This window comes from Pseudopodoces humilis, chromosome 3 (assembly GCF_049639895.1).
Source record: "Pseudopodoces humilis isolate 2021_Gansu_Grassland_sample_001 chromosome 3, ASM4963989v1, whole genome shotgun sequence".
NCBI lineage: Eukaryota > Metazoa > Chordata > Aves > Passeriformes > Paridae > Pseudopodoces > Pseudopodoces humilis.
The window spans coordinates 9,659,322-10,167,924 of NC_142202.1; the positions used below are offsets into that span (position 1 = coordinate 9,659,322).

At 41.8% G+C, this 508,603-nt stretch overlaps 7 protein-coding genes and 1 long non-coding RNA gene across 29 annotated transcripts; 2 read left to right on the forward strand and 6 right to left on the reverse strand.

The window, feature by feature from the left end:
- Positions 1-10,565: 10,565 nt before the first annotated feature.
- Positions 10,566-21,866, reverse strand: MDH1 (malate dehydrogenase 1). Its single transcript, XM_005525395.2, has 9 exons — positions 21,776-21,866; positions 16,311-16,409; positions 15,929-16,025; positions 14,781-14,956; positions 13,331-13,453; positions 13,042-13,218; positions 11,865-11,978; positions 11,567-11,656; positions 10,566-11,207 (listed from the first exon to the last, which is right to left on the reverse strand). The coding sequence occupies exons 1-9, from the start codon at positions 21,776-21,778 to the stop codon at positions 11,082-11,084; spliced, it is 1,005 nt and encodes a 334-aa protein (XP_005525452.1). The 5' UTR covers positions 21,779-21,866; the 3' UTR covers positions 10,566-11,081.
- A 2,555-nt stretch (positions 21,867-24,421) lies between these two features.
- On the forward strand, positions 24,422-169,778 carry WDPCP (WD repeat containing planar cell polarity effector). 2 transcript variants are annotated; one of them, XM_088053196.1, is made up of 18 exons: positions 24,422-24,504; positions 29,385-29,482; positions 67,072-67,156; positions 68,837-68,881; positions 72,153-72,223; positions 72,474-72,533; positions 80,560-80,674; positions 83,979-84,112; positions 88,397-88,588; positions 97,245-97,854; positions 101,946-102,134; positions 104,624-104,747; positions 124,291-124,354; positions 130,355-130,457; positions 154,529-154,655; positions 161,173-161,267; positions 162,776-162,804; positions 168,791-169,778. In XM_088053196.1, exons 3-18 carry the CDS (start codon positions 67,096-67,098, stop codon positions 168,839-168,841), a joined length of 2,070 nt encoding a protein of 689 aa, XP_087909322.1. In that variant the 5' UTR covers positions 24,422-24,504; positions 29,385-29,482; positions 67,072-67,095; the 3' UTR covers positions 168,842-169,778. The 2 variants fall into 2 exon arrangements, with proteins under 2 accessions (XP_087909322.1, XP_087909321.1); XM_088053195.1 differs by lacking the exon at positions 29,385-29,482.
- A 4,552-nt stretch (positions 169,779-174,330) lies between these two features.
- Positions 174,331-178,744, reverse strand: OTX1 (orthodenticle homeobox 1). Of its 2 annotated transcripts, none has more exons than XM_005525394.2 (4): positions 178,637-178,744; positions 177,026-177,494; positions 176,368-176,519; positions 174,331-175,681 (listed from the first exon to the last, which is right to left on the reverse strand). In XM_005525394.2, exons 2-4 carry the CDS (start codon positions 177,120-177,122, stop codon positions 174,923-174,925), a joined length of 1,008 nt encoding a protein of 335 aa, XP_005525451.2. In that variant the 5' UTR covers positions 177,123-177,494; positions 178,637-178,744; the 3' UTR covers positions 174,331-174,922. The 2 variants fall into 2 exon arrangements, with proteins under 2 accessions (XP_005525451.2, XP_087909275.1); XM_088053149.1 differs by lacking the exon at positions 178,637-178,744 and adding an exon at positions 178,315-178,390.
- A 2,526-nt stretch (positions 178,745-181,270) lies between these two features.
- Positions 181,271-387,348, reverse strand: EHBP1 (EH domain binding protein 1). Of its 14 annotated transcripts, none has more exons than XM_088053024.1 (24): positions 386,936-387,348; positions 360,082-360,139; positions 351,534-351,629; positions 342,594-342,647; positions 310,565-310,746; positions 308,562-308,701; positions 302,536-302,640; positions 301,709-301,831; positions 293,387-293,639; positions 286,868-287,051; positions 261,478-261,656; positions 260,801-260,849; positions 253,859-254,773; positions 251,804-251,947; positions 234,234-234,378; positions 226,622-226,738; positions 223,695-223,819; positions 220,859-220,997; positions 220,602-220,708; positions 217,799-217,922; positions 190,334-190,433; positions 189,136-189,209; positions 182,479-182,593; positions 181,271-182,300 (listed from the first exon to the last, which is right to left on the reverse strand). In XM_088053024.1, exons 1-24 carry the CDS (start codon positions 387,037-387,039, stop codon positions 182,210-182,212), a joined length of 3,723 nt encoding a protein of 1,240 aa, XP_087909150.1. In that variant the 5' UTR covers positions 387,040-387,348; the 3' UTR covers positions 181,271-182,209. The 14 variants fall into 14 exon arrangements, with proteins under 14 accessions (XP_087909150.1, XP_087909148.1, XP_087909149.1 ...); XM_088053022.1 differs by having other exon boundaries at positions 220,859-221,000; positions 223,695-223,822; XM_088053023.1 differs by having other exon boundaries at positions 234,234-234,381.
- A 6,367-nt stretch (positions 387,349-393,715) lies between these two features.
- On the reverse strand, positions 393,716-409,719 carry LOC106628303 (uncharacterized). 3 transcript variants are annotated; one of them, XR_001331628.2, is made up of 5 exons: positions 409,599-409,719; positions 407,161-407,330; positions 404,637-404,817; positions 399,852-401,329; positions 393,716-393,820 (listed from the first exon to the last, which is right to left on the reverse strand). It is a non-coding gene; the product is annotated as an uncharacterized LOC106628303 (long non-coding RNA). The 3 variants fall into 3 exon arrangements; XR_015772218.1 differs by lacking the exon at positions 393,716-393,820 and having other exon boundaries at positions 399,775-401,329; XR_015772219.1 differs by lacking the exons at positions 393,716-393,820; positions 409,599-409,719 and adding an exon at positions 408,986-409,114 and having other exon boundaries at positions 399,775-401,329.
- A 27,892-nt stretch (positions 409,720-437,611) lies between these two features.
- Positions 437,612-440,675, forward strand: TMEM17 (transmembrane protein 17). Of its 2 annotated transcripts, none has more exons than XM_005525496.3 (4): positions 437,612-437,761; positions 439,170-439,273; positions 439,507-439,620; positions 440,031-440,675. In XM_005525496.3, the coding sequence occupies exons 1-4, from the start codon at positions 437,614-437,616 to the stop codon at positions 440,319-440,321; spliced, it is 657 nt and encodes a 218-aa protein (XP_005525553.2). In that variant the 5' UTR covers positions 437,612-437,613; the 3' UTR covers positions 440,322-440,675. The 2 variants fall into 2 exon arrangements, with proteins under 2 accessions (XP_005525553.2, XP_087909445.1); XM_088053319.1 differs by having other exon boundaries at positions 439,574-439,620; positions 440,110-440,675.
- Positions 440,676-451,587: 10,912 nt separating this feature from the next.
- Positions 451,588-462,481, reverse strand: LOC148184573 (uncharacterized). Its single transcript, XM_088053889.1, has 10 exons — positions 462,193-462,481; positions 461,761-461,800; positions 458,592-460,739; positions 456,714-457,781; positions 455,740-455,796; positions 454,695-454,795; positions 454,335-454,399; positions 453,595-453,746; positions 453,351-453,503; positions 451,588-452,224 (listed from the first exon to the last, which is right to left on the reverse strand). Exons 1-10 carry the CDS (start codon positions 462,322-462,324, stop codon positions 451,881-451,883), a joined length of 4,260 nt encoding a protein of 1,419 aa, XP_087910015.1. The 5' UTR covers positions 462,325-462,481; the 3' UTR covers positions 451,588-451,880.
- A 19,256-nt stretch (positions 462,482-481,737) lies between these two features.
- B3GNT2 (UDP-GlcNAc:betaGal beta-1,3-N-acetylglucosaminyltransferase 2) lies at positions 481,738-497,260 on the reverse strand. Of its 4 annotated transcripts, none has more exons than XM_014254602.2 (2): positions 497,144-497,260; positions 481,738-484,191 (listed from the first exon to the last, which is right to left on the reverse strand). In XM_014254602.2, the coding sequence occupies exon 2, from the start codon at positions 484,180-484,182 to the stop codon at positions 482,989-482,991; it is 1,194 nt and encodes a 397-aa protein (XP_014110077.1). In that variant the 5' UTR covers positions 484,183-484,191; positions 497,144-497,260; the 3' UTR covers positions 481,738-482,988. The 4 variants fall into 4 exon arrangements, with proteins under 4 accessions (XP_014110077.1, XP_005525447.1, XP_087909980.1 ...); XM_005525390.3 differs by lacking the exon at positions 497,144-497,260 and adding an exon at positions 496,365-496,492; XM_088053854.1 differs by lacking the exon at positions 497,144-497,260 and adding an exon at positions 494,767-494,787.
- Positions 497,261-508,603: the final 11,343 nt, after the last annotated feature.

Sequence of the window (508,603 nt, forward strand, 5' to 3'; positions counted from 1 at the left end):
CGAATCTTACACTCTTCTTGAAAAAGCTCTCTAAGAAACTCCAGCTATTTTCATGCTGAATTAGAGATGGAAAAACAACATAAATTCCCTAAAAGCAACAATCCAGGATGTGTTCCACACTGTAGGGCGGGTTGTTCCTGGGCTGTAAACTCAAAAGACAGACTTCATTGCCACTCTTCTCCATAGATGCCTTTCCACCAAATCTCACTCTGACCTGGGTAGGCTCCTGACAGGGATGTGACGTCTACCATTGTCCAGATCTCATCAGCCTGAAGTTGTCCAAGTATCTCAAATCTCCTCTTTTTTTTCTTCTCATGTATTCCCATTGGGTCAACAGCTTCCTTGGAGAACAAGCTATAAAAATATCATCTCCTTTCTAACGTTATGTCCTCCACCTGTCATCCACTCCTTCTCTAAATCCTCAGGAGTCAGGACCAGTATTTTTGGCTGACGTGGCAGCAGAGAAGACCCGTGACTCTGTCCCAAGTCTCTTCTGAAGGTGAGAGCTGACGAGGGCTGGGCAAATGCCAATGCCAATTGCAAATGCCAATGCTGGAAAGCAAGGTTGGCTCGGCCCAGGCTGATCCTCCCCTCCCAGATGGTCCTCCATCCCATGGATGACCACGTTTGCCCATCACCTGGCAGCCCTGAAGAGCAGAAGACTAGGTGAAATATTGCTTTAGAAATTCATTAGGTGGTTAGGAAGAGTGAGTTTTTTGCTCTTTATAACCAGGGAAATCCCTGTTTTTTCTTCAAATCCAGCTCATTATCAAGTGGAACAACAGCAAAGAAAGCAGAACTAACTTATATTAAGGTGTTTTGTTTTTTTTTTCCCTTGGAACAACAGCTCCTAGGTTGGCTGATTTTATCTTATCAAAGGGACTTTGAGAAGTCTGAGATTCCATCCTCAGTGCCACCAGGGCAGTGCATGTTCACTGTGAACAGAGGATGTGCTCCCAAGCTCCTGCTTGTGCCAGAGGGCTGGAAAGCTCCTGCTGATTAAAAATTAACAGTTGTTGCAATGCCTCCACTTTGTTCTAGATCTAACACAAGCTCTTTCTCCCAGGAACGTGGTGGTTTTGGTGAGCTGAGTGATGTGGGAGCTCAGTTATTATGCACAGTACTGAGAGCGAATAAAGCCTTCAGCAGAGCTGAATACATGCTGCCATTTTGGGTAGGGTGAATAGCTACATAAATAACAGCAACATCTAATCTACCCTTCCAGCTCTGATTTAACCTTGAGATTGATTTCTAAGCTCTTTTTAATTACAGTTCTTTTCTGTCTGCTTTACGACTGCTTGGGAAAAGTTGTTTGAATGAAACTCTCCAGAGAGAGACCCAAACAGTTCCTTTCTCCCAAGCTGGCATGATTTCCCTTACAACTCTTACAAAGTGCTTCATTGCAGTGTCACATCCAGTTTTATGTATAGCAAATAAAATCTGGATTCACCTGTGAAATGGTCACCTCTTAAATGATGCAAATTTGGAATCAAATCATAAAAAACAAGAGAAAAAGATATAAAAGGAAGGGCTGGTAGTTAGTGGATGAAATCATAGTTATGGCCTTTCTATCTTATGACCTTTTTCTCATTCCTCTGCTTGGATGAAAATTGATGACCACTTGAAGTGCTCCAAAGTAGTGGCAATTATACAGAGATTATATAAACTGAGAGGATATTAAAATAGCTATTGTGGGAGAACAATCAGAGCAGGATTGTGGAAATTCCTCTCACAACCCCATCATATCCTCCATCAACTGATAAGTGAGAGGTGGGAATGGTTTGGATTAATAATTTGCTTTTTCCTTCTCCCCCTCATGTAAATGTAATAAATCTTTGAAAAACCTGTTCCCCTGTATAAAATCTAACACAAATGTGCTCACCCCAGGGAGTCTGGAAGGGAAACAGTGGCTTGGCCAAATAGTTTGTCTTTAAAATATTGATTCTGTCAAAGAAACATAAATGGAAGAGAAGCCTTTAAGTCTGAGTAGCAAAGTGCAGCCTCCATTTGGTGTAATGAGCACATGTTTTCTGGAACTGTGGTACCCTGGGAGCCGCCTCCTTCCCGGTCTTCTGGCAGGTCAGCTCATGGGCTCAGATGAGCCTGACTCAAGGATGGTGGCCTGAAAGGCATCACAGCCTTCTGCTTCTGTGTACCCAGCGTACCACAGCAGGATATGAGTCAGGAGAAGAGGCGAGGCACGTCCTGGTTGCTCCATGTTAGTTGGGTGCTCAAAGCATGGTCTGCCTTAGAAAAGCAAGGATAGAGAATCTCATGGGAACAGCTTGAATGGCTCAATGCCACGTTCTCCATCTCGGACTCTTGCCTCTTCTTACATCGTCTTTTTGCTGCAGATGGGGGTTTGGCTGATTTCCAAGCAAGCCACAGCCCCAGGGTTGCTGCAGGACACACCAGGCATTCACATTTTGGAGATGGAGCCAGCTGGCATCCGCCCACCTCCAGCACCTCTGCACACCTGGGTGGAACTGGCCATTAGATAAGGCCGGCTGGCTGCTGGAACTGTGGCCAAAAATGGAAGAAATGCCTGTCCTCTTCCCCTCCAGACTCTCACCTTGAGCTGTGCTGGACCCCAGCTGGGTCCCGAGGAGGATCCCACTGCAGAAAGGGCTGGGTGGGAATAAGGACGAGCCTTCTCCAGCACAGAGGATCCTTACAGACCCCATGTGCTCCTTACTGAACCAAAAGAGCTGGCTTAGTGGGGATGACAGGAACATTCTCTTCCATGGAATTTCGGGAAAATTTCATAAGCCCTGCCCCAACTCTGTACCTAGGGACATTTCCAAGTGCAGGCTCTCCTGCTGTCACTGCCTCAGTCCTGCTTTTCAACCTGCACCATTTCCTCCTCAGCCTTCCCTGAAGCTTCTGTTGCTGGCTTTTGCCCAGGCTTCTCCCTGGGAGTGTCGATTGGAGTTGTCCAAGCAGCACTTTTCCCTCTGTCTCTGCTCTCATGCTGTGACTCCAGTGAGGCAAGACACCACCACCCACCCCCCAGCCATGCTGGCTGCCATCTGCCCTCTGCTTCTTTCCTGGCTGATCTCGTTTGCCTTGCCAACGCCAAAGCAAACACAGCAGAGGCACCGCATGGCAGGGACGCTTCCCCTGCCACGAGCTCCCGCTGCTGTGTCCTTGTGGCCTTTGCTGGGGCTTGGTGGCTGCCAGGCTCCCTCAGAGACATGCTGGGTGTGACACTTCTGCTGCTCCTCACACCTGCCCAGGCAGTGGGCCAGGTCATGAGAGGGACATCATCCACCTGACATCTCCACATTCTGACCTCTTGCCTGTCCTACTTCCACCTCCCACCAGCACCTTCTGTCCTGTCTCGTTGTCTGCTTTCTCCTTACCGCAGGGCTGATTTGTCCTCCTCCTCATTTCCCCTAAATTCTCTATTTCTGTCCACATTCCCCTTCTCCTAGATTCAGTAGCTTTTAGGATTATCCCTCAAGACCAGCCTGGCTCTCTTCCCACTCCTCTCATTTCCACTTAATTGGCTCCTCCTAAGTTGAAGTGATGTCCTTATCTTCCTGGACAGGCTTCTAACAGCATCACACATCTCTTTTTTTGTGTCACCCCTTTTTGGGGCTCAGCCAGTGTTTTTGTGTACTTCAGTCACAGTTTCTTTGTATACATTTACTTGTTTTCTCCCATCTCTTGAAATCCACATTTAATTGCTGTTTCTGACTAGCTTCCTTCATTTTGCTTTCAAAAGGTTTGTTAACCTATGCTAGAGCCAAAAACATACCTTCTGTGGGACAAAAACAAGGGAATTCATAAATTCACACACACAAGGGCATTTCAACATGTTCTAAAATGGGGAACAGAAGAACAGACCTTTTATCTGCAGTAAATGGAAGATGATGGTTGCAAAAAGACACGATGCAAAAAGAAAAGGAGCTACCGAAAATGAGGGATGTCATTACAGATAAGTTGTTTTGAGAGTACAGTGTTACCTACTGGAAAGGCAAAAAGTATCTTAAGACAAAGCTCATGAACTAACCAGGGGAAGATAATAACTTCTCATAATGAAAAATACCAGGTGCTATCAATAGCATATAATGGACTGAAAAATACATGTGAAAAGCAGCATTGATTTTGTGTCTGGCCCCGCTTTTACCAAGGTCCATAACCAAACCCAGTCAAAATCAATAGCAAAAGTGGCTGGGAAACCACAGGGCAGCTTTGATCAGGCTGCATCTCTGTGGCTTTGATTTTCAGGCTGAAGTCACTCAAACTGCATTTCTTGACCTTTTTCAGTCTGACATTCTTAAAAATATATATCAAGGAGTTCATTTGTGCCATGACACCCCAGTGTTTGCCTTGCCAGTGAAATAAAAAAAAAAGCAAGAAAAAAAAAGCCAAGATAAACATTGAGTAATCTTTTACTACTTTTTTTACCCCTCTTTTTTTGTTTAGTTGTTTGCCTGAGGATATACGTGATTTGGATCTTTGTCCTCACTTCCCTGACCTTTCCCTCCTGCTTCCCAGCAGCGCTGCCAGAATCCCAGGTGGAGGAGCACCACGTAGGAGCCACGTGAATCAGGTGACATATTATTTGCTCAGGTATCACTCCCTTTGCCAAGAGACATTTTACCCCTGGGTAGGTGTGGGGTTCATCACCTCCTCTGTGAGCACACCAGGAACCAGGTGACTCACGACATGAAGGAAGTGTTTGCAATAAGAGTCGGGAACGTGGCAGCCCTTCTCTCCTGGACAAAGTGTTTGGGGATTTTATGAGCGGTACTTTTCATAGTAAGGAAAACTTTGCAGGCAGTATTTCTGACAAGCTTTTTCCCCTGTAGAATTCAAGTAGTTTTTCCATGATTATCTGTGTTGATGAATGTGTCAAGGAAGGACATCACTGGGATGCTTCAAGAGGGACAAGTGTCAACTCCCAGAGGTTTGACAGTGTCACTTGTAGCCTGGGATGTGGAAGAAGAGCTGCAGTTACCCCTCAGCTACCTTCCCACAGCTGATACAGGACAGCAGTAAACTTGTGTGCCCCCTTCAGCTCCCTGTATTCCCTGTCAGCAATTTCCATGCCAGGAGCCAAGATAAACCCACTTATCCTGTGGCCAAGGTCATTACCTGGGTTACAAGACCAGGCTGAAGGACCATGGACTTTGAGCAGAGGTTACTCTGAGCCTTATCTCAATGCAGGCAGCTTGTAAGTTTGGAGAGACCCTCCAACAGGTTTTTTTTTTTTGTCTGTTTGACAGACTTTCTTTCTGTTGATTTCTCTAGTTTGGAAGGGAAAACAACCAGAGCTGAGGAGCACCATCATCAGCCAAACCCTGTGTTATGTTTTAGCATAAGAGCCTCATTCAATTAATAGCAGGAAGGGTTGGAGGCCTGATAGTCAAGTGCAAATGTAAAAACTCTGAGACTACTTTTCCCCACCACTCACCAAACAGAAATGGAATCTCAGGGATTTTATTCCATCATCAAAGATTTCTCTGTGAACCAAAATGAAACATGTGATTTCTGTGCTTGGGTGAAAAGTAAAAGAAAGGAAAGGCTGGTTTCACATCAAGGTGGTGCTTTTGGTTTTGTCTGCCAAACAGAGCTTCACAAAGGGCCCATGTTTCTGCTGTCCTCTCTGACCAAGAGGATTTGAGCTGCTCAGAAAAAGATACAAATTCTGCATATTTTGGGACACAAAAGGAACTCTTCCCAGTCTCACCTTGTAGAAATAACCATACAGCAGCAAGAACTGGTACCCTCAAGACTCATTTGCTGTCATCTCTGTAAGGAGCTAGTTAGCCTTAATTAGCCCTAATTAGCCCTTTTGCTCTCTGGATGAAAAGACCAGGAACTAGGATGAACATTTTCTGTGCCAAAATTATTCCTTTTGGGGAAGTTACTGTTTGGCCAAGGAGCATCACTTCTCTAGATCACTTCTGTACCTGTCTGGCAGGCACACTGAGAACAGCAGAGCAGTGGGACCAGAGAAGGACAAGGAGAATGGAATATCTGCTTTCCTCTATACCTACATTACACCTGCTGCAGCTAGTGGTCCTAGGAAGACTGGGAAAGAGTGGATCTTTTTCTCCCCAAACGGAAGAGGAGCACTGTTTCTAGCATAAGACAAAAATAAACACTCACCACTTAAAAAAAAAAAAAAAGGAAAAATAAAGAGTAAGAACTTAAGAATTTCATGCCCAGCATTGTGTCCTACTGTGGCTCTTCTCCAGTCCTTCCAAGGCCCTGCAGCTGCCCTGTGGGGACACCTCGTGGCTCAAGTGGCACCTTTGGTTTGCCTTAAGGGATCACCTCTTCATAGCACCACGACCTGTGTAAAGTATTTTAGCTGTCGGTGTGACAGCCGGGAGGGGAGACATGAAGTCAAATTTGGAGGTAGGAAGTACAGGGGACAAGTCTAGACCAACTCTTCTAACGATTTCTTTAGCATCTAGTGAAATTATAAGTGGCTGAGTTTGAGCCCCCCACCCTTTCAGATGCCCTTGACCAGCAGTGCTTGGCTGCTGTCTTCTCCTGCTGGCTGGTGCAGGTGAATCTGTGGACAGCAGCCCAGCCCCACAGAGGGCAGGGAATGGAGGCACTGGGCAGGTGCTGCCAGGAGCTCACTCATCTGGTTTGTGATGGCTGAGATCAAACACTTCACCAGATTTCACTGTTACCAGACTGGGCACTAACAAGAAACTGAATTTACCCCATGTCTAGTTTCACAGTGATGCAGCCAGACAAGAATATGGCATACAAGGAGTTTGTATTAATTATTTCTGTGTTTGTGCAACATGCAGAGAAATGCCTAGCACCTGCCAAGAAAAGCCAACCTCATCTCCTGTGGCTTTGCAGAGAGAAATGGGAATGCCTGGTAAGCCTGTCTGGCTCCTCCCTGCTCCAGGTATTTCCATTCAGTGGTATCAACAAGCCCTTAACACACAGAGGTGGCTACTGGCTCATGTCCTTCACCTCTCCTCAGGAAGGCAGAGCTCTTGGTTCTCAGAAGAGGCAGATGTTTATCATGCTCTGCTCTGCCCCAGCACCAGACCACACCAAAGAGAAGTTACCAAACAGCATTTGGTTTTCCCATGATGGTATTTCGTAACGAGGAGGATTTATGCTTTTCTCTTGAAAGCCCACAAAAGTAGCACAGCCATCTTCACCTGGATTTAGCTTCTCCAGTTAGGAGAAGTTAATGGGTCAGGGTTACTTGTCTTGTGGCCTGCTTGCTGATGAAGAGATGGCCACACTTGCCTCTCAGGCCAGTGCCACCTGGTGTCTGGCCATCCCACCAAAGCACCCGCAAAGGAAACTCTGACCATGTCCTGAACAGCATCCTCCAGCCAGGGCTTTCAACTCCTTTTGCAAATATCTGCTACAAGAAGCTGAGGGGCAAAACCAGGTCATCTGGCTGCTGTGGGCTCCTGTAGAGCCAACAGTGGAACTTGTTTCCTGAATTTATAACTTCTTCTCAAGTGCTTTTACTGGGGAATGGAAGAGAGGGACACCTCCCAAGCAAGGGTAGTGACAAGTGCATCCAAAGGTTATTCTGCTTGTCATGGAGAAGCCACCCATCAGGTAGACATCTCAAAGGCATGGAGACAGGTGTCCACACTGGTGGGAATGTGGGTATTTCGTCAAAACCTTCCTTCTCCTGTCCAAGAGTTTCCTGGGCCCCCAGTCTCTTGCAGAATGGGATTTGTTTGCTTTCTCATGAACAGGTATTTATTCTCCAGGCTTACAGGTTGAGGGGAAAACAGTTTTCCCAGTCTGACTCCCTCTCTACTAGCTCCATCTGGAGGCTCCAAGAAAACATACACTGTAAAATTACTTCTATTTGTATTTATTTATTTTACAATTTATTTAGGATTTAAGGTGGTCTTGGCATTGATGGTTATGGTAAGCAGACTTGAAAAAAGAAAGCATCTGTGCAATTAAGTTTTTAGTTATAAATTAATTAAAGATTCTGTAAAAACAAAACAATGAGCTTATTTCTGGTTAAGCTGAAGACTGCATCTCTATCTGTTCACTTCTCTCTTTACCTGCAGTTACAGTTTTATTTTAGCAGCTGACTGCTCAGCCTCTGTTCTAATTCAGTAGCATTTTATCATGCTACTATGCAAAGCTGTCACTTAAAGAGCTGCTGGAATGTTTTGATTTTTTTTAAAAGTGGTACTTAAAATATCTTCTGTTCAAGCTGCAAATAGTACATTTATGTAACTTCCTCTTTTATTACTACTGAGGTGTAGCTATCCTCTAGGATTTTCTACTTGGAATTCAAAATGTGTCTATAGATGTAAAAAAGACCCCAAACTACAGGAAATTGGGGTTGGGAGGTGGGAGGGAGGGGAGGAAGAAGAAAAGGAAATAATTCTAATAAGCTCATTTAGGACTTCTTTCCTCTGTTTTGTAAATCCAGTGCTCTGAAAGCACTTGCCAGAGAAGTTCTCCTGCCTTCCCTTGAGGAAACTGAGATTCAAACCTATTGATTGGATACGATGTGGTGCTTTTAAACCCTGTCCAGAGGTGAAGCTCTGTGGTGAGCATAATGTTGATTTAGATTCATTTGTGAGATCTGGAGTTTCCAGCTTCACCTGAGTTACTGTAAGAAATAGCAGGAACAGCTGTACTGGGAGAATGATGATGCGAGAGAAAACTCGGAATCAGTGTTTTGTTCATTTGGGGAAAAGCTTTATTTCTTCTCCCTCTCAAAATAATTCTTGCTGGGAATGGAAAGCTGTCAAGAAAGCACAAAGAGACCAGATTAGCAGCCTGCCTTGTGCAGCTTTCAGGAGCATGAAGGGAGGATTTGGGATACAGGGATTTGACACTCCATGACAAGGCATGCCAGCTGGGCTGAACAATTTCCAGCCTTCCCTGGGAGCCCTTCTGCTGACACACAGACTCAGTCAGGAACCCTAATGGTCTCAGCTCCTCCATCTAGAAACCTTCCAGAAGTGGATCTGACAATTCCAGCCCTAATTTCCCCCCATGATTTGTTTCTCAAAGAATGCGTGTATGTACTCAGGAGTTGCTGCTTGAGCTCGTAACTATTGTTCTCCTGGTGAAGTAATCAGCAAATGAAGAATGGATGTGAAATCCTTTCCTGCACAGATAGTCTTTATGTCCTGGAAATACCTCATCAGTAACTGGAGAGTCACCTCCAATACAAATATCCACCACCTGGTAGTTTGTAAGTAGCAGGATAGCAAAGTGTCTGGACAATGAGCAGGTGACAGATTTCCTGTAGAACTGGTTCATGGACGTGTGGAGGGAACAGAAAAGGTGCTTAACACTCAACACGAAGAGTTAAAATGTCAGTGCAACTGTTGAGTTCACTGTATCAGGAGAAATTTACTCTATCAAGTAATGCAAGTGTCTATTAAGTATGCAAGTGTTCTGATACATTGTTAGAAGCATTACTTCACAAGAAGTGAGTTGTCTCCTGCAAAAGGCTGCTTTAAAACAGACATCAAAAAACTCTGAAGAGCCAGATCTTCCAGATTTTCCTTCTTAAAGCTAATTCCCTACGTGGTGATGCTACAGGAGGTATGGCACAAAGCACACTAGCAGCATTTATCATCCCTTATTTATATTTATCAGGCATAGATGTGCACTTTTTCCTTTACTTAGCCTTTTTATACCAAGTAACAGCGTGCACTGGAGACATCTCCTGTAATATTCACTACAAAAACACCTTAATTTAAAAAAAATTGTAGCATGGTAATTACTGCAATGAATTCCTTTGATCCCTGAGCTCATGTTGAAATGAAATTTTACTGACTTTGCATGGAACTGCAAGAAGGCAGTCAACACACTGGCAGCTTTTCTTCCCTCCCTAATTTCTGCAGAAGTGCCCAAACTGTCATGAAAAGACAGGTGTATGAAATTTTCTTGTGGAAACTAAACTAACTCTAAGGGGCTCAGAGGAATAAGAAAAACAGTGAAAAAAATACTTCCTGTCTATTTTTAAGACTGCAGAAATGAATAAATGCTTGCAACAGCTGCTTCATAAGCATTCATGGTGTTCACTCACTGTGCCCTGTGCACATAACCCATTTTCTGAAATGCTTCTCTCCCCTTTCACCTCTATGTGCAAGTCTCTGCTGCATCACGGTCACTGTAGATAACAGGTACAGTAATATACTGAGAGCAGACTTATTTTTATGGATAAGCTTACTGATGTTTGCTGATTTATTTTATATTCTGGCTGGTAAGTCCCCAAAGAAACTGTTCAATTTGCTTCTAATTCAGTTTAACCTCTCCTTTTCTGGTCAAAGAACTTCTGTTTTTCAAATCCTCATTAAATGAAAACAAACCGAAAAAGAAAAATGAGATGACTCCAGATAGGACAGACCAAGGTTTACTTTAGTACAAGGCAGAAACTTCTATTAGAACAGGACAGACATCAACTCAGACAAAGGGAAATGTTAGTGATTACGAAAGCTAGTAATGCTTAAAACTTTGTTTCCCTCAGTTTCCTAAAATAGGCTTTCAGGGCTTTTTATCTCATACTATCAAACTGTGTTAGTTACATAACTAAAACATGCAAATAAAGTGCAACAGACTACTCTTAGCCAACATCTGTTTGAACAACTTTTAATATTTCTATTGACAAACATTGTAAGCATAACCAGAGTGAACTGTATTTACTTGAAGTCTGTCCAGTGATAGACTTGGGTCACTGAACTACCAGTTCAAGGAGAGTTACTGGCATTCTAGTTTCATTTTCAGTTGAGACAGAGGATGCTGAAGTGATCATGGACTAGGACGTGTTCCAGTAGTGCCAAATTCTAATCAAAACTCAGATTGTGCGTTAGTAAGCCAAGGCCGAGGCAAACTATTATCCTGTACCATACACAGAAAGCAACTAGTATTGAACAGACAAAAAGTTTGGTCAACAAACTAGTTTTACTTCTTTAATAATATTTTGCTAATAACTCAAGAGGCACGACAGTACCAGTAAGCATATGAACTTTAAAATGCACAATGGCCACAGACAGTTGACTTGGATACAGTAGTGGTGCTTGGTAGCAGACCTACAGACGGCTTTTCGATTCTTCCACTCTTAAATGATTTTGTATTTCCTCCTGATCTAGTCATGCACTGGAGAGGAATTCCACAGCGGTCTCCTTCTCTTCAGCTAACTCCTTAGCAGTAAGATCCATCTTCTCACGAGAAAAATCATTAATAGGAAGACCCTCAACAAACTTCCAGCTCTTGTCCTGATTGAAAACAAACAAATAAAAACCCTCCATGTAAGAACAGGCTTCATTCAGTCTGCATGAAAGAAACTTTGTGGCATAAGAACAAAGCTTATGGCCCTAAAAACCACATCAGGAAGCAGTTAATTTTATTTCAGATAAAGAATGCAACCAGCACCAGCTGGTCATGTCATACTGTACTTCATCTACCAGCACTTAGCTGACGATCAAGTTAACTTGGTTAATAAGAATCTTCTCTGTGAAAGACTGCTAAACCTCCACATCCCAGCAACTGCAGTCCCACACTTCAGTTAACGAGCTCACATGACAGTTTAATAGGTCTTGCAAAAGATATATGGATTTAAATACAGCCTAGTTACCTTGATCACAACAGGGAATGAATATAGCAAGTCTTCAGGAACACCATAAGAATTGCCATCAGAAATGACTCCCATCGAAACAAATTCCCCCTGAAACCAGAAAAGTCAGAGATAAATACACTTTTTACTGCTGGAAACAAGCAAAATTTTTGTAACTTTCCATATCCTTTATCTCCTATGACACAACCTACTCCAGAAAGACAAATTCTTTCCCCTGAACACACATACACTCGAGGTCAGTGAGGTGGGCAAGGAATCAAAGCATTAGTCAAACAAGCAATCAATAGCTACATCTTACCGCTGGAGTGCCAAACCAGATGTCCCTCACATGATCACAGATAGCTTTGGCAGCTGACATAGCACTGGACAGCTTCCTGGCCTTAATAACAGCTGCTCCACGTTGCTGAACAGTCTGCAATTAAGAAAAAAACCCTACCATAACTAAATTGTAAAGCAGCAAAATCATGGCTTGGTCCACACGCTGAAAAAACACATGGCATACAATCCAGAAATACAATGTAGAAGAGTTTTGCCAACACAAATGTAACAGAATGTTTCAGAGGCTCATTCCTGAGCTTAACAGTTAGCTGACTTCTCTCATAACAAGCAGATGTCTCAAGCTTTTCCCACCAGGAGACTTTGTGCATGTCAACAGTAACAGATGTCTCAAGCAACACACTGTCAATTAAGGTCTTCTGCTAACAGCAACGTGAAACACTTGCTGGTCTCAATTGTACTATACTTAATACATACAATTAACTTAATTCCTGAAGATAGTTGAATCTAACTCACATACTCAAGTCAACAGCTTTTAAATTTAATAGTTTTATTAAAGCTTTATTCATCTAGGGCTTTAGTAATCCATTTCTCTTCATATTCCACTAAGGTAGCCTGTGCTCTTGATCAATTAATACCATTATTTTGTTTTACTCGCTACATTATTATTACCCTATTACATTTATTATTACCCTACATTAAGACATTTGCAGGCACTTTCTAGATTTTTCAGATTCCTTTTCAAAATTATGCTGATGATGCCATGTGTTTAGAATTGAAACTCTGTGTGTCTGTGCACATGCACGATCAAGGAATGAGTAGTTGGCCTTTTCCTGTGGGTGGAGAGCAGCAAATGGAGCACCCCACTTCATCTACAAAAAGTCACTGTAGTGAAATGGCAGTGGTGCTTCTGTGTCACACAAGTTTCACCTGAGCCGCGATCTTTGCTCTTTACTGAATCTTTTTTAGCATTCCAGTTGGATTTTTCTAGCAGAAGTTACATAGACTTTCCTGCCTTGAATTTTCAAAGAGCAAATAACTGATAGCAACAAGGTATCTGAAGATGGCTTAGTCTAGAGAGAGAAAAGAGCTGCTTCACTACATCAGTTACATTGTTTACAATTTCAGATGAGGAGGAAGCACAAGCACAGAATGACCATAAAAAAAAAAAAAAAAAGAGGTAAAATCTAAATCCTTACCAGGATAAAGTCTCCCTTCAGCCAGCTGTCATCTTTTATAGCTTCATAGACTCCAACTTCCTTTCCTTTCACATTTACCTTTGCATGGTTAACATCAGGATATTGAGTGGAGGAGTGGTTGCCCCAGATGATGACATTCTTCACATCATTAGCAGTCACACCAAGTTTCAGAGCAATCTAATTGGAAATTAAAGATCTCCATTGCATTGACTTCAGCTTCTCAATTCACAGGCTTCTTTGAGAGCATTGCTCTGTATTTAGCAGAGATAACAAAATAAGCCCTTTTTACCTGAGATTTGGCTCTGTTGTGATCCAAACGAGTCAAGCAGCTGAAGTTTTCCTTTGGTATGGATGGAGCTGACTTTGATGCAATCAGACAGTTGGTATTCGCTGGATTCCCAACAACCACAACCTAAAAATTAAAAGAAAGGAAAGATGAAGTAGGTATTTCTGCAAAACATCTCCCTCCAGTGAAATACATTGTTTGGCCTTCAAAGAAGGTACCTAAAAGTTAAGTTTTCTAATCTCTTGGTTGTCTTCAACTAGATTATTTTTTAAGTCTGTCATTCATAGACACCCAATCTTCTGTAATTGCACATAAAAATATTTTCCAGGTAGGTATTTTCTTTAACTTGAAATCCAACGTGAAGGGGAACAAGACTTCAAGGGAGATGTGTACATTGACCTACAGCCTGGCTTCAAACCTAATGCTACCAGATATAGGGAAAGACAGACGTGCACACTTTTAACCAACCACTTTTAAACATTTTCTGGACTGGCTGCCACTGCTTTATGTGATTGCTTTATAATTAAGAAAGCCAGAACAGTTACTTATCTCAATGTTCATAGGCAGTCAGAAATAAAATACTGCCTCAACTTAGATCAATTTATTACTATGCAAAACTGATTTTTATTCATCCTTCATTTGTGCCTCAAATGACTTATGTCAAACTCCATATACTCTAAATCACGCAAGCTGATCTGCAAACCTCCCTTTGTATTTCCCCTTTTGAAAGGGAGTTCAGGAATTTCTTCACTACTCTGCAATAGTTATATTGATAGTTTTTATTCCAACTGGATAAAGAAGCAAACATGTCTTTAGAAGTAGTAGGAAGTTCATCAGCAGACATTAAAAAGTCAGTTACAAAGCACAGTTGGAGTCTGGGTCTGAGATTAAGAGCAGTGGGAGAGCAGCCACATGATCCCATTAACTGTGCTGAAGGAATCTGAGAGAGAACAATTAAAATCTTCTAATGCTCCAAAGAATAAGATGCAAACAACCTAAATAAAGCTGATTTTTGTGCAACTGTAATTCCATATTGATATTGAAGTTAAGAGTCATTATGTTAAAGGACACAGATGGATATGAAGTAGGCAGCTGCATGTAGTTAATTCAGTTCTCCCAGAGAAGAGAGATAACAAGCAAAAGACTGCTTATTTTTTTAGATACAGTTTTATGGGGTTGCTTTTCAAATTGGTGGTAATCAGTTCAGAGTATGCATGGAATACAGCAATACAATGTAAGACTCACCTTTTTCACCAAACAAAGGAATGACTAAATCATCCACCTATTTAATATTCTGTTTCTTATCTACCCTTGACTGTGGTCTGTTTTCCAGGGCATAAGTAAAGGAATGCATACACTGAACAGGCTCCTGTTTGTGCAATATTCTTCTACAATGTATCCAGATCTTTACATAACAGAGAATTAATGTTTTAAATTCAGTTCCTATATTCACCTTGACAGTCTTTTTGGCATACTTGTCCAAGGCTGCACCCTGAGACTTGAAAATTTTCACATTTGCTTTGAGTAAATCCTTCCTCTCCATGCCCTCTCGCCTTGGCATGGAGCCAACCAGAATTGCTATGTCAAGGTCTTTGAATGCAACTTCCTCCTTGTCTGTTGGAATGACCTCTAAAAAGAAGGAAAGGGGGAAAAGAATTCAGCAAGATAAATACTCATGGCATAGTGCTAATGGGAATATTCTTTTGTACATAAATAGCATATAATCTAATCTGACAATATCACCACCTTCCCCTTCCAAAAATACAAGTATAGTTATTTGGTTCTACCTCCACAGGTTAAATACTTGCCAGAAAATGGGTTTTATATGCAAATATTTATCTAAAGTGGAAAACACAGGAGAAATCTGTGTAAAAGATACATTTCATTTGCCTCTAAAAATGTGTATATAAGTACATATGGTTTTCTTCACTTTTGCAATAAAATTTCAGTGGCAGAACCAACGCAAGTGAAGTTTTGCTTCCCCTTTAACAATTCAAAGCAGAGAAGGTTTGATTTGTACAAGAGCTGGTACCTACATGCTATTTTTGTCATATGTTATAGCAATTACACTAACACCTACTTGCTCCCTTTCTTCTGCATGTTTAAACTATTAGAATTCCGCTTGTTTACATGGCTTGAGGAGTGATTTTTTATTTTGTGTCTTTGCACAGATTATATTTTTAAGACTAAATTAGGTTTTTTAAAATTTAGCAATAAATATTATATACACAATATAGCAATGATATTTTATATATATATATATATATATATATATATATATATATATATTTCACAGCTGGGCCAGAATACAATGCACATATGCACAAGTATCTGACAATTTCTCGTCCAGGCTGAAAGCCCAGGATTAGACGATACGAACCCAGGTACCTTCATTGCCAATTCTGTTCACAAAACCTATTTGATGTCATTCTTCCTATCTTATAGGCTAAGTTAAACTGATTATATTCCACAAAATACAAAACCAAGGAAGGATCATCTAAGATTTTCTTCTGCCTAACTGCCTGCCAGCTACAGGGACTCATAAATGCAAGAACTGCACTGCAGCATCTTGTAGGTATAAGAAAAAATTGTTTTGGCCACCTCTGAGCAGCGGCAGAGCACAGTCCTGCAGCTCCATCACCACACCTTCCAGTACAGTCATCATTGGAGTGATGTCCAGCAGCACAAGAATAAGAGGCTGGAAAGAAAGAAAAGGTTTAGTGCAAGCTGGGCACAATCTGTTTTGAAAATGAGTTTGTCTTGTACTCAGCTGTTACCTCAAGCAAGATTTAAAACCCAATTGCAGAATACAACTTCAGCACAGCCAACAACTGACAGCTTGCATAACAGAGCAGAACTCCCCACTTAAAGAAGAAATTACTTGCATATTGGTAAACCATTCTGAGTGTCTATGAGGAAACCAGTCTCGGGCACTGCAGTTCTGACATTCATTCATTCCTGCGCAATTCAGCGCGAGGGTTACCTGGTCTTTGCCGAAGACATCGCCCTTGGCAATGCTGTAGAGGAGGGAGTAAGCAATCTGCCCAGCAGCTCCAGTCACCAGCACTCTGACAGGTTCAGCCTGCAAGGAGATGACACAGCCTTACCCACAGCTCCACACCTCAGCCTCGCACCAGTTCAAAATTAAGGTACTGTGGCAACAACGTTATGATTATTTGACCTGGATGAAAGCGTGTGCCTCAAGGCAGATCAGCCCCAGCTCCTGGGATCATACTTCTGGTTCTGCTAGAACCACCAGCAATTTCTCTGCTTGCTTGTACAGAAACAGACCACAATTGCAAAAAGATCCTTAAGAATTGCTCCTGGAAAACTTGCAAAATGCCAGGAATAACGATGTCTTTTGAAAATTTTGCATTCCCTTTAACAACACTGCCTTGTTAACATAAGACAATATAATATAATACACTCCACCCATTCATACTTTAAATTTACTACAGAAGTTTTACAAGCTGTGACACTTGGCTGCTTTTCAGATTATTTCAATTTTGAGGGCTGTTCCCATTAAGCTTTTTGAATGCTTATTTGCAACCAAAGACTTACTGAATGCCAGAAACCAAAGAATCTAGTGGACTTAAAACTACTGCCTCACTAAACTGTTAGGCAGCGAATTTAACTAATCCACAGACAAAAGCTACATTATGAACAAATACAGATACTACTATCCATAATACAACTGTCTATTGTCAAACTGACCCAAAACTACAGAAGACTGGGAGAAGACTGCCAAAATGTTACTATATTGCAAATAAGAGGGAAAAATGGTTTGCCCTGTAGTCAAATGCCACTTTGCTAAGCAGAACCAGGACCAGGTGAAATCCAGAGGTTATTTAGCATTGAAAATTAAAGGCTGCGAGAGTTTGGGTTGTTCAGCCTGTAGAAGAGAAGGTACCAGGATGGATTTTTTAATACTCCAAGGGGACTTATGAAAAAGACCAGGACAAACTTTTTAGTAGGGCCCATTATGAAATGACATGGGGCAATAGTTTTAAACTAAAGGATGAGAGACCTAGATAGTAAGTAAATACTTATACAATAAGGATGGTGAAACACCAGCGCAGATTGTCCAGGTAAGTGGTGGTTGCCCCAGCCCTGGAAACATTCAAGGCCAAATTGGACAGGTCTCTGGTCTTGTTGAAGATGTCCCTGTCAAATGCAGGGGAGTGGACCACTGACCTTTAAAAGTTTGTTCAAACCCAAAGCATTCTATGATTTTATCAAAATGGGCCACGTGGTAAAGGACATTCATAACCCAGTATCTTGTAAACCCGTTATTTGGTTAGAGGCAACTGGGCTGGGGCAGATTGTGCCTGGGCAGGAACAAGCAGATTGACCAGCCTGCTGGAATGCCAAGCCCACTTTTTCAGAAAATTAAAAGATGATCATTTGAGATACAGACCAGGCATAACTGAATGTGAAAGAAGTGTTTTAATTGTATTCTGGGCTACATTATGAAAAGTGTAAGATGTACAGCAAAGACAGGTCTTGCACTCAGTGGTGGTGATATTGCAGATGAAATACTGAATCAATTTCTGGAAACCTGAGTTCATGGTCTGTAAGATGAGGTTGAGGGTGCTGGACATAGTCAGGAAAGGTAGAGGATAAGGGGGATCTAACAGCAGACCACCAAACTTTCACAGGGTGTTAGAAAAATAACACTGCCCTCCAACACCTCTCAACAGTAGCAAACATCAGAAACAGCTACAAATGAAGAGAAATATTCTTGATTATGTGGTACTGCTGCAGCGGAACAGGGTACCCAGAGGGTCTGTCTGTATAATCTTCATCCCTGGCAGTTTTCAAGGCCCAGACCTAAACACCTATGACATGATCTATCAGTGGTAAAAGCCTCACCATCAGACTGGACTGACAACTTCCAGACATAGGCCAAGAAAGAGGGCAGACTCTATGACCTCTACAGATCCTTCCCAACCAGCATTCCTGTCACTGATATTTATAGGAAAACCATGTGGGGCTTCCAGTGTATTCTCTCTGCAGAAGTGACCAGACAGGCACAGTTGCATCACAATAGTGTTAGATAATTAAAAAAATTAGGCCACCTACCCTGTTCTATCACATAGCAGATAAAATCAGAGCAAAAATGATGAAGTTAAAACTACTGAACTTGCAGATTTAGACCTGGCCTTCATTATGGGGATGACTCTAAATATCTCGTTACCCAATTACCCGTTACACGGTGTTGAAGTGCATTATTCTCTTTTGAACTTGTCCTCCTGTAAGTCACACCACCCCCAACTTCATAGAAACTCCACTATGAGGGGGAAGAGAGCAGACAATCAACTCTTGCTACTTTAAATCTCAAAACTAGTTCTTGTATTTTACTCTTGAGCAGGGAAATGTACCATAACATCTGAATGATGATGGAAAACACGGATTAAGATGCATATCAAATTTTAAAGCAAACTTTCCAGCATGTTTCCAAGAAGAATCTACATTTTATTTGTATAAATAGAACAATGAACACTCTTAAGGCTGCTAACCACACCAGATAGTAAAATAAGAAAGTTACAGTGCTGCAAAACCTTGTGCTGGCAAAATCCCCATTATATAAAAAGTGATTCTGTGCTAAGCTAATAGAACTCACACAGGTAGCAATAAAACACGTTTTCTTATATTATAGGGTATCTGAAATCAAGTGTGAAATTTCTGAATTTTCAGTGAACAGAAGAAAGATTTCAAGGCTCTTTATTCTAAAGTAGTATCACAAAAGGGGAAAGGAAAATAGATTTTTTTTTCTATTCTATGAACTTTATAAGCCAGTCTGATTGAAACATAAAAACATGCCAACCTATCCACTAGCATTATGCTGAGTATTCAGCATAACAGGAGAGAGAAGGAGTAGAAGATAAAAAAGGTAAGAAACAGGACTATTTATTATTTTTTACTTTTAGCCTCTAAAAGAAACCCCAAACCTTCAGTCATGACTCAGCTTCACTTTCTCAACATAATTATGTTTTCTTACTACCATCCTTCCTGTTGTTCCCCATTTGGTGCTAGAGGAGAAAAACACATAAGCTAAAATAAGGTGAGGAGTTCTGCCTACCTGTTTTTCCTTTCCAAACCTTCAGCACATTGGATTCAGTGAATTCCCCAGACCCTTTTACCCCTGCACCAATTGTGAGCACTTAGCATCAAAGCTCTCTCTTAAATCCAGAAGCTGGATTAACAAAACAAAAACGTTATGCTTCTTACAAAATGTGGATAACTCTCACCAAAAAAACCTTATATCTCATATTAAAATTGGTCTCACTGAGTGTCTGAGGCTACTTTTAGAGAAATGAGAAGCTCCCCAAGAGAAGTTGTAGGTTCCAGACATTCATGTCCAGGCGCTTTAACCCGTGACTTGGCTCCTGCAGGACTTTCATGCTGTGGTAACTGCAGGGGTGACCTTTACTCACTCTCAGGTATACAGAAACTAGAGGACAAATTAAGCAACAACTAGCTGAACTATTTTGTTCCAAAGCCATCCCCACTCCACATTCAACCCATGTACAGTTAAAAAGCTTTAGGAATGTAAAAGAGTAGCAAAAGAAATGATAAAAAGGATGAGAAAAAAAAACCCCAACAGCTGAACATTGCATCCCCAGGTAACCTTCTTCATCTAATCCAGCAAATGCAGGATCTCTCCCCCTTCTAAACTATCACATAGCCTCCAATATCAAGTGAGGGAGCTGAGGTCTTAATGTCCTCTCCACACTTTGGTTTAAGAACTCAGTGCCTCAGTTATGTCTGTGATTACAGCTGATATCAGCAGACCTAAAACATTACTGCCATACCGGCAAACAGCACTGCACTGCAAAATTAATTCAGGTTACAAAGGTGAGTAAAAGATAACTCGCAACCTATCAAACGTTGTGACAGAACATCCTGACTACACAAGTGATAGACTTTGCATTGCTAATTGCAGTTATGAGAGATCTCTGTAAAGATTATTGCTGATAAGCTCATCTATAACCATCAGCTTAACATCATTAATGAATATTACAGCCAACTAAGCTATTCTCATCTTGTTTTACAAGAATTATTTAATCATTACAATAAATCTTTATCTCTTCCAAAGTCTAGAGCCTGCCTAAGAAACTTTCCCTTTGTTCTCCCTTCTTTAAAGCAGAGATGGGGTGACAATAAACATGTTGGGAAATGCAGTAGAAAGTCTCAGCAAGGCAGCTGTACACCTGAAGAACAGCACCAGTGCTGCAGTTCAGAGACCAAAGCAATTCCAAAGGCATTCCTTCCTTAAGATACGACCTTGACACAGGTGCCCTGTAAAACTTTTTCCATTTCAGTGAGCTAACGGTGGTTGCATTGATAGATGATTTTATTTCAGAAATTTAAAGCCTCTGCGCAACACCACATGCACAATCTGACCAGCAAAGACAAGATAAAAACAGCGACATTCTGAAAAGCCTGGACATCAAAGTTATAACCAGCAGTTCTCTGTGAGACCAGCCCATCCATGTCAGCCAATGCTTTGAGAGTTCAAATACAAACTAGAACTTGCTGTCATGTTGTCGCTCCTGCAAATCCACATTTTCAACAGAAAGAGTGAAAAAGCAGGATAAAGTTTATGGATTTTGGGTTTTTTTAGGGTGCAGCTGAAATAAACCACATTTCAGAGCATGGAAGCATCCTTTCTATTCCAAAATACTGAAAGTGAAGGTTTGAATAACAGGGTATTGAGTCTAGAAAAACAGAGACGTTTTCATGCCTAGAAAGGAAAGCAAAGTCTCTGTGCAGGTTTGTATATGTACACATGCTGCAGAAAAGCGAAGCACTGCAGTTCACCTCTGTAACCTCTGTGCAGAACCAGAAGGACTCCCTGACAATCTAGAGAGTCTGAACAAACAACTGGATTTCCGACAGCAAACAGGGATGAACCAATACAGACATTTCACAAGCACTTTCCCTTGAGCTAACACAGAACAGCACCAAAACCTTTCACGCCTCGTGAACGAAGGCGCAGACAGCCCCCATCTCCCGAAGGCAATCTCGGCAGCCTCGGCGCCGGGAAAAGGCGCGATCACCCCTCCGGAGTGCCAGCCCCAGCACAAGGAGGCTCGCTGCCTTCCGACGGGGGCACATCCCGCCCTCCCCCACACGGCCCTGGGGAGAGGGGGAGCAGAGCCGCCGCCAGGCCGGCACCGACCCCGCGTCCCCGCCTGGAAGGTCACCCTGGCGCGGCTCCGAGGGGGCTGCGATGAGCGCTGGGGCGCCGCCAGGACCGGCTCCTCTGGGTGCCACGACCACCTCCAGGTCACCCCTGCCCCTCACTCCCCGGGCCCACCCGGGGGCACCGCGGCCAGGCGGGGAGGGCGAAGCCATTTCGGAGTCACCTCCACCTGCCGGAGCTCCCTGCCCCGAACCGAAGGAACCCGAGGGGCGCGGTACTGCAGCGGGCCCGGTACCGACCATGTCTGCGGGAGCGGCGAGCCCTGATACTGCTTGAGGTCACCTCTGCGGCGCGACTGCGGCCGTGGCAGCGCTGCGCCGAGGAGCCGTGAGGGGGCGGGGCCCGAGGCCGCGCGTGGCCGCCTGGGGCAGGTAGTCGTAGTCACCACCGGCCCGCGCCGCTCGTATGCCGGAGAGAACTACAACTCCCAGCGTGCCTCAGGGGAGGCGCGCCACGCCCCCGCACACCATTGGCGGTTGCCGCTCCCGCCGCGCCCCATTCGTTGAAGAACAGTGCGGCGCCGGAGGGGTCAGGCCGTTAGGGGGCGACGCGCGGCTCTGTTCGCTGCGCGTGCGCACGGCTGGGAAGGGAGGGGGCTGCGGCAAGCGCGGGCTCCCTGGGCCGCGCGTGCGCGATGGGCGGGCGGGCGGCTGCGGCGGCGCATGCGCGGGGGGCGGTGCGCGCGGTTGCTGCGGTGACGCGTGGGACAGGCCCCGGTGGCGGCGGCGCCGCTCCCGCCCCGCGACCTCCGGGCGCTCGGGGGGTGCGAGTGTGCGGCCGGGCCCTGCCCTGCCCTGCCCTGCCGTGCCCGGCAGGGTGTCCCCCCGGGGCATCCTGGAGCCGCCCGCCCCCGGAGCCACGAGCCCGGGGCGGGCAGAGCGTTCCCCTCGCGTTTCCCGCTCATTTCCCTCCTGCCCGGCCTCCTCTGGGGAGCTGCCGGCTCGTTGCCCTGGGGTGCTCCACATTTCGTGAAAACCTGCCATCCTGTTGCTTGGTCCTTTCCTTTTTATTTTCAGGGAAAGCTGAGAGCTTACACTGTGCTATTCCGCTGGTAGAACTGCGTGGCTAAACTAGCGATCACTTCTACAAAAATAAAGCTGCTCCTTTACTTGTATTTCGAATTGCTGAGTGAAGTAAATTCCTTTGGTCGGGCTGTAAGGGAGGCTGCTACTGGCATAAATACATCAGCAGAATAGAGCTTCATAAGCTGTGTTGTTAGGGTGTAAAAGAAGGTCTTGGATAGCACAGATGATTTTTCTTTTCCCTCAGATCCTGATAGGATTCCCTGTTAGTTGTTCAGTAAAGACCTCACTTGTCCTGATATTCATCTCTAGGATTAGTTTTAAATCTTACTCTAGTCCTTATCAAAGGTAGTATTATTTTTTAAAAACAATCTAAGGCGCATTTATACTGAGGCAATTTCTTCTTCGGTCCTGTGACAGAACAGGGAAGTTAGTCCTTTAGGGCAGGGAGTGTAAAATGTAAATATTGATGTTTGTGGTGCAAAGTGTTCTTGTTTTAGCGAGTCCTGCTGCCAGTCGTGCTCACACCACAGCTCAGAAAGTGAGCCTGAAGGAGTCTTTGAGCACCTGACAGCTTCTGCAGTACGGCAAACTTCAGAGTGCAGGAGCTACAGTCGTACCGGCTTTATTTAAATTGTCGAGCTATACTGATTTATATCGGTTAGTAACCATACGTTTTTAATATGAAGACTGTACCCAAATTCAGTTCTGTGGACGAGTTTGAAAGCCAAATAGCTGCAAGCAGGGCTGAGGGCTGGCTTGCTGTGAAATGTAGGGAAGCTCGGTAAGGAGGAGAGAGCTGGTTTAACACAGAGTTTTCCAGAGTGTCCTAAAATGCTTTGCCCTGATGACTCTTAACCTTTTCTGCGCCCGGACGTAGTGCAGGCTTACTTTACGCTATTTAAGATTGTTTAAGATTTAAATATACACAAAACCCGATATGGACCCACATAAGGTAATTTCCACTGACCATAATTGGTTCAGTGCAAATTGATTTCTTATCAATTTTCAGCTAAATCAATGTTAGCAGGCTGTAAACTGATTTGTCTGTGTCAGCACAGCAGTTTGTATTCATTTAATGGATTTCAGTTAAAAGCTTAGCTTGAAACTTTCAAACTTTCTTCTGTAGGTAAGACTCGTCTTATTCTTGGTCCTTTTTTGCCCAAACTTGTGCTCCTGGAATTATTTGCTGTTGGAGAGAATAGCAAACCTTTTTACTTTGTGTTGAAAGATTTGTTTTGATGCAAAGCCATGTGTAAATGCTTTTGTTTGTCAGAAGCATGTTTATCAGTTCATTTTCAATCCCAGTATAATTAGTCCAAGATGGACTCAGTTGTTGTCTATACTGATTTAACTAAAGATAAAGATAAGTGTTGCCTTTTATGAATGTGGTGTAATTTTTAAAGCCAACAAAACTTAATCGTTCTAGTATTTCCTTCTTAAATTTTGTTTCTACTTATTAAGCTTTAATGTTTTCCAAGGAAAAATTTAAGTGCAATTTTAAAAAATAATCTTTAGTGCTCTCCAATGTTTCATTAGGATGAGTCTTTTGTGTAGCACTGTAAGCAAAAAAGCTGCATAAATGGAAACATTATGTGCAAATGAGGTAATGGAAATTTAGTGTGCATGTGAATTGGGCTCTTAACTCTTAAAACACACTTTGCAATTTTTGCGCTCAGAAGATACTGAATTACATGGAATTCACTAATTAAGCAACACTGAATTATTAAGACGTTTTAATCTCCATTTTCTGGGGATTAAGTATTATTTTTTAAGGCAACTAGTAGTTTTGAAGGGTAATCTGCCAGAATTCTCTCTTAATTTTTTAAAAAATATTTTAAAATGAATTATTCTCTGTTAACAGCTGGCTGTGTTCTTTAACTGTATTTTGGATGGGATTTTCTTTTACTTCATTGCCATCTGTAGAAACTGATGAATATTTTTAGGTAAGTTTTTACACTTAATTTTCAATGATTTGTGAAGTTTTCCTTTTGTCATCCTCTCTGTGTCTAATACAGGTGTTTTCTTATGCATTTACTTACAATTGTTGTTACCAAGTCATGTCTCTTGTAGCTACGTCTGTGTGATTTAATTAACATTTAAAATACACAAGACTATGAAAGAAATATTAACTATACAATGGCCAGGTTGAAACCTAGAAATGCTAGAATTGAAACAGTTTTGTAAAACTCTTCTGCATTCTGGTCCAAGGGAGTAATAGTAAGATATTTTTTAGAAATAAGGTAAAACATTACCAAAAAATACTAAAATAGAATTAAAAGGATCAAAAGTTATTTTTTAAAGTATTTGAGAAATTTATAATAGATTTTTAAAAATATAAAGATATAAATACGAGCGAGAACTATTAAAATTGTAGTTTCGAAAATTAATACAGGGTTGTGGAATTTTTTATTCCTAATGCTAATGTCCCAAATATAATTTTTCACTGTTCATTTCTAAACTTCAGTCATGTAATACTGCATGGATATTAAATGTCATGAAGAAACTAGTCTATAAATTCTACTTATAATCCAAATTTTCTTTTTGCTGTGGTGTAAACTTTCTTTCTAAAGGAGAAATTTTACCTTCTGTGGAAGTGGTTTAATTTTTTATTGCTTATTTTTAATTTCTCAAAAGCTTAGTTGGTTTTTAAATTGAAGTTGGGTAATTAATCATTAATTGATTTCTACAACCTTCAGCATGTTTTTAATAGGTAGTTAGGATGCAATAACACATCCTGTACTCATGTGCCTGCTGCCTATAAAGAGAGACAAATGATCTATAGCTTGCATGTAATATGTATTAGTAATCTTTGTGAACTATTAATGAGTCAAATATTAATAAAAATTGTGAACAGAAAGTTCTTTTTCCTTCGTTTTCCCTAAATAGGTTAACAGTATGAGCAGGTACTGTAGGTTTGGTGGGGGACACTGGGAGTTCAGGCCTCCTCTGGTGTGTGTGCACGGTCACATCTGAGGTTGGCGCTCTGGTGCCCACAGGAGTTCAGGGCTCCATCACTGACCAGAGGGGCACAGTGGCCTCATAATGGCACCCCCAGAGCTGAGGGACCCTGGAAGATCTGAACTCATCCACCACCTGAGCACCACTTTTGGAGGGTTTTCTTCTGACAGCTGTTACATGGCCCAGGGTACAGAGAATCTGTGTTTAAAAACAAAGCCAAACAAAACTAAGCCACAAACCAAACAACCACAATGGGCGCGCACACATGGTGCAAAGACTTTGGCATATTGGCTGTAAATTCAGCAGAGTTGATCTCTGAATTACTGCAAAGTGACCAGAAGAGTTGTGTTCCTGGTGCATGAGAAGTAACATTGCTGGATTTTTCTACCTTAACACAAATCTGTCTTTCTCTTAATCAGAGATTTTGTGACAGCAATGTGTGTGTTTTCTACTCACTAATGTCACTGAGTGGAGGAGAAGAGGCAGGTTGGTATTGTAAAGAGGAGATGACCTAAGTAACAATTCAAGTTCTACCAAAGCAAACCTTGTACTCTTAAAGTTAATTCATTGCAACATTAAAAAAACCCCAACCTGGACACCAGCACCCCTTCCCCCCCACTAGATTTAATCATTAAGCTGATCTCCTTGTGCGTTTTTTAAATGAGGTAAGCGTTTAGTCAAGTGTAACAATTTAGTCAAGGGAAACAGGTCCTACTGAAAATAAATGTTTTCTTTTTCTCTCGTATGACTTTATTTTGCATCTGTTCATTATAACCTAATAATCAAGTAATACATTTTGAACAAGAAGTTAGCAACCATAATGATGACTTTGTTTTCTAGGCTCAGTGCAGATGGGTGAATCCATCTGCTTCCTTTGTCCATCCTTTCCATGTCAGAATGACTGAGGAATGCTCTTCCATGCCAAATCTCTTGCATAATTACAAGAGTTTTTCTCATTAGGCTTATTTCTATGAATTATGGTCACATAGTTTGCTTCAAATATTTCAGCTTGTTTTACAACATCCATGTGAATTTTCTTCTGTATTTTCACAGAACTGAATTCTTAATAGCTGTCAGTATACAGACTAAAATTTTCTCCTTTTTGTCCTCCCAAGAATTGAATAGTGCTTCAAAGAAAATAACCCTGGAAATACTGGTGGAAGGAGAATGATGTCTTATGGTGTTGATTTTTTGAATCATTAATTGTATGAAATATAATTCTTTATGGAAGGAAAATGCTGATAAATTATCTTAATGGCATTTTTCATATGTAAAATGTAAATTTCAAGCATGAATTTATCAGTAATAAGTGTAAGAGGCAACTAAACACTTTGTTTCTTGTATGGAGGTTTTTCTGCTGTTTAACAAATTCATTTTGATATCTGGCCTGCTTTTGGAAACCTTATCCAAACTGATTTTTAGGCAGCAGCAGAGTCTCTGGGTGGCCTTATTAGCATATATGCTTATAATACTGACCATATCCAGTGTCTACAGATACTTGAGTAGAGAAAGAAGAAATTGTCTTTATTCATTCTGCTCACATAAACACAAGTACTCTCTGCACATGCCTGTATTCATTCAGTTGCCATCTCTGAATAAAATTATACACCCCTGATTCCAGCTGTGTGGACTCTATTGTCCATACCAGTGCCACACAAATTGGAGCTTCCTGTTACTCAAAAACAGGCAGGCATTTATTTTTTATTGTTTTTTTTAGTTCAGTGTTGGCGAGGGTTGTGTTGGAACCCATGAGAACGGTTCTCAGGCTCATGCTTGAAGTAAATATTTGAAACTTTTGGGCCTGTCATGAAATCCTTTAGAGTTGTCCTGTCAGGCTGGGATGGTGTTGAGGAATTAGCTAATTTGAACTCAGGGTAGTCATGTGCCCAGTATGAATGAGAAGGGAACAATGGCACAAAATGGGAAATTGGTCACTTAGATCATGACACAAATGATGGAAAGGTGCTGCATCTTTGGATGAAGGAGGCTTCTCCATGAAGTAATCAAGCAACAGGAATCATGATTACAGTTGGTGTTTTTGTACTTTCCTTTTAGAATGATACAACTATGTCTTTTTGCTCAACTTGCAATCTACCCTTATCTGTAAAGAGTAGCCATGCTAAAGCACTAACACAGATATGGTGAAAAATTTGGACCTTAATTGGATAAAAGCCTTTTGAATGTTTTGAGTCCTGTTGGAAAGGTGTTACTCTTCTCTATATAATAGACAGACCTTTTAATAGACCATGTGCATTTTTTTCATGGCCTGTAATCCCATTTATTTACAATAATGGGCCAGATACTGTTTTTCAAGTTGCTTACTGTCTGATTTGGGAGAATATCAAGTATTGCTCTGAAATGGCCTTTTCTTTTTATAGTTGCTTGACATAAAGGGTCTGGCCTCAGTGTGTTAGGCAAAGGAGCTAGAAATACACCACAGTTAAATTATGGGTTTGTATCTCCAGGTGGTGCGTGAATTTGTGGTTGAAGACTGAAGAAATTAATTTTACTAAAGCAAGAAACAACAGGACATTAAGCTACTATGCCAGCTTTAGATGTATGCTTCAAAAAATTTTTGCTGCTCAGCATTATTCAGTAATCTTTAACTCAAATTGCAGGAAATATTTGAAATTCCATTCTAACAATATCCAACAGAGAATATTAAAGAAGCATTAAATTTCAAATGCCTGAGGGAAAATGTTCTCTTGCAGCACCATGGGCATTTGAATCTCACTAGTAGATGCAGTATTATAGTCTCATATTATGCTTTACTTGGTCTAAAATGAAAGCCCAATTTTAGTTCTATCTCCAAAAACTTGGCATACTGCAGTGAAAAATAATTTATTTGAGTGTTGTTTTTTTAATACACTGCAACTAACTTTAAAGCTTCCTCATATAATACTCCCACTATGGCTTTTTGTAATCTGACCCTTTTATTAAGACTTCAAATATATTCCCAAAGACTTATCTCATTGCTTTCTTTGCTAATTTACAAGTTAAAAGATTCCAAAGTTACCTAACTTTTTCTCATTCTATGCAATTTTTCTCTTAATAAGACAGAATTTTTGAGTATCTTTGTAAGTATATAAAACATCAAACAGAAGAACTAATACACTCTTAAGAAACAGGTAATATACAAACTGAAAATGGGACTTAATAATATATACACACAATTCTGGGCTGGGTAATTTGGCAAACCCGTTAGTGAACTTCTGTAAAAAAAATGCTGATTAAACCTGTGGGGGTTTATAACCTATATATGCTGTATTTGATAGGAAAGCTATTTTGGAAGTGAATCCCCAGCTTACAAGATTTGGGGAAAGAATTAAAGTGTATCTAAAAGGTTTATAAAATCACTAGCTTGAACATATTTCTTACCAAGTATTTCAGTGTTGCCAGAGCAAGGACAAGTGACGTGTTTCTGCTGGAAAAATAAGATCTGTGGTCTTTAGAGAAATAGAATAGGGCTCTTTTCCACCTGCTGCTCACTTTTTTTCTGTTTGCACTTGACTGTGATAGAGCTGTGGCCAGGAGAATGCCAATACTGTGACATTTCATACCTTTGTGGAGTTTCACAAGAGGAAGATTTTTAACAGTAGTGGGTCAGTTGCCTATGAAATTGGACCACTTGTGACTTGCCTGACAAAGTAGATTGGGGGGAATGCGATTTAGGGACTTGAAACCTGCAGGGAAAATTCAGAAGAGCAGCACACTGCAGATGATTTACTTGTTCAATGTAGCTGTGTGGGACATAAATTAGTGAAGTGTCATTAATGGTACCAGTAGTTTAACTGCAATGCTAGGCTCTGTCCTTGCCAAATAAATGTCACTGATTCCTGTAATGAAAGCTGGGTTTCCTCTGCAGTGCTGGTGGACATCAGCTTGCCTGCTGAGGGCCACTGGTGGGCTCTGAGTTGCCACATCCCTTTTCATGGGAACTGGGACCTACTGGACGTTGATAAGGTGGGTTTTTTTCCATTGTTGTTGGTCCCAGGCAGTTGTGCCCAAACTTCTGAGTGAGTAGAGTGATACATTATCTTGTATTGACTAAAATCTGAGAGATGATTATCTATTTGAATGTGCCTCTAAGAAGGCAGGAGTATCCACTGCAGTGTAATAACGCCATCTGGTAGCATAATTTTTAGACAGAAATGATTACAATTTAAAAACTGCACCTGTAGAGGACAGTCTGCATTTTTGGAGGACACTTGGGTGGTTTTGTAAATGTTGAGCCTGTCTTGCTCAGGAAGTGGAAGGTTTGTAAAATGCATTAGAAATATGTGTTGGAAGAATAGGTCTGTATGGACTTCAAAATAATGACATTATGTGGTGTTATTTCCAATTTTATTGTCCACTAAAAAAATTCTGTATCTTTGTTAATGGTTATCTTGACTGTTCCTTAAATAGTAGTATAAAGAAAAGCAGACACAAATAAAAAAAGCTTATTGTACAAAGCTGTTTCCACTCTTTCTTAGATGAGCGGTGTATTTAAGTATGTGCTTCCCAATCCATTGTTTCGCCAGTTTTTGTTCCAATAACTTGACCAGATGCAGTGAATTGCAATGAGTTGCCTCTTGTTTTTATCACAGAATCACAGAGTGGTTTGGACCTTTCAAAGGGCCCTTTGAAATCCAAAATACTGTGGACACCTTCCACTAGACCTGGTTGCTCAAAGCCCCATCCAACCTGGCCTGAACACTGCCAGGGTTGAGGGCATCCACAGCTTTTCTGGGCAACCTGTTCCGGGGTCTCATCCCCCTCAGAGTAAGGAATTTCTTCCTTGTATCTAAGCCAAATCTACTCATTTGGATAAGAACTGTTGCCCTTGATAAGAACTCCTGCCCTCCAGACCTCATGTAAAAAGTCCCTCTCCCCCTTTTTGATAAGGGACCCTTTAAGTATTAATACTTTATCATAAGGTCTCCCCAGAGCCTTCTCTTCTCCAGACTAAAACCCCCCAAATCTTCCAACCTTTTTAAGAAGGGGAGCTATTCCTTTCCTCTGACCATTTTATGTGGCTCTTTTTCTAGACCCATCCCTAACAGATCCATACCTTTCTTTGCTGGGGGCCTCAGAGCTGGATGCAGCACTGCAGGTGGAGTCTCACCAGAGCAGAGTAGAGAAAGTCCTCCCCCTCAGCGTGCTGGCCACCTTTCCTTTTAGCTAGCCCAGCATGCAGTTGGCTTTTTTTTTTCTAGATATTGGAATATTTCCTGTGTAAATGTAATTAATATGTTGAAATTCAGAAAATATTTGTAGTGATGTAATGTCAATGAATGAGGTGCAGCTTGTGACACAATTTATGTGAAAGCTCAGAATGTTCTGGAACACTGCTGGTAAAGTCCCCTGCCTCTTAGGAGTGCTGTTAACTTTGTTACTCTTCAACTTGAGGCAGATGTCTCTTCCTGTGGAATTCAGTCTAAGAAAACTTGTACAGGAAAACTTGTAACATAGTCGAATTCTTGTGTTAAAATACAAAATCAGGACAACTATAAAACAGTGACATTGGTGTCAGTTTCATGTGAATAAATACTCAGGTAATAAGCAGACCTTACTTTTTGGGACTGTTGCAGAATAACTTGATTAATTGACTTTTCATCAAAGAGCAAATTAAATATTTATGTTCTATACAGATCTTGCTGGAGTAGCTTCTTTGGCATCTGTCAGTGATGATATTTATTAGCTTTTTCCCCTTGCAGGTTTTTTGTGTGTTTTTTTTATTTTTTATGTTTTGTATGTGATATTGGGAAACCCCTTAAGTTTCTTTTTCTGTCTCTCTCCTTTGTAATATATCAACTTATATCCCTATTTAGTAGATGACTTAACAAATGAATTTCACTCAGTCATGCTTGTTTTCTGAATCCGATTACCAAAACTGCAGCACATTCAGCTTCAGTGTGTGCAATGACACACAAAGTGCAGGTGGTTGAATATTCCTTAAGAAGTAGCCTGTAAAATATGCCACCCATAATGCCAGTGAATAAATGCCAACTTCAGCATGAATGTTCTTTTAAAATGTGCACCTTGCTGAGGTTATTAGTCACCCTGAATTCAAGGACATGTGAGTGCAGACTTTGCATAAAGCTCCAGGAGTGGCCTACCTGTGAAGTGCTGCTGCTTGATTTTCAGATGGCATGCTGTGAATGTTAAAACTCCCTCATCATGGATGAACTGCAGCAAATGTCATTTTGTAATTGAGGCCATGTAAATTAGTTATTCTACATGTATTTCTAACAATGAAAATTCAAAAATCTCTTTGCTGGGATCAAAGAAATGTTATCATCATGAAAGGAAATATTGCTGTATTTGCTGAATAGGGCAAAGAAACAGAAGAATGGAAATTCTGCATCTTTTCTAACAAATATATAATTGTCATCTGTTTCATGGATTAGTGTGAAGATTATGCCGTTGGCCTTCTCTTTAAAATTTGAGAAATAATGATAATGGTGAAAATATTGCTGCTTCCCTTAACATGAACATGGATAAGAAGGAATCATCACACAGAATTGTAGCACAGCTGTGACTTTAATTTGAGCAAACCCAACTCAGACAAAGATTTTGGGAAAAGAAATCCACAGATAAAAGTGATACAGATCCTAATATTGTATCAGTCCTAAAAAGACTTATGTAAAATAAAGGCTTGTGTAAAATATAGAAATTACTTAACTCTGCTTCCCCCAGCTGCAGCCATTTAGTGGTTTTGTTTTGTTCTGCCACTTGTGTGGATAAGTTAATTTAGTCATATCTTTTACATCTGTGAAAATGGAAAGAGCCAAATGTTGCAGCTAGCTAGAATGGTCAGTCACAGCTCTCCTTGGAGAGAAGATATCTCCACTCTGCCCAGAATTAATGCATTAATGCAGTGTTTATTATAAGAGAGAGATCCTGGATGAAGTTGTGATGGCTTGGCTGGACACCAGGTGTTCACCAAAGCCACTCTCATTCCCCTGCTCAGTGGGACAGGGGAGAGAAGATACAACAAAAAGCTCATGGGTCAAAATAAGGACAGGGAGAGATCACTCACCAGTTCGTGTCATGGGCAAAACAGATTCGACTCAGGGAAGTCTAATTTATTATCAATCAGCTCAGAGTAGGATAATGAGGAAATAACTGTGTTATTTCTGAGGCAATACCATCACTGCTGATGGACTCAGCCTTGTCCAGCAGGGAGTTCCTCCTGAGCCCGTCTGGCATTGGCTCTGCTGGATAAAGGGAAAGCTTCCAGCAGCTTCCTCAGCTTCCTTCCCTGAAAGCCCCTTCTACCAAAATCTTGCCACGCAAACCCAAAACACGTGATTAAAATTAAAATAAAAAAATGAGGGGGAGTGTGGGAAATATGATCTTGCTGCTGGAAATCGTAGTCCAAAAGTTGTAAACTATAAAAATTTCTTTGGAATACATGGAGTTAGAGGATTGCAAAAGCTGATCTATAATACAGTCACAGAAATAATGGTAATGGGTAACTGCTATGATTTTTTAAAAAAATTTCCCATTCTTCTACTTTTTTTTTTTTAACCTCATGAAAGCAAGTTATTTGCCAGTGATTGACTGATGCTGTAAAGGCACCCTTGTATGTCCATCTCCAGAATAACTGTAAAGTACTAAGTTGTGTGCTCACTACCACTGTTTTCATTACATTGCCATTTACCCCTGATGTAAATTGGAGCCACATGAGAAATGGGTTGGTAGAAAGAGGGGCTCAAACTGTGAACTGATTAATAATTAAAAGATCCAAATACACCACTTGAAATTTTTGAAATTGTGTGATTCCTTATTATTTCAAATTTTTTTTATTTTATTACATACCAAGGTAGTCAAGCTTCTGTGAGATCTCATATTTTCAAGGAAAGTAATAGAGAGAACATCCACCATTTCAATGACTGTTCATAATTGGGGGCTGCCAAACCAGTGCTATTCATAATGGTATCCTGTCTTTTCAGACAATTAATATATATTGAGGTAATTAAAGACAATTGCTTGTAATAGCAGAAAATTATTATAATAATTTTGTTTTCGAGATAACAATGCAGATTTGTGATTTCTGTGACTACATCCAGAGTTTTACAAGAATTGACTGGGAAACCATAAACGGTTGTTATTCCATTATGCTAAATGTCAGGGTATAAATTGAACTCTGTTTTATTTAAAAATCCCTGAGGACAGGTTATGATCCTTATGTTAAATGGATCCACAGCAGTTAAATCTAAGACCATCCTTGCTTTTCAAGAACTTTCTCATATTTTGTAACACCCGTTGGACACAAATCAATACACAGCTTGAATAGGAATGAACGCTTTTTGAAGGTTTTAAAAGAAGACTTTAAATTAATGTTGAGATGAAAGAAAAGCAAGTTTCAAAATGCTTCCACTTTGCAATGATTTCATCAGGTGAGTGCAAACCTATTAGCAAATTTGGTCACTTTTATGCTATTCCCTCATGTTCTGCAACATTTACAAGATTCCTGTAATGACTTTTTCTCCTCCAAAACTGGGAAGGCCTTTGCTGGCAGAAGCTGTTTTAAAAACTATTTTAAAAACAAACCAAAAGACTTCTTTCTTTCAACAATGTAGCCTGGGTGTGATGCAGTCAAGAGGTGCAATTAACTGTCAGTAACCTGGGGAGTTGTAACAAAACGTGCAACTTGGGCTATACTGAGAGTTTCTATTCAATTGGACTTCCTTCTTCTTTGTTAATGATTGTGGCTGAAAAGCTTCAGCCACAATCAGGTGTTTCAGGTGTAAAGAGCAGTCATTCATAAGGAGGACATTCATATCTATGTTTGTTGATCTTTGATGATGTTATCAGTTTAGAAGTCATAAAGATACAGTGAAGTTACATGTAGAGTTGAGAATTAGTGCAGATTATTCTGATGCCATTCACACTAATTTTGTACCATTGCCAGTTTCTTTATTATGTTATGTTTTCCCCCTGGACTATTGCTGGCTTTGTCAATGTAAATTTTAGTTATGTACATAATGCTGCCTATTTTAAAGACATTTCACTCATTACTCTAAAAACCTAAATTTTTTAAGTGATGTAAAAATATCTGGGTTTTCTAAGTATAATTGCAGGGGTTTTATTTAAAGCATTTTAATAACCTTCAGTTTTGCCTGTTAGCAAGGTCTTTTTCATCCTAAGAAACTAAAAGTGAAAGACAAGCAAATGGTTTGAGATTATATGGATAATTAAGTTAATGGTCGTGAAATAGAACCTGAGGAATCAAAAAATGTGGTAGAGGAGCATCAAGGTGGTTTTCTTAATGCTGAAGGGTTTGGATAGGACATGCAGCAGAGTGACTGAGGGAATCACAGCCTCGGGGGTTTACTCTCTGTCTTAAGCCAAAGCTGAAAGAACAGCAAGGAGAGCCCCCACCTTGGCTGGTTGTGTGCAGCCCTCTGATCTCAAAGGTAGTGCAGGTCACTGGCTTCAGAAAGGATCTATATTGGAAGTATTATTCAGATTCAATTCTTCATTTCTGTCCCTGGTGAGAAAGCTGTTTCTCTGTCCTCATCTCCCAGGTTTCCTGCTGGGCTTTTGATGCTTTTTGCAGGGTTTTAGCAGAAGTTGCCTTTCATGGGGGCCGAGTGCTTGAATTGGAGTCTTGGCAAGAAGCCACAGGACAGCCAGAGTGGGTGTCACTCTGCTCCTCCTCCTTCTGAAGGTACGAAAGCACAAATAGGATCTCTTGAAAAAGGCACCTGATCGGAGTAGATGCTCTGACAGAAGTGGCTTGGTAGAGGAAAACGAAGTCAAGAGCGCTGGGAATGTGGTGCATTAACATCACCATGCACTAGAGGGCCCAGCCTGCATATAACCATTTCCCAAGAAGGAAAATGGGAGTAGGCTGAAGGAACTTCTGAGAAATTACAGTGATATTAGCAGGAGAAGGAGCTGTCTGAAGCCAACAGGGCTCAAAACAGGACTGAATGTGGAGAAAGGTGATAGACTGACAAATGCATTCAACCTGAAAATGTAATCAGACAAGCATGTTCCCCTGCTGAAGAAGGGATTTAGCAACTTTGAACTCAAAATCATGTGATTTTTCTTCCTCCTCCTGGCTAGATTAAAAAGGGGAGTGATGTTTTTAATATTATATCGTGCTTAACAAACCATTGCATGCTGTGTCAAGTTCATTTTCCCTATCTGCTCTGGCTAAAACCCATTGCTATCTGTAGTCTAGCCTGAAGGTGACAAGAGATTTGAATCATTGTAATTAGGCACTCATCATGCTGCAAAAAGATACAACTATCTTGATGAATCAGTATGAAAGAAAAAAAGCTGTGGATTGTTGTTTTTTTTTTTTCCTTTAACTACATTTGGTGCCTGGGAATGTGAGAGCAGGACTGAGCTCGGCAAGAGCTAAGGCAGCTTCTTCAGCATGACAACTATTGTCCTGTTCCCTGTGCGGAAAAAGTTGAGTGGTTTTTGCCTCCCCAAGTCCTGTTGACACTTTCAAGTGTTCTTGGACCTCTTGCAGGTTTTACTTGACAAACATTCTCATGTGTGCCACTTCCTTCTGATTCTGAGAAATACACAAGAATTCGCTTTCTGTGCTTAAGCAAGAGCTATGAAATGAGTTGTTGTTTGCCTTTTAGGATTGTTGCTCCAGGGCACACTTTTGCTGTGAAGTATAAGTGATGAAAAAGTGGATCTGCCCAGGTTTGTGGTTGGATATACCAGAAATGGGGTATAAGGAGCTTTATCCCTCTGGGGAAAGGCATATCCATGCACACCAAAAAGTAGGTTTTGTGACACTTATTACATCTGCTATGTATTAATAATCAAATTTTGTTATCATTTTTGCCTATGTTTTAGAAAAGATGCAGAAAAAAATCCTGAAATACGTATGGCTTTCACCACATAGAGGTGCATTGCTATTTTTACCTTTTCTTTCTTTGAATAAGGAGTACCCTTCATTCTTTTTATATGAAGATACTTTATCTTATCACTCATCCATGCACCTTTCCTCAGAGCTTTGATAACATTCCTTTTTATTATGAAGATTTTGCATTGTTCAAAAATGAATTAGAGAACGGCATTTATTGCCCAGTAGCATGCCTTACGTACAGTGGAGTCTTGTCATAATCACAGAGTGTCTAAATTCAGGGTTCTAATGCCAATTTATAACTGCTCTAGTTTTCAAAAGTGAAATGTGATTATGGATTTACGTACTTATTTCAGTAGTGGCAGCTGAAATGGGATAACACGCTTTGGGAGGAGCAGGGAACAAGCAGTTTGTTGCTCACCCTACATGACTACCCTGTAATAAATCTTTCAGAGCTTTGAAGAGTAGGTGTTTTTAATGACTGTGTTGTATCATTTAATGGATAATTTTTAAAAGTGACACACTTTTTCTAGTCAGTGTTAAAGCTAAACAGATTTGTAATGTGCCAAAAATAGATTTCAAGCTGGGGTTTGTAAAAGTTTGCTCTTCTGGAGGGAGAAAATACTAATTCTGTTGGTCATGAAAACTGTGCCTCTGTTGGGATTATGGTTTAATCTCTGTTGAGATTATGGTTGAAATCATAAATATGGAGTGATAAAATACTATATATGTATACATATACACACATACATATAGATATATACTAGAATTAATTTGGCTTTGCAACCTTAGGTATTTAACAATAAATGTACCTGAGAGTTTTCCTGTCTTCAAATGATTAACTAAACTTAGCTCAAAGTAGCAGCCTTACTGTGCAGATAGACAACAGATACATCTATATTCAGAACACTATTATTTCCCTTCTTGTTTTTTTTTTTTTTTATCATAACCTGACTAATGTAAGTAAAATCTGCTAAGGACACAGCTTTTTTATTTTTTTTGATTACCTGAAGGAACAAGTTCACAGTCTACCTTCCAGTTCCCACATTCATTTTTGGAGCTTATTGGCTGACTAGATGGATTTGGTGGATATGGTAGAGATCTTAAAAGCTTCAAATGTGAATGTGTTAAATTTTTAAATTCAAGGAAATGCAAATTGGTGCTCCCTTCTCCTGGCTGCTCAAGAAAAGACTATGACCTGAGCTCAAGGATTTTTTTTTTTCAATTTGGCCTTTGATATCAGTCATTAACTATGCAGGTGTTGATGGCTGAGAAGGCTCCAGAGCAGCCACGGGGTGCTGCTTCGTGCTTGGCTGGCACCAGAGTTGCACACAGTGGCAGAGGAGAGGAAGGAAAAGGGAACTGAAGGTCATGGCTACAAAGAAGTGACCGAGCTGAATGTAACATAGAAGGAATTTGGGAATCCCTAGGGAAAAGTGAGGGACCTAACATGGAGATTGGGGAATATGAGGTTGGGCTTGTACATCACCAATGCATAGAAAATCAGACAAGTTGCAGTGCCCTTCACTGTTTTCTCTATCCTTGGATTACAACCTGTATGTGTTGTGGCATACAAGAAAACTGAAAATAAATTTTTAAGTAGTGCGTAATTCTTGTTGCCATTTTGTTTTCAGTTTGATCGCTTATTCATCATGGGCAATGTTTCCTTTGTTTTCTGCTGACAGAAGAATGCCTCCTTGTTCTTACATGTTGATATGTGGCTTCGTTTAAGGGAGAATGTTGGTGTTGCCTTTAGCACAAATGATGTATGCATTTGCATTTCTGGAACACTTTCAGAGTTTCCCATTTGCTTTTATCTCCTTTACAGAACTGTTTTCTAGTTTATCTTTTCTGAAGATCAGCATAGATTGTTGATTACAGGGTGCAATAAATTAACTTGTCGACTTTTGCCACATTTCATGTTTATGTTGTATATCTGAACAATGTTGAAGATTTATAGAAATCTTTAAAAATTAATCCGAGATGTAAGCGCTTGAGAACAAAAGGGTTTTTTTTTTAAACTGGATTTTATTTCTAACAGCCTGCTACACAAAATTGCATGTCTCTATCTAGAACAAGATTTTTAATTTTAATTGCTAAGGGGTTTTCGAGTGATTTATTAGACACCTGACTGCAAAACTGGAAGTATATCATTGTAATCCTATTGTTGTCTCTATTTGCCTAAACCAGAAAAACAGGGAATTTGAAAATACAGTATTCATTAGAGTAAAAACTAGTTTTTTATCACGTGTTCTTCAGTTTGCTTTTAAAGGAATTTGTTTTCTTACTGTATTTTAAAATAGACTTGAAAAACTTCACTGTAGTCACAATGTAATTCTTAATTTTTTTTATCTGAAATTACTGAATGGGTGGGACAAATTTGTAAATTTTACTTTTTAGTACTCTGATGGATGGCTTATCCTCCTGTGGGCAGCACATTTTGTTTTCCAGTTGCAATATATAGAAACAGTTTAATTCTCACCTCTCTATCCCATTTTGGCCTTATAATCTGAACTAAAACTGTGAACACATCAGTGTTTTGAGATGTATATATTACCCAAACTAAGCTTTTTTTCAAGTTGTTTGGGGTGAATTCTTGAATTCCACAGGAAGAGAACTAGGCTAGCTACTTTTAGCAGGCAAATTTTTGTTTTTCATAAAGAATAAACCATTTTCAGTCAAGTCATCCATTTCCCTTTTTTTGTTTTCAAATGTGTTGGTCTGAGGTCTCAGAGGAAAATCAATGGATATATTTCCACTTCATGGTTTCAGGGGGTCATAAAGTGATTTAAAAACAAAAACAAACAAGCAACAAGCAAGGGGCATTTAATTCCTAGCTCCTTTTCTTTTTCCTGTGTCAGTTTGTCACATATAGAATTTCAGTTTTATCCTTTCAGATTTGAATAGATCCCCAAGTAATTTTTCTTCTTGAATTCTGTTAAGCAGTAAAGACCCTGAATTCTACCAAAAGTCAGACAAGGCCTTTTAACAACTTTCTGAGAGGAAAGGTAAGGGTTCTTCACCTGGTCTCCCCCTACCCCACTGCCTTCCCCCAAACAGGACCTTCCTTTTGCCCTCGGGCAGTTTTTTCCCATTCCTTTACCATATAAACTTGATTGCATGTCTCTGAATGCAGTTTAAGGGATCCCTGGGCAGAGACAAGTCAGACCTGAAAAAGGAAAAGCATTCTTCCTCCCTAGAAATGAATTTGGACGTTTATCTATTTTCTCAAGGTAATTTTTGCTTTTAAAAGCAGCACCCAACTTTTTATTTTTGTAGTCTTTACATTTCTTCTGGAGTGTTCATTCCTAAATACCTCATAAGTTTCCTTGCCTGTTGAAATTTCAAGAACTCTGCAAACTGTGTTTTGTTTGTCAGTGGTGTTTCTTTCCCTATAAATCTTTTTGCTTAGAAATTGTCTTGAATTCAGACACGTTTTCCAAGAGCTCAGTTACTGGTTTTTTACTATTGGTAAGATGGACAGCCTGAGGTACTTTACCATAATTATTGGTTGAATTGTCCTATAAGTTGGAGTTTTTTGTGTTTTGGCAGGGATGTGTGTTAGTACCTCTTCTGCCTGTTCTTTGGGTTTGATGTGTTAGAAACTATCAAAAAACAGAGCTTATTGTGGTGCTGTTTATGATGCAAGCTGAGAATTCAGCCTGTCCTGTTTTGTGACTGTGGCTTTCCAGGCTTTTAAGTGTTTTTAAGGGTAATTCTGTGTTGCAAAGAAATAAAAATATCCATTACCTTGCAATGAACACTGAGATCTCTCCTCCCTGTTTGCACTGAATGTGAGTTACAACATGCATGGCTCTGGGAGATTAGGAATTACCAGCAAAATCCCAGCGGTGGCTGCTATGGAAGAATACAAGTACATGGGAATATTGTAACACATTTAATAATTATTTCCTTTTAATCCATAGCAAATGTAACAAGTTTCATAAGTTTCATCACTTCCCTGAAGTGATGGTGTTTCTTTTTTTCTTTTTTCCAGTGGCATGTGCTAACTCAGGTTGAGCAAAAACCTGGGCCTGGAGGAGAAAATTGCGAAGTCCTTTACAATGTGATAGACTTTTTCTTTCTGTTTTTCAGCATATAAATTCTAAATACTCTTGTCTGTTTAGGATTATCTTGATAACAAATAAGCTGTACTCTTCTTGGGCATCTTTTTTTTCAATGCTCTTTTCTCGTACCTCACGTGTTTTATGCAGCCCCTCTGTCACTTCTGTGAGAGAATGACCATGATTATTTTAGCAAAGTTTCTAAACTTGGTAAGGGTAGACTCCACTGTGCTCAAGGTAAGAGCCATCATTTATTAGGAGTCCCTCATCTGGAACATCCTCTTCAGGGCATTGCTGATGAAGTACAATCCTAATTCTTTGTCTTCAGTATCATGAGCCATCAATGTTCTCCCCACATTGCCACATGAGAAGCCTTCCCAAACATAGTGCTATGCCTCTTCCAACAAAGTGGATTTTTGGAGGGCTTTCTCCACTTACTATCAGCCTTCACAATATTTTCTCCCTCTTTCTATGCATGATTAGTAAGACAAAGGAAGATTTGAGCCTTATGGAGAAGGAGTTAGGTTGATTGGAAGTGAGAAGTGGCATTTGGATTTACAATGTGTGTTTAGTGGTTTGGGACAACATCCTGGAAGTTTCCCATCTTGGAATGTTTGCTGGCATATGGGCTGAGTTTGCTTATAAAAACAGTAATAAAATAAAACTTCCTTATGCAGGTCTTTTCAATTCAGGTAAGCTTTGGTGACATCTATATTCTTGATCTTGTTTTGGTGACAACAATGTTAATATCAATGTCATTAATATCAAGAGTTACTGGATATTGATTATATTGGAATAAATTTTAAATTTATCTTTGTGTTGAGAATAATTTCTATTTAAATTGCATAAAAGTCAGTCTTTATTGTAACTTGGAGAGAGAAAATATATATTGAGAAAGCTTTGAACAGACTTTCTGGTGCAGGGCCAGCTATGTCAGTTTGTGATTAGATGAAGTGCAATAGATTTATTACTGAATTTAAACTTTTATCTCTTTGTTCTCATTGGGCAAAAAATATTGTGGCAGATTTGAGAATGGGAATTTCACCCCCCAGTTTAGTTTTATATAAATATAAAAGCATGCAGGTGTTTACAGGCAAGCAAATGGTTCTCCATATAAAACACTGGTTTATGAGAGATATATCAAGAACTGTGTAGTATGAACGGGTGCTTTGAGGCTTAAACTGCAACCAAGCAAAAATGTGCAGCCTTCCCCTTTTGTCTATAATAGGGTCGACATTGGGAACCATGATCCCTTTGATCTTTACATAAAACAGATGAAAATGCATAAATTGCTTCTAATCAGAGATGAATTAAAGGAAAATAGCCTCCCGGAGGACAAAGCACCCCAGGCACCCATCAACAGCCTTACCAAATGACAGACCTGGAGGAGACTTCAAAGCTGCAAACACAACTGCCAGTGAAATCCACCAAGAATCAAGATGCCATTTAAAAAAAAAAAAAAAATTCACAGTTTACAAGTGCCCAGAACTCTCACTTTAAGAAGAAGTAGCAGAAACACACCACATGGACTTGCTTTTTAATCCACTAAATGTTCTTTTTCTTTTAGGAGACCTGAGAAAGGCAAGACTTGCTTGTTTAATTTAGTCCAAAAATGTGCTCAGACATGACAAACATTGGCAATTTTTGTGTCAGGTAGGGTTTATTCCATTTGAGTGGCATATTGTTTAGAACCTGAAGTATATGTTTTAGTGGAAGCACATCAGATGTTTATTCTAATTGCTTCCTTCGTTGTCATCTTTATTTGTCCCTGTGAACACAAGCATGGTTTACATTCCTCAAATTGCAGAAGAAGGAGAAAAAGTAAATATCAGGTTTGGTTTTGGAGGGGAAGGAAGGCAATAATTTTATTATGAGCTTTTTCTCTCTGTGAAACAAAGAATAACTTTATCCCAAATCAAATCATAATTCAGATCCTCTTCTAGCTCAGGTAACTAATTTAAATATTATTTAGATTTTAGTATCAGTAATGTTAAATATAAAAATAGGCTTGAATAAGGAATATTAACTGCTGGTTTGTTTCAAGAGACGTAACCTAAACGTATTTTTTTGCATTTTTGTTAGCATTTTATTTATGAGAAGGTATCAAAACTTAACGTTTTTAAAGATAGACACTAACCACAATTTTATGGAGCACTAAAATTCCACTTTTGATAAAGACTGATGTAGTACCTACATTACAAATATTGTTTCAGGAAGGATTTTACCTGCTGCCAATTGTATACTTTGTGTATTTCTTGTGTACAGCATAATATCTATATCTAAGTCCACATTAATTTGAGTAATTTAGTGGCAAAAAAAGATTAAATGACATTTCCAAATATGTAACTGACAATGAAATTGTTCAGTAGGCTGAATGATTTGCTGTAGGTGAGATCAGAAAGGTTGCCTGATTAATTCTGTAGGAACTTATTTTCAATTGGTTCTGACCTTAATTACTATAGCTGAAGTATGTTACATCTACAGCTCTTAATTTTTGGAATAAGTGAAAAGATTTTGCTGGTCTGTTTAAGGATGAAGCTAGGAAAAATCGCCAAGGACTTTCTTTCTCTTAATATTTTAAAAGGTTCTCCCCCTTCATGAAGACACTGATATCTATTCCTGGGAACAGACATTTAAAATAGGTTTTGAAAAATTGGACTTTGTCTATGGCTTGCAAGACCTTCACCACTTAGTTTTCCAAAGCCTGCATCTTCAGTGAATGCACTTGTCTCACTTTTGGGCCACTGGCCCACCTGCACGTGAATGAGCAGAAATTGACTCCTGGCACAACAGACATAGCTGGACTTTCTTCACAAAGACTGATCCTGACTGATCCTATCAATAGCTGCACTGAAATGGCAGAAGACTGTAAGGCAGAGCAGGAAGTCTGCCTTGTTCTGTCAGGTGGGATGAGAGCTACAAAGAGAAGAAAGTGAAGTCTGAAAATGAAGAAAAGAAAAATGTCTGCAATAGAACTTGATGGCCTGTTGTAGTGCAGAGCAAGAGCCTCTCTGATTCTGGACCTTTTCCCAGCATGAAAAAAGAGGTCTTTGCCACAGCTTACACAGAAAACTGTCCCCTTTCCCTTAGTTTTTGCTCTGTTTCTTCCTAACAGCAAAACCTCCTCTTATATGGAGTCATACTGCATTGACTGATCAGCATCTAAGGCCTGCAAACAAAGTCAATCATTCTTTCCTTTAATGAGTACCTGGAAGATTTTTGCAGATAATATGCTTCAGCTCTGCAGTTTGTTTCTCCTATCTTAAACTTTTTTATCATTTTGGATCCTTTGAATTAGACAGGGCTTTATGTTGTTGGGACTCCCATCTGTGTCATAGCTTGGCAAAGAGAAATCTCAGTTCACCCTGAGTGACAGTGGGTGTCAGAACACATCAATAGTGTTTGCCTTCTGTAGGATATCAAGTGCCATAGGTACAAATTGCTAGGCAACACAACAGTTTATCAGGCTTTTTAGTTTTTTAAGAAGGAACTCATTTTCTTAAATCCCCTTTCTGGATGCAAGGGAATTTTTACTATTTCTTTCATGTTTGCTATGTAAATCTACGTAGAAATGAAGGATCATGTGTGACCATCTGCATTAAGCAATCAGTGTGATGGATTCATCAAACTCTCAGCAATATCTTCAGGCTCCCCTTAAGGTGGATTGTATGTGTGAATCAGCCAGTGAATGCCACATGCTGCTCCTTCTAAACTGGGCTCACAGGGGCATGAGGTGCCTCAGGGATCTGATGCACAATCTGGGACAATTTATCTTGGGATGGTTGTTGTGGTTCTTGCCCTGCCTCTGCTTTGGGAACAAGTCAGGTGCTTATGTAGCAGGTCCACAGGGTACAGTTGGCAAATGATGGAAAGCTGAAATTGGTGCAAGTGCACCGTTGGCACTGAGCTGTACATTGCATCAGGGCAGGACTGTGAAATTCCAATTTCACAAGCAGCTTAGATATTCTGCAACAGGGTGAGAACCCCTTTGTTGCCAAGGAAAAGAGAATTAGGGGTACGACTGGTATGAGCTATTGCATTTGTCTGGTGATAATCTGCCCTGCTCAAGAGCTGGCACACTCTAGAACTAGAGCAATTGTATCCTTTAGCCTTTCCCTCAATCTTCCAGCATTTATACTCAAAAGCAATGTAGACAAGGAATAAACAATTTAAGGCTTTAAGTACTGCAATGCTTGGCTGTACAGAGAAGTCCGGTTCACATTCTAGATGCACCCTCCAGAAACAAAGGTATTTTTAAAGAAATTTACGTATAAGATTTCTCTACCTTCATGGAAATCAGGGTTTTTGCAATTGGGATTTTTCTGTTTATAAAGGACCCAAACAAAGAGTTCTCAAAAACTTTTAAACTTCTTCAGATCTAATAAGTTTGTTTGTATTAAACAGGAGCCATGGCTCTGATGTGCATGCAAATACAATTGCACTTTGCATGCAATCAATGGCAGTTCTCTCTGATTATGATATTTTGATCAAGAGTATGTATTCCGTTTTTGTGCTCTTCCATATTTACTTTAGGAATTGGGTAATGGTAATCTAATGTGAAAGGCCTTCATCCTAGCAGGGATGGGATGTGTAGTGACTGCCATGCTTCTCAGTTTCATTGTAGAAACTCAGTCTTTAACAGCTTTTAGTATATCTGTTTGTCAAAACACCATTATTCTTCTTTTTCTTCATTATTTTCTTTGTAATCATCATCAGCTTGGCTAGGAATTTGTCACCTTTATGGCCTTTAAGTCGACAGATATGGAGTTATCATGTGGCCTTGTGTTCATTTGTGCCTCTATTTGCCTTTTGATTTTCATCTGACACAGTATGCCTCATTTTTCAGGGCCGTGACCAAGCAAAGCAGTGAATTAAAATTTTCAGTTTCCCTACAATCCCATTTTACCCAGGAAGGACAAAGATGTTTGTCAGAGTCTTCAGTTTGTTCACTCCTTTGCCTTTAGCGGCTGAACAGATACTCTAACCATTGATAGCCATGACCACTGATAACCATTGTTCTGTCCCCAGCCTTTTTCTTCAGAAAGAAAAAAATACTAGAAGAAGCTGCTGTTAACCTGCCTGTAACTCAGTGCAAGATATTTGGGGCATGCCGAGGCACTGCCGCTGATCTGGCCTCACAGGGGAAAGTTGTTTCCCCTCCTGACCATATGGAGAACAGAGAATAGGCAGAACAGCAGAGCAAAGCCTGCAAGCGTGACTCAGTCTGTGGGGAACATGTCACTGTGAGATACCTCTTGTTCCAGCCTATGCTGCTTATAAAAACAAGTTGGATCATCCCAGGTTATAGTCTGGCATATTAATGTAAACTGTTACTGGTTGGGGTTACTTTTAATAAGCCAGGCTTGTGTTTGTTCAGCAACTCTTATGCAGCATCTGTGGTATTGGAGTGCAGGAGGCTGAACAGTGGGGAGAAGGAATGAGTACAGATGTCTCAGGATAAATCATTGGTAGAAGATAGACTTGCTAGGTCACACTGTCCACTCAACTTCTACTGCTATGCTGGGGAGAAACAGGACCGTTCCAGGCACATTCTGAGGTATCCTCTCCTTGTGGAGCTGTTGTGCCCAGCTGACTCCAGCTGAAAAAGCCTTGCCCATATCAGAGGTTCCCATTATACCTCTCCTGAGTATGCAGTTTTAAGAGGCATCTTTTTTGGCAGCCGTGGCAGCTGACACAGCTCTCGTTCTGTCCTTGCATCATTAGCATAATTGCACTGGCAAACTGTTTGTAGGGTTGCTTGGTGTGCTGGTTCATGGAATTTAACTGGTTTTTAATTGAACATTTTCCTTTTCATGCCTTATAAGCAGTAGTGCCAGCATGGCTGAAGGAAGATCAGCAGCTTTGGCCTTTTTTAAAAAGCTCTGTTGTCAGGACCCTCACACTCCTGGAGCTCCTTTGAAGGCATAATGCTAAAAAATTTGGCAAAAGGCGTGCAGAAGCCTAGAGAAGAAGGTTCTAGAAAACTGGTGTTTCCATGATATTGGTGACTCAAGGGGGATGTGTGACCATTATATCAGCAGCCTCAAATACTATACAGTGGAATTCCTCATAAATATCTGAGGAAACATGTAGGTATTTTTTGACAAAATTTGCCTTTATAAATTCTGCCTTTATTTATTATTGAGCAAATGTGACTTGAGTATAGCCAGTAATATAAAAGATACAGCTGGGGCTTTTTCATTGTTGTTGGTGGTGGTGGCTGGTTGTTTTTTAAAAATTAATTACATTAATATGAAGAGGAAAAGAGCAGGTGGAAGAGTAGAATTAAGGAGAAGGACTGCACCTGAAGCAAGGGTTAGGTTTGTGAGGAGGAGCATATGAGATATAGAACCATTAGCAGTTTAGATTGTGAAAAGTTGGTTATTCAGAATCCAGTGTACATTGGACTAGGTCTGGGAATAATAGAATGCTTTAATTGGAAATGAGGAGCCTGAAGAGCATGGTGCACAATGCTTTTAAGAGAGGGCTGAAAGGATTAGGTACTACCAAATCAGCACTGAGAACAGGAACACTGGAGCATCCTAAGTAGAAATGGAACTTTTGTGGATGTTATTTACTAAAACTGATTTCTTTTACTGAGCAGTTGTGAACAACATGGGTGTTTTTCCCAAGAAAAGTTCACAGATTTATTTGTTTTTAAGATCCAGCCTAGGTATAGTAGTGAGTGAGTTTCAAAGATAAAGAGTAACGCTGTAAAATGTAAGCAACCAAACCATTTTCTGTGGCAAAGTTACCTCACTTTTCACTTCCAAAAAAGAAGTCAGCCTGTTGAGGACTTACTTGTGTTTCAGCTCATGCAGATGAAGATTTTCAAAGTTCTTCACAACTTTAAGTAGAGTTGTAAGATTAGTAAGGTGGTTTGCCACTTCTAAGTGGCAAGGCTGCCACCCTGCCCATAACAATAAAAGGTTGGGCACTGGATAACATGTTTTACTAATACTATAATGTCTGTCTTTAATCTTTTAAGTAAACATTTTTTTCAAGACTTATATTTTTAAATTATCTATTTCTTGGATAATGGTTTAAGGTACATATATGTGTAGCTTGATTTCCATTTAACCAAGTGGGTAAATTCTGCTTTAGAGACAATTTAATTGACTTTGACCCCAAAATAGGTCATCCATCAGGATCTAAACATTTCATTTATATGAAAAACAACCAGGGACAAAATTAAAAATATGCTTGCAGAGGCTTTATTATGGGTAATTTTGGGTATGAAAGACACAAATTTAAACTGGCAGAAAATGGGATGAGTCTCATTTGAAAGAAATAGTTATACTGTATAATATATTTTTATATTAAAATAATATATAAAATTTTAATTACCATATTTGATAGGTTTGTGTTGAAAAAAGTTTATTTTTCATCCACTGTGAGGGAAAGGGATGAAGTTGAGGTCAGCACTAGGATTGGAAATTGGTATTTGAAACACAAGGTGGTGCCATTGTGTAAAGTTGTGCTTCTGTGGAGTTTCTGAAGGCAGTGAAGGTGAAAACGGTGTTTAAAAACTTGTGAGAAATATGTGCAGAGAAGTTAGCAGTTTTAAATGAAAGATTTATAGAGCAGGATAAAGGGGAGTGTGCCTGGAGTTCTGGTTTTGTGATATGCAGAAGGAAAAGGGATCTCTTAGGAAATAGCTGTGTGATAAATTGATGTTTTATTTTGACTTTAAGTCTGCTTGCAAGTATTTTCCTCTTTTGGTTTCAAAGGGGGAGAGAGAACTTAACTCACAGTGTGAATCTAGGAACCATCTCCTAGCAGCTTTATATTGTGAATATATCAAAACAAGCTTCCCTTGTGTTACTTCAAATACACCCTAAAATGCCTTAGGATTAAAGCAATCATCTGTAATACAATATCTGTGGCTCATCGTTGATTGGCTCGAAACATGAAATACAACTTTTTTTCTTGGAACAGTCAGTGTGTTTCCTTCATTGTCTGCTTTACCAAAATTCTGCATTCCTTGTCTAATCCTGAGATATTAAAATAATTAAGTGGGATAGTCACAGTTTCACTAATGAAGCATAATTGAGCTTTGGAATACTTTGATATTAAAATTAAAAAGAAAACATAAAAATGGATTTGTTGAGCATGTGCACATTATTCCTGTATATTGCTCCCTGGTTGGGCAGTAACTGGGGAGCTGGCTTGCCTAAGGACATTTGGGTTGTCCTGCTAACAGTTTTTTTAGCCTGCAAATCTTTATCACAAAGTGTGTGCAACTCTGCTTATTGCATCTGTGAGAAGAGTTAGCTCTAACCAAAGTAATCATTATAACTTTAAGGTGTGAAAATTTTATTGCATCAATGTTTATTCTTTTAGGTAAAGTGGTCTAAAGAAAATCAAATTTTTGCAATAGCCATTCAGATCTGGTTGCTGTATGTAAATGACACATTTTTAATTAACTTGTTGGAAGAAATGTGTTTGACTTTATTCAGCAAATGCTACAGAATGATTGTTCCTATTGAGTCAGATAAAATATTATTTAATGTGCTTTGTTACTTAAATATATCAGGTCCTAATAATAATTTATGTGACCTAGAAAACACCAAAGAGTTGGCATCAATTTTCAAATTACTTCTTTCTTTCAGACCAAGAATCCTGTACTGTAATAATATCTTACACATAGGGTTGCTTATTATAGATGTTGCATGCACTTTAACTGCTGTGCAAAGCACCTCTCCCATGTAATTACACAAACATATTCTTAATTAATATGACTTGTGTTAGCGTGATCGAGCAATGGGATATTTTTTAGGTGTGTGTTTTGCAATCCTGAATGAAGGCTGACAAATGTGGAATGTAGTTACTAAATATCACACATCTCATGAACAAATCCTTGGAAAGGACAAAGGCCAGGACAGCTGTGAGACTTCACAGCAATGAACTATCTTTAAAAGTCCTCAAACAAGTATTGATGCAGGAATCACAGTATCCCAGGCTCTTCCTGATCCTTATGGATCTATATAGAAAGGTGTTGTCAGATATGAAGAGCACTTGGGGGAACCGGAATAGTTTGTTTACTCCATGTGGAGCAACTTGACTCTGTCAAAGTGAAATGCCTCTCTATCACTTCAGCTTGCTGGAGTGATGTATTTTGTGTTCCCTTCTTTTGTAATTTAACCACGGGGTATCCTGGAGGTAGGGCCTATCGTGCAATGTTGTGTTACTCAGTTCCATGATGTGGAGCAGTTGCTTTTTTTCACATGTTTGTGCAATTCTTCATGTCAATGCCTGTAGTATGTGCAGAAATTTTGATATTGGGAATAAAGCTGGAAAATTTATGATTCGTCTCCCCCCGTCCATTAATTTTGCCATTCCATTTTGATCTGCTGTAAGGCAGCACAGAGCATATGTCATAGGTCATGATAATCATTAATGGGAATTAGATTGCACGTGTTTAGTCTTGTAGACAGATGCTTTTTGGGCCTGTGATTTGATAAAACTTTTGAAGTTATGGCCATACAGCTACTGAAGAAGTAGGAGCAGGTAGATGAAGAGAGTCGTTCCTTCCCCAGGATATTTATCAGAAGCTGCTTTGTTTGGTGGAGCACTGCTTTAGGGATAGATTAGCTGGTTGCTGATGTGCATGAAGAAGCAGTGTAATGATGCACAACTGGGATGACCAGTGGTGGAAGCAAAAATTCAGTGTAACATAGGCCACTGACCATCTCTGAACTCACTCCCATGAGTTGGGTAGACAGGGGAGCTCCTGGCAGTACCAACAGGCATTCTGCCATTCCCATCTGAAGGCTCCATCAGTTGCAAACTAGTTGAATATTGGGAAACAGCTGTTGGGATTGTTGTGGAAATTTCTGATGCTTTTAGGGACAAGGCTGCTGTGAAATGAAACAGCAGTGGGGATGTATAAATAGAGTGCTCAACACATTTAAGTGATATTGGGTAAGCAAAAATGCCTATCCTCTCTCCCCTTCTGCCATTACCCTATGCAAACAAAAAATCTTGATGGGAAAAATGTTGTATGGGATGCCACAAGCAGACAGCATCAAGTATGGATAAATATACTTAAGGCCTTCAGCTGATACTGCCCATGGGAATAGGTCAGAGGAGAGCAGATGTCAGCAATTTAGTCACTATGGATAAACCTGTGCAATGTGTCTTGACACTGCAGTGTGTCTTGAGGCGGCTTCCAGGAGATGGTAAAGACTTGTGTTCCAAAAACCACTGAACAAAAAAATTGAGATAACACTGCTGCTGTTTGCCAGGATGGCATCCCTCTCTGGGGATGCAGCAGTGGAAAGGGAGCACTGACTCTGCACCATCGGGTAGGAAACGCTGGACGTAGGCATGCCAGAAGTCTTTTCCCTTTGTTTTCTTATGAGCTGAAGGTATGAAAAAGATGTGGCTCCTGTAATGTCTGTGTTTCTCATAGTACTGAAAAGACACATTCCTGGTTGTCATTAAAGAGAGGTTTCAGCAGGTCTACATAGTCTTGGAGGGTACACAGGAATGGATGCAAGACCTGCTCAGATGTGAAGCAGTGCAGTGAGTGACAGGCTGCCTGAAGGGTAGGGAGGAATGTGTCTGTAAAACCAGAAAACCAACAAACATGCTCTATAGAATTATTCCTTTTCATTTACAGTGACATAAAACATCAAAAATTTAGCTCAATTAAAGTATGAGGACATCACTTCAGGGAGGTCAGCTTAAGTGCCCTATCTGTTTGAATGTCTTTTTTTAGACAAACCCTGTGTTCTGGTGATTGCCCTTCCTCATAGATGTATGGCTTCACTAGAGCCATACTCATTTGGCTGAGTTTTCCCATGACTGCTCAATAACAGTACAGAGGGAAACCCACAGAGAATTAATCCAGTCATGGTTGTGCTAATTTCCAAAGAAGCAACTGAAAATAAGGGGAGTTTGTAATAAATGCAATATAAAACCTGTTTACATGACTGATTCTGCTCCCCACCCCCACTAGTCTGACCTTACCTCATGCCAGATTTCCCAGTTCTAGCTGAAAGCATTTTTGTGAAGAATGCTACCAGGAAAATTCCCTTTTTTATCTTGGCTATGAAAGGCTTGTATGAAAGACCTTTCAATGGAAAGGGGGAATCTGTCTAAATGTGTTGCTATTGAAAGAGGATTGGTTTATGGTCACATAGCTGATATTCTTAGGAGGACTATACATTTAATCTTTGATCTAGAAATGATTTCAAGAGTCTGCTCATAAGCTAAAAGAATTTCTATCTAAATGTGGCATCTTTGGCTCCAGGTATAACCAGAAGAATTGTACTTTTTTCTGAGTGAGTTTTCTCAAATATGGTTTCACTGGATAATTTCAGGGGGCTTCCTCTATCTTCATTTAACTGGTATATTATTTTCAGATAAAACAATTTATACAGGCTCCATGTAGATTATTTTTTCAGTTCTGTGTTCAGGGAGGAAAGTAGATTCTCTTCTTTGAGATTATAGTGCTAACACCAACACACTGTTTCCAGGACAGATGCATAAAATTTGGTATTATACCTGATCTATTCCAGTCTGATCTCCAAGAAGAGTAATTTTAAGGAAGGCAAGGTAAATACTTATATCTGAAAATAGCGTCACTGAAGATTTATTCCAAATTTTATCAAGTGAATATGATTTGAAGCAGTTGTTTTGGCACTTCTTTTTTAAACTGTAGTGGAGCTTGAAATGATGACCTTAACTGGGAAAGTAAGCTTCTAAATTAATACTTTAAAAATAGTAAGGGTATATTTATGCAAATGGGGGAAAAAAGTGATGGCAATGTGTCCCTCATCTCTGCTTTTCAAAAACAGGAGGAAGCTGCTGATTTTGGTCCTAGAAGCCCTTCCCACATCCATATTTTCATAGTCAAGGTATCAAACATTGTTCCCCATCTTTACACAGTGCCTCAGTCACTGCTTGCTGACACTTCTGTTGACCCAGTTGTATTTTGGCTTTTTGGTAGGTGTATAGGATAATTTCCAATTCTTTCAGACTATTGACTTCCCTTAATACTTACATTTTCAGAAATATAAGTATAAATACATGCTGTTCTCAATGACAGTGAATACTGTTCAACCACTGTTTGTTTAATTATGAGAAAAATCTAACTCAATCTATATGTTATTTCTGTAAAATATGCAATTAGCTAAACCCAGCCTTTATACAGTAAACATGCACTTTGGATAATCTGTTCAATGAGAATAATGCAGACATTATACCCATCCTGATATGTAGAAGATGATCCATGGGGGAAAAAGATACATGTGCATAAGTCAATTATTTGAGAATAGAGTCCTTAATTTCTTCAGGCTCTATAAAAAGAATTTTGGCATCTGTACATATTTATTTTAGAGATATAGGGGTAAATCTTCAGCACAGAGCATGGGGAGTTAACCATGGAACATTCATTAATGTTAATGGGATTTCTATGGCTAATTCCCCACACTGAAAATTTAGCCCAAAGAGATTTGAAAAGTGATGTTGAGAAGCAAGTTGGTCGGTTAGTCTCATTACTCTCATGTTATTAACTGCTCTATCTGCCACTGGCTTTGTATGAGCACTGAGATATTATACTTCACAGTTAATAATAAAAGGCTGTATGCTAAATACACATGCTGGTGTGGAGGTAAAATAATGCAGTTATATAAGCAAATTTTGGATATTTTCATTGAAAAAACCCTTCAAAACCATAGACTAGAAGGGGAAAATATCTATGAAAGCATGTTTTTAGATAGCAGAAATGGTTTACATTTCTAGTACAGCTTCAGTACCAAAAGGATTTTTTATTTTCTTACATAGTATTTTTCTATTGGGATGCACCTTCGGAGCTGACCAACTTGTGCAGGGCATTGAACCCACTGACTTCCACATTCCTTCTAGCATAAATTAAGATTTAGGCTTAGTACAGCATTTTTCTTAAAGCCAAGTAACTTTTGCTTTCGTAAAAGCTAATTGAGATAAGAGAGAAAATTCAGTTTCTGTTTGTCGTTAAATTTTGAAGAATGGTTGGAACCTAGGAAAACATAAAAAGCTATTTTATATACTAAATGGAGAATATTGTTTTAAAAGGAAATACAGACTCTAATGAAAGAAATTGTCATATTCATGATGCTCTTTTTCTGTGTTAAGGATATGCAACAGAGACTGTATGTGAAATTTGAATATGTGTATGTGCATACACATATTGCTTTTGGTTTTTGTTTTGTTTTTTTTTTTTGTGGGGGTTGTTTTTTTTGTTTTTTTCTTGGAAGTTTCCCTTGCATTTTAGGGGAGCTGTTAAGTTGCTCTTCCTGTCGTGATTCAGAGCAGTCAGGAGCCAGCCATTAGAGGGTGCTTCTGCACCAAGGAGCTCTCTTTCCTTGAAACCCAATTTACTTAACTTTAAGTATTTGTAGATATAACAAGGAATCATTTTATGTTTCCTAGAATTATCCATTTTCTTCTTTAATTTGCATTCCTTCCTGAACTGCTATTCTTGGAATTCAGAGGATAAAGATGCAGATAACTAAAGGTGATTGAGAGAAGGTGTAATGATTCAAAACAGCAAAATTATTTCATTTCATAATCATTACTGTAAAAACAAAAGAAAATATACATGGACCCCATGCAAGTGAAAAATGGGCTGGTCTCTTACCTAATTAATGTCAGAGATGAGCATCTGTACATTATAGCACTTGCCACATTATTACTGCCTTGTTTAGAAATAGATTCATTCCTTATAACTTCACTGCATGTATTTGCAGCAAGAATAGTAAAATAGATGCAGTTTGCAAATTTCTGCCATTGCCAGTAAAGATTTAAAAATAAAACTCTCATTGCAATACAGCTGGGTTTTTTTTCTCTCTAGAATCATCATGATTCCCCATTCAATAGCAAACTTAAAAATGCTATGTCTCTGCTGTAAGAACGTGCAGGCAGCAGAGTAGGGAACAGGATTTACAGCCGTTTGTCCTAGGAATACAAATTTAAAGCCTGCACTTCTGACCCAGGACGTTGGTGCAAGGTGAGTGAAGGAGAATGGAAATAAGAAGATTTCTAAGAGAAAATTCTGCTGTTATGGAATTAGTTCCTAAGACTGATTGAATAAAAGCCATTAAAATTCAAAAGTGGAACATAGCACAAAGCAGTACATCTCAGTTCTATGCCCAGGAATGGTCACGAGCACTCAGCAAAGAGATCTGCCACCTGCAAGTCTTTGTTAAAGCCAGCCCGTGGAGATGGTGATTCTGAAAATATTCCTCCATGAGAAGTTGATACATCTTTGCACTAATTTTCAGATTCAAGGTAAGGATTTCTGATATCCAACAGCTTTTGAAAGCTGCCCAAACTTCCAAAGACCATCAAGACTAAAAGGTTTGTTGACAGCTGGAGCAATTGACACAGAGCTTGGAAAGGAAAGGGATCAAAGCCTTCTTCAGGAGCTTCTTTAGGAGCCATATAGCCTCCTAAGCCTTAAAAAGGGTAGCCAAATGTCCCTTCAGGCATGTGTCCACATCTTCATTGCACCAGTATATGGCAATATATAGCATATTTACATGAAGGGCTGCTGGTGCTGCTGTCTCCAGTTTTACATGTACAGCACTATATGTTTTCTGAGATTGTGAGAACCTTTCTTCTCAAAAGGCAGTGTTTACATTGCAAGAGCACATGGAATTAAAATGGGTGAATCTTCCTGACGTCATCTTCACTAACCACTTGGGAATTTAGTATTTGCATACATATTTAAGTAATGTGAATTTCAGCATCAATGGGTGTGCTTTGTGAAGCTGACATGCATTGTTGTATAACTAATTTAATTCTAATTCTTCCAAGAGATTGTTTGATACTCATTTATATTTATTTTATCTGTTAAAAGGTGTACATTTTGCTTTAGTGCCTGCTCTGTCTAATTCTGACTCAAGTAATTTTTTTTTCAATTTGAGAATGAAACCTAGGCAAAAGTAAAATATCTTTCTTTAGCATGGACTGAATTATTGGATATTGTGAATTACTGGATATTGGATATCCAGTAATTCTGTTCTGTTCTTTCTATATAAAATTTGGACCTTCTGAATAAACACATAGGTAACTGGAAGCATGTGAGTGCTTTGGAGGTATTGGGCATTGAAGGTTATGTCATGTCATTTTAAAGGTAGTTGTTCATAGATTTTCAAAAACATTTTCAGATGAGACCTATGAAAACAACAGAAGATACTAAGAAATCTGTAATGCAACTGTTTATAGTTTGCCCAGCATAATTCAGCCCCAATCTGATGTGTTTGGCACTAGCCTTGTGCAAATCAGAACAGAATATTGGAACAAAATACTGGTGTGCACATTCCTCCCACTAGGAGCTTTTACCAATCGACCCAGTAGTAGTTTTTCTTCTGATCTGAATGAGAATAGGATCCCATTTTAAGTTAGAAACTCTTTAAAAATGAGCTACGTGGATTTTTCTGCTGGCAGCATATTTGAGTAGCTGTTGTAAATCACTGTCTGAGTTCACAACTGGTATTTTAAAATTAGAACCAAGTAACAATGACTGATTAATTGAAAACATAGTCTACCTAATCTTATACTTTTTAAAGGTAATTACACCTTCTGGTATTATGCTTTATAATTTTAACAGTATTGATTCCTTCAGTAAATATTTCTTATATTAATAAGAGCTGCTTCATATGACTTTTTTTCAATAAGTACCATAAATCCATTGGTTAATGATGGGAGTAGAGCAAATAAGCATTGTCATGGATAGAAAGGATAGATGAACAAATATACTGGATACTCTAACTTGTGACTAAAGATAGTAAGGAGACACATATTTTATTTCTGTGTATCTCTTTTAAATCTGTCCACTAAAAAAACACCCTAAATATACAGCTGAACTAGTAAGACAAAAAGCCTGAAGTCAGAGAACATATCACCAGTATTATCTGAAAAAATAGGGGGAAACCAATTCACATTTCTCTCCATAATTTGACTACGTGTTGGGAAGATTCTGTAATCTAGCTGATTGTTTCTGAAGTATTAAGAGTTGCCCAAAAATCCATTTTTCATTTCAATTTTCATTTAATACATAATAACTATGACTCCCATCACTACATTATTTTACAGAAGCTAAGATGAACTACTGGTTCACCCCATCCTTGCATTCATGAAACTGGGGCTGGTGGTTGAAATTGCCTCTCCATCAGTACCAATTTTTAGTATATGAAATAAACCTGCTGTAATGTCCTTCTTTTTCAGGCAGATGAAGTTGATCATAAAGTGGCACCTAGCAGTATTTATCCAATGGTGATAGTATTATTAGCAAGAGGAAAATTTTCCTTAAAAGTTTTGGATGCTGTCCATTAGTTAGGTGATCTCCTTGCAGATCCTAAAACTCGATTTCTCTTGACTATAGATACTCAAATGTACAGGAATGGTGCTGGAAGTTAGTAAATCATTTACTGCTATGTTGTAGGACAGCTTTGAGACCAAAACTGTTTTAAATACTGGGCAAAGGCAACTGCAGGGATCTGACTGATAGCTGATCTTACTCTGCTCCCATGAGAGGTAGAATGAAGCTGATCTGAGTTTTGACCATTTTGGACCTATCTTGTTTGCATTTTTAATGAGAGTTTTCTGAAACTAGCTGTACTTACAGACTGATTACTTCACTGTCATGGTTTTCTCAAGGGTGGGAGGAGAGTTTGTAATTCAGTATTAAAATCTGTGTATATTTTAGTTTATATACAACCCCACTGTTCAACAGTTTCATTGTAATTATGAAAATGCTTAAACAAATTCATTTTGTTCTTCAAAGTTATTTTTCCTTTTGCATATCTGCATAATTAGAATACAACATAAACTATACTGTAACATTACAATCAGGAATTAATTATTGTAACATGAAATTTTCATTTTTTTTCTAACTGCAAAGGTGAGTATGGCTTAAAATTGAAAAAGTACTAGTTCTTTTCATAGAAACTTGTTTGAAGATCATAAAGGAGTACAAAAGAAGAAAAGCTTTTTGTTTGTGTTTGCAATCAAATCTTTCTTAAAAGGAAGTCTGACACACAAGCATTGTAGTTTTTTTAATATTACATTGAAGAAACCAAGATACAAGTCTCACTGGATTAACTAGAATTCAAGTATAGCAGAAAAAAACCCCATTTAAAAATAAATGCTCACAAACAAGAATCTCAATGAGCCTTGCAAAAGGCTATTCAAAGGTGATTTTCAAATATTAGTAAATCTTAATTTATTGCTTGCCTAATTTATTTCCTGCTTCTGAACGAAATAGGTCAACATAAAATAGCTACTGGAAATTTTTTAAATGTAAAAACATTCTAAAAAGGAATGCAAAAAACAACATTTAAAGATGTTATAGATCTAAAAATAATCTGTTTGTTCTAGTAAATTTATTCAACTCATGCAATATACTCAGAAATACATTTCTATTATTTTAAAGGCAGCTTTCAAATTTGCAAGATTTGTAAATGAAATCAATGTGTTTACCAATGTTCTTTAGAAAATTCCTTAAACACATACTCCGTGAACATGCAGAGTATAAAATGTTAAAGGCCAGAGCTGTACAGCTCAGCAAGAAATTAGTTGGTACAGCTCATAAATTAAAAACTCAATAGTTGTTCATGCTGTATTTTCAAGTGCTGCTCTTTACCTGACATCTGTACAGATTGGGTTAGTTGTGCAATAGCTACATCTGAAACACTGCATAAAAATAGAGAAGAATCTTATTTGTTCAGGTTATATATATATATATATATATAAATATATTTTGTATATTTATATATTTTATATATTTGCAATATATTTAACTATAAATGTAGTTAGAATTCAGACTGAACTGTGGTTTAACCCATTGCTTTGGACTTAACTGTTGCTCTGATCGCTGGGTTTTTTTCATAGCAGTCCATATTGCCAGGCTAGGATGCCAATGCATAGAGGCACAAATGGAAAGAAACAATTTAGATCTGCTGTCTGCAGCACTGCTGTAAACCTACACATTTACATCATTCATTTTCAATGAGAACCAATGTTCTAAGCTTAAAGACCTGCCCATATAAACTTCCTTGCAAACAGGAATTGCAACAATGGTAGGGCAGTGGAGCAAGGACTTTTCCTGTGCTTGGATTATTTGCAGGCCCTTCCACCTTCTTTCTGCTTAGTTTAAAAAAAGAGAGATTTTGTTTTCTTCTCCTTTGGCTGGTGATAAGAAAACACTGCTACAAAATTTTATGACCTACTGACCTTTAGTATTGAAAAATTGGGTTATTTACAACAGCAATCACTATCTAAAAGAATGTCGTAAAACAGCTTGACATTTAGTACTTCTGTAATTGCCTTATGTCGTGTCAGCACTGGATATCTGTAGTTTGGATCACTTATCTACTATCTGGTTTATATAAAGGCCTTCAGGGTCTTTATCAAAATGTGTATATGAACTTTTCACTCTGTGAAGTAAAAACCCTGGTCAATTATATCTATTTTCTGTGACCTTCTTAACTTTTCACACCCACTCTGTCTGAGGGTTGTTATAGATTGTAATACTTGCCTGCAGTATCAATTGGAGAACAGCTCTTAGCTTCATTAAGGTTGTCAGAGGTGTGGCTGATACATAAACTTATGTGTCTTCTTGACAAATGGCATTACCTCCCTCAAATTAATTCTGCTTCACCATTGTTAATCTTATTATCTGTTCAGTTAATCAATAGCTGTCTTTCGAAAGAGCAGACCAATAATGTGTATTGGAAGTATGTTTCTGTAGGCAGGAGCCACGGCAGTGTGGCAGAATTCAGTTTCTGATTCTGTCATCTTCTACTTGAGTGATAACTCAGCAAAAACCAGGCCTTGGTTTTGACACATGAACAATCAATTTGGTGGCAACAAGTTACCCCATATAGATTTTCTGTAGTATTTTTGCACGTCCTTGAACTTCAGCACCCTCTATCTAGGAGACAGAGTTTTTAGTTCAGAGCGCAGAGGACGAACTGGACAGCTGTCTAAGCCAACAATTCTCATTCTGAATAATGGCCCATGTGCCTTTTTGTCCAATTAATTGTGCAAGAAATAATTGATATCAGCTGGAGATAAAATGTTTGTTCTGTTTTACAGAACATTTTTTAGAGCATTTACAGATTTTAAGTGTTTTTACTTTGTGTTCTTAAGGAGCTATATGTATATTTTATAGTTAAATATGCAAATATATTAAAGTATGAAAACTCAGTAAATAGAACTGTCATTGCAAAAAAGAGGATTCTTTTCAGATTCACAAAACAATAAAACAAACCTCACAAAAATAATGTAATGGAACATGATATAACGTTACAGCATATGGGAATAAATTTGCAATGTATCATTTTCATGCCAGAATTCTTGAGTTATCAGATAATGTATTTCCTTTCTGTGATTATTCTGCAAGCCATATTTAGGCCTTTCTTACAATAGAAGTTTCAATGTGTTTTTTGATACAGAGTGCTCCTGTGTGTTGTTCACCCATCTACAAAATAGTTTTCCTATTTAGATTGGGGAAGTTAGAATAATTAAAAGAATTATGCTTAATTCATGTGTTTGGCAAAAATATTCTCAATCATTAGAGTCTGAAGAGAATAAAAGTAGCAACAGTAAATATTTGCCTAGAGAGTCAAATGTATGATAATTGATCAACTTTTTATTGGGTTTGCTGAAAATATTCTTAAACCAATATTGTAACATTAATTATTATGCACTGAATAGATTTATAGAAGCATGCCTGTATTTCTACTTCTTGAAATCTGAGGTTGGTCTCAGTGACAGGGGATCTAATTTTCATTTTTACTACAAAACCTACAGTTCTTTTCTCAATGGAAAAGGGATTTAAAGGAGGAGTAAATGAACATGAGAATGAAGCCCACTAAGAATGCCAGGTTCTCAGACAGGCAGTTTCAATGCCAGGAGCACTAATTGTGAGAAGGGACTGGCCTGGGCTCAGAAGGAGATAACTGCAGGTGATGGGTTGGAGCTCAACAAGCATCAAAAGACAGGGAGGAAAAGGAAGAGGAGCCCAAGCCTGCTTGTGCAGGGGAAGGTGCAGTGGGAGCAGAGGTATCAGGGAGCCAACACAGTGTAAGAGTAGGGACTACCAAAGCCAGCTTGCAGTTGCCATTACTGAATGGATTAATTCCTGTTTGATTCAATTTTGTGTTTGTTGATCAGGTCAGGCTTTTGCTTTGTGTAGCCAAGGTGGTTTTGATCAGATTAGGAATTATAGACCAACATTCACTATTGTGCTTAACCACAGTCTCACTGGAAATTAAACTCCAACCCAGGTGCAGTTTTTAAGGCACTGCAGAGTTCCAGTGATGGTACACACATCTCAGGCTTTGCTACTGCAATGTGCGAGATGGAGACTGGAACCAATACTTACCAGAAAATAAACCCGAGCTTCTGCAATTAAATGAACAAAACATTTAAGAATGCAGTCCCAATATCTTATTTCCTGCATAGGTGACAGAATTACTGTCCCTGAAATCCCAAGAAGGGAGGGTAGAGCAGAATGCCATCTTTGCATTGAACTTCTAACCTAACTAAAATTGTGTCACTCTGTGCTATTTCCATACTGCCTCATATCCAGACATTTGTGAAATTTAAAAGTGGTGTGACTAAAAATTCAAAGCTGATCTTACCAATGGGCCAAGGCCATACAACTGATTGGACTCCTGTAGTTAGTAAATTTCCACACAGGAGCGTGGGTTCACATGTGCCCATCTCATGCTCTACTCTAAGCACTTGGGCCAGGGTCAGAGACGAGAACTTTGCTGGATCATCCAGCTGGGCACACAGCAACATTCCCCAGCTGGCACAGATCTAAAAAGAAAAGGAAAGCAATCAGGGCCTGAACTATTCCTGTGCATTCCTCCGTTCTGGAGTCTTTCCTTGTGGCCACCTGCAGATTGGGTCAACATTTTCAGGAATTACATATTTTTAACAATTTCTTTTGTGAGGAAAGAAATGAGATTACTTCTAGCTCATTTAGATTAATGGATTAAAAACTTTAGAAGGTTAGACAGACACACAGACATAAGCATCCTTCTTAAGCATCTTTCTTAAGAAACCAAATTAAAACTATCAATATATGTATATAAATTAAGCATTTTCTTGTAATTGCTTTGCTGCTGACACTTGGTATAAAAACTTATAGCTGTGAAGGAAGAAACTGCATTCTTTCAGTTTAATGCCAGACTACAAAATGAAGTTTTAGGAATTCTCATTATTTTACTAACTTTATTTTCAGTTTTATTATATATCAAACAGGCTGTGGCTTCATACAGCTATAAAAGGATGAAGCTTGTCTTGTAAGACTGGGAGAATATTTTACATTTTTTATCTGTGAGAACATGATAGGAAAAAGTTTAACTGGTCTATTTTTAAATGAATAATTACACTAAATTTTAAGCTGATGTAGCTAAAAATGTAAAAGACAGTATGTCTAAAATTTTATTTTATGTGTTTTACACAAATAAATTGTATCAACATAAAGCATACAGCTAGTAGCTACTGTTCTAATACAGGTAGTTCAATCTAAACTTTAGTTTCCGGAGTCAAATACTAGATTTTTGAATTGTACTTGTGCTGCAGGGAGTTTCTCTCCTTGGTGAAGGACAGATTGGTCATGAAGAGGAAGAAAAAACAGGCAGTGATTTTACTCCAAATATTATTTCACAGAAATAGTGAAGTTTTGTAGGATGACTTGATGACTTACCTTGTTTGTTGAACAATAGGTGTCTAGGTTAAAAATTAGCCATTGTGAGTGAGCTGTAGCAGTGCCAGAGATTGGATGTTAACATTTGAGAAGTGGAGGAAGGGAGGCAGAAGTAAGACTGAGGGTAATCTGCTCTGGTATCTACAGCTAGTAGAGCTATTGTGTAATCAATCCAAAATCAAATGAAAAAATATGTATTTTTGTGAATTAGAGTTCATTGCAGCTATTACATTTTCCACTTCTCTGAAAAAAATTAGACTCATGGAAGATGAAAGCAATCCATATCCTGCTCCTGGTATGGGGCAGCCCTGGATGTACAGACTGGGGGATGAGAGGCTGGAGAGCAGTGCCATGGAAAGGACCTGGGGATCCCAGTCAATGGCAAGTTGAACATGAGCCAGCAGTGCCCCGGCAGCCAGGAGGGTCACCCATGTCCTGGGGGGCATCAGGCACAGCATGGCCAGCTGGGCAAGGGAGGGGATTGTCCTGCTCTGCTCTGAGCTGGGGCAGCCTCACCTCAAGTGCAGGGGGCAGTTTTGGGCACCAGAAACATCAAAAAGCATTAACCTATTAGGGAGTGTCCAAAGGAGTATGGCCACAAGGAGGATGAAAGGTCTGGAGGGGAAGCTGAATTAGGAGTGGCTGAGGTCACTTGGTCTGTTCAGCCTGGAGAAGACTGAGAGGAAACCTCAGTGGGGTCTTCAACATCCTTGTGAGGGGAAGAGGAGGGGCAGGCACTGATCTCTTTGTGGGGACAGGACAGGGAATGGCCTGACTCTGTGTCAGGGTGGTTTTCACTGGATATTAGGGAAAGGTTTTTCACATAGAGGGTGATTGGTCACTGGAACAGGCTCACCAGAGTTCATGCAGGGCCAGGAGTTGAGCTTTGATGATCCTTGTGGGTCCCTCCCATATTCTATGATTGTGTATTTCCATGGAATAGGAGAACACAAAAGGGTGGCCCATGACAATTTTTATAAAATAATTCCTGATATTGTATTATTTGCCAAGAAAAACTGATGACATGTAAGTAGTGAAACTGGATTCTACAGTGTTTTCTTTCATTTGGATATTTTGTCCTGTAACCTCTGTCCAACCCCATATCTCAAGCACCTCATCTAATACATGTGTGGATGCCATTGCAGCAGTTTTGTGACTTTGCTGTGGCATAGAGGGACCAGCTCCTGACTGGCTTTGTATTTTACCTTGCTTCCACTCCTAGGAGCATGTCCCAAACAATGTCAATATTTTGGACAGGATCCCCCTTGTTTACTGCTCTTTCACTAGGAATGCTGGTTTTCTGGGAGCTCATTCCTAGGCCCACCTTCAATGGAATAGGCATTACAGGCTGCCCTGTATCATGTTAGCTACGGGGTTTACTCTTCTAGGGACACTTTGGATAGTGCTGTCACACTGAGCCATGCTACTGACACCTGAACTTCAAGGTTCAAATGGTCTGTTGTTGTCAGCATCCCCTGTTCCCTAGCTCTAGGTTGCTCCTAGTATGTTTTCAGAGGTGTTTTTGGGATGCTCTCACCTTGGGAGCTGAGCCCTGCCTTTCACAAGCACACCACTCTCCCAGGTGATCTGGAAAGAGAAGAAATGTAGCACCAATGCCATGGATCACTCAGGCAGTGCATAGTTACTAATTATTTGTCATGACAGAACCTATATTGGAGGCATTGGAGAGGACTCAATATCAATTTCAGCATTTGTTGATGTTATAAAGTGGCAGGGCAGTTATTTTCTGTTTGAATAGTTACAAAACTGAAGATTTTTTTAAGACAAAACAATCCTCACGCAGATACTGGCACAGGCTGACCATTGCAAAACATCTCCATTTGTCAGTAAGCTTTTGCAACCACTAAAATATCCCTGTTGTATTGTGAAAGCAGACAGTAAATGTTGTATGAGCCAGAAAAAGAACCAGCTGTTAAACTGAATTCCAGTTTCACCTTAACAGGAGAGTTATTTCAACCTATTTTTTTCTGAATTCTAATCAAATTTAAAGAGGGAGGGATAGAGTGCTTAAAGCTCCATGGGAGGAATTTTTGTATTTTTTCACACCTACCTTCTTTGCAATAGCAGGGCCCAGCTTGTGGAGTAAAAGGAATATTGTAAATTCTGAGAGGCACTTTTCAAATACAAAAAGATCACTTTGTCGTCATCATCCTCATCCCCATTGTGCTGGAATATAATGATGTGGGAAATGGTGAGATATAGTTGCATAACTCTGAAAGTTGGCATGTATTCCTCCAAAAGGAAGAAGAAAGAATAATTCCTCTGAAAAAAAGTACTCAGACTTGACAATGCCATATTTTGTTACAGAAGCAAATTTTCTCTCTTTTTTTTTATTTTTACTGTAGAATGTAACTAATCAGAAGGTATTTCAGATTGGAGTTTGTTAGACTGGAACAGTATTTTGGGCAGTTTTCCATTTTCACTGGAACAGTAACAAGCATTCCGATAATGGTTAGTGAGTGCTCAGAGTCCAAGGAAAGGGAAAAGAAAATATATAAACTCTCAAGATTCTGGTAATTGACAAATATCCCTTTTTAGGTACAAAGAGAATTTTGCTTCCTCTTCATTATTCAGTGTGGAACTGAAAGGGTGTCCTTTAGAAGTCTGGGTTTTTAACATTTTCTTAAAAAATTTCTTTTTTTCACATTTTTGAGGACAGATTTCTTAAAAATATGCATCTTGGACACTGAGTATTTAGTGCCCAGTTGAAAACTTGCTTCTGCTTTTTGGCAAGTTCCCTCTGTGTGTCTGACAACAACAAAAAAAAAGGATTTGAAATTCTTTTCTGACCTGTTAGGTGGGAAGGCACTCAGCCTTCCTGGTGGCTTTATATTCAATAGGAGGACACAACTAGAAGTGTCCATGGAGCCTACATATAAGAGCTTTGGAAAAATTCAGGCATTTTATGTTAGATTATCATGCCAAAGTCTTCTAGTCTTGCCTTGTGTTTTGGGTTTGTGCAGTAAGATTTTGGTAGTGGGGAGAAGATTTTATTTTATTTCTCACTATTTTATTCAGTATCAAATTAAACTGATTTCCCCAAGTCTGTTTTGCCAATGATAGGAGACAGTCAGTGATCTCTCCCTGCCCTTACCTCACCTCACAGCCTTTAATTCTATTTTCTCTCTCCTGTGCCGCTGAGCAGAGGAGAGAGAGCAGTTTTGGTGGGCACCTGATGTCCAGACAGAGTCACCCCACCACATCTTGCTTCATGGCAGATGTCCCTTCTCTCCTGCTGAGCAGATCATTTGCCACTTGAAGGTGTATGGGTTTTTAGTCAAACCATGATAGGATTTTGAAAAGCTCACTCAATTTGATCACTTCCCATTAGTGAGAGAGACTAATCTAGGATCTGTGAGCCCTGGGGAATGCAAGTTTTGTTTCATTTGCTAAGTAAGTAAAAAATGAGAAAACAGATAAAATTATATCATACAATCTCCTTTTACTTTAGTCCACATAGTAAAAGAGGGGCTGCCCTCAATTATATTTATACCAAAAATGGTTCTCATGCTCAACAGACCACCATGCTTCTAATCCTGCATTTTTTTCCAAACCTCATTCTTACCTAAGATAAAGGTATATTCCTTTTACTAGGTGTGTGGTGTGTGTGTGCTTTTTTTGTGAGCTTTTTTTGTTTGTTTCCTCTGTTTTGTTTTTGTGGTTTTTTTTTTTTTTGACAGAACTATGGGATTTACTAAGTCAGCAAGACTTTTTGTACATTTGGGGATCAGTGGAAAGAAAATGCTATTTCCACTTGATGCTATTTCAGTGGATTAGGCAGTTCTTCAAACATAAATATTAGCTTGAGTGATAATACCTCAAGGTCTCCCAGCTGCCTTGGTGCTAGCTGAGATTCTTGCACATATTTTTCATGGTAGCACTCTTGACATAAAGGTCTGATATTCTATGTGATAAAAATTCTGCCATTATTATCTGAATTGATTCATTATCTAAATGGCACTCATGGGAACCAAATGAGGATACTACTTTAAAAAAAAAAAAAAAAAGTTTAAATATAGTACCATACTAGCAGTGGTTCTAAAGGTTGCTGCATTGTGTAAACACCTCTGCTCATTTCAGCTTTCAGTAGGTCCCCAGGTTTAGCAGAAGTGAAAATAATTGATTGGTGGCCCATTTATGACTACAGCACTGCAGGAAATCACTCAAGGGAGTCTGCTGGTTTTGGTGTCTAGGAGAATTCCCAATGCTCCTTTGAAACACAACATGTCCTCCACTGGGAATATTCAGAGGGATTACTTAAAAAAGCTTAGCAAGCATTTAATAACAATGTACATAATACTTCAATTCATATTCTATATGCTTCACATCTATTGTTTTGTCAGTTCTAATTGATATATATTCTAAGTGGTTTGGAGTTTTTTATTTAGAAAGATGTAATTTATTTTGTAATATATTATATATAATAATATATATATATATTATTATTATATAACTGCAAATACTCTGTTCAAAATTGTTTCTTGACTATACTGACACTTCTTAATGTAGGGTTTAAAGGATTTGGCCTGAAGGTCAAATTCTCATATCTAAACCACATATTTAAGTAGTGGATTCAGTTTTGCATGCCAGGGGGATAACCATACAGTAAAAATAGTTGATAATGTGTATACTAGAAGCATCAAGCACAAAGTTATTTGCTTTAGTGAGAGCAATTGTACATTTAAAGAATTGTTGCTTTCTCTCTGTGTTTGATGTGTATGCATTCACATTACATTACTTATCCTATTCTTCCTCATGCATTATTCATTTTAAATTGCAGTTAAAAGCTACAGCTTACATACAACAAAATACCATCAGTGCTAGGTTCTTCTAGCACTTATATTCCAAAATACTTGCCATTTCACTACTTCACTGGTGATGGAGGGTAAGAAACTGGCTCATGAAGTTCCTCTCATTCTTTTGCTAGTGCTAAGGCTCCATATATCACCAGATGTCCTTCTGCCTGACTGAGATGTTTCTGTGGTCTTTGAAGACCAGCTTACATATTAGAGGTGAGCTGTTTTCTGTTACTAAAACAAATCATCAAAGCTTGTTGATGGACATTAAAGTAATACAAAATTCTGAACACCCGAATGAAGTGTTTTTTGTACTTGGGAGAAAGAAAATTAGCAGCAATACAGTATTTGAATTTGGTCAGCTTCTTTGCTTTTTGTGTCATGGAACTGGAGCATCCTATCAAGTAAAAAAATGTTAAGATTATATTGATTGGATACATTTCTCTTCTTGGGAAGCTGTGGCCTACTTGACTGTGAGCTTCAGTTTAATGACTAGTTTGGGTGAATGATCCACAGTCAAGTGAACTGCAGAGACATTGTGATTTGTACTCAATGTGAAAATAAAAGATTACTGCATGTTCTGGGTATTTTGCATGATTACTTGAAATTTCATACTTGCAAGGATGCATTTGTCTTATTAATTGATTGTTCCAAAAGACATAGGACTAATTCCTAGCCATGTATAAGTTACCTTCATTCATCTTGCTTTGCTATTCCTAAAATATAATTCTAAAAAAACCCACTGGTTTATAAGTGGACTATATTAAAAAATTATTTATGACACATCATGTTAATTGTACCATACAATAATTTAATTGAAATATTATTTTGAATAATCTATTGGTATGCAGCTGAATGTTATTACTGAAATATTGACTCAGTGTGCCTTGACATCCTATCTTTGTGTGAGAACTGTTGACAACAATAACATAAAAAAACTTAAAAGCTGTATTTCATAGAAAAAAATACCATGGTTTAAGTAAAAGCACTGTTGTGATTTATTGTAATTAAAGCTCTGCTGTGGAGTACTGCGCCTATTTTCCACATTTAACCTTCTTGCTTCCATTTATTCATTGCCTAGTTTCCTTATTCAAAAATTTTGAGACAGAAGGGAGGATGATGTCCTGGTTTAAAACCTGCTTGCCTTTTCAGTGCCTTCCTACATTTTTTTTTTGATGTAAGGAATTTCTCCCCACGGAATACCCCTGTCTGACTTTTGGAGGACATGGATGCAGTGACAAACTAATTATTTTAAAACAATGCAACTTAATGCTGTACTTAGACCTGCCCAATGGAGCTTGCCATGGCACCCCTGTTTACCTGTCAGCCATATCAGCAACTGACTGGTGGGATTGCAGTCCCCGTGCAGCTGAAATATCCAAATTTCTTTGCCACAGGAACTAGCTAGATGACAATACCTGTAGATCAAGAATATTGGATCCTTTGAAAGTGCATCTTTATGAGTTCATGAATCTTAAAAAAACCCAAAGCATTGTCTTTAGCTCAGCTGTGTCAGTCATCAGGAAATACTTTTAAGTTATTCCAAGATACACTTTTCACTATGATCCTTACCTTTCCTTGTGAAAGAACACAAAATATGCTAATTAGGAAGGTGGTAAAAATGTTTTTCCATGTGTGCAGCTGGAAGGGAATTAAGCATATGTAAGGGAAATGACAGCTCCAAATAAATGGAAGGGCTTGTCACATCCTTCTTCATCCCTTCTCTGCTGGTTTTTGAAAGTCCCAATGGTATTCAGGCTATATACTGTGCTTGTATTTTAACACTGAACCCTGCTTTAGCAGGCAAAAACTGAGGTGCTGAACCTTGCTTTCTAAGTTGTGTTCTGTTTCTAGTCCCACATCCATAATTTAATGTATTTCCATTTAATTGTACAGATGAAGACATTGGCATCCACCAGTACTGTGACAAGAAAGAACCAGGTAAAATATAAATAACCATTATTGTAACTAAACAAAACTTAGGGATATTCAATGTCTGACACCAACTGCTTGCTCTTAAAAATGCAGCTTCAAATTTCTTGTTTGTATATACCTCTGTATTTCTATGGAGTAAGGAAACACAGAAAGGAGTTCTCTCCCCAAACTTATGTAGGAAAATTAAAAAACTTTTTAAACCACAGAAGGAAAAAATAAAATAGAAAAAAATATTCACATAAAACCAACCGTTATGTAACTAGAAACCTCTGCAGGATTTTACACTCTGGATTCTTAGGGGTTTTAAGACATTTTGTGCTGTGTGGAGCCCAGCGCACGGCCAGGTGATCGCCGGGATCCCAGCAGAGGGCATCTCTGCCTGCCCTCCGCAATGGCCATTCCGGGCCGAGCGATCCATTTCCTCGATCCGATTAATCCTGGCAATCCTGCAAGTTTCCCCACGGGCCGAAGGGGCTGTGGGGCTGGAGTTTCCCCCCTTTCTGCCTGTCACAGTGCTGTTTCACCCGTGCCTGTGCTGATGGACCGCCGGACCCGGCTCACCTCGCTCCTGCCCGGCGCGGCTGCGGCTCGGCGATGCCACCTGTGCGGCTGGGACTGCCTTTCTTGCACTGCGAATTTAAGATACCTGCCTTACAGGGTGAAAGCATCGGGGCTGCCTTGGTTCTTTTGGAAATGTCTGTGTTTTATCCAACTGTGCCAGCCCTCTGTCTAATATTAGTATTTGCTGACAGAGGTTGTAGGGATTCATTCATCTTTCCATCCTCTTTCCCTTAGCATCACTGATGAAGCACAGTTACTTAGAAGAGAAGCAAAAGCTAGCAGAATGTAAGGATATTTTTTGAGTTTCTTCTTACAGTAAGATCAAATGGCAGATTTGGATTGGTTATGCCTCTGGAAGAGCATTAAAATAACCTTAGGCTGCTTCCAATGTAGCTTTCTGCACATGTCAAGTAAGACTGATGATCACAGAACTACACAGCACAAAACAATTGAAAATTTATAATTATTCCTTCTTGGTATATTTGCAATCTCCTTTTTTTTTACTGTCACTAAGCATGGTAGCGTGTATTGCTTTTCAAGTCCATTGTCAAAAGGAATCACAGAAATTATCCAGATTTTTCCTTATGAAATTTACTTAGCAGATGAGCAATAAACATTTTCCCCATCATCTCTTGACTTGCAACACCAACTGGCTTAAAACCGGCAATTGTAACTAAAATATTTTCATCCAAAATAAAATTCCAGACTAATAATCAGCTTCCTTCTTAGAATGGTTTTAGCTTTGGAACATTTACACTGTCCCTGCATTACCTGGTTAAAAGCAATATCAGTTCATGCTATCACAGAGCAGTATTGTGACAGTTAAAGATTTTTATATTAATACAACTTTTCTTTAGCTCAAATTTTACAACTCCCGCATCGCTCAGAGCATTCGTTAATGTCAAACATTATTACATGACAACTCTGAAAGATCTAATTGATCTTTTAGACAATTTCACAGAGCAATGTCTATGCTGCTAGCTTAAACAAATGAAAATTCCAATGGAATTGTGCATGCATATGAAGGCAAAATGTGTTCTGGAAGGATTAGTTCTCCCCATCACTGCAAGGTGTGTTTGGAGCAGGTTAAAGCCCTGCTGGGGATGGGTGTGAAGGTGCTGCTGCCATGTGGCAGATCCACACCTGCTGCAGAGGATGCTGTGTCAGGCTGGATCAGTGCAGCTCTGGGAAGGTGGGGAGGTGAGGGAGGGTTCCAGGCAGGGAGGAGCCTCCCAGGTTTGCATCACATGTGCTCAGTGTAGTGTTATCCCACAGGGCTGCATGTGTGAAAGGAGGAGCAGGCCCAGATAAATCCTGTCACCAGCAGCCCCAGTGGTGCCTTTTACATGTGTGACAGGCAAAAGGAGCTCAAGCTGCTGCTCCTTGTCCTTGGGAATGCAGGGGTGCCCCCAGCACAGAGCCTGCACAGCCCATTTTGGAAAGAGGAGCACTGGGGAACTTTATTCACAGCTGTTGATTTTTACAGATACTTTGGTATCTCTACAGGCAATTTCCCATTTTACATATGTGGATAAATATTCCAGTATTTATGAAGGCACCATTGAAAATGTGATCTTACATGCCTAATTAATATTATCATAACAGTTCCACCAACGCTGGCTTCAGTCCAATGAAACACAAAGAGAAGTTGTATGCTGGTGTCCTCTTTTGTTGATATGTTAAATCCTTCATTTTTTCACTATATAGCACTTCTATTGTAAGCTCCTTTTTGCAGGGAGGTTTAAGCATAACTGCTAAGTCATTCAGTCTGGAAGTTGGCATCCAAACTGACAGCTTGGAGCTCAAAACTTTTCATCAGGTTTCCTTTAAATAGGAATAGATTATAAACAATGTGTTCTAGTTTCTCATGATTTTATTGTACACTTATGAACAGAAAACTGCTCACTTTTAAATGAAGAAATTTCACAAGTTATTAGAGCCTGATTCTCAGCCATGAGACAAACCAATTACTGGCAACTCCAGAGGAAGCTTTGCCTCCTGGTTGCTAGAATTAATGTATTAGGCCAGAATTTTCACAATAGTGTGCTGAACACTAATAAATTTGTTAAAAGACTTCAGCAGTCATACAGTTTCTTCTTTGCTTGACTTGGCAGATTCTTCAGACCAAATTGTCAAGAACATCCTGTAAATAACTAGACTCCATAAATTATGGCATTCACATTTGCCTGTTAATACTTCTATATATGCATATATTCATGCATATATATTTTGCAGACATGTTAGTGCCTGCTTTTTAAAATTAGGCAATGAAATGTTAGTTCAGAAGACTAGACTATGTTTAGGATGCTTGAAACTTGAAACTGAGTTAATATACTGAGCAGCAGATAGTTTTTCACTCCAAGTGCCTAGCAGCTGGGTAAGCTTTGCACACAATTGCCATAGGGAAATCATGGTCATTGTGGATAGAGCATGCCAACTGTTCCTGTGATTGGGCCTTCTGAAAACAGGTCCTTTGACAGTAGAAACCATGGCCACTTCCTTCCAGCTGTAGGTAAGTTTCACATGTAAGGTAACTCCTTGAAATCTTGGATTTGTGTTTCCGCAAAATGGAAGTTCAAGTCATAGAACTTTTTAATATGACATATATAAATATATGTTTGCACACACACACACACACATGTATATGCATACAATCACTTATATGTACATATTTCTCTACCATCTTTCTTTTTTTCCCCTCACTTTTATTTGACAGCTCGAGATTATCCTTGGATCCTGAAAACCAAGCGACCAGACAAACTGCGAGATGCTCTCAAGGAGGTAGAGGTATGGTTCAGAAAGGTTCAAGCACAGCAACATCTAATCTGGTTTTCAAACCTCTTTCAACAGCTTTAATTTTCATAAAGATCTGACTCTCCCAGGGATGATAAATGTGCTTTTGTCTGGTGGGCTCTTCTGAAACAGCTGCATCTTTGTGTGGCATTTTTCATCTGTAAACTGGAAAATCAGAAGTCTGTTAACTGATAGTGACAATGTGTGCTGCCAACTCCACTCTCTGTTTTCTCTTGTCCTTTAGGACTTAATGCAGAACAGTCTATGTGTGCTGAGCAAATGGAAGAACAAACATACCTGTCAGGTACAGTGTCATCAAAAGGTCTTGCAGTGTTCAGTCAGTGGTGCTGAGCAGCCATTCAGTGATGGGAGCAGTAGTGTTAAAATGTTAACACAGAAAATCATTGGAGTTTTTTTAATATGTGGGCCCTTGTTAAGTAAATTTGCTTTATTTAAATTTCTACCCTGAAAAACATGCTTTAAATAAAAAGCCTGGGGTTTATCAACACAAAGAAATTACATTAAAAGGCCTTGATTCTGTGAGATGATGATGATGATCATGGTGATAATGATGACTATTGTTATTGTTATTGTTACTGTTATTGTTATTATTACTATTATTGTTTTGGGAAACTGAAAACATCCTGTACCTCAAAATAGCAGGCTGAGAGAGCAGCTATGTATTAAAATATATAGGCTGGTCTGGAATCTGTGTTTTATTATTTTTATGTCTTAATTATCTACATAACTGTCACAAATCTTTTTTACTTTATGCTTGTGTAATATGGAAGGGAAGCTATAACTCTAAACCAACTAGATCATTAATCAAGCTACGGAATAAAAGATATTGTGACATGTGGCACACATATAGTTATGTTCCCTGGCTATATGAGTTCCACATTTTGTGTACAAGAAACCCTTTTTCACATCTTTGCTAAGACAGAACAGTAGGGCAGGGAGGGAAGCTGAAAATTAAGTGCTCCATAATCATGTGCTTCTTCTGAAAAACTTAAGTAGTGAATTTTATATGTTTATACAAACTTCATGAGGAAATGCATCATATTTGAAATTGCTTTGGCATGAATACTTGTCAATATTAATGTTTCAAAAAAGGAACTTTGTCTTCTAAATTCTATGCTTTTTCAGACTCATAAGTTTTTCTTCTTATTCAAGTAGTTCCAAATGTGTGTCAGCAGAATGATTGTTAAATATCCAAACACTGTACAGCTAAAATTCCAGAAATGCCTTTAAGAATAGCAAAATTTTTAAATGCTTGACATGCCAGATGCTATGTAGACTTTTCATATCAATAATAAAAATATGATTGTCTAAGCCACATTTGCCTATCAGATCTCACTACTAGTAAATGTATATCATTCACATACAAATTACATAGTATGTATCTGTGAATGTTAATCTTCTAGAGCTGATTTAAATATTAATTGCTAATTTTGGGGAATCATTTTTTCCTGTTATTATTGTTCTGATTAGGAAAGGAATTTGGTTAAGAAATACCAAGTCAATTAGCTGTGCATGCATTCATTTGCATCCCAGTTTGCTGTCTCTTCATTTGCTTTCCTTGTCCATTCTCCCTTTACCATTTTCCTTCCCCTCCCATTCATCAGCATCCACCTGCAGTGTGTACAGTACATACTTTGGAAAAGTAAACTTCTTGCCAACATGTGTCTTCCTGCCTTTACAATATAACACCTTTGGCTGACTATCAGTTCTGTATAAAACTCTTTATTTTTTGACTTCACATATTCTAAGTTATTTCAGGCTTACATCAACATGAATGAGACAAATACAATTTTATTTATTTCTTATTTCTTCTACAAGATGGGAAAGAAAAGAGATGGGTGTTTTCATCTTAGTATATTAGGTATTGAGCCATGTAAAGCGGTAGTTTAATAAATTGAGTATTTGGGGTGTTTTTTCAGATAGCTTCTAAGACCAGAGTATAAGTGATAGGTTATAACATAACCAGAATGAAAATTTTAGATAAAAATCATAATTATTTCTCTGTCCTTAAATTCTGCTTTTGGTTTCTCAATCACAAAACAAAATGTTTTTTGTTTAGTAGTGACTGATGATTGAAATCTCCAACAAAGGTTAGAATGTTTTGCCAAAACAATTGTGTTATTCCACTTTGTGTCTTCCTGAAAATAAAAGACCTCCAACAAATGAAAATAAAATAGAGAAAAATGAATCTTTTGGAAGAGTCTAGAACAGAAAAGCTGTCTTCTATCAATTTTGATGTCAGATGGTTTGTTTTTCTGCTGCTCATCTGTCTTTGAGCATTTGGCAGCAATAATTGGACTGTTCCTCTTCGATGCAAATGTTCTGAAGCTTCTGGAGAAGATGTTGTATATTTATTTTTTAATTCTAAGTTGAATACTAATTAACTGTTTCAGCAAAGAGTGCTCACCACGCAATGGTGTCATCTGTGGCATGCATAACACTGCTGTATTCACAGCCTTTTTTGGATGAATACCAGAGCTAGTGGGAAGAGTCCGTATTTGCATTAACTTTGGAGAGTTACAGCAATGTGTCAGACAAACAGCATGAAGAACATGTAGGAAATTACCCTGATTTTCATAATTTCAGTGTTTGGGGCTAAATTTGAGCATATTGTTTTAATTATAGTATCTATTTTTCCTTTGTTTTTAGTAGTAATACAATGTCAAATAAACTTCTTTATAGAAATTAAAGTATTTAACTCAACAGCCACATTTTCCCATTTTTCATTAAATGATATATATATTTGAATCTGCCATATCTGTAGCTGAACCAGGAGCACTTCCCTTTATATTGTAATAAGAATTCCAAAAAGTCAATGGCTGCTGTACCTTGAGTGAGACAAATGGAAAGAAAACTGAAAAGAGATGCAATGAAAACAAGACTGTCCTTTAAAACAGTAGTATGATTTTCCTCAGATTTTGTGTAAAACAAGCATAGGGGTACTGCCAGTAGCCTAAATATATACCACTATTCCTAATGCCTCACTCCTCCTCCAGCACTTCCATCTCAGAAGTGGCCCACAGGCAAAAATTGGGGGCTGTAATTTTAAACATGCATCTGCTAAAAATAAGAGTGCTGTTGTGTTAATTGTTCATGTGCAAATGGCCAATCAGACTTCATGCATATGCCTCAGTGAGGAATCCAGTTGTTTTGCCCGCAGATTATTTTGTCCATTGCATGACTGTCTATCTCAAAGTTGGCTCTTCTATATATGAGTTTGCCTAGAATGACCATAATGCTAGCCTGGTTCCCTACCTTAGTTAGTATTTCATTTTTTGCATCAAAATTTATCCTATTACCTTTTTATTTTTATTTTTTTTTAATTTTTGGTGTGCAATCAGTGCATTAGAAGTTTCATATTTACTTCCTTGTCCATTGCCATAAAAACCTCAATGACCTTTATTTTTGCAGTCCTATGTATACATTCCAGCACTGCTTAGAGTTTCTGAAATAGATGATGTGCTAGTTCGTGTAAATATAACCTAGACAGTACAGGGATTTTTGTCAAGGAGCTTGCTCTTGTATTTAGAAGAGCTTAGTTGAGTCCTGAAGGACTGAGGTCTTCTCTTTAGCTCTGTTCCAATAGGATCTGAACCCACACCATTTCTGTACAGTACTTCTGACCCCCAACACTGATGACCTGTGTTGAGTTGCTGAAATAATCCTGTAATCTTCAGTTAGCTGATGTCAAAGGAAAATAAATAGACCATAAAAGAAGGATGACAGGAAAAAGACAAGAAGTCTTTACAATAAGATGCCACTGTACTCCTCAGCTTTCTCTGCCAAGAAGTAGTAACCTAAAGAATTAATTTTATCAGTATTGTTGAGTTTATTCAGCTCAGCTCTGGCTACTTCTTGTCTTGGTCTCCTTTTCTAATTCTTTGGAATGCTTTTAAGTTTTGCCATAAAATCAAGAAATCTTTCTATGAAATTATGCCATTGGTTAAGGTTTGATTTTATAATATAAAGCAGTAAAAATGTATGAGGTCTAGCTGAAACGTTTGATTTCCAAATCTTTTTTCATTTTACATTTGCATTATGATGTTGAATTAAACACATGCCAACATTGTTATACAGTTTACTGTATAAAAGCCAAGCACTAGTTATGAATCATATCTGTTACCTGCTAATGAAAAAGATTTATGTATACTTTGCTAAATTGTTTTGATTTCATTTAGTTGTATTTGTGTTGCAATTTATGTATGTGTATAAATAGTTTTTCTATTGTCACCATTATATATATATAATATATATATATAATAGTTGCCATTGTCGACATAGAACTGGATTCTGAATTGAGATACACAGCAATATTTTCTTGCTTGTTCTATCAGCTACAATGCCCATTAGCAAGCTGGTTTAGGAAGACACATATGTGACATAGCACATTTGATATCAAAACCGAGACATTCTCTCTAGAATACACGAGAAGCCAGCACCCATCCCCAATTACTAAGAGGAACACTGCCCTCATATTAAATTCTTTTGGTTGCTTTTGATCACAACTATTAATGTGCTGTGTGGTTTTAGATCTTTGGAGCTAGAAGTACAAATGCATTGATTATTGTGAAACAGTAACATGTAACAACAATAACTTCATCTGTAATAAGGCATGCAACACAGTAATTACAGTGGGGTGGCTAAGAAAGCAATCTGGAATGAAGAGGTGGGGAAAAACCCTGGGAACCTGCTTGAACAAGAAGTGCTTTGCAATTCTCTTCTCCTTTTGCATATTCCTTTGTCAGTTAGGCTCTCTAAGGGAAAACAGTTTGCAGCAATATTTTTTACAGGCATATTTTCCTTCTCTTCCAATTTTAATCAGATAGAAGCAAATCCTGGCTTTGCTCCACAGGTATCTTTTTAGGTAGAAGGGCTGATAAGCAGCTGAGCTGCATGAATGAGGAGTGAAAGGCTCAGGCTTCTGAGGATAAAGGGATCCACTTAAGTAGATGCTTAAGTTGTACTAAAGTCCATAAGTCATGAACCTGTACTTAAGTCTTTTGCTTAATAAAAACTATCTCAAATACATATTGGAGCACTTTGCTATCGGGAAAGGAAAGGGCTAAATCTTCCCCTGAGTATCCTCTGCTGCTCATGCCTTTCTTGCTCAGAGGAGAACAATTCTTGGCATATAAAACACATAATCCTTTCTATCAAAGTCTTTATATTCAACTCCTCAGTAACAGAGAAGTGGCCCTTCCTTCCCAGTATGTAGAATAACCAGGTGCCCAAACATTTTGCTCAGACTACATTCAAGTACAAAGTCCCTGTCTTATCCTTCCGATAGGTATGAAGTCATGCTTTCATATTTTGTTTAGGAACATCTTGTGACTGTTTAAGCTCTGGAGATAGCTCTTCTGATTTTATTTTTCCCATCACAGTACTTTAATCTGAAAAATTTATGATGTGTTTCATCATTGTGAATCTCTTTCCCTAATTTAATATCTATTAGATGGAACGATGTAGTGCCTTGTGTAAATAATGCCTCTTACATTGGCTTTTATTCCTTAGCATTGATGGGCTGTTCCCTTTGGAGCTGGATCACTGTGTATCCGTCTTCAAGCCAAGTTTGCAATCTTCCCTATTTGCTTTATATTCATTCATACTTGTGACTGGACTGCTTCCATCCACCAAAATATGAGCTTAACTAGGCAAGCTTATGTGTTACAGCACCTAAATCTTACTATCATGGAACAGTCTTTGCACAGACTACACAGGATGTAGCAAATTGAAATAGTGGTTTCAGTTTGAGCACATAAATATTTTCTCTTTTACAGAATATTTTTGATGAAAGATAGCACAGAATCATAGAATCATTTAGGGTTGAGAAGACCCTTAAGAGTGAGTCCAACTGTTGACCTGATGCTCCAAAGTTCATCACTAAAACCTGCCCTTAAGTTCTACATCTACACATGTTTAATACCTCCAGGGGTGGTGACTCCACTACTGCCCTGTTTCCTTTAAGTGCCTGCTTGTACTTCATGGAAAACTCTAAAAACTAATTTTTTTAAAATCTCAAAAATTTGTTAAAATACAATTTAAGATTTCCCAAATATCTCAAAGTTCTGAGGAGAATAATGTGAAAGAATGTTTTGCTATAAAATGAAAGAAGGTGGGAGCACAATGGGAGAAACAATAAAAGTAATGGAAATGATACTACATTTACATACTATCTGTGATTCTGTCATGCCATAGTGATAGCACAGAGATCTATACAATACTGAAAATCCATAACACTGGTTTAATGACTAGATTCATAAATGTAAAGCAAAGCACACCCATTAGCACAACATTTTATATTTATATAAATGTCTTGTCATGAAACACTGGAGAGGTTTTCATTGATTTCTGTTCTAGCTCTGTAACGGGGGCAATTTATGCCATTACCAGGAAATTAATACATTGGCATAAAGTGAATTTACACCCTGACTGTACTATTCCTGTTGTTAGCCAATAATACTGAAAGATTGGGGATGTTTTACTCTATCAGGCTGATATCCATTCAGTTATGTAGAACTGAGCTTTCTAGAGTATTTATGTAATTTCACTAAATTGTTGTTTACATCACAGTTTGGTAGCTCCTGGGTTTCAACCCTCACTTTTTCCAGCAGGTTTTTTGGACAGTTATAGCCAACTGTAGTCAAACCTTGCTGGACTCCATGTTACCAAGTTGGAAATAAATTGTGATTTTATCTAATCTAACTTCAACATAAGGACAAATTGAAGTTTTGAAAGATTGTAATAAAAGCTGCATGAGTGTAAGCGTGTCTAACATTTTTACTAGGACAAAACCTTAAAGGACATCTGTCATGACAGGGAATATTGAAACATTGACTATATGAATCTATCAAATGAATGTATGATTAGACTTTGGCAGGATGGGAACTGATCATTTGTTCTTAGAAATTAATTTCACATCACAGGGTTTTATTAGTTTCTGCTTTACACGTCACTAGAATGTATTTTTTAAACATGTTGGTTAAAGGTGTTAGGGCAGGAAAATAATTTGTTTAAATAGACATGTTCTGTTCTTTGGAGAGCACAGTGGTATAACAATATAGCAAAATATATATAAATAAGAGTTTCCATGACTAAATTGTTGGGATCAGAGCATTGCACAAGGGACATGCCCACTTAGATCACTCCATTCTTGTCCCCCATACTTTTTTTTTATTATACAGTCCAGTGGATTTCACTGCAAGAAAGTGCTGAAGATTATATTGCAACCATATTTGTCTCGCAGCTCCAGCACAAAGCAAACAGGGAATTTTTTTATGTCAAATTCTCCTACAAGAACAAGTGTTTCTTTAGTAGTTAAGTTTTTTAAAAGCACAGGGATTTCTTTAAAAATCTGCTAGGTAGAAGTAAGAGCTGGAGTCCCAGATTCCTGGCCTTTGGTGGACCCTCTGGACTTGCCTGCAGAGGTCTTTCCACTGAGAATTCCTTTCATGGGCTTTATTTTCTGAATTCTTTTGCTGTGGTAGTTGCACTCAGAAAATGACTAATGGTTTAATTATGCAAAAATAAATGTTTTTCATAACTCCTCCCACTGAGCATTCTCTTTCTCATACAAGATATTGCATAAGAAGGAGCTTGATGAATACTGTGACTTAGTCTGCAAGATTATATGTATCATTTAATTTAAATTAATTAGGCATGAATATTCAAATAACTCTGAAATAACCCTGTCCAATAGTTTAAATTCTTTCTTTCTAAGAGAAACATCTAAAACATTATGTCAATGAGTGAATGGATTTATTGGAAGCTCACAGCTACCTCTGTGGTAGGGTGCAATTATTTATTTAAGCAATATATGAATGATCAGAAATAACAAGAACAGCAAAAATGTGCTGGTTTTAATCTGTGATAATAATATAGAATTATATTAAACCCTACTTTACACTTTTTTTTTTACGTGCAGGCAATGCAGTTACTTTATACAGAAAATATCAGGTCTAGGGATGATAGAGTGATCTGTGTAACTTCTTCCCTCCTTCAGAACAAATTTTTGATCTCTGTTTTTAACAGACTAATTCAGTACATTTTATGTAACATTTGGGGACTTAGCTACTTCTTTAAGTGTTCAGCAATTGTAATTCTTGTACCCTTGTAATTCAGTATTGTGTTACATCTCTCTCTTTCATTGAAAAAGCTTTCTAAGTCATTATAAGGCATCTTCACATCAATGATAATTCATTTTTGTAATTTTGAAAATTAGATTACTACATAATGGACAGCTGCTAATATGTACCTTGGAACGTTTCACTTTATTAATGATTTTTGATTTCTTGTTTTCTCTTTGGATTCAGCTCCTCTTTCACTCAGGTATTTTGGTGTCCCTAAGCCTTTCTGGGCCACAGCTGGAGAAGGTGGTGATTGACAGGACCCTGGTGGGGAAGCTCATCTCCGACACCATCAGTGATGGTAATTACACCCATGTGCAAATCAATTGCCTACATTAACAATAGAGTAGAGAAACAGTATGTCAACAGGTAGACTAATTATTGCCACTGGGGACTTGCAAACACAACAAGTAATTGCATGTAATGCTATAGTTACAACCCTCAGGACTAAGAGCACTTTAAGAATATTTAACATCAAAGTTTTCAGGCTTGTCAAATGCTGCATGGGTTTCTAAAATTCCGTTTCTTACACTGTAATCGCTGTGAACATGCCATTTGAACTTGTCATGTTTATTTCGTAAGTGGGAAAATGGGACAGAACCAAACATTAGCCAATTGAATAATTGCATGGGATAGTTATTATTAAAGTTGTTATTAGAAAAGGCTGGATGAGTTATGTGGAGGTGTTCTGATTTAGTTTCTTGATACCCAGAATCTCACTATTGTTATTAACTAGTGACTGATAAAAATTAAGTTTTCATTTAATGCAGAAGAAAACTTACAGAAATGTCCCTGTTTTCCACAGCTTTATGATATGACTCGTATCATTGAGAAATCAGCTGGTATCTTGGCTTCTGCAGAAGCAGAAATATGAAATTTTGGTGTGAGCCATATTACATGTGCACTACCTTCCAAATTCTTTAAGAGTAGACCCACATTACATCCTTCTAGTAAGAATATGTGCTCAGTTCAAATTTGATCTTTAATGATTTAATTTTCTTTTTACTCAGGTGTCTATTGAATATTGGCCTAGGTTTTAAGAAACTACAACACTGTGTCTCTCTGATCTTTTCTTATAAATATGTTGTAGTTTAGTCTTGAAAATTAGCATGAATGTAACTATGTTAGTAGAATCTTTATTTATAAAAAAATTAACCCTCAGCACATTTCTTATGAACTAATTCCACAGAGAGCAAAGAACACATTTACTATCTTGTCTTCTTTTTTTCACTCTTCACCTTAATTACTGGACTGCTAATTCCATCTATGATTTTTTGCACTCTGTTCCTGGGGGGAGGATTTCCTACTTTCACGTGGCAAAAAATAGGAAAACATGGAATCTAAGGTTATTGCCAAATTGAAGTAGTTTGTGGACATTATTTGGAATACTTTATCATTAAAAAAACTAATAAAAAAGAAAATATGTGGATCATGTCTTACTTTGGATTAATATGGCATAGAAATATTTGTTCAGAAAATACTGCTAACTAAATGAGCTTACAACTAAAACAACAGTAAAGCAACAAATATATTTTAATACATTTGGACAACTGTACTAATTATATAAATAGCATTATATAATGTTTTGTCCTTGTTTTCACTTATTCAAGGTTTTCTTAAACCTCCGTGTTTGCTAATACCCAAGTCTGTAGGTGAAATAAAACTGCCTCTGTTCAGTAAAAGCAAAGCACTGAATAACTTTCATTGCAATACAGTTTTTATTTTCATGAACAATAAAAGAAGGTGCTTTTGTTACCCACACAAATAGTGCTCAAAATACAATTTTTTATGCTGAACTATCCTTTCAAGTGAAACATGAGATAATGTTGTCCTAGAGGAAATTAATTTTAATTCAATGAAACAGCACATCTCTCCAAATCTGACTTCAAATTATGTCTGTGATTATAAAGTTGGCCAAGAGTAATTCTACATTTAGCACAAGAAGCCTGTATAAAAATATTAGTTCTTACTTCAGCAATTGTGTATATGTAGAAATGGATAAGGGTTACAATCTGCCAGAATTACTTATGAAATGTTGTAATTCTCATTCAGAGTAGCATGTCCTCCTAACATTTGGAATAAAGGTCAGATTGTGTGCACAAAATACTATTGCTTTTATAATCCTTCTGCTTCTAAGAAAGTTCTCCTGATTCTTATTATTTATAGGCAAAATTTCATCACCATCTAAGGTGCACTGCAGCTCATTTTTAAGGCAAACCATATGTGTTAGGACATCAAAATATTTTAACTGTGAACATACATACTGAGGATACCATATTCAGTGGTTTTCAATTTTCATGTGTGTGCAGGATCTCAGTTATAGCTTCTGAATCACCTTATCAGATGCTTTATCACCTTTTTCTTTTTCTTTTTTTCTTTTTTTTTTTTTCCAAAATAGCTGGTGTTAATGTTACATTTCAAAGGCAATTATTTGGCTGTAAACTCTACCCTTTAGCATTTGCATACCAGATACTTCAGAGTTGTGCCAGGACATGACTGTTGGAAAATGCAAGTGGTTATAAATTAGACTAAAGAAAAGCAAAGCTGAGTAGCCAGTTTTCCATGTTTATATTTAAGACTAAACTGTCAATTAACTTAAGGATATGTAAAATTTGGATTTAAGAATCTGGGCTATTAGTAATAAATTATTTTTTTTTTAGTTTCTTTTTCAGAGGTTGTTCCATAGAATTTTGATTGTCTCTAAATCTGGTTCCACTTTAATTGGCATTTTCCTTTTAGGAGAGGTTTTTGAGTTTACAGTCTGAGCACAACTTTCTAGCTTTATTTTAAACTATCAGTGATCTGGTACTACTTACCCCAATGATTCACTTCATATTCAGACACCTCTTCAAGTGTGGGTGCTGCTCGAATAACTGGGTAAAAAAATCCTAGATACATTTTTCTAAGTAATTTTCATTGACAGATTAGTTAATCACTTTTATATTGAACTAATTTGGTCTAGCACCCCCTATGATAACAGTGGGGATTCCACTGAGCTTTTCCAAACTCCAAGGGAGTCTGTTCCATCATCATTACTTGTATCATTTGGGTACCCCATGTGAAGATTTCAGTGAATTCATAACCCCTCTAAAGCCTTATCCTGCATGTAACAGCCTCCTTGGTGTCTGCAGCAGCAGCACCAGGAACCTTACAATGTCAAAATACCACACACACCTCGAGTACTAGTTTGCATTTATCACCCTTAACACAAGCTAAGCTATATGAAGTCCATTTGAAAATTACTGGTGGATGCAACCATAAGAAGAAAAAAATACTGAAGACTGAATAGATACTGAGATGAAAATTAATGTGGAAGGGCATAAAATGTATATTTGAATGTAATGGCATTTTGATAGGAGATAATTTATTCAGGTGTATGTAATCAGAGTATTCCCTAGGCTTTATTTCTCATTTCCAAGAAGGTCCTGACAGGATGACACACTGATATGTTTCAGGACATTACAGGGCTTTCATTGTAATATTTAAGACACTGTCTTGAAAAAAATTGCTTTTTGCAGTGTCTCAGTGGAGTGTTCATGACTTTGTTTTATTCCTAGAGACAGGTATTACAGTACTGACAATTTTTATTTGGTTTTTTTTTTCAGCTGTTCTTACAGACAATTTCATCATCTTGTCATTTGAGGACCATAACCAACTCTGCTTAATTCAGTTTACAAAGGCAATGGATTCTCCTGATGTAAACAAAAGACTGGAAAAACTCTCTTGTTTGGACTCTAAGGTATAGCTGCCAATGGTGGCTGCAAATATTGCAGGAACTGTACATCATGAATCACTAATGTTCACTGATATTGTAGTGCCACATTAATTGCAAACCCCTGTATAATTGATCAGAACAGCTCAAATTCTAAAAATGGCAGTTACTGAAAAGCCAATAAAAATTAGAATGTCATTCTGAGTTAAAGAGTTAAAATACTGTGCCAAGGGATCCAGATTTCTACTGTGTTTATTTTCAGGCTCAGACACACATTTGAGTTACCTCTGCTTGACAGATTACCTTGTGTCCATTGAGCAGCAGTAAGTGACCCTTGGCACATTCTTGGCATCTAACAAGCATGAAGCAAAGTCTGTAATGGTAAACCTCAGTGTAAAAGATTTAAGTAAATGTATTTTACCTCTTGCATGTTGTGGGCTAAAAACACACACACAGTCAGTTAGTGTGGCTCAGCTGACAGACACAAACACATGAAGCTCTGATAGTTCAGTCACCTGTCTGAGGTCCTAGACTGTTGTAATTCTTTACAGAAATCCTTATTTCCCCACTAGTTACAATAATGGTGTTGTTGGGAGAGTTGCTTTTAGAATTGAGCCAGTGAGAAGGAATCAAGATATGAGTGGTTTCTCACCACTGGCCAGCTATGTGTGTGACCTTAGGCAAGTAACTCAGTGCCTCGGTGTCTCAATTCATTAGTTACACAGTGGAGATTGAAATACTCCTTTTTTGCAGCCCTTTTTGTGGGGGTGTGTCTTCACTACAGTGACAGCAGCAGCTGAAAGGTAGCCTAGAGAGAGCTGAGCTGAGCTTTAAACTAACCAGTCTGGAGGTCAGTGGGAACAAGCTCATCTCAAGATGAATTACACTGTGTCGTGGATGGATTGGGCTGGGCAGACATAACTTATTTCAGCCATAAGCACTTTGGCATCCAGACACCACTTCCTTAGGTGGAAGTGCTTGGTGCTACAGCAATATGAAAAAATAATCAGCCACGGCAATTAACTTCAAACAGTTGAAGTAGGGAAGGGGCTGCATCCAATTCCCTGCAAGAATGAAGAAGGGTCAAGCCTTTTCCCAAGAAATGTAGAAAGATGTTGTGAGCAAAAGAGAGAGTTTATATTTATTTCAGACTGGATAAACATTAGAGAAAACAATCTTGTGCTAGCAAATATTTTCCCCTTGACAACCCCTCAGTAATTTACTTCCTCACATAAGGGAGCTTGCATCTGCAAGGCAAGCTTTTTAAAGATATGTTTAATTTAAGTTTTGCCGTAATGTGTTTTAACTTGCTTGGTAGAAATACTTTCTGCTAGGATTAATATCTAATACATTTTCCAGGCTGTTTCAGTTCAGGGCCTCTTTTCAGCAATGGCTCGTGTTTGCAAGATTGATCCAACCTCTATAACGTGGATTTGAGACAGTTCACTGTTCACTGGGAACTGAGCTGATACATACTTTACTTTAAAATGCTGTGCCTTGTGCCTGGCCTGTGGCGTTCACTGAGGCTGTGCTTTGGGAGCGAGCGTGGTGTGTGGCGGGGCTTTTCTCTTAACAGCACTAAATTTTATAGAAGCAGCTGTGGTGAACTACCTTTGTCATTGAAGTGTGAGGGCCACAGCTCCTGACTTAATGTTTAGAAAAACCAGAAGTATCTGCTGCGCTCCTTAATACGGTTGTTAAGTTCAGTTCTTTGCTGACACAGCTGAGCTTCTCAAGACACCTCCATGCACAAAATTCCCTTTGCTTTCTTTTGAAATCAATGGGAATCACTATGGAATATTTCTCTACCAGCCAAAAAAAAAAGGCATTTGCATTTTTTAATTGAATGTTCTTTTGTGTGAGGCTCGCTAGTTAGGCAGCTAAATATAATTTTTATTATCTTCAGAATTGCACCAGTGTGAGACTGCAGAAAGTGTTATTCACTTCTGCAATAATATTGAGTGAGCTCTCTGCATTGATTTATACTTCTTTATGGCTGATTTTGGTCAAACTTCAAAAGCTGAAAGATCACAGACATAGCACTAGTGTCAATCTCACTAGAAAAATAAGATGTTCCTCAATTTCAAGTGTGCAAACTTGTAATAGTATGTAACAATATGTAACAATTACAAATGTTGTGGGTTTAGGGGAAAAAAGGGTTCTTTAGAGCTGAGATTTTGTTCAAGAGAAATTGAATGAGAAACGTAGCGTGCACTGATATAGAACTAACACAGGATTAAAATCTGGAGCCAAGATTTAGGGAATTTGATTGTAACCTTCATTTCCGCCTCTGACTTTTGGCGTAGTCTTGAGAAATGTAGTATTTGGGTTTACAGTCCCGTTTCTAAAATGAGGAAAGTGTTTGTAATGATATGATTAAATTTCTGACATATTGTCATTGTAATGATAAGCAATCTCACATTGTTTGATGTCCAGGCTCATGGTGGGCAAAATTGGCAGCAGTGCTGGACTGCCAGGGTTCTGCCAATAATAAGAACAAGTCAACCATGCTTTCCTCATCACAGCTTGATATTTTTATTAAAGTTGAGTTTTTTATGCAATGCATACCTAAATGAATGAATTAACCTCCCTGTGCTCTTCCTTTCTAATTGATACCACCATGAATTTTATTTGCCCTTTGAAGCAATAAAGGAAGACTTATTATATAAATGACTACAGGCTTGAAAACCAGTGAAATATAAAAACCAACTATTATTATTTGCCTTTTCTCAGTGACATGAATCCATGTTTGAGAGTAACATGTCTAATGCAAGACATAAAGGTCAACAAAGATCTGTGGCTGTTACGACATGTGCAATTGTTATTAACAGTTAACACTACAATGCAGGACTAATTAATACTTGTGGAAGTATATGTGCTTTTCCAGCCTAATCAATGTGTTGTCACCAAATTAGCTATTCTAATTCAAGTAGCAGCTACATCCTAACTATTATGTATGTTTTATCTTTACTTGTTAAAATATTTTGACAAGTAAAACACAGGATATTCTAAAAATATTGACCTTTTTCAAGGTTTTCCTGTCTATGTTTTTTTAATCCATTTAAATTTACTGAAGGCAACAGAACAAGGAGTTAAATGTTTACCATGAGAGAACAACATTGGTAATTACTTTGATTTCAGTTCCTTTTTATGTGTATTCATGGGATGAAGAGGTCAATAATATTATGACCATGCAAATAGAAAAGGGTTCTTTTTGACCATATAAAAAACAGCAAAGGATTATTAAAGCATTAACCTTGATTTTAATGGCCTTGGTTGAGAGCTGAGATCACAATTTGGATGAGCCTGATTATTTACTAAATACAATACATAAATGCAACGGGTTCTTAACACCCATTGCACTCTGGCATTATCGCATTACTGCCAGCCTTTGTTGCCTTGCAGACAGGAATATGAAAGCAATCTGTCATGTAGTGAGACTGGCTCCAGAAGCATTTCTCTGATAAGAAGACCCCCTGCCCTTTGCTAGTGTCTGGTCCAGTAGGCTTAGCCATGCGCTTAATCCCCAGAAAGTGGTTCGATTATTGCTGACCAGCAATGGCAAGATAGTTTTTTTTTCCCCTAGCTATCAACCTTCCATTAATTCCTTAAGCAGAAATGCGGTGCAATCTATATTTCCTTGGCATGTGTCACCCAGATGGTGCACTGCTCATGTTTTCAAATAACCATGCTCCAAATAACAGAGTTTGAATAATAAATTCCACAAATCCTTCCTGAGAAAGAGGCACAATTCTCAAGAGCTGCATAAACTTTACGCATGATGCCGTAGCTCATCCACATTATGCAGAAAAGTATATGTTCTTTTGCAAAGCGGATGTTTGTGTTTCCATTCCTTAATTTGGGGAGGAAGAAGAAAGATATATGTTTGCTCAAATACTGTAGAATATATTTAATATTTGATTATGTCTTAAACACTAGCCTTAGCTCCGTGGTCAGCTTTGCAGAACTTGTCATTTAATATGGCTAAGCTTAAATCCTGTGTGGAGGTCGATGCTGTCAAGCAACCATGACTGTACATTTTGGTATTGATTGGAGTCATTGCAGTAAATTCCTTCTTAACTCATATTCCTTTCCATCCCAATCCCCTCCCCACAGATAAAAGAGTGAGCATGTCTTTCTGTCTGAGGAGATATTTTTCACGTTTACAGACAGCCTCTATGAAGATATATGTATGCAGCACTCTGTGTATATATACATTCTTTCTCACACATCAAAAGTAAACACCCCCATTTGCTCCTACCATGTTATTTTATCACCTCCAATATTCCCTGCATTTTTTTCTTCCATCAGATTTCTTATGTTGATATACTTGGACCAGAAGGTAGAAGGATGAAACGTCACCTGGCAATAAACTGTATGCAAGATCTGGTCATTTGCTGGTGGTCAGCAACTAGTGATGGAGCATGGCCTTGGTCTCCTATTTCCTGTCAGAGGGACAGAGCCAACCTATTGCTATTAGGCTGTGCACATGGAAAATTGGAGGTAAAGTGATGAACTGTCTTGTTACATGATTTTTTCAAATTTGCTAAAGAAAGAGCTATTCAACTTAAATGCGTAATCGAGTAGCTATAAAGAATAGATGTGATTAAAACATAAGACAGGAAGATCAGACATTCTAATAGTAAAAACAAAGGTTTTTTATTTAACAGAAAAGCACCTTCTTTACTGTGTTTACTATTTTCACATCAAAACTGTCAGCCTGAGAAATGTAGCCAGGAAATTAGGTCTTTATCATGAAATAGCTTTGGTGCAGCTGAAACTGAAAATAGAAGTGTCAGAGTTCCACTAGAAAACTTTAATATGAATTAGCAATTGTAACTGTTGCATGTATGTCTGATGCAATTATTTTACACTGTCTGCCATGTTAACTGATAGGCAGTCTACATCTCTTTCAAGTGTTTTTCATAAAACATTAGCTCTGCCCAGATGGTGGTTAAATTTTTGTTTTGAGTATTGGTCAAATCAGGGACTGATATTTTTCTCAAAGGAAAAGTTAAAACTCCCTATCTACAGGTGGGAATGTAAGCTATGAGTTAGGACAGAGCAACAAGCTGACTCTCCTCCTGACACCTGCTTTGCTTACATTTATAGGCAGATGTTTTAATTTCAGTTATTTAATTTTTGTTTCATCTGTTTAAGAATATTTGAATCCAATTTGTTTTATTAGGTAGAAATATAAAAATGAAGTTATCTGGGCATACTCTGAAAGATCCAGAGTCTGAATTTAAAATGTAAAAGCTTTCCTATACTAACATCTTGTATAGATGCTTCTGTATTTGGAATTTTATATTCCGTTTATCTTTACCCACTTCTAATATGGACTAAAAAGGCAATGACTGTAGGAGAGGAGCACAAACTCAAGGAACAGCTGTGAAATAGCTGTTCTGGATTAGCTACTGCAGACTATTTCCCTGTAGGGAAAATCCCTAAGTGACACTTAAGAATAAGCTACTCTTACAAACAGCATCCTCCTCTCTTTAATTAGGGAAGATGTAAATGTTTTAATGTCTTGGAACTATTACTTTGATAACTAATATTCATTTAAGTGAGATTCTTTTCCCTTGGGATTTTCTGCCTATTGAAAGTGAAGAGAAAAGGTAGCTGAGACAGCTTTTCTTTTCTTATTTCTGTCATTAGTCACTGCAGAATTGAAGTTTAAATTACCTCCAGCTCTGCCTTCTTTACTTCTTTTCAATTGACCTCTCTCCACTTGCGGTCATCTTTGACTCATCTCTCTCCTCTGCCTGATCTACACCTACAGTTCTCTATTCCCCTGCAGCTATGCCAAATCACACAGAAAAAAATTACTCTGGGAGCTAAAATGTGAGGCTGTTCTTTGTAAGCTTTTCCAGCCCTGTGCCAGTTATTATGAAACTTCATCCTACTAACATTTCAGACTTTATTTTTTACCATGACTTCTCTAAGTCCAGGTTCTGAGAGCAGCATTCCTGTGCCTATTTTATTCCTCCCCATGTCTTCCAGAAATCTCCCTAATGCCACCATAGCAGTTTGCAGTTTCTGTTTCCTGATATGGTTTTTTAGAGACTCTTTTCTTTTAAGAAATTAACAGAAACCACCCTGACAGTTTAAAGTTCTGTGTGTTTCATTTAATACGTTTTAGGGAGATTGCCAAATCACATCATTCCCCTGCATCTTTCAATACACCTTGTTTTATCCTTTTCTGGTTTAAACTCTAGTATAGTCCCAAGCACATCACTGGTGCTTTACACAGTAGTGATAATGAACATTCCCTGAGGGTTTAGGCTTAAAGTCATAATCATTTTAATTTGGCCTATGTTGTAACAGAAATAGAAGAAACTTTCTTAAAAGTAGCACTGCTGAATTTGACTGTTCAGTTGCTTTCCCCTTTCTGATTCTTTGTCTCTACTTTTCTGTTTTAATTCTTAGATCTTTGGATGAATTTTTTTTTTCTTGTGTTTATTAATAAAATACCAAGTACTATGGCAGAGCTATGGAAAAATTAGTCATAGATGAGTAACAAACTGTCTTGCTGGTTGTCAGTTAGGCTGTGCCATGTACTCAGCTCCTGGATGCTCAGGAAGCCTCAGGTCACTCTGCCTATACATTTAGCCTGTATGTCCATGATGAGTCACCCATGGTGGTGTTTGCTTGAGGTTTTTTGTTTGATTTCTCTTGAGTTCCTTATGGGCAGGGATTAAATTCCTGTACATGCAGGGAGAATGTCATGACCCAGAATCTGTAGAATTAGCATCAACCCCCAGTCTTCATTTAACTGAGGTGCATTTTTCCCCTGCAGTCTTGGAGGGAAACTTTAACTTATCACCTTTAACTTCTGAAGGACATTTGATAGCTTATACATGGAAAAAAACCCCCAAACATAGCTAACATTTCTAGACAGCTTACAAAGAGTTACTCTCTGGGTCAAATACCACAAAAATACAGTGGTTCTGTAATCATGCTTATTGGCCTCTCTTTGCTTCTAATACCTTGCCATTTGTAGTATTCCTCAGGTACAGATTTGAAATAAAAACTGGACATGCCATTGTTATTCATGAAAGTAAATCCATATTTATCATACTTGACCAGTAATACTAATTTACTCCCAGTGAAAGATTATTGTCAATACTAGAAGAATGACAAGCATGAACTTACCTAGAGCATTTATCAAAAAGAAGTGTAGTAAAGTAATACCACCAACATTTCACTTGAAAATAGTAGTATCAGCTGGATAAAATAGCATTATCATCTAGAATTAGGAGAAAAACAGGAATTGCTGAATAACAAGACCATAAAGAGCTGTTTGGCATGTTTGGTTTATGAAACCAAGCCCAAGGAAATGAATGGATGCTCCCCACAGCCATCACCTCAGTGCTGACCTACAGAAACCACAAAACAACCTGCCAGCTGCTGGGCAGAGCAAAGGCAAATGGGCACTTATGTGGTACTACTTCCTGCCTGGAAGAATTTTCTGAGTGATGCTGGCTGCCCACCAGAAGAGTGGCATCCTAATAATCCTTATTAGGATGCGGACAGGAATAGCTGTGGGATGAGACAGCTCAAGCCCTCATCATGATCATCACCTGTACCTACATGTTCTGTGCTGGGATGATTCACACTGCACATGGAGTGTTTGGGCTCTTGTGTGCTTCAGCAGCTTTTCAATTTAGGGAAGGAAAAATACATTTTACTTTTTAATCACTAGAAATTTGAAAATTTCTAGTAGAAATTTTAGATTTGATAGAAATTTGATTTGAATTTTGCCACGTGGCTTTATATTTTTAGCGTTTACTACTATTAAGGCTACAGGTAACCATTATTCCTCAACAAACAGAAATAACTTTTTTCTTGCAAATCTTGACTTATTTTACTGATTTTTATTTTTTTTTGTCTGAGATCAGTGTTTACTGTGTTGAATGCTGTAAGATTTGGTGAAGAATTGTCCCTTGAAGAAATAAAAGGGCTTTTCTCTGTAGCATGTGACCTTGCTTCGGTGTGCAATGCATGTTGCTGCAGGAGTATTTGTCTGTTGGACCTTTGCTTTCCTGTGTGCATATGTTTCCTCCAGTAAACTCACCCATTCTCTAATTTATTTATTTTATTATTGGGAGTTTGTTTGGTTTATTTTGTTTGGGGTTTGTTGGGTGTTTTTAACCTTAAAGTACCAAAAATCAAAGAATCTTATTTAAATTGTCTCCCAGTGGAGATAATGCTGGTGTTTTGATTTCAAAACCAGAAGAGGAATCTTCCAGAAATTATTTCAGACAATTTGCTATGAATGAATAGGATCTGATGTGAAATGATCTTTGGATTAAATGCTTTGGGAGAAAGTCATGTTCAAATCAACATGAACTTTATTCTGCAAGCACAAATTAAGAGGAGGTGCTGATGCCAGGGCTCAGTTACTGTAGCACTTTGCATTTGTCTTTGCCATTCTTATTTTCATTCCATTTAGAGCTAGTGGGAATGACTGAAATTATGCTTCAATCTTGTGGAAAAAATAATTTCCCTGAGAGAGAATATTATTTTCCATTCTCCCAAGAGATAATATTTAATAGTTATTGCTTTCACATTGTGCCTCGGATTTGTGAAATAAGCACAGCAGATCTTTCCTGTGTGAGCTGTCCTACAGTTACTGGAGTGCTCAGAAAAAAATCTACCCTGTGTGTCTGGATGGCTGAAATACCTTTCACACACATATACAGCAAAGAATGTGAAATCCTCAGTGTCACATTGGGTTAGAAGTTCAATGAATAATACAGGACAAAGATGATGATCGTAAATTTTGAAAGAAAATTAGTGTTGACTGGAGATCTAAATAATAAGATTGTAGGTCTGTAGATACAATGAAGCCAAATAAGTAACCTAGAGAAGGAGCCTTTCATTTTTATTTAGAAATGTTTTTGATTAGGGTTTTTTTTTTCCTTCCAACTTCACTGGGCCATATTTAAAACTATTTTAGTTTGGTGTGCAGCACACTTCCCACTTTACATTTCTAATTAAAATGTTTGTTCCTATTTGGAACCTCACTGTGTGAAATTCAATAAGCACTTTTTTAACATCCATAAAATAAATCAAACATTTTTTTCTCATCTGAAAGACACACAATTCAGTCACAGCAAGCTTATTTCTATGTTTCTTTTGTGTTCTTTTTTTCATCTGCCTGGTAAGCCAATTTTCTGCTTAAGAACTACTGGTTAAAACTCTTACTTGTTTTGCTATGTGGACTTTATCCTTTCCCAGCTCTTTATGCAAAATACTTCAATTTTAAGTGCTCAAAGATTTTCACTGCGAAGAGTGATACTGCCCACACAAGCTAGCACTATTATTTCTCTCAAACATACAATGAAAGAGTGTTTTAAATGGCATAGCAGGCCTTTTATTTACAAAGATTAACAGATTCCTTTACTTGGATAGTTATGATTCCTGGCTCTAGGATTTGGGAACCTGGCATCCCTCATCCTGCTCATGAACTGAGGCAGAGTCCAGGGCAGTACTGCAAGGGAAAAACAATATAAATGTGCAGTAGTGGTGCATGACTGCTATATTAATAAAGGAAATATGTATAAATTACATGGACAGTATTTAAATGCATGTACTGTATTTTATCCAGCATTCATGTAATAGAACTTTTAAATTTTTTAATTAATGTATTTATTTTAAAGATATTAGTTGGTTTTACTTCATGCAAAATACTTCCAGAAATCTTTTCTTGAAATCCAAGACTAAGTGCTTAGTCCAAGATTTATGAGGAGTATTTAATGTTGAATGGACTATACACCCTGCCTTGTGATATTACAGTTCTGTCTTTTCAGATTCACTGCCTTGTCCCCTTCTCCACAAATATGACACCTCTTCTACCCAATTCTGAGGAAATTCTTCCAGCTTTTGTTTTCCCATTCCATATAAAAGTGTTTTGTTAAATGTTTTAATGTCACCTTTTAGGAGAATCTTTTAGGTTTCCAGAGAGCTACTGCTCATCAGGAAGGAATCTCAGTGGATTCCTTTAAATGGAAAGCTAAAGTAATATGCTAAATGTAATATGCACTACATTTACTACCATGTGTCTACTTACCAGATAGAAAAACAATTGGCAGAATACCATCTTCTTGGGGAAAAAAAGAGTTTGATTATTAGACTTCTTACCTTTCAAAAGCATTATCTTAGCATTATTAATGTTCCTGTAGTTGTGTGTCTCTATGCTTTAGTCTTCCAGTTAGTGGCATGAACAATGAATAATAAAACTAATTTCTGACAGAGAAACCCGAATCTTCCCTCTCAGATGAAAGAGAATATTCATTTTTCACCTTCAGAATGCTGAATACCAGACACATTCAGCAGAACTGGAAGACAGAACAAAGAGGTCTCTCGGCTTGGTTCTCTTCCTGCAAGAGGCACATGAGGCCACTGATGCATGAGAAGCAGCTTATCTGTTCCAATCTGAGGAGAAATGTTTCTCTTGTTTTCAGCCAGAATTTGAACAGCAGTGTCTAGAAAGGTTTCCTTTAAACCTTATGGGTTTAAACATTATGCCAAACCTTATGTTTTGAAAGGCAACAAAGGGTTTCTCTCCTTGCAGGAACTTTTTCCTAGTTTAGAATTGTGTTATATACAGCAACCAGACCTACCCTAGTCTTCATTTCAAGGATTTGCTCTCTAAACTAAGTGAAGCTAGGAAGCTTCTCATCTCAAGACTTATTAAATTAGTCTTCCAAAATGAAAGATTTTACTTCCTTTGAAATTCAAAGTAGTGATCATCATTTTTGTCCTACTTTTGCTCTAAGAAGGCAGGACAAAATGATGAATTTGCTCCAGTTTATTTGCTGACTCTCAGACAATCATATGGCAACATTCTTTTCTGTGACTGTTTCCATTGCTGTTTTCCTCCAGGCACTCCTATGGAGTTGTAAAATCCATGTTTCACACATTTTCTTCTCTATTGCCTTAACCTTCAAGGCCAGTCTCTTCAGAATTTAATAGTGTTTTCAGGCTCTCATCTCTCACAGGCCTGATTATTGTGTAGATCTTCATGACTTTCTTGCAGCTTTTCAAGAGTTATCCATAGAAAAATACTTGTTGGGGGCAAAATATGTAGCAGAATAACATAGTACATTGAAACTTGCCACAGGAAGACAGAAATGTGAGTCCCAGAGAGCCTCAAGGCTCATTTCACTGAACTTATGGAAGCTTTGAAGACTTGCTTGGGCAAGATTTGTTTCACACATTTGAAAGAAAGGGAGCTACCTGGGTCTCTATACATACTCCTAGGGAAAACTGCAGAACAAACAGTAACACTTCACTTTGTCTTTATTTGGAGTTAGAAAACTCTATGGCTACAGTAATCCTCTGTCCAGAATAATCTCTTTTAGGAGTTTCCTTGCCATGCAATTTAACACCCTAATAAACACACTTCAGCAGTTCTAACATCTGCACGGTAGCCACTGCAAGGTTTTGTGGGCATAAAATGACTAGTTGCAGAGGCTAAGCCATTGGTGAGGGAATGGTTGAGGTGAGAACATGTTTTTCAGACTATAAAAGTAATGTAATCTTTTATTTCCCCTTTGATACATATTTTCATGGATCTCTGTTGAGATTGGTTAATGTGGTTTTCACAGGTTGGTTGCATTGGCTTCTGCATCAGGTGCTTTTGCATGAAGTGCTTCTTTGCATGTCCCTAGCTACTCATCTAAAAGTAGCAAAGAGTTTTGTATTAATTGTCATCTGGTTTCCAGCCAGAGAGTTGCAATAATCCTTTTTTTCTTTCTTTTGAGTGAGAAACCCTTTTGCTGACAAAACAGGTAAACTGTCAGAACAAAACATCCTAATCAGTCTGATCAACATCCCAAAAAGCTTGTTTATAAATTTATCAGTTACTTTAGAAGAAATGGGTGGTATGCCAAAAAAATATCTGAATTGCTTATTCTCCTTTACAGGATGAAAGGCTAAATTGCATATTCAGTTGGTCTTGTGAACTGTGGAAATAAAATTTAAATTGCTCTAACGTTATGTGTGCCTTTCTGTTTTCACCCTGAAATTTATAGATTTCCTTCCTCATCCTCTCTCTACCTTTTAATCACATTTTTTACCCCTTTCTGTGCTTTCATACCACCTGGTCTCAAGGGGCTTCCAAAAGTTGTGGCAAGTCAGCAGCTTTAATTTACAATGTGGAAATTGCCCTGGGTATCCATGAGGGCAGGGCTCAGCTCAGGTTCACATTTTCCTTTCAGTTTTTATTTCTGCATGAACAAACACCAGCAAGTTTCTGACTGACTTCCACTACTCTCATTCTTCTAGAGCCATGGGTTTTCTCTCTATTTTTTATGAAATAGCTTTTCATAAGCTTATCTGTAACTTGTTTACAGCTGTTTTTTCTCCTGTGGTTTCCCTGCTCAAATCCTGTACATCTCTCATTCAAACCCATTTATCATAGTACATGAACCTTCACTGGTCTCCACTGCTGCTTCCACCTCTTAAGGGTACTTCCCATGTTTCCACACTGCAGGTTCTTGCTCTTTGCCATCTGCTGTCTTTTTATCACATTCTGCCTTTGTGTTCTTCCTCCCATTCGTTTAACTTTCAAGTACCCTGTAATAGTGCCTGCTTTTTTGCTATCACAAATTTATTTTTTCTGCATCTAAAACTGTATGGCACCGAAGAACATCTACCACCTACTCATTTGGCAATGTATAGTAGGTGCTGTTTTAACATGCCATTGTTTCCACCACTACAGTGTAATATTTTCTGTTACCATGGCCCAAAGCAAATGATCAAAAATCTTCTATGCTCGATGCTCAGAGTAACTTACTATAGATTTTTCCAGGAATTTTTGGATTTTTACCCCAGCCCATTTGTGAATAATTAGTTATCCTTTTACATCAGTCCTTTCTCCTCTTACCATCACCATTTGGACCATCCCCTCTTTTATCTTCTGTTCTGCTAGCCTGTTACATAGATCCAAACAAACAAGTATGTCTCAAACTCTATTGCAGTTTTCTTAATCAATTGAATTAACCTTTTGAGTGTTAAAAGAGTAGATTTCAGAGCTCCATTTTGAGAATGCCTATTTGTGACTGACCCACAGGAAAGCGCATTGGCAGCAGCCTATTTTTAAGAGTAAATGGCTACAAAGGAGTACCAAAGGGCTTTGGGTTTTTGCCAGGTGCTGAGTTACGTCCGCACGGAGTGGGACCCGCTGGATGCCAGGTTCAGCTGTCTCCAGCCCCAGCAGGTGCTGACGGTGGAGCGCTCGGTGTCCGCAGCCAAGGAGCCCATGGCCGACAGCTGCGTCTACAAGTGCGTCAAGAACAGAATCCAGTGCGCCGCCGTCACCAGGATCCCCCTGCGAGCCAGGGCCATCAGCTGCTGCAGGGATGTGACAGAAGACAAGCTGGTGCTGGGCTGTGAAGACTCGTCAGTAGTTCTGTACGAAGCCTACAGCCAAGTGACTCTGCTGGCCCAAGCAGAGCTGCTCCCTGCTGTAATTGCCTACCACCCCTGCGGAGCCGTGCTGGTGGTTGGCAGCTCTCAAGGGGAGCTGCAGCTTTTTGACACGGCGCTGTCCCCAGTTAAAATTCAGCTCTTGGCACAGGACTATTCACCTGAGGCAACTCTGCAGTTCAGTAAACACTGTGAGGTGCCCACCAGCCTCATCCAGATCCAGTGGGCTGCTCCGCAAGGTGCATTTCCCAGTCCTGACAGCATGGATATTCACAATCTGTTGTTGGTTAGATTTGATAAAGGACCCTTGGGAGTGCTTCACTTTAAACTTGGTAAGTTACTAAGCATATCTGTTGAACCTTGAGGTGTCAAAGAAACATCTGTATCCCACGAGGTTTCGAACACCCTAATTTTAAGTATATGAGACCATAGCCTTAAAAGCAAATTGTTCCAAAGATATCTGAAGATACCAAGGAGTTCTTTACGTTTCACAATAACTTTATACTGTTTCCTATTCATAGAATAGGACCCCAATCCACTGTCTGATCAGCATCCCATAATGTTCCTTACTACTTTAATAAAACACAACAATTTTTCCTCTGGAAAATTTGTTTAATCTGTAGTATGTAATCTTAAGAATTGTATTCATTCTGTAGTAATAATCTTAACAGTTTAAAATAAGCTATATTTAATAATAGAATAGTAATGCTATTTTCTTTACCAAATGTTTTTTTGGATGTGTGATGTATTTTTGTCAGTATTCTGTTCTTCCTGGCCTCAGTAAATGAAGTTGCACCTTTTCTTTCCTTTGATGACTTTCCACAGAAGAAGCATGATTTTCATAACCTTCAGAGAAGTTTGGTCTCTCAATTAATTTGCAAGGAGTTGTGAATAAAGGAAGTAATAAAGCTAATTTTAGAATTTATATAGCACTTCTTATTTTAGGTGTGAAGAGACTTTAAAAGAGTAAAACCACAACAAGCTTCCTTTTACAAGCAGAAAAGCAAGAAGCAGTAAAGAAAAGCTAAAGGGCTTTCCAAGAGTTACACAGTGGCTGAACTAAGAATAAAACCCCTGCAGTGGCTCATCAGTGAGAACTGTATTCATTTCATTCAAGTCAGGCAAGTTACAGTGGTGCAAGCCCATTGTGAAAGCTAAAAAAACAATCATGCTTAAACCCTCTGACTCCCAAGCCAGTGTTTCAGCAGGGCAGACAGCCATCCTGGAAGATTTCAGCATTTTGCCCATTGTCTGTCCAAGAAAACAGGATTACTTCTGTAGATCTTTATGGGAGTTTTTAATGATTCTTTTGTATAAAGCTATTGAGATTAGGAAGAAGCCTTTTTGATAAAAGAAAAACCAAAACCAAACAACACACCAAAAGACTCAACAACCTAGGTGATAGTAAGATTTGAAAATCTACTCTATTTCTTTACTTAATGAGACATGTGCTTTTGTGGGGAAAAAGCTCTCTAAAATTAGCAGAGACCTGAAAATTTGAAAAACTGAATTAAAAAAATTTAACCAAGTGTGCCACTACAAAAAGGTAAATTAATATAATAGGATGTTAGTAACAAAAAAATATTGGATTGACTTATAGTTGTGTAGTTTTAAAAGAGCTGATCCAGATTATTGCTGTTATCCAAAAAAACTATTTAAAAACCTGTTTACTGTTTATCATTTATTTTGAGATAATTAGCTGCATTGAGTTCAGTGACAGGTTTAATAGTTACAGAGTACCCCAGGACACTAATTATAACAGCTATTTGATGGTTTTGTGCATGTTGGCCATTTAAAAAAAACCCTCTAAATTATCTCTGTCCTGATTTGGTGGGATGGAGTTGAGCAGGAGGCACTCTACCCACCTCTACCTTGCTTTTCTTCAGCCCTCCCTGGTGAGGTTTTCTCACAACAGCTTTCCAGAATGCACAGCTTTCCCTTTGCTATCTTTAGCACATTTATGTTCTTACCAAGGCAAGCAGGCTCTCAGTACAGGGATTTAGAGGCCTTTCCTGCTAATTGCCAGCTTGTAAACTTAATTGGACTGTCTCCCTGGGCACTGTTCCTAAATCAATTAGGCAGTGAGTTGGCTGTCACCTCTTTTTCCCAAGCAGGTTGCCTGGAAGCGCACCACCCAGGAGAAGTCAAGCATCCAAATGGGAAGATGTTGACCTCTACAGCTGAAAGTTATCACATTTTAAAATTCATTCTGTATAATTACTGTAAAATCTCTTCTAGGAAGAAGGCAAAGCTCTCTCCTTTCTTCCCTCTCTCACTCTTTGTAGTCCACTGTGCAAAAATATGCTGCTTTCTGTTTCATCCTGCTGCTTAGCTTTACACCTCATCTCCTCAGTTTGCCACACTGCCAAGGGAGCACTGTGGTTATTAGTGAGTCCCTCTTCTCAGTAGTTTTTGGGTTTCTGCTATTTAAGAAATAATGCAGAACAAATAAATAAATTAATTAAATGCAAAAATAAATTGTAGCAAAAATTTAGGGGCTCATGACAGCAAGACCCAGACACACAATCAGGACTGAAATAAAATGCATAAGTAACACATGGCTTGGAATTGTTTCCCACAGAAGGTTGTTAAGAAACTGTGTCAGTGAGAACAAGCAAATATGTTTTTAACTTCCAGCTACATTATGGTTTTGGACAAGTTCTGTGAATCTCCATTATGCTGTCTATCCAGATTTATTTCAGGAAAAAGTCATATTAAACATACCCTCAAACACTAATGGCAAATATTTTTGGTGTCTAATGGTGCCAAACTCATTTCCAAAAGCGGCTTCTCGTCATTGATGTCAACCCAGATCTTGAATAATGCCAAATGTGGTGCTGATGCCAGTGGTTCAGCATTGCTGGCCTCTAAAGGCATTTTAAATATAGTATTGTATTTAATTAACATGAAAATAAGTAGTTTCATCCTTGCTGAAAGGTTAATGTGGAGATTGCCCAGCTGCTGTAACATTTTAAAAACACTAAACATTTAGGAAGAATAAAGTCTGCCATAACTATTAAATGTTAACAAGTTAAACATGGCTGTTACCCAGCATAATATCTATAGGCTTTAATACATGCAAATATAAGGTAAAATACAATAGAAAGCCTTTCTTTAATGGTCCTAAAAAAATTAAGTACTTCTCTGTTACTAAATGTAAATATGTAAGATTTTTCCCGAAAAACATCAGTTCTGTATATGCAACTTCTCAGCAGTTTACTTCTCCTCAAGCTATATTCAAATGTTTTCTTCCACTTTTTTCCCTCACTTATTTCACATCACAAACAGTATTCACAACAGTTATGAATGTTTGGTGAGGTATGTTTTATATGTAACAGATTTGCTTTTCTCTGTTACCAGGCTTTGTTTCCCCCAGCCAGTCCTATGGTTTTAAGACTAGTACTGAAATTCAGCTTGTTCCCTTTCTCATCAGAACTTTTCCCATATCTTTAGTTTCAACAAACGACATCAGAATATAAATTGAGAAAATAATAAAAAAAATAATAAAAACCAACAGCAAAGACAACCCAAAAACTATGTTTTTATTTAAAGAGAGAAAAACAGTACATTTATTCTGGTCTCTTTCTAATATTTGGAGGAGTCCTGATAAAGAGTACTCTATCAGGGTGACCCAAAGTGAGCAGTTGCTAAAATGCTATGTGTGGCCAATGCTACATGATCATTTGGTTAGACAGAGACAATAAATAACATTACTTCCTGCAGCTTTTTAGTCACCTTTTCTGTTTGGAAGCTGAGATCTACAAATCAAGAAACATTTGTGTGGCAAGCTTTTTCTTGGTTTCATGTGTGCAATTGTAATTCAAAGGTCTATAGTATCAAGATGTTGATAACTTCCATGGTATCCCTTCAGAAAAAATGCTCTACTTAGAGAATATTGCCAAGCTGGAAGGAGGTTCCAGAGCAGTTGCAATATGGAGAGTAATTGAGTAAGAGTTGCTTTGAGGTTGGAGCTGCTCTACACTTGTATGCACAGACATCTGTGTGAGGCAAATGCTAGGGTTTAGTGTTGTCCAGCAGTATTTCCCTGCAGGAGGGAGATGCTGTGAAAGTGAATTTATTACCTACCTTACAATAGAGATAAACTGCAAATAAACTTGTTCTACGTTGTCTAAGCCAAACTTCATTACGTGGTGTTGCCACCAGTGACTTTTGGCAACGTTCATTCAGTATCCATGTGTGAAGTTCATTGATGATTTTTGTCTGCTGTCCAGCACCCTCTGGATAGAGGGTAAGATAGTAAGGTGCTATCTCTTATAAAACATTTAATACTGAAAAACATCTACTGAATTTTAAATTATGGCAATTATTTCTAATTGTGCTGAAAAGGAGTCAGCTACTGGTTTACATACTCTGTACCAAAGTATAAACCCATTATCTCTGGTTGTAATATTTCTTGTTAAAGGTGTGCTCACAGGAGGACAGCTGGGTCTTGTGGAAATCATCCACCAGTACATTCGTTACGATGAGATACAGGAGGCAGTTAATGTTCTGAGCACCATGAACTGGAACACGATGGGGCAGCAGTGCTTTATCTGCCTGAGTGCCATTTGCAACCACCTTCTTAAACAAAAGCTTACACCAGCCAGAGAAGGTAAGAGACTGTTTATATTCCTAATGGATTTTTGTGGTGTCTTGGTAATTCATGTGTGGATTATGACAATGTATTTATTGTCTGTATAAAGAAGACAGTAGTGAGAATCCAGACATTCAGCCAGATTATGGTGCCTCATAATCACATGTCATTGTAGACAAGTAATTTCAATAAAATCTGGACTGATGCGTTGATTACATTTTAGATTATATCAACAGTGACACTAAATGCACATTGTAATATATATATATATCTATGCTATAGGCATTACTTAATATATATATAGGACTAGCATTATATTCTGTAACTTCATTACATTCTATAAATTTAGCTTATGTTACAGACAAAGGTTAGTTAATAAAGTATTGAAAAAATTGTGTTATATTCATGCTGAGACAGCTCCAACCTAAGGAGGGATGTTTTCCTGCAATGGGGACAAGAGATTTTGGTATGTTTTTTCAGGTGCTTTCAAAGGGTCATTCTTTCATTACAAGATGCAAAGGCCTTGAATACACTATCCTCTGCTGCCTCCTTTAGGATTAAAGCATTTGTCCTCACTGTAATCTAGCCCCCTGCAGTAGTAGCTGGGGTCCCTCAGAAGAAATGATGAATCTTAGGTTTAGCCCCATCTCTGCTGAAGCCTGGTGTGGTGCCTTCCTCTTGATTTGCTGTCTATCTTGAAACTCAATAGACTTCAAGATTTGAAGTGCCTTGATTTAGTGAAGGTGTTATCCTTCAGTCTAGCAGGCAGACAGCTGGAGACCAGGCATCTTTTGTGGGAAGAGAGAATACTTAGGATTCTGGTGTGTTTGATGATAGAAAAACTCCAAGGTGTCCTACATTGCTGCCAAGCCATCAGCTATCCCATTTTGTGGGATCTGATTTAAAAAAATCTCTGTGTTGCAAACACAACATATAGACTCTAAATAAAACATGCTTTGAAAAGGACCTGTGAAAAGCTATGATACTCTTCTAAAAATATGTACATTATAAACAGATGTCTGTGTGTTTCCCCCATGCAGCTCCCTAACACTGTTTACAGCACAAGGAATTTTATTGCATCCAGGAGTTTTTCTATCTAAATCTAACAAATTTGGCATGGTAATTTGTTTTCTTTTCTATTAACAAAACCCAGTGGGACCTTTTATTTATAGTGATGGGGCAGTTATCTTTGAGATCTTTATCCTGCCTTCTACATCAAGCTGGGCTATTTAATGAATGTATAACTGTGCTAGTAGTTATTCATATTCCATGTCGGTTGAAATATTTCAGAACTACGAAACATGCTGTCAAGAAAACAGCAATGGCAAGAGAGTATGGCTTGTTTTTCTATTTCAATCTAAATTGACTGCTGCTTTGAAAGAAAATACCTTTAATATTCAACTTATCTTACTATCTAGATTGGAGATAATACAGAACTAATTTACTAACAGTTTGCCTGTGTAACTAACGCAGTACTATTAGCACATTTAGCGCTATCAAGCCTAATAAAATCAAATGTAACTATGCTTGGAAGTAAAGAACCACCATCCCTCAATACAGAAATGCCTAGTTCAAACAAACATTAGTTATGACAAATCAATGAGATTCTGTCTGCTTAATGAGAATACAGTTTGCTTGTAGAACAACATAAATATGCAGCAAATGCATATATAACAAATTCTTCCTTTTCAGCCTATAAGGCCTTGTACTACATTGTTAACTCTCAAGCAAAAGTCAAAGAGCATAAATATTATTGATCATTTCATTTCCTTTCATCTAAGCGTGTGGGACACACAAGTATACTGTATGTTTATTTGTATTGTTTATAATTTTGTATGAAAAATGTGTAGAAAAATGCCTAAGAGCTTGAGCTGTGGAGTGTAGTAGTCAGAAAGTATTTAAAGAAGAGAGAACTCATGTTACAAAAGGGCTTTATTTTATTGATTACAAGGGAGGTTTTCCTGTTTCCCACCACTACATGCTGTCAAACCCTTAGGGTGTCTAGACCCTTTTATTTAAAATTTTTAAAGAAATGTGGGCTGAAGGAGGTTCCTTAGACCTCAAGGCCATGACAAAGAGGGTTCTGTTACCCGCTGACCTAACACAATAATCCCTGAAAAACTGAACTCCCTTGTTGTTTGCCTAAGAGGACAAAGACGATTTGAGCTAATTGAGAGTTGATCTCTACTGGGCAATCTTGTTCACACTGTATTAGTCTCATGAGTCACTTTTAGTTGTAGGCTGCTGGTGAGAACTGGATGTGTTATAGTCTTCTTTATCCTTTTGATAGCTTTTGTTGCTCAAAGTCATTGTCAGCTATGCCTCCAAGCCAAAGTTTGTATGCACATTTGTGTTTGTACAATCTGTCATATTTTAATTTAATCTGTCCTACAACAACATCACATTTCATCACTGTTTGAGGAATTTGACTGACTGCAAACATGAGCAACCTGTTGTAATTGAAACTAATTCACTTGTTTCATTGCTGTTGTGTTTGAATTCTACAGCACAGCTTGAGGCAAGCCTTGGAACCTTTTATGCTCCAACAAGGCCTCTCTTGGATAGAACTGTGCTGGAGTACAGGGACGCCATCAGCAGATATGCAAGAAGGTTCTTCCACCACCTGCTCAGGTGAGTGGCAGTTTCATCTTCTATCAACTTAAAATCAATTGCATATTTCAATAGCCACCTACTTTAATGTGGTTAATGTTTTCCAAGAGGACCACCCCTGAAAAAAATGCATTCATTGTTAATGTTTGTTTAACTTCCACTCTGTTCCTTTCAAACAAAGTAATGCAGATAAAGTGCTATTGAGAGCTCTTCTGTCATCAAAACATCTAAAATGAATCACTCTTTCCCATTTAGCTTGATAGAAAAAAGATTACATGCTTCTGGGAGACTGATATCCACCAACTGCTTGCAGATTAGTTATAGAAAGAACATATAAACTTGGAGAAAACACTGAGAACACAAAAGAATGCTGCATGGTCCAGAACATTTTTGTCTTTGTACCACTGAAATCTGAACATTTTTTTTATTCTCACTTTTAAAATTCTCATATAAAAATTCACGTTCCATTAATTTTTCAGTGCCATTAAAATAAAAGGAAAAAATGCAATGTTAAATTTGTCTGTGAATGATCTAGAATCATAGAATGGTTTGGGTTGGAAGGGACCATAAAGGTCATCTTGTTACAACCCAGTTGCCATGGGCAAGGGCACCTTCCAGTAGACCAGGCTGTTCCAGGCCCCATCCAACTTGGCTTTGAACATTTCCAGAGACAGGGCATTCACAACTTCTCTGGGCAACCTGTGCCAGTGCCTCACCACCCTCACAGTAAAGAATTTCTTCCATATATCCAATCTAAATTTCCCCTCTTTCAGACTGTAGCCATTACTCCTTGTCCTATCACTACAGTTCCTGACAAAGTCCCTCTCTGGCTTCCATGTGGGCTCCTTCAGATACTGGCAGGTTGCTATGGGGTCTTCACACAACCTTCCCTTCTCTGGGCTGAGCAGCCCCAACTTCCTCACTTTGTCTTCACAGGGAAACTGCTCTGATATCAGACAAGAGATACTAACAAATTCAGCGGGAATTTATAGTACATTGGTTTATTGTTGTATTTTTTCCAATCCATTATAAATACTGGTATGCAGCAGTTTAACCTGTTCACATATATAGCTGTGGTATTCCCTTTGAGAATTATCCAGTGGATGAAAAGAAGGAGAAATTACCTTCTGAGTGATACAATGTTTGTAACATCTTGTTGAGAAGGGGTGTAGATGGGCATACTGCGAAGACTTACAATGCACCCTTTTGCAGTGATTCGTCCAGATTGTATATACATTGTCTGCATAGGCAAAGCAAGTTATTTTTTATAGCATAGAATGTGTTTTTTTTCAAATCTAGAAGAAGAGTATTCTATATTGTCTTCTACATTTTGAGTCTGAAGAGAATCATCTTTCTGGTGAACAGGTCCATTCCAGTGGGGAAATCATTCCTTGTAGAGAAATGATCCAATATTTGCATAATGTGCACCAGTCTTTCACTGGTGTTTTCTTAACACAGGTGGCCACAACAGTGGGTACAAACTCTGTTAATTGCCTTTCTCCTAGAAACCAGCAGGAAAGACGCAAAGATGCTGTTGTGGCAGTGGCCAACTTATCATGGCCATGGGCCAGTTGCCTGCAGAGGACAGATGCAGGAAAAATGCCTTAGAGATTGCTGAGAGGTGTAACTCTAGTGCTCTTACATCTGCAAGAGAAAGGTGTATTCCCTCTGACTCAGGATTTGCTTCCAAGTGCTAGCAGGCATGCAGAGGCATGGGGCCCTGGCTAGGCTGCCAGCCCTTGAGGCTGCAGCTGAAACACTGACTCAGTCCTCCTAAAACAAGAACCTTCAGTGTCAGAATGCTGCCTGGACAGTGTGGGGCACAGCAAGAGGTGTGCATGAGAGTCTTCTCGTGTCTTTTACCTCCCGCTGTAAAGCAGCCCTTGAACAATCTACAGTTGTGGTGGTTTTTGGAGCAAATGTATTATTTTGCTGTTTTCCTATTTTCAAAGGGATTTGTATTCAACCAAATCAAAGTGATAGGATCACGTGATTGCTGCAGAACAGATGGTAATGCTTAAAGCTTATCTCAGAAGACATCATCTAAGTACAAAATTAAATGTTCAAATATGGGAGATTTATCAGATAGAAAGCAAGGAAATGATGTTCAGAGCTGATCATTATTGCATTAAAGTGGCTGTGCCTTAATTGGTGTTTATTTCCTTTTAGATGTTTTCTTAAGTGACTAGAATGATTTAAATGTAGGCTAAGCAGAGAGAACTACAGATTTGTTGAGGAATGGTAAACCATGGTTCTGGGTGAGTGAATGCCATCCAGGCATGATGCAATGTCTAGGAGGATCATAGGGAGGCACAGTGCCCACTAATTCAGGCACATGAAAGTTGCAGCTGCTGCTATTACATCTGTCTGTGATAGACTAGGCAAGGCACTCCTGCAAGCCTAATTTACAGCTGTGGGTTCAGAACAGGAGGAAAAGTGAGAAGGGAATTATGCTCCTGCCTTCTTAGGTCACCTTGTTATGCCCATGAGGACACCGAGAATGAGGAGTTCCTCCCACTGCCTGTTTATCAGGGAAAGCAAGGTCAGGTGGAGTGGAAGGAATACAGAGGTGCTGTTCACCACTGCAGGGAGAGAATTCATGTGGCCAAAGCTCAACTGGAGCTGAAGCTGCCCAGAACTGTGAGAGACCATAAAAATACATGAATACATTAAAAAATACATTAGTAGCAATAGTCAGTGCAGCAATAGCATCAGCCTGTTACAGGATGAGGATGGTCACCTCACTAACAGGGCCATAAAGCAAAGATGTTTAATTCTTTCTTTGTCTTCTGCACCAGTGATGGGCTAAGGGGCTCCGCTCCCAGTGCCCTGAACTGAGCCCTGAGGACCATTCCAGTTCTCCAGCTGGACCCCCATGAATCCATGGGGCCTGATGGGATTCATCCCATGGGAGAACACTCCAAGAGCTGGCTGATGTCATTGTGAGGCCTGTCTCCATGATTTTTGAATTGTCTTGAGAATCTGGAGAGGTCACAGCTAACCAGAAGCTGACAAACATTGTCCAAGTTTTCAAGAAGGGCAAGAAGGATGACCCTGGAAACTTCAGGCCTGTCACATTCACTTCGGTGACTGGTAAATTATGGAGAAGATTATTGAGGGAGGTGTTGAAAAGCACCTGAAGGACAAGACAGTCACTGGTCACAGCCAGCCCAGCTTCAAGTCCTGCTTATCAAAGCTGATTTTCTTTTATGACAGGGTAACCCACCCAGCTGATCAAGGGAAGCCAGTTGATGTTACACTTTTGGGTTTCAGTAAAGCTTTTGATACTGTCTCTCATGGGATCCTCCTGTACAAAATGTCCATCCCCCAGCTGGATAAACACATCCTGTGATGGGTGAGCTCACGGCTGGGGCACAAAGGGTTACGGTGAGCAGGATGACATCAGACTTGGGACCTGTCACTACCGGGGTTCTGCAGGGCTCCATCCTCGGCCCTGTGCTCTTCAGCATCTCCAAAATGGGACTGGGAGGGACACTGAGCAAGTTCACAGACAATGCACAACTGGCAGGGTGACACTGCAGAGAGACCTCAACAAATGAGAGGACTGGGAAATCACCAACCTTAGAAAGTTTAACAAGGGCAAATGCCAAATTCTGCGCCTGGGACTGGCAACCCTTGTGTTTATAGGCTGGGGAATGAGAGGCTGGAGAGCAGTGCTTTGGAAAGGGACCTGGGGGTCCTGGTTGATGGAAAGCAGTGCCCTGGCAGACAGAAGGGTCACTTGGCTTGTTCACCCTGGTGAAGAGGAAACTGAGGGAAGACCTCATTGTGGTCAGCATTCTCATGAGAGGAAGTGGAGAGGCAGGCACTCTTCACTCTGGTGACCAGTAACAGGGCACGAGGAAAAGGCCTGAAGTTGTGCTGGGAGTGGGTTAGGTTGAATATTAGGGAGAGGTTTTTCACACAGAGGGTGGTTGTACACTGGAACAGGCTCCCCAGGGCAATGGTCACAGCACCAAGCCTGGCAGAGCTCAAGGAGTGTTTGGACAGTGCTTGCAGGCACAGGGTGTGATTCTTGGAGCTGACCTGTACAGGGCCAGGAGTTGGATTTTGATGATCCTTGTGGATCCATTCCAACTCAGGATATTTGATGTTTCAATGATTCTATTATCTGATTTATTCCCTTTTTTACCCTTTTTCATTTAGCACTTGCAGGCTAGTTACAAATAGCTAATGTATCTCTTCAGAGTGATTTTTTTTCATTACAACAGGTGTCTGCATGACCAAATCAGAAGACTTGGATGCAGAAGCCCTGTAAACTGAGATTGTAAACTTGATGCAGCATTAGGGGTCATTTATTACTTTCTTGTGAGCATGAGGAGACAAAAGCAAAGTGATAATTTGGTACCCTGTTGCAGCAAGAAGTGGAGGAAGTATAGTGTTTCTAAATTATGTGCAGTTAAATTGTAGCTGATATTCAAAAAGTATTTCTTGGCATAGAGTAGGGCCTTCTGCAGTTCCTTTGGACTTCTGAAAGAGCAAGCAGCAGATTCACAGACATTAAACCTGGAAGATAAGGAACTAGGAAGAACTCAGAAGAGTTCTTTTTGGTAGGAAGAGTCAGGGAAGTGGGGTTAGGAACGTGAGTAAAAGACAAGTTGTTGGGTTCAAAGGTCTGAAGGCAGGTGTGGGAATGTACAGTGTCCTGCAAGATGGGCAGAGTGGCAGCACAGAGCCAAATGGGGGAAGACAGTTTAGGATGTGTGTGGTGAGCTGTAGAGGAGACCAGACACACCAGGGATGGACAGGGAAGGGCAGAGTCTTTCATACAAAATTAAAACATTAAAACACTTAAATGTTTCGAGATCTAAATCTGAAAAATGTTCATATAAACAGAAGTTTTCACCCCCCTCTCCTTTGAATACCCCACCAATCTGCCTTAAGCCTTTTTAGAAGGACCAGCTCACGGGAGAGAAATATTAATTCATTCTACATGCTGAGACAGTCTTTGACCTGCCTGCTGAGTCTGCCAAAAAAGTGCCATTTCTTGTTGTACTTTTAAAGATGTGTCTGTATTTACTAGGATTGAGAAATACAGTTACCTTTTCAAAAGGGCTATCCTCACTGAGTAAAAATCATGTGCCAGTGATTTTACTCTTTATTGTAGGCCAAAAGGTTGTATGCTCAGTTGCAAATAACATCCATTTTCACATTATCAGGGAGAGATATATATAGGCTGTCTATTTTTCTGCCATTGGTGAGGTAAGTTTCTAGAAAATGCTGAATTCTGTGATGGCAGATTCTCTCTTTAGGCATGAGGGCACTTTAGAAAGAAGATGCTCCATCCAAGCTGAGATGGGCAAAGAAACACTGACAGCACAATTGAAACAGATCACAATTAGAAGGAAGAAAAATTCTTTGCAATATATTGGACTCAGCCATGTTATTTGTATCCATCATTATAAAAGCTAAGTTCTTAAATTTGCAAACCACACATCATCTTCAGCTTCCACTAAAATAGAAGCTTAGAGCTTTGCAGGTATAGGCCCTGAATGTAAAATATGGAATACCTCCAAAAACAAGCATTCAGTATACAAAATTAAAATTAAAGGGCTCTTAATTATATGCCAGGGATCCATTACAACAGTATTTATGGAATGAATAATTATTTTCACTCTAAATCCTTATCTATAATTAAAAAATACAGGAACTGAATTACAAGTACAGAAATGTATCTTAGGTGTTCCTTGCCACTTCAGTAGCACTCTGGTATTTTATTATGATGTCACTGCTTATAATAATATAACGCATTATATCATTATGTAAAATATTGAGCAGAGGTGGATTTATTGGGAAGCCTTGGGGAGCTGTAACCTCCCTGCCCCCACCCTTTTGCTATGTGTATTGGTGTGATGGGGGAGTGGCTGCACCACCTCCTGCCTCTGTCTCACAGCCTCATGTAGCCGTGTATGGAACACGGAATGGGATGGAACAATTCTTCACTCGTTAACTGCAGCATCGCTGACTCATGGCTTTGCTTCACTCTGATCAAGCATTCGTAAATTGTATTTGTCATATTTTCTAATGCATGAAATGATCTTGTTTGTTTGACACAGACACACAGGCACAAACACGTGCCTGCTTCGTTGTGTTCCGTTTTTTGAGTGAGGGGCTAGAAAGTAAAGTCTGAAATGCAGTGCAGGAATTGCAGAATTAGGATGCAGACACAGTTCTGCGGTTCTTCGGTGCCCTTTCCTTCTTTGTAATTCTGTTTTTGTGTTTGTGAATACTCAGTTTAAGGATTGTTTTTCTTTTTTTTTTTTTTCCCTACATGGAAAACTAGTAAGATTCAAAACCATTTGCACCTTTCAATCTGATAATTTCATTAAGAGAATGTAATTTGGTTTTTTTTCCCCACAATATAAATATGTTTATCTACAAAGCAAAGCTTTGCTATAAAACATATAAAACATAGTGCTTTTTCATCTTTCAAGAGAAAAGTTCAACTCTATTCACATTCACTGGTAGAATTTTGGGTGGATTCATGAAAGATTCTCCTTTGTATGAATCCAAAAATATTTTTACTTTTGCTGTTTTCACTCCTTCACAAATCTCAGAAGTGTTTTACTCTTCGCAGTGTTCCATGTAAGATGCTACTGGGTAAATGCAAAAAATTGTCTTCATATTGGGCAGAACACTCATCAAGTGATATGACTTTGCACACAGGACTTGATAGGGCTCCTCTGTAAATAAACACACTTAAAGAAGATGAGAAGGTAAGTGGTCATTAGCATCAGGGGAGACCTCCTTCCAGCCACCACTGATCTTTATGAATCACTTCACAATTCAAGAGTTCTGAAGTGCACTGCTGTACTACAAGACATGATGCCTGGACACAGACAGTTATCACTTAAGTCCAAGACAGCCTTTGAAAAGCTAAAATAAAGCTCTTTTGCCCTGCAGGTACATCACTAATGCAGTACTAACTACCCCTTGGTAAGCAGGTTCCCGTATCACTACACTGCAATCTCCAAAGTAGATATTCACTGTGAGTATTTCCATCCTAAATAGGACCCTAAATCAAAGGTGAAAAAATGTCACAGCTCCATAGGAGCAGTTCCCATCCTGTCTGCTGCCAACTGTATGGAACTGAGAGACAGAGTGAGCAAAGAGCTTTTATGATCCTTTTTAAGAGCACCCTAGAAGTAGAATCTATAATTATATTAGTACATAGTGTGTCACAAAATATGTATAAACAGTAATGGTTACATGATTCAGGACTAAGAATGTCTTTTATATTCATAAGGTAACCTATTAGGCATTAAATTATGCCTTCAGATAAAATGACCATTGATGGCAGTCAGGTTCTCTATGGTGGCCACATGAACAGAATTTATCTCTATAGGATTAAGTTCAGTAGTAGCATTTTCACTAAAGTAGCACCTTCTGGAGAGAACTTTGAAGAGTCATTTTTTGTCATCTTTTGAAAAACGATCAAAACCAAAGGTTTTCATATTACCAGAGCACTGATAAATGAGAATTTATATTGCTGTGATGGAACTACACACAAAAAGATTCCCCTGGTCTTGCTTCTTGACCCATTTTAAAAACAAGAAATAAAGACACCTATTTAATGGAACTAGGTTATTTTTGCAATTAAAGAGGTTAAAGATCTCATAAAAAGTTTAGACTGTCTTTGCTTCGGTCCTATGTTGTTAATGATTTCTTTTTGTAAACCAGCTCCAACACAGTTTTCAATTTTAGTCAGGTACTTTGATGCTACAGGAATGGCTCTAGGATTTAATTCTCTAGCAATGATTACAATGTAAGAAATAATGAGCAAAATATTGGGTTGGGGGGGACAACGATTTACATGTCATAATTGCTTGAGAACAAAATGCCATGAAGATAAACCATGACAAATAACTGTCAGAGATTTGGGCAAGGTTTGTTGCTCAAGTTAATGGGAGAGACATTGCTTGGAGAATGGGAAGAATGGTCCCTTACACACACTTAGAGCAGTCCCAGAGCTGCTGTAAACTGGAGCCACTTTGCACAGCCAACAGATGTAGTTTGGTTGCCCAGAGTGCCAGAAGTCATCCAGTTCTCTGCTACGTCCCCACCCATGGGACTGCACTAGAAAAAAGGAACATGAAATAGCTACACTGGACTGATGTTGTTTGTGCCAAATCTATTCCCACATGCTGGTTAATCTGACTTTGATATTGCTACTTTCAGAAGCTGAGCCCACATTGAGACCACTGTTGTGTTGTGTAACTGATAATCTGCCCTTGTAAGGTGGCTTTTTCCTGCTGTACCAGCTGTGCAATTTCCCTGAAATCTTAAGGGCTTTGGACATACACTGAATGCAGAAACAATGCAAATATTCATGGACAAAACCCTCAAAAATTAGTTCTTAGCAACATATCTTTCCCCTTGAGCAGCTGTTCTAAGTCAGCCTCAGCCTTCCCAGGGCATCAGTTTCTCCCTCTCCATCAACTCCACCTAGTCACTAATAGCATCTTCTTTTAGAGTGATACTCAAAAATCTCTAATTTGAGGTCTTGACCAAGAACTGAATTTAAATTTTTTTTCTTTGATGTCTTTCCAGATCAATTAATGCCTCATCTCTTTACCAAGACACTTTTTTTCCATTCATCTTCAAAGTCTTCCTGAGCCCCACCATTACACTTCCCTTTGCTGTGTGTCGACCATCTGGCAATATTCTATTGTGAACTCAGCTCATCAGATCAGTTTTCTCTCACTCCCTCAGCCTTTTTTTCTGAGTTTCCTCCCATTTCCATCCAGTGCCCTGCAGGAATAGCTAACTGAATAGTCAGGCAGCCCTAGGCTTTCTGTCTTCAAATGCAGATCTGCCTTTTATGGTTCTTCAGAACCCAAGAGCCTGCGAAGGAAAGAACACCAGAAGGAAAATTTAGAAAAAAGTCAGCAATAGTCATTTGTCCAATAACTGGATGTAGTGTCTTGGGGGTGCACCTCTCATGCCTTAATAATGTAGAATTTATGTGTCCTACATGCTCATCTGAGCTTCCTCTGTAGTTAGGATAAAGACATGGGCACCCAAAGGATGAGTAATCCCATTGAAGGGAGATATCTCAGATAAGCGTGAAGAGTCAAACGTCAGTGCCTGTCCCTATCAATTAACTACAAAAGGAGCCTACCTAATTAGCTTAAATTAGCCATGTAAAGGTAAGCTGTTTGAAGATAAATGGAATGATTTGCACTGTAAATGTCTAGCTCCTGTATCACATTATTACTGGCCAGTTAACAGAAAGATCTTAGATGATCAGATAGTTTCTGTAATAAAATGAGAGAGGCACATAGACTAAAAAAAATATATCAAGGAAGGTTTACAAGAAGATACAAAAAGCAGGCAGGTATGCAGATCTCTTTAAAAATCTCCTCTTGACTAGTTGGCCAAGATAGGAGGGAATGTTTCTTGAATGTTTACACTGCTAAGTGCCGAAGTATCAACTAGAGATCAGCACTAGGTAAAATTAATTCAAAATTTCTAAAGGTAGTAAAGGATAAAACATCTGAAATACTCACTGTGGTGTGTAACCTCACATTTAGAATGACCTTAGCACCTGAGGACAGAAACAGGGAAAATATTAAGTCGGTTTTAAAAACAGTCTGGGGAGACCTTGGAGAGCTATGCCCTGTAAGTCCAGCCTCTGTACCAGTGAAATTAGTAGAAAATATATTTTAAAAATGTGTGAAATACAGACAAATAACTTACTGGGGGAGAGTCAGCAAGATTTCTGTAAAGGCAAGTCATGTCTCAAAACTCCAAATTCTCTGATGTCAGCAATCATGTGAGTAATGGCTATCCAGCTGCTATTGATGAAAATTTGACCATTGAAGACCTTTTTGGAACATCTCCCACCAATATGTCTTGAAGAAACTAAGCTGCCACAGGATTAGAGGAAAGCTTCCCTTTCATAGATAAGTAATTAATTAAAAGGTAAGAAACAGAGTAAGAGTAAGTGGTCAGTTGTCGTGGAGGTCACCAATGGAAACTATAAGCGTAGCACATCTATACTTAAAAGTAGCCTGGCAAAGGAGCAGATAGTGAGCTGCTATTTGCTAATGACACTAAATTATTAACACTGGTAAAGATAGGACCTGCTGTGAAGAACAGCAAAAGGGCTTCACAGGATGCAGTGACATGGTGTCAAAATTGAAGCTAAAATGCAAATAAATTCAGAGTGAATCACTTTGTACACAGTGGTGTGTGACTCCAGTCTTCATGTGTAACTTGATGCAATCTGAGCTCAACATTATTCTGGAAGAAGAATTTGGTCCTATAACTCTACAGCTATAAAATACTCAGTGTACTGTTCAGCAGAAGTAAAAAAAGCACATTGGAATTCTTACTAGGCAAGAAAATAGTGAACTTCAGTTCAACTGCATTTTGTGTGTAGTTTTGGAGTCTCATAATCTGTAAAAGGATATAGTAGAACTCAAAAAGGTTTAGGAAGGGCAGCCAGGATGATTAAAGGCATGAAACAGCTTTAGTGAAAGGAATGGCTAAATAGACTAGAACTCCTCGACCTAAAGAGGAGGCAGCAGAGATAGAGATCTATTAAATTGTGAGTGTTAGGGAGAAAGAGCACAGTCAATGACTGCTCACTGCTTCTTCTAATACAAAAAATAGAGGTCATCAAGCAAAGCTAACATGTGGTCGTTTAAAAATATAGTGATTCTTCACATAATGTATAATTAAAATATGAACCTCCTTACCACAGGATGTTGTGGATGATAAAATTGTATGTGAGTTCAAAGGCAAGGCTCAGAGAAGAGGAATTCACTGAGGAACACCAGCCTGGAAACCACCTCTGGCTCAGCAAATCCCTGAACCAGAAATTGTTGGAGACTAGAAGACTACTTAGGGAAGTATCTCCATATGCTTGCCCTGTTCTAATATTCTCTCCTAGCTAATGGCAAGGGATTAGGTCAGGAGTGCCTTCAGTCCCAGCAAAAGGCTGTTCCTGTGTTTTATGTTCTGGACATGGTGCTGTGCAGAAAAAGCACATCAAACTCAATAGTTTCCCATTTGCTCCCTCAAAACTGTACCAAAATTCACACAAAGTTCCAGACAATATTTTGTCTGTCTCTTCTGTGGCTGTATTTGCTGTAATGGAGCTGTTATGTGTGGGAATTGTATGAGCACTACCACTGCATTTTTTATTAAAAAGAAATAATTTGGATATTGACAAACATAGATGGAAAAGGTAAATATACTCTAATGGAACCATAACTCAGGAAGTGATTCAAAACTTGTCCCTGCACCATGATTCTGTAAGTAGATATTTATCTTTAGGCAGCCAGCTTTAGAAAATATGGAGCAAATATATTTTCTCCAAGAAGTCTTAGCACTAAAAAAGCACATCTTATCCAATGTCAGGCATGAGGGAGAATTGGTCCTGTACCTCATAAAAAGCCAAGGAGGAAAAGGGCCTGTTCATCTTAACTTTAATACCAAATTTCCATCTGCTGCAGCTCAAAATTGCAGAGATATCACACGTATACAATAGGGATTTATTATAGAGGCAGCAACTCATCCTTAACCACAGCGATGATACTGGGCCTCTGTTATATAGCTGTCTTTAGTGTGTAGACATGCTGATATGTTTGCTCAATAAAATCCAGCTTTCAAGACATACTGTTAAGTTTACATGATCACCAGAGTGAGAGGGATAAAGCTGGAAAAGAAGAAAAGCAGAAGCGAATTAATGCAATAAAGGCTAGGATTTAACAGACAGGGTTGAGTAAAATAAATGTGAAACAACAGGTGTCACTGAGTCTTATCAGCATTTTTAATTAACACCTGTTTTTAGCCCAGAGTACTTTGGAAGAGTATGTTAGAGTGTGTCTGTATTTAAAGATAAAGATACGCTGTTGAGAAGTTACTAAGTAGTGAGAGGTTGGAGGAATGAAGAGGTTTGGGGGTGGGGGAAGCCTCTGTTTGCTGGGTGGGTGTTGGTTGCAGCTTAGAGAAACCTGAAGGAAAACCACGATGATAAAATTGAAAGGTAGGGAAATACTGCTATGGCAACAAAATATGTTCTCTTGAAGGAAAATGAGTATGAAAAAGGAAATAAGGAGTGTAGGAAATTGAAAGGAAGTACAGATTGCAGGAAAAGACAGGATCTAGTTGAAAAATATAGAAATTGTAATATTTTCAATGTATGTAATAATATTTTATGATAGTAATAAGTTTATGTTATCCAGACTTTTATGATACCTGCTCTGGAAAATTTCAGAGCACTTGACAGATACGGAAGAATTCTTATTCACAGTAGGAAGGGGATTGAGTCATACTCTTCAGTGGCCCATCCTGCAAGAACACAAGCCAACGTGATGACCAGCTGTGGGTCTAGGTATAATGAAATATATATCATTTATTTGTTGAACTTTGCTAAAATTAATTATAAACCAGCATCACATGGACAATGTGTGACATAAATGTTCACAGAATCAGGATCTTTAAACAAATTTTTCTGAAGTGTAGGTACGAGGCACTTCCAGAGTGTTACAGTTGTGCTGGTTTATAATTAATTTGAGCAAAGTTCAACAAATAAATGACATGTCTTTCATTATACCTAGACCCACAGTTTTTTCTAGAATTTTCGTACATCTAAACTATTTCTTGCTAAGTATGTATTTTAAAGGTTTAAATGATCCCTTATAATTAAACTACTTCGTTCAAAAAATAACTTAGTTCACTTGAAAATCTGACTCAAAATTCTGTCCTGAGAAGAAGTACATGAGGCAGTCACCTGAACTATTTCACACAATAATAGGTATTGGTTTCCTACAGCAGAATTTCACCCTAGAAGATAGAAATCACATGGTAAGATTATTAACTTTTTTTATGGTTGGTTTGGGAACGACCTCAAGATTCACAGCCAGTTAGAGCCCTCAAGGGCTTTCTCTGGCCAGAGAGTCATACTGTCTGGCTTCCCTTATTAGCTTTCTCTTTCTTCCTATTTTTTTAATTTGGTTTGCTCGTTTGCTTTCTTGCTTCAAACCAGAGGGTACCCTTTGATGTGAAGGGCATTCAGTTCTACGCCAAACAATCTATGAAGTTATGGGTGGACTTCCTTTAGGTCAGAGATATGTAACCTGAGAGTATCTTTCAAGTGACAAAAATTTGGGGTGCCTTGAGATACTTATATTTTTGTATTTGTGTACTCTATTTTCTCATGGATATTCACTGACTTTACCTGAGACCTATTTGTGTATGACCTTTGAAAGGTTCCATAAGGGATTTCTTTTTAAACAAGTCACTCAGGCCACAAATACATCACTTCATTTAATATGCCCATATTTAGGGCCTGTGGAAAATTATAGGTCATAAACCCATACATTAATACTTTGCTAAATCTGGGCCTGAAGGGATGTATAGATTATACCTGGACAACCTTTAGAGCTCCTGCATCTAAAATACAATTTAGGATACAATTTAGGAGATTATCCCCTTGACTCACACACACATAGACCCAGTGGCTGTTTCTCCATTAGCCTTTGGTGTGCTCTGCAGCACTTTCTCTTCGTCGGTATCTTAGAAGGTAACAAGGCTGTGAACTCTCCTCAGAGGTTTGTGTGTCCTGTTCAAAGGAGCTCATAATCTAAAACATAGTGGTATAATAGCAGGAGGTTGGCAAAATAATACTGCTGGCATCTCAGAGGGTGGAGCTTTCCAATGCCTCCACTGATCCTTCTGCCACTTCTCTACGAACTTTCAGAATCATTGGGGAATCTCAACCAATTTAACAGAGGGTAGAAGTCTCAGAAATAAGCAAATGCCTGCAAGTTTTGTGAAAATCAGCAACCACTTGGGGTTAAATAGAATGCAGGAGGTTATCTGTGTCCCAAAAAGCTACAGTGAAAGTTCAGCAGATAGAAGTTCTGCCAATCAAGACACACGCTGCTGAACACCAAGCGTGGTCCCCATGGCCTCTTGTTCAAACCTTTGTTGGCAGGGGACCATGCATGCCCTGCTGGGAGAAGGACAGTGTTCTCTGGAGCATGTTTTGGCAGGGTACCTTGGGAACAAAAAGAGTTACTGTGCTGAGCCTGTGCAGGAAGAAGCATAAAATAGGTTTTTTGGAGAGCTCCTGGTCTTCAGGCTGCACTCAATTTTCGACAACTGCCTTATTTAAAGCAGGGTGTCCTACTGAACTCATTTGGGTAAAATCATTTCAAGTTTTGGTTGTCTTTTGCTTAAAGTGAGCTTTTTTGATTGTTTAACTGGGTTTTTTTTGAAGAAATATGAGATCTTGATGTATGTATTCCTCTCCAGGAACTCTTAAGTGCCACTTGTTCAGCATTCAATATAAAATGCAGGATATAAATCTTTGACTAATACTATACGTACAGTACATACACAGCAATCTAAGTCTTCAGAATTTACTGAAATTTTGCATTAAAGTATCTCCTTGGAGGTCAGTAGGATTTCAGGGTTGTCATTTTAATGTCATGTCATTGCACATGAGAATTTTTCCTGTGAAACATGTAAGTCCTTTTAGCCCTGGTTTTGTAAATGGGCTCTGAAGCTGACATACAGCTACATGCCAAAATCAGTGGTGTTGAGTTCAACAGTTGGTGAAAAACTAGTCTGTCCCCATTTAAATCAACCACTTAGCAACCTAGCCACACACTTTTTAGGTTCTTTAACCTGATAATCTGTAATTATTCTGGCTCAGAATTCCAACTGAATGGGGTTCAGAGTAATTTTGCAGATGTTATTCTTTATTTGAATATTGTCTAATTTAAAAGGAAAATATTTCAGATAATAACAACATATTTTAAGGGGGAAAAAAGCATGAAAACCATTTCTGTTCCAAGAATTGCTGATATGAGAATTTATGAGGAAACAGCTCCTTTTATGAATAATTATTATTATTGTGTTTAAGAAATGGGCAAGATGCCTAGAAATTGAATGAAAGAATGAGCTATTAAATTGAAATATTAAATGAAATAACTGAATTAAAAGTGATCATGTAAACCCAGCAGTAAATGTTGGGAGCTGTAGCTGATTGAACATATTTTCATCATCTGTTTTGTATGCTTAAATACAATTGCTTGATGTAAGTAAACACTTGATTGATATTCTGAATACTTTAAAATCTGCATATGCATCATGGAATACTGAACAATTAAAACTTAATTTCAGTGTAGTTTGATTACATGTAAATTATTTCAATATTCATTTTTTCCTGTTCTGTTTGCTCAGTGCATAATATCCACTTTTTGAATGCATATCACTCTTGATTGGACTGTGAGATGAGGAGGACTCTGAAATTTCTTCCATTAAAAAGAATTGCCTTATAAATGTTATTTGTGACACAGCTCTTCCCCTGCAGATTATTTTCTAAATGTTGTGTACTCTTACTGAAGACAAGGAAAAAAACTGCTGCAGCCCTCCTTTATCAGCCCAGCACAAGGAATATGCTTACATGGTCGATGAGCATGTCTAAGAAGGCTTGTTGGTTGTAACTAGTCCCTAAAGAAATGTTCCCACCTTTTCTGCACTATATTGCTTGCCTGCATGAGCTCCCTCTCCCTTCCCTTCCTCCTCCCTCCACATGATTTTTTTTTTCATTTTCCTAGTTCTTGGAGGTCTTTCGAGACACTTTAATATTATGGCTAAATATTACAAGTGTTTTCAAGTTGACCATTTTCAGTCTGAAAAATGTATCTCTATCTTTAAGTGACCATATTCAATTTAGGAGTTGTGGAATACAGATGAAAAAAAAATGCCTTTTTATATATTTGTGGAACATTTTCTAAAAACCAGATACTTCTTTCCCCTTCTCTGCAGACTGCAATCCAGACACATTTTTTTGATCAACAATATTTCAAATTACTTTATTTCTGAACATCCAACAGAAGGAAATCCTAGGCATTTAATTCTCTTATTATTTATGCCAGTGAACACAATATCCTTTCTGAAGTTGCAGATAACATTTTATTTTTTTTTAATTACTTATATATTTTATTTTAAAATAAAATTATTTCCTGGAATATTTTCAGTTAAGTCATATTCCCAAAATACAGGCAGGCAGCACGTTTGTCACTTCACCATGGAAAGCAAGTCTGGATTCTTCTCTACCTTGACTATTTTTGACCTACATGCCCATTGTTATTCACATTTCCCCTTGATTTCCTTGCCCATACTAACAGAAATTTTTTTACACTTTTTTAGAATGCATATAATAACAGTATTTTTTTTTTATATAAGAATTTGAAGTTAATGTTGTATCTACTAAATGGAATGTTATACTAATATAATAATACTAATGTTGTATCTACTTGCAAGGAAATGTTTTCCTATGTGTCCTATACAGTTAATTGCAGTTTCAGAGTTCTAATCTTGAAGGTCATATTTCTATTGCCTGTCACTTTGACCAAACAAGTGGCTGAACTTCATGGTTTGCAGGTGGATTTCCTTATCTCTCTTTTTCAAGACTCATGTAAGTCTTGATTGCTGGAGTTACTGTGAACCAAGCAATAAGGGGCAAGGTGGAGGAAGGTGTGGGAAGACACTGTTCAACACCAGGGCCCTGGAGATTCCATTTTAGAGAGCAAATGTTGTACCTGGTGACTGTGGCACAAGAACAAAAGGGGGAGCATTTTACTTGGGGGTATTTTGTTTGTTTGAGGTGCTGATAAACTGTTACGTGAGTGTGCTAACAACAGTAAGAGGTCTTCCTATGATAAAACATGCTTATAAAACAGATATTATTAACTTAAGGTTGGTCTCATGCTATATAGACCTCTCTCTAATGGTTTCTGTACATTAAAACCAACAAAACTTTAATAACTAAGGGTTTCAGAATAACAATTATCTTCTAGTAAAGTTAGGTTAAAAAATGCTGGATATTCCTGACTCATTTAATACTGTTGGCCTAAGTAAAGCAAACTTGTCACTCTTCTTTGTAACATCTGCCTTCTTTTAAGGCAATTCAATTTATAATAAATTATGAAATAACTGTGATTGTTATTTGCAGCACTCTTGGTTTGTGAAGAGCATTCCTTAGATAGTCTCTTTTTTTCCTTTTTTTTTCCTTAGTACAGAACTGAAAATAATGAGTTAACATCACACTTTTATGAATAGGGGTCATAATGAGACTGAAGTATGTATGTTGATTAAAGGAAAAATAATTGAAATCTTTGTGAAACTGCAAAGAAATTACAGCTTAAGGCCATGTTTCTGTTTTGCAAGTCAATCAAATGAGTAAGTTATTTTATATTTTTTGGTTGCTGGCATTTTTTTTTTCCTTGGCTAAAGCAAATGTTATTCAAGTAGTCTGTATAGTGATAACTTTGGAAATACCAAATAATGATACAGACATTCTTTTTAGCCAGTCACATAGCTGGTTTCTGTTCAGTTCCAATATCCCCTTTAAGTACTAAGAATGTGTATTTAATCCATAATGGAAAATAAAAATATGCCAGGAAAAAATATAAACATGATATCTGTTCAAGATACACATATTTTAACAGGTACTTAATTAAAGCATAGCTTCAAAAGCATCACTGCGAAACAATGTCTTTTGATGGAAAATCCAGCATAGGAATCATTTTGAAAAGCTTCAGATAGACAGACAGGCATGAAAAGGTGGGGGTGCACTGCCTGTTCCCTGGTGATCAAAAGGTTAATTTTAATTTATCTCTTCCCCTCCCTTAAACTGGTTCTGTGAGGAGGGCTGCAAATTAGTACTTGGAAGGCACAGCAGGGAGATTAGCTTTAGGGAGGGAAGGGCTCCCCACTCCAGCTCTTAGGAACCTCACCTGGAGAGTGCATTTCCTTTTCTACTTAAGCTAACATATTATGCCTTCTTGTCACGAATGTTATTCCTTGAGGAAAAGTCCTCTCTGGTTCTATCTTACAATCTGATGAATCATTCCAAGTATGTGGTAGAGGAGAGGAGAGCGATAAGGCTGTAACAGGAGGGAGCCAGGAAACCGCTGAGGCTTTGGACAGGAACAGGAATCCCGGTGTGGTGCATCATATGGGATTACTTTACTCACCCAAGCAAAGGAGGATTCCCATCTTTCCTCTTGTTCACACTGGCCTGAGGAGGAGCTGCTGCACTGCCCACTGTTTCCTGTGACACCACCAAGGTACAGAGCTGTACAAATTCTGGCATCCATGCATTGCTGTCTGACAATATTCATTTGACAAGCACAGCCGACACCTTTCTAACCCTGAGAAATCACAATGGTGTCTTTTCCCCACTGGGACAAAGAAGTCATCTCCTTCCAAACCTCAAGTGTCCACAACTGATCCATTGTTGAAATTGTTAACAGGTGGAAAGGGGGAAAATGTACCCACTTCGTAATGGGACAAATACAAAATTGATCTGTATGGGATCAATCTTTTACCTCCCAACTGAAATAAAATTGGGGTATTTGCATTTCTATAAATAATCACCAAATCTAGCTAATTTTAAATAGTTAAAAATGTGCAATAGAGGAAAATGTGTACAGATAGAATCACTTTCTCATAACACAGTGTCACATAATGGTTATCCACATCTAGTCTAAGAGAGACATTAGCCCAATGCAGAATTTTCCATTGGGATTAGCATTTGCCAGCACAATGTCGTACATGTCCTCAGAAAGCTTCTGATGGATGGCTTGTGTCCTCCTGCTTCTATGGAATTCCCAAGGATTGGGATATTCACACCCTTGCCTAGTCCCTCTATCCTGTGTGGGTATTTGCTGTAACTCCCAGGAGATGGTGCGTGGTCTGGGTAGGATGAAGGGGTCGGTCTGTTGCCACAAATGGAAGAAGCTGTGGACATCAAGGCATGGCCTCAACCCACCAAAGGAATGGTCCTTAAAGGTGAAATTCCACATTCATGCTGCCCCCTTCCTGCTCTACTGCATCTCTGGGTGATGCAGAAGGTGGTGCCTTCTACAGCACACCTAGAGATAATTTTCACTTGTGATTTTGCTCTTTTCCTTCTTATTTTACTTCATTGATGCAATCTTTTTCACTGTAGGATCTCAGAAAACTCTCAGGAGTCTGTGCTAATACTGGGCTAAGGTAGTTATGAGACAAAACAGTATCACTCTTTTACTCCCTAAGGATTCATGGCTCAACTGGTTTAGCATCTTCAGAGAGCTGTATTGAGGGGTCTGCAAGGACAAAACTCGGTGTAAACTTCTACAGGGACCTTTGAAGTAATGTGAAATTTGGGATTAGCATTTTCTGTAGAGGATTTTGAGGTTCCTACCAGCATTGCTGGGGATACTGTTTATCTATGTTGTGGTTGCTATCTCTGTAAAGGATGGATTTGTTAGGATCTTCAGATTCAACCAGATCTGATGGGACTCAACACTGAACCACTTGGTGAAGATTTTAAACAATGACAAAGGTTAAGGGTAGTCACTGTCCTCCCTCACAGTTCTGCAATCTGACTATGAGCCTATCAAGTTTTCCCAATAAAGCTTTGGCATCACTTTTGGTGAGCGTTGAAGGACTTTGTACACATGAACAAAAACCTTGAAAATTATGCAGCTCTTAAATTAACCTCAGCAAGTGATGTGTTTCCTTTTTCTTTCAGGTATCAGAGGTTTGAAAAAGCATTTCTGCTTGCTGTTGATATCGGTGCTCGGGACCTGTTCATGGTGAGTTGTTTGTTTCTGGAGACAGAGACTGTTGGAGGATATTAGTTGTCAGCTTTTGCACACATTAAAACAGTTCCAGGACATTTGCGGTCTTGGACACATACTGAAGACAGAGCTGTTCTACCTTTGCCATCATGAAACTCATCAGTAGGAACTGAGTATCTTCAGAGTCATTGACATTTTCCCCAGCATGGCCTACAGGCTATTCTTAATTTTCTAGGAATTATTGTGTATGGTTTTAAACTTTCCCTTTCTTCATCTGACCTGATGTGGGTGAATGTCATCTTTCACTCTAATAAGCTTATACATTTATAATCTGTTCCTTTAAGTTCAGCTGCTGAGTCCTGGACACAAGAGCTGTCCATGTCCTGGGGATCCTGAATGCTCTTAGTTTGTCTCTTGGGGTTTTGTGAAAAGTGACAAATTATGAACGCTTCTGCTGGTACTTTTAAAACAACAAAGCTCAGCAGCATCAACACAAGGGTTTTAACATTTCATGCGCTCTCTGCCCCCTCCCATTTAATTAGCTACAAAAGTAAAATTAACCAGCTCTTAAAAGGTCCTCTGTGTGAGCACTGCAGGAGGTTCTTGTTTTATAAGATCTTGCACCACAATGTCACAGTGAGGTCAGATGGACAAAGCCAGTCGTGCTCTCCCAGTCTCTCAGCATGTTGCTGCTCCACAGCTGATTTCATTGTTTTCAAAGAAACAATAGGAAAGGGCTTGTTGAAAAAAAGGCCCTTTGAACGATTCGTTTGCTTGACTCTTTTGCATAATGAAGACATTCTGTTGTTTAAATTAAGCTTTGACACTAGATGTTAATATCATTTATCCCATTAAGTCACTTGCCCTGCTAGTTTGATCTTGATATTTAAATTGTATGTTAAATTACACAATTAAATCCTGCTTTTAGGGGTTATGAAAATTCCCTTCTAATTATATAAAAAGTTGTGTGAACCTTTTGATGTTTTTTTCACGGCTCTAATCATCTGGCTTGTTCCATCTAATTAGAAAGATGTGAATACTGCGATAAACTTTCCTAAGTATGCATCAAAAGAATGTGATGGAAATGTCAGGCTTTTAGGAAATTCATTACATGTTCTATGTTTACTCCCCTCGATTTTCTGTCTTTTTATATCATCTCTTTCCTTTTCTCTCTTTATTGAACGTAACCTCTTCAATACAAATTTTATACATAATCATGCTAAGCATTGCTGCAGCCACATATAAGATTCAAACTGTAGTATGTCTGGAGCAGATTAAAACTTTTTTTCAAGGGCTCTCCCAGGGTACAGATAATAAATGCTCCCTAATTTTAGCCATTCTGACAGAATAAATGTCACAGCATTTGCCATCAAAGGCCCTCTCTCATATGACTGAGAGCATTTCCCACATGATCTTTTTCTCTTTCCTCCCCTCTGCTGACAGCAGGATTGAGGAAGCACCTCTGTGCCAGGGTGGGAACACCAGTGTTGGGTGTTGAGATGGGTGCACAGCTGCTAGCAAGAGGGAGAGACTGTTAGTACCTGGCTCCACAAGTGATAGGTAACATGTTCTACTCTCACCAAAAAGTCTCTCCAACTTTCTTCAAGAGAAGTTTCAGTGTTCACGAAACAATTAACTCCATCCTTTCCTTTCCTCTCTCAACACCTACTCTTCATTTCCTATCCTAGCAATGCCCTTAAACATAAATCTGTATTTCTGAAGAGTTCCTCTTGGCTTATGTCATTGTGAGATCAAAACCAGTTCTTTAATGTCCTCATTCTGCTTGCATTACCTTTGAAATTCTTCATAGTTGCCCCTAAATTATGCTATGAGCAGCACACATCCCTGCCTCCTCTGGGGAAATGTCCTTTTGCTAATTCATCGTCTAAGTCAGTCACTAATGAACAAACTTTACAATAAGCTAACAGTGGTACTGCTGCAAGTCCACTAAGTACAGGACTCAAGAAGTTTAAACATGCATAGGTCATTAAGAGTATTTATTTGTGCCATGGTAATTTCTGGGGAATTTTGGCGTCATTGTGCTTAATACTGTGTGAAAATTAGATAACCTGTTCCCTGAAACCCTACAGTCCTATTAGTATGACAATGCTACTGCTAAGCAAGGGTTGTGCATCCCTCACTTCTGCTTAATACTGAATGATTCCTATATATTGTTTATGTAGGGCAAAATGCAATTACTAATATACAATTTGATTTTGCATATATTTAAAGCAGTTTTATCCATTTTTAAAACCTCAGCTAGCTCTAGGAGTCACATCACTTTATTCCAAATTAATTTAATGGGATTTCAAGAAGGAAGAGTAGTCTAAATAAAGATACCTGATGACATAAGCAAAATGAGAAAGAAAAAAATCTGTTTATTAAAGGGGAGCAGAGAAGTAACAAAAAAGGAAAGGATAGAGAGGAATAAATACAACAGAAGTTGAGGAGGATGCAAACACTGAGTACCCACCACTTGAGAGTTCTGAGAAAATGTCCACATCTTAGAGAATTTACCCTGAGCATCAATTTCACCAAACGGGGCTCTACAACATCTCCATTATTTGTTTTGAGACTACAAAGAAGTTTGAGAGAATGTTATCCAAAGGATAATTCCTTCAAAGAAATGAAAAAGAAGGGAAAAAAAGGCTTAAAACTATAGCTGTAGCATCACTAGATGATGCCATAGCAAGACACACACACCACTGTGTCTCTCCCTGAGCTTTACCGTCACTTCACATCCAAGTTCATCAATTAATATCATCTCCTACAAAGTTCAATAAAAAAATAAAACTGAAAAGGACCTAATATTACTAATAACAGCTCCATTTATTGGACAGTGACTGATCCAATCTGTGACAGAAAAGATCAAGCAGTGGAAAGGTTGTTAGCTTGAAGTGCTTTTATAGTGCGTTCCAACTCTCAGCTGCTGAAAATTCAAAAGGCCATCCCATGTACCAAAGGTAGCAAAAAATGCAAGGGAAAGACACTTTAATAAAACTGTCAGATCTTGGGTGATACACTGATGAGGAAAGTGCATGCTTCGAAGAAATGTTGGAGTGTTGCCCAGAAATATCCTATAGACAAATGCACATCGTTTTTCAAATGACTTCTGCTCACCAACAGCCAGCTCTGTGAGTCACAAAGGTGAGGGGGAAAGGGAAGCTGTCCAAAAAGTAAGCAAACTGTTAAATGATAAAACAGAGCCCTTTCAGCAAGTTTCTGATAAGCAGCTGGAAATTGTTTTTATTGTCACCATTGTTTTTGAGAGAGATGTGACCTTTGGGCTTATAAATTCTTAGGTAATTGTGTGAAAAAAATCTGTCATGAATATTCAGATAATTTAATTCCTTTTTTTGCGTCATTCTTTAAAGCACCCTGTAATCTGGTGCTTCTTCTTTCTGTTTTTTAGTTTTCTAGTTTAATTCTACTCAGAGAGTTATAAATTCTTAGAAAAATCCACTTTTGCTGGTTTGTTTGAATGAGAAATGTCTAAATTTCATCTGAAATGGTCTAATTAGGAGATTTCATATCTGTAATCTTTTCTTTATAAAGCTGGCTTAGAGATGAGTCAAAGGCTACTTTTTTTATTCTTCATGACCAGTAACTTGAGGAACAACAAAGAAGGCCACTTACCAACCTACTGCTAACCTTTATTTCTTACAAGGCTCCTGTTAGATAATGATGGATATGAAACACCTTTGCATTTTTTTACTCAAACCAGAAAATGGGCAAAACCAAGACCTGAAATAACAGCTGATTTTATTCACAGAGTTCTTCAACACAAGTTCTTCATTGACAAAACTTGGTTATTTTCTGCAGTTGTTTCCACCCCATCCTCAAGCTTACTCTTTGAAAATGCATGGGGCTATACAATGCTTCTCATAGCTTTAGCTACAAAAAGACAATCATTAAACATTGTCAGAATGTATTTTAAATAAGTCTGCCTGTACTTCCAAATCTCTGTGAGTTCAGACTTGTCCAAGAGCCCTTGGGTTTTCTATTGTTATCTAAATAAGGTGACAGTATCTGCTGTTTAATCTTCATAGAAATCATACCTTGCTGCTCAGGCCCTTTTCTCCTGACAACCAAGTTAGACCTACAAAGAGAGGAAATACAGAGTTCGCCACAAGTTCATAACCCTTTACTCTGCTCCAAGACATTTGCACATTTTTTAAGTCACACCTGTGTTTGTGATGAGAAGACACTGCTGTCTCCTGCATACCCTGCAGATCCTGCAAGTCAATTCCTGGCTTTCCTGCATAACCATCTCAATTTCTCTAAGATTTTCAGTTTGGTTTTAAAATTGTTGTTGTTGTTAAATGAGGGGTTACTGAAAGCAGCACATCTTTCTCCTAATACTATTACTCTCACTTTTTTCATCTAAACGTGTCTTTCTAGAGTAAAGTCGCTTTTTCTGTAAGAGTTTCTGTCATATTGATGCAGGTGGCAGTAAACTCACCTCATGAAGGACAGTTTCACCTGAAATCTTCCACATTAGGGTGAATAGAGTTGTTTTTATGGCATGCAGAGGTCAATATTTCCAGCAAACACTCTTTTTCCCTTTAAATTCCTGCAAGCAGATGGCTTGCAGAACAAGGGAATGACTCAAATCTTTGGATGTCAAATGGCATCTTCAATAAAGTAGTGGGGGAAAAAACTTTGCCAACTGTTGGAGTTCCCTCACTTTCTATGTCATAGTTCATGCAGAGTACAGCATGTGTCTGATGAGAAGGGGATTAATTGTCTCTTGATTAATGGTCAAGAATGAGCTTTTACTTTTTGAGGACCAAATACAAGGGCAGTGAGAGTGTAGTTTGTCTGCAGGAATATATTCTCCCACAACGAGCTCCCTATGAAGTTCATGTGGTTTTCACCTCAAATATTAATTTGCAATAAAAAGCCTTCACTTTTGATATGGGCATGCAGTGATGAGGCAAGGGGGAATGGCTTTAAACTGGCAGAGAGCAGGTTTAAGTTGGATATTTGGAAGAAATAATTTCCTGCGAGGGTGGTGAAGCCCTGTAACAGAAGTCACACGGAGAAGCTGTGGCTGTCCCATCTCTGGAAGTGCTTAAGGCCAGATTGAATGGGGCTTGGAGCAACCTGGCCTAGTGGAAGGGCAGGTTGTCCCTGCCCAGGGCAGGGAGTTGGAACAAATTGATCTCTAAGGTCCCTTTCAACCCAAGCCATTCTATAATTCTATATAACGATACACCCCTGCTGCAGCCCTCTGATTTTTGACTCAAGATAAAAGACTAGATCCAGAGTATTAGCAACTATTCATGCTAGAATACATTTGTAGAAAGTCCCTTGTTGTTCAGGAGTGACTCGGGAATCACGCCAACCCTGTGGATGTTAAAAGCATTGACCAGCCAGTGTTGCTCTTATTACCTCCAATATCAGCACAGGGAGAACCATCATCACCTTACCCACAGAACAACGAGGGGAATAACCTTCAACAGTGAGTGCATGACAACATTCAAACAAAAATTAGTGCCTTAAAGATGAAAACCTTCAAATCATAAAATCATTAAGGTTGGAAAAGGCCTCTAAGTTCATTGAGTCCAACTGTTAACCCATTACTAACAGGTCCACTGCTAGACCGTGTCTCTAAGCACAACATCTGCATTTAGAATGCTCCAAACACAGACTGTCAGCCAGGAGAGTTCCAGTACTTCAGATCTGGGTTACACAGAGCCACCACCTATCAACATTCTTTTAATTCAACAGAAGTTATGTTAAAAGTAGACAGATTGGTTTCTTTCATACACTGGTCAATAGCTTTGCCTTTATCAGTGCATGATTGGTCAGTGTTTTATTCACTGCTGTATTCAACAGCACAAGTAAGGAAATATATTTGCGTTGCAGGGAATTAAAACATAATGGTAGGTTCATCAGTTCCATCTGTGTTTGTGATCTAAATAATAAAAGAACCTCTTTCTTTCAAAATCCCTTTTGTTGCTCCTTTGAGATTCATTTTAGATTAATCTTTTTTCTTCTTTATTTCCAAAGGACATCCATTACCTTGCTCTAGATAAGGGTGAATTGGCACTAGCTGAAGTGGCAAAGAGAAAGGCTAATGACATTGATGCAGAATCAATAACTACTGGAATTGGTAAGAATTAATGGTGTTTAAAAAGCCCTTTTGTTTTAATCAATACTTGTCCTGTAGAACATGTTGTTATATTTGTAGAGGGGTTATTGTTTTGATTGCATTGTTTTCTTTGAAAGTGAAACCGGATTTTTATTTGTGACTAAGGAACAGTATTTTTATTTGTAACTAAGGAAGAAGGCTTATAAAAATCACATGGCTTTGCCTTTCACTACCTGTGTGAGGATAGCTATGAAGCCAAAAGATTTATGCTGTGGCTATATAGAAAAGTTCAGGCTGTACAAACTGAACCGAGTGCGAGAGGTAAGGGACTGAATCTGAAAATCATTGCTCATATCAACATTAGAGGCAATTTCACTCACCTCTAAATACTTGCTGGTGCGCACTGGAGCCACATCCAACATTGATACTTTGGAAGCACTCAGATGGAACATTTACTGATGTGAATACAGCTTCACATCCTGGCTTTACAGCAGCAGCTTTGCATGCAGTGGGATTCTTACCATTCCATAAGGAATGTCGATGCTAAAGTTGCTAAGTGTGAGACTAATAGCTGAAACACAGATGACTTTTCATGCAGGGGAACTCAAAACTCATTCACTTTCTCCTTGTGTTTCTTCTGAATTGACATAAAGAGATGTATGCAAGCACACAAGACCATTCTGATTTCATGCCTTATAGCATGAGCCAAGCAGAAGGTGTCTATGTCAAGGGAGCTGACCTCCATTGGAGACAAAGGCAAGAAAACCAACAAAGCCTAAAAATGTTTGCATAAAACTTGCACAATTCTCTTTTGCTTATTCTACTGCATCATTGAATATTAGAGGAAAGCACTGAGCTTTTGTCCTTATTCCATGCCAAGAAGTAGAATAGGATTAAAACTCAAAAGGTTTTTTCATGAGTCAGAGTCACAAAACCTGTGAGATTTTGGGTAACTTGGGATTCTTTTAGGACAGTGCATCTATAAATCTCCCTGTTTACCCAGAGCATACGAGGGAATGCCGCTCCAGTACCTAGAAATGCAGAGAGGACATATATGCATTTATGTGGCTATTTCTATAGATTGTATAAATCCATGACTTTCAAGACTTCTATGATACAGGAGCACCTTCTTCCCTCTCCAGAGGGAATCTGCTCACCAGAGTAGGAAGTAAGCAGTGCCTCTCCTGAACTCTTTTCTTCAGGGTCTTTCATTTTCATGCTCAAGTCACATAAAGCTATTTTTCCACCATAACTGGGCTTTTGGGCAAGCCCTTTCACCACTAGAGTTCAAAAAAAAGGACACCTGTTTAGGTCATCCCTTACTGGCACTTGTGTGCCAATTACATCTCCCTTGCCTTCTCTTCTCTTACTTCCTAGGTATTTATGTGCTGCACCAAATATAACTGAGATACCCAGGACTTGCATCTGATCATTGTCTGTTCCCTGACACTTAATCCAGAAAATTCAAACTCTAATTTGTATCTTCATTTAATTCCTTGCAAACTACCATGATTACTAGATTTCTGGGCTATTTGTAAATTTAATGAGAGCCTTTTGTAGCATTGTAGCTGAACATGCAGGGAGAGGGGTAGGGAAAAGAACTGAGGTGACCACAGTTGCCTTCCTTGCATATCAAATGCCACACATGTGTAACTACAATTCAGCTATAAATGTGTAGGCACACAGTCTTCCCCTCCTCCAGACCAGTCCTACAGTTACGTCTACAATGCCCCATTAGCATAAATTATTAAAGTCATTTTATATGATAAAGACTTATGCTGAATAATTAACTATCAGGATGATTTTAAATACTTTTCAATGCCCCCAGGGACAAACTGTCACTGAGATTCATTCTCTAAACAGTAATGAATTTGCATCCAATTCATTTTATATGAAAATAAACAGGAATCTCCCATGAGTTTGTTTTGCTGCAGATTCAATCTCACCTTAAACATGTGAAATCTCAGCCACAGGTTTTGTTTTGTTATACTTTATTCCAACGTCCCTTCTAATGATGCTTTTCTTTCATAAACTGTCATCGGCAAAAAAGTTGACATGAGGTATGAACTTTGTGGACCCAATGAAAACAAAAGATGATAAGTGCTTCATATGTAAATTGCTGTATTTTTCTAATACTTTGAGAGGGGGAGAAAAAATCATGCCTGAGCCAGATTGTTTTAAAATGCAGTTTCAAACAAGTCTGTGTCCCTTGACCTCTTCCCAAACCAAGTCCTCTTCAGCTGGTCCCTGCTCTCTGGAGCTTGCATCCATTCAGTTCACCAATGGTCACACTTCTCCCCAAAGTTCTTGAACAGCCACTTCAGGCTTTTACAGGAAGACAGTAACCTAAGCAAAGAGAGGCAGCAAGGTGCAACCAGTGCTATTGAGCTTATACTAGACACCTCTATAGCTTATTTCTTAAAAATATATATATATAAAGTGAACCATTTTCATATGTCAACATCTGAAGAAATTTCCTGAGCTAGCCCATCCCCAAACCTCAGATCAGCACTGCTTGCAAATAAGATGAGTCAGTGCTTCTGGCTGATTCCCAAGCCTTTGAGAGGCTCCATCTTGCCCCAGATATAATTTGTCAAGATATTTCTGTGTACAGGGTGCACTTCAAGCATAATGTATTTCAAACTCTGACTTTCAGGAAAAGTTTCAAGCTCCTTCAAATAATGTAGGATGACAATATAATTTCATCTAAAATTTATAGACATCATCCAGAGTCCTGTATGGGTAGATTCCTCACATATATTATGTCACTATTTGTATCAAGATAAAACTAAAAATAGGTTGATTTTTTTAAGATTTCCTGAATTTTGGCTCTTCTTAGTTCATTATCATGTGATTGCAGTTTGCTGGACACTGTTTTGAAGAAGGCACCTTCAAAGCTAAGGATGTCTGTGGGCATCTGGTGAAAACAGACCTCCAGAGCACAGTAGTTTGGTGAGAATATTGCTGAGCAAGATGAAGTGTCAGGTGAATATGGTTTTGGGAGAATCATATATTTTGTTCATCTGATTAAAATTTTCTGAGGATAAGTATTCTGATAAGATTTTATGTTTGACAGCCTGTGAAAATGCATACTTAGGGATGAGAAGATTGAAGTAATGGTACTGTACATCTCAGAAATGGCATTAGCCATCTCCTCTTTCCCCACTCTTATTTGATCAACAGACCACTGGCTGTGGATCCTGTGGTTTCTTCTTCCAAAGATTTTCTGTTGAATAATTTCTGTAGTAGATCCACAAGTTCCTTAATGAGGTCAGGGAGTTCTCATTTAGCCTTGCCTAAAATGTATGCTGTGCACCTCATTTCACTTGATTAAAAGAGAGAATAAATAATTTATTCAATATTGGCATATATGTAGGTTACTAATAAATTTTGTTTATGAGCACAACCTGGCATATGCTATTCTGGAAGAGTATTGTCTGTGGTGGGAGAGTGAGTCTGCTTGGTGCTGTAAAGTGTGGGTTGCTAATGTAAAACCTGAGCTGCAAAGAACTGACATGGCAGAGCCTGTTAAGAAATGCCATAGCTAATAATGATCATGGAAGTGAAGAACTCAGCCCTTCAGACATCATTGCTCAATGAATATCCAACAAGGAGCATATGTAGGCAGTGTCAGAAAGTTTCCCAAGGCCAACTTCCAACAAATTACATTAGGGCCTAGCAAGGTGATTTTAACCTTCAAATCAACAGCTTTCACCCAAAAGGGATTCATGTTGTGACAAGACAGATAACTGCTGCATAGTTGAAAGGCAAATTGGGAAACCTTGTATTTCTACTTAGAATTTCAGAATATTAGTAACTAATGTTTAGGCAACATTTCTAACAGAGGTATCTTAACAAAAACACTGATGTTCAGATAATTGCATTGTTCTGAAATGCTAGATGGGACTGACTAACATTTTGGTGGTTCACTAATGTCTCATGAAAGCGCTTGAGGTTTTTCCATTTAAAATAGAATCTTAAAATATTTCTGGAAGTATTCCATACAGTTTGCGAGATAGGGAATCTTATCAGTTCTCACAGAGACTGAAGTCTAATTTCCCACAGTGTTTGTAAAATGACATTTAAAATGTAGAGACCCTAAATTTTTCACCTTACCGGCAAGGAACATCACCAGTTTTGAACCCTAAGTGGAGAATTAATTAATTTTATCTTAGTTCTGTGGTAGTGTTTTATATTGAACAGCTTACATGTTCTTTGTGATAATTAATAATGACACATCCTATGGTATTTTGTCTGAGATACCAGTCTGATCTTGCATTACAGTCTGCTACCTCCAAATCACTTATCATTTACTCAGATCTTCCCCTCTTCCTGACAGTCCTGGGGAGCCTGCTTGCATTTCAAGACCATGTTTAGAATTGTCTCCCTGTGTTTTTAACCTTCTCTGGCCTTGCATTAGCCTAGTTAGTAACATTTCCTTCTCCTCTGATCCATAATGACTCCTTTCATCTCTCAAGTGATATTCTTCCTCACCCTCACGTACCCTTTCTGACACTGATGGCAAAGCCTTCTTCATTTCCTGCTCTTCCTTGGCACGTGCAGCTTTCTCTTGTCATCTATCAAGTTTCAAGAGAATCTTGGTCTTTATTTAATGACTTTTATTTCACTGTGTAACATATTTACAGCATGCTTCAAAGGTATTGTCCCAGACACCGGTGAACTGTGATCTGGGAAGACTCAGGTGACACCTATTCATGCTCCAGTTTTTTAGAGTCTGCCCCCTTCAGTGTAAGTGTTAGATCTCCTATTTATTTATTTCTGTTTTCATTTTAAGTCAATCAAAACCTCAGGAATCAAACCCTTAGATTTTATTTTTCTAATAATGTGACTTTATCCCCAGAGAGCCAGAAAAACATTTTTAATGAAAAATGCTTTGTAAGTATGATTGGCAGTTCACCTATGGCAAGAAATTAGTTTCCACAAGCACCTTTTTAATTTTGAGCCACCCAAGATGAGTGTCTTTGAAGATCCATAGTAATTTGAAATTATTTAACTGTTCTCTTGAACATATCAAGCCACACACAGCATTTGACACAGAGCCCATTAAACACAATGGAAGGATTTCTGCCATCTTCAGGGAGCTTTGGATGGGGACTGTAGCAAGCAACAATCTCATGAGTAGGGCTGGTATGACCAGGACTGCTGCCATCTGCAAAGACCTGGTTTGGAAGGACACTCTACTTGGTGTAGAGTGGCTTCAAGAGGAGGAGGCAGCAGCCAACCCTCATGGCATTGCATCCTATATTTAAATTTCCAGCTGGTACTGAGGATTTTACTCTCTTGAGGGTTACAGGCACTTACTGCTCCCCTCCTTGTGTTCTTTTCAAGAAGTGGAGTGGTTTGTTTTACTTGAAGTCTACAGTAATGCCAAGCTATTTTTGGCTCCACCTCACCTCACCTCTCCTCTTGCTTGTGTCATGATGTCAGTTTTGATCTATACCTTCCCACTGCTAGACAGCTTTGCCTAAAGACATAATCCTCAGCCCCTAATAATTATAAGTACATCAAAGGCTAGTTGGTTTGCTTAGCTGCAGAGGTCTCCACAAAGATCTGCGTATCTTCACTTGAAAGAGATTTATAGTTTTGTGTCAAGCTTTAGAATTGTCATGGCCTTCCATTTTTTTTTTCCTTCTTTATAGTGACATATTTTTGCCCACTACAGAACTGATTTAAAAAGCACAACTATATGCCCAAAATGAAGACACTTTCTCCTTCGTATTTTAATGATCCTCATATTTTGTAATGTCTGCCAGCAGTAAAATTATGCCCTATTGATTATGAAAAAAGTCTTACCACAAATCATAGATTAACTATTTTTTTGCCAGTTTTAGGGGCTTCCAATTTTTGTACCTAAAGCCACATACTATGACTGGTTTATAAAAAATCAAAAATAAAAAATAAATTACATTATTTCCAAATTCTGAAAATTGAAAGGAGTTGTCTGTATCTGATACGGTTTCATTGTACTGATAATTAGGATATTGCAAGGCATGTGAGGTCACTCACATCTCCTCAGTATAATTCCATCTTATCCCTATAACCCCTAGCCAAGTTAATGCACACAGACCACAGTGAATAGATGACACTAATTACCAAGTAAACAACATATTTTCGGTGGCAACAGATCAAGAAGGAAGTTTTAAAAGTGAAAGGAATTCACAGAGCTACACCTTGGGGGAGGATGTAACATGATGAAGAATAGTTCAGTATAAAGGATCTCGGAGGGATGCCCATGGCATGGCATTGAAGTGAAGAGAAGCAAGTCAGTACTCAAGCTGTTGACATTGTAGCTAGGAATTTAAGTAGGAATTTGGCTTCTCATCACTGACTTCAGTGCATAGACTGTAGTAAATTTAAATAGAAGGCACACATAGTTAAAATAACTGTTGAAACAAACTATCAAAGAAATTGATGCATGGAAAGTGTCTTTGCATGAAGACTGAATGAATACCTTTCTGGGAAATAGGTCTTAGCCAAATACAATTTATGCATTAGTCAAACACATGTTTTTCTGGATGAAATTTAATAGCCTCTAATTCACTGTAGGTCAAACTAGATTATTTATACTGTATCATAATAGTATAATATTCATGTGTTCTGGATTCCACTCTTGCCTACAGCTCTGTGAAAAAGCCCCTGGTAAATCTCCCATTAGCTTCAAAAGGCCCACATGTGGTCTAAAAGACTGCAGTTAAAAGCCACATAATATATATGTAGTATATATTCACACATCTCATAGTATGCACGTGTGTGTGTGTACATAAGTGGGTGTTATATTTACACATACACAGCCAAAATCTGGCCAGTCACGAAAATAGCTCCAAATCTGAACACAAGCCAGAGGAATTATTACGTATTTGTATTTTGCCTCATGACATCACAAGAAGCCACCGCTGCCTTTTTTTTTTTTCTTTTCTTTTTTTTTTTTCTGAAAGCACAAAAAAAGTAATCACAGGGAGGAGGTGCTTTCATAACTGCTGCAGCTGGCTGGGAGCTGTGGATCTGTGTGCTCACGGTGTGTCAGGGGCATGTTTGTCTCACACACCCTGGAGCCGTCCCTCAGCCTCTCGCTTTCCGACGGGGAACTCGCCGGTTGCATTTCTGCGCGCTGAAAAGCGTTGGCAAACACATATTTGCATGGCAGTTGGTATGTGTTTTGTCCTGTTTGCTCTGCGTAATGTAACGTGATGTGACAGGCTGTAATTCATCACATCAGTTGCATGACAGCAGAGGGATGGGAAAAGAGGTGCGATGGTGGGCTGATGTGAGGTGGCAATTTAGTGGTGGGTTGTAGTCTCTCAGCGTTAAGGCTTTTTAGAATGACCTGCCAAAGAATGATCTCCAAGTATTCCCTGTGCAGGTGAGTTTTGGAAGTAGTGATCAGGCAGAGCATAGTCAATAACATCAGGGGAAAGCTGAAGATCCCTGTGCTCAGAAGGAGCGACTCTTGTAAATGTGAGAACCCTCACACATGTGGTGTTAGATCAAACAAACAAACGAGAACATTGAAGGACAATTTATTTATTTTCTCCTCTTTCACTGCACTCCCCAGGCACACCACAGGTCCTTATGTGGGAATACTGTGAAATTGCCAACGGCAAAAACAGAGGTTGGGGCTGTTTTCCTCCAAAGACTCCTACACAAGAGACTGCTTGAGGAGCTCACCCCTGAAAAATTCTCACCACAGGTGTTAGGGTGTTTGACAACCTGATGTTGGTTCTTGTTGAGTGCTTCCAGCCTAACAAAACCAAGTTCCCTCTTAAAATCCCGTCTCAGGACTGGAACATTCTTATCAGGACACAGCTGGTGAAATCCATAGTGAAGAGCTCAGTGGGGCCCAAGGGTGAGCTTTGCATCCACTGCTCTTCTCAGTCATGCACTTTCTAAAGTGTCAACCTTGGCCAGAAGATGAAACGAAGGAAGTTGTTTAAGAAAAACCATTGGTACAAAAGTGGTCTGCAGTGCCTAGAACAAGGCAGTAAGTACATCCAGAACTGATGACTTTTTTCTTTCCTCAGCATTTTCAGAGCATCTCTCTGAATTTAATTTCAACTATTTGAAGTATTTTCCCCTAAATATCCTTCCTGACAGTTAGTCTGCACTGACACTTCTTTTCACTTTAAATCTCAGTGCCATGAAACTTCTGCAAGTCCCCAACTCATGCATGAATAATACCTGCCATTCAATAATATTTTTCACAGCATTCAAGACACCAAAAGTCCTGAATCTGTACTAGATTTCAAACTATAAATTCAGTCTTAAAAACAGATTGTGAGGCAGTTGGTTATCTCTGCAATGTTGATATTATGAAATGGCAAAATATTTTAATACGATGGAAAGATATAATTAATGATAGCTTACAAGCATGTATGGTGTTCACTTTAATTAGTCACTTACTGCAGTCACACTGCCGGTGTCCCACCTTTTCATCTTCATGATAATCAAAACTGCAACAGCTGCTTGATTTCTGCCTCCTGCCCTCCCAGCCCAGGGACACCACAACATCAGTAAAAAGTTAGGGTAGGGCTCTCACATAAATTGGATTCCATGGATTAACCACTTAACTGATAGTTTAAAAAATTTTAAAGGAACATGGAAGTCAGTATTCTTTCCTGTAGTTTTGTGTTAAAAACCTAAGCATGGCTTCTCTATGTTTTTTCAAAAATTTAACATTAACATAACATAACATAACATAACATAACATAACATAACATAACATAACAACTAGATCATTTTTTTGCTTAATGAAACTCCTGCTAGGTCTTTCTATGGTTACTCATTTACCTCTGCTGAATTTAGTGCTTTCTCTTGCTAATGTTCTTGTTGCTAAAATCCCCCCTGGAGACCTCCAAAAACACATAAAGTGCACCAGATGAAGAGGAGATTCTGGGGCCATCCCAGACACCTTGCAAAATAATCCCAGGATGTGTTTTTTACATTATTTGGTAGGTGCTGGTGAGCCATCAGGAGCCTTACATGAGCTTACCCTCTGACTGAAGGACTTGGAACCTAGTCCTAAACCATGTCTGAAGTTCACTGTGAAATTTCACCACACCTCTGCTTAAATAACACAAACTCTTATCAACCAGATGCAAGATGATGCCTACAGTTAATTACTTATTTTACTGCATAGGATGCACTGTGGCCAAAGAAAAGGGCTACAGAGTGCTTACCTTAGGCCCTTGCTTTTAGCCACCAAAAGGCAAAATGTTTAGTTCATGAAGGCAAATTTGGAGCCTGTATGGGCACCCTCTGCTGCCATGTGAGCCCAGATCACCCTGTTCACTGTGCTGCCATTGCCTCAGATTTGTAAGCGAAGAGTTGACACTACACTGATCACTGTAATAAACAGAATTTTAAGAGTCAAACATTCCCAAAAAATTCCTGGTTTCCTCAAACAGTCATGAAGGAAGCACAGGCTTTAGTCAGTGCCTTATTTTCATATATTATTATCAACTGTACTGCCCCAACCTATTCCTGTGTGTGTTTGAGAGTTTTGCTGTCCACTTGTTGGGATTAGAAACAAGACAGCAGTTAAAGAACTGGATGTAGTTAGACCTTTACAACCACCACCAACCCGCTGGATGACTCTGGCCTCCTCATTTTAGCCTTGGATGGTTTTCCTTTCCTTTGGAGACTGTGTGACCTCTCTGTGGCAGGCTGCCCATCCTTTCAGCCCCATCTCATGCCAGGTCCCCTCGCTGTCACCTCCCTCCAGCTGACCACACAGCCAGGTGAAGTCCATTTCCTAAGCTGGCTTGTTTTCTGTAATTTTTGCCACAGAGGGTGAAAGCACACCCGTGGGAAATCAGCTGTAATCCTCTCGTTCGTGTTTGCCATTAGGTGTCAGTGTGACAACAACCATGGTACACAAAGGCTAGGCTGGGGTGTGTAGGGATACCACCCCCATCCTAAACTTCTCATTGTCCACTCAGGGAAAATACAGTGTGAAACCGAGGGGAAGGAAAGACCGAAGAAAGCAATAAACATTTTATTTTCGGTGTTTTTCCATCACCTAATTGAAATTATTTACTAACAGATAAGTCTGTCTGCATTTCATTCAGCATGTCTCAGGTTCCCTGTGCTGCAGTTGTCAAAGAAGACTAATATTTACAAAATCAGGAGACGAGGTTCTGCACACACTGATCTCACCCTATTTTGGGGCAAAAGAAACAGTCAATATTATCAGTAATTTGCAGTCAGCAGGAGGTAAACTGCTTTGCCCAGTGCAAATGTTAAATTACTTGTGAGTTGAAGCCTGACAATATTGATGCTTATAGACAAGTTCTTCACAAGTTGTTTAAAATACTGTATTAGAAATTTCAACTTGAAGTCCACTCATTCCAAAGAGAAGAATAAAAAACTTTTTAAGGAATTTTTTTTTTTCAGGAATAGTGCCATTTTTTGGTGTATCAGCAGTATGCATGATGAAGAAATAGTAAAATACATTGCGTATACTATGAAGATGAATTTTTTTTTAAACAAAGTTTCAGACACTTCCCAAAATGTAGCAAACAGTTTTTGGTTGTTTGGGAGTTTTAAAAGTTTTAAAATAAAAATCAGGGTTTTGGGGTGGGGGGAAGTATTTTTAGAAGAAAATTAATTTATAAACTATTCTCCAGTAGCAGCATTCAGAATACATTAAGTATTCATTGGATAGCCTCTTTTTTTGCCTTATGTTTGGAAATGCAAATGTTTTCACCTTTAATCAGATTTTGATCAGGTTAACATAATGGTTAAACAGCTTGGCCTTCACCAGGATCAGAGAATCTGATGTGCCAGAAGATCATTGGGATTCAGCTTTGCCTTCACCTTTTCTGTTTTGAAAGGGAACAGGTTCTGAGCATGGCTTAAATTTGGTGTTGTTTTTCTTTATTCTCATAGGTTAAATCTCAAGTAGCACCATGCTTCTGTGGTAAGCATCTGAGCAAGCTGGCCTTTCTTTTACCTCCTTACAGATTTCTAGTAACTCCATGGCACAGGAGGGGTTAGCTCTGAGCATTCACTGCACAGCCCAGGGTAATCCTAGCCAGGACAAGAATACTCAGGTACCACCTCTGCTATAATTCCCCAAGTTGGGCAGTTGCAGGTCTCTTCATGAGAGCAAAGCTTTCCAAAATTTGGTAGCCATGCCCCCCTTCGATTTGGGGATGGGAAATGAAAAACTCGTGTGCCAGTTTGATGTTGTCCTTATAACAGATAATTATAGGCTTTAGGAACAGAAAAGATGCCTGATTAAATGTCTCCAACCATCTGCTATTGCAAGACCATGAAGTAATCCTTGACCATTTTCATGTTAAGAGTTGCCACGATGATGTTCTCCCTCTGCTTATGCCACTCAGCTTGCCTAGAAAGCTCTCTCCTCTGCTCTAATTTACTGGCATCCTAACTCACCTTTGCTTTGTATTATTTTAAATAGCAGTGATTAAACCTTTATATCGATGCTGTTGTGGGGCTCGAAAGGCCCTGCTGTATAACACATCTATTTTGACTCCAGAAATATAAATGGAGGAGATCCTTATTTTCACATGTGGTTTCAGATCAGGTTCTTCTTCTTCTTGTTTGTGGTACAAAGGGAACAGACGAAAAGCCAGCTAAGCAAGCAGTTTTTAAAACCCCAGCACAGGCCACTGTGGCTGCTTGTCCCCCTGCTGCATTGGGGTCCCAGGGGAGGCATAAGAGCCTCAAGGGCCAGGCACAAGCTGCTTACATGGCACTGCCTCAGCTGGTTTAGGTGAGCCCAAAGGTAATTTTGTTGGTTTTGAAGCAATACCATTAGTCAAATAGACCTGAAAGCAGCAGAGGGCTGTAAGCCTGCTTTACACTGAGCACTGTTCTTACACAGTGAGTGTTGCTTCAAGCAACTCTTTACAGATCAGAAAGTATCCTGGTGCCAGGATCCTCCCTGCAATGGGCTGAGTTCCCAACTGCAGCCTAAACCAGTCCAAAAATGTGCCAGAAAACATAGGGAAGGGTTTCTACCTGAAGTCAGAGAAGAGGCAGAGAGAGCAGAGTCAGGCTGTAAGGAAGGACTAAAAGGGCACAGGAACAGCCAGGTACAAGTAAACATCTCTGGATGATGCACATCTCTGTGAGAAGGATTGGTGGTGGCATGTAAGGAAGGAAAAAGATCAGTGCTGCAATGCAGGAAGGTGGATATATGCCTTTTTAAGGGCATTTTTGTCCCATTGAACATTAATTGCTTCCCATGGATACAAAATGCTCTTTAAGTGATGAAAGGAGTGGCTGACAAGCAATGCTGTATTTAACAGATATCAGAGAATGCAATGTAGGTTAACTACCTTCCCTTACAATTTTTTTTTTCCCAAAGAGGTGAGCATCTTTTTTAGACAGAAACTAATCTCCAAACTCCTGTTGTCTACTTCAGTGAAAAGAGGAGCGAGAAAGGGAATGAAATGAGGTGGTGAGGAGACACCAGCAGGAGCCATGGGGACTTTTTTCCCCTGGCATCAAGGCATCAGGTTTTTTGCTTTGCTTCCCATGGACTTTCCTTTTTGGTTACCTTCAGAAGCACAAGCAATGCCAGGAACTGTCCACAGCTCCCTCCAGGGCTTTGAGCTTCCCAAGTAGTGTCCACAGCCGCTGCTCCTGCTGACACAGTTTATTTATATAGGCAGGAAGAAAGTACTGGTGTTTGCAGGAGGCAATGTATAGTGTAAACTACCTCTGTGAGGTTTTAAAAAGGTAAAACCACTCTGGTATTCCTGCCACTCTTGTAACTGAAGGATATCAGCCAGGTGAAGATCTTCCCAGAGAGTGGAAGAAGCAGCTTGGGAATGAAAAACCCACTGTTCCTGCAAAGTTGCATTTCCCCTACAACAGGGCACATGAAGTGTAGCATGTCCCCTTTCCAAAGCTGTTTTCCTCTAAATCAGTCTCTTCTAGTGGGAAGGGTGGGAAGGAAAGTATCAACCCATCAGTTGGGGTTTTCCATGCCAGTAGGGTCACATCAGCTTCTGAAGCCTTTGGGCACCCAAACCACAGAATGCGCTGGTGGTTATCAGCAAGTCTGTGCAGCAAAGCACTGCAGCAGGTGAGTGACAGGATGCAAATACCAGGGAGGCCTGCCCCTGTATCTGCTTCAGTGCCTTTTCAGCCACAACTTTCTGGTAAAGTGTAAAATGTTGGTCAGGGCACTCTGGAGATGGGTAAAACAAGGCGTGCTCATACCCCAACTCCTTTTATGTCCTAGTGCCTTGATGTGCATTTAGAAAATGCATCCAAATTTTGTCTTATATTATAGGATTTAGCTAAGAGACATTGAGCAGAGCATTGTAGAAGTGTCATTAAGAGAGCTTAGCAACAGGATATTCTATGATTCCAGATTCCAGGATGCCCTTATGCATATCCTGTGTGGGTATGTAAATATATGTGTGTGTGTGTGTGTGTGTGTCTGTGTGTCTGTGTGTGTCTGTGTGTGTGTGTGTGTGCACAAGCACAGAGTTTGCATATGTACACATCACAATAAAGTTTGAGGGTTTGCAGGTTTAAAACAACATGTTGGTACCAGCTGTGTAGCATGTTTCTATGCATTGCATCAGTGTTGCTGATTTTCTATGCAGAGACACACACAGACCCCATAAAAACTTGGCCCTCATTTTATGAAAACTTACCTGAGAATTACCAGCTTAGTATCCTAAAGTCAGGACTTTTAAGGTGACTGAAAAAAAAACATGTAAGAATTTTCAGTTTTGGTACACATTAAGCTTGTTGATATCAGAGTAAGTTTAGTCCACACAACCTTCCAGCATGAGTTACTTTTTTTTTTCTGTGAAACCCACTGACTACAAATACATTAGTCTGGCAGAGGTTAGAAAGCAATGATGTTTTATAAATTGGGCTCTATTTACAGGTAGTATTCCCATTTTTTCATTATTTGGACTAGGCAACTAACTGGTCCCAAGTTTTTCTTCATTAAAAGAAAAAGGAAAAAACCCTCCTTTTAATAGGTGTGTGCTTCACACTTTTCAAACTTCAATAGCATAGAATTTTTCATTTTGTCAAAAAGCTGATTTAATTTGCTGCTAGGTTAAATGTTAAAGGTTTCAGTTTTACATCCATGAATTCTCAAATTAAATTCAGTGCATTGCTTACATTTCTAGCTGCAGTGCATTTAGCCTAATTGCTTTGGTAAGTTGGGTGCTTAGTAACTCCTGCTTCTCTGAATTTTCATCTTTAAAGGCGAGCAAAATAAGCCTGAGGGCCACAGGTGGGCTAGACTGCTCTTTGGGATTCACCTGTGGGGTCTTTGGAGATCTCTTCCAGTCTGACTGCATCCTCACACCATATCTGATGAGGCTGTTCTGCTGACAAGGGAGGGCATTTAAACACCTGTAGGTTTTAGCTATTTAAGCCCAAATCAGTTTTGAAGCAACAAGAAAGGCTGAACAAAATGGTTCAGATTTCAGTCAGCTGTCAACTAAATGTGTGCACTGGGCCTTTAAGTATTTGGCCAGACACATCTTGATTGCCTGGCTTTTGTTTTCACCCTTGGAAAGTCAGCTGGATAATGCCCTGTAGCCAAAGTCTATTCTGTGATGCTCTAAGTGGGCTGGGGATGCAGGGTGGGGGGAGTGTGTTTGTGGGGAGCGGGGGACTAGGTGAAGGGAGAATTAACCAAAACCAGAATTATATTCATGTATTTCCAAATTTTTGTGAGCCAAGGCATTTACAGTCAATTTTCAATTTTCTTCCAATGTTAAATGTAAAAATCAAAGGGACATAAAATTATCCCAGCAATGCAATCTTTAAGGTGGGCTCTTTTTGGGAACAAATCACAATGCAAACGGAGGTGATGGAAACAGTCAAGGAAACTTCCACCAATGGCACCCTCAGAGGCAAGCCCTGAGTGTTTAGTTTTTTCCTCTTTACAGTATTTTTAAGGCTTTGAGTTCTCACGCAACATATATGTCATTAAATGGCTGATTCCTCTTTGCACACGTTGTTGCGATGGCCTGTGGCAACCTGAATTAATTGTTTCAGTAGTTGATGGTGGTTACTAGCCGTAATTATTATAATTTGCATTTATAAAAACTTCTTTCATCTAAGGATCTCGAAATGCTTTTGCACACATTTAATTAAGCTTCACAACATCCTGTGAGGTAAGTGTCAAGAGTGTTGTTATATCCATTTTTACACGGGTTTCTCCAAGAAAACAAGGTCAGTCTCTAATGTGACTGGTATTTGGTTCACATCACTTGCACAGGACAGGTAGCATGGCTGCAGGAATTAGGAGTGCTGATCTGGGTCACTTTGCATCTCCCACATAGCTCTTGCTGCTGCCACACCGTGTGGACAAACATGTAAGCCATGGCAAACACAGTCAGAGCAGCCTTAGCCCAGATTTCCCATCTGAGGTGGTCCTTTCCCTCCCAGGAGCGCTTGAGCAGCAGAAAAGTCTTGGAAAGAAAAAGAGATAAGCACCCAACACGATGCACAAATGAAAACCCACCTTGAAAAGATCTGTTCTTGCCACAATTTTCTACCTTAGCATTTAAGGCTCTCTGCAGTCTGCACACAGCAAGACTTGCCTGCTTTAGCCAAAGCCAAGAAAGCAGCTGCAGGCAATGTAAAGTCACCCTTTAGCAGCCACTCGCCTGCTCCAAAAGAGGCTGCACACACTTCACCTCCACCCCCTACCCGCCTTAGATCCAACCCCATGGGCAATCAGCAATTCTGAGACCTACTAAATCCTAGATTACCACTTGACAGATATTTAAAAGTGAGGATCAACCAAAGTAAAATAGACTCAGAACTTGGGGGACAGCAGTTTTCAAAAGCTCATTTCTTTTTCAAACATATGACTATGTTTAAATTGAACCTAGCTCTCTGTAAGGTCTGTTGATCACCATAATAGCCCTGAGGAAGATAGGTCTGCTTGCAAATTGGGTAAGGAGTCCTAGGCCATACCTTCATGAGTTCTTTACCATCCTCATCAATTTATGTTTACATAAATTGTTTACATGTGGCAATGACCAGATTAACTATTTGGAAAGAACTCTGCCTGTGGATGCGCTTATTCCAAAATAAAAGCCACTTTGCTTTTCTAAATTAAGTCCACTTACAGGTAGAGAGAGATTATTCTGAATAAGATGGAAAGTAATTTCATTCTCAAGTAGGCCATTGAGCAGAAATATTCTGAAATAATCTGTCAAATTTCTCATGTTGATGCTTTTTAAGGCACAGACAAAGTCACAGAGTTAACAACCAATTTTGTTTTCAATCCATTGTTTTCTTGGAGAGGGTGTGCCATTGTAAGGCAGGAGTCAGAGATTCCTTTCAGTTCCCCTGGGTCAATGTACAGGATTTATTCTGGTCCATGTCTCTCTTGTGGAGGAAGGAATTCCTGGCATCCAGAGGAGAAGGTCTGGCACAAGAACATACATCATTTTGTTTTACTTGATGCTGTCAACTTAACTTTAATCAGAAATGGGACAGTCATTGGCCCAAGCCTGAATTTTCACTGAAGCTTTCTTCTGCTTTTCTTCTCCTCCAAATTTGTTCATGCCTGCTATGGCACAGAAAAGAAAAATATGGCAGCAACCATACTTGACATACATGACAGAACACAATGCCATGGGAATCCTACCATCAGGCCTTCAGAGGGGTTTTTATTGCTGCTACCAGAAAGCTTTCAGAAACTTCAAATGCGTCTTTTTGGGGTATGTTTCTTAATTTGGAAGGGGGAGGTAAAAATTCTCCTTGTGCTATCTCATATTGCAGAAGCAGACTTGATGGGTACTACATTATCCTTTTTGGACCTCAATCACTCCCAAAGATTCAAGATGAACTCTGCCTGCCCAGGCACCAGAGTCAGTGCCCCAGGGAATTTCTTCATATCTAAGGGATATGCAGGATGTGTACTCACATGCCCTTGCTGCCTCTCAGCTCCAGCTGTAGATGCAGTTTTGCTTTAGGAACCTGTACCTCCAGTATTGCAATATCTTTTTCAGTCTCTGTCATCAAGAGTTTAAATACAGTTCAGATCAGTGTTAGTGGCCCAGCTCCAAATGAGGAGAATTGCTGCAATTCGTTATCTTGACAAATTAACTGGTCTGAGGCAATTCCTTTTTGAGGGAGATACAATTACCTAACTCTTGAACTCTAGCCTTGCTCCAATGCTATGGCATCGTTATGCACCTGCTCAAAAAGTGTGGATACTACTTACCCATCCATAAACACAATTCCTGCACTAGGAGCTGATTATAAAAAAAAAAAGGCTTTCTGAGGTGCCAAGGTGGCTGGTTGCACAGGGGAGGGAGGACAATATGGGGAACGCAGGGTCCTTGTCGCCAAACCACGAGAGAAGGGGCTGGCACAGAGAGTTTTATCAGAGAAACGCATCACCACTTGTCCCATCCTCTGTTTTGAGTCCAGCTTCCTGATCCAACGGAAGAAGGCGGCTTTCCTGCTCCCAATCCACCACATGGGAAAGAGTAGCCTATTCAGATCTAAACCAGATTTTTGGGGGGGGGGGGGGAAATCCAAGGTGTTTTCTCCCTGGGGTTTAGGCAAAAATTATTATTTCAGTAATTCAGTCTTTATATCACTGGTGGAAAATGGGTTGTCATCAGCATTCCACTCCTGATGTGGACAGGAGAGTACTCCTGGGAAAGCAGTGACCTCCAGCCTTGCCCTCACCTCCTGGCCTGGAGGACCAGCTCCCTTCTGCCTTTTCTACCAAGCAATGAAAATACATCCACAATTACACATTGTTCTTCCAAGCCAACGTGGGCAGATGCACTTCTCATCCTATTCCCTGTGGAAAGCAACTCCTTTTGCCCCTCAGCCATAGCTCACCTGTGGGCATCATCTTTCCTTGTAAAAGAGCTCCCAGATGCTGAAGGATATCCCTTAATCATGCATTTGAACCACTGCCTTTTGGAAACTGTTTAGAATAAAGCTGTCCGGCAGAAGGCTTGTGTTTGCCTAGAGCCTCTTTGTATGGACTTGGTGGCTGGGAGTTTCCTTGAGCTCCTCTTTGAACTCCAAGCCTTCAGCATCCAAAACATTTAACCCTCAATTTCTTTTCTGCTTTATCAGTTTGGCCAGCTTCCAGCTGGCAGCATTCATTTGCAGGCTCCCATTCTGCATCTCGTGTTTGCAGATTTGTCTTTTTCAATTAACCCCTTGAAATGGTTTTCTTCTCCCTGGAGCCTACCTGCCTCCGGTCTGGCCGGCACTTCTCCCTGCTCTGGATGCCTGAAGGGCAAGAAGCCAGGAGTGGAGGAGCTGGGTCCCTGAGCTGGAAGTGCCAAGCAGAGGGTGTGCCCCATGCACAGGCGTCACGGAGAGCAGCTGAAGGAACACGCAGGTTCGGCAGTGCCGGCTTTGCCCGTTGTGGGTTGGGGCTTGCAATGCCAGAGGCGCTTTTGCCTATGTGGAGTCTCTGGAGCATCACTTATGAATAATGAGACCTTCCCTGAATGCTTTCGCTGGGATGCTCGGAAGCACGCGCCCACATTTCCACTGCTGCAGCTTTCACCCCAAACAATGGGAATGTCTCTGCTCGTCAGCGGCTTTTCCACAGTTTTGTTTTAGAGCAGCTATTTCTACAGAGTCACCTAAAATTAAAAAAAAAAAAAAAAAAAGAAGAAAAGGAAAAAAAAAAAAAAGAACCAAAAAATGAAAAACAAAGACCGTGCCTAAAGCATCACTTACCAAACAAAGACACTGCCTAGTCACCAGGACTGTCCTCCCTCCTGTGCCTGCTGTAATTGCTGAGCAGCAGCAGCCCTAGGTTGCTCATCCTGGCACTCCAGCTGGTTCACAGGCATCCACAGGGAGGGGAGAACAACTCACCATTGCCAGGATTGCCTGGCAAACTTCACACGGGCTAGGAACCCCGATAACATCTAGAGGTGCACTATCTCTATTGCTGAGACACCAGTCAAGCCTTTGAAGTGAGACAGCCTGGAATTGAAACAAATCCTTGGTTGTTCAGTCTCTTCCAGCTGGAGACTCATCATGGCTTGGTACTACCACATCTGGGTCACCCTGTAAGGCACACCTTTTTTAAAAAAAAATAATTAATATTGGCACTGCTGGGGTAGTTCCTAAGAAACCTGACTACTTTAGTCTCCAGGGAGATATAAAATTAACTATTCAGGCAGTATAGTGGTTAGCTTAATTTTGTGTATGATTAGAGCAAATGAGTAGTAGAGATGGAAATCTCAGCCAATGGTAGTAAAGATAGCATTTCCATTTGCAGAAAGTTTTAATACCAGGTTTCACAGAGAGCTGCAGAAAACTGCTAAGTGAAGTGTAACTGTCTACACTACAAAAAAAACCAAGAACAAAACAAACAAACAAACAAAAAAACCCCACAAAAACAAAAAAAAAACCCAAAATGCTAAAAAAATTGATTGATTCTACTAGAAGTGATTGAAGTGCCTCATCTTCTCAGGCATCTAAATGTTAAACAACAGAACTGTGAGATATTCAGATTTAATTTCAGGAATAATCTTATCCAGCTCTCTAAACAGTAACAGCTGTTCTCCATGAGTTTTAGAAGTACTATAAAACCAATATTTTTACCAATTTGTATTTGTCAAATGCAAATATTTCAGCCTTGGGAATTTACAAAGCAACACAAAAATAATCTAAAATGAAAATTCATGGAAAACTAGCCCACAAGAAGCAAAGAAGTTTAGAGTTACATTTTTCTACACTCACAAATAAAGCTCTGTGGTTTCCCTACAAGAATATTTTGAAATGAAATAATTTTATTGGAACATGTTTATTTAGAAAGGTGTTTTCAGGAGAAAGCCAGAAAAAAGAGCTGACCATGCTCAAATCAGCAATGGAAGTTCCCACTGATTTGATACCAGGAGAATTTGATGCAGTGGCTTCAAAAATAGCTTAATGTAGTTTGAGAAAACTTGGGATAGCATTAAGCTACCACAACTTGATAATGTGTGAAATCATGCTCAATCTCATGCCTTTTTCAGCAGTTATTAGCCTTTAAAAAAATCCCTAAAGCCTCATAAAATCATGAGAGCTTGAATTCAACAGGTAAAAATAACCACTTAAATTAAAAAAAGAAACAAAAAGCTAAAAAACCCCAAGAGTTACTGCCTAACAAGAGGGGATATGAACTTATTTACATAGAATTAGCTATTCAACTAAAAAAAAAATTGAATTTGTTTAAAAGCTTAAAAGAAAAGAAGTGTGATTGTTAGTTAACTCTGCTGTTTTATAGCACTCACTTGAATTAACTATTTGCATTTCTTCAGATTTGTTTCTCTTGGAAAAATGTTACTCTTTACCTCTCTTTCTTTTAGTAAAACAGCCATGTGGCTGAAGTCTGTGTGGTTCGCTGGGAGTTCATTGGGATATATTTGCAATTCCTGAAGCAAGAGAATGATATTTTATCTTTAGAAGGAGCTACATTTTTTGAACTTATTGAATTTTTCAGAGATCAGCATGAAGAGTTCTGATTAAATGCTTGCTTCAGCGTTTTAAAGGCTTCTTGTGTCCCTGTTGCCTAAGGAGGTCGTACGAGGATTGCTCTGTAAACATCAGATTGTACAGAATTGGCTCTGAGCACCATGCCAGGCACACAAAGAGGAAGTCAAATGGCTTATCTCTCACTTATCAACCAGTTTATTTTTCACGCCCAAAAAAGGCTGCTACAAGAGCAGCTGCTACTTTGTAAATAATTTAATGGCTGCTGTTAAGTAGAGCTGTCAATTTTGCAAACAATATTAAAAGGAGATTTTCGTTTTACCATGGATTTGCACGTTTTGAAATGCATTTTTATCCCTGAAAGTCCAGTGCAGGATCCTGGAGAATGGGAACAGCTTCCGATTTGCAGACACAGATTCAAAAGAGAATAGATATGGTTAAATAATGACAGATGTGTGAGCAGGCAAGGTGTGATATCTCATCACCTGCAAGCATTACCTAGAGAGCATCCTGCTCATTAAGGCGTAGGAGAACTTTCAGTGGACTTGTAAAGAAAGATATTTGGCTCTTTCAGACAGGTGTGAGATGTAGCAATAGCAGTTACCACTGAATTCTGGAAATGTAGATATGCATTGTGTCATTGTATGGTTGGGATCCCAATATTGATCAAGACAAGTGGGATTTTTTAAAATAATTTTAGCACAAAAAGTTTGTATTATTACATCTGATAAGTTACTTTAATGATGAAACCACAACATTAGCACAATAACAACTCTCAGATTTTTGAAATTCAAATTCAGATTGAAATCCCCAGACCTTAGCATGTTAAGCAAATAATAGTTTAGAATTTAAACAGCCTTATTATGCAATAAGGCAAAGGAATATCTGCGATTGGCTGAATATAAAATCTTAAGTGAAACTTATGATCTCTCCAGTGCTAGTGCAAAGTCAGATCTCTCTCAAGCACCAAATCCTAGCCAGAGCCCTCATGATAAATGTGAGGACCACCACCCTCTCCCAGCTCTGTGGCATTGTTGCCAAAGTCCTTCCCTTTCTAATTGAAAGTGGGGTATGTTGCCTCTAGTTTGGGAAGAGCTGTGTTGTTTAAACAGTGTTCCTTGTGCATTTGTTCTTCCTGCTTTAGTACCTCTCACGGGGAGCAGAATCCATGTCCCACAACAAAAATATTTATTTCTTTACTCTATAGCTCATATCTGATGGTTTTGTGGCTATTAACCAGTCCTGGCATCCACACTGCAGCTGTATCCCCAGACCACGATAGGTTCAATGCTCATAACTTGAGGTCAGTTCAAGATATTTATTTTAGATATGAAAGTGCAAAGAAATCTATTTACACTCCTGTGGGTAAGAACCCTGATCTTCCCCTGGTTTTGTGCCTGCAGATGAGACTGCTCTGTTTTCCATGAGGCTCCCATGGATCCAGTAGCATTATTTAAGGTGTGCCTGTGCTACATCCACAGCATAAAATATCAGAGTCACTGGCCATGCTATAATTAATTGCTCATAGCATTCATATATTAGAAATATGGCACACAAGGACTCTATACATCCAAATTATAGCCCACTCCACATTAAAAAGCTGCTGGGTACCACCTGGAGCACGTGCATGTCACACTGAAGTGATTGGTGTGAGAACTGGGATTTACTCATCACTGGTTCTCAGCAGAGACAAGAAAACACAGATCAGTCGTGTGATGGAAAGAGATCAAGAAAAAGCTGACCCAATTCTGGTTTGTTTCTTTTCTCAATACGCACTTCCCTTTCATCATCTCTCAGGGTTTTATGTTCTGAAATGTTCCCACTCCTTGGAGCTGGGTTAGCCTCAGGAGAGGTGGCTCAGAAGAAGTCATGGACATCATATCTTGGTGAAAATTTGTAGCTTTAAGGGGTAAGTTGTGTAGGCCTTAGATGTTACTAAGTGGAAAAAGGGAAAAAAGAGAAAAGAAAAATGAATTACAGATGCTTGACTCACACCATATATCTGAGCTTTGACATTTTGCAAATTCAAAGATTTAACATTCTGTTCCTTCACAAGCTCTGGCCAAGTGAAGAGAGAGGCTCTTCAGGACCAAAGACTCATCTCCAGATGGGAGCACAGCAGTGAGAGCTGTGTCAAAGTTTATGGCACAAGACCTGCAGTGGATCTTGCCTAATTATTTTTTTTCCCATCAACAGGAATTTTGTCTAAGCCCTTTCCCAGAGCTCTTCATGGATATGAAAAGCAGCTTCTCACAAACCTTTATAAGTTCTCAATACTGTTCCTCTCCTTCTCTTGGCTTCTCATTCTGCAAGGCTCCAGGAAGAGATCTCCAGAGAAACCTCCCTTACTTCCCTGGATTTGAGTTTCTGAGATGTAAAGCATTGCCCGTACATTTGTTTTCTCCTCTGCTTTTATTTCTCTTTGGATTTTTTATTCAAGATAGAGGAGAAATTGCACCAGTGCTGGTTTAGCACCTTTATTTATTGTAGTGTGGTGTGTGTGTTTGAGGTGCGCTGCCTTCGACCGAGTTGGCCATTTTCAGCCATTCCCACATTGCTCCGCAGGTGGGAACCAGCAGCGCAAACAGCATCATCTACCTGGGAAAGCCAAACCTTGCCACACTTCACCCTCCCTCACACCACAGATGCCAGTAATATTTAGGTGTCATGAAGAGTAGGAATAGTCCACAGCAATCCCACGGTGCTGGATTTTTTGGATTCAGAGGTTCAGAGATGCTTACGAGGAGATTTTCCCTCCTAAGCCAGCGAGCATTCTGGGTCTCCAGATGAAATGTAAACCAACAGCGTGAGCAGGGTGTTACATCCTCCCCACTGCCCACAGTGCCACCATGGGTATTATGCAGATTAGCTTACACAGGATCCAAGAAGGCAGAGAACAAGGGGAGAAGAACAGGATTAGAAGGAGAAAAAATGCAAAAGGGTCTTATGATTTTGAGAAAAATCTTTTTAAAGTCTTTATCTGTAACAGGATTTTATTTTTCCTTAATCCAAACTCTGCTAGCCTGTGGTTTGATTAAATTTTTTATTTATTTAAGTCTCAGAATATGCGATTCCTCCTCTATATTTTTAAGTAGTTCAGATATTTTTAAACCATTTCCTTTACCACAGTGCTCAGACTGGAACTTGTGAATTGGATGCCCATGCTTCACCTACTGAAGCCTTCAGGTCTTGATTGTGAACCAAAATATTTTAGAACAGAGCTAGGGGAGCCTTTATTTTTAAAGGAAGGAGTTACACCTACTCCTCTGAGGAACTAGTCCAGTTGATAAGACTTTGATCCCTATGGCATCAGGGAAATGCTCATGCAGCAGCCAGCTGGACCTTCTGTAGCTGACAATTTAGAGAAGGCATTTCCTCCTTGCTAACTACAGCCAATACACAGTCTCTGTCTTTCAAAAACTCTTAGACCTGTTTCTTGTTGCTGGTCATTGGCTCCTTGGCCTCCTTTTCAAGGGAAAAGCCAAGGGTGAAAGCTGTGGAAGCATCTGGGTTTCCATTCAGTTTGGTCCCTTGCAAGAGAGGACACCGTTGTCCTTACCGGCATCCAAGGCAAACAGTTGGCAGCTTGGTTGGTACTTTCAGATGAAGTAAGTGTGATAACATATCCTGATTCGTCTTCACAGAACTTCTGGGGCAGTCAGATGAAGAGGACCCATCTTGTGAAGCTTTTGCTGACCAATCTCCAGAGCAGGGAGGAGGGTGCAACCTGCCTGCTCCCGGCCCTGCTGACAGACCACCAGCGTCCCACAGGTGAGTTCTGAATTGTTTCAAAATGTATGTTTGATATTCTGAACCTTCCTGACAACTGCAGTTGTTGTCTTCATCGTGATTGTAAGCACAATAAAACATGAGCACACTAAGAACTTAAGAAAAACCTGGAAGCCCAGAGGGCACTGCATAGACACAAAGAAATCTCCAGAAACATAGACAATTTGCAAGCTTTTAATACACACTCGCACAGCCATTTTCAAACTAAATCATCTGGGCAAAGGCAGCCTTGCTTGTTGAATGTGGAGAAAAGAGAAATGCAGCAATGGAAACGCAGCAAATGAACAGTTGCAGGTGGTGAACAGAACTTTTGAAAACCTGACATGATCTTTACACATTTCTGTAAGCACATCACTAGCCTGTAATCAAAATCCCTGGGAAGATCTTTTGAGAGTGCCCTTCTTCAGAAGCTGATTAAGACCTTGAACTTAGCTATGAGAGAAACAACAGTTCTGATAACTGGGATTTTTTTCCAATGCTTTCTTTGCTGGTGAACCTGCACACCACCTTGCAAGGGATAGGAAATTAAAAAGGAACAGCACTTCGGCAAAGATTCAAAAAGCATTTTTGTTATTTTCCTTTGTGCATTCTTGATAGAAAAGAAAAAAACAATTATTTGTTCCCTGTGAGTATATAAACTTATGTAGACTTATTTTTATTTTCTATGCCTACTGTCTGTAGGAATGCTTTTAGTAAATCTGGTGTGAGTATGACATTGAAGTTCCACATTGCATTCATCCCAGCTGTTTGTACATAACTGTGCTGAACACACAGTTCATGTGGGCAAAACACACATTTCCTTCTCTTTCTGGAAATCTGTATGTTAACTAGTTTTCTGGCTCCCCTCACATGGGGACTTTGAGCTTTTTCAGTGTTCAGTGTTAAATTCATTTTACCAACTGCACCCCATTAGTGAAGTATTTATTTTATGCATTGCCTACAACTTTTAGGATACGGGACACGCTCTAAAGCTTTCAGAGCTATCTAATGGGTTTGGAGATGGGCCTGACTTTAAAAATACTGTGCACAATTATTCCTTCTTAACTTTTGGGATGAAGATACCACTGTACTGATAGGGGCAAATTATAAAGACAGTCTCAATGCTGGAGGCTGGAGGCTCCAGAGGGCTCTCCAAGTGCTCCAATAAAAGGAGCTCCTTTAGCAGCGCACCAGAGCTGAGGCTGATCCCAACACGCCTCTGATCCCAAGGTATAAACACGCTGTCCTCCCTCCCTTCTGCTCACCTTTTCCCTTTCAGAGGTTGCTATGACTCACACATCTCTGGCAGTCCCACGTCTGCCTTCGTCAGGCGTCTCAGGAGAGAGGCTGAGAGCTCAACTTTGCCCCGACTCCTGGGCTCCCCACCTGACCATGTTTGCTTGCGCCTTCCCAGGTGGGTCACCATAAGTTGCTAAGCCTCAGGAGTGGATCCTTGTAATCACCAGAGCTGCATAAATGGCTGGGATTTCCCAAGGCTTTTGGTTGGAGAGCATAAAGCAAGCTCCCACCCATACACCAGCTCCTCCACCTGCAGACACCCAGAGATAGTGCTGATCTCCACCAGGAGAGGCCAGAGATTTTGGTGGCCGCTTACAATACTATGGAAGAAAACTTCTCACGGCTCTCCTGGCTGGCCACAGCTGCTTGAAGCCTGCCAACAAGAGTTTAGGTTTCGAAGGCACTCCCTGTGACAACACCAGCCAGCTGGGAAGGTCACCTGCTGAGGGACAGGTGACTCCAACAACTTCTCCCCTGTGCTTAAAAAAAGCCACAGATGGTTACAAGCACCCAGCTGTGGCTTGGTTTGCCTCCAGTTTCACAGAGCTGCTCTTCTACAATGCATCTGCTGTCAAGTCTGCATCAGACTTCTTCATGTGAAGAAATCTCTATAAAAAAGGAAGTTTTAGTGTTTGGACCCTACATAAATAGGGCTGTTCTCTGTTCTGCGGTCATTGCAGTGGTTCATCTCTCCGTCCCAGATACTCCAGCACTACCAGAGACTTCTGGGTTTGTAATTGGCTTCTTCTGGGTAGCAGTGGTTCTTCAAGTTCCTGTAAGAGACCACACCATGCCTTTGCAGTTGTTCAGCAAGAGTATCCAATAGATGTTCTTTCTTCTTTCAGAGTCTCTTGTTATCTGCCTTGGCTTTACATCTTTGTACCAGCTACTCACACCAATTACTACATTACTTCATTTCTAACACAAACACCCCTGTCAGTCCCAGATACTCTCTCAAATCTGCATTTCACTCAGCTTTCTGGAAGCTCATCTCCAGCACATTTTTCTTTCTTCCTTGTATTTCAGCTCTCGGGACAGCTGAGGCATATCTCATGAGTTACATCTAGGCAGAAGTTGCAAGCAAGGCCCCTGTGAAGACTAGCAGAAGACACATTTCATTTGCCTAATAAACCTTGTTTCTGATGCCCTTCAGGGAGTCTGACACCTCCATATGTGTTACTGAAGCCCAGTTTTCAGGCTGTGTGATTAAAAAAATCACTTCAACTAACTCTTCACATCATCATCTCCTTTGCTTAACCAGGAAAGCCATAATCTGGGATGAAGACAGGGACAGAAAATGGAAGAAAAGGCTAGAAACAACATAATCATTCATAAAACAATCTCAAGGGTTTCTTTCTCTAAGAACTTATTCTTGATTTAACTCCATGATGTTTTATGGAAGCAGCAGTGGTGTTGCTGCCAGTGGAGAGCTGTTGTCAGCTTTCTGAGCCATACACACAGAGACACAAAGTTATGGGCAGTAAAGATTTCAGGACAACATTCCAGAAAGGAGAATTTCATTTGCTGCCTGATTTCTTTAACATAAAATAACAGTTAAACACCACCAACAATGCACAGTCCAGTGAATAATTTTATAAGATAAAGATCTCACCTCTGGCTTACATTTGGCATTGACCATTGCCTTCTCTCTTTCCAAGTGCCAGCTATGTTTTAGCCTGGAAGTTCATGTCCTCCCATTATTCTTATTATCTGTTTATGAAAACATTTTGATCAGCATAACCCTGCAGCAGAAGCCTGTACTTGAGGAGAATATTTTGGATGCTGTTGTTCAGAGGGCCAAGGTAGCATGCTGATTCCCTCAGCCACACAAAGGAGCTGATCAGCTGCCTGTGAGACTGCTTATTTCTGGGTGAGTCAACCAGTGAGTGCCTGTGACCATGTCAGAGTCTGGCACCAGAGTCACACAGAGCTGTGACTGCACTCACGCCTCTGCCACTGCTACTTGATAGCTGCAGTGTGGGTTTCCTCCCCATCAGTGTGTCATCCTCTTTCCTTACCATAATGTGTTGTGGGCTTAAATATCTTCCACTTGTTGGCAGTGTCAGGATGTATTTGAAACTACGTTGGAGGGGTTTTTCACTCATTATCCATCTACCTAGTCCCCATCCCCCAAACCAGAACTACTCCCATTTTAATTAGGCTATCTATTATTTTAATACAAGTTATTAAGATAGAAGGCAAAAGCGTTTATCATCACAGTGATTTTTATCATAAAACTTTATTGTTTGTTATGTTCTTAAACATACACACATTCCTACTTCTTTACAAAGTTTTTATTTAAGCTCATGTCTGTATATTTTGAACTGGTAGCATCACTGGCCAAAACTTAGGAAGTTCTAACAGCATCTTTCAGACCTGTATGTCGATTATTAGATCAGCATAGAGGGAGGGAATTATAGCTATCCCACAGCATCCCCTTTTCTGTGTCACATAAAAAACAACATTAAATTGATTTCTTACTCCTACTTGACTGTTCTGTGCAATTCAGGTAAGAATTCATCACTGCTATGGCTTCCACCTTTTTCAAAAGTCCTTTTTAACCAGGAAGCAAATCAAATCTTAAAATAGCAGGAAGATAGATTGAGGAATAACGTCTGCCAGGTCCAGGTGTAATCCTAACAGCTGCTCTATCTGCCTGAGCAGTTTTCAGTTCCAAATTAACTCTATTAATAGGTGTGATGCAGGGATGTGGCAATGTAGCAGAGGAAATTCATGTCAGAAGTGGGACCCAGCAGCTCAGCTGGATCCAGTGCTGTTCCTGCCTGGTTGCTGCAGCCTTCCCTCTCTTTCCCTCTCTTCCTTCTCTTCCTTCTCATTCTTCACCACTGCTCAGCCCAGGAGCTTCATGTGCCTTGAGAATGCAACAGCAGGCAGATATAGATGGCTTTGTGCAAAGTTGCACTCTCAATTTCTACATCTATAAAACTGAGATAATACATTACCAAATTCAGAGGGGCAAATTAATCAGTCAGTGTGCATACTGCACCTTGAAAATACAAAATTAACTCTTCTTAGCCCATAAGTGCTCAAGATGCATCAAGGTGTGCTCCATGGCCTCTTGATTCCAGACAAAGGTCCTCTTGATTAAATTAGGTTGCTAATGTATTAATGCATTAGCACACTTGAAGAAAGAAAAGTTTGAAAAAGCAATTTGGCTTCATCACATGAACGGCGTGTATGCTTAATGGAAATTTTTCCAGCATTCACAAAACAAAGAAAAATCAATAAAATGTCTGCCAACTGTTCCACTGAAAACATTTTATAATCTATAGCACCGAGACTCCTGAGCCAAGATAAACCAGCATTGCTGACAGAAAATACTGACAATTATTTTACATTGATTCAACTTGGCCCAGCCCAGACTGACCTTGTTTATTCATCTCAGTCTCTTAATTCATATTAACTTGGCATCAAAATGGGACATGTGGCATGTGTGCTGAAGACCCATTTCTGTATCTTACACTCAGATAAATGTAGTACATTGAGTACTTCCAGTGCCTTGAGCTCTTAGGTAGATTTATATGCATTAGACTGAACTGGTTAAGTTCCTTTTATCCCTGCTGGGCTTTTCATGTCTGTTGACTGTAAAACTAGAAGCTCAGTAGAGGTAACATCTTCTTCTAAGCCTTTGGATATACATGAAATCCTCCAGTACTGGTCAATTTTAAAGACACATCCAAAGAGGATGGAGGGTTTTAAGCTCTTTTAAAATATAAAAATAGAAGGGTTATGGCAATTTGGCAGCCAAAAAAGCAATTTGCAGGTCTCGGCAGAATCCGAGGCTGTGTGTAAGAAAGCTGATCAAGACACTACGGAGGAGATAATGGGGTCGAAGAGCAGAAGAATCCCCCTGCTTTTGCAACCAGCATAATCTGGTCTCCAATGAAGTTTCTTAGTTTCTTATACTGAACCAATAAAGCTTAGTGTGATGGGAGAGTTGCATTACTGCAGCTTAAAACTGTCTCGAGAAAGCTGATGAGGAGAGGTGATTTTAGTTGCTTTACATGTGCCCAGCTGCTTGCATAGCTGTCTTCCGGCTGGTAGTGGGAAAACAAAGGCACAGGGAAAATCTCAGCTTTTTCTTTAATTATTTATGTTCTTAGCAGTAATAAAGGGCTTTTTATGCCTGGAATGTATTATTTGTATTATCAAAGCTGAGTAAGGTTTTGCACTGTGGCAGTGAAGAAATTGGGTGCTGCACAAAAGCATTTTTATTCTCAGAGTTACACCGCTGTCGTACCTGAAAGCCACCCTTGAGTAAAACACTACTTGGGTTAGACTTGACTGCATCCACAGAGGAGGAAAAGCTACCCAAACAATGAGAATCCTCCCAAAAGAGTTCCCAGTTGGCCTGGCATTGGATGTTTAGTTTATTTTCTCTACTTGACTCATTCTTGATGAAAGCAATGCTCCCTTGGACTTCACCAAGCACTTGGCAGGTTGTGGATGGCAGGACGAGCGGTGAGTCAGCAAGCCAAGATGGCACAATGTGGCCCCCAGGTTTCCAGGTTTCCAGTTCAACAGCACTGGGAATGGATTGCATTTCCACATGCCTGTGTAAGCAGAGATTAATGATGACTGAAGAAACTAAAACTAGCAAAACCCAAAAAAAAACCTACAAAAAAAAACAACCCAAAAAAACCAAGCCAAAACAAACAAAAAACAGAACAAAAAAAATCCATCTGCCTTTTCCATAGCACATAGCTGATGCTTTCCTCCCTGCACCTCCTTCACAACTTGGATTTCAGTGATGAAAGTGGTGTAGGGACAAAAATTTCAGAAAATCAGTGCTGTATTTTGGGTCTGATACCCTCCTCTCCTGGCATCTGCCCAAATTCCTCCGTGCAGGGCTGCCAGCAGTGCCTGGTGCCTGCTATGTGTGTTGCACATCCCCAGCCTGTCCTGCTTAACAAAACTGTAATTACTCAAAAAACCACCAGCTTTATACCTCATCTTTGAATGACAGGACAGTGCTGGAGGGACTGCATGGCCAAATGAGCGATCCTAGTGACACTCAGTCAACAAAACTACTGGCATATGATAGAAAGGAGCTGCAGTTTGTAGCCAGGAAATTACACAGGCTGCTGTATACTTGAAAAGATAGAAAACAAACAGAAGAGCTTTGCTCTGCTCTGCAGTGTCTCCCCAGCTCTCAGTCATTTCTCCCTCCCTTTCAATCACTTCTGTTTTGTTTTCCAAGACCCACCAGCCGCAGACAGGCAGAGGACACTGTGCCTGGAGCGGATTGCCACACCACCTCCCTGATCAAGAAAACCTTTTCCAGCAGCCAGGAAGGTAAGTGAACAAGTCTCTTTTAAATATGCACAGGGGGATGAAGCTAGAGATATTGGTAATTTATATATTGAAAATTTATTTGGGTCCAGGAGAAAAAATAAGGCATTGCAGCGCGAGCTTGGTTTGTGCGTTCCTAGCAGGGAAAGGCAGGAGGACTCAGATACTAGCTCATGGAAAGCAGAATAAGTCAACCAATCACCTGAATCTCCTTATCTTGCAGCAGTATCCCTGATTTAACACAAACAAGCAGGGTTTGTTACTCCCAGCTGTTGTGGCTCTGTTGCTCTGTGCAGGAGCCAGCAGCAGCAGAGCCTCCCCGCTTCCATGGCTGGGGAAGCAGCAGCGCACGCGGTTCCTGCGGGGCTCTGGAGGAAGCGAAGGCGGCTGCCTTGCTTTGGCAGCACTTGGCATTGCCATCACATCAGAGCCCAGGGAGTGCAGCAGTCCAGCAGAGGAGCAGTCTAGCACAAGAAGCTCATGATTAAAGAGCTGTCCCGTGAAGGCAGCCAGGCAGGGATAGATCAGAGTGTTTGCACAAGGGGCGAGACAAGGATTTTTGTCTCCTGCCCTGTCCGGGTGTCCCATGGCTGTACTGACAGGCAGGTAGGAACGGAGCCAGTCTCCAGACACGGGGAGGCCGGGTGGTTCCTATAGCCACAGCTGAAAGGGATCATTTCAAACAAGCCAGTTATGGATACACTTCCACCTTGCACTAAAGCTGAACCAGCAGCTTGCCACCACCACAGTGGGATAGTCCTGCTTCCCACACTCTCAGGACGGTGCAGGGAGCTGACGGCACATTAACCCAACCCAAAAAAGCTGTTAAAAAATTTTCTTTCCCGCGGGCTTTTGTCCATCCCATGAACCATCCAGGGCACCACAATGTGCCCTGTGTGGGGATCAGAAGGCACCACAGACAGCACCAAGCAAGGGGCAGAAGGACACTGCCTGCTGCAGGACTTCTTTTTGATGTTGGCAGCTGTTAACTGGGCTCAAGCTGTAACAGGAAGCCTCAGCCTGAAGCAGCTCCTGCAGCAACCTGGCAGCACACAGCTCTCCCAAGACAGGAGGTGAGCACTCAGGCAGGCAGCCCGTGCTGAGCCCCACCACCCCAGGGCTCCCCCACTGCAGGGAGAGGTGTCCTGCAGCCAGGACTGTCCCAGACTGCCCATCCCAGTCCTGCTGCAGCTCTCCACCGAGCTGGGAGTACATGGGATCCCTGATCTGCTGGTGGCCTTGCATCTCCACACTGCCTCATCCACAAAAATCATGGTTGCTTTAACTTGTTGTGGTGTTTGAGGGAATATACATATCCTACGTATATAGACTTGTATAAGCAATATATTAAGTATTTTAATTCATCCATTGAATAACATGATATGAAATCGCTTTGTTTTATCAAAAAAGTGGAAGTTACCTAATACCTCTGTTTGTTTGGGTTTTTCAGTGAGTTAAATGGACTGTAAATAACATAGTGGGTGTTTTTGTTGTTTGGTTTTTTTTTTAAGGAAATATGAGAGCCGTTCCTTCAGAGCAGGTAACCCATTTCTGATTTATTATTTTATTTCTGCTTATTATTATTTACTCTAGTTTGAAGCTTCCTGAAACTCCCCAAGCCTGTCCCTGCAAGCTGTCTGCCTGCAGGGCTCTTGCTGGAATTGGTAGAAATGCTCCCATACGGTTCTGCTAGAGTAGAGCTTCACCTGCTGCTTTGTACTGAGCACAGCACATGAAAGTCTCATCCTCCATCCACGTTTATCTTACATGAGCTAACCAGCACTCAGATTGGCACTTCCAAGAGGAAGATTGCTGAGAAAAGGAGTGAGATGCTACCCCATGGTTTCATTATAACTCGGATTTAACTGCAAGGTGCTGCCAGTAGAGGTGGTCCATCCCTTCCCACACTGCCGGCCTCCAGGCCCCTGTCCCCTCTCCCACACTGGCTCCCACCTCCAGCCTGCAGGAAACTCACTGAGGGGAGAGGAGGAGACTTCCATGTGGGCAGGAAAACCTACCCTGCCCCTCCTGTCCTTCATCTGCCATGGGGACATTCCCTCCTGGCCTGGTTTGGGATCCTGGGTGGCTGGGAGTCAGTGGGGTGCAGACAGAGTGCAGATATAGGGCGAGCCTCTCTCCAGAGCTGATGAGTCAGCAGCACGCAGCACAAACGCGCTTCCTCAGCTCTACTTTGAAGGAAAAACTAAAGTAAAATACAACAAATTATAAATCTCATGGCAGCAAGGATGAAGGCACAAGAGTGCCTGTGTTTTATCCTCCTCCCAATTACAATTCCTGTTTAAACTTCTATTTTTGAGGCCAAAGTATTCAGTGTTTGGCCTCAGTGCAAACAGATCATTAAAAAAAAAAAAAAAAGAAAGGGAACACTTCAACCTCCCAGCAGAGCAGGATGGCACTTATTTATTTCTTTCATTACAAAACCAGCCTGTGCCAAGTAAAATTGTGCTCTAAGAGCTGTTCTACCAGTCCTGAAGCACTGAGGAAGAACACACAGCGGCCCCACCTCTGCAGCTTCCTGCAGGCCCCTGTGCATTTGCACTGGGTGGAGGATGGGCACCAGGTGCCAGGGTTCACCACGTCAGGGTCACACCAGAGGGAAATCCTCATCCCACAGGACCTCTTCATTGGCCTTTGGATGATTTTGGTGGCCTCAGAACACAGAGTGAAGTAAAGCACAGCAGCAGTGGTGGTCTGGAGACATTGGTGGGATCCCTGGGTTTGCAGCTGGGTTAGCCAGCAGTTAACTGTTCCTTCCCCAAGCCCTGTGGAAGATCTCCTTTCCTTCACATAAGAAGCTGAATTAATAAACTGAGAAGTTAATGTGAACTCTCTGGACTATAACAATGAAATCCACAAGCCCAAACACTCAGACTGTGTAAGGAGAGTGATGCACAGAGAGAGCTTTGCCATCACATCGTTGAGGACTTACCCAAGGGAGTGGTTAAAGTGTTCTTTGGTTCCAAAAAGTTATCTCAACTGAGTGGTCACCATGTCTAAAAGCTGGTGGGTCAAAGTGTGACCTCTGTGACCTGGGAGTAGGTGTTTGGATTTCAGCACACATCACAGAACTGCTTGTGCACAGGAAAATGGGGCACTTCCATCTGTGCTGCTCTGGACCCAGAGAAGGGAGGCAGCAGCTGTGGGTGGCAGAGGAAGATGGCTGGCAGGGTAAGGGGAGCCTGTAATGCTCACCAAGGTTTTTGGAGAAGAGCAGCATCCATGTAACACTAACTTTATGCTTCTGAGAAAACCTTTCCATCAACATTTTGTCCTGACTTTTAATGGCTTGTGGAAATTCAAAAGTCCTGCAGCAGCTGAGTACCAGCACAGGAACCAGCACACAGCAAATCAGAGCAGATCCTTCTAGCTGGCCTGACCTGTGGCTTTTGTTCAACCCATCCCAAATCCAGCCCAAACCCACCATCAGCAGCTCTTCCCCTGGACACCACCCCCAGCCTGCTGCATGGTGGACAACCCATTCCTGCGGTCCCACTTTCATCCCCCTGCTTCCCCAGGCTGGCGTCCCCCTGACACCACTTCCCGCATGTTGCTTCAGCGGGAGCTCACACAATACTGGGCTTGGTGCCACCCAAGGGGAGCACACCCAAAACCCGGCCCTTCTTGCACAGGCAATTCTGCAGGAAGATCCTTGCAGCTGTGAGCTGGAGGATTTGCTTTGCCCTCCTTTGCCAGTTTGTTGGGGGAAAGCTGGAGCCAGAGATGACCTATTCCCAGCGCAAATGGCCACTGAGGCCTTAGCAGAGATGGATCTGACAAGGGCCTGTCCTCTGTAGGTGCATCACAGCATGTGAACTCCTCACTCGCTGCTGCTCTCAGCTATGAGGAAGCTTCTCCTCCCTGAAACTGTAGAAATCGTGCAACAAACTGTTCCCAGTGACCTGCCAGAGCAACTGGTTGTCACACAGCCAAGCAGTGCTCAAGCTGTTGAACAAGATTTGTTTTCTGGAGGAAAGCATTAGAAGTGTCTCAGAGGCAAGGCTGTGCTACCATGGGGGTCACCTGTGTCCCTCCAGCACCAGCACGGGTCACCCGTGTCCTGCCTGTAGCTCCATGGTGTGAGGGTGACGGTGGGCAAGAGCTGCTGAGGTGTTCTCAGCTGGCAGTAGGACAAATGCAGTCTATGTGGCTTTGCCAGACTGTTTTTGGGCTGGCCAGAGCATCCCACCACTGAGCACAAAGGTGGGGATGAAGACAGATGGTGGAGGGATGAGGATAAGCTGTGGCTTTCCTTGCCCTGTGCATGGCTTGCGTGGGTATGGCTCCTCAGGTGACATGGTTGAAACAAATGAGGAGTGAGAATCCCATCCACAATATTTGGAACAGCCAGGATGTGGTGTTCATGTTCCATCCTGGAGGTGAGATTAGGGTGGCCTGGAGGACCGTGCTGCTTGAGACCCAGCCCAGCCCTGCTGCTCTGAGCAGGGTGGTCCCAGAGGTCCCTCCTGGTCTGTGTTCTTCTGGGATTTGGTAATCTTGAGCAACTGTGTAGGTTGGTTCAGAGTTTCCATGTAGCAGCACCCAGACTTGGATCAGTGAAATCAAGGCTCCAAACACCTTGGTCTCCTACCTTGGTACAAACAAGACCCTTTGGAAAATGTAAATCTCAGCTGCTCTCTCGTTCCTGGACCAGAGACTGATCTTCCACCAGACAATTCAAGATACTGAAGCCAATGGCTCCTCATGGCTACCAGGTGATAATTTTAATGTATTATCACTCAGCTGAGTACCTGTCAGCCAGAATGGTTTTGTATTATGCTGTTCAAGGGAAACAAGGCATTCCCAGGGAAAAGGAATGGTACCTATGGATCCTAGCAACAGGCATGCCCTTCCACTTAGTCATTCCTGCGGCCTGGAACCAGGCAGTCTTCATCTGAATAAAAAAGGTGTTTAAAATAATTTCCTGGGGCTCCTTCATTTATTCTCCTCTCTCCCACTCTTGTCCTTTCCCACCTTCATCATGCCCTTGAGAATAATCCCAGGAGAAAAAGCGTAGCCTCCTGGGAGCAATACAGCAGCGCGGGGAAGAGGTTTCTCTGTATTTCCCACTCCAGGAGAGTAGAAGGATCCTCTGTTCTGCCTCAGACCTGTGGAGACAGAGCAAACCACTGCCTCCATCCTGCTATCCCTGCAGGTCCGAGATGACTTAGTGGCTTTTCAATTACAGGGTGTGCCTTCCCATACCTCTCCTCCCTTCGCCTGCCGGAGCAGGACCACATCATTACCATGAAAAGCCCCACGATCTGAACTCTCCAGGGCACAAGTAGATGCTCTCCTGTCAGGATATTCATGTTTTCCTTCTCTGGAGGACTAGCAGCTCATTATCATAGGGAGCAGCGCTGCAGTGCTGGCTGCCCCTGTTCCTGGACAGCCCTCTTCCTGCACAATGAAAATCAACTCTCATCAAATTGTTACAGCATGTTTTATTGCCGGGGTGCTACAGCTGAAAAGATGCAGATATCAGAGGAGGATTCCAGTCATTACCACTCTTCAGCCTTTGATTAACATTAAATACCTCTACAAGCTTCATGCCACATCACAGGCTTCCCACACGACACCGCCAGGTCAGCTTTAGTGTGACCAGAGAGGTTTGCAAATAGGATTTTTTAAAAAGTATTTTTTAAAAAACCAAGTAGGTAGGTCTGCAGGGCTGGGTTCTTGTTCACGTCTCCCCAGACAGAGGCACAAATTACAAATCACAAATGCAGCTCAGATACCTACCTGATGCACTCTGGACCCTGCACCTTGAGGAATGAGGACCTACCCAAACAACCTTGAACTCTTACTTGGCCAGACATGGTGTGGGGTCTTTTTCCAGACTGCATTCACATGCCCACCTACTCTCTTAACCCCCAGAGCAACCACCAGCAGAAACCCCTCTGCATAAGGCCCTGACACAGCTCTAGGGACAAATGAGCCATCCCTTCCTTACCTTCAGCCACTGATGCTCCTCAGGGCTTCACTGAAAAAAAAAATCGTATTTTTTGAAGCCTGCAGCAAGTGTCATTCAGAGAGCAAGGAGAGCCCACAGAAATCTTGAAGCCACCCAAAACCCAAGACACATACACACAGCCCCACCATGAGGGCTGCTACCAAGGAAGGCACCTCATAACCTCCTTGAAGAGAGAGGTGCCTTACTAAGCAGAAGTCTCAGTGGTGAGGCTGTGCTTCACATTTCCACACTGGAATAACCTAGTGGGGTCTGGGATGCAAGCACTGGTTCAGGTGGGACATCAGGGACACCTTCATATCATCTTCAAAACACCTCTGGGGATTTTCAAGGAGTTGTATTTTGTCAGGGCTACCTCTCACCATCTCCCTGCAAGGGAAGAGCCAAGCCATGGGCTGGAAGCTCAGTGTCCATACACAGCTTGTTTGGAGCTGTTGCTGTTTTGCTGTTCCCTCCAAGCTGAGGTAGGGAAGTCGTGGAGGGAATGCAGTTTTAGAGGGAGATCTCTATCTCTGTGGTGAAGTGCACATGCCATGAGATGGAGCTGCTGCTCTGGTAAAGGTTCCTTGTGAAGCTTCAAGAGTTAGGAGATTTTCTTTTTTTTTTCATCTTTCCTGAAGTCAAGGAGCCAGGGAGTCACTGACATGAGCCCTGTCCATCCTCACCAGTGCTCCCACAGCCTTGACACAGCCCTGACAGCCATCTTCTGGGGCCAAGCTCACCCCCTCTTCCCACGCCAGCCAGTGTGTTTTGCCCTCTGAGACAGGACAAACACACGTTTCCCTTTGTTTCCAGCTCCACACCTAGTTTTTTTCTTTGCATCATGAAGAGCTGGCTACTCATCTGTAATTCAAAAGAAAGCAATGACTCACTAGACTACATCGCTTTCCAAGGCAAAGCATTTCATGCATTTCGCAGGCACGCTAGCCCAGGTTATGAAATAACCTCTGCTGGTGGCATACATTCTCCCCATCACCATGTCCTTTGCAAAACCAGAGGGCTCAGGCTTCCACCCTGCACAGGCACAGAATGCAGGACAAGGATTTGTGCTTAAATCGTGCATTTGCATTGTGTGAGGAATGCAAAATGCCATCCCCACTTTAAAACCTGGCTGGCCACAGGCTGGCATTAACCCAGCCTAATTAAAGGTAACAAAAACCTAAAGTTTCTCTTTTGCCAATAAGCTTCCAAGCACCAGGTGAGTCTCAAAGGCAGGTGGAGCCACAGCTGCCAACCCCTCACATCCCAGGGGACACCATGCAATGCACGGTCCCTGGAGCTGCAGCCCCTGGTTTTCCCAAGAACAGCAGGGGAAGGGGGGTGTGAAGTGGCTTAAAAACAGATGAGAAATGCCTTACCTTGAATGATAAGCCAGTCTTCACCATTTGGGGCTATATCCTTCATTCCCAGGCCAAAGTGGGACAGTGTCTACAATTGTCTCTTCTCCCTGGGTCGGGTGGTATTTTGATACCTGTGTTTCCATCCCCCTGTGCCTCTCCCTGCAGCCTGCCTGATCCTGCCTGTCTTTCCCCCTCAGGAGACTGGAGACAGCGGGTCTCTCCAAATTGTGCACTTTGGGCTGGTGTGACTGAGCTGCCAAAGCAGAGAAGAGGAAACCTCACCAAGGTGGTGAAGTTCACGGGAAGTCCTTCGGCGAACTTCCAGCCAGCCTTGGATCTGACCACCGGCAGATGACAAAACACCAGGCTTAGAAAATATCCTGTTCTTAGACCTCCAAATTATTTCTGAGTTCATATTGATATGTCCATGCACAAAGTGCCCTGTGTTTGCTTGTGGAGGGCAACTTGGTGACATTTTCATCAAAGACGTCAAAAATAGCGAGTAATCGCCGATCCCCATTTACTGTACCAACTCAATGCTGAAAAATTTGGTGGGGTGTCTTGGATGAATCCATAAGCTTTTCAGGAGAAAGTCTGTAATTCTCTATGCATTATATGTTTTTACAATCTTCACTTGGAAGCAGATTTGAATTTCCACTTAAGGCTCTGAAAACCGTCCTATTGAGATACCAGCAGATAAGATCTTCACTCAGGATACCTCTGTGAAAGAGCAGCCTTTCACAGTTAGCAGCATTTTTCAAAGAATGCTCTCAATTTTCATATCTAGATATATCATCTTAGTTGAATAACCATTATTTTGCCTTGAAAAAAAGATGCAGAGCCTCTTAAGCATCATTCCATTGGAGTCCAGATTTTAATCTGCCTCCTCTAACCACAAAGAGAAAATGCACTGAGAAGGGAACCTGTGCCAGCCCTCTCTATTTTTTTTCTGGCAGTGAAGAGGAGCGAGCATCATCGTGGGTCCTCCTCCCACCACCTGATGGAGCGCAGAGTGTACAGACACAGATATTTTGAGCTCTGTCATAGGCACATATGTGGGTTAATCTTGAGCCTTCTGGGGAGCACTGGGTGGTCGAGACGCAAAGCCGGAGAGCTTCTTGAATTTGGTTTTATGCGGTGAACAAATCTGTACAATGGACTGAGAATGAAATGTAAAAAACCCCAAAACCCACAAGCCATTAGAAGTGTTTCATTAACAGAAATTCTTCTTTTACACAAATAAAATATTTACGGTCCATTTTCCCCTTATGAGTCACAATTCTGCTGCCTGATGGGTGATTTTGGCTGCACTGTTTCGGCACTCCATCCCAACCTACACCTTTCCACACTTGTATTCGAAAGAGACACTTTGGTTTGAGGTTTGAAGGGAGACAAGGGTTTGCAGCCCGTAGGGTTTTGTACGCTCAACATGGAGAAACAAATAAAGAGAGCAGCTGCTGCCTCGCCTCCCCACGCAGAGCCGAGGCAGTGAGGGCTGAGCTTGCAGAGGAGCATGCCTTTAATGTCCCACGGATTGAAATTGAATTTCTGGAAAAGGCAGGGCACGGCGCTGGACCGCGGTGATGGGGGGCTTGTTCTGCCTAAGAGGCTGCGACACATTGCCTTGCCATACAGCTATTTTGCTGAATTGCAGCCATATTTCTGTCAGTACAAGTGATGGTCTATATGAGGGATTAATCTGACACCAGACAGTGATTCTTAATCCTTCAGTATATCATAATCTATTTACTTTGCATGCTAAGAGGATTTCAGCTTAAAAATATACAGGAAGTGATACTAGAAATGTACATAAGGTCCAGAATGCTGTTTCCTAAAATTGTAGTTTTTCATAAAAAAATATCCCCACATGGTTTTCTTGGAAAAGTCCTGTCTGTCCAGGAAAAAAAAATAAATTAAAAAGTGTTGAATAGGGATTTAAGTGGAAATAGGCAGATGTTTCCCTTTAGGCTTCAACCCTGTGACCATTTTCACCCTCCTCCTTCCCCACAGCATTTTGTGCTCAGCAGTGGCAGTTCGACATGAAAGGAGAGCTCTCCAGTACAGCAGCTTCCTCAGATGGGAGGTTCACCTGCAGACTTTTCACTGACAAAATCAAAACCAGGTTTGGAACCAACATGGGATTTTATGTGCATTAATTGCTGCTCAAAGTGTATGAATTAGCAGCGACTGGCTAACACGGAGGTCAGCGCAGGGAAAACCACAAACCAGTGGTTCCTTATTCAGCTGTAATCACCTGTTTTCTCTGCTCCCTGCCAGGAAGGCTGCCTACAAAATAACTGTAATAAGTCGTGTTAGTGGGCACAACTTCTGAAACTTACAACAGGATTTTTAGCCATAATTCTTCAATAATTTAAGTCATGCTCGGCCGTAATGGTTTGGGCTCCCAAAGCACCTCCTGCACCCAAAAGAGGAGTTGGCCACCCCAGCTGGCAGCAAACTTGTCCAGCCTCTGCCCACTAAAGGTGTTCCCATCACCACCTGTCCCAGCTCCCTGCCACACTCAGGGGTTCTACAGCAGAGCAGGGACACGACTCAGGGCGGAGCAAATAGGTCATGGATTATTCCAGGTCTGTGAAAGCACCAGCATAAAAGGTAAGGGCAGCCCAAGCTGGGGAATGATCTCCCCTCTGTCTCCCCTCCTGCTCACCCCAAACCCTGCAGTTCCTGGCAGGAAAGCCCCAGGTTTGGAGCAGGCAGAGGCAGCTTCTGGCACTCGGGAGGGGCGGGTGCTGCTGCCGGGGGTGACCCAGCCCTCGGCACTGCAGCCGCAGCCCCCGGCAGCTCCGTGCTCCATCATCAAGCGATTTTCATTTATAAAAACAAAAATAAAAAATAAAAAAATCATGGTAGCCATACACCCAGCAGCCTTCTTGCTGGAGAGGTGAGGCACGAGCCAAGTAGGCAGCTCTCTCAGAACCGGGTTGCCCTAAAAAGCTTGGCAATCCTGCTGGCGCCTGCCCCTGGAGCCGGGCACCAGGCACCGTGCCACCTTACCTGCCATGACTCGTGCTCGGGGTGGCAATGCCTGTGCCAGCCTTCAGGTAGCCCACAGTGGGAGAAGTTTGTAAAACAGGGAGGGTGCTGGGCTCCCCCAAACCCAGGCATGACCCTTCCCAGCCCGTGCTCACTCACCGACAGGCGGGAGTCAAATCTTATCTGCCCTGCTGGCAGTGACTGGAAAAAAAAATTGAAACAAAAATTGAATTGGAGCCAAGAATTGAGGACACAGCCGTGATTTGGTGTGATGTGGACCAGGTGTCCTCTGTGCCTCCAAAGCCACCTGTGCTCAGCAGCCAGCTTCAACACCATGGTCTGAGTCTGTGTGAGTGGGACAGGAAAACGCCCAGACTGCAGCGTGGGAGTTGCTGGATAAACCACTGAGCAGTGGCACCTGGTGTTTCTGGTGCCTAAATCGGGGTGGGGGGGAAAGTGAGGGGATCCCTTGGAACACCCCAAAGCAGAGCCCTGGCCCAGCCCTACTGTGGGGCACTGGATGAAGAAGTTTAGGACCATGTCACCAAAAACAAAATTCAGGCTCCCCTCTTGGCTGTGTCTCAGCATCACTGATTTTCTGAGTTATAGTGGAACACAGTTTATAAGGAGGATGAAGTGTGCATCATTTTTGTTTGAAGAAGACAAAAGGTGTGTGTCAGAGGGATTGTGTGTTATAAACCTGCTGGATCTTATCTCTCATGTGCTTACTAAATCTGGGAGGGCAACTCTGGTTCATTTTGTGCCCAGCACAGATTTATTTTTTTTCCCCAGCCCCAGGAGCGCTGTGTTAACTTTTTCCTCTTTAAAGGAAGGGCTTGGGGATGCATAGGCTGATGCACCCGAAGCCAGCACAGGTGGCCCTCGCTCAAACTGCCTGTACAGCCACACTTTGGTGATTGCAGAAGAAAACAATTATTTTATAGTAGAGGTATAGATACATTTTTTTTTTTTAAATACTTACATATTATCTGTATATATCCACAGAAGGAGACGACAAGGAAAAGAACCACCTAAAAGAAAAATCCCCTAACATTGACTCAGTCACTCGTCCCCTCCCACATCTCCTGTTGCGCCGAAGGGTGCGGGAGGCCATCTCCGCCTCGGGGCTCTGCCACGGCCACCACCCTGGAAAGCTGCACGGGGGCTGGCGCGGGTGAATCCTGGGGCTGATCCCACTCTTCTCCCGCCGCAGCACCGCAGCACCAGCCCCGCTGGCTCTCCAGCAGGATGCGGGGGCAGGCGGTGCGGGAGGGGGGATGTGAAACCCTCCCCAAAGCAGGCGCAGGGAGCACTGGCATCCCTCACCCCACAGCGGTCCCCACTGCCCGAGGCTGCCTGGGGACACCAGCGGTGGGGACACACCCGGAGCTTCCAGATGCGGTGGGCATTACTGCAGGACCACGGGGAGGAGGGTGGGGATTTGGGGATGCTCCTCGAGAATCGCATCAATGCCCCAAGCAGGGGAGCCGTGGCCCGCGGGTCCACACGTTCCCGGTCCTGTGCGAGTAGGAACAGCCCCAGCACCAACAGGCAGCCTCCAACAACTGAAGGGAAGGTCTGGGGGGAGATAAAAATAGGGGAAAATTGTCACGGGAAAAAAATTCTTCTCCCTGCCTTCCTTGGCTGGACCGCAGCCGGCAGCAGCTGACCACGGTACAGCCGGGAGTCGGGGCTGGAAGCGCAGGTGCCGAACCCTCGCAGAGGGACAGAGGGACAGAGGGACAGAGGGACAGAGGGACAGAGGGACAGAGGGACAGAGGGACAGAGGTCCGGCTGGATGTCCGAGCGGCCCTCTCACCCAGGCCCGCCCGTGGGTCCCGAGTTTGGGGGCTGCGCCACCGACCTTGGGGGAAAATCGTAATTCCGGGCAGCGCTTGCCCGTCCCGTGAGCCCCATCGGCACCACGGGGCACCAATAAATCCGTAACCAATTAAGAGTCAATTAACGTAAGAACGAGTCCCCAGCCCGCACCTACAGAAGCGACAATGGGTCCTCCCTCCAGAGCACTCGCAAACTCATCACACGCATCCCCATCCTGCTGGGACCCCCTCACTCCCACCGGGGAAGTTTTATGAGGAAGATGAGGCGGGAGGGAGGAAGGAGGACACGACAACACTACATTTATTAGTTTAGATTTTATTGGGGTGGGCGGGAAGAAAGGAGGGGGGTTGCCTTACAGTTGAAGGGGTTACGGCATCAAAAGTGACACGTACGCTGTCCCTGTCCCCTCTGCCGGGAAGCGCCAGCCCAGGCGGGGGAAGCAGGAACGCGGGGCTGCAGCCCCGACCCGCCACAACGCACCGACCGACACAGGGGGCTCGGAACAACCAAAACGAAAACCAAACCAAAAAACACACTCCAGAAAGCCGTGCGTGCCCCCCTCCCCAGCCCCAAACCAGAGCTGTTTATCCCTGCAACCCTCCCCCCAAAAAATAAACCAAAACTTTTTTTTTCCAGCTTTTTTTTTCTTTCCTTTTATTTTTTTTTTTTCAAAAGTTTTGGGTTTTTTTGGTCTGCAGGTTTCGGATCAGCTGGACAGCCTTTCCCCCCCTCTTTGCCTCCCTTCTGGGCACCTCTCATGGCTGCTGCCTCCCCTCTCACCCTCAGCCCCAGGACGGCACAGCCAAGCTTGTGCAGAGCCCTCGAGGATGGACGGAGGACATGAGACTGGGAAATATTCATTTTTTTTTAGGGAAGAAAATTGAAATTTAAAAAGTTTTTTTTTCTTTTTCTTTTTTTCTTTTTCTTTTTTTTTTCTTTTATTTTTTTTTTTTTTACGTTCTGTCCCATGTTAGACTCTAGATAAATGCCAACCCAACAGCATCAACTAAAAATAATCGTGGTCACTGGAACGGACCGAGTATTTACATCAGTCCCGCCGCTCCCCGCGGCAAGAGGCTGTACAGGACTGGCGAGCCGGGGCTTCCGCACCCGCAGGGGCTGAGGGTCCCCGCACAAAGCTGGGGGGGCACTGGCAGGGCAGGAGCCAGCCTGCGCCTCTGCCCGGGGGGCAGCAGGGGACACGCTAGGCTTTTTAATTTTCCTTTTTTTTATTTCATTTTTTTTTTAAACTCCTCTTCTGTTGCGTTTAAAAAAATAATAATTATAATAAACCTGGTGGAGTGGTGCAGGAAGCAAATAAATATCAGTCAGTAGAGATGGGGGCGGCAGGACCTCCCCAGGGCATCGCCACTGCTAACGAAGAGGGAGGAAGAGGAGGAGGAGGAGCAGCCAGAGTCCTGCCCAGGAGGAGGCGGTGGGGAGTCCCCGGGTCGGGGGTCAGTGGCAGCTTGGGGGGGACGGTGACCGGTCCCTCACAAGACCTGGAAGCGCCAGGACGCCTGGTCCTTGTAGTCAAGGCAGTCGGGGGAGTTGAAGTTGAGCTTCCAGGAGGCAGCGGCGGCAGCGGCGGGCTCCTTGTAGTCCAGGCAGTCGGAGGAGTTGAAGGGCAGCCCCGTGCCGCCGTAACCTTGGTGGTGGTGGTGGTGGTGGTGATGGTGGTGGTGGCCCGAGCTCTGGCTCAGCGGGTGGTGATGGTGGTGGCCCGGCACCGAGGAGGGCCCCATGGGGCTGAGCTGGTGGGGGTGGTGGTGGGAGTGCATGGGCGCCAGGTAGGAGCTGCAATCCACGCCCCCGAAGTAGGACGAGGAGGGCGGCGCGGGGTAGCCCTGGCCGTATCCCCCGCCCTGGCTGTAGGACACGGGGTAGGAGGCGGAGGCGGCCGAGGCGGCGGGGCCGGCCCGCTGCATGCAGGAGGCGGCGGCCGGCGGGAGCGGCTCGGGCACCGTCACCCCCGCGGGAGCCGCGCCGGGAGAGATGGAAGCCGGGCTCCAGATGGACGATGCCGGGGTGCTGAGAGAGGCCGGGGCGCCCACCGGGGCTGAGGAGGCCGAGCTGGAGGAGGAAGACGAGGCGGAGCTGGAGGCCGCTGCCGGCGGCGTGAACTGCCCGCTGCTCTCCGAACCCGAGCTCTCCCGAGCGGGCGACGATTTCTTCTTGGCCGGGCGGCTCTTGGCCCCGCTGCCGCTCTGCTGCTGCTGCCGGCACTTGGCGCGGCGGTTCTTGAACCAGACCTGCGGGGAGAAAACGGGGTGCAGGGGAGCAAGGAGCGTGGCGGGGTGAGCAGGGCCCCAGACAGCCCCAGGAAGGGGCTCTTCAGCCTGCGAGCACCCAGCCACCCTCACCCTGGCACCGGTTCTCCTAGTGCTCACCAACACCAACACTGCGCACTCCTCACACCCCCAAATATCATCCCAGCCCTGCCCGGCAACCCGGCCGCCCCGCAGCCTGCCAAAAGCAAGGATGGCCAGGGTCAAAGGCTGCAGCGTCCCAGCTCGTGCATAACCCTGGCACAGTGACAAAATATGGATTTGGGGGACAAATTCTGCGTCGGATGCTGCCTGCATATCCCAACCCCCAGGGTATCCATTGACCCTTGCCCAAAGGGAATATCTCTGGGAAGCACCTACCAGGTGGTAGGGCTGCTGTGCCCTGGAGCAGGTGGAGGGTGACGGAAAAATATTAATAAAAATAAAAGTAACACAAGAGAATAAAAAATAAAAGATAAATGCTTCCTCTTTGGCCAAATGTCCCCACAGTGGGACAGACAAGCAGATGGGAACCCCCACGCATCCGTGTCCCGAGGAAACGGGGATAAGTGTGGTTGGAGCAGCCGGTCTGCACAGCACCCGCTGAGCTGGGGTGGTTCTGCATCCCCCATCCCACAGCGGTGCAGGATTCCCCCACGCAGGTCGGGTACCTGGACTCGGGATTCGGGCAGGTTGATCTTCAGGGCGACCTCCTCCCGCATGAAGATGTCAGGGTAGCGTGTCTTGGCAAAGAGTGCCTCCAGCACGTCCAGCTGCGAACGGGTGAAGGTGGTGCGCTCCCGCCGCTGCTTCCGCGGGGTGGCTGCGGGATGAGCGCCGGTCACGCTGGGCCCCCACGCACCTCCCGCACTCCCCGGCACGGGGGGAGCCCCGGGGACCCCGGGCCAGGGGCCTGAGGCGCACCCCGAAGAGCAGCAGTGTCCCCGCACACCCACGCAACCGTACCCCGTCCCGCTGCGGGCAGGGCGAGGGGCACAGGGCTGGAGAAGGGTCAGGCCTGGCTCCAGCGGGAACTACGGGGAGATTTCGTTGTGTCGAAATTAATTACTTTTTGGTTTTTTGTTCAATTTGAAAGTTCTTTATCCTTAAATATCCCTGGGATAACGAAGACACCCCAGGGGTGAAACAGGCGGAAATTCAGCTAGACCCCAATGTCCCCAGGCAGGAGTGCAGGCAAACAACCAGCCCACAACCCACCCTAAACCCCACGGCCCCACCAGCTCCTCCAAACCCGCAAGGGAGGGAAGTTTTCCCCCTCTGCTTGCGGGAGGATGGGGGACTGGGGGGCCCACGGTGCGCGGCACTCACCCGGATACCCCACGGAGGGATGCAGCAGGTCCATGGCGGGGCCCGTGAGCCCCAGCCCATTCATGCCGTAAGGAGGCTGTTTGAGGTAAGACATCATGCTAGAAGCCGGGCAGTTTTCCTCCAAAGTCCCGCAGGAAAAAAAAAAAAATCAAATCGAAAGTGTGGTGTAGGGAAGGGGGAAATGAAAGGGAAAAAAAAAAAAAAAACACTGACAAAAAGAGCCCCCGAAAAAATACCCAAACGAGAGGCAAAAAAATATTTCTAAGCCAACGACTATTAAAAAACGGAGCACAAAGTCGGTGTGAAAGGAATTTTTTTCGTTCCGTCCCGCCGTCACCGCCACGAAGTCCTCGAGAGATCGCAGGTGAAGTGAGAGAAAAATAAAAACGAAGGAAAAAAAAATCAAAATAACAACGAGGATCGAGAAACAGGCGGATTTCTTCCCCGCGTAGAGGCGAGGCCGGAGCGCCTGGGGAGAGAGCGGAGAGAAGCGGGTGAGGTTTCGCCGCCCGAGTGCTGCCGGGGGCTCCCGCGGGGCTGCGCCCACCCGGCGCGGGGGCTCCGCCAGGGCGGCTTCCGATTGTTAATTTTATTATTATTTTATTTTAAACGAAGGCGAGTCGCGCGCAAGTGCCGAGCGGCAACAGTGCCCGGCGATCGGGAGAGATAAAGCAATTATTTAAAAAGATAATTGGATTAGGAATCAAAAGGAGGTATCAGAGGAGGGAAGTATAATTAATTTAAAAGCGAGCAGACGGGGACGTTTTAATTAGAAATGGATAAGAGTTAAAAAGGGGAAAAGGAAAAAAGAGCGCGCCGGCAGCCGAGCGGGCGACAGCGCGGGCAGCCGGGACGGGACGGCGGCGGGGCCCGCCCGGGGGGCTCCGGCAGGGCCGGCGGGGGGGACACGACACGAGAGACCCGGCAGCGCCAGGGCTGGGGAGCAAAATAAGGCGGAGGAGAGGAAGGACCGGAGAGACCCCGGGCGGCCCCGTCGAGCCCCGGGGGCAGCCCCCGCTGCCGAGGCTGAGAGAACTCCCCCCCCAGCCGGGGGAGCGGGGCACCGCGGAGCGGGGGGTGCCGGGCGGGGTTCGCGGTGTCCCCCTAGGCCGGGGCCGGGAGCAGGTCGGGTGGCAGCGCCGGGACCCGGCGTTGCATAACTTTGTCAGGGACGCGGCGGAGCGGGCTCGTCCCGGGAGGAGAGAGCGGGGAAGAGGGGGGAAATAAAAGTGGAGAAGAGAGGGAAGAAGAAAAAAATCCCGAAGCGGCCCAGACCCGGCCGTGCTCACCACCCCTGCCCACGGCGCCGCGGGCCCGCTACGCTCCGTCCCGGCGCCGCCGCCCGCCCCGTCGGTGGGCGCGGTGCCCCCCGCCCCCGCCCGCCTCACCTGCGCGGCCACCTGCGGAGCGACTGAGCGCCCGCCCGACGGCCGCGGCGGGGGCTGCGCGGGGCAGCGCGGGGCGGAGCGGGCGGGGGGCGCGGAGGGGGCGCGGCGGGGGGAGGGAGCGAGGGGGGCAGGCAGGTGAGAGGCGGGCTGGGGAGGGGGGCCGGGGGGGCGCTGCCCGAAGCCGAGCCGAGCACCCCCGACTTGTCGGGGTGCCCCGCGTTACCTTGCCGGCGGCCCGCGCTGTCGGGGCGATGGAGCCGCGGCCCTGATGAGGATTGATCACCTACCCCCGGCCCTACCCTTGTATGTGCGCGCAAAGCAACTGCGTAACCAGCCCGGCGCCAATCCCCGGCCGCTCCCCGCCTGACTGACAGCCGCCCGGGCAATGGCAGCGCGGGGCGACGGCTCCTCCGCACCGCCCCGCGCCGCTCCGCGCTCCCCCGCGCACCGACCCCGGCACCGCGGAGCGCCGGCCGGCGGAGCCAGGGGTGCGGGGGGCGGGCGTGCGGGGCCCCGCGCAACCTCCGCGGAGAGGGCGGGTGGTGGGAATTGTTGGAGGAGTGCGGAAGGGGCGGGGGGGGCCCGCGCAGCTCTGCTCCCTCCCTCGGGATGCCCCCCACGCCGCTCCGCGCCGCCCTGCGCGTCCCTGCCGCCCGGGGAGACCGCAGGAAAAGTTTCGGCCGCCGCCTCCGCCGGCACGGAGGGAGCTCCAGAGGAGGGGAGGCGGTGTCGCGCCCCCCCCATCCCGATGCCCGCGGGCTCTCCCGAACTTTGTGCTTTAAAATCCCAATAAAACTACAGCGACCGCACCTTTCCCCGTGTGCCCCGAATTTAGGGGCTGCTACGAACGGCGGGGGGCGAGCGGGCGGGGCCCGCACGGGAGCGGCGGGGAGAGGGGCTCGGTGACACCGGGCCCTGCGCGCCGCTCCGCGGGGCTCCACTCCTCGCTCGGGGCGGCGGGGTCGGGGCGCGGCGGCCGCGCAGACGGCGGAGCGGCCCCGGACCTCTAAAGAGGCTCCGGAGCGCGGCTTTTGTTGGTCTCCCCAAATCAACTCCCTCTAATTGCAGTGGAGCTGAAAGCGAGCTAATGTTCAAAGGCGCTGCCCGCCGGCCCCGATCGGAGCGCGGTCTCCCGGGGGGAAGACTTTCCCCCCATTTTATTTTGTTGTTGTTGGAGTTTTTTTCCATTCTTTTCAAATCTTTTTCCTGCTCGAGGAGGGAAACGTCTAAGCCGGCCGGGAGGGAGCCGATGAGTAGAGAGAGGAGGTTAGCGAGCTCCTCCGCTCTCCCGCAAAAGTCAGAGACACGGGGCACTTCTCCCCGTAAGAAAGGCGCCGCGGCCCATTCACAGACCAAAAAAAAAAAAAAAAAAAAAAAAAAGCTAAGGCAGGAGGAGGGAGGAGGAAGAGTTTGCGGGGGCAGTTCTCCCCCCTTCCAGGCCCTCTCCCCAGTTTTGCCCCGGTCGTGCCGGGGCAGTTCCTGGCTCGGGCTGCGCTCCCCCCGCCCCCGCCGCCTTCCCATCACTTCGCCCCGCCGGGGCAGCCCCGTTCCTGGCGGGCAGCAGCCCCCCCGAGGCTCTTTCCCCCCCCCGCCCCCCACACCAGGGAGTATCCATGCCCCCCCTAAGCCTCCCGCAACTCCCGCGGTTACCCAATCCCCAATTGCGGACGCCTCCCCGCAGGCTCGGCCGGGGGCTGCGGGCAGGGCGGGCGCGGGGCTCGCCACCCCCCCGAGGTGACGGTCCCGGCCACTCCGATCCCCCATTCCCTCCGCCGAACGGAGCCGGCGCCCTCCCCGCTGTGCCCAGGTAAGGTCGGCGGCAGGGCGGGAGCTGCGGGTGGTCAGGGGGGACCGGGCTGCGCGACCCCGGCCCCGGAGAAGGGCAGGGGCAGTTCTGTCCGGCTGCGGGGCGGGGGCCTCCTGCGGCCGGCTTGCCGGGCTGGGGGCGAAGGACGGGGAACACACACTTAACTTTTCCCTCAGCCCAAAGGCTGAGTTACTTTTTTCGCTTTAAACGCTAGGCAAACACCGGCACACCCAGGAGGAGAGGATGCCCGTCCGCGGCCCCCCTCGCCCCAAGGGCAGCCCCGCGCTTCGGGGCTCAGCAGCTCCTGGTGCCCGGCCGGGCAGGCAGCGCCGCGGGCTTTGCTGCCTCTCCCCTCCGCAGCCGCGGAGCCCTCGGAGTGTGTTTCCTGCCGTTCCCAGCTCCTGTGTTTTTACGGGAGGGCAGAAGAGCACGGCGGAGCCCGCTGCCCCAGCCCCCTCGGCGCCGGGGTGTTCCGCGCATCTTCCCAAACTTAGCAGGAGGGCCAAATCCACCTGCGCGCCCCGGGGCAGCCTCCGGTTTCCCAGGCCGGTGCATCCTGCGGCACCGGCGGCCGCTCGCACAAAACCGGGCGCTTCCCTGCTCCACGGGGGACTTTTTTTGGCGAGAGCGGCAGGGCGCAGCGCGGAGCGGGCCGCGGGCAGCACCAGGAGCCGCGGGCGCTGTCGCGATCCCTCCCGGAGCGGCAGCCGCGACCCCGCAGGGTTCGGGCTCCTCCCGCCCGCTCCGCGCTCCGCGGCCGCGTTCCTTGCGCGCATCCCCCACGCCGCTGGCGGGCGGCATCGGCCCCGCGGGGAAAAGTTTTACCTCCCCCTCCCCGAGTTGCGTTTTATTAAAATCAAACGAAAAACTTTTCCGCCCGGTGGGTTTCGTTGCGTTGGCGAAGCGGCGGCGAGCGGGGCGGCCCGGGACGCGGAGCCCCGCTGCCCCCCGCGCCGGGATCGGTCCCTTCCCGCCCCCCGAGCCCCCTCCCCGGCCCTCTGAAGGCGGGAGGGGTGAAGGGAGTTTCCCAGGTAAAGAGGAAAGCGGCAGTTACGGTAAGAAAGATTCGGGTTTTATTGAAAATTTTATATATGACTCGGTGTTGTAATAAATAAACGAGACGAGCTCCACGAAGGGACGATGCGAGCGCAGGACACGCTTGGGGGCACACGGACGGGGCGGGGTGCGGTGGGGAACGCGGCCGGGCGCAATAAATAACGCGGAGCGGGCGGCGCGGTCCGGTCCGGCCCGTGGGGGAACGCGGGTGGGAAGAGTCGCGCTGTCCCGGGCCGGGCCGCTCTCTGTCCCGGGCTGCCCCACTCCGCTCGCAGCCGCTCCCAGGGTTTTGTGCCAGCTCTGGGGGAGAAGCCCCCCGAGTAAACCAGAGCAGCTCGGCTCTACTCCCGGGGAAATGTAAAACTGATGTAATAAACCACTGGTAAATACAGCACATTTTTAATAATAACTGGGGTGGATCTGACCCAACTATAAAATGTAGGTAGCTTATTAAGTATTACATATGGCAGGACTAGATGAAACCGTTCCCAATGATTTTTTTTTTTTTCCTATATCCCCCTCTCTAATCCTATTACGACAAAAACATTTTTATTTCAAAACTCAGCCCTCCTCCAGCTACAGAAACCAGGACAGACTATTTCTTCTCCTCCTTCCGCCCATCTCCGGCATCGCCCGCACGCCAGGGGTCTCGGCGATTCCATTTCCAACGCTTTCGGCAGGAGAGCTGAGCCCACACGGAAATCATGGGACAACGCGAGTTCGCTTGAATGGAAAACAAAAAACAACGGAGTGGGGCCCGGCGCAGCCTAGATCTGGCCTAAGAAAATGGAAAAAAGTTTAATTTTTTTTTCAAAACATCTTTTTCTCTTTTTTTCTTTCTTTTTTTTTTTTTTTTTTTCCCAGTCTCATGTCGGCATTTTAAGAACATAAGAAAGTCGCGCTGCGATTTCGCTGCCGCCACGGGAAGGCCGCTCACTGGAGAACGCATTTCTCTTCCTTCTTGGCCATCTTGCCTTTGTTTTGCTCGAGGGTCCTCTCCAAATGCTCGTCCTCTTCCTCGGCCCTGCGGAAAGAGGCGGCGGGAAGCGCGGTGAGTGAGGGGCTGTGCGGGATGCGCGCCGGCCCCGCTCGCCTCCGCGGCCGCGCCGAGTTCCCCACGGCCACGGCGCCCGCGGACTTGAACCAAACTTTCCGCGGGGACCGTGGCGCCTCGGCGGGGACCCCCCCTCTGCCCGACTCACTGCTTCTCCTGGGCGTCCAGGTCCCTGACCAGCGCGTCCCGTTTGTTAACGAGAATAACGAGTTCGTCCAGCAAGAGCTGCTCTCGCCTCTTCTGAGCCTCGGTCTTCTGCCAGTCTGCGGGAGAAGCACAACAAGAGCGGCGGTGAGAGCGGCGGCCGCCAGCGCCCGGCACAGCCAGCCCGGCCGGAACCCGCGCCCGCTGCGGCCCGGTACAGCCCGGTACAGCCCGGTACAGCCCGGCCCAACGCAGCCTGGCACAGCCTGGCCCGGTGCAGTCCAACCCAGCCTGGCACAGTCCGGTCCGGCCCAATCCAGCCTGACACAGCCCGGCCCGGCCCGGTACAGCCCAACCCAGCCTGGCACAGCCCGGCCCGGCCTCTCCCCGGCGAAGCTACCTCGGAGACAAGCACAGCCCGGCAGCGTTTCGCCTCCCTTGGCTTGGGGGAGCGCAGCAGAGATTTTGGGGTCGTTTGGGTGGGGGTTTCTTTCCTTTCCTTTCTTTTTTTAGTGTAAAATTTGTTTTGTTTTCCCCCACGTCTGTGCCTGCTGGCGGGCACGGCCGGCTTTGCCCTCCCGGAGGAATGCCCGCTCCCGCAGCCCGGCTCCTCTCTGCGCGCTCCTCGCCCGCTCTCAGCGGCCGGAGGAATCTCACACAGCGCGCCATATGCTGCGCACTAACTTTAAAGGCAGGTATCGCTTAATTAGCATTTCCCACTTTGAAGTAAAAATACACTTGCTACAGAATATCGCGGGGCCCCTCCAGCCCCGGCGCTGGCAGGCGGCGGCGGGCGGGCAGCCTCGCTATTCCCAAAGGGATTCCTCCGGCCGGAGCCCGGCCCGGCGCAGCCCCCCGGGGCCGCCCGCAGCCTCCGGCTCTCCAGCCAGACCGTGAGGGCTTGTCGCTGTCAGTCAAGCCCCAGCCTTCCCCGCCTCCCTCATTAAGAAGGTAAACAATGAAAAGCAGGAGCAGTAGATTATGAGGGAGATAGCAGGACAATTGAGGAGCGGGAGGGAAAGAGGACACCAGCTCCAAAAAAAAAATCCAACCAACCACCGGGAGAAGCCATCGCCACCGGCCCGGCGGTGTCCTCCTCCTCCCCGGCCGCGCTTCCCGAAGGCGAAGGGGAGAGAGGGTGCAGTCCTTTTGGCTCTCTCCCCCACCCACCCGAGCTCTCCATTGCCCTGGGCGATCATGTTAAAACTCACATGGCTGGTGCTTATTCAGATAAGCCGAACAATGCTCCCCACCGGTTACCATGTGAATCTTCACAAACCCCGCAAGAATGCGGTGGTTCAAATCCCCCTGACCCCCCTCCAAAGCCAAATTTATTCAAGACAGCAAACTGCTCAGAAGCTTTATGAAAGCAAGTGGTGCTAGAGGGAATTCAGCCTTGTATTTACAAATTAAAAATTAGATGCATCATCATGCAATGAAGGTTGGAAGAGCGGCAGAAAGGCAGGAATGTGTGACCGCTTTTATCGCGCCCTCCTCGCCGTCTGCCTGGGCAGCCGGGCCCACGGGCGAGCCTCAGGAAAAGCAGCACGCAGGAAAAGCCAGGGCACGCGTGTGTGCAGGCGCTGCGAGCAGCGAGCCCGCACGGCCGCGTCCTGCGGGCAGCGGCGGGGCCGGAGCGGTGGCACCAGAGCCCTTCCCGGAACACCGGCCTGGCAGGGCACTGCCCAAACTTCCCGAGAGTTTTTTATTTTTCTCATTCTTTTCCTGGTTCTCCTTCTTTTCATTTATATATTTATTTTATTTTTTTAAACGTGTCCTTTCCCCTCCACCGTTCTCAGGTGTACACAGATTAGAAGTGGAGTTAGCAACCAAAATTAATGGTAATCCAAGCCATTTTTTCCTGCCACAAAGCTGCTTTAATTTCGGTAGCAGCCTTTTAGGGGCTACCTCTTGGAGCAGTCTCTCGATTTTCACTACTGCTTTCCCTTCTGTTCCTTTTGGTCAAAACTCCTTCACTTTAACCCATTTAAAACACACTGCTCTGCCACTCTGCGAGTCAGAGCCTCCCCAAACCAGAGCTTTTTGCCCCACAAATAAAGCCCCTCACAAGCAATGAGATCTCAGCATGACAACACCGTCCTGAAAAGGGCCACGGCAGCAATCCAGACAGAAAAGGAGAGAGAGACACAAGGCAGAGGATTTCAAGGCTGTTTGCTTCCCCCCAGACGTGGTCCCAAACTTCCAGGTTCACTTTCCCCTGGCTTTGCTGGGAATTGTGCTGGCACTCATTCTCCCTGGCACATCTGGCCTCTGGATGAAAACGGATTTGAAATCCACTGTCCCTTCCTGGAATTTATATAATTTTTTGCAATTTTGGTGGTTTTCACTTCTTATTTTTAAAGCTTTTTTGTTTGTTTGTTTGTTCATCCCCTGTTCTCCAGTTGCAGCAGCAACTTTAGTTTTAGAAAAAGCAAACAAGTCAGAATATTTCAGTATTTATGATTTGCTCAGTCCCTCACTATTTTTCCCTGTTAAGTCCCTTCCCAAGTGTTACAGGTTTTGTTGCTTATCTTACAACCTTGTGAAGTAAATAATGTCCTATTAGGATTTCATGGAACAAAACTGTGTATTTGTTTTGTTCTTTGTTTGTTTGTTTTTTCTACGTTTGCTTATTATTAATGTTTGAAATACACTATGGGAAAACCTGCTGGCAGAAATATTCCCTTGCAATTTTACTTCCATTTCTAGAAAAGGAGTCTGTCTTTCCTCCCTGCAAAATAAATAAAGAATCAAGCAGCAATTGGTTAAAAGGATAACTGACTCTAAGTATTTAAATAACATTTTATAGGTGACTACCATGCAGTTTTGTTTTATCCAACAAAATACTGCTGGGCAGCAGTTTTGGGAAGCATCCCTATGTTTAAAAAAGCAACTGTGTTCAAGTTTGATTCCTACCTGTTGTGCCTTTTAAGCCAGGATTACCTGTAACACCTGTCACATATAGTTACCCAGGCTGACTGCAGCTCTGGGAAGCTACAATATGGGCTGTGATTAATTTGAAGATTTCAGAATAATACTGTTATAAAAGCTACACTCTGGACAAAAATAGGATTAAGCTCTGAGGCTGTGTATGAGCTAAAAGTGTTGAAAGCTAAAGCCCCCGTGCCACCATTTGCGACGGGCAGTTTAAAATGACAGAGTTTGCTAAATTCACATTGAAGTAGAAATGTTTTCAATTATTCATCTTCATTGACTTCATATTGTCTTTTCCCTTTTTTCCCCACTGCTTAAACTGATAATTACTTTGAGCAAACAGACGTCCAGTTCCCATAGAAATGCTTTAATAGAAATGGTCGAAAGTTCTCGTAGTAAAACCTTCAACCTTGCTACTATAATAAATAAGCCTGGCACTTTGATGAAAATTAACACTAGTTTTGTAAAGAGCACATTGGGGGATTGCAGTCAGGTCTTATCTTTAGTTCCAGTCAACTAGCAATCCTGAAAGAGTTTGCATCATCATCAGAGCAGGCCATTTGATAGGATTCTGCTGCTGAACCTAATCAATCTATGGAATACTGTGGCTGCGCGGTGTAACAAAGCTAAAATAGATTTACAAATGGGGTTTTAGAGGATAAGCTCCTCCACAGGATTACATATTGATTTTAAATATAAAAAGCTTATCATATAAACCATAACTACAAAAATAGTGAACCTATGCATAAATCCTTTTAGAAGAGCACCCACTTCAAACTATAAGCCAAGAATAAATCAAGATGTACAAAATCCCAAAGAAGATCCATTTCTTGGGCAGAAAATGAACACACCATCCCAAGGTGTGCAAAAATGAACTTATCTTTTCTAAGGAGGCATTAAAACTCGACTGAAAAAAAAAAATAAAGTAGTGAGAGGAAAGGTAGCTGCAAGTGAGGCATCCCGGCACTTGGCTGCAGCTGCAGCAAAAACCAGGCTCTGAAAAGCAACACCTTGTGTACAGGAGCAGCTGGCTCCAAACAGCCAGGCAGGACACCCGGGGAGGTGCAGAGGTGAAAACGGGACCCCGTTTACCTGCATTTTCTTTGGCCTGTTAGTGAGGGGTTTCCAGTCCAAGAGGAACACTTTCTAGCTGGGAGCAGGCAGCGCGTTAACTCTCCCTTTCTTATCTCTACGGCTCCGTGGGGGAGGGGGGGAGCATGCCTTTTTTTTTACCACCCTGGGTCATTCATGTGCTCCTCGTGAAGTGCCGTAACCCTCCAAGAGGCCATTCAGCTCCCGGTGCCTGCAGATGAGCGGCCGGGAAGGAGCCACAGTCTCCACATCACTGAACATCCTAACGGGGAGCACCTCCGGCCGCCAGCGCTGCCCGCACGCTGCCCAAGCAGGCACGGCACAGCCGCCTTTATCTGCCATCAGCAGGCTCCCACCTTCTGCAAAGCGCTTTTCTCTCCTTTTTTTCCTCCCCCCTGTCATCAACCAGCTAAGTAAATTGGTTGACAGATTTTTAAACAGCATAGTCACGCGTGGAAGAGTTAGAGCAATTTACCAAAACAGTAATTACCACCTTTCAAAGACTTTTTGAAGTTCCAGTTTGGGTTGGTGCGTTCTGCTTTTCTTTTAGACGAACAAACCGCTCCCATCCTGTTACATATATATATACATACATATATATGTGCGTGTGTATATATACACATATGGATTTTTTTCCCTGCCCTTATACTTTTGTTTTGGAACTGGTGCTGGCAAAAGTGAGATCTGTCTTTTCAACTCTTTCAGAGAGCCCAAGCACTCATTAGCAATCGGCTAAATGGCTTCGGAGCCGACAGTGCTGGGCTGGCCGGGCAGCCCCTGCTTCTCCAGAGAAATCACATTGCAAATGGTGTAGTTTTAGCAATGATTCCCAAAAACGGCATCTTTGTATCGTCTGAACACACTAGACACTGATGCACCCATTGAGAACCGAGATGCCACAAATGCGTATTTGAGTTTTCACAGGTGTTTTCCTGGAAAGAGTTTTTCCTATAATATTTTTTTTGGGTAAAAGCAGATAACTGTTAAAAGTTCTAGAAAACCAGTAATCTCACTGAGAGCTAAAATGATAAATGAGAACTTCGTTGCATAAATAAAAAAAAAAAATCCCCCAAAATAACCAAAATTCTCCACCACTTTTGTTTGCTTCCTAAACCTCTGTTTACCATATTAACCACTAGCATATTAAAAAAAGGAAAAAAATCAGAAAAAAAAAAAAAAAACAAAAAAAAGGAGAGAGAGGAAAAAAAAGATCATTTTCTGGAGTTTGGGCATCCCTCTCTGAACTTACAAAAAGAAATTAAAAACCATTTTTGTTCCAGACAATGTGTAAATGGCACAAGCTGCTAGACATTCAAAGGCTGCTGCTAGGACATTCCAAGGCAGCATACATGTATGAGGCAATTAAACATCGGAAGTTTAGATTTAAATCCAGGATCTCTTAGTTCCTCTCTAGTTTTAGATTATTTTACGTTTTAAATATTTCATCAGTACGATTCCAAATTAATCTGGCTTGTCTCTGCAAAAAGCAATGTACGTATTTATGACTCAGGATTATCCAAGAATATAGTGAAGACAGTCTTATGCAAAAAATATAACTACAGATGGAGAGATATGAAAAAGCTACCTGAAACCTGCTGCTTTTTTCCAACAAACTTATGCTCCCAGTGAAGTCTCCAAACTAATTAGAATTGATTTATTATGGATCAGGTACCTTATCAGGTGAAGAAAGAAATTACCATGGACAGTCAAAGGGTTGAGAGGTCAATACAGAATAGCAAAATCAATTTGCATTGATTAGACAAAAGGTCCATTTTACAGAGCCCAAAGGATTAACTTTAAAGCAAACATCTTTGAACTGTAAGGCAGCATTTGTGACTGAGAGGTATAAGTGGTGCAGCATTAGAAAACACTTAAGATATTTAAATAAGAAAATAATGCAAGCAATGGTTTAAGCTATCTGGATGTTTATTTTTTATTGTGAATCATCCTAAGGATTATTGTACAATTCACTGGAAAGCCCTATGGAAAGGGTGCAATTGTTTCATTTATCCCATGTCAATCTTCCCCAGAGTGTTACCTCCATTCAGGTGAGGTGACTAAACTGGGGAGAGTCACAGAGAAGGGAGAAACTCTGTGCAAAGGATCACACTAATCCTGCTGGTGCTTGTGATGAAATATTTACTCGACAAATGCAGTATTTTACCACCAAAACCAATGAGACTTTTTCCCCCCCAGTGAGTTACTGTTGTAGAACAGGTCTGAAACATTCAAAGGAAGAAGGCCTCTTCTGTGGCTCACCCCTTCCTTTTTCTGCGGCACCAAAAGCAGCACGATGCCGCAGGAGAGCCAAGAGAACACCACTGCAACAAAAACCTGTAAACCCCAGACACACTCTCTACTTCCTCATCACTTCGTTTGCAAAGTTTATCGCAACAAGACCTTACCATGTCCCATACCTCGGATATTTTTAATTATTTTTTTTTTTTAAATCCTTAAGAAAACTTATTAATGGGATTGCAGCCTCAGCACACTTGCTGGGTGCTCTCAGTTGAAGTGATGTAAATATCAGCATTACTGATGGGCTTCAGAGGAGTCTCCACGTTTGGCACTTCCAGGTGCCAAACCTGTCCTGCAGTGAGCACTTTTCCCCCTCAGCCCCCAGCACTGCTCTTACCTTCAATAGCCAGCATTGCTCTTAGCTCCCGGTTCAGCAGCTCGTAGCGCCTTTCTAGGTCATGTTCTTTTTCCCTAGGCAAGTTGCAAATGTTCATCAATATGTTAATTACTAAATCATTAAACACTTAAAAGCACCTTTAACTTACATTGATTTTAGGACTCGCAACTGACTTTTCTCTTTAACTTTAAGCTACTCCAAACAAATGATACACAAACTTAAAATCTGGATCAGGTGGCCTATTCAGTAACAGGGCCTTTTCATTTCATATAAGGTCAGCTTTAATTCTGTCAGTTTAACTCCACTGCACTACAGGATGCAATTATTTCATATTCATCTCTGGAACGGCTGTTGTGGAATGTCCAAATTATAAAATATTCCCCTAGATCTAATGAGCAAATTCCAGCCTCAACCTATTCACCAAGATAATGTGATACTGAAAGTATTATTCTATATACATTCTGCCCTAATCAACAATAAAAATTAGACAAGGGATTAGAAAGCTTAATATTTTGCAGGTAAAATCCTCTGTCAAGTTCAGACCCAGCAGGAGATAGGTGAGCAGAGGCTCTTCCCAGGGAAGTATGCAGGCATCTACACTAGGTGGCATTACGGAAAGAAATATCAAACTGAAAGAAGCTGGAAGAGAAGCACTCAGGGCAGAATGCCTCTAAAAATGAGCAGCACCTTCTCCCTTCCTCAACACTGCCAGTGAGAAAAGGTTCATTTGTCCTTACTTTGCAGTATCAGTGGTATCACTGCACTATGACTGATTTACTGACATCCCTTCAGCAGAGATGGGACTGAGGATTTTCTACAAAGCAGGTAGTGACTCAAATTTGGCTCTCTCTCTGAATAGACTTCATCTGTCTCATCTGAGCCACAATCCAAATCTATCTGTGCATTTCTAAAATGTAATTTTATTCTACTGTTGGGCTTTTGAAAATCTAACAGTGCTTAATATTTCTTTAATTTCTTTTTTCACAGCTCTTGCTAATCTTGTGTCATTGCATGCTTCTCATTTTCAAGTCTGAAATATGAGAAAAACAAGTTACTCGATGTGTAACACATTTACACTACTCACTTTTGAGGTTTTTTTTTTTTTTTGAAGCCTAAAGGGAAGAGAGTAAAAAAAGTTTGACATCTCTCTGAAGAGTAAATCATCCTTTTGTAAATATGTATGTTCATCTGTACTTACAGAAGAGAAAGCTGGTTCATTCGTCTTATTAAGGCATTCTTCTTATTAACCAGCATGAACCACTCCTGCATCATAGCTTCCTCTTCTTCCGTGTTTCTTCCTGCAATCAAAAGAACTTCATTATTTATGTGGCATTTCACAAACTGAGGTACATATTTTCACTTCAGGTTTTGGAGTATCAGTTGCCAGTATCACTGAGCATGACATGGCATATTCTCAAATGGTAAAAATATCATATAACTTCAAGTCCTGCCTGCTTTATAAATAAATCTTTGAAAGCAGTCATCCTCCAGGATACATTTTAGTGTTCTTTATCATGCTGATGCCCTGACCTAAATAAATACCTTTTAAAAGGACTGTGTATTTTAAATTCTCCCAAATGAACTATATAATTGCAACACTTCCAGTGAAAAACTCTTACTGCTAAAAGATGTCTGGTCATCACCAAACACAAAAACAATCCCTGTAGGCAAGATCCACTCCACCCATGCAAAGCCAGCACAGTCAGGATGATGTGGCAGGGATCAAAGTAGCTGCAGAGGAGATGCTAATCCTGAACTCTTGGTAAAGTGTGGGCACCTGCTCAGCTTCTGTGTTCATGGACACTCTTCCAGATGAGCTGGAAAGAGCTGCCCCTCTCCTCAACCTGCAACCAAAGGGAGCAGCTGCACAAATACAAAAAATCTTGGGTGCAGGTACCCAAGAGTGCCATATGTGTATGCATGGAGTAGTACCCCTTTCCCTAGCCCCCATCCATCCCAGGCAGGATCAGCATCAGGACTCTTCATATCCACCTGCAGGCAGTGCTAAGCTCCACCAGACTCTCTAAGACTCTGTGTCACCACCCCTGCACCATGAGCAAAAAGCAGATGAGTGTCCAGAAGGCTCCTGGCTGTCCTTTCCACGTTGCAGGGCTGCTGAACCAAATTTCACCCTCTCTGAGCTCAGGGATTCGGAGAAAGTCCTTTGTGGAGGCTGTGCTGCTGTGGAAACCTGCCATTCTCATCCCTCAAGATGAGGTGAAGAGCAAGGCCTACATGGTCCTCACTGAATTATGAAACTCACACATTCAATGGGGTTAAAATGAGTCTAGGAATAAACTTGGAATAGAAGCAAAGGAGCATGAGGTTGGTCATGTGAGTTTGTTTCCTAGCTTTGATAGTGCTTCACTGGGAGAGTGTGGGTAGATGTCTGAATTTAAGCACCTCGTGTGCAATATGGTAATAAACACCTGTACTGATCCTGCAAGGGTGCTAAGAGTTAATCAATTAATTAAGAGGTGTTTGTAAAGGGGTTTGAAATCTCTGATGCAAAGTGCTGCACACTTGGGGATGCTATCTTACTAACTTAAACCCTAGGGTCCCTAGTTGCAGAGAAGCCTTTTACAGCACCTGGAGCTGGAAAGACACCAGAAAAATATTGTTTTGCCATAAATCAAAGCATTCAGTTTCTGGATGGGAGTGTTTCTCCACGTGCATGTTCACACCCCAATGCCACAACAGTGTGCAAGCCCAGACCTAGGTGGAGAATTGCACTCTCACCAGGCTGTGAGCCTCCTGCCTGCAAGGGAAGCTTTCCAGCCTTCTCCAAACTCTTTTGTTCCCCTCTGCTGTGGCCATGAGGCATCCACACAAGGGCAGGAAAAGAGGATGAACAGGGAAGTGGGTCAGCTTGGGGTGGAACTGGTGGACCCACACAGTAGGAAAAGGTTACATTTGGCATGCTCTCCTTTCTGATAGGAGACATCCACCCACATCCACTTATCTACCTGGGAAAAGTGCCTGGTCAATGAAATTTCCTGGAACGCTGCTTTTAGGACCACAATTTTCTAGAAGAGACAACAGTGAGACAGAAAGGGCAGAGCATCCCAAAGTGTGGACAGACCCACAGTGCATTTCCAAGCAAAAGCAGCAGGGCCCAGCTCCTGGGGCAATGGAGCAATGAAAGAAGAAATCTGATGTGTAGAAATGCTCTCCCCCAATATCTCCACTTCAGGTTTTGTGCGTAAAATACCACACCACGGCATTTACAACAAAACTCAGCAGTTCAGTACACTTTGGTATTTTTGGTAAGTTACAGATCAAAGGCCTTGCTGCTGCACTGGTCCATCTAACAGATCTGCATTTAGAAGCAGATAATAATCAGTATTACCAACCTTTTGCTGAAATGCACCAAATAGTTGAAACTTATTTAGGGGAGACATCAAGAAGAAGGGGATTTTTTTCCTTTTTTTTTTCACCCTTGCAAAATGACCAGTCTATTCTGTAATGCGTAAGATTTTTTCCCTAGCAATGTGGCAAAACATCTGTGACTACAGTAATATTTCAATCAATTTGTTAGTTTTGGGGTGGGCTGGGATGTCTGGCTGAAAGATTATAAATACAAGCCCTTGCTGCATTTAATTTTGCAAGCCTTGAAAAAGAAATGGGAGAGATAAATGTCTCCAAAGTGTTTGGCTCAATGGTGGATCTGACTTCGTTGACTTTCGTACCATGCAATTTCAGGTTAAGAACATAAACTTAAGACATAATCTTCTTTCTATTAATGCATTCCTCCTAAACACAGTTGCAACATGTAATGAGAAAAGATCTGGGTAAAGCTTGGAGCTGTCATGTCAGATCTGCACAGGTGCCTATTTTAATATATCTGTGCTGACACCAAAGCACATGCAATATCCATAGAATGGGCTGGTTTAAAAGTGAATTAACAAAGTCTTGATTGTTTTTACAGAATTTTAAATCTGTTTTTGTATTCGCTTTGGACCCATGTGATGCCCTGACACCGGTCATGTGATATCGGCTGCGATAGGCACAAATCCCCCGGCAGCAACAAAAGAAGAAAGAGCAAAAAAGAAAAAGCTGAGAAAAAGCTTGCAATTTGGAAAAAGGCCAATTTTACCCCAGCGAAGGCCTTTTTGATCAGTGAAATGACACATGTGTGCAATATTAATAGTAGTCAATGCTGATATTTTATTTGTTGACTGTCAGCTTTTAAATTCTTGTGCACAGAGCTGAAACAAATTCTTCCCAAGTAAGCAAAATAAAGATGAACTCCCATATATAAGAAATTTAAAAAACTCTTCGGCAAATACAGTAGCATTAGAGCATTACTTCATTTTTATACTTGGTGAATGGATGCACATGAAACACTTTCAACAAAGAAAAAGTGAGTGTTCTTACTGCAGCAACACTGCAAGTTAAACCCACATTTACAATTTCTAAAAAATAATTTAGAAAAAGCCTTTCTTCAATATGGTTTCACTCTGTAAAACCCAAGCTGCTGCTGGGGTGGCTGTTGTTTCCACTTTCCAAGTGTAAAACAAGTATTTAATTGACTTGCTACAAGTGCTTGAAAATTTAAATTGGGAAAGTATCTGTGTTGTTCTTGGGGAAAAAACCCACAACAAACTGTACAGATTATTTAAATGAAGCAAAAAACCCCATGCTAGAGAACAAATCGATCCCACACATGCAAACCCCTTATCTAAGCCAGTACAAGATGCTGAAAATCTATAAATAGCCCACAGATCTTAAACTTAAATTTTTTCCATAATACATGCATTACACTATTGTTTTTGATAAATAACAACAACAAAACCCTTTTAAAGCTAGTAAGTTGGACCATTACAAATTAATCCTGACTTTAATAACTGGTTAAAGACCCCTTCAGCTTTATAAGTAACAAAAAATATTAAAGCCTGTGATCACAGCGAGCTTTTCTCATTTCTCCTCTAACCATTTGTTATTTAATCCAATACTAGTAATCCAATTTGTCCATCAGACTTTTAAAGGGCAGAATGCAACTTCTCCAGCTTAGACACTTTTCAAAGTACAATATATTTTTCAAATGAATGCTGGATGTTTCATTTTTTCCCCAACTGTTCCTAGCTCTAATGTATGAGGAAAAAAAGAACAAGATGAACATTGTTCGTACTGATTAAGTAAGAGCTCATTAAAGAGCTGTCAGTGCTGTACTTTGAATATGCATGAAGCATATAATCAGATCTAGTACCGTCACTAGAGGAGAATACGGTAAGTACAAAGGATTGATTTAATTACTTAGAGTGGGCTGTGGTGGTAAAGCAGTCTTGTTAGCGCAGAAAGAAAAGGAGGTTGTATTCTGGCACGGTTAGGGGAAAAAGGCAGTTTTAGCTTCTGCCACAATACCTAATCTCAGGATAAAGCACTTTACATTGTAGCTTAAAATGAAGACTGCCAGTTTTCTAAAAAGACCAGAATTCATCTTATCTTGTTTAACCTCATCTGGTTAACTATCTAGCAGAACATATTTATTCTCTTTAACACGTAATTATGCTTATACCTTTTTATCCTATAGTTCAATAATGACTTCTGAAAACAGTCTTCAAATAAGAGCGGGCAGTGCTGCAAACATCGTATGCATGCAAACTGCTCGGTAAGAGATTTGAAAAATGCAGCACCAGAAACTCAGATGAAACAGTGAGTACACGCGCCTTTATGTGAAAAGTCAATACAGTTTTTAATGTCGGACTTTAACCTGAGGAGGCTTCTGGCAGGGTTTCTCTCATTTATTTTCTTTTTCCTCTCTTCCTTTCTGTCTCCCTCCCCCCCGACTCTTTTCTTTTCTACTTTTTTTTTTTTTTTTAATTCATTCATTCTTGTTTTATTCTTCCTCTAGGAATCCAAGGGAATTCTCTCACCACATCAACTCCCAGTGCCATTTTCTAATTTCATTGTCTGGCTTGAGTGGTGAAGGATGCGTGCTCTATTCTTCTCTTCACTTGACATCTACCAGAACCCTCCTCAATGATTAGGAATGAGCCCAACACCAAGCCTCAAATAGCACAAGACATTAAATTCTGCCCTCAGATATGAGAAGCTCCTACTGGCTTCTGAGTTGCGATTCCAAGCTGTAATAGCTCCTGCTCAGGATTCAGTAAAGGCTGCAGCATAAAGTTTGGTAATTTTGTTCCTTACTGGAACAAATTTTAGTGATAGCCAAAATACTGATAGTGAGAATTTTAGTGATAGCCAAGAAAATAAAACCCAACAAACCACAACCCCAAATACCCTTCCTTTCTCCTGTGGCTCATCACACATATTTCTGATTGTTATTTGAAATCAACTTGAGTCAATTTTCTTCTACAATACTCAAGGAACACGTGGTAACAAACACACTACCATTTTCTGAGAACAATATAAGCAACTAGCTTATTTGAATGTTGTACAGCTTCCTGACAGTCTTTTACAAACACATGTTCTTTCATATTCTTCTGGATTTACAAATGGATTTTTGTTTACACTGTAAGCTAATTATATCTTAAATTATTTAAATAAGAAGCATCTTGACAAATGTCTCTTCTGATTCAATCTGAAAGAATTTTTTTTTTCTTTTCCTGTGGAAAGTACTTTCAAACTCAGCCAGCTATCAGTGTATGTATGTACCATTAGACCAATTATTTTTAAGCCGTTTGGGCAGCTAGACATTAGGTAAACCCAATATGGATTAACATAGTAAACCTGTACATTGCTAAGAAAACAGAGAAGTAAGTGCTACAAAACACTGAGAATACCACTTAAAAGGAAGAAAAAGCAACAACATGCAGGGACAAGATTAGTTTACAGTGTAAATGGATGAATACAGTAACTCCTCTACACTTTATACCATCGTAAATCTGTCACGATAAGACAATAGATTAATATTTTTTAAAATCCTTTAAAATGTAAATGTATTTAGCTGTTGTGCAAAAATGAATTACAACCTGTAGAGGATAAATAATAAAGGCTTTACATCAGCATCCCAAACCAGCCCATTCAGTCTGGCAAGAAATAACAGGTTTACAGAAATCACTCTGTATGCCGTCTTAAACAGTAATAGTTTTTAAATTTTATTTGCACTGTGTGTAGTGTGTGTGCCATGGTGTCATGGTTAAACACAGAAACCTTCCCATGTCTCCCCATTTACCTCAACAGAACTACATGAAAAACAACCTACTTAAGACAGAGCCCATTCTTCATCCATTTGCTGATGTTTACACACAGTTTTAAAACAGAATAGAAGAAGCTTTCTTCACTCAACACACTTGGGTGAAGAGGCCAGCAGGAGAATGCCAGTGCATGGGAACTGGAGCGGGGCAAATAACAACAAAAACTGGCCGACTTCGCTCTGCTCCTCTTTCTGGGCTATTTTGTAGTTGACAGAAGCTTGGTGACTACCGAGAGCCGTTCAAATGCCAGTGAATTCCACAAATTTAACAGGAAGGTCTTTTGAAAACATACCCCAGTCTTTATTTGTCTGCTTTAAAAAAAAAAAAGTTGCTTTCACCCAATCACAGGGACGAGTTTTTACAAGTTTGTGTATTAGGAGCAAGTGGACTTGATTCAGAGATTGGCTTGTTTACCTGAAGGAGAACATGAATGGCAAATAAAGAATAGTTCTAGGATGTGTCTCATCTTGTCTCGTAAGAACCTGGGGAAATTCACTGAAATTGAAGGTGGTGTGTTTAAAACCGATAAAAAGAATGATCCTTCCTCAAAGCCTCATCATTTACCGGTAGAACTCGTCGCCACGAGGCAATGTTGAAACTAAGAGCTCAGCAAGAATTAAAACCAGGTTGAGTGTTGAATATGGAAAGGCAAAGCTGCAACAATAAATATTCAAATAAACAAACAAAAACCCATGGGAGGTAGGAACTGGATCCTCCTGCTTTAGGACAGAAGCTAACCTTTAATTTTTAGAGGTTAAATTAAATGTTCCCTGGGGCCAGGTTAGCCTGTGACTGGCCCCTGCATAGATTCTTGCCCCTGCCTAGGTTCAGCTCATACCTGTCCCACTACAGTGCAGTGTTCTGGACCAGACTGTGGGGCTGATCTGCTGTGGCCATTACAGTTTTACTGAATGGGAACACGACAAGGGACGAGAAACAGCGCTGGGTGTTTTAGCTGACCAACCTCACATTGCTAACAAAGGCTGGTGGAAGGTCTCAAACGCTTCCAAGTCAGCAGCAGACTTCCCACTGATTTTAATAGTTTTCTCATCTTGTTCACTGTGAACAGCTTATGCACAGATGAGCTCTTGTTTTTCATATGAGCTACTGAATTTTACAAATACTTAAGCAGAAAAGCCTATATTTACAACAGATATTTTTTGTACAGTAGAGTTACATGAGACCTACTGCAAAATGCCTCTGACCCAATTGAAAGCTACAGTGAAAATTTTTAAATGACCAGTGGTCTACAGTTTTTCACTGAGTGAAATTCAGGCAAATTTTTTTGAGCATTTTTTTGAAAAATCACCCTCCTCTGCTTTCAGAGGGCTACCTTTGGTGGAAAACCTCAGAATTTTGGATATAGTATTTTTTCCAGGGAATCAGTGTCAAAACAGAACCCTTACAGCATGAATGGATGGACTGCTCCAACTCGAGCTTCAGGCCTCCCATTTGAGATTACCATACCCAGCTTTCTCCCAGAGTAATTTCTTCTTTCAGAGCAGGAAGACCTCCTCAGTTATTAAAAACCACTGCAAATGAACAAGAAGAGCCAGCAACAGATAAGCAGGTGGAACTGTTATTTAGATGCCATTGCAGAAGTGGTAGCTAGCAGATGAAACCCTAGTGCAAGTTTTTGAGTTCGAGCTGGAGAGGAAAACGCCTAAGAACATTAGAAAGGCAAATTCATGGCCACTAACTTGCTGTCTGAGAGCAGTTGAGAAGGAGACATTGATGTCCACACAATGGAGTCTCATAAAGGTAGGAATCGACTGCCAAGAATCTGCCAGGCAGAGTTACATTGCAGCACATTGTCTGACTCTATTTCAGCCCCCAAAAGTACTGTAACCCTAATGAAACGGAGCTGCCACAAAGGAAATGCCTTTATCACAAGCACACATCAAATTAGTTTAATATCAAGCAGGAAACTTATAATTTCTTTCATTTCTGAAACCTAAAAAAAAATCAGAGAGGCTATTTAAAATTTTAAGAGCTGTGTAAACAGAAGGTCAGGATTCTGACCACATCTCGGCACGTGTGAGGATTTACCTGCAGTGGGACTGACTCAGAGGAAGACAAACATTTGTGGCCTGCAATCTGGGTAGCCTAAAATTATCACAGGACTGAAACTTCCACAAAAAGACAAATTGTGGAAGATAAAACCTGAAAGACCGCTGATTTTCTCTACATGATAAGTCATCACAGCAGCCAGTAGAAAAGAACAGAAAACCAACCAAAACAGAATGCCTGGACTGGATAAAGATTATGAATATATTTTAAGTATCGGACCATCAATCCAGACCAAGAAACTTTGTGCCCCAAAATTCAGGCAACAAAAGGTGAAATTCAACTGGAACACCTGGGGATTCCTGTAAGAAAGTGATGCCTCAAGGACAATTGCCTGCAGTGAATCCTAGCACTGAGTAAAACCAACACTTGTGCTTTATCACCCTCTGCTACTCTATGTACCCAAATTTTCTCCCATAGCACAATTTCCTAAGAAATTTAAGCACAGGAAAACATGCACTATTAACTGATACACTCAGACTTTGGAAATGATGGAAAAAAGGGTAGGTTATGCTTGGAAATCCAGCATGAGTGGGATGATGGTATGGCAGATGAATTATTTCACTTTCAGATTTACAAGTAGAGTTGAATGCTTTGTCATGACTGATAGTAATTTCTCTACAACTCATAACTACACCTTAGAACAGTTTACTACCTGCTCATATGGCAAGTGATAGCTGGGTAAGATACAGAAGCGAGAGGCTGTTTACCTAAAAGTCACTGGAGTATGCTCTACTAGGTAGCATATTATTCCATTTTTACCAAATGTTGCTTTACTTCCTTCAGAACAGATTCTCCTGGAGCTGGAAATGGGTAGTGGACATTATAAAGTTACTTCTTTGATGGACAGGGCTGAATTTAACCCAAGCAACTGCCTGAAGTGAGATGATGAAAGCAACGAATGTGACCTTGCATCTGTGTTAATGAAAATGTGTACTCTTACTGGGAGTTGGCAGGTTTATACTTCTGGGATCCAAACCTTCCCTGGGCTAGCTGGGTGAGTTCAGCTAGGTTGAGGTGTCCCAAGCCTCCAGAGCTTCCAGTTTTGATAGAAAAGGTGTTTTTGGTGGTATATGGGAGAAACCCAAGAAAAAACAACAGTGGTCTCTGCAGTGGCACTGTGGGCCAGGAGCCTCAGGGTGACCAAAGGGCCTTTCTCCTCGCCTTCACTTTGCAGCAGACACTGATTGTAGAGAAAGCTAACTCCAGGCAGAAAGCCAAACACTATGCCTACCACATGAAAGAGCATTTATACTGCAACACCACAAAGAAAGATGGAAATCAGTTAAAAGAAGCAAGTGTCTGTTGGGTCTTGTAAGACTTTTGGAAGGCTTGCAAGCCTATTCACAGTGCCTAAGGCTCTCCCAGAGTAGTCTCCTGCTATGCAGGCAATGCTCTACTTGGACTCTCCAAGCTGGCTTCAACCTGTTGACAGGTTCTTTGAAGGCAATGATGAGGCTACAAAAGCCAGGGAAGTGCATGGAGAGGAGGTTGACTTATCACTCAGTCCCTCCAGCCAATGGGACTCTGTGTTACTTGGAGAAAAAAACAAATATGGTCACTGCTGCTGCTGAGCCGCTTTAATGATTTAATGAATTTGGCCTGGGAAGGCTGAACACGCATGCTGCCCACGTTTGGTCTTGGAAAGGTCACCTCCTGTGAACTTTTGCCTACCAATGCACAGACCTAAGACTGAAGAGATGTGGTGAACTAGAGACAAACTCTGAGGTTTGTTTTGTGGAAGCTTCTCAGCTGTAGAAACACTGGGTAATTGGAAAAGCATGGCCAGACAGTCTTCCTTTACCAAAGGCAAATCCGTTTTGCAGGAACTGTTAATGGAAAGAGACAGATGGATATTGGAAGGAGTTTGCCAGTAAGAGACTGTGGAGGCAACATGACAGAAGGGAAACTGGAGAGAGGCTGAAAAACTTCAAGAACTCAAGATGTTCTCAATCACTCATAAAATGCATGATTATGGTAAATACAAAATGCATACTTGGGCAGAAATTTGTGTATGTGTTGTGATCTGGGCCCTGAAGACTCCTGTCAGAAAATCAGCTCACTGGTGAACCAGTTTATTTGCATTAACAAACTCTGATGAATGACTTTGCACTGTGTGTCTCAGCAGACATCTCCAGAGAGCTCTGCAGGCCCCAGGTCAGCCAAGTCACACTTGGATGCAACAGAGAGGCACAGTTACCATATTGTGAACGAGACCTCAGCCATAGTGTCATTGCACTTCTTTCACCCGCGGTTTTGGTAGTTGTCAAAACTCCCATTACCACAACCCTGGCAGCAAGTTAACATTTCTACACAATGGAGAGAGACACATCTCAACAAATGCTTTAGAGCATCGCTTCGCTTTCAAAACAAGCAGTAACTACCAAGGCATAGTTTTGTGAACTGTTATCATGTTAGAGTAAAAATCTTTTGCTTATGCCAGAAATATTTTCTTCCACCCAACACAAACTGCTATCAGTAGTATCCTTCCAGTCTCCTAGTTGTTAGGTATTTTCAATAGAGAAGGTTACAAACCAGCACCTGCAGGGACCCAAACCAGTACCACATATGTAGCATTCACGTATCTAGAACTTCTCTGAACTGCTTTCACTTGCTTATGCTAAATGTAAAAAGATAAGCCTCAAAAGTGTTGCTTTCAGTGATACTTTTACATTTTCTGTCTTGCCAGGAAAGCTGTCATTATACTGTCCTTCCTCCTGCTCTGCTTTGGGATGTGCACCTTTGTCTTTCACAACATGGTTGGTCAACTCATTACCGTCTTGTGGTTTGGCAAGTTCTCGGTTCACCTGAGATTAATCATGCTGACCCACGCACAACGGTAGTGCAGGAGAGCAAGGCTGACAAACTGCTATAAAACTTATGGTGTTACTCATTCATTCTTCCTCATTTAGGCAAGATATGAAATGTATGAAAGGACCATGATTTTTTTTTCCTCCTTTTGTACATGCACAGATATTTTTCATACTGTCTGCTTGCAAGCTTGAAGAGGCAACAAAACCAATTTTTAAATTCATCTCTCAGGCAAAACTGAACATTCATCATTTTCCTCCCCAAACCCTGACACTGGTGAATACAAATCTGCATTTACTTTTGGGAATTCCAAACAGAACTGTGAATTCAATTGTTTTTGAAAGATGAAATTTGGCTTAGGGAATAGGATGCCTCCTCCTAGCTCACCCCTCCCTACTCTAGTGCGGATTTCTCTTGCAGACTGGGTGACTCCAGTAAGGATCATTCAAGATGGTATAATACAGGCTGGTAAATACAGCTCGATAATCAGGGTTGTGAAGGGGCAGAGCATATAAGGGATTTATTTTTTGATAGTGAATCTATACACATATACATTATCAAGCCCCCATTGAGAAGCAGACCACTCCAAGTAATTAATACAGCTAAAGGGGGCAAATAAGAGATCAATGACAAAAATCACCTGGTTAAAAAAAAAAAGTAAAAGGTGTTGCATTTAAAGAGCTTTTACTTTGCATGCGAAACAATACCGAGAAACCTGTATTTTAGCACTTGTGCTCAACAAGCACTCTAAAGTATGTTGGGATGAGAACAGAAACCCATCCTTTCTAATAATCTTGTGACAAAAGCTAAAAGACATCATCCTATTAACTAGTGATCTCAACTGCTAATGCGGAGTACTTCCTGGTGTCTTTTATGTAGAATGCCGCTATTAAAAAAACACTAAACATTCACTGTGAACAACACAGAATCATTCATCTTTTATCAGCATCTCTTGTTAGAGGAGTATGAGAGGGGCTGAAGGTGTCATTGATATTATAGAGCGGAAATTAATCAGAAATTTTTCTCATATTTTCCTCATCACACTCATTTACTTTTGTACAAATTTCCCCCTGCTAAAAAGTTCATACCCAGCCCCCTGTTGTACGCTTTTAAGTTGAGAATATTCAACGAGTGCGTCAACTGAAAGGCACCAGGTCCCAACACAAAAAGCATTCGAAATTCTCATTTAGTTGTCTTTATTTTGCTAGCGCCATGTGGTCCTTGAAGATGTAGAAAACACGGGAAGCCGAGTAAAGATCAGAGCAAGCTCATTAGCATTCTGACAAAATTGGAGTGGTGGAGATGTATAGTTTGCCTAGTTTGTCGTTTTGAAAGCTACCGGTGGTAAGCTTTCTATTTCATTGTGCTTTTGTCTTTTTTTGGGGTTTTCAACGCAGCGGGGTGGTTGTTAGCCTAGGTTTTCACAGTGCATTGTGGGAACCTTGCCTCGCATTCATAGTATCATTTGAGTTCAAGTAAAAAAAAAAAAAAAAAAAAGTAATTTTTTTTTCCTATTTATTTCATAATCACCTATGCTAATGCATAATTGTCATCTGGCTGTCAAAGCCCATTCTGCCCGACACCTGGTTTATAAAGTTAAAAAACCCCCAAAGCCCCCCAAAATAGCCAAATAAAATAAAGTCTGAGCTGAACTTAAAAATTAAACCTTTTAAACATGCTCCTAGTTTTCTTCAAAAGACAAGATAAGAAGAAATTAATTTAAATTCCACTGTTTACAATAAACTAGAAATGAATTTGAGACAGATCCAGTTGATTAGAATTCAAAAGAGACTCTGTATAAGAGCCTCAATTCTATTTCAGAGCCTCTTGAAGGGAAGATGGGTTTATGCTCCAGAATTATGTAAATAATGAATTACCTCTTAGAAGACCTATAGAAGTTATTACTCTGGTCATTTTTTTTAATTTTTTTTTTTAAACATAAGGCTCACTTTGAAGGGCTAAAAGGGCTACATTAATGCTGCTATTCGACATGAACGTTTCCAAGTTGCAATGAAATGGATAAAGGTCTTTTTGGATGAATTTATCTGCTAAATCCTTGTGGTTGCCCTCCTATCTCGGATGATGACCCAAAAGAATGTCAACAGCTCATTTCCCAGAGAGCTGGGAAGAGTCACTACACAAGCCATAATCTGCACGTTCTCAAAGAACCGTTTCAAACATTACATTTCACAAGCTGTTTAAAGAGATTTTTTTTTTCCCCTCTCATCTCCACTATCCTACCAATACTTTGGACATCAGTGCCTTGGAAATGAGTGCTTTAACAAAGTTGAAACGTGACTTTTTACGTACTGTGTTGGTGGGTAGGGCATACACGAGTGCTCGTACACGCACTGTGCAACATGTGAGTGCCCACGGGTTCCCACATGCTTCCCACCCACATCACCAAATTCCAGCCATGCTGTGGCAGGGACAAGGCTAAAAATATATCAAGTCACCCCTAATTCACCCATCGGATTTTTTTTCTTTTATTATAATGTGTGCCATGCTGCCAAATCACAGATATCCTTTTAGCAGGAAAGGATAAAACCCAGTTTGGAAGGAGACACAATGGATCTTGGTTTGGAATACAGTACATTTCACAATGGAGTGCAGACTCAATATATCTTTACTTAGCAAGGAGGAAAGGAAAAATATTGAGGGAGAGAGCTGCTTTACAGAAAACCTTCAAAATTCTTTCTTTTTGTTATGCATTTGGACAGCATCATTATCTCTACTGTCAAAACAGCCTGAGAGCTGCAGGCAGCCTCTGCTGAGCAAGAAAAGCAAATGGTCAAGCCACAGAGGTCTTTAAAAAACAAACAAAAAATAAGTACATGAAGGTAAGTGCCTGCAAACAGAAAGCTCTGAGATTCCCATGTGGATTGACACATCTAAATTTTTCCATCATATTTATAATCTAATTTCACTCTATGCCTTTCATTTCACTTGTGTGAAACACAAGAAATTTCATCACAGGAGATGTTGCTACATTTGAGCTACGTGAGGAACTATAATCCTTCCACAAATAAAAACAACACCCTAACCCTGAGAATTAAATAGCAGTTTTACTCTTAACAAAGGGCAAAATTTTGTCAGCTCCGAGATGCTACCTTTATTTCAAATCTCCATTTAAACAGTCAGTTCCTTTTCACTTGGGTTCCAACTCCCAGCAGAAGCAAATAACCTGGAGACTGTTATCTGCATGACAGTAAGGGCGACCGAATTATTTTCTATACTTTGCCATGTGCTTATAGCTGCAAAATTATTTATCTCCTTCACTGCATTCTACTACGAAAGTTTCCTTCAGAAGAATCGCCGGGACCAGCCATATCAAATTAGAGGGCAGTCAGGAGTGTCTAAGTCCAGCTTTAAAACAAATATCATAACAATTACTTAGCCATATGGAAAATAGGGTATGTCTTTCCTGAAAGCTTTTATATATTTTCTATCTCAAATTTCAACTTCATTAGAAACTATTTCTGACTAGCAAGCTGCAAGATTGCTAAATATCTAACTGTTAACCCACCATGAAGAAAGAGACTCTTTTGAATGGCAGAACTTTTCCAAGATGCAAATGAACAGTAATCTAATTTTGAGAGTAAATTAACTGAAGGATTCATTTTAATATGTTTCAAAGTCTCCAAAATGAAGTGGCAGTTGCAGGCTCTGCAATACACACACATGTGTGCACTCGTGCTCACGTACATAGGCTGACACGGCACCCCCACTACACCCAGCTTCCATCCTGAGGAGAACTCACATTGTATTTATGTTTAGGTTCTTATGACTTAAAGGCCAGATGTTTCACAAATGACCAACAATTGGAGGTTAGAATAAATTAATTACTGATTTCTGAGCTTTGATGGAATTAAGCATACTTCTTTTCTCAATGTGCCATGTGAATGTTTGCCCGTTAAACTTTTTTTTTTTTTTTTTTTTTTTGACAAGTGAGGCCACCCGGCAGAAAACAACTGATGCAAAACCCAGGAGTAATCCCTCTGTTTAGTTCAACACTGGTTAGCCTTAACACTGCCTCTATTATCCAATGGATTTAGAGAAACTTTCATTTATTTGTTGGCCTCAGTCTTCCAACTTTGTTGCCTTTCTTAAAGGACCCAAGACCCATTCCTATGTAAATACATTTGCATAGGGCCACAATGGAACTTTCTGGGGCTGGGATTAAACTTGCAGAACTAGATAGCTGTGCTGCGCATATTTGTGATCTTCATGTAAGTACTTTCCCAAATACATATGAGTGAATGAAGCCAATGTCCACTCTGGCTACAGGAATGCCTGGAGTTTAAATAAATGCCCCATCAAAAACTACAGAGCAAAGCCCCGAAGGCTGAAGCAAGCGGCAGAAGCGGCACCCAAATGTGAAAGTACAATATATGGAAAATGAACAAAAAGTCCTTTTCAATTGGGAGCTGCTAAAATCAGCACATTACTTGCTGCAAAATGTCCTCTTCTCTCCCAGCTTGTTCTGGTAGGACAACAGGATCCCTGGTGTAAAAGTGATGATTCACAGCCACTTGCATTTCCCCTTTTTTTTTTCTTGCTGCCTCTGTTTATACAGAGTACCTAGGGTATAGTGTATTATTATAAACTGTACTCAATACAGCATTCTTCCAGCCAAGGCAAATATAAAGCTTTGCATCCAGCAAGTCTATTAGGAAACAGCACCCGGATTAATCCCTGCAATTACCGCCCTCAAAAAATGCTAGTGGACACTCCATGCAATTTCACCATTCCCACAGACAAAATGCCAATACCTTAAAGGTTTATGTTCTGTAAGGGAGGCTCGATGGAACTAAGGCACAACTAAGGAGTGGTTTTGTAATTTCACTGGCTCTGATGACTGTGGGGCAGGAATTGCAACTGCATATATTCTTTTGGTATGCATTTAAGGAGATAACACCTCCTTCCAGGGCTTACCGAAAACAGATATGTAATTCCTTGTTTTGCTGTGCATTTTGTTCTTATCTAGCTTAAAAAGATTTGTATATCTAACTTTAAAAAAATCATTTTAAAGCATCATTCAGGTCCACAACTGCAATGATTAAAAATAAAAAGAAACCGAACATATCAAACTTAATCACATGCAAAAATACCCTAGCCACTAGAAAATGACTGCCATAAGCAGCAGGATGTTAATGAAGACACTCTCCCAAATCATAACCCAATTCTGATTTACACATTTTCCTCGTTGCTGACTGTATGGAGAACCTCTGCTGCACCAAGTAAATGCCATATAAAACCCAATTTCTCTCGTTGGACTAAGCACATCAATACAAAAGCAAATGAACTACCAAAGTGCCCTAATTAACAATTTTGCAAGTGAATGCAGACATCAGTGCCACACTGCAGCCATTAAAGTCTATCCCTTGCCATATCTGTTTCTGTTAACATTTCAATAGACCAATTAAATGACCTTTCCCCCCTCAAACTCAATTAAGCTATTTGAACATCAATTGATAACTTACCATGTATTTATGCAAAACGTGCAAGCAAGAGATTCATTTTTTCAATCCTAATGATGTTTTGAAGAAGAGAAAACTATCTGAACTACCCTGTCCTGGTATTCCATGGAGAGGGGGCCAGGGGCAGGATTGCCTCCCAGGGGAGCCCGGTGGGCACGGTGGCATTGTGGCAGGCAGTTTGGAGAAAGCAGGTGTGAGGCAGATATTCTTCTTCCCTGCCATTTGGTCCCTACCAGGCAGCTGTCTTGGGAGGCCAAAAGAAAGCAGAGACAGCCATCTCTTTCAGCTTGCTGGAGTATCACGTCGCTGGGTCACAGCCAGCACACTGGTAGGTGGCACAGGGTCACATCAGCCAACTTGTGGATATCCAGCATTGTCTCTTTTCTCCTCTCTTTTCCCCTCTTTTTGTTTTTGTCTCGAGTTCTTACCTCTCATACACACACACACACACACCCACACCTTTCCAACATCCCAGAGTAGGTGTGACACTGGGCTGGAGCCTGCCCGCCCCATGTTAAAAGAGGTGATTTGCTGACATTTGCATTTTCCCAAGGGGCTCCATACACTATGGATCTGTTTGTCACAAATTCAGGGGACTTGACTGGAAGGAGGTCAATGTCTCCCGTTTAATAGCTGGCCTTTGCTTTTCTGCACAGGTAAGCAGTCCCCCCCAGGGTTGGTAGATAGGGACTGAAAGCCAGGGGATTTATTTAAAATAAAGCCACCTCAGTCTAGAAAAGAAGTGTTCGGATGCTGCTGGTGCTGCTGCAACTGATTTTAGGTGAGAAACATAAATTTTTTGGCTTCAAGAATTAAAAGGACAATGACAGGTCTTCCAAGAAAAATAAGAAAGGAGAATTTATGTAGCAGATTCAGAAAAAAGGTTTGCAAGTATCTATTGCCTCTCAGTAGACTTTAGATCAAAAAAAATCCTATAATTTTAAACTAAGAAGAAATCAAGCAGAAAACACAAAAGCAGAGGAGAGGAAGGTATAAATTGTTTAGCCTTCCTTATGTCTGGGGAAAAAAAAGAAGTAGTACCTGAGCAAATAAAAAAACCAACAAAACACTAAGCCCCAGAAGTAATCTTTCTTAAATTAAAACAAAACAAAAAAAGTAAAAAGAAACCACTTTGAAGATGGGTAGGGGAGAAATTGAAGATCCAACTCTAACAATTCTATTTGAAGTTTTAGTTGAATCCCTTAAAAAAAAAAAAATTCTAGTGGCACCCTGGGATAGTTCAACAAAGGCCTGGTTTCTGGGAAAAAAAGCATTGTCCCTTTCAGAATGTTAATCTGGTATATCACTTGCTACTACACCCCAGCATGTACTTTTGCTCATATCAACAATTAAAAGAATACATTTATTAAATAGTCTTATCACTGGATGTTATAACTTGTAATTCATGCTAACTAGATAACCAAAGTAAATTTTATTTAAATTCTCATTTCTTTGTGAAACTTTGTAGATGGTGCATATCTCATGATTAACGGACAACGTCTAAAGCATCCCGTCCTCTAATCTTCCTAAAATCCCTTTTCATCCGATTGTTTAAGACTGCTTGAAAGGCTAACACCAAGTCTAAGACTACTGCACATTTGGGGGAGGGGAGCCTCTGTAGGTTAGCTAATTAAACTGTTTGTCTTCTGAAACATTTAACTGGCTTTAGAGATTATTCTAATTAAGAATGATGTTAGATGTATTTTTTAATGTAGCTATTAAAATTAATCATAATCCAGCAATCTCATGTGCTGAACTATGTAAATAGAGATGTGCTTGAAATCCTGCTGCAGTTTCTTTATTTGGGAGTTGATCATTATGGATTCTACAAAGCACACATCAGCATCAACCTAATTTTTAATTAAGAATGCCTTGTGAAAATCTAACTTTTACTCCAGATTTATGAAAGGTAAACAACTGACCTCAGCAGAGGCAAACTCCAGTGTTTCCCAAGCAGTACAGCTACGAGGGGAGATACGAGCTCCCATTCATACTGTACATCTTTTTCTTTCTACTTCGCAGACCGTGTATTCAATTGAAGTGAGGGAAACCCATTAATTTTGGAAGGTCTGCAACTTGGCAATTGCAACTTCTTGTGCTTTTCTTTACTAGACATACAGCAGAGCTCTCACAAATATTGCTGGCAAGAAATTTTAAAAAACAGACCACATAAAAAAGTTGGCATTCAAACAGAAAGAACGGCTGGGGCTAGAAGCCAATATGTAAATTGGCTAGTTAAAAAAAAAATCTAGTATGATTTTCTCCTTAAATAATTAAGGAAACAAAACCAAAACAACAGAGAGAAACAAATGAATTATGACTGCAGTACACACAACAGGCAGCCTCTATCAGAACTCAGAAGGGTATTATACTCTAAACACTTTTTCTTCCCTTACTGCTGAAAGATTAATACTGGTTATCCCATTAAAGTTGGTAAAATGCCATTCTTGTGTCTTAAAGCTCTAGCATTGGAGGTCAAGAAGTGTATGCTGCTTCTTACAAGGCTAGTGTGGATGTAATCTTCCCAAAGTTACAATAATTAATGTTAAGCTTCTTTAGCAATACGTTTCTGAAAGAACTTGCCTGATAATATACTTAGAGCCTGGCTAGCTGTTTGTGTTTCTGAGCAAGAAATGTATTCTATGCTGCTCACGTACTTCAGCTTAAATCTTTAGTCAAACTAGGGTGATGATGAGCAGTTTGACTCCTAAGCAGAAATAATATTTAAATTCTCAAAGGTGAAACATTTTGGGTGTAGGGAAATCAGGAGGCACGGATCCTACTTCCAAATGTTTTTCACCACTAACCTGATGCAGAGATATGTTCTGTACAGCCATACAGATCTATTTTAGGATATCCATCCCCTAAGAAAGCTGCCTGTACAGGTGCAATATATAGTATTAGTATATTAGTATGCAATCTACATATTAGTAGGCAATCTACAGCAATTGCAAAAGAGCTGAGATTGGAGGTCTGGTCTCAGCCCATACTTTACTACTGAGTACAAAAGCTCACTGCCTGAAAGTGTCCCCACACGCTCCAGCTCAGAAGCTGTGGTTATGAACAAAAACAGGGAGTGTAAGATTACAGCTCCTTCTGCTCTAAAACTGAGATAATTTAATTCATTTCAAGTGAGCTACCTCTGCTTCTCCCATCTCAGCATTTGGCTCTTTCTGTATACATTAACAGCCTGGGTTATAGCAGTATTTCTGAGTCATCCCACAAATAAAGGAAGATGTATTTTTCTGAATGCAAGTGCTTTGCTGCAGCATGTTTGAATACCACCTTGCACTTCTGCTTGCTGGAAAACTTAATGGACAAACACATCTCACAGGTTAAAAAAAATTAAAAGCCATTTCTTTGAGTACAGTTGGGAATGAGTGTCCCAGGGACACCAGAGCAGCAATGCAGTCACCAAATGGAACAGAGAATCTCATCCACATCTTTGTTTTTGCCTAGTGCAGAAAAGAATCCTGATGATACATACATGTTTATCTATTTGCTTCCATTTTCAGCCCTCTGAATGCATGCTTTATCTCCGGGCATAACAGCTTGTTCTGGTAGAAGTTCTTTTTGTCTTTCTATGCAGATTTTAATGCAACAGCATAGGTAGAAAATTCACTCTTGAATGAGTTCACAAGGGAAAATTATGCAAAGAGGTTACTAATCAGTCAATGACCTATCCTTTGAGGCAATACAGTAGACACAGGAATATCCAAAACAAGTCACCCTTATGCATTATAATCACAAGCAATAAGCACAGAGACTGATTTTGTTAACCTGACAGAGAGTTCATTCTTCATCATTCAAATAGGTGAGAGAAAGCAAAAAAAAAAAAAAAGCATCCTGAAGCACAAAGCAACTTACACAGTTTACTGGCAACTTGACCCTGAGACGGTTCCAAAAACCAGTTTCACAGACACGAGCATGCTTAACAATGGTGTCAGTCAGCCAGCCCTGAAGCTGTCCAAAGAACCAGCCAGATACTGCTGCTGCCCAAGAAAAAAATATATTCTAGACCTGGCTTCCAGATAATATAGCTGTAAGGCACAGGCTCACCACAGCTGTTGACTGCGATGAAGATGAGGGAGATAGAGGGAAACTCTGGTCCTGACACAACAGCCCTGGCTCTCAGCTACCTGATGGTCAGCCAGCACCTTTTGTCTCCCCTTTTTTTCTACATGTACTACGATAGAAGGAAACTGTGCATTTTATGGCTCTGAAGCTACACAGCCAGACAAGCAGAAAGCTGTGTTATTTCTTATTATCTGATGCTAGACAACTTGTATGGTTTAATTAAATACGTACTTGGAGACTGTAACATACCATTATATATGTGTCCTGGACTGCTATTAAAACAAAACACAGCATATATGTCCATACACTGCTGTGTGCAATACATAAATGCTATCACTTTAACACCTTTTGCACATGTCCATTTTATTTTATACATTTAGAAGGAAGAGAATTTCTCCTGGGACCCAAGTTTTAGTGCCCTGACACTGGCAAAAGCCAAAGAACAGTACAAAATATTACAACAAAAAGACTGAATAGAAATTCATCCCAGGACGAGATTTAATATGAGAAGGGAAAACTTCATTCTGTTACATGAGACTAAATCAGCTATTTTAACTCTCTTTTTGTGCCTGTACTTTTTCAGCTCAACCTTTTTCCTTTTCTATGAAATTCAAATGTTTCCCTCTTACAAACCTCAGTCCTTTATATCTTCAAAGCTGCGTAAAATGCTAACTAATTAATACATGTGACTTTCCTTTCACATGTGACAACAAAGCGTATGCTGCTTTTTTGATTGGTAAGAGTTAATTTGCAGTGACACAACATATGTGTTTACAGGTTTTCTAATGTTTGTTGCTTGGTTCACTGTGTAATTAGTCCTACTGACAAGGAAGCTCATGCACTGAAAAAGGAGGGGTGAAACGTGGCTGGGAGATGGCAATCCTGCCCCATTTTGAGTACATGCAGTGTTGAAATTGGGTGCAAGCTGAAGAAAAATAAACAACACCCCAAACTCAGAAGACAAATGCATAAAAGACTCTCAAGCCACAGTAATTGCCATGAAAAAGGCAGAACTTGTCAAGATGCAGCCCACAGGACTAGCTACACTACGAGGAACCACCAAGGTGTATTATACCACAGCAATGGTGAGTCTCAGCAGATGTTAACTCCCATTTTTCAGATCTCATTAAGACCATATGCTCCTGGGCAGGGTAAGCACAGATAGACTGCAACATCCCAGTGGCTGGATTGTCATCATAGAGCAATAGCACAGATCCAAAATAACTTCAGTGTTGTCATTACAGTTGCACTAGGTACAGCAGCAGCACGGAAATAGCAATCAAGGTGAATGATGGGCCAGTGAAGAATGCAAATGACTAAGAAAAAAACCCCTTTACTGTTTAAGATTCACCCTGAAAACAGTAACTATGAGATACTTGTCAATATATAGAGCTTATCTGCCTTTGCAAGATTTCACGATACCGCGTTTAGCTAACGTGGCTAATGAACGAAAACAAACTTGACGAAAATAAACCCACGAGGACAGTTTAAAACAATAGATTAAACCACCTGCATTATTTCCTGTGCAATTAAACTCCAGAATTAGTATAAAGTAGGAAAAATACCAAAATGGTGATAGTATCGCTTATCTGGTTCTCTAGTGAATCACGTTTGCAGCCACCCCCACCGCACGCCGCGCGTTAACTCTTCGCACCGTGGGTATGTACAACTCTGAAATATAAAATTAGTTGCTTTTGAAGGACACTGAGCTCCCTCTGGTGAAGGCATAACAAGTTTATTAAGTAAGCACCACCTCTGGAAGTATAATCCCCTCTGGCTTCTTCCACGGAGTTTATTGGTTCAGTTTTCCTAACCATGAGCATCATTAGGGCAATGCAGTAATTAAGAGTTGTTAGAAAGTGAATTCTCAAACTGCAGATTAGAAAATTAAACTATTTCCTGATTACATATTAATGGAGCACAACAATAGCAGTTGCCATAAGCTTGGAAGGCAACCAAGGGATAAATCTGTGTACTTAATTACCATAAACAATGGCTGCATAGAAATGAAGTTTTATGCACATTCCCTTCTGTAATATGTCTGATATCAGTACACACTTGACAATTCTTGTTCAATTATCTCTATTATTTAATGCGCTGTGAACGGCTCTGTGTAAATAAAATTAACCACCCCAATTACTTTGAATTCATCTAGGGACAACGTAATAAAAAATGTGAAGAATTCTGTATGCCTATTAATCTAAAACATTACAGAAGCTTTCACCAGATTTTCTTGTCTATATTTATTTTGTCTACATTTATTTTAGTGCACTGCTAATTCAATTACATTTACCATCAGTGGTCAATCAGCAACAGCAGAGGGGTTTTTTTTATTTCATTAATCCTTGTACAGGACCACAAACATACTCATCCATTAGTAAGGTACAGAATCTCCCATGGAAAACACAAATATGCTTCTACTTGAATTTGGGAGCCTGAAGTTAATCAGAAAAACAATTAAAAACACTTCATACCCTGTGGCCAGATAACAAAATATCTGATAGCTACAATTTTTTTTTCAAATATTTGTTTTTGCAATTAGTGAAGAAACAGTGACTGAAAAAGAGATAAATTTCAGATAAGAGATTTGTGGACCAGGATTCTTTGACTTTTATTTTAATTGTGCTATGTGATAATTCTGCATTTTAATTGGCACTTGGATATCAAAATAATGGACACCTTAAAATGCAATGACAGAAGAATATGCAGTGGAGGAAGACACTGTCAGAGGCAGACACAAAACTATTTTACCCATAGCAGGTTAGGCACAACATGGGAAATACAATCCCAAAGAAAGCAAGATAATCCTACCTCTGTCATCATTTAGTTTCAAGCCATTATAACAGAGGAAGAAGAAAAATCAATGATATTAGATCATGATTTTTATACTCCATCATCCAACTCATTCCTCTTACTTGATCATCTGGGCTGCCTGTTCTCTAAAAAACTTGCACCCAGCAAGTTTTTTGTGGTGTTGTGCTTCATAGGGCGGATGTTGCAAAATCCCTCCTATAAACCCTTACCGATATCCCGACAGCAACAGCTGTGCCATGAAGTTATTCCAGGGAGCTCAGGGCACTGAAGCACTGATTCCCCTCACAGCTTTGCAATGGAGCAGTAGCCACACTGCGCTGGAACAAGGTGAGGTTACATTTTTATTATATGTGCAAAGACTAAGGACTGAGGTTACGCCACCGCTGACATAAATTACTGGATGTTAATAAAAGTGTTACTACTCAGATTCAAATGGAAATCAGCAACCCAGGAATTTTAATAACTTTTATTTTGTCACACATCTTAGGAAAGTGTTTCTAGTCAAATCATGAGCAGCTGGCACCGGAAATGCAAAGCTTCAGCCAGTTCCAAACTCTGTGCCTAGCTGACGAACTTTGAAAGTATCAGCTCCCTTCTGGCCAACAGCCAGAAACTTGTCTTCCCCAGCCAAAAAAGCTTCCTAGCAGAGCAGGAAAATGGCAATGCATGTGCAGACAAGGACCTAGGCTGTCCTCCTACAGCCCCATTTTCATTAGATGCCTTTCCCTTATGGAGGGTAGCAGCTCTTAGAGCAGCGGTGGAATGGATACTCTGCAACCCAGGCTGAATCCTAGGGAATGGATTGGAGAGCAGTTGTGTCAAGGACTCCTCTCCTCCTTGTTCATGCCAGAAAGGGAATGGGGCATTGAGAACCTCCAGGATCCACTTTTCCCAGATACCCACAGCCACTGTGCCCCTATCAAAGCCAGGGTGGCATTTTCAACCTTTTATTTGCAATCCTAAGTGCTAGAAACTTTCTCTAAAACCTAAGTGAAATATCTAATGAAGTCAAACAATGCCATTAACTGGAATCTAACCAAGAATATATATTATTTATACTTACAGTTGCTTCTCTTTTGGTGAAAACATATGATTTCTTCCACATTTATCAAAGCCTGCAGTGTCCAAAGGTTAGTCACTATATCTTTCTGGTCTTATCACTAGCCCATAGTAAGGAAATTCCCACCAAGACAGATGGAACATTAAAACTAATGTTTTGATACATGGGAAGAGGACACAAAAATCTTCTTCTGTGAAATGAATGTGTGATTTGAAATGAATGATACAGAACAATGTTCAAGCTGCTGCCTTAAAAAAATCCCTCCTGGCTAAGCAACAAAAAGGACTCCCGAACTCTTAAGGATGAAGAGCTGCCAGGTGGCAAAGAGTCTCCCCACTGGAATAAAACACCCCCAGTTCTGTGCTGGAGAAGGATGAGAAGGAAAAGACAGTGCTTTCTTCCTAATTCTTAATAAACAACCAGGCCAAGCACAGTGGAGAAGGAAAAGATGTAGTCCCAAGCAGACACAATAGGGTTGAGCAGACCATGCTCTACCTTCTTCCTGAAGTTAACTTCAAGGCAAATGACTGTCATGATGGGAGTCTCTCAGTTGTTTAATTTATCTTGCATGGTCCTGGCACACATAGAAACAATGCTGACAATCCCAATACCAAATGTGCTCCCACACTGATGGGGACTATGACCCTCCAAACAGTTGCTAGGATCATTCAGTGTAAGCCCTTCCTGACACAAATGTACAAGCATGGTACCCTCCTTCAACTGCTGAGAAATAAGGTAGGCAGAAACCTTTACTTGCCTGAAGTTCTCCAATATTACACCCCCAAGCACTACAAAATTAAGAAAGAGATGTGATTAAAGAAGAGCGTTAATTATTAAACCAATTCATTAGTGATTCTTGTCCTTCATGTTGAGTTTTCAGGATCTTTCTGCTACACATGCCCAAGTGTCTTCCTTTTTTCTAAAGCCTGCATTTTCAGAAACCCCAAATATCTGAGAGCTGGCAGCATTCTGTACTTGTCATCTGTCTGGTATGCAACAACACCTAAGGGAGTATTTGCAAAATCCCAAGATCATCATCAACAGCCCTTCAGGGCTTTGCTAGCTACCATGCTGTGGTTACTTTCTTCCTTCAGACTTGGCTTTACAGACCACTTGGTGGCCCCTGGCAAGCTGGCAGGCTATATGGTGTTGACTCATAATTTTTTGTTTCCAGATCCCTCTTCTCAGTCAGACACTGAGGTGAAGCTGCCCAGATTCCAACAGAGGAAGTTGGGATAAAGACATGGGCACAAGCTCCTAACTTGTCTGCTTGAGGAATTACTTCCCATTGAGAGGTATGGGAGAAAACCAAGCGCCATCCTGACAAAGAGAGTCACTAATGAGATGAGATTCACCAGATCCTCTGAAGGCTTTCTGGTAAGATGTGAACCACAGTTAGAGAAGTTTGAGAAGCCCTGCTTTCAAGGCTATAACTATAGGTTAAAAAGTCCAGTTTTCACATGTTTTCTCCTAAATCGCATTTTTTAGCTGAGAACATAAATAAGATGTTCATAATTGACTTGTCAAATCAATTGCTTTAAATTAAATCCTGAATGCTCAGGAAATGTTAAAAGTAAAAGTAAATATTTTATTATGACTTCACCACTTGTCCTCTTCTCCCCATTACAAGAAGTGATGGATATTTACCAGTATTCCAGTCACAAACCTCTAAACTACACTTACTCTCCAGCTGTGTGCTAGTCTCCTATTTTATGCATGATGCCTATAAAAAAATTAACCTCATCATGGGTCTGACAGGAAGAATTCAGCAACTTCTGTCATACTTCACAATACAAGAAATTAGAATCAGTAAGAAATCTCTTTTAAAATGGACTAAATGACAGAAATAAAATAATAACATGGTTGTTAGAGTTTTTAAAATCCCCAAGTGCTATGCTGATGACTCCATATGTATCTGTAGGTGGTATCTGGAGTACATATAAGACTCGTGAAATATTGTACTGGCTCTTTTGTGCAGAACATACATTTCACAAATATAAAAAAGTACACAAGAATGTGGAGGATAAGACACACTTTTTTTTTAGATAAATAACTAAAGATCAAGATGGAATGCATTTGAAAAAGTATTTTGAAAGACCATAACACATAAAAGTCCTACTAAACAAGCATCCACTCAGCATGGAAATAGTTTCTGAATTACATGTTTTGTAAACATAGTTTAAGAAATCAAACAACCTCAGCACATGAGAAGGTAAACACATTGAAAAAAACACCCTAATACTTGGATACGAGCGGCAGGCTCATTTCAAAGTACTGAACTTTAACTAAAGTCAATTCATCTGTATTTCAAAACATAACACTGCTTCAAGTTTACTTTAAAACCTATTATTTCAGTTAAAGACAGGCTTCAAGTTTATAACATCAGATATCCATTTAACTTACAAAGACAACTTACCCACAAAGTAATCTGGATCAACTAACTTTTTTTCCCCTGGACAGGAAGAACCTTTTTTGGACTTACAACACTATTTATTTTTGAAACACTGAAGCACTTTTTGTTTCCAATTGCTACGGTTTAACCTCTCCACTTCTGATGACCACCAGCACTTAATACCCATCTAAAGTTCATCATTGAAGTCACAATCATTATGCTTTTAACAAAAAACTGCCCATATATTTTAATCCTTTCAATGGCACCTACAACACCAAGTATCACAGATTTTTAAAACCCACCTCCTGAAAATAAACAAATAAAATAATTGTGGAGCATCAGTACCCAGATAGTATTCTTAAATTTCAGTGATCTAGTCAATGGAGCCTTCCTCCATGTACTATGCTGTTTCATGCAGTACATGGCTTTAGCTGGCCAAATTTTTTTTCCCACTGAATCAGTAGAACAGTGAAGATCTTACTTTTTTTTTTTCTTTTTTTTTTTTTTTTTTTTTAAGCAGTGGCATATCAATGAGGCACAGATGTGTATTCCAACTCTGCATGGATGAGCACACTGTTCAATAGTGCTGGCTCACACGGTATCAGGGCAAGTTATCACTTCCCATGAAGGCACTCTTATCACCAGGGCCCAGAGAGGTGGCTGCAAATCGCAGCCTTTTTATTTTCAAGGCAGTTTTGCTGAACATTCAGGCTTCAAAGATTCACACTTCCAAAACTCTATAAGAGTTTGTGAACGCTCAATTTGCCAAAACTGTTTACAGTGTAATTGGGCACCGTACCTGTGTCCATGAGATAGCGAAGGCGCTTCTCCACCAGCGCGGCACGGGTGTCAATTTGCTTTTGCTCATTCTCTAGTGCTGCCAATTCTCCTACAACATACTGACTGGTGTCTTTGAACCCTTTCTGTTAAAGAGAACAAACAAGAAGAAAAAACATCACTTGTAAGTTGCATTTTTCCTTTCCACAAACACTTAGTAAGGCACTTACCTAAACAACCAAATATCATGCTCACTACCAAAAAGCTAACACATTTCATAAACTTTACAATTTTGCCAAATGTCCTTATTTGTTTATTAAAACACCCTGGTTTTTTCTTTAGGGAACATTTGATTCTGCAGTTTTTTACTAGCTGGCAGTTATTTTGAAATTCCTGTAATTTATTTCTAAGTGCATAAAAGCTGCTGTAACAAAGTGCCATGAAAAGAAAGGTAATACAAATAAAGCACTATTTAATGTACCATTTCTACTCCATTCAGGTGTGATTCAGTTTTAAAATGTTAACTTTCTAGGCTAGAAAGACTAGCACAAGAGTATCTAGTGACAATTAAGAAATGGGTTTTTAAGATTAAAAACAAACCCCAAACAAGATCCCTGGCTTGTTTAGCTCTTCTGAGCCAACTGTAGCACTGAGGGCCCCCAGTCTGGGCCATCCTCCCCCTCTGGGTTTCTCTGACTGAAGGAACTGGCCTGCCCACAGGGTGATCTGCAAAAACACCACTAATTAACTGCAACTCTTGTCCTGGAAAGTGGTGACAAGGCCCTGGGCAGGCACTCAGGTGCACAGGGACTAACCTGAGCTGTCCTGCCTCTGCACCAATCACACCTGGCCAGGAGGCAGCCCAGGGATGCCACGCTGATAAATCCTACTGAACCTTACCAAGAAGTTAGAGTGGGAACACTCTAACAAGACAAGTTTGCCTCTTGTACCCTGTAACTCTTCAGCACTGCCCTGCACATGATCACACAGCTCCAAGTGTTTCAAAAGCTATTTGGCTGTCTTGTAGGAGCTCAAGCAAAGGTGTTCAGTACCTCCAAGTTATTCTCATGTGGCTCAACAACTTTCACACAGTGAAACTTTCACACACATGGCTGTACCCCATGCTGAAATGTCATTCCTGAAGCATGTTTTTGCATAAGTTAAGAAAAACATGCTACTCCTTCCAAGTAACCTTCCATGCACTTTTTTCCTCCTACGCCTGACCCAGAGCCTGGGTGAATGTTTTAAATAGGTAAAAAAAACTCTGACGAAAATATTTCATGTTTCTTCTACACCCTGTAAAGGATGAAACAAAAATCACTGTCCTTTGTGAATAGAAAAATACACAGGCTTTTTTTTTTTGAGACTTATTTCCCTACTAGGAAACAACTAACTTGTTGCTGCATAAGGGACTCAAATACTTTCACTGAACATTTTCAACTGTTTTTCTGTAAATGTGTCTGAAATAATCAATTCAGCTTCATATTCAGGCAGGAGGCATAATAAACACATCAGCATATTATTTCAAATAAAGACATGTTCAAAGTGAAAGTTAACAGCATGGCTGAGCTCCCAGGACCTGTAACTAGCACTGAACTTTGAAATTTGGGTTATCCAAATTTAAGGACAATAATTTGGTTCCTCTCTTCCTACACAATAGTCAACAGTAGTGTCCCTAATGGAAAACACTTTTCTACCTGTTGTATAGCCAGAAAAACAGCAACAACAAAACCAAAACTCCCTGAGAGCAGACCCTGAAGAAAGAAAAAAAATCAGTCTGGGGAGCTGAAGTGATGTGCAATATATTGCCTTTCATCAAGTATAATTAATTGAAAATAGTGTGAAAACTTCCCTAATGTCAGCATGTATAATTGTTAACAATTGCTATTAGAAGATGAAAAGAAATGCTGTGTCAGGCTGTAATATCCCAAGAGTTCATGTGTATCATCTGCATATATAATGTGAACTCACTGTGCCAGACCTTTACAGCTCTGCAAAAGTACAACTGGGCTAAAAATAACTCCAGCTCGCAAAAAGTTCGATGTTTTGGTGTAGATATGACAGTGGTACAAAATTGCTACTCAGCTCCAGATTGCCTCAGCAAAAATGACAAATGTGTTCAGATAAACTGTGGAGAGCAACAAACAACCACCCTCAAAGGCTGTGTTGCGCTTTCAGACAAAAAAAAATCAGGTTAAAACTTGGTTCTTCCTGCTTCTGTCCCGCAGCTGTCCATCAAAACCAGCTTTCTCCCTGCGGTCTATCAAATATTTCCCTCACAAATCAATTTTACACATGATCAGCCCATACCCCTACTGAGCTGAACCTCCCCGTTAATTAAGTGAAGAAATTACCATATATATTATATTAATGCAAACATCATTCAGCTAGTAATTCACGGCTGATCTGGATAATGGAAAGGTTGAACACCCATTAACCCAAGCCAACAAAATGGGTTGGCTGAGAAATTCTAGCAGGTCTCATGTGACTCTTCCCTCTAACTGCAGCTCTGCGGTATCTGCTATTGTAATAATTAAAATCCTCCCGGTAGATCAATACTGGAATCTCTTTATGGGAAGTGCCCTGATGGAAATGTCTCAAGGAAGCTGGGGCTGTGGAACTCTGAAAAATTCATTTTTTTTATCTGACAATTATCACCACACTGCAGACTAATTCAACAGTGCACCCCTCTCACTCTGCTTTGAATGCACTGGAGATTGACATCTAAAAAACCCTAACATCTCATTTTAACAAATAAAGGCACTATTTCCACATACAGTTTGGAATTATCAGCAATCATGAAACCAGACAAAAAATTAATATACATTAAGCACTTCATCTTCTGATGGCTTCCTCTGAGTCTCAGCTATCGCAGCCTTCTCCTCATTTCCTCTCTTTGTATCTTCCTGTATTGATCTCTGCCTTTTCATCTCTTGAAAAAAGGGAAAAGACATGTAAAATTATTATAAAGCTTGATATTTATGTATTGAAATGTGGACTTACATTATCGGGTTTTCATATATTTATTGTTAAATATTATTAAATCATAAGATGGGAAAACAGGTTTTATATTTTCTCCTACCTGGTCTGCTCTCCACGTATTGACTGAAAGACTGGAGCTGAGTTTTCCTGACGGTCGAGTCCTTGCTGAACACAACGGGATTTCTAAACCGTTCTGCTGCTTTTTGTGATCGCTCAGCACGATGTTCCTCTGTTCCATTCTGCTGGGAAAAAAACCAGACACACAACAGTTTCTTTTGTTTACAAGCGGGAAGACATTAATTTGAAAGGTACGTTTTTGTGAGGGGACAGGACACAGCTTTTACAGAATGGATTTCACAACTCAGGCCGTGGTTTATATTGGATGGAAGTATCAGCTGCAGGGAAAAAAGCAGAAGAGTGATTAACTTTTCCTTTTTTTCTTTTTTCTTTTTTTTTTTTTTTTGTTTAATATGTGGTGGCAATGACTGGCTTTTTGCTCTGTGGGCACCCTCCTGCAGAACTCTGTACTTCTTTACCAAGCAGACCTCTTCATTGTGACCGGCATTTGCCAGCGATGCCGATTTTAAACAAAAAATCGCTCCTTTGCGCCTTTTCTGTGCCAAGCTCCACGTGTGCTGCTGCCAAGTCGCGGCGTCTCTGCCCCTGAACATGATCTGTATCGTTTTAAAGCGTGTTGCCTTCAGCCTCTCTCCCTGCCCGGTACAGAAATCTGTCGTTTTCTCTAGTCCTATAGACTTGTATGACAAGAAGAACTAGTTTCTAATTTTATGCCCATTGAGATAAACCACTAATGCTGGATGAAGTCTAAAAGGTAGGATTATAATGCAACCCCACTGAACTGCATTTCATCAGCTATAACTTTCCAAAGCCAGATTTGTAAGTAAGCCCTTTACAGCTAAGGAAACTACAATTATCTTTTCCAGGGCTTCCTATGTTAATACTGGTAACAAATTCAAATGATTCTATCAACACGAAATATCCCAGAAGACTGAACCACTGTGGTGTGTGGAAGCTGCAGATACCGAGGTGCTGTGTACCAAACAAATATTTCATTTTATACCTAATCTTTTATTATTTTTATTAAGTGTTTTGAAAGTAAATAGGGAAAGGCTAAGATGCATGACTAATAGCTAAGCCTGCTGAATGCTGAAACTGGTTATCAAAAGCTACCAAGACTTTGCCCTTCCTCTGCATTGAGACAATTGGTAATGAGGGAGTTCTCCAACGGCCTATTCTCTCGCCTCAAGGAGGCCGGGGATACACAATCCCCAAGGGAAGGTAACAGTTTATCCTTTTCCACAAACACAGAATGCCTCATTTAGAAACCTGTAAACTGCATTTTATTAAAAAACAAATCCACCTCAATGCCAAGAGCTCCATGAGAACAGATGGACACCATATATTCCTTATAACGCCGCCTTTCAACTCTTCCTTAGAAAAGACGCACGCAGAGATAAACTGTTAAGTTGCACCTTTTTGTGGGAGTACCTTAAAAAGAATCAACTTCTTCACAAATGCTTTTCATAAACAGAAATACCATTTTTGTCAGGTTAGGTGATACCAAATTACTCTAAGAGACAGCCCGTGTGTCATTTCACAGAATTAAGGCTTAAACAAGTATTGCTTATACCTCTGGATGACTTTCCAGCTGCACTGATCAGGTGGTTATAAGATTTTGGTTAAATAAAAGGTGGTTTCCTGTTATTAGTATAATAACCATCTGACAGCCTAAACCAGAGTCTTTACCAAAATAAACAAACATGGCTAATTTTTTTAGGCCTGGCAACATGCTAAAATATCAGTGTGATTAGCTAGTAAATCCCATTTTAAGAAACCTTTTTATGACTGGGGACTTCTGCCACTTTACAAATGTATTCCTCTAAGCCCACTAATTCAGTTAGCCTTTTCAATCCATTGTATTATTCTTGGGCCAGCTTCATTTTGCATTAAATCCACTGCAGAAAGCTAAATTGAACGCAAAAATCAGACTTGATCCAGGCTTCCTTTTGTTCAAAGATAGAGACCGAAAGTCCTCTGCTGCTGCCACACACTTTCATCACCAATTTATAGGAACCGACAGTGTAAGGGAAAAGCAATGAAAGTCATTGTTTTGGGACTTCAAAGCATCTCTGTATCTGGGGAAGGAAATCCTTTCAGTCAGCAGTGCTCTCCCCACAGACTGCAGGTGGGTGAAAAGTTATACCCAACTGGAAGTGCCCCAGAGCCATAGGGATATTAATGACATACAGGGACTATTTTAAAAAAAATAGAATAGAGAGAACACAAGGGGTCTAATTAAGAAAATGAAATGGAAAATTGATTGGTGGGCACTTTATGCTGAAGTGGTGAACATTAAGAATAGGCAAAGTGCCCATATACACCACATACTCGTGTCTGTTTTTCTCAGAAGCACTCATCGAGCACCCAAAGTGTGTAAGCCCTTAAAGTGTACCGCAGCTTAATTTTAATATAGGAAAAACAGAGGACCAGGACTGGGAGGGAACCAAATCTCTGAGAGTCCAACCCCACTCCCATTCAAGTCAGGTAGTCTGGCTGCTGATTGCACCAGCAGCAGGATGGAGCCCGTGCTACATTTCTGATATCAGTAACAACCTGAGCAGGCAGAATTGAGAGAGCTTCTTATATCTGTTACTGTTCTGCCAATGACAAGTATCAAGATGAAAAAAAAATATTAAAAAGGAAAAATAAAAAAAGAAAAAAAAGAAAGAAAATGTGTTGCTCAATCAACAGGAAAAAACCCAGTGCATTGCAAACCATGTAACTGCACTGCCATGAAGATTTTCTGTGTTTCTGACTTGGAAAGATTTGGTAAGAAATTATTTTCCTCCTCACAAAATACAAACCCTCAATCATAACACACAGGTACCAAAACAAAAGTATTAAGCAAAACTTACCTTAATGTCTTGCTCTGAGCTATCTGTTACAGTTTTCTGAGCAGCACTGGAGAGTGAATTTGCCACCTGTGGCTGAGCTTCTAGGAGCTTCTTCAGCTTCAAATCCACCAACTTACTGTTTTGTTCTGCTAAATATGCAAATACCACATACAACAGAGTGAGATGCATTTCAATGCCGACTTGCTACAACAATGTAGCAATTTAAAAGGTAGATTTAATTCACTTTGCTATCATTCTGAACTTAAAAAAAAATAAAATTAATTGTTTTTGTGATTGGTGCAGGTTTGTGTAACATACATAGATTTTTTTTTCTTGGAAAACATACATGACACTCAGCTGAACAAGTAAACATGCTTGCAGACAGCAGATGAAAAATAGAGAAAGTAGATAACATTTAAAGTAACTCCCAACAGATACATACCTACATTTCGGTATAAAAACACAGTTAAAAAGCCATTTATTTAAAGATGACTATTTATCATATAACTTACATACCAATAACCCCTTAAGTTTATGAACTAGTAATTCATCCTAAGGCTTCTTGGCACAGCTTCTCATAAAATTTCAGTATCAAAAAAGACTACTTTCTAGTAATACTTTACTATGATTCATAGAGTATGTTGAAACTGGAAGTCATAAAATGCTTCAGAACTCCACCAAAGGGACAGACTCGAAGTCTGCTGAAGCCCCCAAATTTTTAAACAAATTTTAGCAATTTGGATCAGAGCCCAAATAAATAGCAGTTGAGAATTTGCCTCCCACTAATCCACTAATGCTCATTCTGTATGTGAATATTGACTGTATTAATTTGTGACACACCTACACATGTAGTTACCTATGCTCACACATAAGGAGGAGGAAGGTATTAGTAACAAGCTGCAGCACAGGACTGTGGAGCTGTCCCTGGGCAGGGAAGCAGAGGAACACTGGCACAGGAGCCCCCAGACACACGCTCTGCATGCAGCCCTACATGAGGAATCACCCCTGCACTGGAGCCAGGGGAGCATCACCTGCACATGGGATGCACTTACACCTTGGGTCACAGGCAGAGGAAAAAATAGTTCCTGTGGTTTCCCACGTGCACAACCTGAGTTTTTCACTGCAGGCTGGTGACTTCCAGCTGGTGTGGAAAGTGGAGTCATGACTGTTTAGCCACACAGCTCCTTCCAGGGTTTGGAGTGCTCCAATGCATATTAGCCGAAACATTTTTGGCATGCAGGCAGTTGAATGCTGCCTGTCTCCAGCAGCCATGGGCTGGGCTGGATTATGAAGAAGGATAGTTTCCCTTTCCTCTGGCACACCCAGTCAGGGTGTCCTTAATTGAGGCTCACATGTAAGTACATGCACATTCTGGTGGGTTTATGCATAAACTCTGTGTAATAACTATGAAATAAGAGGTTCACAACATGTAGAAGTGATACTTCAAACCAAGAAAGAGTAAAAATGAAGTTTTCGAGAGAGAGATGAGAGGGGCTAAGATTCAGCAGGGGACTAATTAAGATGGTCCATAATGATCCCAAATGTGAAATGTCCCTTAATAGTTGTATTTTTGGGTGTTCCCAGGACATTCATCCTTTATTAGAACTTGGTATGATTGGAAGATTTAAACCAAAATCCACGTAGTCTGATTTCTACCACAGCACTAGACTGTTTTCTGTATTACTGCCCATCTTCTTTCTTACTTGTCTGTACCTCTGGCTACTGTGCAGACTGAACTGCAAAATAATGTCCCAGGTTTTTTTCAGAATGTCTCCCCATGGTGGACATGGAGCACTGGGCAGTGGGTTTGTATTCTTTAAAAGGTACCTGCAGCCCACAGAAACAAATGTTGGTAGGTCACTGGGGCAGCAATGGGACAAGAATATGCACTTATTCAGTTTCTATTCCTCCTAAAATTAACCAGTTTTTATTGGAAAATCATTTGATTTTGAAAATCAAATGATTCTGATTTAAGTAAGCTCAATTCAAGTGCTGGAAACACTAAATATATTTTCTTATGTGTCTGGAAATCCTCAAATAGAAAAAAAATAAAGGACATGACTCAAATCTTTTGCATGCAAGAAAGACTAGAACATGCCATATACACATCACTGTTGGTTTAATTTACAATAAAAAAAACACTAAATAAGGTTCTGATTTAACTTATTATGGACTACACATTTGGGTCTAGCTGGCAGGGGCAGAATCAAGCCAGAGGATGCTGAAGATATTTTCTCTTGCTCTGCCTGTTTCAAGACACAGTCCTCTGCCGGCCAAGTTACTCCAGGCCTGAGCTAACTGTAAGATTCCAATGTATTTAGCACCACATTTATCACCTAAACTCCAGCTGGGCTAAAAGATTTTTGAAAGGGGGGGAGAATAACACTCTTGTGGACTTCACATGTTTATAAAAACTCTGTTATTTGAACACTATTAAGTAAGTAAGACTGCTTCTGCTCATATTTATACCTGCATACCCTCACTGGGGCAACAAGGTGTAAACACAAGAATTGGTCCTTGGGAAGGAACCAGAGAGATACCAAGTCTATACGAACACAGAAAACCACATTTGCTCCTCTTCCCTGAGCAGATGGGCCAGGAAGGCAGTGCAGAGTGGCACTCACCCACACCATTGCTCATCCCTCTGCCTACCTGGCACAACCCAGGCAGGGTGCTTTCAGGTGGCTCTGCTTTACCAATGTGACCTAGGTGCACTTCCCCATCAGAAGAGCAGAAGACATTTAAATCTGACATTGTTGGAAATAATGATTTCATTAATTTTGAATTTCAACTAAACATGAATGCAGGATATTAAACATTAGGGTTTAAAAGACCTGAAAAGGCACACAGGAATAAAGCTGACAGAGGGACAAGCAGCACATCACTATTTATATGATGATGGAGTGTTAGTCATGCAAAATACACAAAATAGCCATTATTTAAATTACCCGTTGAATCAAGGTCATTTTCTAGGTTAGTAAGTTCATCTCCACCTCCAGTAACAGAGCATTCAGGAGCCTCCTCATTAGTATCTATCTCAATATTATCATCATCCTCATCCTCATCTGTAGGAACACACAGCATTAAGGTTAGTATTTTCATATGTACATGCAACACATCACTGAAAAAAATGAATGCTTCAGAGAATAAGCTGAGTTATGATAAAAATGAAAATAATTAAATAAGTCTGGAAGAAGACTCCAGTCTGTCCACTTCTGGATTTATCTTTAAACTGAGGCAATTCATTAAACATATGGGGGTCTCTGCTGGAAACTCCTGCTCCAATAAAGGCAGTCTGGCCTCAGCAGCATCTGCTCTCTGCACATAACCTCTGGGTAACTTGAATCAAAATGGTTTCCCCTGGGTTCCCAGTTCTCCATATTGCAGAATGGATGCCAAGGCTGCCATGTGGCAGGTTCAGATGTCTCTGGGCAGCAGCAGGACCTTGAGCTCCTGTCTCCTGAGAAAGGCTCCAGGTACTGAGTTCCCAGCTTGTTGAGACTTGCTACTCCTCACCTTGTACAGTGCATCCCAGAACAGTGATCACTGTACTTGCCAGTGTTCTTCTGGTACCAGGAGGAATGCTACCCCCTGGAACATCATGCTCAATAAGCAGCTATGTCAGGTGCAGTGAGAGTACAGCAATGAATTGCTGCTTTCCCAAAAGCACAGGATGGGGCAGGCTGTAAGGGACCCCCGTGGGTCATCTGGTCAAACTTCCCTGCTCAGGCAGGGCCATCCCAGAGCACGTGGCACAGGATTGCATCCAGATGGTTCTTGAATATTCCCAGTGAGGGAAACTCCACAACCTCTCTGGGTAATCTGTCCCAGTGCTTGGGCACTGCACAGGGAAGTTCTTCCTCATCATTCCTGTGCCTCAGTTCCTGCCCGTTGCCTCTTGTCCCTTTGCCCGGCACTGCCGAGCAGAGCCTGGTCCATCCTGGGATCCCTCCCTGCAGACACTGACAGACATTGATGAGGTTCCCTCTCAGTGTCTCTTCTCCAGGCTGAACAGGCCCAGCTCCCTCAGCCTCTCCTCAGAACCGAGGTGCTCCAGTCCCTTCATCATCTTTGTCACCCTCTGCTGGACCCTCTCCAGGAGCTCCGTGTCTCTCTTGCCCTGAGGATGCCAGAGCTGGACACAGCACTCCAGACTGGCCTCACCAGGGCTGAGTAGAGGGGCAGGATCATCTCCCTGACCTGCTGCCAATGCAGTTCCCAATGCAGCCCAGGATCCCCTTGGCTTTCTTGTCCCCCAGGGCACTGCTGGCCCGTGGACAGCTCGGTGTCCACCAGCACCCCCAGGTCCTTCTCTGCAGAGCTGCTGCCCAGCAGGTCACCCCCAGCCTGTGCTGGTGCCTGGGGTTGTTCCTCCCCAGGACCCTGCACTTGCCCTGGTTGAATTTCAGGAGGTTCTTCCCTGCCCATCTCAGCCTGTCCAGGTCCCTCTGAAGGGCTCTCAGCACCCTGGGGTATCGGCCACTGCTCCCAGCTTTGTGCACCAGTGAACTTGCTGAGCAGGCATCTGCCCCTTCATCCAAGCCATTGATGAATAAGTTAAAACTGCTTTACTGCACTACTTTTCATCAGCTTTGTTTGTAAGCTAAACATATTTTAAATAAAATAATAATTGTAATTATATTTTATGGGATCTTTCTACCAAGTTTCTCAGAGCAGCTTATGAATATCACTCGTAAATGAGCCCCATAATGTTTTATGAAATAGGTGATTATTATAATTACAATTATGATGATGATGATGTACCTAAATTATGGCACAGAAAGAGTAAGTAACCTGAAGAAGATCAAATAGCAAGTTCTGAATTGTAAAGCGGAACCCAGAAAAAATCCTGACTCACATTTTCAATACAAATATATAATGAAATTCAAGTTCATAAAAGCTAGATTAATACTTTCAAAGTAAGTAGATGCATTGTATTTACTCACTTTTAAATCTCATATCAAATGCTATCTACACTTCTTCAGACTTACACTAACATTTTTTTTCCTATGTATGTGTGCACGTGTGTAAAAATGATAAATAAGAGTCGGCTAAAGTCTGTCTGCAGAAACAAGACAGAGTAACTAAATGAACTTCAAAATATCTAAGACAGGAAAAAAATACAAATTATAAATACAGGACATGGGTATATTCAAACATCATATAAACATAAAGGATCCTAAATAGAGTACCATGATAAATTCTGAATCACAGAGGTTTGGACCAGGATTGGTGCTGATCATTCATGTCTTGGAAACACACTCAACCTCATTCCTAGCCCTGAAGCTTACACTTGAGGCCCACACTGCTGTAATGAAGGTCATACAACTGTATCTTTATCCTTTTGTCTCTATAGTACCTATAATTCTCATTTTAGAAGCCTGTTGATTTTTTTTAATGTCTAATACTTTTTTCTAACCATCTTCTCTCTCAATTCCCCTGTAACTAACCAACATCTTCCACAGACCTCTGCTGACATAGGGTAAGGCTCTTGCTGCAACAGACAGAAGAAAGGAAGTTCCCACTTCAGTGTCTTATCCAAGATCAGTTGTGTGTGCGACGGAGCAGCACCCCTGGGCTTCAGCTGAGCACCATGCCTTCCCTGGGCTCCCCTCCATGTGTTCCCCTTGGTCTCTAGAAGACTCAGCTTTCTTTCAAGCTGTCCCATACTGAGCCAGGGTGATGGAGAAGAACATGTCTTGCCAGTCAATCCAAGATCTGTGACCAGACTTGGAACTGATTGTGCTTCAGGTGTGGAAGTGGATGGGCAGAAACACTCCCAGCTCTCTGAGACACCCCTTCTGTTTCCACTTAAACTCACACAGGCAATCCTGAGATCTGGACTCCCCGTGGTTTCAGAAGTGCAGAGGTAAGTGAACAAAGCAGAACTGCACAGAATGATCTTCATGAAGTAGATAAAAGGACAAAAAGTAAAGGGATAAAAAGCAGACTGAAGAGAAAACAGAGAATGGCAAAGCAACAACAGCAGCAAATCTGATGGTTTTGAATTTCCTCCAAAGCTGCTCTACTGTTTCTGATGAGGAGCTTCACTTTGCACACAATTATAAATCCTTCATGATGGTGTTGGAAAAATCCAGTGGCACTCAGGGCATGCTACTCTCAAATACATCCTGGAGTTCACAGGGGGACACTGAAAGCATGACTGGGCTACTGTGGACATTTGGAAGAGGTAGAAGGGAAGAAAGAGAGACACCCTCACAGCAGAGGGAAACCAAATCCACCTGCAGCCTAGAAGCAGGCAATGACTTTTGGAATCACTCAAAGGAGTCAGCTCACAAGGTCAGCTCACAGCTACTAGCCATCCCACCGGATGCTAGACATGTCAAAACAATCTAAACAAGATGACAGGGTTTAAGACTCCTGCACACTAAGGGAATGCTTATGTTAGATAATTTGATTTTCTTTAATTTAATATAGCGAGATGAGATCAGAAGCACTGCCTTTGACACCACCATTTTAGGAAACAAAAGAGATGGCAATGTGGAAGACACCAGTTTCTAGTATCAGATAATGACCTGATCTAGTATTTAATTTAAAGTTGGCAGACTTTGACTGAATATGATTATCAAGACATTTACACTTTATTTTTTAAAAAAAATCAATTAAAAGCAGTAATTTGAAGTCATTTCAGCATTTTTCGAGTATCTTTAAAAATCTAGATCCCTTGATTTAAATTACTCTAGGGTTTTTTTCCAGTTCAATGTTCTTCCAGTGTATTAAAAGGGAAATGTGTTTAGGGAGCATGTTACAACAAGATTTTGCAATTATAAATGATAAAAGGAACAACATGACGAAGAGATAACAGATATCTTTTATGAAAAGAACAAATTGCTAGTGCAAAAAACTTAAAGCACTTGGTCTAGAACCAGGGCAGACTTTAGAAAATGACTGAAGGACTGAAGAACTGCTTCCTTGAAAAGTATTTAAATTTGAATTCTAGAAAGACAGTAAAGCTTTACTATGTCATGAATGAATGAACAAAACAAAAGATAAAGGATTGAGTCAACAACTTAACAACACTGACCATCTCCTGCACAGCATGGATTGCAGTCTGGACTGGAGAGAGAGAAATAAGTATCTTTTGGAACCATGTGGAAATGCCAGAATAATGGTGGAAAGGGACCCAGAGGCATTTTGTAGCTCTTATATCTTACTACTCTGATCAAGGTCAGGTCTAATTTGTGGTTAAACTGATATTCTCTTGATTTGGTTTAAGCTGGTCCACATGTGAAGGATTTGCAGCTGACTGCATCAATTTCTAGATTAAATGAAAAAGGAATAATTTTCATAATGAAGCAGAAGCATTGATGGGGCTGGATCATGTTACTGGGAGAAGCACAAAAAGTACTCACTCTTCAGGGAAGGTATCTCCAGCCTTCAGCATTTTCTCTGGGAAGTCCTGCAGGCTTGTGGATGTTGAGATATTTATTTACTTTCAGGTACAGAGTTTGCTTTAAGGCTACAGGATGTGACAGGAGCCTGTGCACAGCAATAAAGGCAGCAAAGGCAGGGAATGGAAGAAAAGCAGAGTTGAAATACTGGTTCCACATACAAGAAATCTGATGTCAGGACAAGAAATTACAGCAGTAACTGTCGACAGATAGAAATACTGTCTACTAAAAATATTAAGGACCTAACACTTGTTCCATGAGTTGGAGACTAAGCCTGATGAGTAAGGCTGTGCCATCATGCACATTATTCCATGAAGATCATTGCCTCAGAAGTGAAATCTTGAACATACCCTGTCCTCACCATCCCTGGGTCCAAGCCACTTCCTCACACCAACGCCAGCTCAAATAAAGGATGGAGATGTGCCAGAGAGTAAAGAAAACACACCACCCAAATCTGAGAAGAGCAGACGGGTGTTCCACTGCTCAGGGACAATTCCTAGATAATATGTCAATTCCTTTGTCCCACTGCTGCTAGGAAAAGGGGGATATTTGGATCTCTATCTCGATACTGTCCCTGGATCCATCTCAAGGCATCCGCTTATCAGCCTGAAGCTAGTAGGACATCTAATAAATTTGAAGCTGCCATCCCAAACCCTCTGGCAGTTGGCAGGAAAAAGTGTTTTCTGTCTCACATGCCAAATAACCTATGAAAAAGACTGGATTTCATAGCTGGGGATGCTGCTTATCCAGAAAAGTTTCAACTTGCCATAGTCATTTGAGTTTCTCAGACCTTGGTTAAATAAAGCCTTTTAACAAAGAATATTGCACCAGTGCCAAAGCATGAAATTCTTAATGAGCATATAGAAACAATGAAAGAGATCGTGCTTTTACCTACAGTTGCAAGGAAGAAGTTACTCTTTAAAGACTCCAGAATCCCAGAGCTGAAAAGTCACTTTTTTTCTGAAATAATTGAATCGAGAGTAAAATTGTTTAGTACATTCCCTTTTTGTAAATCAAAAAGTAATTGCAATCAATGCAGAAGAGATTAATGATGTATAATGGACAAGAGAGCTTGGAAGACGTAAGATAATAAGCTTGTCTTGGGTATTGTGTAGGGAATACAGGACTCTACACAATAAAAATGTGAATGCAGTTAGGGGAAACATTCAAAGTCCAGTAGTAATAAGGAGACTGTCTATTAAATCCTCATTTTTGGTGGAAACTGAAAAACTAAGAAGACTAAATCCAGAAGTAATTCCAATTAATTTGGTCTGTTAAGTGTTGGTGCCATTTCACAGAACTACTACATTTTAGAAGAATTAATTTCTTTAGGGGAGATTTGGTGTAGCACCTGCAAATACCAGTGGAGTGGTAGAATTATGTGGCAGATGTGCCATAAGGAAAGATTTTTCAGGAGGAGGAAGCAGAAGAAAATGCTATAAAATGCACACTGACATGAAAAGAGGGATAAAGCAAGACAGGGAATGAAAACTTTAGGTCCAAGAGAAGTTCAAATAGATTGGCCAAACTACTGTATGAATGAAGAAAAAGCTAAGTAGGAAGTACAAATCAAAGCAAAAGTAGAAAGCTATGAAATTGTTGCACTGGATAAAACCCAATAGGTAGAGTGGTGATAATTTTATAAATGAGTTGTCATCAGTTCCGATACCATCTGCTCTTTTAGTAACACTAAATTCTCTGGGTGCATATGCAATCTCCCTCTACAAATACAGATTTATTTTAATATATAAACACAGCTACCTCTCAGACTGTTTACAAATTGCATGAAGGGCAGGAAGAGCAATGGCAAAATACAGATGAAAATATGAACAGGACACCCACATGCCAGAAAGCAGCACACTGGGAAATTTAGCAGGTCTACAACCTGGAACTGGAACAAAATAGGGTCACTGCTATCCAGCTGAGCACCCAGGGCAGAACCAAACAAAGACCTTACTCTCAGAGAAGGAAAAGCCATGCACAGGCACGATGAAACAGTGAGGAGGAAGTAATGAAATAATGTAGGCTGGGGAGTCATGAACTCTGAAGAGGGATGAGGAACACCATGGCCTATATAATACCCAAGTCCTGTGTCATTTGGCTCAGCCTGTCTTACTGCCATCAAGGATATAATTTCTCTATTTGTCACAAAAGAGAGTTATGTTGGCAAACTTGGTTTATGGGGCAAAGAGTGTAAAACTGAAGACCAGACTCAAAGGGAGATGCACAACTCACTGCTTTCTCTTTGGTGTTAAATAGAACAGAAATGTAGGGCTTAGGGTGCGGTAAGACTGTATTTAAATATTTATGCATACAAAATACGCATAGTGGAGAAGAAATAAGTATTTTTGTTGAATCTACATGCACTGTCAGTATCAAGCTGAATTTTCCTTACACACTGGTTTATGATTACGAGTTAGTTTGAGAAACACTATTTGCCTTAGAATATGTAGAAGACATTAAAAGAGCAAGAAGCCTGCACTGAAATGTGTGCTCAGCACCCATTTGAGTTTGAGTGACACTACATTACTCCAGCTCATAGCACTGGCAGGTATATGAATTTTAATGGTATTTCAAAGTCAGTTTAATAACATTATAGCAAAATTACAACCCAAAACCTGTAAAAGCAAGCAAAAGACTTCTGTTCAAAATCAAAAGGTTGCTGCCCCCACCTCTCACTGGCCACCTTTGAAAGTCTCTTCTTTTGAACATATTTAATAAAAAACATGTATTTGTTATTTATATATAACATTTAACAATATGCAATAAAAAATATTTCTTAAATATTTCAAATGTTGTTTTCCCCCCAAATTACGCCCATGTTCCTATATAAACATATATATTGAAGAACACTAACAACCATGAAATTCTAAAAAACTGTGGCTAATGAGAAAACTGTAAATAATGGGCCAACATGAGCTACTCATTCACAGAACATATTTTCCTTTCAATCCCATGTATGCTTTTCTTTCAACTGTTGGAAATTAAGTGACACAACGTAGATTTAGGAAACACATGTATGGCCAGGTCTTTTGATACGTTCACCTGATGAACAACAACGTTTTGAAGTGTGAATAAAAGTGATACCCAAAAAGGTCTCTGGTTTCTAGGTTGCCATAGGAATAAGATACAAGGTTCCTCAGCTCACCTCCAGATGCCTTTGACCTTTCTTTCAACTTTTCTGCAGCCATTTCAGTGTAGCTGGGAAGTTCTGACATCTTCACTCCAGATCGAGCTTCTGCTATTAGCTGACGAGCTCTCTCTCTCAGCTGCCGACGCCGCTCTTCATCTTGCTGCTAAGATATATTGAACAGTTGCCAACTCAGTAATTGACAGAAATGCAATTTCATTCTCAATCTGATCATCATGATAGGAACTGGTTTACAGCATGGTGCTTGGCCCACATTATAAATAGGACGCTCGATATCAGTTGGGTGTCACACCACAATTTTTAAAGACATCCATGCGTCAGATTATTTTTTTTTTAAGCATTCCCCAAATTATTACTGCATTAGAAACCTGATGATTTTCAATGTAAAGCTTTTATAAATTATGTTCTACAAAAACACCTTGATGAAAATTTGCAGACACTTTAGTCTCAAAGTAATCACACCCAATGAGTGATTTGAGTGAAATTTTACCATGGCTACTAAATTGAATTACTCTTCTGAGTAGCATTCTGTCACAAAACTGGGCTGAGAAGCCAGATATTTATCTTGGTTACTCCAAGCACCAAGTTGACTTCAAAGTATAAAGTGGCATCAAATCTGAGGCATGTTCTTTGACTTCAGTGGATAAATTTCTTTATAAAAAAACAAACAAAAAAAAAACCCTAATGAAAATTACTGATAGAACAATAGATGCTCTCACAGCAGAAAAGACTTTGCATCTCTTTAGAACATCCTACTAGTGGGGTTTTGGTCAATAATTAAAGAAATCACACTGGAACCATGCCAGATAGTGCTGTCCCACTAATAACTTAGAAGCATGATAATGTTTCAGTTACATAAATAAAGTCCTGCAGCATGAAATTCTGTAAAAGACTAAGCCACCATGATAAAAAAACCTTCATAAAAAGATGGGTTTAAACATATCTATAAGGCTCCACAGTCTCCATAAGGGAAACCTTTTCAGTTTTCACCTTAAGGATGGAATTTTTTGCAGAGTTAGGCCTGTTTTTCCCCTTCCTCAATATCAGAAATTCTCATAAAGTTCAACAAAGTCAGTGCTTGGCTTAAATCTAACTTGCCAGTAAGTTTATGTATTGTTGACATAATGACCTGGATAAATCCCAGGTATAGGCTGTTGACCTGAACTAAATAGAATATAACAAACTGCCTAATTTTGGAGAGCCATTCTGGCAGCCATCCCACCAACCCAGAAACTTGAGCATCCCACACCTGCAGAGCCTGGTGAGAGCTGTTGCTAAGTGCTATTTAGTTTAAGCAATCATTAATAAAACAAGCGCAAAATACTAATTAGGTACATTTTATCCATTTCCATGTAAATTGTTTGTTTGTAGCTATTTACTCAGCATTGTTCCCGGCACAATAGAAAAAATGCAAATGACTAAATCAGAATGCAGCCCTAATGGGACTTTCTGTTTATAACCATTAGCCCAGAGGTGTGCTGTAATTCAATCCTCAAGCAGAAAGATTTAGCCTCATTAACAGCTTGCATGGGCAGGTTACAACTCATAAAACCCTACAGTAAACAAAGTATATGGACACAGCACAATATCTTTCCTCTGAGTGACAGAGTCCCGATTCCCTATCAGATTGCCTTGATTTACTTTTCTCCTAATATCCTCCCCTGGAAAGACAATTCTGCCTGAGCCCTGCGAGGCAGCGGGATGGCACATGGGCTTTGCTTTCTCACCCTTTTACTTCCCAGAAGGCACAGAGCAACAGTTCTATCAAAAATTTATTTGGTAAAGTACACATTAGAAAGACAACTGGAAAGCTCACCCCCTCCCCGCCCCCCATGCAATATAATAGATCAATTTAATTTAATTTCCAGCCAGCCAACTGACACAGCAAATGGTTTTATTTCAACCCACAGTATTTGGTAACATTAATTACATTGAATTTTACTTGAAATAAAACTGCTCAAATCTCTAAAATTCCTAATTCCTTGGATATAGGAACTTGTGGTCTTAAATGACTTCTAAGAACAAATGTACAAAATTAAGGTTTTCACGTGGTTTAATGTCAAACAACTTAATCTACTTCAGCACATGTAATTTAAAATAGGGCCAGTTGCGTGTTTGTGACAAAAATGCCCTAAACTGAGCTGTCTGATTTCTCCCATCTCCTTTCCTCCCCTTCTCCTGAAAGAGAACTTGTATCCTGAATTATTAGCATAGTCATTAACATCCCGGGGATCTCCAAGCAAACACAGATTATGGTGGCTTGTGTTTGTGCTGATTAAGCCAATCATCACCAGCGGATAAGGGAAAAACCAGCCTAGTTCTTGCTTAAATTCAATTCAGGTATTTGAACCCTCGGTTACTGAGCTTGGCAGAAGAAACACTGGTAAGAAGGAGCAATGAAACTGAGAGCTGAAAAAGTAGATAGATTAAGTTTTGAGGTACAGAAAAATAGTTAAATGGCATTTCAAGCTGGAATTTGGAAAGGAAAGCACTTGAGAGAGGTACAGAGGCATGAACAAAAAAAATAAAAACAATAAAACAACCCAGGAGATATGAAAAGAAGCACTGCACCAAGAAAGGACCAAGCAAACACACATCCAGTGACTTATTTTTCCCTGTACAGCTGAAAAGAAAACTCAGTAAAATCTTCCACCCTCTGACACGAATCTGACATGCCAGAGACATTACAGTTTTCTTTGTTATTTCCCCCCAACTATTTTGTAATGGTTTAAAGATCTGCCATGCAGATACACAGTGAGGAAAACTTCACTATTTAAGGACAAACTCTTCACGAATAAGTAATGTAATTCCTTGTTTCCCTCCTATAAAAATGTATTGGTATGCAATTTTTATATTTCACAGTTCACTGACATCTCGGCAAGCTTTCTTCCACTGCTTCAATGGTGCTACTTTTAATTTTATCCTCCTTAGTCCTAGTAATTAAAGTGATCAGCAGTGGCATCCCAACGGCTTTGACACAGCTACAACCCCCTAGCTGACTCCGGCTTTTAAGGGAAAGGGGAAGAAAAAAAAGGACGGGAGTTTCATTTCACTGGAACAAGAAAATCAAGCTTCTCCAATCCTCAACTTTATCCAATTGTTCTTTCAGCAGCCTTTGGATCTTAAGAAACAAATAAAAATGGCTGCCATTAGGGGGTCCTGTTTGTACTCGCCGCAGACGGCAGTGACTGACATTACTTTGGCCAAAAATTATGCCGTGGATTTGGGAAGGTGAATTCAAATGTGAAACACTGGCAGGGCAGTTTCTGAGATCATTACCCGGCCAGCTGAGAGCTGCCCAACTCAGGAAAATATTGAGAGTGGTGGAGTCTTTCAGGGCAAAAAACACCCCCACACCCCACTAAAAACCATCTCCTTAAATGACTAAAAATTTTGCAATCTTCTCACATGAAAAAGAAAAAAAAAAACCACAAAACCTGTGCCAGGGATTTTCAGTCCTCCTTTGGTAGAATTTTGGGAGGATCCAAACTGACTTTACACCCGAATTCTGATAATGTATCATCCTTTCACTATATTAAAAAAAAATTAATCTGGCAAACTGCATTTGTTTGACATTTAAAAAGTAAATTCTTTACTGTGCCCATAAACTGGGGGACAAAAGTAAAATTTAAAAAATTTGGGAACGTACTTATAACCCACAGCAACAAAATCAAACCAGAATTGTATGAGAGGGAGCGATTCCTGAAGCTGTAGGTTTCAAAATGGTTCGTGGTCAGCCGTGAGTGCACAGTACATCTAAGAGAAAGAACCTGACTGCCACCTCTTTCATCATTAGACAGGAAGAACGGCTCTGTTATTAGCCATTCAGAAAGAAAGACTTCTGTGCTTGTCCAGAGGCAAGGATTACCAAAATGTACCTATTCAGTTAGAAGAGAAGACAGAATAAAAAATAAATAAATAAAAAAAAATAAATAAAATTACACGAGCTTTAAAGGTTTGAGCAGGCTGGGTTGTACTGTGACCTTGATCGGCTCTTGTTTGAGTAAATAGGATTTGGGATGAAACATTAAAACTGTTTAGCAGATCTTTTCAAACCATTTCAAACTTTTCTTATGTTGGTTTATAATATAACCAGACATGCTTGTAAATGGCCACACCTGCTCATTCCTCTGGGGATGGCCTGATCTCTGCCTTTGCTAACAAAGAAAGGACGGGAGAAAAAAAAACAGCCTTTCTTGTTGCAAAACAGAGTGGAAAGTCAAAATCTTTCTCAAGTTTGTCCCATCTGGTCAGATTAAATCTCTGATCACCCTGGGGATCACATTTATGTTTGGTCTCTACCACTGCTTCAGAACAGCTCAAAATACACAGGTAGTGAGCAAAACATGGATTGCTAAGCAAGGAACACTCGGCATAAACAAAAGTGGCTTTGGATTTCTGTGGCTATTCAGATCGTAGGAGGTGGTAAGCAAAGGCAGACATAAACATCTTGGGTATTTTCTGCCTTCTGCCTGGTGTCTACATCAGCTACCTCACTATCCATAAACTGCATGTAGCTTGAAAATATTTTTTCATGAATGCATATCACAAAAAGTATCGAATTGCTTAAGTAGCTATTGGCTTAGGAGCTATGGCAAAGATACACTGATGAAACAAGACAGAATGAACGCAAAAAGTAGCTCAAAGTCTAAAATCGGAAGAATCAGAAACAATATCTTAACAAAGTTGTCCCCCTTAAGAAAAAAAAGCTCCCAAAATTCACAATAAAATGGGGTGGTGTGGCTGTAAAATGGAAAACATCTCCTTAAACCAAGGAGGCATTTTTAAAGAAGTAGCCAGCAATTTCGTCTATTTTTATTTTTTAATTCTAAAAATTATTTTGTGTTGTTCTGGAAAACCTACAATTCACTAAGTACACTATTTCTGTGTGAAGAACGGTGGCTGTAGAAAAACAATCCACTGATAATTTAATTCTTTGTGTCATTGTGAAACTGAAAAACTCTTAGTTTACTGAATGGAAAAAAAAAATATTTGAAAAAAAGAATGTCTGACTAAGTAAGTATCACCTTGTGCTACATCCAAGGCCTCTTGCTGGTTGTCTGGCTGCTCTTTTGTAGGCAAAAAGGAGCTGAACGCTCTCTGGCTCCTTAGATCTGGTCCAACAAATGCACTGCCAGTCATGCACACGGATCCAGCTTAAAACCCAGTGTGAGCCTAAAAGAAGCTAGTCAAACTGGCACCTACTCATGCAGAAGTAGATAGATTTGTCATGACAGGCTGATTATTCAATGTAAAGAAACAGTTTAGCTTTTCTAATCTGGTACAAATACATCTTTCTCAGAGAAAAAAGTAAAAGGTCTAACAGTTCAAGTATTTATAAGTAAAGAAACCAACAAAAAAATTGTAACGTCAAAGTGAACCACAGGTATTTGTGCTGGAGCATTCTGCTAAACAGCCCCCAACTTCTATTCAGATAAATAAGATTTAACCCATTTAACCATTTCAGAGCTGCACATCTCTGTGACAGAGGTGATCTCGTCTGTTTCACGCTGCACTTGGCTCTACGGCAAGTTTCAGGGGCAGGCTGAGATCCCCAATTCCAAAAAACACGTTGTGTTTTCCTTCTGTCGTCGCTCGCTCGCGCTGGTGCAGAGTGCGAGCTGCTCTCCCAGAGAACCCTGCGAGGGCAGCCCTGCCGACCACAGGGCTCCCAGGAAACACCACGGAGAAAGTTGACCTAAACCAAAAGCAGAGACAAAGGCCTCCACTAATTTCTTTCCTGGAATTTTCCCCGCTTAGGCAAGTTTGTGCTCTCCCCCATCCAGGAAGTATAATTAAGGTCAACAATCACCTAAGGTGCTGGGATCCATGAGCTTGTTCTGCCTGTCATCGTGACTGTCAGCGCTATTGGCATGACCCCCAAACAGGGGCTGAAGCATGCGGACTCAGAAATATCCTAAAATAGTGCCATCATCCAGACAGGGCAGAACGTCTGATCCGAGATGAACAGGCTAAAGATGGAGTTTTCTGTGCCTTTCCACAGCTGAGTTACAGACAGAAGTTAAGAAAGCTGCTTACTCATTGTAGGAGTCAACATTCGTCGAGCTCCACTTAAGGGATTTTCTCTTGTGTAAACTTGACTTGATAATTTAAAAAAAAAAAAAAAGAAAAAAAAAAGAAAAAAAGGTAGTGTTATGAAACAAAGACTTTTGGCAAGTGTATGGGATGCGTAAGCTGGAGAGCAGCATCTCTCAGACTGCCATCCTGGGAAGTTTCCTCCTCGGGCGGGCAGCCCCACGCCAAGGGAGGGGACGTGCCCTCCTGAGGAATGCTCCCGGGTCACTCCCAGCCGAACAAAGCCAGCGGGCTGCAGGGAGCCTCCGAAAGTTGGTTTTCCTCCCCCCGCTTCTCTCAATTTTTGGGGGAGGGTAACGAGATCCCTGTCTGCTTCTATGTGATGAGAATGAAAAGAACAAGTGCAAACCCTGCATCTCCCTGGACCCTATTTTGCTGGTGGCTTGTTTTTTTTAAAAAGTCCTGCAAACTGCTGGCAGGTTTTTTTAATGGAAAATACCAATCGCCTAAGATCTATACCTAGCCTTTTGCCAATAATGAGAAAACTTCACCTTCTGTCCCCAGCAATTCTTAGGAAATCTTTTGCTGTTATTCCTACAAATCCAATTACAGATTGTTGAGTAGCTAGTGGAGTAAGCTTATTGAGGAGTGTCACATCACTAAGTCGTGCGTATGTGTTTCAGTTTGTAATGTGGTCTGAGCCGCTGTAGAGGTGTCAACTTAAAATGCAAGTAAGTAGCAGAACAGGGCTAATCCCAGCCACTACTCCCCTGCAGCCAAATTGTAGCGCAATGAATGACAGTGGAAATGCAAAGATGCCACTGTGCTTATCACACACAGCCAGATGGTGGACCTGGATCAATGCACACATGCCACGATCAATGCATTTGATAAAGAATTAAGAAGAAAACTGTACATGTTATCAAAGAACTTGTACATGGCATAATTATGATTCTGCATGTGCTTACTGATGATATTGGAGACTCAGAGGCAGGTGATAATGAAACTGATAGGAAGAAATAGCTTAAAGGCTACAGCATATGGCCTCAGCACTAAGAAATCTTGTCAAATAGTTCAGAAAGCTTTTTTAACTGTTATTACAGGCTGCTCATAGTGCAAGCTGGTGGCAACGTTTTAATTTTTTTTAAACCTGAAATGTCAAAAAGTTACAAAAGCTGTACTTTTCAGAATGGTTCAGAAAATAATTAAGATGCTATTGTGTTTTAAACATGGCAAAAAAACTACAGGTAGAGAGAGCATTCACAATTTGGGGGTGGGGGGAGTAGCTGGGCATTTAAAAATACATATACAGTTCTGTGTTTTCTGAATAAATGCATTTGGACTTGGAAGGAGCTTGTGTTGGTTTAAGGAATGTATCTTGGTAGCAATTTGCATCCAGACCGCCAATTTCTACAGATACAGTTTCAATATTGCCAAAATTTCGGTATTATCAAAATGTATCAAAATAAACTCAACATCAAACGATTGAGTATTTCCCTGTTCGCATTTGTACTCTGTCAGCTGAGTTACAGACACCTTGCATGTGAAAGAAGGCAATTAAAGATTTGTAGAAAATAAAGTCTAAAGTAATATAAAAAAAATTATAATGTATAAAAGGTACCTAAAATACAAATTCTCATGCTCCAGTTGATAGATGAGCTGTCTAATCAACGCCTGGACGTAACTTAAGTGCTCTCATTAGTGTGAAGACCTTCAGGCTAAATAAGACTAAATCCCTTAAAAATTGCTTCTGCAATAGAAAAATCCCCCTTACCATTTTCCTCTGCCTAAATCATATCAATTAAAAAGAGAGAAGGGGAGGGAGGCAGAGAGAGAGGCATTTTCACATGACTTTGTTTTAACTGACACTCAAAAATCTATCTTCTGAATCCAATTTAAAATGCCTCGGCAAAAAAAAAAAAAAAAAAAAAAAGTTCATTAGCAATCAAAGAAACAAAAAAATCACCCCGAGTTTAGTTTCTCTTTCACTTTGAACCTGAATCTTTACTCAGCGCTAAGGTGCATAATGCCCATTGAATCCTTCATCGTAACTTCTTTTTTTTCAACCCCAAACGTTTAATCAACATTGCAGTTTTACATTAAATGATAAAATTTATCGAAACGATCCTCCAGAAGAGTGAAGCACTTATTTTATTTTCAGCAGGCTGAGGAGGGACGTTCTCCACCTCCCCCCCACTCCCCGCCAACCCCCGAATTTCAATTTGTCCTGACAAACCATTGGGTATTAAATTCTAAAGGCACGCAGAGTGCATAAAGAACTGATGGCTTGATTAGCTCTTGTGGTGCAATTGAAGGAGCTGTCTCTCTCCCCGCTTCTCCATTTTGAGAAACACTTTGATCTTCGTTCAAGTCAATTCATGAACATCAACTGACAAGACTGCATGAAACACCCCAATGGTTAGGCCCAAACTCGTAGCAAACTATTTGGTTTCATTAAGGCTTTAGGAGAAGTGACCAGTGACAGTCCTTTCATTCAGAAGCCAACAGGCAAGTGACTATTTAAAGTTTAATGTGCACAATGTACTGCTGAAGGCCACTACACCTATAGTCAGTCACTCAAGTATGAATGCCTTTACCTACTATTTTGTGACATGTGAACTGCTAAGTGCAGCTGCAGTCTCATTAATGCATTCGCCCAGATTTGTTTGCAGGACTAAATAGACGATTCACAGAATTTCTGGTGAGAGAAACAACTGTATCTTCAAAGGAAGGTAGAACAGCAGGTGCTACGTAAAAGCCAGCGATTAAAAACAGATTGTGTTTTTAAATGCAGTAATTTACTCGAGATTTGCACAGATTTAGCAGAAATGTTATCTGCTCTGGTTGAAAATATGAAAGAATTTGAATCACATCACCCGCAAAACGCAGGGTGTTTGGCCTGGTGTCGCGCTTTGCTACAGTACACTACTTACACATCACTCTTCCCCTTTTTCAGTGTCCTCTCCAAAGAGTCCCACTTCAAAGAGCTCATTTTTGCACCAGTTCCTGTCAATGCAGGTCAGAAACACTAAAGTGGAAAGTAGCTGCAGTGCCGTGGCACAAAGAGTCTCCGCGGCTGAAATCAAACAAAGCCCAATTAAACTAATCATAACGTCCCAGTGAACACAAGGAAGCTCACCTGGTATTTCTGGACTTCTTGTGTGAATTCCCAACTCTACTCGGTACTTGGTACTATAATTACCCTGACCAAAATACTGTGAAATTACTGCTCTGATCTACTAATGGCTGCAAAAAATCCCGTCGCTGTGGTTCCATGCCAAGGGGCCGTAGCAAGGTGGCGCAATGCTTTCTGACAGAGACGACAACTTCGAAAAACTCAAAAGGGAAAATTAACGGGATGTGGTTTATGTTGCCAAGGACTGTTCATTAATTACCAATTTAATCACTGCTGGAGGCATGACATTACAAAAATCTGGCTGAAAGTTCTAATAGATTATGAAGACCACCTAAGAAGAGTGACCAAGAAATGTACAAAACAATTAATACTGTTTCACTGCTATCAAAGACACTCAGATTATTTTACATCAAGTGAAGCAAAAGAATTAGTAGCTTCACAGTGCCACCACTAGGAACTGTAAATACAATGGCACACAATTAGTAATGCACATGTGACTTTTCGTTCAAGGCATATATCCTTGGGAAAGCCAGAACACGATAAGGAGAACAAAAGAAACATTTTTAAATGAAATGAATAAAGATTTTAACTCTACCCTTGTGCATGCTGAGCAATCACAGAATAGGCAATGCAAAATACAGCTCTAAGTAATGGCGATATCATCCTGGGATTCACAACACCGTGTACTGAACATCCACACGGAAAACGTCCACAGCTATTAGCAGCGATAGAAAAAGAGCATTCCAGGGGCTGAGAAACCTGGGTCTCACTCTGCACACAAAGGGATAACTCTGAAACAGAGACTTTTTGTTTCTTTTTTTGCTAATATTTATAAATGAATAGAAGACGCTACAATTTTGGAACTAATTTTGTTCAGATGATCTTAAAATTCCATTAATAAACTGCCAGCTTATTTTCTATCACCGTGCGAGTTAGTGGTACATCTGCCGACTGTGCAGCACCTTGAATTTACAGCCACATAATAAATAAATTTACACATTTAGGCCAGATCCTTAACTGGTGTAAAGAGATACATCTTATAGAAATAACAGCAATAAAAATCAGCTGAGAAGCTCAAGCATTTGTATCTTAAACTGTAACTGCTAACATTTGTCGTGCATTATCAAAGGTTATGCTTTATCCAGGAAATCCTTCCTGCTATAAAACTGATGGTGCATACTAATTCTTCTTAAAAATTAGTTTACTTGCTCTAATTGATTTCTTTTCCTGGCTGAGTCAAGGACTTGTCTACAGCAATATTTTTGTGCAGTGAAATATCACAACTTCATAGTAAGAAAGTGCTTAAACAGACCAAATATGAAGCCAAAAGATGTAGAACCCTTTTGAAAAGTTACAGATTATTTTTATTTTTCATGTATTGAGGAACATGAATAAAAAAACAAGTTAAATAAAATTAAATAAAAACAAGTTGCTTGTTCCTGCCATCAAGGAACTGAGATCAGACTATCTCAACCTTAGCATGTCACTATAAAGAAATAAATACCAGGTCAGCTGTGGGTTTGAAGTGTTCAGTGAGCAGGTCTAACCCCCAGTTAAGGGAAAAGTATATTTTTAAAACAACTATAAAACTTGGAATGCTCATGAAATGTAAATACTCTATGGCATAGTCTTATCAGCTTACACCATATTTAACCACTTTATAGTGGCATACAGGCAAGACATATAAATGAACAACAGGGAATAAGTTATCAAAGCTCAGGGATTACCAAAATAATGTTCAATCTTTTTACCAATTAGATGGTAACGCCTTCTTTATAATCTTGGGAAGATCTAATGATCATATCTAAATCTGTCTGCAATTATCAGCATGACAGACTAGTCTTTTTTCAATCAATATTTTCCAATTAATATTAAAAGACCAAGGTTGCCACCTGCAAAGTCCTACACCTCAATAAATTCATGCTAGATGTTTAATTAATAAAGATCAGCTTTTAAATCTATTTTTTTAAAGAAAAACAAGATAGGAATAACTTGAAAGTATTTCCTCTAATGAATTAACATTACCACCCCAATTACAGACATTTATTTTCCAACTGAGGAGACTTCAAAAAATCCAGCAGTGAACTGGATACCTTTCCTAATGCAGCAGAAGTAGGGATTCAGGTTTGACACAGAAAAATACTAAATGAAGCTATTTTGTACTCATTTTCAAGAACCTGAAAATATAATTGGAGGAAAGAACACTCACATTGCTACCTTGAGTTTAAGGCATCTTTCAATCAAATTGAAATATTCTATTTTTGCTGTCTACTCAGAATTTGCTTTCGGTACCATTCCATGCTGGCTACAGTTTTCTTACTGGAGATAAGTTTGGACAGTCTGGACCTCATTAGCTCAGAGGAGCAGCAGATTATTGCCAGACACAATCAATAAATGGGATCATTTATTAAAGCATTTTTTTCTGAGCATTTAAAATAATGCTTTGTTTTTATTTTATTGCAGTCAGCATAGCTGGTATCTATGCAAATGTATGCAACCAAAATTAAAGATCATAAAAACTCATCACCTTTCAGATTCTTTCACTTTCTGAAGCCTTTCTAAAAAGAACTTCCATTTCCACTAGTCCCGTGCATGCAAAAAAAAAAAAAAAGTTATCATTTTGCACTCAAATATTTATGAAAATGAAAAGTAATGGGCACAACAGATTGACACCTGAAGTAGAAAGAGCTTATTAAAAATGAATTAGATACAGCTGCAACAAGTCCTTTGAGCAAGGCAGCAATAAAAAGCAGTATTCTGAGCAAGGAATAAAAATCTCACAGCACAGCCATTCCTCTGCCCTCTGCGCACTGTGTTCGCTTGGAGGAAACAGTTTTTTTGGCCAAGTACTTTGTATCTGCAAAATCTACTGAAAGAGTTAAACATAATTGCCACTGCTCTTTCAAATCTTTCTTTTTTTATTTTCAGTATATACACATTGAGGCAGCTACTGCTGCCATTCAACTTGAATAAATATAAAATAATGGTACCAGAGATAATTAAACCCAGATCTTTCTCTGTACAGAAAGCAGGGTAGCAACAGTTGCACTTAAGCACAGCAGCAACCTCAGGATTACTCTCCAAACCCCACCCCCCCAAGTCAGTTTGTATTATTCTTTTTTTATTTTAAATTCTTACTGTTCAAATGGAGTCCCTCACAATTTTTAGTGTAGTTGTACTTGAATGCTGTTCTGAAGAAAGAATTACTATTTTCCTATTTCACAAAAGGCAGAAGACAGATTGATTCCCTCCAGGTATTTAACTCCTGTATCCCAGAATCGAGGCAGATCCTAAATATGCAAAATTTTTGGCCAAATCCATATATAGGTGGCCCAGTCCTGCACCTAAATTCACCAAGGAGGAACCCTTAGCTCATGCAAAATCCAGATAACTTCAGAAACTATCTTTATCCCCTGGTAGGGAGAAAAACACATCCTTTGCCAGATTAGCCCTATTTTTCATGAATTCCATTAGATACAGCATTCCCTGCTAAAGCTGTCTACCTTACAAAAACAAGTTAAAAGAATTTGACACAGGATTTAGGGGATGCCAGAAATAAAGCTAGTGGGAATAATCCTAATTTTCATCCTCCTCTGTAGCCTTTAAAACAAAGTCTTATTGTGGCACCACCTTTTACTTTCACGATCTCCTGGTCTTCAGCCCAGACCTGAGCTCTACCCAGTGGTGTTCAGTCCTTTGGTTTATTTTCACTGTTCAATATGCAGGCCCATCGACACATAGCACTATTATTTACACCACAATATTCAAATCTTGCTCTGAAGACAGAATTGTTAACTTCTTGGTTTCTTTCTACAGTGCCCACCTCTGTGGTATTTAAGAGCCTCAAGAGCATTAATCACATTGCCTTCTCACAACAAGCCGTGGAGGAGTTATTACCCTGCTCTTCTGATGAGAACTGAGACAGAGAGATACAGCTAAAAGGATCTATCACTGGGTGCTTGCTCTGAGAAGCCTATTACTTGGATTTTTTTTCAGTATACTAAGCTTTCATACAGCCCTTTATATGTCTCAAGCACAACTCCGATTGATTTACCTGACAGATCTGGATGCTTAATGTATCTGCAAATCAAAACTTTTCCTCAAAGCAATCCAGAAAGGAAGGACACACAAATAGTGACCACCTGGAGGATGTTTGGCACAAAAGATTTAGTGGCACTGATCAGGAACTCCGGTAAAGGCAGAGATACATTTAATTCTTTTCAAGCACCTTAACCATGACCTCATCTTTTCACTCCTCGCAGTCCCTGCTTCGTTTGTTGTACACCTTCCAATTTCTGCAATCAAAAGCACAGAGGTCCTCTGGACAAACAGCCTTCTACATCACCTCTATCCTCTGAGGAAAATGAGACACAATTGCTTTGGGGAAAATAGTATGTGATCACATAATTAAAGACTACATCATAATGCATATACACAAAGGAGGTTAATTAAAGTTGCCTGTGCATTTCTTAACTCCTAATTCCATTCTCTGTAATCATGCTGACTCCATAACCATAGCCATTTGAGTTTGGAGAGTAAATGGCAGCTGCAGTAAATTTCCATTCTTTATGTGGCCCAGTCACTAAAAGAAAATAAGAAGATTTTGCCAACGGCCTTTACAGATATTTGCTGACAGCAGAGTTATGCTGAGATTCAGGAATTAGAGATTCCACCCCATGTTCTGCAGAAGAGGATTCCCCTCCCTGGAAGGCCATTTAGGCCCATGACTTCTGAATATTTCCCACTCATTGTGGTCACTCTAGCCTGTGACTTTGCCGCATAGGTTGCATAGTCCAGCTCCAATCTCATCACCTTTCCAACATCACATTTCAGCCATGCTGCTGCTGCTAACAACCATCACTGCAGGCTGATATTTTACAGCATCTGGTGGGAGCAGATATGTCCCTTCTAGCCCTGTGATATTCACCATGAGAAAAGGCAAGTTAAATAAAAATGAGTAAGCTAATAAAAAGGCTCTCCTGGTTAAAAGCTAAGTGATTACAGCTGCTATATCAGATTGCAAATGACAGAAGCACCTCGTAAAAGAGTCACCACATGCACACATACATCAAGAAAGCAAGCAGAAAGGCTGAGTTGTTTATAAATCTACCATAGAGAAAGGGATCCATGAGGGGATCAGTAACTGTTCACAGAGCTCTTAAGCTAATTCTTCCAGTCTCCAAAGGGCTGCGTCAATTTTAATGACACAGCTATGATCTTCCCAAACCATGAGCATGATTTCAAGGAGGTTCTGATCAATGCAGTCTCCTCTTAAAACTTCAAATACCTGCACACATACCTCCCCATGCTGTCTGGCATGCATACAGCTTGAGACTGAAGGCTTCTGAGAAGCACCAAATAAGCAGACATAACACTGAAAAAACCTCTACCATGCTGGAAGGAGGGAAGAAATGGGAGAAATGAGAAATGTGCTCTGTGCTTAGAGGAGAAAGAGGAACACTGTCAGGTGGGGACACACCAAATAAACCTGTATTTATGGCCATGGTAGGGATTTGGAAATTTCCTTTGTGTTGCTGACCCTGAGCAGCACCACATCCCGTCCTCACCGTAGACACTGTCCAACCCCACGCACTGAATGCTGTTCTCACCGGGTCACTGGGAAAGCAGGAACTCCTGGTTCTCACATGACACATGGAAAGTGGAAACAGCAAGGTCTAGGAGATGAGACTTTTCTGAAGTCACTAATGACTCCACAGGCTTTGCTTAGCCGGGGTGACTGACAGAGCATAGTCTGAAAGACTAACATGCTTAAAGCTCTTTCTGAGAAGGTATGAAAGAAGGTGCAATTGCAAACTTCAAGAGTTACTTTCAAAAGTATTGTCCCTGAACTATCTCTTCAAAGTTTTCTTATTTAAAATTAGATCTTCCTGTTTTAAACCATTTTCTTTTGAATCTCAATCCATCCTGAAAATGAGCCTCGTCCAATTTCCACTACTAAATGCTTATTCTCATTATCACAACTCTCATTTGGATAACACACTACTACACATTACTGCACACTGACACATACAACACTGCTTTGAGTCAAAGTTCTTATTATTAACCTTAATGACCAAAAAGCCATGAATAGAAATAAGCCTGTGCTATATGCTAACAATCAAATGAGCAATGACCTGTAGAAAACTGGCAGAACTACATCAAATGGAAATGCCTCATCTCTACTAATATCAAGTGTGTTAAAGGAAAACAGAAATCATTGTGTTTTATCTTATACCTATATATGTTGATGCACACATGCATTCTCTTTCAGATTATTGCACATGTAGGGATATGTAAATAACATATACATCTATGTTATACAGAGCTTTATATAATGTATATTATTATATACCAACTGTAAGAGTCTCCAAATCACATCTCCACAACACACTTCAGAGCTGAGGGGCTTTTGCCATTCTTATGTGACAATCAACTCAAGTCAAGAGTGCCCACTACAGTTTGCTCAGGGTGGCCAGGACCATTCATGGCTCCAGGACAGTTCTCCTTGAGCTTCTGATGGAGGCAGTAAGAAACTCTGGCTATGCCAAGCTGCCTTAAAAGATTGCCCTTCCCCTTCCTGCCGGTTTCTAATTCATTTTTCAGCTTCTGTAACAAATGAAATAAGGTCCCGTGGGTAATCTGGCTGCCTGAACTACACAGTCCTAACTCTCACCCTGAAAACCCTTCACCATCTCCTGCCCTTCAGCTGGTTTTCATGGCCTGGACACCATCTTCATTATTGTCTAACTTCCAATTTCCACCTACACAAGGCACCTCTTCTCTGTATGTCACTGGGGCAGCTCCTTTTACTCCTGTTTGGATTTCATTATCAAGAGTTTGAGTCTAAAAGAGAAAGTTTTGCCTCCCAATACTATGACCTGCATCAGGAGGGACTTTGATCCGTAGGAGAGCAATGGTTAAAAGATGCTCTTGCTGGGCAGTGTCCATGCAGACAATTTTGACCGACACTTAGGAACTTTTCTGATCTTCAAAGCTCTCTGACAAGATTGTGGTATTAACATGACTGTTTTGAACAGATTTTTCAAGGGAATCTGACCATCTTTCCAAATTTTATCTATTTTTAATATGAGTAAAACAATGCTTTGTCCAAGCTAATACAGAAAAAGAGTTGAACAGGGTTTTTTTTGGCATTAAAAAAAAATTTAAAAATACTACCCTGGGGCAGAAGAGCTGACAGGGAAGATTTCAGCTCAAACAATGAAATACTAGCAAAGTTGTAAAACTTTTGAAAATAGGAGCTTGTAATAAAAAATGTTAGGCAACTTTAATTGCAGTTGTTTCTGCCTGAGTAGCTGCCTATAGAAACTTTCCTCTGATGGTGTTTTCTTTATGAAAAGGTAATTTTAAAAAAAGTGAAATTTATACTAAAATATACATATCCAGGAAAAACTTAAAAAACAAAGTAAGAAAAATTAAGTTTATATATCATTATACAAATAAGTATACAAATAAGACTTGTCTGCATATACAAATATATTTCAAAGTAAAGTGAAGTGTCAGTCTCCAGAGAGGAATTTCTACAAAAAAAGGAGAGCCAGCATGGATCCAAGAGAATTAAGAAAATAAAGTGAAATGTAAATCACTGTCTTCATTTTCTGATGGTATGATACCATTCCTGTAAAAAGCAGAATCTGCCCCTCAGGACTTGGCTCTGAAAGGAGGGAATCTGTAAAGATTCTAGCCTTTCTCTGTAGCATTATTTTTCAGTCACATTTACATTCTCAGTTGCCAGTACAGTCTCTAACATGCAATAGTTAGAATCACAAAACCTGCATTGCAAAGGTTTGCATAAAAATTAATTAGCTTTCATCTCCAGAGAGTAGGGATCCTTCCAGGTCACCATGAAAGCCACTGGAGATGCAACCACAGCTGCTTCAACACTGGAGCTCATTCCCCAGCTCCACTTTCCCCCGTCACCAGCATAATCAACTTTGGTGATAAAAAGGAATCGTTTCATCAACTCTTTTACAAGACTGACACAAGCAGCTCCATTCACTGCAACAACACTTCTAAAGCAGCTAGGAGCTCACATCAGAGGCTCAAGGAAATGATTTACATTAACTGAAAGAGAAGTAATCAGAAATAGCACAAATTACCTCACTATCGTTTAACAAGAAATGTTTGAGTTTCATCCCACCAGAAACTGCAGTGCCAATCAAAGAAGGTGCTCCCAGACTTCCACTTCTAGGGAAGTGGGAGGCACCTTTCTATTGGCCATAACATCAGGAGAAACAGGTTTTAAAAGTGAATGAAGGACACACGACACGTCAAACGCGGAGAAGAAATGTTCCGCAAGGACACGTCCCCCCCCCAACGACAGCACACACAATGCATTTTAACTCTGTAAACTTCAAGACTGGCCAATGTTTCTTACATCGTTCAGCTGCTTATTGCGGGCTGGGATGAGGGTACTGGTTAGCTGTTTATTCCCTGCCTTTAATGCTGCATCTCTTCTTGCTTGCTCAAGCAGAACTCTTGCTCGTTCTTTAAGTTCTTCCTGTCTTGACAACATACGTTGCTTAAAAATAAAGAAATATAATTAACAGCAAGGCAGCCTCAGGGTACTGAATGTTTACACAGTAGTTAATAGCCAGCGGCCTTCCTATACAATAAAGGTCAGGAGCCACATGAATTATGACTTCATGAGGTGACAGAGCATTCTGTAGAAATGAAAAGATGATCAAAATGTAAAAAAAAAAAAAGTCATAGGCCTTTATAATGTAAATAGGAGTTCTCTTCCTTCCCCTTAAAACTTAATTTCTATCAACATTTAATGCCTTTAAACTGCAATTGTGGAAAAATCCCAACTGGCTTCACAGAAGCCATGTCGAACACGCTATGTGTTTACTTATTTACTTTAATATATATGCAAATATGGCTACAACAAAAATGCTTTGTTGGCTATTTATATGGGTACCACTCACTCATAACTTAAATTGAACATAAAGAGGACGGGTACAAGGCAAAAAACCCTGCAAAAAATCTTCTTCTACTGAATTTATGAATATGCACAAGAAAGTCCCTTCTTCATACAAAGGACCGAGCACATTTGCAGAGCAGAAATAGCAAAAGGGGGTTCTGCACAGGCAACACGAGGACATGAGCAGCTCCCAGGCAGACACACTCCCAAGGGCTGGTTTCCTAGTCAAGGGCAACTATGAAGAGTGGGAAAATGCATCTCTAGGCCTTTACATGGCTAGGGCTGGGACAGGTGTTACCTACAACAACCACATGGAAATGGAGGTGGTTGACTCTAACCAACAACTGGGTGTAGGTTTAGAGGGAGCCCATGTGCAAATGCACCAATAATTAACAACAAAGAACTGCCTTTAAAGCCAACTCTTGATTTTTCTTGGCCTGTTACACCCTTGTCCATGAAAATCTTCATGTCTCCTCCTGCTCTTTTATTCTATATGGGCCAAGCTGTTCCTTTCTCGTCCAGTACACAAAGATGATGATGACGATGATGATGATGAAAAGAAACCTCACAAGATTTCACTGATTAAAGGAAAGAAATTAGCTGGCTCTGGAACCAATATTTGGCCATCATCACTCATCTATAGACTGCTTCTCTTGCAATAAAATTATGTTTATGGTGCTTACTCAGGAAAAAAACCCATAAAAATGTTTGAAGCAATTCACACTACCAAAAGACTGGATGTATTATTTTCTTACCAGAGCTAATGGCACAAAGCCCAAATTCAAGAAAACTTCACGGGGGTAAAATTATAAGCCTGCTTTGGCATTTTTGTAAGTGGAGGTGATAACATGTTTTACATATTTTTATGATGATATGATTTATTGATAATACTCAGCATATACATAATATTCAACTTCCATTCTCACTATAAATCTGCAAGGTAGGTGGGCATACACTGTTATCTTTATAGAAAGGAAAATGACATTGTGGTGAAGTAACATGCCTTAGGCCACTCAATGGAAAGCAGCATAATTTAACAGTCTGGAGTTTCTACCTCATCATCCTGGCTATGTTCATGAGACTCTGTGGCTTCCCAGACAAGATTTTGAAATATCTTTAGTAAATTTTAAGGTATTCAAAGCTTATTCAATTCATTTCCTAATGAACTGATATATTTTTCCAGTTTTTGCTTCAGTATGCAACACTCCAAGGAAATGAGTTGCAACAGACAGTGGCAAAAGCTTTGGAGCCATCTTTGAGATAGTTGAGAACACAAATTTCTTTAATTGGAGAGAGATTGGAAAGATCAACAGTGGGACAATTTCTATAAATTAGTTTTTCATGTAATGATTGTTTTTCAGCACCACCTACTTCTCAGGCAAAATATTTATTGCCCCAAAATAAAAATACACTGCTCAGTTCACCATTTATGCTGAAGATTTGGTGTAAATTACAAACACAAAGTAAGAACAGCACCTCCACCCTAATTCACAGACACAAATGTCTTACCTGGGCTGTTTTTGCAGTTTGATCTGCATGATTTAAAGCTGTTCTGGCATCACTGTCAGAATCAGATTCTGTTTGCCTCGGAGAAGCATGTGGTTTCTTGGCAAGATCTGTATCCATATTATAGGAGTATCCAGGCTTAGAAGTAGGAGATAAACTTGGTTTTGTGACAGGTGAACTGGGATCTGCTCTTGTGCTCTCTGTGGATCCTATGCATCCCAGCTTTTCTTGCTCTGAGAAACCAGGGGTACTGTCTAAGCTCTGGTGTCTCTTCTTGTTGTTATCTTCACAAACAACTGTGGGAGACATATCCTCTTTTTGATCACTGACATGTGCTAAGTCACTGAAGTCTAAAGTGTCAGTTATCAGCAATTTCTTCCTTCCCAACACAGGCTGCACTTGTGTTGTCTCTGTACTGCTACACTTCCCAATTTCTTCAGATGCAGAAGTCCTTCCAGAGCTCTGCTGGGATTTCTGTGGATCCGTGTCACTTCGAGTCCTGCGTGAAGAAGGGGAAGCTGTGCTTGGGCTTAAATGGTCATCAGGAGTCTGATGCTCGCTCTCAGATTCGCCAACGCCGCTGTCGTTTACAAACACAGAGTCGTCCTGCGAGGCAAAGTCTGCCAAGCCACTGTCTGGTGGCTGCAGCTCGGGCTCCCGGTTCAGGTCGCTCAGCTCCGCGTAGAACTTTTCCTGGTCCACGGAACTGTTTGTGTCTGTTTCGTAGTTACCCACTTTGTATGTGCTCTTACTGCTGTTCTCCTCTATTTGAACCACATTCAGTTCCTGGCCGCAGAAATGTGCCCTTATCTGATAGAGATAGGTCATAACAGTCAGTTTGTCAGGGATGGCTAACAAAACCATGTCCGAAGGCTCCAGCAATCGCGATATTCCCAAGCTGGCAAACCCATCATAAGCCTTTAAAGACAGACAAAATAAAGATCAGTGTGGCAGTTTCTTACCTATCGTAACATCTCAAGAATGCAAGTGGAAGTTTCAGTCAAAACAAGCAAGCCTAAAACACATCCAGTATTACAGGGAGAACATGGCTCTGACTACTACTTATTATTCTTTTGGGTTCGTTATTGTCATTACTTCTTTTTGGTGCACCATCCAACATCCAGCTCATTGATTTTTCCTGAGGGCTTTTACGTATGTCCCAGGATATCTTCACAGCAAAGCAAACTGAGAGAATGTAACCAGCAAAAACACTCAAATGGCATTGTTTTACATATTTTTAACATACGTCAATGTCATACTATACTAAAATCTTTTGTTACTCAAAATCATGACACTTTTATGAGTAAACAGCTATTCATGAAACCCCAGCTCGAAAGCCCTTTTAGCACTAGAAAAACCTACCAATATATTAAATGTTTCTCACTCAAGTAGCAGGAAACAAGCAAACAAAAAAAGTCTAAGAGTTGGACCAGAAAAAAAAAGGAACTCAGGATGGCTTTTTAAGATAAGGAACGAAGATATAAGAAACACGACACTAATCCATCTTGAGCTTTATCACTGATGATCAACCTTCTGCCTTCTATTGGTCATGTAATTGCAGTGATTCCTGCTGATGAAAAACTATGTCCAGATAGCCAAAAAGAACACCACCACAGATTACTTGACACTAGACATAAATCACATTAATCCATCAAGCAAATGCACTTTAAAAACATTTGTTGATGCTAAATTAATAAGAAAGAGAGAGTGAAAATCATTCCCATTTCACTTTACTTTCTAAAAGCTAAACAGTTGCAAGCCTCCTGCTTTGTGAGGCCACATTGTCTTCTTTTACTGCTGGCCCTTTAAGTGAGTGGGCTTGGTGCATCAGGTTTTTCTAGTTTTGAAGAATTAAAGCCGTTTCTCAATTTACAATTAATTATTACTATCCTGGATTAACCTTGGAAGACAATATTGTGTTTCAAGGAAGCCTTTAAAAGGCCTCCTGTTAGCGTAGATGCACTCAGTTAAAGCATGTGGGCTTCTCCTCCCCCAGGAATCCTGCAGCTCCTTTTCACCATCTCCTGAAGGGGCTTACAATGTTCACAGTTGATCCTACACTGTTTTGAACAAAAGCAGATGCTAAATTTAAGACATGGATGAGAAATCTGTCCTTTCACAAGGAAACAGTAACACACATCACTGGCTTCAACCCTTCAACTTTACATTTTTTCCTTAATTTCTTTAGTTTTAGAAGAATAGAGAAAAAAAAATAGAACAATTATGGGTTGCTTTTTAAAATCTTCTTGGTTTTCGTATTACTAAGTATTCAACAGTGAAACAGAATGTGGGGCTGGGCTGGCCTGCTCCTGGCAGACCTGGATATTTTGTTTGCTCTGAGAAAAGGAGGCTCTCTACTCCTTGCAATGTCATTCCCTACTCAATGGTCAAATAGTTCTCATTTCAGCTGCTTTTCAAACTCTGCTTCCAAAAGCTGGAATTTATCTTCCTGAAATTCTGCATGCCTCCCCTCATGCTCAGGTGTAACTTTCCAAAGCACTTTAGGTGAAGTAATTTTTCTATCATTATAACAAATGATTAACAGAGTTTATTTAGATACAGAAATTGTCTGAATAATTTATTTTGAAGCTCTTCTGGCTCTCTCCCCATGCAAAATAATTTAGCCTAAAATCATTGTTGGTATTTGGTGTGGTATTTCTTGGGAAGGTTATTATGAGAGACTGTTATGCCATTTATAAATACAGAGCTGTGCTTAGATATAGGAGCAGCAGTGGCAAACACGACTGATGTATTTGCTGATAAAAACTCAGATGTAGAATGAGAGGTGGGAGGGAATGGCAGCAACTTGGATGGTAGAAGAGGGACAGCTGCCATTTACAGCATCTTGGGAAACAGAGCTGGAGGAGCAGGATCAGGCTGGCTTTGGAGGAGAGGAAGACAAGATGGGTGGAACTGAATAGATATGAGGAGCAGAGAGCAGTGAGTTAAGGGAGAGCAGTGCAGGGATTTGGGTGGGCAGCCTAAGGCATGGCAGATACCAGGAATGATGAATGCTCATATGACAATAGAAACCAGGCTGGGCACAAACACATAGCAAGCCATCTGTGTTGTCTGTAGACTAAAGGTAACACCAGGATGTGTTGTTTGCTAAGTGGGTCAGTGCTGATTCAGTGGCATAAATAACTTGTTATCCCACACTGCAGGTAGTGGGAGTTACCATCTGAAGAATGACAGGACAGGCACAGGCAGTCCAGGGCAGCCAAAGCCCATAGACATGACCTAACCTAAACCCCTTTTATACTCTCAATTTCTTATTTATATGCTAATAAAACTAAATTCTACAAGTATCTCCCAGGGTCTACAAAATGAAGGCAGGGACAGTGTTTCAGGATTGTCAGGAAGGGTACTTGCTTAGAAGTACCTACTTCTACATTAGAAGAACACTACAGCAGGATTGAATTTGGAATGATGGATATTCTCAGCACAGCTGCAATCACTTTTTGTTGGCTGCTCAGTTCTGGTGATGCCTGGGATTAAACACACTTATTTCCTGCTGATGCCTGACACCTATTTCCCATTCCCTCTCACTCTCATCCATATTTTTGCTTCTCTCCTTTCAAAGTACACTAAATATGTAGATTGGGACACCAATGTTCTACAGCTAGTAGCTCTAGAAATAGCAGTTGTGTGTTCTGGATGTGTCTGCCCATACAGCAGTAAGTGATGAGTTCTCCACTGCTAGAAAAGCTGGGAGCCTCCTGATATTCCAGCATATTTATAAACGCATCATATTTCTAACTAGTTGGTAACATGGTATTAACAGAGTAAATTTTCCAAGTCAAATTATTTTTGTTAAACAGAGGCATAACTCAGCCTCAATTTTTGCAAATGTTTATTTCTCTGCATGTTTAACTCTGCTCCTACATGATCCTACTGATGCCAACAAGCATCTCCTACACATGCAATTAGATATGTTCTTAGGACTTTGTGGAATCAAACTGTAGAGGTGAGCATGAACCTATTATAGAAACATAGCTCCAGCTTCAAGGTAAGGAATATTTTCCATTTTGACTCAATACTACCCCTGTGAGTCTGAATTCTTCTATTTAAATGTATAATTTAAAAGGATTCCTTTTAAAAATTGAATATTTTATTAACATGATCACTCAATTTCAAATGCATTGAGGAATTTGGTAGAAATGGTCAAGAACTGGGAAGCATCACAAAAATTGAAAGTGCCAATTGAACATCCAAAAGATATACCCACACAGTAAATGAAATAAGCTTCTGAAAACATTAATTAAAACCAGAAATTCATTATTAGAACCACTCTGTTGTGCCCTTCTACTTCTCATTCCTTCATCTTGTCAAAGATCCAGCCCAAGTCTTGTTTAGTAACTTATATTTTTAAAGTGCAGGACACATTATTAGCGACACAAATATTTCTATTGATGATAAGGAACTGTAGTGCCAGTATGCTGTAATTTTAATATATTTTTCATTAATTTAAATTTCATTATTATTTAATAATTATCAAATGGATGTATTAAATCAAATTAGCTGTTTAATGCTACTAGGAAGACAATATGGGTAGTTAGCTACATCTGAGATTTAAGTAGAAGCACAACTCTTTGGACCAGCTGGGAAAGTATCCCTGTAGTGTTTGTAATTTTCTCCAAGATAATCCTGGTTTCTCTTTTGTTCCTGATAGAAATTTGAATTGCAATGTGCACCAAAAATATCTTCCAATCCAGACTGATGCCAATGTAGTAGTTGTTTGGGATTTTTTTAATGTATGTATATTCAGGACACTAAGCCTGTTTACCTATCTCCCAATGAAGTTTTTTCTTTTTTTAAATTTACTGACAAGCTGATTGACAGACATCAATTGGGATCCATCAGCACAAGCACCACAGGCATTATTACAATCATTTCCCAACTCTGTAACACACTGACATATTGGCCAAGATCAGATGTCACAGGTAAATACCCTTTTTTATTCAGCATCAGTGGCAGCACCCAATTGGCAAGTGCTTGGTATGTGTTATAAAGAACCTCCGAAGATGTGCCTTTTGTAAGAGCGTATTTCCATCTGTAATTATACTCAGTGTTTGCACTGAAACAGTTGTCTCTTAAGATTTCTCCTTTTTTCTATTAAAATACAAACAAGGTCATGCACTTCTAAAAGATACACTCCTATGGGTTAACCTCTAATCTATGGTTTTCCTTTTGGGGAGAGGGGGAGAGCCAGAAAAACATGGAAAAAAAAGAAAAAAAAAAGAAAAAAAAAAAAAGAGCTGTTTCAGACAAAGAAAATCATCCTATTCATCCAAAGATGTTATTTTAATTGGTTAGGAGGAATCATTGTCAAATGTGCTACATATCTGCATGGAATTTCTAGGCAGCCATTGTTGGCAGTGCTGCATTCACTCCAACCAAGGGCACACGGGGTTATCTGGCAGAACTGTGTGAGACCAGGAAATAAATCTGCAGGAAGCAACTGAGATACTCAGTGTAGCTGTCAGGCAAAGGCTGGCAAAGTGATGAAAGAAAAAAACTGCACAATAACAACAATCACTATTTCTTCAATTCTGGGAACTATATCCTGTTAGAAAGACAGGCCAAAAAGTTCACTGTTTGCCACCACAGTTTCACAAAGAAAAGATGACTGATCATATTGCTAACATTTTTAATTAATAATCTATTCTTTCTTTTTTTATAATCCAGCTTAATTAGGCCAGACGCTCAACAAAACTTGAAGTACAAAAACATATGGTCACAGAAAATACTGTGATGTCACAGATAATCCACTTAGGTCATTATAAGTCCTCCTATTATTATGAAAAAAAATATCATCAGCCAAATACTCATTAGATAGGAGCAGTTTGGGGATATTTCATTATTTATAATACTTAAGTACTAAATTAAAGACAAGTAACTCCCTGCCTAACACATAAGTGTGCAGGCACATTAAAATATAAACAGCATGAATTTTAATAAAGCACTTTCAGAAATTCCACGTAAGTAAATAATACTAGATTGTAAATATGTTTGCTATACAATATTGAACTTGGTTAATTTATTCAAAGTATATTTTTGTACCTTCATCCCAGTTAAATTTAGTGCCTTTTAAAGCAGTATAAAAATAAAATCACAGCATTAAGAAGGCAGATACTTAAAACAATTTTCAGATGATCTTCAGGAACAATTTTATTATCAGTGACTCACATGAAAATTGTAATTTCTAAACATGTCCCTAGGGCCCAACTGAAGCTTGTAACATGTCTAAAATAGTGAGCAGAAATAAACAGTCTTCTGGTGATTCCCAAGCTGGATTCCTGCTTCTTCCAGAGAAACTTTTTATATCTTGCACCTACAAAGAGTAGTTTAAAACAGTTGCACAGCACAAGGCTATTAACTATTTTGCTCGCACTTATTTGTAAAGTAATACCTTTTATCCTAAACCTCCCATGTTGTGCACATCATTCAGCTGATGCAGCATAAGAGTAGGTGTAAAATTTCATCTTTAAAAATATAACAATCACCATCAAAGCAACATCAGCTGTGCCCAGTTACCAGAGCCTTGTTAATGCAACAGCAAGAGAAGCCTCATGTGCCACAGTCCAAAAGCAGTTACATTTTTCATTTTTTTAATTACGTGGCTGATTGGAAAAATCAGAGCAGTGCTCACAGAAGGCTGGTCAGGCCCTTCCTCTGCTCTCACAGTTAATGTAGGCCACACAAATATTAAACTCTAATGCCAGCCTCGCACTTGTTGTGAATGTTAAAACCATGACAAACTCGAGTCAATAATGCATCCGATTTGAACGGCGGGAGGTCGAATACCTTCTGTGAGCTGCAGTTATGACCTTACAAAACAACTGCACTTTCCCAAAATTAATAAAAACCTGCAGTGAAGTCAAAATTGAGGCTATGGGGTTTTTTGGAAGGTTTTTTGGTTTTTTTTTGCCTGGCAGTTCTTACCTTTTTGTTGTTCTCTTTAATATCTTGAGGATTCAGGGACTTGTAGTCACTGAGGGAGAAAATGGCACAGTGGGTATATACAGTATTTGATAAAAGCAGCAGTTTTTAAAACAAACTAAATCTAAAAATTTGACATACAATAATATCATACAGTAACTAGCAATTTCACAGCAATTCAATCAACAAAACTAATAGTGTGGAAAATTAAAGGAATAAATAAATAAATAAATAAACACCGATTACATGTTTCATCGCCTGAAGCTCTCCATCTAAAAAAGAAGTTAAGGCAGGGACTAGAGGCCAGCCTTGACAACCAAATTTACCAGGAGGTAATCCGTCCTTGTCAGCATACAAAGAGCTTATTCCTCTCATCTCATTTCAACACTGGTGCAATTCTCATAATCATCTTGAAGTCAGTTCTTTGTATAAGATTAAGAAGAGAAAAACAAATCACAGAGAGGGGAGAAATAATTGTTTATGCAACAAGGGAGAGCAAAGAGGTCACAAAGTTTGAGCATTCATAAACCTGGTTTCTTAGAAAGGACGGTTCCCTGCTTGAAAGCAAAGGGTGAAAACAGTTCAGCACCTAAAACGCACTGGTATCTGATTTTTTAAGTTAAAAAATTGTTCAGTATTTCTGAGACTTAGCTTATGCAGGCAAAGAGTACACAACTTACATTAGGTCTGGTCTAAAGTGATGTAATATTGCACAAAAGGATAAACCATTCCTCCACGACGTGGTAAAATTGGTGATTTTCACTCCCCGATAGTTTTTTGTAACTTCTTTGCACCACACGAGCAGTGACTGACTAGCGTTTGGCTTTCTCCCCAAAACAGGACTTGGTATTGGGCTTGGCTGGAAAAAAAAGAGAAGAAAAGAAAAAGAGAGAAGATAAAAGAATTTAATGGGAGATGAGAATTAACATTAATTGACCTAACTAGATGATCTGTATCCTTTGATGTGAGTTTAGGTCCTTCACAGCTGTCAGTTTACAATGACTGTAACTTGCAAAAGACACAAATCGCAAGTTATTATCTACAGTTGTTGCCCTAGGCACTTGTCTCCCAAGGATGCAGATATACAGGATTCCAGATCTACACAGGGGAAGAGGCCAAGAACTGTACCAGTGCTGAAACACGGCACAGCCCTGCACAGCCTGTGATACACAGCCTTAGAAACACTTCCCAAAATGCAGTCATGGCAAAGCGTCCCCACAAACCCTTTCACAATCAAAGTCACGACATAGGATTGATGGATTCCTCTGGTACAGGCTCCAGAGGACAGTTTTTGGTGCTCTTTCTGTGCCAGTGAGTGATTGCATAAAAGTAATTATGGCACCGTGTTTCTGAACAGCTACTTCCAACCGTACCGGAAGAGCTGTCTCTTCCAGGCTTTAGCTTTTCTACATGGAAAAGGAATTTCAGATGAAAACTGTTATCAGAGGATGGTTTCTAATAAGTGGCACTAGCTAACAACCATTAGATCATCATTAGCTAATAACAACCATTTTAAAAAAGGTTATTTTGATCCTTTTAGAAACATTTTTGTGGGCATAAGCCAAGAAATAAAATAGAACACTTCGGGCATTTGGCATTTGTCAGACTATCCGCTGCCCCTCAAATTCAGCATACTGATTGCAGCAGATATTTTCAAGACATATACACTTCTTGTTTCCCTAGAAAAATAATACTGTAATTTTTAAGACTCCTTAGATCTAATCAAACAGGCAGAATGTGACTGATGCAAATCCTACATCTGAATTATAGTGAAAGAACCGACATCCCCTATTCATTCAATGTAATATAATTAAAAGCATATATACACAACAAACAAGCTCTCGATGCACTTTAGAGCTAAAGAGTTCCCAAATTAAGACAAATTAAGAGGAAGTAATTTACTGTATCACAGCCACTTAAGTTTATGGTCAAATGGATTTACTTGTTATTGTCAATTTCTGAAAGACCAACGATGCCCCCCCTTGACTGAAGCCTGTCAGTGCTCAGCAATTAGCTGCTATCAACTCATTTGTTTTCACTGCTTCTGGGGAAAGTAAGAGTTCACAGAGCCAGGGAAGTAATTTTTCATTTACTGTCACAATCAGCCCTAAAAAGTTGTTGTATAAACACACTGCCTCCTCACCAGACAGAAGCACTGCTAACTCATTTACAAAGTGCAAAAGGTATATCTTGCTGAGATTTTTTTTTTTTTAATGCCACATCATATGTACAAAAGAACTTGTTAGAAAGTGCTTACATTTTGTAATCCTGTCAACAATTCAAATCGGCATGAACGAATCCATTAACAATGATACAAATATCTCCAAATACACTGAATTAACAGCTTTAACAGGGATACACAAAATAGGGAAGGAAAAGCAGCAATAAATTATAAACTTTACCACACACAAGATTTTAATCAGAGAAACAAATATCACGTAACAGCTGCCAGACTGTTACTCCAGATTCAGTGAAGTAATTAAGATGTTGTTTTTCTCTTGTTTTCTTTACAACTTGAAGCAGAACCCAGTAACTAATCATTGACCTCAAATTTAAGATATTTTTATTACTTAAAATATATTTGCTATTACAAGTTATATATAAGAAAATATCACTACTGAGGGAAAATAACTAAAATAGCACTATCAAATTGTGGAAAGGTGATATTTTAACAAATTATTAATGCAAAAAGCTACTTCTTCAAGTCACAGAGATATATTAAACGTTAATTAGAAAGACTTAATACTATTTGATGAAACTCTCAACAAAAATGGTATATTTTCCAGTCACCACCTAAATGCTTTCTGGTTAACTCTGAAATTGCCTTAGGCAATATTGCCATTTAAATGCTTTAATTACTTCACTAACAAACTGAAGATGTACCTGAATTTAAAACCAGGCTTTACAGAAGGAAACACAAAGGTATTAAAACAATAAATTTAGCAGAATTTCACACTTTATTTTAAAATTATCAATGTTTAAAGAGATAGACTGCAATTCCTTGAAAATCTATATTTAGACTGGAGCTTTTTTCTGTGTTCATCTTTCCACTTGTGTTAGATTTTCTAAAAGCACTTCATCCACAATACAGAAGATTTAGGACATGCATAACGTGCATAACACGCACAATTTTCTTTTCTCTTACCTGATATAGCAGAAGTTGTATAAGGTTTTCTTTTCACTCTTATTAGTCCATGTTTTTTTGATAAAGGTGAAGTTAATACTATCACAATGTTATGCTCCTAATCACCACCTGCGTCAAAGCTTTCGTTATTTAATCTATGATAAAAGCATTCAACTCCAGACACAATGGAAATACAGAAGTAAAGGCAGAACTGTGTATGAGCACTTGGACATGCCTTCAGAGGAGTTAACAAATGTTAGTTTTTGGTTCTTTTTCACGAGTGTGAAAAATCATTATGCAAAACATTCTTTCCATATTTGTACATTGGACACATTAATTACCGGCTTGGTGCAAACACAATTACTACCAAGTGCCTATTTCTAGCATGTATTTGCTCTACATGATTGGCAGGAACTAATCAGATGAAATGAACATTTAATAACCTTTTTCTTACATCCTTATTTTCAGCACTGACCACACAATTCTTCTGAACGACACAGCGGTCATGAGTTGCCTTTTCGAGCTCAAAAGCCAAAGTCCCTGCGAACTCGGCTGGAAATGCTATAAAAAGCCTGAGATATCCACACCAGATTGCCAGAGCTGCTCACTGATCAACAGGTCATGGAATCTAACACAACTGGCTTCTGTCCAGCCGTGGAGCAACCGCACGGCGAGCGCAGAGGTTCCAGAGCTCGTCCCTCACACGGTAGCTCAGATCTAAACGCAGCATCATGTGGATGGATTTATCAGCTGGAGTCAGCACTGGCTTCAGGATATCTTCGTTTCACACTCAACAAAAGCACTGAAGGCTCTATTCTTCTTTTTACACATTCTGGAAGCTCAGTTAATATGTTTCATAGTGTATGCATTTTTTCTCTTGGGAGATTATCCCATCAGACCATTACTCTATGCTAACAAGAGGACAATAGCTTCAAGTATTAGGCTGCATCCCCACACTTGGAAATATTCAAATAGTTGTTTTTGCTGCTCTGAGGAACCCAGCACCAGGCACAGCGATGGCTCACAGCGCCAGGGTTGAGCTGCACCTCTGACACACAGCCCAACACTCAGGAGAAGAAAATCAAGACTGGAACTGTGATGAGAACATGGGGCTTTGGGACTGTGACACAGCCAGGATGAAGACTTTAGGGGCTCAGTCTGAGGACCTCAAGGGCTTGTAGACAAGTTGCATGGGGAGTAGAGGTGTTTAAAGAAAGCAAGAGTGTCGAAGCCTAGAAGAGGAAGATGCTGAGAGGAGTAAGGGGAAAAAAAAATAAATATTTGTAATCTAGGTGGAAGGTTTATGTGGTTTGACTTTTATATTAACAAACACAACTGCTAGAAGAGGAAAGGAGCTGAGACAACAACCCAGGACTGGTAATTAACTGCAGGAGAGGAAGCTCAGATTGAGATAGAGCTGAAAGTCAGAATAGGGAAGACCTACAAACAATGAACAAGCAAGTTTTTTTCCCCTCAAGAGGCAAGTACAGGCTGGCCTCTAACTTATTTGACTGAGCAAAATCAAAGGGATTTTCCCGTACCCCTATCAAAACCACAAAGCTGTCTGGGCTCACTGAAAATTGTGCAACCATCAAAATGCAAGATAAGGTAAATGAAAGAAAGGCACAAGTAGGTGAGTGAAAATGTGCAGCATGTGGCTGGATATAGATGACATTCAGGAAACTCACCTGAACTGAACAGTCTGAAAGGCTGTATAAAGGTGCAATAGAAAGACAAGACACCAAATACATTTCAGTCAAATAGATAATTTTATATCCTCAAAATTATATTCTAAAATATTATTTTTTAAATAACACAGGACTTCACCCATAGGAATGTCCCATTAGCTTTGGAGTATTAGAAATTGAATATGACTCATTTAATAGAACTTATGCCTTTGGCAAGGTCTGTATATGTCCAACATGCATTCAATTTTGTTTATTCTGGGCTGTGGAACAGTCTGGGCCAAAGTCAAAAGGCAGTTTTTACTAGTATCAGGAATATCAAATACAATATGGAAAGAGCCTGCAAAGATAGAATAGAACTGTTTTCTGTTTTATTCCAAAAAATAGAGAAAACATGCTCATGACCCAGCTGTGCTGAGATGTTCTTTACTTAGGGTGGTTAGGTATTTTTTCCATAGCAGGTCACCATAAGATTACAATTAATTTAGTGACACATCAAAATAAAAGTGACACTGCTCTTTGCTTCTAGTAAGGGAAGATCAGGCATGTATTAGAAAATATACATTTCCTAAAAAGAAATGTTAGTTCTGCTATTCTGTTACTCTGATAAACAAATTTACCAGTTTAGGAGTACATTCTTTAACTCTGTGCTCTCTATTTGCATGGTGCAAAATGACTCTGGTTCCTACTGTCCCTAAAAATAAAGGAGATATGAAAACCCAGTTGCTAGACACAAGTTACAGATTCACTGAATTTATTTCCTATATATGATTACTAACAAGCATTTAGGTAACCTCCAGATTTCATCAGCAGCAGACATCTTAAAACTTCACCTTCTTCACTCTTCTAATTGTGCCTACAGCTAATGTGGATATGCAATAAAATATAAACTTTTATCTCAAAAGCCTTAGGCATAAGCTTTTAATTGCTTATCACTTTACAGGTTTAATTTTGGCACAACCAAACCAGTCCATGTTCAATCACAACCCAACATTTAGACATCTGCCTGAGCTGACACGATGCTCTCATGTTTGAACGTGGCAAGGTGAAGAGGAAGGTGAAATCCTTGGGACACACCTCAAGTTAGCACTTGGTCAAACTGGTCTGATTATTTTATGCAAAAAGGTTTTCAGTTGCCTGTTATATATTTTGATGGCCAGGAGTCTGGAAAGAGCTTTTCCAAACCATGCCTGGGCAAAGAAAGGAAAGCAAGCCTGCAGATGGCTGCCTCTGGTTACTTTGAGCACCGAGGAAATGGTCTGGTAGAAAATTACAGCATGTGATCATACAATTGAAACATGCACACATATATAACCTACAGGTATCCAGTGCACAAAGATGGGAGAGACTGCAGTAACAAAGGCTACTGCTAAGTACTTCATTTTGTAACTTTTGTAATTATCTGGTAGCCTCCTTTTGCCTTCTACTTTGTCTAGTAATGAAGTAACATTTTCTTAGCTAAGCCTTTTTTGGTTTTGGTTTGGTTTTCATCGTCAGGGATTAAAAGGATGAAAGAACCCAAGAATTCAGAACTAAATTCTAAACCTTCAGAACCAAAATTCACAACACATCAACTGCTGGACAATTGCCTCGCTTGCGCAACAGGACACAAGGCTGTCTGCTCGTGGCAATCAATTAAGAGCAAGACAGACAATTTATTTCCAGATGACAACCTCCCCCGTGGATGTTCTTAGCAGAGAAGAACAGGACCGCACAGGAGTGTGGGCAGCTACCTCACCAGGCTGAGAAGCCCTAAATTTATTAGCTAATTGCAAGGAGATTATGTTAATGAACTAGTAAAAGAGAAACAAATCTGGGGCAACATAATGAATTGGTTACTTATGCGGAAGTAATTTCACCTGATGGTCAGTACAGCCAGGAAAAAAGTTACAGTGATCTCCTTCTCAGACTGAACTATTAAAAAGGGATTGGACGAGGCTCACCTAGCTTCTCTTCCCTGAGGTTGCATAATCTTTGTTTTGAACGCCGTGTTTTCAATTAAAAATCTCAAGAAAAGGTATGTAACTCATACCATTAAGCAGAAGCGAACACGGAGCTCGGTCTCTGATGATTATACGTATTTATAATGTAACAGTATGAACAGATGACATGCAGGGATGGGGCCTCATTTTTCTGCTCTCAGAAGACAGGCAGTTTCCTTGTGTCCACCTTCCTTCCTCCAGTTGTCCCGGTGGCATGTGGGCTGAACGCTCTGCTCTCATATAATCTGTGCTGGAAGCCCAGATGAGCTACCAGGATGCTGCTGGTTCACAATCCCTGGCTCTCTGCCACGATGGGAACGTTCAGGGTTTTGGGCAGGTTGCCAGAATTAAGCAACTTAAACCACAGATGAGGAATAGCAATTTTCAAAGCTTTTAACTTTGTTAAATGTGAACTGAACTAGCAAAACGCACCTCCCTGGGCCCAAGGCTATCTCTGCCACATTTCAAAGGCCTGCAGCAAACAATGGAAGTGTTAGAGCTTGTCAGAAAAGGTCACAAGAATCTCTTCTAAAAGAAAGCACAAGGCAAACTAAAAATGAGAGTCACTGCCAATTCCTCCTCAAAACAGTGAACTCTTGTTGCTTTTGCAGGAATTTCTTTTGACAGAGCTATTAAATAAACACAAGTCATTATCCCACTCTTCAGAACATTTCAACAGACATGGTTTTCAGGCAACCTTCTGATGTTGGCTCATTAAAGGTGACATTGCTCAGAACTTTATAGTTACCTGTTTTGTAAATCTACTGCATCATTTGCATTAATGCACAACCATAGGCAGATTTATGGAAGCATTAGCCTTTACCTATGAGAAATCTTTGTTTTAAATACTTGAGAACACAAAACAGATGCCAGATTTGTGCAGGTATTGCAGTAACAATGGAAAACAATCTCTTTTTGGGTGTGCTTAGAGGACTCAGTATTTTTAAGCCCAGTATCGATGTCATAGTACCTCTGAAGGCCATAGTACATCTCTTGTGGAAATAAAATCAGTGTATTTTACAGTCCTGAATAAGGTGCTGGTATCCATGGGCTGGCACCAGGCATAAAGGTGGATATACTTAAAGCTCCTGAGGACAGCAAGAGATAAATGAGAATTTCATGGAAACAAGTTTTTGCCTTTATAAACCACTGCATAGGCAGCTGACTCTATGCAAACAATCACAAGATGGAGATAAACAAAAGTATTGCTTCCCTCCTTAGTGGTAAGGAGAAGCTGTCCACAGATGATGGGGAGACATCTGAAATGCTCAGTACTTTTTTCTGCATCTGAAATGCTTAGTAGTTTTTTCTACATCTGTCTTTATTCCACAAATCAGATGGAAGTTGGAGACTTGCATTACTCATACAGACACAGAAAGGTCAGATTTCAGCCCCATGTGGAAACAGCTTAGATAAGCCAGAAGCTTTCAGATCAGCTGAACACATTTAATGTAATCCTAAGGTACTGAAAGAACCAATATGAAACAACATCCAAAATTAATGGTCAGTTTGGACACTTGAACACAGGGGAGAATATTAGAGGAGTAGGAAAAGACTACATTTCCTTCTAGTCTTTAAATGCATAAGATAAAGGACAAATAGCAAGAATGCAGACAAGCAAATTAAAAAGAGGTGGAACAAATAATTAAGCTCCTTCTTAGAATAAGAAAGTTAAAAGAAGACAAGCAACAAACATTAATTTGTCATCAACAAATCATGACTAGTAGTCCAAGTTGCTTCTACAAGAGGGAAGCAGGGAATAGAGAAGCATCAAATAATGGATTACAGATGAAGCTGAGCTCTTTTAATTGATCAAGATGCTCTCATAAAAGGAAGCATGGAAAACAGAGCTTTAATGAGACTCAGATAGGTGCAAAACAGGCTGGAAAACTATATCCAAGACTAGTTTTAGGTGATTCTTGGGATTATGCATTAAAAGGGGTTCAGCAAGAGTATTTCTTAGGTTAGGTGCAAGTCTGAATTGGGAAGGTGAATGATGCACTGGACAAGAAGCTGAGAGGGACACTGAATGCACTAGAAGAACTCCAGTAACATAAAAAGGAGTAAAGTTCTGAAAAAAGCAGTATGAAATTCAATAGGTACAAGTGAAACATAGGAAGGAGTAATCATTTACATAAATGCAGGATGAGGAAGAACTGGTTAGGTAACAGCTCTTCACAAAAGGATATGGGGGAAACAGTCTGTTCAAGCTGAACAGAAAGTCAACAACATCAGGTTGTTGTGAAAAAGACAAACTTTGTACTGAGATGTACAGACAGGAATAAAGTCTGCAAGACACAGACTGCCTCTCTCAGTCCATGCAGCATCAACAAAACCACAACAAAAATTTTATGTTCAGTTTTCCCTGAAGAAGAGTGTAAGGAAGATGAGCCCAAAGAAAGATTGGAGTGGGGAGGGGGGAAAGCATGAAGAAAGCTGAAGCACATTTTGGTCATTTATGGTATGAAGATAGAGGAAGGTAACATGGTCAGTCATCAACTATGTAAAATTCCAAAGAAGAAAGCAAACTCTTTGACCCCCACATCAGTGTTTACTAAACCAAAGTTACAGGCTTTAGTTGCTAGAGGTCAGACATCAGGAGAAGCAATCTCTAATGCAGTATAATGAAGCACTCAAGACTGCCTGGGAAGTCCATGGATGTTTCACTGCTGTTTAACAACAGGTTGCAGAAATCCTTCATTTTGTAAAGGAGAACTTAGCCTTTGTGCAAGCAGAAAGATCTTTTGGATGTGCTTCAGACCAACATTTTCTGTGTCTCTTACCTCCAGAGCCTACAGCTCGCATGGGCTGCTGCCATCAGCAGGGAGCAGGAGCCTGGCAGAGCTTCCTTCCATGCTCTGGCCGCAGAGGAAGCAAGCTGGAAAACACCTAATTCCCACCATGCAACACTTCACACTGGCCTCTCTGTTCAATCACCCACCAAAAAAAACCCCATTTCCCATTTTAAAAATTAATACCAGCATGGAGGTCCTGGTATTAATTGTTCCATAAGCAACTCATGCACCAATTCCCCTATGTCAATCAGATCTCCTTGCAAGCACAGCATATTTTTCTTTTTTTCCTGGCACACAGCTATCTGAATACATGGGAAGTTCCATAACCACTAACAACTCTCCAAATTAAAAACTGTACACTTTACAGCTCTCTGAGTTGTTTAGGAGACTGGCTATTGAGGATAACCCCACCACTGGAACTGCCCCTCATGAGGACTGCCAGAGAGGAAGGCTCTCTCCCAGTCCACACGTTTGCACAGAGTCACAAAGCCACTTTAAAATCTAGGATATGTTACAAAGGTTTTGTCATCTGCAAGGTGAGAGTTCAGGTCAAACTCAGGACAACAGTCAGAAAAACCCCACCAATTCCAGCTGGGTGAAATGAGGCATTGCAACATGTAAGCAACACTGGTAACCAAATCAGCTCTCAGACACAGCAGAGATGTCACAGACTGAACTGAGAGACAAAGATTATCTTAGAAGGTTTTTTAAAGAAAAGACAGGATGACAACACTTGAAAAAGCCTTCCCTACCAGAAACAGAATGCTTCACTCTCAAGCACCATTCATAAACAACACAGAAAACAAAAAAAGCATTACTAAACAAAGCAAGTGAAAAATTAAGGAATGACAGGCTTGAATATTCTTGCTTTAGTCGCCCAACAGAATGAGCATTATTTAAGCAGTGTGAAGGCAGATTGTTATCTTTACCTCTCTGAATAGTCCCTTATTCTGTGAATAGTCCCCATGGAATAACAGCCACTACTCAAGGATTCAATGGCTTAATGAACATAACAAGACTGGCACAATCTGGAGCTTAATTTGCATGCAGTTTGAATATTTTTGCTTTATTAGTTTCATTTCAAAATAAAAATACATGTAAAAGTACCAGCAATTCAAGTGCCACTTGGCTTAACATATATTTTTCCAGGAATTCTTACATTATTCAAATTTGCTAATTGCTAGGACTTGTTCAGCTAAAAGGAGAAATACATGTTAAATGAAAATATCCTTTTTGTTTTATAATATGTAATTAACACAAGCTTTTCTAGCTTCAACACTGTCAAATCTATCCTCTTGAAAAATACACACATAATTTTCATGCAACAAATTAAATTTGGTGTGGTTATGCTTTTAGCACTCAACAAGTAAAAGCTTGTAAATGAAAAGCTGAAGCATAAAGGTATGGCAAGTCTCATTTAAGAAATCAAAATCTTTGGGAGAGAGGAATTGTCTCCTGCAGAACTCAAGAAAAGCTGCTAATAATTAAATACTGCCTCTGATTAACACTTTACACTACATGTTTATGTTGAAAGTCCTTGTTTAAGCAGATTGTGATACAAACCTAATCAAATCACTATTTCATTCTCTTATGATGCCTGGCTAATAACCACACAACAGTTGGAAACTGTCAAAATATTTTACAGCTCAATTGTAATTCCCATCCAAGTCTAAGCATGCAGTAATTGGGCGTTAGCCACGTTCCAGGGGTGTTACAGCAATGCACAGCAGTCAAATCTTCTGGGTTTCATTTTTTTTAAACACATGTAGAACTCCTAAATGATCCCTAGGATCTACTCCATAAAATTTTGAGTTAAGTATTAGTACATTGTCCACAGAGATAGCTTTTTTCATTAATTTGATATAGTACTTATGTTAACATTTTTTAAAAATAGCTTGACATTTGGAACTACAGAATTTGTTCAGCAGCTTTTTCCCTTTCCTTAGTTTAAATTCCCCAAGGAAAAAGTATTTTGTGAAATAAATAAAAAATAAACACTTTGAGCAAAACATTACACAGCAAATATTGTAATAGTAAAAGATTTGAGACAAAATGCTGATTTCAACTTTGAGAAACAAATTTTGTGGCTCATACGTACATGGAGTATTCCAAGCTGAGTGAGAAAAGAAGGATACTGCTACAACAGGGTGATGTGAAGAACCAGACAGGGCTTTTAGCATGCACTATTACTCCTGCAGTGTACACAATACTCATGAGCACAGGAGCCAGATAATGGCCTGATGGGTTTTCCTGAACAGACAACTCCATAGGCATTGTTGATTGGAGTCTGTACTTCTCAGACAGTACCAGAGATACAGATCCATGACTCCCTGGTCTTTCAACACTGTTCCAAGCATTAACTGTCACTAACTCCCAGTGACAGGCAGATGACATCACTGGATCCCAAATACATTAATGTCCATCGGATTAAAATCTTTAAGAGGAGTTATGCCTTTGAGCTTCCACAAATGGAAGAAAGTGTTACATTTCAAGTGCCTTTTGGACTTAGTTTACACGGTGTGTTAAATAAAACTAAGCATTCCTGCCAGGTTCTCTATTGGTCCCCAGATGATGCAATGATTAATGTGTTGGGTTTGAGCTGCTTGTGACTCCAAATCTGCAGGCAGAACTAGGAAACACCTGGACAGAAGGACTGCACCAGAAAACTTCAGTCTTTCAGACAGCTATTAGAAGGAGCATCAGGGGAAGGCATCAACTGCTCTTTCTTGCATGGGGGCATGAGATGAGATTTATCAGAGAAGCCCAAAGGAGTGACAGAGGGTAAACCTTCAGCTAGCACAAATGCAGAAAACTCACACTCAAGCCTCATACATCACCTTCAACATGCCTGATCATGTCCAGCTGTTACAACATGTATAGAACTTATCACTCACACATCTCAGTCTCCTGCAATACTTTTCACTGCACAAGCACCTCGGGATAGGTGGTGGATGGAAAAGAAGGGAGCCTTCATTCCTACACAGGAATTTCCATGCTTTGGGAAGTGTAAATTAGAGCATTACTACTAGTCTGACAGTAAGTTTGCTAATAAATGTGTAGCAACATATCTAATTGCATAATGAGAGATTAAATGATTATGACAGTCTTTGAAATGGGGAGAATAAAGGGAAGAGAAAGTTAATGTAAAGGGAGAGCTCTGGTAACACAGCAAACTAGCTGCAATTTCATAACTGTGGTAAATTTATAAAAGCCAACTGCTCTAAATAAGCTTCCAGTGGCATCTACAAAATTTGTTCTAATACTGAACGTTAGTTCCAAGTTACATGAGCTTCTACAAATTATTTAACAGTGTAGGACCCATCAAATTAAAAACACAAGCTTTTCACGCTTCTAGGTAACATTGAGAAGCATCAGCCAAGACATGACTGGGAAACAAGCACAGCAATGTAATTTGATTAACACCTACCTTACCTTTAAAGCTGTACAGGAGGGGAGGTCAAAGAGCAGTTTTCCCTACAGTTACAGTAAAACTTACAGAGCACTCAAACAGAAGTGCTGAAGCTCTAGTGGGAGAATGACAAGTTGATAGAGTGTGCATGCTGCTTTAGTCATACTTTAGGTTTTCAATGAGTTACATTCACAGAAGTTTTTTTTCTTTACCACATGTAAATACTTAAAAATAATTTAGCAGTGATTTTTTATTTTCTCCTGTTCATAAAACCTTGGCAGTGTTAGGTGCTGGTACTTAACAATCCCTTCTGCAAGTTTGGGAGTGGGTGGGAGGAAGCAGGAGGAGGAGTTCAGGTAGGCAAGGTTGGTCTCATCTGTCTCCCAAAACCTCTTTTGCAGCTGGTGGAGCCTGGCTATTAAGAAGACTCTTCAGAGCAGAAGTCTAAGATGCTGCAAGCAGATTGAAGAATGCTATCTCTGTCCCTAAGTTATGGAACACTACAGAGGGATTTTATGTCCAAAATCAGACAGAAGCAGCATATTTGTAACTAACTTCACTACAGAAAAAGGTCAATTCTTATGGAATCAAAACCTACTACTCACAGCCAGTGACTGTTCACCAGTTCATCAGAGTTTTAAAAACTCATCACCAGTTTTTAAAAGAATCTTCTAAGTTGAGAAGGACAAAACAAAATGAGACTATAGTAGGATTTGATCTCTCTTACTCTCTTTTTGCTCAATAAAGATGAAAATAAACCATGTAAAACCTTTTTTTTTTTTTTAATGTGAATCTATTTCTCAAACAGTTCCAAGCAGATAAGCATTTTCCAGTGTCATTTAGATCACCTGTCTGAGGATCCACACAGTCCATTAGTCATGCAGAGTTAGCAGCAAGGACAATGTTAAGGTTTTTAAGGATGTGAAATTTGGTCAGAAAATAGGCCCACTGCATCATCTTGCTTTATTCTTTTTCTTCTGTATTGGGCATGAAAAGAGCAACTGCCAGAGAAAGTGAGACTGAGGTGATGAAGGATGAATTACATTTCATTTGTACTCAAAAAAAACCCCAAAATACCGAAACTCACACAGGACCCAAAATCCAGAGCAATAAATTTGTATGTCTGGGGACTAGTCACAGTACTGGTTTCCTCCAAAAAGGGAAGGAAACACTTCCAAAAGAGATGAAAGTTCTCTCAAGGCAACCCCATAATGTCCCATGTGTTGTATGCATTCTGTGACTCTTTAATGCTTGCAAAAAAAGACAGGTTGGGATTTTAAATCAACCACTTATATATCCAAGGAGACCAGAAATGCAAGAACATTTCAAAAATGTAGAGGCTCTCATTGGAATTATCTTCTATTATTCACACCTATTCCACATTCTGGTCCTACCTTTGGAAATAATGGTAAGTATGTAAACACAGAAAAAAAATACTGTCCTAAAAGAAAACCCCAAACAACTTCTTTATAAAAGCCTAATCTTGTTGCTATACAGAAATGTAAAAACAGTTAAATGCATTTGCAGAGACAACTCCTTCCCTGAAAACCCCTCAAAAGCAATTTTTCTTCTTACTTTTGTTTTTTTGTTTTTTAAATCCTAGTGGCAATACCCCTTTAACATTTTAGGTAGAGTGGAAAAGTTGTGGTTACAGTTACAACCACACTGAGCATTGCAACAATATTTGGTCTGCCATGTTTTTTATATGTAAGCCTATTGATTGGGTTCTGATCTACACCCATGTCTCAATAAAAGATTGAATCCCATTATGTCACTGAGTCACTGCTGTCAATGACAACCATGACAGACGATTTACCAATAGCACAGAGGGCCAGGAGAGCACTTTAGAAAAACATCAATTCTGCTACATTGCTTTACAGTGATAAAAACAAAGCTTCTCATAGAGTTCCTAAGAGCACTTTGGCAATGTTAAGAAGAGGGTTCACGGTGTTACGGAATATGGTTGAGTTATGAAGCCGATTCTAGAACAAACCACTTGAATTATGATTGAATTATAAGCCATCTCTATTGGATTGGTGTCTGAATTCACTTTCCAGAAAGATTGACTGTAGATAATAAACATATATTTTTTATATATAAAGGCATATATACACATAATACTTATTTATTACTATAAAGGTATACATATAATATATATACCTTTGTATGTATCTATATACACACTCAGAAAGCAAATATATGCTCTCTCACCCCAAGCTTACCTGAAATAACAAAAACACATTCTATGTGTTTTTTAAGTAAAATTACTTTCATTATGCTCCAGAGGCATAAAATACAAGGCAGCTAATTGGAAAAAAAAAAGAAAGAATACAAAAATAGAACACTCTTTTTATTTATAATTTTTTATGGTGGTATAATATTTTAGGACATTTCAGAGGTTGTTTGGCTGAGTTAGATTCTAAGGATGTATTTGCATTGAAGCAAACCAAGAAACATGACCCTTACAAGGCTTTAAGATTACAGTTCCTCTTTTCAAAGCCTATTCAAAAGGTGTTGATGAAGTGAGGAAAAATGAAGATTTTAGCTAGCCTACCCAAGAAAAAGAGTGTACTCCTCCTTGTGGCTTGCCCTTTCAGCATACAAAAAAACTAAGGGGTTAGAAACAGCTCTAACCTGCCCCAGTTCACACTCGTGGAACCCTGGGTGGAAAGATTTCACTGCTCTGGGACAAAACTGAGGGGCAACTAGAGGACCTCAACTCCCCCTTGCCTTCAGTGGACTCTGTATTAAGTCTCAAGAATGCTCAGGAAAATCCAGGCGTGTAACAGTCAGCATCCAAACGTCCCTTCAAAATGTATTTCTGTGGCTGTGCTGTGTGCCTGTGACAGCTTCTCCCCCAGTTATGCAGGCACAATTTGAGCAGTTGTGTACACATCTGTAAGCTTAACGTCAGTCCCCACACTGAGCCCGCAGGGAAATAAAAAAGGCAACTTTCTACAGCCACAGTGGGCATTGATCCACACCATGCAAGCAACAGTGATGTGCTCTTGGTGCTAAAGATGCCAGGCATGCATATGAAGTTGCTCCTAGTCTCAAAATTAAACATTACAAGACCTTTACCAAAGTAAAAAAAATTAGTAATGAAGCCTCTGGTACCTAGAGAGTTGTGTTCTTCAAGATATTCCACCCCAGGTAACAGCAGGGGGTTTTGGGGTAATTTTTTTGTTTTGGTTTTATTTGTGTCTGGGTGAGGGGGGTGTTTGTGTCTGTTGAAACACTCCTTATTTTGGGGATGGCAGACATGTTACAACTACTGAGTATCCTGTGGCACAGCATCTGAGAGTGGGAACCCACAGCTCACCCCAGCAAGCTCTCCTCTAAAGGAGTATGGGGAGAGGCAGGATACGATGTATTAGAAGATGTTTCACCACGCTACATCCTCTGAATCCAAATGATTTCTACCCTGTGAGAGACTGCCCTCTCAGCACCATAGCTCTCTTTAAAGTGATGTAAGCATTTAATCACCGAGTGCTTAATCAAGCTTTTAAATATTAAAGTTGAGCTAGTATATTAAGCTCACCAATATTTTTCGTAACATTTACAAGGTGATTTCCTTAATGGCTTTAGTTTGAAGCTAGCTCCTTTAAAGCCCTTCCATTGAGCTAGAGCACATGATTTCATTCACACTTTAAAAGCTTTTCCTACACATGCCTTTCAAAGCTGATTTGTCTGAATTAGACATATGAATGATATCTAAATTCTGTGCATTACTCATTACTACAAACTATGAAGTATCATTCAGATGTTAACCCAATTATCTGCTAAACTGAAAAGCAGCTCTTGTCAATAATGAAAGTAAAATAAAAACTAAAATACATTTGCATGTCCTCTTTTTATTGAGATAAAAACAAATTTGGTATATATAATGACACATAAAATTACTTAAGTTGAATCAGAAGGAGTTCTTGCTTTAAATATATTTTTAACCTTTTTTTTCCCCTTTATTAAGGGTGCCACTTTATTATTCCACTTTATTACAGAGTGCCTGCACTGTATTCACTTGAGATCCATCTATATGCTTCTGCACAGGACAAATCAAACCACAAAATATTAGCAGGATCTTGATTTTGTATTCAAATGGCTGATTCTCCAGCAAAACAACATCTCTTTTTTCCTGTATACTCCATTTTTGTTTTCCTTAAAATGACTCAGAAAAAATGTGAATCTAAAAATATGGTACATGCCACAAACCCCTCAGACAGCTCATATAGTGACAGTTGCAGAGAACAGAGTTCTGCTGAAAGAATAGAGAGAAATAGATTTAAAAGGAGGCAGTGAATCAAAAAACCCTGCCTTGAGCTTGATGCCAACAAAAACCAGAATCACTCAGTTCCTTTGGACTGTTTTCTATTTATTTTCTTTTCTTTTATGCGGTTAATATTTTAGGAAATTGTTGGGTTTTTCCTCCCCTTTTTTTGTCACCACAGACACTCCCTTTAGGCAACCGTGCATCAACAATCCTCCCACGTTCAAAGTCGGCTACATCTGTTGCTCTTTCCCATTGTTGAAAATTCCTGCCTTAATCCTATTTGACTTTATTCATGCAAAGGTCATCCTGAATTCAACAAATGGAGGAGCGATAGCAGGCACACTGTTGAACATGGCTAAAAAACGCTCTTGTAGAACATGCAGCTAGTGTGCCGGCACTATCGCACAAGTACTCGCTTTATTATGCAGCCTCTTGTCACCAGAGCTCTGTTGCAGTATGAATTGGCAACACATTTCTCCTTGCAACTCAGGAATACAACATTTTCCTTCTAACTGGCTCGATTTTCTCTCCCTTTAAAAAGGTTTGTGCTTAACCTGCATTTGCTGGTGGGTATGACTGCAACATACACATAGAATACCTGAGCGTTTCACATGCCCCAAGGCTGGGCTTCTGGCACCTATGGATTCCCTTTTTCTCCTGGATTTTACCTTTGAGTATATCTAGCTTCACAAATCTGTTTCACTAACCTGCCCACCTAAAACTAATGGTGATCACAATTTTAAACGAATTAGGCAAAATTCTATCTAAAAATACTTCTACAAAGCAGGGTAGAATAATACAAATATCTTATTTTAGGGGCATCATTGCACCATAGATCTGCTTATGAATGCCATCTATTTTGATTTTAGACTTTCTTTTCATGCAACAAAAAGCATTCTGGCTTAGACCTGTGATTTATTCCTATGCTTAAGCATCTGACCCAAACCAAAGAACACTTAGCAGGAACAGTGAATTAGTAAGCAAACCAAAGTTAACTATCAGACTGATTTATGAAGGGAAGATAATTATTTTTGTAATATGTCCATAACTCATCATGACAGAAGCAAAGCAGTGTTTATTCATGCACACTTATTTCCAATTTGGGGTGCTTGCCAACCAGGATGAACCAAACCCATCCCTCAGGCAAGCAGAGAACCAGGCACATTGTTAATGTGCTCCTTTCACTGAGTGCTGTACGGGGGCCATGGATGAGCCATGGATGGGGGAGAGAGCACCCAGGACTTTATCTAAACAGGCCCCAGCCCGAGGTAACAGCTCAAAGTTAAATGCTACAATGTCAACTTCTATAAATTGTGCTGGGATCCTTGTTAGGTGCAAGGGAACATTGGAAAGAATCAAGTTTTCACTTTAAAAGCTGTCCTGTTCTCTGCTTGTGTGGCTCTTGTTAAGGAACCTGATAATAAGGTATCAAAACTGTACAGAAAAAAGACAGATTTTTTTCCAGGTTTTTGTTGCAAAGATTTTGAGGATTTTTGTTTTGATTATGGTTTAAGAAGGCCTTAGGAGAGGAGAAGTGTTCCTTATTTCTTCTACTTTTTAAAGAGCAAAGCTTCAACTCAACATGAGTCTGTGAAGCCCAGCATGAGAATCAAAGCCCTCCAGGTCACAAACCACAGAAGGGTCTCCAGCACCTACATCAGGAGCCCATGGTCTTGTGCCATCTGCCTGCCTCCCCACAGCTCCCTTCTGCCAGAGAAGAGAAGGCAAATAACTTACAGGAAATAGAATAAAATAAAAGGTGCTCACAGGGGGTAAGGATTTTCAGACAACATCTCCCAGAAGATGGCCTAGATCTCACCAGAGCTGGCCCAGTGCAGCTGTCATTTAGATGTTTGGGGAGGCCAGGACTGCTCCAGCTGTGCCAAGGGGTGGCTGTGCCCAATCCCCTTGTCTGGGAGGGAAACCAAACTGCCATGGAAGCACTGATATTTAGGAAATGCAGCACTCCAGAAATCTCAATGCACCTTTTCCACAAATACTGAAGTAGCATTTTATGACAACAAATCTAAGATCTATAATTTGGTATGTTAAATTTAAAATATGAAAAGTGAGACCTGGAATGTCACAACGCTGGTGCAGTTACCAAACCTTACTTGCAAAGAGATTTTGCAGAAATGGTAACTGGTGCAACCCAGTGCTGCAGGCACTGACAAAGTTTCCATCCATTTCAGCAGGAGCTACATTGCACCAATAATGCACAAATACCTTAAAGAGCAATTATGAAAATGACAGAAGCAGTCAAGCATTTATCAACCTGAACATTATGTATATTAATTTGCAATGAAAAATATTTTTCCAGGACAGCTCTGGAGACCTGTTATCTGCATCCCCACTACTAATAAGGACCTAAAGAAGAAACAGTCAAACACTTAAATAGCAGCACTTAAAGTTGCCAAATCAAGTGTTCAAATTATGGTTACAAATGCATTTTTATTAATACCCTTTGTATAATAGCATATATATATATATTTTTGAATAAAAACTGAGGTCCACAAAAAAATCCACCTCCAGATTACTGTATGCTAATGCTTTTGAGTCCTCAGTTGAGCCACCTAAGACTTGACCTTACAGAGAATTGTTTGTTTAGGATAGTTCATGTGACAGAAAGCATCACTCTCCCAACTGCATGGCACTACAGTCAGGCCAACAGCTCTGCTAATTTATCTGGGTTGGATGCAGCTGTGAACTTGAGAAAAAAAAAAAAAACAAAAAACAAACCAACAACAAACAAACCACCCCAGTTCAAAATCTGGTTCAAGAGATTAGCTTAGCACCACGCATAAGGAGCTCATGACAGAGGGAAGGATCCCATTCACAGCTCCTGGGCAGCATTTAATCGTCACAGAAAGCAGTGCCTTTCTCTGGCCCTTGGCTCAGCACACAGCCTGGACCGGCTCCCTGCAGAGCAGAACATACAGGATGGCATGAGCCACCACGTTGATGTGTTTCCATCCAGGTAATACTCCAGCTTCTGGGACAAAGAGGGAAATAAGAGGCTGAAGATGGAAGCAGCTCAGCTCAGCTTCAGTCCTAGGAAAAACTCCTGCTACAGGAACATTTGGGGAAATTGTTGATGGTTTTAACCCTCAAATTCTGAAGGAAGCATCTCTCTCAGAGATAATGTGACTGCAGAGCAGCACCTAAATCTTTGTGACAGCATGGGCACAAGATACTTCAGTCAGAAGGGCAGAAAGTCACACAGTACATGGAAGGGCTTGGTTTCCTCTACAGTCTTGATGTTAGCACCAATCATGGGAATAATATGAGGGCAACATAGTCAAGTTCACAAACACCAATTAAAACTCATGAAAACAGTAATAGGGAATTGCTTAAGTATTGGATTTAAAAAAATGGAGCCTCCTTTATCCTTTAACACTTGAAAAGGAGAAAGTTGACTGACTTGTCTGTGCTTCCATATGATTATCTCACTATCTCTCTGTTCATATTATATGTGCAGCTTGTCTTTCTTGCTATTAAAAGAAAAAATGTCTTTGGGCTGCATGCAAAGGCAGATTTTCTCAGAGTACCTTTTTTTTTTTGCTTAAGTTCATAAGAGCAGACATCTTCCAATTCTATCCAGTACCTTCCAGGTCTTCCTTGGGCTTGAACCATCTGTCTACATAGGGAGTGACAAAGATCTCATGAAAAGAAGCTGTACAACTCCTTTGTAGCAAATGTGAAGCTGAAAAGGAGCAAAATCATTGAAAAAGATGTTCCAGAGAGCTGGGAAGTTCTTATGTGAATGAACAACTGGAGATACTTTTGATACCAAGGGACAGTGAGTGGTCTTCATCTCCCATGTGGAATTTACTGTCATTCCTCCACTCAGCTGCATTACTGCATGTGTGTTGTAGGATGAAGACTTGCTACTGTTTGGTCACATAAGGTTGGTAAGCTTAAGGTAAATAAAAGTGGAGAAATCAAGCAGCTGGAGACTTTAGGATCCCTGATATCCTACAGGATTCCCTGTAGGGGAAGCTGTCACTTCTCCCCCTTCCACTAAACCTATCTGTTTTGTGCTCTAAGCATTTTTTCTGGCTTAGAATGAATGGGAAGGAGTGAAAAAAAATTACAGGTTCCTTGTTGTTCCCTCAAGAAGTATCTGAGAATTTCTCTTCTTTCATAAGGAAGAAATTTGTACCTGCTTTGCTGCTTGAAGGACCAACTATCAGGCAGAACTCTTTCTGGACAGCCTGAACATCCTGAAGCATTGCAGATACACAGCAGATTACCAAGGATACTGCATAGAGATAGATCATTACATGTCATGCAGAAAATGATTCTGTATTTCCTGTAAATGTTTCATTAGAGCTTAAACGAGCTAGCTTGTCTGGCATGAGAGAGCAGACTATTACTTGGCATGCAAAACAATTAATTTTAGTTATAAAATGAGAGACAGAGAGAGCTTTAACAATAGTGATGACAAACTGGGATGTTACTATTGGCTTTGGGCTGCTATGTGAATGTGTATTCTCCTCATCCACTGACTTAAAAGGCCATCACAAGTTCTTATCTAAGAGCACCAAAACCAATTCCAGTGTTTTCATGACTACCAGCAACACCATGACCTTAATAAAGGCAAAAAAGGTGTATACAATACTGATAGTCTTAAGCTGATTTATCATCCTGTCCTGGTGCCATACACCTTCATCAATTGCAAGGAATAACTAAAAATCCATTCAAGGTATAGCTCAAAAAGCATCTTTTGGTCTGATATCAACTTTATGTCTGTTCTTATAATCATGTATTGCCAGAGAAACATCTATCCCCATGATGGAGTGCAGGAGTTTCATTTACTGAGAGATTCTGGGCAGGCAGCTGTGAGATGGAACTCTGGGAGCTCCCAAATCCCAGGCTGGCAGCTTGTCAGCCTGCAGCAGTTACTCTGTAAGGCACATCTTGAACCAACACAGGCTTCCAGACCCTGAAGGTGGGAGAAAGGATACGAGACCAAGCTGGATTCACCAAATATAACACACATGTTTGCTTTCAGTAAGTTAATGGTAATGGCAGAAAACTCCTGGTTTCATGAGACATCAACAAGAGCTTTAGCTAAAGTCTGGCAATAAACTGAATACACCAAATCCCAAGAAAAGCCTCTCTCAGAATTGTTTCCTGAAAGTGAAGGGCATATGCTATCCTTCAAAGGAGTCAAAGAGTATATGTTAATCCAGGACAAGAAGTATTTTCTTCTAACACTTAAAAATAACTATGGTTGAGGAAGCTTACCTGTTTCTTCCTGTTCCCTAGTAAATAATTCTTTACCTCCTACTTAAATTCAGTAGCATTCCTGCCCCCTCATTCTCACAAGGACAATAAAATCCTTGATTGTGGAGAGACAGACTGCTTTAGCTCCTCTACCTCGAGACATAGTTGCCAGCTCTGGGACTGATCTTTCAAATAACTTCAACATCATGCAGAGAAGAGATCTGAAACTGGCTGAGACTTCACCCTGCTTAAGTTCTTACGTGTATTTTGTAATCAGCTAAAGCAATGATGAGCACCAATATACATGCTATGTACTGGTCTGATACCACATTTTGAGACTGAGGCCACATTTTTTTCCACAAAGTCAGCAAGTGGGGGAAATTTAAAGCCTATCATCTCTGTGAAAGGCAGAACCTGGTTATCCAAACCGTGTAAAGAACAGTAACAGATGTATGACAGTAACAAGCCCAACAAGGCTTCAGCACAGTTGGGCTTGACAGCACTGTAGAAGTTTGATGACTGAAGAGCTTAATTACAGCTTTGCACTTTGTCAGACTCACCTAAATAGAGTCAGCATACCATAGTTTTCAAGTCATTTGAGATGATTAACTGTGGGGTAACTCCAGATCTCAGACTCTGCATTTTAAGCTCTCTCTGATGACTCAGATTAGTTTGGAGGAGGTACACAAAACAGGAGAGAATTAAGATATTCCTTTAGGAAGTGTGAATAGATAAAAACATTCCAAAGCAAAACTTCCTCCAAACTCAGATATGGCAAATACTGAGCTAATTCTGTGAGCTGAAGAGCTGGGCCTTTACAGAGTACTAAACCCTGCCTTTATCTAAGATAGATAATTGACCCTTCCTCACCAATACAGCTGACAGGAGATCTTTAAGTGATCAAAAGGGCCTGCTCAAGGGAAAGACACTGAAGAGGCTTAGAAAGGGTTTGCTACCACAGGTAACTGACTGCTCATCACTTAATAAATTTGCTGGTGTGTAGATGGCAATGACAGTATTTGTGATTTTTGGATTCAGCCAACATGAGAAACACTGCTAGGATGTGAAGGAAAAATGAGCATCAAATACTTTGACAAAGACTTGCAGAGGAGCTTTTGGAATATCTTTCCTTAAACTCTGAAGTTCTAATATTAATGCTGCGTTTGTGTAGTTTAAAGATTAGCATTTCTGCTCCACAGACATTTCCTATGACAACAACCAAGACAGGGAATTGAACCTGCTGAAACCACTTAGCCTCTGGTATAACTCCCAAAGCCTTCTGTGCACAACAAACTCGGACAGAACACTGACTAAGACACATGATTTAACCTCCCTCTACCTAAGTTTACCTCTATAGGACTAATCCCCTACATAAGGGCATGTACTACGTTCATGTTTATATAGTGCCTATACCTTTGGATGGAAGTTTTTCTGGAGTTGCCAAACATTGTCTCTATTATTGAGCAATAAACAAGTCATTTGTGCCAACACTCCAAGTCCCACCTGGGCACTATTTTGTACTGTTCTGTGAAAAAAAAAGTTTCTTTTCTTTTAAATGCCAGTACTTTTCCAAATTTCAAAAAGCATTCCAAGTAAAGTGCTTTTGATCTGAGTGCAAAACAATTCAAGCACAGAAAGAAGACTACACTTACAGAAAGCTTTCTGCATTGCAAGTGACCGTACAATATTTTAACACACCCACTCAGCAAAACTCTCCACTGTAATGTAATAAACCAGGGCCCTGCATCTGTTTTGGACCCTTCCCTAATGTCTCCTATCCTCCAAAATCCTGTTAAAAAAATTAATTAAAGCTTTCCTATAAAAGAACATGTGAGCACGGAGCTCCACCTTCCCTCCCAGCCCTAATGAAAATCAGTGTTTTCAGTGTACCTCTGCTGATCTCAGCAGTGCCTCAGGGGCAGGAAGGTGGGCTGTAAGCAGGCAGGCACCAAAAAAATTCACCAGGTAACACCACACAGAAAAGTAGGAACTACCTGACTGTCCATAACAGCACAGTCTGTTCAGAGAATTCAATCCTGAATCTTTTCTTAATCAATTCCAACTTTATGACATGCTAAAGCTTGATCTAGGGAAGACAAAAACTACAACAAGCAAACTTGGTAGTAACATGTTATTTCAGCACAGTGAGGACATTTATAAAACAGAGACACACATTTCCTTGGATACACATCTGCAAAAAAAACACCTTTCAAACAATGAGCAAAGGGGACATGATTTCCACCAAGCAATCTGATAAAAATCTCCACACATCTCCTCACAGCCTTGGTAGTACCAGAAAGCTTTGCTTTGGCCATTCTGCTTGACCCAAGAGCCAGACTCCACCAGAAATCAAATAATGTGTCACTTTTCTTGCAGAAACTCATACAGAAACTGCAACTAACAGGGCTGAACCCCATTTCAGAGTGTTATAAAACTGCTGTGCTTTGATTTCATATATCCCTGGTTTTAGCTTTGCATATGAAGAATAACTTGTGAAGCGTACTTGTGGTCTTACTCCACTGTTCTGTTTTGCAGTGAGCAGACAGAGATTGGGTTTCTGGTCTCATACTCTTTAGCCTGATTGAGTGGTAAAATGACAACAAGATCAGAGCCTGAGTGGACAAGGACATGTGAGCAATCTGGCTGAGTAATTACACAATGAAATGATAGATATGACAAGTAGCTTCCCTCAATTCTGAAAGTAGAGTACAACAGCTCTGATTCAAGGCAAACCAGATGATAATGTGCATACATTGGGCAAGACACACTGGAAGGGAGGCATTCTGTCCTCATCTTCCTACCTTTAAAACAACATATGGTATTCATTTCTAAGAAAGGTCCATTAACTTATGCTATTAAATGCTTATTTTGCTTAAAGAAAAAGCACAAGTGGTGCTAACAGCTGAAACGCTGGAGCTGAAATCCACACTGACAGAAGTTGGCTGTTGCAGTAATAAAACACCCACACCTCACATTACCTCTTCCACTGAAATTAACTCTGATTTTCCTGTGAAAAACATAAATGGATGTGCATATGTAAGTATCTTTAGTCTGGACATTCCTAGTAAACAGTTAACCTTATCTTTAAGGTAGACTAATTTTTTTTTTTCTTTTTTTAGATTACTTCAACATAGCTTTGGAATTGGACATATATTAATCCCAATACAAATAAACTGTATCCAGTACTAAGCTTTTAAAACCCAGATTTATGACAGAAATGTGGAGACAGACTCTTCAACAGAGGCAGGGCTTAGGAGCATTAAACTAGGTCAGGACAAAGCACTGTTCAACATGATTTTCTTCCTTCTCCACAGTATATCCAGCTGTCCTGTAACACTGGTTACTAGAAGACTCACTTCTTTGAAACTGCAGATGCTGTTACTGTTGTCATTAAATCCTGAAAGAAAAAGTACAAGCTCCTACTCCTCCCTATGAACCAAGTGAATAGAGACAAGCCAGTACCTTATTAAATACTGGCAAAGCTTTTAAGATGCCTGCGGAAATAAACAGGATGTTTACAATGCACAGAAAGGTACTGTTACAAACAAAGACAATATTTTGGTAAGAAAAGCTTACCTTAGGAGAGGAGGAAAGCTCCCTCGATGCAGGAATTGCTGAAATGTTCTCACCCATGCCCATCTCTGTCTTTGGCAAGAGGTTTGGGGGTTCAGGAGCCTTTCTTTTCATCTTCTTTTCTGGTTCTTGCAGAGCAACTTTAATTAAAGCAGGGCTTGATTTTGGTTCATAAAATGGATTTGATCTAATTAAAAGAAGGGAAACACATTTCTTTGCTATCTCCTTGGAAATAAAACCAAAAATAAGACCTGCTTAGGAAAGCCAATGACTAAAATGCTTTTATTCTCCCACATAAGAATGTTTTACCTTTATACACTTTTAAATACATTTTTATACAATTGAAAAGTGAGTTACAACAGCTAAAACTGCCTCATTCAGTCATAATTTCCATGTTTTTTATAAAGTCCTGTAAATTGCAGAAGTTTTATCAACTGCATAAAGCTAATTCTTCAATTATACTTCGCTATGTATCAAAGAGTGATCTGATTTTATGACAAGATCAATACCAAAGAACGTGCGTGAAGTTGCTGAGTGTTAAACACTCTGATGAACAGAATAAAGACAGCTTGGTTAGAACAATTAAGCATCATCCCACTGGTACAGTCATGCTCCCACAGGGCTTTAGAGGCCTCACTCTTGGCTGTCCAGTTTTGAAAAGTTTGGCCTCCACGGGTACACATTCAGCCTCAAGCATATTTCAAACTCTGTAGTTTACAGGCACCACACCATTTTAAGAACACTCCTTAGGTAAGAGAATAGTGTAAGAAAACCACATCTGACTTGCATATATCTCTCTGCAGACATAAGCAGGCATCACCTGTCTATTTTGAAAGCGCTTTTTATAACCAAACCTTATTTGAGAGCATTACAGAGTAACCATCTTCCACCAAGTAAATGCAGTCCAAAGAATTATCCTTAATTTGGGTGTCCATGTTCCAACTCTGCATTTGTACCACCCTAAATAAATACCTCCACAGCCAAATTTTATGTTAGCTCGGTACATCAAATATCAACCAATCAATAATATATCAAATAATGGCTTCTTCTACACACTTAGTAGAGCCAGCAGCTTTGTATCCTGCAAGGATATTTAAGGAAATATTTTTTTGCACTGAATTATTTCCTTTTTAATACTATTTGCTTTTCATATTTTGCAATCAAAATCTGGACAGTTAGTTTATTCTTTTCTAGTCCCTCTTTCTCATGGAAGATATATTTCTCACATATCTCAAACTATGATTCCCAACAATCTAGTTGTATACAGTTATTACATGCAGTGTAACCAACCACAACAAATAACCTCAGTCCCTTGAAGTCCTTTAGAATTCAACTTTGGATGGAAACACTAATGTATTAGATAAGGGCCTACCTAGCTAGATCCATTCACAAGTTCCCTCTCAGGATAAGGGTTGGAAGCTAGCATACACTATTTTTAAGAACTACAACAGCAGTAAAAAACAACTATTCATCCAGTTGCCTTCCACACAACATCAAATTTCTGTCCTTTGTACTTGTAATATGAAAATATCTTTCAGTCTCATAGACAAACTTTAGAGTTTATTTTATTGCAATTTACAGTCATCCTGTTTTCACTGAGAAAAAGCAAGTAATTAATACCCCACATCACAGAAATCTGCTTTTGAAAGGCAACGTTTACCAAAGCATGTAAGTGAAAATCAAGCACAAAATCTCCAGACCTTCCTAATAACCTGCTGCTTCTGCTCCTTACAGAAAAAGATACCAACTTCTGAAGCAAAAGGAAAGACTAACACTAAAATAACTCATTTGTTCACTGAAGGCAACTTTCAGGTGTTTCCACTTCGCTGCCTGTCAAGTGCAAAGCCACCAGTGCAATCAAAACTAAAGGCAACCAAAGTAACAAATTAAATAGAAACAGAAAGGTGTTTTCCATGGAAGGCAGTAGGAAAAGGAGGTATTCAGGCTGGAGTGGAGAATGCATGCAGTTGTCAGTAGCTCTAATTTAGCTGACAGCCCAGGTCAGCTGCCTTCAGACACCAGAGAGTTCAAAGGGAGGTGAAAATGAAGATAAAAGAGATAAAGGCTGAGGAACAATGCATTCTATAGGACAGCACAAGGTTTTATTTAGTTCAACAAGTCAGCCTTCAGAACAGCCAACAGGCACAGCATGTTTGGTAGGAATTTACCTCTGAATTAGAAAGGTCTATTTGTAAGGTGTTAAAATTATTTTGGTATGAGAAAAAGCCCAACACCTTATCAGTGAGAGTAAACAGATTTGGAAGAACCATCTTTCTGACTTTTAAGCTCTAGAACTGCCTGCACTGCAGGTGTCATCCTGAAGAACTGTACCCACCAAAAGGAAGTGCTATAAGGAGAGAAACCTTCTTCTCTAGAGAAGAACTTGCTTGAAAGCCAGACTAAACCCCCACATTTTGGTCACAGAACAGACATGCACACGTGCTACCTTCTACTTTCCTCTCTGTACTACCCTTAACTGATCTTACAAATACAGAGCAAGATTTTTGAAAAATAATACCAACACACAAAAAAACAACCAAAATGGTTCTTTCCTGAACAAACTATAAGGTTTGTAGTCATGAGGAACTGATACACACAGCAGAGTTTAGTCCAACAGCTTCCACACAGCTCTACAAGAAATTAAGCATCTGAAAAGTCTGGTTGAAAAGAGCCTTAGCTGGAAAATATTAAAGCACTTTTCTCTGAGGCCAGCCCCATATTTACTGGCTCTGTGAAGTTATTTAATGGATTCACATAAAATGATTTGTCTGAAGAGACACTAGACTGTCCTCCACAAAATTAAAACATTTTGGACCTGACAAGATACATGGCATTAAACTGTCACTGACAATGTGACAAAATGGCTTGTGGCTTCTTGTGCAACAGGCAACTTCAGCAGATAGCAACTGTTTAGCCTTGCCAATTACACAGCATCATTCTAAGCCATACAGTGATTAAAGAGATAAGCCACAGAGCCAAATTATATTGGAATGCAAATTTTATTCTGACCAATTTAAAAATTATTTTGATCAGTCTTACCAGTTAGCTGAAAAAAAAATTTTAAAATAAACACTTTACTGAGGAGGAAACCCAAAGCTGTCAGCATGGCAGGGCTAAAAGGTCAGGCAGTATTGCCAACCAGAAGTACTAAGGTTGAAAGCATTATACATGAAGCAGTTGTGAGCTGTACTATTTTCAAATAATTAACTTCACAAGGTGTGCCCTCCTTCACTAACAGGTGGATTTTAATGTAAGAAATTCAAAAAAAGGCAAAAGCAGTATCTTCCACTAAGAGTGAAATGTCCAAAGCAACAAGAGGAAAATGTGTCCCTTGTCTTTAGGTAGGTATGAGAAATTAGCCAGAGGAAGTATGTTTTGAGAGCACAGTTTTTCAGCAGAGTAGATGTTCTGGCTCACCTAGGTCCCTCTGTGCCACGCAATGCCTTGCGATGCTTACACGAGTCCATGACTGGGCTTTGTGTGTGTGTTATGAAGTGTTAGGTCTCTTCACAAACATTATGTATTAGTCAAATGTATTAGTCAAATACATTTCAATGAAGCAAATTACCCAAGGTAAATCCTTCACAGAGGTGCACTGAGGCCAAGTACTTTTTACAGGATTACAGTGAGAGTCTGTTACAAAACTGGAGTCAGAGTTCAGCTCTTGGGGCACTTCATGTAATCTCCGAGTCCAGAATCAGAACTAGGGATCTGCCAGAGCAGAGTGGGACAAGGGTCCTGATGCTAACTGGTGTGTCCATGTTCTCAGGACACAACACTGCATTTCACACAAAATATAAGAGGAAAATGCCAAGCAGTACATTTAAGTGAACGCAAATTAAACATTTAAGACATGGGGGTAAAAATACATTGTATTTCCTGCTAATCAATAAATCAGGAGCCTTCCATTTCTTCCATTTCATGCCTTCCACCTATAGGTTCAAAAGGACACCTGGAGACAGCCCTTGACCAGTGGTAGTCAAAAATGAAACAGAATTTTTAAAAAATCAAAAGACAAGATGTTATGAGAGGTTGAAAATAACATGCAAAGTTTTCTATTCTCATGATAGGACTCAGTTGTTCAGCTTTGTCTTGAATACACTGCTCAGGCCAAGTCAAGACATCTTAAAATAGACACATAGCAGAAGAAATAACAGGGTCCAGAGACGGGCGGTGGAAATGATTAGAGAGATGAAGAGACTTCTGTATGAAGAGAGATCGAAAAAGTTAGCACTCAGACAAGTGACAAGGAAAGGTGAACATGCTAGAGATAGACAAGACAACAAATGTTAATGGCAGGTAAATCCAATGCTATTAATTGTTGCTTTGATAAGCCAGCAGAGGAGACAGTATGGGATTGGAAAGGGAATTTATTTACAATCAACAAAAGAAACACATTCCATTAGAGATCATGTTTTCTTATGGAACTCTCTCCCACAAATTGACATGGAAACCCAGACTTCAACAGGCTTGGAAGAAGACCACCCACTTATGTAGATAATAAAAGCATCAATATTCACAGTCAGTAAAAACAATACATATCTGGACACAAACCCTCATGACTTAAGGCACTCAAAAACCACCAACCGGCACTGCCTGTGAAAATTTTGTCTTTGGTGCTCACCAGACCCTGCCTCAGCAGAAGCTTTCTACTTAAAAATTTGAAAATTAAGAACGTGAGATGAGTCAAAAGAGTGTTTGCAGATGTGATCTAATATTAGATGTCCTATGTTTCCAGACTGGGCTTTTATTACTATGCTTACTCCTCCAGAGTGTTTCAGTATAAAGATTCAAGGGTTCTCCTTGCCACGTTTCTACCCAATGCACTCAACAAATGGTCTCCAAGTCTTTTTGTATGATGTATTGCTCCTGTAACTTCAGAGGAAAATGTGGAGAGGAAGGTTACTTTGGGGGTCAGGACATAAAAAACTTATGTAAAAGATGTAAAAAATTGGTTTTACAGTGTTTACTGACTCTTTATCCTTCGATCTTCCCATGGGACACTGCTTTACCATGAGAATACAGACCGCCTTTGTGTTCAAGTAGAATCCACCTATGGGGAATTTATTTTTATCTTTGGGGAAAAAAAAATACAATGAAGCAAATGGAGTCATTGAAACAAGAAGGAGGCTGCTGTTAACCAAGGGCTAAAGTCCAGTACACAGCAAAACAAGGGTTTGAAGGGTTACAGCCCTTCAAGCCCAACAAGCCCCATTGGCACAGATCTGCTTAAGGTGGAAATGGAAGCATGAACAGAAAACAGAAAAAATTCTTCACTTGCTCATCCATGTGGCTTTTTCTCTTTCTGCTCCTCTCAGTCTTTGCTGTCCTCTATACCTGTATCTTGGTGAGTGTAAAATACACACATTTTTATTCCCTATGGATTCTGGTGACCAGGGAATGACCAGGAATGCCTGGTGTGGCTGTCAGTGTGATCACACTGTGCTCTGAAGACACAGCAGCCAGTGTTGTTTATTCAGGCACTGTCCTGACAAATGGAGCTGGCAGAGGCATCATCCCCCATGCCCTTTATTTATTTTTTTTGCTTTTATTTTTCACAGACCAAATATCAACATTAAATCCATGGCTGCAGAGCTTTAGAAGGAAAAACTCTGCAGAGCCCTTCGTATGTTTCTATTAGAGTGCCTGGGAATCCTTCCATTTCCTAGACCACAGCTACCAACAGAGAAACAGAAAGATGATGATACCATACCTCTGTTAATATTAAAGTAATGCAAATGTCATGCCATGATAAATCTCATTAAATAATGTAAAGTTAAATATTAATTAGAATTGTTGTCTGTAAAATTGCTCAGATGTAATCACCATAAACTGCCTCATGAGTGGTGTGGTTGGTGACTAATGACCACAAACAAGGATTAAGGATACACCTTCCAACCTCCCAAGCTGTGCAGGAATTGCAAAAAGCTCTCCCTTCCTAATAGATACTATACTATAATACAAGATAATCAGTGTGAGTTTATGGAAGTTTTATATGCTGAAAGAAACTACCTAAGTATGCACATATAGTGTTATCTTTACCATATATATTCCGTTTATGAGATTCTCAAAAATGTGCTATGCAGATTGCAAAATGCTCTCCCTATTTACATACTGCATCAAGATAAAACAAACTCCCTGTTATCATTGGCAAAAATTATTATTTTATGTAGTAAAAATAATGGCAAAAAGGAGAGGAAGGCCCAAGCTCTGTTGCTCCTTTCATTCCTGGCCCATTTGCAATTGTCAGGGCATGAAGTGTCAGAAAGGTCCACAGACTTGTTCCCTATCAAGTCGTTTGTTATCAATAAGGCGAAGGAAAGTTTCCTCACTGATCATATTCAGCTGAATAGCATGACCTGGGGGCATGGTATTTCCTGCTGCTGAGCTCCCCAAGGATGAGTCTGTCCTAAGGAGGTGATTAAGGATCACCATGCTTCAACCCAATACACCTCAAGATTAAGCCAGGGATCCCACTACTAATGCCTGCAAAGCTGCTGAAAGATGGAGAATCATACTTACTCATCCAGCTCTTCCTCCTCAGCCTTAGAGGTATCTGCATAGAGGTATTTGCTCATATCCACTGGCCTGACATTTTTCCTTTTTGCAGGTTGTGGAAGAGAATCTCTTACACTTCCAGGTGCTTCCGGCGGGTGATCCGGCTCATCAAATGGGTTTAAGTACTCTGGGGCATCTTCATCCTTGAAGGGATTGTAACTGTCAACACAGAAACTTTCTTCTGGCTTTGAAGATGAAGCTCTTTCAGGATGAATTTCTATCAAATAACAAAAAAATAACATTAAACAGATTTAATGAATTAAAAATTTGAAACCATTTTATCAGATCTTTATATTTTGAAGGCATATGAAAAGGTCTACTTCTTAACTCTCAATACACAAAGTTAGAGCCTTAGGTGAATTTTCATGCTTGTTTATTCAAAAATAGGCCTTTTAAAAGGTCTTTTAATTTAGACTATATTGAATAGGCTTCATTTTCTCACTGAAAGAGTTTACTTACAGCTCTTTCAACATTGGTTATTAGTTTTCTTGTTTGTCATATAAATGGCATCACAACAGATATTAAAGCATTTTCAAAAAAACTATTAGCCAATTTATGTCCTAACAAAATGTTCCTAATTATTTTTTGAGCTTTCAATAAAGAAAAAAGACATTCTGTATTTCATAATATTGCTGGATTTAAAAATGGTGATAGTAAGTAGGTGGCCTTTTCATTTCTTAAAATTACCAAACTAAAAATGAGCTATTAAGTATGACCAGTAATTACATTTCAAAGCATGTCTGCCCCTTGTAACAATACATAATCTCTCTGTAAAAATTAATTTAAATTAACCCTAAAGAGACAGATAACCAAATCACTCATCTTTTATTTGGGCTGTACAACAAAAAGTTATTGGCAAGCTGGAGCTGCATGCTGTTCTCTGTGTAATGTCCTTTCTGTGGCATCTGTTATTCTACAGTGAATGGCTTCTGGATACTGAAAAATGCAACCCCCATACAGCAATACAACATTTGTTACAAAGACACTTAGTAATGTTAATTTTACTCTTCTTGCAGCACCAAATAAACAGCAGCTCTGTTCAATACTGCATGTGATGGACTTTCAAAATCTACGCAAATAGGAACTTCAATGCAATGTCATTAAAATCTAACTTCCAATAACCATATCCACATTATTCTTCATGAGAAATATGTATTTTTCAGAAGTATGGTTACTAAACTGGACGAAACATACTTTTAAGGTTTAACAGAACAACTCTAAGTTATTTTTTACAAGAGTCTGAAAAATAAGAAGATGGACTGAAGAAATATTTGGGAAGACAAAATCTCTAGTCATACAAAGAACAAAGGGAAGCACTGCGCATATGTGAGTTTGGATGGATGATGTACCAAAGCTGCTAATCCTGGTGAATTGCTAGAAAATGTGAGTGTTCAAACACTGACAGCAAACATCCAGCTCACCCTGAACCCAGCCATTAGCACAGCCCAAGGTGATGGAAAGCCCTATCCCAGCAGTGTGACCAGCTCTAGCCTACAGTGTGAACCAGAGCCATTCCTAGTTGGATAGGAATGCAATCCCTAGCTGCAGGTAGCAACTTCACCTATCTATGCACTGGACTAGTCACTAGATCAGGGCAAAGGCTCGGAGCAGGAAAGGCATTAGCTCTTCTCAGGACTACAGAAATCCACCTGCAGCCTGTGGAGGAGACCCATGCTGGAGCAGGAACACAAACAACTGCAGGAAAAAGGGTGTGTGTTTGCAGTGTGTCAGCTGTAGTGCATGTGCTCACTCCTACACCAGAGTAAATGCTTACCCCTCAAGAAAAGGGAACAAACTACTGGGAGCTTACCCTGGGAGAAAGCACAGTTATTGCACAGCAGGTGATGTGTATGAGCCCTAGTTTATGTGGTGATGTGATCATAAGCCCACACCCTTTTAAGAAAGCTGTTTCAGAGAAAGCCACACTGAAAGAATATCAAAGGTCTATAGCTTAACTGACAAGGGAAGAGAGCATTTAAGGCAGAAATTCTTAAAAACACAAAGATGATCAAATCAAGCAAGAATCCATCAGAGTACTATAGATTAAATGTATCAGAGCAGAGCCCAATATCTAAAATATATTTGTACATTTACTTTAATATAAACTGGAAAAGTGGTTCTATATAGACTTAGGTCATTTTAGTGTCCAAGGCAGGTGGTCAAGGCAAGCAAAAGCTTTACTCTGCTTGCCCTGAGATGTCCTCAGTGTGGGTATTTGCAGCTGAGCTGACTCCTTGACACTCAAAGCTTACAGACGTATTTCCAAACTGTTTTTAAAGTCAGGGGAGTCAAATCCCACCCTTACTGTATACTGTATATACTGCACATACTCTACATGCATACTGCTCATGCCTTGAAGCTCGTGGTAGTCAGAATACTACTCAAATATTACCCACACATTTAGTGATTTGGTGAACTGGAGCAAGCAGAAGTGCTTTGGAGATGTGTCCTCAGAAGACAGTTCCATACAAAAAGCAAAAATAACTAATGAAATGCAGATAAAAGGACTGATACCTTGTTCAAATAGTGTGGCTTATTGACAAAGCTTTAACCAAACTTTTTACTACTTTAAACTTTGCTCAGATATTAGAATATTTTATCAAGAGAGTGGACAACTACAAATAGCTGCTTCTGCAACTCCATATGATGGATCATTGCACCTGCACAAGAATCTGTTGATAAATACACATCATCATACCTGAGGGAAACCTTCTGATAACCCACAAGAAGGAAAGTCAGTAATATATCCTGAAGTTAAAAACACTCAGGGAAACAACCTCTTAAAACTATGGTGTAAGCTTTTATTTTTAATTTAAGTGTCTCCTGGAAACAATGAGTTAAATGCTTGTTTAAATCTGATAAATTTTAGGGGGCAATGCAAATGGTTTTTGCAATTCTTTCTATTTCGACACTGGATCAAGTGCTGTAACCCTAACTATGACAAAATTATTTTTCTTTTTCATTGGCTCAACAGGAGCTACATGTTTGGCCTTACAGCGTTATGTGTAAGTTCTCAGATACCTCTGGCTTGTTACTAAGATATTTCACACATTTCTACATGCAGGCTGAAATTAAAAAAGCTTATAAAAATATCATTCTCAAGACACTTTTATAGACACTTTTTTTTTTGTAGAGGCTCAGCTAGAACCCTGACTTGACCCTTAACTTGGCTACTCATTCTCTCTATTCTTGCCATCCAGGATACTATTTTCCTTCTGCTTCCTTTAATGTCCCCACAGGGAGGGAGGATTCCCACAAGGGTCCCCACCTGAACCCAAACAGGTTCTCTCCCATGGGATCTCTGAAACCCTTTAGAACTAGTTTTGTGTCAAATGTTGGTCATCACAAGCCTCTCTATAACAAATTAAGTTGTTATGATGATGACTCAACACCTCTGCTCTTAAAGCCACACCCACTGTCACCTGTCACTTTTCTGTAACAGACTCATTTTCTGAAAGAGCTAACGATGCTGAGAAGTGCACTTCTGCAAGCCAAACACACAACAGCTTAGAAGGGGTCTATTTCCCTCTTGTAGCTGATTTTACATTCAGAAGGCAGCACAGATTCCCCTGCTTTCCTCACATCATTCATCACAGATCCACATAGGACTCCAGTCTCTACACTAATATAATTTTTTTTAAAAATAAAAAAAAGAAATATATGCTTCCAGTTTGGCACATCAAGGGTCAAACACAAAATAATTTTGCATGATTAAGCAATAAAGCCACAGGGGTAGGAGTGACAACAAGAGAGGTAGAAGTATTACTACAGCAGAAGCACCAGCTGCTCTTGTGCCAGATTCTGGAAATATTACTTGCTCTAACTCCACTGAGAAAGACTGCTTGTGATAATAATCATTCTGGCACTACCTATCTGCACAATCAGCCAGAGCATCTCCAGAACTCACCCTGCCCTTCAACCCACTTGCCTTTTGTAACACAAACATATTGTGACACATCCCTTAAAACCAAACAAAACCTCCACCAAAACATCGCGCATACCACTTTCCCCTTGGCAGAGGATGAAAGAAGAAGCCACATGTGAAAGGTACTCAGTTACGCCACTGGCTGCCTGACTGGCAGGCAGGCACACGGGCACCATGGCATGTGAGCACCCAACAAACAGCAGAGTAGAGATGGAACTGCCCAGTGCTTCTAGAAAGAGTAATGACTGACATCCCCATATGGGATCACCACTGGTGATTTTCTGATCCTTTTATTCAAACACAACACACTGCTTTTCATGAAGAAATAGAAGGGACAGAATCACCATTTTCCTCCTGCTCCGTGTGCAGGACTACCCTTGAACAATTTGGGGTTTGCTGCTGCACTGTAACACTGTTTTCATTTTCAGTGTAAAACGTGCTGCAGGGAGCTCAGAAGTCCACACACAATGTGATGAAATACACTGCTGAAGAAAATGGTGATCTAAATGACAGAAGGTGCCAGCAAAGAGTTATCCTCATGTCTTGTGTGTGTTGTATAGGTTATATGCAACTTAAAAATTTGCATTCCCCAGCAAATTAAAAAAAAAAATATCTGGAGTGATAAAAGTGTGTTATGGTTTTCTACTTTCATTTGTTGTACATGCTGACTTCCCCGAGTAAATACTTTGCACAGAAATTAACTGATTTTATAATGTTGTACTGTGGCTAAAAATCCAAAAGGCAGTCCTCATATTATCATGTAAAGGTTGTCTAGTATAAAGCTGTAGAGATACACTGTTCAAAGAGATTATTTTTTGATTTTCCCAGATTTCTAATGTCTAGCTGACCTAGTAGATATAGAGGGAATAAGCCTCAATTTGACATGTCAGCCAAGAAACACATCTGACAATTTTTTTGAGGTGAGTTGTTCATATGCACATTCACTCTGCTGTGTGTGTAAAAACACTGACACTGAGGACTTTTTAAATCCCAGCAGCATCCAGAGCCAGCTTGCTGATGACCCTCTGCCACACACCACACCTACAGCGTGCACATGGGCGCTGGAAACACTCATGCCTTTAGTTTCTCTCCACCCCACATTCCCAGGGTTAAGTGATTAGGGGATTAGGAAGATAGAGGGAAAGTAGCTGGTTTGTGAACAGGCACAAGAAATATCTGTCTAGGAAACAAATATATACTGGCAAGTAATCCTCCTTTGTCTTTGAGTGACTGTCAATACATACATATTCATACTCTGGGTGACTCTGAGCACACACACTACAGGCTTGATAGGAATATCCTAGGAATATCTCTGCCAAATAGCACATCATGCCTCCTCACATCTGATGGCAAAGTAGTCAGGAAAGGAGGCTCCAGCTGGCTGCTCTGCATGTCTTGGGGAAATTAAGTAACAAATTCTACAGAAGACTCTGAACTTTCGCAAAGTCTAAGTTCCAGATTATGTCTTGTCCAGATAAAAAGATAAAGAGACTAACATGCAAGTGAACAGAAAAATACTTCATCCCTGCACACAATAAAAAGTTAATCTCTTGATTTAAGCAGATCACAAGACAAGTGAAACAGGTAATGTGACTCTTTAAGCCTGTAGGAGAAAGCCTGCCTTAAACTCCTGAACCTCTGTCATGCTCTCAAGCTTCTGGGGTGGCCACCAAAAAGGTTACATTCACTTCGGGATGCAAAAGCAAACAAGCAGGCAGTCTCAAAGAGCTTCCTAGAAAGAGATGGCAGTAACAAAAGTTCCACTGAGGTCTCAGAATAAAAGAATCATGAGTGAATAATGGGACGCAAACAGGGCAGCCTTCAGCAGTTGGGCAACAGGATGAGAACAGCTACGATATTGCGTAGCCTCAAAATGCATTTCAAAACAAAGGGAAATCTCAAAATGGTAATGTCTAGGTGCTTCCCATAGAGACACTGATCCAACTAGCCACAGAAACACACAGCAGACTCCTACTGTTGCTGAAGACCAAAACCATCTTCTTTAATTTGCCTCAGCACCATTTTTTTCTCCCCCTCAACTTTCTGTGGAGGAAGAGGACTGGAGGAAAGGTACATGTCAAGAAGGCCAAACAAGGTAATGGGAACACAACCAGCTCCCATTATAGGGACAAGACAGGTCTGGAGTGCAAGAACCAGTGACTCTCAGAGGTGTCTGAGGTAAAAAGAAGGATCCCTTGGGAGCCACTCATCAAAACATAAAAGCTTTAAAAATGCCACACCAGATGTCCAACTCTTTGACAGGCTGGAATCACTCTTTCAGCTGATCTTTCAGCCTGATTTAGTGCTCCAGGAAGACACTGTCACATGAACCTTACTGAAGGCCCACTCCTCCCAAATAAAAAACGCTTTATGACACAGTAGGAAGAATCTAGTGACACCCTGTTTATCCCAGTCACTGTCCTGTTATGGTATGTTGACTGCTGCATGGCAGTGACTGTGTGGGAGAATAATACTTGGTATTCACACACCCAATAACTCAGCGCTGCTGCCCACAGCTGTAGATGGGACCCAAGAGTCTGATCACAGAGACTGCCCCAAGTACACAGAACAGACCCAGAGAAATGGAAAAGTGTTCACACCTCTGACTGAAGAATACTGTAAAGGCAGATATCACCAAAAGAATCACAATCAACTGAAAAAAAACATTCCCCTGATATGCTGAGAGTGTTTTAGGAAGGTAAGCAGGCTGATGTCTTGGATGCAGACTGCTCAAAATGACCTTGCTACAAGTTATCAAGCATCCCCAGCAGTAAGAAACAACACCAACTGTCTCTCTCTGTTCCCAAGAGGAGAAAGAGTGACTGCATTTTGTGGCCAGAACACCCACTGCTTTCTTCCAAAATGGGTTCTCTCTGGAAAGGAAAGAAAGGCTGGGGCTGGAAAAAGCAGTTTAGGTAGGACAGGACTCGTACAGCTTTTTCCATGGAGAAGGGAGCTCTCCTTTCTGAAGTAGAAAGGAGGAAAGGAACATAGGCTGAATCTCTTAGAGCAACTTTTTTATGGACTACCAGAGGGATTTACATTCCCACTTATTCTGTTTCCTTCCATGATCCCAAGGGAATTCACTGTCAAGGGACAGGCAGGAAAGCCAAAGATTAGGACACCAGAACCTAAACCAAATATATTGGTATCTACAAAGCTGAAACAACTCACTTCTGCAGCTCTAGAAAAACCTGACAACTTTATAATAGGGAGAAGGTGCCCAGGATAGTGGCTTTATGGCTTCAGTTGCCAAATACAGAAGATAGTGCAATGTCCCTGTTTCAGAAATACAGGCTGTGAGTCACACCACAGCCAAAGTATGACAGGACTTGATCTCCACCCACATCATTCTCCGTGGACTCTGAAGGCAGAAAAACTTTGTTGTGAGTAAACATTCAGCTTGTCCAAAGAAAGTGAGTGACCAAAGGTGGAAACTACAGCTTGGAAACCCATTCTCTTTGACCTGACCTTAGAAACCCCCTGGATGCACCCTGGGCTGCTCCTGCTCAGTGTGGTTCTTCTCCACTGCCATAACAGAGTGACTTGGAATTTTCTGTAGGAAGAAAAGTCCTGGAGCTTTGAACAGGAAAGGTTGAGTACCGCTTCAAACTTGGGAATTAACTATGAATTGGCCTTTTGAGCAACTGCACACTAGAAGTGAAACATCCAGCAGATGGGAGCCTGCATATCTGGGCATGGAGTTGAGGACAGCAGAGATGTTTGCTGTCCTGGTGCTCCCTTCTGGCCTCACGTCCAAAATCTTATCAGATTAAAAATTTACAGGGGTTGTACTTCTCACCCAAATGGAACAAGAATGGGCATGTCAGTCTGGAAAGGGGATTAACACCTAGCATGTGGTGCAAGGCACAATGCCAGAAGGCTTAACTGAGGAAGCTATAAAAGCAAAAAAAAAGGAAGAATAAAAGAGGGAAAATTAAATTGCAATAATGAAGATTAGTGCTAACCAAGAATAGCTGTGATGCAGAAGATTGCAGTGAAGGAAATTATCATAGAAACCATCACCCACGTGGAGCAGGGTTGTCTGACAGAATGTGTTGCTTATTCATACCACATAAGGTGAGTCCTAGTAACACACCTGATAGGTCTAAAAGTCTCTGCTTCAACTGGTAGCCCCCAGTGGCAAATACACAGAATGCACCTCAATACAAAGGGTGTGCCTCAAAGGATAAATCAATTTTCTAGTGGCAACTGGATCATTGCTATTGCTACCTCAGTGCTACATGAAATAATTGTATTTAATCAATTAAAATGTTACATTTCTAGCCCTACAGAAATAAAAATCATGTTTCACAAAGCATTTGCAAGTAGCAATGAATTATGTAAAATAAATCCATTACCTTCTACATCAGGGTCTCCAAATGGATTTAATTCTGCTGTGTCAGGATCACCAAAAGGGTTCGTGCTGGAGTTGGCCAGGTCTTGCTCCCCTTCATCCAGAAAATTAAGCTTATTGATAAGCTCTACAAACAAATTGGAATATTGTTTTAGAATAGATACAAGCTGTTCATCCAACATATCTGGAGCTCAAAAAGCCCCGTGTCAACAGTCCCTCGAAACACTGCACCAGGGTATGGCACGAACTGCACAACTAAGTTAACACAGTCCAGTAAGTACATCAACAAAGGGAAAAAAAAAAAGTGAAATGAATGAAACTTCTATTTTCTGATCAGAACATTATGTAACAGAAATGACTTCTAAAAAAGCCTTCTCTTTTCTTCATTAAATAAACGTTGCAGAACATCTAACAAGCTAAATACGGTGATTTTGATTATTCACATACATGCTAACTATCGGCAGGAAATTTTAATTTTTGGATGTAACGTGCACATAAAAGCAGAGAGAGGACATTTTGTCACTTTAGAAAGGTCAAGTATTACTGACTACACAACTAATGTTTTAAGCTTAAGGTCTGGTGGTTTCTCTTTCTTTTTTTATGTAATTTTTTTTCTTTCTTGTTCATTATCAGATGACAACGGAGCTGTAGCGGAGACAGGCTCTTTCTCTATCATGTTGTTACCTGTTGGATGCACTACAAATTACTGAGAGTCATGCTGGGTGGAAGCACAGAGATAAAACTGACAGCTGAATACAGGCAGGAGTCAAAAGGTAATGGGTCACAGTAAATACAATCAGAAACAGAAAGAAAGGATGAAAGCTCATAGACCTTCAGAGGAACTGGCTGATTTAGCTGAAGGCATATTTGCTCGCTTTATGCAGTCATCTTGATCTTCATCTAAGCTGCTCAGAGCATTCAACTGGTTTACAATTTCTGTAAATAGAAGCCAGTCAAGACAAATGTAAGGCAAGGGCATTTAATGAAACAGAAGTGGAACGAACACTGTTACCAGAAAGAGAGAGAGAGCGAGGGAGAGAGGGTAAAAGAATAGATTTAGAACGAATCCTTACAATTATATAACTACAGCAAAGTACCCGTTTAGGTGCTTCAGGGATAATTTAACATGAAATCCAGTTAACAAGACATAAACAAAACCTAGCCAGGTTATGGTGTCAGCAACAATAGTTAGTTTTATGAGGATGAGTATTATGCACATCACTTGCAAATTTAGATAGATGTACTAGATATAATTTAAAGATTTTTCCTGCTCATGAAGAAAACCTGAATATGAAACATTGTCAACCAACACAAACCAGCCCCCCCACCCCAGGATAAACAATTTCTCTCTCTCCCAAACCCATAAGGTTACAGAAAACTAACCTATACAACATGCATTTTTATGGGTTTTTTGTTAAAATTTATATACACACTCTAATTGTTTAATATTTACGATTAGTCATCATTACATTCTGACCCATGACAACCTGAATTTACCTAAGTAGTTCTAAAAGACATGATCAGTATGTACCAGGAGAATGCAAACTGAATGTATATATCAGTTGAATTTTCACTGTCATACTACATAACTAGTACCTTGCTGTTTGTTAAAATCCTATTTCACCTTCTGTCCATAATGGAGAACTCTGAATTGCCATGAACTAGCGATTTTTAAAATGTGTTCATGTTTGATTCTAGTCAAGATGGGGAAGACTCCATAATTCTGGAAGGCAAGAAACAGAAAAACAACTAGTTCTGAGAGGCTTCTGGCCCAAGGGGAAAAATTCCTCTCTGCTCCCCCCTAACGCAATCCCATCCACAGCATCTGACAAATGGAGCTTCTGTAGTAATGGGGATTGAGCCTGGGGCATCTCTGAGAGACCTGAGTGTAAGTTTCTGTGGAGAAGGGACAGCCTTCCTCATCCTTCCAGATGACAAAGAGGCAAGAGAAACCTGTGCAGGAGAGATGATCCTGCTTGTGGAGTATCACTGCCCCACTGACAGTCTTTTTCATCTCCTGTCTTTTCCCAGTGAAATAAATGATGCCTTCTGGTGTCACCAGTGAAGTTAAAGCTTCATGCCAGTCATTCTTGTATTTCCTTTAACGTTTCATTTCTTGTGTACAGAGGTTACCTCTCAATAACACTTTTAGTTTACTGCTGTTTTGAACTTGACTTTTTCTCATCTGGCTTTTGTTTGGGAAAGCAAAATTTTGTCTTTATTCAGTGAACTAGTTTTAGGCAGCAAGATATTGAACTTAGGTAAAAATTGAGTAGTATCCTGCCTGTACCAATGCATGCTGGTGTTCATGGCCACTCAGAATTTCCTAGTCAGGGGGGCTGCTTCTTGGTTTTTTATAGCTGACACACTGACACCGCTCCTGATTTCATGCCTTCAAAGAACCTGAAGCCCAAAGCAAACCAGAACCTGATAATATTTCTGTCACATGGATAAAAAGTTACTTTGGCAAATTTAAATGGCTTTACAAAGACGATCTGAAAATTACCAAGGAAAATTACCTCCTCTGCCAATATCTACTGGACATCCTAAATGCTGACAGTGACAAACCTCAAGCAGAATTCCTCTGTAATGCACCTCCCACCTGATCCTGATCTTAAAGCATAAATGTGCTTACATGGGATTACACTTATATCTGTCTACACACAGTTAACTTAATCATCCTCACTTCCTTATTTTTGGCTCCAAAATACAAGACTATTATCCTAAAAAATAACACAAAAACTACCCCAAAACTTAGCTTTCTCAATAAAAAAGCATACATACACCTGAGAAGTCTGCATAATGTAATACTATCTTCTGGGAATTTTTAAGACTTGAGATAGACAATGGAACATATTTTTCTGTATTCAAATAAAACAGAGCTGACCTCATAAAACAGCAGTACTAACGAATTAGTAGTTAAAAACAAGCTCAGATGCTGACATGATTTACAATTTATTATGTCAGCATGTGAAAAAAAAAACCCAAAACAATTATAATTCAGTTTTTATTGTCAGAAAATAACAAATTAAGTTCAGAGCTTTAAAAATAGGGAGTTCTTTGATGTGGTCTGAATCACCTGGTCTTATCTGCCAACCTAAACACCCATATGCACTACAATGTTTCTCATTACAATATTAAATGGTTTATGTCATATTTTGGAGTATGGAAATGGTAGGTTGGAGATTTATATCCTATATTATCTTTTATAAATCTCATTATCTACAAACACACATTAGCTTGTTCTACAAGTATGTCACATAAATCACTGGTTTGGTTTTTGGGTTTTTTTTAATTCTTCTCTCCTTCTTTTTTATTTTTTTCCAAGCAGCTTGGTGATCCTGACAAAGAAAAAGAGGAAATATACTACAAGCTGTCAGGAGAGGTATGGTTTTTTTAAATTGCAAAAAAGGGTTACACATATTGTTATCCAGAAGCTTGCTCTTGAAACATGCTGGGATTCAGACTCCTGCAATAGGTAGCACATGGGCACATTGCTGATTCCATGTGGTGCCCCAGGACAGACACTGTGCTCCTGGGCAGATGGAGCAGGAGGCAGCTATTAACCCCAGCATGAGGCTCTAAGTAGGAATTAAAACATTAAGAGAAGCAACATATTTATTACTGCCCTGTTTGTGAGTTGTGAGGCACATTGTCTTCAAGCACGAGATGTCTTGTGTTCCACTGAAGACTAAGGACAGGAGATTTAAAATTCTGGGAGATTTAAATCCATGTATATTGACAGTGTAGAAACTAAATATTTGAAAATTAATTCATGGCAACAAACAATTTTCAACTTTACATTGAATAGCTGGGGGAGATACAGAACACATGAAAAATTTCAACAAGAAATACTGGGAAGGAAGAGGGGGAAAGCCTGAGAAGGAGGGAGATTTTTCCAAGTGAAAGTAGTGCTTGGAAAGGAAAACATCTTTCAGTCCGGTCAGTCGTATGGCAACAGTTCCATGTTGACCACCCCAAATTCCACAGTGCTTTTGAGGTCAGTCAGTATTGCACCACCTACTTCATAGCTGAAGAAACAGAGGCACAGATACCTACTCAAAGTTAAGCAACCCATCAAGGAAGAGAAGCAGCATTTCCTAACTCACCTGCACCATCTAGAGCCCCACACAGCAGACCTCCCTTGTTCTCCCAGCACTGGATATATATGTTCATCTATGAAACTGCAACTTTGGCACAATGAAAAAAAAACAAAACCACAAACAAAACCAACAAAAATTTTTGTACGCTGCAAAAAGAAACAGTGTCTGATAAAAGCCTTGCAGCACCTCTTGCAACCTTGGGAACGATAACTTTTCCACCATCAAGCCATCCCTTGTTTCTGTGAGAAAACCCGGAGTCAAAGATAGGAGAACAATCCCTCCCTCTTTGCTACCTGCACTTTACTTTTCCAAGCCCAATTACAAACATGAGCTGTGTACTGTTCCCATCGTTCCTGTGAGGTGTTACAGGCAGTATCCCCATTTTACAGTTGGGAAAACAGGCGCACCAAGGTGAGGGATTTGCCGCGGGGCACTCTGAGTCAGTGAAGCATTCCAGCTCCTCAGCTGCCAACACCCAACACAGCACAAGAGGAGAAAATGTTGGTAGCAGCAAGCTTTTAAAAGGGTTATGTAACTTCCTCAATTAACTTTATGGTATTCTGTGAACACTGTTTTTGAAAGAGTTCTTGGCTACATCAGTTTTGTTAATTTCCTTCTTTCTAAACTTTTTCCTGCTTTTCTACAATGATTCCTACCTCTTTCTCCCTTGCTTCCTCAGCTCTTCTCCTGGCTTTCCCCATTCATTGTATTTATTACAGGAGTCACTGCAATTGCCAATGAAATCAGTCTTGAACACATGTTGAAATAGATACTTTATATCTTATTTATTAATGTTTACTTACTGCCCGATGTTTTATGTTCTCCCATTTGCTTGGGAAATTGCATGCACTCATTCCCCTTCAACATCCCTCTCCATCCCAAAGGAGGGAAAAGCTAGCCAGGCTCATAAAGCAACTTAGCTGTTGTTACCAACATAAGAAGAAAAAGTCCAAGGCTGACCTTCCCCACATCATGATTCATTTACAAAAAGACCAACTCAATGCTCCCATCTTGTACAGCGAGAAAACAGTATCAGAGCAGGCTGAGCAAGGCACAGAAATTGTGTATTCCAAAAGTATTTATTACTTCTGCCTTTCAAGGAGGTATTGTTAATTTTCAACAGATCATTTTGGCCTTTGCAATAGCAGGTGGAAAAGCTAAAATGACTCTGAAATAGCTTGTGTTGCACATCAGCCAGCTCACCCTTCCCATCTATCTGCAGGGATGTTCACTCCATACTCAAAGAATAGTAGACAGCCTAGTGTAAGCTAGATCAGATTTTTGCCTCTTTAAGAATCACTTGTAGCCTTGTTGAATGCTGCAAAAACAAGTGTTGAGAAGCAAGATCTGATGCTTTTCACCTGCTGTCCTTCTGCATATGGGTTTTCTGTAGTCCTCAACGCAGTACCCAGGCTGATCCTAATAAAACCCTTGAGCACAGGAGTTTCTATAGACTGTACATTACCTCTCCTTAATTTGGCCTACTCTGGATTATCCAATGGCCTGGTGAACATGCCAGGTTTTGTTTGATGTTGTGATCTGATTTATTCTGGTTACACTGGGAAAGAAGTCGATGTTGTAGAATGATTTCAGTGTGACCAAACTGGTATATCTCTGCTCCCTGACCAAGAATACATTATCTTGGTTTCTCAGATATTTCATTCCAGACTTTCCATTATGCTCTGTGCCAGACACATACAGCATAACTAGAGATTTGGCCAGGGTAAAAAATGTTTAATTGAATATGTAAAGCATACAGAAAACATATTTGCATCCTTTCACAACACTAAATGTAACTAAGTAATAACTGCTTCAGGCTGAACCTTTTGATTGCAACGAAAGCTCAAAAAGAAGTGATGAAAGTAATGTTTCATAACAGTGAACCGATGTTTCTCTGAATTTTCAAGAACAGATTGACAATTCACTTCTCTGCTTGGGATGCTCTTCCCCCACTTTGGAGAAGGATCCCTTTATTTCAGACATTTTAAAAGAGCGTTGGAAGTTATGAAGTCTGGCACCAGAAGTTAATTTTCTTTTCCTGTTTCTTTACACAAAGAGCTCCTACAGAACCCATCTGGAGCAATACTACATACTGATCTCTACCAACAATTTAACACCATCTCATCCTGATCTGACTTGCCTCGATTAGTTCAGCTATCCTGGACACACTAAGCATTTTCATCAGCAATTCAAATGTGGTTACACTATCTCACTTCAAACAACTTCACTATCAAATTCATTAAAGTCCTTTAACAGCCTCCTGATTTCTTTTCCATGAGATACCCCCACCCAAAAGGCAGCAATATGCAGCCTGGAATTGCCATGTTATTGAGCAGAAACTCAGCATCTGTCCATGACACAACTCATTTCGCAGTTATTCTCACAAACTGCCTTCATCATTTCATTTGAGCCTCTCCTCTTGTCTTCTCGCTCACTGACCCTTTCTCTCTGCTTTTTCTGCTCCTCTGTTCACACTGATTCTTTGCTTCCCTAAAATGCTACCTATTTAGTCAATTCTCTCCAAGAAACAGGACACACAGACACAAACCAACACTCTTGGATTCATAATCCAAGCTTCATTGAGTTATGGATGGGTTCCTGTTCAATCAAGCTATCCTAAATATTGTTTCGGTCATTAGGATTTTCTTAAAGTGAAATAAAAATATAGCGTAAGGATAAAAAACATGGGACAATTAAAACATGGGAAAATTAGCAAAAGAAACTATATTTTACAATGCCTGTGGCAAAACCAACCTGTAATTTTTGCAGCCTTTTCCTCTTGATTCACTCTGTTTTCTTCATCTTCTTCATTGTCTTCCTCAAAATCATCTAGGTTACCAATATCAGCTTGTTTCATACTCATCAAACTAGCCAGGCTTTGCATGTCTTCATCCCTAAATAAAAAACATTACATCAGGGACTAAAATGCAGCTTGTTAATACCACATCTGATATTACTGAATTCTTTAAAATTCTTTAAATATTTTGATGTTTTCTTCACGGAGGTCTATGATATCAGATCTGATCTTGAATATAGTGAAAAAACAAAATTAATACACTCATAAATATATATCAAATACTGAAGGGAAAGTTTTAAATTATCAAAATTGTAAAGGGTAAAAAAAATCCTGCTTTGCATCAAGAGCTACCTTAACAACTGCTTCCTAAATTTTTAAGCCAGCCCAGAAAGGCTGGTAAATGCTTGCCTGGTCTGCTTTGGTTAAAGTGAAAATGCTTGGTCAGACCTACTGCCCACATGCTGCAAGCAATATCTACATTCATTCATAACTCCTGATGCTGCTACAGAAATTAAAATCCCTTTTCTAAATATCTGAAATTATTAACAAGATTAAAAGGCAGTATCTATTTACACATACTGGAAATGCTCCAATGCTTTCATAAAGAGCAGGTTTTTCACATCCCTTGTTCAGAGTACTATGAAAGCCCTGTCAATAACTTGCAATCTACCTGACTTACAGTTTTCTGTCTGAAACCTACCAATTTCCATGGGAAGAAGATACATGCAAACCTAAATGGATCCATTTTTACAAATTATGGCCTCAAAACCCAGTAACAGCATAATATAGCTGTTTACTATATAGTTCATGGATGCTGGTTGCTCAAGTTTAAGTGCATATCAGCTGCTGACTTCTTCCATCCTCATTTTCAGCTGCATTTTAACCATGTTAAATCACACCCAAATACTTCAAAATATCTTTTTTATATGGTATGCCAAGATGTGGTTCACAACAGGTTAGTCAGAGAGGGGAAACAGTCATAGGAATTAATAGTAAGGAATGCATCTGTGGCTTTCAAAGCATGCAGATAAAACAATTTTTGTGTCAAAATGTTTTAACACGGAAGCCTGGAAAGTAATTCATGCAATGTTTCTTGGGCATATATTGCAGTGGGCAATGTCTAAAAATGCATTCAGAATACTGAAAGCCAGAAGTAAACTGTTAGTCTTTTGGAAAGGAAAAGAAATTTAGGAAGAGGCAGAAGAACCATTAGAACAGCTTCCCCATCTACCTCTTTTTGTTCTGCCATTCTCACACTGCCATATTCTAGAGGCAGAAAGGCAAAACAAAACTACCCTAGCTGAAACTAGGACTGTGACAAACAATCCATTCTCCAACCACATGAATATCCAACACCTAGAATCTGACAGAAACTGCAGGAAAGGTTACAGCATCTGCAAAAATAATCTGTATCCTCTGCCCTCTAAAGGCCATTGAAATAAGGGACAGAACCAAGTGAGTGAGTCAAGGAAGTGGTAATCAGAGCCCAAGAGAACTCTTTCCACAGGATGTTCTTGTGCTCAACCCAAAATCTTAACTCTGACTCCACCCTCCCTCACCTTCCAACTGGCTTTGTCCTTATTGCATTCTTTGTGAAATATCAGTGGGCTCACTTGAAATCTGCCAAGGGTATTGTTGAACACACACAGGCATATTAAACACACACTTCCACTCATTTCAGACCTGTAGATACTTTTAAACTGTTGTTAGTTAAAACGTCTGTAAGAGTAAAGCACAAGCCATTTGTCTCTGAAGAACACAAGACTGAAAACAGAGTAAGAAAGAACTTTTACTCAGTTAAGAAACCAAGTATGACAGGAATGATAGGTATGCTGAAGGATACTCTCAAATTCCACCATTCTATATAGAAAGAGCTCTTTATCCAAAGGATTCTTTGAAAAGCAACACAAAGCAGGCTATCTGGTTTAAAAAAAAACAAAACCAACAAACAACAACTTACGTGGCTTTTCCTTCCCTCAGGAAAATACAAGATAAGGAGAACTGTAGTGTGGCAGATACCACTTTCTTAGACAAAGGCTTGAATTTTAACCTGACATCTGTCTGTGTAGGCATGGGGCTGGCATATTGCTTCATGTTGATGCTGCTGGTGGCAAGCGCTTTTCTACGTCCAGAAGGAGATTCCTGAAAGCAAAAGAGAAACAAAGTTAATGTAAAAGGTTACACTAAAACCTGCATGTGCACAAAACAAAAAATGCACTCATTAAATCTGTAGGGGGTTTTTTTGGTTTGTTTGTTTTTTGTTGTTTTTCTGTTGTTTTGTTTTGTTTTGGGGTTTTTTTTTAAAAAAAACACTATGGCCCTGTCAAGTGACAAAAAAACATTTCTTAAACTATGTCAGTCACTCATGGTGGTGGGATTTTGAACACTTTCTTAGTGCAATTGGGAAAAAAAAAGGAAAAAAAGGTTGTCCATTGTGATTAGTGGTGTTCCATGAAAAGACCTAGGATGTCTTTAATGGCTTGAGCTTGAAGCAAATCCACAGCACACATCCAGTTAAACTTCTGTGAATATATTTCCATTTCTTTTCCCAGCAAATTGGACTCGCTCTGTCCAAACCTGGATAGTTCTGGAACTGGAACTTCCAGCCTATGGAAGACATAGGTGTCAACCATGCATGCATTTCTCTGCATAATGGTTTGAGGTCATCTAGTTTGTGTTCCATGCTCAAATATAATACCTGAGTATTTTTCAGAGCAGTGCTTTTTCTCATTAGTGTTGTATGTGCACTATCAAGAGTGAAAGGTTTCTGAAACTAAAGTTGACAATACTTCCAAAAACACTGATAAAAATTTTGCAAGGAAAAAATAAAGAGCAAAACAGATAAAGATAAAAGCCAAAATTTTATTTGAAAAGCCTAAGTTGTATTTCGTTATGGAAGTGTTGCTTATGGTTTAACAATTCAGACTAATTAATCTAAAATGCATCTAAGAATCTACTCTCTTGTTCTAGCTAATATCAGCATCAGCAGGAAAGGGATGATTATATGTAAAAAAACTAAAGTAATGAAAAATAAAACAAAAAAACCTTGCCATTAATTCTTTTGAAAAATGTTTTCACAATAAGACTACATTTTACTGCAGTTGACAATTTGTGTTGAATAAAGAATACTAATTCAATCAAAACATTCAAGCATCCTTTTTCAAAGTACTTGACATTTCTGCCCAGTAGAATAAGTCAGAATGTAATATGTCATCCCCAAAGAATACCTTGTTTAAAAAACTAGGCCTTATCTGACAGATTATGCACAGCAATATTATACAGAACTATTAGTGCATGTAGATACCTTATGAATGAATTTCAAAAATGCATCAAACACTTGAGAAGGATTTAGGCCCTCTCAGAAGAAATACTTAAGAATATGCAAATACTCTCAGCTGAATCAAGTTGAACAGATGCGACTCTCACAAACAATACGAGTGCTCTTTTCCTGGCTGCAGTTGTCAATCAAAGAGCAAGATTAAGGTCCAAGGTTCTGACAATGTGTAAAATGGAAAGTATGATCAGGAAGTTTCCATTATTACACAGATATGAATAATAATAATAATCTGTTATTATATCATACCTTTAGAACAACTAACATTATTACTCATTATACCAAATTCAAGGTTTACGGCAGCGCCTGTTCAGGCATCTACACCCAACAGGATCTTAGACAACTCATCTTGGAATATTTTGAATAGTTGATGTTGACAGTAAGATGTTGATCTTAGCAAGATCAACAGATCTTAGAACAAATCACAAATGTGGGTACTTGCTTGCAGCCTTCCAGATGAATCATTGTTCAGCCACACCATGCCTGTATTCTGATGTTCTCCTCTCAGTCTGACTACAAAAATCTTTTCTCAGTAGCTGTGAATATCCCCAGTTCAACAAAGATCTGGATTTATTTCCTTGTGTAGCTACAAATGCCTTCTCAGTGCTGGCTCACCTGTTACATGCACCCAATGCCATGAGAGCAACACAGAGACCTCTCACCAACTCCCTTGGGGGAAGCACCATAGGGAACACCAATATGCTTCAGTGACTCCAAAAAACAGGGGTACTTGGGGGCAGAGCTACTTTCTCTTGTTACGAACACACCATCTAATCTGGTAAGTCTGTTATGTTGTCTTCATCAAAGTGATTTTACCAAAAAAGTCAAAGCAAACATGATAAGTTATCTCAATCTCCAATTCAATGGTGGTTCTGAAGAGAAAGAACACAACCTTAAACTTGCAAGCATGCAAAACCTAGACACAGCTAGCAAGGCAGAAAAATTTTGAAATTATGTAAAATTACATTTTCACTTAGTATCTACTTATTGTACAAATGATCATCTTGTCATTTGCACCTTCAGATTATCTGGAGTGAATAAGAGACATGAATAAGGAAGAGAATAAGGAAAAGGAAGACAATAAGGAAACTTCGCCCAGTGAAGATGATCATCAGCAGTTCCTAACAGAATCTTCTGGTGTTAGCTGCTTTAGAGGAAAAGGGAGATGAGAATGCAGGCAGCAGTGTGCCAGGACAAAGAGAAGAAGCCAGCCATGAGCATGAAGATTTTCCTATCACTACATATCCTGATGTGCTGTGAAGAACAAGATACATTTGGCAATCAAATTCAGTCTTCCTAAAAAATGAATTATTTTCATAACGTTTTTGCGGGCCAAAGACAGAAGCTGATTTTCCAAGTTCCCATTGCCAACAAAAATCCAAATTTATACATTTATCATACAAAAAAAACCCCTCAAATAAAAAAAATAGGCAGTGTCTGATCTTTCAAGTCTTATTTTGCTTCACATGCAAGTTTAAGAATATCCTCCTACTCTTCCAGAAAGTGAAGTCAGTCAGAAGTTTTCCAGTGTTTTCTCCATTTAAGCTTTACAAGTTTTAGTTACATAAGTAGATCATGAAAAACTGTTTGCACCTTAAAAGAATATTCTCAAGATGTTTAGGTCCATGACTGATTTCCCAATGGATTATGTTTTCTTCTCTCACACAACCAATTTCCAAAAAATTGTCTTTAAATGTCAGAGCATGCTATAACAACTTCTTACAAAGACAGTAGCATTTTCTTCCAAAAAACCTACATGCTTCCTGTAGCAGAATCTGAGTTACTCCAGAAACACAGAGACATTTTGTTGCAAGGTAACTCTTAAATTAGCAAGGGTAAAATAATCCAAGAATGGAGTAGACAGAAAAAGCTGAGCAGTAAACTGGAATGAGTTATTCCAAAGAGAAGCCCACTTAGGTAGGATACTCTGGTCTGGTGTTTACTTGTGTCTCATATGACCATGTGGAAAGTCAAGCAGGAATCCCAGTGCAAATGTTTTAATTGCTCAGCTTTCTTGCTTTTGCCTATATAATCAAAGTTTAAACTGTGTACGGCTCTGTTATGCCTCCAGGTGTTTTACATTCATGTGACTACCAGGGTTGCCACATCCTGTTTTGTGAAAGGGTGGCATGAAAAGTCAGTTTTGAAGTCACAAGAGAGAAACAATTCAACGCAATAATAAAAGAAGTGACAAAATGCAACACTTAATAGTGAAGACTGAGCACATTCTGTAAGGAAACAGCAATTAGAAAACCCTGTACTTTTAAAAAAGGTGATGCTTTATGCAAATAAAATCAGCTATGATATCTGAATGTTGCAGAAAGACAGAAGATAACATACAATGCCAGTAAAATACAAATACCTCTATGTTATCTTCCAGCTCAAACATCCTACTGAGACTGAGAATGGGCACTGCTGAACTCATAAGAGAATAGGTGGAGCATTGGTTAACAACCATTTTTTGCTGTTTCGTATTTGTTACTGTATAGTTTTCTAACAAGTGAAACAGCACACTGAAAAAAAAAAAGTGTCATTCTCCTAGAAATCGTTAATAAATTATTAAAAATATAACTACTTGGCATGTTAGCAGGAACTACAGCAGGCCTATCTTCTTGCACTACAGAATAATGGATGTGTTGGGTCAACTAAACATACAGTCACACAGGCTCTGAGAAACCTGCATAGTATTTAAAAGTACATTGTTTGCAAAAGTGATCATTGTAATTCACTTAAGAGTAAAGGCTGCACATAAACACACAGCAATACTCCTCCATCCTTCTCTCCTGTGTTAGGGAATTTCTGCTTTTGTACTCTACACTTTTCTCTCACAAGCAGCTTCACTTCCCTTGAGAGTCTCCTCCTCCACTCCCCACAGTCCCCAAAATGCCTCAAACACACACCATATTTTGGGTGAAATAACCCCATCTGGGCAGTACACTAAGCTGTATCAGCTATTCCCAGCTAGCAAAGCAGCAGGATGAAGCACATGGCTGGCTCTGCACTATGCCCACCGAGTGGTTGACACTTATGCATCCTGGTACTTCACAAAAAATCAGAGAAAATTTTTAAAAATATGGAATAAGAAGATAAACTCAAAGCTAGGGAAACAAAATTTAATAAAGAAAACAGAAAGATTTGCCAGCACCCTGGAGTACTTTTATTTCTGAATTCGGACAAAGAAATATGTAGAACAAGCAATACTCAGTAAATCAATAAAAGTTGCATTCCTTTTTTGTACAGAAGAATATTAGTAATAATGAACTCAGGTAGTTCCCAATTTCTAAGCATGCTGGTTGTGTTTGCACAGACTTTAAAAACATTGTCACCTCAGACAGCAACAGAAGTGCAATTCAGCAGTGCCATCAGAATGACAAATTTTGGTCAATCTGAAGCCACAGGAATCACAAGCTGCGAGTGCAGGGACAGGCTCAGACGAGCTCTCACCTTGTGCTCGGCTCTGCCAAAGCCTGGGGACTGACAGCACACACAGACACACACTGCAAACAGGATTGCAAAAAGCTGTGAGTGGTTTTTCAAGGAGCAGTGCCCAACACTATCTCTCCCCAGCATTTTATGTTCCTTCCACAAACCCTCAAATGACCATCATATTACGAAGCTTGAGGCTAGAGAAGGGAAAATGAACACTGGCCAAACTACTCAAATGAAGCTGCATTTACTGACACAGATACAGGGCCAGACCCATTTATCACACAAATTCCTTTTCAGTAATGCAACCATGCATTATTCCTGCCACAACATTCCTGACTGAGCAGTGTCAGGCATCCCAAAACTTACTACACAGGAAGTATCACCCCTCTATAAATATCTGCCTGGCATAAAGAATTCCCACAGCCTGATCTCCTTCTGCCACAAGAACAATGTGGAGCAGTGCTATGTACCACAAGCCTTGTCTAGGAATCATCCCCATCTTTCCCTACTAAAGAGATCCTTTCACACCAATCAGGATTAAAACACTCTAAGGAACTCGGTGCAGAGAGCCTGGACCACAGTTGTAAAACAAACAGCTCATTTTTACTGGGAATATGATGATCACAGATGACAGACATGTCACACTATTAAACAGTGCCCAACTCTGTTCCAAAGGAAGCAAGCCAAAAGATTAACACCTTCACACAAAAGGTCTGAACTCACATTCTCAATTTATAGGAAAGACAAATAATGGTGTACTGTGAATTTCATGCAGTCTTCTTTCCTTAAAAATGTATTTTTAAAGAGCGTGTATCCTGCACTTACCAACTGACTCGCAAGTCTTCTTCAAGGTTAATATAAGAGGTGCAAATAAGGAAGAAACAACTTTGTATTTTCTGTTAAACTGCCTCCAAGCTTCTAGAGTTACACAGAATCAAAAATATTGGCTGGGCTTTGTTCATGGGGTATATTCCTCTGGGTTATTTGGGCTGGGGAAAGACTCCCCCCAGAGAAATCAGCAGGATGTGTTTTACCTCTGCACACCTGAACTCAGCTTGCCTACACAGAGCTGCGACCCCGCTGTGCTGTCTGTAACCCCCGAGGCTCCAGCGCCCTCCTTTACACATGCACATATTGAGAAATAACAGGAAAACATATCCATTCAGCAGAAACCAGATCAAAAACTACTTAAGTTCTTAATTATTTAGGACTATTTAGGATAACAAATGGTCCCTCTTTAATAGAAATATATTAAGTAATTAGCAATCACTGTACAAACATTATCCAAAAAAGGACACCTTAACTAGGGAAGACAACAAGTTTCCTTACTGGATATTATTTTGTCAAAAGGAACAATAATTTTTATTGTCTTTCTCATAAACAAGGAAAATGTACAGCATAATATTTTTAGGGACTGCCTTTTCATCTTTTACAAAAGCGAATGCTAAAAAGCCCACAAAGATATGCAGATTTTAAGGAGAAGCAAACTTTGGCAGAAAATAATTAACAAAGCAATTTGTCCAGCTCTAAAAACTCATTGAGAGAAACAATGGGCTTCCCTCTCCTTTGGCTTCAGAATTAAATGGGGACTGTTTTGGAGGGAAGCTGTCCCCTGCCCCTGCAGCCCCCACCCAGCACCAGAGAGGAGCTGGAAGGTTCTCCCTCTCCCGGCGTGGGATGCCAGCCCTGCGCCTGAGCCACACGCACCATCTTGCTCAGATGAAAAGATCACTGCTTCACCAGCAGAGCAAAATGGATCACTACAGAATTTAATTTGGGAGAGTATACAGCAATTAAATGCTAAAATAGACAAGCTACAGGGAGCTCTCTCAACTGGAGAGAGTAAATTAGAAACTATGTCAGTTAAAATAATTTAGACAGGCGGATGGGAGATTTGGAGGACTGAATGAAGGCAGCACGATCTCTGCTGAAAACTTGTTTAAAAGCAAATAATGGTTCAAGGTATCCAGAATATTATTAAGAATTATGATGCATTTGAATGGAGAATTTAATGTTTAAAAAATTCTGCACATATCAGAAACATTGGAGCCCTAGACATGAGGGCTTGGAATGAAACAAAACATTTTTAAACATTGAAACAGCTACCCTTAATGACATAAATATATATTTGTTATCCTCACAAAGTGACCTTTGTCCTTGTCAAAACCAAAGCCCTTCTACCAAACTATTTATCACACTAGTCGTATCTTAAGTTAAAGCTTGAAGACTCCATCAAGAAACACCAACATTTTGGTTTTAACGGCACATGTACATTGATGAATCATAATATTGGAAGCACCACACATTGTTTCTGATGTAGCATAAGCAGAGACAATAATTTCAGGGAGAAAAGCGAAAACACTACATGCTACTTGAGCTTTTGTCTTCTTACAGCTCAGTGAGATTTCAGTGGCACCCCAAGAGACTGAGGCAGGTAGTGAAAGGTTCTTTCTGACCAAAATCATACCCATGGGTGTGCTCAACTGACCTGCTGTAGGTAACAACAAACCATTCATCTTTGCAGGCTAATCCTCTGCATTCACAGACTCTGAAAATCTCCAATGATTAACATCAGACAGGAAGTTGAGAAAAAGAAACAATACCTAATAAATTGAGGTAATTCATAATAACACCAAGAAAATTCAGAGGTCCTGTTTTTCCAGCAAAAAATACTATTAAGCTTCTTAGACAACAACTGGATACATGGCAAAATATGTGCATGATTAAAATTTTAGTTGAGCAATTTATTAATAGACCATGTGTATGAAACAGGTATCCCCTTCTAAAGTGGGCTTGCTGCATACAAAGAAAAACAGAGAAAAAAATTACAGGTGAGCTGGGTAATTTTAATAAGTAGCAGGTAACTATTGAACCCTGAAATACTGAACCTTGCATAGGACATGGATAACTGCTTTATGTATCCAGCATTTTCAGCATCTTCAATTGCTTTCTCTCTTGGACTCTTTAGTCATGTAGGAACAATGCCTGAACACTCTCCCACAGAAGTATACAGGAGATTGATAAGTGAGTTGAGGAACATTCCCTTTAGTATTTGTAGCTTTTTTTGCTCTTTCAGATCACTTCCTCTACAGATGCTGTGCAAGTTTCTCTTCTTCTATAATGACAGGTTTAAATTTACTCTTAGATGCCTTTGATCAGCTAAACTCAGACTGACACAAGCATTACTGTATCTTTGCAAAGTACATTAATTTTTGCTTGTATTTGCAGAGCCACAGCTTGTGCTGTACCACTCAAGAGCCCTGGAATACATGACTATCCTGTTTCCCTTAGCAGCAACAGAAGGACATCCTTTCCTGCAAAGTCTAGATCCCAACATGCTGAGCTTACTAATGCCCCAATGGTTCTGCTTCCCTTTCACAGCCATTCACTTTCTGCTGTTGGGATCACTCCACATTAGGGACTGTCCATTCCTTTCCTTTCCCCAAATGCCACAGCAGCCAGGGATGTGACCATGTCCCCCAGGTCTACTAAGGCACAGGGTACAGCTGTGTGCAAGCCTGTGTGAACTACCACATAACAACCATTAGCAAGCAAAAGACATCAAGAAAAAATCATTTTTATATAACAAAAGCTGTAAGAGCAACTCCTACTGTAAACTGCTGTACAATTTTACTTTGCCATGGATGTGGGCCACAAGTATGTGGAAGTTCAGCTGAAGATGGCAGTGAAACTTATTATCACCAACTGGCTGCTTATATCCTCAAACCTTTCCTCCCAAAGCAGCAGATTTAAGGAAGTCAAGGCTTGAGCTGCTGCTGACACATGGCAGGCGCAGCTGTTGGGAAAAGCACGGCATGCAGGGCTGGCAGTTCAGCAAAGGCCAACAGTCCCTCATTTCCTGGGAGCTGTGTGCCGCTGGATCCCTCACACTGTGCCTTCTGCGCCCAGGAGCAGCTCCCTTTCCCTAGGCTGGGCTCATGTTCCTCCCTGCTTTTGAAGCGTTTGCTGTATAACTGTATAGTGTTTCTGTAGAGTTAGCTTCAACAAAAAGTAGAAATACAGATCATTTACCTAATGTTAGAGAAGGAGAAACAGCAGATGATAAAGTTAGCTCCCAAACATTTAGCAGAAACTGGTGTAAGAAACACACTTCTCTTGTGTAACCTCCTCCTTCCAGGGGGAGGACAGGGTAGCTGACTTTATAACCATGATTTTATTTACTGCTTAGCAGCTCATAACTCCACATTTTGTCATGTATCAAATAAAGGGACTCACAGGTTCTTCTCTGGTTTTTGTTTTAAAATAATAGGCAATAGCTGTTACAAAGTTTACATTTAAACTCACTTGCCTGGCACATCAGCTCTACTTCGCCTGACAGGAAGCCTCCATCGTCCTGATTCACTCCTCTGCTGTGTGCAAAGGTCTCCCGTGAACGGTGCTACTGCACTTTCAAAGAGCTACACAAGAGAGATGTCCAGCTAGTGTCCCCTAACAGAAACCTGTCTTTAAGGGAAAATAATTGACTTATTTTTTTTTTTAAAAGGGGTAAACTGGTTCCTGATTTATTGTTAGTTTCAGATGTGAAAAGCCCTTCTATTGATTACAGCTTCTTTTCTCTTTCCATGACAGTCTCTAAATTTTCTTACTTTGTCTTTGTGTCACTTCAAGCCAAATATCCAGAATCCTTAATGTTAAAAAGGCTGGTTTGAAATAATACCTCAAGCTCAGAAGTGAATATTTAATGTGAATTCAATTTAATAGTAAGAACAGTTTCTGCACCTCAGGCCAAGCCTACCTGCAAACCTTGTCCTGAGGAAACAAATACCATGCAGGAAAGCGAATGTGATACAGGCCCCAGAATTAACTCTTAATTATTTAAACAAACTTGCAAATGTAAACACATTATTCAGCTTCTTTGTAATCTCCAACAAGGAAGCAAGTTTGATGTAAAACTCCTCAAAGAAGAAACAAGGTGAAAAGATTAAATGCTCCAACAACCTTATATACTTTCATCTTTCCAGAGAAAAGACTTAATTATTTAGCATAGCTATAACCTGTTAAAATGGGATTTTCAAAATACCAGTGTGTCATCAACCAGTCGTTATCATCTGACAATAACTTCCATAGAGCAAATGCACAATGTTAAATGACAAAGTTTGCAAGGTTTACCACAGAGAAAAGCCTGCAAGAGTGTCAATGGAAGATATTATTGATTCTTTATATTTTTTCCATACTGCAAGTTGAACCTTAACTGCAAAAGCCCAGAGCAAATGGCTGAATGGTCTGTAACACCTGATGGCTGTGTGCTGAGCAGTGATGCTCACACCATGAACATTCCTCTAGGCAGAACCAGAGACTCCAGGTCAAGTTACTGATTTGGGAATTTCTCAGTTAGGCCAAAAAACCACTTCATAAAAGACAGAATAATGTTCTTCAAAGTGAACACATCAGCAATATTATTGCAACATGAATGTATCTCCATTATTAAATTCATGACTGTGGTTTTTTTATTCTTTTGCATCTTGCTCACAGCTTCACAGCATGTGCCAAAATCACCAGAATACATAACAACAACAGGATACAACACAGTTGGAAAAATGCCTCAAAATACAGAGAAATTGCTGGACCTGCTGTTGCTCTTCCCTCTCCTTGTATCTCCCTCCCACTGCCACCAAGGGGACACACTGCGAGGCCACCACTGCCCTCAGCTCTGTGGCTGTGATCCTCACCACAACATCCCCTCTGGAACAGTCAGCTTTCCAAGGAAGTGTCTCCATTCCAAAAGACAGTTCTCTTGCCCATGCCACTTCATTACTATTTCTATTATCCAAACCTGCAGCTCGCTATCAGGGGCAAAACCTCCATGATACAGCTTTAATATACAAGTCTCCTCCCAGCTGTTATGTCAGAGCAGTGTGGCTGGCAGGGGACGGTTCCTGTGCACAGCACGCTGCTCTGCAGAGATCAGGAAGGAGAAAAAGCCACGGGATCTGCGGATCTCACCAGTGCTGCCCTGCTGACGGGTGAGCCGAGTCTGACGCTGGCTGGAAGAAGCAGGGGGCAAAGGGTGGGAACACAAGCAGGGCAAAAGGGAGGCAGCTGAAAATTCACATCTGTGTGAAGCTGGAATAGGGACAAGCTCACACATGTCAGACACCTCAGCTGTCACACCCTGTGCACACACAGCAGCGGGAATAGTGTGTGGTGCAGGTGCAGTTATTTATTTAAATCTACGTTTATAAACAACATAGTATGTATTTTAACAGCAAGGATAAACATAAAGCCTTCCAAAATGCATCTCAGCAATAAACATAAACCTCAAGGTTTTGAAAGCCCATTCTTCCCTCCCTCACTCTCTCCAAATTTGTTTCAATCAGGGAAATAGCTAAATGGGTTTCTTCTAACTTTGTACTTAAAGTAAAATTCACCTCAAGGCTGACAAGCATAGAAAATTTCAGTCGAATGGGTGATTTTTTTTATTTTTTTTTAAAGCTGCAATAGCCTGAAAACAGGGGTTTGTAATGAAGCTGCCCCATCAACCATAACCACACTGTCAGTAGAGCAACACAATCATATTGCCTGTGCAAAGAAGCAATGCATTTAACATTTTCTTCACTGTGTATTATCTATTAGCTGAGTTTGTCACATAGATATGTGGCAGTTCCCTGCAATACTTATGAATATATGGCAAGGCATACAAGAATCCATCTATGTCTGCTTCAGCACAGGTTTGTCTTATTACATTTTGGCAAACAAGTTAAAAAGCCACCCTTCTCTTATCTTAGGTTTCTGTTAAATACTGTTACTATCAAGAAATAGAAGTCGTCTGAAGCAAACACCTCAGATCTTCCCATTGCTATTCTCTATTACTAATGCACATTACATGTTCAATTCTCCCTTGCTGTTCCTATGAAAAAGGTCTTGTCAAAAACAGATTTCATTTTTTCTGTGTATGCACAAATTAGTTATGGATGATTAACAAAGCATTCATTCTTTTATTTGCTTTGGCTGAGACTTGATCTGTGTTACATTCATGGGAGGGAAGCACTCAATTTTATGTTGATTAAATATGAAACACTGCACTCTTGATAAAAAGAGTTGTATTCAGAGCTGCATATTATACTGACAAAAGATGCATGTTCTTGGGCTAATAGTTTCTTAAACAAGTTTTTCCAGATTTTTAATTGCAAAAAACTTGATACAGTCGTTTTGGTTTTTTTCCTCTCAGCAAGTACTGGGCATTGAGAGCTTTGTGTCCCAAAGCAATCTGGTGCAGCCTTAACAAACAACAATTGTTATTTCAAATTGAATACAAAAAAAGGAATTTTCAAGTTCTGCCCCACAATTTGATTTCTTTAAACATAACTTGCATTATAAAACTTTTTCTAAAAAAGACTGCAAAATTAAGCAGGACAGACAACAAATCATAATTACAGATTTTGTCTTTTATTACATCAAAAATTCAATAAAAATAGATGTACTGGAGAAGTCTTATGTAAATTTACAGCCAGTCATAACTGAGAACTTAGCCCTGATTTGCTGTCATTGACTCCAGCTATCACAGGATAACATGTGCATAAATGCTCCTCAGTAAGGCCCATAAATTCTCCATGTCTATTAAACACAGTGACAGAGCAACACCAAAAAGGATGCACCTCAGTTCAGCAAGGTATTTAAGTGCAAGCCTAACTTTAAGTACACAAACTACTTGTAATTAAACCAAGTTAAAGAAAGCCATGTGACTAAGCACCTTGTTAAATTTGGGAACAAATTATTAGCCCTTATAATCCAGGAGATTCTATCTTGGGGTTTACAGCACATGGAGACAAACACAAGCCCACAGAAACACGCACGCAGGCAGAACGTTGTGATACTTTTGCAAGAGGGGATTTATTTTTAGTGTAACTATACACAGTGAGGGCAGCTCTTACTCGGGCTAGGAGGAGGTCTGGCCACACATTCATTCTTTTCTAAACTTTCAACAACAACTGGTGGTCATATAAAACTTTTGATAACGTTCCTATGCCACAAAAGTAAGTCTGTTCAGTATCTTTCTTGCACGTCACCAAAATGAAAGCATGAACTTAGACTCTGCAATTTCACTGCCAAGGAGAGAGAGTCCTCCCACAGCATGAGGCTAGAAACAGCCAAAGAAAGGGAATCTTGATGCAAGCTGGGCTTGGAAAGGACAGCTAGTGTTCCACATGGAAGCAGGTGATTACTAAGGGTGCCCCTGAAATATCACAGCGCTGCATGAGAGGACAACAGGAGAGAAGAGATGGAAATTTGACCAAGCAGGTTACTGCATGGTCTCTGAGTGAAAGGTCTCTGCTCCCCATGAAGGGAGATGCCTGCTAGCTGGCAGGTACCTGAAGAGCCCAATAACCCATCTGGAGGAAGGTCCCTCCAGCACTAAAGGGAGCGGACAGAAACGGGCCAGTGAAGGCAGCCAGGCCCACGTGGAGCAGCCCCACTGCAGCACTGGAGCTGGGGGCTCCTGCTGGGCACAAGAAGCATGAGGGGTCCCAGGAACACCCATCCCTCCCCATGGCCCTCATCCAGAGCACAGGCACAATGGAACAACCTCCACCTGTAACCATCAGACAGCGTCTGTCTCCAAACCAAAACCCAATCCCACTTTTCCAGCCACAGGCTCCTGCCTTGCACCAGCCATGGCACTTCACTGGCTCTTCTTTCATGATGCAGTTCCCCTCCCTAAACCAGCAGAAAACTCACCCAGAAAAAAAACCCACAATGTTTCAGCTGGGTCAGACTGAGCTCTCCAAAGGCCAGGAGAACACCAGCATGGGCACACAGAGGGGCTGCTGTACACAAAGTGGGGAGCAGGGAGGATGGAACAAGAAACCACCTGTTTTGACAGCAGCATACTGAGAATGGTGCAGCCATCACATGGGGTTGCATTTTTATGCAGTATTGTGTGGAGACTTACTCTTCCTGCTCCAGCCTGTGTGAACTCAGCTCCCTGTCCTTGCAGACAGAGGATGGTTGAACTGAGACAAATGTAATTTTTTTTTCTTTAAGGAGCTCCAAAAACTTTTTTTTTTTTCCCCTTTGCTTCAGGTCACATAAGAACACACAAAAGGACAAAGCAATAAATGCTCACATGCACTTTCTTGTCTTTATTTCCATTCTCTGGAATGAGGCCAGAGACATCTAAGTAGTGCACTCTGTTCTCTTCCACTCCCTCACAGAAATTATGGACTCTCCTTTGCAGCCAATTTCCTCCTCCTTCTCTGTCTGGGCCCAAGCTTCACCCACCACAAAACAATGTTCCCCTGTTTCTCTCCAGGGCCCATTCTCCATGCATCTCCCCAGGCTCCCTGAGGCCTCCCAGACCTTTAAGGCTTTACTTTTACAGATCCAGGATGAAAACCTGTTCTTTCTGCTTCGATTCTGGGAAAATTCCACTCTCTCCCCACTTTGCATATGAACTCGGCCGCACTCATTTCCTTCAGGTTCGGCCTCTCCACGGTGCTGCCACTCCTGAGGGCACTGGCATGTCAGCAGCCCTGCTCAAACCTACCTGACACAAGTCTGAGAGCTGTCTTGGAAAATACAGAAATGTTTCATGGCACAGGTTCTTCCCAGTCTAAGCCTGAAATTTTAAATTGGGCACTGGCAAGTCAAACAGCGGGTATGTCACATATTACACCACTCCCCACTTTTTAAAACTAACTAAATTTATTATTATTAGACTTGCACAATTTATAACTCGTAAAAGTAAGTGCTTCAAAGTAAATGCCAGTTTCAAATAATCGGTTTTCACGCATTCTTTTAAAAGGGTGTTATTCTCCATATTCCAGCTACCCCATGAACATTCCTGGAGTGTTACAGGCACAAGCACTGTCAACAATTCTAAAGCTCCCCTAGAACAAAGTTCACATATGTACAAAAGGCAAAGATGTTCCTGATGGCTTGTTTATTAGTATATCGTGTCACTTTCTAGAACAAACACAACAATAAATTAATAAATACTGAGTATCTTGAATGAATGTATTTTCTTCTCTACTTTTTGGCTGTTTAGTTAACACAATTCATGGATTCGAAAATAATCTCAGTGCTAATTAACTTAATATTTGATCCATCCATACTTTAAATTATTCCACAATAAAAGCAAATAAAAAAACAAAACTAAAAAAACCCACAAACATAAGCAGACTTAATCTCATAATTATTGTTACGTAGAAGCACTTACGAGACATATGCATTAATGAATTATCAGAAAGTAGTGCTTCAGTCACAGGTAGTCAGCATCAGCACTCATATAATATTACAGGGAGCCTGATGTTTTGGCAAAACTAGAACAGGAAAAAATGAAACTAAAAGGCATATTGTACATGTGACCTACAGGACTGGGATTATTACCTCTAAGCTTATTAAGAGTAAAAGCTGTCAGTCGGACCACCCCATAACCAGGGAGGAAAACTGAGATTACTCAGCAGCAAAAGGCATAAAAAAGGAGACGTGTCTTCTCAGAATGGATAGAGGCAGAGAGTGAACCACAGCCCTGCTTCAGCTATCTGAGCAGTAATTGGCTCACAGGAGCGACTGCCACGTTAAGGCATTATCATTATCTAGCTCACATAACTGGAAATTCACGCTCTGTTCTTTAAATTGGCTTAACCAGCAGCATCTGCAGCACTTTAATTAATTACAGCAATTGGCATACCTTAAAAGTAGATGCACAGATCTGAAATGATAATGCCCCATGAGTAATAATTGTAAACTAGCATTAAACCAGAGCTATCCTAAACAAAAACTAGGGTATACTGTTGGGCTTCAACAGAAAACAAGCTTCAACCTAGTAATTATTATTGTCTGCCCAGGTTCACCAACAGATACTACAATTGTACGTGACACTTTACATCCAATTAGCTCAGGAATGCAAAAGCTCACAACATGTACAGCAAAAATCTGTTCGGGGTTCGATGCTATCCAGTCAAAATTTGCTCAGCCACCTAAATTTGGGGTTCCTTGAAAGATAAACTTTGAGTTAAAATCATAACAGAGACTGATTACTGCTGTTTATTTTTAGAATACTCCTTATAAAGAAATACAGAAGCCAGACATCACAGTAAGCTCAGAAAGAAGTTCTTTTGACAGCCATTAGCTCTGCTTCAGTAAAAAAATCCACAGGCGCTGTACGTAAATGTGGATTTATTTTCTTTCCTGATATCTGCCACTCTAAAATACAGAAGAATTACTTGGAAAAAAATTTGGAGACAAGACGTTAAAAAACTCTTTTGTTCCTTTTATGTTCAGTGACTTGAAATCTTTACTTAGAAAAAAATAGTTTTTAAACCCTGACAGTGAAATCCATGTACACATCCTGGAAAAATCTAAAAGCTGTTCATACCATTTCCAGCCAGAACACAAAACACTATCAAGATTTGTTGTGACTTGCTTCTGTACAATTTCTGGTTTAAAGACAGATTTTACGTTTAATTAGCACCATGCTGCAAAACGGGACACAATAATTTTAATCAGGCATCTTGAATGTAATGGAAGTTTAAACATTTAAATAGCTCAGTGTTACTAAATTAATCAAACCTGATCCTCAAAAATTCCTAGGTAATTTAGGGGTCAGAATACCTGGTAATAGGCCACTATCAAACCAAATTTGAACTCCCCATTTATCAAACACAAGTCTCATCTTTCACAGCCGTGTGAAAGAATGAAGCACAGCTTTCTTGATTCTAGTAAAGATGTAAAGTTTTGAAAATATTTTTAACTCAAAGAAACCCAAAACCAAAGACTCAGCTAAGGGATGACTGGTTCTAAGTTGCAAAAACTTTAAGCATCTATTAAAAATAGATGCTGCAGCACAAAATATGCCTTTGTGCAATGTTGTCCCGTGCCCATTTCTGAAAGCATGGCTGTTTTCCTTGTAATTCACAGAACTCACACAGAGGCACAACCTCAGCAAGGCAGAGTGCAAGCCCGAACAGCTAAAATACCAAGGCTGATGCAGCAGCAAAAACCAAAACCAGCAATCTTATGTAGCAACTCACACCACAGAGACATGCAAAAGGCAGCCAGAGGAGAAAAATACCTTTTCTAAAGCAGCAAAACCAGTGACTGTGTTTATATACTCTGTGCCTACTGTGTCTGGGCTGTGCAGACTGCAGCAAAGCTTCACTGGTATGTGTAATTTTAAGACATGAATATCCGTGCTCAGAAATACTCTGATAACATGTTTATCTTGGATGTACAGAAAACAACTGCATGCACAAATAAACAGATACAGTCAATGCAATGACGTTCATCTCCTAAGTACCCATTTATAAATCCCAATCTAGAAACAATATGCGCTACTAAAGCACAAGCCTCTGAAGAAAAATGGCCACAGTGCAGGAAAAATAAAAAATAAAATAAAAATTCTTATCTAACACTGATACTTATTCCACACAGTCACCCGTTTCTGATGGAGAGGGATCACAAGTGCACAATACAAGTTATTCGTTGACTAAATATCATCCTGAAATGCTTGGATATAAAGGTTGGAAGGATTAACACAAAAGGTCCCACTCCAAGACAAATGTCTCCTTCATAGTTCAGTTCACAGCCATCACAACTGCTCAGTCAGGCCTGCGATCCCAGAGCGCCGGGCATATACCTGTGAACCAAACACGCCAAACACTTGGAAAATCTCTTGTTGATACTGGCATATTTTTAGAGGAGATTTTAATTACCACCACCACAGAGAAACAGACTTTTTTAAACACGTGAAGATCCCAAATAGTTTCCGCTTCAAAACTCAGCACTTTCTGAAACAATTGCCACAGAGGAATTACAAATTTGCCAGGCTGGCATGATTCACACACCACCACTTCCTCCCTTCTCCTCATTCAGTCTCTCACCTTTTGCAAGAAAAAAACTGTGAGACAATGGAACAACTCTCCCCCAGTTTTAAGCTGTTCACAGAAGCCTTACATGATTTAATTGCACATTTATATAGAGGCCACTTTTCAAAATAAATGCAGAGAAATTAATTAATTAGCATGCACTAAAACATGTTGAGATCTGGTATAACAATAAAATCACTTTCTGAGTTTCCAACAAACCATAAGTTTTAGGGGGGAAAAAACCCTGCCATTGCAATTCATATTTCTAAATATATATTTGGATTTAAACGTTCTTGTCTAATACTTACGCTCTCTCACATGGCCTTACATTTCAGAAACTATCTGAACTGGGCTTATCTTCTTTTATTTTCAGTAACAGATTTCAGTATGAAAACTAAGATTTCTAAGGAAGAAAGGGCTGAATTTTAGTGCTGAATATTTTATCCTTACTGGATGGTAATTTTTCTACTCCCTCTACTGGCATACTTTAAAAGCAAGTGAAGAAAAACCTGAAGGGCATTCTAGCTTGTAAAACGTAATGAGAAAATATTTTTTGTAACCTCAAAATAATTGTTTGCACAACCCAGCAAAACATTATTCTTAAATCTTGGGGATTTCTAAGCCATCAACAATTTTTTGCCAGATTTCTTAATTTTAAAAATTAACCGAGCACCTCAAAAAAACCCATTCTGGCCACTGTGTGTTATAATTACTACCAAGTCCCATCACCTGTCACTGTTCTGATCAAAACAGGTCACTCCCTTAAATATATTCTATAGCTAAAATACCTGAAGACTGATCTATGGAATAGAAATCTACATGATTACCACAAGTCTACATAAATAAGCAAAAATAACCTGATCTCAACGAGTTGCTACTTAAATGTTAGACAGTGCTCTGTGAACCATTTTATATTAAAATTGGATAGTTCTAAACATCACACATACAAGAAGTATTGTTTGACACAGTGCCATTTTGATGATAAACTGCAATCTACAGCTCAAATAATTCTAGCCAGGGATTAACATTTCAGAGGCTGAGCCAGAGATTATGTGTGTGGATCTTGAATTTCATCATCTCCCTTCGGCACAATACCTCATTCTTCCTTTTTTCATCTATTCTCTCATGAAGGGTCAGGAAAGCTTAGCCTTGCTGTTTCATTCATTTCATCTCTACATTAACCAGATACCTTGCAGTCTTTAGTTCTTACGTGTTATTCCATTACAAATACTACAGCCACACTGCACTGTGCTCCGGCTAATGAGGCATGTACCAAATCAAAGGCTGCCATCAAGTGGTTGTAGCACACTGCCAGCACTATGCAAAGTTAGTGTTCTGCACGGGCTTTCACCAGGGCACACTGCTCAGGGTGGACTAAACTCTGCCCTGATTTAAATCTTTGGGGGAAATCCAGACGCTAAGAGATGGTGGTCCCACACCATTTCATTTCCTTCCTTTCAAATTCTAAGGTCCAGCCTAATAGCCAGCACCACCACACAGAAGATGTTCCTGTTTCTCACCGGTCTGGATCAGCATTTATATTTATTCAGCATTTATTCTGGTTTCAGAATTTCTTCCATCACGTTGCTCATCACTGTGCATCAGTGGAGACCAGCCTTAATAACCAGTCACAAGCTTCCCAGCTAGCAGAGGGACAAGAAGGATGTCACAGAGTGGGGGTTTCACACAAGATGGGGAGAATAAACGCTGTTTCTTGTGCCACCATACCCAGTTTCAAACCAAACTGAGTTAAAGATTGTTAATCTCTACTCATACTGAACTTGGAGATAATGCAGAGCTCTTTGCTGCAGCGGTAGTGATGAATATCTTCAGCATTACTCAGCGATTTGAAGCAACCATGCCCCTTATAGATCGCTCTTCAGCACAAACATTCCATTCCACCCACACAACTGTATATATTTCCATATAGATACTGTATTGCCACATACCACCAGCTCTAAACCACAGCCTGTTACTCCAGCTCATCTTTGCCTGACAGATAGAAAAACAATCAACCACAACCAAAGTAAAACCCCCTTTCAAAGAATCACAGATTCACCAAATAGGCAAGGTGGGGAAGGACCATAGCTGGGATCATCTAGTCCAACCTCACTGTTCAAGCAGGGCCCCCTAAGAGCATGTTACTCAGGATATTGTCCAGATGGATGTCCATCTCCAGTGAGGGAGACTCCACCACCTCTCTGCGCAACCTCTCTAGCATTTAGTCACCGTCACAGTAAAGATTTCCTCCTCATGTTCAGGTAGGGCTTCCTTTGTTCCAGTTCCTGCCTGTTGCCTCTCATCCTTTTGCTTGGCACCACCAAGATGAGCCTGGCTCCGTCCCCTTGATACCCTCCTTCAAATACTGATACACGTTGCTAAGAGCCCCTCACAGTCTTCTTTAGCCTAAACAGGCCCAGCTCCCTCAGCCTCCCTCACAACGGAGGAGTTCCAGTCCCTACAACATCTCCATAGCCCTCCTGTGCATTCGCTCCAGGACCCTCTTGTACAGAGGGGCTCAGAATTGGACACAGCACCCCAGATGAGGCCTCTCCAGTACTGAGAAGAAGGGCAGAATTACCTCCCTCGACTTCCTTCTCGCTTTTCACCAAGACAGATTTTTTTTCCCCCAATGAAAAAGAGAGGTGTCTTTTTAAAAACTGTAGCAATTTTGCTACTACAGGAAAAAGGCTTTGCACGTGCCATGGGACACAGAAGTTTTGTATGATAGGGATGAGACTAAAGACTACCCAGATGTGTCTTCCCAGATCATGTCCATCCATGGCATGACTTCCAGAAATCCAGCTGTCACTTAAAATAACACCTACCTTCCATCTTGCAGTTGCAATGAAAATACCAAGAAAATATTTGAATGTAATTGATGAAGACAGACACAATTCTCTTCATTTCTGAAAGGGTTTGGCTCCAAAGTATAAAAAGCTGAAGAGCCATGTTCTCCCTGCTGCCAGCAGTGCCTGCCCATCCAGCCTCCCTGGGTCTCCCATTGTCATCTGCCATGTCTTGCACCTTGAACTTCTCATTTTCATGGAACTACACAAAAGAGGAAAGCAAATACTAGAACAGTAGCATTGGGAGAAAGTTACCCAAACAACCTGGGACTGGGGAAGAGAGGTGAAAAGGTATAGGGTTTTGTCACATACAGATTTTGAGGATAGTTGATTTCTATGTTCTTTTTGTATTCTTTTCAGAATTAATTTAGCACTCAGAAAGGGGAAAGCACTACCGAATCTCCCATTTCAAATAATGTCTCACTTTTCAACAGGGGAAAAAAAAAGCAGATAGAACTAATTTTCATTTCAGGGATCTACTTTACAGATGAAAATAGGAGACACAATTCTTCACACAATTTTCAACATCACTTCTGGTTTGTATGTGTATGTAATATTGTATGTGTTCTTTGAATTTTGTGCTGTGCCTTCCTGTGACTGGAGACTGTTTCATGGAGTTGTTTTGCTTTAGGGAGGAAAGCTTTAAGAGTTTCTTTAATCTTATCCCTTGCTGAGCAGAATACTCTTATAGGATAAATCATTAAAACTATAAAAACTGAGTCTTTAAAGAAAATCTCTGAAAACTATTAAGTGTATTTATTTTTAGCAGGTGAAGTCCTAGAAGTCAGACACTTTTAGGTGTATCTCAGGCTATGCTGCACATGGTATTAAATCAAACTTGGAAAACCTGCCATCCATCTTGCTCAGTCTGCCATTCTGCCAGGAAGGGCAGGTTGGTTTGTTCTCAGTTCTACTCTACAGAAAACCCTCCAGAAGCAGAAATACTGCTATTTAACAGTGCAATGTAACACACAACTGTACCACCTTCAGGCTTTAAACAAATCATGCTTTTTATACATATATGTATATGTATACGTATATGTATATGTATCTATCTATCTATCTATCACTGCTGAAGTATAATGCTGTGGATAAGGAATGGTTCTCCCTGATTCAGTGCTCCCAATGAGACTCTCCAAACCATGTTCCACTCACTCCCTGCCTGCCCCCTCCTGTCTGGGGACTTGCCCACTGGAAACTGCAGCAGCATTTACCCTTGAGGAATTTCCTCTGACGGTCATTCTTCCTCTCAACTCACACACCCATGTTGCCAGGGCACAGGTGGGTTTTTCCATCCCACTTCCTCTTGTTTTCTCTGTGATCAGGGAGATAAAACCCCAGGGTACCTCGTGGTCTGAACCCTCTCTCTCGAGAAGCAGGGTGCTCCCAGTAGCAGAGACTCTGGTCTGTACTGGTGGGACACAGGACATTTCCTCTGTACTCAAGTCTTTCCAGTCTGTCCACAGTCCTGGATTGTCTTTCCACAGCTCAGGCACAGGTTGTTGGGGAGGCAAAGAGATGGTTTTCATATTGCTGGAGTAGGGCAGTCACCTGAAGCACTGTTTGCTCTCCATTCACTGACAGCAAAGCCAGTGAGAACAATGACACACTCCATACAAATTTCCACCACATGGATTGTGTCCTCTGGACCTCATCTGGATCTACAGGGGACTCTTGTAATTTGAACCCTTATAGATTACCTCCAGCACAGCTGATTGTCTCGGGTACCAGGTACCTTCCTCCATGGCATCCCACCTGCCTGTGGGTACTATTAGATCATCCTTGGGAGACTTTTCCCTCACACTTGGCAGGAGTGGCCTCCAGAGACACAAGAGTTTCTATCCTCTTCCCAATCCCCTTGTCAATGCCCACATTCCAGGGATCCCAGGTGCTTGGTTTCCATACCATGGGCCATGATATCTCAGCATTGGAGCAGCCAGGACACCAGGGGCTCACCAGACTGGCAGCTGAAATTTTTATCTCACAGCTCAGTCTGGGACTGGAATCAGGTGATTGTCTCTGGCCCTGCCTCTTCCTCCTGCTGTGAGGGCCCTGTTTCCTCTTCACCCCTCACTATGCAAAATGATTTGGTCTTGGATTTTTCCTTCTGTACAGGACCAACTGCTACAAGCTGTCACTCTGCCTCAGCTCAGTTTGAGTGGCCACAGTGCCTGTAGGTCTGATTTCCTCCTCCCCCTCCCCCTGAGGATGCTGTCCAGTATTGAACTGTGTCCAGTGAAGAGCAGCCAGGACCCAGAACACCGCAAGAAGTTGCTCCTCTCTGGAGCTGCCACAGCATTCTCCTTGCAAACATTCTATCAATTCACCAGGGTCCCATTGTTGTTCAGGGGTAAACTTCCAAACCATTGGAGCAGAGAATTTCCCCAAATACTGGCCCATTTTCTCCCACATCCCATGGCACTCATGACTATCCACTCTTGGGGCAGATCTTTGAATGACCTTCCCAGAAATCTCTGTCCTGACTCTAAGCAGATGCAGACTGCACTGAGAAGTCATAGCAGACACAGCAATAAGAAAATGCTTTCCTTAGCATCCAAGGGAAATACAAAATTCTCAAAAGCTGTTGTAACAGGCCTGAAGGAGGAAAAAGGAGAGTGAAGCTGGGGAAAATCATTCTACTCTGTTCCCCACTCAGACTGCAAAAATTAACCCTGTCCTGGCCAGAACCAGGACACATAGTCCACTGTGCTTAGAACAGCAACCTTTGAGTTCAAGGATACATCTCTGTATGAGTCATACACTTGGCAAAAATTCAGTTTAATCTTATATAACTGCTAATATGTGGAAACAGAGAAAACACTGATAAACTACAAAATGCCCTTTAGAGCACCTTATTCAACAGCATTTTATTCAGGCAACCTTTCTAGCCAAGACTCAGGTTGCCACCATACTTAAGATAAACCTGAAAAAGTTTGTTTCTACTGCCTGTCAAGGTTCAAGAAACCATTTGATTTCAGATATTGGCTCAGATATTGATAATGCAGAACAATGAGAAAGGACAAACCTCACATGAAAAACATAATATAAGGGTGTAGCATCATTTTAGAATGAAGAATATGCTGGGAGGAAAATGAATGAAATGGCATCAATTAAGTTATGGAGGTCAATTAACTTCTCTTATATTAAACTCTATTAAGACAGCTAACAACCAAAGATAAGAGGCTGAAAGAAATAACACTCAGAGCTATTACACTGCCAGATGGTTTTCCTAATAACAAGGGTTTTCAGGAGGCCAGAACTCTTTATTTTCCTGTCAGCTGGCCATAGTTCTGCTGGTGGCCACTATTTTTAAATAATACGCTTTCAGTTAAATTACAACTGCTTTCATGTACAATCCTATCCAGTTACTTAATGCAGAGCTACATTTTACACAATAATGGATATTTTAATTCTTTTTTGACACATATTTCTGTACCTTGAGCACATGCAATTGCAAGGTATTATCTCAAATCAAGCAAAATATTCAATTTGACTCCCAGATTACCTGCCTTTGAAGGTGACTTATGTCAAAAATATTTTCCATTAAATGCATTGCCATTTTTCCCATTTTCCACACTGAATATTTTGTACTACATGGCAGCAGTATATGCTGCTTCTTTAACACCATACAGTTACTAGGTCAAAAATGAAATTTATCCATCATAATGCTGCCCCAGACAGTGTTATTTTACATAATGATATTTTGAACTGCGTCAAGAGCAAATACACAGCCATGACTGTGTGGAGATGTAAAAACACAGACACATAAAACCAGAAAAAACGTGGCAAGCGGAACAAGCTAAAAAGCAAGTACTTTTCTATTAAAAGGCAAGTTGCTTGTCTCAGCTTATGCCTGGAGTATGATTAGAACCCCACTGTAAAACAATTACCAAGACACTCTTATGTATTTGATGTCTGAGAAAGAAACGACCTCATGCAGACTCTGGCTCTTGCATGTGCTGGCCAGTGTATTTTTCTGCTCATTTTCCATGAATAAACATATGCTAAGAGTGGCTGAAACACACTGCTGGTTTTAAAAATGCCTAATGTAGCATTAGAGGCTTGTTTCCAAAGCTGTCTGCCTTGTTTATCAGCTTCCCCCCCTCCAGCTGGCAGAGGACACCACTGATAGCAACTCCAATCAGCTGCCTTGTACAACTCGGCTACAGGAGACAGATTCCTCTAGAAGGAAATAGCCTCCCCTCAAAAACCCAAACAAAATGGTTCTAAGCAATTTAGAAAACACTTGTACCTTACTGCTGTGAACCAATAATAACTGTAGAAATTAAATGTTGCCGCGTATGTTAGTGTACCACACTTTGTGAGGCACTAAGCCAGAGCCTCACACCCAGGGTGCTCTCCCTGGAGCCCAGGGGCTTCCTCTTTCCAGCTCCCACTTGCAGGACCCTCCCATGTAACTGTAGCATAAACACCAGAAATGAGATGTCTCCTTCACCAGAAAATGTTAAGCCAAAATATAGTTTTCAAAACTGCCATAGCATCTGTCAAATTATATTTGACATAGATGCACTTAGTGCAGCTACTAAGGCAGCATCAGAAGCAACACTATTTAAAGGACAGTTTGGACACTGCATTTCATTTAGGAGATAAAGATTGAATAACAAAAGGAAATTTTCATAACTGTTTTTGAAAAAACACAGTAAAGAAGAGTTTGATGAACTCACATTTCAGTCAGGATAGAAAAAAGCTATTAAAGTGTAAAAAGTTAATTAGATATTAGGAGTTATTTTAACGATTTCTCTAAAATTCTTATTTTAAATAAGATTGTTGTCATGTCTCAGCTCTGCTTTAATAGGTTATTATGTATTAATGACAGATAGGATTCACAGTGGCCCTAATTCCAGGTGATCTGAGCACAGTCTTGGGTTGGTCAGAAGAAAAATGCCATTGCAGACAGTAAGTTGTATGTCCTAAGTGAACAGTAACAGGCTTTGGCTGGGGATACAGGAGTGGCTGCAGGTCAAAATTAATCAATTAATTATCTGTGCTGTTCAGAACCATTTATGGAGCTCTTGCCCTCAAAATGCCTGCCTGGAACCAGGGCTGCTGGTGCCTCTCCTTTGTGCTGGGCCATGTAGAGGGGAAAATACCCAGAGTCTTCCACACCTTCCTTGTGTAACACTTGCCCTAGATACAGGTGGTGGTTTACTTATCCTACAGCCTGTGGTATAGAATTTCTCCAGCAGAACTGAAGCATGCAATCCACTTCCACTATCTTCTGTGCTTTTCAGAGAAGATGCCAAATCCAAGGGGATTGTTTAAGTAAGGAACTCCCGCAGGGTCAGTGTGGACACACAGGGGAGTCCCTGTGTGACTCTCAGACACCCCAAACCAGAGTGATCCACCCTGTGCAGAAGCCTCTCTCCTGCTCCTTTCCACAGTCAGGACCCTGCCCTTGATAGTATTTCCCTTTTAGTTAAAACTGCCCAGAAATGCCATCATGGAGCACAGAAGGAACAACAGTGTATTACTGGAAAAGCACAGGATCAGGCCTCTGAGAAAGATTTCCTAGCCCGGTTCCCTTACAGCCAGAGCAGCCAATCAAGACAACAATTTCTGCAAGTTTTGCTCCAAAGGCCTAATCTCGGAGATTTCTCAACTAGAACAAAGTGCTAAATATTTAATGTAAGCAAAAACTAAAAGTAAAACAGGTTTTCTGAATCTCTATTACATTTAAAGCAGAACAAGAGTGAGACAGCTGACAAAGCAGCATTTAATTCCTAGCTATATCTAAACCAGAATACTCAGCCTAATTTACACAGGCAGCTAGTCACAGTTCACATAATCACACACAGCAGAATCTGACAGGGGAATTAAAGGACCAAGAAAGCATGTCTGAACTATGAGCTATTCTAAATATATTAAATGTAGACATTTAATTCAGGAAAAATCTAACCCAATCTATTATTTTAAGCAAAATATTACTTCAAGCAAAAAGTACAAAACAAATGGATAGAGAGGCTTTTACTACTGTTTCTTAAATAAAAGAAATAGCCAATTTAAACTTAAGCTCTCACATGCTACAAAGACACACTAGAAGAAATACCCAAGATTTTGTAATAAATTCTTATATAGCAACTGATCAGCTAGTAAGGAATTCATCCTGTTCCTATGTCAGTCTTTTTCCCAGGTTTTTCCAGCAAATGGCATCAGCAGTACTCAGAATTTCAATTCCCTATCCCTATGCTATGCTGGCATTTGCTTCCCAACATCTACTTCCAGAAACAGGTGGGAAGATTAGACATGGGCTTTCATTTAGATGTAGAGCAAAACTTGCCCTTGCAGAGTTAGTGTTGCAGCAGCTCTGTAGTAAAAGGTATTCAATCACCCACAAATTCTGGGCTAATTACTGTTCCTATTCAAATGAGTTATTTCTCTAAAAGCTTCATCTGGAAAACAACATATTCAGAGCTGTATCTGATGAAAACTTTTTGCTAATACCTCATTTTATTGTATCACATTTAAAATTGGTCTGCTTTAAGACTAGAAACAAATTCATTTCTATGTCCCACCACCTGCCCTCTCTTTCCCATTACTTTCACCTTATTTGTCACCTTTGTGATGTTATGATCACCATTTGTGGTGCTATGCCAGGCATTTTAAGAGAGAGAAATAATCTCCCCAAACCTTTGAGGGATAAAACATGCTCCAGGGCACTCAAAATGAGAAATCATCATAACCATGATTCAGGATTTCAGAGGTGACAGGGGGAAAGGTGGACTGGGGGATGACAACCACAAAAGAACACACATGTACCAATAAAACAAAGCTGGTTTATGTCAATTGTTCTGTAACATATTGTAATGGTTCTTTTATTTTGAGGCTTTGCTGATATTTCAGTGGAGGTCAATTCAGAACTCTTTCTAGGCTGAGGCTCCTGAAACTACACAAGAACAACAGACAGAAGGAAAAGTCAGATCTTGTATTTTCAGCCTAAACTTGTTATTCTTTATAACTCTTCCCTGAAGGCCAGCTTGAACAGCAAACTCTATAGACTCCTTTTTTCTCTCATTCCAGAAGTTTGAGTGGGTCTATTCAAACGGGCATTATTAGAAAATATTGTCTAAAAAGACATCGAAGCTTTTTCAAGGACTCTCTAGAAAGGACAGATGCAGAAGTCAGTCCAGTTTCCAATGTCTCAGTACAAGAACAGCCTGGAAATTCTGCCTGGAATGCTTCCCCAGGCAGGTGACAGAGTGCAAGCAGAGCTGGGCACAGCTGTTTCCTGAAAGCCATGGGCAGCAGGAGCAGAGCAGGACACTGAGCTCTCACCCACATAAATAAATCCGTGGAGAGAGAATGCTAATGACCTGCTAATGCAATCATGGGAAGTGAAATCCCACATGCAAACACTATCACATTATTGGGGTCGATTAGTCAGAGGCAAGAAGGAGGAAGCCTCCAGCCACACGGAGCAAAGACTGTTCTCCAGAGTTGTAACTGCTAAGAAAATGAGCAGCCTCAAGAGTATCAACCAAGATCTGGGCCAGAATGATTCCCCACAACAAGGACAATGGAGCACTGGAAGAGGCTGACTGGCAGTGCTGCAGAGAGCCCACCTTAATTTTTTAATTTTTTTATTTTTTTTTTTAAACTGTTTAGGCAAGTGTTTGTCTGGAATTATGCTGCCTTGTGGCAACAGTACAAGACAGCTGGCTCCAGCTCCAACTCACAGGAATCTATGAGCAAAGATTCAACAACAGGCAGAGCATTTTTCTCCATTCATCTGCCAAGGCTGTAGGTCTGGAATTAGCAAAGACCAAGTTTTAATAGGCCTGCCACATAAAAAGAGGGCTACAGTTTGTGTCAGGAATAACAGCAATTATTGTCAGTGGAATTTCCTACTGGAAAGGGCTTGCTCACCATAGCCCTGAGCCCTGGGAATGACCTATGGACAACGGTGAAACATAAGCACAGGTGGGAAGATAGAGAAGCCTACTATTAACTTTGGAATATATTACTATGCTATTAGAGACAGAAACATGAACTCAAAAATATTTTTGACAAAAAGCTGGGAAACTTGTTTCACAGTCTGTGCATTTTCAAGTCGGAAAACATTCCATGACTTTCACAGTTTCATTAAGAATGTAGGAAGCAACTGTCTATAAAACTGCCAGCAAACAAGTAAACATTATGGTTTGTATTCAGTGGATGTTCTTAAATACTTTTCCATGCTTTGAGCATGCTAGGAAGCAAAATGACATTTTTCCATTGCTTCAGATACCTTTATTTGGCACAAAGTTCTTGTGCATAGAACCAGTGAAAGCTTCCACATCTTTGGACCAATTTAAACCTCCTCTCTTCCCTCCTATCCCTTTCTCATTCCATTAGATAAACAACCTGAAGACAGCAAGAAACACAGCCCAAAACTTCAGGTCAGCTGAACTCTTCTCAGGAGTTAAGTCTTTGTTTCAAAGCTGCCCTCCCACCTGGGACCTCTGAGGGGACACAGACAGTGAAAGGACCCAAGTGTCTAAACAGAATATATTCAAGTTACCCACAGAAGAAATGAAAGAGAAAAGTCACTTACTAAAAGAAGTGGCTTAGAAAATGGGGGGCAACTCATCCTTGTTTTTTAAATGGAATAGTCAAAATACACTAACACCAGTCTGTAAGATTTTGAAAGCCTATTACCACTCTACACATGGGCAAGTCTTATTCTGAGTTATTAATTTCTTGCTCTCCTGCTTGCAAGAGCCAACCTGAACACCCAATGTTATTAAAAACAGCAAAAGAATTCCAAGAACTGCCTCATGAAGTAAAAGCAGATAATCAAATACACAGAACATGGTTAAAGAGAGATGGAATTAGAGACAAGAAAGTTATCAGTAAATATACACAGAACACAGCTGTGAAGGAGATAAAGACATAGAAAGGCTGATGGAAAATGAATACCAGGATTTAAATGGTAAGAAACTGCTCTACGATCAAACTATTTATGGATCATACATACAGTAGATGACAAAGTTCATATACTAGAACACAAATGCAGAGTGACTAGGACAATAAAAATACAGATAGAAAAAAAACCCTACAATAATCAGGGTAATGGATCATGAAATACTGTACATATACCCCAAAGAAGAAAATAACCACAAAAAAAAAAAAAATTCATTTAAAGCGTGGCTTTCTTGCTTTCTTGCACAAATCACCTCATCACTACTTAAAAATCCCTCTGAAAGTGAAGAATAAGCTTGTTTGGAATTTGGTAGCATCTGCCTGCAAAAGTATCAAACTGCAGTTGTGTATCTCTTCTACCTGCTCTTTGCTCAGCCATACTGAAGCAAAACAAAATTATTTTGGAGACTGACTTTAATACTAATTAAAAAAAAGAAACAAACTCAAAAATTTTAGCAGAATTTACATAGCTTTACAACTAAAGCACAGCCCTAAGCTCTTCAGACTTCAGTATTTTGTGTTCTGAGTATTGCTGATCAAAGAGGAAAGGAAGCCCTGCAGCTTTTCAGGGCAGAAAACATCCTTGGACAAAACAGAAAAGGTCCCAAAGGACTCTGAATGTCCCCGTGCTTCCCAAAGGTCACCTGGTCTTGTCAGGTAAATAACACATATATTGTTGTAAAACCAGGCAAATGACACTTTAGGCCCAAAGAGGGTAAATGCCTATAATTTAAGGAGTGAGGAGAACAACCTCCTGCCTCCCCTGTTTCTAACAGGCAGGTGTTGCATGCTCTGGAATGTCAGCCAGCCATTGGAACATTTGCCTCTTGCTCGAACCGATGAACATGTTTTCATCCACCACTAAGTGGAGCTGTTACCCTGGGAAAAGAGTTTCTCCCTCTATTCCGGCATAAAAAAAAAAAAAAAAGCAGCCAGCTTTTTAGTTTCTTTATCTCTCAGTCATTTTTGCAATAAAACTATTAAATTTATTATTCTGAGGATACTATTTCTATATCCTCCAATCAAAGAATAAACATCTACCTCCCAGTGACTATTTGGCAGTTCTTGTGAGATGAACTAACAGCACAGCTGAGGTTGTAAAGAAGTTCCCATGTAACAGAGGATTGCCCTGCACGGCTCAGCAAAGGCGTGAGGCAGAGAGCAGGCAGCAGATGGTCTGCAGCCACCTCTCCATGGAATACACTGATGTGTAAAGAAAGCAGGACACAAACTCAGTCTACATGCCCCATATAAAATCCTGAAAAATATCATCTGCAACGTCACAGGAAATCCAGCTACACCCAGAGGGGCTGGCTGAGAAATACACTGACAATTGTTTTATCCAGAGCTACTTGTATGGTGACAATTGAGGATGGAGACTTCCCCGATTAAAATAAACTACGTGAGAAAGAAAAGGAAACTCCAGGAAACAGTAACTCAGTAACTAAACTGTGTTTTGTGTTAACAAGTGTCTCATGTGAAAATAGAAACTTGACATTTAGAACCAAAGTATAAATAAAGCACTTTGCTTTCAGCCTTTTTAAATGTTCAGTTACTGGTGATAAGAATAAACCTTAGCTTTAGACATTCAAATAATTTTCCAATATTGACAAGAAAAAGAAGCATTTTTAGGTAAAAAAAGATAGGCAAAATCCATTGCTTCCCAACACTTTAGTGCTATGTGGTAGTACTTGGTAGAAGAGCAATTTATTTTTTATTTAAAAACAACATAAAAATTAAATCATCTTCCTGAGAAACAGCTCATAATGAAACTATATTTATGAGCAATGAACACTACCTTGCTACCACAAACTTTTAAAATCTATTTGAAGACAAAGTTCCTTTTTCAAGAAAACCCCAGCAGCTTCCCCTTTTTTCAACCCCAGAGCGGAAGCTGTGGCCCAGCACAGAAAAGGGAAAGGAAAAAAGTACTTCATGAAGCACTTGCTCTCTGCAATGTCAGGCACTGCAGTTTGGCCAAACCTCTTGTTTGCACAGCCCTCAGGAACTCAGCTCTCCGTCAAGCTCTGGGAGCTGCTGGCTTGGAGGAGTCAGAGACTCGCAGGAGCAGCTTCTGGGTTTTCACTCTGCACAGGACATGCAGAGGGATCCCAGGGAGCAGCTCACAACTCGCACTCCCCGCTGCGTGACCACGGCTGCTCCATCCTGCCCCAAATTACTCACCCATCAAAGGCGAGCAACGAGCCCCTGCTCTCCCCTAGAGAGTGGCACTCCAGCCCAGAGTTGCCATTTGGGACATACAGATGTCATAACCCAGCTCTGACTTGTTCACCGCCCTGCTCATACACAAATAATGTGTCACAGCCCATAAAACAGTGAGTCATGACCCAGCTCGAACTTGTTCACTCCACTGCTCACAGCAAACTAATGCAAGGCAGACTGATGCTTGCAGGGAAAAAATTCAGCACTCCCCTCTCCTGTATTTTAATTGTAATGTAACAATAGGTATTTTAATAAGCCTTCATTACTACAGAGCTAGGATTTACAGTGGTTCAGCTGCTCAAATTTTATTCAAGATTTTTTCAGCATCTGGACACCTTTTAATCTTTTTTAATTATTAAGTCTTGTATGTATAGAAAAACAGTATATATAGAAAACATTCCAGCTTACATTCTCTATGACAAACATCCATTCCTTGTCTTCAAACTCTTCAGCATGGGGATCCTAGAAAAACAAACCAAAGAACTTGAGTCTAAAAATAATCCAGGATGCAAGAGACTGCAACACAGCCAAGATTTTCGTACAGTCTGAATTATTTTTACCCACAGAAGATGCCAGAGGGAAATATTTTAGCTAGGATGTAGGCTTTATAGGATGTCCACTATATGATGAACAAATTGGGGTAAAACTGCCAGTGAGGATTTAATAAAGACTTTTAGAGATACAAACATGAGGTTGATGCTGTTGAAGGCCTGTAATTCTGTTTCCTTTTATTCAGGGGGGGAAAAAAGCAGGGAAAAAAAAAAATCTCTCTTTAATTCTCAAGTTTCACATCCCAGATAAACCAAACAAATCCAAATCTTGCAGATAACAGTGGAGGGAGCCACTTGCTTCCATCTGGAGTGAGTAGATGCACACCCCAACCTCCTCAGGCCCAGATTCTATGAGCACAAGAGAGATCCAAAGTCACAGCTTCAGCACAGCACCTCCTTCCACTGCAGATTTCTTCAATACTTATACTGAGTTCACAACATTTCTATCATATCACATGTGAGGATCAGAAAACATTTTCACTAACAGGAAGAAAAATAACAATGAAGTTCATATATTTGGCGCTTTTTTTTTTTTTTTAATTTAATGAGCTTTCAGTCTGCTGGAGTGGTCTGTATTGTTGTTGTCTGAAAGTAAAATAACAGTGGAGAAGACACTAAGTTGTTCCTCTCAATCCTCTACCAAGGATCTTACTTTAAACAAAATACTTTTTTTAAAAAAAATTATTGATCATCCAGTCTGAGTTCTGAACAACTGCAGCAAAATTTCTACTCCTCGTGCAAAATAGATTCTCACACTAAGAAAATGTGTCTCAAGTCTTTCTTTTGACATGAAACCTGCTTTTGCTATACCTCAATTCTATCCTATTATTTCTAGTTTCAGGAAAACACTCAATTCTCCTCTGATGTTTGCATGCCATAGGTCTTTGGAAGTAAATGTCATTTCCATATCATCAGCATTTACCAATGTCATATATCAGACCCCCTCAGCATCTCAGTTTTCTTGCTTCTATTTGGCAACTGGTCCTGACACTACAGCAAGCACAGCAGTTCCATCTTGCTGCTTTAAATTAACAAAATGCATCAAGATTTTTTCTCTACTATATTATATCCCTTAGTACCATCTTCCTTTTCTTTCCAGAATCTTCTTGACACACTTTATCTTAGTCTTTGCTTTAACCCTTGTTTCACTTCAGTTTTGCTTTGAAGTCAAACAGTGGGGAGAAGTACTGTGCCACTTTCTAACTAGTTTTCTCTGAATACATAAAATATTTTGTAAGTAATGAGCTTATACCACCAACAACCAGAGGAAAAAAAATGTTTTTTCTTTAATTTTTCCAGCACACAAAATACTTGGGAAGTGTGCTCTTAAATGAACCTCCTCTTTGGATGAACTACAGTAACACTTGTAGGAGGATATTACCCCATCTCCTCTTGTGCATCCTTCCTCCAAAACCCAGCCAAGTGGGTTCCATGCAGCCTCCCTGTAAAACACTTCCAGTGAAAGAATATAAGATGTTGCTAAAAACTTATGTCAAAACCGATGATTTGTTTTTATAGATGAATAAATCTTTTAATAGTTTTTTTTAAAAAAGGATAATAATTTAAATACTGCAAATGAGTGTCAAAACACGCTGTATCAGTAACCATAAGGACAGAAGGGCAAGTAGATACATACAAAATTACACTGAGGTATCTCCATGGTCCAATTCATGTCTTGTAAATATCAGATTATGTAATTATCACTCCATCACATTAATCAGGTTTGTGGAATTCTGCATTATGTAAATAAAGTACATCATACCTATGGGTTTGGTGTATACTATATAAACTCTAAAGATGTAACTTTCTGTAATCCAGCTATTAAATACTTACATTTTTTAGGAGTTAACCTGGGGCAATTACCTTTCTGTTTAATTGCTTCCTTTGATACAGCATGAAATGACATAATGAGATTTAATGGGATCATTAACCACTTTTTGTTTTAATAAGTTACTCCATAGTAAGTGACTCAACTCTTAAATATTTCATCCTACTAAATTTCTTTCCCCAAACTCCCCCAAAAGCTATTAGGACAAGCTCACAGGCTGACCTAAAACTGCTTCCAATATTTTATATTATATTCCATTATATTATATTAATCCAAATATTTTATATTATAATATGTCAAATATTTTATCCCATGTAACAAACAAAACACTCCCTGTTTTATTTCTGCAAGGCAATAATCTACAAAGTCAAACCAAGCTCTCGGTCAGTGGCAATAAAACTCACACCTCTGAGGGCTACAGAACCAGGTGCTCTGCTGAGTATTTCTGATCATCTGACAGAGCAAAATAACACTGTATAATGCAAAGACTCCTTAATGTTCAACATTTTAGCACACACTTGAAAGCAAGTTGTGAACACTTTAGGAAGATAAATGCAGTGTATTGCCCCAAAACAGCTCTTAAAAGCTTCAAGGACTTCTCTAATGAACAGTCTTGCCACATGTTCAGAGAGTATTAAATATGCTGATACATGAACACTTTGCATATGTGTAGGATATCTGAGATTTAAAGGCAAATACAGATTTTTTTTTTAAAAAAAAAACGTTTCTTAATAGTTTTTACATGTCTCCAGAAAGAGAGAAGCCTGAATAATTTTATATATATAAGCATCAGCATTTCCTTGCAACAGACATTATAAGTGGCTTCACTCTTCCACTAAAATGCTTTTATGAGAAGCCCAAGGAACAGCATAGAGTCCTATTTCTGATTAACTCAGGACTTTATTGTGTGGTCATGTAAACAGATACATGTATGATTATAGTTATAACACAGTTTCTTGTATGATTATAGTTATAACAGTTTCTACAGCAAACAACATGTTACATTTGGGGCATGACATTTCCTCATGTGGTCTCTGTAACAGGTGACATTTCTATAAATCTGGCTAATGTTTCATCTTATTTTGGATTTGAAGAGAGCAAATACCAGTAAAAAAATCCACACCACCACATACTTCCCTCACTGGCTAATCCATATTCTCCATTCATTCCCCACATAAAACTCATGTGATGTATTTAGCAGACTATTATTTGAGGACTATACAGGTGACTGTGCTTTAGGAAAAAAAATGCTATTCCAAAGAAGAATAACTCCAGGAGTAATGGTTATAGCAGCCTTTGGAAAGCTCCTGTACTATATGAAAGCACTCTCTGGTAACAGGGCACACAAAACCTCACCTCACCTGCAAGCAGATACAAGCTGGGAATACCTAAAGTCAAGAGTTATAAACAGACCTCATTCCTATTTCCTAAAAGCAAATGATAATGAAAATTACTTCAAAAGATTAAGGAACAAATTGCCTCACATCTCACTGTAAAATGATGGGAGTTGGCAAAAGATTTTTTTTTTTTATATATATAATGTGTATTTGCTTCACCAGCATACCACAGATGCAGAATTACACTCTACCCAGCACTCACTATGGTTTCACCAAGAACTGAAAACTGTAAGCATTAGGGCAAATGGACTGAACAGCCTGTTACTACTCCTCATTTTACTATGTGAAAAAAAAAAACCAACATTATTTTTAATACCAAGACATGGGTCCCATTTTCCTGTCTCAGTTTGATGTTCCCTTTCAGCATCTTCAACTAAGTTTTAGAGCCTTTTTTTCCTCTACCCTTTTTTCCTCTCTATCTTGTCTCACAAGATGACCTTAGCGTGCCAAAAGTAACACTCGGGTAAGAAGCAAATAGCAGGGAACTGTGCAAGAAACAGGACATCAGCTTTTCTTTGCAATCCCACCCCTTAGCTTCTTTCTGTGACACCATTCTACCCATCTACATGCCAACTACCCAAAAAGTCAACTCTTCTGGGATTAGGAAGAGAAAGGACATGTCAGACACATTTTTCTGTTCTCTGTTGATCAGCCCATCATGAATCCATTCTGCCAAGGACTAGATCTTTTCTGCAGAGTACAAAGTGATTTCAGATGACTGAACAAAGGTAAAATTTCTCCAATAATTCAGGTTATATTCAGATTTATTTTTGCATTTATTGTAATAGGAACAGAGGACGTATCAGGGGACTGCTGCATTTCCTAATCAGCAGGCGAGTGGGTAGGGAAGACCTTCAGACTGTTAGTCCCTTCCTCCTTTCCTTCCCCATGCCTCCTCCCTAAGCGTTCCTGGTTTTTGAAGCTTGTCTTTCAATTAGATCACTTCATACCAGCCTTAATCTTCAGTCTTTCTTCTTGGGGAATAACTACTTAAGGACTGTCACAGTGAATCACATCAAACGCTGACAGGGTGTGTGATCTCCCTTTCCCAGTGACCTGCAGCAGATGCTCCGGGTACTCCAGCATCTGTCCTCAGCTTTTGTACTTGCCTGCTTGAAACTGCACAAGACTCAGAATTTGACCCAATTCTTATTGCTTTCAGTGCCGATTACAGAGGTCTGATTAGTCTAGAAAATCACATACAACTGTGATCAGCTTTAATTGGAGCTGCCAGGAAGCAAGGAGCTTTGAGGAGACCAGCAGAAACATCCCTGTGCATCACCACACCAAGCTCACACTTTCCTGTAAAGCCTCTGAGAAAGGCAACAAGCATTGAATGTCTTTTTTTTTTTTTTTTTTTTTTTAAATTAGTCCCCCACTAATCCTTTACATCTTTAACAATTTAACTTTTTTATATGCAAATGTGCTTATTCCCCCAAGCTTATGATTTTTATGTCTGACACACAACACCTTGCCTATGGAACTGGTTTTCGCTCCTATGAAGTATTCTCCATAGTATCTGCTCAAGACCCTGGTCCCTCCTAAACTGAAATAAGTATATTCTGAACCTGAACTTGGTCCTTACTTACGAGAAATTGCATTATGAAGAGGTTTGGGGCTGATTTGGGTTCTTTTTTTTCCTCCCCCGAGAAACACATTGCCTTCGGTGAAGTGTTCCTGCATGGACAATTATTATTCTATAAAATCAAAGCATGATAGACTTGGGCTTTCAAGAAGAATGACAAGGATTTTTTCTGAGTAATATGTGGGGACAGGAATACTTTCAACTACACAAGTATGCCTTGAACATCTATTTAATTCTTATTTTACTAATAAATTTTTTGTGTGTGTGCTTAGAAAGCTATGCCTTTAAAAATGTCTTTTTCAAACCTTGGAATTAAGAGTTGGTAATGGTCCCTGCCGTTGCAATGGACATGGGTGTGATAAACCACGTACATTACTGACAAAACAAGTGTTTTGCGTAACCCAATGAAGCAAAGTCCACGCTTACTCCTGAAGAACAAACATTTTTGCTCAGGAAGTCACTTTGCTTTTGAGCTAGAAAACAATGACACTGCAATTTAAATCCTCATAGTACAATTGATGTTCATTTAGCTTTACTAAAAGCACTGAAAATTTCTGGTTTAAAATCTCTCTCAGCTGATAAAGATCTCTGTTTGTAAATAAACCCACAAAAAAGTATGCAAGTTTTCACACATAGTAGTTAAACTTCCCTAATGTAACGACTCTAAAATATTAACTTCTGGAGCACAACCATGGTAAAAAAAAAGAAAAAGAAAAAAAAAAAAAGGTGAAAATTCAGCTCTGGCTTTTCTGGCACTTGTGAATCTTTCCATGAAAGCACCACAAATTATGGATTTTAAATGCACAATAGGCTTATTGTTTCAGGATGTTTCTTTCTCCCCAGTTTGGTTGAAAAACCCAAGGCATAACTAAACATCAGTGTGGAGCTCAGCAAAGGAAGTTAAACTTTCAGAACACATTGAATTTTTTATGTAATTACAACTTCAGTGGCTGGATGGGCAGGAGCTACAGCTAGTCAAGGGAAGCTGGATCAATATATCCATATGATGCTTTTCCCCACATGACTCCAGGGCACTGTGAAATTTTACCAGCAGCCCAGAATTAATTGAAACAAACAAACAAAAGCATAAAATTACTTGAAGTTAAAGTTTTCTAAATGAAGGTTGTAATCTCTTCAGTACTTTGCTTGTGCAAGAATTACAAATATGTTGTCGTAAACAAGGTAACACCCAAAGTAGGGCTGTGCAGATAATGCAGAATATCTCATCTGTTGACTGATCACAGGGATTTTGCTTAGCCAGCTCTCAAGTGTCCACAGCTGACTGCTGGAGAGGAGACTCTTAACATTCTCATCAGCACTTGAAACCTTGACTTATCTCCTAATCCTACCAGCAACACATTTCAACAGCCACTTACGAATGCACTGCCACTAGCGTGTGAATCATTTCCCACAACACATAGCTGTCTGTCTGGAGCCCCCTCCTTCCATTCCCAACAGCACTCATTTGTTATCTGTGATTGCTACACAGCTCTGTGGGAGCAGCCAGCTCCCAGCTCTGGGCTCTGCCAGGGTGGACAAGGAGGCAGCAGCTCCCTGAGCTTCTCAGGTGGTGGTGAAAGCGAACAGCTCCTGGTTGTTAAACAAGGCCAGGCCGAGTGCACGTATTGCAAAGTGCCAACCCTTCAATAATCACCCTCCTACGCAGGGGGTTGGCTCCATAAAGGAATTTTACAGAACTGCAAGATGAGCAGCCTCTTTTTCTGAGCTTTACTGTTTTCAGTCTTTTTGTCCCCTTTCTTCTAGAGGAAGGAACAATATAAATACCCAACTTCCAAGTCAGCTCTAGAAAGGCGGCTGCAGAGTGCCATCACACACTTCCCACTGCTCCAGCGCTGCCCACACAATGCACCAGCTGTGTGACAAACAGCCAGTTCTTTTTGACTGCCTTTGCCCAGAACCTACAACTACAGAAATGCCAGCTCAATGGGTGCTGGGACACATCCTGTGCTGCAGCTGAAGCACCACAGAGCCAACAAAGCCATCAGGGGACTGGGCACAGCCTGAACTGGGCCAACACCATCTTCTGCCTGCAATCCCCTGCCCCTCACAGCTCAGGCAGGCAGGCTGCTGCTCTGACACAGGTACAGCAGCCCTGGGCCATCACACAGCCTGCTCAATAAACTGCTCTGTGCCACCCATGCATTCCCTCACAGAGAACAAAGGGTACCTGGTCACTTACAGACACTCTTGTTAGAGCTGGAGGATCAATTAGAGCAGATTTTATAGTAAGAGCTGCCTGATAGTGTGATGGTTCTCAACATTTTGATTATAAATCCAGTGCTCATTCCCCCAGAGACCAGTGAGTACCATTTACAGTAGGCACAGCTGCTGGGGTTATTCACACTCCTCTTCCCAGACCAATTCTTGTGACAGGCAGGCTCATTTTTAGGGTAGAGGAAGAAGTCTAGTGAACAGATCTGCCTGCAGGGTAAAATTAAGCTTTTTTAATACCTGACACTGGCTCCAGAGGTCCTTCCATCCCTCACTACTACCCTCAGTCTCAGTTACACAACTAACAAGGCTGCTGAGCTGTTCTACATAACAGAACCCTGAATCAGTACAAATGTAAATTGTAAATAAAAAATGGAATGGCAAGAGAAGGCTGGAAGACACCTTCATTCCAAAGCCGCAGTATCACAGAGCTGGACCCAAAAAACACTTTATTTCTCATCCTTCAGGTAACATCATAATCACCATCAAGATTTATGTACATTTCTGCTTCACTTTAAATGTTGAAAATATCAAGAAACATTTACAGTGTTGCATAACCACATTCAGATCGTACAGACATGTAGCACTGCCACATAAAGCTGACAAGTTTCTTAGCCCAAGCAGAGATCCTACCAATTTTTGGTAGTGAACTTTTGAATCTCATTTGAAGATTACGTGCTTGCTAAGAAGAGAGACAAGTTTATGATAGTTTATGATCACTGCCAACCTGAGAAGTTTGTGTTCATCCCAAAGGCAGGAATTCAAAAAAAATGGGGGGAAAATAAGGCAACCCCTTTTTTTCATTTTAATGAACCAAGTAATTAATTCCCATTCTAAGGCTAATCAGAAGCCACATCCAAGCTCAGGAAATTCCCCAAGACAAAAAAACACAAATATTGCTAATTAGAAAGAAGTATGTTACTGTTGCCCTAAGCTGCAAAGGGAGCAGCTAGGAATAAGAACAGCCAGAATGTAGATGAAGGCACCAGAGTAAAGAACGAGGAAAAACTATGGAATGAAAATCTCCAAAATCTTCAGCCTCCTACACTGTCATGCATGCAAAGCTACATTGTTTATCTTTATGCAGAAAGGGCCTTGCCCAATGATATCTGAGAAATAAGTTCAAGCATAACTTCCTCCTCCTGCTTCACAGCCACACAAATAAGCTTTTTTTTTTAGTAGAACAAATGCAAAAACAGTTAAAAAAAATAAATAATTTCCCTGTAAATCTTATAATTCTCTGTGCTGCTCAAATACTGCACACCCACTCTTACAGCTGCAATCACATCAGTGCTGTGATGGTTGTGTAGCATTCTAAATAATGGGAAATGAGGAGCTGGATTCTGTTGCAGCCAATAGTGTGCACTGAAACTGAACAAGGAAGTCTAGAAATGACTGTGTTATGACAACTTCTGCCTTCCAGTATTTAAAGAAAATTTACCAGGCTGTAACCCATACCAAGTCCTTACACATGTACTACGTGCACAGTTACACATGTGCTGGACTCTGTGCCAATGCCTCGCCATAATCAGCTCAATGGGTATTTCAGTGTGTCAACTAAACTACAGAAGTCAGCTTTGGCAGGGAACAGACCATCCCTCTCACCCAGATTTGAATGGAGGACGTAAGGTTGTGTGGTTAATGACATAAAACCAGCAAGATTAGACCTTGTGACTGTAATCTAAAAATTTCCAGACCGAATTTTTCATGTATTTTTTAGGAAATAGTAAGGATTATGCTTTCAAAAAAACATACCTTGAAGAGAGTCACAGTAATTTCAACATTTTCAGGTACAGGCCATACCACCACCCCACGGTATGGGTTCTTGATTCCAGGCTGCCAGCTGTGTGCCTAAAGGAAGAAAAATACCCAGTTGTTTAAAGCCATTATAAAAGTGCTGACTTGACTCCCACAGGACCCAGGGCATGCAGGTAAAAGTAACATATCACTGACTCAAAAAAAGTCACGCTCTTAAACCCATGACACTACTGAACACTTCAAAGGACACAATTAAAAATGACAGTAAGGAAACTCAGAGCTTTCCACTGAACTAAAGCTGTTCCTCACAAGATCCTAAACTCAGCTTTTTTATTACATAGCACAGGTCAGGACACTCAGAACCTTACAAAAATTAAGGCTGTAAGGTCAGAACTTCTGTAGCAAGCTGAGTATTGTTTTGTGTACAACACAGTGCAGGTCTAATCACATTTACACATAAATGGAGCAAGAAGTTTCACGTGCAGAAAGAAAAGTGAAAACTTTGATTTATAATGCTACTAAAACATTTAAGTTTTTAAGAATTAATATGCTGGGGTACCTACACCTAGAAAAGATAACAAAAACCCAACAGTTAAATAGACTGAGGACCTGTCTACCTTTGAGCATCAGTTTGGATTAGTGTGAGCATTTCTGCTCTGGTTTGGAATATGTATGCCTTTTTCCAAGCTTAACCTAATCTCTTTTGTGATGCTGTAAGACAAATGAGGGAAGGATGCTGCTGCAGAAGTGACAGCTACTTAGCCAGGGTGTTATTAGAAATGTGTGGATGTCTTATCAGGAAAGACTGTGCAATCTATTTACTGTTACCTGAAGCCAATTAACTTGGCTTTCTTCTTTTTATAATTCTAGAGCATCAGTCATTGCAATTTTATACTCCTTCCAACACTCAGAACTTCAGATTCAAATTGAATATTAGAATATTAGAACATATTTCTGCTTTAATAAGGTTAGCAAGACCTGTGACTCAGGTTCTTAGGGATGTTGAGGTAACCTGAGCAACTTGAAGGATGACTTTGCTGTACCAAGGTGGGAAAGACAAAGCTGGAGAAGCAGCCCCATCCCTTTGGAGGCAGCAACTCTCTGCCACCATGTACAGCAGGGAGTGCCAAACGTTGCCAGCTCTCCTTTGGTTTTATCACATTTTTTTTATCTTTGGTGTTCTGCTTGAAACTGCAGCTCCCAAAGAGGCCTTATTAGATCAGATTTTTCAGTGAGTGTCTATGCTTTGTGCTTGCAGAGTAGAAACTTGGAGCATCTAAAAAAAAGGAGATTTTAAAATAAGAGCAACTTGAAAGAACCCAATTTCTACTGGTTTTACTGCATGAATTTCAGTCTAATCTCATTATTCTAAAGAGGGCCTGGATGTATTTTCTGAACAACTGAGCAAACAACACCAAATAACACAAACAAAACTTATATATTTTACAAGAAAAAGGCATTTTGTGAGCAGCAAAACACACCACAGTAGATGTCACTACTACCACAGACTCTGGAGCTGCAGTTTGTGTGTCTGTCCCACAGAACCTGCAGCCCCCTGCATCACTCCCAGCTTGCCCACAGAGATCTTCAACAGACACAAGGCAGTGATCCAGAGCCAGGCACAAGATCACTGCCATATCCTCTGGAAGCATCTTGTAAAATCACTAACTTCTATCCTCCAAAGGGGCAACTCCATCCTCTTTCCAGGTACCAACCAGTTTGTACAAAAATAATTGGAGTTCATGGTGTGTCTGAAACCTGTGTTTTCCTGATGGGTTTGGTCAATACTGACAATTATGTCAAACTTTTCCTGTCCGAGGTCCAGGCACTGCCAGCCTGCTCAGCTGAGGATTACTTGTTCCATCTATTAAAAAAAACCTAGAAAATGAGCATTCACTGGTGCAGTCAACACTTCACTTCAAGCCCTTTATCAGCATTTCCTCCCACCAGGAAAGTCAGTGAGACACAATAAACACACAGGGATATATATGTTTTTCTGTCACTGAAAGCAACAACCAGGAGACAAGCTCTAACTAATGAGCTTTTAAAGCAAAGCTGTTCTGTGATCATGAATGTTACAAAGTCCTCCTCAGGCTTTGAAAAATAAACATTGTATCACACAAACAGCATGACAGAAAAAGGTAACATCAAAAGGACTGTCTGGGTTGTTGGGAAGGAGAAAGGGAAAGGGGAAAGCAAAGCCTGAGAAACACAGAGGACCAGCAAATGACAGTAATTCAAAATTAAGATGCAGAATGTTATTCTAATGCAACATTTCTCATGCCAGGCACCTCGGTGTTGCAGTTTCTTCAAGTTACAACTGGCCTATATCAAAAAACCCTTTCAACTCCCGAATTATAAACCTTGACTTGGAGCTGGATCAGGCCACCGCTGCAGGTGACAAGGACTGGCTGTCAGGGCTCAGCCGAGGCGAGATGCTGCATCTGCACGGTACATTTCCACCCTAATCCCCTCCTCTAATTCCATTTTCCATTGGATGCTTGTGCCTTTAGACCCACTTTTTCCTCATTTGCTACTGGTCTTCACCAGCCATCTCCCATTGTCTTGGAAGTCAAGGCAAGGGCAGCTAAGTAGAAGTAACTTCTGCTTAGGCAGACTTTTCTGCTTAGGCAGGTGCCTCACTCACAGCCCTGCCTGACTTATCTCCAGATCTGAGGGATGAGAACCATGGTCTGGAAAGAGAAGTGCTCTGCTGCATTTCAAAGCAAAAGGCAACTCTTTCCTTTTTCTGTCAGTAGAAAATGAGAGAAGACAACATAGCATGAAAGCTTTTAAATCTGGAAACAGGAGCTACAGGAGGGGCTGCTGAAATACCCTATAAATAGAGTAGGGCTGTGAATGACATTGTCCAACCTACGCCAGTGCTCTGGCACAAAACTGATGACTGGGAGAGGAGAAAATCTCTTAAAGATAAGGCAGTGGAGATGGGCCTACAGACTTGCATGGGCACTTCAGGCTATCCAGTTCTAAGATTCATTTTTCTCTTTAAAACAACAGTTCAAATCCAGGCAGCCAGCTTTGCAATCCACCACCTGTGATGAGAACATCTCTGCTGTTTTGCTGTGCTTGAACTGGAATGACAGACTTGATGCTACATTATTTCAGGAGCCTGCACTTTCAGATGCTTCATCTCTTTTCTGCTTTCTTCACTACCACCTTGCCTCGTCCTGTTGTGCAGGATAATCTCAGGCTACTTTTCAGTAAGATACTAGAGCAGACCATAATATTTTGACCCTGCTGCAAATTATGGAACAGCTTATATTTGTGCATAAAAAATATGTTCTTATTGCCAAGCTGTCAATATTGGGTTTTAAAAGCAAAACTCATATGAAACAGACCTAGGATTATTCCTCACCTGCAGCCACAAGAGTGGCTTTATTGTGAGCCAGCAAACTGCTGATTTTCTTATAAAATTTTGCCAGCTGCCTGTGATCAGGCCAGCTCTGCTACTTGTCAGTGTGACAGGCTGTTCAGGGCACAAGAAGCCAGGAGGAGCTCAGCTGGCTCCAGCAGTGCTTAGGGCAGCTCAGCTTGTAAGGATAATCTCTCTTCTTCAGTGTTATCCAGGCAGAACACTTAGACAGGAAAAAAACCAAAAAAACCTCAAGAGGAAGAGCTGACATTAAGCAGCTTCATCTGGTGCCTCCATGCCAGCAGTATGGCTTTGGAATATTGGAACACCAAGGATTTGCTCCACGTGATGCTCACCAAAGTCATTCACCATCCAAGACAGCCAGAGTTGTATATGGCTTTTAACAGACCTACTGGAAAAAGAATGGGCTGGGAAAAGCTGCCAATTCCCTCAGACCAGAGGAAACCAGCAGTTTGTGAAAGGCTTCTTCTTGTTCTTCTGAACTGCAGTTCAGTGTCACAAAGGGAGACAAATTAAAGACCATACTCCAGCCTACAGCTTGCATCCCCCCCACGATCATCTTGAAATCCCTGTGCTTGGCCCACCAGTTAAAAAGGCTGGGCACCAGAACAACGCTCCAGTCACACTCATACCCTGGGATGCAGTCCAAAAAACCCAGCACGTGCCAAAGAAGGAAGCTCAAAGCCCTGGAAACTCCAGGCAGCCTTTGATCAACACATTGCTGTCAGTGCTCCTTTAGAGTAGACAAGGAAACCAGTGGATTCCCACAGGTCTTCCTATGAATGTCTTCAATTCATCGGCACGCACGTGTGTTACAAATGTCATTGTGCATATGTGTACTACTGCTAAAAAGCTACAGAAAGACTGCTAAGCTTGGGGAATGAGCAAAAACTCATCTCCACCACTGGTTCTCTAGGACAGGGCTACCTCTTCAAGCTTGATTTCACACACACACATTCATGACATACATGATGAATACATCATGCAGTAAATACATGGTTCATGCTATTTTGTTCACCAAATCTTGCCTTATTCACCATCTACAGTAGATGATGCTCAGATAAAGAGCCTCTGCCCCATTTCTTCAATCAGTTTCTCACATCATCTATATGATTTCTTACTAGAAAAGAAAAACAACCAACCAAATTAAAAAAATCAAAGCCCAGACAAACAAAAAAACCTGAACAGAGTTATTTTTCTCATCATTTTCTGGGACAGCCATCACTGCACCTCAGAATGTCACCACAAGTCAACTTTATGTGACTCCAAGAAAAAAGAAGAGTACTAATGACCTCCAGTTTACAGTCAGGGATTACAATCACAGCGTGACCTTGTAACTTTACTAAAAAACTGAGAAGCCCCATGAGTGGCACTACTGAACTGTGGCAGTCTCCAGCATGTCAGGATCAAAACTCCAGCCTGCCAGGGCCAGGCAGGGCTGGCACTGGGCAATAAAGTAGCCAGAAAAGGCAACAGATTGCCAAGGACAGCAAAACAGGTGACCCAGCTGCTGCTTTATTGATGGCAGAACCTTGGAAAAATGCTGGCCACACTGCTGTTGTGTACAAGGGATTCCTTTTACTCCCTGCCCCTTTGCCTCTCTTGGCTCTTACTTCTCACTGCTCAAGTTCTTTCCCTCTTCTCAGCATTGTTCCTTCTCCTTTGTGCTTAAACCATTTTTGATAAACCTGCAAGAGAAGTACTGAAATCAAGGCAAGGCACCTTCTTTCAGCTTTTATACAAAAAGAATCTTTGAAGAATAATTCTGTCAGGCTCTCAGAAGCAAGTGCAAATTTGATTCTTCTGAGGTGTGTAATTCAACCATAAGCCTCTGCATGTTCACAGGAATAGTAGAAAGTACCTCCTCGACATCATGGCAACATCTATTTTCAAACTGAAATTTCTTAGTTCAAAGCCTGGAAATTTGAGAGCATCTCAGTGAAATAAAGGTAAACATATTTTCAACACACTTTTCCCTTGCTCTACAGTAGAACAAAGACATACTTCCACCACTCAAAAAAAAAAAAAAAAAAAAATACCTGGGCAGACAACTTCCTAGTGTGCCAGGGTGCTGAAGAAGAATTAAACAAGTCTATGGCTGCACCTTCTGTAAACCATGGATGCTGAGCAGCATCTAAATAAAGCTTTAAGAGCGTACCTGATTTTGCAAACAGACAACATTTGCACCAGCAGATAGGGAACTCCCACCCTCCCCAAGCTGAAAGTTCATTTTGGTTCTAGGACTGCACAGTAATTCTGCCAAGCACAGCAAAAGTGCAAATCACCATCTTATGTAAATTCCTGGCACACACAATGGAGATGCCAAATCACACAGAGCCACCTCGTCTTGACACACCTCATGAAATACATTGAAATTAGACTTGCCCATGGAGAGCAGGTCCCAAAATAGAACTGTAAGTAACTTAAATCTGCATTAAGGTCAGTAACTGCTGGATATATTTATGGTCTTGTATCCATCCACCCAACAGACTGCTATCTATATGCTCTTTCAAAATGAGTATTTGCTTTTCATTTGCAACACTTTGAAACTTACTGTAATTAAACATATCTACAGCTCCTATTCCATGTTTCCCACTGTAAGAAGAAAAATATTCAGACTCCTGCACATGATGCCTCTATTTCTTTTAATAAAGGGATCACTGTAGTTTATTTGGAAAAAGAGAATGTGGGGCAGGAGGCATATCAAAATCATGGAAACCCACAAAAACAAGGGTTTCAAAGGACATCAAGAACTCAAAATTTAAAATGCTCAACAGCATTTTAAATCACACCAGTTAGAGCAGGCATCCCAGTGGACATCCATAGCTCCATCTTCCAGCTGCACATTTTTGCTCAATACATCTCTTGTACTTTCCCAATAGAAAAGAGACACAGAACTGCTGAAGAGCATCCAAAGGACCATGTTTGTGAGTTTGTGAACTATCTGCTGGCAATATCCCTCATTAACCCTAATGACCTAAAAGTTCATAAAACATAAACACCAAAAATGTCTTCATATCTTTACAGTAAGCTAAAACCTCATCCCTCCCTTCTTCCCACCCAAGAAGCTGAAAAATATAGACAATTATTAATGCTTTGTACTCACTGAACCCAGTGTCCACCAAAAATAGAAAGAGAGGAAATATTCATTTGACTTGTTTCCAATAAAGCAATTAGATGAAACAAGTATGTTGAATAACGTTATTTTACTGGCAGGATGACTAAGAGATCAAGAACACTTATTGATCTACAATTTTTGATCCAAACTACTCAAGTCACATCAACTACCTAAGCTTTAAAATTAACTCTATACACTGCCCAGGTTTCAGGGCCACTCAACTTTCAAAGTACCTTTGTGGGATCTTACTAAACACAACTTAGTCAGCCAGAGACTTTTCTGAGTCTCAGGTTTAAATCTGCCAGTTTACCCAAGAGTTGCTTCGACTGCCTGGTGACCAAAAGTGAGATCATATCATGGAACTTTATGGCCCAGCTGAAAAAGCTTCAAGCCCAGAAGGCTGAGCTAATGCCAGAAAACCCTGTAGCCTCAGGGAAATGCTGTCATTTGGATCCTATAAAATGACAGGCAGAAACCCATCATTTCTGGACTTCTGTTACAGGTTCTGTTTCTGAATCCCAACAAAACAGTCATTTATGAACAAATACCTTGTTTATCACCAAGCTTTTCAGGGTTACAAAGCTTGTGTAAGCACTGCACTTACTGTTTGACATAACTTTTATCTCTGTGTGCAAAAGAATTGAAATTAAATGAAACTAATACAGAGAGGTTATCATAGAGTGAGCCCCATCAGACATCAGTTACTGACATCAGCACTTCCTGCCTAGATACACACCGTGCTATAAATTCAAAGGAACTTGAGACAGTTGATGCTTCAGTGAAACAGGAATAGTCTGACTGGCTTTGCTGATGAGTATGGAACATGGAACAGGAACAGGTACCAGACTGAGCTCACACCCTTGTTTACTCATCAGGTAATACCTTTGGGTTTTTAAAACCTGAAGCAGAATTTTGGATGCACAACATTTAGTTGTGCAGTCAGGAACCAGCCTTCATCTAAATCAGCTTGGAATAGCTTATACCTCAAGTAAAAAGACAAAATACAACAAATATGCATAGCAATCAGAAAAACAGGCCAGAAAAAGAGGAGTACCAGTAAAAAATAAACCCTAAGTCTCTCCTGAGAAGGATAGAAAACTGTGTATCACATTTTCTAAATATTTAAGTTCTTCAACACAATTATTTCGAGGTATCGTCTATATTGTGGATGCCTTCTCTCTATTACTATAGAGTTCATTGAAATATCATTTTATATTACACAAATACACACACACAAAAAAAGAAGCTTAGACCATCTTTTTTTTTTTTTTTAACTGAAGAGTCAAACAATTATTATAACTTCCAAAATTTCCTCTCTGACAAGATCATTTGCCATAAATCCAACCAGGCTAAGAGGCCACATGAGCAAGTAAGAGCAAGTCATCTCAAAGAGAAGAGGAGATTCTCCAGGGAAGGGGGGAAAACAGCATGCACTCCCATCCCCATGAAAGACAAACTTTATCAGAAACTGGAGAGACTTCATTCAGAACTTCATATTCTTCAGACTACCAAGTTATTAGTCATGAAACACAAATTCACGGGTTTGTCCACACTGTTTGTAGAAATACAATGTGAATATTCACTTCAAAGACACTGCTGGGCTGAAAGACCCTGTTTTTATTCTTTTTTATTTGTAGCATTTCAGGTGAAATAGCCTCTTATTCAGGCTTTATCTGCCTATTGCAGGGATGTCAGATTCTTTATTACTTTTTTTTAATTAGTTTTTTTTTATTACACTTGTTGTAAAGAAACCAATTCTCCTTTCTAATTAGGTCTAGCAATTAATAACTGAATTGAATTGATAGTAATACAGTTCTGCTAAACAAATAACCAAAGCTAGAATCAGAGTTAAGAGTTCCCATAAATTAGCACTGACATCAACAGCAGTTTATTCTGAACTTTATGTACAAATTGAGTTAAAAAGAAAATTCAACAACTAAAATACTTCTCATTTATTTATTTATTTGGCTGCTCCCTCAAACCACTGACCCTGTTTGTCACTAAAGTTGTGACTTAATAAGAAATCAACTGACCTTAGAGGATTTTCTTCTGCTTCTTCTTGTCCAAACCACCACTAGTTTATCTGGCTGCCTGTTGAAGATAAGGAAGAAACAGCTTAAAATACAACAAGATCAATATATATAAACAGTTTATATTAAAACTCTTGCAACACGTAATAACATCCTTAGTGGATAACATGCTCTCTTAAATATAGCTCATATAAAAACCACTCTCAGCATCAGTCATTTAACAGGAAAAATAATGTGTATTTATAGAGAAAGGTTGTCCTCCAGTTCACACAGTAATGTCATCATTGTCCTCCTGCTCTCCTTGCCTGTGGACATTTCCCCAGAGCCAGCAGCACACCTGAGAAACTCTTCCATGGGGCAGAGAACAGGACCCAGACTCTTTAAAGACACCTTGGAAACATTCCAGTAGCCAAAATAAACACTAATGCAAATTCTAGCTTGAATTTCTACGCAGATATATTGAAGTTACTTCCAAGTAGCAAAGAAAGCAGGTAATTTCACTTTTTCTTACTCAAAGGATTATTTTTCTACTTGAATAACTTAAAGAACAGGAGAATCAAGTCCTGTATTACTCCTCAAAATCTCTTTGGACAACAACAGTTAAATCAGCACTTCCTCAACTTACCTCCAAAGGACAAACATACTGAAAATCAGTGTGGTTTCCCAAGCAATTGTTTATTTGGGATTTGCAATGAATATAGATGGAAACCTCAATAAACAACCCTTCCAGTACAAACTATTTTCTCTTTAAATTTCTTAGGAGTTATTTATTGGTTAGTAGTTTACCCTTATTATATCTACCTCATTAGTTTTACAGTTGTGTCTGAGTGATTTTTGATACTGACTTAACTTCCGGACTTCCCACCCTCCCCCCATGATACACTTCCCATTGTATGATTGGGACCACACTTCTGGTCCCACTTCCAGACCTATAACCCTCTTGTGCAGACTCCTGACACCATTCCAGCTTTGTTTTCTGGCAGATGACCTAAATTCCTTCATGAAGCCCAGCTGCAAATCCACCCACAAATGATTTTCAATGGAGTTCACATCTCCACTTAAAAGTATTAAACCTGCATATGCAACTCTGCCTGGAAAAAAATTACTGCTCAGAATTTTGAGACATCAGTGTAAGAATCCTTGCATTTCTAAAGCAAACAGCAAAATAAATCATAGTGGGAAGATGGGTGTAACCAAGAAAAAGGAAAGACACAATACATTCAAATCATAATTAAAAGATGCACCCAAAATCCCCCATAGAAATATTCTGAGTAAAGGCAGTGTTCCTATTGCTATTTCATCATAGGAAGACTACCTACTTAATAACTAACTTTTCAAATGAAACCCCAACTGGTTTAATAATCATTTTAGGCACTGAAGTACTGGCCATATTTCCTTTCATACATACTTTTCCATTGAGCTGTTGATCATTTCTGCACATTACAATAAAAACAATACCTCACCCATGATTCACAATTAAACCCCACCAGAACTAAGGGTCTCCCAAAAAAACAAGCTAAAGGCAGATCATGCAAAGGAAATGAGGACACAAGCTTAATTTTTTTTTTTTTTTTGAAAGTGAAATAATCTGCTGTATTTTAAACTGTAAATTCACTCTTGTGGACTGTTTACATGACTTAAATTGCAGGCTGACTCTGCTCACAATTTCTGCAAAATTTTGCTTGGTGATCCTGTTGGACGTCAAAGCTCTTTGCTCACTTGGTGGAGGGTTCTCATCTTTGGCTTACACCAGCACCAACCCATTCACTTCGATGGGAACTGTATTTGTGCCACCAGGGAAAAACAACACACCCTCAAGCAAAGCAATCCAAACCCATGCCAGCAACATTTCCCAGTCCTGAAGAACTCCCTCTGCCAGGAATATACAGAAATGCACCAACATGAAGTAGCCAATTAAAGTTTTAAGTCAGACTGAGAGGACCAAGCCACGCTGACAGACGAGCAGGAACAGCATTTGCTCCCCTCATTTCTCTCACCAGTATATTTACTTTGTTAAGTACTGAGAATATTTTACTCCTTCAGCTTCAAGTATGAGAGAAATCCACACCCAGACGTACTTTACAAAAAAAAACAAGGAAGGTCATCACAATATGGAGATTGAAAAATTAGCAAAATTAAATGGGATGAGAAGGGAAGAAAATACCCCAAAGGATGAGTGTCCCCACTCTGTACACCACATGCTTCACTGAAACCTAACAAAAGCCACAGCAGTTCTTCTAAGGGATTTTCTTCAAGGAAGAAATCCAAATTTTAAGTAGATCAAACAAATCCAACAATCCTAAAATCCAACAATTCTAAAATATCTTCATAGAACTGTTTGACTAACTACACCAAGAGCAACCTTTCCTACCACAGTCTGTTCATTGCTCTCCTATGCCAATATACCTCTAGACGAAAAAGCCCAGCTCATATTTTAGTCAGCAAATTTGCATTCAAGGTTATTAATGATATCTCAGTGCTAGGAAATGGCTGATATCACATAATGCACATTGCTAATTGAAAGCATTAGGTAGTATTTCCTACTTTGGACTTCTCCCCTCCTCATAAACGTAGCTGCTCATTAGTCAATAATCAAAGCAAATAAAACCACCTCTGAAGAATTAGTCTGGAGACCAGTTTTAGTATCTTTATAAGTTTACTTATTGTACTTGGATATCATTCCAAATACAAAATCCACAATGATGCAAGCTGAACAAATGTTAATGGTCAGCAATTAAGAAATAATAATAATTTCCTGTGCAGCACAAATGACATTTCTCATTTCTTTAACCCACCAGCTTTTAGCCAGTCACTTATTCAGCAAAGCCAGTATGACTACAGCAAGGAATAACACACTGCTAACCTAAAGACAATGGATTTGGAGTAGGAGAAGAGACCTGGGTTTTAGTTGGACACTACATTTCCCCATTAAAGTAATTGTGTCAATCTATCAGTTCAACACCACTGACCCTTCAGCAGAAGTGTTTAATACTGTGCTGGAACCTGCCACCATTGCCTTGGAGGTGCTGTGCATTTCCCACCAAGGCAGCCTTGCCAAAGCAGCTGCACTTCCCTGGAAGGGGGAGCTGCTAAAGGAAGCCATCAGCACTGGGACATCAGGTACTGTCATTGGGAAGAGCACGGATCTAGTGGCAGGGGTTGAAGGATCCAGCTTGGTTCCAAAATATCATCATATTTTCTATAACTTACCATAAACCTGTATTTGGTATTTACTCATTATTGTGTGTTTCACAAAAAAAACTACTCTTGAAGAAAGACAGTTCTTTACTACTTTCAAGTAGTAAACTTAATTAATTATTGACAAGTGAAACAACAAAGAAGCAGAGAAGATTGATTTCAAGTTTTCTGGCTCAGAAAAGGAGATTCATCACTGCCCTGCATACTAAACAATTAACATGGGATCCAAAATACAGATTTATAAAACACTTATAATTCAAAACCAAGCCTGAATTTCCTGTCAGATGGAAGTCATGATTCTGGTACCTTCCATTTTCCCACTGAAACAACCCATGTGAAAAAAGAAAATAAAAAGAAAAAAAAGGAAAGAAAAAAAAAATACTGTAATAAAACTTTGCCATATCCACAACTATTAAATAATGAAATAAAAACATCCTGCATATTGGAAAAAAACTGCCATCTGATCAGCACTTCATACACTACAAATTTTACCGACTGAAAGGAGGTTGTGCAAGATTCAAGGTCCTTTGCGGGTTGGTTTGACCATTCTAGGAAGTGTTTGGCACAATATTTTGATTATGGAACTCTCCAAACATCACTTGTAAAGGAAGAACATGAAATGTATCAGTCTCCTGTGAACTCTTGTTTTGTAAACCTTTTAGCAGAAGCTGATAACATTACCCAGGACATATTTCTCCACTAAACTTACTGTTCAATGACAAAAAGCTGTAGAAGACTTGGGGTTAGAATCTGTTGTTGGAAAGAATTGTAAATGCACTTAACTTTAATGCAGACCACTGAAGCCAATAGCAAGACCAGTGATTAGCAACCTTTTGCTAAAGCTGGGAAAGCAAGTAACGGGATTTCTTAGTAGCAAGGTACTGCTACATTTCATAACACTCAATAACTGTTAAATGCCTGAAACGTAGAAGATATCTTTTTTGTACCTACCCCACACTGTACAGCCTTGCAAGTTTGTTTTGGCATCAAACTGCCAAAGTGTTGAGTTTTGCTTATCCCCTCTCCTTTTCTTTCTTTTTCAGCTGAGCTGTTTTATTTTTACTATGTTACATTTGAACTGCATTAATTAGTTCACAGGCTGCTAGATTACTCTTGTGAAGCAAGCTTAAAAGAGTATAATTAATAAGAGAAGCAGCAGTGTTAGCACAATAGCATGCAGATGCACCTATTGAAGGATAAAAATAATTTCTTGAGGACTAATGTCAAAGTACTTCTGATAAGAATTTTTTTTAATAACCTTTTGTCCCTTCTGCATTGTGCATCCCAGCATGCCATGCACAATTTCCATTAGGGACCAATCCTCCCACCCCACCAGCATACAGCTTTCTACATGACTGCTGAAAAGCCAGCAAGGCTCTCTAATGGTCTCTTAAAAATAAATGTGGTTGGTTCTATACCACCATTAATTTGGAATGAACGTTGCTTTTCCTCATTTTACAGCTAATTACTTTGAAAAGCGCTCTTTGCAGTGCAGTCTTCTGCACTAGGTCCTGCACTATTGCCATGTATTACCATTAGCCAAGGAACTCATCAGGCCACGGCCTTTTGCAAGCCTTGCACTGAGGTTTTTTTCCCTCAGAATTTCCTGTTCACCACAATCAATGAAATTTCACAGCTGCCTACAACTGCAGGAAGTGCAATCAAATACTGCCAATGCTTTAAACAGGCCCAGTGATACTGTAGGAATGATGTCATGCATTGATGCATTTGCCAAATGAGTCCTCTTGCTGAGTGCAGGTACAGCACTGATGGCAAAAGCCAGAGACATTAGGAGGAGAATAAAACACAGTGCAGGTAAAACCCCTCTGAGATAATTGTAAGATGAAGTACATTACAAAAGAAAGTTGTGCATTTCAGGAAGGAGTCTGGGGTCTTCTTCTCCATGTCCCCTTAAATTGCATGGTGGAAGTGAAAGATTCCTGGGTAAGGCCTGTGCCATCCCAGAGTTATGTCAGACTATTGGAGCATTCTCTCGATACAACTTACTGTGAACTTTGCATCAAGCCCCTAAAATAAGGCGAAGTTTGTTCTTCTATCATTAAAACTATTCAGTAGTTTTAACAAGCCTGGGAAATTTCAAAAGAGAAATCATTAAAACAGGGAAAGCAAGACGACATCACAGCTGACATCCATCCATCTCTACATTTTCACTTTCTAACATAGAAAGTTCCTCCATTTCTTCCCACCAGAGGTCTCTACAGATTTTTTCAAGACTACACAAGCCTGTTGAAAGACCAGAAATCCCCCTGTGAAGTGAATTTTAGATTTTTAATACATCTGCTGCTAAATAGACTGGCCTCTACAAGACCTGCATCTCAAGACTATGCTTTACTTTTCACTAGAAGCTCTAGTCTGGCTTTTCTTGGTTTATACGAAACAGGGAAAGAGCAAGACACTCTGACCTATTTTATGAGTGCAGTCAGACCTACTGAATCTGCACAACGTCTGTTTGCGAGGCTGAGTGTGGAATGTGTAGTATGTACTGCCGATTACTTGATTTTCTCAAACCAAACAAATGAAGTTTGCAGGATGAGCTGAATTTAATAAAACCCAAGTTCATCTATTATTCAGAAAGAAGTGACAAGGGCAGATTTTACTTCATTTTTCCAAGCGTTACGGCAGCAAAGAAACCTCTCCAGAACTATCTAGCGAAGTCTTGTCTTAAAGCTTTTTGCAACAGAATTTTACATTGCAGAACCCACAAACTGACCCCGGTCTTCAGAAATTGTGTTCTTTACCATCCTTTTGGCAGTAACACAAAGAAGCCTTGACTAATCCCTGAATTTCAGGTCCCATCCATCCAGCTGCTCTCCACGTGGAAGCTTTCTTTGCCTGGTCCAAATGTCACCAGGAGAGGTTGAGTACCGCACAAGAAGGGCCACACGTGGCTTCCTTATCTCCCCCTGGCACAATCACAGACACTCCCCTTTAGGCAGGCATTCACTGCAGCGATGCTCTGTCCACATGTTTACCCCACACAGCCTACCACACCAGAGCTCACTAACACCACCCAGCACTCTAAACCAAACCATGGCTAAAAAACCCAGGAGCTGCTCCAGGAAAGCTTGTTTGTAACACCAACCTCCCCAGTCAGTTCTGCTCTGGCTGACTGGCAGGGAGGAGCACAGGCTAGCAGGGCCATTCAGACAAACCTTGAATGGAAAGTGTTGCTTTACAGTGGAAAGTTCAGAGGAAGGAGCTGCCATGAGCCAGATCTTTTTCAGATGCCTGATCTTCCTTTTTATACTCTTTTCCAAGTACATTTATTCTATATTTCAACAATAAGGAAAAAAACAATTTTTTTTTTTAAACAAAAAAACCCAAAACCTTTCTGTTTCAAGTTGGTAGCTTGTTCCTTCTGAGCAGAGCAGAGCAGAGCAGGAGGAACTACACAAACCTGCCTGCACAGTCTGCTGGGGCCTGACCTGCTGTGAACCCGCTGAACTCACCGTGCTGATCCCCCTTCCCTGCAGAGCTGGGGCCTGACAAATGCCATGTGAATAAACACAAACAGCCAGAAAAACACACGCTATTTCACCTCAGGCATAACAGTGCATTTCAAAGCTGGTGTGAGAAGGTGAGTGCCTGACCATCTCCCTGTTCTGGAACCCAAATGCAGCCTCCCAGCACCTCCACATCCCACCCCTCCCTCAGCAGACACCGCTGGTCAGCATCACCTGCCCCTCTCGGGGTTCACTGTGCCATTAGACAATAAAACAGATCAGTAACAAGAATTCCAGAAACAGTTTTAGCAAACTGAGCAAGGAATTTTGAATTCAAATTCCATCTCCCGTCCTCACTGACTACACAGCATCCAGAAAATTTCAAGACAGACACTGGGCAACATCAAGCCTCCCCCTTCTAGTCCTACTCATACCTCCACCTATAGACCAAAAATCATCTCTATACAATAATTTACAGGCATTACTGAAGATGCCGAATTGAGTGTTACCCCTTCTTATTTTAAAGCACTAAAGTATAACTGTTAGGTGCATTCTCATGATAGAAAGTATTTTTAAAAATAAGTCAAGCTCTTTGACTGACATAGTTTCAACCCATTAAAAATTCCCACGTAAATGATACCTTTTTGTACTAAAAAATATGCAAGAGACTTCTTGGCACACCACTGTCAGTTTTAATTGGACCTATTCCCTTTTGCATAACTTATTTCTGTGTCAAATAGCATTCAAACAGAAGGCTTTACTGGTTTTCAGTCTGCAAAAAACAGAGATTAGAAATTATTTTTCTGTCATTCCTCTAGAACAGAAAATTGTATCTTGCACCAAAACCACAGTTTCAGGAACATCAACTATTCACAACAGACACTTCCTTCTCCAATTTGTCTAAAATATTTAAGAAATTCTGCATAGCCTACCATGAGCAATTAAAGAGAAGGATGATCTTTGCTGTTCTTACTGACTGAGCAAGTTTGACATTTACACACAGATACATGAACAAAGCTTTATACTCCTGTTCTACAGAAATACCAGTGTCCACATTAGGACTCGGACAAAGCAAGTTTCAGCAGCTACAGTGCATTAATGCCTCCTTCTCTGCTTGCTGTCCATGGACACATCCCTAAGATTACAGTTCTGCAAAAGCAGGAGCAGAAGAATCTGGCACTTTGTTTCTTTTAAAGCTCCCTTCCAAACCAAGAGCACCAGGGTTTTGTTTGTCTTTCTTATTTAAGAGCATGTTTTAGATTACACAAAGCAACTTCTACCATTTGAAGACGCGCAGAAATTGTGAACACACTAAAAGCCTCTGAGTGGGCAGCATGGGTGGAATGGTACCAATTCATAGAGTTTGTCTGGAAGATTAAATTCTAATCACCATCTCAGGTGCCCAGATTATGGAACTGAGATGGTTACACAAGCTAGGAAAAAAAAAAGGCTGACACCTACAAGAACCAAATGTGTGCTAAGACACACAGCAGTTTGCCTCTGATACTTGTAGGGTTGAAAAGCTTGAATAAGCTTGCTTAATAGTCTTTGCTTGAAGATATAAAGACAGTGCAAACCCTGGAGTTACACAGAACCCCACAGAAGACTGTAGCCTAACACAAGCATTCAGTAAACTGAGGGGCAGATTCCTGGTATGCTGTTGTCCTGCCACAGGAGCAGTGTGGAAGGGTTGGTGTGATACAAACTCACATTTAGTCTTCCAAATGATCACTCAACTAAGCCCTAAATTAATCCATATTTATTTTGAGAGATAGGCACTCCTGGCTTATGCAGAGTGAGCTCCCCAATTAAAGCTTCCTCATCTGTCAGCAGCCTCCTTTTGCTTTTGCAAATTAATATCACAAGGAGAAAAAAAAAAAGGGGGGGGGGGGGCGGCGTGGAGAGGTCCTAGTGAAACCATGGCAAGCTGTGCTAGCTCCTTTGCCATGTCGCTGCCTGGGAGACCAGACTTGGAAAATATCTCCAGGTGCTCTTGGCCACAGCCACAACAGGCATGGCATCAAGCAGTATGAACCCACTTTTGGGAAAGGAAGGCGCTGAAGGATGAGATCTCAAACAGCTTTCTCTGCCCTGATTCTGGCATCCCCCTGTCTGTATGACCAAGCAGGACTGAATCATCTGCTCTCAGCAAAGCGCCCAGTTCCTGGGAGGAGCACTCCTCAACAGCCAGTGGAAGCAACACAGCTTTCTGCCACCCTCCAGGGGTACAAAACCAGAACATTTTACCAACTGCAATAATGCACCAGCTACTGCAAATCTCTGAAGCAGACAGAGCCCCAAAGCACCACAGAGAAACACAAGAACCTTGCACTGAAACTTGCATCCCAACCAAAGTCACACATTTGCACACCAAGCGAAACAAAAAAACCCAGAGCCTCAACTGACCTCATCTTCTCCAAGCTTAGTGAGACTGTCAAAACGTAAAAATCGAGAATGAGCTAATGTGGCAAATTTAGCAGCAGTAAGCTATATGTAGATGGTTGTCAACATCAAAGCTATGATTTTCTTGGATGTTAATGAAAAAATTACTAGATTTACAAAATTTTTGTATGTGGTTTCCAGGGAACTGGAAACTGCCATGATCATTTCCCAGGAGATGCCCCATTTCATGCTGATGACCTTTCAAGAGCTGTTTTAAGATGGAGGTATGGACATAAGAAATAAAATTATTCAATCAGTATTTGCAGCTAAATAACTGTTCCAAAGACTGCAAAATTAGAATAATTCCTCCTCTTCTAGCTCAGTCTGTTTAATTACATTGTTACACTGCTTCCAAGCTGCCTCCTGAAACAAAAGTTGCCACTTCTGATTACAGAAGTCAATCTCAAAAACAACACAGATTTCCATTTACAGCTCAACAGTTCTTTGTACACCCAAAGTCTAAAAATTTGCATTATTTTTAGTAAGTTAAAACTGACCAAGCCTTTTAATTAATGCCTTCAAAATAACACCCATGGCTTATATCCAGCAGCAAGTATTGGCTAGGAAAAAAGGTATGTTTATTGGTGGATACTTCAAACAAAGCAAAACCTCCTGCCAACATTAGGGGCTTGATATGGTAAAAAATAAACTGAAAACAAAAAAAGGGAGAGAGGAAACAAAAAAAACCAGCAAAAAACACAAAACCCAAAAAACCACCACAACCAACCTAACTAAAAGACCTCTATTTTGAAATGTAAAATAATAAAAATAAAATGTAAAATAAAATAGAAAATTTAAAAAATAACAGCAACAATTAAGGACCTAGACAGATTTTGCCAATAACTGCTGCTTGTAAGATGCCTAGCAGAAATTTGAATTGGATTTTAACTATTCATTTCAAGATCAGCTAAACTGGAAAGGAACAGCATATTAATTCTGACTGCTTTAAGCATGGTTTTCACTTAAAAAAGCAAACTTACTGTACCTACATTAAAGCTGAATTCAGCTTGATGCTGAAAACATAGAAAAAAATAGTACCTTTCAGCCAGACAGGTTCTTCTGTTGGAATTTCTTAAAATAATCTTCCTATAAAATATTTTTCTGTTACAACTAGCTTTCACTCAAGTCAGACACTCCCAACAACAGAGCCTGGCAGCCCTTTGTCCCAGCATTCCTACAGAGGGACCTGAGTAGTGGTCCTTCACTTTTATTTCAGTACACCAGGCTGTACCCACTCTGGTTACTAACAACCACCAGGAGGACACTCCTCAAGGTCCTTTATACACAGAATTGTTGAGATTTAAGCTGCTAAGAATTAACACTGTCCTGTCCTTACTTACATTCCCAATGAAGACACATAGACACAAACAATCAACTTCTTCAAAGTCAAATTTTTAACTGGGGACCAAGACTAAAGCCAGCCACTATCTTGATTACAGTGTTGCCTTCTCTTTTCTTTCTGTGCTGTCATGGATGGTATTTTATCTCAGCTTAAAACAGACAAAACCTGTACCTTTTCCATTCTATTGTGAAATGCCTGGTTGTGTTTTAGTCTGCTGGCTTCTTTACACAGCTGAAGGGCTGTACCGTGGGGTAGGTGTAAAGCAACATCTTCAGCCAGAGAAGACACCTGGGTGCTGGCCAGATTTTTCATTATGTGGATTTGATATCTTGCAGGCTGGATTCCAGTCTTGTACCATTAAATGAGGCAAAGGGATAAAGAGACAGAGCCACTCTATCCCACAGTGCATACAGCTTAAAAGATTAAGTATTTTGTTTCACCCTAGATTTCAATTTTACTCTAATTCAAAAATTTTTTATCTGTAAATACAAATGTGTCTGGTGTGTAAAGCAGTTCTCCTTGGAAGCAGAAAGGTGAATAAAAAGGGAAGCTAGACTGGTTTCTGAAGGAAAATACACTCTTAATCTGGCAAAGGGATGAGAGCCATCGACAGAAAGTAAAAGACAAAGCCTCTCAAACCTACTGCAACACCTCGTTGTGCCAAGTGAGGAATAATGTCCTTACAGTGAAAGGCACACATCTCCTACCAGATTAAGGGCTGCAGAATCTAGTACTAAGTGAGGATAAACAGGAAGAAAAATTTTAATTTCAAGCTTTCAGAAGAGTATTACAGTAAATGAAATTATGATAAGTTGCTGTAAATTATTCTGTTTCAAATAGGAATTTTAATACATTTGTCTAGTTAAGGTCAAAGAAGCCAAATTAATAAAATCCACTCTGCAAACCAACCATCAAGGGAATGAGAATCAATTTTAGCTGTGCAGAGTTCACAGAGCACTGGGGGGGGGAAAACCAGCTATGTGCAGAATCATCAACACGGACAATAGAGATGTGTGGGCACACAAACTCCTTGGATTCTGCAAAATAAGATTTTCCACATATTTCAGCATATTTTACACAAAATGCACTTTTCATCTTTAAAACAAACAAGTCTCAAAAGTTGAAGCCTGCAAAATTTTTACATATTTTCTTCTGGAGTGTTCAGATGGAAGGCCAGGCTTGGCAGGGCCAGCACTGCACACACGTATGCTCACCCCCACAAGAGCACGCAAGAGAAAGGGCAGGCCCATGGAGCAGCACTCAAGAAAATCAAGGCTACCACAAGTGATGAGCAAATCTCTTGAACTGAGTGTAACTCAGCAAGGCTTCATTTATGCACTTCATGCTTTAAGTCAGGTCTCCTTAACTCTTCCACTTTCTGAGCACAGACAAGACCTTGCACAGAACATCCATCTCCGCTCGATCTGTTAACCTTGTCCCTCCAGCTTTGACAGATGGGCACTGGCACGGCAAGTTCTTCCTGTTCCACTCACTACCCTGTGCAGCACCAACACCTTCTCAGCCACTTTCCTTCCCTAAAGCCATCATCCATCTGAGGAACTGAAACCTCTGTGCTCAGCACTGCAGCTTCAGCTGGAGCCAGCCCGGACAGAGGCAGACAGGAGACCTGGCAGGACAAAGCCTTTAGCCCCTTCCACTGCAGGAAGTCAGGAGATTTATTTCTCCTTGCTCTGTCTGCTCAGCCAGGGGTAAGTTTTAACATATACAGGTTTTGTGTTTGTTTGCTCTGCAGCCTGACAAGCAATATAGCACCAAATGAGGCGTGAATTTATTCACTCACTTCAATGCAGCTAATGGGAAAAGATGTTTTGGGACACTGAAACCTTTAAACTTCAAAGCCAATGGAAGTAAGTGTTTTGGAGAAGATGAAGTCCAAGTGTAAATCAGAGCCAGACACTGGCTTTTGCAACATCACCTCACATTGCTGAAACAATGCAGAGAAAAAGGAGTTCAGTCAAAGAGAAAAAAACCCAGGAAAATAAAGATGACACATGGCCAGCTTCATCTCATTATTAACAGCACCAGACATAAAACAAGTACTTATGTTTTTCTTCTGCCTTTGAAGTATTTGATTTCTGTAAAATCCTGGTCTTCAAGAATGAGCCACAAAACCAGACTGGCGATTCTGAATGGAGATGGGAGTTTGCTTCTCTCGAGACAGTCAAGAGGCAAAAACAGTGTCTCTGACCAAACTCAGAGCCATTCTGTCAGTTTAACCTCATAAATATTTCAAATGTCTCATGTGCTACCCTATCTCTTCCTACAATAAGTCACAGGACAGATATGCTGGAGCAATAAACAAGTAATAGCAACAAACACACTGCATAGATTTCTTGGCATTTTTTTTTAACGGTAGGAAATAAAATGTCTCCCTCCACCCCCACGATATTCACATTCTCTCTTCCAGAAGCATTACACTTTGGGACCAATTTTATGGATGTGATATGAAAGAAAAAGCTATAATACAAAGTCCAAGCAGAAAATAAATTACAGAATAAATTCTACAGCAATGTAGAGAGGGGGGGAAAAAAAAGATCAGCAATTCTAATCCAGAGAGTGTGAATACAACTCTTAATTACACATCACTCCTTGGATGTGTAATTTGAACAGCAAATAGAAAACAAACAAAAAACCTTCCCCACAACAAAAACCTTCCAAAAAACCAGTAACTGTAGATAAATGATCACTGGTCATCTCCCCTCCACAGTTGTTGATTCCATTTTTCTCACATACTCTACTTCACCGGTCCTGCTCTACCTCAATACTGTGACCTACAACAGTTTCCACTCTGACCAAACACACCTGCAAAAAAGCTCATTATTAACATGATTCATATTGAAAAATGAGAAAGGGAGGGGCCACTCTTTTAAGTTTGTGAAGCATAACTTGCAGCTTTTTCTTCAGTTACATAGCACCTTGCTATCATAAATCTGCACTTGTACAATTCCTATCAGTGTTTCTTGCACCTTCTGCACAATTTCTCTGTATCTCAGTTTCAGAGACATAAAACAGGGATCATTTTTCTCTATTACACATCAGTCTTGTAAGACTGGATTAGTAATGGAGCTGTGTGGCTGCAGAATTTTTGCGCAGAGAAATCGTTAGCACTTTATTTCCACACAGCAAAGTGTCATTTTGTAGTTTTACACCATCACCACTGAACAGAGAGCTGCTACCATCTGGCCTTTAACAGGAGATATAAATCCTTCTTATAAGTAACCGTGGATGTGAAATGTAGAAAAGTTGATGAAAAATGATTTGTGCACACAAATTAGCGAGTGATAGAAGAGATGCCTTTTGTGCACAGTTACAAGGGAAGCGGGAAGGAAGCCTAGTACAGAACCAGGATTTTCTGACTTTTGTTTCTACCATTAGATCACACTCCAGAAGAAAAAAAACAAAGACTATTCCACCCTCCAAGTAAAAAAAAAATCTAAGTAGAAAAAAAAATGTCCAAAATTTATCAAAAATTATCAATTATCAAGTCTGCTCTGAACAAAAGAAGGTGCTAAACTGACTGACATGGAATATTTACATAAGGAACAAGAATAACTTTTACTACCACTTTTAGTAACTGTAAGCCTGTACAGCTTTGCAAGCTCTTCTAGTTTCAGTGTTCTTAAAAATCATTCTGCTGCTTCTGGCTACATCTGAAGAGAGACAGAGAACACCATCTGAAATTTCTGTGCTGTGACTGGGAACTTGCATTGGGATAGAAAAAAATTTAAGTTCCACAGTACATGTGTATACTGTGTATGCTGCATTATTCCTCCCCTTTTCACATCAGCCACCTGGAGACTGGAATATGGCACCAGGATGGAAAACCATGTACAGAGATACAGTGAGGAAAATACAATATGATGACAATAAAAGGATGCATCAGCTTGAAGATATTGAAACATCAATTTGAACTGAGTTAAACTGCATGGGGGAAGGTTTGACACATACTGCAGTTTTATTTGTAAAGCTATAAGTCTGAGAAAATGAATATAAAAAGAATACTCAGAATTTTTTAATATCATATCAATAGCCAGACTTTCTCTACCTGTGCCCTAAAGGTGGAAATATTTAAATAAAGCAGTTTGTTTTCATTCAGCACAGAAAAGAATTCCCAGAACACTTTAAATTTAGATTTCTTCGTTCACTCACTCAAAAAAGAGGTAAAATCCTAATTAGCATTCACCAAAAGAAGATGGAACCTGCCCTTTAAAACAGTTTCTGAAAGAACTGTGATTATCATGAATTATGAAACTGAAGCACTCATATCTGTTTGGCAAAGCATAGGGATTGTGTGCCACATATGATTGCTCAGGCACAGTAAAACCGTGGAGCTGCTGCCTCCAGACAAGGTCCAAGCACACATGTGCACATTGCTTGATCAGCAAAATCAAGTCTGAAAGCTCAATGTGACACAGTGAGTTCCCATTTTAAAGAGGGCACACTTTGTCATAAGAATTTTCCATGGCCTGGGTCAGCAAACATCTGCCTGAATAAAACACAAAAATCTGATTACAGCTGATTATGGAGATTGTATTCAATGGAAGAACAAAGGCCTGGGGGCTTGCTACAATTTTGAGTATTTCAGTAACATAAAAAGCTTCACTATTTCAAAGTTAATTAACCAGCAAGAAGGCTTGAGGTTGTAAAGAAAGCGAGATTTCCGGCCCTGCTCAGCCCATGTGCGCCACAGCACACCTGGAAGTCTCCCAGAATAACCAAATGTGGACAAAAGTTGTCCCTTAGTAGCAACAGCCAGTCCTTTTTCTATTCACCATAAACATCCAGGCTTTCCATCCCCTGAAAATGGTTCCATTATATACATTGATTTTATACATACACACCACATCTTGAACTGTATGTCTGTACTTATTATGCACAGGTGACACTTCTTTGTCATGTGTTAGAAACCTTCCTTAAGTTCTGTAAACCTTCCTCTTCCCACCTTCTTTACTGGAAGGGATGCTCAGTATCAGGAGTTAAGATCCCACCAATAAAACCCAAGCTAATCAGAGATGATGTTGGCAGAAACACAAGAAGGCTTTGTAGCTCTTCTCTGAAATAATTACTTTTGTTTCACACACAGGTTGCTCATATTTAAGTCTCTGTTCTTGTATCTCCAAACCCATCCGGATCTGCCTCGTTTACCCTGTACACACTGACCAGAAGACATTCAAACAGGGAGAAAAGCCTCACGTTCTGCTCCTCACTCCCCCACTCCCCTGATGCTTCCCCACCAGCTCAGATCACCTCCCAGCCCATCCCGCCCATCTCTAAGCAATGCTGAAACAAGACAGGTGAATATTCCATGAAAAAGCTGCAAGGCTGACCATTTTAAAAGGCTTCCTAGGGCAGCAAAGAAGAAACTAACCCCACAGAAGACCTACCAAGGCTTCTCTAAGCCCATCTATGTCACAGCACAGGAGGAAGATGAGGCTAGAACACTCATTCCGTGAGGTTAACAAGGCAGCAGGTTTCTGCTTCTCTAGATCTTAATGGGGTTGTCAGCCATAAGAGGTACTGACAGTTCTCACAATGAGGTGAACACAAACAAATCAAGATAAATTGCAGTCTTCCTATAGTCAAGAATAGCTCAAGATTATTTTCTTTTTTTTAAAATTACAGTTCATTGACTTTACCATTAACTGCAAGTCAAGTATGCATCCTCCTTTTTAACGGCTGCTGCTAAAAGTAGTATTATTCTTCCCCTACAGCACATGATCTAGTTCCCTAAGAAGTTTGTCTGAAACAAATTTATTTACTGAAGTCAGCATTTTTTTTTGTCCCCAGGAGGAAGCATGCTTTGTGTACTGTAAATGCTTTATTAGGGTCCACTCCAGAAAACAGCACTGAAACTATGGGCAAAAATTCCTGTTTCCAGTAGAGCAACAGGAAAAGAGACAAGGGACTGCACTGTCACCTGCCACTGTATTACAACATTAGCCACTGCCAGCAATACTGAATGACTGCTGATGGGTCAGATGAACACCCAGCACCAGGACTGGATAACCCTCACACTGAAAATGTAGGTAATGCCTGCTTTTACTGCCATTATCCCTTGCAATACAGCTTCTCCCGAGGCAGCTAGAGCAGGAGGTGGCTCCAGGAACAGATGGGGAGCAGAGAAGCACAGAAATGTATCTAGCAGCTCCCTGCTCCAAAAATACACTGCACAAATGGCCACATGGAAGCACAAACTGACACAAACCCAAGTTCCAGGCACAGGGAAAGAGGCTGGGCAGCCAGCAGCTTTTGCCCTTGCAGATTCTCCAGTATAATAAAAGTCAGAAGGTACTGGATTTTTACCTGCAGCCATAGGGCCTGACCAAAACTCCTCTCTTCTGTCCAGAGGCCCTCTGTCACACAACCCATGCAAATAATAGCTGGAGATTTCCACCCCTGCAAACCTTAATTGAAATTGCCTGCTGAAACTTTCCGATGCGATGCTGAATTTGCTGGCCAGACAGAAAACTCAGGCATGTTTTAACATCACAAAAAAACTTTCCCTCTATGAAGCAAAGCTAAAAAATAAGGGAGAGGCCCAAGGTTCAAAAACAACAACACAGCAGAAAACTTGTCATAACCACTGACATCATGGACCTGTCAACCACAACAGTGCTGTATGCCTGGAGAAAAAGGGTGTCCTGGCTCTCTGGGAGAGTGGCAGCAGTGTTGGTGTGGAGCTGTGGCAGGCTCTGACAGGGCAGTGGGGCACAGGGGGCTGCCACAGCCCCACACGTAGCAGGTGATGTGTCAGGGCCAGTCCCTCCCACCCAACTCTCTGTAGGGCCCTACTCCAGCACTCTCCTGGCAGCAGCTGCACACTTTCAGCTTTTCTTCCCAGAAAAGAGGGAAGGATGTGTGGGGGCAGGAAGGAAAAGATGCCTTTCCCCCCCAGTGACAGGACAGCCTTACAGTCACAGACTAAAGAAAGCAACACGTCTCAAGCAGTGCACGTTTATAATTCTAGCACTATGGGTGATCAGACACTGTCAATCCTCCAGCAAAACCTCCCTTGATTACATCAGTGGCTATGAGAATTCAGAGTGTTAAAATTACTCTTGGTGAGTGAGCCTTCAGTTAAGAATTTTAAAAAATCAAATCCCATTTAGTACAAGGGAAAAAATTAATCTATGGAAAAGGAAGTAATTCCTTTATTGCTTTAAGACTGTCTGTCTGTCCCAGTATCTTGAATGGACATGTAGACACTGGAGCTCAGAGTAGCCATCTACAGGGAATAAAGTAAACCATTTTAGCAGTAAAGACAAAAAACCCACCAGCAAACAAATATATAAAAGCAGAGCTTACAACCCTAATTCCCTTTTCCACATACACAAACCCCAAAAGAAGGAGGGGGCGGGGGGAGATAGAAGGGGTGTGTGAACACCATTGTGTTTTTAAAAAGTATCTTTCAAAAAGTGCTAACAGTAAAAAAAAGCCATCCTAAATATGCCTCCAAACCAAGTAACACTGTTATAAATTCTTTCAATTTTTGTGGTATGAGAGGAAGTGGTAAAAAATGGGTCAGGCCTTTCTCATTCTTAAAATTTTCTTACATGTCAAAGATGAAGGAATGCAAGGGGAATTCACTCACTCAAGAGACACTTACTCCAAGCACTCTATCCAGTTAAGATCTGCTCTTGAAGAGAAAAAGAAGTTAAGAAATCTTGTTCTCTTGAAATTTTTCACACCTTTATACAACTATTGCTCAAGTTACCTACAGGAAATGACAAACCACTAAATCAGATTTCTAACAGACACAACTGATAAAAAGACAGGTACAGCTAGAGAACACAGCCAAATACCTTTGCCCACCTGTCAGCATGGCCAGAGCTGTAACTCCAAAGCTAAAACCATGCCAGGTGTCACCAGGAGCTGTCAAGGTTAAATCCTTTGCTAATAAACCAAAGATAAATCAGCAACAGATTGGTTTGGAAATTTACAGATCTGAGTTATATCTTTGCTGGAATAGAGAAGTTTTGACAGCTCTTTTTTGTTCTTTTAAATCTCTTCCTGTGTACTGACATAAACAAAGGGATTCAGAGTTTACTCAATAAGCAGACACTGGAAGTCAAGGAAATTCACAATACTTGCTGAGTGGCAGAGTACGATGGGCTGCCAACTGGATTCAATGATCCAGATTCTCCAGTTACTTCATTCAGTACAGCTTTTGGTATTAGCAGTACTGGCTATGCAAATACTCTTCCCAAGCACAGCTAGGAGGGGAAAGTTAGTTTATGACACTAGATGTAAAAACAGAGGCGTGACTGCACCAGTCTTAGCCCTAAAGAAAGGTCAAGGCTTGCTATCATCCTGTGGCATCAGGCAGCAACATACCTAATGGAAGAGCTGACTTAGGGAATGTCTTTCGTCTGCCTGGCCTAGGCGAAAGGTGACGGGGCTTGTCCCAACAGGAGCAGATGAATATACACTCCCAGCAAAGCTGCACACCCATCAGAACCCACATCTCCCACCACAGCAGCCAGTGCTACCCATCTGGCAGCCCCAGACAGCTCTGACTTGTCCTACAGCACCAAGGCAGCAAACAGCACTTCTTGGGTGAGAAAAGAAGCCACTGAACATGAAGGGTGACTGCTCATTACAGGTGCTTGTGGAGGTGGCACACAGGAAATGAGCAGCAGTAGTACAGGAGCCAAAACTGATGTGGTAGGAGAGAGTCTTAAAATACCCTGGATTGCTCTAATTCAGTTGTTCCTGGAACTAGAAATTATTTTGCCCTTGTGATGTTTGGTCAGCACCGAAGTCATTTTTCGAAACAGATCCATTAGAAATGAAAGGTCAGAGCTGTTTGTGTGCCACTAAGCTGATACAGCAGCTCACCCAAAACAAAGCCCACAGAACGACTGCAGGAGCGTGCACATGAAATAGAACCCAAAACCAGTTTGTGCTAAAATAAATACACAGAGCCACAGAAACTGCAGCTCAGCAGCTGCAGACAGTTAAGCAGCTGCAGAGCCTGGCCATAGCTTTGGAGTAATCCTCAAGAAAGTCTCCTTAAATAATAATAAATTAGAAACAAGAAGAACCCCCAATAATGACTCTCCACTACAAAAAGAACCTCAACAGGCAAACAAGAATTACTTCTGCACTGCTCATCTTTACAGGTCTGCAGGCAGCTAGAAACTGTAGTTCAGAAGGGCACGTACTTCTGATTCATCTCAAAAGCTTGTGCACTTTGAAGCCCTACAGTGACAGCACAGGGCACTGACTCAGGATCTGGGTGATTTAGCTGAAGCACTCTAAGATGCTCTTGCCTGAAGCTGTGGCTCATCTCACTGCTCTGGCAGATTTTCCTCCCCATTCCATCAGGGCAGCATAAGGGAGGTGTGCCTGCTCCTCAGCTGCTGCAGTTCACAAATGGGAGCTGAAGTTGATGGCACTTAATACTAACACACCTCACAGCCTCACTGTCACACTGCCTCTGCTTCAGGGCAGAGCTCAACTGCTGCTTAGGGATAGTGACATCCAGCTCCACTCCTGAATCCAGAAAACCTCATGAGTCAGAGCCTTAGACAACAGCAATGTTAGTTATGGCTCTGCTAATTTTAGCTCATGCTTAACCCACAGTTCCCAAATCCCTGCAATACCTCTCCAGGTGCCAAAAGCCACAGCTACCCTATACCTCAAATGCCAAAACACACAGCTTCCAGATGAGAGACTCTGGTGCACTTACAGAAACTGTACGCTGCAGAAAGACATTTTTCAAATAAAGACAAGAGGAAGAAAACAAGGACAGCTTTATTTACCCTACTGCTCTGCGCATATCTTAAAATAAGGAACAAAAGTTCATCTGCACAGTTCCTGTGTTTCAGAGTCCACTCCAGGACACACAAGACAGACTTTGTGCAGAGGGTAGCTCAAGGAATGTCCCACAAGGTAGCAAACAGCCTGCCAGGGCCAGCTTCTGCCCCAAGGAGTGAAAGGAGAGAGAGGGGCAAGGGAAACAAACACACACTTTACACACTCTCCTCAGAGTAAACTGGGAAGCTTTTAGAAGTAAATAAACACACACACACACCCGCCCCCATATTCTCAGAAAGCCACCCAAGCAGAATGCTTTTACTACCGTAGCTGAAGGGTTTGTTTTATAAGAAGAGTTTTCTCAGATTTAGTCAACATTACCAGCCTCCTCCTCCTCCTCTCCTTATTCACACTAAACTGTGAAAGGGACTCAGCTCTCTCCAACCAATTAAAAACTAATTGAAGCAACACACTGGCACTATACAGCCTGAACAGTCTAAGAGATGGCAAACTCAGCTCATGAGGCCTACACAATGTCATAATATTTAATTTTATTTCACCTCATAGCACAAACAGCTGAAAAGAATATTCACAAGGATCCAACCCCAAGAAAAAAATGTATATCTTTATTGCAGTTCAAGTCCACTAGGTTCAAATCAACAGCACACATTCTTTACTGCATGTGTGCACCACAGTGCCTGCAGGAACAGAGCAAGGTTTTATTTGCTCCAAAAGCTCCATCAGAAAGCTACACACACACAGAGTTTCTCTCTCAAAAAATAAAGTTATGTTAGAATATAAGTTAGTGCATTTTATTCATTCAAGGAGACATCTTCACCACTCTGACCATTAAAATGAAAATTGTCTATGCCTGGATACAATCAAACATTTTCTGCTTTTGCTAATTATTTTTGTTACTGCTAGGGCAGGGAACAAGGAATTGCTCTAAAGAAATGTGTCTCTCAGAGACAAACAGAATTCAGAACAAGTATTTATAATCTTTCTACCCTACAGATACTTTGTGCCTGCATCTATCAATGCATTCTTTTATAAACTGGACACTGAGTCACAAGCATTCCTAAAACCTTGCTACAAATAGAAAATGGGTATAAATGGGCAGCACTGACAACCTAAAAAGTCATCAGCAAGAAAGATTTCACAAACACCCATACCTTTCCTACTGAAATGTCTTTGCAGCCAGCAACTTTGATGAGAAATCCCTTACTTGTGGTCCATGGAACAGACCCGAGGCTGTAAAAAGGGTTAGGAGGGGAGCTTGGCAAGGTAGGGAAGGAAAGCAGCTGGCATTAAGAAGTTGGAATTGGTAGACAACCTGCCGACAGAAATCAGGCAAGAGTCCATAGGAGCAAATCTAGGTTTTCTAAAATCCTGCAATGAAGGATTTTTTTTTTTTTTTGATACAAAGAAGAGAGATGCAAAATGACAGAGAAGAATTGCTTTTGTGTGTGGATAGTAAATGTGTTTTAATTGACTGCAGAGAGAAAGGGGGAAGACAGCTGTAAGGCAGCTGGTGGTGATTATTTGGAAAGAGTACGTTTGACACACAGTTTAAGCCCTCAAAAAATCCTCGGTCAAAACCAGAAATGAATGACAAAGAAAATGCTGAAGTGCATTTGTAAATGGACATTATTTAGTGTGGAATCAGAACTCAATAAAAAGTATAAGGTCAGAGTACAATTTCATTGAGAAGAACAGAAGACAAAACACAGAAGAAACTGCATGGTGCTTTCCTTGCACAAATTATACATGCTACAGTACACCTATATCACCAACACCCCAATCTGATCAAAAACTATGCAGAGCAAGCCCATGACACAACAGCACAGTGCACAGCAAAACTAATTCAAGGAGATTCAATATGATCATCCTTTATAGTCAAATGCACTTAGGTACTCATGAAATCCCCTCTAACAACCGTGCAAAGCAAGAAAATTAATTGAGCAATGTGACAGCCTGACCCCATGCAGGCAAACAAGGATTCTTCTACAGCAACCAGTTAAGCCCAGTTCTTTTGGTGGCCTTCGGCACTGACGGGTTTGCTGGAAAGCAGCAAGCAGAAGGCAAGCAGATCAGTGTGAACTGTGGAATCTCAAAAAGCTCATTTCTCTCCCATACACAATGCATGCCAAATCTTAAGATTCCTGCAGCATCCAGTTATGAAACTACAATAGAAGAGGAAAACAGATGGCTAAAGCCTTTTGGGATAAAAAAAAAAAAAAAAAAAAAAAAGAGAGAGAGATTAAGCCTTACTTCATTTCCAAAAGAGAAATATGTGTATTTGAAAAGAGAGAACCTACTTCAGACCATACCTAATTGATATAAAAACAGGCAACTTGCCTCATGGTCATGAAGCCTGTCTTCAGTTAAAGCTTCTGAACATATGAAAAATTTAACCCTTTTAAACATCATAGCTCACTGTATTTGTAAGCAGGATTTAAAAGCAAAGCAGTTCATGTAAGAAATGACAGACATAAGCATTGTACAAAAATAACATATTTCTTTCTCTCTAAAGCAACCCCTGAATACAAATCCTGTATAAAAGCCTCTATGTTTATTCTTTTCCAGCCTTTGTGAGCAGCTAGTGCCTATGTTGAGGTGAGCAGCTTTCTTGCTCATAAAAGCAACCAGTAAACAACAAGTTAGGAACTTGGCAACCTCAACTCTCTAAGTTCAGCCATTCTCTGTGGAAACCAGTCAATATTACATTTGAAGCCTCTATGGAGTCCTTGACTTGTGAGATATCACACAACAATAAGGAAACAAAAAAGCCACCCTAAGGAGCTCATGTGCTCCGGAGTAGATGTTTCATCAGCTCTATAAAACTGCTATCAGAGCTTCAGGTCCAAGTACTGGGACTGATCTCTGGTCCAAAGGAGGAGTTTCCTCCTCTGCTGAGCCTGGATCTCAGACAAGCTGCAACTCAGCTGCCTGAACAGAGGCCTCCAGCAGCTGGGCAGCCCCAGGGTACACAAGATATTCATGCCAGGCTGGCAGCTTGAACCAGAATCAACAGGAGACCTGGGCTTCTTCAGACTGGCAGCTGGGACCGGCAGTAAACCCAAAGGCATCCCAAAGAGGGTCTGACACCAATGTTCAGGCAACTGGACTGGGTCCCCTGCACAAGTCACAGCACTCCACCTGCCAGCGATGCCCAGCACGCTCCTGTCCAACACAGCAACCCCCTGCCCTGACAGCACAGAGCAGGAAATCCAGCTGTTTCTGTAGAAGCCTAAGCAAAACGAATGAGACTGATTTCTGGTTTTATTCAATGACTGCACTGAGGATAAGCACTGAATTAACTCCCTCGTATCACACGTGGTCCTTTCAGGCCAGGGCTGCAGTCCACTGGTGAGGCTGTGTGGAAAATCCTGAGCTGCCCCAGCTTAGTCCAAGGGTAAACAGAGGATGACACACTCCAGCACTTTCAAGCAAGCACCTTCCAAAAAAAATCAACTGCTTATATGATTAATGCAAAGTATTATGTTTTTGCAGTAGCAGGAGTCACTAATCCATATTAAAGAACAAGACTACATCTGTTTATTTATTTATTTTTAATGAATGGTTCTAAATAAACCAACTGTTCAATTTTTCAAAGGTACTGAGCAGCCACAATAATTAGGTCTGGGTCAGTGGGAGCTGCCAAAATGCCAAAGAAGTGACTCAGTCCTGTTAATTATCTGAAAAATAAGGAACAGTGACAGCACTGGACACTCCATCACGACCTATCTCCCCCAAACACACCACCAATGAAAAGCAATCATTTGAGAGTGGCTGTCCATAACCACTAGTAGGGACAAGAATCAGAAGTTATAGACAGGAGAGAAAGCAAGGAAAGGTTTCAGCCCAATCTGGCTAAATGCTGCTGTACCTAGATATAATCCTTTAAAAAGTTAAGCAGCAACACACAGCAGTGGCAACTTCTCACAGTGCCATGAGAATGTGAGAAAAAAAAAGAGCAGGAGCTATTTTAAAAACCAAGTTAAAAAAAAAAAAAACTAACTAAAACAAAAACAAACAAAAACTCCAATCAATACAAGTCCAGAGGAAACACAGAGTATTAAAGCCAATCAGAAGTTCACCCAACCTTGCAAACCATCCACAATCAGTACAAAAATATTCTAATAGAGGTCATTTTTTGAAGAGCCAGACAAATGCAAACCTAACAGAAGACAGCAGTTCACAAAGAGGCACACAGCCTGTTTTGGTCATGCACAATCCTTGCTCACAGACATTTCTCAGTTCCAGTGTGTTTATGACTGTGTTGTCATTTACTTTAAAATATGAATGGAGCATTCTTTTCCTCCAGAAACACTGCATTGTTAAAATGCCAGTACATTAAAATAACTTACTGCTTACTACATTTCAATCAAACAAACTACAGACTACAGCACTGACACTTAATATATACTGAGTGCTTTCATCAAGAACAGCATATGGAGCTCATTTCTTGTGTTTTGTTCTCACATGGGCCAAACTCTGAGCCAAGACTTAGAAACAGATGAAGCAGTGATCCTGTCAGCATGCACAGAAACTGCATCTTCTCCCAAGTTAAGGAAACACTTAGTTGAAGGCTCTCAAAATACATAAATATTTAACCCTTTGTTTCTATAGAAGTTTGATTTAGGAAGTTTGATTTACGGCAGAAATATAATATTTTAGGTTGCATGCTTAAGGAACATTTTTGTTTAGGTTCTCAAAATAACAGGAAGCAGAATCAAAAAGCTTACAGTCAAAGGACTTAGTGAGTTATGTTTTTCCCTATTGTGATTTTTCCTAGAATTCATCCACATTTCACCACCATAATGTTCCTTTGTAATAACCAACACAAGCACTGATCTTGTCTATATTTAAACTCAAGAATGTAAAATGAAGGTTCAGAAGGATGACCTTTTTGCAAAAAATTAGTTCCATATCTGAGGTTTTGAATGGCTCTCACTACTCCATACACAGACATTTGCTAGGTGGGCACTCTCAGTTATGATTAACCAATAATCTGCCTGTTTCTGAAATAATAAGATATTGCACATAAGAACTTTTGTGTATGACTTTTTCTTAAACCAAGGAAGGGTTAGCTGCAATTCCAATGTAAACATTTCTCTGCAGGACTTATACTTTAGTGCTGAAGCATTCTGCAAATTCTCAGCAACAAGTGAATCAAAATGAAAACGAAACCTAAAACAGCTTAGTTCATGCAAACAGAACATAATAAGTAATAAACCAAACTGCTGAAATCAACCTGATCAACTAAAATCACTGAAAAACTCCTTGGCCTCTTTGGGACAGCAGATCCCATGAGATAATCAGGACACCCTTTTTCAACTTCTATAATATTTTCATTTGTAGTTTATTCTGTGAAAGCAAGTTCAACTTCCAGAACAATTCTGTTTCTTAAACATTCTAGGAATGAAGACAGCTTCCAAAAAAAAAAAAAAAATCCAAAATGTTTAACCTGACAGTGTTCCTTTAAGGCAGAGCAGTGTGCAGCCTTCCAGCATATTTGACAGCTATTTCCTACTCCAAGAGATAGAATTTAAGTTTGTAGAGGCAATTACTCATAACCAGTGAAAGCAGCCAATATAAGTGCCAAACTTGCCAACAAGAAGAAAGGCCAAGTATTAGAAAGGAGGCTGCAGTTTATTACAAGGCAATTTGAACATCTCAGTCCACAAGGTCTGGAAAGTATTTTTTTCTTCCCCTGACACTACATGCTCACACTAATGTGAGGAATTATGTCAGCAATATCAATATTCCAAACATGTAAAACAGCAGTTAAGCATTTATATAATGGAGATCTTCCCCTGACTATTTAAAAGCTGCTTCTAGTCTTGCCTAGCAGATTTATTTAAGCTCATTTTGCACAGGAAAGATGATGTGCCAGACCCACACCATTAACTGCTGTCTAGTCAGCTCCAAAGCCATCCAACTGGACCACCATCACCCAAAATGCCTTTCTGACTAAACAAACACATTAAGGCAATTCTCAAAGACCTGCCTCTTGCCTCTTCCTGTTAAAAGCTGGAAAGGAAAAAATGGAAAAGAAGGAGAAATATGACCTCCTCACGTAACGAAGTCAAAAATCAAAATGGGCATCCAACCCGTATGTCCCATGACCACTATGTCCAGGACTGATCTCCAAAGCCTCCAAAAACACAAAGTTTGTCAAAAAACACAAGTGTCTGTAGATAACCCCCAGTGTCACCAAGCTGAATTGGAAGTTGGAAAACAGCTCATGGGAAATATTTAAAAAAAAAAATTAAAAAAAATAAAAACCAAACAAAAAAGCCGCACTAAAAACCCAACAACCAAAACCACGCCAAGTCACAGATGCAGGCTAACAAACTACCCTCCTCTGCAAGGTAAAAACAATGCCAGCCTAGAAAATCAATAGTACAGAACAAATCCAGCAGGTCCAGGGTAACCATGCAGCAAAGCCAGTAGTCACTGAAAAAAACAGCTCATGTAGCTACTTCTGCAATGGGCTGGCAAGAGAAGGTAAGGGGATGCGAGAGCAATGCACCCACCACACAAAACACAGCGAGCCACATCCTTTCTATTTCAGCACCAGCAACTTACTCCATCATTTTTTACAACAACATGAGCTGCTTCTTACCATTTTTTAGTGCACTCAACCATCAATTCCTGGTAAGAGGCCACAAACTGGAACTTGGATGCATGTTTCCCAACACGCTGCAGTCTTTTCCAAACTGAAGCCATGATGGTGAGAAATACCAGTCCTCTTACACAGCAACAACTGCGTGAATACCAATGTAGGTTTCAAAGAGCGTGTGTGCTTGATATTAGGAGATTTATATACAGACACAGTAAAAAGAGTGTGTGAGAAACTTGATGGGATGTCTACAATCCATATTCTGCCTCCCCCCTCCTCAGGGTAAATCCCAGTCTAGTGGAATGGCTCATCACTGGCCAGGAGCAGCATGCAGTAGCAGTAGACAGGTAATGGAAAAGAAGTTCTCTCATGGAATCATCATTCTTCACACAGTAGGTGAAGGGACGACTGCAGGACTGGAAGACAAATAAGACAGGGAGAGAAGGCATTGGTTAATACACTTCATACTAAGTGCTGCAATTGCACGTGATCTCATACCTTTCAAACAACTACAATCAACCACAAGAATATACCCCCTTCCTGTTGTCACACACTTACACACATTCCCCCCCCCAATTAAATAAATAAAAATACTGCAGCAATTTCAGGAATTCAAACCACGAGACTGTTCAGAAACATATCAACATATCCTATTATCAGCAGCATCATAATTGGCAACAACAACAAAAAAGGGCAGCTCAGGGCCACACCGAATCCTTGTGAAGCATCTCCGGGAAGCAATGCAAAGTGGCTGAGGTACTGCCAATATGCACCCAGAGGGAGGGACACGGGGAGATGAAGTTCTTTGTCTTGATGACAAAAGGTGTAACAGTTGTTTCCTGTAACACACCTCCAGCTTTCATTTCTCTGTCCAAAGAGAAGGATCAGCCAAGAAGAGAGAAAGGGAGTGTTGCTGCCCAAATGCCTGTGCCAGGGTGAGGAGGAGGACAAGAGAGGAAGGGGCATTTCCCGAGTCCTGGCTACCCAGGATTCCCCATCTTCCTCGCTGCATCATGTTGAAATGGAAATGCCTCTCCATCCTGCACTGAGGAATGATCATCAGGGAGGTGAAAAGGGAGAGAAACACAGGTGGGAATCCTCCCTCGAAGGAAAGCAGCATCTGCGCTGGGTGCGGAGGGAAAAGCCTTTTCAATAGGAATATAGGGAAGCACAAGCTGGCCGCAGCTGGCGAGAAGTCAGGGTAGGATGGCAGCAAGGCTGGCGAGGCGACTACCTGAAGCAGAACGGCCCCTGGGAAGGGGGGGTCCCCACGGAGCCCCGGGGCGAGGAGCGCCCCGCTCCGCCTCAGCAGCCCGTGTCACCTCCGCGCCCAGCCCGCCGGGGCAGCGCCCCCCGCCCTTGGCCGGGAGCCGAAGCCGTTTAAAAATTAAAACGCCACCGGCGGGGTGCAAGGAAAGGAGCGGCGGCTGCGGGAAGGGGCGGGCGCCCCCCCGTGCGGCACTCCCCTGCCGCCGGCTCCTCGCGGGCGGTCCCGCCGGGCGGGCGCGCTGGCACCACACGGCAGGCGAGAGTCAGCGCTGCCGCTGCCCATTACTGCAGCAGCCCCGCCGCCGGCAGCGCCCTGCGGCTGTCCCCGTCCTCCCGCAGCCTCATGGCGAGCACCGCTCCCCCGCCGCTCTCCGCGCCGGCCGGGCAGACAGCGCGGGTCGCAGCGCGCCTCACGCCGCCACCATCGCCCTCCTGCCGGCGCTGCGCCGCGCCTCACCCCGGCCCGCCGCTCCCCCGCCCCCGCCGCCCGCCGGGGCCCCGCCCCTGCCGCGCCATTGGCCCCATCGCGGGCCCTCCGCAGTCCATTGGATACTGTGCCTGTCAATCATCCCGAGCAGCGGAGGGGGGAGGTGGTGAGCGAAAAGGGGTTCGCAGATCCTCATCTCCCGCCCCCAGCTCCACCTCTGCTCTGACTGGTCACAGAGCCTGAAGAGGCGGGGCTACTTGTGAGGAGGGGCTACTCGATAGGTCAGTATGGCCGTCTGTCAGCGCGAAGACGCCCGGCGATTGGCTGCGGCGCTTCCGACAGGCGCGGGGTGGGCGCGGGGAGAGGAGAGGGCTGTCAGGGGATGGGCGTGGTCCCGCCACCGCCCCCAGGACTCGCCGCCGCGCCAGGGCCGGGGAGCGGCGGGAAGGGAAGGGCCGGGACCGGGGCAGGGACCGAGGGAGCCGGGGAGGGAACCAACGATGTCTCCCGCGAGGTGGGCGTGGGGCGGCTGAAGGGAGTGAGCGGCCCCGGATGGAGGCGGCGGGAGGGGAGGAGGAACCGCGGCGAGGGAGAGTCCCCGTGCGGAGGGGCTGGTCAAGCGCCTGGCCTGACCCGAGTCCTGCAGCACAGGCCCCGGTCCTTTTGGCGCTCCCGAGTTCGGGTGCGGATGGGAAATTGATGGAAATGGAATACCACAGGCAGGACGATGTTTCTTGGCTGATTTAACCTGCGTGCTCAGGGAACAGCGCCCAGGCGGCGGGGGCTGGATGTTCTGCGCAGTTTGATATTAAAGTTTCCGCAGGGGAGAACGGAGCAGTGAGAGCGGTGATCCCTGTGGGATGCGGCTGTGAATTCCCCTTAGCCACTCTGGCTGAGCGCTTCTCCAACACTGCAGTGCCATGGGGGAGGTGTCGGGACCCAGATGCAAACCTTCGGTGCTGGGTTCCAGTATTAATCTAAAATTAACCCGTGGCTTAGTCCGGTTCCCGCTGCTTGTTGCCCCACCTGCCCTCCGGACACCTGTACGGTTGTGTTTAACTTTGGGATCCCAAAGTGCCATTGCTGTAGGTGAATTCCAGAGTTGGATAGCGTGGTTGTGCGATCTCTGGGAGTTAAGCCTAAACCTCTCAGCCAGCCAAGTCAGAAATTAAGCCAGCTATCAAGTGGAAGCACAGGGAAATAAGGAAGATAATGCAGTGGAGCTCCGAGAGCAGCTGTAAAATTGAAGCCTCGGGGCTTTGCAGTCCTCTGTGCTCTTTCCCACGACAAACCGAATGGAGTCCAAGCCTGATCCACAGTCTGGGAAGCTCCTTATCCCAGTGTTTTCCTCCTTTCCACTAAGCTGCCTCTCGCTGTGCTGGCATATCGAAGAGACTGCCAGCATTTAGTGGCTGGAGTGAAAGGAGAGAAAGAATGTGTGGATGGCTACAGGCCTAAGCTGAGCTAAGTTACTTTGGAGAGGTTGAATATTTAGGCTATTGAAAAGGTCAGCCCTTTGCTTATAATGTATTACTCTTCAGCCTTTACCCCAGCTGCTAGAGGGTGTGCACTTGGAGCTGTCCTGGAAGAGGCAGTGGTTCTCCTTTTTTTAAAGTGTTACACTGAAATGTTGCAGGCAGTTGTACTACTCATACATATTTTCTTGGGAAATATTTTTTTTTCCTCCCTGAATATTTTTGAAGTTAAAAGCTGAAGATTTTGTACATTTGTCTTAACATATCTGTCCCAGTTTTGCAGCTGGTAACAGGGTAATTCCAACACACTTGAGGGAGACATCACTGGGCTTTTTAAGTGCAGATCACCTGCTTAGGATTTGGGAAATGAGGCCAGAATTTCCAGAACACATCAGACTGAGAACATGCAGTATGGAGCACACAAATGCTTGGTTCTGACTTGGAAAATACCAGATGGAAAACTGACAGCTGTGAAGCGGATCAAGCAAGGCAATTCAAAATTCCGGTGGCCCTGAGGAGAACCTTGGTTCTTCATAACAGAGAAATATCAAGTAATCAGTTGTGCTGATCTTATAAAAGTTGTCTTTACAACAATATTCTATTACCAAAAGTTAATCCGTGAGCTTCTCTGATTTATCTCCTGAATAACCTGCAGCACCCAGGCTAATTCCTAAGACATACCTATGACCAAGATCTTACTGTCTCAAACTAGGGAAAGTAAAGTAAAATAAATAATATAACAAATATATATTAAGTAATAATAGTAAATATATAGTAAGTAATAATTGTAAAATAGACATTTTCTGTCCAGTGGAATAAACACAGATGGTCTGGTGGTTTGTTCAGTGACTTGTGTTTCAAACATCATTATTTATTAACATTTTCCATTTCCTTCATAGCTTTTGGATTCAAGTTACACCAGGCCTGGGGGGTACACGGTGTAAGGCTGCTTTTGCCTTTGTTGTATGTGGAAAAATACAACACAGGCAATTATCCTACAAATTATCTGTTTTACAGTTTTTAAGAGCAGCCATCCTCAGTTCTTGAAATTTTGGGGAAAGCCTTAGGAGATTTCAGAGGATGTGAGGAATTACTGTGGGAGGAAGGGCAAGATCTTTAGCTACAGATTGGAAGCTAGAGGCCACCACAGCATTCTCAGGTTACTGGACTGAATCTATCATCAGACCAACTCAAAAGCTCTTGTGACTTCTGCTGCCAGCTCGCAGCTCAGAGGAACCAATAAATGGCAAAAAGGGATTAGCAAGGGCATGGATGAAGAGCCCCCAAGCTCCTCCTTGGGTCAGAGCACTCAGATGGGTCAGCAAGGAACCCCTGTGTTGACTTCATATTGCAAATATCTCTTGACTGGTCCTGCTGGCCACAAGCCTGGTTTGTGACAATTACCCAGCTCAAACCTCAGCTCAGCTCAGAATCTGAGCCAAGCTTTGGGGAAATGGCCTCATTTTTACTTAATCCAATATTATGAGCTTGAAAACAAGCAAAGCTGGTTAAACCGAAGTACCCAATGCTCTCTTTTAAGGTCAGTAGCTGAGTGAACAACTCTTGTTTAACTTCCAGAAGGGTCCTGATTACAAAAAAAATGGTGCTTCATTTTATGTACAGTGTCAAATCTCTTGTGCAAACAGGAAAAATAGTCATGATGAATAGAGGGGTACAGTCTTATTATTTAATACGTATGACACAATCTATTTAAACCATATGCACGTGACATCTGCTGCCTTTCTGCTGCCTTCCTTGCCTATGGAAGGAAAGCTGAGGAAGTGTATTTGTGTGTATTTGAGTTGTTTGTGTATCATCTGTGTTGTTCTGGAAGTGACATGGGACAGGATGCTGCCAACTGCTCAAACTGGGAAGTTGCTGGGGCTGAGCAGGGAGGCCCCAGAGCAACCTGACCCTGTTCTTTATAAGCAGCTGATTTCACTGAGGATACCTTTACTATCTGAAAACTCGTGCTCTGTGGCTTCTCTTTTCCCCTTGCTATCTGGACACTCAGACTCCCTCACAATCTCCACAGAAATCCCTGTGTATTTTTTTTCTGGATTTTGCCTCCTGCTCCCTGGCTTTGACTGGTGGTGGAAGAATTCAAGTTTCCTGGCCCAAGTAGAGAGATGATCTATGCTCTGTTTCTGTTATTCCCTGTCAAGCATTAAAGCTCTCCAGCCTCTCCCTTATCCTTCAACGCCTCATCATCAGTGTGACTAAGGACATGTTGTTCACCATTCGAGAAATGACCTTTGCTAGGAATAGGTGTCATAAATCTCAATTTCCCTGTCCTTCTGTACGTGAGCCTGCAGAAATGTCACTGAGGAAATCAAGGAATTGGATTATGTCAGATTTGCAGGAACATTCCGCTTTCTGAGGCAAAGGTTTGTGTACGAGGTTACCTACACCTGCCACGTTTTAACCTCCTTGTATTTCTAGATCCCATCAAACCTTTGATCCCCTGTTAATGAAAGTAGTGCAGAATTTGCACTGACCACAGTAATGTGTAAAGTTCCATCCTCATGCTCCCCAGGATGTCCCTAACTGGTGTTTTACACCATAACATTCTGTTCTGTAACAAGTAACATTACATTGTCTGCTCATTTTCTTTGTTTCTTCAGATCCCAACAGTAATTTAAAAATCCATGTGTATGTGTATATATGTGTATAGATATACATAACAAATCACAGTATAGATAGAAAAAAAAAAGGAATTTTTTTAAGCCTCCATTCTTCATTTGTTTCTTGTTTGTTGCTGATAAAATTCCATTCAGATGTCATTTCACATGGTCTGGTAACACCCAGCAGCCATTCTGTGTTGGAGGGAATAATGTTCTGAATATTCCCTCTGCTAAATATCAGTGATAGTTGAAAGGAGTTGTGTGTGTGCAATATCCCATTTTATTTGTGCTGTGAAAGCTTGACTTTGAGACTGGCAGCTGGGAAAAGGCAATTCCCACATTGCAGAACCAGACAGCCCAGCTCCTATCACAGCCTAGACTGAAAACAGATCATTTCAGCAACACTCCCAGCTGTGTCCAAGGCACACACACTTAAGAAGCACCACCATTTGTTCTTGCCTTGCCAGCAAAAGTAGTAGATGTTAGGATGCATTCTGGTGGGGTTGTGTTTGGTTACCACTCTTGCCCAGGCTGAGGCAGGCAGCCCAGCCTGGCTCTTGCCTATGGACCAGCCCAGGCCAGATACCAGCAGAGCTGTGTACAGGCACCCACCCTCTGAAATCCAGAGCCTGCCCCCTCGGAGAGCCCTGCTGCCAAAAGCAATCTGCAGAGCCAGGAGCTGGGGTAACTCACCAGCACTTCTTTCTTACAGATTGTTTGTTCTCCCACTCCCTTTCTGTGGTTGGTGAGACCCTGTTGTGCCTTCCCTCCAGACTCCGTGCCAGAAGGGGTACTCAAAATGCCAGTTCCCCAAGAGGCAGCCTCATGTCACAGCCCCTTTGCTCTCCTGTGACCATTATGCCACCCCAGAGGCACCAGGTACCCCTGGCCTGCTCCTCTTAACCCCACTGCCCAAAGTCTTGTAGGCAAAGTCAAGCAGGATGGTTCAGAAAAAGAGCAGATGAAAAACATCCTCACCTGTCTTTCTTTTATCTCCCCTCTCTTGTCTGGCTGACATTCTTCCCAAAGCACTCAGCAGTAAAGGGCGTGCTGTATTTATCTGCAGAGGAGGGCAAGGACAGGAGTTGCATTCCTGAAATGCAGAAGTCAAAATGCAATTCAGCCTGTGGAAGCAAGAGCAAAGATGGGGTGCTGATGGGGGAGACCCCATGCTACAAAAAGCATTTCCTTGCTCCAGATCAGAACACTCTGGATTAGTGATGCTTTCTCCAAGTTTATTATCAACTTGCTTGTCAGTCAGCTTGCAAAGCTCTGAGTGAGTTTTCTCATTTCCTTTTGATACCCATTAAATTGTTTGCACCTTTTAGTAGCCCTTGCTTCTGTCTTCTGGAAAAAAAAAAAATTAAAATCGAAAAAGCAAAAGGAGCAGCCTGTATTTTGTCCATAAATAGCAACTTCCAATTTTTTGTCATGCTCGGTGTCTCCTGTACCCTTTCCAGTTCTTCAATACCCTTCCTGTGTGGTCTCCCTGGCTTTTTTGCAGAGTATAATTATGCTTGTATATGACATCCTGCAGCACTAATGAGGCAAAGAATGCCTTCCTCCCTCTCTTTTTAGAATAAACAGCACACAATGTGGCCAGCAGGAGCAGGGCAGTGATCACTGCCTGCACTAGGCACTGGTAAGGCCACACCTGGAGTCCTGTGTTCAGTTTGAGCCCCCAGGACAAAAAAGACACTGAGGTGCTGAAGAGTGTCTGGAGAAGGGCGGTGAAGCTGGGGAAGAGTCTGGAGCACAGTTCTGAGGAGGAGCAGCTGAGGGACCTGGGGTGGCTCAGCCTGGAGAAAAGGAGGTTCAGGAGGGACCTTATCTCTTGCTACAACTTCCTGACAGGAGGGTAGATCAAGGTGGAGCTCTTTCTAAGAGCTATGGGAGAAAATAAGAGATGGAGCAAGTTCAGAGGCAGACTTGTTTCCTGGCTCCCATGCCCATTTTACACGATCCTGGCTATGACAAATCTCTGATTAACCTGCTGTAGATGCTTCATGGTGGCACTAAGGAAACTGCAGTGGTGGGGATGTCAAGGAGTAAAGGTTGTACAGCCCCATGCATTTTTTTGTACTCTGATCCTATTTATCTGAAAATCAGTGGCTGGACATGCAATCAGAATAATAAGCTGGCAACATGTAAAGTCTTTTATCTGCATTTCTGTAACTACCAGAAAAATCATAAAATATAACACAGCTGTCTCTAAAGATTATTCAGGAAACTCCTCTTTGCCCAAATATAATATATGTCACCTTTCAAGAGAAAGCCTAGTTAGCTTTGGATCTATACCATCAGTCATCCATGCAGTTTATCAGTATCAGGGGTAGATTTCCTTGGAGTACAGGCATTTGGAATGCACAGGTCATCATAGATCAAATCTGAGGCTTTCTTGGAAGCCAGTGGAGAGGCAATTACCTTATAGATGTGACAAGACAATCTGTTATGTAAAAAGGTGCTCCTACCAGACTAAGGGGGAAAAATTGTAGCTAACAGCTTGTACAACCAGAATCCCAAACATCACACAATGGGACATTGGTGCTTGAGGAAAAGTATCTCAAAGCACAGAGTAGAAATATGTATGTGTGGTGTGGCCTTCAGCCTGGAGATGAGGTGCAATTATCACAGTTACAGCTCATGAAAATGAACCCCAAGGACCTGCTCACGTATGCAAGACATTCAAGTGGACAAGAGTTTGCAATAATGGTGTTGGGCAGGCATGAAATGGTGTGGAGAAACTCAGCTTTGAGAAGACAAGCAATTAACTGTGTTGTAAAAATGACTGCAAAGTTTCCTGCTCCTACTTTTAATACCTCGGCAGCCACCCAGTTCAGATAAATATCTCTAGCTAATCTGGAAATTAAACTAGATAATCACAGCCAAGTTAGATAATTCCAGACTCAGAAACTGTTCTTCATTTTGCCCAGATTAACCAACAGGGATTTAAATAGTGTTGCAAGTTATTTTTATCACTAATCTCCCTCTATACTTTTTAGACTGTATGTATTAAAGCCACACTGTCAGAAAACATGGGGACAGTTATCTTCCAAAAATAAAAGAGATGACAAATGGGATGTAGGACTTATTTTGCCAGATCATGGTCATGTTTGGGGTCCTCCTGTTTCCCCCACTTCACGATTTTATTTCTGTTAAATTCCCCTGCAAGGAATGACATGCAGCCTTAAGGACATGTATCCCTATGGCAGAGTCCTCAGTGAGTGCCAGGCTGAAGGAGGAGGTTGATCAGTGTAGGTTTCATCCATGGTCTTGGGATGGGAAATGCAATTTTTTTTTCTCTGACTAGCTTTAGGAATCTTACTGACTCTTCACACATGCCTGGAAGGAGTGACTGCTCTGTCAGTCATGTAGAGGGACAATAGAAAAAAAAAGGGAAATCTCTATTTGGGGTTACTTCCTAAGTCAAGATAGGTGACACTCTTATGCCTGGGGCAACCTTGAATCACCAGCTTTGAAGTTAAAGATCTGGAGGTGTATATGGGTTTCTCTCCACTAAAAAAAAGTAAAATCCCAAAACCTCAGCAAATGTGGTCCCAGCCCAGGTCAAGTGCTGGGAACAATTCCATTGCTGCACTAAAGAGATGCAACTTAATCAATCACCAAAATACCTTCTTTTTAGTCCTAACTAGAGCTCCAGAGCTCAGCAAAGTACCTGCACAGCAACAGCACAAGGCTGGTAGAGGCATCTCAGCATCTCTCTTCCTGGCAGAAATTCCTGTATCAGCCAAGCTAGCAGAATCTGTCTGTTTTGGGAAACAACAGATATATCAAACATTCTGGCAAAGCCCAGGAGAAATGACAGTTCAATGATGTTGAAAAGAAAATTATCAGAGAGAGATTAATTTGTCTGACAGTATGTCTTTATGCTCTCCACTGAGGAAGAACAAGAGTCCTTTCATGCATATTGAATTTACTCTGGTGTGAGTCAACCTCTGTCAGTAGGGCTCTAAGTGCTGCCGGTTTAGTAAAATATGTGATTGCTGCTACATGGCACCTGCCCCCTGCACACCTCAGAGCACCAAAGCTTCCCAGCCACAGCTTCTGCTGCCAGCAATGCTCGTTTTACACCATGGTTTGGGGCATAGCATTCAGAATATCTCCTGCACTATCCATCAAAGTGTTTGCTTAAGGAAACAGACAGAACAGCCAAATGCAGGGCTGCAGGCCATGGAAAGCCCAGAGTCTGGTTTTGGAGATGCAAAGAGGTAAGGGAGCAAACGGTGCCTGTTAACAGGAGGGGCAGTCCCAACATTTCTCACGTGACTTTGCAGGTGAAGTACCCTGCACTGCTGGCTGCCAGGGGCCATGTCTCTCTGCAGAACACAGCAAAACTTGACCACGTTTTGCCACAGCCAGCCCTTGGCTGTGGTGGTGTCGCAGCTTGTGCAGAAGCAATAATCCCTGAACAGGTGCAGAATGATGCTGTAGAATAGTGAAGACATAGAACAATGTTCTACTCAGAGTGCCTGCAGCAGATGTGTATCACACACTCACCATCCATTCTCCTTCTAAGACATCCATGAGCTAAAAGTTCAGATACAAAGTAAAGTCCAGAAGTTTCAGGTCCTTTTTCTGATACTTAAAAGATGCCAAACACAAATGACAGTGGTATGGATTTTGCCTTATGCTCCTGCTGTTCTGCACAGCCCAAAGGTGGCAGCAACCCAACTGAACTCATGGGTTGTTTCTTTCCTGGGAGCAGGCAGTGACACATGAAGCAGCAGGAATGGTGTGTCACTCCCCAGCTGTGTCACAGCTGGGATCAAGGACAGAATCACTGGGGGACTGCTGTGTCCCAGTATGGCTGGGCAGCGAGAGTGCCACTTGGGAGGCTGCAGCAGCTGGCATCCTGAAGAGCAACCCCACTGCACCCTTCTGCTGGCCTGCAGATCCTGGTGTGCAGTGCAGCAGCAACAGGACAGCTTCTTCCATCGCAGGGTTTTCTTTTGCCAGCCTCTTTGCTGAGAGGGCAAACTGCACAGACAGTAAAACTGAGCAACTTAATGTGAGCCTGTTGTTTACTCAAAGCATTGCCCAAACTACTTATTTTCCCTTGCATGAATCTTGGTACTGTTGGAATGAGTTGAGCCAATCTTCCCACCCAAAAGATGAACCAGAAACTGTCACAAGGTAAGGCATGAGAAGTTTGTCTAAAGTACAAAGACCCAAACAAAGAGGGTCTGGCACCTGGCAGCTTCAATAACCGTAGATGCCCTTCAGCTTGATTGACCCACTACATCAGTCCATGCTGACCTCACTGCTCACCACAAAATTGAGATGCATTCCTCAGCCCATGGCAGCATCACCTCAGTGAGACTAAAATAAAACCCACTGAAAGGTTTTATATAATACCAAGGCTACAAGATCTCTAATGTAGTTTTCTTATTGGAGCAAGAGCCAAGTACAGCTTAAATTCATTAGCTAATGGCCTGTGACAATGAAGGACAAAGACAATTATTATGCACATTTCCAAGCTGATTGTTTCTGTGTGAAGAAAATGCAACAAATTATTGTTCTCCTATATTAACGTACCATAAAGGATTACTATCATATCTATTTCAAAAAATCCCTATCCCTTTCAAAATGCAGATGAATGCCAGATAAATTTGATTTTTATAGATGAAAGCTTGGTGGAAAAGTCAAGATTTTATTAAGGCCATGGACAATCACATTACATTTTATATGATATGATGCCTTCATTACTGATTCAGGAAATTGATCTCAGGACATTTTTTTCTACTGAAGGCTTACCAATTCTCTGAGTATCTCTCATGTATCTTAAACACTTATCCTTGGATATAATAGTCAGAGGCATTCTTAATAGCTGCTTGTATTTATAGAAAAGTCAAAAAAGAAATACAACAACATCGTAGACTCACAGAATCATTGAGGTTGGAAAAGACCTCCAAGATCATCGAGTTCAACCTTTGACCAATCACCACTTTGTCAACCAGACCATAGCACTGAGTGCCACGTCCACTCATCGATTACTGTGTTCAGTAAGGCACTTATCCCTGGTCATAAAAAGAGATCTGGTTGGCCAGGCAGGACCTGCCTTTCCCAAACCCATTCTGGCTGTCCTTGATGCCCTGGTTGTCCTGTATGTGCTGTGTGATCACACTCAAGATCTGTTCCATAACCTCCCCAGGCACTGAGGCCAGGCTGACAGGCCTGGAGTTCCCCAGATCCTCCTTCCAACCCTTCCTGTGGATGAGTATCACACTGACCAACCTCCAGTCACCTGGGACCTCTGTGGTCAGCCAGGGCTGATGGTGAATGATGGGCAGTGGCTTGGTGAGCCCTTCCAGCAGCTCCCTCAGAACCTTCAGGTGAGTTCCATTCTGCCCAATAGACTTGTGTGCATCTAAGTGGCACAGCAAGTCACTACCCACCTTCTCCTAGACCACAGGGGGTCTTTTCTGCTCCCTGTCCCTGTCTGCCAGCTCAGGGGGATGATTGTTCTAAGGATAACCAATCTACCCTAATGTGGAAAGTGAAAATTATTTCATCACTTCCAGAAAAATGTATGGTAGATCACACTCTGTAATCCTTGAAATTTTGTAATGCCGATTGGTATCGAAAGCACTGAGGAGAGGATGTGTCACCTTAGTCTGCCAACTGCTGTAAATTCAGATGAAGCAGGACCCAGCCAGATCTCCCACAGTTTCAGGGGCCTGTTCTGTACTCATGTACATGTGGAGCAGTTTGGCAGCTCTGACAAGAGGCTCCTGTCCTGCATTAGGTGAAAAAGGGGAGGACTGACTCCATCATCCATCAGCGGTGATGGCTTCCTCTCATCTTCAGTGGCAATTTGAGTTTTTCTGAAGCTGTGACTGCTTTCTCATCCCTTGCCCCTTTCCCAAAAGGTACTGGATAACTAAGTCAAAAGACACTTCTCCCAGCATTTGAGTAAATGACCCACAACTCTAGTAACACCAAGCAAGCTTTGCAGAGGAGCACAAAAGGCCTGGGTTTAAGCACAGCATTCTCTGAAGTTAGATATTCAAGTAAGCATCCACCCATTGTTCTCACAGACCATGCAGGACTACTCAGAAGCCCACTTGGGGCAGCAACCCATCCTCCTTTCCCTCTGTACTCACTCCCAGAGTGTTGCTCACGGTGTCCCAGTTATTTTGGAGTTAACAGGTCATTCTCACAGGGCTTGACAAAATCCCAAACTCAGTTATCCTCTAGTGACAAGCATGAGCAGGAAGCCTCCATCAGCAAGGGCTCTGTAATCCATCCTGAAATGAAAAAACTCAGGGAATTCTGGTGTCCCAGCATGGCCTGGAATCTGCCATTACAGCTGGTCCAAGGGCTTTGAGGTGCACTGCAAGGCTTTTCCCTCTTGTTCCTCCCCCCGATTCCACAACCCCAACTTTCTCTTTGCAGCTGACACTTGCAGTATAAGCCACTGAGGCTGTAATAAAATGCTCAACACTAACGATATATATGGAGTGTTACAGATTATGAAATTCAATGTCATTTTTTTAGAAGTCATAAAAACATTATCTGATTCCCAGTAGCCCCCAGAGAGACTCTGGAATATGTTTATACACTGAAATGTCAAAATCATAAAGTGCCTGCTTTTGCACTATTTATTTTTCGTGTGGTGAAGTAGTTATTACGTGACATTTTATAAATACAGTGACTCAGAAATAATTAGTGTGCTGAATAACAATCTTTCCACTCTAATACAGCACCATACATTTTAAACCCCCATTTTTCATGAGGCACTCGCACAGTGTAGCTTAAATACTACAAATAAAAATGAACTCTGGAGGGGGAAGAACAATTCTGCTGTTGAGTTTTGGTTTCTTTTCCTTCCAAGGGAGGTGTACTGATAGTCACGACAGCAGGGTTAGGCAACAAGCAGCAGTAACTGTGCTCCCCAAAGGGCAGGGACAAAAGAGGCAGCATGTCTCAATGTTATGACACAAGGGAGAGCTTCCAAGAGAGTATCACATTAGCAAGATTAAAATTAACAAAAACACTGAACAAAATCCTTCCTTGAAGGAAGGAGATGATTTAAAATTGCTTGTAATTAATACTGGAGAAACAACACTGCACACAGCCCTGCTCTAGCCAAGAAGTCTTCCAGATTTTCACTGCTCAGCTTGTAATACTCCTACTTACTATTTTTTTTTAAACACACAGTGGATTTTATTGCCTTTTTTAGCTATTAATACGCAACCAATTATAAATTGTGAGTTGCAGCACTGGGTAATTTCCCTTCAAGAATGCTAAGCAGATTCTGTGCTGTATCAGGCCATGTGACAGCACAGCAGCTACCATCCTCTCTTGACTTTTTTTTAGCAGCAATTCCTAAACACATGCTCAGCAGGAAAACTGGAGCAAGCCCCATCTTAGGACCTCCTTGTGACGCTGTTTTTTAACTTTTTGGATATTCTGCCTAAAAATAAAAGGAAAATTTAGGATTTAACTCAAGTTCTCAGGGGTGGAGATTCAGATGAACAATAGGAAATAACAGTAGTATTTATTGCATCGTGGAGGTACTTGTCTTATTTTCTCTCATTGCTGTTGTGCTGGCACCACATTCAAAGCTTCTTCTTGAGGCCTGTCAGAGGAGAGAGGGCAAATTTTAGGTGCAAGGTTAGAAAACTAAAAAGGAAATAGAGAAGGCAGTGTGAACTTTGATTTCATGCAGATGCAATGCACCTCACCCTCTTTCTCTTTTTTGTTTTTCCTGGGATAAAGTACTTGCAATAAAACCACGCTCCCACTGAGTAAAAGGTACCATTATTGTTTTTGATACCCATCTGTGTAAGCATTAATGACAGTACTTGGGCCAAGATGAAGCTCAAGGCAGCTGGCTGAGTCTGCAGCAAGCCCAAGCACCAAGAGCTGTTCCTGAATTTGAACATGAGCATGGAACCAGTAAACACACTAAAGGAACTACAGATGAGGATGCACATCTAGTGTCACTATTTATGCCTGCTTTACACCTCTTTTCTGTTAAAAAAAATCCCTTTACTGTGTAGAAAAATAGTTCTTTACACTGAAATGGAAAAAATGCTGAGACCAGGCAGTACTTTTTATTGTTTTACCATAATCACAGGATTATGGTAAATCACAGGATTACTTGGTGGATGTCAGAACTGGATTTTGGCTGAGGCAATCTAATGCATAGGGACCCTACATGGTAACACAAGCTCAGACATAAAACACCAAGCTGAGGCCAGAGCTGTGATATCTAATTGCCTTTGCCTAGAAACTGCAGTCAGCATTTGTAATCCTTAACAGGGAGTTTCAAAACAGCCTCCAATGTTTGTGAAACCTAAGGCTGAATTTGTGTGCTGCAGTGTCAGGGGAGCTGAGGACACTCCAGGCTTTTTGCTGCTGCGCTGCTTTGTGGTTTCCAGCAGGATGTTGGTGTGTCCTTTCCACTGGCCCCCTCAGCTCCAGAGATCCTTTCCCTCTCCACACCTTCACATCATCTTTCAATCAACAGCTGTTAAAAGAACTTCCAAAAGTGTTTGCAGTTCATAACAGTCTACATTTGAAGATAAATTCACAGTATGGAAAAAAAAAAATCAACTCAAGTATAAAATATCCAGATTAATTAATGGTCCTTGTTTGTTCTTTCTGTTTTATCCTTCACTCCCTCCACCATTTATCAGAGGTCCAAACTGGTGCAAATGACCTGAATGTGTGACACTGAATGTTTGAATGTGTGACAACATGATCCATCTAAGAAACCTAATTCAGAAGCAATATTTTTTTTTTTACTTTTCTTTATTCTTTTCCTTCTCAGAATCTGAGAATGTCCATGGGAGCTTGCTGAGGAACCATTTTGATTTGCCTGTTTGTGTAAAAATAATCCATGTTTCCTTGATTTGTTGAGAATACAACATGCCAGGAATAACTTGCATACTTTGGGAGGTCTTTCTGCTTGTGAAAGTCCAGCATGCTACTGGCTTTATGAGGAGGTCTAAAACATGCTTGTGGAACTTGAAAAAGGTCTTTCCAATGACTAATGCAGTCCATTTGTATGGAGAGCTCAGTAAATTAGCAGAAATGTTAAGTCTTACTAGAAGCAATTGCTCTCTTACGCAAAATATGAAACGGGCTCATCCAGAAAAGGAAATTTTACATCTTCTAGCTAATAGTGAAACAACAGACCATCACAAACTCTTTACAGACTCTTCTTATTTGGACACACTCCACATCCTTCCCCCAGGCAGCATTCTCCTGGCCAGCATAAGCCTCTGGGAGATTCTATCCACGCTGACATCTCTGCAGTTCCAGCCCCAGCCAGGCCCAGATAGCAAAGCAAAAGCAAGCTGAGGGTAACAGCATTTATCTTCAGAATATATGGCAATATGTGTCAAAGAAGAATATCCTGCAGACATGATCTAAAGGGCTGCCATGTCCATAGAGCTGAAAAGGTTTTATGTAGCTTTTTTTTTGTTGTTTGTATCATCTTTAAGTCTCAGTGTTGTAACTAATAGTTATATGTGGGGAGAGCTTAAGGACTTAGCCTTTCTACCTTTGCTACCATCTCTTTAAAGAGTTTACTTATTGATGCATGAAAAGGCCGCCAGTAAAGTTGGGGATGTTGCAACACTTTTATTAGGGAATTTATCTTGTGGGCAGCCTGCTCTAATTTGGTTTATCTCCCAGTGAATATCAGAAAATATAATATGTTGGAGAAACACATGGAAGCCTTGGGATCCCATGTGCTGCACGGTCACTTTTGCTTACATGTGTCCTTCTCAGCAAAGGAGTGATGGCACTTGTTAAAAGCATTTGTTGGTGGACTGAGGGCAACCTGGGAGCTGCACAGGCCCCAGTGCTCACTCTGTGCCTGACCTTCCCATGCAGCAAAAAGCCCCTGCTGGTATTTCTGCCCAGACATTTCTGTGGGCACAGAGGCAGGGATGGTGTTTGCAGTCACACCCACTCACAACTCTCTGCTGTGTGAAAATGCCTGTTCCTTGCTCATCTAGCTTTCAGCTGAAAAGATCTCGAATTTGATTGCATCCCAAGACACATCTGGCTGCAGCACTGCAGATAGGGTCCTTGAAAAACCACAAAGAAAAGGTGTTTAGGTTAAGAATACTCTTGTGATTAAAAAAAAAAAATATTTAAAGTCCTCAAGTGTTTGTTTAAAGAAAATAATTTTCATTAAAATGTTGGCACAATTTCAAGCAATTTGATTTTAATTTTGAAGTGTTGAAAAAAACCCTCAGATAATTTCTGCAGCATTCCAGAACCCAGAAGTGATTGTAGAAAACAAGTCACTTAAGAAATCAACTGCAAAACTAAAATTCATTTCCTGCTTTCTAAGAAAACAAAAAAGGGCCTGAGGCTCTGAAGTCTTTCTGAGAAAGACCTTTTCACAAGCAGTTTTCAAGAAGGCAACTGTGGTTTGCCTTTTTTGCCCTAAACAAAACAGAGTTTGCAGATTCAGAAAGCTTCCAAGAACCGCACAAGATATAGGAATATAAATCATTTACTGGACTTTGTACCAAGTACACTACTTTAAGCATGGCTCAGTTGGACCTGAAAGCAGTCTGAAGTCATTGCATTATGATTTTAAAGATGCTCCATGATGCATATTTTACGACATTTGTGCTCTGAGTTTCATCAAAGCAGAAGTCTGATCATTTTGTATTAGGGTTTTCTTGACTTTAGGATTTAGATGAAACTTGAGGACTTCCTGGCTTCACTGAATCCTCAAGAGGTGCTCAAAATCTGCTGGTTTGCATCCAAAGTCTGACTTAGTTTTCACTAGAACCCACCTATTGGCCCAAATTCTCACAAATTCAGGTCTAGGTTTACTAAAGCTTCAGTTCATTGACCTTGGGTGGAGTTCAGCTCTTTCTTCAAAGAAACCAAGTGAAATTGTGTCTCCAGCTCACCTCAGAGGAGTGAGCAGATCCCAGCCAGGCAGGTTCTTTCACTGAGTTTTTGCTACCAGCGCCACTTGTGACAAGATGTGCCTCCATCCAGCAACGAGATGTTGCAACTTGATGCAAACACAGCTGTTGCTTCACTTTGGTTTCAAGGAAGCAGATTCTGTAAAACATTCTGCCAGGAAAGCTGGTTTCCATTTAGAAAGGAGAAAAAAATTTGAAAAGAAATATAAGACAAATATTTCTCTGAGCAAGCTTTTGAATGCTCTCCTTTGTTAACTAATACAGTTAATAGGACTGAATATGACAACAAGCTTCCCATCAAGAGCATCCCAAACAAAAACTTCAATAGAACTTCTCTATCTCATAGAGCTGATGAGATAGAGCTTCACAATTTTTTTATTTAAGTTTTCCACAGTGTTTTGTTGGGTTTTTTTAACTAGCAATTGCATGCCTCGGATGCTTGGTCCTTACCTTGGGATACCAAAAAGTGACCTTTATTTTGTGGGAGAGAGCTTTTGACAAATTAGGCCATTTTAAGTATTGATAAAAGGCATATAAAAATTTATATATAAAAAAATGCCCATTTGGAAAAGGCAGTCAAGAATTTTTATTTTTTAATCTCACTACCATTCTCTAGATATAGTGTCTACCCCATTTTTTCAGCTCTCCACAGCAGCTTTTTCTGGATTTACCATAATCCTCACATTATCAACATACTCTTCAGCAGCATATTTACTTGAAGGCAGGTAAGAAATTAGAGATAAATTGAATCACTTGATGTAAATTATTCAGGGTGTTAATCCTGATGCATGTGGGCTGGGAAGAGAGGACTGCTTTGTTTGGTTTGGTAGTTCTGCCTCCACTGTGCTTCACACATGTGATAAAGCAAGGGTAATAAATCAGAACAAAGGAAATAGAGGACGAAGGCTTTAGGGAACATGTGTTTTAGAAGAAAAACTTGGCTTGCCACTAAAGCAGCATTGCCTTATAATGGATGTTTAAAATTCAGATGTAGAAAGAGACTGACAAAATGATATAAATACAAGAGACTTGCAGGTCTGTGCAGCTTTCGAACAGTTCTGTGAGCCAGTCCATCTTTGCCAGCCCCTCCTGGGTCTGGACAGGCAGATCCCATGCTCCAAACCAGCAGGATCGCAGCACTGGTGGCAGCACAGCTCATCCTGAAGCAATACTGCAACACATTGGCTTCAACAAAGCAGTAAAGAATTCAGCCCAACCCAGGCAGCTGACACATTGTTTTCCAGGACCACAGCTCTCTCCAGCTGCTGCTGACACGCCTATTGCAAACCCATGCCAGCCGGGAACACGCTGCTGGAGGAATCATTTGCCATCCCTGGGATCTGTACAACCCTCGCACTGCAGTGTCAGGGCAGCAATTTCACACAGCCAGGAGGACTCGGCTGAGACTCTGTTGCCAGCCTTGGGCAGGCAGAAACTGCTCAACAGAGGATCTACTCTGAAGCAGATTTGCCAAGGTGTTTAGGAACCTAGACATGAAGAGGGTGCCCCATGAGTTTTCCCAAGGCCTCCAAGTGGTTCAGGCTCTTCAGATTCAATCCTTGAAATGGGAATTTTCCTCCTCTCTCCCTCCAATCTCCTAAAGAACTTAGTGTATTTGCTTTGCATGGCAAGGTGCTGATAGGATGGGAGGTTGCAGGGGTGGTGTCTGTAGGAAGCTGCTGGAAGCTTCCCCCACATCCCACAGGGCCAATGCCAGCCGGCTCCAAGATAGACCTGCTGCTGGCCAAAGCTGGGACAGTCAAGAATGATGGTAATGCCTCTGTGACAACATTTGTGAGAAGGAAAGAAAAATAGTTATTGGGCATAACTGGACATAACTGCAGCCAGAGAACAGAGGAGTGAGGAGAACAGCTCTGCAGACACCAAGGTCAGTGGAGAAGGAGGAGAAAGAGGTGCTCAATCCACCACACTTTTGAAAGCCCAAGAAGTGCCACTCTGTGTGTTTGAGAACCTGAATACTTCTGCAGAGAGTTTTGCATTTCATGACCCTTCCCCTCCTCCTGTGGGCTGCCCATGGGACTCCCAGCCAGGCTGGTGGCCAAGGTCAGCACTGGACTGACTAGTGCTAAGGGCAGTAAAGCAATCTTGGCCGCTGGCAGGACACAAGAAATCCCAAGAGGATGACAGGGCTCCTGTTTGTCTGTCCTGTGCCTATTAACCTCTGAGGGTAAATGGTCTCTATTTCACTTAATGCAACAGCTTTGCTGCCAGTCTTCTGCCAATACACTTTAGACCAAGTAGTCTAACATTAAATGTATCCCACATACACTTTGTTGTGATATTAGTCTGCCTTTTCAAATTTTCCTATTTTTTCATGCTTTATCCATTCCAAGCCTAAATAAAAGCAAAGCTCAGGTTCCAAGAACGGAGGGGTGACTAAGGTGGGGGCTGTGAAAAGGAATAGAGAGGGAATAGAGCTATAAATGGAATCAGGGAAGCATGGCTTGGGGTGATTAATGAGCTTACATCTGTGACAAGTACTTACTATAAACAGCAGGTAGAGAGGCAAAGCCAGCAGCAGAAAGTGCTCAAGAGCAAAGGAGGTGGAGCTGTGCCCCCCCTCATCAGCAGTGACCCTCCTCAGTGGGGCTTTGGGTAGGGTGCACAGCAGGATTTGTAGAACCATCTGGGAGCAGTATGCATCCTTGTGGGAACCTGGGAGAAAAGAGGGATTAAAAAAAAAATACAATTCCCTTACCAGCAGCAAAATAGCAAAGTCCTGGCTAAAGGTGCAGCTAGGAAGTGCCTGTGCTTTTCCCCTTCTTCCCTGGGATTTTCCTCTAGCAGTGGGTATCCCTGGTGCCCACATTGTGGTTTGCAGCTGCCTGGCACATGGGGCAGCTCCAGTGGGGTAGAAAGAGAAGGATTTTGGTAAGACTGAGGGGCTAATGATCAGGTAAAATGCAGTGCAGTTTGGAGCATCTGTTCTGCATTATTCAATAGGATCCCAGCATTATCATTCCTAAGGATAAACATGCAGATGAAGTCTCTGAAATCCTCTTGTTGGTTTAAAAACAGAAAAACACAAGCAAAGAAAAAGTTTCAATGGAAAACAAAACCAAAATCGTTGCCCCCCCTCAAAAAAAAAAAACAACTCTGATGCTTTTTAACATTACACTGTATTGAAAACTGAAACTTCCTCCTTGTTCTCTGTTCCATGATCCATTCCTCTGAGGAAAGCTCAGACTACTGTCAAGTTGTGAGAAAATGGAGAATAGGCAAAACTGGAATTCCCGAGTTGGATAGTTATGGATAAACACAATGCAGACTTTTTTTATAAATAAACTGGCCAAGACTGAATTATTGTTAAAACAAAATATCAATTTTAAACAGTGAAAACAGAAGCTGTATAAACCAAGCTACTCAGAGCCTTTAAAGAAAACTACTGGGTTACTCAACACAGCGAGCCATATGAATAACTCCAGCCCATTCCAGCTTGCTTTTCCCTTGTTTCAGTGCAGAAAAAGTTTCCAGTGCTTGCAGCAACCAGCTCAGCTCACTTTGTTCTTGCTGGGCAGTTTTTGAAGCAGTGCAGAGCAGATGCAATGGGGGTCAGGATCTGATCCCTCACATGCATGGTTTTGAAGATTATCATTCAGGAGAAGCCATTGTGAGGAAGAAAAAATTCTAAGCCCAGAGCCTGAGTTATTTCTCTGACCCTGAATGCTAACAAACATAATATTTTATTTGGCTGGTTATAGAAAACATGTGGCAAATCCTCCCTTTTTGGGGAAGGTTTGTCCTGCAGCACAAGAAGTAAAGAAAAAGAACTGAACTCTATTCTGCCTGTCTCTGCAACGCTCATCCCTGTGCTCACACAAGCTTCTCTCACCTGAATTTTAAGTTCTGGATACATATGATAAATCTATTTATTCTGCAGAAATACCAACAAGGTCCCAATCAAATATTAACATCAAGATCTGCAGGTTGGGTACAAACAGGAAAGCATCCCCATGAAAAGTTTATACTCCAAGCAATATGGGAAGGTTCAGGATAATCAATTATTAAAAAAAGGACATGAAAAGTAGCAAGTTCAGGACAGATTTGAACAGCAAAACACATTCCCCAGTATCCTACTGTATTCAGCAGCAGCAAGAGAATTGTTCAGTGCTCAGGTGTCTTAGATCAGAGTACAAGGCTGAGGACCTACAGGACCTTTTGGGGCTTTGTATTTAAAGTTCCAGTTCTGATTCTGATCTAGCATCAGGCCCCAAATATGGTATTTCCCTGTAATCAACTAACCAATCAATAAAAAAACAAACAAAAAACCACAAACAAACCCAACAGAAAAGGAACAATTACTAACTTACCTACAAGAAACCTTTCACTTATCAGTGAACTCCACCAGCATTTGAAATGGAGCTAAGGAGTGAGAGATATTACAGTGCACAGGAGGAGCACAACAAGAGGGTTGTTTGCTGTTTTCCTCATCCTGACAGCTGTTCCTGATGTACCCAACCCTCTACTAAACCTTCCTTAAGGACATTGTACAAAGGGAAGGGTGCTTTTCCCAGCAGGGTTAGCAGGGCTTTAAGCTGCCAGCCAGCTGGGTGAGTGTGAGTCCACTGCAGCCGCAGGAGGGGAGGCTCAGGCTCCCACCCTTCCCTCAGGAAGGCTAATGCTGTGCCAGCACACACAAAGGGTGCACACACATGTTCTTTGTACTGGCTCAGCTCCAGGGATGCTTATTTCCAGCTGAGGAGCTGTATCAAACACAGTAGAAGATAACCTTTCCAGCCTTTCCATCTGTTCCTGAAGACAAAATGGCATAATAAAGATATTTCTAAATACCTCCAAGCAGGTGGAGGGTAATGAAGTTGGGACAGTGATAGCCATTGCCTTACTTCCTTCATCAGGGACAAATCCTTTAGCTATCCCCTAAAGCCTCTCATCAACTGAGCCACCACAGGACCTATAACTCACCTCCTCCTTTTCCACCAGCTGCCCCCCAAGCTTCCTTGGCCCATCAGTGAGGGACAGATCTTCTGTCTGGGACACCTGTGCCCTGCAGTCAGCACAGCACTTTCTCAGTGGGTTTGCTAATCAGGACACCAGTGATGCCCCCTGAGCTGGGAGCCTGTGACTCAGCTGTGGGCCCGCTGCCACTCGGCAGCTGGCACTTGGCACAGGGGCTGTGTGACTCAGGCTGGCAGGAGCCTTTGGAGATGCCTTCCCTTGATTTATATCTGCAAGGGATCCTTTGTGTTTCGACCCTGTCGTTGGCATGCCAGCCTCACCATAAAAATCTGGAGTTAATTAACTCCACTTTTCGATCACAGCAGCTCTTTCCAGGACGCAGCTTTGTAGGGCTGGCAGTGCTAGCTCCTGCTCCACCAGCCAGCATGGCTGCTGATGCCTTTCACCTTGGAAAAATCCTGTACTTTCACACATGGGCAACCCCAGGGAAAGCACAGGTTTGCAGTGCCTGGTAGTCTGCCTCCATCTTGCTCCATCTCCTTGTCCCTTTTGGTATGGAGTTTGGAGCCTGTGGTCTTGCAACCCTACCCCTAATTGCAAGAAGCCTCTTGGCCCCAGCAAGTTGGGCTCCTCCTCGAGAAATCAGAACATTTCGAAAAAGAAAAAGATATAAAGACAAAAGATGCACATGTCAGTTCATTTATGGAGCTGTATAACTGTGACATTTTACAGAGGGCAAAGGGACTCACACCTGGTACTGCAGCCTTTCTTCTGTGGTAGATTTGTGACTTATTTGTAGGTTATCAGTCAAAAAGGGTGGAAGCACCTTTCACTTCTCAGCAATCCCATGGGACAGGTATGCTTCAGAGCTGGCTACATTCTAGCAGAGTGATTCTCTTACTTTAAGCCATATTTTTGGCTTGTATAAACTGGACTGACATCAGTGGAGCTACATCAATTTACATCAGCCCAAGCACACGGCTCCACATTCTCAGGGATGGGAGCTCAGTTCTGGAAGGTTTTGAGCAGCTCCTTGGTGCTGCAGGCTGGATGCCCCTACAGACAATGAGCCCTACCTGGGAGGATGTGCAAAAGCTCTTTTGCTTTGTGTTACTCTGGAGAAGAACTGAGGCAGTTCTCCTCACAGTGAATGACAATGGGAAAGCAAGAGGAAACATCCTGAAAACAAAATAAAATTTTGTTTAGGACTGAAACTGGGAGCTGAGGCTGGAAGAGAGTTGGAACAGGTTCCAGAGAGCCCCTGATGCACGGGGAACAGCAGGATCAGACTGTGACACTCATCACCCCAATGGGACAGACACAGGGTGTCTACAGCTCTTCCTATGAAGAACTGAAAGGATTGAAGTATTTTCATTCAGACACTCAGAGGAAAATGGGGCAACACAGGATGGCCACGTGTGACCTTAATTAACACTTCAATGCTGGTCCTGTGCAGTGCTGGGCACTTGAGGTGGAGGGATGTGTTCAGACCCCACCCTGTGCATGCCAAACCAACCAAGGCTAAGCAGGGCTGACAGCCATCCTCTTTCTCCAGCCCTTTGTGGAGATTTGCTCCTCAGCAAATCCCTCTTCCAAAAACTGACAAAAATATACGTGTTAAGAAGCTTGGAAACCGGTTTGAGGATTAGGCAGAGCCACAGAGCAACGTTGTATGTTAAATATTTTGATTGTCTGCAGGAACTTTGACACAGGGACAAGCAGCACTTGTTGCAAAACAGGGTTCAGCAGAGGTAACCCCAACATACAGCAGGAGAGCATGAGGAGAGATTAAAGGCTGCTGCTGCTGTTACAGTAAAACATAGGCAAGTACCACAGGCACCTTAAGAAAGATTTTGGAAGAATTTGGGCATCCTGGTTGAAAATCTGTGATCTGGGAGCTCCATATTCCCACTCCACTGCTGCCTAGCCCTGGAGGTGCCTGAACTTGCCCGCTGCCTCCTGTTTTGACTCACAGCCTCCCTGGACGGCTGTGAACCTGCTCCCAGGTGTGGTCAGAGCTGCTCCCATCCAAACATCTCCCCTCCAACTCTCAGGTGAGTCTCTGGCAGCAGGGCTGTCCCCATCCCCAGCAGGAACCAGCAGCAGGAGCACCACAGCCGTCCCAGGCACTGCCTTTTGCTGCAGCAGCATGAGAGGCTGGGCTGTCCCTGGGAACACCTCTGTGCTGCCCCAAGCAGCTCCCATCCTCTCTGCTGCCCATCCTGAGGGGCACCAGGAGCTCCCCGACAGCCCCTCCATCCTCCCAGTGGTGAGCACAAACAGCAAGAGCTGCATTTCCCTCCTCCACAGGGATGCCACAGCGTCCTGGATGGCAGCAATGACCTGCAGCCAGCCCAGCCTCTCCCACACCCTGCAAAGATGCCGGGGTAACACAGGCTGGGGTCGACTCTGGCTTTTGTCACTTTTTCAGTATAACCCATGCTTGAGGCAGAACTTTTTTTTGATAAATTGCACACACATTTCTCCCCCTGTCCTGTTAACAGCTTGGTTTCAGACGAAGCACAGTAAGTGCCTGCGGTAACTGCTGAAGCCCAGCTTCCCCCATGCTGTCAGCCTCTGCAGTTTTCCCAAACACAATCAACAACCTGGCCTAGGGCTTATCTACCCACTTCCAAAAGTCTTAATCTGACAACTAATGATGCATTAATCACTGTCAGACTACAATCTTTTGTTTCTGCTTCTCTGCAGGCATCTGTCAGGATCACAAAGGATTAATTATTGCATTAGCCCGGGTACAGAGGCTCAGCCTCTCTGCAGACACTCCTCAATGTTTTGTGATTCCTTCAGCAACCACTTCACCTGCCCTTCCTCTCCTTCACTCACCACTCAGATTTCTAGCCCTGGATGTCTTCTCTCTTGTGTAAGCAGGGGTCCTTTTTCAGCTTCACAAGCAGCACTAAAAGAGAGAATCACCAAAATCCTTCCCTGCAGCATTGTCCCTGTTTGGGCACCCTGGTTCCCAATTAATTTAACCATGAAAGGTGTCTACTCCCTCCTTCATATCTGCTTTTATTTGGCTCACCTCTAACCTTCCCTCCACACAGCACTCCAGAGCATGCAGTATGCAGGAGTATGAAGCATCCTGCTCAAAATCAAGCGACCTTCCTTACAAAGCCTGTGGGATGATGACCAAACACCAGAGCAATCCCTGGGAGGCATCCATGCTCCTCAGCACACCAACCAGCTGCATCACTTCTTCAAAGAGCCCCAACAGACTGAAAAACATTCCCCTCTTACATCTCAAGAGTCAGGGCCCAGCTGTCCACAGGAAGTGACACCCCCAGGAGATGGAGGGACACCAAAGGTTCATCCCCACATAGAAGCTGTAAGGGTTTATGAATGCTGGTGCAGCGCAAAGAACCTCTGGAGCTGGTACAGTTTGAGACAGTAAAGCTGCTCCACACACAGAGACACAGCTGCTTCCAAAGGCAAAAGGAATTAAGCTACACCTATCTAAAATAATTTTTTTTAAATTATAGCTTTTCCTCAAATGCAAACCACTTCCATGAACAGGGGTGTTGGACCTGCATGTCCTGAGCCTTCTCTGCAGTAGCAGCCAGGAAAGTCCATTCAAGCATCCATCACTGCTGAGCACTGTCTGAGGAAGTCTTTGCTCTCCCTTCTATGAGAGTTTCTGTGCATGATTCAGCAGTCATCTACAAAAAGAATTTGGAAGATGAATGATTTCACAATGATAGAGGGGAGGAACTCAAGAGAGCATCTCTCTGGGTGCGGGTGCATGGGGGAAGTTTCAGCAGGTGCTTGCATCACACAGATTTCTCCATTTCTCAAACATATCCCAGGTGCTGGAGTTACTTCAGTTCTAGTTTTCCTCTCTGTAGTAAAGGCCTGAGAAGCAGAAATAGACAAAACCAAGCACAAAATAAAATCAAGTATTTGTATATGATGCAGCAGCTTCTTCCTAATAATCTTGGAGGAATTACAGAAGGAAAATACTTGGCACAGCCAGCACAGTGTCATCATGCTGCCAATGACAGAACAGATGCTGGAAGTGTAACCTGACACAAGAATACCTCTTCCTGTTGAGAGATTGAGCTTACAGCTCCTTCCCAGAGATAAATCTAAAGAGGAAGGTTTCTTGCTCCCAAAACTGGAATTCTCTGAGTGTTTTACTGCTGGAGATTTAAATGTTTTATTTATAGTGGGAAATTTTCTCCTGTAAAAAACCTCCAGAAGTTCCTATTGCCCAAAAAAGAAACGGATCCCCATCTGCTGGAACGCTGCTGGAATCAAATGTTGCTCCAACCAGGGCTTCCCAGCCTGCTGTGCTGTTCAGGAACCTCCAAGAACATGGCTGAGTCTTCTTAGAGCCTCACTTCCAATATATTTCTGAAATTTAATGGGCTTGAGTGGTTCCAGCTGACACTGCAGAAAGGACAGAACCAGACCAAGCCACACTTGTCCCTCCCCACCAGCAGGTCTATTTGTGGCCCTCTGCAGTGCCAGAAATAAACTGCTTTCCTTGGAGAGACCCACAGCCAAATGCTGGGCTCTTAACAGAGGGCACAGCAGCCTCAAAGAGACCCACTTGAGCTCTGATTTCAAAGTGATCACCAAGGGGTTTTAGAAGGCTGGAAGTGCTCTCAGGAGTCGTGGTAAAGTGGGAAGAGGAGGGAGGCAAAAACTAAATTTGTGTCTCCTCCTCATCCTTGGAAAGCAGTCCTCCAGGGTGTGCCAGCTCCCTCTCATCTCGTTTCTTCTAGCTGGAATATTCCAGCCTCACAAGTGCAGTGCTGAGTCTATTTTAAATGACTCATTAATGTTTGCACACAAATGCCAGATGCTTTCTTTTTAAATAAACAAACAAACAAACAGAACCCTCAAACACCCTCTGAGAGGTGGAACATTTTTTCCTACAGTGAAGGCCACAATTGGTTGCTTGTGCAGGACAGTGGAAGAAGGTTCCTCAAAATCCTACTTTATAAGCATTTCTTCTCCCTTCCTCAGCCCTTCCCTTGCTACACAGGTGGGGACTTTGGGGAGGGACAGAGGTTATTTCTTCCTACAGCACTGAGGAGGAGAGGATTTTGGAGCTGCCCACAGCTGACAGGCTCAATGGGAAATGAATCCCTGTGGTTTCCCAGTCCTGCCAGTCCTCAACTTTGTTACAGTTCCCATGTTCTTTATACCATGAAAGTGGCAGCGTTACACAACAGATAAACAGCAGGGGCACAGAAAATGGGCAATGACAAGAGTTTGGAGGCAAAAGAACTCAGATTCAAAATTGCAGGGAAAGTGATACCAGTGGGAATTGGTCTCTCTCTGTTTGCTCCACAAGTTTTACTCCGATGTGCCAGCTGTCAGGTGAAGGAAATGCCCACTGCTCCATGGACACACAGCATCCTTCTTGCAGGGATCTGTCCACACACGCTGAGCTAAACCCACATCAGCAATTGCTATAAAATTTTAAATAAAGAAAAGGGAAATGTATATTCCTTTTATGTCATGAGCAAAGGCAGTGGCTACTGAAGGCAAGAGGGATTCAGGTGAGTGCTCCATGAGATGTGACTGGAATATGTTTCCTCTGAAGTGCTATAATCAGAGGAGTAATGTATTCCCTTTTTTTCCCCTAAGACTGCAAAAGTACATTTTAGTGTCTGCCACAAGACTGTCAGGATCAGCATTTCAAGTAGCAATTCACCCTTTATCAACATTCAACAGCATTGTAAGTCAGGAATAATTAATGTTACATTAACACAGAGTTATCAGGAAAGGTGAGACCGTAAGTATTCAACATCAGATCCATTTAGTATTTCCTGCAATAATGCCATCAGCAGGAAGTATTTACCATAAATGTCAGCTTCAGGGGGATGTTCAGGGAAGCCAGGAGCTGCTCCCCCCTGTACCTGCCACCTCCCAGCTCTTCACAGCTCTTCAGTGTCTCCTCAGAGCATCATCCTGCAAAGTAGATTCATGTGTCAGAACAAAAAGAAGTATTTCTGTAAAAAACACAAACACTTTGCTATGATGGATATAGGGTTAAACTAAGTCCATACATACAGTTCATAGAGAAATGACAGATGAGAGTCATGGAATGATAGATATAGAGATATTTTTGTATTTATGCAGGCATTTATAAGTGAAAGGATACATACAATCATATTAATATATCCACCCAGTACAACAGGGAAATACATTGTGGCTCTTACAGAAACTGTTTCTTGACTTTTCAGTGGATACATCAGACAGTGTATTGTATACTGTGCTTAACCACAGCAATATACATATATATATATATATATATTTATATAAAAATACATAAATTTATATAAATCCAGTGTAAGTTTTTTTTTTCTCATAACAGAGGAAGACAGCTAATTGCCTTAACACCTAGAAAAGATGTCTTTCAGGGCAGTCAAGGAGCTTGATTCCTGCATTTCTCTTCCCTCCATCTCCAGGGCTATTCCAGTACAGCCAAAAGGAAAGGGAGTCTCGATGAGGGGTTTGGCTAAGGAAGGTTGCAGTAAATGTGTAGTGGGATTTTTCAAACGTGCCAAAACTGCTACCTTTCACTGACCAGGACTGAGGTGGCCAGGCATACTGGAAAGTCCCTGTATCTACTTAAGGCCCACTTGTAACAGCATGGGACATGTGACAGAGTGCCTGGAGTCAGAATCCCACTGAATTTCACTGGAACTGGGACACCTGGATTCAGGAAATTCCAGCCAACCCCTGCATCACCAAGCACTCACCATGCTGAGGGGTGGAGCACAGGATAGGCTCTATCCTTATCCCAGCCTGGTTGGTCCCCTCCTCATCCTTGAGGATTCAAGTGAGTTCATCCCTGAGCTCACTTGAATCACAGAGCCACAGGATGGTTTGGGTTGGAAGGGACCTAAAAGCTCACCTAGTTCCAATCCCCTCCCACAAGCAGGGACATCTCCCACTCAGCCAGGTGGCTAAAGCCCCATTCCATCTGGCCTTGAACTGTGACATCCACAGCTTCTCTGAGCAACTTGTTCCGGTGCCTCACTGCCCTCTGAGTAAGGAATTTCTCCCTAATATCTGACCTAACCCTGTTCTCTGCCAGTTTAAAGCCATTTTCTCAAATCACTACATGCCCTTGTCAAAAGTCCTCTCCAATTCTCTTTCCTGACTGCCACGGTTGCTTCACAACAGGGGTACAAAGAACAGGGAACATGCAACATGCAACAAACCTTTGCTCTGCAAGATAAGCCCCAAAACCCAGATCCTGCACCATCAGTCACAGAGCTGATGTCAGCAGCATGCAGGGAAGTAGGTGAGGGATCAAGACTGACTCAGGAGAGAAGACACCTCTAACTAAAAGCCTTAAGCAGTGCTGAAGGCATCTACTATAGTCTCCTTGCTATGCAGGGGTTTAAAATGCATCAAACATGTCTTGAATAAATACCAGATCTTTCTTTAAAACAGAGAAGAGCTTTTCTTATAGGTAAAATAATGTTAACAATCTGCTGCTTGGCATTATGTTTAGATAGGCACAACACACTGCCTCTTTCTGGCACTTGCAAAGGAATTTGATGGCCCCAGAGACATTTCCATGTGAGATTGTCTCCTCAGTGCAGGGACAGGAGCAAGGCAAGCCAGCCTGTCGCACCTTAGGATGCCCCATTCCCACTGAATGCCAGTCCCACAACTTCTTGGTCAGTGCCATGTTTGTTTAACTGTGTACAGACCAAATGCTATAGAAAAATGTAAATATTTTTATTGCCTGGCTTGCTTAAAAGCCTGTCTTAAGGGGAAAGGAATGCTATGCACACACAGAGCAGAACAAATTTAATGAAAGCCAGAACCCAGAGGTATTGTGTAACCCAGAGATGGAGTGCTTTGCATTGCTAAAGGGTGGTCATTTGGTACATCACAAAGACAGCATGAAAGTCAAGATAACACAATTAATAATGAACTCTCCAACACAAAGCACCATCACCATGACCTCACTCTCCTCATGGACAGAATACAGAGCTATTCACTCATCTCCTCTTGCTTCTGAGAAATGGGCCAAGTGCCCAGTTCTCTATGTACTGCTGCAGAATTTTGGTGGTGACAGAGCCGAGCTCCTTTGGAGGTGAGCAGAGGAAGGACAAAGGGCAGTAACAACCAAAAAAGCACTTTTCATTAAATAAGGTCAATAAAAGTCCTGAGCTGAGGTCCCCAGGCTGTGACCACTGAGAGTTTCCAGGAACTGCAGGTTACACCTCTCCCAGCACAACTCTCAATAAAGACTTTTCCCAGTGGGAAGTGCAGCCCCCAGTTGAGAACTATGAAGGTGTCAGAAGAATCACTGCTTGCTGTCAACACAGCAAGATCTTGCATCTCTCCAGCAGCAAGATCACAGGCAGCCAGCACCACCAGCAGCTGAGAAAAACATCCAAGGCAGCCCAGACCTGCCTCACCCTGCTCTGTTTTTAAACGTGTTCGAATCAACTCCGAAAGCTGGAACTTAATTACAGCTTTATGCTCCACCTCCTTGTGTTTTCAGATGTTCCCACCACAGCTGGGCACAGCCTCTGGCATGGGGAATCACCCATTCAACCCCCATGGATACATCCAGCAGCACTGTACACTGGCACACACCTTCAGTGAGGCCTAGAAAGCCATGCAAGGCTTGCAAAGTTTTGGAAGAGAGCCCAGATATAACACCAAATAAGAGCTAAGAGAGGTTAGCCCTGCACAAAGCTTGGCAGAATCTTAATGCACTTAATTTCTTTAGATACATTTATTTAATTATATCTTTTCATATCATTGGTGCTTACGAAGTTCAAGTTTAACCCGGGGGGAAAAGGAAAGACTTAGGAGGATGGATTAAAGCCCATCAAAAATATTAAAGTCATTTTTACAGCTAAACATTAAAACTACTTCAAATTGTTCCCTCAAATAAAAATACTCCAATTATGTTGGCTACTTCTCCCTTGGTCTTGCCTGCATTCTTGGGAAAAAAAAAAACAAGTAGACAGAATTTAGGTGGGCCAGGACGAAAGCAGAAAAATCTTGAGGTGCATGACAGCTTCATTTAAATTGCAAAGTGCAGAGTCACTGGCCACAGGGTGACAGCAGCCCAGCTGCTTTCTCAACACCTCCAGCTGTCAGGAGACCCAGCCTTAGGCTTTTGGTCCAAAAATGTCACTGGAGCAGATCCTCAGGACATTTTCCCTTTGACTCTGGATCTCACAGTGATTTGTTGCTCCCTGACAAACAGCCCCATCTTTCAAAGTTGGGAGACAGCCCTTCTGACCCCTCCAGGTGCCCTGCTGCCTCCTCCCCTCGCTCCCACCTGGACCCTGCCCTGGGGGAAGCTGATCCTTTCCCCTTCACTTCCATCAGCACCCTCTTTGCTCACTGAGCAGGGATCTGAATTTTTTCAGGCTCTTGGGGCCTCCTCCTGTGGCTCTGAATTAAGAAAGGCTTCCAAGAGCTGAATGCAGCTGCAGCCACCAGCCAGTGACCTGCCAGGCTCATGATGGTGCTGGTGCCCAGCTGGGCCTTTTTCTTTGAGACTTTTCTGTGGCCTCACTCCCCTTTTATTGCCCTTTCTGGCTTCAGTTACAGCCACATGTGAACAATGTACCTTGTGTGCACCCTCCCCACTTGGTGCACCGGCTTGTAAAACACTTTTAATATGTGATTTACAAGGGTTCTGTTTTGGGCTGAAATTTCTCCCCTGATGAGCTGAGCAAGAGTGAAGTGGCTGGAGGTGTTCATGGAAGGCAAGGTGGGAGCTGAGAGGGGGGTGAAGGCTCTCAGCTCGCTGGCACTGCAGTCTCTGAGAAGTGATAACAAAACACTACCATTCCTCCCTGAGCTGCCATTAGCCCCAGCAAAGCATCCCCACTTCCAGAAGTGGTATTTTTTGACGATAAGAAATGTTTAGACTTGGTCAAAAGCAGAAGCAACCTAAAGGCACTGCAGCATTTGAGCCAAATCTATTTGTGACCTTTACTTCCCCCCAAAAAATGCAAAAAATACTACTAGAAATGCAGAAGGAATAAATAATGGTATCTTGATTGAACTGAATCGTATGGAAAAACAGCATCTGATGATTGTATAATAGAAATATATTCTAAAATACAATTCTCATGAAAAACAACATGTAATTTTGAAGCATTAGTTTATCATTTTAGGTCCCTAAGTTCCAAGTGCTCAAGTAACTATATTAGACAAAGTATCCAAAGGCCAGCTCCTTACTCAACATTAATAAAGTTTAAATTGGAAAAGATAATATAAACTTCCTGTGCTAGAAAAGGCTACTACAGGCAATTAAAGCAGCAGGGGAAGGAGGCAGTACTGTACTCTGACCAGCAGATGCAGTGTTCAAGTCTCCTTCACAGCAGCACACGTTCTGAAAGGGAAGACTGCTATGCCTTGATTTTATAGACATATATTACAAGATGATGTAATCTCCACTTCAAGTGCTGACAAAACACACTTGAGGATTCTTTAAGGACTTCTTGCTACAGTGAAAGCATGGGGAAATGTTTTCAAGCTCTCCAGAAAGCTTAGCTGAAATTATTTCATAACAGGTTGATGTAATGTATGAGGTTTTTTCCCCTTCAGAAACACCTGCTAGCAGCAACTTGAGGATCCCAAGCTGGATCCCTGCTTTGAGCTCCTTCCTACCAGATTCCAACAGAGCAATCCCCAAGCAGCAGCAGCAGCAGCAGCAGCAGCAGCAGCAGCAGCAGCAGCAGCAGCAGCAGCAGCAGCAGCAGCAGCAGCAGCAGCAGCAGCAGCAGCAGCAGCAGCAGCAGCAGCAGCAGCAGCAGCAGCAGCAGCAGCAGCAGCAGCAGCAGCACCGTGGCCAATCCTGCCCTGCTCCAGGGAGCAGAGATAAGGTGCTGAGGCTGCTCTGCTTCTGGGTGAGGCCTCAAATCACCTCTTGGGCTGTTGCTTTCATTAGGACAGCCTAAGGATTATGATCCCTCTGTGCATCAAGCCAACACTTCCTCCCTCTGCTTCCTGGAAAAGTTGCATTTCTCAACTGCACCTCTCCCTGCAGTGACTGCACTGATGGAAGCCTCCTTGAGACACTTAGGGAAGAAGAAATCTCATCCAACTGGTGCCCATATCCTTTGAGTTCTGAGGCTAGACAGGACTTTGTGTGGAAGCTGTAATTCCAAGCTTGAAATTGCATCAGACAGGGCACTCTCAGCACTGCAGATGTACTTTGATTCACCAAAGGTGTGCAGAGAGACTCCAGAAATAGCTTGGAGGGCTCACTTAGCTTCTTTTTCATAAAGGTTTTCCTTTAGCTCAGCCATTTCATCTGTCTCTCACATGAACCTTCTGAAGCAACGTTTCATTTTATTTATTTTCCCAATACTGGTTCCTGGAAACCACAAAGGGTAAGGGAGTTCACAGCTTTCAATAAAAATAACATTTCTCTTGGCATTTTGATTACCAATACTGCCACTGCATTCCACGAGCAAAAACAGGTTTCTGAGAATGTGAAGACTTTTAAATAAAACACTGTGGCTCAGCAGACTTATATTTTCTAGCTACACTTGAAAAAACCCATGCAACCTTATTCCCCTGAAAATTATGGTAGCACATTTATTTTGGCATTTATTCTCCTCCTGCTTCCCTCTGCTCCACACCCAAATGTCTACATTAGAATTTACAATCTTTGCAAAACAAGTGTTTCCCAGTGTTTTGCTGCTCTCTTAAATGAGCTTTTCAACCATGCATTGGCCATAGCCTAAATACACCCTGATGGCTTTACAAAAGGATAGGGGAAAAACTGTTCTTCTCTCATCTCTACATACATATTTTTGCCTAAAACCAGCCAACAGCTTGAACAAGAAATGATGGCACATGAAATGATGAAAATAAGTGAAGTTCATATCAATTAACTTTAGGAGCAGAGAGAGGGAAAGAGAGTGTGTGTGTGTGTGCATGTTTTTGTGCACAGGCAATGTTACAGTGAACAATTTAATTGCAGAAGTAAAGTAGCACCCAGAGGTGTCCAAGGCAGGGTCATCTGGGCAAAAACTATTTGCCCTCCCTGCGCATTTACTCTACAGTAAAGCTTCACATCCCAAATTGTGTGCCATTTTTCCCAAACCAGATAATTCAGTGCTTAGCAGGGGTATCACCTACTGAATAAAATGTTACTGAACATTTGATCCTCCTCACAGTTTGCTGCTGACACTGTTCATGCTTCCAGCACTTGGAACACAGAACTACTGAGCTCCCACCCAGCCCTTAGTGAGGTGCCCATCATAAGGATCCTGGCTGCTTCCAAACTCCATTGGCTGTAAGCACAGAAATCCTCAGTGAACCAAAGGAATGGTACTTAATGCTTCTTATTTAGGAGGTGTGCAAGCGACCAGAGAGGTGGTCACACATGCCTTTTTATTTCAGTGTCTAACTGAGGAGTTTTTGAGGCTGATGCTTCAGAGGTAACGACACCCAGTGCCTGTACCCTGCCTCGGCAGGGAGGGAGGGATCAGCCATGCCTTTGCCAGGTGCTGAGATGGCTGTTCCCTCTCAGGAGCTGACTATCCATGCCCCTGTGTGGATATCACACCTCAGCCTGGGCTGCATCCAGCTCCCTGCCTCCCTGGCAGCTTCCAGCCCCGGTATCACAGCACATGGAGGAGGGACAGCGGGCTGCGCTCGCACTCCAGGCTCTGCCTTGGCTGCCAGTTCATTAATGGATGAAATTCAGAGTGATAATCCCAACCCACACAGCCATTGCTCTGGGGTCAATTAGCTCTGCAGCTGCCTTGACCCGGATGCCCCACAGCTTGGAAAACATTCGCCTGCCACAGATTTCCTGGGAGCAGGAGAATAAGCTGCTTTGCCCTCAGACTTGACTTCAGCTAAACTTGATTGCCTTTAGAGAGCCCTGGAAGAGCTGGCTCATCTCCAAACACTACTGGAATCAGGAGTCCCACTTCTTTTTCCCGTGAATTTTGAGTCGTGCCCCAACACGGCCCTTCATTTTCCCCTTGCCATAATGCCCAATTTCTTGCTAAGGCATTTCAGGTAGGAGTTCAGCTGGGACGGAGCAGGCTGGGCTGCTCCTGGGCTGGCAGGAAACAACAGTCCCTAGACATTAACATGATGGACATGTCGACATGGGGAAACGTATGGCACCAATTAAGACAGTATCAACAATTATGCAGAACACAGTTGAGTGGATTAATTTGTTGCCTGGAGTAAAGGCTGCCAGTACGAAGCTGGCTGTCAAGAGACATGCTTTCATCTTGCCTGCTGCCTAGTGCCAAATATTACGAAGCCCATGTGCTCTAGGGATGATCCCTGGGTTTCTTTTTCCACCAGCACTCCTGGAGCAAGGAGGGCACAACCAATTAATATCTCTACGTGCTGACTTCTTTCTTCTTTGTAAGGGAAAAAATATTTTGGAAAAAAAACCCGAACCCACACTTTAAAAGAAGTCACCAAATGACCATTATTCCTGAAAGACTGAAGTAAGAACTACAAAATAACTGGGAAAGGATAGTTCTTTTCTTGCTCAGAAAGGTTTTCTTTTGCTGAGGGGCTGATGTGATAATTCATTTGTCAAACACACTTTTCCCCGGTTCTCTAAGCAGAGAGATGAAAAATGGTTAACTCATCTGTGTGACTTCTTTTCCAACTTGCTATTTTTACACTGACCAGAAGGATACTGACACCCTATCTCTTTCTTCCCACCCATTCTTTGCCAAGGAAGATGCAAGATTACCTCTAGCAAGTTGTGACTAAGTTCTCCTGCCTTGCCAAATACTGTAAGAACAAGCAGCTGATTTTCCTTAAAAACCTTATGTTTGCAACATGCTACATAGGTCTGTGGCTGTCAAAGTATTAAACAGCAAAGAAAAAACGAGGACTTGTAAATAATCACTTACTGCATTAATAAACAGCAGCATTTGAATTCATGCTAAAGCTTTGTACCAGCTGTGCTTTGTCCCAAAATCCAATCATAAAAAACAACCAACTGCTTATGCTTGTTCCTACAATATGAAGGATATTCAACCACTCTCCATAAACTCTGCTGTTGCTTCCAGTGCATCTACTCCCACATCAGGCTTCCATTTGTCCATATTTAGCCTTGTTAAACTACAGAATGCCTACCTGAGATATAAATTACCTTGAGGCTTGGAGTGATGCCATCCCGAGTAAGGAGACAATTCCTAACACTGCACTCCTTAATTTAATGCAGGCAGAAGTCCCCTGCCCACTTTCAACACAGCACACACTGACGATAGTTGTTGATGGAGAAATTCAGTTTTAGTCCAACATTCCCAGTAAACACATTGTTCTCAGAGTAGCAGAGCCATGAAATCTGTTCTTTTTCAAAAGGTTTATATCCTGTGTGCCTCAGTCCCTGAGACATTTATAGCATATTTGCAGCTTGGCAGTATTCCCATCACAAAACCTCCCAGATCATTCCTATTATCTACTTCCAACACCTCCACTGAACTCTGATGTATTTCTGCGTGATTTGCCCCATTTTTCTAACTTAGTGCTCATTCTTCTTCATTTCAAGAGCTGTGTGTCCAGGGTTGTTTTCTTCAGGGATTTGCATAGCTCCAACATTCTCCAAACAAAAAAAGATAAAATCTTAAAAAGGCACTTCCTGAAAAGTTATTTCTGCAGCCAGTAATCCTCTGCCTGCTGCCAGGCACATCATCACGCTTGGAAATATTGATCTGGATCTGTGCTGGATGGGTGATATCCCCCTCCCAAGGAGAGGAGAGAGGCAGTTCTCAGAGTACAGGGGGGAAAGGCTCCCCCTGGATGTTTTCCCCTTGGACAGAAGCTCCTCATATCCATGGGGTTCCCCCCAATCACACAGATACCTCCAGCACTGCTGCCAAGGTGCTCTGCCTCAAGGCTCCTTCTTATCTGCTGTTCCCAGATGCTTCTGACGAAGCCTAAGGGGCAGAGAGGGCCAGCAGTAAGAACCGAGGAAGGTCAGAGCAGGACAGGGAAAATTGTACCCATTCAGACATGCCAAAATCTGATTTTTTTCCTCAATTAAACTTCTAAACATCTACATCATTAAGAATTTTGATGAGGGTGGGAAAAAAAATTATTCTCTCATCTCTTCCTCCTGCTAGCAACTTCAGTAGAAACATCTCATCCTAAACATCCTTTCACTACCACCTTTTTCATTTTCTACCATATTCTTTCACTTTTATTATTTTTGAGCTCTCACAACAGGAAATGTTTCCAGAAATGTCAAGATAATAAAACATCCACAAAGCAATAAAAAATATGAGGAAAAATAATGGCAAGACTTAATTTAGCCTTTTAGATTAAGTAGCGCAAGAAAAGGAGAAGAAAAATAGTGAACTTAAAATCCCAAAATATCTACAGATCACCTCCCTTTAAAAAAGCTCCTAAATTTCTATGTGAAAAAGTGCTTCTGAATACATGGAGATGGACATCTTCTGAAAGATAAGTCAGGTTTCAGTGAAGCCTCCTTTTTCTGTAGGGGAGTTAAAAAAAGGACAGCTCATTATAATGAAGGTTTAGTCATCAGCATCACATGATCAGTGATTAAGAGGAGCGTGATTCCATGCAGACTGCTTCCCCAAGTCAGGGCAGAGGGGAGCTTCAGGTGGCCTTGGATGATGGGAGAAGATACAGGACAGAGCTTGCTGTAACAGCAAGGGCACTGCTAAAACGCTCATGAGCTTCTCACCCTCCCACAAGGAAGGAGAGGGTAGAGCCTACGTGAAGCCCTTGTGGAGTCCATGAGTTCTGCATGGCTGGGAATAAGAGACAGCAAAACAATCTGATCCAGCCTGCTTTTAAAGAAATGACTCAGCCACTCAAACATACTGAAATACTAAACATTGTTCATGTATTGAAGGACTCAAAAATCAAAATTTTTCTTCACAAGGAAGTGTGAGCTCAAAAACAAAGTCAGGCCTCTTGTGAAGCTCCTCATGGGCACCTCCTGAGACATTTCATCCCGGTCTGCATCTGCAGCTCCCATATCCAAAGGGAAGTCACCTCTCCATACCCAAGTCTTCCTAAGCAGCGAGCACCCAGCAGAGTCCAGGCTGGATCCTGAGCACAGCTCCCTCTACATCCTCCCTCTTAAGGAGCACTCACAGCCTTGGACTGCACTTCACAAGCCAAAATCTGCAAATCCATGGCGCTCTCTAGTGTTTTGGTTCTGCTCGGGAGGAGGAAGAGCATCCCAAGGCACTGACATCATTCCACAGAGCGTGGTACAAACATCCAGACAGAGGGATGCCCAAGGCCTGCTGTTCATTCAGATGAGTTTGCCAGTGTTCAGTTTGTTTGGGTTGGGCTGCACCTCTGGTGGATGCTGCTCCAGCTGTCTGGCTGTGGCCCCCACCTGCAGTGCCTCCAGGACAGTCATCTAAGCAAAACCAGGATTTTAATTGATTCCTGATGGACAGACTTATTTCAGGAAAGTTTCTGATTCCAGGTTTAGGTCCCTGCAGACTCTAAGCGTGATCCTGTCAGCTCCCAAGCTGGCCATCAATGATGTGTAACACAGGTTTTCATTTTGGGGTACAAACCCAGAGGAAAAACCCACACAGAGGAGCTGTGACTCCAGGGAGGGCTGTGGGAGTGGGACAAGGGCAGGCACAGGGCAGGCTGAGGGCTCCTCTGGGACCTGCAGATGCCATTATCCTCGAAGAACAGCAGCCTCCATGGAAACACCAGTCCTTCCCTAATGTCTCACCTCTCCCCATCAGCATTTCATGGGGGAGGAGATGAGGACAAAGCACATTTGTAGCTGTTGAAGACAAGCACAATCCAAAAATGCAACTGCTCTGATTTGCTGTTAAACAGCTTGCTGGTCCCTTTGTTAATGGTTTTCTATTCTGATACCATGTCTCTCTTTCTCCTGAGCTTCTTTGAGGCTGACAATTCATGACAGAAACACAGCACATCCCACAGACTCACAGCCTCAAGTCCAACTGTGTCTGCCAAGTGACAAGATCAATGTGGCAATTTGCTGCAGAACATAAGAGATTCCGTCTCCTCTCCCTCTTTTTTTCTCTCTCTCTCTCCCCTAATATACATTTCAAACTAAATCAGCATCCAAAGAGAGGAGACTCCCCTAGTGCCCAGCAGAAGATATTTTCTCCAAGCTCACAAGACTGGCTGGTGACGGGGGGAATACCTCGCACCGTGTAATTGATTTGATGTGTGCCATGTTTCGCTGGGATAAACACCACCCCCTGGACTCCCGGCATTCCAGCATCTCCAGCATAAGCCCCTTGTTACTGGCGTGTTGGGAGTCCAGTGAAGACACTGAGTAGTTCTGACATGGAGATAAATGCTCTTATCTTCAGCTCCCAACATTGCTTCTTTGAATAAGCGCTCTTGACAGTTTTCGTTGTTCAAGCTGCTCTTCAGCAAGGGACAGCAATAGGGGGAAGCCTTTTTAACCCACCTTATTTCAGCAAACTTCTCTGCTGGGAGAATAAACCGGGCTTGCCATCAAACCTGAGGACTTTCAGTGGTCACAATTCACAGGGAATAAATTAGGGCCCCCTCCAGGCAAAACACTTAAGCACCTGAAAAAAAACAACTCAGTTTAGGCTTATCTGTTGCTTTGTGGGTTCAGCAAGTCCCAGGCAGACATTCATCTCCAGAACCTCGGATACAACTGCAATACACCAGCAAAACCGTGCATTCAAACTGTGCTATGCTGCCAAGAAACCTTCTTGTTTTACAGCCCAAATGTGAGAACATGAATTTTAAAGTATCTTTTAGGAGGTTGGTGCCAGAACCAGAAGAAAACTTGCTCTTTCAAGTCCCCCACCTCTTGCTGTAGCACACTGCCAGGACATGGGAGTGAAAATCTTGCTTTGTGCTCCATCTCTCCTCTTGCTGCAAGGCTGACTACAGACCACAAACCTGATCATTAAGCCACAACTCAGCTGGAACTCAGGAAAAGCCCCACTGATTTGAATGGATTTAGGATTTCACTCTCTGCTTCTCTACACGGGGATTAAATAAATATTCTCCTGCTAGAAAAGTGCCACATGTCTGCCTGAGTTCAATGGGTTCTCTAAAGTAAAGAAATGGAGAAGTTGCAATAATTTCTAATGGTGTGGCAGAGGGTGAGCTGTAGGGCCAAAACAATATTTCAGGCACTGTAAATCCAGTTCATCTGTCTTTAATAGATAGAACGGACTTTGACAGGAAAAATGACAAACATCTAATAAAGAAAAAATCCAAGACAATAAATTACCAGAAGAAATTTAAAAAAAAAAAAAGCCTGAAATGTATCAGGAGGGAGATGTCTAGAGAAACAGGTCTCTGATAGACCAAGCAAGCAGAAGAAGCAATCAAATAGGGAGGTTACAATCGAGCCAAACAATGTCTCTGCAATCAGTATTCACACTGAAGTATGATTGGAGTTAGAAAAAGACAGAAGAAAAATAGCTATTATATATTAGAAATAGCTGAGACACTACCTGACATGCAGGAATAAAGTAATGAGAGCAGCACTGGAAAAAATCAAGATGTCCTGTGGAATTGAATCAGCCAGACTGACAGCAGCTTTCTAAATGCACTGGCCAACAAAGTCACTGAGCTCCTCACAAGATCATGGAATTCATCTTTACAAAGCTGTTACTGCAGAGGAACCCCAGAAGGTCAAGATCATTGTGGGATGACCCTAACAATTCTAAAATGCCCAGCTTAAGAAAAACATCTGAGAAAAGTCATGGAGCTTGAACTGAAAACTCCTCAGGCAAACTGCAGTTGCAATTTTTTTCTTTTAAGTCAATTAAGTTACTCTGACTTTTTACTCATGGAGGAATCCAGTTTTGGTACTGGCCAGAGCATCCTGGAAGAGTCTTTGAACTCTGGTAATTAAATATTCACCTGCACAAATCAAAAAGCCTCCATCTATATCCAGATGCTAGGGTGGTAAGAGGGAAAAGTTGCAGGGCTGTCTAAAAGAAACGGTATTTCTGAGCAATATCTACTGAAATTACCAGAGAGGAAATAAATTCTGTTTTATTGGGCTGAATTGAAAAGCTACCTAGGTTGTGTATGCACTTATATTTCAGGATGAAGTTTTCAATTCATCCCCTCTTTACCACACAAAATGCCAATCACAAAGCAATCCTGTGTGTGGGAGACACAGGATTACACACTAACCACTAAATTATATTGCCACAACAAGAGTGAGCACCCTGTGGATCCACGGGGCACATTGACTATTAGTGTCTGAAGTGAAGAAGAATAGACAGAAATAGCAACCACAGCTGGTGATCAAAGGCTCATTCAGGCTCCAGCTGTATAAATTACAACCTCCTACTGAGGAAGCTCAGTGATATATTCAAAAAGCAAAATAAGAAGCATGTTGCAGATAACAATTGAAAGAAACCAGCCAAATACCTGACTCCCACCAACCAAACTTCTCTTGCTCTCAGCTGGATCAGAATTTTAGCTTAGAACAAACAATTGCTCCTAATTTGGCTTGAGTACAACAGAGAAGTGTTAAGGCACCTTCTGAGAGATACCTAGGAAAAAAACCATAGATATCTTACAGATGTTAGATATAGATGTATCAGACTTGTCTTCTGGAGATACCCTAGTATGTCACAAACTCTCAAATATACAAACCATCTGAGAATCTGTATTTTTATCAATTTAATAGCTGCAGAGAATTTCAGAAGGTGGAAACATGCAGAAAAGCCATATTTTTTTAATGCATCTCTACTTGGGAGCCCCAAAACAGCTGGATTGCTTTGCTTGCCATTTTCCATATACTGGGGCAGTATTTGTCTGTGAAATGGAGTATTGCAGTTTCCAGAAATCAGTATGTGAAATTAATCAGCCCAAATATCAGCCAGCATTTACAAATCAAATAGTATTTAAATGTGATGAAAGTCATGACTGAAAAGTCAGGGGCAGCTAGAAAAGGATTTTTAAAATACAATTTCTCTGAAGTACTTGAGTCTAGAAAGACACATATAGGCAAACAGGGACAAAAACCAAGTTAAAGAAATCTGATGAAAAAAATCTACTTCAACTGAAGTCTACATCTCAACATCTTATTAATGTCAAAGCAATATGAGCTGAGGCTCAAAGGGAGCAGGCTGAGTGAAGCCTTTGCTATCATCCAGACCCTTGTGATCACTATCCTTCCTGCAGTATTCCCACATGAAAAGTTGTTTTTCAGCCTAGACTCAACAGAGCTCTTAAGCACATGCTGAGCCCAGTCGAATCAAGACTGGACAAGAAACAAGCTCTCATTCCATTAGGCCTTATAAAGCTCACTGCAGAAGTGCCCGGTGAAGTTATATGGCTTGTTAATGCTCTTCCTTATTAAAAAAAAAAACCCAAACAATATATTTAATCCACTTCAGCAGAGTGCCTAGTGCTGTCAGGACCCTGACTGCACACAGGACTGAAGAGAGGGCTACACTGGTTGTCTCCTCTTGGCAGAACCAAGCCAGCCTCAAGGAATTACAGCTTTTTACCCATTGCACTGAAAACTGTCACTGACGAGCCTTCTCTCACAGATAACCTGGCATTCTGCAGCTCAGTTTAACTTGGCTCTGGTCCTTCTCTCTGCTCTGAAAGGCACACAGAAAAAAAACCTGCTCTAAGATATTTACCAGTGAAGTAACACTGTGGAATAGTAAAGAAACATTGAGATCAGAATGGAAATAACAGAAGGACAGTTTTTTCAGTTGACTGACTCCACCCTTCGCCAGAATGATATCTTGGGACATAATGGCTGGAATAAGACAGCTTTGTGCTTCTCTAACCTGATTTCACACTGGGGCAATTCATGAGCTCCTCTGTGCTGTGTCTGCTGCCAGCAGATGCTCCTGCAAGCAAGGGTCCTTGGGATGCAGGAATAACTCATCACCTTCTGCCAGGACACACTGACAAGAAGGGACTGTCTAGGAATTTTTTTCAGTGGCTCTTACACTAGGATTTCTTGAGGCAAGGCTGGACACCCTGGAAATACCAGCAGCTTTAAGGCTAATTTGCAAACTCAAGCAGGTAACCCAGATGTGATGTCAAAGGCCCTTCATGTCTGAGAAGTGAGACTTTATTATAAACAGTCTTTATGAGGACTGCTTGAATTCACCTCCAGGGTTCTTTGGTCTCACAGTTTTGTAGAAAAAAAGACATCTCCTTTATATTATAACACTCAGAAATCCACTTTCAGCACAGGAGCAAATACTGACTTATACTCATGCTGTCTCAAGTAGGTGCTTGCCTTTTTATAAACAAATTCACCTGCAGTGACTATAAAGCAGTAACAAGGCTCCCAGGGAATGCTATATATGCACGTGATACATGCTAGTGTGTTTTAGGAAAGTGATACAGATTTTGGAGATTAGAGGATAATAAAATGAAGAGAAATAACTCCTAATTTGAGTCTTCAAAGGAAAAAAACTACTGAGAAAAAAATGTGGATAGACTCCAGCCTTACAGTAATTCCCTTCCATTCTGCATTTGGCATCAAGTTCTTTCTGATTTCTTTACTCAGGCATATTTTCCCTCAGGGGAAATTCATTACGGTTAGAACACTGCCCGTGATTTCATAATACGTATTTATAGAGTTAATCATACTCACGTCTCTCAAGGCGTCTGTTGCTCTGCTTTGGTAAATTCCTAATTATCCCTGCAGGACAGCAGTGTCAATCCTGAGCCCTCCTACAGTGGCTTGCCATGTTTCATATTCAAGGAAAAGAGATGTTCTTTAGGTGTGTGATCAACACAGGCTGTCTGGTACTGCAGTGGGCAATTTGTAGTGTACAACAGAACTCTTCTGGTGTATTCATCTCCTGTCTTTTCCTGTGTCTGCCTGCTAGATTTCCTCACAAGGGAAACAGGGCAGCCTTACTTGTGATAAACATCCAGCATCAGTCCATCTTCCATTTTAATTACTTCTTACTGGCCACTGTGGCAAAGTATGTAATTGGTCACACTGTAACACAAAGCTGAAGGGTTTAGCCCTGATCTTCCCTCTCCACTAAACTGCTGCAACTCAGTAATGCTACTGAGGCAAAAATCTGTCTCAAATTGAGCTAATTCAAATTAAAGAAGTAAGAAATCACAGCACAGCAGCACTTCTCAGCAGACTCTAGTTTTTCCCACAGGTATCTCTCTTTGTCCTTCTAACATGTATAAACTTGCCTCTTGATGTGGATGCTGCAGTTTGGAAACAACGCTTGGCCTGCACAGTGAGCTCAGGGCATTTCTAATTAGAGCTGCTGCACCAGCATCATGTGTTTTAAAATACTGTTGTAATAAATCCTGCAGCTGCAGATTCAATATTTCATAAAGGCAGGCATGACCTTGTTAGATGTAAGTTGGAGGGGGAAATTTGCTCTTAATTGAGTTCTGTAATAAAGCATTTCAGGGAGAAAGAGGACAAGCCTGAAAGCTGGATTTGATCCTTCAGTCCTGTCCTCCACTATGAATGAATGGGAACAATTCAGCATGCAGGAAAGGAATTTCTTGGTTTTAAGCAACATCTTTATAATAAGAATTCCTCCAGACTTTCTCCAGTCTTTAGCACCACTTTATAGATTCTGGTTCCATGAGGAACTCCATCTACAGAAGAAATATAGAAATTTTACATTTCAAAGACAGCAGGCTGGGGAGTTCAAAATTATTATTTGTACTATGACAGTAACTATAACAGCTGAGACCAAGGTGCAATGGCACAAGTAGCCAGCATGCACCCACAAATAACAAGGCCCAGCTTCAAACAATTGAAAATGTAATAAAAAAAGAATTAAGCGCTCTTTGGAGCTTCTGAGAGTCACTAAAGGCTTTCTTCTCACTACTTGATGAGAACTTGAGCCAAGTTTGTTTTGTCTGGAAACACAGCAAAGAGCCTAAAGCCGACAGATTATGGAATAAAAGTAAGCAGGGAGCCAAACCCACATGTGGCAAGAGTGATATTGTAGGTTGCAGTGGTGTTGTACTAACATCCCCAAAAGCATAACCCATGTTGTAGGAAGCTAAAGGCCCTGAACCAGAATTCTGATGTTCTTAGGCAGTGAAACTTGTGGGATTCCCAGTCATTCTCACAGCCTCTCACTCTCAAAAGGATAAAGCTGGCCTGGACGAAAAGAATGAAGGAAACACGGTGGTGCTGACCTGAGAACACACCAGCCTCACATTCATACTTACTTTTGCATTCAGCAAAGCTTCAAAGCAGAGAAAGAGGTTGTTCTTGTTTAGAAATCCAAATTTAGACATCCAAATGTATATCAAAGAATCCAAGTATCTAACCTCAATTTAGGGTGCTGCTGCCACTCCCACTTAAATTCCACAGAAGCTGTGGCATACTCACACTGTTGAAATTAGGCATTTATGTAACTGTCCAAATAGGAATTTTAAGACTAAAAATAAAGGCTTAACCCTGAGATCAGTTTGTTAACTAAACAAAGTCCTCTCTGCCTTGTGGCTTCTTTTTTCCTAAACGATCAAATTACAAGTGTTATCCTCAATCACTCACTCAGGATTCAGGCTTGAGCAAAGGATGTACAAAGCAACTGTTACAGGGACTTGGCAGCAGTGTGCAACAGCAAAATCAGTCCTGCCTTTGCACAGCAGATTGGAAGTAAATTTTTAAATACCAAGCCATCTTTGGATTCTGCAAAAGACAGCAAGCACTGGAACTGCCAGGGTCCATGTCCCAGGAAGCCTTTTTGCAAGAGCAGACTGCAGGTGAAGCATCTGGTGTGGTACCCAGGGAACACAAACAGCCTGACCATCTGGAGGAGCTCAGACCCACAAATCAACATCTGGGAGAGCTTACATCTCTGTGAAGAATCAAGTTTTAAAATTTTTTGTGCACCTTGATTTAGCAGAACAATTGAGACTCTACTGGTAATCAGTAGAGAAGGCCAGACACATTCAGCAAGCACGTTGCTCCTTCCCATGAACAGCCCTCTGGGGAGACCCACCAGGAGAGAAGAGGTGAAACCTTCTCTAACTAGTTTGGATTGTACAAGTAATACCTAGTTAAAATTACTGCATGAAAGATCAGCTTACCTATCTATGCAAAAATGAGACCAAGGCTGAAGCCCCATCAAGGATCTTTAGTGAGAACCTGGCTCCACTCTCAGTAACCTTCTCATGTACCATGAAAATCTTGAACACTTTTGCAACACAAACAGTAAAACTTGTTTAATAGCCATGCCAGCTTTCAGACTTTCCCAGCATGCTTGACAAAACTACAAATCAACAAAATAAAACAAGCTAGGGAGTGGCTCTAACTAAATGCCAATTACAGCAAGAAGAAATTCAATCTGGAGGAGCAAATAACAGCCCTTTCATCTTCTCCTCTTCTTTTTTCTTTCTTTTTTTTTTTTTCCCTGGTGTCTTTATGCTTAAGACTAAAGCTATTAAAATAGCCAATATATATTTAATGCGTGGAATCTCTGCAGTGATATGTACTTGGTAATGCTTGACACAAGGGCCTAGGCTAAGTCTCATCAGCACCAATAATTGTTTACCAGACACAACTATTCCATAGGTGTGAAATGAAAACCTGCACAAGTGACACAGAGAAAAGGACCACTGTCCTGGGGTATCAGAAGGCAGAAGCACCACTGTGAAATTACTCTGGCAGATACTGGCACAGCTAATAACATGATCCTTTCAATCATACACATTGGAGTCTTCATGGCATCTGTAATTTGCTAAAACTCCCAATCTGTCACTTCATTCTGAGGAAATGAGGAGAAAGCAAGCTTGTACTCTGCCTGCCTGCACATACCTTGGCTCAGCAGCGTTTTTCACATCTTTTCCAGCATTTCTGCTAAAATATCAGGCAGGTATTAGCAGGCAAGCAAGAATGAGAGTAATTTCTGTTGCTCACACACATCAGGGGACAGCAGCACAGACATGCCAGGGAAAATAGCTTTTGTGAGATTCCACACCAACACCTTCAGAAATACAGCAATTGTGATTCAGGTGCAAAGGTAAACCACTGGAACCATTTAAATGAACCCTGCATTGCTGAAATGCCAATTGTGTGAAACTGCTGATATTTCATTTTGATAAATATACTGCATCTGGTGTTTATGGCTTTGTGCTGTTGCCAGAGAGCTTTGGTCTGGGAGCCAGGCCAGTGTCTACCAAGTTAGTTGGACTGCTGTGGACACATAAAGATTCAATATTTCCCTGATTTAAAGCTTTCAGGCAGATTTTTCACAGACTTTTGTTTTATTTATAGCTAGCACGTGTGGAGAGAAATAAAACTGTCATTTAAAATGCTGTGCCACTGTGAGCCTATTTCTTCCAGTTTCATACTTCAGTGCCTTATTTTGAAGCACAGAGATTCGGAAATTTGGTTATTTCTACATAAACATTAATTTGTGGATAGACAGAGGTTCAGTAAGGGAGTGCCTCTTCATTAAGAAAGGAAAAGGCCAGATAGTTTTGTCAGAAAAGCAGGAAACTTAATCCTATTTATGCAGATGGTCATTGTCTCTGTTACAGCCATGTAACAGTTAAGTGTTTTTCCTTCTCCCACTCCTTATGGCACAAATTCCTGTCCTTCTGTTACAGAAAGCTCTGATGTGCAGTGGACATGCCCCTCCTGTTCTGACCCTTCAAGTTTTAAGGTTTTCTTCTGCTTCAAGGGATGCTCCCCGTCCCTCCCTACAGAAAATCAAAAGAATCCTGATCATTAAATTGCTAAAAGATAAAAATCTGAAAATAAAAGGCTGTAGTCTAACAAAAATCAAACAAAACTAGTAAAAACAAAGAGTTTCTCTTCAGGGAATATTTTAAGTGTCTGCACAGACAAAAGTATTAAACAAAAGCGTGCACAACTTTATTTTGTGGGCACATGCAGGATGCTGGGCCATCTGTTGAAAATGGAAGGCTGCCAAATATCACAGAGTCACACCTTGAGTCTGGAAGCTGAGCCTACATGGCAAATCCATACATTCCTTGTGGTGTCTGCATGCCATCAGCCTTTCCTTTACCTACTCCTCAGTTTTACACTTTCCTGGCTGCTAAGCTGGATTGCTTCAGTTTTTACACGGGCAGAGCCCAATTCTGCAGAATAGCAGCGGCTGCTGCAGAGCTGCTGGCAGGATACCTGGCTGCATGCTTGGAGGTTTTCAGGATTGGGCAACATAAGACAAGCAGTATTTGGAAGATCAGGGTCCCCACTCAAAGCCACTGGCATCAGGAAATGGCAAAACATTGTGTAGTTCAAGAAAAATTCTTCCATCTTTCCTTTCAAAAAAGTAATCAAAAGGAAAATCCTTAAAGGCAGAACTTTTACATGCCACCAACTTATACCATGATATAAACCTTGAGACTTCCATGAATATCAAAACTCTGCCATACTTTTAATTCATATAAGCCTGTTTCTTGTGTCTAAGTAGTTGAGAGTATGGGATGAGAGTTTCCCTAACTTGAAGAATGGGTAATCAGGTCAGGATGAAGGCAACAACAGTAAAATAAAAATTCTGGCAATCTCATTGAAAATCTCATACAGATTCCTCACCTTGCCCCTGTCTATAGCAGAGGATTTTATGAAGATCTTGGCTAAACAGTGAAAAAGTCATCATTATAATTGTTGAGCCCAAAAGGAAATAATTTCCAGCACCTACTGGCAATTGGCAAGATAACTGATACAGACTGCACTTTTTAGAGTTCAGAAACCTATCCAACATTAATGCTGGCTTTCATAAAGTTTCCTCAAATATAAAAATGATCCTTAAACTCTTCTATAATTTCAGTTTTTTAATGCAGATTCCTGCTGGCATACCCATGTTTGGAGAAATCCTTTGGAAAGTATCTGTTGTCAATACCACACCATTCATCAGCTCAAAAGCCAAATAGATTTCTCAGAACTCCTGCTTGTTCAGCCTTCTTTCTCTGTAGTCCTCCCAGTGGGATAGAATGAAATTAAATTCAAACTAGGCTTTAAATTATTTAGTTGGAGATAATTGAGTTTGGAAAGTCATACTGGAGCATGATCATGCTGGAAAGAAGCTGAACAAGATTTGAGGTGGGGGAGCAGGAGGAGTGAGCTGGCAAGTCTGGCCAGTGAAGGTGTCCCTGCCCAGGGCAGGGGGCTTGGAACACTGTGGTCTTTAAGTTCCCTTCCTAACTGAACCATCCTATAATTCTACATCACATTAGGTGCAGAAATTTTCTCATAGTAAAAGGCACAAGCTCCTTTCATTCTGGTGGCACAGAAAATAATTTCTTGCACATCTAAGGACAGCATCCTTTTCTTTCTCGAAGGAATCAGGCCCTAAGGTGATCAAAAATCCTAGCGAGCAAATCACCTCATTTCTAGGGGACCTATATTTTCCAAATAAAAGAGGCACAAGAAGAAGGTGAGTTTACATTATTAACTTATCGTGATTCCAGGAAACCTCCAGTAAGGGACAAAGCTGACTCGGTTAGAATGGCTGTGTTGTTCTCACCACAGCCTTTAACTTCAGAGTAGCACACACAGATTTCCTTGAGGAAAAGGTATTTTTTGGCTCAGTTACACCTGCATCTCTCGTGAAATGAGGCATTCATATCCATTTTAAGTGGCAACACAGAATGTTCACCATTCTTTCACTCCCCCCTCTCTCCGGCCGCCATCGAGGACCACCATTCTCCCGCATTTATCTAGATGGAAGCAGAGCGCTTCTACAGCAGCTTTCCTCGGGCTAACATTCGGGTTACCTTCTCAGAAAACCACACCCCGCCTTTGCAGAGCTGCAGGAAAAAAAAAAAAAAGAAAAAAAAAATCCGCTCTGACCGCTGCGGAAAGAAGCAAAGCGATGTGGGAACTGAAAAAAAAAAAAAAAAAAAAAAAAAAAAAAACCCAAAAAAACTAAAACGCCGCCGCGGTGCCGCTGTGGCCGCCCAGCGGGCTCCGTGTCCGCACAGCCGCGCCCCGCCGAGCTCGGGGCCGTCCCCGGGGCGGGGGCTCCGCTCCCCCCGCCCCAAGCCCGGGATCGCTCCCGGCCCGGCCCCGGCCTGGCCCCGGCCCCATTCCGGCTCCTCACAGCAGCGGGCCCCACCGCGCCTGCGCGGCGCGGGCGCCATGGCGCGGCCGGAGGGGGCCCCGGCGCTGCCCGAGCCCGTGCGGCGGCGGCTCGTCTCCTTCAGCAGCTCCGTGTTCAGCGACAGCCACCGCGCCGCGCTCAGCGACCTCCCCCGAGCTCCGCCGGGCTTCCCGGGCTACCGCGCAGGTACAGCGCGGGGCCGCGGCCTCGGGCCTGCCGGGCGGGCCCGGCGCTCCCGCGGAGCCGCCGCTCGCAGGAGCCGCTGTGGCCGGCGGCTTTCTCGTGGAGCCTGCCCGGAGCGGTGAGCGATGGCTGCGCCCGTCGTACCGCCCCGGAGCTTGCGGACCAACACGCGCCCTTTTCAAACCCGGGGCGCCGGAGCAGCCCTGGAAATGCGCACGGTGCGCCTACACAGAAAGACCGTGTTGATTTCAGCCAAAATCCATTGTAAATCCATTCTGAGCCGGTCAAATTAATCAATTTCAATCAAATTAATCAATTAATTATTTCGAGACAGGAGTTCCCACTTCCTTTGTGTAGTAACGCTGCTAACGCTTACTAGCTCTTCATTAATCAAACATTTCACAAACAACTTCTATCTTTAGTCTTCTTTTTTTTTCGGCTTCCTCTTTGGAGGATACTCCTATGTTGATACCCAATCCACTGAAACCAATTGCAAATTATTGGACATCGGGATTTCAAAAATTAGGTTTTACACCTACGTGTCTTAGCGAGTTGCTGTAGTGATTGGCCATTGCAATATTGTCTGGCTTTTCCATTAATTTTAGCAATCCCAGCAAATAAGCATTAATTCAATTTAGGGATAGAAAAATGAATTAGAATTGGCTTATATTGCTTAAACATTCATCCAAACACAGTTTTAGAATTTGCACAGAATTTATAAATAGTAATACCATGTCAAGGAAACCTTTAATATACCTAAACACTGTGATCACAATTGAAATTTGAGCTCTTGGCTTCTCTGTTTTTAGGTAAATTTTTCCTTAACTCTGACCTTGTAGGTCTATTACAAACTTGTAAGTACAGAATTTACTGCCCACAGGTTGGAGTTTGAGATTTGCTTTTCTCTACATTGCATTGTGTGAATGCGTTTTGTTCTCTACAGACTTAAAAGGATGAGTTTTAGTTTGACACGTATTTGAAATTGTTATCCCTTAAGAATATGATGAATTACTGGCTTCCATCCAAGTGTTTGTTTAAATAAAAGATTGAAAATGAACAGTGGGCTGTGCAAGCCTGCTCTCTAGCAGCTCTCTTGAGCAAAGCCTCAGTCAGAGATGGTGGAGTAAGCTAAAAGCCACCAGGTAATCAACAACTGGACACTCAACTTGAATATATGACTAAATGATAAAAATGCTCTGTCCCAGGAACCAAAAGGTACCTTAGATTCCAGGAGGTGATGTAACTCCAGATAGGGTGTGAAGGTTTCCTCTGGATAAATAAAAATATTTTTCTTAACATTTAATTTGACTGGGAAGAGTCAAATTACTGCCCTGCATGAAGCTAAGATGGAGCAGTATCCTTCTCTTGTATTTACAGCAGAAGTGATAAAATCTTCTTTCTCTCCATACAGATTGTGAAATCCTTTCCAGTTTGCCACTGCAGATGTCCCTCTATTTCAATGTTTATTTCTTCCCATTTTGGTGGCTCATCACAGTTGCCATCCTCTACCTGAAGGTGAGAAGGAAGGAAAGTGCTGGTTTGTAAATGTATATTACATCAAACGTCCTAGTGTGGGATACAGCTCACTGGAGTTAGAGGTTTTTACATTGATTTGGGAATTCATGGAAACTGGAGGTTCAGGAGTGTTTGAATGCCATTACTGTCAGCTGACAGTAGCACAGCTAAGTGATTAAATCTTAATTTAATGACAGAGAGCATGGCAGAAACTTTTACTTCTTCCCCTCCAGTATCCAGTCTTATCAGATTATTACAAGTTCATCCTGGTCACCATCATGATCCTGGTCTCTCTGACAGAGCTCATTCGACTCTACCTGGGATATGTGGGCAATCTCCTGGAGAAAGTAAGTTACCATATGTACATAGTAATTTCTGCAAGAATTTCTGCCTTTAATTTCTTCAACATTAACTGGCAGGCATTTTATTTAAGAAATACAAGTTGTGGAGATGGTTACATTTCTTCAGTTGCACTCTGCATCTTCTCCTCCCTTGGCATTGGCTTCCACTTAATTTTGTGAATTCCAAGTAGTTTTCCCTCAGAAGAGAGCTCTCTCACTCCCTAAAATTGTTTTGTCAGAAAATATAAGTACGCTTAAAAACACAGGATATGAAAATATGAAGCCACCTCACTTTGCCTTTCCACATTACTTGCCAGCTTTTGAAAAATCAAAAAGAAATGTGTTTTCTTCACAAGATTTTGGATTTTTTCATCCCAGCTATCAGGTTTTTAATAGGTGATGTCTCCCTATTATAGGTGCCTGAGCTGGCTGGGTTTTGGCTCCTGACCCTCCTCCCACAGTTGCCTATAATCCTCTTCTTGCTATTTAATGAAGGTCTGAAAATCCACTCTCTGGAGCGAGCTGTCCACATCATCTTTGCCGCCTTCCTCTCCTTCCAAGTGGTCGCGGCCTTTTTCGCCCTGAAAAGGATGGTGAACACTCTGGCCACTCGCTTCCGCCTGACCGAGTTCCACCGCCTGGAGGAGCAGCGCCCCGGGCCTGGCCTTTCCAGCCTGGCCACAGGCAGCGGCTCCCGGGCCTGGTAGGGCTCCAGTGCTACCCAAAATCATGCCCCAGGGGCCTCAGGAGGTACCACAGCCCGAGGTTGCCATGGTTCTGTTTCCATTTTGTTGGGTCATTCTTTGCCTTCTTGCTTCAGAGGTATTAAAAAATTAGATCTTGCTCAAGAGCCAACATTAAACCTCCGAGGCTGGAACTCCTTTCTGCAAGGAAAATCAAAGCCAAGTGCATAACTGACTTGAGTGGACTGTTTGTGGTCTGAGTCAATTTGGAGAGTTTTACATGCTGTAAAGTTGTGGCAATTTTAAAAAAAAAGAAGCCTTTTTTCTCATTGTTTGCACAAAATCCTTTTGTTTACAATAAATCTTTTCTACACTTTTTTGCGTTGGTAGCAGTTTTGTCTGTCTTCCAAATATGCTGCACATATTTAATGTCTGATACCTCAGTCGGTGAAAAAGCCCAACCCAAAACCAAAACCAAAACAAAAACCCCAAGAGATCTTGAGGCTCAAAAAGAAGTTAGTGAACAAAGACTACACTTTCAGAGATGCTCTTCTAGTTAATTCCAGCATTAGAAATTCCTTACTACTATACTAGTTATGCAATTTCAAAGGTATTTGTTCCACAAAACTCATCTCCTTTGGCTTAGTTCTAACTGGCAAGTCAGAGTGGTGCCATTTTCCCAGACAGAGCAGTAACAAAATTATAGCCATTAGAAGAATAGGTTTATGTCACTGAAAGGCAGAACCTGCTTTTCCCAAACCAAAGCAAGTACCAAGGTACTCTCATTCCTGTTATGTGTATTAAATTCTAGGTTATCTTCTGCAGTTTTGGTAATGGCTACAGGTTCACTTTTTCTGTCAAGGAGTGATGGAGATCAAACGTTAAAATAAATTTTTCGTCCGAATCCTTTGAGTCCTTTGAGCAGGGCAAGAGTTGTCAGTTTTGAAAGCTGGCACAAGCATGCAAAGTGCTCAAAGGATTGGAAGAAAAATGAGTCTAACACAAAAAAGGCACATTATACTTAAAGCTGTTGAATATTTAAGGCTTACAGAATCCCAGGTGAAAAAAAAGGCATTAGCTTTTGTTTTTACCAAAATGGTTAATTTTCCTTTCAATCCATGAATGAATGGGACAATGAATTACACTAAGTTTGTTTCTTCATTTCATTTCATTATTATAAAGCATATGTTATTAGAGCACATACCCCTTTCTTTTTAAGCAAACTACCATCTTGGATTGCCTTTTGCACAGGAAGAGAGAATTTCTCTAAGAGTCTCTAAGAGTGTCTTTTAACAGTTAATATAAAACATTTAGAGCCCTGTAATCAGAGCCTGAGAGAGAGGCAGTGAGGTTTAAGCAGAAGTTACATCATTTCAAAAATACTTTTTCAGCATTAGAAAATCCTTGTCAAAACATTCTTAACTGATGCAAGGGGAACGTTGGACATATTTTTAATGTCAACCACAGTTACACTACTGGAGAATGCTAAAAACAGGGCTGAAAGAAATGTTTTTAAGTGCATGAAATACAACATGAAGCTGAAAAAGTCAACCATGCACTGATGCTGCCAACAAGGAACTGGCCTCCAGGCAAAGGCCATGAGGTATTAACTCAAAATCCTTGCTTTTAGTGATAAAGAAATGATGCATTTGGAAGGTCAAATTGCCATGACAGCTGTCTGGAGGCAAAGGCACAAGGACACACAGCTCTTTGGGAATGGGGAGGAGAAGAGGGAAATAGAATTAAGAAAAACACTGTTAGAAGTAGAGTTGTCTGGAAATACTGAACCAGCCTGTGAGGTGAATCTTCAGCAACATATTTGATAAACACAAGATCTCTACCTACACTCTGCTCAGGATTCCTAACAGATCTGCTAGTCTATTTTTAATTTCATAATTGTCAATTTTAATTTCCCTTCAGTTTCCAAATTTCACAAGAACTGGTGAGACATCAAGCAGGCAGAAAAAAAATACACAAGTAGAACATAAGAATTTAAGATTCAGCAGAGCAAATATTTGGGCAGTGAGGGGGGTTGGTGGTTTTCCTCACCACTAGAGAATAAATGGAAACCAAAATGAAAGGAAGGAAGCCAAAAGCACTGGAAACATGTGGGATTTCATGGAGCAGCATCCAGACAGTTCTGTTGTACAGCAGTACAACAGTGGCCTTCTGCCGTGCTGCAGTTTGTGCCAAGAACACCCCAAAAGTATTTTTTGATGCTCTAGATTGCTACCAGCAGCTCTCCCTTCACAATCAAGATCTGTGAGTGGCTAAAGCCTAGAACAGAAATCAGTTATTTTATTTCATGAAGTTTACTGTCAGGAAAGGCCAACAGCCAATTTTAAGGGAAATTTGTACCAATCCAATTCCTTTAACTGAATAAAAGAAATTAGGAATGGGCACGTTATCTTAAGATGCTCTATTTTAGGTTACTGATCAATTTGAAGATGAGAGGAGTATTTTGTGATCAAGGGCATAGTTGGCAAATGGTTAATACCTGAACTTGGCCTGTATCCCTTGTCTAAAATAGACTTTGTAAAAGGTTTTCTCTTTTTTTAATAGTTGCAGGACTTTCAAGAAGGAGAAATTAAATTTAGAACAGGCTTCAAATGTGTACCTTACTTAAGCAGATCTGATAAGGCAGACACAAGATAAGACATAGATTTGATAGAAAACAGACAATTGATAAAAAAGAGGGCACAGCATTAACCTTTCCATATCAACAGCTCACTCTTTACAATTGCTGGAAGAATTGTACCCAGAGAAATGAGATCATACATTTCACTCTTGCCTTTGTCTCTTACAAACTGGACTGGACTTAGTGTGAATCTTTAAATAGTTGATGAAGCAGGTAGAATTGACAACATCACTTAGTCTGATAAGATGGCCAATAGCTGGGAAAGGCTACAGAGATCATTTCTTGTGAAAAACTAATTTTGTTTCTCCAGGACAGAGGTCAGATAGCAACAATTAAAAAGAACTTTGTTCAGTGCTTCAAATAAAGCAAGGATAATAGAGGTTTGCTATAGGAGGCAGACAAAGCTGTATGTAAGTGTCAGCTGATAAGAGCAAGAAGAATTTAAACTATAATGGAATAAATAGGTTCAAGAAGTGTAACATAGAGAGAAAATGTGTATGTTGGTGATTGGTGCCACCAAAGTTGCCCCTGGGTACGTGGAGGAGAGAATTTATTAAAAGAAAATAAACGTGAAAATTTGCTAGCTTGAAATCTTCCGGGATTCAGCAGAAATGTTATTCTCCCCCCAGCTAAGCAGCAGCCTAGAGCACAGTTCCACATTCATTAAATACATGCAACTTTTGCAGTGTCTTATGGGAAAAAAAAGCACTTTTTCTTCTTCAGATGGTCCAAGCTTTGAAAGTAATATAGTCCCTGGCGAGCATTTACTGGCCAAGAGATCTGAGCAGAGCAGAGAAACTGTAGACAGAAATGAACAAATCTGGCAGGTAGCTGCAAGAACATCCATGCCAAGGCCTGTGGCTTCCCTGGTAAATTTGGAAAGTATTAATGACTTCCTTGAGATCTGTCTTGAATGTCCAGTATTAGGGCAGGAGTTCCTGCAGTCTGTGAAATAAGGCACTGTTGTTCTTTAAGGGATAGAAAAGACCTTTCTATATTCACACTGGTAGGCCCATGCTGTTCCCAACTAAAATAATCAGGGGGAAAAATGCCTGAGCACTCTTTAGTTACCACACTCTCAATGTACTGAGAGCAATCAGCTGAATTCATGGAGGTGAGAAGGGTATCAGAGATACCTGTTCATGATCACTTGTACTGCTGGAGCTTTGAACAGAGCCTCTCAGCCCATGCAGCCACTGCCTGTGCCAGCCCAGAGAGATCCCTTCCAGTCCATGTGCTTGAGCTCCTGTTCCAGTCACAAAAAGGATTTTGGATACGGACATCTCCCCTCTCTTTGTTTGGCCTTTGACCCTGGGGCACAGGAAATACAAAATTTATCACAAGATTAAAGCTTGCAAGAGCAAGATACTTGAGTATCTTCTGCATTATATGAATGTAATAGTCAACAATTAATATATACAGCTGAGGCTCTGTATTTGATTTTTGTTGTTTTCTTTTAAAACAACTCAATTCAAAGCAAATTCTTAACACAACCAGAAATGCAACAAATCTTCCTTTTATAAAGCAGCTAGGAGTAGGTGAACAGCAAGTCTTTGAACACTTTCATTTTGAAAATCATACAGAACTTAAATCTCACTCCTTTTTTCTTGCTTTTTTTTTTTTTTTAATTTCCAGATGATTTATCATGGTTAGAAAAGCATGTATAAAAACGGGGTGGGGAAATATTTTGAAGCTGCTCCTTTTTCCTAAATAAAACTGCATTAAAAATAATTTTAAATTCTCAAACCCTGCCAGGCACTCAGGAGTGGGTATCAAGGTGATAATAAAAGGACAGTGTCTTTTTTTAGGGAAATACTGATAAGGCAGTAGCAAAAGGATTAGCCAGGCTGACTGCAGTCAGGGACAGTGAAATGTGACACAATAAAAACTCAGTTACTGAGTTAAGGACAGCCCTTTGGACACAAAAGACTGAAATGAAGAAAAGCCATGAGTTGTTTTGTTCTTGAATATGACTTTTTTGCCTTTTTTTTTTTCCAGAAACATGAAATATTACAGTGATAACAGAGACTGGATAATCAGAATAAAAACCCAAGCAAAGAAAATTCTCTGAGGGCATATTTTGGATGCACTGAAAGAGTAATTTGTTTCTAAACATCACCTGCAGCAAAGCAACCCAACAAGTGTGAGTAGGGTGGGATGCATTTGCCTGCATTTGCATTTCTCAGTACAACTTTCAATTGGAGAGTGACAGAATCACTGGAAAAGACTGGAAAAGACCTCTGAGGTCATGGAGTCCAGCTGATAACCCAGCACTGCCAGGCCCACCACTAACCCCTGTCCCTAGGCACCACATCTGCAGGTTTTGAGCACTCCCAGGGACAGTGACACTGCCACTGTCCTGGGCAGCTGGTTCCACTGCCTGACCACCCCTTCAGTGATTTGCCCTAATATCCAATCTGAACCTCCTCTGGCATAACTTGAGGCTGTTTCCTCTTGTCCTAGAACTTGTTACCTGGGAAAAGGGACTGACCCCACCTCTTTCAGGCAAGAGCTCTGCCCATTGCCCTGCTGAACAAACCGCTTGTAAATGTAAAACAATAATTTCTTACTCTTCTTCAGCTTGGAGGGGGGCCAGGATGTTCACAGAAGTTGTGCAGTGCTTTAAGCCATTTTCCTTCTTTGGTTTTAGTACTGCTGAAATCAGCCATGAGCAGACCTTGCCCTGGCCCTGAAGGATGAGAGACCCTTTTCCCCCAAGGCTGAAAGTCTTCAGCCCGTCCTGCTTGCTCCATACATAATATGGTGCTGCCCATTCTGTGCCATCAGGCCATCATCATTCTATATGAAGGACATCCAGATCTTCCCACACTTTCTGGGAATCAGGCACTTTTCCAGGCACGTGTGATTCAGCCCTGCAGAAATCCCAGTGCTGTTTGTATGCAGAGCAGGCACATGCTGCTGGCTCAGTGCTCCAGCAGCCTTGCAGTGACAGCCCTGATATTTGCCACCCATTTACTGTATACCATTAACACTCCATAGGCTTTCTGACACACACCTTGCTCCTGCTCTCCCTTCTGCATGGCTTTGATGTGTTGGACACGTAAATGGTGCTTTTTGGGGCTGTGTTCAGGGGGTGATCACAGTTTGGTTTGTCTGCTGCTGCAGCAGTGGGAGCTGCAAACTAAGAAAAATGGAGGCACAGGCTGTGCTGACAGCAGCATGCACATGGATGCTGTTGCCTGGATCCTTTTAGGGAAAAAAAGAATTGGAAATATCTTCTATGGTGTTTTCAGCCAGCAGAGGGGCAGGGCAGCTTTTCCCCTTGCTAGCAATGTGAGAAATCCCCATTGTAATATCTAGTGCTTATTATCCTCGGTAGCTTCCTGCTATCCCACATTTGTTGGCATAATCAAGCACATCTTTACTGCAATATATCTTTCACATGTGCAACCCGCCCTTAAGAGAGCCATTTTGGCTGATTAAGTTCAAACTGTTGCACTTATTCAGTCATGTGCAGATATTTTTCTCCATCCCTATTTCTCCTTCCACCTCTGAGCAAAGCCAGACCACTGCATTTCCCAAAAAGCAGCTGAAAACACCCCAAATCCACAATTACAGACCCCCACAGCCAGCTGGCACAAGTCACACCAACAAGAACTTAGTGGGAAAAATTAAGGTTCAAATGCCCAAAACAAATTAAGACTCAGCTAAGTTGAATAACTTCAAGGGCAGATCTAAAATGGGACACAACAGCACAAATATTTTGATGATTTCAGTAAAGAGACTCCACCTCTCCCTCTTTAGGGTCACAAAGAAAGTTAGGTCACTGCAAAAACATTTTGGACTGAACTACTCCAGCATGAGAATGCACCCGTCTTTGAGGTTTTAACTGTTAAAGCCTTATATAGAAAAAACCCTTATAAACAAAACTGGGATGAAATCAGTGTGTATAGTAGGATTTTTAAAAAAATCTCTTTTAAGGCTAACTGTGAGAGCTTAACATTACCTTCAAGGTGCTTTTAAGCCTGACACTGAGACTGAGACACAGTTAATGCACAACTGAGGACAGATTGTTTTGCCTCCTGTAGACTGAATTCTGACATTCATTGGAAAACTGAAGGCAGGGTTGGAAGTGGGGAAAAAGTGTCTGGTGGTGCACAGTTACACTGTCTGCACATCACCCTGGTCCAAGTGCTCATGCCATGGCTGACAGACATACAAGGATTTGAGGGTGGGGAAAAGCTATAATTACATTTGTATGACAGTAATTACATGTTTTTCACACGTTTTAGCTAATGTCATGTGGCAACAATAGGTGCTGTGAAGAATATTCATTTATTAAGTAATTTATTGCATAATGATTAACAGTTAATCACTTGTGAGTTAAGATGCTCTGGGAACAGACCCAATTCAGTCTGTGCTGCCTCCTTCCAGGAAATATGACTATTAAGAGAGTGCTCCTCACCCCCCAAAAGCCTCCATCTCTGCAGAGCCCCAGCTTGCATGCACAGATATCTGCAGGTGATCACTGTGCGCATGGCAGCAGCTCCAGCAGAGAAATCAAACTCTCAGGTGGTACCCACAGGGTAGACAGGGAGCTGCAGCTGCCTCCTCTGGGATGGAGAACAGGATTTAGACCAGGCTAGAGGAAAAATGCCATCTCTAGGCCTCATTTCTCTGCTCTGCCTCATTAATTTGAAGCTGTTGCAGATATATCTCCACTTAATCACAGTCACTCACCTGAGGTAGTATCACTCAGCCAGTCAACAAAATACCGCTAAAATTTTCTGTACTTGAGCTGATATGGCAAAACCCCTTTCTCCAGGGATGTTTGTCCCTGGTTTGTGGTTATATTACAGCTTAATGCCATTCAAACCACAGCATGAAGCCACACTCCCACATTTTCACTCTAGAAGCCTGTGCCAGCACTCAGCTGGGGTGCCCTCCAAAATCCACTACTTCACCCAAGGCCATCTGAGCCTCTGGAGGTCTCCCTCAGCATGACAATGACCTCAGCAATACCCCAGCCTCTACCAGCTGGCAGACAGTCATGGGCTGCAAAGACACACGAGTGGTGTCCCAGTAGGCTGTGAGCACCCACATCTCTTTCCCAGCTCTCTTTTTGTTGTAGTGAAGAAAACCAAAAAAACCAGTCAGATGAACATGAAGGATTTGGGCAGAATGTGTTCAACCAGACTTAGTAAACGTCTTTAAAAAAAACCAAAAATTAGCTGATGTACAAATATTGTTCTTCACCTGCAGTTCCTAGGGCATGTCCCAATCTCCAAGTAAATCCTGGACCCTCTGAAACCTCTGCACATGCCTCAGTCACACTGCAATAATGCATGAGAGAACAGTTCCTACTGAAAAGAAAAAATCATTTGTGCTGGCCCATAAATCATCAGTGTGTCATTTCATATGGCCAAGGGCTGTGAGCAAGCAGAGTGCTGCACAGTGAGGTGACAAATTCATTTTGGATGTCAGAAACAGCAGAGCTTCCAGTCAGTCTCCAGACTGACCAAATTCAGATTTAAAGATCTAGCAGATTTGTCTTGTTTTATTGTCTATTAACTCATTCCACAGCAGATGAGAGAGAGAAGAGCAGGTGCCAATACCCTGACCTGCAGCAGAGGGAAGTAAGTTTGGGACAGAGTGCCTGCTCAGCAAGTTCACTGGTGCACAAAGCTGGGAGCAGTGGCCGATACCCCAGGGTGCCGAGAGCCCTTCAGAGGGACCTGGACAGGCTGAGATGGGCAGGGAAGAACCTCCTGAAATTCAACCAGGGCAAGTGCAGGGTCCTGGGGAGGAACAACCCCAGGCACCAGCACAGGCTGGGGGTGACCTGCTGGGCAGCAGCTCTGCAGAGAAGGACCTGGGGGTGCTGGTGGACACCGAGCTGTCCACGGGCCAGCAGTGCCCTGGGGGACAAGAAAGCCAAGGGGATCCTGGGCTGCATTGGGAACTGCATTGGCAGCAGGTCAGGGAGATGATCCTGCCCCTCTACTCAGCCCTGGTGAGGCCAGTCTGGAGTGCTGTGTCCAGCTCTGGCATCCTCAGGGCAAGAGAGACACGGAGCTCCTGGAGAGGGTCCAGCAGAGGGTGACAAAGATGATGAAGGGACTGGAGCACCTCAGTTGTGAGGAGAGGCTGAGGGAGCTGGGCCTGTTCAGCCTGGAGAAGAGACACTGAGAGGGAACCTCATCAATGTCTGTCAGTGTCTGCAGGGAGGGATCCCAGGATGGACCAGGCTCTGCTCGGCGGTGCCGGGCAAAGGGACAAGAGGCAACGGGCAGGAACTGAGGCTCAGGAAGTTCCCTCTGAACACGAGGAAGAACTTCCCTGTGCAGTGCCTGAGCACTGGGACTGCCCAGAGAGGTTGTGGAGTCTCCCTCACTGGGGATATTCAAGAACCATCTGGACACCATCCTGTGCCACGTGCTCTGGGATGGCCCTGCCTGAGCAGGGAGGTTGGACCAGATGACCCACGGGGGTCCCTTACAGCCTGACCCATCCTGGGATTCTGGGGCTTCAGCCCCACTCAATTCAACTGGGAGAGCAGGAAATGAGGGATGGGCTGTACCTAAAGCCAGCCTGGAGTACACAAGGCAAAACAGTTTCTTTAGACATGTAATACATGGCAACACTATTTGGGACTGAAATGGAGGATTTTTTTAACAGGGAAACCCCTGCTAACTACTGCTCACAGTGGGCTTAGTCTCTGGCTCTGTCCTGCTGTTTCACACCCAGATCACACACATACCTTGGCTGCTTCCAATAAAAGCCTGACATCTCTCCCAGGCACAGCCAATAGGGGCAGGTGCAGTCACTTCACAGCAGGTGAGGAGAGGGCAGCATTCCATTCCCCACCTCCTGCATGCACCCAGAGCCCAGATGGACCTGCTGCTGCCCTGGGTTTGGCTGCAGAAAATCCTGTCCAGGTACATCGCTCCAGGCTTTCCTCTGTCCCCTATGCATGAGCAGGAGCATCAGCAGGACGTTGTGTCTGGATGGAAAGCTACAGGGAAAGGGGATCCAATGGGAGGATCATCCATGGATGATCCTCACGCTTGGGTTACAGAGCAGACTACAGCTGTATTAAAGGAGCTGGCTTCCAGCAGAGGAGCACAGCGTGAGGCTCACCTTGCTCCTGGGAAAGCTGGAACCCATCTGCTTATCAATTGCTTGGCTTTGGGATCCAAACCTTACCTAACCAGGAGAGAGAAGCGTTAGCAACCTGAAAAGCCCCCAAGAACCCTTTGTGGACCCAAGAAGGGAAAAGAGGAGATTGGTGACTGACCAAATCCAAGGCCAAGATAATGACAGTATTATTTTAGCCCCCACTGCTTTTCTTTCATCTCAGTGAGGAAACAAGCACTCTCTGTGCAAACACATTAATGGTTTCCTTCTCTTTACAATGGAAAATTACACCCACTTATCTGCCTCCTAGGGAGATGTTTGCATTTAATTCTCTGCTATTTACAAAATACTTTGAAAACCATGCATAGAAAATGGTTGGTAAGAGGTGATTGAGCGTCAAAGGAAGCAACGATCAAGATGTCTTCGGGAGATCCATTTTTCTCTGTTTCAGTACCCAAAACTGGATGTCTGCTGCTGGGGGAGTGTGTTCAGGGAGGCTCTGCCTCACCTATCTCTGCAGGCAGGGGAGCCCCATCAGCATCAGCTCATTTGGATGAGCCCATTATGGGAGAGCAGCACAGGCACCCCTTGCCGGAGGGGCACGGAGGCTGCTTGTTCCTTTATCACCCGAGTGCATCACCTGGCTCTCACAACACTGGCATTTATAGTGCCCCAAGCTGTGCTGCACCTCGCCAGTCACTCCTTTGGCGAACCCCCCCTCAGCACTGCAATGTTGCTTCTTAACCAATTCAACAGCTGAGATAAAGGAACTTCCTTTTTTTATTATTTTTGGGTGTGAGGGGAGGAAAAGTCTGGAAAAGAGTTACTCTAAGGAAAGACCCCAGGTCCCCTTTTGGCTTCTCCACCGGTATCCTCACCTGGAGCGAAGCACAGCAGGGCCATTTCCAGCCCCTTCCAAGCGGACCCTGCGGAGCAAACCCTGAGCTGGTATATCCCTGTGCAATCCGCTCCCTTCAGCCCTCACCTGCACAGCTCATCCCCTGCCCAAAGCTGCTCAGCAAGGGCCGGGAGACCTCCCCCGGAGCTGCTTTAGCCAGAGCCCCCCGGCCGTGCCCCACCTCCGGGAGCATCCATCCATCTGGAGCAGCCAGCGCCCTTCCTGGGCTTTTGGTGGCAGACAGCTCCCTCCAGTGGGGCACCTGCACGGCACCGAGCACGCTTCTTCCCCAGGAAAGGGGGGAACTCCCACTGAAACCCCCCTCAGAAAGACAAACAGAGAAGTTACCGGGCTCCAGCTGCAGGACAAGCTGGGAAGAGAGCTGTGCTTTATGTCCTGCCAGGACGATGGGTTGGTGGTGGGGCTTTTTGCAGCCAGCATCCATGCAAGCACCAAAAGTGCTGTCCTCATCATTCTGTGAGTGGGGGCCCACTGACCATAACATGACCCTGTTTCTCACCAGAATTTTAAATCAAGTTCTGGAGATGTTTCTCAGCCAGGCTGGAAGAAATACCCCACAGATCCTCAGGTCCTGCCAGGGTTTCCCATAAAGCTCTGCCTTGGGGGCAGAAGAAAGCAGGCGGCACTGAGCAGGATGCAGAATAATTTTTAATTCTAGATTAGGCACCAAAACATCTTATTTCCTTTTTTCTTAAAAAAAAAAGTTTTTAATTCTCCTGTGCAGGTCTTGAGCAGGGTAAATCAGCAGAAGTACAACAGCTTACAGCAAACATTTTGTTCCCCATCCTGAGCAAGCATTGCAAAAATTCAATTATGACATGAGGAGCACTGTTGTGGGATATTCACGGCCCACAGAACACAGCAGAAGGGTTGGCACAGCCAGTGGTTGTGTCAGAACCCCTGAGAAACGATGGAGTGACTGCTCAGGTCACCGAGGCCCAGGACCCCCTGAGGGTGGGGGAGCTGCTCTGGGAAGACCCGTCAGTCCTGCCGGGCCAGGCTGGGCACGGAGGCTCCAGAGCCACTCGGGGGACCTGGCCCGCAGCTTCAGCTGGAAGGGGTCGAGACGCAGGCACTCCCCCAGGTCGTGCAGCTCCATGGCTGGCTCCTCCACCGCCCCCACCGGGGGCTCCTCAGGCCTCGGGCTCCTCCCGGGGGCCCGGCCCCACACGGCCATGACACAGAGGGCACCAAAGGCCACCAGCATCACCAGGCCAGCCACGAGGGCTGCCCCCACCAGCATGTCAGCGTGGCGGAGGAAGGCGCTGATCCCTGCAAGAGAAAGGCCACGGCCTCATCCCAGTGGCCGCTGCCCCAGGGACCCCACCGTGCTCACAAAGTGCCCTCGTCTCCTCCAGGAGTCTCACATCGCCCCTGCCACCCTCCAGAAAGCCTCACACCTCCTCCAGGCAGGTCTCCACACATCTCCCAAACCTCCATCCCAGGGCAATACTTAGACCAAGAGTCAAGTGCAGCACAAGGATAGTGCTAACCCATTAGAACCCCAGCAGAACAAAGCCATTGCCAAACCCACGTGCATCTACACAAAGATCTGCTGCTGTTCCCACACAGGCATGGAGAGATAAAGATGGATTTGTAAAATTACCTGTATCAGGGTATAACAATAACCAGCTGATCTGTACAGGCTTAGACTGCTCAAGTTAGTTAACTTGGAATTGGTAGGATGGGTGAGATACTATATTTGGCCATGAGTTCACGTTAAGGTTTAAAGCCACTGCAGGGACGTTAAAGTAGTTTTGATAAAGCAGCTGCAGTGTTTGGAGCACATATTGGAGAATATTGCTGTTTTCTAGCCTGTGGGGCCCCATTTTTCTGCAAGATTGGATTAGCCACCTCTGATTATAGTCAAGCACCACATGCCATCTGCTCAGCCTTGTGTCAAAAGCTGGGGTAAACACCAGGAGCATCACCACCCTTCTCACCAAGATCTACGCAGAGTGACAGGAGAACAGGGCACTCCCAGGAGCCACCAGGCTGGCTGATCACATCAGTTACAGCAGAGGTAGCTCATCAATCACTCTGGACCACACTTTGCTTATCACTTAAGGGCTCACACGTGCCAAGTTGTAACCCTGATGCAGAGAAAGCAGCAGACTGGGGAAGGGAGGCTAAACCTCATGGAGAGGTTGCATTCCCAGCTGGGAACTGCCTTGCAAAGACATTTCACATCCTTACCACACCTGGCAGGGACACCTAAAGCCACCACTGCAGTAACATCACACACAGCATGCATCAGAGGAGGGCAGGACCCCAGGCTGGCAGAGAGCTCCTTGCCCTGGTGTGCTCACCCCAGACTGTGCTGCACAAATGGCTCTCCCATCACACCAAGAAAACACCAGACAGCGAGAGGCAGCCGAGCTGCAGTGCCATCCTCTACCTGGGTGGGGAGCGCGGATGCACAGCGTGCCGGATTTGGTGGGGGAATGATCCTCGTAGCCCTTCTTGCAGCGGCACAGGTAGGTGCCCACGCCATTGAGGCACTCTGCCTCCTCCCCACAGAGGCCAACCCCAGCCTGACACTCGTTCACATCTGTCATGGGGAATAGATGCCCTAAGTCAGGCTTGGCATAAAAGGGTTTATTCCAGGAAAAAACAAAACAAAAACCAAGTGAAGCACCCACCTTCAACAAACAGTGAAACAAGCTGCAGCTTCTCCGCGCCCACCGAGGTGCCAAGCAGCTGCTGCAGCTGGGAGCGCAGGAGCAGAGACACGTTCCTCTCCTCCGGCTCCAGGCGCAGCCAGAAGGTGAGCAGCAGGTTGGCATCACTCGTCCTGTGGGCAGGGGAGAGCCCAGGGTGAGGCAGCAGGAAAACATCTCCACAGCCCAGCTCTGACAGCCCATTTAGACCTTCTACCCTTGGCATGGGACCATGATGCTGCAAGGCTGGCTCTTGTAAAGATTATCTGTGCCAAGAGGCAGCTTTGCACTTGGACCATGGGAAAAAAGAAAGCCCAGGAATGGCTCCTCATCTGGAGCTAGGCTGAAATGACCAGATATTTGCATAAAGTGAATTGCAGTAGCAATCTGCAGTGCCCGATCAGCCTCTGTTGACAGCTCCCAGCTTTCTCCAGCAGGCACTGTGGCAGGTGAGATTATCCTGCTTTTCCTCCAAAGTTAAAATCCATCTTAGACCTGTATAGTCCCCAGGTAATCCTAAACATCAATTTTCACCATCTTTCCTCCAGGAAACAATTTTTTTTTTTTTTCTGCTTTCAGGACAAGCCACAGATCAAGGAAGAGTAACAAACACATGTCTGTTCCTGGGGAAGGAGAGTGAGAAGCCAAGACACTGCTAATCCAAGAAGTATTACAGGTTATAGCAGTCACCTGCCAAGCCAGCAGCATAGTATGAATCCTACCTTTTGACATCCTTTAACTTTATTTCGCTGACTTTATTGGCAGAAAGCTTCAGGTTCGTCTGGATCTGCAAAGGAATAGAGTGACCAGTGCCAATTTGACATTCGACAAGCAGGAGTATGACAGCAAGCAGCTTCTTTTCTCACTGTAGCACCCCATCTTGCTCTCCCCCTTCACAAACCACCTGGGATGCAGAGGATGTCCCACTGCTCTGAGCCCTTTCTTTAGAAGAATGCCAGTCATTCCCATCTGCTTAGCACCAGATCATCTCCCCCAAACACAAAAGCACAGTATGGTCTCTCCTACATGAAGATTTGGGACATCCCATCTGTTTTTCTCCACCTCCCCATGCCCACACTTACGTGATTCTTCAGAGATTCAAGGAGACCTTTTTGGAGCTCACTTCCACCATGAGGAATCCAGTCCTTGGGTTTGATTTCAACAGTGACTTCAAACAGCACATCTACCATAAGACATGAGATCCTGGCATGTTCAAATGCACACGATACAAACAGGACCCCTAAATGAGTTAGTCCTTCAGCATCAACACTAGAACAGCACCATGCCTGTGCAGGTCAGTGCCACATGGGGATTTCCAGGGGCTGTGCATCAGGTAGGACAAGTTGTTGAGTAACAGGTGAACACAAACTTTAGTTAATGCTTGTTGATGAATACTAGAATTGATCTTCCAGTGAAAAACTGACACAAAACGACATATCCAATACGTATCCAATCACATTCACATGCCTTTAGCTCTCCTGTTTCCCAGAGGGATTGTCATAATTATTGATGGAGTCTAAAAGCCAATTTCTCTTGGAATCCAGACTGGCACAGATTTGCCAGTTGGCTGTTTAAAACCTATTTGTTCATCAATATTTCCCCTGTTCAGAGCTCAGGCTCCTTCTGTATCAACTCATTTGTGCAAGTTGTTTCTGTGGCTTGCTGGGCCATACATGCCCTGCATTTATATTGTTTAGTTGCTCTTCCATAAGAGAATTTTCCTTCTCTCCCTGGTCTGAGGAACAGGATTTCTGCACATTTTTGATCCTGGTAGTCATAGGACATCCATTGGAATACACTGAAGGAATTGAAGTAAATTCACCCTCGTTCATCTTAGAAAAACCTTATTTAAATAGCCAACAAATAATGCTTGAACTCAAACAAGCCAGCATTTATTAATGTCAGGATTAGCACCTGAACTCAGGTTTCTCAAGGGGAGATACAACATGGCCGAAGCACAAGTGTAGGATTGCAGTGACATCTTAAAAAATAAGATCTTCAGAGTGGTTACTACTCAGAAACAACTAATTTCTAAATGCAATGAGCAGGTGATGTCCAGCACAGCCTCAGACAGCTCCCTGAGCTTAGGGCAGTGTTTTAAGACACACTTAACTCTGCATGGCTCACCTCCAGGATGGTGCTGGGATTGCAATCCTGTGTTGTTCTCCACAGATGACATCACACCTGCCAAAGCAAGGGAAAGCATCAGGCTGCTATCACTGATGTACCAGTAATGGGGGAGGGAAAGTACATTAGGTCTGTGTCTCTTGGCAAAAAGAGCTCCTTCCTCTAGTCTTCACACTGAAATTGTCTTCAGACCCTGATATTCAATCTCCTCTCCACAGTGGAAAAAGTACTCTTTAGAAAGAAATCACCACAATAAACCTCATTTCCATTTTTGGAGGCAGACAAACTGTTATCCCTGTGAAGCCACCAGAGCTGCCTTGGATCCCAGTGGATCAAAACAGCTTGGGCATTGCATGCCTGCAAATGCAAGAAATCTGAATAAAATCTTCAACAGAGGGGCAAGAACAATTTGGAGGTGAGAAAACCCCAATTGAAAACATCTTCTGCTTTCAGGCAGAAATTAAAACACACCAGTAGTTAAGTATTGCCTGTGTAAGTGATCTACCATCAACCCCTGAACTTTCTTTAAAGACAATGGATTTTTTAAATATTTCTCTAGCTTCTGGAGCTCAAACCCAGTGATCATGCCTGGGAGCACTGTGACAGAGGAACCAACGCAAGACAGGGCTGTTGAAAACCAAGATGAGCATTCCCAGTCTGCTTTGGGAGCGAAGTCACAGCTGAGAGGCTGGCTCCTCCATGGATAACTCAAAACACTTGGATTAGAAACCAGCCTGTCCCTATTACCACTAGCATAATCCCATAGATGCCCATGTTAGAACTGATAATCCTGTGTCTTCTCAAGTCCCTCTCTCCTTGGATACAGGAGTCAAGGGTGGTACCACATGGCTCAGCTGAAAGTAACAACCACGTCTACAAATAAAATCTCTTAACAGAGTGCTGCATCACTGGAGGTGGATATTGCACATTGTCAGGCATCAGTTCAGCCAGTAATAACCAAAAAATCACCTTACCAAAGAGGTCTTCAGTCCTTCCTCCCAGAGACACCACGTCAGCAGCAGTCACACCAGGAGAGGGGTAGAGAGGTGTTTTTGTGCTGGTGCCTAGTGGTGGCTCTGCCAGCACCGGTGTCTGTGTGTGGTGTGCAGCAGCTGCCACTTCTGAGGGGCTGTCACTGGCCTGACCCAGGGTAGCTGATGTGTCAGAGACACCTACACTGCTGCTGGGCATCTCTGAGCAAGGGGAGCCTGCTGGGTGACACGGGACCATGGTGGCCAGAGCAGTCCCTGGCTCTGTGTCCCCTGTGGTCAGCTCCAAGGCAGGTGGCTCAGCTTTACCCCCAGTGTCTTGCCCAGCTGGAGCTGGCTCCACCAACATGTCATCTTCAGGTTCTCTGCCCTTGCTGCCACCATCCTTAAGGTTCCTTTCCAGCCTGGTTTCATCCTGACCATGCTCACTCAGGTTAGCACCAGGCTGACCACCTTCCATGAGATCAGGAGAACGTTGGGCCACTTCTCCTGGAGTCACAGTGTCAGGCTGGATCCTGCCTCCAGCAGGTGGGCCTGGAGGAGCTGTCAGCATGGACAATAAACCTTTGGTCACCACTGTCCTCCAGCTCTCTTTTCCAGAGGTGTCCTGGACAGTCTCCTGGGGAGCTGCTACGGTATCACTCGAAGAGCCCACAGCTTCAGAGTCCCTGAATACATAATACTGTCCTTTAAAATACCTGTATTCATGGCTTCTGGAACCACTCCCTGACAGAAACAACACCTGGACCTCGGTGGCTTGTGCAGCAAAGATCAGAGTGCCTCTGTTGTGGCAGGCAAACACCACTTTGGTTTCCACGCTTGACGAGACCCCCTGGAAGATGATCTTGTCCTGGTTGTTGCCACAGCCATCACTCCCCTGGAACCCTTGGACATAGATGACAATGTGCTTCTGGGGGCCTGCCCAGATGGTCCAGTTGCACCAGGTGTTGGGCTCAGCATGCAGAGGGAGGTAAAACATGCCAGACCCGCCCCGGAAGATGAAGTGGCAGCTCCTGGTGGGAAAGTACTCGGTTACCCAGGGAGGGCCCAGCTCTGACACATCAGGAACACCGGAAAGAAACATATAATCAAAGGTTATTATATTCACAAATTATATCATATAATACATTTAATATTAGATTACACATCAGACTTTTAGGAGTGCTGCAAACTGCCACGGGAGAGGCAGCATTTCCGACCCTCTCCTGCTACAAGATTTCTGTCATTTCAGCCCCTGGAGCCACAAATCCACACTACAACTGGAGCTGAGCCTCTCTGAGAGGCTGCATGAAGCACAGCCAGTGCCAGCCAGCTCCAAGATGGACCCAGCACTGGCCAGGCCAGTGAGGAGTTCTCCCCTGAGAAGGAAGGAGTGGCAGAGACAGACAAGGTGTGATGAACTACAGGCCCCATTCCCCTGCCCCTCCAGAGGCAGGGGAGGAGGCAGAGAAACCAGGAGTGAAGTTGAGCCTGGGAAGAAGGGAGGGGTAGGGGGGAGCTGCTTTTAAGATTTTAGTTGAATTCTCGTTATCCTACCCTGATTTGATTGGTAAGAAATTAAACCGATTTCCCCAAGTCAAGTCTGTTTTACCCACGATGGTAGACTGACAGTGATCGCTCTCTGTCCTTATCTCGCCTCACAAGCCTTTAATCACATTTTCTCTCCCCTGTCCTGCTGAGGAGCAGCTTTGGAGGGCACCTGGTGTCCAGCCAGGGTTGCCCCAGCACAGTTCTCCCCAAAGAGCAGGTTATGATTGCAGGTGAAGACTGCAGGTGAAAGGCACAGCCTTGTCCTTGCCCACCAAGTAATTTTGACTTGATGACAAGATGACTTGTGACAAGACAAAGTTCTGGGACACCTACCAGCACGTTTCTCTGGCTGTCCTTCTGGCACCTGGGTGTTCCTGGGTACACCAGAGGGCTCCCAAGGCTGTTGGTCTCCTGGCAGTGTTTCTCCCCATGGAGCTGCAGGCAGATCAGGGTGTGCAGGAGTGGTGCTGAAGGAGGCAGTTGTCCTCTGCCCTGAACCCACTGGCACAGTTTCTGTGGTTCCCTGCATTTTAAATCCCCTGAATTTGGAGGCAGAAGCTGGTTTGTCACTAGCAGCACTGTGCTGATGCTGCACAGGCACCTCATGCTCCTCTCTGGTGCCAGCCAGGGAAGCTGGTGTCCCCCCAGAGCCACTGCTGACATGGCCCTCAGGCTGAGTAAGCCTCACACCAGGCCCTGGGACAGTGACAAAGACTGGGAAGGGACTCCTGGCCATCAAGCCCACAGAGGCTGTGGTTTTGCCTCCCTGGCCACCTGCCTGTCTGCCAGGCACCAACTTTTGCATCCCAGGGCCAAGGCATCTGGAGGACCCATCAGTGCTCAGTTCAGAGGCTACTGATGGATAGCAGGGTGGTGAAGGGGCGATCATGTCCTGTCCTCCCGGGCTACCTGGGGAGGTGTCCCTTTGCCTGAGACTGACGGGATCCTGATCCAGAGCAGCTGGGAGAGAAGCCACCATGGACACAGACTCCACTTGTGGAGGAAGAGGCGCTTCAGGGATTAAATCCAGAGAGCCAAAATCTGCAGGGACAGGTGCTGCAGAGGAGGTCACCAGCACAGGGATGGTTTCTGTCCCCAGGGCAGGCACAGGTGTGAGAGGATGCTCCAGCCCTGTTGCCAAAGCAGGTACAGCCAGCCCTGGCGCTGTGGGATGCAGCACTGTTCTCCTGACAGCTCCCCTAGAACATCCCAGTGGGAAAACATCTACCAGCTTCGTGTATTGGAGGCCAGTTGTGCCTGGCTGAGGTTTAGGCATGCACAAATGCCCCAAACTGTTTTGGCTTCTCTCAGGTAGCAGCTGCAAGTGGTCCCTGGTGACCACATCATTTGGGCTCCTCAGGCTGGGCATCAGGCCCTCAGTGAGGCCATCAGCTGGGACACTCAGCTGGGCATGACTTCCATCCTTCTGCAGGCTGGCTGTGCTGAGCTGGCTGTCCCTGGTGGGACCTGTACCCTCCTGGCTTTGTCCTGTGCCTGGGGACAGAGGCTCAGAGCGCGCAGCCAAGTCCAGGTCACCCGTGCCTGTTGGTTTAATTGTAAACTGCAGGTGGCCCAGACTTTTTGGCCTCAGGGTAGGGTTCAGGACAGGCTGGCTGCTCTCCAGACTCACATCTGCTGGCTGCCAAAAAGGTTCTGCTCCCTGGAAGGCACCAAGCAAAGAAGGAGTTTCCAAAAGCATGCTGTGCACAGGACTGAAGCTCACAGCACTGTCCTCACTCACAGAGGGATTCTGCCCCCAGATGTCCCGTGCTGCAGTGGGGATTATTCCCTCAGGTGCTCCAATACCTTGAACTTCCTGAGCCCCCAGCCCACAAAGAGCTTTTGTTTCCAGAGCCTGTGTCCTTGCATGTTCACCTAGGGTAAGTTCTGTAGGACTTCCCACAGCCATGGTGTCCAGAGTGATCCCCCTTCCCTGCATCAGCTCACTGCTTCTCATGGTGGTGCTGCCACGTGTGGCTGCAAAGCCCAGTGGATCTCTAAAGTTTTCTACCCAGCCAGACTGAAAAATACCACCTTTCTTTGGCAGTTTTGAAACAGAAGTTCCAGAAATTGCATCATCTTGCTGTTCTTGGAAGATGTAGTACTTCCCTTTAAATTGTGCATCTCCCCGGTTTGGCAAGTACCTCTTCAGCAGCACAACATGGACAGCCTGAGCAAAGGTGGCAAAAACATGCATCTCCTTTTTCCAGCAGGCATAAATAACACTGTTTTCCACCAGAGAGGAGACTCCTTCAAACAGAATTTTGTCCTCATTTTTGTTGCACGCCTCCCTAGCGACAAATCCCCGGATATAAATGATGATGTGCTTCCTGGAGCCTGCCCAGATGGTCCAGTTGCACCAAAAGCTTACGGGGAAATCAGCATGGAATGCTGGAGGAGAAAACTCCCCATATTTGTCCTGCAGCACTCTGTGACAGCTTCTTATAGGCACATAGGCCAATAACCAAGGAGATTCCAGCTCTGGAAGACAAGAAGCAACAACCAAGTTTTCCCCCATTTCTGCTTCCGAAGAAATAGTTACCATCTTGATTTCCAGAAATTATCTTCAGGATCCCTCTTCTCCCCATTTTGGTACCTCCTGCTCCCATTTGCCAACCAACATGGAAAATCCATCAGTGGGAAAACATGGGAGTAAACCCTAGGAAAGCTGGGGAAGCCCTGGCCAGCACCAGCTCCTGCTCCACAGAGAGCCAGGCTGTGCCCCCGCTGCTACAGCCCCAGAGCAGGGCACACTCCTGTTTTAAGCCCCCCCATGGCCGTGCAGGAGCACAGATGTCCCAGGATGGCCACACAGTGGGTGCCACATGTCCCAGGCAGGCAGTTTCTCCTCTACAGGGTCAGGCTATTTACGGATCAAGGCTAAAGGCTCAGGGAGTTGCCCCACCTGGGCGAGTTACAGAAGCAGAGGGCACTGCTACATTTGATGCCAGCCTGTGGGAGAGGTTTGTTGTTCATACACCGGCAGAGCTGGGAGACAAAGCTCTCCTGAAAGCATTTTCAATCTCTTTGGTTTAAAGGGCTCAGCCAAGGCAGAGCCCATTAGAGCTCCAACAGTATCTCCCCAAAGCCCTCAAAGTGGAAGGCAGCTTTCCTTGGGCAGGGAAAAGCAGTGCTTTCCAAAACCACTTTCTCAGAGCCAGAAGAGCGGCAAGTTCAGAACAGGTTTGCCCTACAGGAGCACACTTAAAGCTTGGGTTGAACTTTTGCCACTTGTTTTGATTGCTGCAGTTCTTTGCTCCTGCCTGCAGGACGTGCTCTGTGGCAGGGATTTGGCAGCCACAGGACAGTGGCACAGGTTATCTCCTGCACCAGCACTGATTTTTCCCTGCCCCAGCACTCAGCACTGATCAACCACACATCACCCCACAGCCAGGCTGTCGCTCCTGATTTTCCACACTACTTATTGGTGTATTGAAGTACCCAACAAGTTCTGGGGGCAGGGGCGAAAGGAGGCTGATCTGAGAACTAATTCAATTCTTACCTGGTTTGACTTTCCAATATTGCTGAGAGGATCCTCTTCCCTATAAAAAACGGAAATAGTCCAATTGCAGGCCCAAATACCAATTCCCAATGTTTATAACACTGCCCAGAGAAATGCTAACATCAGCCCAGTGGGAAGGGAGAACCAAACCCAGCCTGGGTGGATTAGGGCTTTTCCTGCACCTGGACCAAGTCCCAAGGTTACATCATTTACTCCATGTGATTATAAACTTTCTCCCCTCCCTACATCCAGAAGCACTGCCTGATATGTGCTGTTGGACCACAACCAATATAAAAACCTACCCCAAAACACAGCAAGCAAAGCCCAGACAGGCATTAGTCCCCCAGGGCTGTGGAGAAGAGAGAAGGTTTTGTAAGCAGGCAGGACACTGCACCCAAGAGGGGAAGTTTCCTACAGGGAACCCTCACTCACCCCTGGAGCAGCAGCAGCAGCATCACAGCAGGGCCTCAGCATCACCCCAGGACCCTGCCCTGCAGGAGCTGGCCCCAGCACCCAGGGCATCAGGAGCAGGGCCAGAATAAAGGGGGAGGGCAAAGGCTTCATGGCAAAGGTTTACCAGAGGTACAGCATTAAATAAAACAAAAATAAAAAATCCAACAAAACATACAAAACAAAAAACTCCCTGTTTCTCCCCAGAATAATCCCTCAGGCAGAGCAAGCTGGGATCACCACCTTTCCCAGACCCCCTCCAAAACACAAATCCCTGCAGCAGAGGGGCTGCCCTGGCAGCCCACTCACTCATAGAGGGCCCTGATTCACAAGTGACAGCAATTAGCTAATAGCAATTAGCTAATCAATGAAATGAGGCCAGCTGTAGCTTGTTAGGGACAGACCTGCCTTTTCAGTTTGCTGCCCAAGTGTTGTTTCTGTGCTGGGTGTTTGGGTAAAAAGACATTTTTCCATTTATAACACATAATATTCTAACCTGAAGTTAAAGTGGTGTGATACCCTAATGTGACACAGAAGGAGAGCCCAAGTTGCTTCCTGTCTTATGAAAGAAAAAAAATATTCAACTACTGGAGTGGGAAAAAGGAGTCCTAATGTAAAAGTGGGTGTTTTCATCACAACATTTTAACCAGCTTCTCTGAAGGCTGTGATTTCCCCCAGGGCTGCACCATCCTGAGACAGGACTGAGTGAAACAGGTGAAATTACCTTGAAACACAAGCAGCTCCTCTCCTCATCTACATTTACTGAAGTGTGGAAAGCAAATAGCCCAGGTGATGATGTATAAATTATTAGATGCTTAAAATTCTTTCAGCTGTAATAGTCTAACTTGTCATTAGGAGCCACACAGATTAGGCAATTAGGCTGCTTGACATGCAGCTTTGACAATATTGCTTTTAAAATGTCAATCATCATTTAGCACAATAAAATAAAAAATCTTTTTTTTTTTCTTCCAGCTCATTGCAGCCTGACAGGATGATGGATGTTCAGGGACAAACACCCTCATGGGTTTTTTGAGGGTCAAATCAAGCATCAAGCAAGAGTGCATCAGACTTTCCCAGTTGTCTGGGTTTTCAGTGGCATTGGAGCGAGCAACTGCGTCCCAGCTCCCAGTTTTTGAGCTTTTCCATCCACCCCATTGCAGTCCCAATGACCAAAAGGCCAGTGAGAGCCTGTAACTCTGGCAGCAGGACAAACCTTTTCCTTCCACAGCTGTATGTCCATAACTACACATGTCCAAAGCGACCCCGAGCCCCCTCCTGCTGTCCAGGTGTGGACAGACCTGCAAAACCCCTTCCCACTTCCCTCAGAAAGAGAGAATCTTGGAAAATCACTCTGAGAGGATGGAGTCCCACCCTTAACCAAACACTGCCAGGCCCAACATGAAGTCATGCCCCTGAGTGCCACATCTACGTGACTGAAACCCCTCCAGGTATGGAGTCTTTGTCCTTATGAGGGACTTCAACCTGCCAGATGTTGACTGGGAACACTGCACAGCTGGCACAAACGGGTTCAGAAGATTCCTAAAACACCTGGATGATGATTTCATGGTACTAAGAGAGCCAAAGGGGCAAAATGCCCTCCTTGATTTGTTGCTTGCTCACAAAGAGGGACTCATGAGTGGAAGGGACATTGGTGGCTGTCTTGGCCACAGAGGTCACAAAACAATCAGGTTTTAAAATCTCTGATGACCGTGAGGAAAAGTTCCAGCAACTTCAACCCTGGACATGACTTCAGGCTGCTCAGGGAAGCAGAGGGTAAGGTTCCCTGGGAAAATGGGAGAGCTTTTACAGGTGCTGGTGTCCATCAGTGCTGGTCACTTTTTAAGCATCACCTCCTAAGGGCACAGGAATGGGCAATCCCAAAATGCCAGAAATCAAGCAGAAAGATAAAAAGCTGGCTTGGCTGAACAGGGATATTCTTCTGGAACCATGGCAAAAAAGGAAGGTGTATGCCCAGTGGAAGCAAGGTCAGGTGGAGTGGAAGGAATACAGAGGTGCTGTTCACCACTGCAGGGAGAGAATTCATGTGGCCAAAGCTCAACTGGAGCTGAAGCTGCCCAGAACCGTGAGAGACCATAAAAATACATGAATACATTAAAAAATACATTAGTAGCAATAGTCAGTGCAGCAATAGCATCAGCCTGTTACAGGATGAGGATGGTCACCTCACTAACAGGGCCATAAAGCAAAGATGTTTAATTCTTTCTTTGTCTTCTGCACCAGTGATGGGCTAAGGGGCTCCGCTCCCAGTGCCCTGAACTGAGCCCTGAGGACCATTCCAGTTCTCCAGCTGGACCCCTATGAATCTATGGGGCCTGATGGGATTCATCCCATGGGACAACACTCCAAGAGCTGGCTGATGTCATTGTGAGGCCTGTCTCCATGATTTTTGAATTGTCTTGAGAATCTGGAGAGGTCACAGCTAACCAGAAGCTGACAAACATTGTCCAAGTTTTCAAGAAGGGCAAGAAGGATGACCCTGGAAACTTCAGGCCTGTCACATTCACTTCGGTGACTGGTAAATTATGGAGAAGATTATTGAGGGAGGTGTTGAAAAGCACCTGAAGGACAAGACAGTCACTGGTCACAGCCAGCCCAGCTTCAAGTCCTGCTTATCAAAGCTGATTTTCTTTTATGACAGGGTAACCCACCCAGCTGATCAAGGGAAGCCAGTTGATGTTACACTTTTGGATTTCAGTAAAGCTTTTGATACTGTCTCTCATGGGATCCTCCTGTACAAAATGTCCATCCCCCAGCTGGATAAACACATCCTGTGATGGGTGAGCTCACGGCTGGGGCACAAAGGGTTACGGTGAGCAGGATGACATCAGACTTGGGACCTGTCACTACCGGGGTTCTGCAGGGCTCCATCCTCGGCCCTGTGCTCTTCAGCATCTCCAAAATGGGACTGGGAGGGACACTGAGCAAGTTCACAGACAATGCACAACTGGGAGGAGTTGCTGACTCCCTCCAAGGCAGGGAGACACTGCACAGAGACCTCAACAAATGAGAGGACTTGGGCAATCACCAACCTTAGGAAGTTTAACAAGGGCATAATGCCAAATTCTGCACCTGGTATGGGGCAGCCCTGGATGTACAGACTGGGGAATGAGAGGCTGGAGAGCAGTGCCATGGAAAGGACCTGGGGATCCCAGTCAATGGCAAGTTGAACATGAGCCAGCAGTGCCCCGGCAGCCAGGAGGGTCACCCATGTCCTGGGGGGCATCAGGCACAGCATGGCCAGGTGGGCAAGGGAGGGGATTGTCCTGCTCTGCTCTGAGCTGGGGCAGCCTCACCTCGAGTGCTGGGGGCAGTTTTGGGCACCACAACAAAAAAAAAAATGTATAAAGCTGTTAGGGAGTGTCCAAAGGAAGGTGATGAGGATGGTGAAGGGCCTTGAGGAGAAGCCACACGAGGAGTGGCTGAGGACACTTGATCTATTCAACCTGGAGGAGACTGAGGGGAGATCTCACTGTAGTTTGCAGCTTCCTCATGAGGGACAGCAGAGGGGCAGACACTGATCTCTTCTCCCTGGTGACCAGTGACAGGACCTGAGGGAATGGCTGTGAAGCTGAGTCAGGGGAGGTTTAGGCTGGATATCAGGAAAATGTTCCTCATCCTGAGTGTGGTTGGAACTGGAACAGGCTCTCCAGGGATATGGTCACAGCACCAAGGTGACGGAGTTCTAGAAGTGTTTGGACAACACTCAGAGGTGCTTGGTGGAATTCTTGGGACTGTTCTGTGCAGGGCCAGGAGATGGACTTTGATGATCCTTGTAAGTCCATTCCAACTCAGAATATTCCATAGTGACTCCACCCCTCTTTTGGGCCCAGCCACGCAATTTTTCACCCAGCAAAGAGTATACCTGTCCATACCAGGAACAGCCAGTTCCTCCAAGGGAATGCTCTGGGAAATGGTATCAAAGGCTTTAATAAAGTTTAAGCAGACAACACCCACGGGGCCATAGACTTGTGTGTGTCCAAGTGGTGTGAACTCCAAGTAAGTGAGGTTTGCCCTCATGAACACTGAACAGTGCTGTGCTGCCAGGATGTAAACCCTGGAAGGGAACCCTGCTGCAAAGCAGGGACATCCCTAAGGTACCTTCTGGTTCATGAGGAGAAGAGCAGCATTTGCTTCATTTAAGCTTAATGGGGGTAGAGATGGTGAAATAAATTATAAGGCCAAGCTTACTTTTTAGGTACTGATATGTATTTGAGTGAGGAATCTTAATGTGTTTTGGTTTTTTTTTTTGTTGTTTGGTTACAAGTCTTTATCTTCAGCCAATCTCCATAAAAACATAAATTACCCATTAGGATGTTTGGCCCTTTTGGCCCTAAACCTTCATATTCAGCAGCTGATGATTCTTACTTATTTTGGGGTCACCTGGCCCGAGAGCATCTCTTGGAGATCTCACGGGCACATCCACACTGGCTTGGGCCAAGCTGCACAAATTCTGCACCATGGGGCTAAAATCCCCAAATGGAATTGGGGGATTTCTACCAGCTCCTGCACCCCTGATTTCTCAGGAGGGGATTGAATCACCCCAGGATGAGCTGAGAGACTCAGCACGACCTTCAGGAGCCAAGCAGCTCCACAGCTGCTGAGGAGGACACAGCTGCCAGCATGGACAGTCAACAAAATTAAACTGATTTCAGCAAGTCTTCAAATTTCTCCCCCAGGCAGCATGATGTACCAGGAACTCCTACTTACAATTGTTCTGCTGTCATTTGTAGGGCACCACAGAGTGTCTGAGAGCTGAGGATAGATAAATTTGCCATCTGTCTCCCTCTAGTGATTGCACTGCTGAATGAAGTGAAAATCACACTGGGCTAACATTCATAATTTTCTTATGCACCAAAAGCAAGTGGGAAGAGCTAAAGTAGGATGAAAAATCAGGATTTTGCTTATCACCTCACCAAACAGAAATAAGTAGGGTCCAAAACAAAGGGTGACAGCTAAAAGCTGTTTGCAAAACTTTTTTTTTATCGAACACGAGACTATTTTTTAGGAAAAATGGTAACAATTGCTGGTAGATTTTTTTTTAAATATGTTTCAAAAGCTACATTATTTTTTAGAGCTTAGCAATGTGCTCAGTGAAATTCCAGGGACAGGTGCAGGGTGCTCTTCTCAACAGCTCCATGCATCTGAGTGAGCTGGTGAGGGCTCTGCTTGCAGGGGCTGCTCTATTATTTATATGTACATTATGTAGAACGAGATCCCCGTATTCAGTGACCAGAGATAAGCATCATTTTAGTCCCGTTCTTTGTGTCACTCATTAAAGTCCCATTTCCTTGTGTCACTCCTTAGCCAGATCGATTTTAGGTCTGTTTGGGCTGAAGATGCAATTACACTCTCAGATACAATTAAAGGTAAGGGATTTCTCAGGAGCTGATGTTTTCCTTAAACAGGGAGCGGGCTTTCCTTGACCACCAGTTGCTCTACCTTGATCCAGCTGCTAATCCTCTGGACTGTGCTCAGGGATGTTTTAAGTGACTGATTCCATCAGACTCTGGTTTATCACGGTGAGTTTTTCACCCATGTTGATGGTGGACTGTAGTACTATTAATATAACTGATATAGAGTTATTTTGTGGGATTCTTATAGACTAATAGCACAGATTGTGCTTCTGCAAGATTTGTAAAAAGACTAGTGGTGATTTTTCCCTGGGCTTTCAAGGCACCTATTTCTTCTTTATCCTGACCTGGATGTCCTCAGGCCCTATTATTTAACCTCAGGGAGAGAAGTTAGACCCACTGGTACATCCACAAACAAGAGCTGCTTGTCCTGACACTTCTGACCTCCCACCTCACCTTGAAGGATGCTCCTGCTTCCCAAAGAAGCAAAACTGATTGCAGTCAGATCCTACTGCAGCTGGAAGGGAGAAATCTAGCTGAAAACCAGCATTACTCAAACAAAATAAAATAAAACCCCCCAAGGAGTCCAAGTTCAACACCCAAGCTGAAATATCTTGCTTAGCTCATGAGAGCATCCTCAGATATTGACAGGAATTCTTTTCCCAATGGGATTGTCCCACAGAGCAGAGAGAAGTTCACCAGGTGCATCCTGCTGCCAGAGAGAGCATCTCCTTGACAACTTTCCGTGCCACTTGGGCTCAAATAGCAAGGCAGGAAAAACAACCCCTTCTTTTTCTTCTTTTTCTTCTTTTTCTTCTTTTTCTTCTTTTTCTTCTTTTTCTTCTTTTTCTTCTTTTTCTTCTTTTTCTTCTTTTTCTTCTTTTTCTTCTTTTTCTTCTTCTTCTTTTTCCTTGCGGGGTGACTTTTCTTGGTCCTTCAGCATAAGGACTCAGAGCAGCCACTCCTGCTGCTGAGAAAAGCTGCCTGCACCCAAAAAAGAAGATGAAACTCACTGAGATGGGTTTGGTGAAGTGGCTTATGATGAAAAGAACAGAGCAGCCATCACCCCAGCCAGGGATTTAGGCTCTCTGGTCTGTCCTGGCAGGGACAGCCCTTCTGCCCCAGACCAGAGGGACAGTGTCAGGCGAGAGGGCTCATGACCATCTCTTCAACACCGGGAGATTCCAAAGCCAGGACTCACTTGGGAGGACCCACTCTTGAGGATAGGGGAGAGCTGGCATTCAGTCAGGCATGGGCAGGCTCATCCCATTCCTGGAACAGCCACCTTCTGCAGCAGGAGGAAAATTCAGAACAAAAACCTGGATGTCCCAGCCACTGGGCCTCACTGGTGGGAGGAAACCCAGGCTGCAGGCAGCTTTGTGTCCTGCAAAGCACTGCAAAACTGATTTATATTAAAAATAAAGAGCACACAATACCAAAGTGGTTGGGGTTTGTCTATTAATCTCTCAACAGTCAGCTGCAAAACTAACAAATCCTCTGAAATAGCAGCGGGGAGCCACGTCCCAGCCCGTTCCTCCCTGCCCCCTTTTACAGCTAAAAATAATCAATTATGACTGTCCGAAACAGGGAGACCAAAGCAATTTTACAGGCTGCGGGATCATGACTCACATCTTCACTCACAGGCTGCCTGGGCACAGAAAGCCCCCACAGGGCTGTGTTTCCCAGCAGCCGCGGTGGAAAAATCAGCCCAGAACCAGCGGGTGCCTGGATGGAGCCCCGGCATCCCTCCTTTTGCCGTGATCCTGCAGTGGTGCTCTGCTGGTAAGAAGTGGAAATAAGGCTGAAGACAGGGTGAGAGCGGCATTATCCTCCGTGCTTTGTGCAAGTGAGGGCTAATTGAACTGCTGGGGAGCCCCGGGAGGCAGCTGGGGCTGTTGTTCTGCTGCTAATTGCGGGTTCCAGCTGCCAGCGGCTGCACGGGGGACTCGTTCAGGGTGGCCCGGGGTGATGGCAACGGTGCTGGAGGAGTTCTCCATCCCAATCCCCATCCGAAGGGGCAGCCCTCCTGCCCAGGCAGCTCGCCCTGCTCGGGTTGTGCCTCCTCTCTCGTACACATCTGCGGACAGCTGTTTCCCCTGGAAAAGCAGCGGCACCCGAAGGAGAACCAGCAGCAGTCCGATCCATTCTAACCATTCCCTCTGTGGTGACCACATTTTGGAGCTGATAACAAAACCCAGCGTTTCCCACCTGGCTCGCTGCTATCCTGGCTCCCAGCGCCTCGGGAGGGAGGGGCAGACACAGCCTCGTGTCTCTGTGTGGGCACCGCAGTGGGAAAAGCCCGCTAGCGTCTTAGGGACTTTCCCAGGCTGGCAAAAAAATTGAGTTCTATCGCACCCTTCCGCCCCAAAGCAGCCTGTCCTGGCCTGGGGAAGGTGGTGGAGCGATGCCAGCGCAGTGATGCACAGGAAAGGGACGCTCCAGCAGCCGCCCCAAACTTTCAGGATGACTGTAAGGCCTGGATGCAGGTGCTGAGAATCGCGCTTTGTCAGCAGGGGGATCCCCGCTCCCTCAGCGCCCGTGGGTGGGAGGCGGCCGCGACACTTTGCTGTTCCTCGGTTCGTTCTTGCACAGCTGGGAGAGAAGGAGGGGGATCCTATAAAAGAGGAAAAAAATATCAAAAAATAGATAAAATAGATGCCACAAAGGCTGCGGCCAGATTGATGGGATTTGCTCCCTGCCTGCTGAGGAATGGGGTGCCAAGGGGTGGATCAGGATCCTGTCCTGATGCTGACACGGGTCCAGTGCAAGCTGCTCTTTGCCTCAGGTTGTCCCTGTTCCAGGCCAGTGTGGCTGGGTCTGCAAAGGGACTGACCCAGCACAGCTCTAGTGGGGCTGGGAGCCTGCCTGGTGTCATGGCAAACGTGCCAAGAGGCCCTAGAGGAGGGATTTTCCCAAAGGCCCTGGATAGATCCGCACAGCCCTGGTCAGACGAGCTCCTTGGGGTAACACTCCCCCCATCCCCTCAGCAAGGGCTCTTACACACTCCTTGGGGAAGTGGGTGTGGGATCCCATTGCTTGGATTTGCTTGGGATCCCAGACCTTGGCCAGGTGTGTGTCCCAATCTGGGGGCTGTGACTGGAGGCTGCTGCTGGTGACCGCGGGCTGCCCGAGGTGTTCACTGCTCCACACGAGACAGGCAGAGTCACCGAGCCAGCTGAGTGCTTACCCACACCAGGGACACTCAAACTTGCTTATCTGGGCCGGTCAACCCCTCTTCCTCTCTCTTTTGGCCTCACCACAGGCTCCAGGAGCCTGGTGGTGCCGTAGCCTTGCAACTCCCTGCCTGGGAAAAGGTTTCAATCCCAAGGTGCTGCTGCTGGCTTCACTGGGCACCCACCAAAGCCGGGACTGGAAGGTGCTGGAGGAAGGCAGCAGGGATTGCTGGGGTGTGAAAAGGAAATAAGAAAACAAAGAAACTGGTGCTTTCAGGATGATACTGCAGTCAGGAAGTGGTTTAAGAAACAGTGCAAGTTCAAACCGAGAGCATGGCACCAGTTTTTCCTCCAGTGCTGTGAATGACACGTGGTTCTGGAGCTCTGGTACAGAGATACCACTTCCTGCTCTTGCTAAAGACCCTCACACAGAGGGGAAGTGAAGGCAAATGTTAGAAATCCAACAAACAAATCATAAAAATGACTACAAATCCCAGCTCTGAAAGGCTGCAGGAAGCACTGCTCTGTACGCCCACGCCACGAAGCCACTGGGGGACTACAGTGGCAAAGGCAATAAAAGAGATGGATTCTTCTTCCTGTTCTGTGCAGGGAGCAAATGGCTCCCAAATATTGTGCCTGGCAGCACATCCTTCGAAATCACCCAGACATGAGCCGTGGTGCCTCCAGCTTCAGACAAAAGTCAGGTATTTTGATGGAAGCCCCTTGGGGAATGGGTGTTTGGAAGCAATCTGTTGCAAGTGCTGAGGCTGAACAACAAAGCCAGTGGCAAAGCCCTGCCTGATTTCGAGGCAGACATGAGCTCAGCCTGAAAGGTCTAAATCCCAGCTGCTCTGTGTGTGCCTGCAGGGAGGATGACTGGGCCCGTGCTGGCAGCTGCCATCACCCTCCGCATCAGCTCTTGGAGGGAGAATCAGAAACACATCCAACTCCTCCAGCAGGGTGTTCCAATGACTGTGCCACAAACGTGAACATCCCCAAACCAGACTGAATGAGCTGTCGAAGGGGAATTTCCTCCCCCTTCAGTCTGAACTCTCTTTTACTTCTGTTAACGACTTCACATGAAGGAATCCAGATGTTAAAAACAGCAGTCAGGCCAAAAAGCTAGCCCGTGTCCGTGTGTGACACTTCCCCTCTGTCCTGGCTGGCTTGGCTGGGAGGGAGATTGAGAGCAAAAACTCAGCTGAACAACAGCTTGCATTGGCTGAAAAATTGCCAGCAGCTACAGCAACTCACCAGCCAGAAAGAAAAATCCCACCTGGAGTAAGCCAGAATAATTGTTGGTTAAAAAAAAAATAGACTGAGCAAATATTGCAGTCCTTCAGGGCTCTGGAAATGAACACCAAACTTCTAAAAAAGTAGTCAGAGGTGTGCTTGGAAAGGGGATTTGTAAAATGGTAACCTGGTCACCGCTTCTTTGGGTCTTTGTCCAAAGCAATTGGGCTGTGAGTGCCACAGGGGAGCACCACCCACACTGAGCCAGGGAGGATCTCATGTCATAGATAATTCTGCAGGGCCCAGTTCATCTAATAACACATTTATAGGGATTTTCAACAAATAGGTCTGTCTGCAGTGGAACAGGACCTTAATGGCCCCTGGTGGGGCTGGATGGTGGCTCTCAGCCATCAGCACCCATCAAAAACCCTCCTGATTGGGGCATTTGTGCTCAGCTGGGCTGATTTGTACAAGGCTTTGAGGTCTCCAGCCCTGATTTGGATGGAAATGGTTCACCTGCTGCCACCCCTGCCTGGCAGCCTGCTGGCCATGGAGCAGAGGGGCTGAGGCTGTCATTCTTTAAACACAGAAGTAATTTGGCAGCTGGGCTTATGGCAAATGATCCTAATGAAAAGCAGCTGCCTCATGCCTGTAAATAGGATTGTCTATGCAGCATTTTACCCTAATAAAATCAGAAGATAGAAATTTTATATAGAAAAAGTCTCAAATCTAAGCTCTACTGACACACTAGCACCATTGGTTAGAGGGGGAAGGTTTAGGGACAGCCAAAAAAACCTCAGCACAGAGAACTCAGGGTACCTCAAACAGCTCTTAATACCCTCCCTTGCTTCCAGCCACTCTGTAAAACCCTCTAGCAAAAAACAATCACTTTATATCATGCAAACCTCTCCAATCCCAACCTTCCCTTGCTCTCCCAGGCTGGTTTCTCTGCCCCCGTTGGCCTCCCCAGGTTCTTGCTGGTGGCTCATCCCCAGCTGGGTTTGTGCTGTGTGACCATTGAGAAATCCAGCTCAACCTTCCTCACTGATCCAAATGAAAACCTGTCCCTGACACAGAGTGAGTGGCAGCTGGAGGATCTGTTAGACTCTGCTGGAGGACACCAGGATGGTGAAAGGGCTGGAGGAGAGGCTGTAGAGGAGCAGCTGAGGTCACTTGGTCTGATCAGTGGAGAAGACTGAGGAGAGACCTCAGTGGGGTCTTCAGCATCCTCACTGGGGGCAGCACTCTCAAGGCCAGTGAGAGTGACCCTGAAATCCTCCAGAAAATAAACCTTCCAACACAATTTGAAGCATTAGAAAGCTGGCATTCTTTATCAGCGCTGGCCACACAGGAGGGTATCTCCTTCAATCTGAGGTGTGTGGTGAGACTTTGCAACCAGGTTTTTATTCTATCATAATCATACATATTCATTACAATGTGCCTCCCAGCTAATACATAAACATCACTTTTCCTAGAACTAATTTGCATGCATCAGTCTCCTTCTGGAAGCCCTTTTATGGTCCTGGAGGGTGACCTGAAAGGGTCTCTGGTGGCTGTATTCACTGAGTCCTTCAATATTACAGGTGGCCTTTCCTTGAACTTTTTCTTTGGGCATGCACAGCTGCTTCTTGTTACATAACTTGCCAAAAACCCACTATAGACCTCATTATCTCTTTCTCCACACATACATTTCCAGATACATTTATCATCCTGAGTGAATACTTTTACATTCTTCCATCTTTTTCGCTAGTTAGTCTTTAGGCTCTGCTCAGCAGCTTCAGGGGAGCTGGAAGTTCTATTCTCTATGCTATTTATCATTAGGACTCAAGGAAATGGTATGAAGCTGAGTCAGGGGAGGTTTAGTTTGGTATCAGGAAAATCCAGTGCCTGCTGTGTGTAAAAAAACCCCAAAGTTTTTCCTGTGCTTCTGGCTCACTCCCTTTGAAGATTCTCATTTGCTTTTCCAGGCTACTCTTGATTCTGTAGCACTCTCTCAGGCCTTTCTTCAGTCCCTCCTTCCCAAATGCAAGACTCACACCTCACCCAGACTGAAGCTGCTACGTGTGGTCTCCTTCTGCACCCTTCAGTTTGCCTCTGTCCTTTTGGGATGAGAAAACCCAACCTGTGTGCATATGGAGAATACGGATGGACTGTGGATTTACTACTTTGCCAGCCCAGTATGATCTGACACAGGTGGTGAGAGCACTTGGAGCTCTTCTAACTCTTTATCCTGCTTCTTGAATACCAAACTGTTTTTCCTCCAAATATATGTACGTTTATAAAGATTTTCAGATGACATGAACGAAAATTCCCTGGAGTTGAGGCTGGCATCATGCCGAGCTATATATCATTATAAAAGACAAATTCCAGACCCTGGGATATCCAGAACAGACCAAAATAAAAGAAACTCGAGAAGAAAAATAAGTAGGTGGGAGGGATGTTTAATGTAATGTTAAAGCAGCACCAGTTTATGCAAGCAGATGCCAGGTGACTAAATGAAATGCTGGTTGTTTACTCCTGCAGTTTGAGCCCTTTCCTTTCACAGATTTCCCTTCTGGGGATAGAAACAATAACATCAGCTCTGGAGCACCATGTTTATCTGCTCACTCTCACAGAACTACACCCACACGGGTGATCTGGCGTCTGTTTAGCCCCCCTGAGATATGCAAGGTGTAAACATATATCTGGAAATAAAGCTATCCACGGGTTTTTCAAAACCACTGTGCTTCACTTGAAATCACGGACAAGATACAGACACGGGGGGGAAAAGAAGTCTCTCAAATATTTCTGTGCACCAGATACAGGCAGGTGAAGGGCATCATTTACCACTTCAGCTGCTCCACATGAGGCTGGGCTCGGCACCATTCCTGCCCAGACCATTCCTGCCAGGCTGGATTACCAGGGGAAGGGCACAACTGCTTGATCCCAGGCGGGACGCAGGTCTAGAACCACGCTGCCCTCTAACACCTTCTCCCAGCCTGGCGAAACTGGGAGAGGTGATGGCTTTATCACCTGTGCTTCTCCTGTTTGCTGCTTGCTCCTGGATTGTGCAGGAGCCTCCTCTCCAGACACACCATCCACAGGATGGAGCATAGGATGGATGCAGGCTTCCCTCCTAGCAAATGTGGCTTAAGGGTTTCCTGAGCAGAGCTGTGCTGAGTCTCCCTATCCTCATCTCACCTTGGCAATCTCCTACAGAGACCAGAGTCCATCCATATCCCGTTTGGATGAGGGACAACAGAGTGCCACTGGATTCAACCACAGCTTTCTCCATGGAGATGTTAAACTGCAGCAGCTCCCTTTGCTCCTCCAGGCAGGTGGCACAGAGAGTTACCCAAGACAAAATCAACAGGGAAATAATTCCATCCAATGTCCTTGCTCTTTGAAGGCACACGAGGCAAAGGACTGAATCATAGACACAGGGAATGAAGCACTCTTATAATTATTAAGTGCCATTAAAAATTCCAGTGCAAAAGTCATCTGTGTAATTAGGTCAGTATCAATTACCCTGATAGAATGATTCAGGTCTCTCCAGCATTAAACACCAACTACATACAACAAACATCCTCAAACAGAGAAAATCCAAAATGGACCTGCTGAGAACAAACAAAAATAAATCTGGGAGAGGATGTCACACTCTTAACCACCCACACAGAGCAGGAGGTCTGTGTTCTCTCCTCAAACTCACTCAAGAGTATGGAAAAAGCATGAAAGGACCCTCACATGTGCTGGAACTGCCTGGGAAGTGGAATAAGGGAGCAGGCATCATCTGAGATTCAGTGCATTGGGTCCATGCCAGCTCCTCCCAAGACACAGGCACATCTTTCACTCCACTTTCCAGCAGGCAGCTGCAACTCCATCACACAGGATGGCTCAGGCAACACAGAGGAGAGCTGGGAAATATAATGAATTATGGCATAAGCAAATGCTATTTCAGTGTAGCAAATTGAAGGATGTCAGTTCCAAACTTAGAACAAATGTGAATGTTCTTGAAAAGTTTTGAGATGCTTCAATTAGAGGTCCAAAGACAACCCCTCCATAATGCCCCTACTGTGGCATTCACTTTCTGGCAGCTCTGAACCAAATTTTCTCACATTTAATATTATTCCACTTACAGCTAAAATGGTTCATCTTGCTTTTCTGTGAGGAAGAAAGCACAGGAATTAAAAATTCAAAAGCTGGAGGGGAAAAAACGATAATCAGCACTGAATAAGAACTGCTGACGTATCACATGAAGATACACTTCACGGAGGAAAAAAAAAACCTGTCCAATGCATATGTAACCACTGACTACCTATGAACTTCAAATTTTCCTGTCATACTTTGTAACTAAAAGATCACCAGGGCGTCAGGTTTAATTTTTATCAATGATGGCTGTACCAGCAACACCCCCTGGGGATGCCCAGAAGATACTGAAAGATACTAAAGATATTCCCAGTGTTCACTCCAAATTGCAGTGCAGGGAGGAGGCAGCTGACTGACAATCTTCTCATCCTTGGAGCACTGGATACTGAATGTTCAGACAGCGCAGGATTTGTTGTAGAGCTCATTGCAAGTGAAGGTAAAAACAAAAAAACAACACCAAAAAAAAAAAAAACCCACCACAAAAACCCACAAAAAAAATCCCAAACTAATTCCTGGAAGATAATTTTGCTGCTTGTCACCAACCACTGTAGTCTAGAAGCAGTTTCTGACAATTAAAAGCTCTCACAAGCTACCAGGAGTGTTTTGTTCTTCCTCTGAGAGGCTGGAGGGCCGGTGGAGCCCTGGGAAGGTCCAGCTCTTCCTTGAGCACACATTAGAATAATCCAGGCTGTATTTCTATGGACAAGAGATGACAGCTCTAAGAACAAGGACAAATTCCCAAACCAGTTCCAACAAGGAACCTCTCCAAAAACTGAAGGGCACAAACAAAGCTCGCCTCTCTTGAAAGTCATCCAGTTTCCAAAGCATGGCTTATGTTTCAGCTTTCTTCACAGGGATACTCATCATTATCTCCTGCTGAGCATCACTACTGCTGATACCTGGCACTGTATCAAAATCACCTAGGACAGGTCTAAGAAAAACAACTCACTGACCTCTCTGGCATTTATGTTCTCATAAGCAAAGCGGTCAACAAGTAACAAGATGATGAAACTTTTAGGTCTCTTGGGCAGCAGCCAAACCTTCATCTAAAGCAGAAGTCTGCTTCCCGTATTAGAAGGATTGAAAGGAAAATGAGACAAATTCCTTTGGGTTTATATCTTTAAAAAAATTTCTCCCACTTCCCACTAAGATATCCACCAAAGTGAGGGTTCGTTTTTTAGCTCAGCTCAGCCTAGTATTTCCTACCCTGGCAAGATTTTGTAACAGCCGTAGTGGGGATTTCTTCCCACCCACTGCTCCCCCCTCATTTGTTTCTCAAAAGGAATTTGTATATGTTTGAATATGGGATGATAAGAAATGCAAACTTATGCAGATTTTGGAAAAGCAGAAAAGCACAAGGGGTCTCTAGGGACATAAACATGTTTCTATTTTCTTCAATATTGCTAAAGAATAATTCAAATCTCAGTAAAATTTTGCTCCAATAGCAGGCTCACAGATGAGCTTTCAGGTCTGATCTGCTAAAGATGGGTGAGAACCTCCCCATTTGGCCAAGCAGTTCTATAGACTGAACATAAACCACACAACTATTTCCAGCTTTATCACACTCTTAATGTTACAGGACACCAGGAAAGCAAGAGCACAAAATGTTAAGAACCAGAATGATCCTGCAGGTAAGAAGACAGAGGAGAAGTGGCTTGAAGGATAATGTTTTCTGAAGTCACAACTCAAATTTATTGTGTGAATGAAAGGTCTGCGTTCTTAAAACTTGTGACTTCCTTTCAGCAGGGCTTTCAAATACTCATCACACACAGACCTGCCAGCACAGTGTGGATGTCCTCAAAAAAAAGGCAAAATTTGGACTGTCATGAGACACTGACTTTTCTGGAAGAGGGGGAGTATTAGTGATAGGAGTAGTGGGGAAAAAACATGACACATTTAAGACAAATGAGGAAACACAAATGAATCATCTTTGTAGAACTCAGCCAAAATTTACCCAGAGGGATGGAGGAAGAGGGGGAAAAGGACACAAAAATACAGCCACAACAAATACTAAGCTGCAGCTCTGGTCTTAAAAATCTAACAGGGGATGTCCAGGGATTATTTCTAATCGCTGTAGAAACTCTCTCCAAATCTGTCCAGAGCAGTTTTGTTTAAAGAAATTACAATGGCAGTGGCATTAGGAAAGCCAACTCCAAAATCAGAAAATTTACAGCTTGTTTGGCAACATTTTTCCTGCACTTACTCATCTGCTTGAAACAGTTTAAAATCAGGCTCTGATAGAAGTGATTTTGTAAATTTTTTGTAACTTTCTCAGAAAACCTTGAGGTTTACTGGAGAGGCAGGCACAGTGTCCATCAAGAGATGAGAGATATGAGGGGACAGAGGGAACAAAACCATACAACAAGGCAGGAAAGATGGATTCATTTAGATGGAGAGCTTAGCAGGAAAGACTGGAAATGACACAGGTTGAACATGCAGATGTAAATCAAGGAGCCTAGAAATTAGGAGACTGATTGGAATTGTCTCCATATAAAATTTGAAACTGTCAAATTTATCTCAATGTATTTCTGACAGAACACTCAGTGTGCATTCATCTGAAGCACATAACTCATGTCTGAAGTCCTTAGGCTTGAAGGCAACTTTAAAAAATAGAAATAAATAAATAAATAAATAATATATATGTATAACTGCAGTATCATGAAAATACAGAAAACTGAGCAAAAATTGAGGTCACAAGGATTTGTTCCATACCTACAAGGATGTTAACAAAGCCTGAAGTGATGACTGACACCCCAAGACCAAGTTGAGCCCAGCTCACCTGGTTCAGTCAGGTGTTTTTAGACAGGGTACAAATGTTTTCATTGACAAATGGAAACGGGCTCTTTCATCTTTTCAAAAGGCTGGCATGCCAAGCCTACAAGGTGTTGCTCAGCCACCCCTCAGCCGAACCCAGCCAGAGCTGTTTAAACACTACTTGGAGCAGGCTGAGCCAATGCAAATATCAATTTTGATTAATGATCAAGTACCTGGTCTGAGCACGACAACAGAAAAACTGACCTGCTCAGTATTTCATCACTCCCAACATTTTGAGAATTTGCTTCCAGAACTGCAGTTTACTGTAATTCTCATTCCCACTCCTGTTGTCACCTTTATCCAGCAACGAAGGGGGCAACAGCTTTAAAAAGTTAGAGGAAGAGAATGGAGAGAATTTGAAGAGTGTTTTGTGCTGGGGCTGATTGACAGACATTGCTCCATTCAGAACCACCCCCATGATTATTGTCTATGAAAGGGATCCATTAAGCAGCTCTCCCTGCCCTATTTGCTCGCTGAGTTGGTTTCATGACTATGCTGAGAAGGGAATAGTTCAGTGCAGACATGAACTCATTTGGATTGGTGCCCTCAAGCAAACGCAGCTCGAGTGGAAATCTTAGGCATATGAGGTGCAGTAAGGCGGAAGGGAAAGGAGGCCAAATTTCAGGGGGTGAATGCTGACTGTGAGCTAGATCAGAACAGCAGCACCAGATAAGAGCTGGATTGCTCACTGCTGCACCACAAAGCCCCACATTCAGCATTACCTGCTTGAGGATCCTTGCTGACTTGCATACCCAATGCAGACCTTCCAGGGAATTCTAATCTGCCTCTTTCTTGTACTTTCCAGCAAAACCCTTTTTGAAGTTTGGCTTTCTGTGCTCCCAGCGTTGAAAAGCAGAAAAGGACTGCCAGGAATTCTCTTATCACCAGCCCTGTCAAGTGCCACATTTCACTCAAGCCTACAGAACAAAATAAAACTGGGTATGAGAGGAAGGGATCCAAGTGTAAAATGCAGTCACGCCAAGGAACCAACTGGCAGAAAACAGGGACTCCATCCTCTGGAAGATAAACCTTATAATTTGTGCATTAATTATAGCTCATTTACCTTCCTTATCCTGTATTTCCTCCTCCCAACTGGATTTTGAAGCAAGGGCCTGAGCCTTTATACAAACAAGCTAATGGATTCTAATGGCTCACCCTGATGCAGTGTTATTTAATCACAGCAGCACTTCATTTTCCCTGCTGTATTCAGGGAAGAAAAAAGAACAAAGATTGCATCCACATTCAGCTGTCTCATCCAAACACATCTTATTTCGGTTTTCAAATTCCATTCTTTCCATTGTAGTCAAATTTTCTTGTGCCTTCATCTTAGTAGTCTCCCTTTAAGAAATAATACAACAGCGATTTAAGTACTTAAATCTTAATCTTACTTAGCATTTAAGAAAGATACAGTAGAATACAGCAGATACAGGTTCTTGCACATACTTTGTAAAGACTTTTCATCTTCTGTGTCCCAACTGTCCCCAAATCCCATTCCCATCGTGCTTCTGGGTGCATTCTGTTCCTTTATCTCTGTCATTTATTTCCCTCACTCTTTGCTCCACACACTCCCAGCTATTTGCCAGGACAATTCTGTCTCTGTGGGAGTGGACCAGGTACAGGCACCAGTGCTCCTCCAAAGTCGGAGTAAACAAAAATGGTTTGTCAGACTTCTACCCCAGCACCTTTTGTCTATTTGGCCCCACAGCCCTGCATGCTCAGCCTTGTCCTCTGCCCTTTCTCCTGTCCCTTCAGAAGGTGGGGAAATGCTTTCACAGCATTTCTCCTCCCCAAGTGCCACTCAGCCTGTTTTTCCTTATTATCAGGTGTGTCTCACGCAAGAGGCCTGGTTTTTATCTCATGGTTGCAGGGAAGGGTATAAATCAAATAATTAATGCTGGCACTCCTGTTTCACTCAACATCACATGTGCACTCCACCCTATCTTACATGATTTAATTCTTGGGCTCTTTTCCCATCCCTCTTTTTGCTGCAACTCTCCTGTTCGTGTTTGATCCTCCCATGGACCTCTTAGTGATCACTTGTCCCTGCCTCTCTTTCCCCTCTCCACTCTCTCCTTTTCATCCCTGCCCCACCTTTTCTCTCTCCCCCTTCCTCCTTCCCCCACACCAAGACTCTTAACACCTCACCATCAGCATAACTTTTCTTTCACTTGGCCCAAATCTTGAGGAAAATCACATGAATATTTAAAGAAAGAGGGTAGGAAGTAACTCATGTAAAAACCTGCAGCTCTTTCAGAAAGGTGTCACTTCCCATGAGGAATGACAAAGCACAAAGGTCAAACTTCACAGCCACAACACCAGAGCACAGCCTGTCTTTTATCATGCTGGGGTCAAAGTGATCATCTACAGAACAAAGAGATGGAAGACCAGAACACCTCACCTCTCCCTGAGCAAATAAAGCACCACATTTGTTCCAGGTAAACGAAGGAAAAAGCAAGCAGGTGAAAAAGCAAAAAAGAGGTGTTGCTGCCAAGTTGTTTCGATGAAAAATTTCAAGTGCCAGCCATTCACTCCTTGCTCTCCTTGACTCCTTTCAGTTGCATCAGCAATGGTATTGTACAGACAATTATTTCTGTACATACTGTTTGTCGCAAGGCACTTAATGTCCCCCTTGCTTTCACCAGAGTTGTCCATCTATACCAGCATCTAATAAATATAGATACAACTGTGATATTTTCTTGATAGTCTGCTACATAAGCTTAGAGAAATCTTTCAAATAAAACCTTTTGTTTCTGAACTTCTGAAATGTAAATGCAACCGGCTCTGCAAGTCAACCATGAAGCATTACCAGAAATATTTAAATCACATTTTATTTTTCAAATTCAAAAATAACAATTAGCTTTATTTACCACGTTACACATCTCAGATTTAAAATATCATGCTCTATTTAAATATCCGAGTGACAACACTATACAAATAAAATGTTCCACAAAATATATTTAAGAAAATGTTTTGGTCTTCAATCTGAACAATAAATAGACAGGCACTTCTACATATACAAAGAAAGCGACCACTATTTAGAGTAATTCTTATAAGCAAGGTGTGGAAATAGAGAAGATCTGAGTTTTGAGGACACATGTAACTCTACATGAGGCTTCATGCAAGCTTCAAAGTTTGGTTTGGAATTCGAAGCTCTTGGGATCTGCACAGTTCTGGATTTGCAGCCGCTTTACATGAGACCCAAACCACGCCCTCAAGAAGCAATGTGCAATTTCAATCATTTCCATCAATTCAAACTACCTGATCACATTTAGTGCCCAAACAGAAAACAAGGATTCACCAGAGTAGCTTTCCACAGAAATAACATGAGCAACAAGTCAGCTTCAGTAAGTAGGCTTGAGGCTGGGGCAGCCCTACCTGCCCAGCCCCCAAAAAAACCTCATCTTTTTCCTTACACATTAAGCTCTTAGGGGGCATTTCCAGCAGAGCTATGCCTTTTAAAAAACAAAACAAAAAAACAAACAAACAAAAAAAAAGCCTCATCTAATAAAAGGTTAAATCCTTCAGACACAGGTACACTTTGCACAAAGGATCATAAGTAAAGGGAAAAAAAACATTCCAGGGTGCAAAAGGACTGAAAAAAATAAATAAAATTTAAAAAAAAAAAAAAAATCAAAATTTCAAGTCTCATAAGCCTATCTTGTCTAAAAGTAAAATGACATTCCCCCAATTTGTGTATTTTCAATTTGCAGTGGTTTCCACACACAAACACTACTCAAGGGAAAATTATTTTCCACCATCACAATTAATGCAAGATGCATTGTGGTAGGCAATCCCTGTTTCCAGTACAGCTAACCAGTCACTGACAGCTAGTTATAGCCTCAAAGTCTTTTTTAAAATTAAGACCAATATTGAAACATAACGACCACCATGACAGTGGAAGTCAGGACCGAGTCTTCAAGCCATCCCTTCAAATTTTAGTATTAACTCTCATTTTCAGAAGTACAGGAAAAAGTTTACAGCAAAAATTCAGCTATTAGACAGAGCTTCAGTGATCCAAACTTGCAAAGTTCTTTGGACTTAAGACACTTATGCACATTACTTTAACAATTTAAGTGTGGATCTTGCAAGCGTGTCCAAATCTTAATCATTTCTTGAGGTTTTCTACTGTGCACTAACATTAAGTTTGTGTAGGAACAGATGTTATTTCTGTATTTCTCTTCGATATCAAATGTTTTGAAGCCTTTGTGTTTTTCTGGAGCCAGCCCAAGCTTCTGAAGGCACATTCCAGTATAAACATCGTCAATAGGGTAGAGGAGTACCTGGTCAGATGCATTATTCAGTCTTAGTGCCAGATCACCAGAGTACAGGAACCCACCGCCTCCTGCGTACGGGGGATACGAACCTTCATAAACGCTTTCTGGGATGTAGTACTTCAATTTTTTCTCTCTGTGAGGTCCAGCATCTTTGATCACATCACCTATAAATAAGTCTTTGGCTTTTTCCTTTGATAAACTCTTCAAGTAATCCAGGATCTGATTGGTATTCACAAAAACATCATCATCACCCTTAAAAATAAACTGGACGTTTGTGCAGCTGCTGCTGACCCACTTCAGAAACAGCACCTCTTTCAGAGTCAGATTGAAGAAAGTGTCTCTGTAGTTCCAGAGGAGAATGTCTCGGTGGGTGTCACTCTCAAATTTAATCATGTGTGAAAGGTCAGGAAAATTATCCTCTGGTGGGGTCTGCCCAAGCAAGAAGACCCTTCTGACTATCACATCCCCTGATTCTATTTCCTTGCCCCAGGATTCCCTAATTGCTTGTCTTCTATCGAAATGGGGTATAAGTGACTTAATAGCCAGCAGCAGGAAAGGTTTCTGTCCACACTTGTTTGGCTGATCTATTAGCAATGAGTAATTTCTACACCTCAAATAGAGGAGGAAGTCTTTGAATCTGTCTGGCAAGTTTGCAAAGTCACTAACCTCTGAGTGCACCAATGGGTCAGGGTCACAAGAACTGAGAGCACTGAGGTTAGAAACTAAGTTCTCCTCCACAGTCATATTGGACAGCAAGGACAGAATTGGGTTGTACAGCAGCTCAAGCTTCTGTTGCTGTTTGTTCCAATAAGCTTTCTGGGGAGTGTATTTCCTCCAGAAGTTGCTACGTGGTATAACAACATGGCCTTTTGCATTCTTGTCTTGGCTGCCGCTCTTTGAGACTTCCACAATCACATAAATAAAAATGTTTACCATCATCAGAATTCCCAGCAGCTTTAATCTTCTGCGTCCAACACTCATTTCTCATATCTAGAAATAAATAGAAAAAAAAAATATTTTTAGCTTTCTTCAAAGCAAGTTCTTGATCTCATTAAAAATGCAAACTACTTTCAAATGCAAGTTAGTAGCCTAAAAACTAAGGTTACCTACACCCCTGAAGAAGAAACAGCTAATCTGTCTCTAACACACACACACACACATATGGTTTGGAGTTTCATCAGCAAGCTGGTACAAATGTGAAGTTTCCATTTGCAGCTTAGGAAAGTTTCATGGTGAGTCTAAATTAGCCAGCAGTTTTTGCTTCTCATTTAGATCCCCTTTAAACACTTGACTGTATAATAATTAGAATCTGAGCCCTCAGCTTGGCAAAGGCAGCTTTTTTTTCTGCTAGTAAGGTGAACTGAAGGGTATAGAATAAATTGCTATATGATAAGGTCAGTTATTTTTAAATTAGGTTTCAAGCTTTTATACTTGCACTCTCACACCTTCCAACTACATAAAGGGCAGAGCCAAATTTTTAAGCACACAGTTTCTGACAATTCCACTTGGATATTCCTTGGAAGAAAGGCTGAAAGAACTTGCCAGCTGCATTGCTGATATTCAGACACAAGGGAACATGAACTTGGAAATTTTTCTCCCCCCTTCAACTGGAAAAAGAAATTCAAACAGTAAATTAAAGCAGAAGTGTAATTATTACTAGGAAGGAAAAAAATATGAAAATAGATAAAAAAAGGAGAGTTCTCCCATATATGCAAGACTTAGAACAGTATGTGTACATCTCTGTCATATCAAAAGTTCTGTGATCCATCTTCAGTTTTTACAGGGGGAGAAAATGGATCAATCTCTCTTTTTTCCACAGTTGTCAGAATGCAGGTATACAAGGAATACAGTACAAGGAGCAACACAAAAACAGTATGTTCCTCTAGAGCAGTGCTTACCAAACTGTTTACTAGCTCTGGGGTGCATCAATGTACAAGCTCCACAAATTATTCAGAATGAATAAGGAGGTTACAAGGACTATGCTGAAGTCACATACAGAACTCACTGCCAAAGACACTTTCATGTGCCAGGAGTATAAATGATTATTGGAAGATCACAAAAAGCTAATGTAATAAAGGATTTGTGCTGACTGTTGAAAGCCCAGCTGTGAGCACTGCCTCAGGCCCTGAGGTCACAGAGCAGCAGACAGGGAGGCAGACTGAGAAGAACACCTTGCATTTGCTGCTGTTTTCTTTTTTTCAGCCATCCCCAGACACCTGAGCTACACTGACCCTTGGTCTCCTATGGTTTCATCAGTCTTACTTTGTTTTACTCCTCAACAAGTTAAACACTAAACTACTAAAAATTTAGGAAGGGAGCAGCAAGTAAATAATCAATAATATTTTTTTTCTATTATTCAACTCATAACCATTATTAAATCCAAAAAGGGGTGTGGGAGTGTTCTTCTGGAATTGAAATCCAAAGCCACTCCTAGAAAAAACAACCTCTCAGAAAAATCCCTGTGCTTCCTCATGTCCCATCTGTGTATTTAACTCTGTATATGCTCAGGCCAGATCTACTTTATTTCATATTCTACTCCCAGTCAGCTGTAAAGTTTCTCTTCTAATTTTGAAGCAGTTTTCTTCTATACCTCAAAGACAAAACCACACTTGTGGTCAGTGCCATCATTTAAGATAAAACAGCTGAACTGCTAAGAAAGCGCTGGGGTTGGTCACATGGATTTCAAAGAAACTTTACCTTCCTCTCTCAACTGCAGCTAAAAACAGATAAATACACAGGTTTTCTACATTTCCCTTTCACTAGACACAAAAATACTGGACAAGGAGCCGTCCCCCATTTTGTGCTGTTCCACGCAGCTCAGCATGAACATCTGCCCTGTCCTCTACAGCAGCAAATGATGTGACCTATGATCCCGGGACTCCAGAGACAACAGGGTGACCACTCCCTCCTAGGAACAGCCAACAAACACGGGATTGTCACAAAGCCAAAGGTTGATTTTTCAAGATATGCAGCACCACACAGCTCATCTGTCACACCTCACCAAGCTGAGAGCATTCAGCACCTCTAAGACATCTGGATACTTGACCTGAGACTCCTCTGGCACAACGAGACACCATTTGCAAAGACTTATTTCAAACACTCAACAAAATCCTTCAGTCCAGCGTGACTGCAATATCCTGCAGCAAATGAGACTGGGATCCTGAGCAGGAAGATCCCCATTTACTGTTAGACTTGGCAGAGCTTTTCAGCAAAGAAGGTACAAGTCTGGCAAGACGACAGCAGCCCCATCTCACAAAGCACAGTAAATCAGTAAATGCTATCATCACCACCACAAGCAAACACTCCCAGCCTCTACCCTGTAGATCCTGCCTGTGGCTCCACAAGCAGCTGAACCAATCTAATAATTTGTGCAGGCCCAAGATAAAACACAACTTTTCCACCTCCTTCAAGTCTGACAGAAACCATGGCCTTTCACTGTAAATACTTCTCTGCGGGCAGGAGTTAGGCTGTATTTTCTAAGTGGGACGAGTACCACATCTACATTATGCCATGACTGCCACATACATGACTGCCAAACCTGAGCATTATGAGTCCATTTACTTACTGGGGCTGACAAAAGATAAAATAATCCCTATTACCTGCAGGTATCATGCCTACCACTCTACTGGTCCAGGACTAAACTATCAGGAATCTGGCAAAGCCAAGCTGTAATTCAGGTATCTGACAGACATAACCACCCTTGTCTCTTTGCAGAGGCTGTAACTGGTGCTAGAGCAGACCTGGATGCTCCCATGTAACTTCAATTTAGGGCCTGATGTCCCTTACAGCAGCTGTACATGCAGCACCACTTCTGACAGTGCCAGCAACAGCACGTGCAGTAGTGACACTGCTGCTTCTGAAATTAACTGTTTTAGCTACTTAACACATCACAAGCCATATGCAGTCCTTCTAATCTCCTGTGAGATGCATCAGTTGTCTAAATAGCTCAGCTCTGTTCAGCGAGTCAAGAGATTTCTGGACTGAGCAACAGTTTTGGAACGAGATGATGTTGAGAGCCCCAGGCTGCTGCAGGGCTGTGCTATTTCAAGCTTTAAAGAACTTGAATGCTGTTTATTTTCTAACTGCCCACCATCAAATCTCTTTTCCCCCCTCAGAATTTTACACAAATCCCCTCTCATATGACAGTAATTAAGAAAACCTTAAGAACAGGAGAATATTGAACAGATATCTGCGTTGCCCTTCTGCAGAAGCCTGTCTCATGCAGTGGTTACCACTGGAAACAGACAATGTTTTCTGTCTTCTCCAACCAAGACAGCCTGAAACAATGTTCCAGCTGCAGGAAAGTAACTACAACAGCAACAAGCTACTCAAAGCACCAAAAACTGCACTGAAATTCAGAGCAGCTGATGTTTATTTTAATATTACTTTTAATTATTTACATATACCTGCTTTGAGGCATCTTTCATCGTATTATTTAGCTTTGGGAGAAATTCTAATCTTCCAGTATTTTAATACCAAAGGACACCAGTGAAACTCAGGCAGGGAATTTCAAGATCTGAGTAAATACAGCAAGACTAGGGAAGGATGTGAATATATTTTCCTAAAACACAGCCCAAGGCATAAAGAACTATAAAGAGTTTGAATAACTGCCAAAGTAACTTCACATTCTGTCTCCCATTAGTTGTCTTCAGCACATTTTTGCTCAAAAGTCCCTCAAAAGCAACACCAAAAAACCCCAAACCCTCCAAGAGAACTAATGGTAGTGAGGCATTTGTTTAGTAATGCTCCCATTTTTTTGTAATAAGGTTTTAGAGGGCCAGACTTGCATCTGAGCAATGTTTACTTATGTAATTGAATCTAATCTCACTTTGTCCAAGCATTTTTTGAATCCTCTCTATATTTTCAACTTCTGTGAACTATCCTGGTTCCTCAATTTTGCCCCACACAGAGAACAGAATGACTCACTGTTCTATTACCACACAAGAGAGGACAACACCCACAGAGTCTGCATGGAGTTATCTTTGCATCAAGCTATCTTTACAAAGTCATTCAACAGTAAAAAGTTACTTTCAACTTCTTTAAAACCACTCTGTGTGAAATTCCTGCTTGACAGAACTCTCAGAGGAGGAAGAGATACCATCGGTTCATCACTGTCTCAAACTGATATTTCCAACCCCAAACCAAACTGCTGAAATCCCCAAACCTTCATCCAGACAGCAATCTATTTTTTCAGCCATTTTTTAAATGAGTCAGGTACCAGTAAATCATCAGATCATCCCAACCCTGTCTGTATTTTAAATTATTTGCAGGTGTCTCTTGAAAAAACGTTTAAATATGGTGCACCTATTGAATTCACTGCATGTTAGACCTAATTTTTTTTTTTTTTAAACCTGTTAGAATTAAATCCTTGGATTGGCTGAAAGAATGTTCGGTTTCATATTTGAATTCTTGAGTCTCTTACAGAAGATCAAGGCATATACAAAAAGAGGCCATTATGAAAAATATTCTGCAGACTCAATCCTGGTTTAATAGATATTCCAATTTTTCTACTGGTATAGACTGCTTGAGTTTGGTCCTGGTTTTCCACAGGGATGAACAAGCAATGTAGCTGCTGCACATGTACACCACACCTACAGAAGTCTATTTAAGCAATGGCAGTGTCTCAATAAATTATTGCATCATGCTAACATTACCATTCCACACTGGCATGTCTGCAGCCACACTAGATATCCTATGAAGGTGTTCCTAACTGGTCATGAAAAATAAACCAATCCCAAAACAACAAAAACTTGTGATGAAAAAAGTTTGGTTTCTTTGTTTAACAGTAAAAAATGGGTTGGACTGTTGGTTTTGGGTATTTTTTCAGTAATTGAGATTTCATACTGACATCCAAGGGTAACATCTCAACCCACTATAAAAATGAATATTAAAGTTTAATATGCCAGTAGTTGAAGGCCTGTGGTAGCAGATGTGACCTGTGTTTCCCAACTGGCTAACACAAAAAATCCTCATGTCATTCTAAGGTCAGTTCAAGCTTGAGAACAATGATGTTGTAAATTTGTTAGGAATAACCCAGGGCTGCCAGCTTCTGATTTAAAAGAGCTTCAGTTTTCACTTGATAGGCTTCAGCTGGAAAAAACAGTAAATTATAAGGAATCAACAGAAGGGATTTAACCCAGTGTCAGCAGAGAAATATTTCTTGGAACAAAATTAATTGTCATTCATCACATCAATTAGAAGTTGGGGAGCGCAATTCCATAGCAGTTTAAAACAATTTCAGTCATAGCTGACTCATTCCTGTAATTTATTCCTTCCCCTGCATAAACTGCACAATCCCATCTACCTTTGCACTGATTTGATTGTGGTGAATCAGTTCAGGGAGCTGGAGGACGATAAAGAGCCTACAACAGAGCAGCAATTAGCTTTCAGCCAGCTCCCATCACTTGATGTCGTGCTGCACAAACACCGGGAATGGTGCAGGAGAAGGGGGAAAGCTGGCACAGCACAGGCCACAGCAGAGCCCATCTGTCAGCAGCCTCAGCTCTCATGTCCCAGCACACTGCTGCTGCTGGTTCCCACCTTCATCCAGAGGTCCCTCGGATGGGCCAGGCACAACCAGCACTGCTCCACCAGAGGCAGAGTCTGGGCCACCCATTCCACCACAAGGCACACCCCGGGGCCCGAATTTCTCCGGCACTTTCTGCACCCAGGGCAGCAGGGCAGCGACTGACCCGGCATCAGCCACCCACGGCTGCTGTTTGCTATGGGGCTCGTTTCAGCTGCCCTTTATCTGCCCACAGTTACCAGAAAGCCAAGGAAGTGGATAAGGAACCACCTTCCTCCCAGACACCTCCTTGTGCTTGGATCAGTGCTAGTTCTAGTGAGAGAGAATGGACAGAACACATTGCAAAGCTGACCGATGCTTTCAGTGGGCATTTAAAGAGAGAAAGTCTGCAGGACAGACACTCTTTTGCTTCTTACTTTTGTGCTGTATCTGAAATAAAACTCATGATTTAGAAAACCTGCACAAAATGCAGATAACCATAATTTCCACAAACAAGACAACTCATTTGCTCCTGGTATCTCTTCCAGTTTTACCTTAAAACCAGTAATTAATCCTGCCTTAGCCGTATTCCAACCACCTTTATGTCTGCACAGAGAGCAATCATTATTAGTCAACTAACAAAACCATCCTTCAAGCAGCGTACCTCAGGTCGTCAAAATTTTACCTCTGCTTTGTCTTCTCGCCCACGTTAGACACAAACCACACTACTAAAAACTATGTTTCAAAAACAAGAACAATGTAACTTGGTACAGCTGGCGAAGTCAACACCTACCCCTGGTTACCACTGTCCTTTAGGGTTAAAAATAAACAACTGGTTTTCAATCTGATTTCCCCGAGCTGCTGCCTTTATGTGATGGGATAAACAACTGGGAGGGTAAAATTCCCAGTCATCTCAAGCCATATTTCCCTGCCAGCGCTACGTGGTTACTCAGAAGTCAATTCAAACCAAATTCATACCGTGAATATTCATGTCAGAATTCTGGGATCTGCCTCTGAACTTGACAGTACTGAGCTAAACACGTTGAAGAATGCAAACCCTACATTAAAAATGCAAATACATGAAAAACACTTTTGTCTTCAACTGTTTGGTTTCAGGTGTAATTAACTTCTACAAAAGAAGTTCTTCACCTTTCTGAATAATTCATTTAAAGTTCAGAAAAATCAGTGGAGTTGTAAGCAGAGAAGTCCATTGTCCTCCTTCAAAGCTATAAAACCCAAGATACAGACCTCGTTGCAGCCCATCAAGTTTATGGAAAAGGGAACAATTTCTCCAGCAGCTTTAGGCAGCTCAAGATGCATATAAGTACCAGGAGGATTTTGTAAAGGATCTTTAAGCCGGCTAGGCAGCTAACTCCCGTTTTTTGTTAACAGCAGATAATCATCTAACCCGATTAGAAACTTCTAAATCCGAGTAGCACCTTCTGTACCTGTTACCTGCACATCAAAGTGAGCATCCACAAAGCTTGAGAGTGATTGGAGTAATCAACCTGAGGCTGTTCTGCAAGGGTTTTAGTTGTTTTTATTCAAAAGCAGGTCAACAATAAGTTTGCAACACCAATTTCCATCCCAAAGACAGCTTCCCATAAGCATTTTCTAACTTTCAAATAGCAGATTAAAAACCGTAATCGCTCAAAAAAGACAAACCAGCACTACATTCAGGGGACAGTCAGGAATTCAGCAGTAGCTCTCCTTTAACTCACTCAAAAGAATTCCAGCCTTTCCCAAGCCATGAATTCCCATATTTGCGTGGCTCACTGTGTTACATTATGTATAACGCCGAAGACAAGCAAACAGATGAGGTTATTTCTCAACCCGCTTAGTTCCCCAATTCAGCTCACGACCCAGCTGCACAAACAGCTACACCAGCACAAGGCTGGGGGCACAGACACGAATTGGGGCCCGGGATACAGCAGGATGCTCCCGGCAGGAATCTCGGAACTCATCCCACAGCACACCTCGGTGGGGCACACAAACCTTTACCACCACCGTCAATTCTCCTGGAAATCCCATACTAATAAGCAGGTCGTCTGCCGGTTCATAAACCACTGAGCCTCTGGGAATTACACTTGTACAGCTAATTTTAGTGGAATTAGTCATTCCCACCCACAAGTGAAGATTTCTTGCTCGTTTGATCCAGATAGCTGGTTTACAATTGAAGGGATTTGGTCAATTCACTCTCAAGACTAACTCTTCTGAGAGTGCTTAAGATGAAGCAGCTGCTAAATTTCAGAACTTATTTACAAAGACGAACAAAACTGTCTCCAAATTAAATGCTTTTCAACTCTTACTGTTGTATTTCTCCCAAACAAGAAAGTTTTCTTAACAAGCTGCTGATGGAAACTGTTTCATTAATTATCCCTTGAAAACTCTCAGCACCACACCCATCACACACAGGGATTCTTTTCCTTACTTAAATGCTAATTGCCTCTCACGAGACACCAATTCAATCATCTGCACAGTTCATCAGAAGACAGTTTAATGATCCAGTCTTTTCACTGGGTTTTTACACGATCTGGAGACTGAGGGAAGTTTACATTTAGGCATTTTTGAAATCCCAAAAGGCTCAAGGAAATCAGCGAGAAAGATACGTGCAAAGAGCAGGATCGAGTCCCAGGTCCCTGACAGTGCTTCCCACGTAAAAGAAAAATGTTACTGGACAGGTCTGACATTTATTCCCCAATTTTTTAGTCGGTGACTTCTTCACTCTGTACTAAAACGAAAGGAAGAGCCTGTATTTCATTCTACCATCATCATCGTCTTTTCTTTCTTTTTTGCTGTTTTTTAAGCACATGAAGGGTGCTTGCTTACATAAAGGGATACAATCGTGAACTGATAAAAGCATCTAAATATATCTCTGTGAGGTCAGAACATGGCAGAACAGGGATAACACATTAGGAATTTTTGTAAACCGCACTCGCAGGCACAAATTCTTCTCCAAACCACACGAAGCATTGTCCAGTGAAGGGTCAGGAGTTGGACTCCAGTGATCCCTGTGGGGATCCCTGTTCCAACTACGATTCCATAATAAGCACTCATATGAACACAGACTATGACACACCATAAACTTCAAGCACTCATCCTGTGATTGCACATGCACCCAACCTTCTTCCTAAAGCAACTGTTAACATGGTGGTTAAAAATGATTTAGGGACTATTATTGCATATACCTGAAAAATAAATTGAAGTTTGAATTTAAAAAGTAAATGGATGGCTACTTACTTCAAAATCACTAATGCATTTCTACCATAGAGTAATAGAAAATGTAATAAAGAGATATACTAAGAAAAAAATCCCAAACCAACAACCTGTGAGAGGGGCAAAGATGGTTTCAAGCTTTTGGAAGGCAATCAATCCTAACGGCCTTCAAGAAACATTAACATTAAATATATTTTGATGAAATACATGGGTTTTTTTCTATATTCTGTGCTTTTTACAAAAAACTTATTGCCATAATCGGTTCACTCTTGCCAATACCTTCCCTCCACCCCGCCTTTGGCCTATTCTTGGCAAGTTTGAGAATTACACTTCAAGCTCTACCTACAAGAAACCCCCCCAGCCTCTACTATGCAGACTGCAAATTCTTCAAAAAGAAGCAATTGGTTTTTTTTACCGTAGGAAACGAAACCAAATCCAGTAAAAGACAAAGACCTGGAACGCCAGCCTTCGGTGCGCTTCCGACAGAGCTGCTTTAGTCACTTGGCAGCACAAGGCTGACAGCACACACAGGAGAAGTTCACCAAGTAACCAACTCGGAGAAGTTTCACAACCGGCCTGAAGTAAAGATTTTGCATGATCATCTGACACATTTGTCAAAAAGTCAGTGATCTGTCGAGAAAGAACAAGACACCAAAGAGCTTGGCTGAGGATTTTAATTGGTGCTGCTCAATCTTTTTCATGTCCTCTGGTTAATTTGGAGCAATACGACCACACAGATCGGTGACAAGTCAGCCCAGCTTCCTGGCTGCTGTGACAATATTGGCTGTGGTAGGAGACACATAATCCTACATTTCAAACATGATCAGCACCGACACACCCTTTTGTCACTACCATTTTTTCCCCCTTCAGGTGGATTTACACAGCCAACAGGAAAAATCGCTGTCAGAGCTGGATCCACTTCGAAAATAGCTGCACCAGGTGGCAGTAAAATGACAATTCCTCAGGGTCTCAGCACTGACAAGTCACCATGGAGCGGCACTCCTCCGAAAGACTTGGTTCTCTCTCCAAGGAACCTTTGCCAGGGTAGGCAAGAAGATGAAGACTCAAATTCTGCTCTTTTTTCCCCTCCCTCTATAATACACCGTGACTTATTCATACAGACAATTGCCCAGATTTGCCAGCACAGAATATGACACCACTTTATCCATTCTCATTTCTCATCAAACACTGTTTTTTCTCTGAGCAAACACCACTTCTCCACTGATCTCCTCAGCAGTGCCTTCATTACCCAGAAGTATTTAAAAATTTCAGGAGCAGCTTCCAGGCAGTAATAATAAATCTTTTGACTACCTTTTGACACTGTGTCCATTAGGAACAACCTCTGGGGAGATTAGTGAGTTTTACCTATTATGAAACAGGGCATCAGACAGCCAGCTAGCATTCCCAGCCATCTAAAGCATGACCTTCAAAAACAAGTCCCTTCAGCAGTGCTACCTCTTGATCCATTTTCCCCATCGTGGGGAAAAGAAACGAGCACAAATCCAAGCAAAACCACTTTACAGGTGACGAGGTGACAGAATGACTTTAAATACATTCTATTTTTTATGCTCTAGGAATAGATTCCCTACAGCCATACGGCTCAGTACCGCACAACATCTCCTTTAGAAAGTCACACGTTCAAAGCAAGTAGCAAAACCAGAGTTTCTTTTAAGCCAAAATATTTTGACTCTGACAGTATTACATTTTTAGGTACAAGATAAACATTCTGTATTTTAATCCACCACCACGGCAGTATTGTTTTGTTAAAGATACCTATCTTCTCGAGTTGTTTATAGCCCCGGGAAGAACAAAAAAGAAAAAACCCAAAAAACCCAAACCATTACAAATTAAATCTGCCGAATGAGAAAAGCCGATTCTCCGTTTCGTCTCTTCCACGCATTTCGTAACAATTCAGCTCTCATTCAGCTCCTCCGGTGCTTTATCAGGCATTACGGCTGGGTCACGGAGCGCCAGGGCAGGCTCTGCATCCGAAGCGAGCCCCGAGCGGGCCCCGCTCAGCCCGGTGTCATCTGCCGCCCCCGCCCTCGGTGACAGCACCGGAGCCTGACGCCAGAACGGAGCTTCAAGAAAAGCACGAAACCGCTTTCAACAGCTTGGGAAGAGAACTGGATTCAGGGCTGGCTCTCTCTTTTAAGACGGTGAGCAATAATTTGCCAGAAATTTCCTCAAAGGACAACGCTATAATCATGTTTTCTCAATAACTCGCAGATGATATGTCTAGCATGTAATTTTGTGCCCGGCCAGACTAAACTTCTGTGCACAAACCAAGTCTTTCTATCCAAAATGTATTAAAAATCAAGAAAAAAAAAAAGGGGGGGGGGGGAAGGGAAAAACCCACAAGGGGAAAAAAACAACCGAACCACACAAGCTCTTATTTCGCATAGTTAAAACTAACCACGAGTATTTAATAATCAACCCCAATAGCACCGAGCATTTTGGGTAGTCGGATTAAAGGGTTACTCAAGTAACTTTCACCACAAATTTTTGCAGGATGACTAATGAGTCGCGAGCTGCAGTTCAGCCACAATCCCTGCGAGTAACCTGAAGTCCCCTCCTGACGCGGCACAGGATGTGTCAGGAAGTTTGGAAGGGCTGAAAAGCATCATCTTTTGAAGGAGCACATATATTCAGGCGAACTCCAGCAAAAACAACATTTTCTCCCCTTTCAGCTCCACCAAAGCCCACACTTGAGTGCCATCGCCTCAGCACTACACAGTCTACAATCGCGAGGCGGATGTTAATAATTAAGCCGGTGAGTGGGAGCGGGCTAATGAGGTGAGCCCATGAGCAGTGCGAGCGTCCCCGCTCCGCCACCGCCGCCCTCTGTCCCTCCCCTCCAGCCAAGGAGCGGACTGCAGCAGCTCCCGGCACTGCCGCAGCCCCATGGCTTTCTCTGGAAAAACCTCACAGCTTCGGCACCACCAACGCCACCTCCCCACGGCTAAATGAATAAAATAAAAATTTAAAAAAAATTAAAAAAAAATTGAAAGCGACGACAAACACACGGCGGGCTGAGCTGGCCCGAGTTTCATCCCTGCCCAGCGGACTGTGCCTCTCCCCGCCGCTCTGGCTGCAACATGTGCCAGCACTGCCGGGGCAGGGACACCGCACCGCGTGCTGGGACCCTGCCCTGCCGCCGCCTGCCACCTCCCAGTCCGGGAAAAGGGAAAAAAAAAAATAAATTCTAGCCCTAAAAAAACCCCAAATTTATGTCTCCTGCCGCTCACACCCCGCACCGCCAGCTCGCAGCGGTCACTACGCAAATAAACGAGAGGCGACGGGGAAGGAAAACCTCGCGACCTGGAAAAACCACGCGAGGTAAAAAATAAGTTTAAAAACGGGGCTTTTTTTTTGCCCCACGTCCCTCCTCAGCCGCTCCGGCAGCGCCGGCGGGGGAGGCGGCCGAGCCCCCCGCCCGTACCTTGCCAGGCTGCCGCGGGCCCCCGCGGGGGTTCTTGCTCCCGCCGCCTCCGCATCCACCATGCTTTGTCCGGCCGCGGGCTGCCCTCGCCGCGGGCTCCCACCCGCCCGGCCCCGGCCTGCCGCCCCACCACGGCCCTCACGGCCGCCGGGGCTCCGCGTCGCCGCCCCGCCCCCCCCGCCCCCCCAGCCGGCGGGGGCTCCGCACCTGGGGGCGAGGCCGGGGCGGCGCCGAGGCGCCCGCGGAAGGCTGGTCCCCCGTCCGTCCGCGCGGGACGGCTGCACCCCGCCGCTGTGTCCTCAGGGCCGGCCGCGCCCGAGGTGCGCGCCCGCGGCGGGCGGAGCGGGGCCAGCGGGCGCCTCTCACTTGTTGCCCTGTGGCGGAGCCCCGCCCCGAGCGCGCGCCCTCCCGCCGCCGGCGCGCTCCCCCGGGCGGGCGCCGGGCGCCGCCGCGCGCTGCAGGGCCCGGGGGCGAGGCGGGCGGGGCCGAGGGGCAGAGCGGGGCGCGCCGGGCCTGGCCCCGCCCCCGGCCCCGCCCCCGCCCGGCCGCCGGCGCCGCGGGTTGGCGGAGCGCGCGGCGCGCGCCGCGTGGGGCCGGGCGGGGCGGCGGCCGGGGGGGTCCCCGCGCGCGCCGGGGCCGTCCCCGCCGGGCCCTGAGGGGAGCGCGCGGGCGGGCGGAGGGGGAGGCCCGGCGAGGCCCTGTCCCCGGCTGGACACGGTGTTCTCCCGCCGCCCCCCCGGCTCCGCGGGGCCCAGGCTGTAGAGCTGGAAGGTATTTACCTCAGAAAAGGTGTTTGTATTACTGCAGGAGCCAGGGGAAGGCGGCAGACACCGCCGCGTTGCCGCTGTTCGCCTTCCAGCCGGGCCAGGTGCCGCTCCCTGCCTGTGGAAACGGCCCCAGACCAGGCACCCTCCTCCTGGGGGTGGCCCCGGGTGACACCTGGCTCCTGTGCCAGCCCTGGTGTGCTGGCAGCGGGCGCTGTGTCCGTCTGCGCACCGCGGGACGCCGGCCATTCCCTTAGGACGATTTTCCCTCGTTTTTTTTTTTCCCCACGGCACCAAGAGAAAGAGGAAAACCCCTCAGCCCTGCCGAGAAATGCGGTGCCACGCCACTTTTTAATGTTTCTTCTTTGAAAGAAACATTCTTCTTTGCACCTGACTCAGCTTTTCGTGGAAATCTTCAAAGGTTTTGTTGCTGAGTCCAGGAGGGAGAAGCAGAGGGGTCGTTTAGGCTGTCAAGGCTTCCCTTAGTTAAGAAGTTTGTGAGAAATACCGATTTCGGAAATTCGCCCTCCAGTGCTGATACTAAATCATGCATGACTCATTCATTAGTAACCTCTTTTGTTGTTGTTGTTGTTTGCTTACTTGGTAGGTTGATGAGCCTACAAATCCTAGCCAGACGTCCCTGTGGAAAGAAACCAAAGGAAACTCTCAGGAACCCAGGATGCTTACTGGAATAAAACACAGAAATGTGTGCTGCTGCAGGAAAGAGGGCACATCTTGTCGTGGACAGGTCAAGAGCAACCAGCAGATTTGCAGTTCCCACAAACTGAACCTCTCGGCTTTTTTGTCCTACACAAGATGAAACTGAACACATGCCATTTGTTTCTATTTTTACCACCTGCATTCTCAATCCAGTATAAGGAGAGGCCCAACCAAAGGAATTGTCTCAATGTCACTTGGCACGATCACTTAAAAATTGTTTTCATTGCAAAGGGAGGGGTAAGAATGTCCCTGTGATCCATGGAAATACAGGTTATTCACATCCATTGTACAGCACTCATTTTCATCACCAGTATTCAATAGCTGGTGTGCACAGCCCTAAACACAACTAGTTTGGGAAACAGCATCAGTTCCCACTGCACATCCCCAGGTCCCCATACTCTGTGTTAAATATTGGATGCCAATAGGAAACCTGCTGCAAGTCTCTTGGAGCTGCTCTAAAATCTTTGCTCAGGAGTCTGGAAGAAACATCCTCATTCACAGTGCATTGGTAGAGACGTTGCATATTTCATCCCTCTTCAAATATTTATATATGTACTTCACGTTTGAGTAAAGCTGTCCTTTTCATCAGAGCAGAAGGATTACAGTAAAGGGAGGAATTACCCTAAATCGGCAAACATCATTGTCCATTAAGTAACACGAGGGTTTGAAAGGAGAATTGAGTGTCTGGCAGCCAGGAGCTTGGCTCCACTGCACAGGAGATCTCATAATGATATGTTTTGAGATCAACTGAAAAAAGCTGGTCATGGGGCTGCCTTTGGAAACCTTCATGGTGGGAGATGTTTTAATCCCAATGTATTCCTTGATCCACTCTGCAACTGGGCCTCAAAAGTGGACCGAAAGAAGGAAAATACCCAGAACCAGCACTGCCATTGCCCACAGCACATTTCAAACCACTCCTGACTGTGATGCCCCTGCTGTGCCCTAAAAACCTCAGGGGAGGTGAGGCCGGGGCTCTCCCAGACAGGACATTCAGCCTTCCCTGCATCCAAATCCATACATCACACCAGGCAAAGCCCTAAGCCCCGGGATGTTTCTAACCTGGTGCTGCCAATTAACAGGTCCTGGATGGGGCAGGACAGCAGGGACCACATCTCAGCACAGATGTAAAACCTCTCCTAGACAGCTGCTTGTGCTGGGGTGAAACCAAGGGAGGCCTGGAAAATGTGTGGTTAAAGTTGTTATGCAGTTTGCTTCCATGGAAGAAGAAGCAGGGTTTTCATGTTTCAGGTCTGTAAAGCCAAGTTTTGTGACAGACACAGCAGTAAATCATTGCACTTTTTTGTTCCCTCTCCTGAGAAAGAGAGCAAATAATTTTGACTGCAGCAGCTTTAATTTGATCTGAATCTGGAATAACATTTTTGCCTACGTATTCAAAAGCACCACCTTCACTCAGCATCATGATGCAAACAATGAGATGCAGTGTACAGCCCTTGTCAGGGAGTTGCAGAGCACCAAACATTTCCTGGGAGCTGGGTACTGGGAAGCTGTGTGCTCAGGGCATCGGTGTCACATCACTTGGTGACACAAATTCTCACTGCCAGAGTTTTTCCATAGGTAGGGTGGCATGCATGACAGCCAGAAAAGAGAATCTTTTTAAAAAGATTCAACTCTCATTTTGTATCAAGTTCAAAATCATTGTGGGGTTTTTAACCTTTTTTTTTTTTCTTCTTTTTTTTTTTTTTAAATTCTTTTTTTCCCCAGGCTATTTATTCACAGTATTTGAGTTCACTGTAATAAAAGCTGACCTGGGGACTGCTGCATTCACATCAATGGGAACGAGCTATGTACACTGGCCTTTTCTCTAGCATTTGCCTGTTAATTAATAATTGGTACATTGCCAGGAGCAAAGGAGAAGTAGGAACGAGATTCAGGTTATAAAATCTGCAAGGTTATCTCGCTGTCCCTGCAGCAAAGCAGAGCCTAGGCGCTGACAGAAGGGCTGTGGCTGTGGGCCACTCGCCCCAGGGCCATGTGCTGCATTCCCGGGGGAGCCACATCCCAGCACTCCAGGAGCCTTCGCGGTGGCTGCTGGCACGTCTTCCCCCAGCCACGGGAAAGCAGCGGGCACAGGAATTTCCCTGCCTGTTGTCGGGATTCCCGGGTATCTGCCTGCAGCCACCCTTGGGAATGCGGCTGGCTTGTCCCCCAGTGCAGCTCAGCACAGGGGAGCAGCAACCAGCTCCGCAGAAACACGGAGTAGCTCCTTTCCCTGAGTCTGGCGTGGCTGGCAGTCGCTGACATTGTGGAAGTGCTTGCCCAGAGCTCTCACACTGTGTCCAGAACGTGCACCCGCATCTCTTGGCCCTTGCTCCAAAATGATCACCCAACCCCCTGTGCTGAAAGCGCTGCAGGCACACAGGCACTGAAACACCTCCTCCACACCTGTGAGCACTCACTTGGCTCTCCTGAATCAAAACCCTTCCATAAGGCCAGGACAGCTGGAATTAATTTTCTGTACTGGACCAAAGCTTATCCAGGATTCCGATCTGCCTGATTTTTGTGGACAGGTTGGTGTGGCTGGAACACACCTGGAAAGCACAGGAGTAACCCGAGCATGCTTCTGTGACCAGAGGATAAGAACAGGAGATAAGAGGTTAGAATTTAAATAATGACAAGAGACTAAAGATTTCTCCTGTGGCATGCAAGCACTTCAGCAGCAATAAGGAAAAAAAAAAAAAAAAGTAAAGATGACATGCAATTCAAGCTGGATCATCTCAGTTCCTCCAGGAATGAACCTGTTTTTTCCCACCCAAATGTTTGAGCCTGGAATTCAGGCAAGTGAAAAGCCTCTCCCAGGGTAGGCAGAGTCTGTCAGCAAGGCTTGCCAGCAACACAAGCACAACATTTCAGTGGTCTCCTCACACAGTTATTTCCCCACCTTCTGCCCCTGCCACATGCAGGCCAACCAGCACAGCAAGTGCCACAGAGCTCCTCTGCTCCACTTCCCTTTGCTTTTGTACCTTGGTGAGATGGGGGAGCTGTGGCTGGCAGGTTCAGCTTTGGCAAAACCACTCAAGTTGAAGAGATTGGCACGCGTGCTTCAGAGCACCACTTTTTTTCTCTCGAGCATTGCAGCTTTGCTCTTGCAGGCAATGCAGGACAGGACAGAGATTGTGGGAAGAAAGTTGCCCCTGTTTTGTTGTGTGCTGCCATTTGAAAGCTGTGGGCAGAGCTGCACTGTGCTGATATTGATTCACATTTGCCAAGAATAATTACTTCCTGCACTGGTTGGATTAAAATCTGTTTCCCTGCTCTGGAAGGATGTACCTGCCTTTTTCAGACACAGGCTGCAGTAACTAACACTCTTTGCCTCCACGTGAGGCTCCTTTTCCTTGCAGACACAAGGCAGGCACAGCAGTGCAGAGTGCAGGACACGAGAGGATGGAAAAGAATCCACTTGAAATTCAATTTCTATAGCAGCAGAAACCGGACAATAATTATTTTTGAAAAAAACAAAAAGGCACCTGCTCTATACAAACCATCTTTTTCTTGTGTCCCAGAAACATGAGCTCCTTGCACCTCTCCTTACCTCTGTTCAGAGGCATCCCACAGCATTCTGCAGCAAGACCTGAAGAGCTGCAAAACTGAAGAAGCTGCAGCCAAGACTCTTCAAAGGTGAAGAGTCAAAGTTTACACCTAGGAAAAAGTGTACTGGACCCACTTCAGCTAAACCCCTTCTGCCTGGCTTTTACTTTTTAGCAGATGCAGTTTTAAGCGCCAGCAAGCTCCCAGATGAAGGAAAGCTGCCAGTCCTCCATGTCATTTAAATTTTTGCAAACCATCTTGATTTCAGATACCTCCTGGATGAGGCTCCCTTAGACTGTCACAGTGCCAGCTTGGGTAACTCCAATTAAAACCAGCCCTCTGTCTGGGAGGGTGCTGGCATCCAGGCTGGCTGATTCAGGGTGGCAAAGGAAACTGTGCCCACACCGAGTGCGGGAGGTTTTCCAAGACACTCCCAACCTTGGGCAAAGTTCTCAGCTTTGGGCACAGCTGCTGCCACAGTGAAATCCTGCTCAGCTCATGGAACTGCACACCAGTGGCAGAGGCACAGAGTGCTTTGCCACCAGGCGTGGGGCTAGTGCTCCTGGCAGTGGGCTCCTTCTTTGGGTGGCAGGAGCAGAAGGGTCACCAAAACCAGGGTCAAGAGAGTGGCCCTGGCTTGGGCTCATTTTTACGGCAGCAGCGTTGGGGTGGGACGTACCTGGGCTGTTTCAGAGCACCCTCCAAGGCATTCCTGAGGCTCTGTCCAGGAGGGGATTTGTGCCAGCTCTCTGGGCTCCCTGTCAGGACAGCAGTTACAAGCAGTTACAAGCCCTGGGTGCAGGGACCTGCCCAGCACGTTGGTGCCCAGCTTGCAGAGCACCCTCACTCCCAGCTCCCTGTCCCCCCACCATCTGGTTGCCCATGGCTTCCCCCAGGAGCTCATGACTCACCTGGTTTCCCCCAGGACCTGCTGTTCTCCTGTAACCATTTCAGGTGGATTTGTGCTCATAAAAGCCACCCCAGAGGCCACGGGCTATTTGCCATGCCTCAGTGCTGACTTACACTCATTCCTGTCCAGCCCACCCGGGGTGCGGGACGTGGCCTCCTGCGCATCAGAATTACAACAGATCAAAGAAGGAGACCACAGAGCTTTTCTCCTGTTATTGTAGGATCTGCAGATAAACTTCAGAAATAAAAAACAGGACAAAGGGAAATGAAATAATCCACATATCAAGTTTTAATATCCAGCCTCATAGCTACAGGTTACTGAAGAATGGCATGGAGGGAAGGTATCTCCTGCATTAGGGACCGGGCTCAGCAACATAATCTGAGTAGAGGAAGGGTTTTCCTCATGCCACTTGAGGGAGAAATCCCCCTGACGTGGATGTGCTTACTATAAATAAATAAAACATCAGTAACCAGCGGAGATGAGATCTAGCCTTGTAAATTAACAAACCACTGCCCCATGTGTGGAATCACTGCAGGTTTTGTGCCTGATCCTGTACACATCTAACCTCCCCCATGTAAATAGTCCTCTGGAGTTAATGGAGCTGTACTAATTTGCAATGGCCAGAGATTAAGCCGTTGGGGTTAAGCATTTCAGCTGCTATGATTGCAGCACGCTGCAGTTACAGGCCTATTGGATGACTCAAAGGTGCTTCCTTCCTCTGGAATAAAAGCATCCATGGCCTTACACCATGCCTCCAGCAGCCCAGGTATAGCACTGGTCCTTCACAGGTTGTGTCTTCAGACAGAGAAATCCTGTCCTGCCCCACACGGACGGGTGCAGACACTTTGGCCAGTGTTGCAATGTAAATTTCTTTCTTGCGTTCTCCCCGGGTATGTACCAATGTTTTCCAGACACTATTTCACCACTGCTACACTGCCTTGCAAGCATCTTAATTTAAATCCCATTATAGATGCACCAGGGAAAAATGATCTGTCCACAGCTGAAATAATAAACTGGAGTGAAAACATCCTTGGGCTGTGAAGAGGCTAGAACAAGCACTAACTGAAATGTATAAACTTACATAACATTATTTACAGGAAAGAGCCCAATTGTCAAAGGCCCTATGAGAGCTGGAACCTGGGAATGTTTGTTCTCCTTGCAAAGAATAATTAATTATGCAAGTTTATAAATTCCAGTTGCTTTTGCTTGCTCATCTCCTGATGTGCCTAAGGACTGTCTGGAAGGTATTTATGGTTCCCAGCCACCAGTTCCAGAGGCATTTTTCTTAACCCTGTACTTCTGCATGCCATTGCCTCGCAGAACCTTGGAGCGGAGGATTAACTTTACACACCATGTTCCTCAGCCACAGAAAACTGCAGACTGGTTCTGAGGTCCTGCAGGAGTGAGTTTATTTTAGGGGGATGCCTGGAGGAGGTCACAACATGTTTTTCAGAGGGTGGTGGGGTGGCTGCTGCGTCCTGTGAGTGCAGAGAGAGCCCTGAGCCACACGCAGACACCTCTCTCTCCCTCTCTCTCTGCCCAAGCCACCCATCCACTCCTGATGCAGCTTTGCTTGTTTCTTCTTTTTGCTGCCAAGAGCAGAGATGCCATGAAGGCTCTAATGACCTCTGTGGTTTGATGTGCCAGGCAGGAAAAGTGCCATTAATTACTAAAATGCACTGTATAGTTTCCTGGCAGTGCTGAGTTCAGCCAGGGCTCCCAACTGGCCAGAAAACTCAGGAAATTATTGTTGCCTCCCAGGCTCCTCTCAGAAACACTATGGATTTGGGGTTTGTGCTGTGATTGCTGTTTTTTTCCCATCCACTCCTGTAAAATGTCACTCCTCAAGGGTCTGAGGCACTTGCTGGCATCCAGAAATGCCATTTATGCAATTACCTGTTTTTATGTGTTCTCCAATACCATCCCATTACAAGAGCTAATGGCTGAGTGCTGGAGTTCCAGTGCTGCTGGCCACTAAGGGAATTAAAATGCAAGTGCCAAGTCACCTGTGTGCAGAGAAAATAACAAACAGGAAAACACCTTTGGGGAAATCTCTTTTGTACCCCCTTGCTGACAGATGTCCTCTGACAGCTCTGCATTTCAGGGACCTCCTGTTGCTGCAATAACCCTGCAAAACGCCCCAGGGTCAAACTCCCCAGGTGGGCTCTCCATCCCTGACATGCCTTCAAACCTGTTTTCCTGCAAATTCTTGCACTGCAAGATTTGCCTTCCACTAAAAGGAAGGAGGAATGGCAAAGCATTTGGGAACTTGAGTTTGGGGTTGGTCAGCCCCATCATGTCTGGAGGGAAGCTCCACAGCACCACCCACAATTTTGTGCTTGGACAAGAAGCTCAGGTGATATCCCAAAATAACACTTCCCTAGTGGCACTGGCGATTCAGAGATGAGGCTGCAGCTGCATCCCTCTTGCCACCTTTCCATGGGAGGTGACACACCGTGTCCTCTGGGACTTCTGTGGCCCTGGGGAATCACCCACGGGATTAATGCTACTGGGAAAAGGCACACTGGCATTGTGTGTCCTTTTTGGGGAGAGAAGCCCTCTTCCACAGCTTTGGCAAAGATTGGCTGAACCAGTGTGACCTGGGTGGGTGAAAACAGCTCGGTTTTGGTGCACTGAGGGGAGGAAGCACTGATGGTGATGGCTGCCTGTCCCCCTGTGCTGGCATTTTTACCCCCTGGCATGGTGAGGGAGACCCAGGAGCACAGCTCTAGCCTTCACACTGGATTAAATGACACCCCCAGCAACACTTCCCTGGGATTTGGGAATAATTTTTGAGGAGGATTTTAACACACCCAGCTTCAAGGCAAGGAGCCCTCGCCTGTTTTCTCAGTCTCAAGCCACATGAAACACAAAAAATTAAAAAGTCATCAGTGGCTGCTGCTACGGGACCACTGCGTTCCCCTTATTCAAAAGGCTCCTTCTGTCACCAGCACTGAGGACCTCTTCATAAATATTTGGAATGAATGAATAAACTGTTGAAACTCCCCAGGAGGAGAAGAAAATATTTCTGTGAGCAATCTATGGCCAGTGTGAGCCTTGGGGTAAAACTTCTCGAATACTTGCACACCTACAGACAGTCAGAAAATGACACACCTACAAACCTAAATCAGGAAATCTCCCCAGAAAAATGGTGAGCAATTTGTTTTATCAACAGGTAGTAAAAAATTGACACAGAAAAGAAAATACCTCAAAATATCAATCAGTTGATTAAAAAGTCCAAGCACAGTAAGATGTAGAGATTTTAGGCTCCTGCAAAATCCTTCCCATTGTGTGAAACACAATGAGAGCACAGTCACTATTATTTACACCTGCAAAAAGGGCCTGTAGGAAAGAAAAATTTTAAAATATATGTGAAGTGAGACTAAGCAACCTGAATAATTGGAAAGTAAATCAACACCAAAATAAAATATCGTCATCTGCTGCTTTCCATGGCCCAAAACATTATGAAATACAGCACTTCCTTGGCTTAGATTTGGAAAAACATGGCGTGCATGAGACTTTTTTTTTTTTTTTTCAAGTACAGATACCCTAGAAGAACACTTTAAAACCTTAGCAGTTCTGGGCATATGCAGACCAAGAAAAAATAAAATAGCACTCGGAGTAATGGTCTTGCCAAGCAGAGAGCGAGTGCGGGGCCTGCCAGTTGTGCAGTGTGTGATTGAAGGCGGCAGCACTCGCAGATAATTCAGGGAGACCATAAAGCGAGCGGAGGAATGCCCAGAAAGCACGGAGCGGCTGCCGGGATCAGCTGCAGGTCCTTCCAGCAGAGCAGAAGGGACTGGGGAGGGAAGCTGAAGCTGCGGCAGGACGCGGGCGCTGCTTGTGCCCGTTCCGAGAGGGGCGGCGGGGCCGGGCCGGGCCGGGCCGGGCCGAGCACCACGAGCGGGCTGAGTCACCGGGCCGCGGTGCCAGGGCTGCGGCAGCTGCCTCTGCTCACCGCGGGGACCGCCGGCCTCCGCAGCTTTCACCCGGGAAACGCCGGCACAAGTAGGGCAGGAGCCAAGCGCAGGGCTGGCCCCTGCCTCAGCAGCAGCCGTCCTGCCCCGCCCGGCCCGGCCTGGCCCGGCCCGGCCGCAGCCACCACGGGGCAGGCTGAATCGAACAGCCAGACCCTGCTGGGAACCAGGCCTGCCCCAGCCCCGGGGCAGCCCCGCACGGGGTCTGTGTCTGCCAGCAAAGCAGAGAGCAGCGGGTACTGCTGCAGGAGCAGCTTCTGACGCCTAAGGATGCTGGATCGCGGGGGGAGTTGTGTCCCAGCTCCTTCCCTGTCTGCCTTTGAGGACTGGGCAGGAAAGCTTCCCTCGTGTGGGACTCCCTCCTTCAGCCCTTCTTCCTGCTGCTTCTCCCTCCCTCTCCCCCTCCGGCCGTGCTGGGCTGCTCGTTCCCTCGCTGTGAAGTGACACCTGCCTGCTTCTCTGAAGGAAGGAGGAGGAGGAGGAGGTGATGGCCCTGGTGCCACACTGCTGGCCTGGCTTAGCACAGGGACACAGGAGCTGGGGCCATGGCAGGAACCACGGTGATCTCCAAAGCTGGATGAGGCCCCAGAGGCCAACAGGGCTGTCCTGGGTTATCTGCTCAGCTGAATCCATGCAGGATTCCAGTGGCCACGTGTGGCCCCAGCCACTGGGCGAGTTGCCTGGCCATGCATTCAGGATGAGTCTGGTTTACATCTGGGCTTTGGGGGAGGATTTGTGAAATCTCTCCTGAACAGGAGCTTTCATTTGCAATCACCACAGAGATATTTAGCAGGACCACAGACAGCACGTGACATCCCAACAAAAGCTGTGGGTTCTTGTGCCTTTCACTGAAAGAAGCAAAGCAGAGTGGCACCAGAGGCCTTGTCCCCTCCAAGTTCAGCCAGAAGTGGCCAACAGGCTCAGAACACTGTAGGCAGGGGCAGATGGATGGACACACAGAGAAACCACCTCAGCAGGAAGGCACGGCCTAGCCAAGGAGCAAACCTGTCCTCGTGTCCCAGCAGCTGGGGATTACAGCATGGGGAAGCACAGCATCCCCTTCCCTGCCACATCAAACTTGGTGAAGTTTGGAACAATTGGGAATTGGAACAATTTTGCTGCCCAGTGACTACCAAGGACTGAGCACTGTGGTCCTCAACATACTCAGTACTTTTTTTTTTTTTCCTTTTCCCTTTATTTGTTTTGCACAGTAGTTTAGAAAGATCCACTAAGAAGAAAATGAGGACCATTAAGTATTCAGGGGAGGGAAAATCAGGAAGAGAGAGAAGCATCCACCCATAAAAACATACCCCTTCAGATCTCAACTAAGAAGGTATCCAATTATTTCTTAAATGTTCCCTTAGACTTTTTGCCTCAGCCTCCTTGCCTTGTTAGCCATTCCACATATTTATTATTCCTCGCATGAAATAATACTTCCTGACATCTGTTCCCAGTTTGTTTCTCTTTAATTTCCATTTATAGCACATTTTCCTATCCTCTGACCATGTTAAAATAAAACAATAAGTATGTTTGACACAGTGCAAGTTACTTAAGATCATGATCCTTCCCTGACCTTGATTTTTTTTTTTTTTAAAATATGTCCTAGAACACAGAAAGCACTTGAATGAACTTAGTTGAAAGAGGCAATGGAAAGCTCAGAGAATCACAAAGCACTCATTTCACAGCGGTGCTGCAGCCAGTGACTCAGGGAACAGCACGAGGAGCAGTTTGTGGTTACGGCCCAGTTCCTCTCTGACAAGAATCAACTGAAGGCATTTGGGGAAGCAGAGGGCTCCATGAGATGAGAGGGCAGAACCAGGAGGTTGTAAGAGAACAGGCAGCAGTGGGACAGGCACGGCAAAGGAAATGTTAATTCCCTGAGCAGTGACACAAATTGGCTTGAGGGATGTTTCCCTTTCTGAACAGGCAGATGGGAAAAGGTGCCCTTCCCTTGCTCTGAAGAGATTTCACGTCCAAGTGCAATCTGGCAACTCCACAAGCAATAAATTCTCAAGGAGAAGTGATGAGGAATGCTTTAGTTATGGCACGAGAACATTTTATGTTGTCATCTCTATATTGGTACAAGCCCACAATATAATTTTAGCTCAGGAGGAGGTTGCTTATGAAGCGAATATAAAATGGCAAGAAGCAACGTGGCCTCCAACCAAACGTGGGTACCCACCTTGCAGTCAAGTGACAAAGCAAACCAGGAGCCAGGATTGTCATCAGGCAGCTCTCCTGGAAGGAGAGCCTTCCCTCCTGCTCTGTACAAGTGCTGGCCTGCTCAGGCCCCTCTTGCTGAGCCAGCTCAGCGTGGTGGAA

What these genes read in the sequence shown, in the direction of transcription:
- WDPCP (XM_088053196.1), top strand. Translation starts at nt 67,096, where the DNA reads ATGTCCTTCTGCCTGACTGAGATGTTTCTGTGGTCTTTGAAGACCAGC. An exon ending in ATGCTCTCAAGGAGGTAGAG is followed by an intron (nt 72,224 to 72,473) that starts GTATGGTTCAGA and finishes CTTGTCCTTTAG; the next exon opens with GACTTAATGCAGAACAGTCT. An exon ending in AGTGCTTCACTTTAAACTTG is followed by an intron (nt 97,855 to 101,945) that starts GTAAGTTACTAA and finishes TTCTTGTTAAAG; the next exon opens with GTGTGCTCACAGGAGGACAG.
- EHBP1 (XM_088053019.1), bottom strand. Translation starts at nt 387,039, where the DNA reads ATGGCTTCAGTTTGGAAAAGACTGCAGCGTGTTGGGAAACATGCATCC. An exon ending in GCAATAAGCAGCTGAACGAT is followed by an intron (nt 234,382 to 251,803) that starts GTAAGAAACATT and finishes AATATATCTTAG; the next exon opens with CAGCAAGATGAAGAGCGGCG. An exon ending in AAGGTCAAAGGCATCTGGAG is followed by an intron (nt 226,739 to 234,233) that starts GTGAGCTGAGGA and finishes GTGTTCCTACAG; the next exon opens with ATGAGGATGAGGATGATGAT.
- B3GNT2 (XM_014254602.2), bottom strand. Translation starts at nt 484,182, where the DNA reads ATGAGTGTTGGACGCAGAAGATTAAAGCTGCTGGGAATTCTGATGATG.
- LOC148184573 (XM_088053889.1), bottom strand. Translation starts at nt 462,324, where the DNA reads ATGAAGCCTTTGCCCTCCCCCTTTATTCTGGCCCTGCTCCTGATGCCC. An exon ending in ATATTGGAAAGTCAAACCAG is followed by an intron (nt 460,740 to 461,760) that starts GTAAGAATTGAA and finishes CTTGTCTTCCAG; the next exon opens with AGCTGGAATCTCCTTGGTTA. An exon ending in AAGGACTGAAGACCTCTTTG is followed by an intron (nt 455,797 to 456,713) that starts GTAAGGTGATTT and finishes TTGCTTTGGCAG; the next exon opens with GTGTGATGTCATCTGTGGAG.
- MDH1 (XM_005525395.2), bottom strand. An exon ending in TGCTCTGCCGCTGCTCAGAG is followed by an intron (nt 14,957 to 15,928) that starts GTGGCCAAAACA and finishes CCTTCTTTTTAG; the next exon opens with AGGTCATTCCAACAGACAAG. An exon ending in ACAACAGAGCCAAATCTCAG is followed by an intron (nt 13,219 to 13,330) that starts GTAAAAAGGGCT and finishes ATTTCCAATTAG; the next exon opens with ATTGCTCTGAAACTTGGTGT.
- TMEM17 (XM_005525496.3), top strand. Translation starts at nt 437,614, where the DNA reads ATGGCGCGGCCGGAGGGGGCCCCGGCGCTGCCCGAGCCCGTGCGGCGG. An exon ending in CTTCCCGGGCTACCGCGCAG is followed by an intron (nt 437,762 to 439,169) that starts GTACAGCGCGGG and finishes CTCTCCATACAG; the next exon opens with ATTGTGAAATCCTTTCCAGT. An exon ending in TGGGCAATCTCCTGGAGAAA is followed by an intron (nt 439,621 to 440,030) that starts GTAAGTTACCAT and finishes TCCCTATTATAG; the next exon opens with GTGCCTGAGCTGGCTGGGTT.
- OTX1 (XM_005525394.2), bottom strand. Translation starts at nt 177,122, where the DNA reads ATGATGTCTTACCTCAAACAGCCTCCTTACGGCATGAATGGGCTGGGG. An exon ending in TCCCTCCGTGGGGTATCCGG is followed by an intron (nt 176,520 to 177,025) that starts GTGAGTGCCGCG and finishes CTCATCCCGCAG; the next exon opens with CCACCCCGCGGAAGCAGCGG. An exon ending in TGCCCGAATCCCGAGTCCAG is followed by an intron (nt 175,682 to 176,367) that starts GTACCCGACCTG and finishes TTCTCCCCGCAG; the next exon opens with GTCTGGTTCAAGAACCGCCG.